Source organism: Macaca mulatta, chromosome 12 (assembly GCF_049350105.2).
Source record: "Macaca mulatta isolate MMU2019108-1 chromosome 12, T2T-MMU8v2.0, whole genome shotgun sequence".
Taxonomy (NCBI): domain Eukaryota; kingdom Metazoa; phylum Chordata; class Mammalia; order Primates; family Cercopithecidae; genus Macaca; species Macaca mulatta.
In genome coordinates, this window is record NC_133417.1 from 146,461,620 (window position 1) to 146,874,266 (window position 412,647).

General features: G+C 48.9%; 9 protein-coding genes, 2 long non-coding RNA genes and 2 pseudogenes across 60 annotated transcripts; 9 read left to right on the top strand and 4 right to left on the bottom strand.

The window, feature by feature from the left end:
• The first annotated feature begins 1,566 nt into the window (after positions 1-1,566).
• ANO7 (anoctamin 7) lies at positions 1,567-43,819 on the top strand. 20 transcript variants are annotated; one of them, XR_013402283.1, is made up of 25 exons: positions 1,579-1,783; positions 3,145-3,259; positions 4,256-4,319; positions 10,433-10,575; positions 15,897-16,032; positions 16,675-16,840; positions 17,833-17,890; positions 18,752-18,862; positions 19,888-20,053; positions 21,698-21,788; positions 23,565-23,661; positions 25,604-25,747; positions 25,817-25,954; positions 26,626-26,724; positions 26,799-26,901; positions 28,730-28,841; positions 29,209-29,263; positions 31,358-31,455; positions 32,743-32,888; positions 34,946-35,151; positions 35,757-35,899; positions 41,915-42,005; positions 42,467-42,531; positions 42,655-42,705; positions 43,046-43,819. XR_013402283.1 is itself a non-coding variant. In XM_015111544.3 (25 exons), exons 1-25 carry the CDS (start codon positions 1,629-1,631, stop codon positions 42,961-42,963), a joined length of 2,808 nt encoding a protein of 935 aa, XP_014967030.2. In that variant the 5' UTR covers positions 1,583-1,628. The 20 variants fall into 20 exon arrangements, 14 of the variants coding, with proteins under 14 accessions (XP_077814255.1, XP_077814254.1, XP_077814244.1 ...); XM_015111544.3 differs by lacking the exon at positions 43,046-43,819 and adding an exon at positions 42,907-42,963 and having other exon boundaries at positions 1,583-1,783; positions 15,925-16,032; positions 16,704-16,840; positions 42,412-42,531; XM_077958116.1 differs by having other exon boundaries at positions 1,584-1,783; positions 42,412-42,531.
• Positions 9,429-10,426, bottom strand: LOC114671464 (uncharacterized). Its single transcript, XR_003721506.2, has 2 exons — positions 9,985-10,426; positions 9,429-9,778 (listed from the first exon to the last, which is right to left on the bottom strand). It is a non-coding gene; the product is annotated as an uncharacterized LOC114671464 (long non-coding RNA).
• A 5,099-nt stretch (positions 43,820-48,918) lies between the features above and the next one.
• On the bottom strand, positions 48,919-136,213 carry HDLBP (high density lipoprotein binding protein). 7 transcript variants are annotated; one of them, XM_077958132.1, is made up of 29 exons: positions 136,111-136,213; positions 127,408-127,480; positions 87,352-87,416; positions 85,735-85,847; positions 83,363-83,520; positions 81,639-81,854; positions 75,453-75,659; positions 75,037-75,252; positions 74,231-74,437; positions 73,908-74,015; positions 72,480-72,584; positions 72,046-72,124; positions 69,242-69,381; positions 67,661-67,765; positions 67,420-67,533; positions 66,493-66,579; positions 66,190-66,321; positions 62,031-62,249; positions 59,772-59,993; positions 59,391-59,609; positions 58,437-58,575; positions 56,317-56,471; positions 55,275-55,379; positions 54,912-55,046; positions 53,214-53,357; positions 50,440-50,625; positions 49,869-49,985; positions 49,549-49,677; positions 48,919-49,392 (listed from the first exon to the last, which is right to left on the bottom strand). In XM_077958132.1, exons 4-29 carry the CDS (start codon positions 85,808-85,810, stop codon positions 49,306-49,308), a joined length of 3,807 nt encoding a protein of 1,268 aa, XP_077814258.1. In that variant the 5' UTR covers positions 85,811-85,847; positions 87,352-87,416; positions 127,408-127,480; positions 136,111-136,213; the 3' UTR covers positions 48,919-49,305. The 7 variants fall into 7 exon arrangements, with proteins under 7 accessions (XP_077814258.1, XP_077814257.1, XP_014967032.2 ...); XM_077958131.1 differs by lacking the exon at positions 136,111-136,213 and adding an exon at positions 135,643-135,782; XM_015111546.3 differs by lacking the exon at positions 127,408-127,480.
• Positions 88,454-92,508, top strand: LOC114671465 (uncharacterized). Its single transcript, XM_077956539.1, has 4 exons — positions 88,454-88,508; positions 89,143-89,225; positions 91,009-91,460; positions 91,861-92,508. Exons 1-4 carry the CDS (start codon positions 88,454-88,456, stop codon positions 92,273-92,275), a joined length of 1,005 nt encoding a protein of 334 aa, XP_077812665.1. The 3' UTR covers positions 92,276-92,508.
• Positions 135,896-176,051, top strand: SEPTIN2 (septin 2). 4 transcript variants are annotated; one of them, XM_015111559.3, is made up of 13 exons: positions 135,896-136,151; positions 144,521-144,546; positions 146,624-146,744; positions 157,612-157,698; positions 158,465-158,588; positions 159,856-159,990; positions 160,149-160,266; positions 164,863-164,964; positions 165,599-165,744; positions 168,251-168,334; positions 169,908-169,965; positions 172,140-172,270; positions 173,960-176,051. In XM_015111559.3, the coding sequence occupies exons 2-12, from the start codon at positions 144,538-144,540 to the stop codon at positions 172,239-172,241; spliced, it is 1,086 nt and encodes a 361-aa protein (XP_014967045.1). In that variant the 5' UTR covers positions 135,896-136,151; positions 144,521-144,537; the 3' UTR covers positions 172,242-172,270; positions 173,960-176,051. The 4 variants fall into 4 exon arrangements, with proteins under 4 accessions (XP_014967045.1, XP_014967044.1, XP_028687190.1 ...); XM_015111558.3 differs by lacking the exon at positions 135,896-136,151 and adding an exon at positions 136,434-136,507; XM_028831357.2 differs by lacking the exons at positions 135,896-136,151; positions 144,521-144,546 and adding an exon at positions 136,434-136,507.
• A 2,265-nt stretch (positions 176,052-178,316) lies between these two features.
• Positions 178,317-326,860, top strand: FARP2 (FERM, ARH/RhoGEF and pleckstrin domain protein 2). 10 transcript variants are annotated; one of them, XM_077958136.1, is made up of 28 exons: positions 178,317-178,420; positions 184,978-185,037; positions 195,240-195,448; positions 233,329-233,433; positions 234,338-234,380; positions 236,703-236,781; positions 240,343-240,440; positions 242,624-242,738; positions 247,237-247,384; positions 264,459-264,554; positions 266,991-267,154; positions 268,124-268,192; positions 269,239-269,296; positions 274,200-274,455; positions 289,280-289,455; positions 294,639-294,728; positions 295,418-295,551; positions 295,995-296,076; positions 297,940-298,177; positions 306,753-306,883; positions 314,521-314,589; positions 315,300-315,389; positions 321,988-322,070; positions 323,098-323,216; positions 323,552-323,715; positions 324,974-325,081; positions 325,312-325,463; positions 326,037-326,860. In XM_077958136.1, exons 3-28 carry the CDS (start codon positions 195,266-195,268, stop codon positions 326,152-326,154), a joined length of 3,168 nt encoding a protein of 1,055 aa, XP_077814262.1. In that variant the 5' UTR covers positions 178,317-178,420; positions 184,978-185,037; positions 195,240-195,265; the 3' UTR covers positions 326,155-326,860. The 10 variants fall into 10 exon arrangements, 7 of the variants coding, with proteins under 7 accessions (XP_077814262.1, XP_077814263.1, XP_001091489.4 ...); XM_077958137.1 differs by having other exon boundaries at positions 178,317-178,387; XR_013402291.1 differs by lacking the exon at positions 184,978-185,037 and having other exon boundaries at positions 323,581-323,715.
• On the top strand, positions 309,195-310,014 carry LOC106992797 (BTB/POZ domain-containing protein KCTD5 pseudogene; annotated as a pseudogene).
• Positions 319,897-320,430, bottom strand: LOC144333545 (small ribosomal subunit protein eS12 pseudogene; annotated as a pseudogene). Its single transcript, XR_013402299.1, has one exon. The product of XR_013402299.1 is annotated as a small ribosomal subunit protein eS12 pseudogene (transcript).
• A 180-nt stretch (positions 326,861-327,040) lies between the features above and the next one.
• On the bottom strand, positions 327,041-342,074 carry STK25 (serine/threonine kinase 25). Of its 11 annotated transcripts, none has more exons than XM_015111557.3 (12): positions 341,993-342,074; positions 341,503-341,632; positions 333,307-333,537; positions 332,570-332,626; positions 332,017-332,125; positions 331,104-331,261; positions 330,832-331,017; positions 330,481-330,626; positions 330,077-330,191; positions 329,597-329,668; positions 328,408-328,544; positions 327,041-327,719 (listed from the first exon to the last, which is right to left on the bottom strand). In XM_015111557.3, the coding sequence occupies exons 2-12, from the start codon at positions 341,530-341,532 to the stop codon at positions 327,680-327,682; spliced, it is 1,281 nt and encodes a 426-aa protein (XP_014967043.1). In that variant the 5' UTR covers positions 341,533-341,632; positions 341,993-342,074; the 3' UTR covers positions 327,041-327,679. The 11 variants fall into 11 exon arrangements, with proteins under 11 accessions (XP_014967043.1, XP_077814293.1, XP_077814297.1 ...); XM_077958167.1 differs by having other exon boundaries at positions 330,832-331,035; XM_077958171.1 differs by having other exon boundaries at positions 341,153-341,632.
• LOC106992798 (uncharacterized) lies at positions 341,531-359,893 on the top strand. Its single transcript, XM_077956540.1, has 6 exons — positions 341,531-341,865; positions 341,922-343,234; positions 343,373-343,437; positions 351,339-351,456; positions 357,029-357,161; positions 357,467-359,893. The coding sequence occupies exons 1-2, from the start codon at positions 341,531-341,533 to the stop codon at positions 342,586-342,588; spliced, it is 1,002 nt and encodes a 333-aa protein (XP_077812666.1). The 3' UTR covers positions 342,589-343,234; positions 343,373-343,437; positions 351,339-351,456; positions 357,029-357,161; positions 357,467-359,893.
• Positions 359,894-374,484: 14,591 nt separating this feature from the next.
• LOC106992799 (uncharacterized) lies at positions 374,485-376,916 on the top strand. 2 transcript variants are annotated; one of them, XM_077958176.1, is made up of 3 exons: positions 374,485-374,693; positions 375,086-375,317; positions 376,236-376,916. In XM_077958176.1, exons 2-3 carry the CDS (start codon positions 375,125-375,127, stop codon positions 376,784-376,786), a joined length of 744 nt encoding a protein of 247 aa, XP_077814302.1. In that variant the 5' UTR covers positions 374,485-374,693; positions 375,086-375,124; the 3' UTR covers positions 376,787-376,916. The 2 variants fall into 2 exon arrangements, with proteins under 2 accessions (XP_077814302.1, XP_077814301.1); XM_077958175.1 differs by lacking the exon at positions 374,485-374,693 and having other exon boundaries at positions 374,781-375,317.
• A 4,001-nt stretch (positions 376,917-380,917) lies between these two features.
• Positions 380,918-381,796, top strand: LOC144333548 (uncharacterized). Its single transcript, XR_013402302.1, has 2 exons — positions 380,918-381,030; positions 381,208-381,796. It is a non-coding gene; the product is annotated as an uncharacterized LOC144333548 (long non-coding RNA).
• A 14,778-nt stretch (positions 381,797-396,574) lies between these two features.
• Positions 396,575-407,837, top strand: BOK (BCL2 family apoptosis regulator BOK). Its single transcript, NM_001266922.1, is given in 5 exon segments — positions 396,575-396,623; positions 397,076-397,324; positions 399,578-399,706; positions 405,549-405,712; positions 407,079-407,837. Coding segments are annotated over 4 exon segments (639 nt in total). The 5' UTR covers positions 396,575-396,623; positions 397,076-397,104; the 3' UTR covers positions 407,205-407,837.
• The last annotated feature ends 4,810 nt before the right edge of the window (positions 407,838-412,647 follow it).

Genomic DNA, 412,647 nt, shown 5'->3' on the forward strand with positions numbered 1-412,647 from the left:
ACCACCCACCCAAACAGAGTTGTCTGAAGTGAAAACGGAAAGACATTTCCCGGGCCGAACCCCTTTAGGTGCTATGCATGCACGTGTCCCTCAGAGGGCTCCCACTGGGGTGTGGTCACCTCCAGCAGCCGGTCCTGCAGCTCTTGAGTAGACAGCCCTGAGGCCACCAGAGCCACTTTGTCACCAGGAGCAGAGAGCCAGGAGCTCCTGGGAGGTGGCACATCTTCCTGGGAGGGTCCTCGGCCAGTGACTGTGAGAGCCCACAGTTGCATCCAGGTGAGGAAACGCTGAGCCTTGCCTCCCCTGCAGAGTGCCCATGGCAGGCAGAGGCCGCCCTCCACAGGACTTGGGGAGATGGGGCCCCACCCATCCTCCCTCCCCTCCTGCCTCCCAACTCCTTTCCTGGTTTCTGGAGCACTTCCCCAGTCCAGCCCTTGTCCAGGGATCCATCTCAGGCGCCTGCAGGCCGAGCTTGGCCACAGCAGAGACCTCTCATGCAGATGCCCTGAGGTCCGGAGCCCCAAGGTCCCGCCGCCCAGGCTCCGCTGGTCCTGACAGGGAATCCTGCCTGCAGGGCCTTCCCGCTGTTCCAAGGCACAACACAGGTCCAAGAACAGGGCTCCCTGGGAGGTGCCAAGCACAGAGGGGCATAGGTATAGGGGAGAGCTGCAGCCAGGATGAGGGTCCGCCTGGAGGGATTTCAACAGGAGGAAGGGGGCACCTGGAACAGCAAGCTGGGCTTGGGGCTCCCCAGTGGAGTTGTGCGGGGAGGGCAGGGAGCATGAGTGGTAGGTTCTCAGACCCTGCCGGCACCGAGGAGGAAAGGGGGAGAGGGAGGGAGAGGGGAAGAGGAGGAGCAGGGAGAAAGGATAGCAGGAGAAGGAAGAGGAGAGGGAGAAGTGGGTGGGGTAGGAGGGGGGAGAAACGATAGGAGGAGGGAGAGTGGGGAGAAAGGATAGGTGGAGAAGGAGGAGGAGTAGGGGGGAGAAATGATAGGAGGAGAAGGAAGAGGGGGAAGGTGGAGAGAAAGGATAGGAGGAGGAGGGGGAAGGAGAAGGAGGAGAAGGAGGGCAGAGAGGATGGGAGGACAGCTAGGACCCCTGCTGTCCTTTTGTAGATGGGGCCCTGAGCATGGGATGTGCCTGAGGTCACCCCTCAGGCATTAGCAGAGCCAGCACTGTGACCTGGGTTTACCAATCTCCCCAGCCCCCAGGTGAAACCCTGGCCCACCACTCAGCACATGCTACGTAACCTCAAGGAGCCTCAGTTTCCCTCCATGTAAACACAGCTTGCTAGGCTGCCTGGCGGGGCTTGCAGCAGAGGTGGCACCTGTGGCTGTTCCTGCGGAATCCCACCTCCCCGTGACCCTCCAAGGCAGCAGTTATGACAGCTGAAGCCAGCCCTGAAATCTCTAAGCAAATAAGGATCCCAGGAGCGCGGCAGCATTTGCATGCGGGTGTGTGAAAGCCCAGCCCAGTGCGCTGCCTCCGTTTGCAGCTCTGAGCCCCACACCCCCTTTTTAAACAAAGATAGATCCTGCTCCAGGAGCCAGGAAGCCTTTCCCCGGCCAGCTGTGCTGGGCCCCTCCCCTGCCTGCTTCCTGGCCCACGTGCAGGCAAGGAGAGGGCATGCGAGTGGCTGCCACTGCCTGGGCGGGGCTCCAAGGGCTGCCCCTCCCCACCCTCTGTCCCGTAGTGGTGCCTGGACTCTACTGCCAAGACCAGGCTCACGTTGAGAGGTGGGCTATGACCTCCGAGGCCTCTTCTGGAAGCCACTGTGCCAGGTGAGGACCCAGCCTAGACGTGCGGGCCACGGGGAGAAGGTGGAGCGTTGGACTCTGGGGAGGCAGGGCGGCACCCCAGCCCACCAGGACCTTCACACACCCTGGCCTGTGGGGAGGCAGTGCCAGGGCCCGCCCTGGTCCCCAGAGCCCCATGGGGCACAAGGAGGGACACACGCTCACTGCGGCTCTGGACAGGGCACACCCAGGGTTGGTTTCCTGCCTGCCCAGGGACTCCCCCATGGAGCAGGTCCCTTCGCTGGGGTGGGGGCATCCCCCATTCTTTCTGCAGAGAGCTCTGAGGAGGGGCCCGCCTGCCCACCACAGCGGGATGGGGGCACGGGGGGCTGAGCGGTGGCCGAAACAGCGGGATGGGGCACGGGGGGCTGAGGGGTGCCCACCACAGCGGGATGGGGGCGGGGGGCTGAGGGGTGGCCGAAACTCCTCGGGGACTCTCCTCCAGGAACACCCCTTGGTCCATAGTGAGGCTCCCAGCCTGGGGCCGGGGCTGAGTCCTAACACTGAGACCTGGCTTGGGCTTCAGGGGCAGGCGCAGGTGGTCCGCGCTCAGTCTCTGTCTCTCGGGGCCTCTGCTAATCCGAAGTGAAGGGTAGGACTAGAAGGTCACCCCCTCCGACCTCCTGTGGTGCCTCCACGGTCACACCCTCCGGTCATTATCGCAGCTCAAAACGCCAGCCCCAGCTCGAAACCCCTCCCTCCAGGGCCACAGATGTCATGCTTTTGGCCCCGTTTTGCCAGCCCAAGACTGGGAGCCACAGCATCTGTCCTCCCACAGAGAGAGACCCCTGGGGCTAAGGTGCGGGAGGAAGCTGGGACGCCCAAGAGGAGTGAGGCCGGGCTCCATCAGGCCCACCTTGCTGGGGAGCTCAGGGCCTCGGGGTCCTGGCATCGGGTCCTCAGGCCATGAGCGAAGGCAGGCGACTTGAGGGTTGCCTGTCCCCGGCTCACATAGCCCCACCCTAGAGATAAGAGAGGGAGGGTTGTCTGTACTCCAGGCCCACCTTTCTGGGCCTTCTCAGGCTCCACTGAGTACCCAGGCAGAGTGGACGGTATTCAGGACTGGGGGACACGGGCACTCACTGGATGGACAGACGGACAGACGCCTGCTGTGCCAGGCCTGCCAGACACTCCCTCCCCAGCACTGGTTTCTCCCTGGAACTAGTGACGGGCTAGGAGGTTCTCCACGTGCTCATGGCCAGGAGTCTGCCGGGCCTGCACGGCCCCATTCTACTCTGAGTCAAGTCTGTAAAGTGAGCTCACTGCAGGCAGTGTGGTGGCTCCAGGGGTGGGTCTCACGCATCTCCTCTCTGACCCCCGTCCCCACCCAACCTTGGCGGGTGCAGGAGCAGGATGCTGCGGCGGCGGGCCCAGGAAGAGGACAACACCGTCCTGATCAATGTGAGCCCCCCTGAGGCAGAGAATAGGGGCCCTTACGGGAGCACAGCCCACACCTCGGAGGTAACACAGCGCCCAGGAGACCGTGGTGCGACTTGGGAGGTCCTCCGCTGCCTGGGTCTATGTCCCCACCCTGGGCCCAGAGCCTTTGGGGGTGGATGGGCATCACCATGTTTCCCCTGCATCCCCTGGCAACCCCCAAGCCCTCGCCACCCTGTCCTCAACACACACAGTCAGATCACCGCCCGCCTGGCCTGGCCTGGCTGCAGAGAACTGAGCAGAACCCACTGGTGTTCAGACAGGAGCCCCAGGAGGGTAAGGGGGGCCCGGCCAGGCAAAGGCAAGACCAGGGCAGGGCCCTCCCTGTGGGGCCAGTCCCAGTCAGTGCAGAGCCACAGCAGCACCCAGGTCCATCTGTAGGGCTCCACCTCATCACTAGAAGGGTATGGATGCGCTGTGAGCCTGTGGGGAGAGGCTGAGTCCCGGGCCTTCAAGGCCATGCTGGTGGCCCTGGCCGTGGAGGGCCCTCTTCCTGGTTCTTCTGGGCCACACATCTGCCCCAGCAGCCTACGGGTGGACATGGGGCCCCTTCCTGCTGCCCCAAGCACAGCTGAGATGAGCCTCTAGGGAGGGGGCAGGGCCTCTCACCTCGAGCATCTAGACGTTCTCGGTCGCCATGGCCACCTCTGTCCTCAGGGCCACTTTGGGAGCAGTCCGGCTCCCCTCTGCCCCTGGAGGCCAGCAGGGCAGGCACCCCTGGTCCTGGCCATGCTTCCCGCCAACCTGACCCTTGCCATGGGCCTGGCCTGAGGAGGAGGGGAGCCGGCTGGAGGCCCGGGGCTGGTGGTGCCCTCTGGCCCTGCCTGCCACTCCCCGCACCTGTGCTTCCCCCCGCCAACCTCCACCCCTTCCCACCCGCCACACACTCTTCTGTGGTCCTGAGTGTTCTGGGGCAGGGCAGGGACGGGTTGGAGGCGAGGACGGCTGCAGGGTGGGGTGGGTTGGAGTAGTCATCGTGGGCAGATGTTGATATGCTCCTCCATCCTCCGTGCCTTCCAGCCAGGTGGACAGCAAGCGGCCGCCTGCAGAGCTGGAGCTGGGAGCCCTGCCAAGCCCCGGATTGGTGAGCCCCTCCCAGCATCTGTACCACACCCGTGTTGGTCCTGAGGGTGGGGGCACCCCAGTGGTGCAGCAGGCCGGGGGTGGCCTCCTCAGTAACCAGGACACTCTGGGGCCAGTTGCTTGGGGATGGGGCACTGGGGTGAGGGCCTCGGGGTGAGCAAACCATAGCAGGAAGAACAGCAGGAAAGGGGGCTCCCTACTGATGGGGTGGGGCCAGGAGGGCTCTGGAGAGCAGACAGGGCGGCCCCCTCCCTCCTGCTCCCGTCCCCTCTACCATCCTCCAGCTGTTCAGCCACAACTCAGGTCATTTCTGACTCTTATCTCTTGCACTCCACCCCTTTTATACCTTCAAACTCTCTTTGATCCACCCCCAACCCACTGCCTCTGTCTGCCTGGAGCTACCACCGACTCCCAGGGGATTGCACCAGCACCGCCCAGGCTCCCAGCACCCACCCCACCCACCCTGCTGTCCCCTCAGTCCCAGAGAGACCCTAACCTCCTCCCACCAGGATGGCTACTACTTAAAAAAAAATCAGCCGGGTGCGGTGACTCACGCCTGTAATCCCAGCACTTTAGGAGGCCGAGGTGGGTGGATCATGAGATCAGGAGATTGAGACCATCCTGGCTAACACAGTGAAACCCCGTCTCTACTAAAAATACAAAAAATTAGCTGGGTGTGGTGGCGGGTGCCTTTAGTCCCAGCTACTTGGGAGCCTGAGGCGGGAGAATGGCATGAACCCGGGAGGCGGAGCTTGCAGTGAGCTGAGATCGCGCCACTGCACTCCAGCCTGGGCGACAGAGTGAGACTCCATCTCAAAAAAAAAAAAAAAAATCACGGCCGGGCGCGGTGGCTCACGCCTGTAATCCCAGCACTTTGGGAGGCCGAGGCGGGCGGATCACAAGGTCAGGAGATCGAGACCACGGTGAAACCCTGTCTCTACTAAAAATACAAAAAATTAGCCGGGCGCGGTTGTGGGCGCCTGTAGTCCCAGCTACTCGGGAGGCTGAGGCAGGAGAATGGCGTGAACCCGGGAGGCGGAGCTTGCAGTGAGCCGAGATCGCGCCACTGCACTCCAGCCTGGGCGACAGAGCGAGACTCCATCTCAAAAAAAAAAAAAAAAAAAAAAAAATCACAAGTGTTGATGAGGATGAGCAGAAACTGGCTCACTTGTGCATTGCTGGAGGGAATGTAACATGGTGCAACTGGAAAACTGAGGAAAACAGCAGTTGCTCAGAGAATTCAGCACAGAGTTCCCATAAGAGCCAGCACGTCCTCCCTGGATGAGCACCCACAAGCATGGGATGTGGGCCCCCGGGAGATACTGTACAGCCGCAGCATCATTCACGGTAGCTGGAAGGCATGCATTAGTCTGCCGGGACTGTCATAAGAAGTACCACAGCCTGGGCCAGGCACAGTGGCTCACGCCTGTAATCCCAGCACTTTGGGAGGCCGAGGTGGGTGGATCACCTGAGATCGGGAGTTTGAGACCAGCCCTATCAATATGGAGAAACCCTGTCTCTACTGAAACTACAAAATTAGCCAGGCGTGGTGGTACATGCCTGTAATCCTAGCTACTCGGGAGGCTGAGGCAGGAGAATCGCTTGAACCCAAGAGGCGGAGGTCACAGTGAACCGAGGTCGCGCCGTTGCGCTCCAGCCTGGGCAACAAGAGCAAAACTCCAGCTCCAAGAAAAAAAAAGTACCACAACCTGTGGGGCTTAGATGGCAGAACTTTCCTTTCTCACACTCTGGGGGCTGAAGTCCGAGGTGAGGGTGAGACAGGGCTGGTGGCTTGGAGGCCTCTCTTTGGCTTTTGCAGACACGCCTTCTCCCTGTGTCCTCACACCCCCGGGGTCTCTTCCTCTTATAAGGACACCAGCTGTCATGGATTAGGGCCCACCCTAATAGCCATCATGGGTCTTTAATGACCTAATCTCCAAATACAGTTTCATTCTGAGGATTGAGGGGTGGGGCTTTGATATACAAATTTTGGGGAAACTTAGTTCAGCCCATATCAGGGTGGAAGCCATCCACGTGTCCACCTACAGACAACTAGGTAAGCAAAATGTGGTACTTCAACGGATTTATTCAGCCATAAAAAGGCAGGAAATTCTGACACAGGCTACAACGAGGATGAGCCTTGAGGACATTACGCTACGTGAAATCAGCCAGTCGCAAAAGGACAAATGTGATTCCACTTATATGAGGTCCCCAGAGAGTCAAATTCATAGAGAAGGTAGACTGGTGGGTGCCAGGGGCAGGGGCTGGGGAGGGGAGGGGGAGTTGGTGCTTCATGGGCGTAGGGGTTCAGTGGAGATGGATGGTGGTGATGGCACAGAAGAATGTCAGTGTCCTTAGTACCAATGACCTGGACACGTAAATGTGGTTAAGATGGTTTTTTGTTTGTTTGGGTTTTGTTTGTTTGTTTTCATTTATGTTTTTGTTTTTTGTTTTTTGTTTGTTTGTTTTTTTGAGACGGAGTCTCGCTCTGTCGCCCAGGCTGGAGTGCAGTGGTGGGATCTCAGCTCACTGCAAGCTCCGCCTCCTGGGTTTATGCCATTCTCCTGCCTCAGCCTCCCGAGTAGCTGAGACTACAGGCGCCTGCCACCTCGCCCGGCTAGCTTTTTGTATTTTTTAGTAGAGACGGGGTTTCACCCTGTTAGCCAGGATGGTCTCGATCTCCTGACCTCGTGATCCGCCCGTCTCGGCCTCCCAAAGTGCTGGGATTACAGGCTTGAGCCACCGCTCCCGGCCTCAGTTAAGTTTCTTAGAACAGTTTGATCCATTTAGGATCTTACTTTTAAGCTTTGGGAGCTGGACCAGAGCCGTGTTCATTCTAGGGCAAGCCTAATCTGGCCCACCACTTGATTTTGTTTTCTTTGAGATGGAGTCTCACTCTGTCACCCAGGCTGGAGTGCAGTGGTGTGATCTCGGCTCCCTGCAAGCTCCGCCTCCTGGGTTCAAGCTATTCTCCTGCCTCAGCCTCCTGAGTAGCTGGGACTACAGGTGCACACCACCACGCCCGGCTAATTTTTGTGTTTTTAGTAGAGACGGGGTTTCGCCATTTTGGTCAGGCAGTTCTTGAACTCCTGACCTCAGGTGATCCACCTGTCTCGACCTCCCAAAGTACTGGGATTATAAGCGTGAGCCACCACGCCCGGCCTAAGATGGTTTTTTAAAACGTAGACAGCCCTTATTTTCTCAGAATCCTCCACACGCCCCCTCTGTGTGTGTGAGGCTTAAGTCATCCTCGCAGCTGCATGCGTGGCCATGGGCCCACCCCTCCCTCCCAACCCCACCAGGCCCTCAGACGACATCTCCTCCTACCACTCCTACCAGAAGCTCCCCACCCTTCATTCCAAGACTGGCACCTCCCAAGATACAATCTTTTTTTTTGAGACGGAGTCTCGCTCTGTGCCCCAGGCTGGAGTGCAGGGGCGCAATCTCGGCTCACTGCAACCTCTGCCTCCCAGGTTCAAGTGATCTCTAGCCTCAGCCTCCTGAGTAGCTGGGATTACAAGCACCTGCCACCATGCCCGGCTAATTTTGTATTTTTAGTAGAGACGTGGTTTCTTCAAGTTGATCAGGCTGACTTCTCAAACTCCTGACTTAAGGTGATCTGCCCGCCTTGGCCTCCCAAAGTGCTGGGATTACAGGCGTGAGCCACAGCACCTGGCCTTTAATTTCTTTTTTGCTGCTTTTATGAGAGCTTTCCTATCTTTTAGTAGATGTATTCCAAATAGCATTACTTGGAAAATTTCACTGCCTGTGTGTCATAGGTGTATAGAAATTACTTATTTCCCTTTTTTTTTTTTTTTTTTTTGAGACGGAGTCTGGCTCTGTCGCCCGGGCTGGAGTGCAGTGGCCAGATCTCAGCTCACTGCAAGCTCCGCCCCCCGGGTTTATGCCATTCTCCTGCCTCAGCCTCCCGAGTAGCTGGGACTACAGGCGCCCGCCGCCTCGCCCGGCTACTTTTTTTGTATTTTTTTAGTAGAGACGGGGTTTCACCGTGTTCGCCAGGATGGTCTCGATCTCCTGACCTCGTGATCCGCCCGTCCCGGCCTCCCAAAGTGCTGGGATTACAGGCTTGAGCCACCGCGCCCAGCCCCCCTTTTTTTTTTTTTTTTTTTGAGACGGAGTCTCGCGCTGTGTCACCTAGGCTGGAGTGCAGTGGCGCGATCTCGGCTCACTGCAAGCTCCGCCTCCCAGGTTCACGCCATTCTCCTGCCTCAGCCTCCCGAGTAGCTGGGACTACAGGCGCCCGCCACCACGCCCGGCTAGTTTTTTGTATTTTTAGTAGAGACGGGGTTTCACCATGTTAGCCAGGATGGTCTTGATCTCCTGACCTCGTGATCCACCCGCCTCGGCCTCCCAAAGTGCTGGGATTACAGGCTTGAGCCACCGCGCCCGGCCCTTTTTTTTTTTTTTAAGATGGAGTTTCACTCTCTTGCCCAGGCTAGAGTGCAGTGGCATGTTCTCAGCTCACTGCAAGCTCCACCTCCTGAGTTCACGCCATTCTCCTGCCTCAGCCTCCTGAGTAGCTGGGACTACAGGTGACCACGGCCATGTCCGGCTAATTTTGTTTTTGTATTTTTAGTAGAGACGGGGTTTCACTGTGTTAGCCAGGATGGTCTCGATCTCCTGACCTCATGATCCGCCCACCTCAGCCTCCCAAAGTGCTGAGATTACAGGCGGGACCCACCATGCCCGGCCTCTTTTTTTTTCTTTTTTTGGGGATGGAGTCTCACTTTGTCGCCCAGGCTGGAGTGCCGTGGTGTGATCTAGGCTCACTGCAACCTCCACCTCCTGGGTTCACATGATTCTCCTGCCTCACCTGCCCCCCCTCACCCCCTCCCCCCGCCACCCCCTGAATAGCTGGGATTACAAGCACCTGCCACCACGCCTGGCTGATTTTTCTATTTTTAGTAGAGACACGGTTTCACCATGTTGGCCAGGCTGGTCTTGAATTGCTGACCTCAGGTGATCCAGCTGCCTCAGCCTCCCAAAGTGCTGGGATTACAGGCGTGAGCCACCAAGTCCAGCCACAATAAGATATTAAAAAAGAGAGAGACAGAATGCCCACATTCACATAACTTGTACTACAGTATTCTGTTATAATTCTATTTTATTATTAGTTATTTTCATCTCTTACTTTACCTAATTCATAAATTAACTTTCACCGTAGGAAGTTCATCATAGGTATATCATAGGTAGGTACATATTATAGGTAGGGATAGGGAAAGACAGTACATATAGGTTTGGTACTCTGCACAGTTTCAGGCATCCACTGGGGTCTTGGAATGTATCCCCTGCAGATAAGGGGAGACTCCATCGTCCTCACTCCTTGGGTATGGCCTGCGAGTCTCTGCTGGATGACCAGGGTGTTCCAGCTGGAGCTCAGATTCCCCAGCCCTGTGTATCCTCTGGAATCTTTGTCAGCCATTGGCCTCCAGCAGCTGCCTGTGTGTGAATAGCTTGGTGCTCCAAGGGCTTGGGGGACTTTCTCACAGACCCGGTGGCTCTGTCTTCTTCCCAAGGTCCAGCCCCCTTAGCAGCACCTAATTCGGACGCCCATTCGCTTCGCCCACCAACGCCTCTGCTTGGGCTCTATTGCCCTGCCTGTGGTTTGGGAAAGGACCCCAGGAAGAAGTGAAGGGAAGGCTCACCTCACACGCTCCTCTTCTCTGGAGGGCCTGAGCCCAGCATCCATTGCTGTCTCATGCCAGAAAATCAGGGGCTTCAGAAACTTTCTCCAGCGTTGATGATTCTCTGTGGCAGGAAGGGAAGTCTGACAGTGCCTTGCACCTGAAGTCCTTAAAGACCCCTTTAGGAGTTTGGGACTCACCCGGCAGGGGTCTCAGAGGGCCACACCCAACTCCTCTCCAGGCCTCCGTTCCCCACTCAGGCCAATGCAGGGCTTTCCTGGAACCTGGAAGTGCTCCCTGAGTCCTCCTAGCCCTGGCTGGGATCAGAGAGGGGACCCGGAAGGAACTGGCCCCGAGTGTCCAAGTGCCTGGCTCCCCATTGCGTCCCGGCTAGGATGCTGGCAGCCCTTCCCCGGGCCGGCCACTGCCACTTAGCCAGGCTTCCGCCTCTGTCCCTGTTGGTTCCTAGCAGACTTTGTCCTTGTTTGGGAGGAGGACCTGAAGCTAGACTGGCAGCAGAACAGTGCCTCCCGGGACAGAACAGACACGCACAGGACCTGGCGGGAGACTTTTCTGGATAATCTTCGTGCGGCTGGGCTGCATGTAGACCGGGTACGTGGAGGCGGTCGTGGGCAAGGCCCTAGGCCCTGCATTCACTCGGTGACCCATTACCTTGCTGCATGAGGCCTGAGGGCATGGTGTCCAGAGCCCCAGAGCAGATCAGCCCCCCCGCCCCCCTGCCACCCACCATGGGGAGCTGCTGTCCAGAGGGCGGGGTAAACATGAATCCCTCCTGGTACACTCAGCTGTCTCAGAGGCCGGAGCCCTCAGGGTCACCTGAAAACTCTCACACTACCTTTGCCATTCATGTGTCCCACCTCCAGCATCAAAGCTTTTGTGTCGTCTGCAGTACCAAGTGTTGAGAAGATACAAAGCAAGGGGCCTCAGGCCACTGCTGATGGTGGAAGCGGGGCCACCACATGGGGAGTGGTGTGGCCATCCACAAAACATCATTTGTGTTTATGACTCTGTGTGCTTATCGAATTAACAGCTTAAAAAGTCCTTTCACGTGTTTGTTTTCGGTGATAATGGGAGGTACCACTGAGAATCATTTAAGCAACAGGTCCAGGGAGCATGAGAAACAGGAACTAGGCATGAGGATGCTGGGTGTGTGGGCACAGGCATGCACAGGCAGGGCTTGGGGCAGCTGGGGATTGGGGTGCAGAGCCCAGCTCTCACCCTGCTGTGTTCCCCGCTCATTGCCAGGTCTGTCCACACGGCTCCTTCCTTCTCCGCCCTCCTCTGACCAGCTTCCTCTGTCCCTAGGAGCACGCTGTGCTCTCACCTGTCCCCTCCCTCTCCACAGAGTAATCAATCTTGAGTTTTAAGTTCATCACACTTGGGGTTTCTTTACCATTTTAGTGCCAATTTGATATCATCAAGCAATGCAGCCTGGCTTTGTCTGAGATTGGCAGAGCTGAATCACGGGCGGGGTCGTGACTGCTGCTCCGGGCCCCGCCCTTGCCTTGCCGCAGGCAGCTGTGCGTGCGAATGCCAGTCTTTGCTTATGGATGCTGTGAGAATGGGCATTTGAGTCGTTCCCAGTCTGGGACGATTATGAAAATCAGCTACTGTAAATTCATTTGTGTGTGCGCACGCACACAGGTGTCGTGTATCCCTGTGCCCGTGGGCGGGAACTGCTCCTGGGAGCAGGGGTGCTGGGCTGAGGCATGTGCAGATGGATGGCCACACCACTCCCCATGTGGTGGCCCCGCTTCCACCATCAGCAGTGGCCTGAGGCCCCTTGCTTTGTATCTTCTCAACACTTGGTACTGCAGACTTTTAAAGTTTTACCCATCAGTTGGGATGTGGTTGTGGCTCACCATGGCTTGTGTGCTTGTGTGTTTGTTTGTTTGTTTTTGAGAGAGAGTCTCACTCTGTTTCCCAGGCTGGAGAGCAATGGTGAGATCTCGGCTCACTGCAACCTCCACCTCCCGGGTTCAAGAGATTCTTTTTTTTTTTTTTTTTTTGAGATGGAGTCTCGCTCTGTCGCCCAGGCTGGAGTGCAGTGGCCGGATCTCAGCTCACTGCAAGCTCCGCCTCCCAGGTTTACGCCATTCTCCTGCCTCAGCCTCCTGAGTAGCTGCGACTACAGGCACCCGCCACCTTGCCCGGCTAGTTTTTTTTTTTTTTTTTGAGATGGAGTCTCGCTCTGTGGCCCAGGCTGGAGTACAGTGGCCGGATCTCAGCTCACTGCAAGCTCTGCCTCCCGGGTTTTTACGCCATTCTCCTGCCTCAGCCTCCCGAGTAGCCGGGACTACAGGCGCCCACCACCTCGCCCGGCTAGTTTTTTGTATTTTTTAGTAGAGACGGGGTTTCACCGTGTTAGCCAGGATGGTCTCGAACTCCTGACCTCGTGATCCGCCCGTCTCGGCCTCCCAAAGTGCTGGGATTACAGGCTTGAGCCACCGCGCCCGGCCCCGGCTAGTTTTTTGTATTTTTTTTTTTTAGTAGAGACGGGGTTTCACCGTGTTAGCCAGGATGGTCTCGATCTCCTGGCCTCGTGATCCGCCTGTCTCGGCCTCCCAAAGTGCTGGGATTACAGGCTTGAGCCACCGCGCCCGGCCCAAGAGATTCTTTTACCTTAGCTTCTCGAGTATGTGGGATTACAGGCGTGCGCCACCATGCCCAGCTAATTTTTGTATTTTTAGCAGAGACGGGGTTTCACCATATTGGCCAGGCTGGTCTCGAACTCCTCACCTCAGGTGATCCGCCCGCCCCGGCTTCCCAAAGTGCTGGGATTACAGGCGTGAGCTACTGCACCTGGCCTCAACCAGGTTTTAATTTGCATTTCCCCTGCTTCTTAAAGAAGTTGAGAGTTTTGTTTAACTTTTACTTTAGGTTCGGGGGCACATGTGCAGGGTTGTTATATTGGTAAACTCATGTCACGGGGGTTTGTTGTACAGATGATTTCATCACCCAGGTACTAAGCTTAGTACACAATAGTTATTTTTTTCTGCTCCTCTCCCTCCTCCTCAAGGAAGCCCCAGTGTCTGTTAGTCCCTTTGTGTCCATGACTTCTCATCATTCGGTTCCCACTTCTAAGTGAGAATATACAGTATTTGGTTTTCTGTTCTTGTATTAGTTTGCTAAGGATAGTAGCCTCTAGCTCCATCCACATTCCTGCAAAGGACATGATCTTGTTCTTTTTTATGGCTGCATAGTATTCCATGGTGCATATGTACCACATTTTCTGTATCCAGCCCACCACTGACGGGCACTGAGGCTGACTCCATGTCTTTGCTATTGTGAATAGTGCTGCAGGTTGAGCATTTTTCACGTTTATGGTCCATTTATGTTTCCAATACTGTGAATTGCCTTTTTGTGTCTTTTGCTCTTTTTTCTATTGGGTCACTTGCCTTTTTCTTTTTTTTTTTTTTTTTTTTTTTTTTTGAGACAGAGTTTTTTTGTTGTTGTTTGTTTTTTGTTTTGAGACAAAGTCTTGCTCTGTTGCCCAGGCTGGAGTGCAGTGGTGTGATCTCGGCTCACTGCAACCTCCACCTCCCGGTTTCAAGCAATTCTCTTGCCTCTGCCTCCCAAGTACCTGGAACTACAAGGCACCTGACACCATGCCTGGCTCATATTTGTTTTTTTGTTTTTTGTTTTTTTTTGAGGCGGAGTCTCGCTCTGTCGCCCAGGCTGGAGTGCAGTGGCCGGATCTCAGCTCACTGCAAGCTCCGCCTTCCGGGTTCACGCCATTCTCCTGCCTCAGCCTCCCAAGTAGCTGGGACTACAGGCGCCCGCCACCTCGCCCGGCTAGTTTTTTGTATTTTTTAGTAGAGACGGGGTTTCACCGTGTTAGCCAGGATGGTCTCGATCTCCTAACCTCGTGATCCGCCCGTCTCGGCCTCCCAAAGTGCTAGGATTACAGGCTTGAGCCACCGTGCCCGGCCATATTTGTATTTTTAATAGAGACAAGGTTTCACCATGTTGGCCAGGCTGGTCTCAAACTCCTGACTTTGTGATCCACCTGCCTCGGCCTCCCAAAGTGCTGGGATTATGGGCATGAGCCATCGTGCCCGGCCTAACGAGACAGGGTCTTATTTTGTTGCCCTGGCTGGAGTGCAGTGGTGCAGTCACGGCTCACAGCAGCCTCAATCTCCCGAGGCTCAAGGCTCAAGCCATCTCCCCAGCTCAGCCTCCTGAGTAGCTGGGACTACAGGCCCATACCACCGTGCCCGGCAAATTTTTTGTATTTTTTGTAGAGAGGAGGTCTCACTTTGTGGTCCTAGCTGGTCTGGAACTCCTGGGCTCAAGCAGTCTGCCTGCCTTAGCCTCCCAAGTCACCTGCCTTTTTTTTTTTTTTTGAGACAGGGTCTGACTCTGTCACCCAGGCTGGAGAGCAGTGGTGAGATCTCGGCTCACTGCAACCTTTCTCTCCTGGGTTCAAGTGATTCTCCTGCCTCAGCCTCCTGAGTAGCTGGGACTACAGGTGTGTACCACCATACCTGGCTAATTTTTGTATTTTTAGTAGAGATGGGGTTACCCCATGTTGGCCAGGCTGGTCATGGACCTCAAGGGATCTGCCTGTCTCAGCCTCCCAAAGTGCTGGGATCACAGGCATGAGCCACCACGTCCGGCCTCACCTGCCTTTTTCTTATTAAGGCTTAGGAGCTTGTTGTCTGTTCTGGCTACTTAGCCACTGCTGGTGGTGTGTGTGACAGACACCTTTCCCCGGTCCTGGCTGGCTCTCGTGGTCATGATGGTGTCCTGGTTGGTTTTAACCTGCTGTGGACTGAGTTAGTCCTGCGTCCGACTCCCCTCCGCCTTCCGTGCCTTTCTTCCCTCACCCGCCTTCTCATTCCCACGTTTCCTACTCCTTGTCCAGAACACGCAGGGAGCAGCCCCCACTTGCCACATCCCCCTGACCCCATGCTGCCAGCCCCGCTCTCCCTGGCTTCCTTCCGGGGCCTTCTCAGGTGTTGGCACATGGAGCACACAGAGCTAACGGCCCCCACTCCTGAGTTTGGATCTGCTTCAGTGTCTGGCAGGTGGAGGTGAAAGACACCTGCTTTTATTATGCACAGAGCTAATTGGGTGATATGGTCCCATGAGTTTTCAAGGTCATCATCCAGACTTGGGCAGGTTTGCCCTTTAGTTGAGGGCAGTGGGGACTACTGCAGGGGACGCCAGTGGCTCCAGCATGTTGCCCAAAGTGTGCCTGGTCTTCGGTCTGCAGGACAATTCTCAGCTCTCAGCGCACATCACAGCCAGCCGGGGGCCTGGGTCTGCCCTTGACTCTGTTCCATTTCGCCTAAGTTGGGGCCGGGGCTTTGGCACGTGGGGAACCCCAGATGGCTGTGAGGTCTGAGGGCCACTGGACTAAAGGGGGTGGTGCTGAAAAGCAGTTTCGCACTCAGAGGAGGCACTTGTCCACTGGACTGAAGATCCCACCCCGGGCTCCAGGAGCGCCTGTCACATGTTGGCACACACGTGCACATGTGAACATAGATAGTGCCCACCCATATGTACACACACACGGAAACGTGTCCGTGCACAGCGTGCATGGACACCTGGTGACTGATCAAAGGTGAGGCGACTGTTCATTGTTGAAAACCAAAAGCTGGAGGTGCTGCCCCTCAAGCCAGGAGGCGGGCGTGGGTCAGCGTGGTCTGGCCAGCAGGGCGAGGCTCTCCCTAGCCTTAGGGGAGGCTGCAGGTGATGCCAGCCCCAACAGCGTGCTGTCTGCAGCGAATCTGTTGCTGGGGCCGACTCCCCAACGGGGCTGTCGAGGCCTGGTTAGCTTTCAGAGGCGTGTCCACGGGAGCAGGTGTCATGTATCAAATAGGAGATTCAAAGTCAGGTGTTATCACGGGTACAGAAATGCCAGTGTTTTCCTAAGAGTGCGAATGGACACACATGTGCACCCTCAGGCTCTCACGGAGCCCTGGGTGCCTGCAGCACGACGTCCAGGATGGGAACACCACAGTGCACTACACCCTCCTCAGCGCCTCCTGGGCTGTGCTCTGCTACTACGCCGAAGACCTGCGCCTGAAGCTGCCCTTGCAGGTACGCGGGAGACATGGGGACAGGGTGGGCCTGGAGGTCCCCCCAGCCAGGGTTACTGGTGACTGGTCCCCAAACACTGCATCCAGCTGCCAATGCCGACAGCCTTGGGAGGGCTCCTCTTACCCACCCCAACACCAGACCCCAAGAAACATCACCGGGCAAACAGGGCAGGTGGTGGCATCCCCCATGGTGGGTTCGTGGGAGATGGGGTCGGGTGAACAGTGTGTGTGCACTGAGCTGACCCCTCCAGGCCCAGACCCCCACCAGGCCACCTGCTGAGGGCCCAGCCTGTGGACGTGGGGTGGAGAAGGCTGGCTCCAGGTGACCTCAGGGACCTGGACCATCTTGAGTCTGGACGTGGGTCCACCACCCACCGTGCTGGCTGGCCTGACCCTCACCGCTGCGGGTGGCAGAGACACGCTGCTCACCAGTTCCCATCCCTTTTCCACTTGAGGGGCTCTGGGCTACAAACTGACAAGCTAAGTGGCCTCGGAGCCTGAGGCCCTGAGAAGGGAAGGGGTTCTCCTGGGCTCTCCCAGGGTCTACCGCGCTCCTTCCCTCTGCTGGAGCCCCTTTGCCCACTGCCCAGTTTGCAAACTTGCACAACCTCCACTCCCACGTGGGGTGTTTGCCTCTCCGCAGTGGGAGGAGCCACGGACATTTCCTTCCAGGAGTTACCCAACCAGGCCTCCAACTGGTCGGCCGAGCTGCTGGCATGGCTGGGCATCCCCAATGTCCTGCTGGAAGTTGTGCCAGACGTGCCCCCCGAGTACTACTCCTGCCAGTTCAGAGTGAACAAGCTGCCACGGTAAGGCGGGGGCCCTGCCAGTCAGAGGAAAGAACAGGAGTGAATGGGAGTCGGTGAATGAGTGAGCGGAACTTGGTCCTTCCCCAGGACTCTCCTCACCTCGAGTTTTTGGCAGGGAATCAGGCCAGGTGGGCACGCTTGTCACGTGTCTGCGTTTCCAGACCGGCTGCATCGGCCAGGCTAGGGCGGTTGTGCTGCAGGGCAGATACCCACCCAAGGCCCAGTGGCTGGACACGCAAGGTCCAGTTCCTGCTCAGGCACACGTGTGGTGGGTCGGTGCGGCACCTGCTCACCACGGTCTCTCAGGGCCCGGGCGATGGAGGTTCTGTCTCATCACAGTCTCCCCAGCTGCTGAGGTAGAAAGCAGGGACCTGTTGTGCCCACACTGGCTCCCTCTTGGAAACGACTCGTGTGTCGTCCACACACGTTACTACCAGACAAAGCCAGTTGCACTATGGCACCAGGCCTGTAGACTGGGGGAGTCCAGAAGTGGCAGGGACCGCTGTTGGGGACCACTGCCGAAGGCAGCCTTTCTGCCACACGGGATGCCTCCTTTTGGGGCTGGTGGGAAATTCAGTCTCACTCCGTGTTGCCCCACCCATGGCTTCCCAAGATTCTGGTTTCCCAGGGAGGACCCCTGCCCAGTCACTGTCCACACTGCCCACGAGCACCCTCAGGCCCCTGCCGGAGCTTCAGGGCCGTACAGGGGATGGGGCTCCCTGGCCAGCCTGGCCCTCTCTGCACTGCCCTGCCCTGTGCCCGACCACAGTTTGCTTCCCCCCCCACCCTGAGTGTGGTGAGGGGTTCTGGGTATCTGGGGGCCTCCTGTGGCCTCCTGTTCCTGGGGATGTGAAAGGCAAAATTGGGAGCCACTGACCTGCCAGGGAGCCAGCTGCTTCTCCTGGGGTGAGGGCTGTGTCCGCAGGCCTGTGCTCATGCGTGTGCACCAGCACCTGGGCCCCAAACCTTCTGCACCGTTCACATGCCCACAGCTTCCTCGGGAGTGACAACCAGGACACCTTCTTCACAAGCACCAAGAGGCACCAAATTGTGAGTGGGGGTCCCTGCTGCGGGCCCCAAACCCTGACCTGGCTCTGAGGATCCTGCCAGCCCCCAGCCTCCGTGGACGCCGAAAGGCCCGCTTGAGATCAGAGGATTGAGGCCTGGGTCCTGGAGGCTTTGGAAACTTCAGAGGCTGACCTCAGCTCCAAACACAGGGCAGGCCATGGTCTGGGATAGGGGAGGGGTGGGGAAGGGCCCAGTTCTCCTCTGGGACCCCAGGGCTCAAAATAGATATTGGCTTTATGGAGACGTGGGACAGCCGAGACTAGCCCCAGATGGGGTGGGTCCTGCTGGCTGGGAGCAGACCCGCCCTGCAGCGTCGTCCAAGGATGGGCGGCACCAGGTGGGGCAAGGCCAAGGCACGCTGGCAGGAGGCCTGCTCCTGAGGCCTGCAGGAGGGAAGGGCCAGTCCAGGCCTACCCAGGAGAGGCCCTGCAGACCACCACGGGGCACACAGACAGTCACGTGGGCTGCCCAGGTAGCGGGGAAGGCACACCCTGGACACAGCTGACTCCCAGGCTGCCGTGTTTGCCGTCACCCAGGGTGCGGGTTCAGAGTGGGCTGTGCCTGGCCAGGCGGGGGCCCAGCTTTGGGTGCAGACGCAACCCCCACACGCCGTGTGGCGCTGGTCAAGGTCTCCGAGCCTGCCGAGCGGGAGAATGAGGCCACCCTGGCGCAGGGGCGTCCTGCATGTGAGGTGGTGACACAAATAACGATCCATCAGATCGCTATTGTCACCAGAAGGCTAAGGGAGGCCGTCCGTGGCCTTGGCCTGAAGCCAGGCTAGCTAAGACATCCCCGTTCTATTACGTGATCAGTGACCTGCACCATCCTCCACACCCCCTGCAGCTGTTTGAGATCCTGGCCAAGACCCCGTACGGCCACGAGAAGAAAAACCTGCTTGGGATCCACCAGCTGCTGGCAGAGGGTGTCCTCAGCGCTGCCTTCCCCCTGCACGACGTGAGTTCGGGGACTGGGGGCTCCAGCCTGGGCGTGGGGGATGAGTCCCCTTGGGTCCTGCTGGCCCCCGGGGAGGCGGGTGTGGGGCAGGCACAGTCAGCCGGCGTGACTACCCAGGAGTCAGAACGCTAAATGCACACACGTGGCGATGTGACCAGGCCATCCCGTGGCCTGTCCAGGGCCTCAGGTCCAGCTCTGCGTGGACTGCAGCCCACACTGTGGGGCCTAACACGGGAAAAGGCCAGTCCCTGGGCTCTAGGTGCTATGGCTCCGTCTCTCTGGGTAGCTTCTCTTGCTGGGAAACACAGTGAGGTCTCTTATCCCCCTCCAGAAGCTGGGTAAACTGAGGCAATGCCAAAGCGGGCACTGACCGGGGCGGCTGCTGCTGCACCTGTTCCTGTCAGCCTTACCATCATCCCTGAGAAAACAGCCACCGTGGGGAGCAGGAGCCCGTTTACCCCCCGACCCGCCCGAGCCTTCCCCCTTGGTCAAGCAGGGGAGGGGCCTCGCAGGCAGCCAGGGCATCCGGGGCCTGGTCAGGCCTGAGCCCACTGCTGCGTGGCCAGGGGGCCAGTCCTGCCCCAATGCCGTCATGAAGGTTAAATGAAAAAGTGGGTGTGGAAATGCCAGGTGTCCCACCTCACTGGGGCGGCTCCTTCCGCCAGCCAGGGCCCAGGACGCACAGCACAGGACACCAGCCTGGGGAATCTCCAACCCAGAGAAGGTGCTGGGCCCTGGACCAAGGCCACTGGCTTCTCCCAGGGTGGCCTCTCCAGCCCCTTCCCTGCCCTGAACCCTCACAGCCCGAGTCAGAGAGGCCTCACCACACGTGTCCCCTCCTCGGAGAGGTCCTCCTGGACCACTCTGTGCCCACCCCTCCACGTTACTCTATTTTTTCTTCATGAAGCAATCCCAGACTCCCGGGCCTGATCTGCCCATGTCCCACACTGAAGTCCCCGCACCTACAACAGTGCTCAGTGGGATAAGCAGGGGGAGTCTCCTACAAACAGTCCTCTCGCCCCCAGGGCCCCTTCAAGACGCCCCCAGAGGGCCCACAGGCTCCGCACCTCAACCAGCGCCAAGTCCTTTACCAGCACTGGGCGCGCTGGGGCAAGTGGTACAAGTACCAGCCCCTGCACCACGTGCGCAGGTACTTCGGAGAGAAGGTGGCCCTCTACTTCGCCTGGCTCGGTGAGTCCCCCCGGCCACCCCCCAGACCACCTGGGCTCCCCCAGCTTGGTCTCAGGTTGTAACGATTTGCCAGTTCATGCCCCTGGAGGGCGGCGTGTGTGGGGGCTTGGACGGTGGGCACGGCTCTTGGCCTCGCCTGGCTGACTCCTGCCGGGCTGCCCTCCTGGCTCTCCCCAAGCCTAGTCACTCTAACTGGGTGCCATGATGATGCTGGGCCCTGGCTTCCTAATGCCCCAGTAACAGTGCTGAGAACCCCTTCTGCTGGTGGGGGGCTCTCCTGACTCCCTCCCCGACTGTCACTGGCCCACGAGGCCCTGGGGCCTCCCCAGAAACTTCCATCCTAGGGAGGTCACCCCTGCCTGGGTCCAGGCCAAGCCTCTCATCTCCTCCAAGCAGGCCAGCACCTTCCAGATGCCCATCTGCCCAGGCAACCCCAGAGCTCTTCCTCCTGGGTCCTGGCTGCCCTCACCCCACTCAGCTCTTGGCACCCTCCCTTCCCCATCCTGGGTCGGCCCCAGCCCCTTCATCCTGTGCCCCAGAACTTCCAAAGCCCTTTCTCATCCCCACACGCAGCCCCACAGTGGACCCAGACAATGGAGCCAGCCAGGGCAGCGGGTGGGGCCGGCAGGCATGGCAGGGCAGTTGGGGTACAGCATTGGGGTGGAGGCACAGCTCCTGTGTGCCAGGACTCACCCGGCCATCTCAGGGCCTAGAGCAGCAACCCTGGGACAGCATGGCCAGGCTGAGGGCCGCTGGGGGCAAGCAGGGCCAGGGCTGCATCTGGGCTCCAGGCAGACTTGCATTTCACAGCAGTCACTCTGGCCAGCAGAGTCAGGCAAGGGACAGGACACCAGGCCCAGGACTGAGGCAGGCAGGGGACAGGACACCAGGCCCGGGACTGAGTCAGGCAGGGGACAGGACACCAGGCCCGGGACTGAGGCAGGAGACAGGACACCAGGCCCGGGACTGAGTCAGGCAGGGGACAGGACACCAGGCCCGGGACTGAGTCAGGCAGGGGACAGGACACCAGGCCCGGGACTGAGTCAGGCAGGGGACAGGACACCAGGCCCGGGACTGAGTCAGGCAGGAGACAGGACACCAGGCCCGGGACTGGACTAGCCCTATGGGAGGCAGTCGGGGTACAAGCTGAGGGCCTGGGGTAACGGAGGGACTGTGGCTGTGGTCAGATGAGGCAGGGGCCAGGGTGGGGGTTGGGTGGTGGGGAGGAGGCACCCAGAATGACCTGTGGTCTCCCTGGGGCTGGAACACCGGTGGGCCCACACTTCTGTGGTGAGCAGGACGTGGAGGGACTTCTCTGTCCATCCTGGGCAGGTTGGTTGGAGTGAGCTGGCTGAGGAGAGGGCATCCAGAGGTGGAGAGCCTGGTGGGCTGGAATCCCAGCAGCACTGGTGTCGGGGTCAATGTGGTAGGGGTGTCCAGAGTCTGAGGCAGAGGCCCAGAAGGGTGGGGCCATGCCAGAGCTGCCAGGGAGAGCTGTGTACCTCTTGGCTTCCTCACGTAGGGCCCCAGCCCCCAAGCTGGGCTGAGGGTGGTCCCTAGGGGACAAGCATGGCTGTGTAGACCCCTACCGGGGGCCCCCAAGCCCGGGTTCCTAATGGTGGACCCCTGCCATCCTCTCTACAGGGTTTTACACGGGCTGGCTCCTGCCAGCAGCGGTGGTGGGCACACTGGTGTTCCTGGTGGGCTGCTTCCTGGTGTTCTCAGATATACCCACGTGAGTGTTCCCTCTCCGCAGCTCTGGGGCCTGGTGCTGGGCCTCCAGAGGAGTGTGGGATGGGGGGACCCCGGGTGCGAGGCCCTGTGCAGACAGCTGGTGCTTGAAGTGATTGAGGTGAGAGGTGAGCACATGCCTGTCCTCAGGAGTGTCACACAGGGCCTTGTGGACATGGCTGAAAGGCTGGCAGGTGGACCGGAGTGCTCCCAGGGTGACAGATGGACAGGAGCGCTCCCTGGCTGACAGATGGACAGGAGCACTCCCTGGCTGACAGGAGGACAGGAGTGCTCCCAGGGTGACAGGTAGACAGGAGTGCTCCAGGGTGACAGATGGACAGGAGAGCTCCCGGGCTGACAGGTGGCCAAGAGTGCTCCAAGACTGACAGGTGCACAGGAAGGCCCCTGGGCTAAGTGGTCAGGAGTGCTCCCAGGCTGACACAGATGGAAAGGACTGCTCCCAGGCTGACAGATGGACAGGAGTGCTCCAAAACTGACACAGATGGGCAGGAGTGCTCCAAGGCTGACAGATGGGCAGGAGTGCTCTCATGCTAATTTTATTGGCATTCTTATTTATTATAATAATGTAAGCTTTCTTAATAATAAATGACTGGGGCCGGGCGCGGTGGCTCAAGCCTGTAATCCCAGCACTTTGGGAGGCCGAGAGGGGCGGATCACGAGGTCAGGAGATCGAGACCATCCTGGCTAACACAGTGAAACCCCATCTCTACTAAAAAATACAAAAAACTAGCCGGACGAGGTGGCGGGCGCCTGTAGTCCCAGCTACTCGGGGGGCTGAGGCAGGAGAATGGTGTAGACCCGGGAGGCGGAGCTTGCAGTGAGCTGAGATCCGGCCATAGCACTCCAGCCTGGGCGACAGAGCGAGACTCCGTCTCAAAAAAAAAAAAAATAATAATAATAATAATAATAAATGACTGGGCTTTTGTTTTAGTTTATCATGGAACTGAAATTCAGAAACTTAACTCAGACATTGTCATGGCATATATTTTAAAACAACTATTTTCTTAAGAAATGCTGGGCCTGGGGCCGGGCGCGGTGGCTCAAGCCTGTAATCCCAGCACTTTGGGAGGCCGAGACGGGTGGATCACAAGGTCAGGAAATCGAGACCATCCTGGCTAACACAGTGAAACCCCGTCTCTACTAAAAAATACAAAAAACTAGCCGGGCGAGCTGGCGGGCGCCTGTGGTCCCAGCTACTCGGGAGGCTGAGGCAGGAGAATGGCGTGAACCCGGGAGGCGGAGCTTGCAGTGAGCTGAGATCAGGCCACTGCACTCCAGCCTGGGCGACAGAGTGAGACTCCGTCTCAAAAAAAAAAAAAAAAAAAAGAAAGAAATGCTGGGCCTGGCTGGGCGCGGTGGCTCACGCTTGTAATCCCAGCACTTTGGGAGGCCGAGGCGGGCGAATCACGAGGTCAGGAGATCGAGACCACAGTGAAACCCTGTCTCTACTAAAAATACAAAAAATTAGCTGGGCACGGTGGCGGGCACCTGTAGTCCCAGCTACTCAGGAGGCTGAGGCAGGAGAATGGTGTGAACCCAGGAGGCAGAGCGTGCAGTGAGCCGAGGTCGAGATCGCGCCACTGCACTCCAGCCTGGGCTACAGAGCGAGACTCTGTCTCAAAAAAAAGAAAAGAAAAGAAATGCTGGGTCTGGCAAAGGCAGTGGTGGGGAGAGAAAGGACAAGGGAGGCGCCTGGCTGGGAGGAGCAACCAGCCCCCCTCCCCCATTAACTCCCAACCCTCCACTCCATGCCTTGAAGGCAGGAACTGTGTGGCAGCAAGGACAGCTTTGAGATGTGCCCACTTTGCCTCGATTGCCCTTTCTGGCTGCTCTCCAGTGCCTGTGCCCTGGCCCAGGTATGAGAAGAGGTGGGTGGGGTAAGGGATTTGGGAGTCGGGGGATGAGGAGGGCAGCTCCCCTGGTCCTGGTCCTGACTCTGCCTGCACCAGCCCCTGTCCAGCTTGTCACCACGTAAAGGCGGAATGATCCGTGAGCTCCTTAACCTTTGTTCTCTCGCCTGGAACTGGGGTTACGCCCGGCACACACCTCCCAGCACTTGGCAGAGTGCCTGCACTCACTAGTGGCCCATGTTAGTGCTTCTCACTTGAGGACACCCCAGGCCAGGACTCCAGCTCTGGCACTCTGGGGGCACCTGGCCCTTGGCTCCAAGGCAGACAAACCCTGGAGCCGCCAGGGCACAGGCAGAACCAAAAGGTTGGACTTCTGAGCAGAATTTCCAGCCCATGAGACCTGGGCAGGAGGCTCCTGCAGTCCCTGAGCCCCACTGTCCCCCCACCTGTCTGGCATGCTTCCTAGGTCTGTCCACCTTCCCAGGGACCTCAGGGCCTCGCTAGTACCCCACATGCACTGGACCCAGAGCCCTTGGCACTACTGATGGGCCAGATGCCCTTTGGTTTCACTCCTGGGAATCCACCTGGATGTTTCCTAGGACCACAAATGGGGACTTAGAACAGCAGAGTTTTATTCTCACAGACCCGGGGCTGGAGTCCAGAATCAAGGTGTTGGCAGGCTTGGCCACTTCTGGGGATTCGACCTCAGGCCTCTCTCCTGGTTTCTGGTGCTGCTGGCGGGCCTTGGTCCTCCCTGGCTTGTGGCCCCCTCATTCCAATCTCTGCTTCCGTCTCCACCTGGCCTTCCCCTGTGTCTGCGTGCTGGTTCCTCTTCTCCCCTTTTGTAAGGGTTTGTCCAGGGTGCTCTCATCTGGAGATCCTTACCTTACATCTACAAAGGCCCTTATTCAAATGAGATTACATCCTGAGGTTCCTAACCAACATATCTTTTGGGGGCCAGAATTCAGCTCACTACAGTTCATCCTCTGGTTCCCAAAACTTCATGTCCATCCCCTGTGGAAAATACATTCCCCTCAGCATCCTCCAAAGTCTCAACCTCTTACAGCATTAACTCTAGTCCAAAATCTCATGAAAATTTCAGCTCTGGTCGGGCGCGGTGGCTCAAGCCTGTAATCCCAGCACTTTGGGAGGCCGAGACGGGCGGATCACGAGGTCAGGAGATCGAGACCATCCTGGCTGACACTGTGAAACCCCGTCTCTACTAAAAACTACAAAAAACTAGCCGGGCGAGGTGGCGGGCGCCTGTAGTCCCAGCTACTCGGGAGGCTGAGGCAGGAGAACGGCGTAAACCCGGGAGGCGGAGCTTGCAGTGAGCTGAGATCCGGCCACTGCACTCCAGCCTGGGTGGCAGAGCGAGACTCCGTCTCAAAAAAAAAAAAAAAAAAAAGAAAATTTCAGCTCAGAAAGTCCCAAATCACATCCTCAAAGTCAGGTGTGGGTGAGACCTGGGTGTGGGCTGTCCTGAGGCAAAATTCCTCTCCACCTGTGGGTCTGTGCTTCCAAAACACAGTCGGGGGGCCGGGCGCGGTGGCTCACGCCTGTAATCCCAGCACTCTGGGAGGCCGAGGCGGGCGGATCACGAGGTCAGGAGATGGAGACCATCCTGGCTAACACGGTGAAACTCTGTCTACTAAAAATACAAAAAATTAGCTGGGCGAGGTGGCGGTGCCTGTAGTCCCAGCTTCTTGGGAGGCTAAGGCAGGAGAATGGCGGGAACCCAGGAGGCGGAGCTTGCAGTGAGCCGAGATGGCACCACTGCACTCCAGCCTGGGCGACAGAGCGAGACTCCGTCTCAAACAAACAAACAAAACACACAGTGGGGGGAGTATGTGGGATGCACATTCCCATTCCAGAAGGAAGGAATGCTGGAAGGAACAAGGGGCCTCCAGTCCCAAGCAAGTCTGGACACCCCACATCCCTGCCACAGGCCGGCCGGCTGTTCGACCACGGCGGCACCGTCTTCTTCAGCTTGTTCATGGCACTGTGGGCCGTGCTGCTCCTAGAGTACTGGAAGCGGAAGAGTGCCACGCTGGCCTACCGCTGGGACTGCTCTGACTACGAGGACATCGAGGTGAGCCACCCCCGCTGGACCACGGTCACACCCGGCGAGGGCCACCACTGAGCACCGGCTCCCTTCCAGGAGAGGCCTCGGCCCCAGTTTGCCGCCTCAGCCCCCACAACAGCCCCGAACCCCATCACGGGGGAGGATGAGCCCTACTTCCCCGAGAGGAGCCGCGCGCGCCGCATGCTGGCTGGCTCGGTGGTGATCGTCGTGATGGTACGCGGTCCCCTGCCCTCCACTCATGCCTCCATCCTCCTGCACCACTGGGGTGGGTTTCGTCCCCCATCCCACCTTGGTGCCGAGGCCAGATGCCTCCTGTGGGCGCAGGACCCTCACTCCCCGCAGAGAGGCCCCCATGTGCCCAGGCTCCAGGGAGGGGCTGAGCCCAGAGCTCGGCTGTGGGGTCCCGGCTGAGACTCATACAGAGGGCCCGGGAGGGTCTCCCCGTGGGTGTGGGCATGGGGCATTTTTCAAGCAAGGGGGTCGGTTTCAAGGAAAAGAGAAGCAGGCACCCCAGCAGGGCCATTCGCTGCACCCTGTCTTGCCTTCCAGCCAAAGGGGGCTTCCTAATAGGACCCCTCCCACCCTGCCAAGATGTCAGGAATCCCCAGTTCCTGGGATGGGATGGCTCTAACACTCACAGTGGCTGCCCTGACACCCAGATGTGGCCCAGCCTCTAACCCTAACCCCACCCCACCTCTGCCTGAACAACCCATCAGGAAGGACATTGCCTGGGAGCACAGCCAGGGCTGGAGGCAGGGGGCTTCCCAGAGGAGGCAGTGCTGGGGCCAGCAGTGGACTAGGAGAGCTGTCAGGGTCCATGGCCTGAGGGTGCTGGGGTGCCCAAGCCACTGTGAAGGGGCTCACGAGCCTCCCTGCCCCTGCAGGTGGCCGTAGTGGTCATGTGCCTTGTGTCTATCATCCTGTACCGCGCCATCATGGCCATCGTGGTGTCCAGGTCGGGCAACACCCTCCTCGCAGCCTGGGTGAGCCTCTGCCGCCTGCCTCGGGGGTCCCTGAGCAGCCCCTCATCCAGCTCTGACTGCCTGTCTCCTGTCAGGCCTCTCGCATCGCCAGCCTCACAGGGTCTGTAGTGAACCTCATCTTCATCCTCATCCTCTCCAAGATCTATGTGTCCCTGGCCCACGTCCTGACACGATGGGGTGAGTGGGCTGAGGCCGGCCAGGCACTGACCAGGGGCCCACCCTGCCGGCCCCAAGCCAGAACATGGACTTTCTCACTCACTGACACACAGGACCCTCACTTCTATTTCTTTCTTCTTTCTTTTTTCTTTTGAGACAGGATCTCACTCTGTTGCCAAAGCTGGAGTGCACTGGCATGATCATGGCTCACTGTAGCCTTGACCTCCCAGGCTCAAGGGATCCTCCTGCCTCAGCCTCCTGAGTACCTGGGACCACTGTGCCCAGCTGAATTTTTTTTTTTTCTTTTGATAGAGACAGGGGTCTCACTATGTGGCTCAGGCTGGTCTCCAGCCCCTGGCCTCAAGTGATCCTTCTGCCTAAGCCTCTCAGAGTGCTGGGATTACAGGCATGAGCCACGGCACCTGCTTTTCCTTCTCTTTCTTATTGTTTTTGGCACCCCAGGTGGGACGCAAACGATCCCTGGGTTAGGATGCCAGTGCCCCCCATTTCTAAATGTGGTACCGAATGGAGGTGTCTGAGACTCCCCCGAGGCTCCCTTAAAAGAGCAGTGAGGGCCGGGCGCGGTGGCTCAAGCCTGTAATCCCAGCACTTTGGGAGGCCGAGACGGGCGGATCACGAGGTCAGGAGATCGAGATCATCCTGGCTAACCCGGTGAAACCCCGTCTCTACTAAAAAATACAAAAAATAGCCGGGCGAAGTGGCGGGCGCCTGTAGTCCCAGCTACTCGGGAGGCTGAGGCAGGAGAAAGGCGTAAACCCGGGAGGCGGAGCTTGCAGTGAGCTGAGATCCGGCCACTGCACTCCAGCCTGGGCGACAGCGCAAGACTCCATCACAAAAAAAAAAAAAAAAAAAAAAAAGCAGTGAGCAGGGCCTTCCTGGAGATCAAGGACCCTGGGGGCACTCAAGCACCCAAGGAATTCTCGCCCCTCCACAGGGTCCCCTCTAGGCTGCGAGGTCCCCAGGTGGGAGATGTCCCTCCAGAATAGGGCCGCTGAGCCTCTGTGGGGTGGCGTGGGGGATCGGCCGCTGGACTGGGCAACTGCCTCTCAGTTCTTCCCTCTCCCTTCCCCTCCCTTCAGCCTTCTCTTTCTCTGTCTCATTTCCTGAGGACAAACACTTAGGGACCAACCTATTTGCTCCATAAGCTGCTGCCTCTCACCAGCCCTGCTCTAGCCCTGGGGGTGAATAGCCTTGAACAAAAGCTGGCAGCCCTGCCCTGGAGCCCAGGTTCTAGGAGAGGGGACAGAACTGGCTGCCTGCACAGCTACAGATAATGGGAGAGGGCGTAAGTGCTGAGGAGGAAGTGCCTCCTGGTGGGTGGCCAGGGGAAGGTGGGTGTCAGGGAAAGACCTAAGCAGGTGGCAGGTGTCTCGGGGAGAGGTTCCTGGTGCTGGACGGCCAAGGGCAGGGCCCTGAGGGGAGCCGCCCAGCTGCTTCTGCGACTGTGGGGTGTTGTGCCTCCCTCTTTCCCTCCGATAACCTTTAGCCTTTTATGCTCCTGACTCTGGCACCTGCACCAGAGCCCAGTCCTCTTCACAGCCTTGGCCTCGAGCCTCTATTCTGTTTCTCTGACCCATCCCCTGACCACCGCCTGTGTGCACCACACTCATTATTAGTGTTGGGACATAGCGTATCATCAATTTTCCCAACTTATCAACATGTTTTTGGGTGACTTTGGAAATGTCACACTTTGTCCCCTTCTTTAAAATATCTGGATGATATGGCCTTTTCCTCACCCGTGTGTGGCAAGGTGGTCCTAGGAGAGGGGGCCCCCAGTTGGATGGTGGTGACTCCCCCAGGGACTAAGCCCAGGCTCTCCATGCCACAGAAATGCACCGCACCCAGACCAAGTTCGAGGACGCCTTCACCCTCAAGGTGTTCATCTTCCAGTTCGTCAACTTCTACTCCTCGCCCGTCTACATTGCCTTCTTCAAGGGCAGGTTGGTGGTCGCCTCTCCCTCTGGCCCCAGCTCACCCCAGCTTGGTTCTGCTCATGTTTCCCGCTGCCTGGGCACCAGGCATCATCCAGCCGTGCTCAGGCAGGGTGGAGGATGGAACAGGAGACCCAGGCAGGGCACAGGGACCCATGCCGCCCTGCACCTCTGAGCAAACAGAGGCTGCCCACCTCTTGGTCCCCACCCAGCTCGGGGGTCCACAGGAGGCCCACCTTGCAGCCTGGACTCTACGCCACAGTTCGTGCTCCCTCCAGGGCAGGTGCAGCAACTCTGCTCAGGCCTCAAGAGCCAAGGGAAGTGGGAGGAGACAGGGAAGATTCCATCAAGGCTCATGACCTTGACTTTCTCCTAGGTTTGTGGGATACCCAGGCAACTACCACACCTTGTTTGGAGTCCGCAACGAGGAGGTAAGTGTGCCTGAGGCCGGGGCTGGTGGGTGAGCTGTGTGCTTCCTCTCACTTCCATTCGAGCTTTGATTTGCAGCAATTTCTCCCGCCACCGGCTACCTCATCGCCCAGCCAGGGCCAGCTGTGCAGCTGACCACTTAGGACTCCCAGCCTCTCTTCACCACTTATTCTGACCCTCAATATGTCCCATTCAGAACCACACCCAAACGCTCCGGGCTGGGCACCGTGGCTCACGCCTGTGATCTCAGCACCTAGGGAGGCAGAGGGAGGAGGGTCACTTGAGCCCAAGAGTACGAGACCAGCTTGGGCAACATAGTGAGACCTCGTCTCCACAAAAATAAAAACAAGCAAACCAAAAAACCTACCCCACCCCAGTTGTCCTGGCCCGTATTACTGTTTCCCCATTTTAACCCAATTCACACCTGAGACAAGTGTGCGCCATTATGGTGGACGCAGAGCCTCGGGCACACAGGGGCCGCAGAGGCTGGCCTCCCTCACAGGCTTGGCGTGCTGCCGCCATGACTGTCGGGGTTCTCCCAGTGGCCGGCTGTCCTCTCCCCATCAGTTCAGTGGGCTCTGCCTGTGACTCCGTATCCCTAAGAGCCAGGTGTGAACCTGGTTTTTCAGAAAGTAAACGGAAGTTGACCTGGTGGAGGATGAAGCATTGTTGTCATGGGGGTTCCTGCAAAGCAGACCCCAAGACAGAGATTCTGGTGCAAGTAATCGATGTGTACGTCACCCCAGAAGTAGTCTCCATTGTGCCACAGCCCCTCCAAGACACCGTAGAGAAGCCCTCAAAACTGTCCCTGATGCATGGCCCTCCTGGGTTCGGGCCAGGCATGTCCCAGCAGCTGGGGTCACAGGTAGCAGGGTGGGTGCCTCTGGAGCCATCCACAGGTGGCCTCTGGGCTGGACTGGGACCTAAGTGACCCCTGCCGAGTGCCTGGCCTGAAAGACCTCTTCTCCTTTTGGAAGAGGAGGAGGAGGAGAGAGACTTTGCATGGGGCCTGGGCCATGAGCCAGCCCACCTGCAAAGTGGCTGCCCCCAAAGGGGTGCTCTCCATTTTCATGTGAGAGGGAAAGGGAAGGCTGGGGATGGAGTGGGGAGTGTGGCTGCGGGTGCCACAATGGACCAGCCAGAGGACTTTCAATTGTTGAGTGGGAAAAGTTCCCAACCCAAACTGGCTTAAAAAAGGGAGTTTCCGGCCGGGTGTGGTGGCTCACACCTGTAATCCCAGCACTTTGGGAGGCCAAGGCAGGTGGATCACGAGGTCAGGAGTTGGATAATAGCCTGGCCAATGTGGTGAAATCCCGTCTCTACTAAAAATACAAACATTAACCAGGCATGGTGGCAGGTGCCTGTAGTCCCAGCTACTCAGGAGGCTGAGGCAGAAGAATCGCTTGAACCCGGGAGGCGGAGGTTGCAGGGGCCGAGATTGTGCCACTGCGCTCCAGTCTGGGCAACAAACGGAGACTCCGTCTCAAAAAAAAAAAAAAAAAGGGGGGGGGGGAATTTTCTTGGCTCCTGTGCTGAAAATGCTCAGGGCTATGCGGGCTTAGGTATGAATGATCCAGGTGTTAAAAATGCTGCACTGCTGTTCCCAGCATTGCCTGTGTTCTCAGAAAGATTATCCCCACCTGGAGGGAAGGTGCCCTGCAGTGTGGCTAACACTCGGACTTAGCACCCCTTGCAAGGCACTTGTTCCTAGGAACTCCCTGTGTCCACCTCTCACTGGCTTGAACTGGGTCACTGATTGGTGGGGCCTGCCTCGTGGGCCTGTCCTGAAGCCAGAGGCTACAGTCAGCCCCATGTAACCCATTGTGGGTCTCCAAAGGAAAACTGGGGTGCCATTAGGTAGATATAGCAGGGGCCCCTGCAGCTGTTCCAATGCACAGTCTTCCAGCTGGACCTGGTGGCTCCTATGAGGTCAGGAGGGCGTGTTGTGGTGGGAGCATCACTGCAACCCTCGAGGTGCCCAAGGCATGTCAGAAGGGAGGTGGGAGGCCAGGAAGAGGGCCAGCTTTGAGACAAGAAGGAATGGGTGGGCGAGTGGCTGGTCCCTCTCCCAGCTAACCTGAGCCCTGCTGCCGTAGTGCGCGGCTGGAGGCTGCCTCATCGAGCTGGCACAGGAGCTCCTGGTCATCATGGTGGGCAAGCAGGTCATCAACAACATGCAGGAGGTCCTCATCCCGTGAGTCCCCCACTCCACCCTGGGTGGCATCCAAGGACCAAGGGACCCCAGAGCACCTGGTGGTAGCAGCCTCCAGCCAAGCCCTAGCTGGGAGAAGAGGTGAAGGGAAGGCAGGGTCTGTCCCTTCCTGGACATTAGCACCTTGGCTGGGGAGGGCGATGGGGAGTGTGCCCGGCCATCTGCCCCGGGCTCTGGGCTGCCAGCCCTGCAGCTGCCATGTGGCTGGCTGAGGTCTTCTGGGTTATGGTTGTGGAAGGCACTACCCCTGGGACCAGCTTTGGCTGGGGAGGGGGTCTGGGTTCCTGGGCCCAGGCTGGGGTGATGGCTCTGTCCATTCAGAGATGCTGCGGCTGGGCCAGGGTGTTTCTTGGCATCCCCAGCCCCCAATGTAGCACAAGAGGGAGGAGGAAAAGGAGGCCCCAGGCCCCAGGGTTGATCCTCAGACACATGTCTGCCTCAGATGCCCTTGCCAGGCACATCCTGACCACAAGGCTCCCACCTCCTTAGTGCCACCTCTACTGGCAGGCACTGTGGCCCCCATCAAGGCAATGGGGTCCCCCTCTCAAGCCAGAGCCCTTCACAGAGGCTGCCCAGGGCCTTTCCTCCTGCTCAAGGCCAGACTGATCTGAGCGCCCTCCCAGAGCCCCCTCAACACCTGATCTCCCCGCAGAGGACAGCACCCAAATCAGCACTGCCTTTTCTGGGCCACCACAAATAGCCGTTGGGAGATGGTGGCCACGCCACAACCCGAGAGGCGGCCCTGCCTCTGACTATTGGTGCTGTGAAACCACAAGACCATAAGGTGCAGGGTGGAGCTCCGTGCCTGGCAGGAGCAGGGCGGGGACGAGTGACAGTGTGATAAGGCAACATACACACACGCCCCCTGTAGGATGAACCCAACCCGTGGGCCTCCATGACATCTGCTTTCCCTGGGACACAACAGTGGTCCTCGTCCACTCCCTCCCAACCTTGGCAGAGCTCCTGGGCACTGCTTTGCAATTCTGGGAGGAGCCGATTACCCCTAAAGCCTTAAGGAACAATGCAGGGGGCTGGGAGGGTGGACGGCCCCTCTGCATCTGACCAACAGACCAGACGCTTTCACTGAGTCCGATCTGCAAAGGTGTTGGCTCTCACTGTGTCCACCCCTCGGGCCCCAGACCCCACCCCTCCCTGCTGCCTTGAATTGCAAAGCAACAGGCTCGTCCTGGCCACATCTTCCCCAGGACTATAGCAGTCACTGAGACCCACCATGGATCAAAGGCCATTTTCCTGTATTCCCATCCCCAGGAAGCTAAAAGGCTGGTGGCAGAAGTTCCGGCTTTGCTCCAAGAAGAGGAAGGCCGGAGCTTCTCCAGGGGCTAGCCAGGAGCCCTGGGAGGCCGACTATGAGCTTGTGCCCTGTGAGGGTCTGTTCGACGAGTACCTGGAAATGGGTAGGAGCCCGTTAGCAGCTGCGGCAGTAGCTGGCGCCGTGGGCAGGGATGGGCAGCCACTCTGCTCAGGGACCTCCCAGCCTGACATTCGTCTGTCTACATCTGCCCTGAAATGTGCTGTGGTGGTGGGGTGGGGACAGAGGGTGGGGCCTGTGGAGAATCCAGAAAGGAATTCTTTTCCCCTGAGAGTGCCCAGGAGGGTTGGCTGAGGACAGAGGGGCACCGGCACAGGGAGGAGGCCCCCAGGGTTGTTGCAGAGCTCCCCTAGGGTCCCTGGACCTAGAAAGCATGGGCCAGAGCAAGGAAAGAATTAGGAGAGCAGGCCCTGGGGGCTGACAGAAGCCCTCCAAGGGTGAAGCCACACTGCCAGGCAGCGGCCTGGAGAGCCGATGTCCCCAGAAATCTCCTCAATGCCCACGCTATTTGTGGGCCCACAACTGTCACCTTGACAGGTGGTGGACAGTACCAGTGGCTCATTGCCTGCACAGGTGGTGCACTCTAGAGGCCGGGTCTGCACCACCTGTGCTGTCCCTGCAGCGCAGGGTCTGACTCTGAGTTGACAAAGGGAGAAGGAATCATCAGGCAATATTTTTGTTTTGTTTTGTTTTTGTTTTTTGTTTTTTTAAGACGGAGCCTCGCTCTGTCACCCAGGCTGGAGTGCAATGGTGCAATCTCGGCTCACTGCAAGCTTCGCCTCCCGGGTTCATGCCATTCTCCTGCCTCAGCCTCCTGAGTAGCTGGGACTACAGGCGCCCGCCACCACACCCGGCTAATTTTTTGTATTTTCAGTAGAGACGGGGTTTCACCGTATTAGCCAGGATAGTCCTGATCTCCTGACCTCACGATCCGCCCGCCTCGGCTTCCCGAAGTGCTGGGATTACAGGCATGAGCCACTGTACAGGGCCTTTTTTTTTTTTTTTTTTTGAGACGGAGTCTCGCTCTGTCAGCCAGGCTGGAGTGCAGTGGCCGGATCTCAGCTCACTGCAAGCTCCGCCTCCCGGGTTCACGCCATTCTCCTGCCTCAGCCTCCCGAGTAGCTGGGACTACAGGCGCCCGCCACCTCGCCCGGCTAGTTTTTTTTTGTATTTCTTAATAGAGACGGGGTTTCACCGTGTTAGCCAGGATGGTCTCGATCTCCTGACCTCGTGATCCGCCCGTCTCGGCCTCCCAAAGTGCTGGGATTACAGGCTTGAGCCACCGCGCCCGGCTTTGTTTTGTTTTTTGAGAGGCAGTCTCCCTCTGTCGCCCAGGCTGGAGTGCAGTGGCACCATCTCGGCTCACTCCGACCTCTACCTCCCAGGTTCAAGCAATTCTCCTGCCTCAGCCTCCCGAGTAGCTGGGATTACAGGTGCCCACCACCACGTCCAGCTAATTTTGTATTTTTAGTACAGACGGGGTTTCACCGTATTGGCCAGGCTGGTCTCAAACTCCTGACCTCAGGTGATCCACCCGCCTCAGCCTCCCAAAGTGCTGGGGATTACAAGCCTGAGACACTGTGCCTGGCAGGCAGCTCTTAACCTATGAAGAGGGCATGTGAGCCAGCACGGCCTGGAGCTCCCCAGCGCAGCGGCGGCTTCTGTGGAAAGGGAGCAGGCAGTTCCCAGGGCGAGGAGTGGACGCCCTGACCCTCCACCACTGGACCCTGGACCCCAGTGATCTCACTAGTAATTCTGGACGAAGACCCAGGAACCCCTTCCAAAGAGCCATCTCCTAACAGCTCCCCTGAGGGGCGAGTGGAGAAGCCGGTTGTAAAATCAGAAGCAGGTTTCTGCTCCCACGCCCGCCCCGAGTTAGTCCATGAACTCACCCAGCCGGGGAAGGCCCGTGACCAGCCGGAAACACGGAGCTCAGGGCAGGACGGCCGGCCTGGGGCCGGTCAGGGGCGATGGCCCTGGCGCTGCGCGGTCCAGGACGAACGAGACCAGCAGGAGGGGGATGAGCCGCGATGGGGCGGCGGCACCACGTGGACTGGCCGGTCCTCCGCGGGGGGCGCGTCCCGAGGGCTGAGGGCTGAGGGCGGACGGTGGGAGAGCCCGGCCGTGCCCCCCGCCCCGCAGTGCTGCAGTTCGGCTTCGTCACCATCTTCGTGGCCGCCTGTCCGCTCGCGCCGCTCTTCGCTCTGCTCAACAACTGGGTGGAGATCCGCCTGGACGCGCGCAAGTTCGTCTGCGAGTACCGGCGCCCGGTGGCCGAGCGCGCCCAGGACATCGGCATCTGGTTCCACATCCTGGCGGGCATCACGCACCTGGCGGTCACCAGCAACGTGAGGCGCGGGCGGGGGCGGGGTCGCGCAGGGGCGGGGTCAGCGGGGGCGGGGGCGGGGGCGGCGGGGGCGGGGTCAGCGGGGGCGGGGTCAGCGGGGGCGGGGTCAGCGGGGGCGCGCGGGGGCGGGGGCGGGGTCAGCGGGGGCGGGGTCAGCGGGGGCCGGGGCGGGGGCGGCGGGGGCGGGGTCAGCGGGGGCGCGCGGGGGCGGGGGCGGGGTCAGCGGGGGAGCGCGGGGGCGGGGGGCAGCGGGGGCGCTGTCAGCGGGGGAGCGCGGGGGCGGGGGTGGGGTCAGCGGGGGCGGGGTAAGCGGGAGCGCGCGGGGACGGAGCGGGGACGGGGTCAGCGGGGGCGCGCGGGGATGAAGCAGGGGCGCGCAGGGGCGAGGTCAGCGGGGGCGAGGTCAGCGGGGGCGGGGTCAGCGGGGGCGGGGTCAGCGGGGGCGGGGTCAGCGGGGGCGCGCGGGGGCGGGGTAAGCGGGAGCGCGCGGGGACGGAGCGGGGACGGGGTCAGCGGGGGCGCGCGGGGATGAAGCAGGGGCGCGCGGGGGCGAGGTCAGCGGGGACGGAGCGGAGGCTGCCCCGCACTGACCCCTCCGCCGCCCAGGCCTTCCTCCTGGCCTTCTCGTCCGACTTCCTGCCGCGCGCCTACTACCAGTGGACCCGCGCCCACGACCTGCGCGGCTTCGTCAACTTCACGCTGGCGCGCGCCCCGCCCTCGTTCTCCGCGGCGCACAACCGCACGTGCAGGTGAGCCCTCGCCGGGCTGGGGGCCGCGGGCGCACGAGGACGAGGCGGAGGGGCCCGGGCGGGGTAGGGGTGCGGCGGTGGGAGCCAGGAGGGGCGGGAGCCAGGAGCCGCGGGGCGACGCCGGGGGGCGGAGGGAGGGAGTTGCGGGCGCCCTGGGCGGGGGCTGGGGGGACGTTCCCCGCGGGAAAGGACAGAGCTTTGCGGGGCTGAAGGGCAAGTCGTGGGTTCTAGGTGAATTGCTGGTTCTAGGTGAAATTACGAAACCATAGAATTACCAGTTTTTTCATGTAGGTCTCAGGTTTTGCTCTATGTATTTTGAACTTTTTAGTTGCACATGAATTCGTACTTGTTATCTCTTCTTAATGGATACTTACTTTTTCCTTTTATTCTTGATCCTTTTTATTCCTCCTCTCCTGACTTCTGGTGGATGGGTAAAAGTGTTCTGGTTTTTTTTTTTTTTTTTTCTTTTGCTTATTTGGAACTGATGGCATGTATTTCTGTTATTTTACGGGTTACTCATATGTTTAGCATACATTCTTTTTTCTTTTTCTTTTTTTTAGAGACTGGGTCTGTATCCCGTGCTAGAATGCAGTGCCACAATTATAGCTCAGTGCACCCTAGGATTCCTGGGCTCAAGCAATCCTCCCGTCTCAGCCTCCTGAGTAGCCAGAACTATAGGCATGTGCCCCCAGGCCTGGCCTTTTTTTTTTAAGTGGGGGAGTCTCTCTCTGTTACATTACCCAGGCTAGTCTCAAACTCCTGGCCTCAAGCAATGTGCTGGCCTCTCAAAGCACGGGGATTACAGGCACAGGCCACCACACCCAGCCAGCACACATTTTTAAGTATATATAATCCTAACGAAGCCTGAATGAATTCAGTTTTGTTTCCTCTCTCTGTGTATGACTAGGATCTTCACATGCCTTACCACCTAGTGAGCACCAATCTCTCCATCTTATTATTGTTCCATGGAGTTTTAGCTTTACTGTTAAAAACACACATGAAAAAACATTTTCAGTCATCTGTTCATCAAATTTATTTGTGTATTTTAACTTATGTGGTTAATTTCTTATGTATTGTCTTCCCTGAGGTTTTTTTTTTTCTTGCTGAGGTATATCCTTTAATAATTCTTTCAGGCCGGGCGCGGTGGCTCACGCCTGTAATCCCAGCACTTTGGGAGGCTGAGGTGGGCGAATCACAAGGTCAGCAGATCGAGACCATCCTGGCTAACACCGTGAAACCCCGTCTCCACTAAAAATACAAAAAATTAGCCGGGCGTGGTGGCGGGTGCCTGTAGTCCCAACTATTCGGGAGGCTGAGACAGGAGAATGGGGTGAACCTTGCAGTGAGCCGAGATCTTGCCACTGCACTCCAGCCTAGGCGAGAGAGCGAGACTCCGTCTCAAAACAAACAAATTATTTCAGAAAAGGCGTGTGGTTGGTGGGCTCTTCATATGCAAAAATGCATACACATATGTCTGCATAGAGATATGTATCATGCATATGTATGATAATATCTCCATGCATTTTTGTCCTTCAAATAGCGGGTATAAAAGTATAGGTTCAGCTATTTTCTCTCTTTTCTTTGGAAATATTATTCTTTTGTGACTTGGCTTTTCTGATTGGAAGCATTTATAGCATTTAAGAATTTTTCTGGCTTGGCATGGTACCTAATGCCTATAATCCCAGCACTTTGGGAGTCCTAGGCGGATGGATCACATGAGGCCAGGAGTTCGAGACTAGCCTGGCCAACATGGTGAAACCCCCATCTCTACTAAAACTACACACATGGGCTCGGTGCGGTGGCTCAAGCCAGTAATCCCAGCACTTTGGGAGGCACTGGCGGGCAGATCACAAGGTCAGGAGATCGAGACCATCCTGGCTAACATGGTGAAACCCCGTCTCTACTAAAAATACAAAAAATTAGCTGGGCGTGGTGGCGGGCGCCTGTAGTCCCAGCTGCTCAGGAGGCTGAGGCAGGAGAATGGCGTGAACCTGGGAGGCAGAGCTTGCAGTGAGCCACAATCACGCCACTGCACTCCAGCCTGGGTGACAGAGCAAGACTCCGTCTAAAAAAAAAAAACCTACATGCACACACACAAATTATCTGGGTGTGGTAGCACATGCCTATAATCCCACGTACTTGGGAGGCTGACTCACACCTGTAATCCTAGCACTTTGGGAGGCCGAGACGGGCGGATCACGAGGTCAGGAGATCAAGACCACCCTGGCTAAAACGGTGAAACCCCGTCTCTACTAAAAATACAAAAAAATTAGCCGGGCATAGTGGCGAACGCCTGTAGTCCCAGCTACTCGGGAGGCTGAGGCAGGAGAATTACGTGAACCCAGGAGGCGAAGGTTGCAGTGAGCTAAGATTGTGCCACTGCACTCCAGCCTGGGCAACAGAGTGAGACTCTGTCTCAAAAAAAAAAAAAAAAAAGAAAAATGTTTTCTGTAATCCCAGCACTTTAGGTGGCTGAGTTGGGAAGGCTGCTTGAGCCCAGGAGTTTGAGACCAGCCTGGGCAACATGGTGAGACCTCAATAAAAAAAATTAGCTGGGCTTGGAGGCATGCACCTGTAATCCCAGCTACTTGGGAGGCTGAGGTAGGAGGATTGCTTGAGCCTGGGAGGTCAGGGCTGCAGTGAGCTGTGATCATGCCAGTGCACTCCAGCCTGGGTGGCAGAGCCAGAGACTCTCTCTTAAACCAAGAATTTTGGCTGGCACGGTGGCTCATGCCTGTTATCCCAGCACTTTGGGAGGCTGAAGCAGGTGGATCATTTGAGGTCAGGAGTTCGAGACCAGCCTGACCAACATGGTGAACCTCCATCTCTGTTAAAAATACAAAGAAAGGCTGGTGCGGTGGCTCACACCTGTAATCCCAGCACTTTGGGAGGCTGAGGCGGGTTGATCATGAGGTCAGGAGATGGAGACCATCCTGGTTAGCACGGTGAAACCCCGTCTATACTAAAAATACAAAAAGTAGCTGGGTGTGGTGGCGGGCGCCTGTAGTCCCAGCTGCTCGGGAGGCTGAGGCGGGAGAATAGCATGAACCAGGGAGGCAGAGCTTGCAATGAGCCTAGTGCACTGCACTGCATTGCAGCCTGGGCGATAGAGAGAGACTCCATCCCAAAAACAAAACAAAACAAAACACCTGGGTGTGGCGGTTCACGCCTGTAATCTCAGCTGCTCTGGAGGCTGGAGCAGGAGGATCATTTCAACTCAGCAGGTGGAGGTTGCAGTGAGCTGAGAGCACGTCACCGTCCAGCCTGGGCAACAGAATGAGACTCTGTTTCCAAAAAAAAAAAAAAAAAAAAAAAAGCGAAAGCAATACCTTGACAGATGCTTGCTGCTGAAACAAATCAAGGGAAATGATTTATTTATTTATTTATTTATAGAGACGGAGTCTCGCTCTGCTGCCCAGGCTGGAGTGCAGTGGTACGATCTTGGCTCACTGCAAGCTCCGCCTCCTGGGTTCAAGCGATTCTCCTGCCTCATCCTCCCGAGTAACTGGGATTACAGGCATCCACCACCACGCCTGGCTCGTATTTGCGTATTTAGTAGAGATGAGGGTTCACCATGTTGGCAAAGCTGGTCTTGAACTCCTGACTTCAGGTGATCTGCCCACCTCGGCCTCCCAATGTGCTGGGATTACAGGCCTGAGCCACCGCGCCTGTCATATTTTCTTTCTTTCTTTCTTTTTTTTTTTTTTGGAGACAACGTCTCACTGTGTCGCCCAGGCTGGAGTGCAGTGGCGATCTCGGCTCACTGCAAGCTCCGCCTCCCGGGCTCACGCCATTCTCCTGCCTCAGCCTCCCGAGTAGCTGGGACTACAGGCGCCTGCCACCGCGCCCGGCTAATTTTTTGTATTTTTAGTAGAGATGGGGTGTCACCGTATCAGCAAGGCTGGTCTCGATCTCCTGATCTTGTGATCCACCTTACCTTGTCTGAGCCACCGTACCCGGCAATTTTTTTTTTTTTTTTGAGACGGAGTCTCGCTCTGTCGCCCAGGCTGGAGTGCAGTGGCATGATCTGGGCTCACTGCAACCTCCGCTTCCCGCTTCCCGGTTCAAGTGATTCTCGTGCATCAGCCTCCTAAGTAGCTGGGATTGCGGGCATGCACTACCACACCCAGATAACTTTTTTTTTTTTGTATTTTTAGTAGAGGCGAAGGTTTCACCACATTGGTTGGTCTCGAACTCTGAACCTTAGGTGATCAGCCCCCTCGGCTTCCCAAAGTGTTGAGCCACTGCACTTGGCCTAGGGAAGGGATTATTTCTTTTTTTTTTCTTTTGAGAGGGAGTTTCGCTCTTGTCGCTCAGGCTGGAGTGCAGTGGCCTGATCTCGACTCACTGTGACCTCCACCTCCCGGGTTCAAGCGATTCTCCTGCCTCAGCCTCCCGAGTAGCTGGGATTACAGGCGCCTGCCACCACCCCCAGCTACTCTTTTGTATTTTTAGTAGAGACGGAGGTTTTACCATGTTGGCCAGGCTAGTTTCGAACTCCTGACCGCAAGTGATCCACCTGCCTCAGCCTTCTGAAGCACTGGGATGGCCAGGTGCGAGGGCTTATGACTGTAATCCCAGAACTTTGGGAGGCTGAGGCCGGCAGATTGAGACCACCCTGGCTAACGTGGTGAAACCGCGTCTCCATTAAAATTACAAAAAATTAGCTGTGCCTTGTGGCACGGGCCTGTAGTCCAGCTGCTCAGGAGGCTGAGGCAGGAGAATCACTTGAACCCAGGAGGCAGAGGTTGCAGTGAGCTGAGATCACTGCACTCCAGCCTGGGCAACAGAGCAAGATTCCATCTCATAAATAAATAAATAAATAAATAGAGTGCTGGGATTACAGGCGTGAGCCACCACGCCCAGCTGAAAGAGTTACGTCTTTGTTTAGTTCTGGAAATGTCTCCATCTTACTCCTTCCAGCGAAGCTTCTCTGCTCGTCCACTGTCATCGGGACTCCCACTGGGCTGTGGCCCACTTCCCCCGGTGGCGACTATGCTATGTTGCCTGCAGGGTGGTCTCATCGTCACTGTCTCCCCGTCCCCAGTCTCTCTTCTGCTGTGTCTAGCCACTTAAAAGTTCATCCCATTCATTTGAGGGATTTTTATTTTTAACTTTCAATATTTGGTTCTTCTTCTTTTTTTTTTTCTTTTCCTACAAAGTTGGTCCTGGTAATGGTTTTCATGGAGTGCAACATGTAACTTTATATTAGAAAATGGGGCCGGGCGCGGTGGCTCACGCCTGTAATCCCAGCACTTTGGGAGGCCGAGGTGGGCAGATCACAAGGTCAGGAGATCGAGACCCCCCCTGGCTAATACGGTGAAACCCCGTCTCTACTAAAAATACAAAAAACTAGCTGGGCATGGTGGCGGGCGCCTGTAGTCCCAGCTACTGGGGAGGCTGAGGCAGGAGAATGGCGTGAACCCGGGAGGCGGAGCTTTCAGTGAGCCGAGATCGCACCACTGCACTCCAGCCTGGGCGACAGAGTGAGACTCCATCTCAAAAAAAAAAGAAAAGAAAATGGAATGTCACATCTTGACCATGTGACAGAGACACAGGAAGATGTCAGAGTCTGAAATAGCAAGTGAAGCCGAGGGTGGCTTATGCTAGGGAGGGAGGGCACTGCGGGCAGGGACAGTCTGAGCAGGTGCTGATCTCACAGAGGCCAGCAGGCGGCGCGTTTTCACCCTATAAGTAGACTGACGTCATCCATAGAAGCACAGACTTACTGGCCTGTCACATCTGCTAGAAAATGAAGCGTTTCCACTGGGAGGGGGTCCAGTTTAGCCCAATGTCCAGCACATTTGCCTCTGGCACCCACCGGTCACAGGTATCGTCAGAGTGTCCTGTTTGGGGATAACCCCCATTCCAGGCACCCTCGATGAAGAGCCAGGACTGGAACATGGGATCTGAGAGGGAAACGGCAGGAAAAGGGGAGACAGGCTAATTCCAGAGGCCCCTGCCCAGCCAGCGCTCCGCCCTGGCTCCACCTACTGAGTCCTGTGTCTGCTGCAGGTATCGGGCTTTCCGGGATGATGATGGGCATTATTCCCAGACCTACTGGAATCTTCTTGCCATCCGCCTGGCCTTCGTCATTGTGTTTGAGGTAGCCGGGGCACCTGCTGGTTCTCCCATCCATGGCATGACGCCCCCACCCTGTGCTTTGCCTAATTCGAGCACGTGGTGAGGGGTCGCTGCGATCACTTCCTGCTGTGTCATCTTGTCATCTTGGTCAAATCAGAGCTCTTCTCTGCACCTGCGTTTTCCCTGCCTGGCCTCAAACCTGGGTTGTGGTGTGGACATGTGTGCCTGGGCATTGTGGGTGTCTCCACAGGAGCTCCAGGGCCACAAAAGCTGGGGTGGCCTCTGCCCCTTCTGGGGTTCCTTTTCTTGCACAGCTGCTTTCTAGCTCCACCCACAGCTGGGAGCAGGTGCTGGAGCCCTGGCCTGCCTGGGCCTGTGAAGGCCACTCTGGGCGTTTGGGTGGGGTGAGTACCTTCCTCTGCTCCCAGCATGTGGTTTTCTCCATCGGCCGGCTCCTGGACCTCCTGGTGCCTGACATCCCAGAGTCTGTGGGGATCAAAGTGAAGCGGGAGTACTACCTGGCTAAGCAGGCGCTGGCTGAGAATGAGGTGAACTGCACAGCCCAGTCTTGGCCCTCCCCCTAGCCCTCTCCCTGTCCTTGTCAGTGGCTGCTGCACCTCCGGACACAGAGTCACATCCCTCTTCCTCTTGCTGCCCTTTCTTGGCGACAGGCTCTTTTTGGAACAAACGGAGCAAAGGATGAGCAGCACCAGGGCTCAGAGGCAAGTCTGGGAGCAGCCAGGCCCCTGCCCCGTGCACCCCTGCCCCGTGCACTCCTGCCCCGTGCACCCCTGCCCCGTGCACTCCTGCCCCATGCACTTCCTGAGGTCACAGGGCCCTGCCCAGCTGCCCACTGTGCCTTGTGGCCATGGCCTGCTCCTGGCCCTAGTCTGGCTTGTCCCTGCCCCCAACCCTCTCCCCAGCTCAGCCCCCACTGGACACCCTTCAGGGTTCCCAAAGCCAGCCAGCTGCGGCAGTGACGCCTGGAAGGACATCTGGTGGCCCTTAGGGGAGCGGCCCCTGCTGAGCCCTGTGAACCGTGTCCTTCTCCTCTTCCCTCAGGCAATGGCTGTGTGAACCGCTGGCTGCTGTCGTGCCCTCATCTCTGGGCACATTGCCTGCTTCCCCCCAGCGCCAGCTTCTCTCCTGAGAGCACCTGTCACTCCATCCCCAGCAGGAAGGGACTGTCAGCTCACAAGGCCCTCTTTGTTTCCCGTTCCCAGACATAAGCCCAAGGGGCCCCTGCACCCAAGGCCCCCTGTCCCTCGGTGGCCTCCCCAGACCCCTGGACACGACAGTTCTCATCAGGCCGGTGGGCTTTGTGGTCCTCACCGCCCCTGGCCGCATCACCCGCTCCTCTTACACCTGCTGACCTTCGAATGTTGCAGAGCACAGGGCCTATCTCCCTCGGGTCCTCTGGACCCACCCGCCTCTTCCTGCCCTGTCCGTGCAGGGACATCACCCACATGCCCCAGCTCTCAGACCCTGCACCTCTGTGTCCCAGGCCACAGCAAGGGTCCGTTCACCCCCTCCCTCCATTCCCAATTATCTGGGTCCTCTGGATGCTTGTTTCTTGAATCAGGTTCCTCTTGCCCCCTAGCCACCATAGGCAGCCTCTGACAGTGTGTCTTTGTCTTCTATGGCAATTAAACGTGTCCTTTTGATCCTTGCCCGACTTCCCTCCCTCTCCCAGCTCCTGGCCCCTGGCCCAGGGCCCCGCTTGCTGTTTTTCTCTCTGTTCCTCGGGGCGTAGTACACAGCAAGCACCCAAATGGGGGAGGTTTTGGAATGAGAGGAGGAAACATGGATACCTGTAACATCTGGTGGCTCTTCCTCTAGAAGTTTGTGTGTTTGTACGTAATTGTTTTCCACCCTGGATCGCAGTGTGACGTGCGGTTTTGCCCTGTGCTGAGGAGCCACATGAATCTTCCCCTGGCTGTTGCCACCCCACAGCATTCCCAGTGTAACCGTCCCCTTGCTGACAAATGGGTCTGTGCTCATCTGTATTGATTTCCTTGGAGTTCTGCAAGTGGCACTTAAGTGTCAAAAAGAGTATGTGGTTTTTGGCCGGTCGCGGTGGCTTACAACTGTAATCCCAGCACTTTGGGAGGCCGAGGCGGGAGGATTACGAGGTCCGGAGTTCGGGACTAGCCTGTCCAACATGGTGAAACCCTGTCTTTACTAAAAATACAAAAGTTATTCTGGGTGTGGTGGCGGGCGCCTGTAGTCCCAGCTACTCAGGAGGCTGAGGCAAGAGAATTGCTTGAACCCGGGAGGCAGAGCTTGCAGTGAGCCGAGATCGTGCCACTGCACTACAGCCTGGGCGACAGAGTGAGACTGTGTCTCGGGGGAAAAAAAAATATGTTTTTTTTTTTTTTTTTTTTTTTTTGAGACGGAGTCTCGCTGTGTCGCCCAGGCTGGATTGCAGTGGCGCGATCTTGGCTCACTGCAAGCTCTGCCTCCCGGGTTCAAGCAATTCTCTTGCCTCAGCCTCCTGAGTAGCTGGGACTACAGGCTCCTGCCACCACACCTGGCTAATTTTTTTGTATTTTTAGTGGAGACGGGGTTTCACCGTGTTAGCCAGGATGGTCTCCATCTCCTGACCTCATGATGTGCCCGCCTCGGCCTCCCAAAGTGCTGGGATTATAGGCGTGAGCCACCGCGCCCGGCCCAGAGTATGTGGTTTTAATGTGCTCTGATGAGTACTGCCAAACTTACTCCATAGAAAAGGCCTCCTTCTGAACATCTTCACCTGCGTCCTGTTTAACCCTCAGCGATGCCTGGCCTGAGGGCAGCGTGCTTGCTTGTGGCATTTCTTTAGGATTTGCCACTTGTTCACCTGCTTCTTAAGAGCACTGTGCTCTGCCTCCATGTAAGGGCTCTTCCAGCAGGAATGAGGGGCTCACGGGGTTCCAAGGCTGGACACCACCGGCCAGAGCATGGCGGACAGCACACAGGCCCCGGGGTGGGAACCTCGGAAACTTTTACACAGACGGGGACCCCGCTCAGCCATTCCACGTGTGCTCTCAGCAGAGTGCGGATTACAAACCCACATGTACTTCCTTCCCGCTGGTTGCTTTTTATTGTTGCTGTCTTAAACTCCAAAGTTTTAAGGTGAATTTATTGAAACGTAAGAAAATGCTCAGGTCACACAGGCTTCCAGGTGAACAAACTCCTGTAACCAGCATGTGGGTCAGAGGCAAGTTCACATCACCCGATGCCCACATGCGCCCTACCCTGCCTGTGACCCTCTCCCATCCAGGACCCCGATGCCCACATGCGCCCTACCCGGTGACCCTCTCCCATCCACGGCCCCGATGCCCACGTGCGCCCTACCCGGTGACCCTCTCCCATCCAGGGCCCCGATGCCCACGTGCGCCCTACCCCGTGACCCTCTCCCATCCAGGGCCCCGATGCCCACGTGTGCCCTACCCGGTGACCCTCTCCCATCCAGGGCCCCGATGCCCACGTGCGCCCTACCCGGTGACCCTCTCCCATCCAGGGCCCCGATGCCCACGTGTGCCCTACCCTGCCTGTGACCCTCTCCCATCCAGAGTAGCCAGCACCTTGGCCACCAAGCAGGGATGGGACTGGGGACGCTGTCTGGCGTCTGCCGTGGGACACTGCGCGAGCTCCATCTGTGCCCAGCATCCGTGGCAGCTCCTCCTCGCTGCTGGGCTGCTTCATGTTTGGTTTGGGTCATTTTCAGTTGTGCTCTGCTGGGGTTGCAGGTGTGTTCTGCCGGGGGTGCGGGCGCGCTCTGATGTGGGGTGCGGGTGCTCTGCCGTGGGTGCGGGTGCGCTCTGCCGTGGGTGCGGGTGCTCTGCCGTGGGTGCGGGCGCGCTCTGCTGTGGGGTGCGGGCGTGCTCTGCTGTGGGGTGCGGGTGCTCTGCCGTGGGTGCGGGCGCGCCCTGCCGTGGGGTGCGGGCGCGCCCTGAGGTGGGGTGCGGGCGCGCCCTGAGGTGGGGTGCGGGCGCGCCCTGAGGTGGGGTGCGGGCGCGCTCTGCCGTGGGTGCGGGCGTGCCCTGATGTGGGTGCGGGCGCGCTCTGCTGTGGGTGCGGGCGTGCCCTGATGTGGGGTGCGGGCGCGCTCTGCTGGGGGTTTTGCATATTTAGGGTCCAACAGAACTGCTGGGGCAGGGTAAACATGTTTGGCTTTTTTAAAAAATTTGAGACGGAGTCTCACTCTGTGGCCCAGGCTGGAGTGCAGGGGCGCGATCTCGGCTCACTGCAAGCTCCACCTCCTGGGTTCACACCATTCTCCTGCCTCAGCCTCCCGAGTAGCTGGGACTACAGGTGCCCACCACGCCCTGCTAATTTTTTGTATTTTTAGTAGAGATGGGATTTCACCATGTTAGCCAGGATGGTCTCAATCTCCTGACCTCGTGATCCTCGGTCTCTGCCTCCCACAGTGCTGGGATTACAGGCATGAGCCACTGTGCCCCGCCAACATGTTTGGCTTTAAGAGGAGCTGCCACACCCGTCTTCCCAGGTGGGGACCAGCCCAGTCAGCAGCAGGGACACCAGTTCCCTCTTGACTCTTCCCGGTTATCTCCTGCCACTCAGGAGCCTGGGGTGGCTCCTCCCACTCAACACCCCTCCCTCCTCCTCCAGCGGAGGCCTCCGCCTGCACCCCCCACCCCCTAACTCAGCTCCTCATAACTCATGAGCTGGGTCCAGGGTGCCAGGAATGCCACTGAGGCTGGCAAGAGTCCTGAAAGGGAGTGGCAGGTGCTGCTCCACAAGGACAGTTGTCCACCCTCAACGAGGAGGGCTGCAGGGCAGCTGCTGACTGGCTGGTGGCCAGAGGACAGGGACAGGCAGCCACCCTCTTGCCATGACCACACCTGAGTCTCCCTTAATGTGGCTCTCAAGGGGCCGTTGAACACAGTGTTGAGAACTGCTGAGAAAATCACACCAAAGACAAACTACCCACGGATGCCAGTCACCACTCCAGGGTGACGAGAAAGGGAACACATAGGCGGCAGCATGACAAAATGAGTCCCAGCACACTACATCTGGTTTCGGGTTTTATTTTAGAATTTATAAAATTCCAGTGTCATCCATATTCATGAGCCTTTACACATGTTTGCATATAATCTCCAAATTCCAAAGTTAAGGCCAAGGGATGGATTGTAGCTATGGAAACAGATAATATGGAAGACATCCGACAAGAGAAAAAGCACACACACGCCTCACCCCAGCCTCATCCCTGCCCAGGGCTCTCCCGACAGCACAGAGGCTTCAGGGAGGCAGGCTGGGGACCGTCATTTCATCACCCTTACAACCACCACCCAAAGGAAAAGAGAGAAAAGCCAAAACAGTGTAGGAAAGGGCTTGCGTCGGAGACATCGAGTGACATACAGAGATGTGCAAAATTTGGGGAGAATTAAAATTTACCTTTGGGGGCGTAGGGGCCGGATGTTTTAGGACATTATAGAAAAGACAGAGGAGGAACCCGCTGGGATGGAGGCTGGAGGGAGCTGGAAGCAAGCAGCGAACAGCACAGAGTTCCAGAACTCACGCAGATAGGGAAGACGTGGCAGTCCCTCCCCCAGCGGCCTCCCCCGTGGAGGTGGAGGGGACAGATCCCGGGAAAGGCGGAAAAGTGCCTCGCTTTCCTTCCGTTTCCTAAGCCACGGTCACCCTAACCTGTGAAGTTGGAGGAAATGTTCCTTCCGATCCAATTTACCATTCCTGTGAACAGGCCCGATTAGGGCTGCCTGAGCAAATGCGGACTTGCCGAGGCAGCTGCAGCTAGACTTGGGCTAAGCCGTTCTGGGTCTACTCAGGAATTCCGGAGTCTGAAGATGACCAAGCTTGAGTTATTCAATTGATAGAAACACTGGGGGTGAGGTGTCAAGGCAGAAGCGACTGTCCCCAGGGAAGGGCTGGGAGATGGATGGGCGCCAGTCAGCTTTTCCGTAACTCAAATACCTGGGACAACTCGCCAGCAGCTCTGTCACCTCTGTGGGGGACAGAGACAAGGATGGGAAGACCAGAAAACCAGAGACTGGGGCCCCGTCCTCGGCCCTCACAGCAAGACAGAGATGCCTCCCTCGGAGAGCAGGGGCTCTCGGCATCCAGTGGTGTGGTCTGCATTCTGCTCTACCTCATGCTCCAGGCCCCATGCCATCGTCTCTTGGCCCTGGACCGTGAAAACTGCCAATCACCCGGGACCTGCTCCTACGGGCTGGCGTGCACATCTGGACGGCCTGTGGGTGGGGTGGGAGTGCCCACTCCCACTCTGGATGGGCCTGCTGGCCGCTGACCCACCTGTGCTGAGGGAAAGCGCCAGCCTCCAGCTTTGGTACATGGCGCCCACCCCCAGCTCCACGGGAAACCCACAACCACCAGAAACGTCTCAAGAGATGAGTGTGTGGGGTGGCACTAACTGCAGAGACCACTCCACGCCGGCTGAGGTAGAAAGAAGGCAACTGAACACGGCATCTAGGGCAGGGGCGGGCAGGGGCTGCAGGTGGTGTGAAGAAAAGCCTAGCTGTCATCTAAGGCAAACTGCCCCCACTGAGGATAAGCGTAAGGCCCTACCTCCCCCATCCTGTGCACGTCTCAATCACAGCAGACACTCTGACGGCCACAGGGGACCCAGATGGTGCCTACTGCCTTGCCTCCAGGCTCCACTCACCAGACTTAGGCTGAGGGTCTGGCAGTGGAGGTAGGGGCAGGGACCCTTGGTGCTTTCAGACCCCACGGCAGGTAAAATCGGGACTGCTTGAGAACCCAAGTCACCCTCTGCCTCTCAGGTCACCCCCCAGCTCCAGGAACCTGCCCTCCTGCTGTCCAGAGCCAGGTCTTCCTTGCGGACACCTGTGCTGAGGCGCTTTGGCAGCTGGAGGCGGCTGACTGCACTCCACCAACAGGACGGTCTGGACCACGGGAAATGGGCAGGAGGTGGGAAAGGAAGAGGGCAAACGTTTGGCTTTTATAAAGTCAAGGACGTTTATTTCCTGAGGTCATGACACAGGAAGTCGAATCCTAGCCACAGCTGCGGAGCTCTGGTGATGGTCGGAGTGCTGGCTGACATGCCGGGTGGACCAGGAGCCGGAGTCTGTTATCTTAGCACGAATGCTCATGACCGTGGTTTAGTGTTAAACAGTGGAGCAGGTCCTGAGTGGACAGCGCACAGCCAGGCCTGGAGGAGCGGCCGCACGCAGAGCCAGGCACTGGGCTCCCTGTGAGACCTCGGGAAGGGGGGAGAGCGTCAACAATTTACGAAGGGTCCAGCCGCTGGGTCAGATTGAGACAAACCATGTGTGGTTGGGTTCGGGTCAGCAGCTGGAGAGGTTTCTGCTTTTTGATCATTATCGTTTGGGGCCCCAAGGGAGGGTCTTGGGAGCCACCTGAGCCCCAAAGCTGGGAAATTCCTCAGAGCTGCTCATGTCGGGAGCCTGTGCAGAGAAAGGACACAGCTTCAGGAGGGGTTGCTCCCCGACTCGCAAGCAGCTTCCGACGCAGTTGCCACCCTCGGGACACCGAGCCCGCCCGCCCGCCGGCCGCCCGCCCGCCCGCCCTGGGACCCAGGAGGGCAGAAGCCGGTGTCTGACCTTCTCACTGCTGCTGGCGGTCCAGGGCGCGTCCCGTACCACAAAGCCTCTGGAAGGTGCCTTGGCCTCCTCGTGCGCCGGGGGCTTCATGTACACCTGCAGCACCTCGCTGTCCACCACGTCGGCCAGCTGCAGGCAGAGGACAGGAAGACAGGGTCAGTCTGCCCAGCACCCCCAGCATCCCGCCCGCCTGCTCACCCCTGCACCTCGCCTGCCTCTGGAAACACAAGTGCTCTCTTGTCCCCTGAAGCTCCTGGCTGGGCCTCAGGCCCGTGGACGTGCCAGGGTGCCTCCGGGCTCTAAGGCCCAGGCAGACTCACGTATTCCTCCTCCAGGTTGAGGATGTGGTCGATGGCCTCCTCCACGTTCTCTGGGAGCCCCGTCACAGTGACACAGTTGGGGTCTGGGGCTCCGCTCTGTGGGAAGCGAATGTCCACCTGGAAGGAGGTACAACGGCAGATGAGGGGCTGTGAGCGAGGAAAAGCGTTAAAATTATGTGTCTGTTTCTAGTGAAGCATTTTCTGAGTTAGCAAACATTTTAAAATCTGGTTTCAGAGTTGTTCTGAAGTTAGTCAGTCTCATCACCACACCAAGTTAGGTGCGTCTCGGAGCACCCCGTTCACAGCAGACAGAGGGCCGCAGCACGCACTGTACGCTCTTGCATGAAATTCCCACCCACAGAGGAGCTCGCCAGGCAGCCGTCACGGGGATGCCTCACACAGGCCATCGCCTGCGCTGACCTGTGGTGTCCATGAGGACAGTTCCACTGCCAGCCCTGGGGTTGTGGCCTCATCATCTTGAGGGGAAGGCCATGCCCTCCCCTTTCTTCTGGCCAGCCAGGCGCCCCGGTGAGAGAGGGATTCTCACCCACTGTGCTTCCAGCCGGCTCACCTTGAATTCATCCATGATTTTGCGAATGGCTTTGCCGCGGGCACCGATGATGCGGGCGTGAACACGGTGGTCCAGCGGGACGTCCTCAGAAACCATCTGCTCAAGTTCACCCACAATTCTCAATATAGCGTCCCTGGCAGCCTCTGTGTTCTTTTCGTACCCTGTGATGGTAATTTGGTCCTGGGGCTACAAAGGGAGAAAGTAGTCAGAAAAGGGGATCCTCACTGGGATTCCCGGCAGGGGCCAGAGCCGGCCCCCGCTGCTAAGGAAAACAGCTCAGGAGAGAGAAGGTGGAAGCAACATAACAGCTGATGTAAAACAGAGTTACCAATGTCCACTCAGCTCCCGATTCTTCCCAGACTCCACCCGAAAGACAGAGAATTACAGGACGAAAAAGGACATCTGTCCTCAAAGACAAAGGAGAGGCACTGACAGGCAAGAACTCTGGACTCAAGGACAGCGGGGCAGAGAGAAAGCCCCGGCTGGGCGCGGTGGCTCACGCCTGTCATCCCAGCACTGTGGGACGCCGAGGTGGGCGGATCAGGAGGTGAGGAGATCGAGACCATCCTGGCTAACACGGTGAAACCCTGTCTCTACTAAAAATACAAAAAACTAGCCGGGCGAGGTGGCAGCGCCTGTAGTCCCAGCACTGTGGGAGGCTGAGACGGGCGGATCATGAGGTCAGGAGATTGAGACCGTCCTGGCTAACACGGTGAAACCCCGTCTCCATTAAAAATACAAAAAACTAGCAACTAGCCGGGCAAGGTGGCGGGCGCCTGTGGTCCCAGCTACACGGGAGGCTGAGGCAGGAGAATGGCGTGAACCCAGGAGGCGGAGGTTGCAGTCAGCCGAGATTGCGCCACTACACTCCAGCCTGGGCGACAGAGCCCCCAACCTAGAGACAACAGAGCAGCAGCCCAAGAAGGTTCTGTCCAGAGTGAAGCAAAATGCCAGAGCGGGAGGCAGCAGCCCCACCCACACGTGGCCCAGCGGAGCTGACAGCCTCAGGCACCACCTGCATGCTGCCAGGCACAGAACCTCACGAACAGAAGCACAGCTCACAGGAAAAAGCTGCCCTGAAGAAATGACGGCTCCACCCCACTTGGCTCATGGTGTATTAGATAGAATAGTCTAACTGCTAAATAATGACTTTTGTTTTAAAAGATGGAGTCTCGCTCTGTCGCCCAGGCTGGAGCACAATGGCGTGATCTCAGCTTACTGCAAACTCCACCTCCTGGGTTCAAGCTATTCTTATGTCTCAGCCTCCCAAGTAGCTGGGATTACAGGCGCAGCCACCGCCCCTGGCTAATTTTTGTATTTTTAGGAGAGACAGGCTTTCGCCATGTTGGTCAGGTTGGCCTTGAACTCCTGACCTCAGATGATCCACCCGCCTCAGCCTCCAAGAGTGCTGGGATTACTGGTGTGAGCCACTGCACCTCACCTATAATGACTTAAAATTGGTAATTATATAGAATAGTAGAGGGAAATAAAGGGCAATAAGGGTGAGAGATTTAAGAGTTGAACTCCTGGGCTGGGAGTGGTGGCTCACAGCTGTAGTCCCAGCTACTTGGGAGGTTGCAGCACAAGAATCACTTCAACCTGGGAGATGGAGGTTACAGTGAGCCGAGATTGTGCCACTACACTCCAGCCGGGCGACAGAACAAGACTCTCTCAAAAAAAAAAAAAGAGCTAAACTCTTAAGATCAAGATTAGAAATTTAAAAATGTACTTGGAGAGAGAAAAGGATGTGGGAGCCGGAGGAGGCAGGGTGCAGGTGGGCCCTCCTGGCCTGGCTGGGGTGTGTGTGACTCAAAGATCCAAAAGGAAACAAGAAGCTGGGGAGAAAGAAGGGGAAGGTGAAGCCACGGAAAACCCTGGGCAGCATGCCCACAGTGGGAGCGAGGCGGGGAGGGGCTTTGCCGCCAGAGGCAGTGGGAGCGAGAGGTGTGGAGGGGCTTTGCCGCCAGAGGCAGTGGGAGCGAGAGGCGGGGAGGGGCTTTGCCGCCAGAGGCAGTGGGAGCGAGGCGGGGAGGGGCTTTGCTGCCAGAGGGTCTGCTGACTGTTTCTGGTCGCCAGCACAACCGTGGTCACCAAGGCTTGCTAGTCTCCCACTGTGGGCAAAGCTGTGCTGGACACGTCTAGGAAGCAGACACCCCGGCACGATGCCAGGAAAGACCAAGCCTGGGAAGGCCATGTGTATGCAAGAGGGAGCCAGACACACATGGGGGTGTTGGGTGGGGCTGCCCTGCATGCCAGGTGGCAGAGCCCAGAGAGGGGATGAGGCTGCCTTTCATTTTGTTCTGAGCGAGGCAAGGAGGCCATGAGAGCCAGTGGCAGGGGGGTGACACTGCAATTTGGAGGAAGTAACAAGAAGAGTTTACTAAGGACCATCCGGCAAGCACAACGGTGTTTACAGATGGGGCTGCAGAGAAACGTCCACCTGAGGCCCCGAGCCCTTGGGAGCCTCAGAGAGGCCCGGAGCTACACCTGGAGGTACCACTGATCAAGGACCCAGCTGGAGCTCCTGCTCATTTTCCAGAAGGCAACACAGGAGAAAAGGCCCCAGGCCCCAGATGATACATGGTGCCAGAGACCGCACCTATCCGGCAAGTGCCAAGACATAGCCCAAACCTCAAGCCAGAATCAGGTCCTCAGAGACTCGCCACTCTCATCTTGGCCCTCGAACCCCCATCTAGGCACATCTGGTTACTGCTCCCAAGTCACGACAAAGGTCAACAAGCGCTTCTGCCCCAGATGCGCTCCGAGGCTCTCACCTGGTTCCCATCGTCCTTATCAGGAAACTGGATGTTCACGTCGTGCTCCAGCCGGATCTGGGTAATCACTGCCCCCTTTCTCCCAATAATCTTGGGATGGTATTTGGGGTCTACAGTGACACTCAGCTTAAAACTCCTTAAAGCCTACAAATGAAAGGAGCGAGAATGAGGCAAAGAACACAGAGCTTTTTGGTCTTAAGCTGACCCACCGTGACCCCATGCCCCCTTCTGCCCCGGTCACAGGACAGCAGAGAGGCTGCAGTGTTCTGTAACCCATGGTCCGGAATGGTCTGCCGCTTCTCGGGTCCGACCCCTGCCACCGTCCACTGTCTGCTAATGGCGAGAACCAGGGAACTTGGCTGCTCCACAAGGAGGTCTATAAATCCTTCAAAAGAGGGCTTGCGGCCACTTACGAGGATCGTACTCGGGAACTGACAGAGCGGGCAGTGTGATGAGCTTGGGGCCCTACCCTCCTCATTTGTCAAACGGGTCTGATGGATATGCATAGAAATGCTCTGGATCTTTTTAGGGCTGGGGCAGAGGCAGACCAAGAAGAGGGGGCAGCCACAGCCCCTGAACACCCAGGCCCAAAGGCTACAGGTATTATTAGGCTGCAGGACAGAACCTGGAGTCCACGCAGGGGTACACTGAGACCATGTGAGGTTCACGAGCTCCACCCCATTCACCAGACTCGATGTGCTGATGGGAGGAGTGGAAAGCCAACCCCCTCAGCAAGCCACCACCCACCGGGCAAGCTGGCTCCACGTTTCCAGAACCCCTGCTCCCGTCTGCAGCGCTGCCTCACTCACACAATCCTTCCCGTCTGCAGCGCTGCCTCACTCACACAATCCTTCCCGTCTGCAGCGCTGCCTCACTCACACGATCCTTCCCGTCTGCAGCGCTGCCTCACTCACACGATCCTTCCCGTCTGCAGCGTTGCCTCACTCACACGATCCTTCCCGTCTGCAGCGTTGCCTCACTCACAGGATCCTTCCCGTCTGCAGCGCTGCCTCACTCACACAATCCTTCCCGTCTGCAGCGCTGCCTCACTCACACAATCCTTCCCGTCTGCAGCGCTGCCTCACTCACACGATCCTTCCCGCTGCCTCACTCACACGATCCTTCCCGTCTGCAGCGTTGCCTCACTCACACGATCCTTCCCGTCTGCAGCGTTGCCTCACTCACAGGATCCTTCCCGTCTGCAGCGCTGCCTCACTCACACAATCCTTCCCGTCTGCAGCGCTGCCTCACTCACACAATCCTCCAACATCAGCCCTGCCAGAGGCTGGGGGTTTCATCCCTGCTTACCAGGAAGTCACTCGCCCTTTGACCACCCTGTGCTAGAGGTCAGTGGGGGTCCCCTGACGCTCGTCCTCACTACATGGGGGTCTCTCGCAACCTGGACCTTTCCTGTAGGTCTGAGGTACCTTCTGATTTGGTTGTAAGAGGAACTGCAAATTTACACAGAAGTCCAACTTTGTCACTTTTATATGAAAAAGAGAAAGGTTCCATGCTCTTAGCTAGTTCCACAGCAAGACCTCTGGATGCTGACTGCATCCTGGCACTGCCTGCGTCTCACCTCCAGCCACCCAGATGTAACTGGGATTCTGGGATCTCGAAGAACTCCCCTAGATTCTGACATGTGCCCAGAGCTGAGCACCATGGCTCCAGGCAGCGCCCTGGCCACCTCCTGCTCACCCGGTCCTCCTGCTCGGCCTGTAGCTCCTTCACACGTTCCAGCAGTCCAGCCTTGGCCCGGTCCAGATTTGCAGCAAGGCCCGTGATGGCGATGATGTCAGACTGCAGCTCAGGTGCTGGGACATGTATGTTCACCTACGTGAAGAGGGGCTGACTTGATGTTTGGGACCCCAGAGAACAGGAGGAGTCCGTTGGCCCTGGGACCCAGGAGTGAGAGGGAAGCCCACCCGCCATGAAGGAAGCCAGTGCTCAATCCGAGCAGGAGGAGGCAGAGTCAACAAGAAGCTGAGGACGGACACTGGCGCTCAAGAGAGGATGCGACAGGCCGCTCCTGTGACACGGCCTCCCGGGAAAGGGGTCTACCTCAAACTCGTCCATCATCTTGCGGATCCCACTTCCTTTCTGCCCGATAACGTAACGGTGAAGGTCAAAGGGCACCTCTACTTCGATGGTGACGGGGACCAGTGCCTGCATGGAGGATGGTCACGGTTAGGCCATGGGAGCTGGGAGATGAGTGACCTTGTAAGCTCAGCAACGGGGCTCCATGAAACACAAAGCAAACAGCCCTCTGACAACAGCAATGTACCCCACCTGACATGCCTCCAGGGCCTTGAACTCAATAGAAAAGAATGGGAAAAGATTTGCATTAGGATAACGCTGACAGACAAAACTTCCAGACCCTTCACTGAAGCCTGCCCTCCTGAATTACAGCAGCCCCTTCAGGCCCACGTAGGAAGAGAGGCCCTGACTGCTGGCACATCCTTGGGGTCAGGATGACTTTGACCGACACCCAAGAGGTGTCACGAGGGACCCTCGGACCGCTGCTTACCTTCCCTGCCCTGTCTCCCCCACCGCCCTTCGCCTCCAGAACCTGCTCTTTCTTGCCACAGCATTTACCATCACTTGCCACAGGATATATCTGTGTTGACTGCTTGTCTCTCCCCTGCAATGTGAGAACTATTTTTGTGCTGTGGCAGCGCAGCACTGAGAGCAGCATCCAATGTGCAGGTGGCACTCAACACTGACTGCACACAGGTGAGCTAGGCCTGAGGATCCCCACTCACATGGGGGGAGACACTGCAACTGGAGGTCACATTCAAACCCCTGCAACTGAGACCCTTCCACAGCCCCCACACCCACCACGGGCCTGAGAGGCCGGATCCCCAGCTGTCCCAGAAAGCGGCTGTAGAACCCGGAGGCCTGGTGAAGGGAAGTGGCCTCCCCAAACTCTGTGTCCAGCTGAGGAGCACAGCCAGACAGCCCGTGCGCACATGGTAGGAGCAAGATGGGTAGCTCCACTGCCACTGCCACTGGGCAACTGTCCATCCCATCCAGGCCACACCTCTCCCCAGGTGCCTGCTGACTGGGCCTTGGCGGGGGTGCAGGAGGGCACACAGACACATACCTCCAGGGCTTCCTTGGCAGCCTCACACTTTTCTTTCCGGCCAGAGATGATAATGATGTCACACCTCCTTGGAGAGCCAGGGTCAGAATCTTTGGCCTCTCTCCCCTCCCCAGCTTCGTCCCCATTCTCCTGGACAACTGGCTCTGCACTGTGAACTAGAGAGAAAGGGGAAAGGGGACAGCTCACAGCTGCTGGAAGAGACCCCATGCCTTATTCAGATGCACACGTCTGTGAGGCACCTGCTGGGTGCTGGGTGGTAAAAGGGAGGGGAGACCATTCCTGTCCTTCAAGAGGTCTTGGGTCTAGGCAGGGAGAGCAGATAGGCTGTCCCCACAGCAGCCTCAAAGGGGGCTCCCAGACCTGGGGGGACACTGAAGGCTTTGCAGGGGGGCCGTGAGCTCTGTGTCTCCCTTATTCACCTTGAAAATGAAGCTAACAGCAACTACTGCAGAGGCTTCAGTGAGATCAGATGAGTTAATTCATCGGAGGAACACAGGGCAGGCCCACTGCACATGTGGGGCTTGACTGTGAGGCAGGGCTCATCAGGGAAGGTGGCTAGCATGCAGCCCCACCCGGGAGAGGCAGTGGGAAGCGGGTGAGAGGTCTAGGGGAGACAGAAAGGACAAGGCCAAGGTAAACCTGCACCAGCTCCTTATGCCAGGAAGCGAGAGCCCCAGGAGTGAAGGGTGTGTGAACAGGACACAGAAGGCAGCTGGAGGGGCTCCCACAGACGACGCTGGGACACCAATGTGTACCAAAATAGACACCACAACAATAATTATCACTAAGACAGAACCCAGGAGGTGTGTGATGTAAATAAACGAGCAGGAGGCCAGACAGACGCCCGCCTAAAATCAAGGGTGATCCCGGGGTGGGGGGAAGTAGGCATTTCTGAAGGAGAAAAAATGGCAAATTTGAATACTGATAACATGTTAGATACTACTGTTATATAATGTTAGATCTGATTCCGATAAATGTGCTAGAACCATGCAAGAGAATGTCCTTGTTCTAAGAAAATATCCACCATGAATAAAGGGACATGTCTAAAAATTACATTCAGAAAAAAAAGTGTGTAAAAGGGGAGAAGTTGAGAAAAGAAACTGGTGCCACAGGATGTGTCTACACTATTCTGTGAAACTTGATCAGGACGTGTCTACGCTGTTCTGTGAAACTCTTATCAGGACGTGTCTACGCTGTTCTGTGACATGATCAGGACGTGTCTACGCTGTTCTGTGACACTCAGGACGTGTCTACGCTGTTCTGTGACACATCAGGACGTGTCTACTATTCTGTGAAATTCTATCAAAATTAAAGTTTTAAATAACCACTGAAGTGTCAAACCTAGATGGAGTGCAGTATGAGTTTATTAGTTTCCTACTCAAAACAGCCTGTATTCTCAGGAAAACAAAGGGGCTTGAATGGCTGTGTGTGACATGCTTCCTGGATGCCCAGAGAGATGACGCTATGTGAACTCAGCAGGCTACAGGGCCACCTGCCGCCCAAACAGCTCAGCCAAGCCTGACACACAGAGTGGAGAGCAGACCTTTTGTTTCACAAATGCAGAGCAAGTGAGAGAGCGGCAACCCACTCACATCCCACAGGTCGCCTCCCCACCACCAGGTGCATGAGCAGAGCTGGGGGCAAGCAGGGTACCGAGAGCTGAATGCCTTCCTAGAGGAACTGCCAGCCACTTGGATGGTGCCCTCCGGCCAGCGAGAGGCAGCAGCTGCCTGCCTCACAGGGGACACCCCACGGTGAAGGGAGGTGTGGAGGAGGAAGCTCTCCAACCAGGCTCATGCGATCCAAACGATATCATGAGAATCACTGGGACTGAACTCGGGGCACCCGAGGATGAGGCTGCACGCTCCTCATTGCCTTGGGACTCGCTACCTTGTGTGTTTCTAGGACATGTGAAGGTCACCTGGTCACTCTGTCAGTAACTGACATAGTCCATCTTTTAAAGGCCAGGAAGTGACCCTAAACCTCGGGAAGCCCCCAGCATACACAGATGGTTTTCCAGCAGAGACAGGAAAGAGCCTCACCAGTATGTGCGACAGCTCCGCCTCTCACGTGGGAGGCACCGCTATTAACAAGCAGAACAGGGCTAATGGGGGACCCACCTGGGTTCTCCTCTCTGTCTGGGAATTTAATTTGAACACTGAAATCCCGAGTAATCTGCTGGATTCTGGAACCTTTGGGGCCCATGACAGATCGATGGAATTTCTGGGGTATAGCACATTCTAATGTCACCTGAGCTTCCTGGAGGGAGGTACACAAAGAAAAAAGAAAACAACAAAGATTAAATTCCTTAGGACCAGTTTTACAGAACTCTTCACACCACCTTCCTCCCTGTCCTCTACAGCCACTTGGCACAGATGCTCCCCTTCTCCTGAGTCCAGGGCTCCAGGCGCAGGGAGGAGGGAAGATAGCAGGACAGGTCTAAGGGGGTGGGCCTCCTCTGAAATGTGTCCCAGAAGGCCAGCTGCCGTCCCTGGGGGGTGGCCAATTCAGCCAAGGGAGTGGGACCTCCTGGGGTAGCCTCTGACTCCATGAGGATGCAACGGACTTGATTATCAAAGAAAGGGCATCCAAGGCCCTGGCACGTGAGTGACCTGGAGGGGACACTCTCTGAAGACTGCTTTAGAAAAAGACCACGTCTTCTCGTGACTTCCTGTGGATTCACGTGGATGCCCTCAAATCGATTTTCTTTCCTTCACAGAGGGGAGGAGTGAGCTGGCCCCTTACACAGACTGCATTTCCATTTTTTCTGACCCCTTACAGACTGCATTTTCTTTCTTTCTCTTGCTTTCTTCCCCGCCCCCCCTTCTTCTTCTTCTTCTCTCTCTCTTTTTTTTTTTTAAAGTGCTTCTCACAGGCAGAATTCTCACCAACTATCAGGAAGGAGGCCAGACAGGCTGAGGAAAGAAGAGCAAGCACCTGAAAGCCCCTTCTGAAGCCTTCCGGGGCCGTACGAGGGAGTCACCTGCCTGCAGGGTGGAGGGAACACCCATACATGGCTTTGGTGAGTGGCCACTGGGGGCTGAGAACCCGTCCCCGAGCACCCAAGTGCCTACCAGGTCCTCAATGATCTCCTGAATGCGTTTCTTGGCTGCCTCCACACAGTCCTTGGCGCCCTTGAGGGTGACTTTGTCGCTCTGTGTGCCAGAGCGTGGGAAGCTGACCATCACCCCGCCATACTCTTCAGCAATCTCCCGCAAGACCTGGCCTCTCCGGATGACAAAGTGGCGGTGGTGCTTGGGGTCCACCAGCATGGAGTCTTCCACCACATTATCCTGCAGTGTTAAGAAGAGATGGAAGATAAGCCACCCCACCACGGCCCCAGCAGAGTCGGCCGCCGAGGCCCGCTCCCCACCACGGCCCCGGCAGAGTCGGCCGCCGAGGCCCGCTCCCCACCACGGCCCCGGCAGAGTCGGCTGCCACGGCCCACTCCCTACCAGGTTTTGGATCAAGGCCTCCAGCTCCTTCTGTGCCTCTCGAACGGCGTCCTCCTTTCCAATGATGGTGATTAGGTCCTGGTCCTTGTCCTCAGCCGCGGGGAAGATGACGCGTGCTCCCGTGCTGTCACGCACCTTGCGAATTTTGCCGCCCCCCTTGCCGATGAGGAATTTGTGGTATTCTGGCTTGGCACGGATGTCAACAGTGAAACTCTTGGTTTGCTGCAGAAACCAATCCCGCTCTGTTAGCCTGACACCACATGCCTGGACCACAGTGAGGAAGACAAGAGGGCCTGAAGGACAGCAAGGTCAGGCTCCCCTTACATTGTCACCAGTGTCCTGATGTTGCACCAATACCCCCAAAATGGGGCCAGCACACCTCACTGAATAAACAGATGAATACCCAGACAGACCGCACACATACTTCTCTTCCACAACAATCAGATGCTGGTGGTAATGAACACACAGGCTTAGAACCCTGGTCCTGCCACTGACAAGCACTGACCGAACTTCTCCAAGCCATTTTTGATCTGCACAGGGGGAGAAGGGAGCAGCGCGCTGCACGATGTGTTGGTAGAGTGCACGTCCTGGGGAGCATGGGGTGTGCCCAGCAGAGCAGGAAGCAAGCTGCCCAAGAGGCTTGCCCCATGCTCCCACTTTTCTACCTGCTTCCAGACCAAGCGCGCACAAATCTGGGCCAGGCTTCCTGTCCTCCCACGAGTGCTACAGATCAGCCCCCACAAAACCAGCTACTCCCCAAGCTCAAGCTCAGAGGGACACAAGCCAACCAAGGCTATAGGTAGAGACCAGCCCTCAGAGGCCTCATGTAGCACAACACCCTTGTGTGGCAACAAGAAATGAGGGTCCTCGAAAGGCCCTGGACACTGTACTTGTGGACACCAGTGCCTCTGGCAGACTCATGCAGGGGAACACAGAGAAGTGTGCTGCTTGCTCTACGTGACTCAGATCCACAAGGATAGCTCTTGCCTTTCTCTGGACCCAAGACCTGGCCCGCAAGCAAGAATACCAAAGAAAAATGTGCTAGCATAAAAATACTAAATAACAACTTTGCTATCTTTTAAGGGCAGGTTTCACCAAATACCACCTAGAGACTCTGCTACTTTTCAAAGACACCCACGAATAGAGCATTAGTCAAAAATCAGGCAATGAATTAGGCAAATCCAATCCAGCAATATGGTAAAAAACAAACCACCAAACCAAGTAGGGATTACCCAGAAATGCAAGGCTGGTTAAACATAAAGACAAAAAAAATCAACCTATACAATCTTAACAACAACAACAACAAAAAAAAAAGACAAGAAATATGAGGCTCCAGATTAGAGAGAAACACAACTCCACAGACCACGTGATTGTTACATATAAAATAAGAATTCACAAAAAAGTGACTGGCACTAACATGCATGAGCTTCATTTAGCAGTCTCATGAAAGTCCACATACAAAAATCACAAGTACTTCCACGTGCTAACAACTGGAAATGGAAAAAAAGTGCCATTTACAATAGCGCTAAAAGAATGACAGCAGTTAGATCTGCTAAGTCGAACATAAAAATGTGCAGGTTCTGTATGCTAAAAATTATAAAGCACCAATAAAGAATCACAGACCTAAAAAAAAATGGAGAAATGACTGAGTCAAGACTGCCGAGCTGTCAGTCCTCACCAGCCTCATCTTTTGATTTAACACAACCCCAATCAAAGCATGAAAATGCTTTTTTCCTACAAACTGACAGGCTAATTCACCAAGGGATGTAGAGCAGCCAGTTGAGAGGGCTTACACTGTTGATTTCTAGACTTCCCATAAGTCTGGTGTCACCAGAAGAGCCCGGAAACATATCCACAGATGGGTTTTGACACAGGGACAACAGCAATTCAATGGGCAATCTTTAGAGGTGATGAAAATGAATTTTGATTATTGTGGTCACATGTCTGCATGTTAAGTAAAACTCAGCTATACCTGAAGAATGGTCAATTTTACTGTAAATCATACTTAAAAGACAAACGCACCCCAAAGCCAATAAGCCAAAGAGCACCGTTTACATATTGTATACATGAGCATCCGGACCTGGAAAGGCCCTCCAGTGACAGCAAAACCAAGAGGCATAACAAGTATATTACAGAGCTGTTTTCTGACCTGCCACAAAGGAAGGGCATTTAAGGCTTTCCACAGTGAGAAGAGAAGACAGAACACTGTAGTGAGGACCAGGCTTCCTGCCAAGAGTCACGCTCCCTCCCCATGCTCACCTTCTCCTCCGCCAGATGCAGGAGCTGCTTCTTGGCCTTCTCCACATCCGAGGAAGGGCCCCTGATAACAACGGTGTCGCTTCCTGAACCTTCCACGGGAAAGTGAATGTGGACCCCGCCGCACTCCTCCATGATGGAGCGGATCAGACGGCCCTTGGTGCCGATGAGGGAGTTGTGCAGCTTGGCAGGGATGGAGACCTCTACCTCGGCTATGTTGGCCTGAAACCAAACACACAACAGGAGGAGGAAGTCACTTTCTGTGGCAAAAAGGGCAGAGGAAAAGATAAACTATCATCTTTGGTGGTGATGAACACACAGGCTTAGAACCCTGGTGCTGCCACTTACAAAGCACTGACCAAACTTCTCCAAGCCATTTTTCATCTGCACAGGGAGAGGAGGGAGCAACGCGCTGGATAATGTGTTGGCAGAGTGCACGTCCTGGGGAGAGTGGGGTGCGCCCAGCAGAGCAGACGCACTGGGAGGTGTTTAACTCAACAGGACCCAGCGTCCTCGTGGACGTGTGTTGGGTTGGAGGGCAGGAGCGTGGTAATTTCAGACCACACATAATGCTCTTCTTCAGTCAACTCTCCGGCTCTGCCAGAGGTGGGTCCATATGCCTATGGATGAACTTTTCCTATTAAAACCAAAGGTTCTGCTTTCAGCCAAGATGCAATACCAGGGACTGGACTGAACTTACTGCCTAATGGTGATTTCCACAACCCTGGAGACAGGAAACAAGGTGAGCCCTACAACTGCCCCAAGTTGCTGCTACAGTACAGAAAGGTGAGGAAACGGAACCATCCAAGATAGCAAGAACAGGAGGTCAGAGCCCAAAGAGACTGGCATCGAGAACCTCCGAGATCTGGAGACCAGCCACTCACACATTGACACACGTGAGGAAATCACCTTGGGCCCGGGAAAGAATCCCCAGAAGGATCACAGGAAACAGTGCCTGCAGCTCAGCTGGGCCTGGTCCAGAGCCGTCCTCAGCAGGTTCAGCTTTCTGGGACGTGGAGTATAGTACCCAGAAGGACCTTACCTCAACAGTGAAAATATTTGGGCCTGAACTAAATACTGCTCTGATCCTCCCTAATAAAGCTTAAAAGCAAGTCCTAAAAGGAGCAGAATGTTTCAGAGTAACTTCACAAAGCCAAACAAATATGCAGAGGAATACAAAAACACCCTCATTAAGAAACACTAGAAATGCAAAGAATAGGGGGAAAACCCACAACGAGGAAAAGAACATAGAAAACCACCCAGAAATGACAGTGTTAGAATCAGCGTTAACGGGTATAGTTTCTGGATAAGATGATGGGAAATGCCAAGGACAGTAAAACAGGTATTTAACTGTATTGTCTATGGCCAAAAGCAGAAAGACTGAACATGAACATGTTAAGAAATGAAAATACAGAAGATATTAATTCAGACTGAACTTCTAGAGAAGAAAATATCTAAAATGAAAATTATATTAGACGAAATTAGGCAGATTAGAACACTGCGAAGAGTTAATGAATTTAAAGAAACTCATGGAGAAAACCGATATGGCCCCTCCCCCCGCTCAAATAAACAGAGCACAAGCAGACGACATCTAAGACCCCGGTCACTAGACTCCCTGACGGGGAGACAGCAAGGGGCTAACAGAAAAAAATACTCTCAGTGACCAAATATTTTCCACATTTGATGAAATACTGAACACACATACTCAAGAAGCTTAATAAACACCAAGCTAAGAAACATGAAGAAAACTACACAAAGACACATCCTAACTTGCTCAGAGACGGTGGTAAAATCCTAAAACCGGCCAGAGGGAGGAGGTTTGTCATGGACGGAGGAACAAGGCCGGGGAGACGCCAGCTTTCTCATCAGGAACAACAGGAGACAGCACTGAAGCCAAGTCTTGACAGGAAAAACCTGCCAACCTAGAAACCTTTATGCAGCAGAAACATTTTTTCAAAAGTGAAGAAAAAAAATACTTTTAGACACACAAAAAGTGAAGGAATTCATTATCAGATACACACTACAAGAGATGTTAAGTGGTATCTTTCAGACAGAAGGAAAATGAAGACAAGGATCACACCAAGAAATGAAGAGCTCTAGAAATGGCAACTGTGTGGATAATACATACATTTTTTCATATTACTTAAACCTCTTTAAAAAATAATGTTTTTTTTTAAAGGTTAATAATGTAAATGGTAGACTGAAAGCCAACCAGATAAAATCATCACATCGTGGTGACTAAGCACATGGGGATGGTGGCAGTTATTGTTAATGGGTGTAGTTTCTGGGTAAGATGATGGGAAATGCTCTGAAAACGGACAGGGTGATGGTTGCACAACCTTGTGAATGTACTCAGTTGAATTAACCATTCAAAAAGGATTAAAATGATAAATTCTGCTATGTATATTTTACAACTGAGAAAAAAATTATAGTAAAAAAATTACAGTAAAAGCAATTTAACCACGTGTTAAAGATACGTAATAAATATAAGTATGTGATATATAACATACATATAATCACAAATGTAATTAAATGCAAACATCATAACTTTTTTTTTTTTTGAGACAAGGTCTGGTTCTATGGTCCAGGCTGGAGTGCAGCAGTGCAATCTCAGCTCACTGCAACCTCCACCTCCCAGGCTCAAGCCATCCTCTCACCTCAACCTCCTGAGTAGCTGGGACTACAGGCATGCAGCACCATTACTGGCTAATTCTTTTTGTAGTTTTAGTAGTGACAGGGTTTTGCCCAGGTTGGTCTTGAACTTGTGATCTCAAGTGATCTGCCCACCTGAGCCTCCCAAAGTGCTGGGATTACAGGAGTGAGCCACCATGCCCGGCCACAAACATCATAATCTAAAAAGCAGAGATAGATTTAATGTAAAAAGCAAGCTGCCAAAAAGAAACCCACTTTAGTATCATATAAAGTAGGCTGGGTGCAGGGGCTCACACCTGTAATCCCAGCAGTTTGGAAGGCCAAGGCGAGAGAATCACTTGAGCTTAGGAGTTTGAGACTAGCCTGGACAACATAACAAGACCTCATCTCTACTAACTACAAAAAAAAAAATTTAGCCTGGTGCAGTAGCATGCGCCTTGGTCCCAGCTACTAAGGTGGGAGGACTGGTTGAGTCTGGGAAGCCAAGGCTGTAGTGAGACATGACTGCACCACCGCACTCCAGCCTGGACGACAGCAAGACCTCATCTCCAACAAAATTTTAAATATGGGGGGGGGGGAAAGATAACACAGACTTTGGAGCCAAGCACACTACCAGGGAAAAGGCATCATTTTATAATGGCACAGATTACATATATTATGAAGGAGAGGTGACATCAGTATTGACAGCAAAAGGCTAATGCAGGACTATTCTAAAAAAACTTCATGTTAATAAATTTGACAACTTGGAGAAAATACAAAACCCCTTGAAAGACACTAATTACCAAGTACACACAAAGAAACAGATGATCTATCCATACAGTGTAATATTACCCTGAAATAAAAAAGGACAAAGCAATGATATAGGTGACAACACACAAATGTCAAAACATCCTGCAAAGTGAAAGCAGACGGGCCCAATAGAGTAGATGTTATGGTTCCACTCACACACAAGTGTAGACAATCCAAAAGCATCTCCTGTGGCTGAAAGCAGACTGGGAGCTGCCTGGGGATAGAGAGGTGCGGGTGAGGGGACTGTGGTTTTAAGGTGCAGCCAAGTGGGATGGAGGGAGACTGTAAAACCAAATGGCATGGGACATTTTTGGGGTGATGGTGGGGATGATTTCATGGATGTATACAGATGTCAAAACTATTAAATTGTACACTATAAATATGTACAATTTACTGCATATCTTTTTTTTTTAAAGGAAAGAAAATACCATAAATACCTTCAGATAAGATTTTCAGGTAACAAAAAGAAAATGTCTAATAACACAAGTGGCCATGTCAAACGTTACTGCTGCAGGTCCAGGTAAGTAAGCGCCACGAGAGACAAAGGCAGAAAACTGCTGGCCAACTCAGCAGCAGCTTGGATTGAAAGCTGCAGTCTTCCACATCTGCCATCTGAGTCCGTGCTGGCCCAATGACCCTGGCGTGACTCAACCCCAGGCTCAATCTTAGAGGCTGTTAGAGATTTTACTGGGGATCTCCATTAGAAAACATATCCCATTACCAGGTCTTTCTGAATAGACAGAATCCTGCTCCGGGCAGCTTCGCAGTTGGCTCGCTTGCCTGTGATGATAATGGTCTCTGAATTGCTATTCTCTGCTGGAAGGTCGATCTTGGTGTTGCTTTCTTCACGAATCTACAGGAGAGAGATCACCATGAGAAGCTGACTAGAGCTCTCCCAGAGTTGAGACACAGTTGAGCACAGGGCTAGAAGTAAGCAAGAGTCCCTCCTAGTCTAAAACCAAAAGGGCGCAGGGCTACAAGGGACAGAGCAAGCAGCAGCAAGATGCAGGGGACAAGCTATCACCTTTTTAATGTTTGCGCCTCCTTTCCCAATGATGTTCTTGTGAAACTGTTTGAAGATCGGAACGGAAATTGAATAGCTATTTTCCACCTTAAAGACAAAAAGCACAGCCCGATTCACCGCCTGTGCTAGAGAGTGAAATACAGTATCCCTTCTACCCCTAAGGGTAGCATGAACACAACAGGGCACTGGCATTTGCAAACAAACCTTCAGGGGTTTGTCATGAGAGTAAGTAAAAGATCACTTGCCCAACAACTAACTTACCTTGCAAATTACAGTCAATCGACGCAAGTCCACTTTTTGGCTAAGAGAGAGTTCATGCCCCATGCCAGGATCAGAGCTGGCTGAGGAAGAGGCTCAGAACACACATGGAGACAGCACAGACCCCTACGCTCTGGGCAATTCTGCACTTGGCAGTGATGTGACAGCAGCTCACAGTGCTGGAGTCCCTCACCCTCGCCTCTCCCAGGGCAGCCATCAGGTAAGGTGAAGCCCACGGAAATACATGGCCACCTATGGCCTTCTCATCCACTACTCACTACACTTTCTAAACTTGTTCCCACTTCAGTTTTTGAGAAAGATAATAAATCAGTGTATGACTCATTTCACCTGTTATACCTCTCATCTTACTGGATGGGACAGTTTCTCTAGGTATCTGAAGACTCCTCAAGGAAACAAGGTAACTGGGCATGAGAAAAGCAAATCTCCCCACCTGAATTGCAGTCTTAACAATGGCTGCCAATCTAAACATCCAGGTATTAAGTGAGAAGCCGTCACCACTTTGTCCCAGGTCCCTGGATGGAAGCCCAGCCCAGTTCCTATGTGCTTTCTCCAGAGCAGGGGTCCTGTGGGGGTCAGGACTTCTGACAGGACACGTGCCCCACCCACCACAGGTGCTGTCGTACAAGAACGGATGTAAAACACCCCTACCAGATCTGCCACCATCTTCTGCATGTATTTTGTGCACTTTTCCACCTCATTCTTGGGTCCTCTAAGCTGGACAATGTCACTTTTTTGTGCTGGGTCTGGAAAGTTGATGATGACCTAGAACAAATCACAGGGAGACTAAGTTCAAGTATGAGGAAGGACATATATCCCAAATATCAAATATTCCTGAAATGTGACTTGGACCACTCCTATAGAGTTACAGAATGTCTCTGGGAAACTTTACCTCTGGGAATTTGTCACGAATTTCACGGATCCGTTCACCCTTCTGCCCAATGATTGTGCGATGAAATCTTTGCTCAATGATTAGATCCTTGGTACGCTCATTTTCCTAAAAATACAATTAAAGTAGATGTCATTTATCACAAGCATGGTGAGCAACTCCCCGCTGACACAAGGGGACACCAGGGAGCCCTGGGCGCAGTCCTTCACGGAGCAGGTGAGGTGGTCTCCAGATGGCACCTCGTAGCACCCCTGGGAGCAACCAGCCGTTAGAGTGCACAGCGCATGGTGAGTGCTCTCGCCAAGCATCGCCACACTCCGCAACACTGGCTGCGCGCCACTTTCCTCAACAAAGTCCAATTACACAACTCACTGTAGGACCCTTCAACCGAAAGTGCCATCATGACAGCGGCAATCACCAAAGCAGTTCAGCGAGCACTTCTGTTTTAACAGGTGCTACAGGGGAGGCCCAGCTCTTCCACTCGGAGGCCTGGCATTCTACACAGCAGTGAGTGACCCCTTCTGAAGAGAGGGTGGCTCGGACCACTTTCCCTGCGTGGCTAAGAATGTTCAGCACAGGGCACTGAACCCATATGGCTCTCAACTTCCTCAACAGGCCCCATTAAAATGTCAGAAGAATAAGCAGGGCTGGAATCCAGGGAAGAATACCATCAGCCTACCAAACGTTTCCGAGAATTCTGAGAGATTCTGGATCAGACGGCTATTGGCTGACAGAGAAATAAGGGCTCAGCAGTCAGGAAGGGCATAAAGCAGCCAGGACAACGGACCCGGGCTGGAGGCCAGGCTAAGAGGAGAACCTGGGATATGGGGGAATGAGCACCGGGAAGGCCACAAGCAGTGGGAGGCTGCATCACACCCTGGATTGCAGCTCAGCGCTATAAAAGAGGTCTGCCAATTTGAGACTCCTCATGGGGGTACTGGGGGGAGGCGAACAAAGCAGCCCCTAAGCGAGTGACAGGAACCCTGGTGCACGTTCCTCACACAGTCAGGCCAAAGGGCTGCTGCAGGCACTCACGCAGTCTTTGACCTCTCTGGATACTCAAAGACACCCAGAGACTTTCAAGTGTGGGTATCTGACTCACAGAAGCAAGGGTGCTCACAGCTGGCATAAGCATGTACGAAACGTTGGGGAGCCCAGAGCAGTGCAGTGCTTCTGCCAGGTGGTAGAGAGCAACAGCCCCCACTTCAGGTTTGCAGTGATCCTCGAGTTTGGCCTTACATGAGAACCACCTGGGATGCCTTTGAGAATCCAGAAATGTCTGTCACAATCTCTGGAGATGGTACCCAGGCATCTGAGAACCCAGGGTGTGGCCAAGGCCAAGACGCTGCCACACAGTCTCTGTGCCCTTCTAGCACAGCACACAGCCATGGAGGACAAGACGTGCAGGTGACCTGGGGAGGATAAAGGAAATGTGGCCCCAGGGAGTCAAATCCGGTTCCAGTGCAATGTGGGATTTGTTGACTTCCATTCTCCAAGGCCGCACACCACAACATGCTGCTCCTTAGAGGGAGCCAACAGACGCAAGGCCAGCGCCTTCCTAGAGGCCCCGGACATGGCACTTACCATGCGAGATGCAAGCTCCAGCAGCTCTCGCTTGGCCTGCTGCACACCCTGTGGGTCCCCCTCAATGCGGATCAAATTGCTCTTCTCACTGTCAGGAGGGATGCGCACGGACACCTTGTACTGGTCTTTGATTCTGTTTACTTAGGAACACAAAAGGAAACACATTTAGGACACAGACCAACAACATTCTGCCAGTGACTAACAACTAGGCAGGACGGGGCTAAAGGGCCACATAACCTTATCAGTGATTCCCATTCACCAAAAATGATGCTTAGCTTCCCAAACAAGAATCTCCCTTGTCTAGAATGGGGGCCAGTTATGATCTTGACCTGGATCACAAGGGTTCTGGAGGACAGGCTCTCAGCCTCGACCACAAGTTGGCAATGCCCCGAGACCTTCAAGTAACTGATGGTTGGGGCCACTCAGTCTGGGATTTAGCTCATCTGGGGTATGGCTGGGGCTTCAGAATACTTAAAAGATTCCAGGTGTTTCTAATGTGCAGTAAGTCTGGGAACTACTATTCTCAAGTTAAAAAAATCACACACATTAACTCCACACAAAAGCACTCACTGATGCCTAAGAGCCTTGTGGGGACCATGCTGCTGCCCAGAGACCCCATCTACTGTTGGCTCAGATTCGAACTGAGCACTTCACTATGTCTGCAAGACAAGTGCTGTTGCAAACCCTCCTGCTGTCAGCCTCTCTGGATAGAACCCAGTACCCCCAAGTTAGAGTTCCAGGTCCCCCAAACTCTGGAGAAGCCGCATCATCAGGAAACAAGGCAGGAATCTTGCCCACTGTGCAGTAAAGGCCCAGCTTGCTGGCAGGACCACCAGGAGGACTTTTTGTGCATCCATCCCGAACACATGCACATGCAGAGGCAGCAACGAGGCGATGCGCTGATGGAGGGTGACATGGACATACAGCTGTTCCAGGTGGAGCAACACAAGACAAGAGAAGCAGAGGACATGGGAGATGGGCAGCAGGTTTTTTTAGATTACGAAGGAAAACGAGAGTTAGGAACTGCATGAGAAGAAATCAGAACAGACATGACTCGCTATATTCCGCAATTTCTCGGGGGCAGAAACTAGAAATTAATGTTAGAATTACACTACTGTACTTCCATATATATGTGTTTTGAGACAAGGTCTTGCTCTGTCACCCAGGTTAAAATGCAGTGGCATGGTATGATCACGGCTCACTGTAGCCTTGACTTCCTGGGCTCAAGTGATATTCCTGCCTCAGCCTCCTGAGTAGCTGGGACCACAGGCCTGGCTAAATTTTTCTTTTTTGTAGAGATGGGGGTCTCACTATGTTGCCCAGGCTCATCTCTAACTCCTGGGCTCAGGTGATCCTCCTGCCTTGGTCTCCCAAAATGCTGGAATTACAGCCAAGAGCCACTGTGTCAGGCCTAAATAAACACTACGATTAGTCAAAACCAAAACAAAACATAAAAGCAAGTTTATGGTGTGTGCATGGTTCAAGCAGTGCGCAAAAATGTCACTTTGTGCCTGTAGACTCTCGTCCCTGTCACGTAAAATGACCACAAAATGTAATACTGACATCAGAGAGCTCACCATTGTACAGGCCACAGCACAGCTGACAAGCCTATGTTTACTCATAACAAAAACGGATACACGGACATCAGTCATGAGATGCAGGTTAGTGTCCCACTCCCTGGGAAAGGCTCCTTCATCCACTGAACTATCCAGGAATGGAGGACGTGTTTGCCTTCTCACCTTCCACCCCGTGCCTGGCCCGACTCACACTTTTAATACCAGCATCTTGGGAGGCTGAGGAGGGCAGATCACCTGAGCCCAGGAATTTGAGACCAGCCTGGCCAACACGGTGAAACCTCGTCTCTTCTAAAAATACAAAAATTGCCAGGTGCGGTGGTTCACGCCTGTAATCCCAGCACTTTGGGAGGCCCTGGTGGGCAGATCACGAGGTCAGGAGATCGAGACCATCCTGGCTAACACCGTGAAACCCCGCCTCTACAAAAAAATACAAAAAAAAATTAGCCAGGCATGGTGGCGGGCACCTGCAGTCCCAGCTACTCGGGAGGCTGAGGCAGGAGAATGGTGTGAATCCGGCAGGCGGAGCTTGCAGTGAACCGAGATGGCACCACTGCACTCCAGCCCGGGCAACAGAGCAAGACTCCGTCTCCAAACAAACAAATAAACAAACAAACAAAATTAGCTGCAAGTGGTGGTATGCGCCTGTAGTCCCAGCTACACAGGAGGCTGAGGCAGAATTGCTTGAGCCCGGTAGGCAGAGGTCGTAGTGAGTTGAGATCACGCCACTGCACTCCAGCCTGGGTGACAGAGCGAGACCCTGTCTCAAAAAGAAAAAAAGTATCCCTCCCCATGTTGTTTTTACTTGGGCTCAAATCTAGACCTTTTTTACGCTTCAGTGAGTTCCAGATCAGCAGTTTCCATGTTCAGAAGGCATGGGTACTACAAACACTGATGTGAGGCTAACGTAGCAGGTCTGACTGAAATACAGAGGACGCTGCCCTTGGGCGTGCCTTCAACATGGCCCCTGTGGATTACTTGCGGAGGGCTTAGATGAGTTCCAAAAGTGACAATTCACCCACTGGCCAACAGCTCTAATCCAACCACTGCACCAAGGGGCAAAGGAAAAGTGGCCTCTTCCTGCAGGCAGGAGAATGTAAAGTCTGAAACTCCCATTACAGGTAGCACTGGGCCTGGACTGTCTGCACAAACGTCCTAGTTCTCACACCTGACACCCCAACAAGGGTCTCAGGGCACACTGGCCCCACTGCAACAGACAGCCTCACTCACTGTTGGCGCCGCTCTTCCCAATGAGGTGCCTGTGGAACTTGTGGTCGATGTTGATCTCCACGTAGTCCATCCGGTTAATCTGCAGGAGGCACAGAGGTCCATGGATGCGCCCAGTTACTTGATCAATGAGCTGAACCAACACCCGGCAGTCTCCACGGTTGCCTTTTCTGACCACTCAGCTGTCAGGAATTGTTGGAGACTGCCCCTGTGTCTCCCCTGAAAGATGCCTTCTTCAAAATAAAGTTTCCTCTACCCACAATTATTCCAGGACTTCAGCCAGCTTCTAGTTGTTTCAGAACTTAGTACTCACCTAGCTAGGATGCCCTGGGTGCCTGTGCCCAGCCATGTGGGATGTCACCGAGAGATGACCACCCATGCCCAACTCAGAGCCTCCCTTGTCACCAGCACACACAACATTCCAAAGGGCACCTTACCAAATCTTTGACCATGCCTTCTATCTGTTCCTGGGCCACATTGACATCCTCTGTAGGGCCCTCCAAGGTGATCTTGTCTTCGCCCTCTGTGAACTCGATGTGAACCTACCACACCAAAACCACACAAAAAGAGATGGCTAAAACAGAATGGCCCAGCTGCAGCCCCTCAGCTCCCAGTGTGCAATTGCTGGTCCTCAGGGAGCCCACGGGTGCTCTCTTGGGAGTGGCTTCTGATCCCAAATTGCCTCATGTATATGTTAGGGAGGGAGGGACATATACACAGACATCAAGCAAAGTTGAAAGGCAGGGTTAGGGAGCCATAATCAGGAAACTCAACACTGTGGCCGAATAATCTTGCCTTTCACTGAGAACACGGTTTGCTCCACAGAAGCCACTAACATAAAGCATGCGAGATGCTCATGCATCATCTGAACTTTTACAAGGCCTGGTCCTCTTCAGTCGCATGAAGAATGAGACAGGGCACGGATGGAATTTTAAAACTAGTACAGCTGCACCAAGGTGGCAAAGTGACTTGCTCGACGTAGACGAGGCTGCCAGCTTTCCTGGTTTATTACCCTCCAGGTAAGGAGTTAAGGGAGGGAGACTGGTCCTTATATGAAGCTATAAGAAGGAAAAGGGGCTGGGCACAGTGACTCACACCCATAACCTCAACTTTTTGAGAGGCTGAGGCAGGAGGACTACTTGAGCCCAAGAGTTCGAGATCAGCCTGGGCAACACAGCAAGACCCTGCCTCCACAAAAACTAGCCTGGGATGGTGGTGCGCGCCTATAGTGCCAGCTACTTGTGAAGCTGAGATGAGTGGATCACTTGAGCCATGAGTTCAAGGCTGCAGTGAGCTATGATCACGCCACTGCACCCCAGCTTGGGTGACAGAGTGAGGCTTTGTCACTAAAAAGAAGGAATAAAATAAAAAAATTTTATTTTTAAAAAGGACTGTAACATTAACTGGAAACAAATTTTAAACAAAACAGGAATTAAATATGATGGTTGGATTCTCTGGTATTTCTTTTTTGTTCATGTTTTCTGGATGCTACAATCTCCTTTGGTAAACTGAGAAAGCTTTAAATTCACTCTTAATACAATTTGTATACAAGTTCTGCTCTTCAAACGACTATGAAGTTATTTCACCAAAATTACTAAATGACATGTTTCCTAAGATACTTATGAAACCTAGTAACACACAATCCTCTCTGGTTAAAGACTAGAAGGATGGTACAGACATCTACAGACATTTATTCTGCTGTTCTTCAGCTAACATGGAAGTTGACCATGTCAAACAGGCCAGTTAATTCAGAAAAATACACCAGTTTTCAAGGGCATCCACAGTACAAAGGTCAACAAAGCAATGTCAGAAACAGACAGAAAACAAGACAAATTCAATACAACAGGTGAAAAACGCGTCCTTACCTTTGGCATCTGCTGAGTGATTTTGGCCAGGTTCTGCCCTTTCTTGCCAATGATGAAACGGTGAAGCCAGGAAGGGGCGGCGACAGAGGAGACGGTGAAGCTATTGGCCTAAGAAAACGGGAAAACAGCCATGGGTTTGCAGAGCTCAAGGTCACGTCACAGTGAAAGCCAGGCTGCTCACCTGGGGCTCAGAGACGCGCACTCCCCAAACCTGGGCACCTGCACTGTGTCCAGGCCCCAGGATTTACAAATCGAGAGCTCATCCATGAAGGCCCCGCGGACTCCACTCAGAGGAGACACATTTCATGCTCAGAGGCAGTTACCTTGGCATAGACTTCAGTCAACGCCTGACCTAACTTTTCAGGTTCGCCTCGAAGTATTACAGTCTCAGAGATGCTGTCTGAGGGCGGGATCTCAACGGAAACTCCAGTTCTCTCAAGGATCTCCTGCAATGAATTGCCCTTGGGCCCGATGACATACTTGTGCTGGGATTTCTTCACTTCCACTGCAATGGTTGTAGTCTTCTTTTTCTAAATAAGAGCACCATAAGGGGCAGTCAAAGGGAAAGGTGTGGGAAGCGGGCAGGTGGGCACGGCCACTGCTGCAGAAAGCAAGCCAAAGTGGCCCAGACTACAGATGCTGATCCCAAGAAGTGAACAACAGTGATCAGGACTAGCCAATCCCCACCAACTTCACTGCTCAAGACTGGATTTTCCCTAGAATAGTCACCCGCCGGCTGATAACTTCGTCCTTGAACACTGCAAAACACCCAATCCTTTCCCTCAATTAAGGAACCCGTTTCAGATCTCAAAGTTCACTAAGCGGAGCTAACAGCTTAATCTAAGACGTGAACAAGTCTGGGTTGTGCGTCTGACCTGGGGCAGCCCAGCTGGCAGCATGTCAGCACAGCCAGAGGCCCAGGACGGCAAAGACAACCGGCCTGCAGATGCTCAACAGCAAGGGACGGGCGGGCACCAATCTCACACGGGCCACTCTAGTGTAGAGACAATAAGCATCTTCATCAAGGACAAAAAGATAAGGGGCTGAGCCAGGCCTTAACTGAATCTCCAGACCCAAATCCTAGTTTCTATTCCTGCCCATGGGGATTTGCCTCCTCTAAATCGCGTACCTTCTCCTCATAAATCTTCTTGATGCGAGCCACGGCCTGAGCCAACTGCTCCTTCTCTCCAGTGAAGACAATCTCTGTCCGGTTCACGCTGGGTGGGGGGATGTTGATGCGTGTCCCTGTCTCTTGCATGATCTCGCCGACCAGTCTATTATACGGCCCAGCGATGAAGGGGTGGAATGCCTTTTCTACTTCTAGCCTCTCCACAGCACGTTTGTCCTGGAAAGGAAGGGATGACCTGATGAGAACAGGCCTCTGAAAACAAACTGGGGACAGACAGGGCTTCTCAGGGTTGGAGTCAAGCCCTCCACCCCCACCACCTTATGCCTTTACGTCCACACTGGACACGGCAACCCATGAGGGAGTAAGGTCTGCACAAGGAGGCAGGCAGGGGCACGAGGCACTCACGCAGGCCTCACCTGCTCGGCAGAGATGAGTAAGACTTCGTGGCGAGCTTTCTCGATGCCCTCTTTGGTGCCGGTGATCTTGATCTGATTGCTGGGGTCATCTGGACGTGGGATCTGGATTTTGGTTGCAGTTTTTAGCTCCAAGTCTTGCAGTTTCTCTCCATTTTTGCCAATAACAAAGCGATGGTGTTCTTTGGGAATGGCAACAGTTGCTGAGGCCTACAGCAAGAAGAGAATCAAGGAAAACAAGAGTATTTGTAGGATCTGAAGGAGCATATTTTTCCAAGACATTCTGACAGAAACATCATCTTTGCTTATTCTTGCCCACCAGCCCCAACCCATCCATTAGAACAGCGTGAGCTTACACATCACATGCTTGGGGAAGATTGCCCTGACTCCCAGCCTAGCGTAAGTTCAAGTGTATCCGCACTACTAAACATCCACTGGAAAATACACCCACAAAGGGAGGCAACAGTTCACATCCACAGAAGCTGGACAGGAAGAAGCATGACTGCATATCCAGAAACCCTGAAAAAACTGCTGGGTTAAATTCTATGAATAGCAGGGAGAAAAGACTGAAATCCAGAAGTTAACAACATTAACTTCCACAAACAACAACTACTTGGAAGATGTAATGACAGAAATGCGTTTCTTTTTTTTTTTGAGACGGAGTCTCGCTCTGTCGCCAGGCTGGAGTGCAATGGCGTGATCTTAGCTCACTGTAACCTCCACCTCCCAGATTCAAGGGATTCTCCTGCCTCAGCCTCCCGAGTAGCTGGGACTACAGGCGTGTGCCACCACGCCCGGCTAATTTTTATATTTTTAGTAGAGACAAGGTTTCACCATGTTGGCCAGGATGGTCTCGAACTCCTGACCTCGTGATCCACCCACTTCGGCCTCCCAAAGTGCTGGGATTGCAGGTGTGAGCCACTGCGCCTGGCCAAAAGATGTGTTTCTAATAGAAAAAAGGACAAAAGAAAAAAAGGACAGGAAGAAAGCTAGACATAAAGTGCAACACAAGGCGAAGTATGTGCATTAGAAACTAGAAAACACTCCTTAAAAGAGGTAAAAGAAGGTTTAAGTAGATGGCAGTTATCCCAATTAACTTTAAAATATTAATACAATTTCAAACAGCTGATTATAAAGGTTGTAACACAGAACAAACAAAAATAAACCAGAAAACCCTGAAAAAGAATAGTGCAGGGTGGAGGTGTTAACAGTGGTCCTAGACATTAAACATGAAACCATTATCATTAACATAGGAAATATCAGTATATGGAAAGACAGACCTGCTGGTCTGAACTGAAAACCCAGAAACAGACCTAAGTTAATATAAACACCTAGCACATGATAAAAGCAGCCACTCAAGCCCAATGGAGCAAAATGTCTTTTCAAGATGGTGATGGCATGCCTGTAATCCCAGCACTCTGGGAGGCTGAGGTGAGAGGATTGTTTGAGCCTAGGAGTCCAAGATCAGCCTGGACGACATGGTGAGACCTCACTTCTACAAAAATTTTAAAAATCAGCTGGCCAAGGCCAGGCACAGTGGCTCATGCCTGTAATCCCAGCACTTTGGGAGGCTGAGGAGGGCGGATCATGAGGTCAGGAGATTGAGACCATCCTGGCTAACACAGTGAAACCCCATCTCTACTAAAAATACAAAAAATTAGTTGGGCGAGGTGGCAGGTGCCTGTAGTCCCAGCTACTTGGGAGGCTGAGGCAGGACAATGGCGTGAACCCAGGAGGCGGAGCTTGCAGTGAGCCGAGATTGCGCCACTGCACTCCAGCCTGGATGACAGAGCGAGACTCTGTCTCAAAAAGGAAAAAAAATAGCTGGCCATGGTGACATGTGCCTGTGGTCCCAGCTACTGGGGTGGTGGAGGCAGGAGGACTGTCTAAGCCCAAGAGGTTGAGGCTCTGGTGAGCCGTGATCACGCCATGGCACTTCAGCGTATGTGGCAGGCTGAGACCCTGTGTTAAAACAAAACAAAACAAAAAAATAGTGCTGACAACTCGAAAGCCATATGGAAAAAGGTGAAACTTCATCAGTGCCTCAACCCTATTTGCAATAAATTCCAAATAGATCAGAAACTGAAATGTAAGAACACATTTACAAGCAGCAGAAGAAAATATAAACTTTCTTAGGACCTGATAGTGAAAAAACTTTCCTAACAATGACTCAAGATAATAAAAAATGCAAGTGGTCCTCATATATTGAAAAGGTGCTCAATCTTGCTCATCAGAAAAATGCAAATTAAAAGTATATTTGGTTGCCTCTCTCAGTGGCTAAAACCCAAGAATGTGATGAGCCTGGCTCCTGCATAGTGCTGATGAGACTGCAAAACACTAACTCCTAAGGAAGGAAATTTAGCATCAGATGGCACAATTCCATATGCAGCCACCCTCTGACCCAGCCATCTCACTTCTAGGAATATATCCCAAGATACACTGGGTAAAATAGGAAATAGCATATGCACACGATTTTTACTGTAAAATAATTTGTAACAGCTAAAGTCTGGAAACTACCCAAATGTCCATCAGTAGGAGAGCCTGGGTAAATTACAGTATACCCACAGAGTATTACACTTCTGAATAAAGAAATGAGAAAAATCACTACTTACTGATATGCAGACACCTCCAAACAATAATAAAAGAAAAAAAGCAAGGATAGAACAGGGCGTATGGCAAGCTGTATTTTGCTTCTGTTCTCAAATAACAAACAACAAAGCATAAACCAGGACCAGGAATGGCCGCCTACAGAGGCGGGGAGGGAGCAGGGTGAAGGTAACAGGCTAGGGAAATTTCTCTAATTTATATAAATAAAGTATATAAATAAATATACTTTATTATATAACGTTGACTTTGCAAGCATATAAATGTTGAAATACTTTTTAAAAATTGACAATAAATGGAAACAAATGTATCTAACTATATCAAGATGACAGGAAAACTCAGAAAAAAAGAATTACTTCAAGTCATTTTGAACTCATGATTTTCCTTTTTTGAGATAGGCTCTCAACTCTGTCACCTAGGCTGGGTTGCGGTGGTGCACACACCGCTCACAGAAGCCTCCACCTCCCAGGCTCAAACAATCCTTTCTCCTTAGACTTCTAAGTAGCTGGGATTACAGGTGAGCGCCACCACACCCAGCTATTTTTTGTAGAGATGGGGTCTGGCCACGTTGCCCAGGCTGGTCTCAAATTCCTGGGCTCATGCAATCTGCTCACCTTGGCCTCCCGAAGTGCTAGGATTACAGGTGTGAGACCCACCGCCTGATTTGCCTTTCTTAAAAGCACAATTTTCCTAGCTCTGTCTTCTGAAAAAGCCTAGAAGCTCTTGACAACCTAGTCGCCATGTCCAGCTATGGAGACTGGAGTCTCCAACTGCAATTTCCTACTCAAAAGGTTCAGAGTTCATAGAGAAATAGCTGACTCAAGGTCTGTGGAAGGAAATATGTAAGATTAGCCTGAGGCATCTTTCTGTGTTAGAAATTAAGAAGTTATTTATTTATTTATTTTTGAGGCAGAGTCTTGCTCAGTTGCCCAGGCTGGAGTGCAGTGGTGCGATCTCAGCTCAGTGCAACCTCTGCCTCCCGGGTTCAAGTGATTCTCCTGCCTCAGTCTCCTGAGTAGCTGGGATTACAGGCGTGCACCACCATGCCTGGCTAATTTTTTTTTTGTATTTTTAGTAGAGATGGGGTTTCGCCATATTGGACAGGCTGGTCTCAAACTCCTGACCTGAGGTGATCTGCCCGCCTTGGCCTCCCGAAGTGCTGGGGATTATAGGCATGAGCCACCACGCCTGGCCAGAAGTTATTGATATTAATGGGTCATGACAGAAAGCTGCAGGGAACAAAACTGAAAGGAGGGGACCCACTGGCCAAAGATGGAGCATCTCCAGCATGAAGAATGACGGACAATGCCTGAGTTCATAATGACACTAAGAGTCACTGATCAACACTGAAGTCGCTGGAGTGCCAAAGAATCAATTATTTATCTGGCACTTCCCACTCAACTGCTGATAAAGAAAAATTCTTCTTTACAAGAATTATCAACTAATGTATGAGCAGGGAGAGAATTAGAAAAGCATAATTTGCAACCCTTAACGAATTTGGGCAGCAACCACCAACTGATAGTAAAACGATTACACAAACCACTGATAGGGAACTTTACAAGGGAAGACCCAGACCTAAGCCTACTGATCAATCTCAAAATCAGTACAAGCAGAACAACCAGCAATCACAGCACGGACTGAGCACCACCTACAGGGTCTTCTTGCCAAACAAGCTGACTGCGGAAGTAACCAAGCCCCTAGAGATCTAATACCAGTTCACCAAAAATAATCAGTGACTAGCAGAACAAACCAAACACCCACAGTCCCCAATAATCAATGGCATTAAAAAAAGGGAGGACTGGCTGGGCATGGTGGCTCATGTCTGTAATTCCAACACTTTGGGAGGCTGAAGTGGGTGGATCATTTGAGCCTAGGAGTTCAAGACCAGCCTGGGCAACATGGTGAAAACTCGTACCTGCCAAAAAAAAAAAAAAAAAAAAAAGCCAGGCCTGATGGTGCATGCCTGCAGTCTCAACTACTTGAAGGGCTGAGTCAGGAGGATCACTTGAGCCCAGGAGGTCAAGGCTGCCGTGAGCTGTGTCTGCACCACCGCACTCCAGCCTGGGCAACAAAATGAGATCCTGTCTCAAAAAAAAAAAAAGGGGGCGGGTAGGAGGGACTGTTACAGTGTTAAGCACTGTTAAAGAATGAGAAGAGACCTAGGACTCTATAATCAACTGCAACACTGGGACCTTGTATGGACAATGACTTGAACAGACCAACTGGAAGAAACATCTTTGAGATGATGAGGAAAGTCCAACACAGACTGGGTTAAACACAGGTATAATATTAAGAAACCACTATCAATATGACTACATGAGTTAAGAGCAGAATGACTACACATATGTATACATAAAAACGGGACTCCCCGAAGTAAGGCACAATAATGTATCTGGGATTTGTTTTAAGATAATCGAGGAGCAGGAGAGAGTGTCAAGGGTGAATGTCTTCATTCTGATCCATATATTCAGTGAAGTGGCCCTTTCCCCTGCAGTGTTCATTACAAAACAGAGGCTCAAATATCCACTGACTGGCAGACACCAGCAAAACTTTCAGAGCCTATTATGCACTGGCCACAATGCTGGGCAATTACAAGCAACACTTTCACCTTCCTAACACTTAACACTCCATGAAGCCAGCTGGGGTTGGGGACTGTCGCGATGCCCCCATGTGATTAAGTGGCACAGCTGGACCTGCATCAGGCAGCATTCCCCTGCCTCACCTCCTGGCTACGCCCTGCGCTCCTACCCCTCGGCCCCTCTCCCATCAGATCCCCACCGTCCAACCACCGTGCTCCAGATCCAGCTCCCACAAGATCAAGGAGACTCAGTAGCAGATGGGAAGAACCCCCATTCCTAAATAAGCCTATGCAGTACAACAGCAGTCATGCAACATTTTAATAAGATAGTTTACATTTTTCTTGGTCTTTAAGAGCTGCCAGTTAGGGAGAAATGCATCAGAGATTTGCTTATTACAAATGTTCTTCAATAAAGTCCAAGTACTAGGAAAGTGGCTTAAAATATAATTTGAACTTGTAATCTCCTAAATCTGGGGCCTATTAACATGTAGTCAATGAACACACCAGCAAAGCAATGGGGACCACCATCTTCACCACTCAGCAAGCCCAGTTTCTTTTAAGTGTCTCAAACTCTGGGACAAGCTTCTAATTTTCAATTTGGCCAGATGTGGTGGTGTGCCTGTAATCCCAGCTAACTGGGAGGCTAGGAGGGGGACTGCCTGAGCCCAGGAGCTCAAGGCCACAGTGTACTGTAACCACACCTGTGAAGTGCCACTGCACAAGAGCCTGGACAACAAAGTGAGACTTCGTCTCTTAAAACAAAAAAAATTATTATTACTTTCAAGTTCATTCACTCAAAGAGCAAAAATGGTAAGTGTCCCAGTTCTATTATTAGTTTAGTGAGTCTTTTCCACTAAAAATGCCAGAGGACTCTGAATGTTGCTGTCCCACCTCCGAAAGATTGAACTGTCCCACTGGCAGAAGGGTCCAGTGAAGTTCTAGCCTGCATCAGGAGTAATGGAATGGGTACACAGTCACTGGGGAGAAGTAGGCCTCAGGCTACCCACCTGAGTCTGCAGTCTAGCAACAATGTCCTTCCGAGCTTTCATGACAGCATCCAGCTTTCCTGACACCATGATGGAGAGGCCTTGGTCTTTGGCCAAAGACAGCTCCAAGTGAGCACCGGTTCTCTGCATGATCTCAAGGCAGATTTTTGCTTGTTCACCTTCTCCAAATTGGTTCATATCCTTATATTTTCTCTCCTCCAGGGGTACATGGAACACCTGTTCAAAAAAGATCAAAAAAGGGAAGGTTAAGAGATTAAAAGAAAGCCAACAGACAGGGAGTAAAGAACATGTGTTCATCACCATCCACTCACAAAGTAGCCCCACCCTGCCCACAGGCACTGCTCGAAGCCCTGGGATAAAGCAGCTGAAAGACACGGAGGAAGTGCCAAGGTCAAGAGGCTGGCATCCTAAGGAGGAGAGAACTACATTGGCGGCACAAATGGATGAGGCAGCTAGCAAGTGCTGTGATGAAATCAACAGGGGGAAGAGAGTTTGAGAGAAAGTGGGAGGTGGAGCCTGGAGACGGCCAGGAAACACCTTCCTGAAGCACGAGGCAGCTATCCATGCTAAGAGGTGAGGGAACTACGGGTATACAGGCAGGAAAGCCGAGGAGGTAGATGGGGCACCTGATGAGCACACCAGAGGGGCACAGTTCAGAGGATCACCCATCCCACCCGGAGTAAAAGTCAACACAGGGTTTCAGCAAGAGGCATATTCTGCTTGATGGCGCAGGGTCCCTCCCGTTGCTTTATGGAGAAGAACTGAGGAGGGACAACGTAGAAGCAAGGGGATCAACTACCCTGGTTTGAGACCACAGTCACCAAGCAGACTGCGGTACATTTAACAAAACCACTAACAAGATAGCAGACAGGTGAGAATGGAAGGACTGGGATGCAGCTGTTTATGAGCCTAATTTCAGGGACAACACTGGCAGAGAGATGATAATTTTCCACCATGACCAGAAGATATGAGTTTATATAAAAGTTTTGAAACTCACCAACATCTCAAATTCAGGTAGCAGAGAGAAGGGCTAGTGAAGCCAACGAAAACCAGGAAACTGGTTAACTGCTTCAAGAAAGTGGGACGATGAATAGAGAACAGAAAACAGGACCCATTCATCTGACAAACACTGCCTGCAAACAACCACGTGCCAGTCCTGCTGAGTGCTAGTATCCAGGGTGGACACGAGACAAGTGGTCGACAGAAACATCTCTGGGATGGGGGATGATTTAACGTGAAGGCCTTCTCCCTTTAGCTACTCAAAGCATTCTCAATCTTGCATGTTCAGAAACTCTATGCTTGGAAGGATAGGTTAAGAAAGAATAGCAATGAATTTTTAAAAATTTTAAAAATTGGCTGGGCGCCGTGGCTCATGCCTGTAATCTCAGCACTTTGGGAGGCCGAAGAGGGCGGATCACGAGGTCAGGAGATCAAGACCACCCTGGTTAACATGGTGAAACCCTGTCTCTACTAAAAATACAAAAATTAGCCGGGTGTGGTGGCGGGCGCCTGGGGTCCCAGCTACTTGGGAGGTTGAGGCAGGAGAATGGCGTGAACCTGGGAGGCGGAGCTTGCAGTGAGCCGAGATCGTGCCACTGCACTCCAGCCTGCGTGACAGAGCGAGACTCTGCCTCAAAAACAAAACAAAACAAAAAAATTAAAACATTTACATGGACATGTTGCATGATAAAATTTTTAAAGGAAAGAAAGAATGGTGTTTCTACCTGAGTGATGACAGAAGCCTTGATGGGCCGGATCTTGTTTCCCCAGGCTCCAGCAGGTTCCTGGGCACTTTCCAGGCAAGCAGCTTTCTCAGGAAGTGGAGGGAAGGCATCCTTGTAGGTTGGAGGGTCACTCTCCTCTTCTGAATTTAGAGTGGCAACTGGGCCAGCCAACACAGATTAAGGGGAAGCACTACTTTTAGCATTACATGAAAAACACTTTTAAGGGTTTTAGTGCTTAAAAACAGACCAACAAACAAGAAACACCAAATGCTCCAGGGACAACTCCCCCCACCCCTCTTCTAATTCATAGTGAAAAGGCCCCAGGAGGTCACCAGGCCCAGCACCCTGAGTGTGAGAGCTCGAGGAGGTCAGAGACTTCCAGTCTCTGACAGTGAACCTACCCCCAATCCACACGGCCTCCCCAGTAAACATCAGCTCAGACACAGTGAGCCCCACTCCCCTAACGGGGTGAGCCCCGTGAAAGCAAGCCTTGCTACGTCAATTTTTAAGTCCTCTAGAGTCTAATAACATACTTTAAAAAATCACAACTACGACAATGCCAGACACAAAGCAGACCCTTACATTTGCAAAACAATGGTCCTCCTACCCAGCACCACCTGTGAGAATTGCCTTTGAAGCAAACTGATTTTCCACTGTAACATACAAGGTTAAAAATGATTGCCGGGGAGGCCGGGCACGGAGGCTCACACCTGTAATCCCAGCACTTTGGGAGGCTGAGGCGGGCAGATCACCTGAGGTCAGGAGTTCGAGATCAGCCTGACCAACATGGAGAAACCCTGTCTCTACTAATAATACAAATTAGCCGGGCATGGTGGCACATGCCTGTAATCCCAGCTACTCAGGAGGCTGAGGCAGCAGAATCGCTTGAACCAGGGAGGCAGAGGTTGCAGTGAGCCTAGATTGCACCCTTGCACTCCAGCCTGGACAACAAGAGCAAAACTCTGTCTCAAAGAAAAAAAAAGAAAAGAAAAAAGGCTGCTGTGGGAATTGTCGCCACTGATCTCCCCCTGCCCTGCCCAAGGCAGAGGACAGCAAGGCTTGTGGAAATCAGGTTCCCTGATTATCACTTCCATCTTCCATAGTGCCCTATTTGTTCATGTTTTTGTGCCATTGGCCACTATCTCCATGAAATCAAGGGTGTGACTGTTTTGGATAACCCCCAATCCCCAGGGCTGAGCACCGTGTCTTGGCAATACCAAGGCCCAATGAAATACACCATAAATGGATGTGACAGAGGACAGGGGGATGACCTCTGGAATCAGACGGGCTCATGCCCGAGTCCAGGCCCATCAACTTCCAAGCTGTACACTCCTACCCGACAGTGCTGACACGACAGGTGGGTGCATTCTCTCAGTGCTGTCTTCCCTCTCTAGAAAGGGAAACACAGACTTCACAGGGAAGCCAGCTCCAGTAGGAAGATCCCAAGCCCCCAGAACAAAGCAGCTCTGGGGTTCCAACACCCAACACAGCAGCCACTAGAAATGAGCTTGTGAAATGTGGCTAGTGTGATTAAGGAAAAGTGAATTTTATATTTTAATTAATTTTAATAACTAATACTCAATTTAGTTACTGGAAAACTTTTAAGTGTGTTTGGAACAACCTGCTCTTTCAAATGAAGCAGAACAATCTGCTCTTTCAAATGAAGATTTTATAACATCTAAACACAGATCAAGGATTTTGGATGAAAATTTGGCATTCAAATGGAAGGAAATGTCCCGCCGTTGTAAATACACATCAGACTTTGAAGAGAAATAATCTCAAATATCAATGGATTTTCCTTTTTTTTTTTTTAAATTAGATATGCTGAAATGACAATGTATTAGACATATTGGGGTAAAATATCAAAATTAATTTCACCTGTTCCCTTTTAATAAGTACTAGAGAATCCTAAAAATTGTACACATGGCTTGTAGTCTATTCTACTGTACAGTGCTGCTCTTAATCCCAGCCAGTGGCGTTCGAGAACTCTGAGGCCAGGGTCCAGCCTTCGTGCTCAAGGCAGTTAGCTTAACCACTGCTCTGGGATGCTTCACAGCCCAGATTTTAGTTCACTGCAATTAGGAAAAGCAGTTGTGAAAAGAACCGCATTAATTACCAACGGTCAAATTCGCTGGTTTTCCAGAAAGCTGTCCACATTCTAAATCTCACTGTGTCTGATTCATTTCCTCATGCCTGGCCAGCTGCTCCTGCACACACGGCAATGCAAAAACAGTGCACCAGCTGGTGGTCCTCCCTGCCCTACAATCACAGGGCCAAAAGGTACTTCTAGAAAGGGCATGGGATTTGGTGAAGGCTTTAGAGGGAGCAATGCCTTAGACACTGCCAGGAAGAGCACATAAAAGGGCTGTCACCTTTGATTTGTTGCGGAACCAGCCCACTTCGGTGTTCAGCAAAACTCTCTTGGGTCAAAACTGCAACGGAACTCATGGTTGGTCTCACACCTACACACAATCCGGGAAAACCACTAAAGCAAAGAAGAATAAATCAGAAGTCAAAGTACAGCCCTCAATTATCTATGAGATTGTTAACTTAAGAGTTTTAGCAAACGTTTTATTCTCTTTTTTACCAGCAAACTATACCTTTTTATTTTCCTCACAACCTCTGATGTAAGCTGATATCCAAACTCTCACCAAGTGATAAAAAGGGGGGAAAAATCCAAGTAAAGGAGGTCCTAGAACAGAGGTGGCCAATCTTTTGTCTTCCCTGGGCCACAATGCAAGAATTATCTTGGGTCACACATAAAATTAACTAATGATAGTTAATAAACTAAAAAAAAAAAAAAAAAAAAAACTCATGTTTTAAGAAAGTTGAAGAAATATAGCTGGTTAACTGTTCCCTCAAAAGTTGCCTGTAATGGAGGAGCTCATTCTCCACTTAAGGGCAGTCTGCACCCATTTCTCCACCCCAGGAGCCACAGAGACACAGTCTGCACCACCCCTAACCGCAGGGGTGGGGGGACCATGGAACCTGCCACCTGCCTGGCCCAGGCTCCAGGCACAGGTCAACGGCAGGATCACTCTCCTAACAGCGACCCTGGTTACTCTGTTGGTTTGCTCGCTGCACCTCTTCATGCTTACAAAACGCATCATGACAGTTGCTACAAGAAGTCAGCCAGTCTCTCTCTGTGAGGTGCATCCAGGCCCCAAACTAAACCACCCCCAAATCTCGACTTAACCAGGTGGTCGTCAGTGGTAGCTGCATGACAGGAAAAAGCAGCCTCAGTGCTTTGTAGCAACAGTAACAGACCCACAAACTGGGCTAAATGCCCTTGATCCACACTGACTGGTTATTCTCCTCCATTCTGTTTCCCAGGTGTGGGGCAGCACTCGCACAGCACTCACGCAGCAGAGGGAACCTGGCCCAAGGGCACACAGTTTCTCAGATTAACACAGCCACATTGCTCAGCAGGATATGGGCTCTGAAAGCCACAGCTCCCTTATTTGAAAACTGGGGTACATTCAGCATTCTGAGGTAGGAGTGTTAGCTTCCTCTCCGTCCCTCTCCCCAATGTCAGGTGAGCTCCCAACTACTACAGTGAGTAAGAACCCATTTTCTTTACACAACTATGCATCACTTACTGGCACAACAAGGCCAAGTAATAAGGAGCGAATTTTGCATAATTTTTATAACATAATTAAGACCTCTCCCCAAGTTCAAGAAAAGGCCTGCAATCCTAAAGAGAAGCAAGACCCCAATTCAGATAATACTGAATAAACATAATTCACATTTAAGAAATAAAAGATTAAAAACAGATGGAAGCCAGATGACACATCTAAGGGGCACATGTCTATAGATGGTTCCTGCTGGGAGGTGAAGCTATGGAGACATCTCTGACGAACCATGAGAAACTTGAAGGTGCAATATAAAGAAAGAAGGTACACACAGGACTAAGAAAATACGCAACCCTGTGCTCCCAGGTCCCACACACAGCCCAGGGGCAGGAAGTCTTCAGACAGGGTCACACTTACCAGCAAAACGGTCGGTAGCCAGAAAGTCCGTCCTGAGGCCGCCTCCGTCAGCCTGCCAGCTTTTGCTGGTATGGGATAGGAAGTGGGAGAGAAGAGAGAGGAAACCAGAGAAAAGTTACTTATCTACATTTTACAACCCAGATCTTTTTACCTCCCAATCAGAAAAGGTCAAGATATTACTTATGTTTTGGTTACACCAATATTCAGGCAAGTTTCTCAGAAGAAAAAAAACCATTAGCTTGAAACAAAACATATTACAATAAAACCTGAACCAGCTCCACCTTGCAGAGGACAACTATTCCAGGGACCTGAGGGAGTGATCCTCTAAGTGCCAAACTTCTAAACTTAACCATTTGGAAGTAAAATCCTCACAAAACCATTGGTGTTCTCCTGCATGGTTGCATCACCTTTCCTGTACCCAACACAACCCCTAGACGGCTGAACCAGAAGGGTTGTTGTGCTGGGCTCTGACCTACAACACAATGCGGACCTCAGGGGCTCTGCAGCGCTTATGGTGACCAAGAGCTACTGTCTTCAAGAATTCTCTGTATATTTTGCAGTTACTTTGTTCTTCTTGCTGTTATCCTGTAAAAGTCCTTCAGTCCTTTCTAATCCACTGGGGATTTAGAAACCAGGTCATAAAATCGCAGGATTGAAAGGAACCTTCAAAGGCTGTCTGGGGAGGACCAAGAACTCTGTGAAGTAGGAGGGTGAGTCACCTCGCCTTAGGGGACTCTGGAGAGGGGAGGCTGGCGACCACATGTGCTCCTCAACCACGAAAAGGTGGAACTGCTGACAGGAGTGAGGCATGTGTCTAAAATGGGAAAAGCAATGACAGTAACAGGAACGCCCCACTCAACTGGTGAATACTACTAACACCCTGAAAACAATCCTGCCCATGAGACACATGGGTCCAGAGTGGAGAAGGCAGTTCATGGCAACGGGGGTGCATCCAGTAGACTGGATTAAAAGGGTCTCGCCCTTCCAGCAGAGGATGTGGACTGGTGGTATTTCCGGATTCTAATCTTGGTCATGAGTTTTTTAAAAACTCTAAATACAGGGCTTGAGTCACACAGGGAACCTGTCACAAACCAGAGACACTATGGGGCCCCAGATGCACCAGACACACAGATGTACCCCAAGACTGAAGGGGAAAGGTAGGACAAACTGATCAAGAGTATTCCATTTAAAAGCATCACCAAAAAATTCTAGTTTGCAAGTTTTAAAGATTAAAGTAAGAAAATGTCTCCAAAGTGTCACAGTAGCACATTCACAACTTGGCAAGCGCTCCTTGAGATTCCAAGTGTCTGGCCAGTCTGGGAGCAAAATGGGGCAGGGCACTCTAGGCTAAGGTGCCCCAACAGGTATCCAATGACACTTGCCTCTGGTCTCCTGCATCCACCCTCCGCCCTCCCACTCTTGCTTGCTGACTATCCACCTGGCATGGTCTCTCACTCAAGGTTGTCCCGGGCTCCAATGTCACTTCTTAAATCCAGACACCCACCCCCTTATCAAGCCAGGTTCTGGGCAAGTCTCCAGTGCCCAGTGACAGCCACATTACAAGTCTGCAAAATGCAGTTCCGTCCATGTCAGCTCACACCGACTCTCCAGCACAGAGCTGTGATGAGCCAATCCCCACTGTGTACCTAGTGTCAGTCTCTTCTGAGACCACTCACACACCCTTCAGAAGCCAAGTCCAGCCAGACCCTATACTGAAAGGAGTCTCAACATAAGGGAACCTACTCCTGTGTCTGAGGGAGACCCTGGAGCAAAGCCTCTCATGTTCCTCAGGCGAGCAGAGACTCTCAGGCAGCCAGGTAAGGCAGAAGGCAGACCTCCAGAAAACTCCAGACTGGTTTGACGGGCGATACCGGGTACCTAGCCTCCAGATTCCAAATGGCAGTTTGTCAGAGCTCCTAACGAATGGTTCACAACTAGAGACACATTTAACATTTAGGGTTCTGGTATCATCTAAACAACTCAAAAACTTGTTTTTGAAAAATGCGTTCTAAGCAAGCATTTGATGACTCACATGTAAATGCAGACCCTGTCCCCACCTGAAATTCTGGGTGAGATTTTCTTAAAAGTCTGTCTCATTCTCCTTCTGTGCTCCCAATGCAGTGAGATGCAGCCCAAGGGTCCACCTGCCTCGGGTTCAACAAAGCAGCACCTAAGAAGCTGCCCCTACAGCTCCATGTCCACCCCGCACTGCTATGTCCTGCTAGCGGCTCTGCCTTCACAGACAACACCCATGAGCGTTTAATCCTGTGCCATGTGGATCTTCCAGCAACCCCAAGACAGCCGCAGGCTGAGTGTGCTCTCCACCCAGCAACTCCACTTGCTATCTGAAGGCCTAGTTACCAAAGAACAGAGGCTAAATATCTGGTTTCTCAGATTCTCATTGGATCTAACAATACTGCTCAAATCAGGATTGAAAGGAACCTCAGGTATTACTCTAATCCAATTTCTTAATACCACCAGAGAAAGGAAATTCGTGGACTTCTCAGGGCCCGGATCACCCCTGCATGGCTGTAAACGTTCCACCTCGTTATGACAAAATCTACAACTTCTTTCCCCTTTCTGGCCATGGAGAACAAGTCCACTCTCCTCCAAGGCTCCTTCTGGTAGGTGAGCCCTGTCTCCTGTCTCCTTCAGTCCCTCCCACATGGCCCCAGTCCCTTTGTGATTCTGCCTCTCTCCACTACTTTTCCCATAGGAAGCTCGGATCAATCACTGTCCAGGTCCACCAAATGCAAACTTCAAACTATCCTGAACCTGGACTTAATTTTGTTTCCCAGAGTGTAAAGGTTCACAGCAAAAAAGGTCACATCTCAGAATTTAACTTTCAGCAAACAGAACTAGAACTAAATGAAGAAGGGCAGGAAGCAAGACCCCTTTCCGCCCTAATACGTGTAGAGCAAAACGTGGAGTCATGACAGAGCTGTGTGTTACGTGGGAAACCTGGTGCTTACAAGTTTAGCACAAGTTTAACAGGTTTCTGACAGCAACAGAAAAGGCTTCACATGAAGGGTTCTACTTTTTTGCTTTTAAACGAGGAAGTAATTTAGTTGATTCCCTTGTGATAAGTTTTGCCAACTACATAGTCAATGGGCAACAGTCTTCAAAAATAATTATCAGTAATACTCCAGGAAGAATTTCATTTCAGCCTCAGTTAATGAGACCCGCAAATGCTTTAAAGCACCAGACAGGACCGGGTATGGAGGGCATCAAAAAACCTCCGGCTAAAATCCAGACTTCTCTTCCAAAAGTAAAATTGCTCAAGACCACAAACCAAAGTTCAGAATGGGAAAATAAAATCCTGATCCACGCAAAGATCACAAGATCGAAATCTAGGAGAGGCCACAGGCGACTGGCGAGCAGAAGGCAGGCTCCGCACTTCTCACCAAGTTCTGGACGTCGGCACCCATCCTGCATGGAGGAACTTTCGCAGATGCCACCTCAGCACGGCCCTCCCACAGGCCACGAGGGCCCGCGGGCGGGGACAGGCTTAAAGGGACAGCAACCCCCTCGGCCTCCCAGCCTTTCATCCAAATTCGGTATTTTTCCGTAATGTATTTTTCATCCACGACCCTGGGGCATGTCCAAGTTGCACTCCAGGCCCAAGGAGAGCAGCTTTCTCCACCCCCGAACACGTAGACGGGCGCGGGCCCCGCGCGGCAGGTGAAGGTGCTGCGAGGACCCCGCCGCCCGGCCTGCGCCCAGACCCCCGCCCCGCCGCCACCTGGGGGGAAGGACCCCGCTGGCCTCCCAGGGCCCGCCACCCCGGCTGCACACGAAGCCTCCGCCGGCCGGAGCAGCCCGAGCTGGGGGAGGGGGCGCCCCCGCGGGGAGGGGGGAGGGGAGGGCCGGCCCCGCCAACGTCAGCGACCTGGGCGCAGGTCGGCCGCCCCTCCCCCGCTGTGCGGCCCCGGCCCCGGGGGCGCCCCACCGAAGCCCAGGGAGGAGGCGGGGGAGCCCAGCTTGCGGCCAAGAACGGCCCAGCGGCGCCACGGGACTTGGGAAAGTTTGTGCGCGCTCCTCCGCGCCACGGCCACGCGCAGAGGAGACTCAGAGCCGGCCCCGGGCCCGGCCCGGAACCGCCACGCGCGGTAAGCAGGACACTCGGCGGGGGCCTCAGCCTGGGGCTCGGGTGGGGGCCGCGGCACCCGGGCCCCTCCCCCTCCGCGGCCTCCACGTCGGCGGCCCCCTGAGCCCGCCCACCCCGCCGGCCCGGTCCTCCCCAGCCCCGTGCCGCGCGCTCACTCGTGGGCCCCCGCCCGCCGGTCCTGCCGCTCGCTTGCTCGCCCGCCGCGCGGGAGAAGCCGGGACGCTCCGAGGCGCGGCGCCCGGGCCCCGGCTGCTATATAGGGCGGCGGCCCAATCCCGCCTGGACACGTCAGCGCCCCGCCCGCCCCGCCGCCGGGGTCCCCGCCGCCCCGGGCCGCCCAGCACCCGGGAGGCCCACCCAACTCCAGGCGTGGTTCTGCATCCTTTTTTCGGGTGGGGAAGGTGGTGCCGAGGAGTTGGGAAATTAATCACCTCCAGAAAGCAGAGGGAGCGCGCCCCGCAAGAACTCGAGCGGAAACAACCGAAGACCAGAAAGGGAGCAGGAAGGACGGCTGCTCTGGAAGCAGATGTCACCAGTACCGCCCACCTCCCCAAAATCACAGAAGGAAAACCTCAAAGGATGCCCACCACCATCGTAAACGGATGCCCCCCCCCCAGCACGAGGTCCTACAGCGCAGTGAAGCTCCCAGACGGCTCCGGACTTTCATTCCCTCATTCCCACGTGTCTGTTCCTTATGTCCCTCACTTTTATAAACCATCTCCACCCGATTCCTTGCCAATCAACTTAATCTCCCCCCAAAATATAAAACCCCCTTCCTTTAAAGCGTGCATTATTTATGGCTCCATCTCTACATAGGTGCATACACGCAAAAGAACTGGTGTGTGGCCTCTGAGCCCACGGTGGACACGGAGGACTGGGCGGAACGGAATCCCTACTCTCAGGGGGTCTCCACCCTCCGGGAAGGACTTGTCACTTCTGCATCCATTGTGTTTACTAACTGATAACTGCCACTGTTTCTTTTAAAAGGTTTAAGGGGAGTGGAGCAATCTGTAGAGATGTCCGTCTGAACCTCTGGAGCAAAGTCGCAGGTGAGCAGAATGCTGCACAGGGCACAGGATCAGCTACAGGTATCTGGGGACAAGACCGTCCCACACAGGGCAAGAGGCAGCGGCACACCCAGCCTTACCCAGGGAATGGGGTCAGGTCAACACAGCCTGCAGCCGGGCCATGGGTGCTATTGAGAATGGTGGGAGCTGGGTGGGGGCTGTCAGCAGCAGAAGGCAAGATCAGACGTGTTGTTTTCGTGGAACACTGACACTAAGTGGAGAGTGGCAGGGGAGGGGAGGGGAGGCCTACTATAGTTCAGTCTAAAGATGACAATGGCTTGTATATGTTGGGCATAATGGATGAAATACATGGCCAGATTTGGTATATATTCGCAAAGTAGCACCAAGAAATTCCTTATTAACCAGATGAGGGGTGTGAAAGAAGTTAAGAAAGGCATAGGTTCTTGGCCTGAGCGACTGGGAAGAGCTGCCCTCACGTAGATGGGGAAAATTCAAGGAAGACTGGATGGATAAGGGGGTGTGATGCCCTGACTGGGCAGGTGGGGATGTCCAGCAGGCAACTGTATGTGCAAGGTCAGGGGAGAAGCCCAGGAGCCAGCAGAAACACCAGTGCACTTCATGACACCACCAAGGGAAGGGAGCAGAATCACAGAAGGCAGAGAACATCTGCGGCTTGAGGCAGAGAAGGAGCCAAGGATATCGTTAGCAAAGCCGTCCTCTAAGTCAGCAGCATGGAATTGGGCAGGTGGGCCTCCCTGGATGTGGAAATAGGCATTCCCTCTGTGTCATTGCTGTGGTTTGTTGGTAACCTTTCCGTGGGGATTAACCAATCAGCAACTAGTGCAAGTGTGTTTTTTGCTGCTGTTTTGTTTTTGAGGGCTCAGCACTGCAGAGGGAGATGGAGAGAGTAAGGGGTAGGGATTCAGTCCACTGTCAAGGAACTTCCAATAAAGCTAGGAAGTCAGCACAGGTACAGTACCTAGTACACAGGACACCGTAAAGAGTTAGTTTTTAAAACATTGTTAGCAGAAGATACTATAAAATCAAATGTTAACTTTGTGCTAATAACCGTCCAGAATGCTTCCCTGATGCTCACAACCAGCATTTCCTCCCAGCAGGCTTAGCACATTGAAACTAATAAATTGTTCGTAGAAGCAAATTTTAGAAATTCCAAGGCTAGCAATATTCAGACCAAATGAAGTGTGAACATCTGTCTGTGACATCTGAGTTTTCATCCCTCAAAGGGAATTAGTTTGGGTCTGCTCAAGGTAGGAGGTGAGAAGAGACACCCTCCTATTCCATAAAATCATGATCCCCAAAAGGGCTACACCCTCAGCAGAAGATAGGTAGATCAAAAAAAGAAGAAGAAAAGCCCACTAGTGTCAAGGGGACTATAGGATGCTTTCTCTGACTATCCTGAGCTGGCAGGTAGAAGCATCTCTTGAGCTGTAGGGACAATGGACTAGTACTCTACAACCAACCCCATTTGTCCAGGAACCCCTAGCCCAAACTGAGATATTAAAACAGAAAGCAATCCCCCTCAGGAAAGAATAAACCTCACACCAGGCTAAAAAGGATACCCACAGATCAACCCAAATGGTAGAGAGGCTAAAAGCCCAAAGCTCAGAAGGATGGATGGATTAGAAGTAGGATTAGACTCAAGAACTTCAGGAGACAGAACTATAAGATTGAGACTATAAAAAAGCATGAGAGACATAAAGGGGGCATTTTAGAAAAAAATCAAGAGATGGAACGAATGAAAGAGCTAAGAACCATGGAATGAAAAACTCTAACATATAACTGCAGTTCCAAAAAAGAAAAAAAGAAAAAAAAATCCAAAGAACAGAGAAGAAACATTTTTTAAAATAGTTGAGAAAATTCTAAGATTTAATGATACAACATTCTTCCCTCATCCCAAAAAAGACAGAGAAGCTGTCTGGCAGGATAATTTAAACTGATCCAAATCAAAACACACTACAGTGTAACCTCAGAGCACCACAGACACGAGCAGACCTTAAAAGCAACTAGAGAGAAAAGACAGGTTACTTATAAAGAATACTGTGAGACCAAGGGCAGACCGCTTAATACATACCAGAGGATAATGGCTATATAAAAATTATGATGAAAGAAATAACTGTCAATTTGGAATTATTTAAGAATTCTTTTTCATTTAAGAATGAGAATAAAATAGACATATTCAAAGATAAAGCAATTACTACCAATAGATCCGGGCTGACAGACCTACTGAAGGACATATTTCAGCAAGAAAATGAAAGCCAAAGAGACCAGAAAGAAGGAATACTGATAAACCAGCAACCTAGACAAAGTGAAACAAGCATTGACCCTATACTGACATCAACAATAAAATTTGTAGGGAATTAAATTATAGATAGGTACATAAGCAGGATATGCAAGTACAAAATAAAATAAAATAATTAAAATGCTTAGGCAGCAATAATATATAAGGTGGAAGGGGGATATGAAGTTGCAAGGTTTCAAGATTCTTACTATTTGGGGGAGAAGCTAGCCCTTGTTGAGAATGAATGTAAAAATTTAAAGACAATCTAGGAAAAAAAGAGAGTTTTTAACGTTCAAACTAAACTGTTATTCAAATGGAAGTTATTGGCAATGTTCTAGATCTTGGATTAGGTGGTAGGTTCAGCGGTATTATGATGTACATTATTACTGGTGACATTATACTGTATTAATAATTATTAAAGAGAGAAAACCAGAAAAAAGAATAGGAGGCAAGAGAAGTAAAAGAAACAATGAAAAAGCAAGGTAAAGAACAAAAGTGATGAGAGGAATGAATTCAAACCCATCAGTAATCTAAGCAAGTGTTAACAGACTAAACTGACCAACTCTAAGAGCAGCTACAAGCCATTCAACAGTCCTAAACCATACAGACATACAGGCTGAAATAAAGAGATGGAAGAAGTACTCCAAGCAAATACTAACCATATGAAAGTTGGTTATGTTATTTTCATATAACACAGACTGTAGCATAAAAGTCATTATTAAGAATAGAGAAGGTCAATAATTTAAAAATTCAGTAACTGATTACATGTATCTAATAACATAGCTGCAAAACATATAAAGTAAAAACTAAAGGTTACTAGGAGAAATTGATATATCCAAGGTTAAAGGGTGAGACTGACCCAACTCTCTTGGTAACACAGGTTGTGGGATTGGAAAATGTATACAGGATGCAAACAACACAATTAATCTACTTTATTGAACATATGATTAAAAGTGACACTTTTTAAAAAAACCATAAAACCTGGCCAGGAGCTAAAAAAAAATTAAACAAATAGTAAAGATTTAAATCATAATAACATTCTCAGACCACCACTCAATTAGAACTCAACTTAAAAATTTAAAGAGTATGTAAGTTTTAAAACTTGCTTCTAAGTAACTCATGGAACAAGGAAGAAATCTGAAAACATTTAAAACTAAGCCATTAAGCAATTACACATCCCACCTTGTGGAATGAAACAAGAGTGTTGCTGAAAGTCCTGTAACTTTAAGCCATCCTATCAGCGAGGAGGAAAAAATAAAATAAGCTAATCATCCACTACTGAAACTAGAAAAAAACACCAGAATAAACAAAAGAAAGGTAGAAGGAAATAAAGATAGGAAATTAATGAACTAAAAGACATATATCACAAAGGATAAACAAAACCTACATCCAAGTTTTTTAAAAGACAAGTTCAATCTCTGGCAAAAATGATTCCTGAAAAAAGAAGAGTATAAATAGACAATATTAAGAATTAAAAGGGGGTCAAAAACTACAGCTAAAATGGAGACTTGGAAAAATCCATGTAAGAATTCTATTGAGAAGAGTAGTGTCAAAAACTCGAAAACAGATGAAATGGGCAAATTCTAGAAAAATAAGTTACCCAAACTGAGTTAGAAATATAGTTTCAATAACCAACCTTCCCCAATCTCCAAAGAAACAAATATAAAAATCACAACAAGGCTGGGCGAGGTGGCTCACGCCTGTAATCCCAGCACTTTGCAAAGGAGGCAGAGGCAGGCAGGTCACCTGAGGTTGGGAGTTCGAGACCAGCCTGACCAACGTGATGAAACCCCATCTTTACTAAAAATGCAAAATTAGTCAGGCGTGGTGGTGGGCGCCTGTAATCCCAGCTACTCAGGAGGCCGAGGCAGGAGAATCGCTTGAACCTGGGAGGTGGAGGTTGCGGTGAGCCGAGATCGCGCCATTGCACTCCAGTCTGGGAAACAAGAGGGAAACTCCATCTCAAAACAACAACAACAACAACAAAAATACACAAAAAGGCAGGCCTCCAAATGCTTTTGTAAGGAAGCTTTGAGAGATTACCTCCCACACAAAGCTAGGGGGCTTGGACTTATCACAGACAAAGGAGTGGTTGAATCTCACCTAGGTACTTAAAAGCCAAAGCCTGAACCAATCTTGCAAACTGATCCAGAAATAGAAAAACAAATATATCACGATAAAGTTTAATCCAGTAATGTGGGGTGGTACAATATTAGAAAAACAGATTAAAGTAACTTGCCACATTAACAGCATGAGGGGCAAAGATAATGTGATCATTTCAAAAGATTCAAATGGGCTGGACATGGTGGCTTGTGCCTGTAATCCCAGCACTTTGGGAGGCCGAGGCAGGCAGATACCTGAGGTTAAGAGTTCGAGACCAGCCTGGCCAACATGGCGAAATCCCGTCTCTACCAAACATACAAACATTAGCCAGGCGTGGTGGCACATGCCTGTATTCCCAGCTACTTGGGAGGCTGAGGCAGGAGGATCACTTGAACCCAGGAGGTGGAGGTTGCAGTGAAACAAGATAATGCCACTGCACTCCAGCCTGGGCAACAGAGCAAGACTCCATCTCAAAAAAAAAAAAAGAAAGAAAAAAAAAAAGATTCAAATGAAGAACCTCAACTAATTAACCCATTCCTAATAGCAACTAGGAATATAAGCCAGGGCAGTATGGGAAGAAAAAGAAAGTTATCAGAATTGAAAATGAACCCAAACTGCCAGTATTCACAGACAACATAACTGTGCTGGTAGAAAATCCAGGAGAATGTATGCACACACTATTAGAACTAATTAAAAAGTTCAGTAAGGGACGGGCGCGGTGGCTTACGCCTGTAATCCCAGCACTTTGGGAGGCCGAGACGGGCGGATCACGAGTTCAGGAGATCAAGACCATCCTGGCTGACACGGTGAAACCCCGTCTCTACTAAAAAATACAAAAAACTAGCCGGGCGAGGTGGCGGGCGCCTGTAGTGCCAGCTACTTGGGAGGCTGAGGCAGGAGAATGGCGTAAACCCGGGAGGCGGAGCTTGCAGTGAGCTGAGATCCGGCCACTGCACTCCAGCCTGGGCCACAGAGCGAGACTCCGTCTCAAAAAAATAATAAAAAAAAAGTTCAGTAAGTTTTCTGGAAATAAAACCAATACACACAATCACACAATCATGTTTCCAAAACATCGGCAACAAACTATTAAAGATAAATCTAAGCTGGGTGTGGTGACGCATGCCTGCAGTCCCAGCTACCTGGGGGGCTGAGGCACAAGAATCGCTTGAACCCAGGAGGCAGATGCTGCCACTGCACTCCAGCCTGAGCGACAGAGTGAGACTCTGTCCCCACTCCGCCCCTCTAAAAAAATTTTTACAATCTAATAAGAAAAAATGTGATTTATAGAGCTTACAAAAACCTTTGTCAAAATACAGAAATGACCTTAATAAATGGAGACAGGCCATGGTCATCTAAAGAAAGACTTAATCATGGATAGTAATTCTCCCCTAATTAGACTAGAAATTCAATGCAAATGTAACTTAAATCCCAAAAGGTATGTGTGTGTATGGAATTTTACAACCAGATTTTATACAATTTTTAATTACACCAGATTTCTATACGCAAGTTTTATAATGTTGCATTGCAAACACTGAATTGTATAAAATAATTATTTAGGATATTTACATATATAATCATATTTACACTAAATTTATACAAAAGATCAAGGACCAAGAACAGCCAATACAACTCTGAAGAAAACAACGTGGAGGAGGGCTTGCTCTCTCCAGTGTCAGGTTGTGCAGCAACAGTAATTCAGACTGTGGTGCTGGTGCCGGGGACAGACACAGAGAACAAGGGAGCAGCAGAGAGGGCCCAACACGGCTAGCACAGACACAGACATCGCCTGCCTCAGATGTGGTCGCGTGGATCAGCACGGAGATGGATGACGCAATCAATGGCTCTGGGAAAACTGGTTATCTACAGTAGGAGAGAAAAACTAGGTCCTTATTTCACACCATTTGCAAGGCCCATTAAGGCTTAAGATGCAACTACTCCACGAGCGAACAATTCCACTTCTGGAGACGTACTTCAGGAAAAAGCTCTCCCACCTGGGCAAAAGGAAACATGTACAAAAATGCTCATCTCACTGCACTGCTAGTAATAGTCAACCAATTGTTAAGAACCTAATTGTCAATGGATAAACATGGATAAATGGAGGTATACAATGTGTGCAGCCTATTTCTCTCTTTGCTTTAACTGATCACCTGACAGGAACCCACTGAAGTGGAGCCATGCTGAAGGGGTCAGGAGGAGCAGCGGACCAGGGGTCATCTCCAAGGCTGTGGAAGCAGAGATGTGGAGGATGGGCGCCCACCACCTGCTCAGCAGCAGAGCAGTCTTATAGGAAGTTACTAGCATCACGGGATGGGAGCTAAGTTTAGCACAATTTGCACTCACTCCCATACTGAGTGTGGTGGTCAAAGTCAGGTCAAAGAAATGTTTCTATCCCATCTGATACCTGAAATTTTAAAATTATACGTGGCTCATATTACATTTTTATTAGCACAAACTAGTTTTATGATTAAGCTTATCTATACTCAGTTTAACTTGACTTGTAGCATATCCTAATAAGGAAGAACTTTTCTTTGGCTCACATGTATTTACTACTGATATATTACAGTATATATTATTACATTAAACTCCCAGCCCTAAAATAAAGTCTCATGAAAGTTCAGATGAGACAGAAACGAAGAGCTGCAGTCCAGGGTTTCCTGTAAATTTGCCTTGTTCTTTCTCCACTAACTAATTCTGTCAGTTTCACTACTTCTCAGGAAGTAACAGAAAAGGTAACTCAGTATATTCTCCAATGACACTGTTCTCTGGCTTATTTCTTTGATTCATGTGTTTCTTCTAGGTAAGGTGAAAATACATAACTTGTGTTTTATCCGAGTTATTATAGGCACCTATAACGAGAACAAATTGTATGAAGAACACCAAACTTGTTGCCAGGATACCTGCTTTCAGAATCCTGCTCAGATATAATTTGGGTCACCTTGGCTAGTTGTTTAAGCTGTCAACTTTTACAATTCACATTTGTAAGTTTTTGGGGCCTTTACTGCAAGTTATTAAAAAGATCAAGGAAAATGGTATGTAAAAGAACCTGCCCTTTAGTAGGTGTCTCACTGTTTGGGAATGTTCCACTAAACTCACCACCTTCCACTAAATTAGCACATTTAGTGGAGTATGCCACTACGTTAATTTTACAAATACAGAAACAATCAGCACATATTTCTACAGCTGAGTAAAGAATATTTACTTAGAGCCTAATTAAAGAACATGTGTCAGATAAATACAATTTATTTTCTTTTTTTTTTTTCTTTTTGAGACAGTCTCTCTCTCTGTCGCCCAGGCTGGAGTGCAGTGGCGCGATCTCGGCTCACCGCAAGCTCCGCCTCCCGGGTTCACGCCATTCTCCTCCCTCAGCCTCCTGAGTAGCTGGGACTACAGGTGCCTGCCACGGCGCCCGGCTAAGTTTTTGTATTTTTAGTAGAGATGGGGTTTCACCGTGGTCTCGATCTCCTGACCTCGTGATCCGCCCACCTCGGCCTCCCAAACTGCCGGGATTACAGGCGTAAGCCACCGCACCCAGCCAATACAATCTATTTTCTTAAGAAGATGGGGGGCTGGGCACGGTGGCTCATACCTGTAATCCCAGCACTTTGGGAGGCCGAGGTGGGCGGAGAGTTTGAGACTGACCAGCCTGACCAACATGGAGAAACCCCGTCTCTACTAAAATACAAAATTAGCCAGGTGTGGTGGCACATGCCTGTAATCCCAGCTACTCGGGAGGCGGAGGTTGCAGTGCGCCCAGATCATGCCATTGCCCTCCAGCCTGGGCAACAAGAGCGAAACTCTCTCTCTCTAAACAAACAAACAAAAAAAGAAGATAGGGGCTAGGCACAGTGGCTCACACCTATAATTCCAGCACTTTGGGAGGCCAAGGCGGGTGGATCACTTGAGGTCAGGAGTTGAGACCAGCCTGGCCAACATGGTGAAACCCCATCTCTACTGAAAATACAGAAGTTAGCTGGGTGTGGTGGCATATGCCTGAAATCCCATCTACTCAGGAGACTAAGGCAGGAGAATCACCTGAACCTGGGAGGCAGAGGTTGCAGTGAGCAGAGATTACGCCACTGCACTCTAGCCTAGCAACAGAGCAAGACTCTGTCTCAAAGAAAACAACAACAAAAAAACAAAAACAAAGAATGGGGCAGGGCGTGGTGGCACAGGCCTGTAATCCCAGTGCTTTGGGAGGCCAAGGTGGACAGACTGCTTGAGCCCAAGGGTTTGAGACCAGCCTGGGCCACATGGAAAAACCCTATCTCTACCAAAAAAAATTAGGCCGGACGCGGTGGCTCACGCCTGTAATTCCAGGACTTTGGGAGGCCAACGTGGGTGGATCCTCTGAGGTCAGGAGTTCGAGACCAGCCTGACCAACGTGATGACACCCCGTCTCTACTAACATTACAAAATTAGCTGGGCGTGGTGGCACACGCCTGTCATCCCAGCTACTTGGGAGGCTGAGGCAGGAGAATCCCTTGAACCCAGGAGGCGGAGGTTGCAGTGAGCCAAAATTGCACCTTTGCACTCCAGCCTGTGCAACAAGAGTGAAACTCCGCTTCAAAAATAAATAAATAAATAAATAAATAAATAAATAAATAAATAAATAAGCCAGGCATGGTGGCACATGCCTGTAATCCCAGCTACTCAGGAGGCTGAAGTGGAAGAATTGCTCGGGCCTGGGAGGTGGGGGTTGCAATGAATTGAGATCGCGATACTGCACTCCAGCCTGGTTGACCAAGTCAGACCCTGTCTCAAAAAAATAAAAATAAAAAAGAAGACAGGACAAATGTTAGGTCCAAAATAATAAATTAATGGATTTTCACAGAAATAGACCACTCTTTTGAGCTGTGCTGGCCAACACGGACTGGCCACATGTCACTACAGTCTTCACACACGGCTAGTTTAAAACGATATGTGCTGTGAGTCTAAAATATACATCAGATTTTGAGAATTTAGTACAAAAAATACAATGTAAAACATTTTATTATTAGTTTTAGGATGGATTACATGTAAAATGATATAATCTTACAGTGGGTGAAACAAAATTATTAAAATTAACCTCACTTGTTTATTTTTATATTTTAAGACAGATATTGGAAAATTTTAAATTATATATGGCTCATATTTTTACTGAACAGCAGTGCTAGAGTGTCTGTAATTTCAAACCAAAGCTAAACTATAAACTGACAAGAGAGCTTTTCTCATTAGTAAACTTTATATAACAATCTTAAGGAAAAAAAATATTTTGTTACAAGTCTTTTGTGTTTAATGAATAAATTTACATTAGGGGAAAAAGTACAAAATGCATCTTCTTCTCAATCATGAAAGCATCTCCTTGACCACAAACACAAACGTGGCACACATGGCTCAAACATTTCTGGGGAAAAGAGGAAGACGTTACATTTACAGTATTTCCTCAAGGACTCTAATAACCCATTTAAAAAAAAATGGGCCAAAGATACAAGCAGGCCTTTCATGGAAATGCAGGAAACATGTATTCAATTTGTATTTTAAAATGCAAGCGAAAAGTACAATAAGATTCTACATTTCACCTCAGTTTGGCAAAAATAAAATCTGAAGACTCAAAAAAAGGTGTGGGAAAACAGGTGCGGCTGGAGGAATAATTGGTGTGATCTCTTTGGAGAGCGTACATATTTGATTATGTACTGAGATTTAAAATATCAATATTCTTTGATCTAACACTTCCTACTTCTAAGAATTTCTCACACATGTGCCCAAAGATAGAGGCACACTTCAGCTTACAGTGCTTCCCTTACTTGGGTTTTTTAGATACTCTGTTTCTCGTAAGTTGAAGGTTTTGGCAACTGTGCAGGTCTTTCCATGCCACTTTTCCAACGGCACATTTTGGTAATTCTAGCAATATTTCACACTTTTTCACTGTCATTGTATCTGTTATGCTGATCTGCAATCCTTGATGTTACTACTGTAATTGTTTTGGGGTGCCATGAACCACGCTCATACACGGCAGAGAACTTAATCAATCAGTGTGGTGTGTGCTCTGACTGCTCCCACTGGCCATTCGCGTCTCTCTCCCTCTCCTCGCGACTCCCAATCCCTAGACACAATATTGAAGGGAAACCAATTAATAACCCAACAATTGCTTCCAAGTGTCCAAGTGAAAGGAAGAGTCGCACATCTCTCATATTAAATCAAAAGCTAGAAATGATTAAGAAGGCATGTTAAAAGCTGAGACACGCCAAAAGCTAGGCCTCTTGCAGCAAACAGTCAAGATGTGAATGCAAAGAAAAACGGCTGAAGGAAAAGTGCTATTCCAGTGAACACACAAATGGTAAGAAAGCGAAACAGTCTTACTGCTGATATGGAGAATGTTTGAGTGGTCTGGCTAGATTAAACTAGCCTCAACATTCCCTTAAACCAAAGCCTAATCCAGAGCAAGGCCCTAACTCTCTTTATTCCATGAAGGCTGAGAGAGGTGAGCAAGCTGCAGGAAAACATGTCTCAAGCTGGCAGAGGTTGGTTCTTGAAGCTGAAGGAAAGAACCATCTCTCTAACATAAAAGTGCGAGGTGAAGCAGCAAGTGCTGGTGTGGAAGCTGCTTGAGTTATCAAGATTGAGCTAAGGTCGCTGATGAAAGTAGCTGCACTGAACAGATTTTCAGTGTAAATGAGACAGCCTTACAGTGCACGAAGATGCCATCTAAGGACTTTGATAGCTAGATGGCTTCTTTTTTTTTCTTTTTGAGACGGAGTCTCGCTCTGTCCCCCAGGCTGGAGTGCGGTGGCGCCATCTCGACTCACTGCAAGCTCCGCCTCCTGGATTCAAGTGATTCTCCTGCCTCAGCCTCCCGAGCAGTTGGGACTACAGGTGCCCACCACCACACCCAGCTAATTTTTTATATTTTTAGTAGAGACGGGTTTCCCCATGTTAGCCAGGATGGTCTCGATCTCCTGACCTCGTGATCCGCCCACCTCGGCCTCCCAGAGTGCTGGGATTACAGACGTGAGCCGCCGCGCCTGGCCAATAGTTAGACGGCTTCTAAGAGAAGCCTTCAAAGATTCAAAAGGCAGCTGACTCTCTCGTGAGGGGCTAGTGCAGCCAGTGACTTTATGTTAAAGCCAATGCTCATTTACCATTCTGAAATTCCTAGGGGTCTGAAGAATTACGCTAAATATACTCTGCCTGTGCTGTATAAATGAAACAAATCCTGGATGACGGCACTTCTGTTTACAGAACGATTTACTGAATAATTTAAGCTCACCGTTAAGATCTACTGCCCAGAAAAAAAAAAAAAAAAAAAGATTCCTTTCAAAACATTACTGCTGATTGGCAAAGCATCTGGTCACCCAAGACCTCTGATGGAGATGTACAAGGAGATGAATGCTTTTTCATGCCTGCTAACAGCCATTCTGCAGCCCATGGATCAAGAAGTAATTTCAACTTTCAAGTCTTATTATTTAAGAAATACATTGTATAAGGCTATAGCTGCCATAGATAGTTATTCCTCTGATGGATTTGGGCAAAGTCCATTGAAAACCTCCTGTAAAGGATTCACCATTCCAGACGCCATGACTTTGCGGGATTCGAGTCTTCAGTGGAGAAAGCAACTGCAAATGTGGTAGAAACAGCAAGAGAACTAGAATTAGAAGTGGAGCCTGAAGATGGGACTGAATTGCTGCAATCTCATGATAAAACGTGAACAGATGAGGAGTTGCTTCTTATGGATGAGCAGAGAAAGTGGTTTCCTAAGATAGAATCTACTCAGGAAGTAGAGGCTGAATGAAGATGTTGTGAACATTGTTGAAATGACAACAAAGGATTTAGAATATTACATAAACTCAGTTGATAAAGCAGTGGCAGTGTTTGAGAGGACTGATTCCAATTCTGAAAGTAGTTTTATTGTGGGAAAATGCAATCAAACAACATCACATGCTACAGAGAAATCTTTTGTGGAAGAGTCAATGCAGTAAACTTCATTGTTGTCTTATTTTACGAAATTGCCAGTCACCCCAACATGTAGCAACCTCCGCTCTGATCAGTCAGCAGCCATCAACATCAAGGCGAGACCTTCCAGCGCAAAGAGATTAAGACTTGCTGAAGGCTCAATGATCATAAGCATTTTTTAACCAGTATTTTTTTAAATTATTTTCTGAGATGGAGTCTTACTCTATTGCCCAGGCTGGAATGCAGTGGCACAATCTCGATCTTTGCTCACTGCAACCTTCGCCTCCCGGGTTCAAGTGATTCTCCCGCCTCAGCCTCCCAAGTAGCTGGGATTACAGGTGTGCTCCACCACACCCAGCTAATTTTCGTATTTTTAGTAGAGACGGGGTTTCACCATGTTGGCCAGGATGGTCTTGAACTCCTGACCTCAGGTGATCCACGCACCTTAGCCTTCCAACGTGCTGGGATTACAGGCCTGAGTCACTGCGCCCGGCCTTAACCGTTACTTTAAATTAAGGTATATACAGTTTTTCTAAACATGTTACAGCTTTTATACGCACTGGGAAATGTAAAACTCATGTGACCTGCTTTATTGGGATGTTAGGCTTTCTTGTGGTGGTATCACAAACCTGCAGTGTCTCTGCAGTGTGCCTGATGTGTACTGTAGCATTTCTGTAGAATCAAAAGATTAAACATTCGCATTGGTTCAGTCTGGGACTGGGTAAACAAATGGTGGTAGAACACAAAGCACTATCACTGACCTCCATAAATGACCTGATGGATGACCAAATCTCCACCCCCACAGTAAAATATTAATTGATGCCATGAGCAGGGTGCCTTCTAGTGTGCCCTGAACACCGATCCCCACCAGTGATGATGTATGCTTAGTAAGACTTAGTTTCACCTGCTCTCAAACCTGTTTATGCCAGTTTCACTAGTTAATGTAACTATATTTAGAAATAATTCAAAATAATGAAAGAGTGAAAGGTATCTATGAATATTAAATTTATCACACTGAAACTTCAAGAAAAACAAGTTGCCTTAAAAAAATTATGGCTGGACACGGTGGCTCACGCCTATAATCCCACCACTTTGGGAGGCCAAGGCAGAGGGATCACTTGAGGCCAGAAGTTTGAGACCAGCCTGGGCAACAAAGTGAGACCTCATTTCTTAAAAAATAAATAAATAAATAAAAACAATTAGCCTGTGCCTGTAATCCTAGTTACTCAGGAGACTGAGGCAGAAGGATCATGTGAACCCAGTTTGAAGCTGCAGGGAGTTACGATCCTGCCACAGCACTCCAGCCTGGGAAAAAGAGCAAGACCTGTTGGTTTAAAAGAAAAAGTCAATTGGGGGAAAACCTTTAAAATCTCAGAGAATCCTACATTGATTATGAGTTTCTTAAATTTTTGTTCTACTTAAAACAAATGAATGCTGAAAATTCTAGATGACATATTATCAATTTCATTTACGTAAGAAGAGAGTACGTGGCCAGGCATGGTGGCTCATGCCTGTAATCCCAGCACTTTGGAAGGCTGAGGTGGGCAGACTGCTTGAGCCCAGGAGTTCAAGACCAACCTAGGCAACGTGGTCTGAAAGGAAAATAAATCTTGGGGCCCCCAAATCACTAAGCTAAAGGAAAAGTCAAGCTGGGAACTGCTTAGGGCCAACCTGCCTCCCATTCTCTTCACAGTCTCCCCTCTGCTCACTGAGATCAGTGCATATCTGACTGCCTCCTTTGGAGAGGCTCATCAGAAACTCCAAAGAATGCAACCATTTGTCTCTTACCTACCTATGACCTGGAAGCCACCTCCCCATTTGGAGTCTTCCTGCCCTTGCTTCGAGTTGCCCCGCCTTTCCAGACCGAACCAATGTTCATCCTGCATATGCTGACTGATGTCTCATGTCTCCCTACGATGTATAAAGCCAAACCGTGCTCTCACCACCTTGGGCGCACGTCATCAGGACCTCCTGAGCCTGGGTCACGGGTACGCGTCCTCAACCTTGGCAAAATAAGCTTTCTAAATTAACTGAGACTTGTCAGATTTCCTGGGTTCACAATGGCGAAACTCTGACTCTACCAAATAAATAAGTAAATAAATAAAAATAAAAATTAGCCAGGCATGGTAGTATGCACCTGTAGTCCCAGTTACTCAGTGTGGATGCTGAGGTGGGAGGATCACTTGAGCCCCAGAGGTTGAGGCTGCAGTGAGGCATGATGGCACCACTGCACTCCAGCCTGGACAACACAGCAAGACCCTGTTTCCAAAAAAAAAAAAAAAAGGAAAATACGTAGAATCCAACCAGCCCCATTTCAAACCGGAGGTCTTAGCTCTACATCAAATGATTGGTGATTAAATAAACCTCTGTGCCTCAAAACAGGTCAGTTAAGAGGGCTTTAACCATGTACCCAGTGTCAGTGAACAGTAAGAGGCAGTTTTGTGTTGTTTTTTTTTTTTTTTTTTTTTGAAATGGAGTCTCAACTCTATCGGCCAGGCTGGAGTACAGTGGCACGATCTCGGCTCATTGAAACCTCTGCCTCCTGGGTTCAAGTGATTCTCTTGACTCAGCCTCCTGAGTAGCTGGGATTACAGGCACGTGCCACCACTCCCGGCTAATTTTTGTATTTTCAGTAGAAACAGGGTTTCACCATGTTGGCCAGGCTGGTCTCAAACTCCTGACACCGTGATCTGCCTGCCTCTGTCTCCCAAAGTGCTGGAATTACAGGAGTGAGCCGCTGCGCCCAGTCTACATTTTTTTTTTTTTTTTTTGAGACAGGGTCTTACTCTGTTGCCCAGATGGGAGTGCAGTGGCATAATCTCGGCTCACTGCAACCTCTGCCTCCCAGGTTCAAGCACTTCTCCCACCTCAGTCTCCCGAGTGGCTGGACTATGGGTGTGTGCCACTACACCTGGCTAATTTTTGTACTTTTTTTTTTGTAGAGACAGGTTTTTACCACGTTGGCCAGGTTGGTGTTGAACTCCTGGCCTCGGTGATCTGCCTGCCTTGGCCTCCCAAAGTGCTAGGATAACAGGCGTGAGCCACTGTACCTTGCCTGCAGCTATGTATTACATTGATATGTAACCAGTCGTGTTAAAGAGATATACATGTTTGGGCCAGGCGCGGTGGCTCAAGCCTGTAATCCCAGCACTTTGGGAGGCCAAGACGGAAGGATCACGGGGTCAGGAGATCAAGACTATCCTGGCTAACACGGTGAAACCCCGTCTCCACTAAAAAATACAAAAAACTACCCGGGCGAGGTGGCGGGCACCTGTAGTCCCAGTAATTCTGGAGGCTGAGGCAGGAGAATGGCGTAAACCCCGGAGGCGGAGCTTGCAGTGAGCTGAGATCCGGCCACTGTGCTCCAGCCTGGGCGACAGAGCGCGACTCCGTCTCAAAAAAAAAAAAAAAAGAGAGACACATGTTTGTATGTGCATAAGACCTCTCTAGAAGGAAACTCAAGTCATTGAGAACAGCAAAAGGACAGGAAGTCCAGAGCCCAATCCTGAACAAGCATCAACATGAACAGCTGGGTAAAGGACAATTCTGCTGTGAAGCTGCAGACTGTGAAGACAGGAGGGAAGAACACAAATTCGTATTCATACACCACATACCCCCAAAGTGTGTTTTAATAGGAAACTACGGACCGACATATGCTAAGTGTTTGTAAGAGTTATCAGCCGAAGGGGAAAGCTCTGTATTGTATGAGGCTCTTTACTTTTCCACAAAGATACCTCCACCTGCAGAGGGAAAAAAAAAGACGCTTAAGGATCACCAGGTACTACACATCAGTGAAAAACAGAGTCATAAAATTTATTTTCTCTGCTGTGTTATTCTTATTACAATTGCCATGTTATCTGCAAGAAGTCTGAATTAATTGTTTTTGTTAATTTCCTTGTGAGGGAGTGGTGATGACTTCACATGAACCTATTCAAGCCCTTGGAAACTGAGAAAACGATACCTAAGAGCTGTCTTTGCCATGTGGAGAGCAGTTAAAGGGGGGCTGAGTTCTGTCCAGTTGCCTGCACAACCAAAAACAACTAAGAACAATTCTGAAGACACATTTCATCTCATCATGAAGAAAAGGATCACTAAGAGTGAGCATGCTTTCCTGAATTAGCACCTAGGAAAAAATGGGCAGAGCTTATTCCCACTGCGAAGTGTACTCTCCACTGGGTGATCATGTAACTTACAAGACTCCTTAGGGTCTCCTCCATCTTAAGTTTCTTTGACTCACTAAAGAAGCAAACCACTGCTTCTAGGTGGAAATGCATCCGTATGACCCATGGGTTTACTGATGTCTGTAACTGCCACAGTAACACTAGTCTGCCACCCTGAGCCGCTGAAAGGTGTTTCATGGCAGCTCCTGCACACACATACTGGATGGGAACAGAATGGCTGTAGGAAGGGCCATTCCCCCTTAGTCCTGCAATTTAAAAATCCCTTCCATCTCCTCACTATAAATCTCATTAAATTACAAGAAACAAAATAATCTGAAGTTTGACCTAGGGCAACAATTTATACTTGATGATTTTTTCCTTCCTACAATTTACACAGAAAAGTTCTATGAGCTAGAATTAGCTTAGCTCATGTTTATAAAGAACTCTGTTACGGATACAAAGCTAGCTAATGCCATGGGTGGAAATACTTAAGAATCTGAAAGATTAATCTTGGGCTCAGTCCTGTCCAAATAGAAACAATACTTTTCTACAAACAAGAAAACAAACATCAGGAAAACCCAAGTCTTCAGATTTTCTCCTCTCGAGGTGGAGAGCACGTGGCACTCCAATGTGTGATGTGCTTGCTGACACTGCTTGGCACATCACCCTCTTCACTTGGCCTGCTTCCTCGTTTGTCTCAGGAGAAGGTGGGACTGTATCATGTCTCCAAGTACTCTCTTCCTATCAGTCTACTCTTCAGATTAAGCCTCACTTTTGGATTTAAAGAATCCCCGGAAACTCTTACTTATATAACTGTCTCCGCAAAGAGCTAATTCAACATTAAACTGCACGAACACAAGCACAACATCCCCACCAAAGCACAGGTATGTTCCTCTATGTCAAGTTAGACAACTGAGATACCAGCCTCAGATCAGAACACGACCATAGAAGAGAAAAACTGACATACACCCGGGGAGCAGGAACTTCGATGTCTCATCTATAAAGAGAGAAAACTGGGCAGAACAAGAAAACACTATTCCCTACTATTAGAAAACAAGCATCACACCAGGAAGATAGAACAGGAAGCCAGGATGGCAGAAGGAAGATCAGTAAGGAGGGGAGGAAGTAGGATCAGAATGGCAGAATGGCTGGCACCAAAGGTGGGGAGTGCCCTCTAAAGGAAACCTCAAGCAGACATTAGGCATCAACATGGGGTAAGTATGGTGGTGGGAAACTCAGGAATTAGATAAAAAGGAAACTCCAGCTACTGCAAGTGTGTGATGAATGGATTTCAGAAGGGCAACAGCAGAGATAGTGAGACATAAAAAGCTAAAAAAAAAAAATATATATGGAAAGTAACACAACGTCAATAAGCAGACAGGCTGAAGAAACCATGCTGTGTCCACGCCGTGAAGCAACACATAGCATAAAAGGTAGGAGGAAAGCTTTCATACACTACTATGCACAGTCTTCGGGGTACACAGTTAATGAAAAGAGCAATGGAGGCCAGCAGGTGCAGGGTATGCTACCTTTCTGTAAGAAAGACTCAGAAATACAAATGTGTATTTGTATGTCTGTTTATATTTTCAGAAAGAAACAAGAGAAGAAAATGATGGGGGAAGGAAAGAAGGAACAGGGGACAGGGATGGAAGTCAAGCTCATCTGAACAGAACAAGAGTGACAGCTCGGTTTTAGAACCATAAAAATCTGAGAAGAGGCTGGGCGCAGTGGCTCACACATGTAATCCCAGCACCATGAGAGGCCGAGGTGGGCAGATCACCTGAGGTCAGGAGTTCAAGACCAGCCTGACCAACATGGAGAAACCCCGTCTCTACTACAAATACAAAATTAGCCGGGCGTGGCGGCGCACACCTGTAATCCCATCTACTTGGGAGGCTGAGGCAGGAGAACTGCTTGAATGCCAGAGGCAGAGGTTTCGGTGAGCCGAGACGCGCCATTGCACTCCAGCCTGGGCAACAAGAGCAAAACTCCGTCTCAAAAAAACAACAAAAAATAATCAGAGACTCTCAACTCTACAAATAAAACATTCCACTTCTTTATCTCAATGCTGGCTATATGAGTGAGTTCAGTTAGTGAAAATTCACTGAGCTATATACATTAAAAAGTGCATGTTTATTAAACTTCCATAAAAAGTTTACTTAGAAAATGGAAACAAATGTATCTAACAATGTCACATCGGTGGCCTAAGCATCAGAGAATTATGCAACTTTAAAACACAATAATTTGACAATATAATCCAAATGGGATATATCCTAATGTTAGTATTTTAAGAATATATTGTATGAAAAATACGTGCCATGAAAATGGCACTTACTCATACGCTACATACTCCCAAAAGTGTGTTTTAACAGGAAACTGTGGACAGACACATGCTGAATGTTTGTGAGAGTTATCTGCAGGAGGGGGAAGCTCTGTATTATATGAGGCTCTTTACTTTTCAAAGATACCTCCATCTAGAAAGGAAATCAAAGATGCTTAAGCTTCATTGGCTACTACAAATCAGTGAAAAGCAGAGTCACAAAATTTAGAATAGGTAAGCAAGTTAACATCATTAAGAACCAAGATTTTAGCGTAAGAAAATGATACACATTGAACTGACTGATATATCTAAACACCATCTCACGGCAGAGACTGGGGTTCCTTAGAAACATGACTGACTCTAGGTCCAAGCAGAACACGGATGAGGTGCAACACCCTCCTGTGACAGGCAGGAAGGGAGCAGTCACAGAGCAAGCGGTCACACCCAAACATGACACAAGCCAACTTGGGTAGAACAACAGGAGCACCAAAATACGGCTTCCACGGGTTGAAGCACGATCACATCCACATCCACAGGTTTCTAATACTGGGGGAAACGCTTCAAAAATGAACTTCAACTTTGGAAGCTAATAGTTTCAGTGCATCCTAAACACTATAAAGGAAAAAAATCATTCATTTCTCCTTTCTCCCCAGCAGGAACCACATTTCAGAACCTCCAAAACTGATATGGGAAATCTTCTTTACGTAAGAATAGAATTAGAAAAATCTTCACTTTGTAGTTGTCAGTTGTAGGCTGAACAATGGCCTCCAAAGACATTCAAGTCCTAATTTCTGGATTTGGATATGTTACAGACGAATTAAGAATCCTGAGACTGGAGATCACTTTGGATTATATGGGTGGGACCTAACCACAATCCCCAGTGTCCTTTGGATCATGTGCTCCAATGATGGAGGAAGGGGCCACAGCCAAAAAATGGCTGCCATGAGCTGGAAAAGGCCAGGAAGCAGATACTCTCCAGAGCTCCCTGATGGCACCAGCTACCCAGACTCTAGACCAGTGAGACTGATTTCAGCTAGTGTTGCAATTTGGTACAGCAGCAATAGGAAACTAATACACCAACTAAATAACGGGTACAAGCAACAAGCAAATGGCCGTTAAACCCAGTAGAGAACTGGTTGATAAAGAACTCTATAATTCAACCTACTGACACTGCACCCGACATCATGTGACCTGGTTGCTCAATGTGCAACACAAAGCACTGTCTAGGGAATATCCTTGAAACCCGCCCCGCCCCCGCCAAAACCACCACCAACCTGAAACCAATGAAGCACCCTGACCCAGCTACAGGAAATACGAGGATTAGAACACATTAGACAGTGCTACAACACAGTCAACCAAATCCCAAACTTGGGACATTCCACAGCACAAATGACCCTACTGCCTTCACAAATAAATGGCATTAAAAACAAAAACAAAAAAAAAGGAAAAGAATCTGCAAGTTATAGATTTTCAAAGAGCTAAGAGGCTTAAACCAAATGCAATGTGGAGACCTTCTTTGGATTTCAATTCAAGCAAACAAACTGTAAAAGGGCTTTATATGACATTTGGAGAAAACCGAACACAAAATAAATATTAGATAATATTAATGGAGTGTGGTTGATGCTGTTAGGTATGATAAAGGTATTGTGGTTATGTTTTTTAAAGCCCACATTTCCTAAAAAATACATGCTGAAGTATTTAGAAGTGACTAAAAATCTGAGATTTGCTTTAAAATACTCAAATGAAAAATACAAACTATTGGGAGTGGGCAGGGCTATGGTAAAATGCTGACAACTATGAAAGCTGGGTGACAGGCATATGATTCTCTTCTATTCTCTTTTATTTTGTGGTATGTTTCAAAGTTTTCCTAACAAGGTTTAAAAAAGGAAAAGAAACCTGGGCAATATAGTGAGACTACCTGTCCAAAAATAAAAATAGGAAACAAAAAATTAGCCAGGTGTGGTGGTGTACACCTGTGGCTGCAGTTACTAAGGAGGCTGAGGCAGGAAGATCACGTGAGTGTGGCGAGGTTAGGGCTGCAGTGAGCTGCCCCACTGCACTTAGCCTGGATGACAAAGTGAGACTCTGTCTCAAAAAGAAAAGAAAAGGAAAAGAGCAAAGAGCACCACTACAAAGCGCTGCTGAAGCTACACTCAGAGGGTGAATCAAACTTGTAAGCTGTATTAATGAAGATGAATGAACTAAGCATTCAAGTCAAGATGCAAAGTGAAAACCAGTAGAAGGAATAAATAAAAGAACTGATGAAATATAAGACCAGGTGCAGTGTCTCAAACCTACAATCTCAGCACTTTGGGATCACTTAAGCCCAGAAGTTTGAGACCAGCTTGGACAACAAAGCAAGATCCCATCTCCAAAAAAAAAATTAAAAAAAAAAAGCCATGCACGATGGCACGCACCTGTAGTCCCAGCTACTGAGAGGCGGAGGCAGGAGGATCCCTTGAGCCCAGGAGTTTAAGGTTGCAGTGAGTGAGTTATGGTCACACCACTGCACTCCCAGCCTGGGTGGCACATGCCTACAGTCCCAGCTACTTGGAAGGCTGGGGCAGGAAGATCGCCTGAGCCCAGGAGGTTGAGCCTACGGTGAGCCGTGCTTGCACCACTGAACTCCAGCCTAGGTGACAAAGTAAGACCCTACCTCAAAAAAAATTAAAACAAAACAAAACAGGCCAAGTGCAGTGACTCACACCTGTAATCCCAGCACTTTGGGAGGCTGAGGCAGGCAGATCGCTGAGTCCAGGAGTTCAAGACCAGCCTGGACAACATAGCGAAACCTCATCTCTACCAAAAATACAAAACATTAGCCTGGCGTGGTGGCACGTGCCTGTAGTCCCCAGCCACTTGGGAGGCTGGGGCAGGAAGATCGCCTGAGCCCAGGAGGTTGAGCCTGCAGCGAGCCGTGATTGTACCACTGCACTCCAGCCTGGGTGACAGTGCGAGACCCCACCTCAAAAAAAAAACCAAAAACCAAAAAACAGAAACAGAAACATAGCTACTTAATCAATCAAAACCAAAATCAGTTTCTTTGAAAAAAGCAACTGAAGAGCAATTAACTCTCTCTAGTCTGACAAAAGAAAACACACCCGAGATGACAATGATACGACCTTATCTTTGCCGGGTTTTGAAATAAGAAGTGTTATAAGTGGCAGTAACTGTATCTTCTGGTGGCTCCCAAGGAAATGAGAGCTTCTTTGTCTCACAGGTCCCCACGAATTATTTTTGTATCTCACTGGCATTAATTGGGTTCTGATCCCATTAGGGATCAACAACTATAATCAGGGGACCAAGGGCATGTGTTATGCCTGTTAGCCACAGCCAACCCAGGTCCACCCACGCAGCTGAGCCATTCTGTCTAAAACACAAGGCTATACATGGTAGGAAGAGTGGTTCCCCAAAGGAAAATCAGCATTGTTTTGTCTTCCCAAAACAACGAGTAGATGTTGCAGAGACTAATAATTACAGAGTATTTTACAAACATGTAAATTTCTATTTTATTTTATTATTTATTTATTTGAGACAGAGTCTCGCTCTGTCGCCCAGGCTGGAGTACCGTGGTGCAAGACAGCTCAACGTAGCCTTGAACTCCTGGGCTCAAGAATCCTTTCCGCCTCAGACTCCCAAGGCGCTGCAGCTACAGGTGCGCACCACCACGCCCAACTAATTTTTTCTCCGTGAGACAGGTCTTGTTATATTGCCCAAGCTGGAAAATCTGTAAATTTTTAAACAAAACACTAGCCTAATAAATTGATCACTAAATTTAGAGAACCAGACTTCATGACTAAGAATGGTCTGTTCTAGGGATACATTTTTAAAATCAGAAAATATATACTTATGGCTAAAAGGAGGACAAGTAGGCTAGACACGGTGGCTTACACCTGTAATCCCAGCACTTTGGGAGGTCAAGGCAGGTGGATCACCTGAAGTCAGGAGTTCAAGACCAGCCTGGCCAACATGGTGAAACCCCGTCTCTACTAAAAATACTAAAAATTAGCTAGGCATGGTGGTGGGCACCTGTGATCCCAGCTACTCTGGAGGCTGAGGCAGGAGAATCGCTTGAATCCGGGAGGTGGAGGCTGCAGTGAGCCGAGATTGCACCACTGCACTCCAGCCTGGGTGACACAGCGAAACCGTCTCCAAAATAAAAAAAGTACAAATATAAATATACATACACATGGCTGACTGACGACCATTTCAAAAATGCCCAAAAATCTGATGAAATTCAGCACACATTATTTACTTACTATGGAGTTTAACATCAGCAAATGGCTATATGAACAATATTTCCTCAAAGTAACATGTATTTACTAAAAAGATTATAGTATTAAAATATGTAACAGAATGACCAAGATGTTACTACTGTCCAAGACTGTCCAACAGGCCATCTGAAGAGACAGAATTAAGCAAGGAGACAAATACCACTGTCTGCAGATGACCTGTTTAGAAAATCCCTCTACTATAACGAAGCCCTAGTAACAGTGAAGGCAAGCTTGGCAAGTTGGCAAAACAAAAATTTCACAACACACATACACATGAGAAGCCTGAATCATGGAGATGATGCCAAGACTTAGCCAGGAGATTCATCACAAAAGATGTCTGTTCTATTCCAAGTTCATCTACACCCCCAATCAAACTCCAAATAACATCTGTGATAGGCTGAAAAATGGCCACCCAAAGACAGGGAGTCCCAACCCTGGAAATTTGTAAGTTTTACTTTACTTGGAAAAGGGATCTTTTCAGATGAGATTAAGTGAAAGATACTAAGCTGAGGAGATGATCCTGGATTATCTGGGTGGGTTCTAAATGCCATCCATGACAGAAGAGAAAGCCTCGTGAAGAGGAAGGCAGGGGTGGGAACTATGCAGCTGCAAGCCAAGGACTGTGGGACAGGAGCTGGAAGACGGAAGAAGCAAAGAACAATCTCTCTCCTATCCCCCAGGGGGAGTGTGGCCCTGCCAGATTTCAGATTTCCAGTCTCCGGAACTGTGAGAGAATGCATTCCTGTTGTAAGCCACCAAATGTGTGGTAATTTGTTACGGCGGCCCTGGGAAACTAACACAAAATTCCAGTAGGTTTTTTTTTTTGTTTTGTTTTTTTAACTGTAACAAGGATTCTCAAATTCACCTAAAAATAAAACCAAGATAGGAAATTTTGCAAAAAAAAAAAAAAGTGGAATTCAACTAAAATTAGCAAAGCATACTACAAAGCAACGGTAATCAGCACTTGGTGTTACTGGCTGAGGAAGAGGCACTTGATGCATGAAAAAGACTCGTGTACTTATGAGTTTATTATTTGATACAAGGGCCATTTCAAATCAGCAAGGAATGGGGCCAATTTGCTATCCATTTTGAAAACATATAAAGTTTGATCCCTACCTCACAACATACTCCAAAATAAATTTCAGATGAATTGGAGATCTGGATGTAAACAATCAAACCTTGAAGAGCTGGAAGATTAAGGAGGAAAACCTGTGATTTGGGGGTGCAAAAAGCCTCCAACAATATACACTGTAAAAACCACTGAGGAAGATACTGATTTATTTGACCCTATCAGAGCATAAGAATTTTATAGAACACTAATATAGAAGTCAAGATACAAATAGTTTTTCAATGTTTGGAAAACATCTGAATAGGTTAGGACACATGAACACACAAATCAGAAAATTAGTACAAAATTGCCCACAAATACACGAATAGATGTTTATCTTCATGCAGCCTTTGTGAGATCTGCAAAGATGAACAAAAGTGATCATTCAGTTTTTATAATGGTAAGGGGGAAAAAAGACTACTCAACCATTGATAAAGTATAAAATTAGAAGGCAATTTAGAAACACATAACAAAAAATAGAAATACACAATCTAATTCAGCAATCACACTTCAAAAATGCTACTCTCCAGAAGAGCCTGCAAAAGAATACAGAACCATAGGTGTAATAGGTGAGGCTCACGACAGCATGCTACAGGCAAAGAACTGGGAAGAACACGAGTGTGCATGAGCAAGAAGGCAGTAATACTAAGTGGGACGTGGACACCACACAGTAAGGCGCTGTCACCAACAATAATCCAACGGCTCGTGTACCAGTCTCTGGAAAAAGTGCAGACTACTGTACATTAAACGAAAGTGATAAAGCTGCAAAAACAGAGCGTATAGGACTTGGACTTTTTTTTTCTTTTTAACCTGGGGATATGGGCTTCCACATAAGAGAATATCTACACAGCTAGGGTATCAGAGCCCAAGTGGAGTGAGGAAGATGTTCACGGTGGGTGGAGGTGCAGGACGACAGCAGCTGAGTGAGGCAACGGGCATCTGAGCAGGAAGGTCAACAAGAGGAGTCTCGTTCCACATAGGGTGAATAATCAAGGAAGTAAACATATTAGAGACACTGGGATCTAAGACTGTCACTGTTGGGAAACAGAGTTATCCACCTGGAAAGCAAGAAACTAGAATAAACCCCGTGGTATTAGATTGGAAATGGGGGTACTAGAATAAACTCATGCTTTTCAATACAAGGAAATATTAAAAAATGAGACAGTGTGCTAAAAATACACATGCATGTATCTATGTGTATGTTTTGTATATGTATGTATACACATGCTCAGCCGACTGAGAGGGCCTGGGTATAGTAACACTCCAACAACCTAGCTGGTGCCTAGACCCTGTTTCTCTGAGGACCAACTGCCATAAAAGGGAAGCAGGCCTTCCTGAAGACAAAGGCAGAATCCAGGTCTGGGGCAGGGAAGGTACATGAAGACCCCAGAGTATCCTGCGGTACAAGAAAGAAAGAGAGAAAAGAGAACAAGAAAGAGAATAATGAGGACATATCATAAGGACGCAGACAGTAATCCCAGGACTTTGGGAGGCCAAGGCGGGTGGATCACCTGAGGTGAGGAGTTCAGATCGGCCTGGCCAACATGGTGAAACCTTATCATTACTAAAAATACAAAAATTAGCTGGCGTGGTGGCACACATCTGTAGTCCCAGCTACTTGGGAGGCTGAGGCAGGAGAATCACTTGAACCCAGGAGGTGGAGGTTGCAGTGAGCCGACAGTTCACCACTGCACTCCAGACTGGACAGAGTGAGATCCCGTCTCAAAAAAGGCCAGGAACGGTGGTGGCTCATGCCTGTAATCCTAGCACTTTGGGAGGCAAAAGTGGGCGGACTGCCTGAGCTCAGGAGTTCGAGACCAGCCTGGGCCATGTGGTGAAACCTTGTCTCTGCTAAAAATACAGAAAATTAGCTGGGCACGGTGGCGCACGCCTGTAATCCCAGCTACTCAGGAGGCTGAGGCACAAGAATCGCTTGAACCCGGGAGGTGGAGTTTGCAGTCAGCCGAGATGGCACCATTGCACTCCTGCCTGGGCGACAAAGCAAGACTTGGTCTCAAATAAATAAATAAATAAATACATAAATAAAATACAATAAAAATTAAAAAATACAAAAAAGAAGGAGACAGGAGCTTGAGGGACTCTCATGGGTCAAACCTGAGATGATGAGTATCAAATAAAATCATGGTAAAATGATAATAATCAACCGAATTAACTAGGGAAACCATGAGCCAATACTGATATAAGTAAATTGAACTCTGATTAAAGTTGAGATAGTTGAGATAACTGAAAGTTTGATTTTATTTCAAAAGTATCTCCCTACGATATACTTAACAATTACAAAGATTTCACAGTGGAGAAGCCTGGAAGGCAGCACCTGAATCAAGCAAGTAAAGTGCACATCACCAGGAAGAGGACTAACTGAATTCTGCACCACCTGATAGGATGCAGAGAAGAACCCAGCCTCCTCCTTGTACTACTCCAGCCAGAGGCGCAAAACCTAGATCTAATCAAAAGGAAACACCAAACAAACCCACAATAAGGGACCCCACAAAATAACTGCTAATGATCATTAAAAGTGTCAAGCTCAGGCACAGGAACCATTCCGTTCTCCCAGTTTGAAGGAGACTACGGAGATCTGACAGTCAACTGTGATTCTGAACTAGATCCTTGCAATGGAATGCGAATGTGCTGCCTGATCAGAAGGTGGCAACACATTCATGTTAATTTCCTGACTTTGATGGCGGTATTGCGGTTAAGGAGGACGGTGTCTTGTCTATAAGTAAACATACCAAAATATCCCAGGGTAAGGAGGTCTCATGGTCCCAACTTACCCTCAGGTGGTTCGGATAAAGAGCTGTACAGTATCTGTACCTCCTCTGTAAATTCAAGATCGTTTTTAAAAAAAATTAATGGAGGATATGTACTACTTCTGTGATTAGAAAAACTAAACACCCTAGGCCGGGCGCGGTGGCTCACGCCTGTAATCCCAGCACTTCAGGAGGCCGAGGCGGGCGATCCCGGATCACGAGGTCAGGAGATTGAGACCATCCTGGCTAACACGGTGAAACCCCGTCTCTACTAAAAACACAAAAAATTAGCCAGGTGTGGTGGCGGGCGCTTGTAGTCCCAGCTACTTGGGAGGCTGAGGCAGGAGAATGGCGTGAACCTGGAGGTGGAGCTTGCAGTGAGTGGAGATAGCGCCACTGCACTCCAGCCTAGGTGGCAGAGCGAAACTCTGCCTCAAAAAAATAAAATAAAATAAAATAAATAAAATAAAATAAAATAAATAAAATAAAATAAAAACTAAACACCCTAAGGCCAGGCGCGGTGGCTCACGCCTGTAATCCCAGTGCTTTGGGAGGCCGAGGCAGGCAGATCACAAGATCAGGAGTTCAAGACCAGCCTGACCAATATGGTGAAACCCTGTCTCTACTAAAAATACAAAAATTAGCAGGGCATGGTGGCATGCATCTGTAGTACCAGCTACTCGGGAGGTTGAGGCAGGAGAATCACTTGAACCCAGGAGGTGGAGATTGCAATAAGCTGAGATCATGCCACTGCCCTCCAGCCTGGCTCCATCTCAAAAAAAAAACAAAAAAGAAAAACTAAGCACCCTAATTTGGAAATAAACATCAATATAGGAGAGGGATAACACTGACCATTCCAGTTCAAAGTCAAAACCCAAATTTTGGGCCGGGCATGGTGGCTCACGCCTGTAATCCCAGCACTTTGGGAGGCTGAGGCGGGTGGATCACGAGGTCAGGAGATCGAGACCATCCTGGCTAACATGGTGAAACCCTGTCTCTACTAAAAACACAAAAAAGTATCCAGGCATGATGGCGGGTGCCTGTAGTCCTAGCTACTCGGGAGGCTGAGGCAGGAGAATGGCGTGAACCCAGGAGGCAGAGGTTGCAGTGAGCTGAGATCCCGCCACTGCACTCCAGTCTGGGGGACAGAGCAAGACTCCGTCTCAAACAAACAAAAAACAAATTTTGACTATATCTGTTTAATCACGAGTTCAACTACAAGATGAATGCACACTTCACCCAAACTTTATATACCAAAGCATAAAGATATTATTATACTAAAGATATTGTCATGATACTAAAGTCTGTCACCCAATCATTTTCTCAAACTTCATAAAAGATTTTTTTTTCCTGGTTCATGTTCTTTCACAAGAAAGTAGATTTTTAAACCACCAGAAAGTGTCAAGAAAGCCACAGCACAACCCAGATATGCACAGCAGCACATCCCAAGCAACTTCAAGATCCACGTGGGGAACTCCCCCACCCCCGCCCTAGAAAGCTGGCGTCCCCTGGTGCTCCATCTGGGCCAGCCACCAGCACTGCTGAGCCCCAATCGCACACTGCCCTAAAAGACGAACAAGAGGCAGAACTTGGACACTAGGCAAATGACAGTAACCCACGACATGTAACAGGAACCCTGCCCAACGAGTTAGGAATATTTAGGTAGAGTGAAAGGCAAGTGACTGCATCAATCAGCAAGGGCTTAAATACACACACATGCACGCACACACACATTCCCACCACTACAAGACTCAGGGCAGGTAGAGAAGACAAGCATAAGTACATACTGGAATTAAAACACCCTAAGAAGAAGAATCCTAATGCATGCCAAATAAGTTCTAAATATCCTAAAACAGCCTTCAATACAACCATACGGCCAACTGAGAACAATCTAAATACTACACAAGGTAACTGGGGCAAGATTTGACGGAAGAGAAAAGACCCTCACATCACCACCTCAGTTCTTCACAGGCCAGGTCCTCCTCTGAGACTGCAGAGCTGAGCCTGGGGACACCCGGGAGCCCTGTACACAGGCAGCCAGCAGTCTGCTGAGCTCGTTGTGCAGACGACAAAGGGAACACAGAACTTGGGTCTCAGAGGCTGGTCAGGCAGCTCCAAGCATGAGCAATTAGATCAAAATAGAAGCGTTGTTTCAGAAGAAAAAAATTGTATTCTTCAAACTGAATTGATTTCGTGCACACATACTGGTTTAAGCCAATGCTACGAGACCACCTAATCATCTACTTATCAGCAAATGTTTAAAAAGTAACTATAATTAAATCAGTAATATCATTTGAAACACTCAAATGAGCTAGGTATTAATAAAATTAGAAAGCATATAACATAAGAAGAGTGAAATTAAGAGTAATATACACATTGCTACAGAATAAAACACATTCGGACGATGCAGTGTATTTCATTTTGTTCACACCAGCCAGCAAATACTGGGGTGAAGAGTACACACTTGTATTCATCTAATAATATACACTCCGGAGTCAGCAAACTCCAACATAAAGAAGACAAAGCAAAGGAAAAGTGAATTTTAAGGTTCTATTCACACACACTTCAGAGTCTTCTATTGACAGGCTACAAGACACCAAGTAACATGGTTCTCAACTGTCGAATGGTTATAGCAGACAGGCAGAAAAGATCCCAAACGGCCATCCTTTCCTTTTTTTTTTTTTTTAATTTTTAAAGAAAAAGAGTTACGCAGGGCAAAAAGTTTTCCATTCTAATTAATAAATCAGAAACCACACATCTTTTAATATTGAAAAGGAAGCCCTAAGAGGGAGAACTGTTTCTGAGCAAGTCACTTGCTTCAAAACCTCAATTTCAAAAATGGTTAAAGAGGCCGAGGGCCAGGCACAGTGGCTCACACCTGTAATCCCAACACTTCGGGGAGGCCAAGGTGGGAGGACTGCTTGAGACCAGAAGTTCAAGATCAGCTTGGGCCATATAGCAGAGTGAGACCCCCCCCCCCACAACTCCCATCTCTACAAAAAACAGAAAAATTTAATTAGCCAGGTACAGTGCCTGTAGTACGCCTCCCAGCTACTCAGGAGGCGTCCCCAGGAGTTCAAGACTGCAGTGAGCTAAGATAGTGTCACTGTACTCCAGCTAGAGTGCCTGAGCAAGACCCTGTCTCAAGCAAACAAACTAGAGGCCAAGTTAGGTGGTTCACACCTGTAATCCCAGCACTTTGCACTTGCGGAGGCTGAAGCTGAAGGACTGCTTGAGTCCAGGAGTTCAAGACCAGCCTGGGCAACATAGCAAAACTCCATTTCCACAAAAAAATAAAAATTAGCCAGGCACCCCTATAGTCCTAGCTACTTGGCAGAAGCAGGAGGATTACTTGAGCCCAGGAGTTGGAAGCTGCAGTGAGTTGTGATCACAGCACTGCACTCCAGCCTGGGTGACAGACTGAGACTCTGTTTCAAAATAACTCGGTAAAAGTGCCAAATAAATGACCCCCTTTCAAAAACTATTTCTCCCCATTTTACCCTTGTACTGTTGTTTTCTCTTTGCTTCCTTACCTCTATTTGTTCCAGTGGGTCTGGTCCTTTTGGGACAAGAGCCCTTCTCTCTAGTTTTCCCATTTCCCCTAAGGCTGTCTGTTGTGGCAACCTCTTTAGAAGTGCAGCTCTCTCCAGAGTCTCCACATGTAAATCTCCTAATAGGCCAGGAGTGGTTGCTATGCAGGTAGCTGCTGTCTTGGCACCCACGAGAAGGCTGCTTTCTCTACCCGAGGAATCATCCACACTCAGAGGTTCGAAGGATGACCAAGGAGCAGGTGAGCTCAGCCACCGTGTCCTTCTCTGCCCGGCCCGAGGTGAGAAAGTCTTTGCTCACAGTACCCTACCAATGCCCAATGACTTAATCTAGCTGCCTGGGCCTAGAGCTGGACAGGTCTAACACGCAGCACAACCACTGAATTCACACTGCCACAGTTCCCTAAAAGGGCATTTAGAACAGCTTCTGCAGCTGAAATAATAATACACACGGACTGCACCTGGTTGAAGTTATTTCCCCACTCCAGAAAGAAACAAGTAGCACTCGGTCCAGCCAGCCAAACGAGCCGTGGTAAGAAAGTCAGCCTGCGCTGTGTTTAGAGGCTGACAGCAGGGCCAGGAAGAGGTGCATCCTGCTGGTGCGAGGTGCCACTTCAGGAGCCCCAGATGGTGCCGGGTCCTCTTTCAAGGACAGGGCAAGGCCAAGAACGTCACTGCTCCAACTCATTTATGCAATGCCCAGTCCACCCACACCATACAACAGGACGCTGGAAGATCGGACAAAGGAATCATGCAAAGAAAGGTGGCACATTACAGAAAACAAGCAAGAACAGAGAGGCAGCACTTAACCTGCTACACAAGACCGCTGTACACAAGAACACTTGGCTGCCTCAAGGACAGGAGGACCCTCAATACTGAGCTTGGTCACAGAAGGCACCTGCTCAGCATACCTGGGTCGCAAGTTTGTTGATCCAAGCACATGGAAATTTCTGGAGAAAGCTGCTCCACAAAGTCATTTGTCGAGACCACACATTCAACAGTCATCCAAGAATACAAAAGTGACACCTTGAGACCTGGCCTTCAGACTGGATTATTTCTACATTAGGCATATCCCTCAGAGCCTAAAAAGCTGATCGAGATTCTGGCAGCCCATTATAATTCACCAAAAAGTCAAGAAAAGACAAGTTCAGAATATTACTTCTTTTTTTTTTTGAGACAGGGTCTCACTGTGTCACCCAGAATGGAGTGCAGTGGTGTGACTACAGCTCACTGCAGCCTCAACCTCCTGGGTGCAAACGAGCCTCCCACCTCAGCCTCCTGAGTAGCTGGGACCACAGAGGCATGCCACTAGGCCCAGCTAATTTTTTTCTATATTTTGTAGAGATGTGGGTCTCACTTTGTTTACCCAGACTGGTCTCAAACTCCTAGGCTCAAGTGATCCTCCTGCCTCGGCTTCCCAGAATGCTGGGATTACAAAGTGCATGTGTATGTATCACAGGCATAAGCCACCATGCCCAACCAGATCATTACCTTTTTAGCAATCAATACTATCCTATCTGTTCATCCCTCAAAATATGTATACGGCATCTGCCACGATCAAGTTAAGTCTGCTAAGCCACAGGGATCCAAACCAAGTAAAAGCATCATCAATACATTAATAGCACATCACCGGCTTAACGTGTAACCCAGGCTTGGAAGCAGTAAAATGAAGAGGGGAGTTAGTCCAAGAGGCTTGTGCATCCATCACATGAATTCAGGGAGGTGGCTGTCGGCCTTAGAGCTGGATCCTTGACAGAATGATGGAAACACTAACCCAGCAAGAGTCTAGACTAGAGGCCAATCCCCCGAAGGCAGCCGCAGACAGACTTGGTCCCAGTGCTAAAAAGCAGCGTGTTACTGCAGAGACAGGCCCCAAATGCATAAATGGCTTTAGGGCTGGGACTTCAATTTGTTCAGTTTTTCCAAAACATACTTAACGAATATGTACTTGGTGAAAAATAAATGCCGATTGAATCAATGAAAGATACTCAAAATTCCAAGAAACACAGGACAACTTTACAGCGTGTATTTCAGCACAGAATACCTACCTTGCTGCAAAGGCCTGGTTGGTCCCACTCCCGAACTAGAAAGAGCTGTGTGGGGAGGATATCCCCTTTGACCCTGCGCTTTAGAGAAGCCCCACACACACTCAAACGCTGGGTAAATCTGTCAAGATGAAATGTTTAAATGTGTGAACTTCTAAAAGTTAAGGGCCAAGATAACAAAAATAAATAATTACAGATCTTAATTTCTCTGGGCCTGTCTCCTCTCCTGTAAAAAGGAGTTGATATTAATGCCTTTTGTATTATCATGAGGTTATATATGGAGAAAGCTTAACCCGAGTTGGCACACAGTAAACAGGTGTGGAGTTTTTTACTACTATTATCATCTGTGAGGACACCAGCACTGTAAGGCAACATAGCCCTAACTAACTCCTGCAAGTGGCTTCACTCTACCAGGCTCTACTTTTTAATTTCTGAGACACAGTCTTGCTCTGTCTCTCCCAGGCTGGAGTGCAGTGGCTCAATCTTGGCTCACTGCACCTCCTGGGTTAAAGTTATTTTGCTGTCTCAGCCTCCCGAGTAGCTGCGACTACAGGTATGTGCCACTACACCCGGCTAATTTTGCATTTTTAGTAGAGATGGGGTTTCACCATGTTGGCCAGGCCAGTCTCGAACTCCTGAACTCACGTGATCCACCCACCTTCGCCTCCCAAAGTGCTGGGATTACAGGTGTGAACCACCGGACCTGGTCAGGCTCTACTCTTTCCAACGAAAAACACGGGGCCTGTGATGGCTATACCCTAGAGCCCTTTCAAGGATCGACCCTTTATAGCAGGGCTCCTCAGCCTCAGTGCTGCTGACATTTTGAGTCGAATGCTTCGGTTGCAGGGGCTGCCCTGTGCACTACAGGATGTAAGCATCTCTGGCCGCAACCACTAGACAATTGTAGGTCACGACAACCACAAAGGTCCCTGGACACTGCCAGATGTGCCCTGGGTAACAAAAATCACCCCGGTGATAACCACTGCTAGAAATAAATAGCGTGATGACTGGTATACAGGAAGCAAAGAATAAAAAGTTTTAATAGGTGAGGATTTTTAAATAACAAAAGGATTTTTAAAAGGGACCACAAAATCAGATGTTTTACGAGTGACTGTCAGCTCCAAGTGTTATCCTTCCAAACTTGAAAACTGAATTTCTGATAAACTGAGTTATCCAGGTTCTGAGGCATCTGTTTTTAAAAAAACAAAATGAAAATGAAAAATGAAAAATGAAAAACCCACTCAAAGATTTAGCTTTCTTTCTTTCTTTCTTTCTTTTTTTTTTTTTGAGACAGAGTCTTGCTCTTGTTGCCCAGGCTGGAGTGCAACGACGTGATCTCGGCTCACTGCAACCTCTGCCTCCCAGGTTCAAGCAATTCTCCTGCCTCAGCCTCCCATAGCTAGAATTACAGGCATGAGTCACCACACCCAGCTAATTTTGTATTTTTAGTAGGGACAGGGTTTCTCCATGTTGCTCAGGCTGGTCTCGAACTCCCGACCTCAGGTGATCTGCCTGCCTCAGCCTCCCAAAGTGCTGGGATTACAGGCATGAGCCCCGTGCCTGGCCTCAGCTTTCTTATTTTTAAAAGGAAGGAGCTTAAGTCCTATAGGTCTAAAAGTACCCCAAGTCAGGCTGGGAGCAGTGGCTCATGCCTATAATCACAGCAATCTGGGAGGCCGAGGCTGGCAGATCATTTGAGGTCAGGAATTCGAGACCAGCCTGGCCAACACGGCAAAAATCCGTCTCTACTAAAAATACAAAAATTAGCCAGGCATGGTGGTGCATGCCTATAGTCCCAGCTACTCAGGAGGCTGAGGCAGGAGAATTGCTTGAACCTGGGAGGCGGAAGTTGCAGTGAGCCGAGATTGTGCCACTGCACTCCAGCCTGGGTGACAGGGTGAGACTCTGTCTCAATAAACTAAAAAAAAAAAAAAAAAGTATCCCAAGTCCCCAAGTCATAAGGCTGATAAGAACAGGTCCAGGGAGTAGCTCTGAACCTATTAAAAAAAAAAAAAAGAAAAGCCCAAAATTGAAGTGAGGTCTCCTGACTCCCGTCCAGTCAAAGACACTATCCTTTCATTTCTTTTTTTTTTTTTTTTTCCGGGGGGACGGGGGGCAGTGCCATCCTAACCTGGATAAACATCTCAACTCTTTGTGGAGGCAGGGAGAAAGAATCACTGTCGTGCCTTCTGTACCTAAGACGGCAAGTACTGCTGCAGGTCTCACAAGGTCCACCCCAGGAACTTCTGAGACTACAGAGGGAAAAGGCAAGCCCTAGAGTAGGTCTGAAAAATGCTTATCCGAAGGAATTCATCAAGACTGCTCACCCCGCTTGCTGACTGACTTTGGCATCAGTCACTTCTTACCTCTTCTTGCCCCAGGAGAGATCTGCAGCCACAGCACAGGGGTCTCTGGGACACAGCTAAGCCTCCTGAGAGACTGAAATGGGACAGGTAGGGGCTACATGAATAATGGTTTAATGAACATAGGCAGTATTAATAGATTAACACTGCACTGGGCCTGCTGTAGGGATAGTCTACCAAGGAATTTGATTTTTTAGCTTTAAAAGTATTGTAAAATATAACTCAACAAAACAATGTAAAAACCGGTAATCCCCCATGAGGCTTTCCCAAGAAATATATTCTAAAGTGTATCTTCAAAACTGTAATTTTAATTATACTTTAATTATAATTTTAATACATGATTTAAATAAAGACAGGATCTTATACCCATTCTTTCACCATTTGCTACACTTCTTTTCCTTTGAAAAGACATCATGGTCATCTTTCCAAGTATCAAATACAAATGTACCTCATTTGTTAACAACTACATGTTGAGTGGAGTAAACATACCTTCCTTAATAAATCCCCTCCTGACAGGACCCTTGAACTAATTTTTTTTTTCCCGACTATAAACAATGCTGAAAAGAACATCCTCTGCTCACTTGGGCCTGTACCTCCATAGGATAAACTGAACTGGAAATGGAATTACATGATTACAGGGAATGCATTAATAGATATCGCCAAGGTAAAACTGCCCACCTCTCAAAGACTTTAGTTACACTCACAACACCTGATTACAGAACACCTGTCCTCTTCTCCTTTGAGGACAACTAAAATGATGAAGTTTATTTTGTCTTCCAGCCTGATGTTGGGGGAAATATGATTTTAATGGCAACTCTGATCATCAGTGAGACAAAAACCTTGTTGAGCTTACTGACCATTTGAATTTCTCTACTGTGAAGATCAAACTAATCACAACCAATCCATCCACCTTTCTACCAGTGTTTCAGCAATGCTCGTAAGACAAAGCAAAATCCACTTCTGGGCAGCACAGCAGTAGGAATGAACAGAAAGAATTACAAATTTAAGTGAAACTCAAGTTGTATGCCAAAAATAACATTCCTAAAGGGCACTCGGGCAAAAGTGATGAGAAAATACTATTAAAAAGGACATCTTTTGCCTCAATTAGTCACACAGTAGACAACATAAGCTGATGACCTGAGACACCTCAGCCTGCCAAATTCCATTTCATTCACAAACATTAACCTACCCTGCTTTAAGAGAAGGGCTCCCCCAAAAAGTAACTGTGCTTGCAGAAAAGCGTCAAAGTGTATACTGTTTTGGGGGGTACGCAGACCTGGGTAGGTGGTAGACTGAGGCTAACTGACAAGGCCAGGATAGGGAAGCAGTGAAGTAGTTGAAGGCACAAACTAGAGCCAAACCACTAAGTCTAGTCTTTGCCTCAGGGTCTGCCTCGACCTGTGATGACAACAATACTTGCCTCCCACAGGGGATGGGAAAAGTGAGAAATGTCATGAATGGTGTGGCCCGTGGTCACTTCACCATGATCCACTACCAGTACTGGGTCACTCTGCTCCAGCTCTCCAAAGGCATCAAGATGCAACCGCGAGGAGCCCCGCCTCCTCCCCGACCTGCCCATCTCCTACACCCTCCAGCCCTGCCCCACACTGGTCTAGTAACTGGCGTTCCACATTCCTCCAACGTGCTCAACACAGTCCTGCCCCTGTGCTTTTCACCTCCTGTCCGCTCCTCTTAGAAAGTTCTTCCCCAGATCGCTGCCCACAGCTTGTTTGCTCACCGCAAGTTTGAATCGACTGTCGCTCAATCAGCAAGGCCTCCCCACTACGCCAAACTGCCGCTGTGTCCCCCACTCCCCTCCCCTCGATACTCCATTTTCCTCCTTCCTTCTTGTCCACATTGGACATACTGCATATCCGCTGGTGTGCTGACTGCCTGACACCCCCACCAAAACGTGACCTCCACGAAAGCACAGGAGAACACACCCGCTTCTTCCTCATTGCAGCCCACTTCCTAGAACAGTGTCTCTAGCATGGGCAGCTGTCAGATCAATACATTTACACTACCTCCTGAAGCACCACTAAAATGAGAGTAAAGGATTTTTAAAGATACAAATCACAACAACGAAGAATAGGACTAGAGATAAGAACATTAAAATACTGGAAGCTAGAAACTGGAAATAGACCTACAAGGGCTGAATCCCGTATCGGCAATGGGGAAGGCCAACTAGCAATATGACTGGAAGCCAGGAGACCTGAATCAAAAACAGAGGTGGCTGACAGGTTTAAAAGGAAGATCCCTAAGATGCACCCCACAACCTGCACAGTCCCTCTCCTATCACGGCAAAATGGCATCGCTTTTCTGTCTACAGAGAGAAGTAGAATCTTTGGACTAGAGACACCAGTTACAGAGGAGGGAAACAATTCTGCAAAGACGGAAGTAAGCTCTTCTATGCGTACTGCTGCGCTCCTAGGCCTCTCTCCTCAGGGCCACGTAGCCAGGCAAACGGCTACCAGATATTTTTCTGGGGAATCTGAAGAAACGCAAAGAAGCTGTAAGGAAATGGCCCGGCCAGGTGCCTCTGCAGTGAAAGCCACAGTCAGCAAGCCACAGACACAGGCTCAGAGGCCCTCTGGCTCACGAGCAGGCACAAGACCACCACTGCATAGCTGAGAAAAGGCTCTGACAAAAGCCAAAAACCCCAAAACAAACCAAAGCAGCCTCAATAGTGGCTTAAGGAAAATGAAACTAGGAAACAAAAAAAAAAACAACCTCATTAGTATCTTCAAACAGTTAAGAGAAGATAGCACATTCATGAAACAAAAAATAGGTTATAAAATAGGAATAAAGGAAACAAGAAAAAGCTCTTAGAAATGAGAAAAACCTCAGTAGAAGGGCTGGAAGATAAACTTGAGAATAACTTCCAGAAAGAAAATGAAAAACCAAAGGGTACAAAACATCAGTTAGACAGGAGGAATGTGGTTTTCTTTTTTGAGATATATTGTACAGCATGGTGAATACAGTAAATAATAATGTCGCTTTCAAAAGAGTAAATTTCAAATGGCTTTCACAACAAAAAACTTAAAGTATTTGAAGTGATGAATTATGTTAACTTGATTTTATTATTTACAGTATTCATAAATCATAACATCGCTTTGTACCCCATAAATACGTACAAGTATAAATTGTCAATTTACGATTTATAAGATAAAAACAAAAACAAAAATCTTAGATGGGGGAGAAAAAAAAGAAAAAACTTAAGAAAATTATGAGTGCCAATCCAGAAGGTCCAAGAGTAGAAGTCTAGAAAGAGAGAGCAAATAGGAAGAAATTAAAGCAATAAATCAACAAAAATGCCCAGCATTGAAGAACAAGAGTTGCAAAGAAACAGGACCAAAAAGTAGGCAAGACATTGGATGAAAACAGTCTCCACGGGACATCATTGTTCTGGGAGTTCTGAATTTCGCAGAAAGAAAAGACTCTGAGACCAGATGCAAAGCCTTCACTCCCAGCACTTTGGGAGTCTGAGGCAGGAGAATCACTCGAGGCCAGGAGTTCAAGACCAGCCTGGGCAACATGGAGAGCTCATGTCTACAAAAAGTTTTTTAAATTATCCGGGTGTGGTGGTGCATGCCTGTAGTCCCAGGTACTTGGGAGTCTGAGGCAGGAGAATCACTCGAGGCCAGGAGTTCAAGACCAGCCTGGGCAACATGGAGAGCTCATGTCTACAAAAAGTTTTTTAAATTATCCGGGTGTGGTGGTGCATGCCTGTAGTCCCAGGTACTTGGGAGTCTGAGGCAGGAGAATCACTCGAGGCCAGGAGTTCAAGACCAGCCTGGGCAACATGGAGAGCTCATGTCTACAAAAAGTTTTTTAAATTATCCGGGTGTGGTGGTGCATGCCTGTAGTCCCAGGTACTTGGGAGTCTGAGGCAGGAGCATCACTCGAGGCCAGGAGTTCAAGACCAGCCTGGGCAACATGGAGAGCTCATGTCTACAAAAAGTTTTTTAAATTATCCGGGTGTGGTGGTGCATGCCTGTAGTCCCAGGTACTTGGGAGTCTGAGGCAGGAGAATCACTCGAGGCCAGGAGTTCAAGACCAGCCTGGGCAACATGGAGAGCTCATGTCTACAAAAAGTTTTCTAAATTATCCGGGTGTGGTGGTGCATGCCTGTAGTCCCAGGTACTTGGCAGGCTGAGGCAGGAGCATCACTCAAGCCCCAGAGATCGCAGTCGCAGTGAGCTATGACAGTGCCACTGCACTCCAGCCTGGGCAACAGAGCAAGACGCTGTGTCTCAAAAAAACAAAAGAAAAGAAACAGAAAGAAAGAAGGAAAAAAAAGAAAGAAAAGCCTTCAGGTTTCATGGAGGAAAAGGTAGTCACATACAAAGACTCTAACAATGTTATGTATCAATAGAAAGAAAAAAGAATCAGAACAGCTTAAGACTTCAATAACACTGGAAGCTTAAAGACAGCGGAGCAAAATGATGTCCAAACTCCTACTCAGGATAAGAGCAGAATGAAGCACTTTCGTACATACACATTCTCAAAACTTCATCTGCCATGCACCTCTCAGGCAATTAGTGAAGGCAAGTGAGAGAGTAAAATAAAGAGAATAACATAGGTTCCAGAAAAGTAAGGCTCCAACACAAGAGGGAGTGATGAGTTTTACAAGATTCCAGGCACAGACAAGCCTGCAGCAGATTGGAGGCGCTGGAAGAGATTTATTCAAGATAAAATGATAGGAATACTAATTTTCATCAAAAGAAATCAGACAATTTCTTGAAAGATTTAGACAATTGGTTCAGAATTTGGGGTTGAATTGTAGTGATAAAATACAGAAAACTGAGCAAGCAGCAAGCAAACAAAAACAGGTAACACTTGTAATAATCCAGGAAAACACAAAGTTATCCAGAAAAGGGAAAACAATCCTATTATACCACTTCGTCCAGCTGCAAATGGCAGTATGTAGTCATAATATAAACAATCAATACTGAACTAACCAAACCAAGCATATATCACTTTGGGCAGCCATGGATCTGTTTGCACTGAGAAGGCAGAGGGTGAAAGAAAGCTAGGAACTTCCTACCTATTCTTAGTGTCAAGTGAAGAAACATCACATGAAACAGGGGTGGGGGGACACAAATATAGATGTCAAGCAAATACACTCTTCAGAGTTGGAGGCAAAGATCAAGGAAATCTACTAAGGCTAAAGTAGATACTCTGCAGGGGAGGAAACACGATTAGGGGAAGGACGTTGGCACTTCTTCCTTACAAGCCTTTCTAGGATTATCTGACTCTATAAATTACATGAAGACGTAACCTTGATTTGAAATAAGATTAATATGAATGCTAATAAAAAGTAGTAAGGGAGAGTATGTAGTCAATTCATTGTTACCAAATTAACAGCAAGTATCAACAAGATGATTAACACAACCACATGACGTCCAGACACGTGTCAGAACAAGTGTCTGGCTCATCTTCAACGGTATTCGAGGAACTTCAGTGTGCTTGGTATAACAATAGCCTACTAGGGATTTCACTTCTAAAATGTCTCTGACTTTAGAAATACCAAAAAATAACATGTAACTGATTTTTAAAATATACACATGAAAAAAGGTTCTTTTCATTATTTTGTTGGTTTCCAAATGTTGAACGCTGTGGTGCTTTCACAATTTAAGGGGAAAAGTATTCTGACACATTATACTGGTTGGGGTTCTCTGCTTTTCTACTTGGTGAAAAACCTTTACATGCATTTTGGACTTTGTGTCATCATAACTTGGCAACGGGGAAAGCTGTATGGTATGCTTCTTCCAGAACTTGGTTACTGCTTACCAGAAGAGGGAAAAGCTTCGTATCACCATTTGCCTATGGGATGGATGCACAATGAACGGGCCATACCAAATAAAACTACCACTTTGTACTCTAAAAAGCATGTTCTCTGCTTAGGCCCTTTCTGTAAGTTTCAGTTGGCACGCACTAATGGAGAATCCATAAGACCCATGAAGGATCGTAAGTGATCCCAGTGGACCCAGCGCAATCATCTCAAATTCTGTTCAGGTCAGAGTATCTCAGATAAAACTCACTGAAGGGCATCAAGTCCTTCAGTACACAGTCTGAGCCAAGCCCTCTACCATTTGCAATGGCAAGAGTATACCAAATTCTCAACCTGTTGCCCACGTATGCCACCAACTATAAATGCCAGCCTCCTCCTTCCTAGTCTTCCTGTACACTCAACGCCACCTGGAAAAACTCTTACTTGTCTTTTACCAGTTCAAGGACCACATTCTATAGGAAGACTTTCCAACAGGTAATCACAGCTTGTTTCCTACGTCCATACCTTATATATGTTTCTATCATCAAACTTATGACACTGTAATGTAATTACTCTTCTACAAATGAGTTTCTCACACTAGACCACAAGCTGCTTGAGGAAAAGAAAAATCTATACCCTTTTTTGTTGGTTTTTTGAGACGCAGTCTCACTCTGTCGTCCAGGCTAGAGTGCAGTGGTACAATCTCGGCTCACTGCAACCTCCGCCTCCTGGGTTCAAGAGGTTCTCGTGCCTCAGCCTCTTGAGTAGCTGGGATTACAGGCGCGCGCCACCATGCCCAGCTAATTTTTGTATTCTTAGTAGAGACGGGGTTTCACCATGTTCATCAGGCTGGTCTCGAACTCCTGACCTCAAGTGTCCACCTGCCTTGACCCCCCAAAGTGCTGGGATTACAAGCGTGAGCCACTGTGCCCAGCCGAAAAGTCTATATCCTCTTAACCTCTGTATCTGCAGAACCCTTAACCTTACACAGCAATTTCCAGCAAATATTTTTTTGAATTGAAATGAAGAAGTGAGGCCATGAGGCTGAAGTTAGACAACTGGAAGGCCAAAACAACAAAACCTGGAAAAATACTTAATTACTCAAGAAGAAATTCTCCCACCAGGCCACTGAGAAGTTAGCTTTGCCCACTACAGAGGACACTGTGACAGGGATTGGATTAAGCCAAGTGGCGCTGAGGGACGGGACATAGGTCAACTACGTCTTAGAGGTACTCTCCTTACACTCAATGCACTTTTACCCCAATGACGTTAATTTGACTCATGATAAGATGAGCTAAGTCCCTTAAACAGTGCTTGGTATCAAGCAAAACTAATGGTAGTAACAGGAAAGTTTAATCCTCATGATGAATTATTTAACGGGGTTTCAAATGCTGTCCCTGAGACTTGAGGCAGTATAGGCTCCAGCTCCATTTTCTCCAAGTCTAAAACTCTTGATAGGTTGATGTTTCAGACCCAGAGATTCGGCAATTCAAACGACGGAAAGAATTCTTACCCAAACACTTTTTCAACTATTTTTAAATACTGTTGCCAAGTATCCTAATATCATGTGTACTTAATGAATTTAGCCTAGGGATACTTTTAGCTGTCCAAAAATCAAAATGTAAACCTAAGCACTACGTTTCATCCAGTGTTTCAGCATCCCAGATTTGCTTCCCTAAATGAACATTAAGCTTATTATGCAATGTGCCGCTACTAGGAGCCTTAGACAAAATCCTAATTGTGACTTAACCTATCTTAATAGGGTTTTAAGGAAGTTACCTGCTAAGAAAGTGACTGATTATCCTTAAGCAGACACCAAATAAATGTGAAGTCACTGCTTGAGGGCTTAGGGTATAGGGTAGCTATGAATCTGAGAACATAAAACGCAAAACTGAGGGGCAAATCGTCATGTTCCTGAAGATTACGACTCATCCACCTTCCTTCAGACGTTTCATTTGACCACAAGCACTGTTTAATAAGCAAAGTCCAAGTCGACTTCTTTCGATTTTACATGGCGTCCAAACACCATGTCAAGTCTGACCCTCTCATTTTCTAAGTCGAATGGAGAGGATATGTAGCAGCTAGCCCTGAGCACCTAATCCCTTTTCAAAGGAGCTACGCACAAAAATACCCTAGCAACATGCCACGGTGTCAGAAAGGCTCAGGTTCCCAACACCATGCGGGGCAGCCATTAGGAACTCAGGAAGTGCTTCCTCTAAGCGGGGGAAACCTAGGAAGGCTTCCTGAACGAGGGGTATTTGCGCCGAGCCTTGACGTGAGTCTCGGACAGTGGCAGTGCCTCCAGGCCACGCGGGAGGGAGGGAAGGACACCCCGGGCCGGGGCACAACCCGCGGGCCGGAGCCGCCCGCGCCCATCCCGCTCAGGCCGCAGCCAGGCACGGCACCCTCCCGTCCCCGAGCCACGTCGCTGCTCGTGGGCTTGCGGGGCACTCCCCAGGTCTCACCTCGGGCCCCACACCAGAAGGAGAAAGCTAGGGGCCGCGCCAGCTCCGCCCTCCCCCGCGGGGCGGCGGGCCCCAGCCCGGGCACAGGAAGGCCACGTCCCCGGGGAGGGACGCCCGACTCGATGGTCTGCGCAGGGCCCGTCGGCCCCACGTGACGTGCGCGCAGCCAATCCCGGAAAGGCCCCGCGATCATCGAGACGGCGGCGGTGATGGGCTAGACCAGTTTCGCGTGGCCGCTCGCCGTCCCCCGCCCAGTCGTCCTCGGCGCCCCAGCTCGGTGCTGCCGCCATCTTCCTGGAGGACAGGAGCAGAGGCGAAGGCTCCCCCTCCCCGTGATCGCTCCGCACTCCCGCCACCACCTGCCCTCCCCCGACCGCCTCTCTCCTCCTCAGTGGGCACCTGTCTCCTTCTAACAAACGGCCTTCCCCCGACTCCAGTTACCCACCGCAAGGCGAAGATTCTCATTACCTGTTCCACTCTTATTAGCATAAGAAAACCGAGCTCATAAGGTAGGAACTGTGGCGAAACAGGGACAAGCCGCCATCTTGGTAAAGGAGAAGAGGCTACGCTTGACCTCCCCCCCACCCCCAGACTCTATATGGCCAACCGCCGTGGGAGGAGCACGGCGCTTGCGCAGAGGCGGACAACGCGAACGAGTCTGGGCTTGCGCACTCGGAAGCCGGCCGCATGGGGGAGGGGAAGAAGGCCGGGCCGCGCTGAGCCAGGAAGGAGTTGGCAAAGGGGCGGGGTGACGCGGTGACGCAATCCGCCTGCGCGCTGGGCGGGACGGGGTGTGAGCCGGCCGCGGGCTCTGGGCGGGTCCGCGGTGCGGTCGGTCGGTGCCTATTCTCGGGCTGTTTGGCGGGTGAGTGTCTAGCCAGTGTACGCCGCCGTGGCGGGGGCACAAGTTGCGGGCCGGCCCTCCCGAGGAGGTGCGGAGGACGCCCCGCTCGTCCCATACCCTCCGGGGGTGGTCGGCCCGCCCTGGGGTGCCGGCGGGGCGGGGTGGGGGGAGGGGCGGCCGGGCCCGGGCTCTTCGGCCCCTATCGTGGGCTTCGCTGTCCCGGGCGGTCCTAGTGCCGGTGACAGTGGCTCCGACACGGGCAGGGCCGGGCGCGGGAGTGGGGATTCCGGTGACCCCCTGGCGACCCTAAGGGAATTCCACTGCGCGGTCGTCGGTTCTGGGCCTCGGGGCGTCGAGTGCCGCCGAGGTCGGGAGGTTTGGTGCTTGGAGGGAGGATACAGGTTTAGACCCGAGGAACACTTAGCGCTTGTGTGGCCATCTTGTCTTTCTAACGGTGCCATTTCCTCCCGGAGGCGTGGAGGACTGGCCAGCTCCCAAACCTCCAAGCCCATCGACTGGATGCGGCGGATAAGCGGGGAGAGAGCCACTAGGCCCTGCCTGCGGGTACCTTCGGCGAGGAGAGGCGACGAAGGGCTGCACCAGCGAGGCACGGACAGGCAGCAGGGGGTAGGGGATGGGGTTGGAGGCCGCCGAGTTTGTCCGGGGAGGAGAAGCAAACCTGTGGTCTCCATAATCCCAGTGAAGTCCCAACTGTGACCTGGCCTTCGGGCCCAGATAACACCTCGTTGGTTTTTTACGTTTTCGGTCTAATTCTTGTCGGTACCCCCAGACCCTCTGTCCACGCAAACGCATGACCCAACTGTACTGAACTTCTTGTAGTTCAAACTTCCACACTTCTGGCTATGGCCCAAAAACTCTTAAATCTGGTTACCTCCCACCTTAACTGCCTTCTCCTTACCTAGTCCCTGCTTGTGGGATTCCGCCCAAATTAGATTTCCTCCAGACAAGCTTAGGTGTTTGCCTCATGTTCCAGATGGTGTTTGTCCACTGGACTGTTGGTACCGTGAGGGGCAGGGCACATGTTAATATTGTCACCCATACCCATTGCCTCGGTTGGTGTCTGTCGCCTAGTAGATTCTCAAGTACTTTTCGAATGACTTAAATCGCAGTACTTGGCGATATATTTAGTGTTTCAAAATAGTTTTGCCGTCATAAAGAAAAATATGATGGTGTAGGGGTCATGAAAGCCGATTCTTGATACTTCTGATTTGAGCTTCATTGTTTTCACTGATTTTTTGATAGCTCCCATTAGTGGATTCTTGGCACCACCCAGCATCCTAACTCACGATGTGTACTGTTATGTCTCATTTTGGCATTGATCTCATTAGCTATAAAGGTTGTCCTGATTTTTTTTCCGCGACTTCCACCTTGATCTCTCTCACCAGTGCCACAGCCCAGAATAAAGAACAAGAGCGTTTTAATTAGACTAGATTTACATTCTGACTGACTTTTAAACTACCAGTGTGACCTAGGGAAAGGGGCCCGGGTTTCCCTCTATCATTCATAAATGTAACTCAGGGCCCCTTTTTATTCCCAATACCAGCATACAGAAACTGCTGTAAAAGAAAAAGTTGTGGGTTTTTGTTGCTGTTGTTTTGTTTTGTGTGTGTGTGTGCGCGCGCGTGTGGAGGAAAGGGAACACCGAAACTCATTTGGCAGCAGAATTGAGGTGAGGCCATTTGTATAGTCTATTCTGTTAGTGGTCATACATGCCACTTATCCCTGTCCCAGTCCCTGTTAGGAGTGTTATGTAATTATGTTGAACATGGACCTTCCCCAAACCCAAAGAATCCAGATGCTTTGAATAAGAGATCATGGACCTTTCGAGTTCTACATGGCAGGATGTTCTTCATCTTGTATCTTTTGTTTTGGGAAAAGTGGTTTTTTATATGTATTGGGATGCGCGTCTTCTGTGGAAGAAATAAGCTGTGGGTCAAGATTAAAGAACTTTAAACAACTTCTGGCATGTGGAATAAACACGATCTGAAGAAATAAAATTTTCATTTGACTACATTTTTGATCCAATTTGCACCCAGTGTTTAAGTTAATCACAGTGGTTGGCAGTTTGTGTTGCTGGATCAAGGCTTTCTCACTGAAAACCATGTGCTTCAAAGGTTCATTATTCGTCTTTCACCTTCCATTTCACATTAGTTAATGAATTATGAGAGAAAACATTGTGGATCCAAGTTACGTTTCTGAAAAAAACAGATAGCAGGAGAAACTTGGTGAAGTCAAAGCAAAGTTGAAATGTCAGTTTAAGACAAATGGTTTCTCCATTTTCCCATATGTGTGCACAGGGTTCAGTGAGGCTGAGGGGGTTCTGTGGAGGTGTGGGAGAGGTGCTCTATGGTATTTTTATGTTGCACTGTGTGGGTTTGAAATCAGATGCATGTAATAGGTAGTAAGGCAAGTGCCTGATCTTTTCTATCCTCAGAATTGGCATTTAATCCTTCCATGTGAACTTGAAGCTCATTTTATCCAATCGTTTAAGAAAAAAGCCACACCATTAGGGATTCCAGTTAGAAATGGACTAAATTATATGCTGATTTGGGGAAAATAAAAGTGATTTGATTTATGTAGGACCTGTTTTCTAGTTTGGTCCCTACTTGTTTGGATTTTTAAAAACTCTGTTGTAAATGATGTGCCCCCTTTTCTATTCCTTGATATTCATTGCTGGTACTTGACTTACTTGAGGTCTTATATTCAACTACCTTACTAAATTATCTTATTCTAGAATTTTTTTAACCAGAATATTTGTATTTTCTTTTTTTTTTTTTTTGAGACGGAGTCTTGCTCTCACCAGGCTGGTGCAGTGGTGTGATCTCAGCTCACTGCAAGCTCCGCCTCCTGGGTTCAGGCGATTCTGCCTCAGCCTCCCAAGTAGCTGGGACTACAGGCCTGCGCCACCACACCTGGCTAATTTTTGTGTTTTTAGTAGAGATGGGGTTTCACCATGTTGGCCAGGATGGTCTCAATCTCTTGACCTCGTGATCTGCCCCCCTCGGCCTCCCAAAGTACTGGGATTACAGGCATGAGTTACCGCGCCCAGCCGAGTATTTGTATTTTCTGTGTATTCAGTCCAATCAGCAAAAAAGTGTTTTGTTTTCATTTTCTTGTTTCATTATATTCAGTAAACTCACCAAGGTAGTAGTAAATAATCATGGTGAAATTGCAGTGTCTACATCTTACCTGGATCTTGATTCACATGAAAAAAAATGAGAGAATGGGGAATATGAATACTGATTGGATATTTGATTGCATTAAGGAACTAGCTATGGGTGATGGTTTGTCATTTTTAGGAGCCCTTATTTTTAGATATGCATAGTGGAATATAAATGAAATGTTGTATCTCGTATTTGCTTCATAATCATCCAGGCAGTGGCAGTGATGATTGTGGAAATAGATGAAACATTATTGACCTTGAGTTGCTAATTGTTGAAGCTGGATAATGGACAGCACATGAGGGTTTTGTTCGCTTTTTGTATAGGTCTTCATGTAAAAGTTTTCATGTAAGTGTTTTAAAATAATTATGGAAAGGCATTCCTGCCTAATTATCGGTTGTCATTTAAATAGATTTAATTTTCTATTGTTTAGAGAATAGCATTTGCCATTGGTTTTCAGAAATATTCTGATTAGATTTAAGCAGTTTTCCTTTTTTTCTTTTTTTGAGACAGTCTCACTCTGTCACCCAGACTGGAATGCAGGAGCACCATCTCGGCTCACTACAGCCTTCACCTCCTGGGCTCAAGGGATCCTCCCACCTCAGTCTCCCACTTAGTTGGGACTACAGGTGCCCGCCACCACACCCAGCTAATTTTTTTGTATTTTTTGTAGAGACACTGTTTCACCACATTGCCCAGGCTGGTCTTGAACTCCTGAGCTCGAGCGCTTCTCCTGCCTCAGCTTCCCAAAGTGCTGGTATTACAGGCGTGAGCCACCACACTTTGCCAGCAGTTTTCTTAGTGTTTTCATTACGTTTGGTTGCTGAATTTTATATGTCTCATCAGCATCTATTAATGCATGATTTTTTTTTCCCAGTATTGTGGTGTTAGATTAATATTGATAGATGCTTTTGGTACATTCCTGCAATCTAATTGCTAGCAAATATTTTACTCAGGATTTTAGCATTTTTATTTGTGAGTGAGATTGACCTATGGTGTTCATTCATTCCTTTGTTCCTTTCTTATGTCTCCGTCTGGGTTGGTTACTGAAACTGTGCTGTCTTCATAGAACAAACGGTTTTCCCTTTTTTCAGTAGAGGCTTGGAATAGTTAAATGACTTTGGTCTTGTCCAAGGTTAGATGGAGTTCAACTCTAACGTCAAGTCTTGGTCCTTTTCACTGGTATCTTTAATCAGCTGCTCAGTGATACTCGTTTCCTGCAGATTTTCCAGTTTTTGGTTCTGTGTTGGTAATTTACGGTGCCCTTTTTTTACATTTTCAGATTTGTGGCCATTTTGCTACATGTGGACTCCTCTGTCATTATTTTAGCTCTTTTCTATATTTGCTATTTTTTCCTTAATTGGGCTTGTGAGGAATTTGTTTTAGAAAACCAGCTTTTGAGGCCGGGCGTGATGGCTCCCGCCTGTAATCCCAGCACTTTGGGAAACCAGGATGGGTGGATCACCTAAGGTCAGGAGGTTTCACCTGGCCAACATGGTAAAACCCCATCTCTACTAAAAACACAAAAATTAGTTGGGTGTGGTGGCGGACACCTATAATCCCAGCTGTTCCGGAGGCTGAGGCAGGAGAATTGTGTGAATCCGGGAGGCAGAGGTTGTAGTGAGCTGAGATCACGCCAGTGCACTCCAGCCTGGGCGACAAGAATGAAACTCCATCTCCAAAAAACAAAAAGAAAACCAACTTTTGGATTTGTTTACTTTTCTTTTTTCCCGGCTCATAATTCATTTTTTCTCTTTATTGATTTCCTGTTGTATCTTGTAAGTTTTGCTTTTATCTTCCTTCCATTGCTTTCTAGAGATTGCTTGTGGCTTTGCTTTTGTTACTCTCCTTGATCCCAGGGATATCCAGTAATGTTACAAATTACTGGGAGTTACTTTTCATCTTTTTCCCCCCAATTTAAGCAGATCATTATTTGAGAACATTGACTGTAAAAATGTTTTTCAAATTTTGGTTAGGCTTTTTTTTTTTATGGTAGATATATGACTTTAAACATCTTTTAAGGTATTGATTCAAGTTTCTCTGTGTCTGCTAAATCAGATTTATTTGTTGTAGTACTCAATTCTTCTCTGTCCTTGCACATACTGTGTTTACTGAATCTGTCCAGTTCTCGGAGAACTATTAAAGTTTCTCACTTGAATTGTGTTTTTCTTAAGTTAACTTTGTATTTTTCCTAGTCCTTGCTTTATGTGTTTATCTACAGTGATTATTTGAACATATAGGCTTATGAATATTGTATCTTCCCTATAAATTGTTGCTTTTATCATTATAACTTGTTATCCCTGTTATTCTGCTTAGTTATTTTTACTCTGATTCCCACCTTGGCTGATAATAGTGTTGTGGCTCCTCCATGTTTGTACTAGCCTGCTATTTTTTACCTTGTCCCTTTATTTTCAGCCTTTCTTTGTTCCTTTGTTTTAAGCATATACCTTATAGCTGGACTATTTTTTTGTTTTTTAGGCCAATCTGTCTCCTCCTCTAAGCAGATAATTTGGTTATTTCACATTTGTACTGATGACTGATGTTCTTGAATTTTGTCCCCATTGTGTTGATTTAGGATTACTTCTGATTTTGTTTCTTCTTGTTCCTTTTCCGTATTTTTGCTGGTTTGATGAAGTTGCTATTTCCTCCATATTTTTCTCTTAATATGTTATTTTAACAATTATTTTTTTTTAACTTTCATAATCAGATACTTACCTGTATATTATTTGAAAACAAGATGCCAACTCCTTCTGCCAAAACTGTCTATATTCCATCTGACCGTTCTGTTTCCCTTTAGGAAGTTCTACTCCACACTCACACTTGCCCTCAATTCTTAGGTTTTGCTGAGGTTAAAGGCTCCTGAATCTTTCTGCTACCATCCTTCGGTTAACCAAGCCAAATAACACTGGGGATGCAGGGATCTCATTTCTTCCAAGGTAGTTGGGAACATTTCCAGTCAAAGGGGAAACAGAGTACACAGTATTCAGGAAGTTAAGATTTGGGGGAGGGGAATCGAGAGGCAAAGTGAGAGAAGCTTTTTAATAAGTTTCTGAGCTCCACAGGGAATAAAATTTGACAGCAGTCCTCTTTCTTGGTGGTGTTACTGAAAGTGAGCCGACAGACTCCATGCTTTCCAAAGCTTCAGGGTTTCTAACATTTGTATAAAAATTCCACTATCTCTGGCCGGGCGCGGTGGCTCACACCTGCAATCCCAGCACTATGGGAGGCCGAGGCAGGCAGATCACGAGGTCAGGAGATCGAGACCATCCTGGCTAACACGGTGAAACCCCGTCTCTACTAAAAATACAAAAAAAAAAAAAAAAAATTAGCCAGACGCATCTCAAAAAGAAAAAAAAAATTCCACGTATCTTTAAAACTACTGTCACATTTCTCAAACACTCAGATGCCTTCAGTCCTATTTCCTTTCCTCATAAATGTAGTTCACGTTGCTCCCTGTACCCCAGTGTCAAATTCTAGTTCTCAGGTAGCTCTAGGAAACTCAGATGGGTGGCAAACATATTCATGTTACAGTCTGTATGTAATGGCGTCCCTTACTCCTTGAAAGGTTTCAAAGAGAGAGGGGAAATGACATAATTCCAGAGGTCAGGGAAGTGTATATCCGTGTGTATCCCATTTGTGTCCCTAGTGTCTAACATATAATCAGTACTGAAAAAAATTGGAATATTATTGAAAATATGGAATATATGTGTACATGTATAGATACAGTTGTTTTTATCAACTTAAAATTCTTTTTAATTTTTTAATTTTTTTGTAGAGGTAGGGTTTTGCTATGTTGCCCAGACTGGTGTTGAATTTCTGGCTTCAAGCAATCCTGCCTCTGCTACCCAGAGTGCTGGGATTACAGGCATGAGCCACTGCACCCAGCCACCATCTAATTTTTTTTTTTTTTTTTAATAGGGTGTCTCGCTCTGTCGCCCAGGTTGGAGTGCAGTGGCATGATCTCAGCTCACTGCAACCTCTACCTCCCAGGTTCAAGTGATTCTCCTGTCTCAGCCTCCTGAGTAGCTGGGATCACAAGCACATGCCGCCGCGCCTGGCTGAATCAATATGTTTAGTAGAGATGGGGTTTCACCATGTTGGCCAGGCTGATCTCGAACTCCTGACCTCAAGTGGTCTGCCTACCTTGGCCTCCCAAAGTGCTGGAATTACAGGCGAGAGTGCCACACCTAGCCTATTTTTTTAAATCGAATTTAACCCTTGTAATGATAGATGCTTGTCTTATTCCTAGGGAAATAATTGAAGTAATTGAGATGCTGTCACCTAAAATAATCAAAAGGCTCCTGATTCAGTTAAAAGAATTCATTTAAGTACAAAGTATAAGCAGAGCTACACCAAAGAATGGTGATTAGTGCTCCCAGGGTGGGGTAAAATGAGGATTGTTTATATAGGCAAAATGAAGGTGCCAAACAGAATTACAACATTTTCTGTACTAAGGCTCATTTAAAGTTACAAATTTGATTGGCTACTATTGATTACACTTGAAGGGATTTGTTTAACTTCCTTTTGTAAAGAAGTAACAGTCATAAGGATCTCTTATCTCCCAGTCGTTTAGTCTAGGTTTGAATAAAGAATAGGGAGTCTGGTTAATGTGTACATCTAAACACAAAAGTCAGAAAGAATGAAAGTAGTAATATCACACGAGCCCGCTGTCAGCGCCTAACTTTTCCCTTTGGCAAAATAAATTTGGAAGGTTCTGAAATTGTATTTTCTTTTTACATTGCCTATGTGTAAGTGTTTTTACAGGTCAGTTCATTCTGTTAAATATACGTGTGTATACATGCATACTATGTATGTGCGTTTATGTGTGTCTGTGTGTTTTTCTTTTTAACAGACGAAGCTTCACAAAAGATGTCTAAGGTAAGATCATGCTTCATGTATCTACAGCATAAGGAGAAATTGCTTTATGTTTTCAGACTGTTGGATTTATACGATTCATTATTTTTAATACAACTGATGTATTTGATTCAGTAAGACAAAGAGTTCTAATTTAGTTGTCTTTTTTTAATTATTATAATTTCTTTTTTTTTTTTTTTGAGACGGAGTCTCGCTCTGTCACCCAGGCTGGAGTGCAGTGGCGCGATCTCGGCTCACTGCAAGCTTCTCCTCCCGGGTTTACAACATTCTCCTGCCTCAGCCTCCCGAGTAGCTGGGACTACAGGCGCCTGCCACCTCACCTGGCTAGTTTTTTGTGTTTTTTTTTTTTTTAGTACAGACAGGGTTTCAGCGTGTTAGCCAGGATGGTCTTGATCTCCTGACCTCGTGATCTGCCCATCTCGGCCTCCCAAAGTGCTGGGATTACAGGCTTGAGCCACCGCACCCGGCCTCATTATTATTATTTTTTAAGACGGGAGTCTTGCTCTGTCACCAGGCTGGAGTGCAGTGGCATGATGTCAACTCACTGCAACTTCAGCCTCCTATGTTCAAGTGATTCCCCTGGCTCAGCCTCCAGCCTCTGGAGTAGCTGGGACTGCAGACACTTGCCACCACGCTGGCTAATTTTTTGTATTTTAGTAGATATGGGGTTTCACTATGTTGACCAGGGTGGTCTTGATCTCTTGACCTCGTGATCCACCTGCCCTGGCCTCCCAAAGTGTTGGGATTATAGGCGTGAGCCACCGCGCTCGGCCTGGTTGTCATCTTGAAAGCTTGGAACTTTCTCTTTTTTTTCAGGCTTCTACTTTTTTTTTTTTCACACACATCAGTAACAGTCCTTTTAGCCCCCTTAGTACATTCCCAGCAGACCAAATAATTTAGAATTCTAATAATTTATTATGATGAAATTGATGGGGCTCTTAGACTTGATAAATTGGTTTAAATCAGCCCTTACAAGTTAGTTCAGAGAGAAATTAGTTCTAAAGAACATGCTGAGAAAAGCAGAACTTGTGGTTAACGTTGCAAGATTATTATTTCTCTGGTTTTTTATCTTTGAGTCCTATGGGTGTTCATTACTATCCAATGCAAAATCATCATACCAGTTTTTGCATTTTATACCAGTGTTAGCGTGGAACACGGATAAGCAAAAAAAAAAAAAAAGTCATTTTTTTCACCACTCAGAAATAACCACTGTTAATATGCTACATATATTCTTTTTCACCCGTGTGTGCATTTGACTATACATTTGCAAAATGTAGTCCTAAAGGAAATACTATTTTATATCTTGCCTTTTTCAATTAATTAATTGATTTTTTAAATTTCTTCTCATTCTCAGTGTGCCACTGTCTAGATTCTGGTTTTACTTCTGCTATTCTTGTCTTCTCACATCTCTGTCCTCTCTCTCATCAGATATTCTACCAAGAAATATTGATGCCTCAGTGTAGTCAGCTATGATCTTCTCATTCTGTCTGTTCTTTCTTGGTCTTTGACGCTAGATACTCAACATTCCCACCTCTAATTTGCCTGCCTCACCCTCGGTGAAACTATTCTATAGAGCTAGAATCCCAGCAAGAGAGATGCCTTTTTCGTGGATACTTTTCAGAAATGCATCACAAACCTAATACCTGGGGGAAGCTATTCTTTAGCCAAGTTTGTTGAATGAAACCATTCATTCAAAGTACTGTCAGCTGTAGCAGTACTTTGTAAGCTTAACTGATTTTCCTGGAACTCCATAGTCTCTCAAGTCAAAATTTGAAATTGCGTTAAGATGTATTAAGCATGTGTCTTCCATGTATTGTTAAATTCCTAAACAATACTGATTAACACAGTGTTAATTTTCAGTCAGCATATAACTAAAGAGTTACACTAGATTAGTTTTTCTTTTTTTAATGCTCCTGATTGAATACTGCTGGTTTTCTGATAGAAGTGTGACTTTCTGGAAGTGTTTGTTTATACTTTTAAAACAATTTGTGAAAACTACTGATAACCTATGTTTCACGTCTGATTATATCTTAAAAGCAACTACTAAGGTGTTTGTTTGTTTGTTTTTAATCTTGTTTAGCAACAGCCAACTCAGTTTATAAATCCAGAAACTCCTGGCTATGTTGGATTTGCAAATCTCCCCAATCAAGTTCACCGAAAATCAGTGAAAAAAGGTTTTGAGTTCACACTGATGGTGGTCGGTAAGAAATTAATTTATAGTCTCCAATTTACTAAATAAGTATCTCCCCCTTCCAATCTCTGGAGTATAATAACATGATCTGTAAAGTAAGAGGCAGAGTCAAATAACTTGGGAATTTGAACAAATATATGTATATTCATTCAAAAATTTTCCTGAGAAGCAAAATTATTTTTCTGTCCCTGCCTTATTTACATGTAGTGAGAGTTTACTCGTTGTGTCAGCTCAGCTCCAGAGTGGCCTCCAGTGATTCGTGTCTCCTGGTATTCACAACCTTTTCTTAACCCTTCCTGCATTGAGTAGGGTTTTACCTGTGTAGCCAGCGGGACATTGTGGAAATGAAAGTGTGTGGTTTTCTAAGACTAGGTCATGAAAGACATTGTGGCCCCCACCTTGCCTTTTCCCAAATTACTCACTCTGGAGGAAGCCAGCTGCCACGTCTAGAAAACACTCAAGCAGCTTACAGGGAAGCCCACCAAGTAAGGAACCAAGGCCTGCCAATGGCTATGTAAGTGACCCATTTCAGAAATATCCTCCAGGCCAGGCATGGTGGCTCTCACCTGTAATCTTAGCACTTTGGGAGGTCAAGGCAGGCAGAGGATTAAGCTCAGGAGTTGAAGACCAGGCTGGGCAACATGGTGAAACCCTGTCTCTACAGAAAATATGAAAACTAGCCAGGCATGGTGGCATGTACCTGTAATTCCTCTCACCTGAGCCCAGGAGGTTGAGGCTGCCGTAAGCTGAGATCATGCCACTGCACTCAAGCCTCCAGCCTGGGTGACAGAATGAAACCCTGTCTCAAAAAAAAAAAAAAAAAAAAATCCAGGCATTTACAGTGTAACATTCACAATATCTAGTAGAAAATTGTGTGGCATCAAAGAAGCAAAACCTGAACATAATTAGGAGAAAAATCAGGCAATAGAAACAGATCCAGAAATGACAGAGACAATAGAATGGCAAAGAAGAACTCTATTACTTAAAGGAAAACATGAATATAATAAGATAAATGAAAGATACAACAGAGAACCAAGTGGAACTTCAAAAGATTAAAATACAACCGAAATAAGAAATTTTCATCATAAGCCTGACAGCACATTATACACTGCAAAAGTGAAAGGACAGTAGAAGCACAGTAAGGGAAAAGCTAGAAAAAAAAAAGAAATTGAACGTGTCCTCAATGTCCTTTGGTACCCTGTAAACAGTCTAATATATGGATTATATTCACAGAGAAGACAGGGAAACAAAAATCATGAAAAAATAATGCCTGGGAATTGTCCAATTTCAGCAAAGTTATAAATGCACAGATCCAGGAAGCTTGAAAAATAGCAGGCAAAATAAATATAAAGAAAACTATACCAGGATGCATCATAACAAGCTACCAGAAACTACTGATGAAACAACAAGCAGAAGATGTAATAGAGAAAAGCACACCAAAGCACGTAATAAGCAAATAGACCATAGATAAACAGAGATCTTTAAAAGTAGCCGGAACAGGCCTGTTGTGGTGGCTCACGCCTGTAACCCCAGCACTCTGGGAGGCCAAGGTGGGTGGATCACTGCAGCCCTGGAGTTCAAGAGCAACATGGTGAAACCCTGTCTTTACAAAAGATAGGGAAATTAGCCGGGCTTGCTGGGGGGTGCCTGTAATCACAGCTACCTGAGAGGCTCAGGTAGGAGGATCACCTCGGCCTGAGATGTCAAGCCTGTGGTGAACTGTGATCGTGTCACTGCACTCCAGCCTGAGTGACAGAGTAAGACCCTGTCTCGAGGAAAGAAAAAAAAACAAATGTAGCCAGAACAAAGAAATTCATTACATACAAAGGATTGAAGGTAAGAGGAGTGACCACTGAATTGTCATTAGGAATAATGTAACTGGCCGGGCGTGATGGCTCACGCCTGTAATCCCAGCACTCTGGGAGGCCAAAGCGGGAGGATCACTTGAGGTCAGGAGTTCGAGACCAACCTGGCCAACACGGTGAAACCCCAGCTCTGCTGAAAATGGAAAAATCTGGGCATGGTGGTGCATGCCTGTGACCCAGCTACTTGGGAGGCTGAGGCAGGAGAATCACTTGAACCCGGGAGGCAGAGGTTGCAGTGAGCTGAGATCGCACCACAACACTTTAGCCTAGGGACAGAGCAAGACTCCATCTCAAAAACTAAGTAGAAATTGTCTGGATGCAGTGGCTCACACCTGTAATCCCAGTACCTTGGGAGGCTGAGATGGGCAGATCACCTGAAGTTTGGAGTTGGAGACCAGCCTGACGAACATGGAGAAATCCCACCTTTACTAAAAAAAATACTAAATTAGCTGGACGTGTTGGCACATGCCTGTAATCTCAGCTACTCGGGAGGCTGAGGCAGGAGAATCGCTTGAACCTGGGAGGTGGAAGTTACAATGAGTTGAGATTCCATCATTGCACTGCAGGCTGGGCAACAAGAGCGAAACTCCATCTCAAAACACGATGGATCAAGCCTGTAATCCCAGCACTTTGGGAGGCTAGGCGGATCACCTGAGGTGGGAAGTTTGAGACCAGCCTGACCAACATGGAGAAACCCCGTCTCTCATAAAAATACAAAATTAGCCAGGCGTGGTGGCGCAGGCCTGTAATCCTAGCTACTTGGGAGGCTGAGGCAGGAGAATCACTGGAACCTGGGAGGTGGAGGTTGTGGTGAGCCAAGATTGACTATTGCACTACAATCTGGTCAGCAAGAGTGCAACTCCATCTCACCAAAAAAAAAAAAGAAAACTGAAATTAAAAAATGAGAAAAGGTGTATGTGGCAGGCAGTAGAAGTAATATAAATCTTTTTTTTTTTTTTTTTGAGATGGAGTCTCGTTCTGCCGCCCAGGCTGGAGTGCAGTGGCACGATCGCGGCTCACTGCAAGCTCCACCTCCCGGATTCACACCATTCTCCCACCTCAGCCTCCCAAGTAGCTGGGATTACGGGCGCCCGCCGCCACGCCCAGCTAATTTTGTTTTTGTATTTTTAGTACAGATGGGGTTTCACCGTGTTAGCCAGGATGGTCGCAATCTCCTGCCTTCGTGATCTGCCCGCCTCGGCCTCCCAAAGTGCTGGGATTAATATAAATCTTATACAAACTTTTTCACAAAATAGATGAGTAGGAAACACCTACCAGCCTATTTTATTAAGCCAGCATTATCCTGTTATAAATGACAAGAAAACTACAGACTAATACATGTTAGAAATGCTTGTTTCGGCCGGGCGCAGTGGCTCACGCCTGTAATCCCAGCACTTTGGGAGGCCGAGGCGGGCGGATCACAAGGTCAGGAGATCGAGACCATCCTGGCTAACATGGTGAAACCTCGTCTCTACTAAAAATACAAAAAATCAGCCGGGCATGGTGGTGGGCGCCTGTAGTCCCAGCTACTCGGGAGGCTGAGGCAGGAGAATGGCGTGAACGCGGGAGGCGGAGCTTGCAGTGAGCCGAGCTGGTGCCACTGCACTCCAGCCTGGGCGACAGAGCAAGACTCCGTCTTCTTGGTGCCGTAAAGAAATAGCACTTGAACATAAATTCAGTTTCCTCAGCAAGGCCGTTTTTACTTTGTGCAGAATGGGTGCACTCGCCATCAGTTTTGTCGCGAGAATACACCAAACAAAGAGGATCATTTATAACCTGATGCATCTACCTTACTGTTGTTTCCATTGGCTGGAATGGGACCTCACCTTCCTTATTTGTCCTGATTGACTAGCAACTTAGAACTTTTTAAAAGAGACAAAGGCAGAGAGCAGAACAAAGGAAGGAGGAATGTTGAGAAAGGTAAAATCACCTTCAAATAAGGAAGAGCAGCAGGCTATGCCCTAATGCTTGCTTGGACCACCATAAGCATGCCAGGGCAAATTCAGGCTAAATTGTGGGCGCTGAGAACATAAAGTACGTTGATTTCCTCATCACGGCTAGCAGATGATTTAAGAATGTTAGCACATGTCTGAAAAAAATTTTTGCTTCTGAGAGAAGTTACTATTTATTCCTAATTAGATGAGGAGGAAAGTCTTTGAAGAAGAACTTCTACTTTACTTTTGACGTATACGTGAACTAGACATGGATATCTTAATTAAATCTTACCAAGTCCAGCAATATATCTAAATAAAAAGACAATGCACTTAGTTCTGCTATGATGCAACCTGTGTGTTTCTAAAATAATCCCCATACCATACCATCCAACATGATGAATAAACACCACAGAGCTTATCAGAGCTTATGGAGAAGATAGGTACACAATACTCAGAACCTTCATCAGTGACACAATGGGAGAAAAGATAGGAGCACAAGAGTTATACCAGTCCACATGTAAATGGCTGAAAAATAATCACTACACCATATAAGCCCTGAGGTTTGGTTTGTGCAAGTGGACATCAGGAGAGTTGCAACTTGTGCGCTTTTGTGTAGCTGTGGAAGGAGGATTTTCTAAAGTTGGGAAGTCATAACACTAGGTGTAAACTGGGTGTGGCTCATAACAGGCGGTAAAGAGAGACATAACACTAGGTGTAAACTGGGTGTGGCTCATAACAGGCGGTAAAGAGAGATGGCTGATAGATATTTAGGGTGTGTGTTGGGAATATCTCCAGGTGGTTTGATTCTGTTGGATGCAGAATTAAACACAGTTTTCTGTGTTCACCTAGTTTTTCACCAATGAGATCGTATATAAGCAAATAGGAAATTTGTATTATGCTGCTATTGTTCCCTAATATGTCAATCCCATTGGAACAAATTCTCATTTTCAAATTAGAACGGACTAAACAAATGGAGTTTATCTCAGGAATACATGGTGTAAAATTCAAAGTCAGTGTCATTCACTGTAGTTATCAAAGAGGAAGATGATGTTAGCTGAAAAATGAATTGTAAAAATCCAGGACGCACTAAAGATAAGATAGTAGGCTGGGTGTGGTGGCCCATACCTGTAATCCCAGCACTTTGGGAGTCCAAGGCTGATGGATCACCTGAGGTCAGGAGTTTAAGACCAGCCCCGCCAACATGGTAAAACTTCGTCTCTTTAGTACTTTTGTAAGGTACTGAAATTAGCCGGGCATGATGGTGGGTGCCTGTAATTTCGGCTACTCTGGAGCCTGAGGCAGGAGAATCGCTTGAACCCGGGAGGGAGAGGTCTCAGTGAGCCGAGGTCATGCCATTGCACTCCAGCCTGCATGACAGAGTGAGACTCTGTCTCAAAAAAAAAAAAAATCACAAACAAGAGTATTAATAATTTTAAGACAGTACCACTTAACAGTTACAAAAAATATTGTTTAGGGATAAATTTAACAAAATGTGCAAGACCTATACACTGAAAACTACAAAACACTACTGAGAGAAAACCTAAATAAGTTGTGTAAGATCTGCCCCATTTGTGGATTGGAACTGTTATTCCCTTTCTCCCCCAAATTGTCCCATATTTTTTCTGAGACAGTGTTGCTCTGTTATCCAGGCTAGAGTGCAATGGTATGATTTTGGCAGCCTCCACCTCCCAGGTTCAAGTGATTTTCATTCCTCAGCCTCCCCAAGTAGCTGGGATTACAGGCACGTGCCACCATGCCCATCTAATTTTTGTATTTTTAGTAGAAATGGCATTTTGTCATGTTGGCCAGGCTGGTCTTGAACTACTAGCCTAAAGTGATCCACCTGTCTCAGCCTCCCAGAGTGCAAGGATTACTACTGGTGTGAACCACAGTGTGCAGCCCCAATTTTCAGAAATAAAAATTAACAAGCTGATTCTAAAGTTTAAATGTAAATGTAGAGGGCCTAGAACAGACAAAAACAGTTTAGAAAAAGAGCAAAGTTGGAGGATTACAGTCTCTGATTTCAAGACTTAACAGCAGTAATCAAGACAGTGTGGTGTAATCAAGACAGTGTGGTAAGGGTAGATACACAGATCTATTGAGCAGAGCAACAGCCAAGAAGTAGATCAATCAATATGATAAGTTCAATTTTTTTGTTTTGTTTTTTGAGAAAAAAGCCAAGTTGATTCAGTGGGGGCAAGGTTAGTCTTTTTGCAGTCTGTAACAACTAGATGATTATGTGTGAAAAAATGAACTTCAACTCCTGCTTCACACTGTGTGTCAAAATTAACCTGAAATGATAGTTGATTTAAATGTAAAGCTATAAAAATTCTACAAGAAAATGGGCAAAAAATTTTTTGACTTTGTAGTAAGCAGATTTCTTAGGACATGGAGAATAAAAATTGTAAAAATATTTGTGCATTATTAAAAGTTGGCCTTCTTCAAAAGACATCAATAGGAAAATAAAATGTGAGGAACTCAAAGTATTCATAGTACCATATCTGACAAAGGATATGTGTCCAGAATATATAAAAATCTTTTACAGATCAGTGAGGCAAATGACCCACTTACAAAGAGGGGGCCAAAGATCTGAATAGACATTCCACTAAGGAAGATAAACAAATAGCCGGTAAACCCACGTAAACATGTCCACATCTTTGGTCATCAGGGAACTATGCATTGAAACCACTACATGCCACCACACATCCACTAAAACGCAGGCACTCCAGGTGTCAGCAAGGATGTGAAACAACTGGAACTCGTATTAGTGAGCATGTAAAAATGCCACAACCAGTATGGAAGCCAGTTTGGTACTTCTTTAACAGTTAAGACCCAGCAATACCGCTTGTAAGTGTTTACACATAAGAAATGAAAACATGTCCATAAAGACTTGTATGTGAATGATCATAGCTGCTTTTCTCAAAATAGCCCCAAACTGGGGAGAGCAAAGGTATCTAGAGAGTGGGTTAACAAATTGTGGTGTAGCCATACAATGGAATGTTGCCGAGCACTGCAAAGAAACGAACTACTCATAGATGCAACAGCATGCGTCAGTCTCAGAGCTGTGTCGAGCAAAAGCAGCCAGACACAAAACAGGCCATGCTGTATGATGCCATTTAAAAGTTTTAGAATAAGCAAAGCTGATACGTAGTGACAAAGTAGATTGGCGTTCGCCTGCAGTGGGGACTGGAGAGGGCAGACTTCACAGGTACACGAAGGAACTCTAGGGTTACACAAGTAATCTTTTATCTTGAGTGGAGTTTGGTTATCTGAGTATCTACTTTTGTCAAAACTGTACAGTTTAAATGGGTGTATTTTAGTATTAACAAATTGTGCCTCCATAAAGTGGATTTAAAAGAAAACAGGTAGGGGGTTGAGGGTGAGTAGTGAAAAGTAGAACTAGAAAGCCACAAGAACCCTCAACTTTCAAATTGTATTAATAGCTCAAGAAAAATGAGTATATCAGGAAAACCCTAGCACACGTAATTGGTAAAAGAGAAACTATTGAAGAGGAAAGGCATAGTTTTTAAAATTGTGTCAGACTTCTAAAGAAGTAGGCAAGTTCACAAAGTAACAGATCAAATGCAAATGAAAGACTACAGATGTTGGGGCAACAGTCTGCAAGGGATTCTAAAATCACGAGTGACTTATTCAGCGACATCAAGCAAGGAAGCCAGGTTGCAGACTGTCCATGAGACAATTTGGTGACCATATTGCTGTAGATTCTAGTTAGAGTGATAAATAATTATATTTAGTTACTCTCAGCCGGGTGCGGTGGCTCACGCCTGCAATCCCAGCACTTTGGGAGGCCGAGGCGGGCAGATCACGAGGTCAAGAGATGGAGACCATCCTGGCTAACACGGTGAAACCCCGTCTCTACTAAAAAATACAAAAAATTAGCCCAGCAAGGTGGCGGTCGCCTGTAGTCCCAGCTACTTGGGAGGCTGAGGCAGGAGAATGGTGTGAACCCGGGAGGTGGAGCTTGCAGTGAGCCGAGATAGCGCCACTGCAGACCAGCCTAGGCGCCGGGCGCGGTGGCGGGCGCCTGTAGTCCCAGCTACACGGGAGGCTGAGGCAGGAGAATGGCGTAGACCCGGGAGGCGGAGCTTGCAGTGGGCTGAGATCCGGCCACTGCACTCCAGCCTGGGCGACAGAGCAAGGCTCCATCTCAAAAAAAAAAAAAAAAAAGAAGTTATTACCTTGGCTACATTTATATGCGATGGTGGCTTAATTATATGAAAAGCATGTTTAAGAATAAAGCCTGTTGCCAAATATGTTACCTAATAGAAATCTAATGTAAAGATGTTTGTGTCTGAAAAAGAGGAAAGTAGGTTGTTACTGTGATCAAATTTACAGGAGGGTTGGAGCAAGCACTTGAGTACTAAAAGCTGAAGTATAATTCCAGGTGCTCACACATGTTATAGGCGTTCCATCCTGAGGGCGCAGGAGTCTGGGATGGGCAGGCCAGACCTTTTTGAGACCTTCGTGAGCTGCCCGCTCCCACAGAGTCCAGCCTCACGCAGCTCTCAGTGCCGTCCTGCTCTTGCACAGCTCTGGTGGGAGTTGTTTGAATGAGCAAAAAAGCTGATCCCTTAGATTACCGCTCTTCAGGAGCCTCCCGAGAAAGGCCCTTGATGCATAGTGTCTGAGAAAGCAGTTTCATTTTCGTGTTGGTTAAAAAATTTTAAATTTGAAGAGAAATTCCCTCAGATTTGAAAGCTACTTCCTAATATTCCTGGAATAGGCTGTTTTGCCGTTGTATTTCTTTAGTCTAGGATTAAAAAAAAACTTCTAACTGAAGCCTAAAACTTCGGTGACAAATTTGCCTGATGGGATTTCAGAAGAGTATTGTACAGTGAAGCTTCACTTTCTCACCCCATACATATGTTTCCTTCCATGGTTGCACTGTGCCTAATACTGTTTTCTTTCTAATTAGGGAAAACATGCCATATTTTAAACTCTGAATACCTCCCATTCCAGTCTTTTTTGTCACTACTATTAGAGAAAAACTATATTAATTCTGGCACTTTAAAAAATACTTTGTTACTTTTGTAACAAGTGAAACTTCTGGACCCAGTGCATTTGGCATAGATTTACAGGCCCGGATCTCTGTGTGTCTTGTTCTCTCATTTGCTGACACGTATGTGAAAGACGCCTGGCCAGAATGGAGATACTAAAGAAAGTGGGGCAGAGCAGAGCTGGGTGCCTGCGCTGCAGTGATTCAGCCCAAGTGTAGCCTCATGTTCTGAGTTCCTTAAGCAAACCATTTGTTGATGTTACTCAAAAGCTATTCCAAGTAAAATAATCACATATACCCTTAAAATTAAGATCTATAAGTTAGAAGTAGCCAGTGGGATATTCTGACTGCTTTTTTAAAAGCTGTCTCTGGTGACTTTCTCAGCTGTTCCCCACAGCTGTTGCTACTCTAGTCAGAAAGGGATTTCATCGGTTTATCCTCTCCCTGCTGGGCTGCAGAGCTCCAGGGAGCAGGGACTTGGTTCCTTCTTGTTCTATGTCGTGTCTCTGCTCCTAGACCTGTGCCAGACATGCAGAAAGGACTTAGCAATTACTGGTAAAACCTTCTTTAAATGGAGCAAAAATGTAAAGGGGCATTGCACCACAGTTTATTAAAAGGATGACTTAATGGGATAATAGGCACTTAGTCAAATTTTTACAATCATTTTTAGGCATGTGCAACACATTGTTCTTTTCATGTGTGAAAATTGCAGTTCACTTAAAATGCAGTCCTAATTTTGTATATCTGCACATTTCAAATTCACTTTTTTGTTCTTGATTTTCCCAGAATTGTTTTTTTCTGTAAGGGACAGGGTCTCACTCTGTACCCAGGCTGAAGTGCAGTGGCATGATCATAGCCTGCTGTAACCTCTAACTCCTGGGCTCAAGCAATCTTCCTGCCCTCACCTCCCAAGTAGCTGGGATTCTAGGTACATGCCACCACACCTGGCTAAGGTTTTGGAGTTTTTTATTTTCTTTGGTTTTTTGGGAGATGGGGGTCTCACTTTTTTGCCCAGGTAGGGTCTTAAATTCTTAGCCTCAAGTGATCCTCCAGCCTTGGTCTTCTAAAGTCCCGGGATTATAGGTGTGAACCACTGTGCCCAGCCAGAAATAATTTTTCAAGAGATGTGTACTCCTTCCTCAGGCTTTGCAGAACTTAACAGAGGGTGGTTTAGGGTGCCTAGGGGACAGTCCAGCACCAAGTGCTATGTAGTACCAAGATCAGAAGCGCTTCTCCATGCAAAATTAAGACTTAGATGATAACCTGCAATGAAGCAGTGGAATTTGTGCTTCCTTCAAATGTAAAATTTAATTTTTGGTGTTTTGCATCTTTTTTGAAGTTAAATTTCAAATATTCAGAATATATGGTCACAGTAGTTGAAGAGAGATTCTCACCTCGTTGAAAGCTTACATGGATATGTGTCGCTGAATTGGTCATGTGAACTCAGCAAAGGGAGCAGGAAAGTTGCCTGACACATGGCAGTTGCCAGTGCTGGGAAACGGGGATGGGTTTAAAGCAGGAAGAAGACAAGGTGGCAGAAGGGGGAGGTTGCAGAGTGAGGGTTCAAGAAGTGAGCCCACCAGACCACAGGCCCTGTCCTGCTCACCCGTTCCTGCAGCTCGGGAAGCACAAGTGTTCTTGACACTACAGGATAGATATGTTCAGTTTTCTGAAAATGTGGTAAGTTTAGTGACTAGCAGAACTGATCATTGAAAACCTGCTTTACATTCTGTTTGTCAAAAATAAAAACCAACCTCTAAAGTACATTCCTCACGTTTGTGAACTGTCGTGTTTCTGATCGTATGATGTTCAGGGTCTGTAGTCTCATAGACCTGGATTCAATCTTGGCCCTGCTCTGGATAGTACTCCGACCTTGGGCAAATTAGAGTTTCTTTGAGTACACTCAAAGATCATACTCCAGACATAGTGGAACTATAGGTACTAAACACAGAATGATGTTTGCGAGGTGCTTAGCCCAGTCCAGGCCACGTGTAAACACTTAACAGATTGAATGGTGTCATATGGATAAGGTCATGACAGGGTTTTTCTTTTTATTTAAAGGTGAATCAGGTCTAGGAAAATCGACTCTCATAAACAGCCTTTTCCTGACTGATCTCTACCCAGAAAGAGTCATACCTGGAGCTGCAGGTAAAAACATTCCTATGTTACTGTAAGTGTAATTCTACATGAAAGGTGCTGAAGACTGCCTAATGAATGTTTTATGTCTTAGCTCTGTGTTCTGTCTGTTCTTGTTCAACTTTGAACACAAGGAAAACACTTAGGGGGCAGGTGCTGCACCGAGGTCCTTGGATTTGGGCTGTAGACTTTCTTTGACACGTATCCATGGATCTATCCTCTCTGAGTTTGTTTTGTCTGTAAAATGTAATAAGTAGCTTCTGCCTATATTAAACATTTGATGGATTAAGTGAGAATGTTGTATATCAAAAATGCTGTGTGACTAGAAGATTGCTGGGATAGATGTTCTAATTCATCTACTGTTGGAAAGTTCCAGCACAGGACACCAGCATCCACAAATGCCTGTTGAATGAATTAGGCACACACAGTGAGAACCCAGGACTGGGGCTGCTGCAAGAATATGTAGGCCTTTCAGGATATTTTTGAATTCAGTTTTTAAATGAATTCGTAAATTCCTTTCTTTTCCCAGGAACAGAAATTATGATTTTTAATATTTGTGTTTTTAACCTTCCCAAGTAGCACAATAATCTTAGCTTTAACCTTCCCCTTTCTGACTCCTCTGGGATCATTTTTGCGTAATCCCCATGGTAACTTTGGAGAACCTACCTCTGCAGAGAGGTAGTGGACTCTGAAGTCACTAGTTGGGAGAATGTCGTTAATGTGAGCTTTCCTCTTCGCATGCTGCTTATATTCCCTATTAAGTTTGTTTCTTTTCTAGAAAAAATTGAAAGAACTGTCCAGATTGAGGCTTCAACTGTTGAAATTGAAGAGCGAGGGGTCAAGCTACGCCTGACAGTGGTAGACACCCCTGGCTATGGTGACGCTATCAACTGCAGAGATTGGTATGCACCCGGGTGCCCAGGGATCTGCATTTGTTTATTTAATGTACTTAAATTTATAGATCGTGTTAATGAGCGATTAAGTTTGGGGTCGCTGTATATAATAAAACAGCTAGATAATTTAAAGTGTGTTAATGTTGACTTTTTAAATAATTTAAGGAATTTTATAGAGGAATTTTTCTCTGGTACTCTAGTAGGATTTGAGATCGCAAAGCTGGTCGTCCATAGACTGCTAGTGTAAATGAAACACCTGGATTTGAGCCGTGGCTGGTGAACGAAATACTGTAGTACATCCTTTCCACGTGGAAGGAAGTGAAACCTGTTAGAGAGTGGATTGAGTCGTAGTGTCTGTAAATGACTGCTCATTGGCATCATTTTCACAAATAAGGAAATCAAGAAGTAGAAGATAGAGCAGTCTGTCACCTGTACTGGGCAAAGAATGCCACTTTCACTGTACAAACTCCCTCCTTGTTCTAATCCTGTCAACCTAAAGCATCAGCTTTCCACCACTAGATGGAAAGGGGAAGGTTCTTTTGTCTTTCTCCTACATTTAGGAATTTCTCCCTTACATGTGAAAGTGCTGTGCTGTTTCCCAGCTCAGATAAACCTGTTCTTGACCCATGTTCTCTACCATCCTGTTCCTCTGCCCCTCTTCACAGTCACGTTCCTGAAAAGAACTGGCAGCCCTGGCCAGGTGCGGTGGCTCACGCCTGTAATCCCAGCACTTTGGGAGGCTGGTGGGGGGTGCGGGGAGGGGCTGGTCACAAGGTCAGGAGTTCGAGACCAGCCTGGCCAACATAGTGAAACCCTGTCTCTACTAAAAACACAAAAATTAGCCGGGCGTGGTGGCATATGCCTATAATCCCAGCTACTCGGGAGGCTGAGGCAGGAGAATCGCTTGAACCCTGGAAGTGGAGGTTGCAGTGAGCTGAGATCACGCCACTGCACTCCAACCTGGGCGACAGAGCAAGACTCAGTTTCTCTAAAAAAAGAAAAACTTGGCAGCCCTGTCTACACTGGCCCTCTCTCAGGTGCATCAAAACCTATTCCACTCAAGCTTTTTTTGACTCCCAGCACTTGAGGCAATTATGCTTGGCATAGTTTCCAAAAACTTCCATTTGCCAAATTTAGGAGTCAGTCTTCTGTTCTCATCTTGAAAATGAATTATTAAATTGTATATATTTGGGCAGAGGCACTTGTTTTCCCTTTGAAGTCAGGGACCCCCTGTTTTGTACCCTATGATTATTGTTAATGTTTCTATTTCTCTCAGTTTTAAGACAATTATCTCCTATATTGATGAGCAGTTTGAGAGGTACCTGCATGACGAGAGCGGCTTGAACAGGCGGCACATCATTGATAATAGGGTGCATTGTTGCTTTTACTTTATTTCACCTTTTGGACATGGGTAAGTAATTGTTTACTGTGGAGAAATGCTTTACTACATGGGTTTGTAACTTTTACCCAAACTCTGTATTTTAATATAAGAATTAAGATAATTTGAGAGAGAGAAGAGTTTTGTATGTGTTTTTTTAAAATAAGTGACACTTCTAAAATTAATTTTAGACTTAAGCCCTTAGATGTGGCGTTTATGAAGGCAATACACAACAAGGTGAATATTGTGCCTGTCATTGCAAAAGCTGACACTCTCACCCTGAAGGAACGGGAGCGGCTGAAGAAAAGGGTGAGTGAGGCTGGCCTCCTGCTCTCCCTCAGGTGCGACTAGGGGGCGTGGGGATGCAGAAAGGAGGGTGTTGGCACACTCAGTCTGCTCAGGTGTCTGCTCAGGTGTCGGGAGGCAGGGCAGGAGAATTTTTCCTGCATTTTAATGGTGGTTTTCAAGGAGAACCTAATAGTTATAAATTTTAATTTTTGCCTTCATGAAGGTATCAAAAATTTCTGTTCTTTAAATTCTCCTTATATTTAAAATGCCCTCTCTGAGTAGCAGTTGGTTACACACAAGTGCATTCCATAGGAGTTCAGTGACTCAAATACAGAAATGTGATCTCTTCATGAAGTTTGTTACTTTACCTAAATTCTTTACTGCAAATGACCTATACAAGGGTGTGTCTAAGTGGACTGGTTCTCTGTTCTGTTTGGGACATAGCAGTTGTCAGCCAGCAAACCGTCTCTCACCCCCGGCAGCTCCTGTGGTGCGCCCGTTTCAGTGCCCTCTTGTGTGTGTTTCTATAAAGCCTCTTTATTGATTCTCTGCTATGTATGTTTAAATCACTTGCTTTTTTCTGATTATATGCTCCTTAAGAAAGTCCAAATAGTTTGTATATGCCAAACTCTAAAAATACAAATATGTCACTGAACATACTGGTATGTGCACATAATCCCAGCTGCTGGGGCAGGGTAGCAGGGTACAGCAGGGGGTTGAGGCAGGAGGATCACTTGAGCCCAGAAGTTGGAGGACTTCAGCAACATTGTAATACCCTGTCTCTTAAAAAAAAAAAAATGTTTTTTAATAAAAGAATTTCTAAGCCGGGTGTGGTGGCTCACGCCTGTAATCCCAGCACTTTGGGAAGCTGAGGCAGGCAGATCACCAGAGGTCAGGAGGTCGAGACCAGCCTGACCAACATGACAAAACTCCACACATCTCTAAAAAATTACAAACGTTAGCCGGGCGTGGTGGTGGGCGCCTATGGTCCCAGCTACTTGGGAGGTTGAAGCAAAAGAATCGCTTCAACCCAGGAGGCGGAGGTTGTTTGCAGTCCAGCCTGGGTGACGGAGCAAGACTCCGTCTCAAGAAAAAAAAAAAAAGAATTTCTTTAATTACCCACAGAAGGAACAACTGTTAAGTATATATCCTTCTAGAACATGGCTTATGTTTTCGGTTTTACAGAGTGAAATCACATAATAATACTATTCTGCCATTTGATTTTTCTGTTTAAAAATATTTGGAAGCATCCTCATATATATACTATATCCTGATACTTACTGGATGCACAGCATTGCACTGTATGAATATACTCTACGTTGTCCAGTTTCCTGTTGATGAATAATTGGCTTACTTTTTGTTTTGCTCTGGCCCCTTTTCTTCTTTAACCAAATTTACTATTTCTTTGCCCCTTGCTATTTCTTTTTGCTAGTGATACCCTCTGTCTGGACCAGTCTTCCCTCAGATACCTGTGTGGACAACTCCATCACTGAGCCCAGCGCTACACACACAATTTCACATCTCCATCCCCTGCTCTGCTGGTAGCACTCGCCCCACACTGCATAAAGTATTTCTCCAGTGTATTTGTTGGCTTCTCCTGACCACTGACCCCGGGTCCTGAGATCAGGAATCTGCTTTGTTCACTTATGTATTACCAGACTTCCGAGTAATGTCTGGCACATAATAGATTTGTTGCATAATTGTTGTAATGAACATTGGTGCACATCTATCTTTTCACAATTGTGTGAGCCAAACGAATTCTTAGTAGGAAATAAAATTTAAATAATATTTAAATTTTTGAAGGATGACTAAATTTGCTCTAAAGTAAGTTCGTAACAATTTACATTTCCAAAGTGTACTCTTCTCTCCACCCCCTAAAACTGTCCTGGTTATGCTGCCAGTTTTTGTAATGTGTTTCCTGTCTGAGAAATTGTATCTCATTTGAATCTGCATTTCCTTGATGGCTGAAGTGAGTGTCTGTCCTGGTGTTGATGCCCGTTGGTGTGTTCTCGCAGGTTGCAGGGGCTTGGCTCTTGCTTTTTTATTGATTTAACAGATATACTTCTTATTTTTAGATGTTGACTGTCACGTTGCAGATGATTTCACCTGGTTTGACTTTCATGTTTTCACATTTTTTCTGGTGTTTTTTTCCAAAGCAGTTTTTAAGCAGCACGTAGTCATGTTTGGCAGCCTGTTCCTAAATTGTCTCAAGTGCCTGCCAGTGTTTTAGGAAGTATTTGAACCTTTGAAGAACCCCTGGAAGCATAGACGTTTTTATGCTAATAAATACTTTAGCAATTCCCACTTAGGGGAACTTTACCTTTTGTACTCTGCTACATTAAATTTCTGTGAGATAGAGATGGGGGTGGTGTCAGGGTTAGAATGCTCTAATTCTCATCTCTAATCCTGTATGCAAAACACTTAGTGCTTGATTACAACATCTGAGGTGAATCAAAATACTTCGAGCTTTTATCCCTTCCTCCTTGGGCCTCTTTAATCACTTCTGTTTCTCCAGTTTCTCCTTGATGCCTACCAGTTTGTTCATTCTGCTGTATCTGAAAGAACCTCTTGCCTCCTGCCAGCCTCTACTAGCCTCTTGCCTTCACCAGCCTATCTTTTAGTCAGACACTTACTGGTAGCTGTTACCTGCCCTCCCCATGATTGTGTTCACTCAGGCTTCCTGTCATCCACCTGCAGTTGCTCTCTCATGGGCTTGGCCAACAGTTCAGTTCTCAGATGTGGGCCCCACCCGTGGGGTTGGTGTGATTGGCAGTTCTCCTGAAACTTCCCTTCCTTGGCTGCTGAGCCACTGTGTTTGCTTTTCTCTCTGCTGCTTTTTACCACCTACCTTCCTGAGCCCTGGAGGTCAGTGTTCCTTAATATTATTTTGATCACATTATTTCTGTGGCTTCTGATTTGCCCTTCCAAGTATCTTATTTCTTGTTGTGAACCACACGTGCCCACAGGAGTCCTCTTTTGACCACTGATGAACTCCTGTCCTTCCAACTTCCCTCTCTCTAAATGGTCCCACAATTCTTGAAATCTTCCAGATTGAGAAATGTGTACATTATTTTTTATTCATCACTTTCTGACTCCTCTCCTTACTTTTAAATAGCTTACTAAATGTTTCCAAACTCTTCTCTCCTCCAAAGTATAAGCTCCATCTTTATGAGGCCAGCATAGGACAAAAGATGAGGTTGGCGTGGATGGGTAATAGACCAGGAGAGGGGCCGTGAGATGAGGACAAGTGAACAAGTTCATGCTTCTTATTGTTCAGTTTCTCCCAGAGATAAGATAGTTCCTCCTATTTAGGAATAAGGATTTATGTAAAGACTGAAGGTCGAGTTACAGAATCAAGGATGTAGAGAGGAGGGCCTTTTCTGGAGTTCTGAATTAGTACAGACATTGTGCTAAGACCAAATCTCTCATCCATTCAAGCCCTTTTTAGGTCACATTAAGGCTTTCCATTCTTAAAACCAGAGAGCAAATCCAGTGCACAGTTTGAGGTCAGGATATTTTCTGCTCACGTTGCTTTTGTTCTCTCTTCCCTGGATGGCTCGGGTACTGGGGTGAGACGAAACAAAGCTGTGACCTGCCTGGTGCCTGTTAAGAGTGCCCACCATCTAGTGGGCATTTGAGTGCTGGGGTTTTAATTGATTGACTGATGAATGAGTTCGTATTTCAACGTCAGCCCAGCAAGCCCCATCCCCCACACTATGCCTGCTTGATAGGTCAGACTGGGATTTTGCTGCTGGCTGCTTGGCTACCTGTTGAATGAAATACAGATCCCCCGGTCGCTAGTCTGGTGTTCATGGAACTCTCTACTTTGTAACTCCAATTTTTGTTCCCGTATCCAACTGGATGTCTTAGATTCCAACCTTTTGAATTTCTTGTTGTTCTCAAAATCCACTCCATGTGTCTTCTCTGTACCTTTGACAAGGTTTTTTTTTTTTTTTTTTCCCCCATCTGGGGTACATCTTCCTTCTCTCTGCTTTTAAGACTCCTGCCTGTTCTCCAGGGTCTTCTCATGCCTATAGCTTCTCTGCGGCAATTGCCCTTCTTGAGGCTGATTGTGATATGATTTCCATTTTAGCTGTTGTGTTGGGGCTATCGTTAGTCTTCCTACTGCTTTGTACATTGAGGGTAGTGGTGCATTACTGCTTTTTTTTTTTTTTTTTTTTGAGACGGAGTCTCGCTGTGTCACCTAGGCTGGACTGCAGTGGCACCAGCTCGGCTCCCTGCAAGCTCCGCCTCCCGGGTTCATGCCATTCTCCTGCCTCAGCCTCCCCAGTAACTGGGACTACAGGCGCCCACTGCCACGCCTGGCTAATTTTGTGTATTTTTAGTAGAGACAGAGTTTCACCGTGTTAGCCAGGATGGTCTCGATCTCTTGACCTTGTGATCCGCCCACCTCAGCCTCCCAAAGTGTTGGGATTACAGGCATGAGCCACCGTGCCTGGCCGCAGTTTTATAAATTTATTTGACAGTAACTTGCATAATCAGTTTGATTATTGACGTTTGAATGATTCTGATGTATTTCTTACACAATGAGTTAGAATTGGCTATAATAACATAGGCAGTTTGCTAAAATTGATCCTGGTTTTGTCATTCTCTCAGATTCTGGATGAAATTGAAGAACATAACATCAAAATCTATCACTTACCTGATGCAGAATCAGATGAAGATGAAGATTTTAAAGAGCAGACTAGACTTCTCAAGGTAAGAACTGGCTTCAAATGCACAACATAAATAACTCCTGTTTACTGTTGTCCATGTTAAGATGAGAGCGATTGTCTGGGTATGTTGCTTTAAATATATTTTAAGGCCTCGCAGTGGCTCATGCCTATAATCCCAGCAGTTTGAGAGGCCAAGGCAGATGGATCAGTTGAGGCTAGGAGGTCCAGACCATCCTGGCCAACATGGTGAAATCTCATCTCCATCAAAAATACAAAAATGAGGTGGGTGTGGTGGTGCACACCTGTAGTCCCAGCCACGCGGGAGGCTAAGGCGGGAGAATCACTTGAACCCAGGAGGCAGAGGTTGCAGTGAGCTGAGATCGTGCCACTGTACTCCATCCTGGCGACAGAGCAAGAGTCTGTCTCCCAAAAAAAAATACTGTACAGCTATCACCTAAAGCTTAGAAATTTTATTGTAGGTTTAATTTGTTTTCATACAGTTTGTCCCATGTGGAAGGTATCTGACAGTTCTCAAGAAAATGTTACGTACCCCCAGATTTCCAATTAAATTTTGTAGTCAGTAGCAATGTGTTAAGTCTGTGCTGATGTTCTCGTGTTCACAGTGAACTCTGGGGTTCCCTGTGTGGAGCCTGTCTACTCTGTGTGTCTCTTTCTAGGCTAGCATCCCGTTCTCTGTGGTTGGCTCCAATCAGTTGATTGAAGCCAAAGGAAAGAAGGTCAGAGGCCGCCTCTACCCCTGGGGTGTTGTGGAGGTGGAGAACCCAGAGCACAACGACTTTCTGAAGCTGAGAACCATGCTCATGTAAGACATTTGGTGTGTTCTTTCTGGCAGAATTTGGCATGAAGAATATGGATTTTAAACGGGGTGTACACTTGACCTCCAAGGTAGTTGCAGCCAGCAGCTTCATTGCCGTCCTCAGTGTTTCTCACATTGCAGAACTGGTGTGGGGCTGTTGCAGCTTGGTGCTGAGAACCCTCACCCAGGGGCCCTCTGTGGCACTACTAAACTAACTCTTCTGCCTGTGGCCTGTAACCTGTAGTACCTTTCCTTCCTGCTAAGATCTTATATCTTTGATGTTAAAAGGAGACTAGAACCTAAACTGGGGTCTGAGAGGTCCTCGGTGCTGGTAAGGAAATGGTCAGACTGTGTAGGCTCCTGGTCCGCTGCTCCAGGCTGAGCCACACCTGGGCCCTGCTCCCCAGTCTGAGACTCATTGGATGGCCCTGGTTAGCTTTTTGTGTCTTCCATTTATTATTAATAACAATTACAGACCTGACTACAAAAATAGACGTCTTTTCCTTTAAAAATAAATTTCATGGCTGGGCGTGGTGGCTCACGCCTGTAATTCCAACACTTTGGGAGGCCGAGGCTGGCGGATCTCGAGGTCAAGAGTTCGAGACCAGCCTGACCGACATGGTGAAACCCCATCTCTACTAAAATTACAAAAACAAAATTAGCCGAGCGTGATGGCACGCACCTGTAATCCCAGCTACTCAGGAGGCTGAGGCAGGAGAATCACTTGAACCCGGGAGGCAGAGGTTGCAGTGAGCTGAGATTGCGCCACTGCACTCCAGCCTGGGAGATGGAGTGAGACTCTGTCTCAAAATAATAAAAATAAATAAATTAATTAATTAATTTCACAGGGCCGGGCGCGGTGGCTCAAGCCTGTAATCCCAGCACTTTGGGAGGCCGAGACGGGCGGATCACGAGGTCAGGAGATCGAGACCATCCTGGCTAACACGGTGAAACCCCGTCTGTACTAAAAAATACAAAAAACTAGCCGGGCGAGGTGGCAGGCGCCTGTAGTCCCAGCTACTTGGGAGGCTGAGGCAGGAGAATGGCGTAAACCCGGGAGGCGGAGCTTGCAGTGAGCTGAGATCCGGCCACTGCACTCCAGCTCGGGTGACAGAGCGAGACTCCGTCTCAAAAAAAAAAAAAAAAAAATTAATTTCACATACAGTAGCATGCATACATTGCTTTTACTTTGGAAAAAAGAGGCTGAGGCCGGGTGCGGTGGCTCACACCTGTACTCCTAGCACTTTGGGAGGCCAAGGCGGGCGGATCACTTGAGGTCAGGAGTTTGAAACCAGCCTGGCCAACATGGTGAAACCCTGTCTCTACTAAAAATACAAAAAAATTAACCAGGCGTGGTGGTGGGTGCCTGTAGTCCCAGCTACTTGGGAGACTGAGGCAGGAGAATCTCCTGAACCTGGAGGCAGAGGTTGCAGTGAGCCGAGATGGCGCCACTGCACTCCAGACTGGGCAACAAGAGCGAGACTTCATCTCAACAAAAAGAACAGGCTGAGAGTATCGCTTAAACTATACCTCTTTTATCAGAGGACTTCAAAGAATGACCGATATGGAGAAATCAATGTTTTGATTAGCTGAAAGTTGCTATATATTTGCCACATGTCTCACTTAGTTTAACAATTTGTAGTAAGTTAAAATCAGTAACATGTTAAAACATCCAAGCTCTGTCAAACACAATTTAATGGTCGTGTAAGAAGTTAAGTGCACTCAGCTCCTCCAGGGCTGCATCCTTGGCTGTCCCTATCCCCATTATTGAGGGGGGTGTAGAGGCTGAAGACGGGGTTTGGGGACTTCACTTTAGTGTCAGTTGTGTGTTTCTCACAGTGAGGTAGAGTGAGCCCCTCCTTGGCTATCTCAATCCATTTCCCTGGATCCTGAATAAATAGGAGTGTGTTACAATGTTTTGCTCATTCTGGACTGCTTAAGTATTTTGAGTAAGCTAGGCAATTAAGAAGTCATAAGATGAATGGAAGGTTGAGTTGTTGACTAATATTCTTGGATCCAGAATATTAGTCCTTCACTTTATGGTCTTCTGCATAGCTTAAGCGAACCAACTCTTTCTTCTTAGAGTAATATATAAATTTTGAGTTATAGGAGGCATGAATATTTTCATTACATTTTCTGTAAGTCCTGTTAGAAGAGTGTCTTCTATTTCAGACATTGTTGACCTAAAAATCTCTTAAAATCTGTCTATCTGCCATCCTGTGGTAGAGATGGCCTCATACGGGGTGGCATTGCCTCTGGCAGAAATCCTGCTGAGAGACTCAGTCCAGACCTGTGTTTGTGTATCATTGATTGGGGAACAAAGGGAGAGCTATACCTCATTAGACGTTTCCACGGCCATACTCCTTATCCTGAAATCCCAGCAGCTTTATGTACAATTTACCAAGTAATTTTAATTACTGCTATTTTTTCTATGTACTTGATGGGTGGTTTTTTTCCTCGTGAGAATGTCACATGCATGAGGCCACCTTAGTGTATTCCTCTTCTCTTTCAGCACACACATGCAGGATCTCCAGGAGGTGACCCAGGACCTTCATTATGAAAACTTCCGTTCTGAGAGACTTAAGAGAGGCGGCAGGTCATCATCACACTGTGCCCCTTCCTCTGTATTGGTCACCCTGAGCCATGATGTTCCTCTTCCTCTGTGTGTTCAGCTCAGCCTTCTTGACCATTAAGCAACATGGTTTGGTTTCCTACTCAAAAGTTACTACAAAAGAGTTGTTAATTTAATCAAATTATGCTCTTTCAACCTTTTAAAAAAAAAGTACATTTAATGATACGCACATACAAACTTTAGGCCAGGCATGGTGGCTCATGCCTTAATCCCAGCACCTTGGGAGACCAAGGCGAGGTAGATTGCTTGAGCTCAGGAGTTTTGAGACCATAGGATTACATGGTGAAATCCCATCTCTACAAAAATTAAAAAAAAAAAAAATTAGCCGAGCATGGTAGCACATACTACTCAGGAGGCTGAGTTGGGAGGAGCAGTTGAGCCTGGGAGGTGCAGTGAGCCATAATTGCACCACTACACTTCATCCTGGGCAATAAAACAAGACCCTGTCTCAGAAAACAAACAAACAAAGACTTTAGACCTTTAGGACAGGCCAGAGGCTTGTGTCGAGTCCTCCTTCAAAAGCATCACTCTGTACATGAGGACAAACTTGTTGCCATTAAGAAACTGCAGCGCCTGCGTTAAGGGTGAGGCCAGGATGAGTGACTTCCGAGCAGCCAGTGGCCACTGAAGCAGCAGCTTCAATCCTTGTAAAGTCCTGCAGCCGCCCTCACTCACCTTTTCTTTTTAGCCATGCTAATATGTCTTTATGTAAGTTATACATACGTTGTCCACAGTGAAGTCTAATTACGAGTTTGGAAACCACATTAAGAAAGATTTTAGAGGCAGCTAGAAAATTCCACCCTCTGGAAGCTGAGCAGGCGCTGGCCCTGAGACAGGGATTAGTGTGCTCTGCAGAGCGTGATGCTCAGGTGTGCTTGGGGAGCTCGCCCTTTGCCCCTCGCTCACTCACACAGATCCTGCTCCTTCCTTAAGTGTGGTGACTACATTCATATTAATAAAGAATAGCTCATCTCAAAGTGAATTCTTCAGATAATACCTGTTTTTTGAGTGGGTAACAGCAAGTGTTGTCACTCAAGCCTAGAGTAAGAAAAGTCTCTTCAATGTTCCATTTCATGTTGTTTGAACTTTTTAAAAAAATCATTCTGTTTCCTTTTTATTCATTATATCTTTAATTGGAAAAATGATAGGCCGGGCGCGGTGGCTCACGCCTGTATTCCCAGCAATTTGGGAGGCCAAGGCGGGCGGATCACTTGAGGTTCGGACGAGCCTGGCCAACATGGCGAAACCCCGTCTCTACTAAACATAAAAAAATTAGCCGGGCGTGGTAGCGCGCTTCTGTAATCACAGCTACCTGGGAGGCTAAGGTGGGAGAATTGCTTGAACCTAGGAGGTGCGGGTTGCAGTGAACCAAGCTCATGCCACTACACTCCAGCCTGTGCGACAGAGCAAGACACCATCTCAGTAAAAAAAAGGAGGATGAATACATGTCATTTTAAATTTTAAAGTAGAATTTGTTGGGGGTTATCAAATAACTATTTGTTGCAGCATTATAATTCTGATTTCTTTCAATTCTTAGGAAAGTGGAGAATGAGGACATGAATAAAGACCAGATCTTGCTGGAAAAAGAAGCTGAGGTAAGTAGAAAAGTATTATTGATTGGTTGGTTGTTTTGTTTGTTTTGAGACAAGGGTTTTGCACTGTTGCCCAGGCTGGAGTGCAGTGGTGTGATCTCGGCTCACTGCGACCTCTGCCTCCCGGGTTCAAGCCATTCTCCTGCCTCAGCCTCCTGAGTAGCTGGGACTACAGGTGCCCGCCACCATGCCTGGCTAGGTCTTTTTTTATTTATAGTAAAGATGGGGTTTCGCCATGTTGGCCAGGCTGGTCTCAAACTTCTGACCTCACGTGATCTGCCCACCTTGGCCTCCCAAAGTGCTGGGATTACAGGTGTGAGCCACTGCGCACAGCCGAAAACTACTGTTCTTGTGACTAAAGCTGTTTCGTGTTTACATTGATAGATACCATTGGTAATTAACTTATAATTTATAGTTTTTCTTTTTTAATTTGTTGAGGATACATACAACTATTTTATTACTATATATACACATGTATATGTAATAATAAACATGGATACTTACATAGCATACATAATGCTTCATATATTTAGCTGAAAGACTTTGGAGACAATTTAGTAATGTCACTGATTTTTGTAAGTAGATCATAAATATGGAAATACGCGCTGTTGTAAAGGTGGCATTCAGATCTGCTGGAGTTTTGGAAGGCAAACACATTATTCAGTAAACAATAGGATCATAATGGGCTAGCCTGTTGGAAACAGAAAGAAAATACTTCTTTTGTCAAATTAATTCAATATTGATCAAATATTTAAATGTTAAAAATAACCACAAAGTTACCTGAAGAAGATTTAGTTGAATGTTTTATAATACTTTCCTGGAGGCATTTCTGAATACATACAAATCATAATGATAAGGATAAAGATGAATTAATGTTCACTGTTTTTGGCCAGGCACTGTGGGTTACACTTATAGTCCCAGCACTTCAGGCGGCCAAGGTAGGAGAATCACTTCATGCCAGGAGTTCAAGACTAGCTAGGGCAACAGAGTGAGACCCCCCCGTCTCTACAAAAAAATTAAAAAATAATTAGCCATGCATGTCGGCATGCACTTGTAGTCCCAGCTACTCAGGAGGCTGAGGCAGAAGGATTCCCTGAGCCCAGGAGTTCAAGGATGCAGTGAGCTATGATTGTGCCACTGCAGTCTAGCCTACGCAAAAGAGCAAGATCCCATCCCTTTAAAAACAAATGTGTATATATATGTATGTATATATATTATTTTTATTGTGAGGCCTTCGTTGCCCTCCAGAAAAGCTGACTCATTCCCATTCCCCTTTACTTTGCATTTCCCACTGTCATCAGTCTCTTTCCCTCCTTTTAGGTTAGAAAATTTCTCATATTGGCCGGGCGCAGTGGCTCACACTTGTAATCCCAGCACTTTGGGAGGCGGAGGCGGGCAGATCATGAGGTCAGGAGTTTGAGACCAGCCTGACCAACATGGTGAAACCCCATCTCTACTAAAAATACAAAAATTAGCTGGGCGTGGTGGTGTGTGCCTGTAATCCTAGGTACTCAGGAGGCTGACGCAGGAGAATTGCTTGAACCCGGGAGGTGGAGGTAGCAGTGAGCTAAGCTTGTGCCGCTGCACTCTAGCCTAGGCAACAGAGCGAGACTCTGTCTTAAGAAAATGTATCGGCCGGGCGCGGTGGCTCAAGCCTGTAATCCCAGCACTTTGGGAGGCCGAGACAGGCGGATCACGAGGTCACAAGATCAAGACCATCCTAGCTAACATGGTGAAACCCCGTCTCTACTAAAAAAATACAAAAAACTAGCCGGGCGAGGTGGCGGGCGCCTGTAGTCCCAGCTACTCCGGAGGCTGAGGCAGGAGAATGGCGTGAACCCGGGAGGCGGAGCTTGCAGTGAGCTGAGATCTGGCCACTGCACTCCAGCCTGGGCGACAGAGCAAGACTCCGTCTCAAAAAAAAAAAAAAAAAAAAAGAAAATGTATCATATTGTCTTATCTTTCTTTGGTTATTGTTTCTGTTTGACTTGCATATTCATATCATTTACTTGGTTTTCTCTTTAGCTGTTGGTTTTTTAATCGATTGGTAAGAAGTCTTTATATAATAACTCTGTCATGTTTTGGGAAAGTATAGAAGTTGAAATTTTAGGAGTCACAGAACACCCAGAAGTAATGTTCAAAGATAGCAAACCTTGAAAACCTATGTGTGTTCACAGCTCCGCCGCATGCAAGAGATGATTGCAAGGATGCAGGCGCAGATGCAGATGCAGATGCAGGGCGGGGATGGCGATGGTGGGGCTCTCGGGCACCACGTGTAAGGCCATGTGCACGTACCAAGAAGTCACAGGTAGGCCCTGTTGTCCCTTAGCCTGGAAGACAGGCAGTCGTTACTAACATTGTTGTAGCAGCTTAAATATGACAGGTTCCTCCTTAAGCCTCATTAATATTTTGCATTTTGAAGTAACTCCATCACTAATCTTAAACGAGAAGAGATTGCTCCTGAAAAAAAGAAGCCACTACTTTGCCACCTACTTTCTAGTAAAGATTTCTCACATTTTTGTCTCTTTTTTTTTAATAATTATAACTTTTATTTTATTGGGGTACATTTGCAGGTTATTTTCTAAGCTTGCAAATATCAACATTAGAAGGAAATTATGTATTAAAGCACCTTTATTAGTTGTATTATTGGAAATTTGTTAATTGTTAAAACATCTCTTTAAAGGGAATAAAAATGTATTATTAAAACAGCTTGTACAGATTAAAAGTAAAGATGGCACAAGGAAGAAGAATTATGCCAGGTAGATAAGGATTCCCTGGATGGAGACCGCTGACCTCCTGTTCCTCAGATAGCTTTGTCCTGACTGACGGTCATTAGTGTGTGCTGGTCTGCCTGCTTGAAAAGAATCTGCAGACTCTAGACACTGAGGATCAGGAAAAGGCAATGCCCACTCCCTTGTATCTTATGGACAGGCAGGCTCTGTGAACTGGCCAGGTGGCCACTCCCATCACTTGCCAGAGGAAAAGCATGAAAGGTAAAGTCAGGTAACAACCTAAGAGTCCAAAGAAGAGGGTAGGTCACATGATGCTGGGGTAAAGGCAGACCTTATACAAGAGATGTGATTAGAGCTTGAAAGAGAGTTTGAGTTGGCCAAGATGTGAGGAAGAAACTTTGGGAATTTTGTAGATGGTCTCCCCTAAAATTCAGGGACCTCATTCCGGAAGCATGAGTGTGTTCATGAAAACGGGGAAGGGACAGCGTGGGTGGGCAGAAGGCAGGGAGTCTTTAGGCCTCCATGTCATATGGACAAGTGGCTGAGGAAGGACCCAGAGTGTCTTGCTGGAGCCTTAGTCACCAAACCCTCTTGCAGCTTACTGGGAAAGGTGTTCATTGTAAAATACAGTATTTACACAAAATGCACAAAAATATGTATGTACAGTTTGATAAGTTAATGTAAAGAAAACATCCATGTCACCCCCAGCTGGGTCCAAGTTGGTTGCTTTAGTTTCATCATCACATTGACACCTTAGAATAGTCCTGAGGGTATGTGCTCAGTTCACACTTTACTGATAAGGAAATTGTTGCTGCTCTGAGAGTTTAACATTATTTGCTGATGGTCCCATAACTTTTAAACGATGGCCTGCTGACTCTAGAGGCTGGTCCTGCATAGCCTGTGTTGGCATGTGACTGGGGAAGTGAGGGTACAGTGGAAGGAGACAAGGATGCCTCAGCTGTGCAGCTCATTTGAAGCAGGAAGCAGTGACAGGTGTTTGCTCATTTTGTCTGAGCTTCTGGTTTCAACCTTATGGAATGAAAATTTTACTTTTAGATAGATAAAATTTTATTTCTGTATACTTCTTAGTTTTGCGGCATTTCCAGTTTCCAAGAGCCTTATGAGTGGTGTTTTGATTCAGTTAACTTTGTGGTCATGTAAGCCCTGCCTTTTGCTCAGTTTATGAGAAAAGTAGAACTTAATGATCAATGCAGCAGACATTGCCTCACTCACACTTAAGTGTGTTTTGTTTTCTTTTTTTCTAGAAAACACTTTCCTGGATAAAAAAGAAAACATTCCAGATGCGTGATCCAGCTGTGTGTTTTCAATCCTTGGGAGGGTGCCATCCACATTTTAACAGTACCTGTGCCTGAGAATTTAATTTTTAAAAGACTTTTGATGTGTTTTTTGTATGAAGTACTTTTAACATATGTATTTCATTGCTATGTTACACTCTGTATTTTGTGAGGTGAATGTTTTCCTTTTCTTTCTCCCTAACCACTAATGTTAGAATTGATTTCCAAGAATCGGCATGTATGCTTAATACTGAATTTCTTTGATTTAACTGACTTAACAACTGACTAACCATTGATGAGCACTCCTGATTTATATCTAGAACATTCAGATTTACCCATAATATGAGTGGTAGAGGTGTGAGCCTAGTGATGTAGAAAGATGCACTGACTTGGTGCAAGGCCATCTGCTTACCACATCATACCATTTGGAGACTCTTTGCTTCCTTGCTTTTATGTTTGTACACAACACCTAAAACCAGTTTTGCTGCTATAATTCTATACTGTTGATTCGTCTTGTGATTTTATCTCTTAACCAAATAAAACAGAATAGAATTTCCTAATGAGATACATCTTTATACTTAAACAGCTTTTTTAGAGGTGAGTTTTAAAGAAGTCTCTTAATTCTGATCTAGGTCATTTTTAAAACCCCTGCAAAGAACTCACCGCAAGCCCCTTTTTGTAGTGTTCTCCACTAATACTGGTTATCCTGTGTTCTCCACTAATACTGGTTATCCTGTGTTCTCCACTAATACTGGTTATCCTGTGCTACAGAGAAAATCAAAGTAGTCATGAGCTCCAGTTTTTGTATTGCAATTAAGACTCTTACCTACAAAACGAGATTCAGTAAACTTTTTACTCAACCAAATTAAAATTTTTAAGGAAAATTAGCAGTTGGTCTATTCAGAATCCAACCTTTTTATATTTTATATTGCACTTTAGTGTATTTTCTGTAACTGTAGTAGATCTGCCTCCCCTGTGGAAATTGGGGTCTGTTGGTGGGCGTGTTCCTGAAGCACAGCTTCACTGAAAAGTGTTTCCTCCCTAAGGCCTTGGTGCCCTGAACCTCTGATGCCTACCGGGTGTTCCTGATTTGGGTTTCCTTTAAATACCCCCTTTTTGAGTGACTTTCTGATGGGAGGAAAATAGCAGTAATCATTTTTTTGTGTGCAGACTCTCATTTATTTTTAGCCATTGTCGTTTTCATTCATTGTGTATAATATAAACCATGTGTCTTGTCAAAGTGAAAGACATTTTAAATCTGTAGCATGGGCTAGTGGGCAGGTGCACACAGTCGAAGCCACACCTGATCCGTTTTCTGTGCACTGTAGCCTTAGTGTCACCTTTCTTCCTGTGTCTCCCTGTGGTACACTCCAGCAGTTGCCTTTTTTATCATTTCTACTGAAGTTGGGAAATTCAGCCCGAGAAAGTGACAGATGAAAGGAGACAATGGTTGTGTAGGGAGATGGAGAAAATGCTTAATCTGAGGATGAGACAGGGTTTTTGGTTTTTGTGGGGGCTAGAAAAAAAAAACATAAAATGAGACAGTTAAATGATAATACGAAGGTGTGCTACAGAAAATCTGGTATTCTTGCTAACATTGCCCCTTCACTGTTGCTTAATTGTGAATGGCCAAAAGCTATATGTTACGGCTTGTTGTGTGAAGGTGACTAAGCAAAAGTGTTCCATGACTTTAGAGTACATCCATGCAGAGTCCATTATTTGAGTTTGCCATTTAATAACTTTGTTGGAAAATCTATAAAAAAGAAAAACAAGTTTGCAAGTGACTAAGCCCCGCATATGTTTGAGTGAAAGTACTTCAGGCACGCTGCCTCCTGGTATCAGCTCTGCAGGGAGGGAGGACCCACACTGCTACACTTCTCATCCCCTTTGGCTTTACTGCCCAAATCTAAATAGATACTTTTGATTATAGATAACTGCTCTTTTACTAAGAGATAGTCTCTACCTGTAGAAATGTATTTTGAAAACACTTATTTTACACAGCAATTTTGTATCCATTTATACTAACCTTTTATCAATAAAGTACTATTGTTTAGATATTAAATGAGTATTTCTCTTGGTTATTTGCAAGGGAAAGTTGTGAGGTTTTCTGGGAAAATTCAAAGTCTTGAGAACATCTGTGTATAAAATCAAGAAAAATTACTTGCATCAATAGCATCAGTAATGAACAACTGTGTATGTATTGGAGATTGAGCCCAAAAGAAAGCACCAAAGATTGAAAAGGAATTATTTATAGGTGATCAGATCATCTACTTAGAAAGTATAAGACATCTGGTGAAAATTAACACTAAGAGGTCAGTGATACCTATTTACTAATTAGAAAATGTAGTGAGAAAAAGATCACATTGATAATAGCAACTACTAAATTGCTGGAAATGTAAGTGAATGACTGAAATATAGGAAGAAATTTCTAACCTATAAATTTTCGAGAGTAGGTTAAGAAGACTCTACTGCTTGAGTAAAGGAAACTGGAAACCTGAACTGATCTGGGTGGCTGGATGCCTACACTCCAAGGCCTCTAGCCTTCTTGCTGCCCACTGGACTGACCATCCTGGGACCCACCTGGGCCCCTTTTACCTTGCTATCAGTGTTTTCTGAACTTCTTCCTTATAGACTCCTGGGTACTAGAACTCTTGCTGTCTCTCCTTCCTCAGCTGACAGCTGCCACGCCTGCTGCCTTCCCTCCAGACTGCCAGACTCGGGTCCCCAGCACACACCCCGCAGCCTGCCAGGGGTCAGTACCACTCTCTGGCCAGGCTCTCACCTGCACTATCCCCACCCGGCCCTGTCTGCCTGCAGGCAGGGTCCTCTGTTCTGGGGCGTGTGCACTGCTCTGGGCCTGGTGCTGTCATTGGAGGCTGGTTAGAGGAAAAGCCCCAGAGGTGGGTGACACATGAGTGGGGGGAGCATCCCGCAGGGCTGAGCCCAGTCTTGGTGTGCCCGGTTCTGGGGCGTGTGCACCACTTGGGGCCTGGTGGTGTCACTGGGGGCTGGTTAGAGGAAAAGCCCCAGATGTGGGTGACATGAGGGGAGCATCCCACACAGCTGAGCCCAGTCTTGGTGTGCCCAGGTCTCAGACCCCATAGTTGTCTCAGGAGAAGCAGAGGTTCCCCTGAGCCAGCTTTTCTCCTGTCTGGGCTTTTGGGAAACGAAGGGTCAGGCTTCACTCTGGAATCCACAGCACCATGGGAGAAGTCTCGTAAGTGCCTGGGTGTTTCCTGAACTTAATTATTACCTCAACAGCCACATGGTGACAGTGGGTTCCAGGGGCGGGCTAGGAGGGCACGATGGGTAAGGTCTTGAAGAACACATGAAGCCCTCGAGAGAAGGGAAGTATGGTACAGCAAGTCAGGTTTCCATTCTCTAGTGGGGGTCCCTAGGCGAGAGGAAGACCGTCCTGGCCGCCTCTACGGAGCAGCCTGTCTCAGCCTTAGCACACGGGTGATCCTTCGATGATCCCCTTCGGTCCCTGTAGCCCCACGAGGGATGCAATGCGTAAGGGTAAGGAGGAGGCTGGCGGTCAGGGACTGAGCCGGAGGGTGCAAGGAGAGCCGCTAAGACCTACCCCCCGCCCACCGAACCTAAGCCTCGCCCAGAACCTAGCCCCGCCCAGCGAGCCTACCCTGTCCTAGGACCTAGCCCCGTCCCCCGAACCTAGGCCTCGCCCAGGACCGAGCCCCGCCCAGCGAGCTTAGACCTGCCCTAGGACCTAGCCCCGCCCGCCGAACCTAGGCCTCGCCCAGGACCGAGCCCCGCCCAGCGAGCCTAGCCCTGTCCTAGGACCTAGTCCCGCCCGCCGAACCTAGGCCTCGCCCAGGACCGATCCCCGCCCAGCGAGCCTAGCCCTGTCCTAGGACCTAGTCCCGCCCGCCGAGCCTAAGCCTCGCCCAGGACCGAGCCCCGCCCAGCGAGCCTAGCCCTGTCCTAAGACCTAGTCCCGCCCGCCGAGCCTAAGCCTCGCCCAGGACCTAGTCCCGCCCGCCGGGCCTAAGCCTCGCCCAGGACCGAGCCCCGCCCAACCAACCGAGGCCCCGCCCAGCGAGCCTAGGCCTCGCCTAGGACACTGCCTCGCTCCGCACGCCGACGCCCCGCCCAACGAGCCGAGCTCAGCACAGATTTAGATTCTACGTCGCTGCCCGCCTGGTCCCGCCCGTTCTCCGTCCATTCACCAATGAGAACTCGATCTTGCTCTTTGAGGCCGCGGGCTGGGGAGGCTCCGCCTTGGCGCCGCGCAGGCCAATCGACTGCGCGTCCGCGGCGCGGGGGCGGGGTCAGGGCGGGGCGCGCGGCGCGGGGGCTGCCGGCGGGCAGTCGGGAGCAGGCGACGCGGACGCGAGTTTGGAGGCTGCAGCTGGCGACTGAGGAGGCCGGGCCAGGCCGGTGAGGACGAGGCGGGCGAGCGAGAGGGCGAGGGTGAGGACGTGGAGCGGCCTGGGCGCGAGGGGCCGGGGTGGGCCTCTCCGGGTGGGCGGTGAAGCCTGAGGCCCGAGGCGAGAGGCCCAGGCGGGGCGGGCGCTGAGGCCTTGGTCCACCAGAGGTGGTCCCGCCCGGCCTCTGAAGGCCTTCGTGAGGCGGCTGGAGCTCCTAGGCGGGTCCCGGTTAGAGGAGCTCCGTCTGTAGGGAGCCTGCCCCGTGGGGGCAGGCGGGGCGGTGGGCCGGGGAGTGGCCCGCGTGGACTCCCGGGTTGAGGGGTGCCGCGTGGAGGAGGCCAGTGGGGCTGTAGACCGGGGAGTGTCGCGCGTGGACTCGCGGGTTGAGGAGTGCCCCGTGGAGGCCGGCAGGGCCGTGGGCCAGGGAGTGTCCCACCCCGGAGGGACACCCCAGAGTGGGCCATAGGGACCCGCACGGTGTGGGCTTGGAGGTGCCTGGTGGAGGCATTTTGAGCCGTTTGCCTTTTTAGTGTTTCTTTAAATTGTGTCTTAATTTAGGTGGGAATCAAGTGTTAGGTGTTCGTATTTTTACTCCACTGAGGGCTGGAAATACTTCTAAGCCAGTGGGTAGCCTACCATGGGAAACCCATGAAAACTGGGGACCAGAGTGTGGCCCAGTACATTACACACCCAGATTACAGGCACCTTTTCCATTTACGCTATGGCAGCAACCCGCTGGCCTATCATGTGCCACTAATGGATGTGAAAAACAGAAGTTAGAACAAGGCATCATTGAAGGAAAGATTGTCAATTCATAGTGTTAAAAAAGGATGGGCAGATTTAAAACCCCAGGCCAAATCTTTAAAGGGTAGTTTTTCTCTCTGGGTTTTTTTGTTTGTTTGTTTTGTTTTTTCCCATGAGGTTTTTTTGTCTCGGCCACTGTGGAAATGTTTGATAACCCTGACGTGCCGGTGAGTTAGCGTGTTGGTCTTGTGTAGACTGCCTTGTAACAGGCGACACAGATTTTCTCAGTACCAGAGAAACGGGAGAGGACATTTGAGATAGAGAAGCATGGAGTAACCTTTACTTGTAGGCCAAATATAATTTAAATTTTCTACACCTGCTTGTTGAAAGTTGTTTTTTGTTTTTGTTTTTGTTTTTGAGGTCCTTAAAAGTTTGGGAAGATCTTCATGGTCCTTATTTATTCAGTTTTCCAAAACTCTTCAGAGACGTGACCAAGTTGCACAGCCCCATTTTAAAGTACAGGAAAGGGAGGTTGAGAGAGATGGAATGACCAGTTTAGGGTCACACCTGGGGTACTTGCAAATACCATCTGTACTTTTCATGCGCGCTATCCTTGTTGCAGATTCTCATTAGATGGTTCACTATTAACAAACTAAATGCTGATGATGCAGTTTCCTGGACTGCAGAAGTTTGCTGGCTTATTTACATACAGGACTATCAGTTGTTAGTAGATTTCCAGGTTCCTTCTATACTAATTCGTTTCCCAAAGAGGAAGTCGATAGAAGGTGTATTCATTTATCTCTGCCTCAGGTTCCTTATTCAAAAAATGAGTTTAAAATGTACTTACCTTGGCCAGGCACAGTGGCTGTAATCCCAGCACTTTGGGAGGCTGAGGCAGGCAGATTACTTGAACTTAGAGGTTCCAGACCAGCCTGGTCAACAGGGTGAAACCCCATCTCTACTAAAAATACAAAAATTAGCTGGGCTGGTGGCGCACGCCTGTAATCACAGCTACTTAAGAGGCTGAGGCACGAGAATCACTTGAACCCAGGAGGTGGAGGTTGCATTGAGCCAAGATTGTGCCACTGCACTCCATCCTGGGCGACAGAGTGAGACTCTGTCTCAAAAAAAATAAAATAAAAGCTATGTTAACAAGATGCCTGACATAAGGTAAGCACTTAATAAATGTTAGCCATTATTATTATCAGGTGGACAAATCCGAGTAGAAAGTAAAACAAGCTACCCATGGATATTTACAAAAAGTTGAGAAAAAATTAGGCAATAATTAAGCAACTTTATCCTGTTTGAAGGGAATGATATGAACTGGATTGCCAAAGCAAAAATCAATGCATGGGCAATTCCATGTGAGCTCATTTAAATCCATTTGGCCCAAGGAATTCAGTTGCTTCCTTCCTTCCCAAACACCCCTGCTTCTAGTCACATCAATACCTCTTCTATATTCAGACAGTAACAGATTTTTCTTGCTGCTGCTTACCCTTTCAGTTTTGTTCTTATTTTTCCTTCACCCACTTTCATATCAGCTTGCCAGCTTCCCCTTTACTCAGTGCTAGATACGCAGGCAAAACCCCATTGTAGTGTTGGGTGCTGAAATGAGGTAATTCCAGTCGTGTTCTTTGAGATCAGAATATAGAGTGCTTTGTCAACATCACAGGGAGTTGAAAAGTTGAGGATCCTACAAAGCATTATGATAAAGCCCAGTCTTTGGTGATTTTCTGGGGAGCGTTTAGTTGACAGTGATTCTGTAAATTGGTGTAATCTTTTTGGAAAGTAACTAGCAGTATGTGGTAAAGGTTTTGATTTTGGAATCACACTCTTCGAAACAATCTGATAAACTTTGCTGTGTCGGTATGGTAGAGTAGTCCATAGCAAGTAAACATGCTTCAGCAAGCCGAATCCCATCCTCCCATCCAAGGAAAATTTGAACCATTTTGATCCATGGAAATAGGCTTTAAAATGTGAATTAACTGAAAAGTCGAAATGGTGTGTACACAGCAATTATAGTGTTGTAAAAATACTTGAGGACGTGAACAAGATCAGGAGGGTAGTTAGAGTGATGTAAGTGGTTTTATTTTAAGAGTCATGAATTGTTTTCCCCTAAACTGGTGTTTTAGTTTATTGCCATTTTAAAATTCAAAAACAAAAAGGCCCTATAGTGTTATAGGATGCAGTGATGAATCTTGCTTAATCCCGTCTTTCTCCTCCCCAGCCCATCCTCCTGATTGCTTCCCAAAACGAAAATTTGGTCATGTCCTATCCAGCTGCAAAACCTACTTAGGTATGGGATTCCATCCATTTGGCCCACTAGAGTTCGCACAGCACAACCCCAGGCCACCTCGGGTGTCGCGGCCCAACTATCCTCATCCTTTCCCAGCTGCTCCTGCAGTTTCTATGTATTCCCCTGCCTGTGCACACACTATGCCCTTTGTCCACCTGGTCTCCTGTTCCCCTGTGAGGGAAGCTGCTCCGGGTCAAGCTAGCCAGCGGTGCTGCCTCTTACTTTCTGCTCTCTCTGACTGCAGTGGGCAGGTCGTACTGGTTACTTTCTCAGTCGTCTCCCTTTCTGAATTAAACTTCTGTGTCTTTGCGTGCTCTGTGCGCACCATGAAATCACAATGGGGTGGAGGCCGCTTGTGGAGCTGAGTGACTGCTAACAAGTCACTAACCTTTCTGAGCCTGAGTTCCTTGATGCCAGCTGCACATGGTTATTGTGAGGATTAAATGAGATGACATAAGCGAAGGGCTTGTCGTGCATCTCCCTGCAGTGGTGGTCATACAGGACATGGTAGCCGTTGTAATGTGTACCAGGGCATTTTCGAGGCCTTGTCTTGGACCTTGTCCTCTTGATGAAGCCTCCTCTGTCTCCCTCCACCTGCCAACTTCCTCTCTAGCATCCTCACTTTACTTACTCCAGGGCACTTAATCACCATTTAATATATGTTAGGTACTATTGTCTTTGTATTTGTCCACTATGTAGGGGGGGATTTTTCTCTCTTACAAACTCCTGTATCCCTAAGCATTTAGACTTGCCTGAAAGAGAATAGAGCTCAATAAATATTTGAATGAATTAATCAAATTTCATCTGAGGCAGAGGCAGATGCCAGGTTTTATGGAGCTTGAAGGTATACAATTTGGGGGAAGGGGAGAACTCTTTAAGAAAAAAAATGCAAAGTTACAAATAAAAACTAATTTAGAAAGTGAGGCTGGGCGTGATGTCTCATGCCTGTAATCCCAGCACTTTGGGAGGCCGAGGTGGGTAGATCACGAGGTCAAGAGATCAAGACCATCCTGGCTAACACGGTGAAACCCATCTATACTAAAAATACAAAAGATTAGCCGGGTGTGGTGGCACGTGCCTGTAGTCCCAGCTACTCAGGAGGCTGAGGCAGGAGAATCGCTTGAACCTGAGAGGCGGAGGTTGTAGTGAGCCAAGATCTTGCCACTGCACTCCAGCCTGGGTGACAGAGCGAGACTCTGTCTCCAAAAAAAAAAAAAAAAAGTGAATATTTAGAATGAGAAAGTAACAAATTTGAAAAAGCTGATCAATAATGCAGATGGCTAAGTTGAGGAAAGTAACGTTTGTTAATTATCTAATACACCTGTGTAATATTTTTCCTTTGGCTGTGTACTTTTTAACCACATTTTCATATGACAGGGTATAGAAAGAACTCAGTGATTCCTCTAGCACAGTTGATAAATTTTTATTGTTGATAGGGTATATAAAACTTATGGTTACACATATAGACGTATTTGCTGTTTCTAGTACTGCTTCAGGTTGGTGTCCCAGAAAAACAGGTGTTCAGGTAAATCCTGTTTTGCACAATTCCATTCAAAAAAGAAAAAAAAACCACATCTAAGGCACACAGAATTGTACTGCTATATTGATTATTTTTCTGGTAACTGATCTATTCGCTTATATTTTAGCACATCTGATGGTAAATTCCCCACAAATGAGCATCTGGCTCCCTCTATTTCAAACCGTGTTTCCTTTCCACTGCCCACACACTTCCCTGAGTCAGGCCCCATCGGACCTATTCACATTGCCACGGGATCCTTGGCCCTTCACCTTTATTTCATAAAAGCCTGGGTGAACCAGCGCAGTGGGTGATAGCAGCATTTCTGGAAGCAATACCTGCATTGAGATGGCTGGTAATCACCTAAGTTTGCATAGTAGAAGTAACTGTAAACAGCATAAATGTGTCCTGTTAAACCCAAACTAAATGTCTTTCTCCAACTTAATGTACCCTTAGGTGGATCTCAAAAATGCTAACAGCCCCTCCCAAGCTACCTGACATGAAAGGGAAGAGGAACAGAGGCAGAGTTGCAGTGGGAAAAGGCAGTAGTCTTAATCGATTGCCATTAGAGTATTTTGGGGGTAAATTTTACAAAAGTGTATGACCATAGGGACACTCTGCTTAGGGCCTTTCTCAGGATGTTGGAAGGAGTTGGTGCAAGTGAGGGCTGAGAAACCTGAGCCAGACTAGCTCTATAGTGAAACTGCTTTTGTGGGGCTAGTTTCCTGGTCCCTGGCTTGATGCCAGATAACCCAGTAGGGGAATGTGGGGTGAGCATGCTAAGTGAATCTCCCAGGAGCTAGTGGGAATATGTTTGGGAAGGAGGAACTATTTTTAGAAATTGTTTAAATTACTAGACTTTATTAAATCTCTTGTCCCCTTTATGATTATGATTATGACTATGATTTTTTTTCACCCAGGCTGGAGTGCAGTGGCTCAATCTTGGCTCACTGCAACCTCCGCCTCCCACATTCAAGCGATTCTCCTGCCTCAGCCTCCCAAGTAGCTGGGATTACAGGTACACGCTACCACGCCCGGCTACTTTTTTTGTATTTTTAGTAGAGACAGGGTTTCACCATGTTGACCAGGCTGGTCTCGAACCCCTGACCTCAAGTAAACCACCCGCCTCCGCCTCCCAAAGTGTTGGGATTATAGGCATGAGCCGTCGCGCCCAGTCCCCCTTTATGATTAAAATCTCAGTTGCTTTGTTAGTATAGTAGTTAATAAGATGAATGTTGGAAAACAAGTACCAGTATCTGAACAAAAAATGTAACCCAGAGAGTGTTTAAAAATATTAATTTTTAATTGAACTATTTTTGAAAGAAGAGCAAATACAACTCTAAGGGGAAAGACAGTTATTCCAGCTTTCTCTTGGAAGGTAAGTAGTGGCATACTGTAGGTAGCCCCTATCAGTTAAGACTTTTAAAGCCGGTAGTACTTCTGCAGGATTCTGTAGAGAAACCATCTGACTTCAAAGATAATGTATACTTATCACTGTAGACGATTTGACAAATACATAAAATTAGGAAGAAGAAAATAAAAATCAGTCCTCTTACCCCTCCCAGTGATAACCACCGTAAATATGTTTTAAAATGCATGGATGTGGAGCTGTGGTTCTGGGAGGTGGAGGGAGCATACTCCATCCTGCCTCTCCCACTGTCTGTAGCTATAAGACCTGGACATGTGCATGGAGCAGCTGTTGAGGACTCCGACAAGTAAACCATAACAGGCGGATAGGGGAGAAGGCCAGAATTTGAAGCCCCTCTTTGCACCAGTAGTGAGTTTCCTGTCTTCCCTTCGGCATCCCCTGCCCTGGACTCCAGCTGTCTGAAACCTGGAGGCAGGTACCCAGTGTGAACAGGGAGAGCTACAGGGTAGTTCTGTAGTTGGGCCCCAAGACAGAAAGTGGGAGAAAGCCATCATTTTTTTCCCTCTTGGTGCCTCTTCTCCGGTCAGCCCTGCAGTGGCACGAGTGTGTGAACACCTAAAACGCTTAGGGAATGGGGAAAACCCCAGTTGCCTTTTTATTCTCTTCCTCCTGCAGCTCAGTCCCAGGCAAGATGCACGCAAAAGAAGAGCATGGCTAAACGGAGTAATTAAAGCCGTAAGTTTCTGGTTGGAGTCTGAAAGGGGGAGCCCAGGTAACTGGAAATGATACTAGGGAGATTCCAGAAAGGGAAGAACTCAGGAAAGTGGCCCCATAAAGTTGTTAGTTAACTTACGGGCTCAACACTGAGCTATGCATGTGTAATGTGACCCACAACAGGTTGCCAAAGACAGAACTCAACTATGGGATAGACCATCATCGCCTGGGAGGCAGGCTGGCCACCAAGCAAGTAGGGACCTGCAGGACATTGCTGAGGAACACTGCAAAGGCTTTGAAAGTGAAAGTGACGCTAAGACCATGTTCTACAGAAGGCTGATCAGCACTTGGGGACTGAATCCAGCCAGGCCAGTGCCTGCTCAACAAAATACCAGCATTCCCCATAGGATTTAAACAAGATGAAGGGTCTCTAAGAGCGTAAGGTTAAAAATGTCCAGGATACAATACAAAATTTACTCAGCATGTGAAGAACCAGGAAAATATCAACTCGTGAAAAAAGACACAGGCTAAAGCTGAGGTGGTGCCCATGTTGGAATTATCTGACACACTGTGGTCTGCAGATTTGTGGCCTCCATGAGCTTGACCTCCTAGTGTTTATCCTGGGAATATGCGACTTACTTGGCAAAAGCACGTTGCAGATATAAGGAAGGATGCGAATCAACTAGCCTGGATTCGTTGTCTAGATTATCCAGGTGGGCCTTAGGTAATTATATGAGCCTTTAAAAGCAGGGATCTTCCTCCAGCTGGTAGCAGATGGGGAAGGCAGAGAGACTGGAAGTGTAAGAAGTTTTCAGCGTAACATTTCTGGCATGGAAGATGGAAGGGGCCATGAGCCAAGGAATGAGAATGACGAACAGCTGACAGCCAGCAAGAACTAGGGACCTCAGTCCTATACTCACACAGACTTGAATGAGCCTAGAAGTGTATTCTGCCCCCAAAAAATCCAAGTAAGACCCTGGGTCATCTAACACCTTGACTTAGACCTTTTGAGACCCTAAGCAGAGAATTCTGGTGAGTTACATTACACCCAAACTTCTAACCTATAGACACTGTGAGTTAATAAAAGGCTTATTTTAAGCTGCTAAGTTTGTGGAAATTTGTTAGGGCTACAGTTAAAAAAAAAAAAAAAAAAAAAGGGCCGGGCGCGGTGGCTCAAGCCTGTAATCCCAGCACTTTGGGAGGCCGAGACGGGCGGATCACGAGGTCAGGAGATCGAGACCATCCTGGCTAACACAGTGAAACCCCGTCTCTACTAAAAAATACAAAAAACTAGCCGGGCGAGGTGGCAGGCGCCTGTAGTCTCAGCTACTCGGGAGGCTGAGGCAGGAGAATGGCGTAAACCCGGGAGGCGGAGCTTGCAGTGAGCTGAGATCTGGCCACTGCACTCCAGCCTGGGCGACAGAGCCTGACTCCGTCTCAAAAAAAAAAAAAAAAAAAAAGTTAAACTTTATAAAGCCCCTATTATTAAAATAGTCCAAGAAGTAAAGCTACTCTTGAAACAGATGGAAATATAGAAAGTCTTGGCAAGAAAATAGAAGATATAAAGAAGTGGGAATTTTAGTGAAAAATACAATAACTGAAATAAAATGGAGGTGATAAAGGAAAGAGTGAATTCATAATGCATGAATTTACAATTCTTTAAATCAATTTTTTTGGTTTATTTTTAATCTTTTTAATACTTTTTGTTTTTTGTTGACAATTATTCCTTCACAATCATTCTTAATATATCTTTTTTGCTCTACATCCTGAGAGAAACTTCTCTAGTAATGAACTATGGAAATCATCCCTGTGAATATAGTCTTAGTTTTTTAATCTGGAAGAATTTGCGCTGTAGTCTATTGGACTGGAAGCCATGCCAGATGTTAGTCTCACCCCTGCACAAATCAGGTCTGTGGCCTTGAGCAAGCAGCTTTGTTTTCTAGGCTATAGTTTCTTATGGAAAGTAGAGACTGGGCCAGGATTTCATAAAGTAGGAGCTTCTCTCTCCCTCACTGTCAGCTTGAACTCTTGCATGGGTTCCTTGAATCCTTATGTACATCAAAAATTATTGCTAGATTTGTTTTTTGTTTTGACTTGTGGAAAATTCCAAACATTCAGAAAAGTAGAGAAAATAATAAAGCCCATGTATCCAGCTTCAGTAATCAACACATGGACAATCTTTTTTTCCTATACCCACCTCCACTGATCCCCAGCTCGTTGGATTATTTTAAAGTAAATGCTAGATATTATTTCGTTTTATCCGTAAATACTTTAGTATGCATCTCTAAGAGAGAGGGACTTTTTCCCCTTCCTGTACCCACAATACCACTAAAACACTAGAAAATAATATTAACCTCTTAATATCATCTGATACTTAGGATTCACATTTCTCTGATCTGTAAATATTCGATTCAGGATTCAAATAAGGTCCTATATATAGCATTTGATAACATCATACCTTATAGATAACATGTCTTAGCAGTTTGTATTTACACACATACACCGTTTCCTTTTTTTGTTGCCATTTATCAAAGAGACAAGGTCATTTATCCTGTAGGATTTCTTTGTAGTCCTTTTATTCCTTAAGATATATTTTACTGGTGATGTAGAATGGAGTTACTGGGCTTTAAAGTCACTTGAAGTAATTTTCTTTAGTTTAGCTGATGTCTTGATTTACAGTTAAGACCATTTGTTTCATTTTGTTTGGGTTTTTACGACTTGCTTTTCTAAAATATTGATTTAATTTTGCTTTCTAATTATGTGAAACCATTTATGAAGTTCCCATATCAAAACTGCTAAACACCGTGTACAGCTTCCAACATTGTTTACCCCTTTCACTTCCTCCCTCATAGGTAATGATTTTCATTAGTTTTTGGTTTATGCTCTATTTTTTTTTTAATATAAACAAATACATACCACTTTGGGAGACTAAAGCAGTGGGATCCCTTGAGCCTGAGAGTTCGAGACCAGCCTGGGAAACCTAGTGAGACATCATCACTACTAAAAAAAAAATTATATATGTTTTCCTCTTTTAACAGAAGTTAGCATGCCATGCACCTGGTTTTGCACCTTTTATTCACTTTTACACCAAAGAAGCATATACAGATCTGGCTTTTTTCTATAAAGATTTTGATGTTAAATTGGATGACTTCCTACACCCCCCACAGAAGTACAGAGAATCAGTTATCCAGATTCACTTCAGCTCCTAAAACTTCTGTTTTTCAGTTTGTAGAGTTTTGTTTAATGTAAAATCAGAATACCAGGTTGTAGAGGATCTAAAATACACTCTAAAGGAAATAATACACCTGTTTAGTGTTCAGGCGATTAAAAAAAATAACCTAGCAAGTAAAAGTAAGATTTTCAAATATTGGTTATGTACAAAGAAGTCTCTTTGGAACAATTAGTCTGTGTCTATACTGTTGTTGAATTTGACTGAAAGTGATCTTCCTTTTCTTACACACATTTAGCCACTATTGCATTATGCTAAGGTAGGAAGATTGTGATAACATGATTTTATGAGGTATATTTAATTTGTGGCTACCAAACACTATAAATTAGTAGAAATCAAGAACACATTTTCTTTCCATTTGTTCTCACATTGAGCTGCCTTATCACAGAATCGTGGATTCTTAGAGCTGAAAAAGATCTGATTAACCCTTCCCTTCCTCTGTAATTTTCCAGTTGAAAAAGCTGGGGCTGGGAGTGGTGCCACGACTGAGTTTGTTAATGGCAGAGTTGAAATTGAAACCTAAGTGTGCTGGCCCTGAATTTCCACCACCCCCAGCTGCTGCTGCCTCCTTCCTTGTTCCCCATTAGCGCCTGCCTTTTTATTTGGTCTTTTTAAAATCGCAGCTTGGTAGATACGTTTCTGTGTCAGTAAGCGCTCTTCTGTCAGCAGAGGTTCTTGAGTTGTTGACTGCCCCTCCTGGTGTTTGAGGGACAGTGTTGCCCGCATATGGATCCTCCTCAGTGGTCAGCTCTGTGCAAGTGACACAGCCATCCTGAAGCGCCTGCCGGAGAGGTGTGTGCAAGTGATTTCTGCAGCACCCTTCTCCCCAAGCTTCTGGTGCCAACCATGGTTTCTGTGATGCTCGGGCCACATTGCCTTCAGACAACACCGTAGCAGTGTTGGTGTGTGTTTATGCAGCAGTGTTCTGGGGAGGGTGTGCAAGCCCTGCTGGCCCGCCCACCTGCCCAGCCAGCCATTTCTCATTAGCACTTTGAAGGCCTTACTTTACAGCAGAGGTCTTGACATTTTTCTCTGCTTCCTCACATTGACTATTTAGTTCCTTATTCTAAAAGTTAGTAATGCTTTAGAAAGGGAATAAAGAAGGATCCATCTCTTGCTGTGCTGCAGTAAAGAGGTAATGCACCCCAGGGTCGAGGGATTGAGGAAGAATTCCATTTGAACATCATCAGCAGTGAAGTTTGTTCCCAGTGCTGCAGTGGACTTTCCTATTAGATGAGTGTAGTGAAATATCAAGTTCATATTCTGCTTTCTTGGGTTGGTCATAGAGAAGTTGGGTTTTTGATTTTCCCAAAGCAGACAGTAAAAAATATTTTAGGGAAGGTGATTTTTTTTTTTTAATTGCAAAATAGAAATGTTAGCCCCTACCCTTTACTGTGGATGGTGGACTGTGCTTTTGCCTAAAAAGCCATGTGCTGATTTTCCAGCAGAAGGAGAAGAGTTTTGGTAGCCAAGTCTGGGCCCAAGTCCTAGCTCTGTCACTTCTGAGTTATGTGTTCCTTGGCAGGCCTTTTTTTTTTTTTTTAATAGATTTTATTTTTTAGAGCAGTTTTAGATTAGTAGCAAAATTAAGCAGGAGGTAAAGAGATTTTCCATATACCCTCCACCCCCACATACACACAGCATCCCCTACTGTCAACATCTGTCACTAGAGTGGTCCATTTGTTACAAGCCTACTCAATACATCATTATGACCCAAAGCTTTGGCAGACTTTTGAGCTGAATTTTCCAACTTTAAAATGGAAATGACATGTCACAGGGTTTTCTGTTGTTAAATGAGACTATACCCACAAGAGCCGAGTTTGTAGTAGGCGGGACCAAGTGTCAGTAGTGCAAATTGTATCCGGCCACCAGAAATGTTTTTAGGAATGAAGACTGCAAAGCATTTCATTCACATTGAAAGAAGATGGCACAATAAACTGAGTCCCCCACGGATTCCTGGTTGTTTACGCTGCCACTTTCCTCTGGGCATCTGGGAAGTTTCGCTGGCAGGAGCAGGGATGGGCAGAGGTTGACACCAGGTTTCTAGGACCACAGAACGTGGTACACCAAGGATTGTTCGTGGCCTTGCCATGTTTCAAGTCTAGCTTGTGTGTTCTTGCCTCTTCAATACTTATTTATAAGCACACAAAGCAAAACAAAGATAATTTTCATTAGTCTAAATTTATGTAAAACAGCCTCAGCCTCACGAGTAGCTGGGATTACAGGCACCCGCCACCACACCCAACTAATTTTTATATTTTTAGTAGAGACAAGGTTTCACCATGTTGGCCAGGCTGGTTTCAAACTCCTGACAGATGATCCACCTGCCTTGGCCTCCCAAAGTGCTGGGATTACAGGCATGAGCCACCATACCCAGCCCTGGTGCATACCTAAAAAAAAAATTTTTTTCCCGTTGTCAGGCTGGGGGAAGTAATCCCACTATAGCAAATGATATTGAATGAGCAACCTGCTGGTTCCGCAGTATATTGACAGGTTTTGACACCGAGTTTAACTGGCAATCACAGCAATGGGGTTACCTGCCAGTTTTCTATTAATGTATTTTTTTACATTTCTTTAAAGATAGTCTCACTGTGTTGCCCAGGCTGGTTTCAAACTGCTAGCCTCAAGTGACCCTCCCACCTCAGTCTCCTGAGTAGCTGGGATTATAGGTGTACGCCACTATTCCTGGCTTTATTAAGGTCTTTTTAAGCTTTCAGAAGCTTAGTAATAAACTTAAAGTTTTAAACTTAAGTCTTAGTCTTAAATTTAGTGTTAAAATCTTAAATGTAAGTCTTAATCTTAAAGCTGAGTAATTATTAAATGGATAGTTTATGCCACGTTGCTATTATGTGACAACAAACAGATTTTTCTTTGGGATATCAGCAACAGAGTACCGCAGAGTTATCTCCTCTCAAGTGAATCTGTCTTCTTAAGATCAGTCTCATGAACAAGGGTATTTTGTTGTGGCCTACATCTCAGCTGCAGCCATGTCGGCGTCTCTCTGGGCTGGATGAAAATTAGGATGTAAGTCGCTGCTTGGAAAGTGTGAAACGTGAAGATTTCCTCTGTGAGCCACATATTTGAGAAGAGAGTTTGATATTCCTTGAACTAAGAAAAGTGTTTTTTATTTGTCTGATGCGTCATGTTCTCCTGAAAGAAGAAGCAATGTTAAAAAGCTTGTTGTTTTAAACATATTTTTATTATAAAATAAACACATATAAAAACATGAATCAGGTGTATGGCTTAATGGATTATAAAATGAACACTGTCCAGGTCAAGAAATAAAACTGTGCCCCGCCACCCTAAGAACTCCTTCCCTGTGTGCCCTCCCAGCGACAGTCCCTCTCTCCCATCAAGAAGGGACCGCTTCTCTAGTAATAACTTCCTTGTGTTTTCTTTTTACGGTTTTCTCGGTGGAATGTACACCTAGACATTACAGGTTAGCCGTGTCTATTTTTTTTAGCAGTAGATGTTTAGAAATGACTTTCTTATAATGAATAGAAGAGAAAGAACCTGAAGAAATTTTTCAAGCTATACTTACAAAAACATAAATGAGAATTATACAGTAGAATAAATAGGAGAAATGACTTCTAAAAATGTATTTCAGTTATATAAATGTTTACAGATTTGTAGCATTACTTAAGGGAAATAGTGCCTTTGATGACCAAAGTAAAACATCCTATCCCTTGTTTCAGAAGAACCCACTTTTGATGGTTTTATATTTGATAAATGTTGTGAGCTGACCAAGAACATGTAGATCATTTATTTTTATTTTCATGTTTTCACGTTGGAGGTACCTTCAAAGTGGAAGTCTTCTTCATTTGCATTCTCTTACTTTTGCATTAACTGCTCAATAAATAAAAGTTTGTGAAAGGAAAAATATCATATATTCTCACTCGTGGGAACTGAAAAAAACGTTTATCAGAGGTTGGGAAGGGTAGTGGGGGTGGGGGTTAAGAAGGATTAATTAATGGGTACAAAAATGCAGTAAGAAGAAATAAGATCTATTGTTCGGTAGCACAATAGGGCAACTGTAGTTAATACCTTATTGTATATTTCAAAATAACTAGAGGAGTAGATTTGGAATGTTCCCAACAGAAAGAATTTGTAAATGTTTGAGGTGGAGGATATCCCAAATACCCTAATTTGACCATTACACATTGTTTGCTTGTGTAAGAATACAAAACTTGAGTTAGACAGCAGTTAAGTTTAGGACGTCTATTATATAGCATGGTGACTCTAGTTAGTAACAACATATTGTATTTCTGAAAGTTGCTAAGATACATATTATATTTCTGAAAACTACTAATTTTTGTGGATTTTAAGTGTTCTCTCCACAAAAAATGTTAAGTTTGTGAGGTCATGCATAAGTTAATTGCCTCAATTTGGCCATCCCATAGTGTAGCCATATTTCAGGGCATCATGTTGTACATGATAAGTATATACAATTTTTGTCAATAAAAAAAATAAGAAAAAAATCACATACCCCATAAATACGTACAATTATGCACTCATAAAAATTAAGTAAAAGTTTATGGAATTGAAATGAAAAGGCTTATTTATGATTCTCAGAACTTCATATATCTCATGTTTAATATTAGTTTTGCAAAAACAGTAATTTGTTACAGTGTCGTTCTGTTTGTGGTTGTAGTCTTGTCTTTGGCCGTTGTCATCTTTACAGTGCATTGCATGATGTACCACTTCATGTTTTTTGATGCCAGTGACATTAAGTAAATACTTGGCAAATGTTTACAGTAAGAATTTAGTTCCTGCCCTCAAGGAGCATCCAGCATGAAGAATGACAGCTGAAGATGGTAGGTAACTGCCAACCTGTGCCAACCGTGCAGCTCAGGTAATAAATGTGTCAGTCAGTGGCTTTGTTCAGGAATTAGGATGGGACTTGCACTGCCTTGTCATTTTGTTCATACTACTCACATTTTGCTTGTCCCAGAGGATTTAGCTCTTCATTTTTTGCTTTCTTGTTTGATAAACTGGACGTGTGCAGAAGCTTAGAAGGTTGTCTTTGTGGGTAAGGTTTAAGTGTACAGTAGGAGATGCTTGGCAGTAAGTCACTGAGAGCCTATTTGAAATTAAGAAATAAAAAGGTTCTTTTCTAGGTGTGGTGGCTCTCGCCTGTAATCCCAGCACTTTGGGAGGCTGAGGTGGGAGGATCACTTGAGGCCAGGAGTTCACAACCAGCCTTGCCAACATGGTGAAACCCCATCTCTACTAAAAATACAAAAAATTAGCTGGGTATGATGACTCACGCCTGTGGTGCCAGCTACTCCAGAGGCTGAGGTGGGAGAATTGCTTGAGCCCTGGAGGTGGAGGTTGCAGTGAACCAAGATGGCACCACTGCACTTCAGCCTGGGCAACAGAGCAAGACTGTGTCTCCAAAAAAAGTGGGGAGTTCTTGATTTGCTTGTCTTGATGACAAAACAAGCATGAAAAAGAGGAAAGGGCCGGGAGACTCGGAGCAATTAAGTTGGCACGCAAGGGGACTGGACTAGAAATTGAGACTAACTCTTTAAAAGGTTACGGATTAGTGGAAGACTCTGAGAGTGATTGGGTGAGATACAATAATAGGTGCAGTGCTGCATTCTTTGTTGATTAAACACCCAGCATTTGTATCTCACCTCCACCAGTTTTGCCATATTTTTTGCCGTACTATGTTTTATTGTATTAAATATGTAAAAATTGATTTTTAAACATAAATAAGACATTTCACAAGGGAAGTTGCCATAAATAATAGATAATAAACACAATTAAAAACAAGCTAGTATTATTCTAGCTGATACTTAATACTAAATATTTAGTAGTTAATACTAGGCTGATCTTCATTAAAAACGATGAAGACGCATTTTACTATCTTTGTGTGTCCCATACCATCATGTTGCAGACTTCAAATATAGACAATAAAATCTGTTTTTAAAAATATATACCCAATTTGAATAGAAAAATAAAATCTACAGTGCATTAAACAAATAATGACGAGAATAGCCCTGTTAGACTTAATAGCTTGCAAGCAGAGACCTTCCCCTTGGCACAAAGGAGAGTTGAAAAGGACATGAGCTCTTCCCTGGGCCAGGTGTTTGACCTGCTTGGGCCCTCATTGTCATCTGTTAAGTGGACTGTGGATAGTGATGAGGGGGTTATTGTGAGGATGGGCGTTATTGTGAGAATGGGCAGGAGCTGGGAAGGGCCTGACCAAGGGCAGGTGCCTCCTGCTACCAGGCATGTAGTCCTTGTTACCCTTATCCAAACTGTCATTCAGTGCCATACATGAAATTACTTCCCAGACTACCAGTGGCACCCGCTCTACCCTGGCAAGACACGTTAGAAAAATCGAGGAGTACAAGGCTGGCAAAGATAAACCTGGCTGTTTTCATCTCCTTTATTGGCATTTGTCCTCAGCTGGGGTAGTCTTCTACTCCACATAAAGTCAGCAGAGGGGAAGAACAGTTGCACGAATGCCTCAGATCTTGCTGTGCACTGCCTGACACGCATTAATGCTATCTATGCTTTGTGGAGCCCATTTACGTTTGGTAGAAATGGCACTATCTAGTACTTAAAAAGGATCATCACCACAATAACTGTTTGGGCTGGTGGAGAAAGGTGTGCTAAGGGAGTGGACAGCCTAGGGTTGGTGTGGCAGCCCTGGGCTCTCTTGCCTCTGCTAGGTGGGTGGTGGTGATGTCACTCGTTCGTGAGGTCTAACAGGTTAAATGAGTTAATGGGTATGACTGGCTCATAGAGCATTCAGAAATATTGTTATTGAGGGTGGTGCTTGTTATTTTATGCTCCACCTATGAGTGCCTGAGAGAAAATAATCTTTTGTAACGCTTTCTTTTGAAGTGATTAAGACTTACAGAAGTTGTCGAAATAATACAGAGGATTCCCTTGTCTCCGATAATTCTTTTTTTATCTTGTTTTAATACCTAAATAATGTGATAATTCCTTCATGTGTGTGTGTGTTTTTTTTTTTTCATTTTAGTGTTTTCTTCACTCAGATGGTGAAGAATGGGAGAGATAGAAGGAACATACAGAGTCCTGCAGACTGCAGGGACACGCTTGGGTGCCCAGACCCCTGTGGGAGTTAGCACCCTTGAGCCTGGGCAGACTCTGTTGCCCAGAATGCAAGAGAAGCACCTGCACCTCAGAGTAAAGCTGCTGGACAACACCGTGGAAATATTTGACACTGAGGTAAGAAGCATGATTTTTGGAGGCGTATTTTGTTATATCTTCTAACGGTCAAATTATATACCAAGTTCCATTTTGCTGGTTAGACTTTGCATATTAAGTTGACCAAAAGTGACTTTGGTAACACATGAGAAAATCCTTAGAAACGGTAAATCTGAATTTCTCCTTTTATTTGGAAAGTGGTATTGTCGTATCTTTTGTTTAAAATTGTAGTATAATTTGGTCTTTCTACTCTTCTTTCGTGAGAGGCTGGCTAAGAGACTGCTGGAAGGTGCAGACTGGAGCCAGATGGTACACCCAGACCTTCCCAGCTTAGCCACCTGGTCTCAATGAGGCCTGGGCCACCTGGATGAGGGGATGCCACTTAGCCTCCATGTGTGTCAGCTTCCTATTCTGAAACGTGGGGACAATTATAATCCCTCTTTCGCAGAGCTGCTGGTGTAAGGATTGAGCAGACACCACACACAGAGCCTGTCATGCAGGAAGTGTTGTATGGTGTTAACATATAACTTACTTTTCTAGGTCAATGATAATACAGTTTTTATGAAAATTCCGTTATAGAAGATTGCACTGGTAATATTAGCAAGAACAATTAAATATACTAAGAATATATGCATATATCAATATTTAAGTAACACTATTTTTTAGGTCCATGTAATGTATTAGAAAACTTTTTTTGTTTTTCTACATGTTATTAGCATGAAAGTTCTTTTTATTTATTCATTTTTTACTTTTTTTTTTTTTTTTCTTTTTTTGAGAAAGTGTCTTCTGTCACCCAGGCTGGAATGCAGTGGTGCGATCATGGCTCACTGCAGCCTGGACCTCCTGGGCTCAAGCGATCCGCCCTCCTCAACCCCTGAAGTAGCTGGGATTACAAGCATACACCACCACGCCTGTCTAATTTTTGTATTTTTAGTAGAAACAGGGTTTTGCCATGTTGCCCAGGCTGGCCTCAATCTCCTGGGCTCAACAGATCCTCCTGCTTCAGCCTCCCAAGTGCTAGGATTATAGGTGTAAGCCACTGTGCCCAGCCAAAAGTTCTTTTTAAAATTATTTATTTTCATATGTAATACACAAATGCATTCTCTTTTTTTCTAATTTTTTCTGGCTTTCAAGTAACATCTTTAGAAGCTTTTCTTGCTCTTAATGGCACAAAAGTAAGGACAAGAGAATGAATTTAAACTCTAGCAGGAGGTTTATTTACACTTGGGAATTTCTTTTGAGGAGTCAAGATGCTACACAGAAAGTAAAACTATTATTGAGCCGTGGACCTTATTGCAGAATGCATTGCATGGGGTGGGAAGGAGGGAAGAGGGAACACAGAGGAGGGGTGGTTGGTGGGTGGGGCAGTGAAGCTCTGAGCAAGGTGGTCTCTGGCCTTTAGTGTTGTTTGAAGGCAAGTATGGAGGGTGTGAGAACTCAGGGGACCGGGATACTTTTCTAAAGCTCTTATCTGAGGAAGTGAAAGATAATTTCATCAGGGCCATGGTAACTGAAACCGGTAGGACCTGTCTGTCCAACTTCCCACATCACTTCTGGTGCAGGGAAGGAGGTCTGAAGCTGGGCAACCTTTGAACCCTGAAGAGTAGCAGTCGGCTGCGCTTTCACCAGCTCTTGGGTGACTTTCCTGTAGGAAATAGGTTAGTCTGGAAACTTAATTGGGCTCCCAAATCTTTTTCAATCAAGTGTTTGGAGGAATTTCCACCATGTAGCCATCCTCCAATAAACACGTTTATTGTAGTCTAGGCTTATAACGGGTGCAAAATTTAAGAGAAAAAAAAGTAAAAGAAAAATAATTGTACTAATAGGTTTACTTTTAGAGTGTCTCTTTTTTTTTCTCTCTCTTTTTTTTTGTTCTGCCTACTGGACTTTATCAACTAAAACTAGGACCCAGAAGAAAAAAAGCACACATTTGTTGTTGAGCTGTAAATAAGATGTAAATTCTTCTCAGAGAAATTCACCTTTACTGAGTATGAGTCATTTTATACCTAAGGAAATCAGAGATGCCATTTTGTGAAAGTTTTGCAATATTTACAGCTTGTCAGTTTTAATAAATTGAGATTATTGTTTCAGTTAAATATAACTGTCGTATTTGGTATTTGATATATCTGGCAGAGTTACCAGAAATTAAAGAACTTTTATTTGAAGAAAAAGAAAATGGTCTTGCATATTCTGAATATCCTGTGTTGGATGGGGTACTTTTTTTTTTGTTAAGAGACAGGATCTTGCTATGTTCCCCAGGCCAGCCTCTAACTCTTGGATTCAAGTGATCCTCCTGCCTCAGCCTCCCAAGTAGCTAGGACTACAGATGTGAGCCACTGTGCCAGCTTGGGGTATTTTTTACATTGTGTTGCCTGCTGATACACACCTGTAGGGAGAGCTAAAATTCAATATATTATAAGTTGGTTGTATTCTGCTTCCAAGTACCCTGTCCTCCACAACTGCATCAGTTAGCTTTGTTAAGTAACAAACCATCCCAAACATGGAGCTTAAATCACAGGTCTGTGTGTTGGTTTGGAGGCTCCAGTAGGCTGACTCAGAGGGTTGGGCAATCTGGGATTGCCTTACCCACACATTTGGCACCCTGGTTGGAACCTCACATGCAGAATCTCATTCTCCCTCCAGCCCACTTGGCCTCATTTTCGTGGTCACAGAAATGTTCTCAGTCCAGAAGTGGGCACTGCAGTGTTCCTTGGGCTCTTGGCTTGGAATTTGTCCATTGTCACTTCTGCCACGTTTTATTAATTAAAGCAGGCTACCAGGCTAGCTCTGATTCGAGGGGTGGGGAAGTAGAGGCACCTTGGTGGGAGAGTGGCCAGGAATCGGTGCGCATTTTTTGTAATCTACCCTGACAAGTATTGCCAGTATACCAGGATACAGCCTCTGGAAGTGCAATTGTCTGTGCCACTCTAAGGTTTGGTGTCGATCGGCTGGTAAGTGGGGCCTGCCCTGAGTGGGCAGAGTCCCCTCCTGGGGAAGTCCCCCCTGCGTAGCCCCACAGAGGCAGGCTTGTCCCACCCCCTCTTCCTTGTTGTTTTTGGATCAAGGCTGGTTGTCTGACCCAAGCTCACCATCACTGTCTTGCTGTCATTTGTTCACTTGTCTCATTCGTATTCTGTCTCTCTGCCTCTTGCCTTTACATTGGAACCAAGAGACATACTGTGGTCAGGTGGTTTTTGCTGTTGGACCTGTAGGCTGAGGCAGACACTCGGCTACCAGGTGTCGGGTGCACTAAGCAGTGAGACCCCAGCTGGGCAGATCTGTCTTGGTGAAGACACCACATCCTCGTGCCTGCTTGCTGTCTCCCTGCTCCTGAAATGCAAGTTCTGGGAAGGAAAGGCTGTATTATATCTACTGCTCCTCTGGTGTTTGGAACAGGGCCTTGCTGAGTCAACGTGTTAAATGAATGAAATCAAAAGTTAGATTTGGTTAACAGACTTTAAGAATGTTTTGAATTTTTCCCTCTGTTGCAGTGTTTTCTAACCTCAGGGATTCAATTTTGTTTTGTTTTGGGGTTTTCTGGCCATATGCACCTATCTTACTTGTCTGTTTACTACATTGTCTTTTCACTTAAGTCTTAAGCAGCGGTGTTCTTCCAAGGAGATGTGCTGATGCTAAACTTGAAAGGCACGAGCTGCTTCTGTGTTCACATGGCCAGAAAACACTGGCATCGTGTGGTGCTGTGCAGATTCCCCAAGTTGATGCTGGAAGTTCACATTTCAGGAACCTTTTTAACACAGGGGAAGTTCTGACATTTCGTTGTTTTTAAAATGCTTATTTTTTTGCTTTGGTGAAAATACAGACCCACTTGGCCTGAAGACCTCAGTGCTCATGGCTGTCTGTCCATGTATAATCTGTGGTGAGTGGTTTTATGTATGTCTGCAACAAATAAGCCCTGGCTGTCTTCCTTATATTTTCTTCAGAAAGTTGAGCTCTATAAGTCTCAAGTTCTGTTTATATCTCCCATCTCCCAGAGTGTACAAATGAAAATTTGTTTTCTGTCAAGGCAGACTGCCACAAGAATGACAAATGATTCTAGAGCAAAAACTGCTGACAGAGAAGCTAGTGGAGGTGATTGAGCACAGGGTTGTATTTTGTTCCTGTTCTTTCCTTCTAGATCTAGAAATGCGTACGTGTTTATTCTTGCAGCACTTTTCCCTAGATCTAGAAACACATGCTTGTTTATTCTTGCAGCTCGTTCTTTCTAGATCTAGAAATACATGCATATTTATTCTTGCAATGCTTTCTCTCTACATCTAGAAATGCGTGCTTGTTTATTGTTGCCACAGATAAGTCAAGATGATTTGAAGCTAGAAGTTCAGTATGTAATAGTGTTGGTGGATAAAATGGAGCTGAAATGTTTTAACAGCTTTATAGAGATGTAATTCACATGCCATACGATTTACCCATTTAAAGTGTAAAATTCACTGGTATTTAATATTCACAGAAATGTACAACTATCACCACAGTCAATTTTAGACCATTTTAATCACCCCACATCTTTTAGCTATCACCTCCTCAACCTGTCTCCCTTCCCCTCAGCTCTAAGCAAACAGTAACCTACTTTCTATCACTATCGATTTCCTTGTTCTGGATATTTCATATGATTAGGATCATATACTATGTAGTCTTGTATGACTGGCTTTTTTCACTTAGTATATGTTTTGAAGGTTCATCCATGTTGTAACATGTAGCAGTACTTCATTCTTTTTCATGGCTGAATAATATTTCATTGTATGTACATACTACATTTTATCTGTTCCTCAGTTGATGGACATTTGGATTGTTTCCATCTTTTGGCTATTATGAATAATTCTGCTGTAAACATTCATTTACAAGTTTTTGTGTGGATGTATGTTTTCATTTTTGAGAGGATAAAGTTGTCTCGGTATCTTAGCGGGAGTGGGTGGGTCTAGGACCCTTGAGGATACCAATATCCGTAGATGTTCAAATTCCTTATATAAAAAATGGTATAGTATTTGCATATACACATCTTCTGGTGTACGTTATTTTATTTAATTAATTAATTTTTTTATTTTGAGACGGAGTCTTACTTTGTCACCCAGACTGGAGTGCAGTGGCGTGATCTCAGCTCACTGCAACCTCTGCCCCCTGGGTTCAAGTGATTCTCCTGCCTCAGCCTCTCAAGTAGCTGGGATTATAGGTGCCCGCCACTACACCCAGTTAATTTTTTGTATTTTTAGTAGAGACAGGGTTTCACCACGTTGGCCAGGCTGGTCTCGAACTCCTGACCTCAGGTGATCCACCCACCTTAGCCTCCCATAGTGCTGGGATTACAGGCGTGAGCCAATGCGTCTGGCCATCTGGTGTACTTTAACTCATCTCTAGATTACTTATAATACCTCATACAGTGGAAACACTGTGTGAATATTTGTTATACTGTATTGACTATTATCTCTTGTACTATTACTTTTTATCATTTTGGTGGGGTTGTTTTTAGCAGTTTTGATCATCAGTTGGTTAATCAAATCTGTGGATGCCAAACCTGTGGATGCACAGGAGTGACAGAATACCTAGAAGTAGAATTGCTGGGTCACATGGGAACTCTAGGTCTAATCATTAGAGGAACTGCGAGACTGTTTTCCAAAGTAGCTGTGCCATTTTACATTCCTGCCAGCAATGTTATGTATTCCAATTTCTCCACATATTTGCCAACACTTAACTATTTTCTGACTTTTTTATTCTAGCCATCCTAGTAGGTGTGTAGTAGTATCTCATTGTGGTTTGAGATGATATTTTTATTTTTATTTTTGAGGCAGAATTTCGCTCTGTCACTCAGGCTGGAGTGCAGTGGTGTGATTTCAGCCCACTGCAACCTCTGCCTCTGGCTCAAGTGATTCTCCTGCCTTAGCCTCCTGAGTAGTTGGGATTACAGGTGCCCACCACCATGCCCGGCTAATTTTTTTTTTGTATTTTTAGTAGAGACGGAGTTTCATCATGTTGGCCAGGCTGGTTTTGAACTCTTGACCTTAAGTGATCCACCCCACTCGGCCTCCCAAAATGCTGGGATTACAGGTGTGAGCTGCTGCGCCTGGCCTATCTTTTTTTTTTTTTTTTTTTTTTTGAGACAGGGTCTCGCTCTGTCACCCAGACTGGAGTGCAGTGGCATAGTCAAAACTCACTGCAGCCTCGACCTCCCCATGCTCAAGTGATCCTCCTGCCTCAGCCTCCCGATTAGCTGGGACTACAGGTGTGCACCACCATGTTGGCTAATTTGTTAAATTTTTGTAGAGATGGGGTCTCCTCACGTTGCCCAGGTTGTCTCAAACTCTTGGTCTCTAGCAGTCCTCCTGCCTCAGCCTCCCAAAGTGTTGGGATTATAGGTGTGAGCTACTACACCTAGCCAGAAGCCAACTTGTAAACTGATTTTTGGTCAGGAGAGAAATCTGTATGATGTATTTAGGTCGAAGGCCTATTTGTGGATATTGACTTCAATTATGTTTTAAGCCGCTTTTGACATTTGTTAATGGGATATTTAGCTAATTAAAGGTCAGTGACTAGTTTTTTTTATCTAGTAAAGTCTTGATTTGTTTTTATGATTAAACAAATTCTGTGGTTTTGAACATAGAAATCTGGCCTCGGCTCTAAAGAATCTTGTTTTTGAGTCATAAATTGTTTTAAAACCATCTGAAAGTTGTGTGTCAGCTTGCCTTGTTTTGTGTGCTAAGTCATGGGGTAGAAATACTTTCAGCTCCAGACCACGCCAGGTGTGAAAAGTGTCTAACTCCATTGCTGGATGCAGTGGAAGGAGAGTTGAGACCCCCATTCCAGAAAGTCTTCCCAGGCTCTTTAGAGAGTAAGATGTCTAGAACAATTATACTCTCATTAATTCATAATTAACTCTCAGGTTTAGGAGTTAATGCGATTTAAAGGTTTTCTATTATCTGAAAGTTAGTATTATGGAGAAGAGATATGTAATGATTAAAGAACAGCCTGGGATGCAGTTTAAGGGTGTGATGCCTTGCCCCGGCAGCAGATGTCCTTTGCCTTTGCTGACAAGTGGGGATTGCTTCTAATGAGCACGAGGGTTTTATTTATTACTGTTCATCTACTTTCTCATGTTCCCCTTTTCTTTAACATACTCACAGTTTTTAGGATGGACTTTCTTTTTCTTTTCTTCTTTAGAATTGCAGAGGCTTTAGGTTAAATATGTGACAAGTAGGAAGACAAATTCTCAATCACGAAGTTCCATGCTAGAAGATTTTAACTTGCTATTCCAGTAAAAACTTAATGTTTTCATTCTGGCAGGAAGAAATAGTCAAAATTCCAGAAAGTATTGTAGCCAGATGTTTGTCATTGCTCCCACATGAACATCCTAAATATGGCAAATAAACTGCCTTAGAGCTTATTTTGGTCTGACCTCAGAAGAAAAAGTAACTCAGCTTCTGAAATTTGGGGATAATAGAGGTTTTATACAAAAGCTCTTATGTGTTTCTGGGATACCAAGCTATTATGTGACTCTACCCTAGCTTTTAAAACCTGTTATTTTGTCTTGGAAAGTTGATCTATTCCTTTGACCCTGATGCTCAAGAATGTGGTAGGGTGGTGCATGGCAGAGACGTGGACATTTTTATTCTTACTTACCCAGTGGTGATGTTGGCACTCCCAGAGCCAGTTCCCCCACCAAGCCCTAACACACATACACAAGCAAGGTTGGTAAGTCACAGTGTGTGTTAGAATACACATCTAGGGCGACTGATGAAGAAGTTAGGCCAGCAAATGGAAAAGAATAGGGAAATGTCATCCTGTTGATCCCTGTACCAGTGAAGACGCCGTGACAGTGGTTGTATAGCAGAGAATAACCAAGTTACTTCAGGATCTCAGCAGAGGCTTGTGGGGGTGAAGCTTGCTGACTGGTCACTGGATTTGCACACCATTTCTTGAGTACCTGAGAGTTCTAGCACCTGATGTGGTTGATCACATATCAGGCGACACAGGCAGTGGCTGTCCCATGTGAGCTGCGAGCCCCAACTCAGAAACCCCTCGATCTACTCGCACCCATGTAACTCCCCCATTTTTGATCAGGAAAGAATTTGATTCTGTTGTTATTTGATTTGTGGGAGGCTAGAAAAACTGAGTTTGTACAGGTTGAGTATCCCTTATCTAACATGCTTAGGACCAGAAGAGTTTCAAATTTTTTTCAGATTTTGGAATATTTGCATTATGCTTATTAGTCAAGCATCCGGAATCTGAAAATCCAAAACCTGAATTGTTCCATGAGCATTTCCTTTGAACATTATGTTGGCACTAAAATTTTTTGAATTTTGAAGCATTTCAGATTTCAGCTTATTATATTAGGGATGCTCAACCCATACTATATTTTACTTGACTGCCCCTGAATTGCCACTACCCTTCAGTTCTTCGCATCCCTCCCCTGAAACTTCAAATGCCTGCATTCTTGGCCCAACTCCCTGCAAAGAGGTCAGAACCAGGAGGAGGAGAGGGTGGGTAGTGTGTGTTGAACGTGCCCTGCCTCCACTGAGCAGGCTCTTCTGGGCCTTCATGACCAGCGTGCCTATCCCCACTCTGTACCCGGCTTCCACCTGGGGCAGGTTAGGACCAGGTTTTAAATCTCAACCCTTACCCCCCGATGGAGTGTGGACATGAGCCTTTTCCGGGGCTGGAGATTAGGAGAAGGGATTCTTTGAAGCAGTTTGGTCAGGTGCCCTACCTGGACCTGTGGCCAGAGGATGGGATGCCATGGGTGCCCATCTGCTCCTGCTGAGGCTATGTAGTTTGCAGGTCAGGGCAGTCCCCAGAGGACAGAAGGGCCCACAGTTCTCCTCTACAGACCTTCCCTCAGCTGCCCGGCATACACCCTCTGGTCACGTCGTACTTTCAGAAATCCCTGACATTGTTGACTGTTCTGCTTGGCCACACTGAAATGTCTCACTCCGGGTCATTCTGCTGCTTCCCACGTATCCTAGAAGTGACTCTTGTTCCTGTTGGTGAGCATTGTATTTGTTCCCAGTGTTTGGATGTGACCAGCTGTGTAGCTGTGCGCATTCTCGTGGGTGTCAGCGCGTGCATGTGTGTGAATCAGCCCTCACTAGATGCTGTGACATTGCTCTGGAAAGTGGTCATGCCATCTTACATTCCCTTCCCCAACACGGGCCCATCCTAGGGGATTGCCTTGTGCCCCTGGTGTTCTGCCAGTCCCTTTCCCTATTCTGGAAACCCCACTCTGCTGTGGGCGCTGTACCTGGCCTGTTGTGGGCTGTAAGTAGCGGCACTCCTGGCCTCTTCGATTGCCACCACCAGCCACTTTGTCCTGGGGTGCCACTCCCCTCTGGTGCCCAAAACTTTTCAAACTCAGCTGTACCCCGGCCTGCTGCTGGTTATTGTATTGTTGAGAAATTCCTCAAGGTGCTCTAGGCAGGATTGAGGACCACTGACTTTGAGAAGAGTTCACAGGCTCTGGGGTGTGGACTTCTCACCTGAGCTCCCATCAGCCTGCCCCGTCCGTCAGGCACCTTTTGCTGATGCCATTTGTTTCTCACCCTCATTTCTTCCCCTGTTCGTCCTTGAACAAAACAGACCTCGAAGCCCTCTCTTCCACAGCTAGAAGGTACAGTGCTTTTCAAGGTTCTGTTGGCGCTTCACTTCTAGGGAGCATTTTTCGATCATATCAGCCTCACGTAAAGAAGCTAATTCTACATTATCGTTCATTTTTAGGTATAGAAAGTAATCATGAATCTCCAGAGAGCTGATGCTAGAATTATAGTGATCTCTGTTCTTTGAAAGAGTGCATTCTGCTTTTTTACCTTACAGAGTGTTACAAGTATATTTTTCAAGTTATATGATTATTTCACAAATTATGTGTTCACAGTGGTTTAACACTTGCACTGCAGCACCTCAGCTTTCTGGGGATGAAGCTGCCTCTAGTGAGGCCCCCCAAGTCCTTTCCTGCATGTTGAGCAAAAAGGCCCATTGGTTACATGCTGCAGCTGGAAGACCAGTCAACGCATCTCTCAAGGTTCCTCTTGCTGCTTTTTTTAGAGGGAATTCATCCAAAATGTAATTCAGTTTTCATGATACAGTTAATACTTGTTCACTGCAGAAAAACAGAAACTCACAGTGGCCCACAGCCAAGGATAACTACCCAGGGAGAACAACCATTCACATTTTTCTGAATACCCTTCTGGCCTTTTATATATTCACCTATATTAAACAAAACTGGGACTAAACTGTATGCATTTTTATAGTCTTTGTAGTCTTTTCAAAAATTAAACATTATATTCTGAACTTTTTTAATATGATCTTTTTAAAAGTTTTTAATGGCTATATAGTTTTCTATTTTCAGTTTCTCTGTACAGAATCTTTTTTTTTTTTTTTTTTTTTTTTTTTTTTGAGGCAGGGTTTCATTCTGTTGCCCAGGCTGGAGTGCAGTGGCACAATTCAACCTCCGCCTCCTGGTCTCAAGGGATCCTCACACCTCAGCCTCCCAAGTAGCTGGGACTACAGATGTGTGCCACCATGCCCAGCTAATTTTGCGTTTTTTGGAGAGATGGAGTTTCCCCACGTTGCTCAGACTGGTCTTGAACTCCTGGGCTCAAGCCATCTACCAGCCTCAGCCTCCCAAAGTGCTAGGATTACAGGTGTGAGCCACCGCACCCAGCCTATAGAAAATTTTATATGCATTTTTGTTTGTCTCCTTGGGGTAAACGTATAGACATGGAGGTTCTTCATCAAAGTGTATGTACAGTTTTGAGGTCTTTGATACATATTGTGAAATTGTATTCCAGAAACAGCAGAAGCACCTCATGCCCCTGCCAGTGGTATATGCAGGTGTTCATTTCTCTCACCTTTATGAACATTTCATATTATAATTTTTAGTAACATCTCCTGTTTAATAGACAAAAATTAGGATTTTTAGACACATTTTCATCAAATTTGTCTGTTTTATTTTTTGTTTTGTGCAGTTTTTGGTGTTTTGGGTCTACATCATGTTTGAAGTTTAAAAATAACTTAAGAGTTGGGAAGATATTTAATACATTGTATCGGAAATAAAAAAGGAAATAAGAATCAGGGAGTGCTGGAGACTTCACAGAAAGTGACTAATCATGGTGAAGGAAAGGATAGAAAAATTACGGAAAGCCACATAGACGGGATGTGGGTTTGGGCCGTGCTCACCCCAACAGCCTTAGGCCAGCACATGTTCAGCAGGTGTTTGCTGAGCCTCGGTGTGCACTGGCCTCTGCCGTCGGAGCTGTGAGTGCCAAAGTGAATGTGGTGGACAGGAGCTCTGCCTCCTTGCACTTCTTCGGCAGTGGGGAGCTCAACGGTAGACAAGGTACAGTGCGAAGTGCTTTGTGCCCGGGAGAGAAATAAAGCACGGAGGGAGCAGGAGACATGGGGCTGTGCTCAGATGGGATCCGCATCCCACACTCCCACACCCCTGTTCCTGTGGTGGGAGGGGCCGGCATGGATCTCTGTTCTTGAGAACAGTGTTCAGGTGGATGGAATAGCACATGCGGGTGCCATTAGGTGACCCCCATCTGGCATGTTTGGGGATTAGCAAGAGACCATGTGATGGGAGTGGAGCAGGTGGCATCCAGGAGGGCTTCTGCTCACATGGAGGGAAATGGAATTCCACCCAGGACGTGATGACTTGGTCCAGAGCCAGGCCAGGGCAAGAGGGGAGCCTTTGGGTGACATTTGCAGTCACCCAGGACGTGGCTTGGGTAGAGGGAGCAAGGGAGGTAGTGAGAACCAGTTGCATCCTGGAGAGATTTTGAAGGTGGAGCCTGCAGAATTTGCTTGTGCTGATGTGGAGAATCAGAAACCCAGGAGCCAACGTGGTGCAGGGACTGGGCCTGAGCTCCCATGTTCTGCACTAGGGAGCCCGTCGGAGAGCTGCTTTGGTTTGGGGCCATGTGGAGTTTAAGAGGCTCATTAGGCATCTGAGTAGAGGGTTCTCAGGCACTGGGCTTGGTGGGAAAAATTATTGTTGCTATGTCCTCAAGGAATGTGAGCTCTTTTCAGTGCACCGGGTGCAAGGGGGCCATTGCTGTGACCTTCCAGAAGGTGCTAACATTGCCCTTCTGTGAAGCCACCACTGTTATCACACTAGGTCATGGTGAATGCCAAGTGTCAGAATATCTCTGACAAATACCCAAGTGTCAGAATATCTTTGACACATGGCATTCACCATGACCTAGTGGAAGCCTTTGGGTGACATTGCAGTCACCAAAGACAGCTTTTCTAAACTGTCATCAGTCTTCAACTTCTGGGCTTTTATTCTTAGAGAAATTTAGACTGGTCGTTAAAGAGAAACATAAAAAGTATCTGTTGGCGCTTCCAAACTGTTGTTACTGGAGGGCTCTGAATGTTCTATGCACATGAGTGATGTTTTGCATGTACAGTTTTGCACTTTATATAGCAACTTCTTTTTGCCACAGTGGCAGAGGAGATCCCAGTCCTACTTAAGGCTTTTTCTGGTTTCTAGGAAAGTCAGAAAGATATTCTTTCCTCCTTGATCCACAGTCTTAAACACTTGCCTGGAACTAATCAACTTCTCAAAAGCTAGCGGTGAGAATCAGTTGGATCCTGGAGAGAGATACAACTGATAAGTTCATGGATTAATTAAATATTTCTCTGAAATAAATCTAATATTCCTGATTATGAAAAATGCATTCCTTCTTAATCTTCTTTAGATATTCATGATGTTTTCTCATAATTACACTTTTAGATTTTTTTGGTTCTTGCTAATATGCATCCTTATGCCTTTTGCATGTATTTGAAACTGGTCAAATCAGATCTTTGTAGCAGAAGAAAAGCCTCTTTTTTATTAAAGCAAATTTCAATTAAGACAACTCAAACATGGCTTAAAGGCTCGAGACATTACTATCCTAGGGAAAATGTTGGAACATACATGCTAAAAATACACAGTGAGCTCTTTTAAAATAAACATGTTAAATCAAGTTTATTCAGTCTTATATTGTTTGTTTTTGGCTTTAATTTACATCAATTTTAAATTTCTTAAAAACATGTAAAGTAATAGAAGCGTCCTAAATTTAGTTATGAATATTAATTGTATTAAATGAAATTATAAATTATACATAAGTCCTAACATCATATAAAATTGGACTTGTTAGTATATCAACATAAACAAAAACAACCATCTTGCGAGTGTTTCATCAGCTCTTAGTAAAACACAGGGTTTCATAATGAGTCTTCAAATTTTACTAATTTAGAGGAATCAAATTTGGAGAAAACTGAGAACACTAGAGGAGGGCAAACTTGTTTTGGAAATGGTTGCTATAAAGTAAATTATAAAAACTAAAACTCTTTTATTGCTGTTAATTTTCCTCAGTTAAGAGATTGATGCTGCTTTTTAAATCATTCAAGTCAAGTAGTTTATAAAATAATAGTATTTTGTTGTATATTGTACATTTTCTACCTTAGAAAAATTTTTAATATATTTCTTAAATTATAAAATTTATACATCCAACAAAAAATTCAGTCAATATAAATGAATAGGATGGGTACAGTGGCTCACACAAATAATCCCAGCACTTTTGGAGGCCAAGGCAAGTGGATCATTTGAGCTCACGAGCTCGAGACAAGCCTGGGCAACATAGCGAAACTGTCTCTACTGAAAATACAAAAATTAGCCAGGCATGGTGGCTCACGCCTGTAGTCCCAGCTACTCAGGAGGCTAACATGGGAGGATCACCTGAGCCCTGAAGGTGGAGGTTGCAGTGAGCTGTGATTGCACCACTGCACTCCAGCCTGGGTGACAGAGCCAGACCTTGTTTCCAAAAAAGAGGAAAAAAATTTAAATTACCTATTTACCCACACCCAGAATTAACGTCTTCAACATTTACGTCATATCATCCATTTAACTCTTCTAGACATTTTTTGCACTTGTTTATGCACTTTTATATACACACACACCATCTATTTCACTACTTGTCCTTTTGATTACTTAAGTACTGAGAAGAATTAGCTTCCTATTGTGAATGTGCTTATATATATTTCTCTCTTTGCCTCCTGTAATTTTTATTTTATGAATGTCAATACTATGGTTATTTGTCCAAAGATATACATAACTGTTAGATCTTAATGGGCATGATGTTACTGAGCAAAGGGGCTGGCTGCCTGACACGCATATGGTACCATCTTGTTTTCATTTGTTTTTTTTAGAGATGGGGTCTTGCTCTGTCACCCAGGGTGGAGTGCAGTAGCATGATCATAGCTCACTGCATCCTTGAACTCCAAGACTCAAGTGATCCGCCCATTTCAGCCTTCCAAGTAGCTGGGACTACAGATGTGCCCCACCACACCCAGCCAATTAAGAAATAATTTTTTTTTAATTTTGGAGATGGGGTCCCGCTGTTGTTGCTCAGGCTGGCTTCAAACTCCTGGCCCCAAGTGACCCTCCGGCCTGATTCTCTTGATTAGCTGGGATTACAGGCGCGAGTCGTTGCACCCTGCTCAGCACTGGGTTTTGAGAAAAGAAAAGCTTTATTGCCAGTCAACCAACAAGGAGACAGGAGGCCGGCTCAAATCTGTCTCCCCGTTCTGTCCTTAAGACAGTATATTTAAGGGAGAGATTTTGGGGGAAGCATTTAAAGGTGGGTTAGTGATTGTCAAAGGGAAAGGGGAGGTTTGGAAAGTCCCCTGGGCATGTGCAGCTATCTCTTCATGCTTCTTCATGCGTTGCATGTACAGATTCAGGGGGATTATGAAATGTGGTAGAAATTCCAGCTGTGATGTCAGCAAGCTCCTTCTGTGCAGGCTCCAATTGGTCACCTTGGTTCCCACCAATTTCAGCCGGGTTTGTTATCTTACAAGCAGAGGGAGTTTCAGCTAATTGCTGTTTTTCTTATCTGCCATCCTGTAGGTTCAAGCATTTCTGTTAGTCACTGGTTTCTTTAACCATTTGGAACATGGTTTCAGTAACACTTTTTCCTCTAATAAGTGTTCTTTTATTGTCTCACTTGTGCCTTTTTGACCTAAGTTCAACCTTGTATTCAACCATATAACCAAGGTCCCCTTGCTTTTTTGTTTGTTTGTTTGTTTAGAATATGCTTGGGATACCCATGTCATTCTTTTATTTTCAGTCTTTCTGAATCATTTGTTTTAAATGTGTTTCTTATATACAACCTAATGGCTAATATTCAGTGTTCGCCACATTCTAGTTGCTCTTCTAAAACACCTTGTATGCATTATTTTATTTGGTCCTATTAGCACTATTATTCTCTTTTATACTTGGGAAAACAGAGGTACAGAGATTTTTTTGAAAAACTTACCCAGTACTAGAGGTTCCAGCCAGAGCAATTAGGAAAAAAATAAAAGGAGGGAGGAAAAAAGAAAGGAAGAAAGGGAGGACATCCACATTGGAAAGGAAGTAAAAACTATTTACAGATGACATTACCTTGTATATAGAAAATTTTAAGATACCTGCTTCTTAAAAAAAAAAAAAAAAGCTATTAGAACTAATAAACAATTTCAGGAAGGTTGCAGGATACAAGATTAATATACAAAGATCAGTTGTATTTCTATGCACTAGCAGTGAACAATTCCAAAATAAAATTAAGAAATTTATTTTATTTACAGTAGCATTAAAAATAATAAAATACTTTGGATTCAATTTAACAAAAGAACCTTAAAACTTGTACACAGAAAATCATAAAAGTATTGAAAAAAATCAAAGATCATCTAAATAAGTTGAAAGACAATGTTTCATGGATCAGAAAACAATATTGTTAAGAAGGCAATACTCTCAAACTGCTCTACAGATTCAATGTGATTTCCATCAAAATCCCAACTAGCTTTTTAGTAGAAATTGACATCGGATCTTACAATGTATATAGAAATAGAAGGGATAGCCAAAAACGTAAAATATACAAAAACAATCTCACAAAAGAAGAAAGTTGGGGAACTCACACTTTTCCATAGCAAAACTTGCTGTAAAGCTGCAGTAATCAAGGCAATGTGGTATGGCATAAGGATAGACTTATAAATCAATGAAATAGACTTGAGAGTCCATAAAGAAGCCCTTAAATTTATGGTTAATTGATATTTTCAAAAAGAATGTCAAGACAGTTCAATGGGAGAGCTAATAGTCTTCAACAGGTGGTGCCTAGACAAGTGAGTATCCACAAGCAAAGAATGAATTTGGACCCCTACTTCACACCATACTCAAAAACTAATTTAAAATGGATCATTAATGTAAATGTCAGAGTTGAGACTATAAAACTCTTAGAAGAAAACCTAGGAGTAGATATGACACCAAATTCCAAAGTGATAAAAGAACAAATAGGGGCGGAGCAAGATGGCCGAATAGGAACAGCTCCAGTCTCCAACTCCCAGCGCGAGCGACACAGAAGACCGGTGATTTCTGCATTTTCAACTGAGGTACTGGGTTCATCTCACTGGGGAGTGCTGGACGATCGGTGCTGGTCAGCTGCTGCAGCCCGACCAGCGAGAGCTGAAGCAGGGCGAGGCATTGCCTCACCTGGGAAGCGCAAGGGGGAAGGGAATCCCTTTTCCTTTTTTTTTTTTTTTGAGACGGAGTCTCGCTCTGCCGCCCAGGCTGGAGTGCAGTGGCCGGATCTCAGCTCACTGCAAGCTCCGCCTCCCGGGTTCCCGCCATTCTCCTGTCTCAGCCTCCTGAGTAGCTGGGACTACAGGTGCCCGCCACCTCGCCCGGCTAGTTTTTTGTATTTTTTAGTAGAGATGGGGTTTCACCGTGTTAGCCAGGATGGTCTCGATCTCCTGACCTAGTGATCCGCCCGTCTCGGCCTCCCAAAGTGCTGGGATTACAGGCTTGAGCCACCGCGCCCGGCCCGGAATCCCTTTTCCTAGCCAGGGGAACTGAGACACACAACACCTGGAAAATCGGGTAACTCCCACCCCAATACTGCGCTTTAAGCAAACAGGCACACCAGGAGATCATATCCCACACCTGGCCGGGAGGGTCCCACGCCCATGGAGCCTCCCTCATTGCTAGCACAGCAGTCTGTGATCTACCGGCAAGGCAGCAGCGAGGCTGGGGGAGGGGCATCCGCCATTGCTGAGGCTTAAGTAGGTAAACAAAGCTGCTGGGAAGCTCGAACTGGGTGGAGCTCACAGCAGCTCAAGGAAACCTGCCTGTCTCTGTAGACTCCACCTCTGGGGACAGGGCACAGTAAACAATACCAAACACAGCAGAAGCCTCTGCAGACGCAAACGACTCTGTCTGACAGCTTTGAAGAGAGCAGTGGATCTCCCAACACGGAGGTTGAGATCTGAGAAGGGACAGACTCCCTGCTCAAGTGGGTCCCTGAACCCTGAGTAGCCTAACTGGGAGACATCCCCCACTAGGGGCAGTCTGACACCCCACACCTCACAGGGTGGAGTACACCCCTGAGAGGAAGCTTCCAAAGCAAGAATCAGACAGGTACACTCGCTGTTCAGAAATATTCTATCTTCTGCAGCCTCTGCTGCTGATACCCAGGCAAACAGGGTCTGGAGTGGACCTCAAGCAATCTCCAGCAGACCTACAGCTGAGGGTCCTGACTGTTAGAAGGAAAACTATCAAACAGGAAGGACACCTACACCAAAACCCCATCAGTACATCACCATCATCAAAGACCAGAGGCAGATAAAACCACAAAGATGGGGAAAAAGCAGGGCAGAAAAGCTGGAAATTCAAAAAATAAGAGTGCATCTCCCCCGGCAAAGGAGCGCAGCTCATCGCCAGCAACAGATCAAAGCTGGACGGAGAATGACTTTGACGAGATGAGAGAAGAAGGCTTCAGTCCATCAAATTTCTCAGAGCTAAAGGAGGAATTACGTACCCAGCGTAAAGAAACTAAAAATCTTTAAAAAAAAGTGGAAGAATTGATGGCTAGAGTAATTAATGCAGAGAAGGTCATAAACGAAATGAAAGAGATGAAAACCATGACACGAGAAATACGTGACAAATGCACAAGCTTCAGTAACCGACTCGATCAACTGGAAGAAAGAGTATCAGCGATTGAGGATCAAATGAATGAAATGAAGCGAGAAGAGAAACCAAAAGAAAAAAGAAGAAAAAGAAATGAACAAAGCCTGCAAGAAGTATGGGATTATGTAAAAAGACCAAATCTACGTCTGATTGGGGTGCCTGAAAGTGAGGGGGAAAATGGAACCAAGTTGGAAAACACTCTTCAGGATATCATCCAGGAGAACTTCCCCAACCTAGTAGGGCAGGCCAACATTCAAATCCAGGAAATACAGAGAACGCCACAAAGATACTCCTCGAGAAGAGCAACTCCAAGACACATAATTGCCAGATTCACCAAAGTTGAAATGAAGGAAAAAATCTTAAGGGCAGCCAGAGAGAAAGGTCGGGTTACCCACAAAGGGAAGCCCATCAGACTAACAGCAGATCTCTCGGCAGAAACTCTCCAAGCCGGAAGAGAGTGGGGGCCAATATTCAACATTCTTAAAGAAAAGAATTTTAAACCCAGAATTTCATATCCAGCCAAACTAAGTTTCATAAGTGAAGGAGAGATAAAATCCTTTACAGACAAGCAAATGCTTAGAGATTTTGTCACCACTAGGCCTGCCTTACAAGAGACCCTGAAGGAAGCACTAAACATGGAAAGGAACAACCGGTACCAGCCATTGCAAAAACATGCCAAAATGTAAAGACCATCGAGGCTAGGAAGAAACTGCATCAACTAATGAGCAAAATAACCAGTTAATATTATAATGGCAGGATCAAGTTCACACATAACAATCTTAACCTTAAATGTAAATGGACTAAATGCTCCAATTAAAAGACACAGACTGGCAAACTGGATAAAGAGTCAAGACCCATCAGTCTGCTGTATTCAGGAGACCCATCTCACACGCAGAGACATACATAGGCTCAAAATAAAGGGATGGAGGAAGATTTACCAAGCAAATGGAGAACAAAAAAAAGCGGGAGTTGCAATACTAGTCTCTGATAAAACAGACTTTAAACCATCAAAGATCAAAAGAGACAAAGAAGGCCATTACATAATGGTAAAGGGATCAATTCAACAGGAAGAGCTAACTATCCTAAATATATATGCACCCAATACAGGAGCACCCAGATTTATCAAGCAAGTCCTTAGAGACTTACAAAGAGACTTAGACTCCCATACAATAATAATGGGAGACTTCAGCACTCCACTGTCAACATTAGACAGATCAACGAGACAGAAAGTTAACAAGGATATCCAGGAATTGAACTCATCTCTGCAGCAAGCAGACCTAATAGACGTCTATAGAACTCTCCACCCCAAATCAACAGAATATACATTCTTCTCAGCACCACATCGTACTTACTCCAAAATTGACCACGTAATTGGAAGTAAATCACTCCTCAGCAAATGTACAAGAACAGAAATTATAACAAACTGTCTCTCAGACCACAGTGCAATCAAACTAGAACTCAGGACTAAGAAACTCAATCAAAACCGCTCAACTACATGGAAACTGAACAACCTGCTCCTGAATGGCTACTGGGTACATAACAAAATGAAGGCAGAAATAAAGATGTTCTTTGAAACCAATGAGAACAAAGATACAACATACCATAATCTCTGGGACACATTTAAAGCAGTGTGTAGAGGGAAATTTATAGCACTAAATGCCCACAAGAGAAAGCAGGAAAGATCTAAAATTGACACTCTAACATCGCAATTAAAAGAACTAGAGAAGCAAGAGCAAACACATTCGAAAGCTAGCAGAAGGCAAGAAATAACTAAGATCAGAGCAGAACTGAAGGAGATAGAGACACAAAAAACCCTCCAAAAAATCAATGAATCCAGGAGTTGGTTTTTTGAAAAGATCAACAAAATTGACAGACCACTAGCAAGACTAATAAAGAAGAAAAGAGAGAAGAATCAAATCGACGCAATTAAAAATGATAAAGGGGATATCACCACTGACCCCACAGAAATACAAACTACCATCAGAGAATACTATAAACACCTCTACGCAAATAAACTGGAAAATCTAGAAGAAATGGATAATTTCCTGGACACTTACACTCTTCCAGGACTAAACCAGGAAGAAGTTGAATCCCTGAATAGACCAATAGCAGGCTCTGAAATTGAGGCAATAATTAATAGCCTACCAACCAAAAAAAGTCCAGGACCAGATGGATTCACAGCTGAATTCTACCAGAGGTACAAGGAGGAGTTGGTACCATTCCTTCTGAAACTATTCCAATCAATAGAAAAAGAGGGAATCCTCCCTAACTCATTTTATGAGGCCAACATCATCCTGATACCAAAGCCTGGCAGAGACACAACTAAAAAAGAGAATTTTAGACCAATATCCCTGATGAACATCGATGTAAAAATCCTCAATAAAATACTGGCAAACCGGATTCAGCAACACATCAAAAAGCTTATCCACCATGATCAAGTGGGCTTCATCCCTGGGATGCAAGGCTGGTTCAACATTCGCAAATCAATAAACATAATCCAGCATATAAACAGAACCAAAGACAAGAACCACATGATTATCTCAATAGATGCAGAAAAGGCTTTTGACAAAATTCAACAGCCCTTCATGCTAAAAACGCTCAATAAATTCGGTATTGATGGAACGTACCTCAAAATAATAAGAGCTATTTATGACAAACCCACAGTCAATATCATACTGAATGGGCAAAAACTGGAAAAATTCCCTTTGAAAACTGGCACAAGACAGGGATGCCCTCTCTCACCACTCCTATTCAACATAGTGTTGGAAGTTCTGGCTAGGGCAATTAGGCAAGAGAAAGAAATCAAGGGTATTCAGTTAGGAAAAGAAGAAGTCAAATTGTCCCTGTTTGCAGATGACATGATTGTATATTTAGAAAACCCCATTGTCTCAGCCCAAAATCTCCTTAAGCTGATAAGCAACTTCAGCAAAGTCTCAGGATACAAAATTAATGTGCAAAAATTACAAGCATTCTTATACACCAGTAACAGACAAACAGAGAGCCAAATCAGGAATGAACTTCCATTCACAATTGCTTCAAAGAGAATAAAATACCTAGGAATCCAACTTACAAGGGATGTAAAGGACCTCTTCAAGGAGAACTACAAACCACTGCTCAGTGAAATCAAAGAGGACACAAACAAATGGAAGAACATACCATGCTCATGGATAGGAAGAATCAATATCGTGAAAATGGCCATACTGCCCAAGGTTATTTATAGATTCAATGCCATCCCCATCAAGCTACCAATGAGTTTCTTCACAGAATTGGAAAAAACTGCTTTAAAGTTCATATGGAACCAAAAAAGAGCCCGCATCTCCAAGACAATCCTAAGTCAAAAGAACAAAGCTGGAGGCATCACGCTACCTGACTTCAAACTATACTACAAGGCTACAGTAACCAAAACAGCATGGTACTGGTACCAAAACAGAGATATAGACCAATGGAACAGAACAGAGTCCTCAGAAATAATACCACACATCTACAGCCATCTGATCTTTGACAAACCTGAGAGAAACAAGAAATGGGGAAAGGATTCCCTATTTAATAAATGGTGCTGGGAAAATTGGCTAGCCATAAGTAGAAAGCTGAAACTGGATCCTTTCCTTACTCCTTATACGAAAATTAATTCAAGATGGATTAGAGACTTAAATGTTAGACCTAATACCATAAAAATCCTAGAGGAAAACCTAGGTAGTACCATTCAGGACATAGGCATGGGCAAAGACTTCATGTCTAAAACACCAAAAGCAACGGCAGCAAAAGCCAAAATTGACAAATGGGATCTAATTAAACTAAAGAGCTTCTGCACAGCAAAAGAAACTACCATCAGAGTGAACAGGCAACCTACAGAATGGGAGAAAATTTTTGCAATCTACTCATCTGACAAAGGGCTAATATCCAGAACCTACAAAGAACTCAAACAAATTTACAAGAAAAAAACAACTCCATCAAAAAGTGGGCAAAGGATATGAACAGACATTTCTCAAAAGAAGACATTCATACAGCCAACAGACACATGAAAAAATGCTCATCATCACTGGCCATCAGAGAAATGCAAATCAAAACCACAATGAGATACCATCTCACACCAGTTAGAATGGCGATCATTAAAAAGTCAGGAAACAACAGGTGCTGGAGAGGATGTGGAGAAACAGGAACGCTTTTACACTGTTGGTGGGACTGTAAACTAGTTCAACCATTATGGAAAACAGTATGGCGATTCCTCAAGGATCTAGAACTAGATGTACCATATGACCCAGCCATCCCATTACTGGGTATATACCCAAAGGATTATAAATTATGCTGCTATAAAGACACATGCACACGTATGTTTATTGCAGCACTATTCACAATAGCAAAGACTTGGAATCAACCCAAATGTCCATCAGTGACAGATTGGATTAAGAAAATGTGGCACATATACACCATGGAATACTATGCAGCCATAAAAAAGGATGAGTTTGTGTCCTTTGTAGGGACATGGATGCAGCTGGAAACCATCATTCTTAGCAAACTATCACAAGAACAGAAAACCAAACACTGCATGTTCTCACTCATAGGTGGGAACTGAACAATGAGATCACTTGGACTCAGGAAGGGGAACATCACACACTGGGGCCTATCATGGGGAGGGGGGAGGGGGGAGGGATTGCGTTGGGAGTTATACCTGATGTAAATGACGAGTTGATGGGTGCAGCACACCACCATGGCACAAGTATACATATGTAACAAACCTGCACGTTATGCACATGTACCCTACAACTTAAAGTATAATAATAATAAATAAATTTAAAAAAAAAAAGAAGACTGAAAAGAACAAGGATTTTGCATAGTGGAACAAGTCTGTGGGTGTGCAAAGTGATCCACATGATGGCATAAATGCTTTTAAAAGAGTAGTAAAATGAAGGACAAAAGCAGAGAAAAGAGAGACTTCAAATTCTGTCTCTCTACAATGTCCCTCTAAGAGCCAGTAATTTATTAATCATTTTATGGATAAATCTGGTATGGGGCAGGTAAACCCTACAGTATAGAAATTGAGCTATTATATGCTAGAGATCACAATAAGATTGTTATATGGACTGAGTTCTCGGCACAAAGTTTGTCACTCTGTAGGTGCTGAATGATCTTTTAAAAATAAATGGATATATAAGTGAATAAATAAGTTTAAAAAAAAAAGCAAATAAATTGGTCTTCATTAAAATAAAAAACATTTGTGCTACAAATGATGCTATCAGGAAAGTAAAAATAATGAGAGAAAATATTTGCAAAAGTTACATTTGCAAAAGATAAGGAACTTACATCTAGAATATATTTTTTAAAATAACTCTTACAGCCTGGGCAACATAGCAAGAGCCCATCACTACAAAAAAAAAACAGAAATTAGCCAAGTGTGGTGGCACATTCCTAGAGTCCTAGTTACTTGGGAGGATTGCTTGAGCCCAGGAGATTGAGGCTGCAGTAAGCCGTGATCATGCCACTGCACTCCAGCCTGGGTAACAAGTGAGATCCTGTCTCAAAAAAATAACTCTAATGCTATGGACTAGGTGTTTGTGTTCTCCCAAAAGTTTTATATTGAAGCCTTACCCCCAGTATGATGGTATTTGGAGATAGGACCTTTGGGGTGATTATGTCATGAGGGTGGAACCCTCACAAGTGTGGATTAGTGCTCTTACAAGAATTGACATGAGGCAGGGTGAGGTGGCTCATGCCTGTCATCCCAGCACTTTGGGAGGCCAAGGTGGGCGGATCACTTGAGGGCAAGAGTTAGAAACCAGCCTGGCCAACATGGTAAAGCCTCATCTCTACTAAAAATACAAAAATCAGCTGGGCATTTTGGTGGGTAATTCCAGCTACTTGGGAGGCTGAGGCAGGAGAATTGCTTGAACCTGGGAGGCAGAGGTTACAGTGAGCCAAGTGTGCCACTGCACTCCAGCCTGGATGACAGAGCAAGACTTCGTCTCAAAAAAACAATCAAACAAACAAAAATTCTTTGGACTTAAAAAGAAAAAAAGAAGAAGAGACATGAGGGAATTTTCTTCCTCTCTCTCTGCTCTACTCCACTTGTGAATACAAGAAAATGGCCGTCTGTTAACCAAGCCTTATACATCACCAGAAACTTTATCTACTGTCAGTTTGACCGCAGACTTCCAGTCTTCAGAACTGTGAGAAATAAATGTTTGTTGTTGAAACTACCCAGTCTATGGGGTATTTATTATAGCAGGCTGAATCAACCAAGACATCTTACAACTCTGTAAGACAATCCAATTTAAAATCTTACTCAGGGCTACACAGGAGCTCAAGAATTCTCACCCAGGTGATCCACTTTCTTTGAATAGCTGTTGTCTTTCCTTCTCTTTCTAGAGCTCTGATATTGTAGTTTTGTGCTGTTGTATTATAGAGGCAGTTGTATCATCTATTTCTGTCCTCTTTTATCTTGAATACCTTTGAATATTTGTAGTGCTTATTCTATTTTGATCACCCATCTTTGAAGCAGACAAGTTATTCACTGGTAGGCTATTTTAAGGAGGTTCTCTTGGGGATTGGCTGGTCATAGACTAGTTGAAATGTAAAGTTCATGCCATGACTCGAGGTTGGTGTGTGGGTTTGGATGTGACTTGCTTAAGATTTCTTCTTTAGTCTGTCACCTCTGCTCTTCCAGCCAAACTCGGCCCACAGTTGGACCCTGCGACCCAAGTCTTCTCCCATCCTTGCTCTTACAAGCAGGGGACTTAAGTTTTGCAGCTCAGTGTGCCCTTCACCTTTGATAAGTGTTCTTGGGGCTTCTGCTGAAGTTGGCTCCGTGGCATCGTGCTTGTGCCCCCCCGCCACCAGATGCCCACACCCCTTGCTCTGTCCCTATTGCTAGTGGTGCTCCTCCCTGCAGTTTTGTGATGCAGGATTTGAGAGTTCCTAGTTTTGCTGAAAGTAGAGTTTCTTATTTACCTTTTTGGTTTTGAATGAGTTCAGCAAATGACTAAGGAAATGACAGCTGACACTGCCGTCTTCAGGACAGGAGTCACCAGGTATCTTCTGGATTATCACACCCAGATTCTGCTACAGCCCCCTCTCCTAGGTTCCTCATAGACACATTAGTGATTCCTAAATTTGGATTTTCTTTCAACATTTTTATTTCTAGAAAAATGCATCTGTTTATTTTTCCACACCACTGATTCCAGTTCAAGTCTTGTCCATCTGTTTTGTCCTCCTGTTGAGGTTTGGTTTCTGGAGTCATCTTTATAATATCCCCTTTTCATTATTTAGTTGGATTCTTTTTCTAGTCTCCTCTCATTTTATGAATACCTTTACCTCTAACACTGACCTTTGTGAGGATATTATTTTTTTCTTTATTTTTAATTTTTTCTCATTTTTATTAATTTTTATACAAAGGCAGTAGTTGTACATAGGATCTTATTTTTTGAGATTATGTTTTCTTTGGTACACAATGTTTACTCATGCTTTGGTGGCTAATTTCTCTGCTTTGCAGGCAGGTCTCTGTAGTTCAAGTTTGGTTTAAATGTCTAACCATTCTTAGTGTCTGTGTATTTTTGCAAATGAGGTTCAGATTGATCAATAATGGTCTTGTTGGCCTTTTCTAAAGGCTGCTATTTGATTTCCCAGGCAGGCTTCCCTTCTGAAAATGACAGCCACCTGGCCACAGGGCCGTGGGAGTGAGCTGCGTCCTGACCATAGTGAGTGGGTGGGGACGCTGACAGACACGTTTCCTTTTTGTGAGTTTTCACAAGTACACACAAGTAAGGACAGGCAAGCTACTGGAACCATTTTGGTTGATGAAGAAGAAAGAAAGGAATTGCTTAGAGCCTGCTGTGAGAGATCCTACTGCTGAACTAAGCTACTCTTCTGCTTTGCTTTTTCCCAGATGCTAAGTGAAACACAATAAAGAAGAAAATAATTATATGTTGTGTGCCCAACTCCTAAAACAAGCCAGTTAGTAGCAGGTTGCTTCTTTGGCTGCTGGTGTTCAGCGTACACTGTCTGCAAATGTGTTGGGAAAATGGGGTTGTGTAGTGAAATGGGGTCTCCTTCACCTTGGGGTGTGTCCTTCTTGATGTGCCCTTGCTCACATGGAAGACTTTAATAGACATAAAACACTAGTGGGCGAGTGTTCTACATCACCCCCTTTTGTGCTCAGATGGCAATCCCCTTCACATTTCCACTGGTTTCTCTGTGAGGAAGCTCATTGCAGGTTCTATATTCTCAGGCCCACCTTCCCCCACTTCTGAGAGCACTAGAAGGCACAATTTTCTTCTCCTGATGAATTTGGGAATTCAGGTAGGCAGCTAGCAGAATAGATGCCAAGTGAACCTCCATTTAATGATGATTCTTCCAGCTTTCAACCTCATCTGGTCATGCAGAGCTTCTGCTACCCCACTACATTGCAGTAGTTAGGAGGACCACTGTGGATTTGGCTTTTTTTCCTCCCCACTCTTGGGGAAGAACCCTTTTCCCAAGCTCAAGATGTTAAAGCTGTATAGTCATTTTCCAGAGAATACCATTGAATCGTTCAAGGTCCAGTCAGGAGACAGAAACTGTACCAGTAATTTGAACAGGGAAATTTAGTAGAAATAATGATTAACCAGCAACAGAGGATTAACTGCTAAGACAGGAGGGAGATACTAAAGAATATAGGACCAGGAGATGTGGTGAGCAGCTGCCACCCCAGTGCTGAGGGAGGGAATATCCAAAGAAGCAGCAAACTTGAAAGAGGCCTTCTCCCACAAGGCTGAGGTGCAGACCCATTGGATGGTGAAGTTCATTAAGGTGTCATAGGAACCGGCTGGCAGGGAGGACGCTGTCCACCAGTGGGACTGGAGTGCCAGTGATACTCACAAGATGGTGTGAGCCGCTGGCTCTCCTGCACACAGCTAGCAGGAAAGCCAAAAGCCCTGGAAATGGGGAGAGAAGGCCCTTCTTGTCGTGTCTCCCCAGAGCCCTCTGCTGTCAAAGCCAGCTGGCGTAGAAGGAATGTCTATAGGGTCCCGCTCCGGTGTCACAAAGCAGGGTAAAGAAGGGAGGGTTTGGAATGGAAAGGCAATAAATAAGTAACTGAGTCACCAGTATTAACAGGTTCAAGTTGGGGGATTTCATGTTGCACTGTTTCCTTGAGTAGTTTAAGAGAAGCGATTGTAGAAGAGCTAGGATATTAATGAATCCAATGATAAATAAGCTCATTTTTTGCCCACATCTTATGGTAGAGATGATATATCTGCCAGTTGGTCTCTTTAGTCTAGAAAGATGAAGTGCCTGGGGATTCATTTGTCCCTCTATGATACAGAACCCTTCCCTTAGAAGCAGAAGTAATCTGGGCGTGGTGGCTCATACTTGTAATCGCAGCACTCTGGGAGGCTGAGGTGGATGGATTACCTGAGGTTAGGAGTTCGAGGCCAGCCCAACCAACACAGTGAAGCCCTATCTCTACTAAAAATCCAAAAACTATTATCTGGGCCTGGTGGTGTGCGCCTGTAATCCCAACTACTCAGGAGGCTGAGGCAGGAGAATCACTTGAACCCAGGAGGCAGAGGTTGCAGTGAGCTGAGATGGTACCACTGCGCTGGGCAATAGAGCGAGACTCCATCTCAAAAAAGAAACAGAAGTAACAGTTAACATCTTTATGCTGTCAGATTTGGTACTACTCCTTATGGTTCGTAGCTGGGACTACAGGCACCTGCCACCACACCCGGCTAATTTTTGTATTTTTAGTAGAGACAGGGTTTCACCTTGTTGGTAAGGCTGGTCTCAAACTCCTGACCTCAGGTAATCCACCCACCTTGGCCTCCCAAAGCGCTGGGATGAAAGACGTGAGCCACCACGCCCAGCCTTCTTATGGTTCTTAGTGCAGTTTGGAGTAGAAGTTTGGTGTACAGTATTTTAAGAATATGTGAGAACCCAAGATTTGAAAATGTGCCAAAATGAGAGTGAAATGCCTATCAAAAATGTTGGTGACCTTTCAAAGAATGTAGCTACAGTTTCCTTCTGAGCTCTCAAGATGATTTTCATTGTACAGTATAATATTATAAAAGGAAATTTGGGATTGATCTAATTATTAGACAAAAAAAATCTTAAGTAATGAAACTTCCAGTGCAGATATGAATTATGTAACAGGAGTGGCCATCTAGATAGATAGAGGAGTTGTAATTTGGCAAATGAACTGTAAATGAGTATTTGAAACAAGTTAAAGGACAAAATCAAGCTGTTTCAAGAAGAATTTTCCCACAGAGCTTAAGACAAAGAATAAAGAAGTACTTTGTTAGCCAGGCCTTTGTCACCCATTTTCATCTAGACAAAATCTTTAATAGTTTTTTTTTTTTTTTTTTTTTTTCTGTTGTTGTTGTTGAGACAGAGTCTCCCTGTGTCGCCCAGACTGGAGTGCAGTGGCCGGATCTCAGCTCACTGCAAGCTCCGCCTCCCGGGTTCACGCCATTCTCCTGCCTCAGCCTCTCGAGTAGCTGGGACTACAGGCGTCCGCCACCTCGCCCGGCTAGTTTTTTTTTGTATATTTTAGTAGAGACGGGGTTTCACCGTGTTAGCCAGGATGGTCTCGATCTCCTGACCTTGTGATCCGCCCGTCTCGGCCTCCCAAAGTGCTGGGATTACAGGCTTGAGCCACCGCGCCCGGCCAATAGTTTTGTAAATGTAAATTTTTAACAATATTCTTTATACCTAAGCCTGGAAAAGGACTTTAACACCGTGACCAACTAGAAAACTGGAAACATTGAACAAAAAGTTTTCTTTTGTTTTTGTTTTGTTTTTGTTTTTGTTTTTTTGAGACAGAGTCTCGCTCTCGCCCAGGCTGGAGTGCAAGTGGCGCGATCTCCTCGGCTCACTGCAAGCTCCGCCTCCCGGGTTCCCGCCATTCTCCTGCCTCAGCCTCCCGAGTAGCTGGGACTACAGGCGCCAGCCACCACGCTCGGTTAGTTTTTTGTATTTTTAGTAGAGACGGGGTTTCACCGAGTTAGCCAGGATGGTCTCGATCTCCTGACCTTGTGATCCGCCCGCCTCGGCCTCCCAAAGTGCTGGGATTACAGGCGTGAGCCACCGCGCCCGGCCAAGTTTTGCTTTTTAACTTGTATTTTTTATACTGTGTTCTTAATACTGTTTCTCCTCCAGCCTAGTATTTGAAACACAGTTCTGATTTGAGTCGCTGTTGAGTTCAGCAGGAAACACGGTGTGATGGCGATGGGATTTTCTTCCATTTTGAGCATCTGGATGATGCCAGTGCTCTAAGTTTCTGTGAGGCCCTTCCAACCTAGTGCAGGGAGAGTCTTGTTTCATCTGATCATTTGGTACTTTGGGAACATGCGGTGATTATTGTAGTCCACCTGATAGTGAATTTCTGTATTTTTAGGACCAGAAGGTATGTTTTAAGTCGAGAAGATTTGAAAGGATAAAAATGGACATGTGGGCTTGGTGCGGTGGCTCACGCCTGTAATCCCAGCACTTTGGGAGGCTGAGGCAGGGGATCACAAGGTCAGGAGATTGAGACCACTCTGGCTAACACGGTGAAACCCCATCTGTACTAAAAATACAAAAAATTAGCCGGGCGTGGTGTCGGGCACCTGTAGTCCCAGCTACTCGTGAGGCTGAGGCAGGAGAATGGCATGAATCCGGGAGGCGGAGCTTGCAGTGAGCCGAGATCACGCCACTGCACTCCAGCCTGGGTGACAGAGCAAGACTATCTCAACAAAAAGGACATATTACTAATACAGGTGACACTGAAAATAGAACTGATTGTGACACTTTATGAGCTACTGTCCAGGTCATAAGGCATCTATACAAATTATGCAGAGTGACTCTGTGAAAAATTACTTTCACAAGAATTCTTGAAAAATATTCTGAAAGTTTGGTTTCTTTAAAGTACATTATGGAAAATACTGTGATTTTTAAAATATGTTTTACATATTGGCAGGAAAAAAATTATTGGATGCTGTGTTGAGTAACATGCACCCATCATGGAATCAAAGGGCTCTTCCTCTCATCTGAGGTCTTACTTTTGTAGACCTTATTTAGAAGCTGCTTTGCACCCTTGAGGACCTGTCCTGAAGGAACCCTACTCCCTACTCAGGAGGGGCATGAGCCCTCGCTGTGTATGATGTTTTCTGGTGATGCTCACTCTGTTCTGTGTGGGCAGACGGCGAGCAGCAGTATTGGACTTGGAGATGTCGTGTGCCAGGCATGGTGCTGAGCAGCTTTCCTGTGCTACCTTATTACATTCCCACAAAACCCATTCAGGGTAAGAGTTGTGTTTGTTCTTCAACTGAGGAAGTATACTCACCAAGTAGAAACGAGGATTCCCACTCCAAAGCCTCTGCCCTTAGGACTGTGAGGAAACCCGTTCCTGTTGATCAACTCAGGAGCCACAAAGGGCCTGGAGAATACCTGCTCCTGTCCTACTTAGAGCAGAGGATTCCTGACCCTTGGCTCAGATGGCTGTTGGTACTGTTTTAGAGATGATTATACAATACACTAAAAAGTTCAAAGAGCTGAAAATATATCTCTGTACCTTATTTTATATTTATCATCTTGACCATCAATTCTTACATTTAGCTGTAAAGTCTAAACTGTTCACATTAAACCTGTTTCTTCTATTTTGGTCTTCTTTAGGTTTAAAAAATAACAGGTCAACGTCTTCCCAAATTTCTTGACATCCTTGAAAACTATGCATTTATGCCATTGCAGGGCAGCTTAAGAATGGCTGGGAACCCTATGGTCACCTGGCTGGTTTGCAGAGCCTTTCTTTGTGGCCTGCATTGCACCTCACACACTGCCTGCTACTTCTGGTCATGTTGAATTGCCCACCTTTTAATCGCTTATGTCAGGTTGGACTTCAGTATTTATGGTCATAACAAATGTTTCTTCCAGTTATTAAGGGATTTGTTTATTCATTAATAGACATCTGAGTGCCTACTATGTGGGGGAAAAAAGGGGCTCTCCTGACAGTTGGTTTTTGTTTGTTTGTTTGTTTTCCAGTAATTTGAGTTGAAGTATCAGGAACTACCTGGGATTCTGTCCTCAGGGATAATTCTTTCTGTTGAAAGTCTCCAAGAGTGTGGTGATCTAATTATTGAACCAAGTTCATAATATGGTTTCTTCCCTCCTGAAACATATGGCCCACAAAATTATCTCTTTTTATGTTTAGTACTTTAAAAATGATATATTAAAAAATTAAACTAGATTGATGTATGTTTTGGTATAGTCTTCTTAGAAAATTTGTTCTCATGAAGTGTACAGTCTTGTTCTCTGAATAACTGATCTGCACGCAGTGATCTGTGGGAAGTGATCAGACTTCATAGTGTGGGCACTGCACCAAGCTTGTCTTGTTTCGGGTGATTTCTGTGATGCGCGTTCTGTTCTGTGGGCGATTTCTGTGATGCGTGTTCTGTTCTGTGGGCGATTTCTGTGATGCGTGTTCTGTTCTGTGGGCGATTTCTGTGATGCGTGTTCTGTTCTGTGGGCGATTTCTGTGATGCGTGTTCTGTTCTGTGGGCGATTTCTGTGATGCGTGTTCTGTTCTGTGGGCGATTTCTGTGATGCGTGTTCTGTTCTGTGGGCGATTTCTGTGATGCGTGTTCTGTTCTGTGGCAATTTCTGTGATGCATGTTCTGTTCTGTGGGCAATTTCTGTGATATGTGTTCTGTTCTGGGACCATTTTCAAAGGGACCTTAGTAAGCTGAACGGCATCCAGAAAAGATTGATTAGGTGAGGATTTAGGGAGGTAGAGGTTGGAGAGACATTTAGACGAAAAGGCTAGGAATTATTTTCAAGCAGAACTGTCCAACGGTAGAATCAGCTGCTTCATTCAGTTGTGAGTTCTTGGTATATCAAGCAGAGGCGAAGTTTACAGCTCAGAGACTTTTGTAGAAAGGATTATTATAAAATGTAAAAGATCGATTTTCATGAACTCCAGAGTTTTTCCTTTTAATTACATTTTTTTGGAGACAGAGTCACACTCTGTCGCCCAGGCTAGAGTGCAGTGGAGCAATCTCGGCTCACTGCAAGCTCCCCCTCCTCGGTTCACACCATTCTCCTGCTTCAGCCTCCCGAGTAGCTGGGACTACAAGCGCCCGCCACCGCACCTGGCTAATTGTTTGTGTTTTTAGTAGAGAAGGGGTTTCACTGTGTTAGCCAGGATGGTCTCAATCTGACCTCATGATCCGCCTGCCTCAGCCTCCCAGAGTGCTGGGATTACAGGCGTGAGCCACTGCAGCTGGCCCTTTTTTCATTTTAATTACATTCTTATTGAGATATAACTTACATAAGAAAGTGCATGTATCTTATGTGTGCAGCTTGATATTTTTTAATATGTATACACTTATGTATCCCCACCCAGAGAATGGAGTAGAACAGGCTCCCTGTGTCTGTCTCAATTATGACCCCCAAAAGTAGCCACTGTTTTGATCTTTAGCATTATAAATTAGTTTTGCCAGATCTTGAATTTCATATAAGTATGTATGTATTTATCATGTGCATGAACAGAATATGTACTATGTGGAAATTATCAGTGTTGTTGGTATAGCTGTGGTTTGCTTGTTCGTTGCTGGGTAGTATTCCATTGTAAAAACAAATAACTGTTTATCCATTCTGCTGTTTAATTGACATTTTTGGTAGTTTCCAGTTTTGAGGTCCTATGAATAAAGCTTCTGTGAACATTCCTTTTTTTTCTCTCTTTCTTTCTTTTTTTTTTTTTTTTTTTTTTTTGAGACAGTCTTGCTTTGTCTCCCAGGCTGGAGTGCAGTGGCGCAATCTTGGCTCACTGCAACCTCCGCCTCCCAGGTTCAACCAATTCTCTTGTCTCAGTCTCACAAGTAGCTTGGATTACAGGCGTGTGCCACCATGCCTGGCTAATTTTTGTATTTTTAATAGAGATGGGGTTTCACCATGTTGACCAGGCTGGTCTTGAACTCCTGACCTCAGGTGATCTGCCTGCCTCAGCTTCCCAAAGTACTAGGATTACAGGCGTGAGCCACTGCACCCAGCCATACATTCTTGAATTTGTCTTTAGGTCTCTGTAAACTGGTATTTCTGTTGGGTTTATACCCAGGACTGGAATTGCTAGGTTATAGGGTATACTTCCGTGTACCTTTAGTAGATACTGTCAGTTTTTCAAAGAGATCATACAAATTTACAGTGTTTGAGACTCCAGATGTTCCACTTTCTTGCCAACATTAGGATTATCCATTTTTATATTCTCAGCTATTCTAGTGAGGGTCTAGTGGTATCTTATTGTGGTTTTAGTGTGCATTTCCTTGATGTAATATTGTCCAACTTTTCTCATTGTTCATTGGCCATTTGAATATCCTCTTTTGTGAAGTGCCTATTTAAAGTCTTTCAGCGTATTTGTCATTAATTGGGTTGTCCGGTTTTCCTTATGATTTGTAGATCTTTATATATGTTGGCTACAAGACCTTTATTGGGTTTGTTTTTTGTTTGTTTTGAGACGGAGTCTCGCTCTGTCATGCAGACTGGAATGCAGTGACACAATCCTAGCTCACTGCAACCTCTGCCTCCCAGGTTCAAGCAGTTCTCCTGTCTCAGCCTCCCAAGTAGCTGGAACTACAGGCACACGCCGCCACACCCAGCTAATTTTTGTATTTTTAGTAGAGAGTAGTGAAAGTTTTGTATTTTTAGTCAAGCTGGTCTCAAAGTTCTGACCTCACATGATCCGTCTGCCTCGGCCTCCCAAAGTGCTGGGATTACAGGTGTGAGCCACCACGCCCAGCCCCTTTGTTGGGTTTTTGTATTGCAACTATCTTCTATTTTGTGGCTTGCCTTTTTCCTATCTTAACAGTGTCTTTTGATGTACAGAAGGTTGTAATACTCAGCTAGTCAATGTCAATCTTTTGGTGGTGGGGGAGCTAGTGCTGTTTGTGTCCTGTTTGAGAAATATTTGCCTACCCAAGCTTTATTGTTGTGCCTTTCCGTGATTCATATTGAATTAATTTTGTGCATGGTGTGAGGTTGGAGTCAGTGCTTATTTTCACCTGTATGGATATGCCGTTCCCCTGGCACCATTCATGAAAAGATCGTTGTCCCTGCACTGAAGGTTAAACACATGCACATATGTTTGTGTGTGTATATATACAAATACACATATAACTGTGAATTTTTGTGCCCATATTTACAAACCCTGTCCTGAGTGTTGGACATTGCTGGTTAACAGGTGCCTTGTGAATGTGCTTGCACCTGCATGTTTAGTGTATGTTGCCTTCATCGGTGTGGTGGGGCAGAACTCCTGGAGCAAACCCTGGCTGCACTACCCTAGGAAGTGGAGGGGCTCAGGTAAGACTGTGAACCCTGACCTTCCCAGTGACTCACAGGGGGCAGCCAGGTAGTTGAAGAAGAGGGGAGAGCTAAGAGAATTTCATATTCTCTGTGCCACCTGACATGCACACTCAACCTCCCACAAGAGCCATCAGAATCAGGAGCAGTGGTGGACAGTCCGGGAAAATGGACATGTGTAGTGCCTCTCCTGTGAGCCAGAGCTGGAGCTACTAGGATGGAGAAGATGCAGTCCCCGCCCTTTAAACTTGCCACTGGTAGGAGGAACACACCTAAACAAATAAACGGGTCACGGTCAGCAGCAATGCCAAAGGGCAGTTCTAGAGTTGAATGTGTTCTACCAGCTGGTGTGGTAATTAGGTAGAATTTACTGAATTTAGAGAGCCCACAAATGAGCTGACTTTTTATCAGATTCTCAAAGCATTCACTAGAGACTGATAGAAGGGAAGTGAGAGGGAATTATTCTCTAAGGGAATAGCCTGAGCATGTCATTACCCCTGCACTCAGGTGAAGCCAGGTAGTGTGAGGCTGTATCAGGGTGAGGGACTTGGGTGTATGTAGCCTCCCCACCCCAAGTCCTGACTCAGGAAGAGCCATGAGGAGGACTGCCCTGGTGATCCTGGTGAGAGGGGATGGAGGTGTGGACAGACAGTATGGCTTTGAGAGAACTTCATAGAGTTGTTTGGGCCCACAGTGAATTAGCGCAGCATACTCCGCAGCTCCTAATTTCTGACTGGTTAGCAGTCTCAGAAACCCTGGTCTAGCTGCATTCTCCCTGTCTTGATGGACCACATGTGGAGCACTGGCATGCCTCCTCCTAGATGCCCACAGGCATCAGAGTAAGTTCTTACTGGAGAAGGCCCTAAAAGATTATATCAGAGCAAGTTCAACACAGATTTGCCCTTTTGTTATTTAGAAATTGTATTTACAATGTCAGGTCACTTTGTAGCTCACCTTTCCATTTTAAAGAGGCGTTCCTTGTACTTTTGTTCTGCATGCTGCTTTGTTACAATGGATTTGCAAGGTTTTATTTCTTACACAGTGAGAATCTGGTGACTAAACCTCAAGGGCCATAATGTCCTTTGGAACATTGAGATTTGCCTCCCCCAGTTTGCACATATTGTTTGTTAATTGCAAAGATGATATATGCCTATTGGTTAAAAATTGAGGCGTTATAGAAGTGAAGAAGTAAGAATGCCCTTGCCCCCACCTCCACCTCTGCTCAGTTCTTTAATGATGGTTACTTTTAAAGATTTAGTGAACAGCCTTCCAAACTTATTTTTATTACATATAAATGTATCCATGGGGCATGTGTGTTTTTAATAAAATGGAATCGTTATATACATTGTATAGAAATGGAGTCCTTTTTTTCTTTTTCCTTTTAATTTTTATTTTTTTGTAGAGACAAGGTCTCTCTTTGTCGTGCAGTCTGATCCTGAACTCCAGGCCTCAAGCAATCCTCCTCCCTCAGCTTGCGAGTTCACAGGCGTGAGCCACCATGCCCGGTCCCTTTTTTTTTTTTTCCCTTAATTAAACTGTGTGTTGTAGACTTTTTTCAATAAGACATAGAGAGTTCTGTGTTCTTTTTAAGGGTTGCATAGTTGCCCATTATGGATATGTCATTATTTATTTTACCAATTTTTTTTTTTTTTTTGAGACGGAGTTTCACTCTTGTCGCACAGGCTGGAGTGCAATGGCGCAGTCTTGGCTCACCGCTCACTGCAACCTCCGCCTCCCAAGCTATTCACCTGCCTTAGCCTCCCGAGTAGCTGGGATTATAGGTGTGCACCACCACACCCGGCTAATTTTTCTATTTTTAGTAGAGACAAGGTTTTGCCATGTTGGCCAGGCTGGTCTCGACCTCCTGACCTCAGGTGATCCACCCACCTTGGCCTCCCAAAGTGCTGGGATTACAGACATGAGCCACTGCGCCCGGCCTATTTTACCAATTCTTTACTGAATTTGTCCTTAACATGTTTGGGTCTGTACAGTTGTATGAAAATGTCTGTAGGAAAAAGTTGTAGAAGTAGAATTGCTGGGGCAAAGGTAAACGCACACTTTACATTTTGAAAAGTATTTTCACATGATCCCCCCACAGGTCACATGAACTTACATTCTTCCCGGTACTCTGTGAAAGTGGCTGTTTCTCACAGAGTATTGGCATCATCATTCTAACTGATGGGTGAAAAATGTCTTACTGTTTTATTATTAGAGAAATTTAATATCTTTTTAAATGCATAATAACCATTTGTACATCTTCATCTAATAAGAGCAAAATAAAACATTATAACTTTTTCCAGTGTGATTCTAAGTAACTTCGTTAAATGTGTTTCTGTTCAGATGTTTTTCACTTTTATTTGAGTCAAGTCTGTCCATCTTTCCTTTTTGCTATGCTTAGGAAGACTTTACCTTTCCCAAGATTATAGAGAGTCTTCTCTTGTGTAATTCTGGTCTTGAGGTCCACTGGAATTTATTTTTGTGAGTGATGTACAATAAAACTCTATTTCCATTTTTCTTCTTCTGTTTTTTTTGAAACAGAGTTTTACTGTGTCACCCAAGCTGGAATGCAGTGGCACAATCTCGGCTCACTGCAACCTCTGCCTCCTGGACTCAAGTGATCCTCTCACCTCAGCCTTCTGAGTAGCTGGGACTACAGGCGCACGCCACTACACCCAGCTTTTTTTTTTTTTTTTTTTTTTTTTTGGTGGAGACAGTGTTTTGCCATATTGCCCAGGCTTATCCTGAACTCCTGTACTCGAGAAATTCTCCCGTCTCAGCCTCGCAAAGTGCTGGGATTACAGGCGTGAGCCACTGTGCTCAGCCCATTCTCTTCCTTAATGGGAAAGTCAGTTGCCCCACCTCCTTTATGAACAGTTCTTCTCATTGATGTGAAATACTACCAAATAATATGTTTTTTTTACTCTTTGTAATTTCCGATTGATCAAATAACTATTTACTGGGATCTTATATAAACGAAGACTCTTAAGACTTTAGCTTTTTAGTAAATATTAAAATTATGTATTTTTGAAAAGGTCTCACTCTGTCACCCAGGCTGGAGTGCAGTGGCATGATCATGGCTCACTGCAGCCTCCTTCTCCCAGGTTCAAGCAATCCTCACACCTCAGCCACCTGAGTAGCTGGGAATACAGGTGGGCACCGCTGTGCTCGGCTAATTTTTTAATTTGGATAGAGGCGAGGTGTCACTGTATTGCCCAGGTTGGTCTCAAACTCCTGGGCTCAAGCAATCCACCCACCTCAGCCTCAAATTAGTGGGATTATAGGTATGAGCCACCACACCTGGTGTAAATATCAAAATTATTTGATAAAATATTTACTAAAACTAGAAATGGTTTCTATAGCCTAAAGTTACAAAGAAATAGGACTGAAAACACACTAAATGTAAAATGGAAGAAATTTTTTTGCTTTATTTTGTTGCCAGTTTCTGTGCACAAATGCTTCAGACTCTTTTTTTTTATATAGCTTATAAATCTTAGTTATACACTGGAAGACAAAGTGAAGCAACAAATAAAGTTTTGTGTGTGGGAAAGTAGTTTTATGCACAGTTTTCATAAACCCTTGCTGTTTAGTCATTCGGTCCTTGTTATTTTTCCCACCTGTCTCTACACAGCCTAAATGTGATGGCCAGATATTACTGACAGAAGTGTGGAAGCGTTTGAATCTGGTAGAATGTGACTACTTCGGGTTGGAGTTTCAAAATACTCAGTCCTACTGGGTAAGTGCTTTGATTTGTTAGGGAAACAGGCCCTAGGCATGCAGTAGGATGCTTATGATGTGCCCAGGCATGGAGCCTTCGGGCCTGCTGTATGATACCCACAAGATCTTTTATAATTGTCATATCATCAGTATCAAATATTTTTGCTATTAAAATATATTACTGTTAGCTGTAGATAATATATTTGCCTTTAATCCAAGCCTGAATTCACACCCTCCCTAAATTTGTTCTGTAGTTAGCACATATGCCAAGGAAACTCTCTTAAAAGTTATAAAAGCAACTTCTAATACATCCTGTATGAAAATCATTTTGAAAGTGGATTTGTAGCAAACAACCAGTTATGCCTCATTTTACTTAATAGATGCAACCTTAAAAAGTGTGGAGTTTTAATATTTATAGATAGAACTGTTTTAAAGAACCATACATCTACCCTTTAGTTCAAAAAGCATGTCAGCATTATTAAGTTCTGTCCAGCCTTTCAGATACCCTTGGCAGTGCAACTGGATTTATCCAAGTTTCCTGTTCTGGTGACATGACGTACCTCTTTTTTACAGAAGCCTTCTCATCAGTTTGTTCATAAATGCAGTAGTACCAAATATTTGTTTGGTGTTAACAAATTCCCGCAAATAATTATTGGGACCCATTCTGTGCATGGCAGCAACTGAATGGAGGTATCCAGTATAATACAGCAATTTTAATGTCTTCCCAGGTTTCCCAAAGCAGGCATTGCTGTGCTTCTTGTACAGTTTGTTTTATCAGGATTCAACTTTTAAGAGGGGGGTAGAGTCAAAATTTTCCTGACTTAAAAATTTATCTAATTATAACCATTTTTGTTTTTATAGCATATTTGTTAAATAGAGACATTATTTAATAGATTGGATTTCTTCTGTTAACCCTTCTTTAGATTTGGCTTGAACCTATGAAACCCATCATTAGGCAAATACGAAGTAAGTCCTTGGTTTAACTCTTTAAAATCTGTTTGTTTAAGATGCTTTGTCCTGGAATGTTTAAAAGGCATGTTCAAATGTTCATTGTCACCACCGTGTATGGTTAGCAGGAAGTGATCACCAACAGCAGATAAACTTGGAAGTCATTTTGCTGTTTAGTTTTAGTAAATTTAACTCAGAAGATTCTAGGTGACTTGCTTCACATTTGGAAATAAGAGCATATGCTGTTTGATATCATCTTAATTTTTGGCCAATATGCAAAAATAACTGCAGTTTCTCCCTTGATTGTGAAAAGACATTGAGATTCTCCTTTTAAATAGCTTTTAATAAAATAGTTGATACTATTTTACAGTTATAAACATAATTGTAACTGTGAATATAATAATAACAATTATATTATTATTTTTGAGACAGGGTCTCGCTATTTGTTGCCCAGGCTGGAGTGTAGTGGTGCGAACACAGTTCTCTGCAGCCTCAACCTCCTGGGTTCAAGCTGTCTTCCCACCTCAGTCTCAAAATAATTATTTTCATTTGTCTACTTACTAAATTTTTAAAATTAAAACAAATAGTAACACTTCTCAGTTCTTCTATAATTGTGTCAGATGAAGTCTATAGTTGAGTCACCCATAATTTTTTGTATTACTATTATAAATTGAAGAAAAAGGTGTGGAAATAACTTTGTTATATCAGAACAAGGATCTCTGAGGAAAGAAAATAAGTTGTTTTATACTGATAAACTAAGATAATGTACCTTTACAGTAATCAGATTTCAAAAATAATTTTTTTTATTACTACTACTAATACTGGCCCGTTGTGGTGGCTAATGCCTGTAATTCTAGCAATTTGGGAGGCCCAAGCGGGCAGATCACCAGAGGTCAGGGGTTCGAGACCAGCCTGACCAACATGGCGAAACCCTGTCTCTACTAAAAATACAAAATTTAGCTGGACGTGATGGCACATGCCTCTAATCTCAGCTACTCAGGAGGCTGAGGCAGGAGAATCGCTTGAGCCTGGAAGGTTGCAGTGAGCCGAGATCGTGCCGCTGCACTCCAGCCTAGGCAACAGAGTGAGACTGCATCTCAAAAAAAAAAAAAAAATAGTGTAAACACATAAACTTTTTTTAAAAAACTTTTTCATTTATCTTTTTTTTCCCTAAAACATAAACTGGGGGCTGGACGCGGTGGCTCACACCTGTAATCCCAGCACTTTGGGAGGCCGAGGTGGGCAGATCACGAGGTCAGGAGATCGAGACCATCCTGGCTAACACGGTGAAACTCCGCCTCTACTAAAAGTATAAATTAGTCAGACGTGGTGGCAGGCACTTGTAGTCCCAGCTACTCGGGAGCCTGAGGCAGGAGAATGGCATGAACCTGGGAGGCAGAGCTTGCAGTGAGCCGAGATTGCGCGCCTACACTCCAGCCTGGGTGACAGAGTGAGACTCTGTCTCAAAAAAATAAATAAACTAGGGGAAAAAATGTATCTCTGTCTCTATATATATGTATGTGTGTGTGTATATATATATAGAAAGAGAGAGCGCGCAAGCATGTTTGTGTGTGGAGGGGTGGGCGGAGTCTCGTTCTGTCACCCAGCCTGGAGTGCAGTGGTGTGATCTCAGCTCACTGCAGCCTCTGCCTTCTGAGCTCAAGCAGTCCTCCCACCTTGGCCTCCCAAGTAGCTGGGACTTCAGGCATGCGCCACCACATCTGGCTGATTTGGGGTTTTTTTGGTGGGAAGAGGGGAGCGGGTAGAAATGGGATTTCACCATGTTGCCCAGGCTGGTCTGAGACTCCTGGGCTCAAGTGATCCGCCAGCCTCAGCCTCCCAAAGTGCTGGGATTACAGATGTGAACCACTGCACCCAGCCTATTTAAATATTTTAATGTGCATCTTCCTACTTGTTTTTAAGGCTTCCTTGAGTAATCCCTGCTTAATGCAAAAGATTTTAAAATTCTGTACATATGTGATTGGTACTTGGGACTCAAACTCATATACAGGAAATGCTTCTTTGTTTTTTCTTTTTTCTTTTGTTCAGAGACAGAGTCTCACTCTCCTGCGCAGGCTGGAGTGCAGTGGTGCAGTTGTAGCACACTGCAGCCTCAGACTACTGGCCTCAAGCCTTCTTTTCACCTCAGCCTCCCAAAGGGCTGGGATTACAGGCACACACCACCACACCTGGGCAGAAATTTCTTAATATCATATTATTTGAAAAGATTTGCTGTAACAGTCCACTTGGAAGCATGACCTCAGTTATGTAGAAATATATGAAAAGAGAAGAAATGCAAAGATTGACCTTATTTGTGAAGTTTAAATTTTTTTTTTATAGGGCCAAAGAATGTGGTGCTTCGCCTAGCTGTGAAATTTTTCCCACCTGATCCTGGTCAGCTACAAGAAGAATATACAAGGTAAAGAGCTCGCAGAGCTGAAGCTGTTGTCAGCAGGAATCTTGTATTCACCTGTTATCTCCCACAGCACCTGGCTCATTGAAAGAATGAGTGAGCCTAATATACACAGAAAAGTGGTCATGAATGTAGAGTGGTTAAAGGAAGCATGTTAGCAATTGACCCGTGCACAGACATGTGAATAAGAGTTCAATGTAAGGTTTACAGTACAAATCTGAAAATGACAAATGGAATGGGATGTCAGGGTCATGTTGAACTTACATTTTCCAAATGAACATAGACTTATGCATGTTCAGAAGGTTCTCAGGGATGGATTTTACTCATATGTACTCTTCTTTATCACAAAATGTACTTAATGGGTAGAAGTACCCAGTGTGTTAGTCCTTAGGAATTTATGGAGCAGAAATATTTTGGGTCACTTCTTTTGTGATACTATTTTGAATTAAAGATCGATTCTTTATAGGAATGATCTAAAGATGGCAGGGTGTGATGGCTCACGCCTGTAATCCCAGCACTTTGGGAGACCAAGGCAGGCAGATCACTTGAGGTCAGGAGTTCAATACCAGCCTGGCCAACGTGGCAAAACCCTGTCTCTACTAAAAATGCAAAGAAAATTGGCCAGGCGCGGTGGCTTATGCCTGTAATCCCAGCACTTTGGGAGTCCAAGGCAGGCGGATCACGGGGTCAGGAGATCGAGACCATCCTGGCTAACACGGTTTTGAAACCCCATCTCTAGTGAAAATACAAAAAATTAGCCAAGCGTGGTGGCGGGCCCCTGTAGTCCCAGCTACTCAGGAGGCTAAGGCAGGAGAATGGCGTGAACCTGCAAGGCGAAGTTTGCAGTGAGCCAAGATCACACCACTGCACTCTAGCCTGGGCAGCAAAGCGAGACTCCATCTCCAAAAAAAAAAAAAAAAATCATCTAGACATGGTGGCAGGCACCTTTAATCCCAGCTAATTGGGAGGCCGAGGCAGGAGAATCTGTTGAACCCAGGAGGCAGAGGTTGCAGGGTTGCAGTGAGCTGAGGTCGCGCATTGCACTCCAGCCTGGGCAACAAGAGTGAAACTCTGTCTCAAAAAAAAAGAAAATGTTAACAGTTGTTTCATCTGGACAGTAAGGTTATGCAAGGTTTTTCTTTGTTTTTTTTTGTATTTGTTTGCCTATCAATTATATTATGAAGAATAGAGGAATAATCTAAAAACCAACTGAAAACCCAAGGTGAGATATAAAAGAGAACGATGATGTTGTAGTGGTATCAATAACTTTTTTGCCTTCTGGCTAAACGTGTACTCATAAATGAATCAGATGTCTTATGAACTCTCTTGTAAAGGTTTCTGCATATCATTTTAACAGCACAAAATCATAGCATGTCAACTGCAAGGAAATGGAGAGACCATATTAGTTCAGCCTCTTATTTTTAAAAGTTTAGGAAACTAAACTCCAAAGACGGCAAAAAGTATTTTTATGCGTGACCATAGATCTTAATAGTGTATTAAATGCCTGACATTTACCCAAAAAAGTCTCTCTTGAGGGAATCACTTTTAAATATATATATATATCTAGATAGATAGATAGACAGATAGATAGATAGATAGATAGATAGATAGATAGATAGATAGATAGATAGATAGATATCTGAAAATGATGGATAACAAAGTGTCCCCTAATTCAGGATCCTAGGTCTCAAGTTCTGGGACTCATGCTGGTAACTCAGTGTTATAGTTACTCCCTTCTCCCCCGTATTTATGTAGAGGATTCTTTTTTCTGTTATAAAAACATACATGTTTGTGGTAAAAGAATTTTTTTTCCAAATAAAGCTAAGGGCCAGGTGCAATGGCTTACACTTGTAATCCCAGCACTTCAGGAGGCCAAGGTGGGAAGATCAAGTTCAAGACCAGCCTAGGCAACATGGGGAGACCTCATCTCTACAAAATATCAAAAAATAAGCCAGGCGTGGTGGTGTGCACCTGTGGTCCCAGCTACTCTGGAGGCTGAGGCAGGAGTATCACTCGAGCCCAGGAGGTCAAGGCTGCAGTCAGCTGTGGTAGTGCCACTACACTCCAGCCTGGGCAATAGAGTGAGAGTCTGTCTCAAAAAAATAAGTAAACAAAGATAAGTAAAAAGTAGAAGTTCTCCACTTACCCAGCACCTTATTCTCTGCGTAAGTACGTATCTTTCAGATGAAAGCATAGATGTACAATAAACACACAGCTGTAAGAACTTTAAAGAAATTACAAATATTATAAAACAATATTAAATGATACATATTGAACTGTAGGTTGATTTTTTCCCCCACTTACTAAGCATGCTGTGGACATTTTTCCATATTGTATATAAAAATATACTAAATTAGGCTGTAACATAATTTAATCATTCTCATATTCATCCATATTTCCAATTTTTCTCTAATGCTGCAAAGAAACATTGTTCACATACCTTTGAGAACTATGGGAATATTACTCTAGGAAAGTTTGTAGAAATGGAATTGTTGTTACAGGGTATGTACAACATCCTGAATTTTAAGAGAATGTAGTAAATTTTAATAGTGCGCACTGGGGCATGAATTCCACTGGGGGACGGGGAGTTGGTCTTGCTTACCGTTGCATGTCCAGCTCTCAGAACAGTACCTAGAACATAATTCACGCTCAGTAATTATTTGCTGATGGAATAAATGAACATATAGATATTTTCAATTGCCTTCTCTCATTACATTCTCACTAATGATATTCAAAAGTGCCTGTTTCTCAGATCCTAGCCAAGACCAGATATTATCAATCTGTTAAAAAATTTTACAACCTTGCTTTAAGCTGTGTTTTCATTGGATATTTCTCCTGTTTCATCCAAAATTGTGAGTGCAGTTTTGTGTGACTAACAGAAGTAATGTGAATTTGTGACCTTCCCTCCTTGAAGGTATGGCTGCAGATGTGTAATTATATGGGTAGATGGTATGCCTGAGAAAGCTATTTCTTTTTTTTTTCCAGACAGAGTTTTGCTCTTGTTGCCTAACCTGGAGTGCAGTGGTGTGATCTCAGCTCACTGCAACGTCTACCTCCGGGTTCAGGCGATTCTCCTGCCTCAGCCTCCCGAGTAGCTGGGATTACAGGCGTGAACCACCGTGCCCGGCTGGTTTTTGCACTTTTCGTAGAGACAGGGTTTCACAGTGTTGGTCAGGCTGGTCTCGAACTCCTGACCTCAGGTGATCCACCCACCCCAGTCTCCCAAAGTGCTGGGATTACAGGAGTAAGCCACCGCCCCCGGCCAATTTCTTTTTTTTATTGTTTGCATCAGAGTGCCTCAGTGTGTTCAGCACTTTCTGTGCACTCTCCCATGTGTGTGACTCAGTCTGCTGAGTTGGTTTGTCATCTGACCTTTGCTTGGTGACTGTTTGTTTCATGAAAGGCCTTTTGTGACTTTGCTGTTTCGTGACCGCCTTGCATTTTGCTCACTGTTGGGTCACTGCCACTTCCCAGGGCTCATTTGCTGTCTTGCTGTGGAGACATGTCCGTATTACATTCAGAGAACATTTGGAGTTGATCTCTGTCTTATATTGAACTCTCTTCTAGATACTTGTTTGCCTTGCAACTTAAGAGGGACCTGCTGGAAGAGCGTTTGACCTGTGCTGACACCACAGCGGCCCTTCTCACGTCCCATCTTCTGCAGTGTGAGTATCTCCCTGCTAGCAGGGAGCATGCACTGGCCATGGCACAGATGTACCCACGCTCAGAACTACAATTAGTTGCTGATGTACATGCCTAGTTAATGAGCCTGACCATAGAATGCTGTGTTTCAATTTCAATATTTTTTATAAGCAAAAGGTTAACTTCTATAAAGTGGAATTCCTTGAGGCAAATAGTTTCCACATAGCAAACAGGCCAAGGCCAAAATCTGTAGCCACATTCCTTCTTTTGGGTTGTCTGTCATTTGTGCTTTTGTGCATTTTACCAGCAATGCATATTCAGTCTTTAAGAGTCAGAATATAAACCAAACTCTCAGCAAACCCTGGAAAGGGCCTCACTGGGATAAAAGTTACAGCCCTCTCAGATTAGTTAAGCGTTAACCATGAAGGAAAAAGAAGACATTTGTTCAGTATCTCACACAGATCAAGAGATGGTTCAGAACTGTGTGAAGAATTACAGTTACTTCAAAAATAAACCATGAGAAGTGTAAGAGGAGGTTCTGGAACCTTGCCGAGCCCCCAGCGATGGGAATAGAAAAACAAATACCCACATTGCTCCTGGACTAGGGGTGGGACCACAGCTTCCTAGCACAGAACTAATGTTTCTGAAATTTGAATGCAGGAAATATGACATAGAAAGTGTCCAAAATTTTAGGAATTAATAAGTATATAGGTTATTTGCAGCTTCCTTGGTCCTTCCCCAGACATACCTTCTTCAAATAATAAATTTTATTGTGGGTTTGCTGTCCTCCACCAGGGGACATGTTGATTAATAAAAGTTTTCAAGGTGACTTTGGTTCTTATTCATTTGGCTGAAAGACTTATTGGGTAGACACATGGCAACAAATACAACATATGACTGAACCAGATCTTTTTGCTGTAAAAAACATAATTGGGCAGTTGGTAAAATATGACTAGGGTCCACATCTGGAATGGAGCCTCAGATCATGGCCTGTTCCTGATCTGGGTAGTTTTACAAGGCTGCAGGTAAGAATATTGTATTAGTCCATTTTCACACTGCTGATAGAGACATGTGGCAGCAGCAAGAGAGAGCTTGTACAGGGAAACTACTCCTTATAAAACCATCAGATCTCACGAGACTTATTCACTATTACGAGAACAGCACGGAAAAGATCCGCCCCCATGGTTCCGTTACCTCCCACTGGGTTCCTCGCACAATTTGTGGGACTTGTGGGAGTTACAATTCAAGATGAGATTTGTGTGGGAACACAGCCAAACCATGTCAAATGTCCTAGCTTCTAGAAAGTCCATACTGAAGTATGGCAAGTAACATGTTAGCAACTCACTCTCAAATGGCTCAAAGGAGGAAAAGCTCTTGTACTGTGCTTGTAACTTCTCTGTGAATATGAGATTGTCTAAAAATAAAAGCATATTGCTTTAAATTATTGGACTTTATGTTATTAAGACATTGTGGCCTTAAAATACATGAAGTTAGACATTATTCATCAAGAAATTTGAGAAGGTCTGAAGGAAAAAATCACTCAAAATACATTATCCTAAAATAAATAAAATACTTAATCCTGATCATGATAATCTTGAGACAACTTAGGTTTAAGGTGTGGTTTAAAAATAATAATACTCCAGGTGCAGTGGCTCATGCCATACTCCCAGCACATTTGGGAGGCCAAGGCAGGAGGATTGCTTAAGTCCAGGAGTTTGAGACCAGCCTGGGCAATGTGGCAAAACCTTATCTCTACAAAAAATACAAAAATTAGCTGGGCATGGAGGTGCTTACCTACAGTCCCAGCTACTTAGGAGGCTGAGGCGGGCAGATTGCTCGAGCCCGGGAGGTTGAGGCTGCATTGAGTGGTGATCGCACATTGCACTCCAGCCTGGGCAACAGAACGAGACCTTGTGTCAAAATAATAATAAACACATTAAACTCATCATTCAATGTTTGCCTCCCTGGAGGTACTCATCAGGCCTTTGTTCTTCAAGAAATCCTCTTCACTTCCCATTATATTTGCCTTTTAACAGCATAAAATATTTGGAAAAATAAAATACAAAATCTTGCTTTTTTAGGGATGTATTATTTTGCTACAAATTTGGGATAATTTTTTTTTTTTACTTTTAATGTATGCAGTGACATGTACAAATGCTTGTAGTTTATTTAAACATTAGAATTACTGACTTTTATCCTATCTCAGCGGAAATAGGAGATTACGATGAAATGCTGGACCGAGAGCACCTCAAAGCCAACGAGTATTTGCCTGGCCAGCAGCACTGCCTTGAGAAGATACTAGAATTCCATCAGAAGCACGTGTAAGTCATCACAATTGTCTATCGACACATTGTCACCACAGTAATGACTAAAGAGCGTGTAACGAGAAAGGACTGTTGTCGTGACTTTTGCAAGATTCTAACATAAGGACCATTGCTCCCAGCCTCAGGATGTGCAGCTGCCGCCATAGACAGCTTGGCAGACACATAGAAGCTGCAGCCCTGGTCTGAAGCACCTTCACACCTGCATGATGTGCTGCTTTAGAAGGTGCTGAAAGAAGCTGGGCATGGTGGCTCACGCCTGTTATCCCAGCACCTTGGGAGGCTGAGGCAGGTAGATTGCCTGAGGTCAGGAGTTTGAGACCAGTCTGGCCAACATAGTGAAACCCCATCTCTACTAAAAATACAAAAAAATTAGCCGAGCTAATGGAAGGCGCCTGTAATCCCAGCTACTCGGGAGGCTGAGGCAGGAGAATCGCTTGGACCCAGGAGGTGGAGGTTGCAGTGCGACAAGATCGCACCACTGCACACTCCAGCCTGGCAACAGAGCGAGACTCCGTCTCAAAAAAAAAAATGGTACTGAAAAAGACATCAGGGCCTAGGGGAGGAGGATGCTACTGAGCAGGATGGGGTGGCTGTTGTGGGGGTCTCAGCTGCTGCGGTGTCTCTGCAGCCTGGCAGGAAGAGTCCTCTGCGAGGAAGACACTGTGCTGTGGAGGAGGGGGGGAACTGTGAGGCTGACAGTGTCGGCCTGTGTCAGGGCGTTGGGAATCACCTGGCACCCATGTCCTTCATCTCGTCTTGTTTTGATTTCTCTGAGACTTGACACTGGTGGGTTTTTCTGGATGGAAGTCGTAGAGACCTAGAGAAAGAGTGCTAGCTAAGGGGAAAAGGATGGAAGAACAGTATGGGAAAGCGCTGTGGGCTCTGGCCCAGGTGGGTGGGAGCTTTAGTCACCAAAGGGGAGCACTCAGCTGGTGAAAGTGAGTCAGGAGGACTTAACCTTGCCTTTGTGACACGTCCTTTTGAGATGCAGGTTTGTCAGATCATGTATGTTCATGTGTGTCGTTAAGGCTCTACTGGGACTTGCTGGCAGCTGCCCTTTCACACCTTCAGAGTATGAGTGCCAACGATGCATCCACCACTGCTGTCAGCACTGGGGAGTTGGTTTGAACAGCACAGACTGAGATGCCTACCCGTACAGATTTTACCTTACCCTGTAAGATGGTGTGCATTTCGTGCACCTCACCACTCCCAGTGTGGAGGATCTCTTGTGTGTGCAGGGGAGTGCCTTGTGTGTGCCCAACAGCATGGCAGTCATGAGATATACAAATCCATTGCTGCAGATGAGAATGTGTGCAGTGTAGCAGGAGCATAGCTCATACACTATGAGCTGAAAGAAGGCTGAGGCGAGGCTCAAGGAGACTCGTGGGAGGACCTAGGCGGGCAGAGCCAGGAAGGAAGCATTCCAAGCAAAGCACCAGCCTGGGAAGGGAGGGAAGAGAGGGAGGTTCCAGCGTGGCATGGACACGTTGGGTTCAAGGGCTGGAGGTGGAAGTGCCAACTAATACTGGAGAGGCCATGGTGGCAATTACGGACAGCTCTTACAAGCATTTGTGTGTAATCCTCAAATCCGTCTCATGGCATGCACGGTTTTACCCCATCGTACGTACGGTGAGACCGTGCGTGCAGAGTTCCCTCTCAGACATGACGGTGTGGGGCATCTTGTGTGCGTAAGTCATTGCTTCTCCTCCATTCACCTGATCTGACCTTGAGGAGGCCTCCATGCAGGGCAGTGCGGGTAGAGCTCCTGCTCTGTTCTCCCGGGTACCCTTGGCTTTGCCTCTTTCAAGTGTTGCCATTATTCTGGCTGGTAGCGAGGAAGGTATAGCTATTCTGATTGTCACATCCAGACCTTGACCCATGGAGCCAAGGGCCCTCTCCTAGTGTTATGTGCCATCCCAGCAGGAAACGGTCACTGGTTCAGTCTGTGTTCCTAAGGTTAGGGACAGTCTCTCCCTGCTGAGACACACAGCAGGGGCTGGACATGAGGAAGGGAGAACTGAGCATTGTGCTGTGAACTGTCCAGCCTGAAGGACAGTCCCTAGTGGATGGTGGATGGGTGGGTTTGGGATGCTGGGGAGAGTGTTGTCAGCACATAGGCCAGGTTAACCTGTGCAATGGGTGAAATCAGCTAGGCAGAGGACAGATACAGGTCAGAAAGGGAGAAGAGCCCAGGATGAACGCCTGAAGAACTGACATTTGAGAGGCCGAGTGCAGGAGGAGGCACCCACAGGAGCCTTCAGCAGCCAGAGGCATGGAAGGGCACAGGTGCCAAGAGAGCATGTTTTAGGATAGTGGCCACAGCCCCTTGTGTGGAGACTACCAGGCCTGGGGAGGTAGGCACAGGAGCAGGTTTCTGAGCTTGGCAGTGTGGCAATGCATCACCTTCAGCATTTTCAGTGAGTGTTGAGGGTGAATTCTAGGTTCAAGTACACTGAAAGTACAGTGAGGAGACAGTGACAACATTTTGGGGCACTTATGTTGAGAAGCCTGCTTGTGGAAGAAAGAACTGGACCCTCAGGGTAGTTCTGTGTGTGTGTGTCTGGGTGTGTTCTGTGTATACATGTGTGGCTGTGTGGTCGTATGTGCATGTGTGTTATATGTGTTCCTATGCATGCATTGTGTGTCTGTGTGTGGCTCCTATGTTCCTGTGTGTTGATGTGTGTTCCTGTGTACGTTGTATACTGTGGTTATGTGTACTTGAACATGTGCGTGTGTCTCTGCGTGTGTGTGTGCTTACATGTGCACATGTATCTGCTAAAAACCCTACAAAACCAGTAAGAGAAGGGTGAGTCATGTGGTCTGCTTCATACGGGAATACAGTTGAGCTCTTCCCAGATAAGCCAGGAATCAGGAAGCTCTGCTCCACATCATAGGCCTTCACTGTGTTAATTTGAGAGTTTGTCTATCACAATCATCACAGCTTCATTGCACATCTGATTTCTTTTAATAGTTCTTTAGAGTTTTTACGACAATATTGTACCTTTATTTTAATTATTATACAATTTTTACATTGTCTTGTGATTCTAATGGTTCTTCAGTGATCCACTGAAAACACCTTTATAATCACTGAATAGGATATTAAAGAAGTGCTTTTCTTGACTGTATCACATTGCTTTTAGATCTTTGAAACTGCAGAAAAAAGCCAGGCACAGTGGCTCACGCCTGTAATCCCAACACTTTGAGAGGCCAACTGGTTTTGAGTCCAGGAGTTCAAGACCACCCTGGGCAACATGACAGAATCCTGTCTCTACAAAAAATTAGCCAACTGTGGTGGTGTGTGCCGGTGGTCTCAGCTACTTGGGAGACTGAGGTGGAAGGATCGCTTGAGCCTGGGAGGTGGAGCTTGCAGTGAGCCAAGATTATGCCACTACACTCCAGCCTGGGCAACAGAGCGAGACCCTGTCTCTAAATGAGTGAGCGAGCGAGCGAGCGAGTGAGTGAGTGAGTGATAAAACAGGTTTACAAGACACAAATGTTTCAGATAGTAAAAAATATTTTTTAAAATGAAAAGGAGTTGGCCGGGCGCAGTGGCTCATGCCCGTAATCCCAGCACTTTGGGAGGCCAAGGTGGGCGGATCACCTGAGGTCAGGAGTTTGAGACCAGCCCGGCCAACATGACAAACCCTGTCTCTACTAAAAATACAAAAAGTTAGCTGGGCGTGGTGGCTCACGCCTGTCATCACAGCTACTCCGGAGGCTGAGGCAGGAGAATCCACTTGAACCTGGGAGGCAGAGGTTGCAGTGAGCCGAGATTGCACCATTACACTCCAGCCTGAGCTGCAGAGTGAGACTTCATCAAAAAAAAAAAAAAAAAAAGAAGAAAGAAAAGAAATACTGTAGATAACACTACTATCTCATCACACTCATTTTCTTTCTTTTTCATTTTATTTTATTATTATTGTTATTATTATTTGATATGGAGTCTCGCTCTGTCACCCATTCTGAAGTGCAGTTGCATGATCTCAGCTCACTGCAAACTCCACCACCGTGCCTGGCTAATTTTTGTATTTTTAGTAGAGACAGGGTTTCACCGTGTTGTCCAGGCTGGTCTCGAACTCCTGACCTCAGGTGATCCACCCACCTCGGCCTCCCAAGGTGCTGGGATTACAGGCGTCGGCCACTGTGCCCGGCCCTTTGTGGTATTTCTTCTGATTTAAAATTTGTCTCTGCCAGTAGTGTTCGTGTATAACCTTGTCACTATAGAGCAGATGTAAGGCTGAGTAGCTAGTGTACGCAAAGAAAGCATTCTACCCGTTCCAAAGTAGTTACAGAATAGAAGAAAACTGAGGATGTCTTTGGTCTGCACATATGGTATAGTGTTTTTGTAGTGGGTAAACATACAGACAGTGAACGATCTGTCCTCTAGACATGTAAAGCCTTCATTGTTAGTTTTCCTGATCACTTCCATGGTGCATTTTGGCTCTTTCAGAAATCAAGTGTTTGTAGTTTGTGGTTCTCCTGTTTTTCATTACAGGGGCCAGACACCTGCTGAGTCGGATTTCCAGGTGCTCGAAATTGCTCGAAAGTTGGAAATGTATGGCATCAGATTTCACATGGCTTCTGACAGGGAAGGAACCAAGATTCACCTGGCGGTTTCCCACATGGGTGTACTCGTGTTTCAGGTAGGCCAGTGGGGAAGGGAGGGGTGAGAACAGGGCAGGGGAGGTATTCTGCAACCTGGTGAGGTTTGTTCTTATAGATGTTGGTAAATTTTTGTCCTGATGAGTAAGGTCCTCGATTTGGAAGAGGGGCTTTGCATATCATCCAATCCAACCTCTTACTCAGTGGGGAAATTATTCTTTTGTCCTTCTCTGACACAGGTGTGAATATCCTCCATATCATGGAGCCCACTGCTTCCTGGGACTGCCTCCCGCCTCCCTGGATTCCCCACTGCCTCCTGCCCCACCAGGGCTGCCCACTGCCTCTGGGACTTCCCATTCCCTCCTGGGATTCCACCTACCCCCTTAGAATCCTAAAACACAACCTGTTTTTTTTCCAGTGGAGCAGTCTCTGTGCTGTGGGTGTGATCTATGCTGGACTGTGAACACTTTAGAGTGGGTCACAGTAATCATTGAAGTAAACAAACTAGAATAGAGTAGGAAATAGCAGAGGGATTGCTTGTGATAAGAGTCAGTGTTGTCTTCTGAGGTGTTTGTATTAGTTGTGATGCATAGGTAAATAATTACATCAATGGTGAGCACGGCCTGCTCAGTTCCATTTGTGGTCATGTGTGTGTGTGCTGGGGATTGTGATGTCCAAGAAGCTTAAGTGTGACTGCTGGTGCCAACTAGAAGGAGCTTTTCTTCTTATTCAGGCCCTTCACATATCTGAAAACTCTTGTTGGGGCTCCCTACGTCCTCTTGCACCCAGACTAAATATTTCCAACTTGTCTGGGCCCCTCCTTTTGGGGGCACTCCAGTCACTGGCCCTTGTAAAATTTTGCACCTCTGATAGACTATGGTAATCCTGAAAAGGTCTCCTCGATGCTGAATGTTGTGGGAATTGTCACTGTTGCAGTCTGGGAGCCCATTGCCTGTGTGACCTGCTGTTTTTTTATGGGCTTGTTTTAACCTGTGACTATCAAAAAGAGCTTGGTCTGATTCAGACCTCCCTCATCAAGCCATGTTTATTATTGTTTTCTTTTCCTTATTTTTTTTTTTAACCTAGCCATCAAGTTTCAATTTCCTGTCAGAAAAAAAAAATTAATTTTGAATTTAGAATATTGTGTTACATTTCATACTAAATGTGATTAGAGAACAGTAAAAGTCCATGATAGAGACCAACCTTAGCAATCTATGCCTTCAGGTGGAGGGTCTGAGCATCCCCTGCCTACATCTGCTGATGAGTGTACCCCCATTGCACAGAGATGAAAACCTCACATCCAAACTGAGCCATTGTCACATTTCCGGAAAAAAAACAAATAATACAACCTAAAGAAGTTGTAGAGGCCGGGCGCGGTGGCTCAAGCCTGTAATCCCAGCACTTTGGGAGGCCGAGACGGGCGGATCACAAGGTCAGGAGATCGAGACCATCCTGGCTAACATGGTGAAACCCCGTCTCTACTAAAAATACAAAAAACTAGCCGGGCGAGGTGGCGGGCGCCTGTAGTCCCAGCTACTCGGGAGGCTGAGGCAGGAGAATGGCGTAAACCCGGGAGGCGGAGCTTGCAGTGAGCTGAGATCCGGCCACTGCACTCCAGCCTGGGCGACAAAGCGAGACTCCGTCTCAAAAAAAAAAAAAAAAGAAGTTGTAAAAGCAAGGGATTAGAAACTTCAGATTGAAGATAGCAGACTGAATATATGTATTTATTTTTATTCCCTGAAAACCCTGAACACAATGACAGTGAAGGCATTTTTTAAACATTTAAATCCATAAGAACAAAGAATGGGAAAACAGCCCATGAAAGATGAGGGATAGCAGCAATGTTTGGAAGCTGGGAAATGACACAGTGAGTGGGACCTGACTGCAGAGTAGGGAAGGCTGAAATCTCACAGCCTGCAGTAGCAAAGTTACAGTGCAAGCCAGCGTGTCCCGGGAGCCCCAGGAAGGGCTCCCAGTTCATGCTCAGGAGAAATAGGAATGCTCCTTCCTCAGAAATGTAAAATGTTATCTTGTAATTTTTTATATCAGCCTTGTTTGTGATAGTAAAATTTTGTGAATTAACCATTGGAAAGCCAGTTAAATAGCCTGGCACAGTGGTTCACACCTGTAATCTCAGCACTTTGGGAGGCTAAGGTGGGCAGATTGGCACATTGCTTGAGTCCAGGAGTTTGAAACCAGCTGGAGCAACATGGTGAAACCTCATCTCTACTAAAAATACCAAAAATTCACTGGGTGTAGTGGCATGTACCTGTAGTCCCAGCTACTCAGGAGGCTGAGGTGGGAGAATCACCTGAGCCCAGGAGGTCGAGGCTACAGTGAGCCAAGATCGTGCCACTACACACCAGCCTGGGCACCTAAATAAGTAAATAAATAAAAGCCAGCTAAATAAATGGTGGTACATCCATGTGAACAGAATATTGGGCAACTGTACAAACAAGGAAGCAGCTCTTTATATCCCAATAATGAGACATCCTTCAAGATCCATCATTACCTGGAGAAAAGATTCAAAACTCTATATGGTAGCTACTGCTTGTGGGGAAAAGAGAGAAAATTATATGTGCACTATATTCCACACTATAAAATGAACTGGTGACATTAATGGCCCCAAGGAAGGGTGGCCAAACTGGCAGGCTTTAGAACAATGCTGAGAGGGAGACTTGCACTATGGACTCATTTTTGAACCTTCAGAATTTGAGCCTTGTGAATATATCACCGTATTACATTTTCACAAAACCTTCACAGAAATGAAACACTGCGTCTCTGAAACGAACAGGATGCCATGACAGAAACAAATGGAGAACATAAAAACATTTGCAAATTAAAATATAGGCTGCCCCAGTCCATCCCCACCCCGTGTCGCCTACCTGGTCTGCACGCCAGGCAGGGGTCATCAAGCCTCTTTGTCCTGCAGAGTTGTGCTGGCAGATGTTCTGCTACTTTTTAGCAGGTTTTCAGCCTGGCCCCACATGCAACAATAGGAACCCAACCCCAGCAGACCTTGGGCTCTACAATTTCGTCTCCATCATCCGCAGAGGTGTGGCAGCCTCAGTTCTAAGTGCAGATATTTAAAATTGTAATATAGGAGGATCCAAGATGGCTGTTTAGAAGCAGCTGAGGTCCACGCCACTCACAAAGAGGAAAGAAAAGGGGTGAGTGAATTCACCTTCAACTGAAATATTCAGGTTCTCGCACTGGAACTAACTAGGCAAACAACTCAACCCACAGAGGATGAAGAAAAGCGAGGGTTGGGGTTAATGGCCCACCCAGGAGCAGCGTGGAGCCAAAGGAACCCCACCCCCAGGCAAGGGAAATGGTGAGTGATTGTGCAACCTCGCCCGGGAAACCACACTTCTCCCGCAGATCTTTGCAACCCACAATCAGGAGATCCCCTCATGAGCCATGCCACTAGGGCCTGGGGTCCAGTACACAGAGTTGTGTTCAGTCTCAGCAGAGCAGCCACTGAGTCACACACAGAGACCCAGGAGTTTCACACACTTCAGCCCCAGGACCCCCAGCAAGGTGGGAAATCTGTTTGTACAAATCCCTAGGAAGAGGGCTGAATCCAGGGAGCCAAGCAGTGTCATTCTGTGAGGCCCACTTCCACAGCACCTCACAAGTTAAGACCCACTGGCTTGGAATTCTAGCCAGCCAACAGCAGCAGGCTGGAAATCTGCCTGAGATGGATCCGAGTTCCTGGGGGGGAGCGGGGTGGCCACCATCTCTGTAGTTCAGTTGACTCAGCCATTTCAGCCTGCTGGCTTTGGAGAATATAAACAGTCTGGATAAGGAAGAGTTCCCCCAAATGCAGCATACCTACTCTGCAAAAAGCAGCCAGGCTGCTGCTTTAAGTGGGTCCCTGACCCTGTTCCTCCTGACTGGGTGAGCCACCCCCTACAGGTGCATTTGGGCCAGCAACAAGTCAGTACCCTCCTGGCACAAAGCTTTTAGAGGAGGAAGCTGGCTGCCATCTTTTCTGTTTCACAGACTTTGCTGGTGATACCTCCAGGTACAGGAAAAACCAAGGCATCTAGGGTCTGCTCCAGACTCCCAGCAAACCTCAGAGGCCCTGTGGTAGAGTGGCCTGACTAGTAAAAGAAAAATAACAGGCCAGGTGTGATGGCTCACACCTGTAATCCCAGCACTTTGGGAGGCTGAGGTGGGTGGATCACTTGAGGTCAGGAGTTCAAGACCAGCCTGGCCAACATGGTGAAATCCCATCTCTACAAAAAATACAAAAATTAGCTGAATGTAGTGGTGGGCACCTGTAGTCCCAGCTATTTAGGAGGCTGAGACAGGAGAATCACTTGAACCCGGGGAGGCAGAGGTTGCAGTGAGCTGAGATCGCATCACTGCACTCCACACTGGTCAGCAGAGTGAGACTGTCTCAAAAAACAAATACCTGTAATCCCAGCACTGTGGGAGGCTGAAACAAATCCCCTGAGGTCAGGAGTTCAGGACCAGCCTGGCCAACGTGGTGAAACCCCATCTCTACTAATAATACAAAAAAAAAAAAAAAAAAAAAGCCAGGCATGGTGGCAGGCTGAGGAGGGAAAACTGCTTGAATCTGTGTGGCAGAGGTTGTAGTGAGCTGAGATTGTGCCACTGCACTCCACCCTGGGTGACAAAGTGAGACCCTATATCAAAAAAAAAAAAAAAAAAAGAAAAAAAAAACAGAAAACAACAACATGAACCAAAAAAACCACATAAAAACCCCATTCAAAAGTCAGCAACCTCAAAGATCAAAGTTTGATAAACCCACAGAGATGAGAAAATCAACACGAAAAATGCTGAACACTCAAAAAGTTAAAGTGCCTCTTCTCCTCCAAATGACCACAACACCTCTCCAGCAAGGGAGAAATAGAAATGGGCTGAGGCAGAGATGGCGTTATTGACAGAAGCAGGCTTCGGAAGGTGGGTAATAATGAACTTTGCTGAGCTAAAGGAGCATGTTGTAACCCAATGCAAAGAAGCTAAGGACTGTGATAAAACAACACAGGAGCTTATAGCCAGTTTTGAGAGAAACATAACCAACCTGATGGAGCTGAAAAACACAACATGAGAGCCTCACATTGCAATCACAAGTATCAATAGCAGAATAGGCCAAGCAGAGGAAAGAATCTCAGAGCATTTAAGACTATCTTTCTGAAATAGGCAGACAAGAATAGAGACAAAAGAAGGAAAAGGAATGACAAAACCTCCAAGAAATATGGGATTATGTGAAGAGACCAAACCTACAACTAATTGGGTTACCCAAAAAAGACAGGGAGAGTGGAACCAAGTTGGAAGACATACTTCAGGATATCATCCAGGAGAATTTCCCCAACCTAACAAGACAGGCTAATATTCACATGCAGGAAATGCAGAGAACTCCAATAAGATACTCCACAAGAAGATCTACCCCAAGACATATAATCATCAGATTCTCCAAGGTTGAAATGAAAGAAAAAATATTAAAGGCAGCCAGAGAGAAAGGCCAGGTCACCTACAAAGGGAATCCCTTCAGACTAACAGGGGACCTCTCAGCAGAAACCCTACAAGCCAGAAGAGATTGGGGGCCAATATTCAACATTCTTAGGAAAAAAATTCCAACCCAGAATTTCATATCTGGCCAAACTAAACTTCATAAGCAAAACAGATATAAGATTCTTTTCAGACAAGCAAATGCTTAGGGAATTCATCACCACCAGACCTGCCTTGCAAGAGCTCCTAAAGGAAGCACTAAATACAGAAAGGAAAAACTGTCACCAGCCACTGCAAAAACACACTGAAATACATAGACCGGTGACACTGTAAAGCAACCACATAAACAAGTCTGCAAAATAACCAGCTAGCACCTTGATGACAGGATGAAATTCACAGGTAATAATATTAACCTTAAATGTAAATGGGCTAAATGCCCCAATTAAAAGACACAGAATGACAAGCTGGATAAAGAGCCAAGACCTTTGGGTGTGCTGTCTTCAAGAGACCCGTCTCATGTGCAAAGACACACATAGGTTTAAAATAAAGAGATAGAATAAAATTTGCCAAGCGAATGGAAAACAGAAAAAAACAAGGCTTGCAATCCTAGTTTCTGACAAAACAGACTTTAAAGCAATAAAGATTTTAAAAGACAAAGAAGGGGATTATATAATGGTAAAGGGTTCAGCAAGAAGAGCTAATTATCCTAAATATATATGCACCCAATACAGGAGCCCCTAGATTCATAAAGCAAGTTCTTAGAGGTCTGCAAAGAGACTTAGACTCCCACACAATAATAGTAGGAGACTTTAACACCCCACTGACAGTATTAGACAGATCAAGACAGAAAGTTAACAAAAATATTCAGGACCTGAACTCAGCCCTGGATCAAGTGACCTTATAGATAGCTACAGAACTCTACACCCAAAAACAACAAAATGTACATTCTTCTCATCACCACATGGCACTTTCTCTAAAACCGATCACATAATCGGAAGCAAAACACTCCTCAGCAAATGCATAAGAACTGAAATAATAACAAACAGTCTCTTACACCACAGCACAATCAAATTAGAACTCAAGATTTAAACATTCACTGAGAACCACACAACCATATGGAAATTGAACAACCTGCTCCTGAATGACTCTTGGGTAAATAATGAAATTAAGGTAGAAATCAAGAAGTTATTTGAAACTAATGAGAACAAAGAGATAACTTATCAGAATCTCTTAACGCAGCTAAAGCAGTGTTAAGAGGGAAATTTATAGCACTAAATGCCCACATCAAAAAGCTAGAAAGATCTCAGGTTCACAACCTAACATCTCAATTAAAAGAACTAGAGAATCAAGAGCAAACGAACCCCAAATCTAACAGAAGACAAGAAATAGCCAAGATCAGAGCTGAACTGAAGAGATAGAGACACAAAAAAAACCCTTCAAAAAATCAAATCCAGGAGCTGGTTTTTTGGAAAAATTAATAAAATAGACCGCTAGCTAGACTAATAAAGAAGATAATAGAGAATAATCAAATGAACAATCTGAAATGATAGGGGACTATCACCACTGACCCCACAGAAATACAAACGATTATCAGAGACTACTATGAACACCTCTATGCACATAAACTGGAAAATCTAAAAAGATAAATTCCTGGACACATACACCCTCCCAAGACTGAACCAAGAAGAAATTGAATCCCTGAATAGACCAATAATGAGTTCTGAAATTGAGGCAGTAGAAAATAGCCTACCAAGCAAAAAAAAAAGAAAAAAGGTAGCCCAGGACCAGATGGATTCACAGCTGAATTCGACCAGAGGTACAAAGAAGAGCTGGTATAATTTCTCCTTTTTTTTTTTTTTTTTTTTTTTTTTGAAATGAAGTTTCATTCTTGTTGCCCAGGCTGGAGTGCAATGGCACAATTATGGCTCACCACAACCTCCGCCTCCAGGGTTCAAGCAATTCTCCTGCCTCGGCCTTCCAAGTAGCTGGGATTATAGGCATGTGCCACCACACCCAGCTAATTTTGTGTTTTTAGTAGAGACAGGGTTTCTCCATGTTGGTCAGGCTGCTCTCGAACTCCCAGCCTCGGGTGATCTGCCCACCTCGGCCTCCCAAAGCGCTGGGAATTTCAGGCATGAGCCACCACACCTGGCCAGGAGCTGGTACAATTTCTACTGAAACTATTCAAAAAAAACTGAAAAGGAGGGACTCCTCCCTAACTCGTTTTATGAGGCCAGCATCATCCTGATACCAAAACCTGGCAGAGATACAGCAAAAAAGGAAAACTTCAGGCCAGTATCCTTAATGAACATTGATACAAAAATCCTGAATAAAATACTGGAAAACTGAATTCAGAGGCATATCAAAAAGCTTATCCACTATGACCAAGTTGGCTTCATCCCCAGAATGCAAGGTTGGTTCAACATACACAAATCAATAAATGTGATTGATCACATAAACAGAATAAAGACAAAAACCACATAGTTATGTCAACAGATGCAGACAAGGCCTTCGATAAAATTTAGTGTTTCTTTATGTTAAAAACTAGGTATCGAAGGAGCATACCTCAAAATAATAAGAGCTATATATGACAAACCCACAGCCAGTATCATATTGAATGGGCAAAAGCTGGAAGCATTCCCCTTAAAAACTGACACAAGACAAGGATGCCCTCTTTCACCACTCTTACTCAACATGATATTGAAAGTTCTGGCCAGGGCAATCAGTAAAGAGAAGGAAATAAAGGACATTCAAAAAGGAAAAGAGGAAGTCAAATTTATCTTTCTTTGTAGATGACATGATCCTGTATCCAGAAAACCCCATCATCTCAGCCCAAAAACTTTTTTTTTTTTTTTGACATGGAGTCTTACCCTGTCACTCAAGCTGGAATGCAGTGATGCGATCTTGGCTCACTGCAACCCCCTACCTCCCGGGTTCAAGCTATTCTCCTGCCTCAGCCTCCTGAGTAGCTGGGATTACAGGCGCCCGCCACCACACCCAGCTAATTTTTATACTTTTAGTAGAGACGGGGTTTCACCATGTTGGCCAGACTGGTCTCAAACTCCTGACCTTGTGATCTGCCCACCTTAGCCTCCCAAAGTGCTGGGATTACAGGCATGAGCCACTGCACCTGGCCCACAGCTTCTTAAGCTGATAAGCAACTTCAGCAAAGTCTCAGGATACAAAATCAATGTGCAAAAATCACAAGCATTCTTATACACCAATAAAAGGCAATCAGCCAAATTATGAATGACCTCCTATCCACAGTTGCCAGAAAAAGAAGAAAATACCTAGGAATACAGCTAACAAGGGATGTGAAGGACCTCTTCAAGGAGAACTATATTCCACTGCTCAAAGAAATCAGAGAGGGCACAAACAGATGGAGAAGTATTCCATGCTCATGAATAGGAAGAATCAATATCATGAAAATGGCCATACTGCCCAAAGTAATTTATCAATTCAATGCCATTCCCATTAAACTACCATTGATATTCTTCACAGAGTTAGAAAAAACTTTTTTTTTTGAGACGGAGTCTCACTCTGTCACCAGGCTGGAGTGCAGTGGCACAATCTCGGCTCACTGCAACCTCTGCCTCCCAGGTTCAGGTGATTCTCCTGCCTCAGCCTCTCAAGTAGCTGGGACTACAGGTGCCTGCCATCATGCCCGGCTAATTTTGTGTATTTTTAGTAGAGATGGGGTTTCACCATCTTGGCCAGGATGGTCTCGATCTCTTGACCTTGTGATCCACCCACCTCGGCCTCCCAAAGTGCTGGGATTACAGGCCTGAGCCACTGCACTCAGCCAGAAAAAACTATTTTAGAATTCATATGGAACTAAAATAGAGCCTGAATAGCCAAGACAGTTCTAAGCACAAAGAGCAAAGCAGGAGGCATCACACTACCCAATTTTAAACTGTACTATGAGGCTACAGTAACCAAAACAACATGGCACTGGTACAAGAACAGACACATAGACCAATTAAACAGAACAGAGAACTCAGAAATAAGACCACCTACAACCATGTGATCTTTGACAAACCTGACAAAAGCAATGGGGAAAGGACTCCCTATTTAATAAATGATGCTGGGAGAGATGGCCAACCATATGCAGAAAATTGAAACCGGACCCCTTCCTTACACCATATCCAAAAATTAACTCAAAATGGATTAAAGACTTAAATGTAAGGCCAGGCGGTAAGGCCAGGCGTGGTGGCTCATGCCTGTAATCCCAGCACTTTGGGAGGCCAAGGTAGGCAGATCACCTGAGGACAGGAGTTTGAAACCACCCTGCCCAACATGGCAAAACTTTGTCTCTACTGAAAATATAAAAAAAATTAGCCAGGCATGGTGGCAGGCACCTGTAATCCCAGCTACTCAGGAAGCTGAGGCAGGAGAATCAGTTGAACCAAGGAGGTGGAGGCTGCAGTGAGCCAAGATCATGCCATTGCACTCCAGCCTGGACAACAAGAGTGAAATTCCATCTCAAAACAAAAAAAAATACCTAAATATAAAACCAGAAACTATAAAAACCCTAGAAGAGGGCCAGGCACAGTGGCTCACATCTGAATCCCAGCACTTTGGGAGGCCAACAGGGGCAGATCTCTTGATGTCAGGAGTTCAAGACCAACCTGACCAACGTGGTGAAGCCCCGTCTCTACTAATATAATAATTAACTGGGCATGATAGTGGGTGCCTATAACCCCAGCTACTCGATAGACTGAGGCAGGAGAACCACTTGAACCTGGGAGGCGGAGGTTGCAGTGAGCCAAGATCAAGCCACTATACTCCAGTCTGGGCGATGAAGTAAGACCCTGTCTCAAAAAACAAAACAAAACAAAACAAAAAAAACAACCCTGGAAGAAAATCTAGGCAATACCATTCAGGACATAGGCACAGCCAAAGATTTCATGACGAAAATGCCAAAAGCAATTGCAACAAAAGCAAAAATTGATAAATGAGATTTAATTAAACTGAAAAGTTTATGCACAGCAAAAGAAACTATCATCAGAGTGAACAGACAACCCTACAGAATGGGAGAAAAATTTTGCAGTCTATCCGTCCAACAAAGGACAATAGTGGAGAAGACCCAAGAACTCCCAGGAAGGAGGGAGAAAGAAGTGTGATTTAAAATGGCCTCAAACTATTCAGTAGCAATACTGGAAGCTAGAAAGCAATGGGGCAGGCAGTAGTTCCAAAATTAAAAGGAAATTATTTCCAAACTAATTCTTTATTTATTTATTTTTGAGACTGCAGTTTTATTATTACTCAAATCAGTTTCCTCGAGCATTTGGCGATAGTTTTTTAAGAACAGTTTGGTGTGGGGGGCTCCAGACTAGAATTCTGTGCTGTGCCCACATGACTTCTGTGCGGAGAAAGGCTTCTTTCAGATATGTAGATTTTGTAAAAATGTGACTGCTGCTCGCCCTTTGTAAGGAAAAACTAGAGGAGAGAATAAACTAAAAATGAGAAAGAAGGAAATAGAGTGCTCCACATCCGAGATAGGCAAAGGAAGACACAGGCTTTGCCTGCCGAGAGCATCCACCAACACTAGAGCAGAGGGCAGGGCCCCGGGAGAGAGGGTAGACCAGGGACTCAGTTCTTGTGCTGGACCATGTGGAAGAGTGTTAACTAGTGATAGGTACGTGCCAATGAAGCAGATGAAAAGAGGCAATTAGGATTCTCAAGGAAATTTTGAAGAAGGAAGCTTTACTTTATAATATAAAAAATGTAGTTAAATTCACCATGGCTGAGTGTGTGAGCAATACTTACATGACCATTAACATAAATACTGAATTTAAAATTTACCAACAATTAGGAGAGTGTGGGGACGGGCAGGTGTGAGGTATTGGTGGTGACAGAAGCTGAGGGGGCAAGATTTCAAAGTGGAAAATGTGCTTGCTGTCATCAACGTGCTTTTCAGAAACACGGGCTAATGAATAGACGCCTAAGAGTAAATCCCAGACAGGCAGCCAATACAGGTGCAGCTGGTTCTGTCTGAGGAAGAAGACTTGATGTGGAGTGGGTGACCCTGAGCTGGCTGGGTTTGTTTCCAGTCTTGTAGTCTATTTGGTATTTTCAGATATGCCCTGGATTGTTGGGTGAATATGAAAATGAAAGCAGTAGATTTTAGCATTCGACAGCTAACTGGGCAGCTTTAAAAGTGTTGTCTTAGTCTGTCAAGTCAGGGTGCAATAGATGAAAGCAGTGATTGTCCTTGGATTTTCTGTTTATTTCTCCTTTAAGGACAGTGGTTAAGACCCTGGGATATACACTTGGCCCTCCATATCCACAGGAAAATAAACAATAAAAAACAATACAGGCTGGGCGCGGTAGCTCACATCTGTAATCCCAGCACTTTGGGAGGCCAAGGCTGGTGGATCACCTGAGGTCGGGAGTTCGAGACCAGCCTGGCCAACATGGTGAAACCCCATTCTCTACTAAAAATACAAAAATTAGCCAGGTATCGTGGCAGGTGCCTGTAATGCTAGCTACTCAGGTGGCTGAGGCAGGAGAATTGCTTGAATTCAGGAGGCCGAGGTTGCAGTGAGCCAAGATCGCGCCATTGCACTCCAGCCTGGGCAACAAGAGTGAAACTGTCTCAAAACACACACATGTGTGTGTATGTAATTTTTTAAAAAATACAAATTTAACACAGTACAGTAAAACTATTTACATGACATTTACATTGTATTAGGTACATAAGTAATCTAGAAATGATTTTATTAAAGTATACAGGAAGCCCAGCATGGTAGCTCAAGCCTATAATCCCAGCACTTAGGAAGGTCAAGGCAAGAGAATCACAGCTCAGGAGACCAGCCTTAGCAACAAAGCAAGACCTCATCTCTACAAAAATAAAAATAAAGTACACAAGAGGGTGTGCATAGGTTTTATGCAAATACTACACCATTTTCTATCAGAGACTATTTGGGTACTAGGGTAGAGGGTCCTGGCACCAATTCCCTACAGATACCAAAAGACAGCTGTAGAAATTTCTTATTTTGACCAGAAGGGATTGAACAAGCAGCTGGAGCAGTTATGTGGGGGGCTCTGAGCTATTGTCAGCCTCCTTCCTGGGAGGGCTTCATCTCTTACCTCCGTGGCAGGCCCTCACTCTTTTTTTTTTTTTTTTTTTTGAGACGGAGTCTCACTCTGTCGCCCAGGCGGGAGTGCAGTGGTGCGATCTCAGCTTATTGCACCCTCCGCCTCCCAGGTTCAAGCGATTCTCCTACCTCAGCCTCCCGAGCAGCTGGGACTTACAGGCGGGTGCCACCACATCCAGCTAATTTTTTGTATTTTTAGTAGAGGCGGGATTTCACTGTGCTAGCCAGGGTGGTCTTGATCTCCTGACCTCATGATCCTCCTGCCTCGGCCTCCCAAAGTGCTGGGATTACAGGCATGAGCCACCATGCCCAGCCTAGGCCCTCGGTTTTTTAGACTCTGTCCTAGCTATATAAATAATACCTAGAGCTGGGGCTGTGGGGATTTTGTTTCCTTTTGTTGATGTTTTGTTTTGCTTTGTTTTTGAGAATACAATTTAGGAGAGGAACTTTGAGAATGTAGTTGAAAATCCTCCAATATTTTACTTTTTTTTTTTTTTTTTTGAAATGGAGTCTCCCTTTGTCGCCCAGGCTGGAGTACGGTGGCGCAGTCTCTGCTCACTGCATCCTCCACCTCCTGGGTTCAAACGATTTTCCTGCCTCAGCCTCCTGAGTAGCTGGGATTACAGGCACCGGCCACCATGTCCAGCTAATTTTTTATTTTTTTAAATTCCTGACCTCAGGTGATCTGCTCACCTCGGCCTCCCAAAGTGCTGGGATCACAGGCGTGAGCCACCACACCTGGCCTTCAATATTTTACTTTCAGTAGAAATTAGAGTGACTTAGTGTTTGGGCAATATTTTGGGAACTAGGAAGCTTAAGTTCTCATTTAGACCCTAACATTTGTATCTTGGCTTTGAGAACATCTCACTCAGGATTTTTTTTTAATTGAGATAAAATGTATATGCCATAAAATTCACCATGTTGAAGTATGTAGTTCAGTTGTTTTAGGATACTTACACAGTTATATGACCATCACTACTATCTAATTTCAGAACATTTTCTTCAACCCATAAAGAGACCCTCATACTCTTTAGCAGTTACTCCGCTAGTCCCCAGCAACCACTGATATCCAGAACAGGCAACCATCAGGACATTCCCTCTATGGATTTACCTATTCTAGGTATTTCATATAAATGGGATCATATAAACATGTCTATTGTGTGTAGTGTTTCCTTGTTTCCAGGTTCACTCATGTGGTCGCATGTGTCAGTGTTTTACTCCTTCTTATGACTAAAGGGGTTTGTTTTTTTCTTTGGAGCTGTCTCTGAGGGGACTGTGTCCCTCACTTTGCTGCCTCTTACATTGAGTTTGCAGACGAGTAAATGTTGGTAATATCAAACGTATAGTCGCTGAAATTCCCAAGCAGTGTCTCAGACGTTTTTTAAATTTTATTTTGAAACCATTTCAAGCTTATAGAAAAGCTACACAAACAGCACAGAAAGGTCCTGCTGGCCTTTACCTGAGATGCCCATCTGCCTTTAACTGGTTGTCCCAGTGTTATTTACTACAGAAGGTCCAATCTGGGAGCAAATACTGTACCCAGGCATTATGTCTCTCTGGTCTCTGCAATCTGGAACATTCTTCTTCCCTTGGTTTTCATGACCTTGACATTTTGGAAGATTACAGGGCGGTCATTTTGTAGAATGTTTATGATATGGGATTGTCCAGTGCTTCCTCAGGATCAGACCCTGGGCTCACTGCCTAGGTGAGAAACTCCCGGAGTGGTGATGTATCCTGATTCATGTAGTACATAGGGTCCATCTGTCCCATTGGTGGTGGTGGTAACATTGATCACTTGGTCAAGATGATGTTTGCCAGCTTTTCTGTATACAAAGTTACTTATGACTAGATAGTGGCTCATGCCTATAGTCCCAACAGAAGCTGAAGCAAGAGGATCACTTGAGGCCAGGTGTTTGAGACCAGCCTGGGCAACATAGCAAGACCTCATCTCTACAAAAGGTCCTACTGGCCTTTTCCTGAGATGCCCATCTGCCTTTAACCAGTTAAACAAAAAAAATTAAAAATAGAAAATTAGCCAGGATTGGTATCAGGTGCCCATAGTCCCAGCTGCTCCAGAGGCTGAAACAGGATGATTGCTTGAGCCCAAGAGTTTGAGGCTCCTTATCTCTTAAGGAAAGAAAAGTTACTTTTTGTCCTTTGTAACTAAGTATTTTATGAAGAGATACTTTGAGACTAAATAAATATCTCGAACCTCATCCCACTCATCTTCTAGTTAGATCACTGTGATGGTTGCCCGATGATGACTCTTTAAATCCCGTTCTTCCTACTACTGCAAGGAAGAGTTTCCTCTCCATTTATTTAGTTTATGTCACTGTGGATTCATAGATTCGAATCTGATACTTGATAATCTGTAGGTTTCATTATTTATTTTTATCTTTAACTTTCCCGCATTTGGCCCAAGGGAGGCTCTTCAAGCTGCCTCTCGTGTCCTTTTTTTTTTTTTTTTTTTTTTTTTTGAGGCGGAGTCTTGCTCCGTCGCCCAGGCTGGAGTGCAGTGGCCGGATCTCAGCTCACTGCAAGCTCCGCCTTCCGGGTTTACGCCATTCTCCTGCCTCAGCCTCCTGAGTAGCTGGGACTACAGGTGCCCGCCACCTCGCCCGACTAGTTTTTTGTATTTTTTAGTAGTGACGGGTTTTCACTATGTTAGCCAGGATGGTCTTGATCTCCTGACCTTGTGATCCACCCGTCTTGGCCTCCCAAAGTGCTGGGATTACAGGCTTGAGCCACCGCGCCCAGCCTCATGTCCTTCTTATATGTCCTTTTATTTTATGAGCACTTCTTTGCTTTCTTACAAAATAAGACATGCCAGCCTTGTTTTGTACTTTGCCTGCTTCACCGTGGAGTCAGCCATTTCCCCACAGAGCCCAGCCGTTTTAGTGAAGACTGGTATTTAGAGACCAAGATCCATGCACTCAGTGTGCCCATTGCTTTGTGGGGTGTCACCACTCCTGGCCCTCTCAATAGACAATGCTATACACGTGTACATACACCCACTCACCTCACATATCTGTATTTACCTTTGTATCTGTGTCTGTATCTGCTGAGACCAGGAATTCCCATCGTTTGCTCCTGTTACACTCTAGCACTATGTTCTAGCTTCAGTGAGAAACCTGACTCTACTCCCAGCCCTGCCTAGCCACTATCACTGCCCCTTCCAGACCACCCTCCTTGCAGGAGCAAACTTCAAACAATGTATAATATTAACACTGATTTTAAAATTTTGCAATAAAACCTTATCAAAGAAATTAAAATTAGCCAGGTGCGGTGGGTCATGCCTGTAATCCCAGCACTTTGGGAGGCCAAGGTGGATGGATCACCTGAGGTCAGGAGTTCAAGACCAGCCTGGCCAACATGGTGAAACCCCATCTCTACTAAAAAACAAAAATTAACCAGGTGTGGTGGCACACACCTGTAGTCCCAGCTGCTCAGGACACTGAGGCAGGAGAATTGCTTGAACCCAGGAGGCGGAGGTTACAGTGAATGGAGATTATACCACTGCACTCTAGCCTGGGTGATAGAGTGAGACTCTGTCTCAAAAAAAAAAAAAAAGCACAAATCTTTCCATTTCTTCTTTTAATTGTCTGTTTCCTATAAATATTTGAAACAATATGGGGAGAGATACAAGTCCAAGTGTATCTTCCTGGTGAATTGCTTTTAAATTATGTAAGGCCTCTTTCTCATGCATTGTATCTGATGATAATATTGCTCCACCAGCTTTCTTTTGGTCAGTTGTTGAGTACATCTTTTCCATCTCTTTGAACCTTTCAGTGTTCTTATGTTCCAGATGTGCCTTGAGTTTGAGACCAGTCTGAACAACATAGCCAAGACCTCATCTCTACAAAAAAAAATTAAAAATAGAAAATTAGGCAGGATTGGTGTCTGGTGTCTGTAGTCCCAGCTGCTCCAGAGGCTGAGGCAGGATGATTGCTTGAGCCCAGGAGTTTGAGGCTGCAGTGAGCGGAGATTGCACCACTGCACTCTAGTCTGGGCAACAGAGCAAGACTCCCTCTCAAAAAAAAAAAAATTGGCCGGGCGCGGTGGCTCAAGCCTGTAATCCCAGCACTTTGGGAGGCCGAGACGGGCGGATCACGAGGTCAGGAGATCAAGACCATCCTGGCTAACACGGTGAAACCCCGTCTCTACTAAAAATACAAAAAACTAGCCGGGCGAGGTGGCGGGCGCCTGTAGTCCCAGCTACTCAGGAGGCTGAGGCAGGAGAATGGTGTAAACCCAGGAGGCGGAGCTTGCAGTGAGCTGAGATCTGGCCACTGCACTCCAGCCTGGGCGACAGAGCAAGACTCCGCCTCAAAAAAAAAAAAAAAAAAAAAAATTAATTATCTTTCTAGAACAGATAGATTAGTTATTGACATTTTAAGTCAGAGCCATTTCAGGTATAATGGTAAAATGCCAAGTAGATTACTGTGTTGGCAAAGATGTAATTTAAGCATTCCCTATTTCATGAGAAAGGGGTTATGTGTTAGATTACAAATGTAATCTGTCTCTTGAATTTCAGGGCACCACCAAAATCAACACTTTCAATTGGTCCAAGGTCCGTAAACTAAGCTTCAAGAGGAAAAGATTTCTTATCAAACTTCATCCAGAGGTTCATGTAAGTATTATTTTTAGCTTTTTGTTTTGTTTTGTTTTGTTTTGTTTTGAGACAGAGTTTCGCTCTTATTGCCCAGGCTGGAGTGCAATGGCATGATCTCGGCTCACCACAACCTCCGCCTCCTGGGTTCAAGCGATTCTCCTGCCTTAACCTCCCAAGTAGCTGTAATTACAGGCATGTACCACCACACCTGGCTAATTTTGTATTTTTAGTAGAGACAGGGTTTCTCCATGTTGGTCAAGCTGGTCTTGAACTCCTGACCTCAGGTGATCCACCCACCTTAGCCTCCCAAAGTGCTGGGATTACAGGCGTGAGCCACCACGCCCAGCCTATTTTGACCATTTTTTAACTCATAATTTATTCTGCTAAAACATAACTACGTTGTAAATCATTTCAGCATAATGCACACAAGAACTCAAGGACAGGATTCGGGACTTAGGTCTGGAGGGGCTGAGGGCAGTCTGCCTAGCTGGTCTCACACTTACCTCTCCCAGGAACCTTGTCATTCACATGTTGCTGGCTCAAAACCCCAGGGTTTCACATTCAGTGGGTCTGGGATGAACCCAAGAAGGTACACATCTGACAAGCTCCCAGGGGCTGCTGAGAACCATGGTTATGGCAGCCTCTTTGTCCTCTAGGTAATGAAGCTGAAGAACAAAGTGTTCAAAATGATCTAAAGCCCTACAGCAATTGAGAGCTTCAGAATGAATTGAGGAGTGCCCCAGTGTTCTCTTGTGTCCTTCATTCAGAAATTGATCTTTGAATAGCTCTAACTGAAGACGCATTGATTATCAGGAAGTAAATATTCCTTTCTTTACTGACTGCTCATTAATAAAGTAATAGTTACATGTGAATTTACTGAAATGAGTAAAAATGGAAAAAATAAATGCCTGTGCAGTGTATTTGGTAAAACCCAGTACTTCCAGTTATTCAAAGATGTTCCAGTTGCTGCATTTCTGTTGTACAAAAGGAGTTAGAAAATAAAAAGATTTGCCAAGCTACCGTGGGGTTTGAAGCTTAAGAGAGAGCCATGCCTGTGTCAGCCCAGACACGTTTTGGGTTATGGGAGATTTACAGCCCTTGGGCCAGTCAGAAGAAAAGTTTTGCCTTCGCCTTTACAAGGCACTTGAGTAGTGGGGCTTCTGTCACTCACTGGGTTCCCGTGCGATATGTAAGTGTGTTTGCTTCTGTCACTCACTGGGTTCCCGTGCGATATGTAAGTGTGTTTGCTTCTGTCACTCACTGGGTTCACGTGCGGTATGTAAGTGTGTTTGCTTTTGGTAGAAGGCTTGAAAGTGGCTTTAATTGGTGCACAAATATCTCTTCTGTGGATGAAAGGAAAGTAGAAGGAATGCCAGGCACACATACAAAACACAAGTAAAAGCTGTTTTACTCTGTGAGTAAAAAAAAAAAAAGTTTCTTGCAGTTATTCTGAGATGATAGGGAAAGTTCACCAAAGCAGCTATTAACTTGAATAGGGCGATAAGTGAAAGCCCAGAACTGTTTGCATCTGCATTTAGCAAAGTTACACTTTACATACCTGAGCACTTTTTTAAAGACTAAATGTTAGATTCAAAGTGTTACAGTCTTTGTGGAAGGTAACTGGGTAACATACATCAGCAGGTTCAAAGATGTGCAGCCTTTGAGCTCAGAGTTCCATTTCCAGGAGTTTATCCTAAGGAATAACTGAGAGTGAATGCAGTTTCTTCAGGGCGATATTTGTGGGCCTGAAAACTGCATGTCCTGAACATCTAAAACATTCTAGATTTTAAAAATATATACCATGTAGAAACAATTCAGTAATAACATATAAATACGTCAACTGGCATGAAAAATGCCATCCTTTGCTAGGTGGGAAAAGTGTTTACAAAGATATAATTCAGAATGTTGATAGTTGTGTGATTGTGGGTGACTTAATTTTTCTGCTGTTTCTACTGTGAATATAAATACTGTTTCTTTTTTCTTAATTAAGGAAATGGAACCAGAAGACTTTGTATACAATTTTTAGAAAATCCTTCCTGGGCTGGGTGCAGTAGTGCACACCTGTAATCCCAGTACTTTGGGAGGCTGAGGTGGGCAGATCGCTTGGGCTCAGGAGTTCAAGACCAGCCTAGCCAACATGACAAAACCCTTTTTCTACAAAAAAATACAAAAATCATCTAGGCCTGGTGTCATGCACCTGTAGTCCCTCCTGAGAGGGTGGAGGGGAGCGACTGAGGTGGGAGAATTGTTTGAGCCTGGGAGATTGAAGTTACAGTGAGCCAAGATCACGCCATTGCACTCCAGCCTGGGCGCAGAGCAAGATCCTGTCTCAAAAAAAATCCTTACTAATTTTTAATTTTGGAATTCCCTATTGTGTGATCTGCTTCCTAAATGTACTTTCTCTTGTCCAATACTTCATTCTTGAATTAATTAACCTTTATGTTTTGTTTCTAGGGACCTTACCAGGACACATTAGAATTTTTGTTGGGTAGTAGAGATGAATGTAAGAACTTCTGGAAGATATGTGTGGAGTATCACACCTTTTTTAGACTTTTGGACCAACCTAAGCCAAAAGCGAAAGCTGTCTTCTTCAGCCGGGGCTCCTCCTTCAGATACAGGTAGGGGCCATGCCATGACTTGCATGGGCCCCTCACTGGTTTGTAAAGCTGAGAAAATAGGTAATTCTTAGTCAAGAAAGAAATGTTATAAAATATTTCAGAGAATTACACACAAAGTGGAGGTATTGTGAAAGAATAACTAGAGGAAGCATATGAAATAAAATAGTGGGAAAAAAATAGGTTTAATAAAAACTTTGCTTACAAATTCAGTTACGCTTACTACAAAGTATAACTTTAAAATATATATGTGGGCCAGGCCCAGTGGCTCACACCTGTAATCCCAGCACTTTGGAAGGCCAAGGTGGGTGGATCATTTGAGGTCAGGAACTCGAGATCAACCTGGCCAACATGGTGAAAACCCATCTCTACTAAAAATACAAAAATTAGCTGGACGTGTTGGCGGGCACCTGTAATCCCAGCTACTCGGGAGGCTGAGGCATGAGAATCACTTAAACCCAGGAGGCAGAGATCTCGCCACTACACTCCACCCTGGCCAATAGAGCAAGACTCGGTCTTAAAAAAATAAAATATAGGCCGGGCGCAGTGGCTCATGCCTGTAATCCCAGCACTTGGGAGGCCGAGGCGGGCGGATCACAAGGTCAGAAGATCGAAACCATCCTGGCTAACACAGTGAAACCCTGTCTCTTACTAAAAATACAAAAAAAAAAAAAAAAATTAGCCGGGCATGGTGGCGGGCGCCTGTAGTCCCAGCTACTTGGGAGGCTGAGGCAGGAGAATGGCGTGAACCTGGGAGGCGGAGCTTGCAGTGAGTCGAGATCACACCACTGCTCTCCAGCCTATTTTTTTTTTGAGACTCCGTCTCAAAAAAAAATAAAATAGAAAAAAAATTTAAAAATAAAATATATATGTGTATATTTATGAGAGAGGATGGGTAAATCTTTTGTCTTTTACTCTAAAATTAATGCTGACTTACTGTTCTTTATTAAAAATCTGAATCTTTATTCACAGTGGAAGAACTCAGAAGCAACTAGTAGATTATTTCAAAGACAGTGGAATGAAGAGAATTCCATATGAAAGGTAAGCTCTGGCCTTTACGATGTAAAGTGTGTGCCTTTAAAATTAATATTTAAATATATATATATGGAGAGAGAGCGAGAAGAGTGACTGAGTCTTTCTCTGTCACCTAAGCTGAAGTACAGTGGCACGATCACAGCTCACTGCAGCTTCAGACTCCTGGGCTCAAGCAATCCTCCTACCTCAGCCTCCCGAATAGCTGGGACTATAGGCACATACCACCATCCCCTGGCTAGTTTGTTTTTTTGTTTTTTTTTCTGTAGAGACAGGGTCTTGCTATGTTGCCCAGGCTAGTGTCAAACATGTGGGCTCAAGTAATCCTTCAACCTCAGCCTCCCAAAGTGCTGGGATTATAGGTGTGAGCCACCATGCCCAGCCTATTTTAAATATTAATCTTTACTTGACTAAAAGTCACTTCAAATACATGAACGTGTATTTTTACAGGAGTTCAGTTTCAATGTTTTAAAGAAAGTGGATTTGTAATTTTTTTTCTTTTGAGACAGAGTCTCGCTCTGTCGCCCAGGCTGGAGTGCAGTGGTGCGATCTCAGCTCACTGCAAGTTCCGCCTCCCAGGTTCACGCCATTCTTCTGCCTCAGCCTCCCAAGTAGCTGGGACTACAGGCGCCCGCCACCACGCCTGGCAAATTTTTTGTACTTTTAGTAGAGATGGGGTTTCACCTTGTTAGCCAGGATGGTCTCGATCTCCTGACCTCATGATCCACCCACCTTGGTCTCCCAAAGTGCTGGGATTACAGGCGTGAGCCACCGCGCCTGGCCTATAGTAAACTTTTAATCTGAAAATTCTTGTTGTTTTTCTGCATGTGGAATTTTTTCCTTTAGTGTGAGTATGTAATCTTACCTCTCTTGGGACCTCTGTTTTTTATTTGAATTCTTATTTTCCATTATCTTGCCCCTTTCTAGTTAGATACCTCTTAGCTACATTTTCATGGGAGGTTTTCTTCATGGATACAGTACATGCTTGCTGCTTTAAAAACAGGCGCTGAGTAAGGGAGGGTTTGGTTTCTCACAGCTTGTTCTCTGTTTTGCAGAAGGCACAGCAAGACTCACATGTCCATTCGTGCTCTGACTGCAGACCTACCAAAACAGGTTAGTCTTTTCTGGTTAAAAATGTAGATAATAGTAGTTACCTGTACTCTTTTGGAAAATAATCTGTCATTATTGTAACAAGAGTCTTAAAATTAATGATATTATTTAATTCAGCAATTCTAATTCTGGGACTCTGTTTTCAGAAAGGAGTCCTAAATAGAAAACCAGCAGGGCAGTGGCTCATGCCTACAATCCCAGCACCTTGGGAGGCCAAGGCAGGAGGATTGCTTAAGTCCAGGAATTTGAGACCAGCCTGGGCAACATGGCGAAATCTCGTCTCTACAAAAAATACAAAAATTAGCCGAGCATGATGGTGGCTCACGGGTAGTCTCAGCTACTCAGGGAACTGAGGTGGAAGAATGGCTTGAGCCCAGGAATTTGGGGCTACAGCGAGCCAAGATAGTGCCACTACAGTCCAGCCTGGATGACAGAGCAAGATCTCATCTCAAAAAAGAGAGAGAGAGAAAGCCTGTATGTTGAGATGTGCATTGTAATGTTGTGTATAATACACTACAAAATCCTGACAGCTCTCATCTGTGCCAGATGACTTACTAACTACGTTTTTAGCTATATTCACTTAGTAGGATTTTTTTGTTAACCACTAAAAGCATGGCTTAAAAGAGTATGTGGTAACATGGGGAAGTTCTTGCTGTTATGGTACAAATGAAAAGCAGGAAACAAATTTATATCTCTATGTCTTTGTCATGATTGCAACTATATCAAAACAAAGATACACCAACTCACACAGACACTTCACACAAAAACATTTGACAAGAATGTCCCAGCATGTGACAACAGCTGTTCCGTGCCACTGTGATGGGACATCAGCGACCTTCTCATGTTTCAGGTCTACTTCACTACAATCCCTTCCCATTTTTATGGTGGCGTGTTAACTTCCACGTGCAAGCATATTTTTACGTTGCATCTTGCTTGTTTTGTTTTGTTTTCCCAGACAGAGTCTTACTCTCTTGCCCAGGCTGGAGTGCAGTGGCATGATCTAGGCTCACTGAAACCTCTGCCTCCTGGGTTCAAGTAATTCTTGTTCCTTAGCCCCTCAAGTAGCTGTGATTACAGGCACACACCACCATGCCTGGCTGACTTTTTTTTTTTTTTTTTTTTTTTTTTTTTTTTTTGAGATGGAGTCTTGCTCTGTCGCCCAGGCTGGAGTGCAGTGGTGCGATCTCAGCTCACTGCAAGCTCTGCTCCCCAGGTTCACACCATTCACCTGCCTCAGCCTCCCGAGTAGCTGGGACTACAGACGCCCGCCACCACGCCCGGCTAATTTTTTTGTATTTTTAGTAGAGACGGGGTTTCACTGTGTTAGCCAGGATGGTCTCGGTTTCCTGACCTCATGATCTGCCCTCCTCGGCCTCCCAAAAGTGCTGGGATTGCAGGCGTGAGCCACCGCGCCTGGCCGCCTGACTGATTCTTGTGTTTTTTAGTAGAGATGTGGTTTCACCATGTTGGCGAGACTGGTCTCGAACTCCTGGCCTCAAGTGATGCACCTGCCTTGGCCTCCCAAAGTGCTGGGAATATAGGTAGGAGCCACCGTGCCCAGTCAGAATCTTGATATTTTTATATAACATATCATAAGTTTTTCTTCATGGTGCTACAATTTCGTATTTATAACCTTTATCTCTGTTCAATGTTAATTTTTAATGGTTTGTCATTTATGCTGTCATAGCACTTCAGAAGCTACACTTGCACCTCATTATATTAAAAGTTATGTGAACTAGGCACAGTGGCTCACCCCCTTATTCCCAGCTACTTGAGAGGTGAGGCTGGAGGATTGCTTGAAGCCAGGAGTTCAAGACCAGCCTGGACAACATCGTGAGACCCATCTATCTGAAGATTTTTTTTAATTAGTCAGGTGTAGTGGCACCAACTATAGTCCCAGCTACTTGGGAGGCTGAGGTATGAGGATCACTTGAGCCCAGGAGTTCAAGGCTGCAGTGAGCCACAGTTGTACCACTGCACTCTAGACTAGGCAACAGGGTGAGAATGTCTCAGAAAAAAAAAGCTCATGGTGTCCCAGTTTTTTTTCATGGGTACATGAAAACCTTAAACTCTTTTAGATATGTTTCCTCTTTAGAAATTTCTTGTTATCAGGAGGCTGAGGCAGGAGAATGGCATGAACCCAAGAGGCAGAGCTTGCAGTGAGCCGAGACCATACCACTGCCCTCCAGCCTGGGAGACAAAGCAAGATTCCGTCTCAAAAACAAAAAAAAAAAAGAAATTTCTTGTTAATTTAATTCAGTTGAAATGAAAAGGAAATGTATTTTTTAATTGTTCCTTTACAAAGTTTCTTTTTTTTTTTTTTTTTTTTGGAGACAGAGTGTCACTCTATCATCTAGGCTGCATGCTTACAGCTCATTGCAGCCTGCCTCTGGTGATCCTTCCACCTCAGCCTCCCAAGTAGCTGAGACTACGGGCGCATGCCACCACACCCAACTAATTTTGTATTTTTTTTTGTAGAGACAGGGTCTCACCATGTTGCCTGGGCTCAAACTCCTGGGCTCAAGTGATCCTTCTGCTCCAGCCTCCCAAATGTTGGGATTACAGGCATGAGCCACCATACCCAACCACAAAGTTAAGAGTTTTTTTGGCCAGGCGTGGTGGCTCACGCCTGTAATCCCAGCACTTTGGGAGGTCGAGGCGGGTGGATCACGAGTTCAGGAGATCAAGACCATCCGGGCTAACACGGTGAAACCCCGTCTCTACTAAAAATACAAAACATCAGCCGGGCGTGGTGGCGGGCGCCTGTAGTTCCAGCTACTCGGGAGGCTGAGGCAGGAGAATGGCATGAACCCGGGAGGCGGAGCTTGCAGTGAGCCGAGATCGCGCCACTGCACTCCAGTCTGGGAGACACAGCGAGACTCCGTCTCAAAAAAAAAAAGTTTTTTTTTTCTTTTTTCTTGAGATGGAGTCTCGCTCTGTCACCCAATCTGGAGTGCAGTGGGGCGATCTCAGTTCATTGCAACCTCCACCTCCCAGGTTCAAGTGATTCTCCTGCCTCAGCCTCCCGAATAGCTGGAACTACAGGCGCCCGCCACCACGCCCGGCTGATTTTTTTGTATTTTTAGTAGAGACGGGGTTTCACCGTGTTAGCCCGGATGGCCTTGATCTCCTGAACTCATGATCCACCCGACTCGGCCTCCCAAAGTGCTGGGATTACAGGCGTGAGCCACCGCGCCTGGTCTTCGAAAGAATTTAATGTCACAATAAGAATCATCTAAAGGTTACCTTTAAGGATGGGCGCAGTGACTCAACGGCTATAATACCAGCACTTTGGGAGGCTGAGACGGGCAGATCACCTGAGGTCAAGAGTTCGAGACCAGTTTGGCCAACATGGTGAAACCCCGAGTTTAATAAAGTACAAAAATTAATGAGGCATGGTGGTAGGCACCTATAATCCCAGCTACTCTGGAGGCTGAGGCAGGAGAATTGCTTGAACCTGGGAGGTGGAGGTTGCAGTGAGCCGAGATGGCACATTGCACTCCAGCCTGAGCGACAAGAGTGAAACTTCATCTCAAAAATAAATAAATAAATAAAACCTTTACACTTTCAATTATCTTCCTTTCCATTTTAAAAACCACACGAGAATATTGAATATGGTTGAATAATTGAGACATGATATGATCAGCATTTAAAAATAGGTTAATCTTACAGACTGTGACCTACTATTTTGTTTCTGAAAGCCTAGTAACCAAGCCTTCTGCAGTTACATTTGCACCTTTTGCATATGGTAACACATGCCTGTGTGCATTGCCTGGGTGGTAACACGTGCATGTGTGCATTGCCTGTGTACATATTGCACAAAAAGTTACTCAGTTGTGTTTGGTTGTATTTTGGTCTGACCATGGTCTTAACGATGTGGCATGTGTATATATAGTAAGGGATGTTCTCGAAGCGTGACTGCATCCCGTGATAGCACACAAGGAGGGACACTTAGCGAGTAGAGGGGGCTCAGCTGTGTCCCTGTGTGTGGAACCATGAGGGGAGGATGTGTTAGGGTGCCCATGGAGTAGTGGGTGACGCAACATAGCCACTTGACATCTAGTCCTGGCCCCTCAGTATTTCCTCATCCTGCTTGGGAGCCGCTTCTCCCTCAGACTTGCGGCCACTCCAGTGCTTTTGGAAGGCCCCAAGGCTCTTGGGCCACTCTCATTGGCAAAGGGCATCCTAGGCAGTGACCCTCAACCTTCTGTTACATGTATGAGTGGATTGGTGTGTGTCCTAACTCCCTGGTGATGATATATCTCTGACAGATGAGTGCACATTACTGTAGAACTTGGACTTGTTACTTACCTGTCAGTACTGTGGTTTAGGGTTCTGTTGGCTGAGTGGAATGGCTCACTCCCTCTCCTGCTGTATTTTACCCCTCAACAAAACTATGAATCTCCTGGTAACAGGATTCCAGGGAGACATGGACCACGTGTCATTAGGTTCTGCAAGATGGAGGTTTTCTTGGCCGGGCATGGTGGCATGTACCTGTAATCCCAGCATGTTGGAAGGCCAAGATGGGTGGATCACTTGAGGTCAGGAGTTTGAGCTATGATAACACCATTGCACTCCACCCTGGGCAACAGAGCAACGCCCTGTCTCTAATAAAAATTAAAAATTGTAATTTATTTTAAAAACTTTTCTTTATTGTGGATATTTCATGTCGTAAGAGAAAAAATGGAATTGTAAGGGTTTGTAAACAGACGATCCTGGGTTGATTTGCAATGCTACTTTTACAAATCTTCAGTTCTACAAGGGAAAGTCTGGTGAATTGCCCATTTTCATAAAAGCTGTGATAGAAATGTGTGGATGCCCTAAGTTAGGCCAGGTGGCTTTGCAACTTCTAGTGGTAATTTGTAACTTTATATCCTTTTTTTCTTTTCTGAATTTTGATCCCCAGAGCATCTCGTTCCCCGAGGGATTGAGGACTCCTGGCTCCCCATCTTCAGCAAATGCCTCCTTTTACTCACTCTCTCCCTCCACTCTGGTGCCCCCTGGCCTGCCAGAGTTTAAGGACAGCAGCAGCTCCCTCACAGAGCCCCAGGTTTCCTACATCAAGAGTCCAGCTGCAGAGAGGAGCAGTGGAGCAGTGGCTGGAGGCCCTGACACACCATCGGCCCAGCCCGTCGGGCCCCCCGCACTCCAGCCTGGTCCAGGTGTCGGGTTTTGTCATGTTGTGAGCAGCTGTGGTTCTGTCTGTGCTGGGGGGCAGAGTTTCAGTGCCTTAGACCTAGACACAGGGAGGGCCGGGAGGGAGCTCAGAGCTGCTTGTAAAAATGACAATGGTGGGGATGACTTTACCACAGGCTCATTTCCTTCCAGTGGGGAGCACCGGTGTGACTGGCAGTGCCGGGGGGGGGGCCCTGCTTTCACATTGACAAATGCCCAGCTGCAGGTGTCTGAGGAGTTCATAGACGATGACCCAGCAGACATCTCTTTCTTTGCTGGAGGCTCTGAGGCATTTTCTTTTCCTTATGGCTCTGTAGTTCCACAGGAACCTCAGGCCTCTGCCCAGCCTCTGGCGGCCCCTCCTTTGTGTGAGCTTCCAGGGTCTGCTCAGTCCAGCCCAGACAGGTACTCCACTGAGGCAGTAGACATGAACACAGAAGACGATTTTGCATTTGAGGAAGAAAGTGACTTCAGTGGGAGCGCACACCCCTCAGACACCTCGGAGCTGTTTGAGGTGAAGGCGCAGGCCAGCCGGATGCAGCGCCTGCTGGGTCCCTCTGAGACCAGCTCACTGAGGAACAGCCAGTCTGAAAACAGCTCCCTCAATAACATGCCGCTGCGTGGTGGGCTGTCTATGCACACATGCAGCTCAGCCAATCAATCAGAGGCCAGCTCCATGGTCAACTTCCCAGCCTACTCAGTCCGCTCCGAGTCCAGCTCGGCCTTCCAGTTCTCTGACATCATCGACCAGTTAGAGCAGCTCAGCTACCCGCCCACGACGGCCGAGGACTCCAGCAGCACAGGGTCAGACTCGTGGGACTCTGAAACCGAGGCCCCCCTAGACATAAGCCTTTTCTTCAGCAACCCTTTTGCACAGACAAGTGGAGAAAGAGTCCCTTTTGATTTACAGAACAATTTAAAGAATTTAACTCCAGGAGAGCAAATAGATAAAAACCCATCTTGACCACTCTGGGTTGCTTTACAAGGCAGCCCACTCACCCACACTATGTAGTTTAGAGCTCAGAATTGTTTGGTTTAAACATAGAAAGTGACTTTCATTTCATGGCTACGTATTCAATTTTTTTTTAATTTCCTGATTTATTATACTTCTTTGAATGTCAAAAAATTTGACCTCCAGCCAGTCCTCCTAGAGAGCCAATAAATTGGTCTTTATAGCTTGGTTTTTGGCATATGCTTTGATTCAAGTAAAAACTGGTGCTATACATTCTGAATGTTACACAGTTCTGTTAATGTTGATCTTCAATAGAATATGTGTGTTGCACTATTGATGCTGCTTTTCAAGATGAGCCCTGCTGCCTATAATTAACTAGGACACAGGTTTTGTCTCAATTGTCCAGCCACTGTGCTACTCAGAACCTTGAGTATGCCTCTACAGCCCTAACCCTGGGAAAGATGGACATAGACCATGGCCTCCTGTGTGCTGTGATCAAACTCCTGGGACTCTGAGACCGTAAAGGCCCCTGTGGACATTAGCCTTTTCTTCAGCAGCCCTTTTGCACAGACAAGTGGAGAAAAAAGGGTCCCACTGGGAGTCTGGGGGGACAGTCATCCACTGCACTGGGGTTGGGAGTGAGGGGGTGCCTGGAACTATCCCAGTGCCAAAGGCACCATGTCATGTTTTTTTTAATTTTTTTTTAAAGGTGTCAAAGGGCCACTGCCTCATGATTGACTTGAGACCCAGAAATAGTGCTATATGTAGATAGTGGTCTTGGAGAGGCATTGGTTTAAAATGGACTTATCTAAGTGTGAGCTGTTTTCTTTTCTTCGGCTTAATTGGGAATATAGAAGATATATGGTTGCAAAAAAAAGCAGAACCAGACACACCATGGGCATCATTCTGTCCCAGGACAGTGGGAAGGGTCCCAAGGGCAGGTGGGCTGAGGTGGCCCTGCCCACCCATCCAGCGTACCTGTACACACACACCAGGTGCCATGGGCCCTGCTGCGTACCACATGCAGAGCTGCTCAGTCTTAACCACCATGAAAGTCAAGGCTGATGTTCGTGGCACAGAGTGGGTGGGTCCATCCAGGGACGTCATGGGGAAACCACTGCCATGCAGCTCAGCACCGACAAGCGCCAGGCTCAGGCCAGCCCTGGACAACACTGGTGAGTGTGTCAAGTCCACAGCTAGGGTTTGGGGTTTTTGTTGTCTTTGCTTTCTGATCTTACCTAGTAGTGCAATACCACATTTAACATTTAATTCTCTTCCCAGAATGTCTTGTGGAAACTTCACATTTCATTCCTGTTCACATTGTGAGATCTCTCATCTCTGATGTTTTGCCTGGATGGATTTACTGTGATTGATTGCACAGGGACCACATGGCTCAGGTGTCTGAGCCATCGAGGGCATCTTGTAAGGGCTGGTTTTCCTTTTCTCATCAGTGTTGGCTGGATGCCAGCAGGGGTTTTGTGGCTAACCACATCAGGCAGTTTCCTGTTTTTGTAGCTTTGTTATACCTAAATCGCAGTCTCATCATTTTGCTTATGCAGCTAAAACTTTCATTCTGTCTAGTTGTTATTCATGCACCTGCCATCTTAGTGCTTTAGGGGCCATTGGGCACAACTTTCTACATTGGCAAATACCTGCAACAATGTTGTGACAGACAGAAGCGCAGCAGTGAACCTGAGGTCAGGACAGGACTGTTTGGGAGGTTCTGCTTTTCTTACTGTCTCACCAAAGATAAACCTTGTGTTTGTGTGGTGGGGAGAAGTGAGCATAGATTACGTTTAAAACGTTTTCCTAAGCCTTCGTATTCATATGGCAGCTGATGGTTCCTCTCTCCTTCATCAGTGTTGCCTGACGACTGTCCTTGCTGATGCTGGGAACTAACAAAGTTGTCTTTTTGTTTTTAAGGGAACCCACCTGGCGTCTGGACGGCAGGTTAGGTTTGGGTGGTTTGGAGCTAGCACTGCTGTGGGGCAGGGGTGGCCGCTCCCTGGTGAAGCTAATGCTGTGGAAACTGGAATGTTCCTTCCTAAGGAGTGGGATCGTGCCCCCGCCCCCCCGGCAGAGGTATCTCATCACTCCCTCGTGTGCGAGATTCTGAATAAATTTTGTTCTCAGGCATCTTCTACTAGGCCTCCTATAGAATAGATCCTGTTGTTTTTGGTTTGTGTTAATGGAACCTCACTTTCTAGAGATAACTTTTTAGTTTTTTATTTAGGAAGTTTTCAAAAGATACAAAGCAGGAATATAAGGAACCCACATCACCTCCAATTCAGTGTTACCCACACTTGACCATGCTTGCCCCAGCTGTGCCTTTCTTCTTTCCTTGGGTATTTTGTTGCTCTAAAGTATTTTATTATTACTTTTTTAGAGACAGGGTCTCACTCCTGTCACCCAGGCTGGAGTATGATGACGCAATCACATCCCACTGCAGCCTCTACCTCCTGGGCTCAAGCCATCCTCCCACCTCAGCCTCAGAGTAGCTGGGACTACACGCACTCACCACTGCACCCAGCTCATTTTTAAAAAACTTTTGTGGAGACAGATTCTCTCCATGTTGCCCAGGATGGTCTTGAACTCCTGGGCCCAAGCAGTCCTCCTGTCTCAGCCTCCCGAAGTGCTAGAATTGCAAGCATGAGCCTGGGTGCAAAAAAAAAAAAAATCAATCAAGGCTTTCTTCCGAGTTACTGCTCACAGCCCTCCTACCCCTTTCTCTTTCGAGTGGGTTGTAATGTCCACCCAGAGGGGTTTAGAAACGGAAGGGAAGGCAAGCGTGTAGGCACCATGGCTTTAGAACCATAAGGAAGACATTTCCCAGTACAGATTCTGTCTTTCCACTTGTAACAGTTAGTGAGGCACTGACATTGCTTTTTTCCACCTTAACAAGACAGTTTACAGTGGTTAAATAGCAAAACACCCAGAGCAGTTCAGCCTGAGGCCATAGTGCCCTGCGACAGCACTGGGCCCTGCTTTTCTTTCTGCTTTGTGCTGCGTGGCTCTTCTTCACGCCAGTGTTGGGTAATGCACAGCCTGAGAGGTGTGGCCTGATAAACCCTGAAATTGAAAAAAGTATGCAGATTTGACCCAACACTCCTGGAAGTGTCTGGATACAGCTCACTGAGAATGTGGAGGTGAAAGTGCCTGCAAAATGTTGACAGTACTCTCAATCTATTGATCTCCTCAGTTACATCCAGAACCTTAAAGCTGCACAGTTGTCATGCTCCGCCTGCAGTCTCAGGCAGGGCGCATCAGGGGCTGCACTAGTAGCTCCCAGGAGGACTTACCTGTGGGTCACCGTAATAGCCAGGTGTGTCCACTCAGAGGGGACACGATCCTGCAGCAATCCCCTCCAATGAGAGGCCACCAGCAGACAGTGCCTGTTGTACCCATGAAGTCCACCACTAATTATATACTCCGCTTTAGGTAGAATATTTATTTTTATTAGCTGTCAATCTGTTTTTGTATTTGTTTCCAAAAGTCCAGGTACTTTATGTAGGCCAATGGATAAATATTTCAAGTCTAACAGTAGCACAGTTATATGTTAATACAACTGACTACATGCAAAATATGTAACAGCATATGCTATGTAATTTTTCAAATCACTAGGTCTTGATATGTGCCTTTTTTATATTACCAAGAGATTCTCTAAATATGGAATTAGATTAGGATTCTCTGTTCCAGTTAACACACATTTTTAAATTAGTACTGATGATTGAGGGACGGACAATAGCACACCAAAAAGAGTTTAGTATGAAAAACTTAAACCTGTTGGTTAAGTCATTCCCATTATTGTCATTTTGCTGAGGGTGACTTGGTCCTTTTGAATTGCTTTGGTGTACGGGTATGTTCTGATTTTTCATGCAAACTCCTTGGCCATTCCACCGCTCTGAGGGGTAATTGTAGCACTTCACATGTGCTGTGGTTGTGATCACATGGAGACATGTATAGCATGTGTGTTCCTAGCTGGTATGTGTTTATGTCACATTTGATGCCAATACATATGTCTTCAAGGTATGCTTGTTCCCTCCCAGCTCGTGGAATATCAAAAAAATTCATTGCTGGAAAAATTATTTCATAGACAAAAATGTTAATGTTCTCTTGGGGACTTAGAGTTGAAAATATTTATGTAGATTTGGTTCTAAAGTCCACAGAATCATATCTGCTGTGGTCTCCCTTTGGTGCTCATCTGGGGGCCACGTGTATGGAACATTCTGTCACAGGCGGCTGGAATGTGGGCAGATGCTGTTAGCCTCCCTCTCCGCTGGTGGTCCATGCCTGACGTGTCCCCTAGTTCAAGAAGGCACCATCTTTTGCATGAAAACAATTGCGTTCCCCTAGGAAATGAAGAAAAAATGAGCTGGAATTTCCTTATACATTTGAACTTGTTCCTTTTTTAGAGAGACATTTTTGTTGTCTGCTTTGTGGTACTTATAAAATTTGTTTTCCATTGAAATTGCCATTTATAAATTTGCAGATCTGTACTAATTTAGAATTTTTTAATTGTTCAATAAAATAAGGAAATATTTACTGTGAATTTTTAAATGGGCTTTTTAGCTTTCTTTCCCTCTACTTCTAGTTTTGATTTATATAAGTTAAAGATTATTTTACATATTAATCCCTGAAGCAGCTGCGTGTTTTTTATAACAGTGTCACTGACATCTTCATAGGCTTCTGAGCAACAAACAGGCAGCAGGCACCATGACTCTTGTGCAGATTGTCTTATTTTAATATGGATGGTGATGTCTGTGGAAGGCCAGCGGGGAAAGGTGCCTTGCTTCTTCTCAGTCTTAGCTCTGTCAGTGCTTCCTGGCCTCACCTGGTGTGGCCTGCACAGCGGAGCTGGGTGTCGGGGAGGACGTGCCATGCAGGCCCCCACCACACCCCACGGGGCAGGCCTGGTGTCCTTGCGCTTTTACCGTTCACAGCACAGATGTTGTTGGCTTCTTAATTCTGAAAATGAGGTTATTATTGCCTGTTTTTTCCGCAGTCAGCCAAAACCCACCCTGTAAATTACAGGGGAGAACGTGAGCAAGAGACCTCTGCCCCAGAGTGCGGCAGCTCTGCGGGTTCTGGTCAAGGCTTTATTCCACTCTGAGCTTGAGCTTCCCTTTCGGCCAACACGAGTTTCTGCTGCCTCTGTGGAGCGTCCACGCCTCTCTAGCCCCACACGCGCCTGAGGGGGCGGGGGCTTTGGACACTGCCTTCTGCTTTTGAGCCCTTTGAGGATAGGCTCCTCACTTACCCTTTTGGGACCTTAGAGCAGCACAGAGCTGCAGCCACTGATGTCAGGCGCCTCCGGGAAGGTGATGGTGCCTCCCCGGGGCTCTAAGGCACCTGCTGCCCAGTGGGCAGGGTGGCCAGTGAGCACCTGAGGCCAGGAAGGGAGGCACCTGGCTGTAAGCCCTTCCTGGAGCTTAGAATTGTACCTGCCACACCAGAGCAGAGGGGCTGTGGCGGCAGTTTTCAGAAGGCACTTTTCAGAACAAACTCATGGGTCTCCTCAGAGCCCACGGATGGATAGTTACTTCCCACTTAGAGGAGTGGGGAATGAATCCCAGGGGCCTCACTTAGCCCCTGACATTATGCTGGCCGTCCTCCCTAACCATCGCCCTCCTGGTCCTTGGGCCACCCCTGCCCAGCGCCCGCTGCCTAAGGATGAAGTGGGAGGCACCTGGGTGTATAAATCCTGATTTCAATAAACTGCTCAAAAGCATTTCTGTATTAGGTCTATAAGTTGACTGATTTAGACGGTAAGAACCATGTGGCCCTTATGTTCTTGAAATATGTCAATTCAGATTATATTTCTTTCCTAATCCTAATAACCACCACCCTTTATTCGGTTTACTTTAATAGTTTGTTTTCAGGACCTTGCCTCCATTGTTCCAGGAAAAAGATTCATAAGCCAGAGCATGCTTCTCAAAGTTTTGGACACAATGTATTAGAACAAAAACATAGAGGCTCTGGAGCACCTTCACACATTCAAGAGGAGACTGTACACCTGGCAGACAGCAGATCGGGACAAATGGCCCAAAGCACAACTTGCTGTTACAGGTTAGAACACCTGCTTTTCTTAGGAAAGAAAATGTCTCGCTTATTTAGAGCAAAACAGGAAAGAAATAAAGATTATTGGGAGCACTTTGTGTGTTGATACAGCTCTCTGAACCATGTGAGAGCAGCAGCGGTGGTTCCACTGTGTACTGCCTACCAAGCCGTGGCCCAGGGCTTTGTGTGTCAGCTCGTTAAAACCCCAAATGGCCCTTTGGAAAGCTGTGCCACGCATCACATCTTCACATCCCGTCCTGTAGGCAGTGATGCCGGGTAGGGAGGTGAACTAAATGCACAGTAAGAGATGAACCAATACCTGGACCCCTCGCCATTGACCATTTTTCTATCTCCCACTTGTATTCTTTGAGCCAGATTTTGTGTGAAAGCGACTCATGACATCCTCTTCCAATAGTGAAGCCAGAAATAATTTTGGGCTAACTCATCAGGTTCACGTTTACTTGGATCCCTTGGACAGTTCCACATTTTCCTTTTCTTCTGGAATTAACAGTTCATTGATCGAGCCTCAGTTTCCTGTACCGCCTCTGAAGTTAACCTTCGACTTGACCTTGAATTTTGCCAACAAAAGCTGATTCTTCCTCCACTAATAGGCAAATATTTTCAAGAATCATTTGTTAGAGTTTTAAAGAGGAAAGTTGCAAAGAATGAAATAAAACTAACTTTACCTTTTTCTCTAAATGTGATATTTCTCTTTCATCACCTAGTTAGAAGAATAAAAACAGTGTCTTGAAGGAAAAAGTGAAGGTAAGCACAAAAGTTTAACATTGTGATTTTTAAATGACATTTCAGAAATCATGTGTTGAATATTGAGAAAATTCTGGAAGTAAAGAAACTGCCACAAAGAAAATCGCCTGCCAGACCGGGCGCAGTGGCTCCTGCCTGTAATCCCAGCACTTTGGGAGGCGAAGGACGGCGGATCACGAGGTCAGGAGTTCGAGACTGGCCTGGCCAACATAGTGAAACCCCGTCTCTACTAAAAATACAAAAAAAAAAAAAAAAATTAGCTAGGCGTGGTGGCAGGCACCTGTAATCCCAGCTATTCAGGAGGCTGAGGCAGGAGAATCACTTGAACCCAGGAGACAGATTGGAGTGAGCTGAGATCATGCCAGTGCACTCCAGCCTGGGTGACAGCTTGGGTAAAGTTAGTTTTATTTATTTTTCCGTCTCAAAAAAAAAAAAAGAAAATCATCTGCCAGAGATGCTCACTGCCGACAGTCTGAAATAACAGTTTTAAATTTTATGCCTTTTGGCCGGGAATCAGAACACTTTGGGAGGCCAAGGTGGGAGGATCATTTTAGCCCAGGGAGGGAGTCAGGAGTTCAAGACCAGTCTGAGCAACATAGGAAGACCCCATCTCTACAAAAAAACTAAAATACTAGCTGGGCACAGTGATGTGTGCCTGTGATTCCAGCTACTTGGAAGGCTGAGGTGGGAGGATCGAGCCCTGGAGGTCAAGGCAAACCTGCAGTGAGCCATGATTGTGTCACTGCACTCCAGCCTGGGCAACAGTGCAAGACCCTGTCTCAAAAAAAAAAAAAAAAAAAAGAAGGCTGGGCACAGTGGCTCACACCTGTAGTTCCAGCACTTTGGGAGGCTGAGGTGGGCGGATCACTAGGTCAGGAGTTCAAGACCAGCCTGGCCAACATGGTGAAACCCCGTCTCTACTAAAAATACAAAAATTAGCTGGGCGTGGTGGTATGCACTTGTAATCCCAGCTACTCAGGAGGCTGAGGCAGGAGAATCACATGAACCCAGGAGATAGAGGCTGCAGTGAGCTGAGATTGTGCCACTGCAACTCCAGTCCAGCCTGGGAGACAGAGCAAGACTCATTCTCAAAAAAAGAAAAGAAAAAGCTGGGCATGGTGGCTCACACCTGTAATCCCAGCACTTGGGGAGGCTGAGGTGGGCCAATCACTTGAGGCCAGGAGTTTGAGACCACCATGACAAAAACTGTCTCTACGAAAAATACAATAACAATTAGGCACAGTGGCACATACCTGTAATCCCAGCTACTTGGGAGGCCAAGGCCTGAGAATCATTTGAATACAGGAAGCAGAGGTTGTAGTGAGCTGAGATTGCGCCACTGCACTCCAGCCTGGGCAACAGAGCAAGACTGTCTAAAGAAAAATAAGTAAATATGTATCTTTTGAAGATGATCAAACCTTGTTACTTGCTGGAGTGTGGTGGCCTGATCACGGCTCACTGCAGCCTTGACTTCCCGGGCTCAGGCATTTCTCCCACATCCACCTCCTGAGTAGCTGGGACCACAGGTGTGCGCACCACCACGCCTGGCTAAATTTTTGATAATTTTATTAATTTTTTTTGTTTTTGTAGAGATTGGGTTTCACCATATTACCAAGGCTGGTCTCAAACTCCTGGACTCAAGTAATCCGCCCACTTCGGCTTCCCGAAGTGCTGAGATTACAGGCATGAGCCACCACGCCCGGCCAATCGGCAGCTTTGAGAATATTTCAGATGTTATTCTCTTCCCAAAGTGCAGTCTAGGCAATGAAGCCTGACAGTGAACAGCCAGTGGACAGTTTGTGATCCATCCCAGCAAAAGTGTAGAGCTCAGTAAAACCTAACTACTGTTTTTATCTCTCAATTTCAAGTCTCTTAATGTTGACAATTGAAGTCTTGTCTACAGGTAAAGAAGTCAGTCCTTCTTGAGGATATCGTGGGATAGCTGGGCCTCATCTTTGTGTGTAGTAGGTGTGTCCTCCTATGAGTTGTGTATGATATGAATTTTATGGAAGGGACTCCTGTAACTCAGAACAAGACTGATTCTTACTGGCTGCTTTTTAGTAGAGGACCTTGGATTTAGAGTTTGTTTTTTACAGATACCTAAGATTAATTCTTTACCATGTCAGGTAAAACTAAACATATTCCGTGGCACCTAACACTTGATATTTAGCATTTTAAAACTTCTCTGCCTTTTTTTCTTTTTCTGAGACATAGTCTCACTCTGTTTCCCAGGCTGGAGTGCAGTGGTACGATCTTGGCTCACTGCACCCTCCACCTCCCGAGTTCAAGCGATTCTCCCACCTCAGCCTCCAGAGTAGCTGGAATTGCAGGCATGCGCCACCACACCCGGCTAATTTTTGTATTTTTAGTAGAGAGGGAGTTTCACCATGCTGGCCAGGCTTCTCTCGAACTCCTGACCTCACGTGATTCACCTGCCTCAGCCTCCCAAAGTGCTGGGATTACAGGCGTGAGCCTCCCTGCCCAGCCGACATCTGATTTTAACCCTGCATTCTGATGTGCATTGTCAGGGTCAAAAAGATTTTCTAAGACGGAGGAGCACTATGGCCAAGTGTCCTTTTATGATATCCACAGAATTCAAAATAGCAGAGCCTGAAAGAAACTAACTTTATCCTATCATATGTGACTGTGGAAAGCACCCTTCACAGCCATGGTCCCACACTTGTCTTCTTACTGTGGAGTACGTCTGTGTTGGTGACTTCAGCTAAACGTGTTCCCCAGGGATAAATGCAACAGCCCATACAAAATCAGGCATGAGGACACAGTCCAACAACTTCGTGTGTAAATGAAGTTACACATTCATCGTCAGTTGCTTGTTAAAAAAAAAAAAGTCTCCCCACAGATTTATTGACTTTATCATGTAGGATCTGTATCTGTGTTTGTGTAATTTGAAGTAGGCTTGATTTATAAGGTTTGCTATAGCTAACATTTAAAGAAATGTTTAAACTAGGCACAGTGGTGCACGCCTGTAGTCCTAGCTACACAGAAGGCTAAGGCAAGAGGACTGTTTGAGGCCAGGAGTTCAAGTTCAGTTTGGACTTCATAAGATCCCATCCATTTAAACAAAAGAAAAAGAAAAAGGGTCTGGGCACAGTGGCTCACATCTGTAATCCCAGCACTTTGGGAGGCCAAGGCAAGTGGATAACCTGAAGTCAGGAGTTCGAGACCAGCCTAGCCAACATGGTGAAACCCCATCTCTACTAAAAATACAAAAATTAGCTGGGCGTGGTGGCGGGCGCCTGTAGTCCCAGCTACTCGGGAGGCTGAGGCACGAGAATCACTTGAACCCAGGAGGCAGAGGATGCAGTGAGCCAAGATTGCACCACTGCACTCCAGCCTGGGCAACAGAGTGAGAGACTAGGTCTCAAAAAAATTTTTTAAAAAGAAAAAAATGTTTAATGGTAGTTTGTGGTACTTTTTAATGTATTTACTAAATTATGAGTTGACCATTTTTTGTTAAATAGAAAGTATTTATAATAGGGCAGGAGCAGTGGTTCCCACCTGTAATCCCAGCACTTTGGGAGGCCAAGGCGGACAGATCACTTGAGGTCAGGAGTTCAAGACCAGCCTGGCCAACATGGCGAAACCCCATCTCTACTAAAAATACAAAAATTAGCCAGGCATGGTGGTGTGCACCTGTAGTCCCAGCTACTCAGGAGGCTGAGGCACAAGAATGACTTGAACCCAGGAGGCAGAGGTTGCAGTGAGCTGAGATTGTGCCACTACACTCCAACCTGGGCAACAGAGACTTTGTCTCAAAAAAATGTATTTATGTCCTTGTGCGGTGGCTCATGCCTGGAATCCCAGCACTTTGGGAGGCCGAGACGGGCGAATCACGAGGTCAGGAGATCGAGACCATCCTGGCTGACACGGTGAAACCCCATCTCTACTAAAAATACAAAAATTATCTGGGCGTGGTGGTGGGCACCTGTAGTCCCACCTACTCGGGAGGCTGAGGCAAGAGAATGGCGTGAACCCAGGAGGTGGAGCTTGCAGTGAGCAGAGATCGCGCCAGTGCACTCAAGCCTGGGCGACAGAGCAAGACTCTGTCTCAAAAAAAAAAAGTATTCATAATACTATCAAATGATGACTTTTAACCTCCATAGAACCAAAAATAGTTTATTCCAAATGAGCAGTCTGTCCTAAAGGGGAGTGTCCTTCCTTTATGAGGTATTTATTGAGGAGTTGTTTACTGGGAGTGGCATTTTCCTTTTTTTTTTGAAACGGAGTCTTCCTCTGTTGCCCAGGCTGGAGTGCAGTGGCGCGATCTCGTCTCACTGCAGCCTCCACCTCCCAGGTTCAAGCGATTCTCCTGCCTCAACCTCCCGAGTAGGTGGTATTATAGGCACGTGCCACCACACCTGGCTAATTTTTGTGTTTTCAGTAGAGACAGGGTTTCACCATCTTGACCAGGCTGGTCTCAAACTCCTGACCCCGTGATCCACCCACCTCAACCTCCCAAAGTGCTGGGATTACAGCCATCAGCCACCACGCCCGGCCGGGAGTGGCCCTTTCTAATTTACAGCCCTGTTAACCCACATTGGCCATGGCCTGTTTGCAACCCCAACAGCATCATAGCAGCACACGTTATGATGTGTCTCGTGATTATGCCATTTCCTCAAGTTTTACCTCCTGCAACTTAAAGGCAGGTTTTGCAGCAACTTTTTGGTAAACTGTCAACTAGTAACTTGCTGTTGGACTGTACTCCAAGTGAGGTGCTATGAGGAGCCCTGGAAGGACCCAAGGGCAGAGTAGTGAAGGCCGACTTTAACTTCCAGAAGCAATGAGTGGAAAACATCTTCCTGCTACACCCTGAACAATACAGTTATGAAGAATAAATAGATATTAGCAGCTTCTAGACTTTTCTCTGAATTTTCATCACGTAAAATATCTCCTTGTGAAATTCTGGCTTATTGAGGACAAAGAAGATTCTGGAACACAAACCCCAAACAGCGTATCTTTGGAAACCTGCCTCTTTTCAACATAAGAAGTAATCCACACTTCAGGGGCTAGCACAGAGCCACAGTTCCACTTTGAGCCCTTCAGAAGTGACGAAGACCAAATGTGGCCCAGTATGTGAGGCAAGGAGGAAGTAGGAATTTCATGCTATTTTCAGGTTGCTTAGTGTATTTTAACTGAATGTGTAATAAAAGCAAATTCTAATAAATTGGTTGTTAATAATTTCCTATAGTGATGTTACCTAGGTTTTCTATAGCAATGAATGTTTCATCGTGTTTTAAATGTATCTTGTGAAAAATTCCAGAGGAAAGCTCTGCTGTCATGAGCACTGATATTTCATCTTAAGAATCCTAATAAGTATAATTCCTAGCAGCAGACAAGATCTTTCCAGGGCTTCTGATTTGTCAATGTGAAAATAAGGACTTCCTCCCCTCCATCTCCCATGTCCCACTGGAGGGTTAACCTGTTGAGTTGCTTATGCGTGCCCAGCAAACGGAATCATGATGTCGGCTGCTCTCAAGAAGCTGCTCTATACTAATCTGCCTATACACTTACATGTTTTAGGTTAAGTGAACCAAGTTTGGGTTTTATAAACTGGTCACTACAGGCAACTGCATCTGAAGATGCCAACAATAGTGTAAGAGAATCTTGCTTTGAAACCAGTTGTGGGTGGAGTAAAGAGGCACCATGGTGTGGCATTTATGCAATCAGGGGTTCAAATCGAGTTACTTCTGTTGCAACATTTGGTAAGCCGACTCAGTAATCATCGTTAGAAATCATGATGGTTTCAGTGTTCAAACACTATACACTTGGAAACATAAATGTCCATCTTTGATAGTTTTGTTTGTTTGTTTGTTTTGAGACGGAGTCTTGCTCTTGTTGCCCAGGCTGGAGCGCAATGGCACCACCTCAGCTCACTGCAACCTCCGCCGTTCAAGCGATTCTCCTGCCTCAACCTCCCAAGTATCTGGGATTACAGGCACCCGCCACCACACCCGGCTAATGTTTTATATTTTTAGTAGAGATGGGGTTTCACCATGTTGGCCAGGCTGGTCTCTAACTCCTGACATCAGGTGATCCACCAATCTTGGCCTCCCAAAGTGCTGGGATTACAGGTATGAGCTACCACACCTGGCCTTTGGTGGTTTCGGGTTCATGCCATTCTCCTGCCTCAGCCTTCCGAGTAGCTGGGATTTCAGGCGCCCACCATCACAACCGGCTAATTTTTTGTATTTTTAGTAGAGACAGGGTTTCACCATGTTAGCCAGGTAAAGTTATCTTTAAAATTTGGCACTTAATAGTTACTGGTTTCCCATAGAAAAACATTAGGAATTAACTGTTGCGAATTTTTTTAAATAGAAAAGGATTTTTTTTATTATAAAATTCACAATGAAATATACATCATCATCCTCTTTAGAATTGGGCTGCAAATTTGGCACCTATTTATTCAAAAACAAGCATTGTTTTAAGGAGAAAATTATTACTGTATTTTAGAAAACCAAAATAAAATCCCCATTAATGAAAAACGGAACTGGAAAACAGTGTCATGAATTGAGCAGTTTTATATGATCCATTTTTTAATGAATATTAAGTTTGGCCTTAAAATAGACATTGCTTTTTCAGATGTTAGCACTGGTTTGACATCTTAAGTCTCTAACCTCTAGCAATGCACATAGGAAGTGTTCCCCCTTCCTGGTGGTGCCTTTTGCTTTTACACACTTTGTGGTGCTTGATTTTATCATAGTTACATATTCTGCAGAGCAAAAAGAAGCCCCCTGGAAACACAAGGATGGTATCCAGGCCCCCCTAGATTCCTGGGGGATCCACAGTCTGTGGACTGCTCTCTGAAATTGGGTAGATGAACCATCAACCCTCATTCTCAGTTTATGTCATGTTTAGTATCGTGTGTAATAGAGGCTTTACCTAAACACGTTTTCCAGGAAGTGCCTGGCACTGTGTGAGTCTGGCGGCTGAGTGGTCAGGAGTGTAGTAGTGGCTCTAAGCCAGCCTCACAGCCCTTTCTCATTTCTCGCTCCATCCCCCACCCCATTCATTTCCAGGCCTTTCCACGAAGAGTCCTCAGCCTTCTCCCTCCAGCCGGAACAGCCCCCTGAGTCTGAGCCCTGCATTTCAGGTGCCTTTGGGCCCAGCTGAACAGGGCTCATCCCCACTCCTGAGCCCTGTCCTCAGTGATGCTGGCGGAGCTGGGATGGACTACGAGGAGCCGAGACACAAGGTGGGCCCCTCGAGGCTTGAGAAGCTAGCAGAGGGTTGCCGGGTGGATGGACCTGTGCTCACTGTTCCTTGGGGTGATGCTGGTGGGGACCCCGGGGTGGGGCAGGGAAGGGCCCTGCACTCACAGCCGCCCTACCAGCGTCCTGAGCAGAGAGGAGGTGCTGGGCCGCCTTCCCTAGCAAAACCTTCCTGAGACTTTCCTCTTATCTCTGGGACCCCAGGTTCCTTCATACAAAAACAAGTTTCCTTGTTCATTTAGCAAACAGTTTCCTGGCACCCACAGGCTCCATGTGTCAGGCTGGATCCTGGGACTGAGTAGGCACTTCTAGCCTCCCCCACTCTTCCTTCCTTCCTCCCTTCCTCATTTCTCCCTCCCTTCCTCCCTCCTTGACTCCTTTCTTCCCTCCTTGCTTGGTCAAGCTTCTACTTTTAACAATTGAGTAACCGGGAGGAAAGATCTGGGTGCTAAGGGAGGGTCCACCAGAGACACCTTTGGGTTCTGGAGAGGCTCTTGGGTGGGAGACCCTGTGGACAAGGAGGTGCCCTGGGCCAGACGTTGGAGACAGTGGAGGAGCCACCTGTGGGGAGGGGACAGTCCTCTGCTGTTGTGGCAAGGGGAGGGGTACATGGGCCACAGGCAGGACTGAGGGTTTATGACAAAGTTGAGGCAGTGTCCCCTGTGGGTCTCCTTTTACCGAAGATGATAGGAATAAGGGCATAAACTGAGAGTCTGCAAGGAGAAAGTGACCCAGCAGAGAAGCTCGCTGCTGGCACACACAGGGCAGCCAGGGCAGGGAGGCTGTGGCCTCAGGTGGCCTCCACTCTCCCAGCCCAGTGGAGTCTGCCTACAGCTACGGTTTTGCAGATGGGCCCTAAAAGAAGAGACTGAGGGTCCAGGGAGTTTGCGGAGTATATTGGGCCTGGAGTCCACAGAGAAGGGAGACACAGGGTTCCTGAGTGGCAGCTGGATGGGAAGCGGCCATGGGGCCTCTAGGAGGGAGGCAGTCAGTGCTGGTACAGGGGGAGGCGTGTCATTGTGACACCTCAGCACTCCTGCTTTGGCCTGAATTGGCCAGAGGATATTCTGTCCAAGGCCTGCCTTCCAGATGGCAGGGCTACCCGTGGGATGCTGGGACTCTCAGCAGGTGGGATGGCACAGGCAGGGCAGGCTCTTCCTTCCCTGTGCCCTGGGGGTCCCTGGATCCCACTGGAATGGAAGGAGCCCCCTGGTCTGGAGGCAGCAAAGGACATTAAACGTGCTGCTGTGTGAGGCCTGAAGGTGAGGGCTGGTTCTGGGTCCTGGCAGCAGACTGTTTCCAAGAGAGATGTCTTTTTATTTTATTTTGGAAACCTAATGACAGTCTCTTTAGTTCACTGTTTCTTCGGTACGAAAACAAAAAATGGCTACCAGGCAGTCTGTTATTAAGACTAAATTTTAATTTGTAACTTTTTATATTATGAAAATCAATTGATTCTTTAGATGGTTCTATAGGGTGACAGCTTGTCACATCTGAGGATAATTGGGCTGGTGGCAGGTGGCCCTGGGAGAAGCCTGTTAGTCACGACTTGGCATGGGGCCAGCAGCATGACAAGGCCCTCTGGGATGGGGGCACCTCAGGGTCCTCACAGAGCCATGCCCTTGAGGATTTGGTGGCTGAGTCATTGCAGAGAAAGATTCAGCAGTCCTTGGGCCCAGCCCCTGCGTGTGGGCACCTTCAGCCCTGACGTGGTGTCTCCTGTTACCTCTCCTCAACACCTGGGCTCTGGAGGGAGGGCTCTGGGCTCTGCTTCAATTCTGTGTGTGTGAGCTGACATAGCAAGGCTAGTGCCCAGCACAGGTGGGCTCTGAGATGGCAAGGATGGCCCCTTCATCACATGCAGGGGCTGCTGGTTTGACCCGGAGGTAGGTTTCCACCAGAGTACCCCTCTGTGCTGACCTCATGAACCAGTGTCTCCAGCCAGGCTGCAACAGGTTCTGGGGAGACCCCGGCCCCAGATTCACTGACGGCTCTGCTGGCAGAGCCTGGCAGACCACTCTCCTGGGGGAACCAGGGTGACACAGGGGTCGGAGAACCACGTGCTGCCATTGAGGCCGCCCGTCAAGCTTTTGCACTTGCACCCAGTTGCTTGGTTGTGCCGGGAGGAGCAAAGAGCTTCCCACCCTCCAGCCCACCCACGCCAGCTTGTGCCCTCCTCCCCAGTGTCTCCCACTTGATGCACCGTTTGTCGCCTTTTTAATAGAGATTTGTGAGGATCAGCAATAGTCGAAAGGTAGGAAAGCCAAAGGTGGCAGAAGCCTCTTCCATGCTCTGCATGGGCACACAGACCCTTCCTGTGGGGACAGGCGGCGAAGTTCACAGGAATTGCACACTCCTCTGGGGCTGTCCCTGGCTGCCCTCTCATCTCTGGCCTGTAGCCCAGCGTACTGGGGCCTCAGGTTGGACATTGATCTGGAGGTGGGGGCAGAGTGGCAGCTGCTGTATTTTCTGTCCCTGAGAGTCTCCTTATGGTATTCCTTGGGCTGATGAGGCGGGGGCGGGGGCGGGGGCAGGATGGACGGCCCTTCTCTTGGCCACTCTGCTCCCCTGACTCCCCTGTGACCCAGTGGTAGCACCTGTGATGAGCAGTCTCATCAGCGACTGCTGTGGCTCTCTGATGGTGTTTGTGTCTGTGAGCCTCACCCCTGGAGGAGTAGAGCTGCTCCGGGACTCGAGCATCCTGTTCCTACAGAACAACATTCAGAGTTAGGACATTGCTTTTGGACTCCATGCCAAGGTGACTGTGGCTAGGAAGTCGTCCTCCCTATACCAGACTCTCCCCCAGGGCCCAAGGCCAACAGTTTGTGGGGCATTAACATGCAACATCCCTGTCCCTCAGCTGTGTGGGGAAGGCTGGGGCCTCACAGACCGTAAGCATGGGCCTCTGGGGACGGGACCAGCTCTGACCCCAGAGAATTCACTGGGCATATCAAGCTCTCTCTCTTTTTTTTTTTTTTTTTTTTTTTTTTTGAGACAGAGTCTCGCTCTGTCACCCAGGCTAGAGTGCAGTGACACAATCTTGGCTCATTGCAAGCTCCGCCTCCCAGGTTCACACCATTCTCCTGCCTCAGCCTTCCGAGTAGCTGGGACTACAGACGCCCGCCACCACACCCGGCTAATTTTTTGTATTTTTAGTAGAGACGGGGTTTCACCATGTTAGCCAGGATGGTCTCGATCTCCTGACCTCGTGATCCGCCCGCCTTGGCCTCCCAAAGTGCTGGGATTACAGACATGAGCCACCGCGCCCGGCCAAAAAAGTCATTTTTAATATCATGAAGCTCAAAAAGAAAAAATTGAAAAAGCCTAAAGGCTGGAAAGGTGGTTCAGCTTCTCTGCGGTGAGGAGGCCATTGCACCAAGAGGTGGGGACTGAGCTGGTACACAGTGGCAGGGCTGTGGGAGCCAGGCAGGCTGCCAGCCATGGGGAAGAGCTGAGAGAACAGCAGTGGACGTGTGCAGGACTCTGGCAGGGGAGGCACAGCACCTGGGCACTGGAGGGCTCCAGGCAGCAGCATCTCGGCGGGCTATCCCTTCACAGCTGGCTATATCCATGGGCTCAGCACTCACAGGATAAATGTGCCTCTGTCCTCTCATCCACGAGGGGTGGACAACCCTGCAGGCTGTGCTGAACTTCACAGCAGTACAGGGAGGAAGACATGACCCCACATGCCACCTCAGCTGCTTGCTCACTTGCAAACCCAGCTCCTGATATTCCTCCCAAACCTCCAGTCATGGCAGCTGGTCTTTTCCTTGGCTTAGGCCAAAAACTGTTGCAGTCACCCCTCCTGCCTCCAACCCTCACGGCTTAACTCCACACTGGAATCAGGTTGGCTCAACCTTCAGAATGTGTCCAGGATCTCACCCCTCACCCCTCTGGGTCCCCCAGCCAGAGCTGTCTCACCGGCTGGTGCCGAGGTCCTCTGGGAGCCTCTCTGCCCTCCTGATCTACTCTCATCCTGGGGCCCAAGTGCATCACAGCACATTCAGGTAGACCCCAAAGGGTCCAGAAGGCTCACATGACCTGCCTTCCCCACCAGTAGCCTGTCTATTCCCTCTTACCTCCCCACCTTGCTCCAGCCGCTTGACCTCTGACCTGCCCCACGGGCTGACCTGTCCACACTGAGTGAGGCTGCGGCCTGCCACATCCCCCAGCCTCCAGTCCCTCCTCTGCTCTGCACTGTGTCTTGTACAGCCCTCTGTGCTGCGATGTGTGACTGTGTGTGTTGCTTCTTGCCTGTCTTCTCCTGGTAGGACACCCTCACAGGGGCAGGGGGCAGTGTCCAGGCCCCTGATCGGAGCTGACACCTGCTCCATGGGTATTTGCACGGCCCACCTGCCCTGAAGCTGGCCACAGTCTGGTGGTGGGGCAGGCAAGCTGCCAGGGTGGGGCAGGCAAGCTGCCAGGGTAGAGCAGGATCATGGTTTCTGGGCAGTGGGAGAGGGCGGAGAAGAGGCTGTTAAGTTGCACCTCAACAGAGGGTGGCTCTTGGAGGGTTCAGGGTGGGGAGAGGCCCTCCAGGGACAGCACCCAGTGCCTGCCGAGGCCATCATGAGGCATGTGCTTTGCCAGGAACACTGTGTTGGGTGAGGTGTAGAGGGTCCCCCACAGCCAGCTTGCCTGCTCGGCGCCAGCACCTTGGGCAAAGATAGCCCTGCCGGCTATAGGAGTGCTCAGGGCTGGGCTATCTCCAGCAGGGCACAGAAAACAGCCTGGAATATGGTCCACATCTGCATCAGGAAGTGCACCGGCAAGCCTGGCGCTCTGACGCAGGCACACTTAGAATGCACACTGTTTGCTCTTTTTAATGACTTTTGTATGGGTTAGGTTTAATAATTTATAAGCACACACACACTCATGGACCTGTGTCTGCTGACCAGCTATGCCACTGGCAGTGATATACAAAACCAATAATAAATTTCAGCCCTGTTTACATATGGTGATATTTGAACAGCAATTCTTTTCTCCAAAAGAATAATAGGATTATGTTTTTACTCAGGGATAAATCCCTTCAGAAGTTGAAGATGAAAATCCCATGACGATGTTAACTTGAGCAGAAGAAAGCAAACATTACAAACTTCAGGCTGCCTGAACACGGGAGGGTCCCATGTCCCATGGATGCACACTTACAGCTCTCTGCTTCTTTCAGCGCATGCCTGCAGACGAGGCCTACTTCATAGTCAAGGAGATTCTCGCTACAGAACGAACATACCTGAAGGATTTAGAAGTTATTACCGTGGTACGAAAGTCCTTGATTACTTTTTTTTTAAATAAATATCTCATCTGAACACAGATAAATCTTTTGTTTGTTTGTTTGTTTTTTGAGATGGAGCCTCACTCTGTCACCCAGGCTGGCGTGCAGTGGCGTGATCTCAGCTCACTGCAACCTCTGCCTCTTGGATTCAAGTGATTCTTCTGCCTCAGCCTCCCTGGTAGCTGGGATTACAGGTGCCCACCACCACACCCAGCTAATTTTGTTTATTTAGTAGAAGTGGGGTTTCACCATGTTGGCCAGGCTGGTCCCAAACTCCTGACCTCAAGTGATCTGCCCAAAGTGCTGGGATTACAGGCGTGAGCCACCATGCCCAGCCAAGAAATATCTCTTGATAATCGTGAGACTTGGTATGTATATATTTTTGTTAAATATATCTGCCTTAAAACATTTATTCTAAGTCCAGTCAGAACATTGGATCCAAGTTTTTGTGGAGCTATAAAGCTGCAAAGTGTCCATTTGAAACTTTTGATGTAGGATAGTTTCATTATATTTGATCAACAAAGAGGATAGCTGTAGGGATGGTCTGAACCCTCTTTGAAGGTGGTGACTGGAGGGTCATTGCAGGGTGTCCTATGGCTACAGGCCCTCAGGGGCACAGTTTCTCAGTCCCCAACAAGAGCCATGCCTTCCATCACACCGCACTCTTCCCACAGTGGTTCCGCAGCGCAGTGGTGAAGGAGGACGCCATGCCTGCGACTCTGATGACACTGCTCTTCTCCAACATCGATCCCATCTATGAGTTCCACAGAGGCTTCCTGCGCGAGGTGGAGCAGAGGCTGGCACTCTGGTAACACCCCTTCGGCCCCCAGGTCTTGGACCCCCACACAGGAGACTCCCACACCAACTCATCATCACAGCTCTTAGGAGCTTCCCAGCTTCAGAAACTAATTCAGAAGAGCCATTTTTTCACTGGAGTATATTTTTAGGAGCCTGCGGAGAGGTACAGATATAATAATACCCTTTATTCACCCTCTTCCAGAAAAGAGAGTGCAAGGAGCAAGTTAAAAATAGAAGATCCCTTTTTGCCTGGTTACCGTCTGTTTTAGAGAATGGCCAGACACATAATAGTAGCTTCCATCCAGGGCAGGCCCTGCCCTGCGGCCTCTTCCACCTCAGAGCTTCACAACCTTCTTCCAGCTGGAACCAAGGCAACTGTCACCCTGCATCTGATTACAGTGCCTTCTGCAAGCTTTCACCATGTTTAGAACGACTTTGTTTCTTTTTACTCAGGGAAGCGCCCTCCAAAGCCCACACAAAAGGCAGCCATCAACGAATCGGGGACATCCTGCTCAGGAACATGCTCCAGTTAAAGGTAGGCTGCATGGTGACTGCTGCCTAGACGAGTGCTGTTAATGGGAGCAAAACCACGGTCCTGAAGCTGAGGCCCCTCGGAACAACATCCCCTCAGAAAAGGGTCCCCTCAGAACAGGATCCCCTTCAGCGTAGGGTCTCCTCAGAACAGGGTCCCCTCAGAGAAGGGTCCCCTCAAAGCAGGGTCCCCCCAGACCAAGATCCCCCTCAGAGCAGGGTCTCCTCAAAACAAGGTTTCCTTAGAGCAGGGTCCCCCTCAGAGTGGGGTCTGCTCAAAACAGGGTCCCCTCAGAGCAGAGTCCCCCAGAGCAGGGTCCCCCTAAGAGCAGGGTCTCCTCAGAACAGGGACCCCCTCAGAGCAGGGTCCCCTCAGAAAAGGGGTTTCACAGAACAGGGTCCCCTCAGACCAAGATTCCCCTCAGAGCGGGCTCCCCTCGGAGCAGGGTCCCCTCAGAACAGGGGATCCACAGAGCGGGGTCCCCTCAGACCAGGGGCCCCCTCAGAGTGGAGTCTTCTCAAAACAGGGGCCCCCTCAGAGCTGGGTTCCCCTCAGAGCAGGGGCCCCCTCAGGGCAGAGTATCCTCAGAACAGCATCCCCTCAGAGCAGGGGACCCCCAAAACAGGGGCCCCCTCAGAAAAGAATCTCCTCAGAACAGGGTCCATCTCAGAACAGGATCCTACTCAAAGCAAGGTGCTCCCAGAGCAGGGTTTCCCCAGAGCAGGGCCCTCTCAGAACAGGGTCTTCTCAGAATAGCATCCCCCTGAGGCTTTCAGAAGAGGGTTCCCTCAGAGTAAAGTTCCCTCAAAACAGAGTCCTTCTCAGAGCAGCAGCCCCCTCAGAACAGGGTCCCCTTTGAGCATCATTCCCATTAGAACAAGGTTCCCCCAGAACAGCATCACCCTCCAAACAGGGTCTCCTTAGAACTGCATCTTCCTCAGAACAGGATCCTACTCAGGGCAGGGTCCTGCTCTGGATGGGGTCTCCCTCAGAATCTTGTTTCCCTCAGAAAAAAGTCTGGCTCAGGGCAATGTCCAGGGCCCCATCAGGACACTGATTCCCTCAGAACAAGTTCCCTCCTCACCACATCCCCCTCAATAAGGGCTCTCCAAGAATAGGATGCCCCTGGAAACAGCATACCCTTCACAACAGGGTCCCGCAGAACATGGTCTCCCTCCAATCAGAACTACCCCCAAAACAGACTCCGCCTTAAAACATGGTTTGTCTTAGATCACGGCCCTTACCAGCCCCAGAACGTCGTTCTCTTCAGAACCTTTTTCTCCACTGATGAGCATTCCCTTGAGGACAGTGTCCCCATTTCCATCAGGACAGGACTCCCCCAGAACAGTGTTCACCTCAGGGCAGGATTCTCCCCCAGAACATTGTCCTCCTCAGAATGGGTCCCCCGAGACCAGCATCCTCTTCAGAACAGGGCCTCCCTCAGATCAGGGTTCCCCACAGAACAGAGTCTTCCTCAGAGCATCGTTCTCAGGACAGAGTCTCCCCTCCCCAGGACAGGGCCCTCACTGTGTCCCACATAGCCAACTGCAGCCCTCCCATCCTCAGTTCTTCCTCTGTCCAGTGAGGAGACGGCCCTGATCCACTCAGTGCATGTAATATGAGGCCAGTTAGTGATGCACATAGCAGTGACTCTAGTTGGAATGAGGTACAGGTCACATGGCATCTGAGACGGGTTGAGATGCATTCCTTGGAGGCTAGAAAGCCCCCACTGGCGTACACTGGGCCACCGGTCAGTTTGCCCTGTGGGGATTTCCAGCCGGCGCCTGCCATCAAGGAAAACAGGCCAGTCTCCCCCTGGACCCCTACATCTCCTCACCTAAAGGCCCCACTCTTGCGCCTCCACAGGAGTTTACCAGCTACTTCCAAAGACATGACGAGGTCCTAACAGAACTGGAAAAGGCTACCAAACGCTTTAAGAAGTTGGAGGCGGTGTACAAGGAGTTCGAGCTGCAGAAGGTCTGCTACTTGCCTCTCAACACATTCCTGCTGAAGCCCATCCAGCGGCTGCTGCACTACCGCCTGCTGCTGCGACGCCTGTGTGGACACTACACTCCCGGTCACCATGACTACGCCGACTGCCATGGTGAGTGTGGGTGCGGCCCTGCATCTCGAGGATCAGATCAGTGGCTGGGAGGCAGGGGCGGCTTTGCTAGACCTAAAGACTTCCTTCACTGGGAAGCGCAGGAGTCCACCCCATTAGGGCCTGCACCATAGTGGTCAGCACTGGCCCTGGCCTTGCCTCCTGTCTCCTCTAGCTGCTGGCAGAGGGCAGGTCCCAGGCTACACCAGGTCTCTGCCTCTTCTGCTCCTCCACCCGCAGGCAAGGCCCTGCCCATCTCCACTTCTGAGCAGTGTAGGGAATTACTCTGATTGCCCTGCAGGGGTCACAGGGCATGCTTTTGCTGGGGACCGCAAAGCCCCCACAAGTACACTGGGGAATGGGGTGCAACCCCCAGAGCAACCTGCTGCCTATGGATGTTTCTGTCCTGGAGGCCATGGCTCTAAAACATACAAAAGATTGGGCCAACGTGACCTGTTAGAAGTTTTCAACATAGACAGCCTTTGTAATTTTTGATGTTTATTAAAGGGACAAAAGAGTAAACTCTGATCTTTTTAATCTAAAAATATGATTTCTAATTTTATTGTAAATTTAGTCCCCTTTTCTGAGGTGACTCAGTCATGAGGGGGACACTGCTCTAATGAGGACCTATTCTGATGGGGATGTGGTCTGATGGGAACTTTATGCTCATCAGGAAGTTTTTTGTTTTTGTTTATATTTTTTTGTTTTTTGTTTTTTGAGATGGAGTCTCCCTCTGTCGCCCAGTGGTGCGATCTTGGCTCATTGCAAGCTCCGCCTCCCAGATTCACGCCATTCTCCTGCCTCAGCCTCCTGAGTAGCTGGGACTACAGGCGCCTGCCACCACGCCAGGCTAATTTTTTTGCATTTTTAGTAGAGACGGGGTTTCACTGTGTTAGCCAGGATGGTCTTGATCTCCTGACCTCGTGATCTGCCCTCCTCGGCCTCCCAAAGTGCTGGGATTACGGGTGTGAGCCACCGCACCCAGACTTTTTTTTTTTTTTTTTGAGATGTAGTTTCACTCTTGTCGCCCGGCTGGAGTTCAGTGGCACAATCTTGGCTTACTGCAATCTCCTCTTCCCGGGTTCAAGTGATTCTCCTGCCTCAGCCTCCCAAGTAGCCAGGATTATAGGCGCCCACCACCACACCCAGCTAATTTTTGTATTTTTAGTAGAAACAGGGTTTCACCATGTTGGCCAGGCTGGTCTTGAACTCCTGACCTCGTAATCCGCCTGCCTCAGCCTCCCAAAGTGCTGGGATTACAAGTGTGAGCCACTACATCAGGATGTTTTTATAAGTAAATTTTATCATTGTCATTAAAAATAGATGAAAAAATACTTAGCATTTCCTCTAGTTGGTTTCCCATAGCCATGAATGGATATAAATAAGGATGCTTTCTAATTAGCAAGAAATAGAATGGATCATAAAGTGTTGATGATTCTCTTTCTTTTCGTTCTAGAAGAAAATGTTTCATGTTTGCTAAAAAGAAGAAGGACAAAATTATAGAAAACATTTTCAAACATTTTAAGGAAAACATGAAATAACCACACCATGTTTAAAATGTTTCTTGTTGTCAGTCATTATACCACAGTAGTTAGGTAGGCAGAGTGCTGGAGCAGAGGGTGGCCTGGACCCCGGGCGACCAGGGAAGACATGCCGTGGAGAAGACTGGGGCCCGGGTTCTGGCCACGTCTACCATGTGCTTGAGGGACATAGGATTTTGGAGGGATTCCTGTACCTCACAACATGACAGGTTTCTCAGCAGTAAAATTTATAGACTGGTGTAAAACCTCTGTGAAGCTGTGTTTGTGAAAGTGCTTTGAGGTTGTCAATTCAACAGAACATTGATAACCATCAGCCTCCCTAGGTTTGCTTCAGACCTCAGCCATCTCTGGAGAGCAGTGAGAGCCCAGTTGATGAAACATTCTCAGCTGACACTATGGCAGGCTCCTTTCCCTCCATGACCCCACTCCCCAAATGTGGGACACAGGAATTCTTGTCAAGAAGGGCCTTCTTCAAAAATGGCCTTTGGTGTGCAAATGTTACCAGCCTCTTGGTCTTCCTGAAAACTTGAATAGAACTCTCTTGGACAAAAGGGAGTACATTTGTTGGGGCTGACAGAAGCCAGCCTTGCAATTTTATTTATCCTTCATTTTGATGAGAGTTTCCAAGGGTGCTGGATGTTAAGTGTATGTTGTTGATTTGTTCTATCACGCACCTGCTCTGCCTGCTGCTGTGGGGGAACCTGTTCTGAGGGGGACCCTTTTCTGAGGTACTCAGTTACAAGGGGATGTGGCTCTCAGGGGGTTCTGTTCTGATGGGGATGTGTTCTGAAGGGATCTTGGACTGAGGGGAACCCAGTGCTGAGGGGACCCAGTTCTAAGGAGGACACTGCTCTGAGGAGATTCTATTCTAAGGGGACCATGGTTGGAGGTGGACTCTGTTCTGAAGGGGACAGTGTTCTGAGGGGGGACTCTGTTTTGAGGGAAACACTACTCTAAGAGAACCTTCTTCTGAGGGGGACCCTTTTTTGAGGGGAACACTGTTCTTAGGGGAACCCTTTTCTGAGGGGACTCAGTTATGAGGGAGACACTGCTCTCTGGGGGTCCTGTTCTGATAGGGATGCGCTCTGAGGGGATCTTGGACTGAGGGGGACCCTGCTCTGAGGGGTCCATACTCTGAGGAGACTCTATTCTGTGGGGACTCTGTTCTTAGGAGGATACTGCTCTGTGGGGACTCTGCTCTCAGGTGGATGCTGCTCTCAGGGGACCCTGTTCTGAAGAGACGCTGTTCACAGGGGATGCTCTGAGAGGACCTTGTTTTGAGGAGACCCTATTCAGAGGGGAACCCTGTCCTGGGTGCTCATTACCCTGATGGGACTCTTATGTGAGGGGAATGTTATTCTGAGGGGAACACTACCCTGAGAGGATCTTGTTCTAAGGGGGGAATAGTGTCATGGGGGCACATGTTCTGAGGAGGATGCTGTTCTGGAAGGGGACCCTGTTCTGTGGGGAATTCTGCTCTGACAAGGACCCTGTTCTGAAGAGACCCTGTTCTGAGGAGGATTCTATTCTGAGGGGTCTCTGTTCTGAGGGGGGGTCCTGTTCTGAGGGGGATGCTGTTCTGAGGGAACCCTGTTATAAAGGGATACTGTTCTGAGGGGACCCTGTTCCGAGTGGGATGCCATTCTGAGGGGACCCTGTTCTGAAGGGGATGCTGTTGTGAGGGGACCCTGTTCTGTGGGGGATTTTATTCTGTGAGGACCCTGTTCTATGGGGACCTGTTCTGCGGGGGATACTGTTCTGAGGGGGATGGTGTTGTGAGGGGACCTTGTTTTGTGGGGATCCTGTTCTGTAGAAACCCTGTTCTGAGGGGGATGCTGTTCTAATGGCACCTTGTTCTATGGAGGATTTGATTCTGTGAGGACCCTGTTCTGTGGGGACCCTGTTCCCCTGTTCTGAGGGGGTTGCTGGTTTTTTTGTTTAGTTTTGTTTTGTTTTTTGAGACGGAGTCTCGCTCTGTAGCCCAAGCTGGAGTGCAGTGGTGCGATCTCGGCTCACTGCAAGCTCCGCCTCCCGGGTTCCCGCCATTCTCCTGCCTCAGCCTCCCGAGTAGCTGGGACTACAGGCACCCGCCACCTCACCTGGCTAATTTTTTTGTATTTTTAATAGAGACGGGGTTTCACCGTGTTGGCCAGGATGGTCTCAATCTCCTGACCTCGTGATCCACCCGCCTCAGCCTCCCAAAGTGCTGGGATTACAGGCGTGAGCCACCGCGCCCGGCCGGGGTTGCTGTTCTAAGGTAACCCTGTTCTGTGGGGCATCTTGTTTTGTGAGGATGCTGTTCTGAAGGGAACCCGTTCTGTCGGGATCCTGTTCTGAGAGGACCATGTTCTGTGGGGACTCTGTTCTGAGGGAATCCTGTTCTGAGGTGCCCCTGTTCTGTGGGGATTCTGTTCTGTGGAGGCCCTATTCTGAGGGTAGTGCTGTTTTGAGGGGACTGTTTTCTGAGGGGACCTTGTTCTTAGGGGGATCCTGTTCTGAGGGGGATGCTGTTCCATGGGAACCCTGTTCTGAGGGGACCATGTTCTGTGGGGAACCTCTTCTGTGGGGACTCTGTTCTGAGGGGGACCCTGTTCTGAGGGGAACCCTGTTCTGAGGGGATTCTGTTCTGTGGTGATCCTGTTCTGAAGGAATCCTGCTCGGATTCCTTGAGATACTGTTCTCAGGGGAACCTGTTCTGTGGGGATTCTGTTGTGTGGGGGATGCTGTTCTGAGGGGGATCCTGTTCTGAGGAGGGTGCTGTTTTGAGGGGACCCTGTTCTGAGGGAGATTCTTTTCTGTGGGGACCCTGTTCTGAGGGGACCCTGTTCTATGGTGTTCTGTGGAGATTCTGATCTGAAGGGACCCTGTTCTGTGGGGCATCTCATTCTGTGAGGACCCTGTTTTGTGGGGAACCTGTTCTGGGAGGACCCTGTTCTGAAGGGAATGCTATTCTGAGGAGACCATGTTGTGTAGAGATTTTGTTCTGTGTAGATGCTGTTCTGAGAGTGATGCTGTTTTGAGGGGACTCTGTTCTGAGGGGACCCTGTTCTGAGGGGACCCTATTCTGAGGGGGATGCTGTTCTGAGAGGACTCTGTTCTGTGGGAATCCTGTTCTGAGGGGACCCTTTTCTGTGGGGACCCTGTTCTGAGGGAAATCCTGTTGTGAGGGGAAACTATTCTGAGGGAGATGCTATTCTGAGGGGACCCTGTTCTGTGGGGGATCCAATTCTTTGAGGACCCTGTTCTGAGGGAGATTCTCTTCTGTGGGGACCCTGTTCTGTGGGGATTCTGTTCTGAAGGGACCCTGTTCTGTGGGGCATCTCGTTCTGTGAGGACCCTGTTCTGTGAGGATTCTGTTCTGAGGGGACCCTGTTGTGAAGGGAATGCTATTGTGAAGAAACTGTTCTGTGGGATTTTGTTCTGTGTAGACCCTGTTCTGAGGAGACCCTGATCTGAGGGTGACCCTGTTTTGAGGGGACTCTGTTCTGAGGGGGATGCTGTTCTTAGGGGACCCCATTCTGTGGGGATCCTATTCTGAGAGGACCCTGTTCTAAAGGGATCCTGTTCTGAGGGAAACCTGTTCTGTGGGGATTGCTGTTCTGAAGGGACCCTGTTCTGTGCAGCATCCTGTTCTGTGAGGACCATTCTGTTGAGAACCTGTTTTGTAGTGAGCATGTTTTGATGGGGATCCTGTTCTAAGGGGACCCTATTCTGAAGGGATCCTGTTCTGAGGGGCCCCGGTTCTATGGGGATTCTGTTTTGTGGAGACCTTATTCTGAGAGGAGTGATGTTTTGAGGGGACCCTGTTTTCAGGGGGATCCTGTTCTGAGGGGGGTGCTGTTCTGTGGGGACCCTGTTCTGAGGGGGACCCTGTTCTGAGAGGACACTTCTGAGGGGAATGCTGTTCTGAGGGGATTCTGTTCTGTGGTGATCCTGTTCTGAAGGGACTCTGGTCTGAGGGAGATGCTGTTCTCAGGGGACCCAGTTCTGTGGGGATTCTGCTCTGAAGGGATCCTGTTCTGAGGGCACCCTGTTCTGTGGGGGATGCTATTCTCAAGGGACCCTGTTCTATGGGTACCCTGTTCTAAGAAGACCCTGTTCTGAGGGGGATGCTGTTCTGAGGGGACCCTGTTCTGAGGGGGATGCTGTTCTGAGAGGACCCTGTTCTGAGGGTGATGCTGTTCTGAGGGGACCCTGTTCTGAGAGGATCCTATTCTGAGGGGGATGCCATTGTGAGGGGATCCTGTTCTGTGGGGATTCTGTTCTATGGAGACCTGGTAATGAGGGGACCCTGTTTTGTGCAGATTCTGTTTGGAAGGGATCTTTTTCCGAGGGGGATACTGTTCTGAAGAGACCCTGTTCTGTGGGGAATCCTTTTCTGTGGGGATTCTGTTCTGTAGAGGTTGTTTGTGGGGACCCTGTTCTGTGGGGATTCTGTTCTGAAGGAGACCCTGTTTTGAGGGGGATGCTGTTGTGAGGGGACCCTATTCTGAGAGGTCCCTGTTCTGTGGGGACCCTGTTCTGAAGGGATCGTTTTCTGTGGGGACCCTGTTCTCAGGGGGATTTTGCTCTATGTGGCCTCTGTTCTGAGGGTGATGCAGTTCTGAGGGGACCCTGTTCTGAGGGCATTATATTCTCTGGGGACCCTGTTCTGAGGTGGATGCTGTTCTGTGGGGATCCTGTTCTGTGAGGACCCTTTTTCTGAGGGGACCCTGTTCTACGGGGGATTCTGTTTGGTGGGCATCCTGTGCTATGTGGATTCTGTTCTGTGAGGACCCTTTTCTGATGGTGACACTGCTCTATAGTGACCCTGTTCTGAGGGGACCCTTTTCTGAGTGAGATGCTGTTCTGAAGGGACCCTCTTCTGAGGGGACCATGCTCTGAGGGGACCCTGTTCTGTGGGGGATGCTCTTCTATGGGGTCCCTGTTCTGAGGGGGACCCTTTTCTGAGGGGACCCTGTTCTGCAGGGGATACTGCTCTGTGGAGACCCTGTTCTGCGGGTTCTGTGGAGAATATCAAGGCAGATCAGGTGATGTATAGGATCATTATCATGCCATCAGGTCCAAAATGTGTCCTGAGCTTCCAGCAGCCGCCAGTCCCTACCGAGGTGCAGCACAGCGTCCATGTGGCAGTCAGGCTCCCAGCCCTGCACTCTGTGGAGTCAGTATTTGAGGGCAGGGTGGCACTGGTGCTTGTTTGAGTGGACTCAAGCAGCCATGCAGCGAATGGGCATGGCATGATGAGTCTCTGCCTGACATGGTGTCTGGAAGGAGGGGCTCAGACCCAAGTGCTTTCGGGATGGCCAGCCTGGGAGAGCCAGGGGTTGGGGTCAGGAGCTTAGAAATCTGCACAGAGCAGTAGGGTTGGTAGCTGCCAAGACCTATGCTGGATTCACTGAAGTTCTTCCTTGTTTTCAGTGTCATGCAGGTGTCTTTGACGGAAAATGAATTTTGTCAGTCAATTTTGTTTGTCAATGATGATCTCTTCATGTACTTCATTCTTTTCTGACTTTATCTTCTGAAAGCTGTAAGGGACTGTTGTCACCCCCACTGGAAAGGATAGAGCTGGAACAGTCAGGTGACTTCATGCTAACAAATCTTCCCAGGGCTAGAGCTGAGCACTGGGCAGTGCTGGGTGAGGGGTGTGGACCTTGTCATGGAGAAGCTTTGTGGCCCGGAAGTAAGAGGGAGTCATGATAGAAACAAGGCAGAAGGTGGCCGGGCATAGTGGGTCACGCCTGTAATCCCAGCATTTGGGGAGGCCAAGGCGAGTAGATCATCTGATGTCAGGAGTGGGAGAACAGCCTGGCCAACATGGTGAAACCCTGTCTCTACTAAAAATGCAAAAAATTAGCCAGGTGTTGTGGTGGGCATCTGTAGTCCCAGCTACTTAGGAGGCTGAGGCACAAGAATTGCTTGAACTTGAGAGGCAGAGGTTTCAGTGAGCCAAGATCGTGCCACTGCATTCCAGCCTGGGAGACAGACCCTGTCTCAAAAAATAATAATAATTAATTAATTAAAAGAAAGAAGGGGGAAGGTGGTCCCCATGAGTGATTCCAGCAAGGAGGATGCAGACCCTGTGCTCCAGGCATCATCAGAGGTGGGAGCAGGCTCAGCTACGCTACGCCACCACTCTCAGCATGGCCTCAGAGCTGGGCAGACTACTCTTGGTATAACTTTGTATTTTAAGTTTCCTGTCCAGATTATAAACTTTCTCTTACCTTTGCTTGAACTATAAGATTGGCATCTGTTCCTGGTTAAAAGAGAAAATTACAATTGCTTTGAAGGTGCAAATCATTTAGCCTTTAAAGTACAATAAATCATTTTCCTTTAAGAGCAAATACTGCCTTACCCATAACATTAAATCATTATTTACAAAGCCTATCCTTTTTGCCAAACCAGAATATGGGCTGGCCAACAGTTTGGGTTGAACAACCTGAAGGCCTCAGGGGTATCTGCAGGAGCAGGCACCTGGTGGCTGCACATAGTAGGCAGCAGTCCTATAAGTCCTATAAGGCAGGGATCCCCAGCACCCCTGGCCATGGACTAGTACCAGTCCAGTCCATAGCCTATTAGGAACCAGGCCGCACACCAGGAAGTGAGTGACCGGCAAGTGAAGCTTCTCTTTATTTACAGCCACTCCCCATTGCTTGTATTACCACCTGAGCTCCTCCTCCTGTCAGGTCAGCAACATTAGATTCTCATGGGAGCACAAACCCTATTGTGAACTGCGCGTTTGGGGGATCTAGTTTGTGTGCTCCTTATGAGAATCTAACAAATGCCTGATGATCTGAGGTGGAACAGTTTCATCCCCAAACCATTCCCACCACCCCTGGTCTGTTGAAAAATAGTCTTCTTGAAACCTATCCCTGGTACCAAAAAGGTTGGGGACCGCTGCTATAAGAAGTCAAGTAGGATGTACCTCTAATTAAAACTGCCTTTTAGAATGCTGGGTTTTGTCACAAGGTGGTGGGTGAGTGGAAGGTGCTGTGCACACCACTGCCTGTACACCTATACTGAGGGGTCTCTCCACACAGATGCCCTGAAGGCCATCACAGAGGTGACTACCACACTACAGCACATTCTCATCCGGCTGGAGAACCTGCAGAAGCTGACGGAGCTGCAGCGGGACCTGGTGGGCGTAGAGAACCTCATTGCTCCTGGCAGGGTGAGTGACCTTACTCTGGGAATGTTTTTTGAGCTACTTTGTTTTTTTAATTGAGATATAATTTACATACCACGAAAGTCACTTTTTATTTTAAAATGTATAATTTTGGCCAGGCACAGTGGCTCATAACTGTAATCCCAACACTGGGAGGCTGAGGTGGGAGGATTGCTTGAGCCCAGGAGTTCAAGACCAGACTGAGCAACACGGGGAAACCCTGTTTCTATGAGAATTAAAAAAAAAATAATTGCCGGGTGTGGTGGCACACACCTGTGGTCCCAGCTACTCAGGAGACTGAGATGGGAGGATTGCTTGAGCCAAGGAGGTCGAGGCTGGAGTAAGCCCTGATCACATCACTGCACTCCAGCCTGACAACAGAGCAAGACCCTGTCTCCGTTAAAAATAGGTAAATACGGCCAGGCACAGTGGCTCACGCCTATAATCCCAGCACTTTGGGAGGCCAAGGCAGGCGGATCACCTGAGGTCAGGAGTTTGAGACCAGCCTGACCAACATGGAGAAACCCTGTCTCTAAGAAAAATACAAAACATTAGCAGGGCGTGGTGGCGCATGCCTGTAATCCCAGCTACTCAGGAGGCTGAGGTAGGAGAATCGCTTGAACCCAGGAGGTGGAAGTTGCAGTGAGCCAAGATCACACCATTGCACTCTAGCCTGGGTAACAAGAGCGAAACTCTATCTTAAAATAAAATAAAATAAAATACATATATACATACATACACACATACATACATACAAAAAATGTATAATTGAGTGGGTTTTAGTATCTTCACAAGGTTATGCAGCCATCAGTATCTAATTCAGAACATTTTCATCACCCCAAAATGAAACCCCCACACCGATTAACAGTCACTTCCCATCGCTATTTTGAAGGGGACCCTGTTCTCGGGGGACTCTGTTCTGAGGTAATCCTGTCTGGGTGGGGATGCTGTTCTGTGGGGACCTCGTTCTGCTCCCTAACCCCTGGCAACCACTGATCTACTTTCTGTCTCTAAGGAGTTAACCTGTCTGGGCCTTTCATAGAAATGGTATCATACATTACTGTGGCCTCTTGTAACTGTCTTCTTTCACTCAGAATAATCTTTTCAAGGTTCATTCATGTTCCCTTTTTTTTTTTTTTTTTTAATTTGAGACAGTCTCTCAAATTAAAGGTGCAGTCACCAGGCTGGGGTGCAGTGGCACGATCTTGGCTCACTGCAACCTCCACCTCCCAGGTTCAAGTGATTCTCCTGCCTCAGCCTCCCAAGTAGCTGGGACTGCAGGCACATACCACTACCCCCAGCTAATTTTTGTGTTTTTAGTAGAGACAGGGTTTCACCATGTTGGCCAGGATGGTCTCAAGCTCTTGACCTTGTGATCCACCTGCCTTGGCCTCCCAAAGTGCTGGGATTACAGGCATAAGCCACCGTGCCCGGCCTCATGTTCCTTTTTGTGGCTGAATCATATTCCATCATGCATGTATCACATGTCTCTCCACTCATCTGATGGACACTGGGTTATTTCCACTTCTTGGCTGTTATGAATAGTGCTGCTGTGAACATTCATGTACAAGTTTTGTGTGGACTTAAGTTTTCAGTTTTGAGTATATACCATATGCAGGGTCATATGGTAATTCCATGTTTAACATTTTGAGGAGCTGCCAAACTGTTTTCCAAAGTGACTGAACCATTTTTCATTCCCACCAACTTGTATGAGACTTCTAGTTTCTCCACATTGTGTGTCACTTTTTGGTTCTAGCCATTTTAGTGAGTGTGTAATGCTGTCTTGTGTGGTTACAATTTGTATTTCCCTGATGGCTAATGACATTGAGCATCTTTTCATGTGCTTATTGGCCATTTGTAGGCCTTTTTTGGAGAAATGTCTGTTCAGATCCTTTGCCTACCTTTTATTTTATTCAGAATTTGCTAGGAACTCTTAAAACCCAAAAGTAAAAGACAACCTGTTGAGTTTTAAGGGTTCTTTATATTCTGAATGCTATAGACCTTTATCAGACTATGATTTGCAAACATTTTCTCCCATTGTGTGGGTTGTCCTTTCACTTTCTTGATGGTGGCCTTCATTTACAACATGAAAGGTTTTAATTTATCTATTTTTTTCTTTAGTTGCTTGTGTCTTAGATGTTATATCTAAGAAACTATTGTCAGCCAAGCGTAGTGGTACACACCTGTAGTCCTAGCTACTCGGGAGGCTAAGGTAGGAGCATTGCTTGAGCCCAGGAGTTCAAGGTTGCAGTAAGCTATGATCCCGCCACTGCACTTTAGCCTGGACAACAGAGCGAGACCCTGTCTCAGAAAAAAAGGAATTACTGCGAGCACTGCCACCTGCCCAGTGCAACCTTGGGGCAGGGCTGGTAGGGTCGACCTGTGCTGCTGTAGTGCAGGACTCAGAGCACCCTGGCCCAGCACCCGGCAGCATGTCCAAATGGGTCTGGCTCAGCGTTGGCTGCACCTACTTCCTCACCACCCAGCAGATGCTGTGCCAGGACCTGAAATACTTCCTGTACTGCTTATACTAGGCTAACCCTGACAAGGATGAAACTGTTGCCTATTTAATGGTCAGAGACCCCACCTATTTCGGGCCTGTGCTGAACTACCTGAGACATGGCAAGCTGGTGATTAACAAAGATCTTGCGGAGGAAAGAGTGTTGGAGAAAGCAGAATTTTACAATATCACCTCATTAATAAAACTTGGATAAAATTAGAGAACAAGAGAACAAAACATCACAGGTGCCCATGAAGCATGTGTACCATGTACTTCAGTGCCAGGAGGAGGAACTCACACAGATGGTGTCCACCATGTCCGACAGTCAGAAGTTTGAACAACTGGTTAGCATTGGCTCCTCTTACAACTATGGAAATGAAGATCAGGCCAAGTTCCTCTATGTGATGTCCAAGGAACTTCCCAACACCCCATACAGTATGGCCAGTGAACCCAGCAAGAAGACCAAGATTTTGCAAGAACAAGGTTCAAGGATGTGAGGGACACAGTATGAAAAAATGATTTACTCTTTCCCAAGATGCAATGAACTACCATGTCCAGGAAGCTTGGCTGCGAGAAGGAACCTGCTTTTGATCATTTTTCTAGAGATCTGTGTGTGAATCCTTTTTTGCCTCTGAGGTGGGTGGTGAGAGACAGGTCCAGCTGTCCAAGGCCAGGTGTCCCCAAGGGGAGGAGCATGGCGGCCAGGTGGGTGCTGTCTCTTGAGAGGGGCTAGAGACTGAGACAGATGCTCCCAGTCAGCCCACTCAATCCCTGAAGATCATGTAAAGGACAGAATTCTTGGTGCTACACATAGTCTGTAAAAGCAGCCTGGGCTTCACTGGCAGGAAGTGGCCACAGCGTCATCGGCGTCCAGCAGGTTGTGGCCTCTGGTCTGGCTGCCAGGCCCTAGACTCAGTCGGGAGCTCTGCCTCCCAGGTGGGATCGCTGGTTGCTCTCAACCTCACAGAGCTCCTGACAAAGGCGGCTTCTGCATCATCACTACTTCCTGGCACCGTTTCAAAGACAGGCCTTTTTCCGACACAGGCTATGATCCTGCCTGACTCAGTCCGGGACAGAAAAAGGCTTTTCTTTTTTTTTTTTTTTTTTGAGATGGAGTCTCGCTCTGTCGCCCAGGCTGGAGTGCAATGGCCGGATCTCAGCTCACTGCAAGCTCTGCCTCCTGGGTTTACGCCATTCTCCTGCCTCAGCCTCCCGAGTAGCTGGGACTACAGGCGCCCGCCACCTCGCCCGGCTAGTTTTTTTTTTTTTGTATTTTTTAGTAGAGACGGGTTTCACCGTGTTAGCCAGGATGGTCTCAATCTTCTGACCTCATGATCCGCCCATCTCGGCCTCCCAAAGTGCTGGGATTACAGGCTTGAGCCACCACGCCCGGCCAGTCAAGGCTTTTCAATTTGTGTTTTCCAGGCGAGAGAACTTTATACCCCTTTTCAGTGTGGATAGACTCCCCAGGGTTTATACTCTGGAAATGCCCACAAGGATTGCTGCGTTGAGACTGATCTGTTCAACCCGTTATCATGAGGTAGCAGTGTTGCCTTGTCCCCCACTCTGTGGGCTCATGGGGGAGCTGGTGCCTGTCAGTGCTATGTCACACCTGGCATAGAGGTTGGGCTGGAGGCCTGTCTGCTGGCTTCTGGAGCTGAAGGTCTGGGTCACAGTGAAAATTTGGGATGTTTATGGAGCATCACAAATGCCTCTCTCTCACCACTCTGTCATTTTCTTTGTATAACTGTGCAGCCTTTCTGGGATGTTTGGGACTTCAGTCGACCATCATGGGCTCCACCCAACATGACATGGGAGCTGATGGGATTCTTTTAGAAACCACTGCCCACATCCTTTGAAAACAGACCTTTCTCAGCTGGTTGTGGGGACCTGTCAGAGTCTGGGGACCTGGTGTGCAGGGCAGGCTCCAAGCTCTTTGTTTCTGGAACTCCAGCTTCCCAAGGAGCACTGTGCAGACTGACCGCCAACTGCCCATGTGCAGGTCAGAGGCTCTGACACTGTCTGGTTTCCAGTGCTTCTGGAGACTTCTTGCCTAGGCCTCATCTTCTTTGCCAATAACCTGATTAACCAAGTTCTCCAGCATTAGGACTTAGCACCTCCTTTTTGTAAGGTCTCTTGTATGCTGTTAAATGTTTGGCTTAGACAATTTATAAAAGCCTTTCTAGAGGTCAGACTTAGCCATGGGATGACCCTGTCCTCCCCAGCAGAGCTCAGGAGGAAGGGCAACCACTGTGGGCCCTCAGAGTGTACTCTCTGGGGAGCTGCTGACCCCTTAGCATTGTTTGATTTTTGACTTTGATATAATAGATAGGCTTGTGTTTTTTTTTAATTTAAATATATTAAGATTTAATTCACTAAAATCACTAAGATTTAATTCACTAAAATTTGGGTATAGTATTTTATCAGCTTACAGTTTAATGCCTAAGTTTCCCCTGAAAATAGCAAACAAAATTGTGTATTTATGAAAAAAAGAAATGAAAAAAGAAAGAAAGCCTAACCCAGGGTATGAAGATTTACCCTTCTGTTTCTTTTCTTCTAATAGTTTTATGTTTTACCTCTTCCATTTAGATCTTTGATCCATTTTGGGTTAGTTTTTGTGTATACTGGAACATAGGAGTCCAACTTTATTATTTTGCATGTGGATGTCCAGTTTTCCCGGCACCATTTATTGAATTGTCTGTCTTTTAACCCTTGTAGAAGATCAGTGGGGGCTAGGCATAGTGGCTTAAGCCTGTATTCCTAGCACTTTGGGAGGCCATGGCAGAAGGATCACTTGAAGCCAGGAGATTGAGACTAGCCTGGGCAACATACTGATACCCTTTATCTACCAAAAAAAAAGAAAAAAAATTTGCCTGGCATGGTGGCACACACCTATGGTCCCAGCTTCCCCCAAGGCTGAGGCAAGTGGATCGCTTGAGCCTAGAAGGTCAAGGCTACAGTGAGCTGTGATCACACCACTGCACTCCAGCCTGGGCAATAGAGTGAGACCCTGTCTCAGAAACAAAAACAAATCAATGAACTGTAAACATATGGATTTATTTCTGGACTCTTGATTCTATCCCATGGTCTATATGTCTATTGGGCCAGTTACTTTCTGTCACTAGTGCTTTTTGCTTTGAACTCAATACTCTCAACATTAAAAAATTGTTTTAAAAATTACATGGAGATGTTTCCTGTCTCAGCACACACATGTGCATTGAAGCATGTGTATGAATCATGTTCTGTGTTAGCTTTGTTAGAAGAAGGTATTGAAAATGTGGAACTGCAAGCTTGGAGAAATGAATTAGCCTGGAATACACAGGAAACCTTCCCTACTTCAGGAGTCTGGGCTTTGATCGGGTGCTAGGACCACCACTCTTTTGTTTCTCTCCTTGGCTGCATAGCGTTGAGCTGTTGCTGCTGGCTGGGAACTCCTGAAAGTAGGGCTCATGTTACATACCATTATTTCTCCTAGTAATCTCTGTGCAGGGTCTTATAGATGGTGGCCCAGGGAACTGTCGCTGGGTCTTATAGATGGTGGCCCAGGGAACTGTCGCTGAAAAGACAATTGAGAGTAGCTACATAGGACAGTGGCAAAGGTGTAGGCTCTTGAGCCATGCATCAAACTCAGTCTCACCACACTTCCTGTGTGTCCTGGGCAGGCTGCACCACCTCTCTGAGGCAGGAGGTCTTGAGGATGAACAAGGAATCTATGTCAGCTGCTCAGCCCTGGGCCTTGCATGAAGTAGATGCTGTGCAAATCCAAATAATAATTTGTTATTATTAGTCAAAATCTCTAAAGTCATGTCTGTATAGCCCAGAGTTTCATGTCTTCCTGAGTTAAATATGTGTGTCAGTCAGGAGACAGAAACCATGCCAGTTATTTGAGCAGAGGATGTAATAGCAAGGATTGTTAACCAGGTATAAAGTTGATGAGGTACCAAAGGGTAAAAAGAACTGTGAAGTGTCAGGGAGGTGGCAGAACTGTGAGCCACAGGTACTACCCTAGGGCTGGGGAACAAATTTGACAGCTTGGTCAAAGGCCCATAGCACTGAGCCTCACAGCTGGCAGCAGGGCCAGTGCATGGTGGAGAAGGCACCCCGTGGGTCTGGGACGTACATCCTGTGTGGGGGCTCTGGAGAGGGGGCTGCTGCTCAGCCAGTGCTGGGGTCTCTGAGTGTGATGCTGCTGCCTGTGGCTGGAAGGAACTGCCACTCCCAGGGCCAAGCAATTGCCAGCAGCTCACAGGGACCTCAGTGTGTGGTCTCCAGGGCTCCCTGTCATGCCCCTGTGGCCTCTCAGAGTAGGGCTGGGAGGCAGGTTTGGAGTGAGAGCCCCAAGCTTAGTTACCAGCCTCATCCAGTTACCCAAATGCATCCATATGACCACCTTCCTCATTGTGTGGGGTGGACGTTTCTGTTTGGGCTGATTTTTCATCCTACATGTCTGTGAGGATTATCTGTGTAGTGTGCTCCTCCTTGCGCCTTCATGCAGTGTGTTGGGGCTGCTCATACTAGTGGGCCCCTGACACATTCTCTGGACACCTGCTGCTCCTCCTGTCTGTCTGAAAGGAACAAACGGTGGAAGAGCTCCAGAGCAGTCCAGGTTAGGAATTCAAGGGGCTCCCAGGACTCTCGCTTACCCTATCTGCACAGGTGTCTGACGCTGGCAGGATTCTGTTTTCTTATCTAATGCCCTGTGGGGAGGGGCTAATTTGAATACCTAGGAGAACTCTCCTTTCCTCCTCCCATTCTCAAACCTGCTCCTGTCCAGTTTTTTCAAAGCGGATCTCAGATGACATCTTTGTGGCTGAACCCTCCAGCAGCTTCTCCTCAGCAAGAACAATACCCCGGGCTCTACCTCTTGGTTGTGTCAGGGCTCCAGGGCTCCTAGTCCAGGGCAGGTGCTCAGTAGATGATTTGAAGATTGAATTTGTTGGCACCAAGACAGGACCTGGTGATCATGGGCACTGCTGAGGGTAGAGGAGCCCCACTGGGAGGCCCCACTAGAGGACCCTCATTGGGAGGAGCAGCCAGAGGAGCACAAGCGGCCACAAGGCTATTCCTGACCCTCGGCCCGGCTAGTGCGCATCCGCCAGCTGCCCTCAGCCAGCTCAAAGGGGACTCTGTCTCTGTCTTTCAGGAGTTCATCCGTGAGGGCTGCCTTCACAAGCTCACCAAGAAGGGCCTGCAGCAGAGGATGTTCTTTCTGGTAGGTTTTCTCCCCACTCAAGCTGTGCTTCCCCCCCCCAGGGGGATGGGCAGCAGTTCTGTTAGGGATACCACGTGCAGCGGCAGTCCCTTGGCCTCTGTGTAGTTTAGCACTTGGAGGCTTTGGTGCAGGTGGGTAGCGTTGGAGTCAGACAAGGCCAGGGGAGGGTCACAGAGTGGGAAGAAGCAGAAAACAGCTTCTCTGCCCACCCCGGGGCCAGCCTCCCTCCTCATTCCAGGTTCTGAGCACCTGACTATGGGACAAACAGAAGCCAAAAGGTTGTAAAGTCCATATACATGTGGCTGCAAGAAGGTGCTACTGACTGCCCAATGGCCAGTCGGGACAGGCTCACTGTTGGCCCAGAAGCCCCTCCCAGAATGTCCTTGTTCCTACCAGTTAGTGGGTTCCAGCATGAACCATGTGGATGAGGAGGTAACTGAGTCAGCACCAGCCAGAATTCCTTACTGCCTCCAGCTTCTCAGCCAAGCTAGCTGGGAGCTGACCCAGCAGATGTACTGGTTCCTGTGGCCACTTCCTGCCTCTGGTCAAAAATGACCAAATGAATGAATAAAAGTCCCCTTTTTGCCAGAAATCTCCAGCAAGCTGAATAGATCTGATGTCCACATGATGAGCAGCCAGAGTCTAAGTTGGTCTGCCCATTAAGACACTTGTTTGTGAAGTTCATAGATGTAAAGCTTCCTACTTCTCAGTTCTCAGACATGTTGCTGTACACAAGCAAAGGAGTCGCAGGGACCAGCCACTTCCGGATCCGGGGCCTCCTTCCCCTCCGAGGCATGCTGGTGAGTGGTCTTGCACCCTGCCTGGGGTTTCCACGTGGTGCTGAGCTGGGCCCCACCCACCTCTCTCCTGCAGAGGTGAATCCTAACCCAGCAACACTGAGAGCAGTACCTGCTGAGTATTTGGCCACACTGGGAGCAGCACCTGGTGGGCATTCCTTGTTGGTTGTCTCTGACCCCCATGGTCATTGTTCTTATTGATGCTCAAACTGCCCTGTCTCTAGTCCATCGTTCCCTTCTAGGGAAACCTGGACTCAGCCTGTGGTCTCTGTCAGCACCTGGCAGGACAAGGCCTGCTCCCTGCAAGCTTAGAGTCAGCCTCTGCAGCAGCATCTTCCTCAGGCTGTGTGACATCCACACCAGCCCTCTGTCCCACGTAGGCACATGCCTGGGATGGGAGCAAAGATTCCTCATTTTAGCGTGATCCAGTTCATCAACTTTGTCCTTTGTGGTTGGCTGCTTGTGTTCGATGGAAATACTGTTCTCAGGTCATGGGGAGACTTTCATGCAGCTCTAGAGGCTCTGTCCACTTGCCCTGAGTGTGTCCCTGCACTAGGCCTGGAACGGTACAGACAGGTAGCCAAGTCCAGGACTTGCCATAAGGATGTGCCATCGGTCCAGGACACCTCATCACAGTGACTGTCTCTCCCCATGGCCCTGCCAGGCCTCCTGCCTAGGGTGCCATGGACCTAGGGGCTCTAATCCCCAACTCTGCCCTATCCCTTTTGGCTTATTTGCCTTGACTACAATGCTAAAGTAGTCCTCCCTCCCTCCTTGTGGTCCTCCCTCTCAGTGATGTTCCCTCCCTGAGATCCTCCCTTGTAATCTTCCCTCCCTGGGGTCCTCCCTCCCTCCCTGAGGTCCTTCCTCACTCCCTGTGGTCTTCCCTCTCTGGTATCTTCCCTTCCTGTGGTCCTCCCTCCCTGGGGTCCTCCTTTCCTAGGATCTTCCCTCCCTAGAGTCCTCCCTCCCTCTCTGGGATCTTCCCTCCCTCGGCTCCTTCCTCCCTCCCTGAGGTCCTCCCTCACTCCCTGTGATCTTCACTTCCTGGGATCTTCCCTCCCTCTCTGGGATCTTCCTTCCCCGGGGGTCCTCCCTTGCTCCCTGTAGTCCTCCCTCCCTGGGATATTCCCTCCTTGGAGTCCTCCTTCCCTAGGATCTTCCCTTCCTGGGGTCCTACCTTGCTCCCTGTGGTCCTCCCTCCCTGGGATTTTCCCTCCCTGTGGTCTTCCTCCCCCAGGGCCCTCCCCCAGTAGGGTCCTCCTTCCCTGAGGTCCTCTCTCCCTGGGGTCCTCCCTCCCTGGGATCCTTCCTCCCTAGAGTCCTTCCTCTACCAGTGGGGTCCTCCCTCCCTGGGGTCCTCTTTTCCTGTTCTTTCTTCAAGGGTTTTGTCCACTCTCATCCCTCTGCACTGCCTCCTCCTGACAATGAGCACCAAAACCCTCAGGCAGGTGTTTGTAAATTTTTTTTTTTTTTTTTTTTTTTTTGAGACGGAGTCTCGCTATGTCACCCAGGGTGGAGTGCAGTGGCCGGATCTCAGCTCACTGCAAGCTCCGCCTCCCGGTTTTTTACGCCATTCTCCTGCCTCAGCCTCCCGAGTAGCCGGGACTACAGGCGTCCACCACCTCGCCCGGCTACTTTTTTGTATTTTTTAGTAGAGATGGGGTTTCACCGTGTTAGCCAGGATGGTCTCGAACTCCTGACCTCGTGATCCGCCCGTCTCGGCCTCCCAAAGTGCTGGGATTACAGGCTTGAGCCACCGTGCCCGGCCTGTAAATTTTTTTTTCTTTTTTTTTTTCTTTTTTTTTTCTTTTTTTTTTTTTTGAGAGGAGTCTCACTGTATCGCCCATGCTGGAGTGCAGTGGTGCAATCTCGGCTCAATGCAAGCTCTGCCTCCTGGGTTCACACCATTCTCCTGACTCAGCCTCCTGAGTAGCTGGGACTACAGGCGCCCGCCACCACGCCTAGCTAATTTTTTTGTATTTTTAGTAGAGACGGGGTTTCACTGTGTTAGCCATGGTGGTCTTGATCTCCTGACCTCGTGATCCACCTGCCTCGGCCTCCCAAAGTGCTGGGATTACAGGCGTGAGCCACCCCGCCCGGCCAAGTGTTTGTAAAATGTAATTCCACTTTTCAGGCAAGAGGAGGTCAGATTGAATTAGCTCATCTGCCACCACTGGAAGCAGACCCCATTTGTTTTAAAGTATACTTTTAAAAATTACACCTTTATTATAGAAAAAATAATTGAAAATATAAGATAGAAATCACTCATCACTGACCAGGTGCGGTGGCTCACACCTGTAATGCCAGCACTTTAGGAGGTCAAGATGGTAGGATCGCTTGAAGCTGAGAGTTTGAGACCTGCCTGGGAAACATGGCGAAGTCAAATCTTTAAAAAAAAATTTTTTTTTTAATTAGCCGGGCATAGTGGTGTGTGCCTATAGTCCCAGCTACTTGGGAGGCTGAGGTGGGAGAATCACTTAAGCCCAGGAGGTCAAGGCTGTAGTGAGCTGTGACTGCACCACTGCACTCCAGTCCCAGTGACAGAGTGCGACCTTGTCTCAAATTAAAAAAAAAAAACCCACAGGAAAAAAAAAAAAGAACTCCCTCATTATTGTACCACTCAGCAGTGATGGCTATAGGCATCTGCTGCACAGTTGCCATCATCCACGGGCTGTTTTGTCAGGGCACTGGTTTTCCTTTCCTTTCATAGCAGCCCCAGTTCATTTAACTAGTCACCTGTCATTGGATGCTTGGCTGTGGCTGGTTGTTGAGGACTGTAACATTGTTGGGTCTCTGTCTTTCTGCACATCCTTAATTATGTCTTTCAGATCAATTTCAAAATGTAGATCTGTCTGAGCAAAGGTGTTTACGGCCTTGGGCACTCCTGCTAAATTGCTTTTGGAGCACCTGTGCCAGCTGACCTGCCCACTGGCAGGAGCTAGGTCTAAACATGCATCTTTCCCTCCACCATGGAAGGTGCTAGGCACCCATCTCTCTTACTCTTCCCAAGTGGGTAAGGCGAGCAGCCCCATCAAGCAGCCCCGTTGTCTCACTTTTCGTCCCTGTGGACTGTCGGGGAGGCCAGCCTGGTCCCTGTGTCCTGGCATTCCGTGCTTTTCCTCTTGGGAATCACTCAGCTTGCTGGTCACTCTGGTCTCCATTGGTCTGTGAGTTTTTTGTGCACATTAGTGAAATATTTACATGGTAAAAATGCTCACCAACCCTATTAAGTCAGAAATTATTTTCTCAGTTAGTAACTGCCTTTTTACTTTGCTTGCAATTTGGTTTTACCTTGTAGAATTTAAATTCCATCTTGATGGGTTGTGTTTCTCTTACTCTAGAATGGCATCTGGCACATATAGGGAACCCAGCAAATGCTTGTTGAAGGTGTGAATTGAAACAGATGTTCCTCAACTTACGATAGGGCTATGTCCTGATAAACCCATTATAAGAGGAAAATATCATAGTCAAAAATGCATTTAACAGGGCACAGTTGCTCACGCCTATAATCCCAGCACTTTGGGAGGCTGAGGTGGGCGAATCACCTGAGGTCAGGAGTTTGAGACCAGCCTGGCCAACATGGCGAAACCCTGTCTCTACTAAAAATACAAAAATTAGTCAGGTGTGGTGGTGGGCACCTGTAGTCCCAGCTACTCGGGAGGCTGAGCACAAGAATCACTTGAACCCGGGAGGCGGAGGTTGCAGTGAGCCAAGATCGCACCACTGCACTCCAGCCTGGGTGACAAAGCAAGACTCTGCCTCAAAAAAAAAGAAAAGAAAAGAAAAGAAAAGAAATGAAAATGCATTTAATACACTTAACCTATCTGATATCATAGCTTAGTCTAGCCTACTCTTTTTTTTTTTTCTTGAGATAGAGTTGCCCAGGCTGGAGTGCAGTGGTGCCATCTTGGCTCACTGCAAGCTCCGCCTCCCAGGTTTACGTCATTCTCCTGCCTCAGCCTCCCGAGTAACTGGGACTACAGGCACCCACCACCACTCCTGGCTAATTTTTTGTATTTTTTAGTAGAGACGGGGTTTCACTGTGTTAGCCAGGATGGTCTCGATCTCCTGACCTTGTGATCCGCCCACCTCTGCCTCCCAAAGTGCTGGGATTACAGGCGTGAGCCACCGCGCCTGGCCAGCCTAGCCTACTTTAAATGTGCTCAGAACATACATTAGCTTACAGTTGGGTAAAATCATCTAACATGAAGCTTGTTTTATAACAAAGTGTTGAATATCTCACATAATTTATTGAATACCATACTGGAAGTGAAAAACAGAATGGTTGTATGGGTACTTGAAGTTCAGTTTCTACTGAATGCTTATCACTTTCACACCACCATAAAGTTGAAAAATCAGGGCCTATCAGGGTCAGCTCTGGCTGTCTTTTCCTTGAGGGTTTCTATCCTTCGTATGGGCTCAGGAAGTTCTTCCCCATGCCAGTATTATATTAGCACCTTTTTATGGTTTCATTTTTCTCATTTAATTAATCTCCCTAGAATTTGTGTTTTGTTTTTTGGGTTTTTTTTTTTTTTTTTTGTGAGCCAAAGATTGATTTATTCATTTCTTGCATTTGAAGTACTCTTCGATAACATCCTTGGCCTGAGACTCCTTTCCATAGTCCTTAACTACTACACAACTGCAACCAACCATTTTACGGGGTTTCCCCTCTCTGTCAATTTTACAGAGGCCTACCCATTCTCCTAGTTTCTTGTTGTCATCAACCTTAATTAGGTTGATCTGGTGTTCAGCACAAAGGGCCTCCACCAACTTGACATACATAGGCTCATCACAGTTAGATGCAAGCACACAAAGATGGGCTTGGCGCTTGTCTAAGGCTTTGGCAGCTTCGCGAATTCCACGTGCTAGGCCATCGTGGATGAGGGCGGTCTTCAGCACCTCTTGTAAAGCAGTATTAACGTCCATTACACCTCCAGCAGCAATGCCTTCCTCGGCCATGGTGGTGGGTTACGGATGAAGCGGAATCTTGAACGCACCCAAGCCTCCGCCTCCGCGCGACTCCGCGGCGGCAGGAAAAGAGGGGTTTTTGTTTTGTTTTGTTTTTGTTTTTGAGACGGAGTCTCGCTCTGTTGCCCAGTCTGGAGTGCAGTGGTGTGATCTCGGCTCACTGCAAGCTCTGCCTCCCGGGTTCACGCCATTCTCCTACCTCACCCTCCCGAGTAGCTGGGACTACAGGTGGCAAATTTTTTGTATTTTTAGTAGAGATGGGGTTTCACCATAGTAGCCAGGATGGTCTTGATCTCCTGACCTTGTGATCTGCATGCCTCAGCCTCCCAAAGTGCTGGGATTACAGTTGTGAGCCACCACGCCCAGCCTAGAATTTGTTTTGATAGATATTAGATTGGGATGTAACATTTCTCCCCATTATTTGTTGAATCCTTCATTTTCTCAGTGATGTCAAAGACTCTTTATCAAATGGAAGCCTTTGTCTTTGTACTCGTTCTTTCTGGGCGTTCTGCTCCATTCCTGTTTGCCCAGCATCAGTCCACTCTCTCTAGTTAGTGGTGTCATATGAGATAGTCACTGTTTGGGTGAACACATTGCATCCCTTATTCTGCCTCCTTTTAAAAAAATGTTCTTTGCTATTCTCAAGCATTTAATTCTTCCAAGTAATCTTTTAAGTCATTGGACAAATTCCTTCCAAAAACACCGTGGAGATTTCAGTTGAAATTGCAATAAATTTTTGTGTTAACTTAGGGGAAGACTGACATCTGGACAATGTTTTGCCTGCCCTTGCTTATGCTGATTCAGATTTTTGATGTCCAGTGAGAGGCTTGGTTGGTGTATCAGGCTCTGCACAGGGAAGCTGTCCATTCTGTGGAGTTGTTGGTAACTGGCTGGTCCTGGGGACAGAGAACTGGCCCTTGTTCCTGACTGTTAATGGGAGGATGATGGCTCTTGGCTTGAAGAGATCATCTTTATCATGTTAACACAGTTTCCTTCTGTTTCTAAGAGGTATTATCAGAAATAACACCTTGGATTTTGGCAAAGGCATTTTCAGCATGTAGAGAATTGATCCTTTTTCTCTCTGACTTCTGATGGGATGAGTGTTATCAATCAGCTTTCTGATGCCGAACCATCCTTGCATTCCCAAAACAACCTTACTTGATCATGGGACAATTCCTTGTGTGTGCTTTTAGATTAGATTTGGTAATATTTTATTTTGGAATTATTTCATCTAACCACTTATAATTAAAATTAATCCCCAGTGGGTTTTCTTTGAATCTAGCTCTATTAGGTTTTGGTCTTTGGTTCATAAATGAATTGTCCAACTCCCTTTTGGATAATGAAAATGCTCAATGTTTTTTCCTTTGCTTGATTTTCAGCTAATAGTGCTGGACCCCCCGGTGAGTATTTGGGTGCCCTCTGGCCCATGGCTCACCCCCTGGGGTGCAGCTGCCATGGCGCAAGGATGCCAGTGTCCTCCTTGGCCTCTTGTAGAGTCTGTGTGCACTTGGACAGCACTGGGCTTCCAAGCCCCACCTAGCATTGCCAGCAGTCACCTTGTGTCCTGCTCAGGCTTAGGCTGTCAGTTCCTTCTTGGCCACAAGATTTGGACCTTTTCTCCCACCTACAGGTAGAAGAAAGTGAGAATGAGTGGTCTGTTCCACACTGTTTCACCATCTACGCGGCTCAGAAAACAATCGTGGTGGCAGCCAGGTAAGGGTCTTCCATATCTCCTTCCTGAGCAGCCCTGGATGGAGGGGTGGGGACTTCCTTGCCATGAGCCTCTTGAGTCCTCTGAGCTGTGAGGGGCCATGGAGCCTCATGGGGTTGTGCCCCCTTTGACTCTGAGCTCTGCTTCCAAGTTATGCAACCAAAGGAGCAGCCTTGCCCTTGTCAGGGGCAGGGCTGCTTGCTGACCCTGACAACATCCCACAAGTGGCAGACTCCAGTGCTGTGGAGCTGCTCCCTCTGCCCTCTGGTTCATAGTGCCTCCAAAGACGGGGTGGGTGAGTGGGCAGGCTCCTGTGGTCTCCCAGGGCACAGGTGCTTCCCCAACCCTCACGTCAAGAAGTGCCAGCAGCTAGTGATCAAAGCCCCAGCAGGGCAGCTTACACCCAGCCCAGCCAAACACTGCCTTCCAGTCCCAGTGTGGTATAGACTCGTGTGAGACAGACCAGGCTATGGCACAGAAGCAAGTGGAAACAGCTCCCTCCTCCGCAGATAAGATCAACAGAAGGATGACACTGAGCTCATTTGGTGGCCAGGATGCAGGGACCCCTGCACGGTCACCAGCACCACACAGTGCTCTGTGAGGAGTCTCAGCTCCGACTGCAGCGCCCTGGCCAGCATCAGCGAGCACAGGGCACTCAGTTCCTACCAGGAAATGTTCACTTAATCATGAACCAGGGCCAATCTTGCATTTCAGTATCAGAGATGTAGAGAACACTGTTTCAGGAACAAACACCCCTGCAGACCTCCATTCTAGGACCGGGGCCCTGCCTTGGCTCCCCCAAGCCTGTCACAGCACCCTGGGGGTCAGGCTGATGCCGGGCCCTCCCAGCTCTCCTCCCTGCTGTTCTCGCTGCAGGGGACACGTTTCCCAGTCCTCTCCACCCATCAGGCAGGACAAAGCAGAATGTGGGAGAACAGGTGCGGTGAAGGCTCGCCCTCCCCTGAGGGCTGGGGCCCTACACAAAGGAGAGCAGAGCCACTGAGCCTCGCCCTCCCCTCCTCCCCGCAGCACTCGGCTGGAGAAAGAGAAATGGATGCTCGACCTGAACAACGCGATCCAAGCAGCCAAGAGTGGTGGTGACACGGCCCCTGCACTGCCAGGCAGCACCGTGTGCACTCGTCCCCCCAGTGAGTACTGGCCACGACCCCCCAGGAGACCTTCACTACACCTAAGTAGGCTTTTTCTGGAAGTTGTTTTCCTTGGTCCCCATTGGTCCGCTAAGCTCCCACACAAGCCCCTTCCACAAGGAATGTTTCAGGCTACGCCTCATGCCTGGGTGGGAAGAGGGGTCAATCGGGCTGCTCTGGCAGAAGCACCTGTGGTTTTGCTCTCAGCCAGCAGCTGGCCTAGCACCAAGGGCTCCCCATTTCCCCAGGGCCACCCGAGAGGAACCCAAGGGGTGGAAGTATCTGGCAAGCAGAGGCCACAGGGGGTCCCCCCTGAGACACTGACTTCTCCCCAGGATCCCCCAACGAGGTATCTCTGGAACAGGAGTCAGAAGATGACGCTCGGGGTGCCCGCAGCTCCCTAGAGGGGCATGGCCAGCATCGGGCCAACACCACAATGCACGTGTGCTGGTACCGGAACACCAGCGTGTCCAGGGCAGACCACAGTGCAGCTGTCGAGGTACGACCATGTGAGCATCACCTCAGTGCATCTGGAAGCTTCCCAGCCCTCTCTGCACTTGGTTGCTGAGGAGGGGACCTCAGGAGGGTACCAGCAGGCAGGCTTGGCCCCAGAGAGCTGCCTCTTACTCTCCCCGTGGTAGAAGGTGGTATGGGAAGTACCCCTCATCCAGTCAAACCCTCTTTGAAAAGGGTGTTTCAGGTCTGGTGTCTCTGATGAAGTCCAGCAGGCAGGGCATGTCCTCAGGGCCTGGAGCTGGTGTGTAGTGGAGCTGAGAAAAGCCCTCTTAGACATATCCTCCCGCAGCCCCCACTCCCAGCGCCTCCGAAACCCTTCACCTTGGGCTTGGAGCTTGAGGCTCTGCCCAGGCACCCTGCCATAGAGGGTGGTCCGCCCTATCTCACTGCATGGGCTCCGTCTGCCATTGTGGGTCGCCAGGTTCCTCAGCCTGGTGCCCCCACACCCTTCCCTAACTCTGCTCTCTTACTCCACCCAGAGCTCTTGTCCTTCTTGCTGTTTCCCCAGAAATCCCCCCCAGCCACAATCTGCTGGGCAGGGGCTCAGGAGCTACCCCAGCCCAAGCCTCTCCCCTGATGACCCTGGGTAGGTCAGGGTGCAGCAGGTCCCTGACATGAGCCCGCCAGCTTGTGGCCAGCCCAGGACACCTGAGATCTGAGCAGGGTCCTAGCCAGGCCTGCCCCCGCCATCTTGGACAGAGTGCAACCCCTGAGCACCGCCCTGAAGGCGGGAGGCTCACGTGAGCCCCGTGAGCTGAGCCACTCCAGCGCCAAAGCCATGCCTAATCCTGGCAGAACAGATGCCACACGCTTAGGGATGGGGCTGCAGTGGGGCATCTTGTGTGTGCCTTTACTTGCCTCTCCCCCACCCATCATTTTAAAGAACCTTCCAGACTTGGCTCAATGTACTATCTCTTAAAGTGTCTTCTCTCTTCTTGCTGTTGGATGGGTTTGTGGATGGTTGGTTACTGAATGCTAACTTTATTATGCACAGGGAAAAGGAACTCATTTTACTTGGTGCCTGGAATGTCACTCTAGGTTTTTAACATGCTTCTGTTGGATTTAAGTATTGATAAAGCTGCTGTCCATAGCAGTCCAGAGGTAAAATCAAGGCCTCGGCCGGAGAAAGCATGCAGGTAGTTAGTCTTGGGGAGTAAACCCACTCCCACAAGGCCCCAGGGAGATGGAGCTGGGGGTTCTGGGTGCTGGTTAATGCACCTGCACTTTTCCTTTATTGACAGAACCAGCTTTCAGGATATCTGCTAAGAAAGTTCAAAAACAGTCATGGCTGGCAGAAGCTCTGGGTCGTCTTTACCAATTTCTGTTTGTTCTTCTACAAAACTCATCAGGTACTGGGGTTTCACTGGAGCCCGATGCAAGTGATGCTGGCAGACACTCACCCTCCCCACGTGTGTCCCTTTTGTATTTTGGTTCTGCCCTCCCATGCTTTGCCCACACACCCTGTGCTCCCTTGGCCCGTGAGCATTTGTATGTGCCACCGTCGTGCAGGTAGCAGAGGAATGGGCGCTCCCTGCTGCAACCCAGCCCCTGGAACCCGTGTCCCTGTGCTGTCTTCCAGGATGACTACCCACTGGCCAGCCTCCCGCTGCTGGGCTACAGCGTGAGCACCCCCCAGGAGGCCGATGGCATACACAAAGACTACGTTTTCAAGCTCCAGTTCAAATCCCATGTCTACTTCTTCCGGGCTGAGAGCAAGTACACATTTGAAAGGTAATTTTGTAGGAGGCAGCCTTGGTCAGCTGCCCAGGTCTGAGTGGGACCCCAAGGAACATTGGTATCTCCTCAGCTCCCATTTCTACTCATGGTGTTGGAGGCAAGTTTTCTGGGCCCTGGAAAGGAAGGGCTGAGCAATGCTTCCAGCATTTCCAAACAAACAGCAATGCTTTTTTTTTTTTTGAGATGGAGTCTCCCTCTGTCACTCAGGCTGGAGTGCCGTGGTACAATCTTGGCTCACTATAACCTGCACCTCCAGGGTCAAGCGATTCTTCTGCCTCAGCCTCCTGAGTAACTGAGATTACAGGCATGTGCCATGCCGCCTGGCTAATTTTTGTATTTTTAGTAGAGACAGGGTTTCACCATGTTGGCCAGGCTGGTCTCGAACTCCTGACCTCAAGTGATCCATCTGCCTCCCAAAGTGCTGGGATTACAGGTGTGAGCCACTGCACCCGTCCCCAGGTTTTTAACCCTTCTTTTGTCCTGCTTGTCCCGTAACCTGGGTTGTTCTTGGGATGGTGTGTGAGCACAAGCTGGCTTTACTGGTCTGACAGCCGCCCTCTCCTCCAGGTGGATGGAGGTGATCCAGGGAGCCAGCAGCTCGGCTGGGAGGGCCCCGAGCATCGTGCAGGATGGTCCCCAACCCTCCTCAGGGCTGGAGGGGATGGTCAGGGGAAAGGAGGAATGACGCTCAACCTGCCCAGGTCTGGACACAACTACAAAGAACAGCAGGACAGAGGTGGCCTCTGTCCTGAGGCTTCTCATCAGATGGGAAGTGGCTGTAGTCTCAGTGGATCCCCACTGGCACCAACAGTGTGGGTGGGCCTCATGTAACATCTGGGAGGGGCTTCATCCCCCCACCCAAGGCCCAGTGCATGCCACCCGCTATCTGGGGCCCTGAGAAAAATGTGCAGGTCTCGAGCGCGGAGCTGCTCACGCCTTGGCCCCCAGGCCCCTGGCTCATAGACACAGGGCTTGAGCAGTGCTCTGAGCATCGGACCAAAGCCTGGGCACACCCTGCCTCTCTCCCCAGAGCAGGGTCCCTGCTGAGGACTGGCCTAGAGCAAGCACTGGAAAAGAGGCCCTGCCATACACCCTGCATACCCACTGCCAGGACCCTCTCAGACAAGTGTGGCACAGCCATGCTGACCTTCCATCTGGTGAACCAAGTGGCAGCCCCAGGGGCCCGCCCTGCAGGTCACAGCTCAGCAAGTCTAGCAGAAGCCATGCTTGTTCCCCGTGTACCTCTGGAGAAGCAGAAACCAAAGTCCCCCTGTGCCCTGGGAGGGTGGGGTCCTCTAATTTATTAGTGCCCAGCATTCCTTCCAACGGGAAGTAGACGAGTGACTGCTTTGTTCACACACATTTGATTAAAAATAAACAGCATCTCCCCACCTGCATACTCCTCTGCCTGCTCTGTTCGCCTTCCAGGGGGCCAAGCAGAGCCCAGGAATCAGTCACAGGGAAGTTTTGAAGGGTGGCTGGGCTGCAGTCTCTGCGTGCCGTGATGAGGACTCAGGACCAGGGATGCTGCAGCCCTGCATGGTCCGGGCCCGCCCCCCCACACACCTGTATGTCTCCAAGTCAGGTCTTTATTGAAAGTGGCAGGGGCCTCTCAATGTTCTATGAAAACTAACATATTAACCTCAGAATATTTAAGGAAACAAGTAAATTCAATTTTCTTAAAAAACAAAACATTCTGGATGACACAAGTACTTATGAGCAGACACAGTACCTGATCCAACACCACAAGGCAAATCTATGGCCATCATGGGCCCTGGGAGGACAGCGGCCAGGGCACTCCTCTGGGGGCTGTCCTGTTGCCTCTCCCCATCTCATGGGAGGAGGAGGCAGAGCTGCCCTGATAGTTGCTCTGCGCCTTGGTCTGAGCGGCCATAGGGCTGCGTGAGTCTGCAGAAGACCCAGGCATAGCTCATGAGGACCATGCTGGCTGCTGGAGCCCCCGTGAGCTCTATTGCTGGGCCAGGAGAGGAAGGAGGGCAGTGGACATGTGGAACGGCATCCCCTGACGTGCAGAACAGCACACTGCAGGGGTGGAAGGAGACGGTGACCTGGCATGTGAGGCCCACAGGATCTGACGTGTCCCTGCAGGCACGAAACAGCACGGGGCACCTTCCAAGTCAGCACAGTTCTTATGGAGCTCAGAACAAAAACAAAGGACCTTCTGTCCCCTATCTGAACAGCAGCGCGTTTCAGCGGGTGGATGTCAGGTGGTTTCTGTTGTGTGAAAACCTGCAGAGAGAAGAGCCCACCTCTGTGTGCATGCACCTCTGTGCCCAGGCTCCTGACGGCCTCTTGGGTGTGCAGTCTGCGGTGGCAGCCCTGACAAGCCACTGCACCATGTGGGTCTGAAGTGTCCCCAATGCACAGGGTCTCAGGAGCAGCACTGATTGGCCCAGACCCCACCCCCAGAGCTGCTGCCCAGGGGTGCCAGGAAGGGGTCCCTGGGTGTGGACCAGGACTTAGGGCATCTGCCGGCGGCATGGCGGTTGGACCCTAAATCCACTGGGCGGTGGAGGGCCCAGTATCTGTCCTGCCCTCTTTGCGAAGGACTCAGGTCAGCACAGGGGCAGCTCTGACGTTTTGCCGCCAGCGTGTTAGAGCAGCTCCTGGGAGCCACTAGGTGGCAGAGGTCAGCTGAGGACAGTCGTGTGGCCACTGAGGCCAGGACCCTGAGACGCTCCTCAGACACTTAGACTGGAAAGGCCCTGCCCACTCTCTCCAGCCCCAAAATCTCCATGGCCCTGTGAGCTGGGTCCGAACAAGGAAGAGGATGCCATGCCGCCCCTTCCCGGAGTGAAGCGAACCCATGTAGTTCCAAGCGCAGCCACACCCACGAGTGAGCACTGGACCTCACCCCACGTCCAGCTGCTGCTTGGCGGGGGTGCTCTCCCCAACCCTATGGCCCGGCCACCCTCACCTCTGCACTCGCTCCACCAGATGCACCATCAGCTTGTCTGAGATGCCGGGGCAGGACTCCTCGGCCAGGCTGAAGGCGTTCTCCAGCTCCTCCAGAGCACCCACGCTCCCGCCGCTCTGCTTGTGCTTCTCTTTGAGCTATGGAGAGACCACCTCGCCTGACCCTGGACCCCAGGACAGGCCCTCGGAGAGCCCGCTCCTTTGCTCGGCCAGAGTCATGCTGGAGGCCTTCAAGGCCTTCGTCTAGGACCCGGGAGCCCTTCAGCAAGCCAGGAAGTGAGGTGGCCCAAGGAAGCCTGCCCTGCCAATGGGGACTCTAGTGGTCCTTCCCCACAGCCCCTACCCTCCCTCTACACTCCAGGGAATCTCGGGCCTCGGTTCTCAGGAGGGGACCAGATGGCTTCCTCCCAGCTGAGGATCATGGAAGCCACTGAATGGGTCCGATCAGACCCAAAAACACAAAGCCCAGAAACTCCCAAAGCACGACCAGGCCCAGATCTGACCTCCATCAAGACACCAGCTCCGAGCCTCTGTCACCGGGTGTCACCCACCCTCGGGGGCTGTGGCTAGGTCAGCAGGCTGCCCGGGACCTGGGCCTGAGTGGCTGCTTCACTGGGGCCTCCACATGGGCTGGGGCCAGTGTCCCTCGACTGCTCCACCCTCTGCCATCCTCAGGCAGGCTCTCCTGTCACCACCTCTCACCCACATCCTCCATCCTCCCCAGGCTCCAGGAGGGGCTCCTGGAGAGCACACCTGGGCCCAAGCCCACTGGCCACGCCCTGGGCACAGAGCTCCTGGCTGCATCACATCTCTGAGAATGGTGCCGACTGCCCATTAGCAGGTGACGCTGATGCAAGGTCATGTGACTAACCAGGGAGGCACCTGCCCTGGATGGACCCCGACTACATCTTCTCTGCTTTCTCTATAGAAGGGTCATCTGTGTTTGCACTTGAAGAAAACAAAAGTCGCTCTGGGAACCCAGAGGACCTTGGCAGGTCTGGGAGTACAAAAGGTCATCACAGCAGATTCTGCTCCTTCTACTCAGGAAACCCAGCCCATAATCAGCTGCAGGAAACCTAGAAGCTGAGACTGCCCCACGGCACTGTGAGGGGACATCCCCGCGGAGCAGCGTCCCAGCCTCGTCCCTGGCGGGGCTCCAGCCCCAGCCCCAGCCCCAGCCCCCTTCTCACCTCTCCGAAGACAGGCCGGACCAGCGTGGACAGGCACTGGGACCTTGGCTGCCTCTTGACAGGCTCTGCGGGCTGCAAAGGAAGTGGAGGCCCAGGGTGAGCAGGGCAGTGCAGGCGACAGGCAGGGCACTCCCATCCCTTCAGGCTCTAGCCTTGAAGGGATGGAGACTGGGAGCAGCCTGTCATGGCACATGCCCAGGGCTGGCCCCAAAACCATCAAGCCACCCAGATGGCCTGACTCAGGGCTTACAACTCCCACCCACCCTCTCCTCACAAATTTGGCTCCTAACAGGCCCTCATCTTCCCAGCACATGCTGGGGCTTGGGGTCTCCACACCAGGCCCAGTGCCACAGTGGGCTTCAGACCACCCCTGCCTTTCCCAAGCTCCTTGTCCAAGCCCCAGACACTGGGTGGACAAAGCTGGGTCCCGCACCCAGCCCCAGGGGTGCACAGCAGGCAGAGGCCAGGCCGGGAACAGACCTTCTGTGAGCTGTGCAGGGCCGTCCCCTTGTGAAGCTTGCTGTGTGGACTCGGCCGGATGGTGGGGGGGAACGTCCAGATGGGGCCCTGCTCCCCGTCCTCCGCCTCGCCATCACTGAAGAGGATGAAGAGTTGCCAGGGTCAGTGGGGGGAGAGCCAGGAGGCACAAGGGCCTCAGGGCACACCTCACGGCCAAGGGAAACCCGAGGTACTGGGCGGCGCTCTGCCAGGCCACGGAGTCCAACTGATGCCTCAGCAGGCCCTGTCCTGTAGCCTTAAGGGGGTCCCTGCCCAATACTATATCTGGTCACTCTCACCCCTAGAGCCCACGCCCCTGCTTCTGGAGTGGGGACCACCCACGTCACAACACCGAGGGTCACCATGAGGATAAACCAGGCCCCTACATGTCAGAGTCCTCGGAGCTGGACTCCTCGCCATGCCCCTCGGACTTCCAGCGCTTATAGCGGTCGATGAGCTCCGTGAGGAAGGAGGTCTTCTTGGTGTAGCGTGTGATGAACTTGTGCTTCAGGAGCTCCTTGGCTGTGGGCCGCTGTGCGGGGTCAGGGGAACATCGGTCACTGGGCCCAGCCAAGCTCTGCCTCAGGAAAGCAAATGTGAGGCAGCCTGGACTGGGGCAGGTCCTCACGGCTACAAGGCTGGGGGGCCTAGGCCTCCGGGCTGTGCTGCCCACCCCAAGCAAATGCCCTCCCTCCATATGCCCATCCAGAAGGGGCCAGGCCAGAGGCGGGCCTTACGAATCGGGGGTCCTTGTTGAGGCAGGCCTCCACGAACTCCTTGAACGGCTTGCTGTGCTGGCCCTCCAGTGTGGGAGGGCTGTTCTTGGGAATCAGGAACAGGACGCGCATGGGGTGGAGGTCAGAGTTTGGAGGCTCCCCCTTGGCCAGCTCGATGGCCGTGATCCCCAGGGACCAGATGTCGGCCTGGACAGAACACAAGGACTGTCGCTGCCCTGAGCACCCCAGTCAGGCGTGGTGCCCGCACCCGCCCGCCCACCCACTGCACCCACCTTGAAGTCATAGGCCGACTGCTTGATGACTTCAGGCGCCATCCAGAAGGGGGTGCCCACGAACGTGTTCCTCTTAATCTGTGTGTCTGTGAGCTGCCCTGCTACCCCAAAGTCCGCCAGCTTCACATCCCCCTGCTCCGAGAGTAGCACGTTGGCAGCTGCTTGACACAGGACAGGCAGACGTCATGCCAGGCTCCACGTGGCTCCACCCAGGGCCCCCTGAGAAGGGCCAGGGTATCATCCACCTGGCCTCCTAGGGCACAGCAGGGCTGTCCTCAGGACTTCAGCCCTCCTTGCCACTCTCAAACCCAGGGCCACCTAGGGCCACAGGGGCACTGCCAGAAGGAGCCTAAGGTCTCCACTCCGAGCTCCAGGGCTCTCCCTGCATTTGGCTTTTACAACAAATCCCAACGACAGGTGACTTCGCCCACTGGGGGCTACCACAGAGGTGACCCTGATCAAGGGTGTGGCCACCATGGGCCTGCCAGGAAGCCCCTTGCTCCACCAGACTTGTCCCCTACATGAGAGAGATGACTCGGTGCCGGTGGCAAGTCCCTCCCCACAGGCTGGCCCAACCTCATGTCTGCACTTAGCAGGGCCAGACCACACGCTGGGGCTACTCAAGCCTACACCTGCTGTTGTGCTGTGAGCCACCGGGAACCAACAACTCTGGCTAAGCGTGGCTGTTCCTACACTCAGTCCACAGCTGGTTTACTCAGCGTACAAGGAAACTGTTACAAACAGTATCTTCTGGAAATGGAGCAAGACAACTGCTCAGTTTCAGGGTGGCCACAGGGTTCTCTATACCCCAGACGCTGGGCACCACTAGCCACTTGCCCCTCACAGGCCCCAGCCTCTCTAAGGTCAGTGGGGCTCAGGACATTACAAGAGCCACATTCACCCCCAGCAGGACCTTTGATGTCTCGGTGGATCTTGCGTTCGGAGTGCAGATAATCCAGGCCCTTCAGAATTTCCCGCAGGATCGTGGCAATGTACGTCTCCTCCAGGGGACCTGGTTTAAGCTGGAGAGGAAGGTGGGACAGCAGGGCCTCAGCTCCTGTCCCAGGCCCAATGCCTGAGTTCTCCTGTCTCTCTGACAGGGGAGGGCTGTCCCTGCAGATAGCTGGGGGCTTCATGTTCCTTTACTTCTCAAACACAACTTTCAGACGGGAGTGGGGTGGTCTAAAGCATATAAACCAGCTTCACTTTACTGTCATGTAACAGAAAAACAGGCTCCCAACCATCTCCCAGCGTGCCTGCCCCCGCCCACTCCCACAGGCCAGGACCCCTTTCAGCACCAACTGGGCAGACGTGCGGATGGCAGTTCATTTTTGCTTTAGACGATTCGTAATTAACACCTAATGTGCCATGACACCAAACGAGAGGTGGCCCCTGGAGCCCATGAGTCTGAGGAGCAGGGGACTCGGACACTGCATGACCCCCCACTGCCATGGCCTATGCCTCACCAAGTCCAGTGCCGAGCCGCCGCCCAGGTACTCCATGATGATCCATAGCTTGGTGCTCTGGGACCGGAGACAAACCCATCAGCATTTGGCAGTGAGAGGAAGGGCATGCTCCAGGGTGGGAGTCAGGCCGGAGTCAGCCAGGGCCCAGGCCCCACCGGTCCCATCCCTGCCAAGAACCCTAAACAGGAAGGGGCTCCCTCGACCTTGCCCATCTCCCCGCCTGCCACACTGCTGCTACAGATGCTCAGAGGACGGACTGAGTACACAGAACAGTGGCTGAGTCTACTTCACCAAGACCCCGTCAAAAGCCAAGCTGCTGAGCCAGTCCTACAGGGCTGGGAAGAGGGCATGGCTGGCAAGCACATGGCCCAACACACCCATCATCTTCCTGGGCAGGATGGCCACAGCGTTCCCTACACCCCAGACCCTGGCACCACCAGAAACCTGCTCCTCACAGGCCCTCACCACTGCCAGCAGGGGCGCCCCAGAGTGCTCCTGGCAGCGCCCTCACTGCATTACCACAGGCAGGCAAGTGGGTCCCAATGGCCACTCAGAGCCGAATGACCCTCGTGGACCCTGCTCGCACCCTGCCTGCCCAGGGCAATTTCCTGGAGGGCATGCACTGAACTGTCAAGGCCGCCTTGCACCCTCTGGCATGTCACTCAGTCCCTCTGACATGGAAGAGAGGGCCGGGCACAGCACCAGCAGGGCCGCCGCCGCCTCCCCCCAACAGGCACCTTTAGGTAGGAGCCAAAGTAGCGGGTGATGTAGGGGCTGTCGCACTGGCTGAGGACGGTGATCTCCTGCTGGATGTCCTCAATCTCATCCTCGGCCTCCTCCAGGTCGATGATCTTGATGGCCACCACCTCCTTGGTGTGGTTATCGATGCCCTTGTAGACCTCCCCAAACGAGCCCTTGCCGATGCGGTCAAGCTTGGTGAAGAGCTCTTCAGGGTCCACTCGAGAGTGCTGAGGGGCCGGTGGGGACAGAGGGCAGACAGTGCCGGTCACGAGAGGCTGGGACAGGCAGAGGCTGCCCTGCTGGGGAGGAAGGGACCTGTAGGGAAGGGGGAGTCCGAGCGAGTGCGCCTCAATTCTTCTCTGGTTTCTTCCTTTACCCCTTTTTGTTTAAAACCTAAACTTGGCTGGGTGCAGTGGCTCACGCCTGTAATCCCAACACTTTGGGAGGCCGAGGCAGGTGGATCACTTGAGGTCAGGAGTTCGAGACTAGCCTGGCCAACATGGTGAAACCCCATCTCTAATAAAAATATGAAAAAATTAGTTGGGCGTGGTGGCTCATGCCTGTAATCCCAGCTACTTGGGAGGCCGAGGCAGGAGAATTGCTTGAACCCAGGAGGCAGAGGTTGCAGTGGAGCCAAGACCGCACCATTGCACTCCAACCTGGGCAAGAAGAATCAAACTCCGTTTCCAAAAAAAAAAAAGCCTAAACCTAAACTCAACTCTCCATGCAAGGGAAAAGTCCCCGGAAAGTATAAAGAGGCCACTGGAAACAGGAACCTTAGGTGATGACAAGGCATGAAGGTTGCCTCATCTAACCTACCATGCAGCCCCATGAGAGATGTTAATAGGTTAATAGCCCCTGGGGGTTAGGGGATTGGGAGCTCTTAATTTGCTATAAATCTGAAACTATTAAAAAATAAACTCAACAGGCCAGGCTTGGTGGTGCACACCTGAGATCCCAGCACTCTGGGAGGCCAAGGCGGATGGATCACCTGAGGTCGGGAGTTCACGACCAGCCTGACCAATATGGTAAAACCCCATCTCTACTAAATACAAAAAAATTAGCCGGGTGTGGTTGCGCATGCCTGTGATCCGAGCTACTTGGGAGTCCAAGACAGGAGAAGCGCTTGAACCAAGGAGGTGGAGGTTGTGGTGAGCCGAGATCAGGCCATCGCACTCCAGCCTGGGCAACAAGAGTGAAACTCTGTCTCAAAAAAAATTTTTAAATTAAAAAAAAAAACAAAAACTCATCAAAAACAAAAAACTCTCGGTATGTGTTAACCAAGCTCTCCTTCACTCCTAAAAGCCACATATTTAGAAAGGGCTTCCCTCACCCCTCCATAAGTCCTCCTGACAAGTACACCAGCGCCGGGTCAGAAACTGATGCTTTCTTGATGCAGAAAGCTGCCTCCCACAGTCCTCAGATTTAAAGCAGCAACGCCTGAAAGTTTCTGAGCCACCGGTGTGGAAGGTGCCTGGTCTGTGACCCAGGCCCAGAGTCCAGGGGAAGCCAGGAGAGGTGTGTCCTCAGGCCTCCATACTTTTTTTTACTTATTTGAGATGGTGTCTCAATCTGTCACCCAGGCTGGAGTGCAGTGGCACCATCTCAGCTCACTGCAACCTCTGCCTCCTGAGTTCAAGCAATTCTTCTGCCTCAGCCTCCCAAGTAGCTGGAATTACAGGCATGCACCACCACCCCCAGCTAATTTTTTGTATTTTTAGTAGAGATAAGGTTTCACCATCTTGGCCAGGCTGGTCTTGAACTCCTGACTTCAGGTGATCTGCCCACCTCAGCCTCCCAAAGTGCTGGGATTATAGGTGTGAGCCACCATGCACGGCCCCTCCCCCCACAACATCAAGGGTCTTGATGCCAATTTAGTGTGGCACAGCATAAAAAGGCAAAACGGGCTGGACGCAGTGGCTCACGCCTGTAATCCCAGCACTCTGGGAGGCCGAGGCGGGCGGATCACAAGGTCAGCAGATCAAGACCACCCTGGCTAACACGGTGAAACCCCATCTCTACTAAAAAAATACAAAAAATTAGCCAGGTGTGGTGGCGGGCGCCCGTAGTCCCAGCTACTTGGGAGGCTGAGGCAGGAGAATGGCGTGAACCCGGGAGGTGAAGATCGTGCCACTATACTCCAGCCTGGGTGACAGAGCAAGACTCCGTCTCAAAAAAAAAAAAGGCAAAACGACTAATTATGCCCCCAAAACACTGAGGCCCAACTCATTCTGGTGCTGAAGACAGGACGGGTCCTTGGATGGGGGTGCCCTCCACGTTCCTGGGCCTGGGGAGACTGTGCCCTCCAAGGATGGGGTACACCACATACAGCCCCCACGCTCACCCCCTGGACACGTGTGCAGGGTCTATCCCAGGCCTAAGCCCAGCAGAGGAGTTGGTTGAAGCCAACTGGACATTGCACCAGCCCAAGGCGACATTTCCTTGTGAAACTGCCAATTAGCTGACCTCCCAGGGTTTGCAACCAGGAGGGTGGAAGGGGCGGCACACAGGCCCTCACCTTGAAACATGCTGCTACACATCCCTTTCTGAGCCCCAGACCCTGAGGTGACAGGAACTCTGGGGAAGGAAAGGCAGTTAGGGGAGGGCCAGAGGCCACCTAACCCTTCCCTGCAAGGCTGACTTGTCAAGGCCTGGGGGTGTGCAGGTGGCCTCCATGCAGCAGCTAGAGCAGGCCAACTGCAGTGTACACACAGACCCTTGCTCAGCCCAAAGGTCTGGTCACTTGAGACAGTTGGTCCAGTCAAAAATGACCTTTCTCATTCCCTCATCAGTACCAGTAGCCTAGTCCTAAAGCCAGTACCACTGGAGGAAACAGCAGGGGGTGCCTTGAGCCCACCTGCTACCAGGAGTCCCCAAAGCCAAGGTCAAGAAACTCAGCCAGATAGAGAGCTGAGTGCTGCTTGGGGTCCCTCTGGTCATGCTGGCCAAGGTGAGCTGTGTCTGCCCCCAGCCCCACCACTACTGCTGACCATGTGTTCTAAAGAGAAGCCAGGAAAAATTCAGAGCTGACAAGTCAGATGCTCAGCGTCTCCAGGCTGGGGGTGGGTGGCACAGATGAGATCAGCACCGGCCCCCATCTGAAAGGAAAGGCAGCCCAGAACATGCAATCTTTTCTTTTTTTAAGATGGGGGGTCTTGCTGTGTGCCCAGGCTGGTCTCCTCAGCCTCCTGAGTAGCTGGGACCACAGGTGCATGTCAAAGCATCAGCTCATCAGCCCACAGGCTGTCATGGGTAAGGAGTCAGTGTTAAAATATCGCCCTCCTGCCATGGAGAGCATCATCTCCGTTTCCTCCTCCCTGTTTGCTCCATTTCTGGTGGAGAACCACCCATTCCTGACCCAGTCCTGGATGCCAGGTGCAGGACAAGGTTAAGAAGCAGCTCCGCTTTTTTTTTTAAGCTAGAGTCTCGCTCTGTCGCCCAGGCTGGAGTGCAGTGGCGTGATCTCGGCTCACTGCAACCTCCGCCTCCCAGGTTCAAGCGATTCTTCCACCTCAGCCTCCTGAGTAGCTGGGCTTACAGGCACCCACAATCATGCCCGACTAATTTTTTTTTTTTTTTTTTTTGTATAGACGGGTTTTCACCATGTTGGCCAGGCTGGTCTCGAACTCCTGACCTCCAGTGATCCGCAGAAGCAGCCCCTCTTCTGCCTGCTCCTCCTCCAGCAGGCCCAGCGCCACCTTGCCAAATCCTCCATTTGCTCAGTCCATCAGCGCTTACTCAAGGCCCTGGGACACCGCTCCACCAAGTCATTAGCCTGCAGGCCTGGCCTCGGCCTCAACCCAACCCTGCCCAGGCACCCGGAAAGACCCCAAGGGAGTCCTCCGGGGGACTCCAGGAGGTCTGGTTGGCGCCCTGAGCTTGGGTCCCCCTGTCTACTCCTGTCTAAGGTGGCCTAAGAGAGGGCCTGGAGAAGGCAGGGCCATGGCCTGGCAGCATTACCCAGCACCACCAGGCCTCTGACTCCTAGGGATCTCTTTCCCACTCTTCAGGCCTCTATGGATGATGCATCCTCCTGCTTTGCTCTGTTCCCTGCTGAGGCCATGCTGCTCTCCACACAGGGCCTGGAGTTGAGTCTGCTCCATCACAGCAGCCCAAGAAGGGAAACCCCTGGGTGGGCACTCAGACCTGTACTGCTCCAGAGCAGGAGAGCACAGTGGACCCCCAAGCCAGAGCCAGGGCTCACGAGTCCAAGCAGAAACTGTGTGACAGGAACCCTCTTGGCTGTGATCCTGGCCCTACAATGACATCGCAGGCCAAGCCAAGGCAAGCCATCCTCACCCCCACCTGGAGAAGAAAGGGTAAGTGGGCCTCTGGCCTGCAGGCTGCGGATCCTCTTTTGGATGTAGCAGCAGCTGTGGCCTGGACGATCACTCAGGCCACTCAAATGACTCTGGCGGTGGACACCTGCTCTCCACATCAGCCCTGGGGCTGCCAGGTCTGGGGCCTGCACTTGTCAATGTGTCTGCTGTCAGTGTTGCCCCACAAAACAAAGCGAACAACCCAGCACACACAGCTGAGACACCCCCAGCTGCCACCTGACAGGCAGCAGCTGAGTGACGATACAGTACCCTGGCACCCCATAGCCATTCGGGCCCTCCAGGGCCAGGCAGGAACTGGCCAGGTAGAGGGGAGAAGCCTAAGGCAGGAGCACAGGCTGTGGGGGGAATGCACCCCACTCTCCCACAAAGGGGCTGCCCACAGGTCCACGGACACCACGGCAACCATCTCAGGAGAAAACCACAGCCCCTCAGGTTTTCTGCCACTATATGAAGTCAAGTCTCTCATCATCCAGGCTGGGACGAAGGACCCCTAAAAGGACAAAAGGTGCTTCCTACCTTTGGAGTCCCTTCCCCAGTGCGCACACTCCCTTCCCCAGTGCGCCCACTCCCTTCCCCAGTGCGCCCACACTCCCTTCCCCAGTGCGCCTACTCCCTTCCCCAGTGCACCCACACTCCCTCCCCAGTGCACCCACACTCCCTTCCCCAGTGCGCCCACACTCCCTTCCCCAGTGCACCCACACTCCCTTCCCCAGTGCCCACACTCCCCCCCCAGTGCGCCCACACTCCCTTCCCCAGTGTGCCTACTCCCTTAGTGCGCCCACACTCCCTTCCCCAGTGCGCCCACACTCCCTTCCCCAGTGTGCCTACTCCCTTCCCCAGTGCCCACACTCCCTTCCCAGTGCGCCCACTCCCTTCCCCAGTGCGCGCCCACTCCCTTCCCCAGTGCGCCCACACTCCCTTCCCCAGTGCGCCCACTCCCTTCCCCAGTGCGCCCACACTCCCTTCCCCAGTGCGCCTACTCCCTTCCCCAGTGCCCACACTCCCTCCCCAGTACGTCTACTCCCTTCCCCAGTGCCCACACTCCCTTCCCCAGTGCGCCCACACTCCCTTCCCCAGTGCGCCCACACTCCCTTCCCCAGTGCGCCCACACTCCCTCCCCAGTGCCCACACTCCCTCCCCAGTGCGCCCACACTCCCTCCCCAGTGCGCCCACACTCCCTTCCCCAGTGCGCCCACTCCCTTCCCAGTGCGCCCACTCCCTTCCCCAGTGCGCCCACACTCCCTTCCCCAGTGCGCCTACTCCCTTCCCCAGTGCCCACACTCCCTCCCCAGTACGTCTACTCCCTTCCCCAGTGTGCCCACACTCCCTTCCCCAGTGCACCCACACTCCCTTCCCCAGTGCACCCACACTCCCTCCCCAGTGCGCCCACTCCCTTCCCCAGTGCACCCACACTCCCTCCCCAGTGCGCCCACACTCCCTTCCCCAGTGCGCCCACTCCCTTCCCCAGTGCACCCACACTCCCTCCCCAGTGCACCCACACTCCCTTCCCCAGTGCGCCTACTCCCTTCCCCAGTGCACCCACACTCCCTTCCCCAGTGCCCACACTCCCCCCCCAGTGCGCCCACTCCCTTCCCCAGTGCGCCCACTCCCTTCCCCAGTGCACCCACACTCCCTCCCCAGTGCGCCCACACTCCCTTCCCCAGTGTGCCTACTCCCTTCCCCAGTGCGCCCACACTCCCTCCCCAGTGCGCCCACTCCCTTCCCCAGTGCGCCCACACTCCCTTCCCCAGTGCCCACACTCCCTCCCCAGTACGTCTACTCCCTTCCCCAGTGCCCACACTCCCTTCCCCAGTGCGCCCACACTCCCTCCCCAGTGCCCACACTCCCTCCCCAGTGCACCCACACTCCCTCCCCAGTGCGCCCACACTCCCTTCCCCAGTGCGCCCACTCCCTTCCCAGTGCGCCCACTCCCTTCCCCAGTGCGCCCACACTCCCTTCCCCAGTGCGCCTACTCCCTTCCCCAGTGCCCACACTCCCTCCCCAGTACGTCTACTCCCTTCCCCAGTGCCCACACTCCCTTCCCCAGTGCGCCCACACTCCCTCCCCAGTGCGCCCACTCCCTTCCCCAGTGCACCCACACTCCCTCCCCAGTGCGCCCACACTCCCTCCCCAGTGCACCCACTCCCTTCCCCAGTGCACCCACTCCCTTCCCCAGTGCGCCCACTCCCTTCCCCAGTGCGCGCCCACTCCCTTCCCTGGGTCTGATCGCACCAAGAACCAACAGCACACAGTCACAGGGCACCTCAGAGCTCCAATTTCTCATCCCGTGACCCAAAGGAGCTATTTCTGCAGTTCTTAAAAATAAACTGGTGGCCGGGCACGGTGGCTCACGCCTGTAATCCCAGCACTTTGGGAGGCCACGGCAAGCAGATCACCTGAGGTCAGGAGTTTGAGACCAGCTTGACCAACATGGTGAAACTCCGTCTCTACTAAAAATACAAAATTAGCTGGGCGTGATGGCACACGCCTGTAATCCCAGCTACTCGTGAGGCCAAGACAGGAGAATGGCTTGTACCTGGGAGGCAGAGGTTGCAGTGAGCTGAGATTGCGCCATTGCACTCCAGCCTGGGCAACAAAAGTGAAACTCTGTCTCAAAAAAATAAAAAATAAAAATAAAATAAACTGGTGACAGATTTTTCTCCCAGCACCTTAGTCATGTAAGTTACCAGATACAGAAAGTCAAAAATCTGTTAGCTTAATTCAGCATCAGTCAGCAAGCCCCAGTCCCATCTGTGACCGCGCAGGTCCAGGCTGCCTGGCCCAAGAGCTGCACACGGTATTCCGGGTCTCTAGGCTGGTCCAGTTTCCTCCAAAGCAGCCCTGACTCCAGTTCCTGCCCCTATGCGGACAGACGCCCTTCCTGTTCCACTGCACACCCAGCTCTCAGGAATTCAGCACAGAGGAGTGAACAAGGAGGGCCACACATTTTAGCGGCGATTCCAACACCTTAGGCAGAGCCAAGGCATCAAGGAGAGCAAAACCGAACGCTAAGACGTAAAAAAACCCAGCAGCCAGAGTCAAAAAAATGGGGAGAGGTACACAGTGCAAGTCTCCAGGTCCCAGGCTGGCTGTCCCCACCCTCCTTCCCTGGCATGCCCTGTGGCAGCAGCAGCTGGTCCTCATTCCAGACTAAGGGCTCGCTGTAGTGGCTCCTTCCGAGGCTGTCCCACCAGACGCTTCAAAGTGGCTCCATAGTGGAACCGACTTCTTCAAAGAGGAATGACGAGCCTCCTGTTCGGGCAACCGCCCGTAGCAGGGGTTAAACGGTTCTGAACAGAGCAGCCTTTTCACCTTCCCCTGGGCCAAAGCACACACGCGTTCTCCGCTTTCCCTGCACACCGGCCGCTCAGATCGGCTTCTCCACGTTCCCAGCCCCTCAGCGCCCATCAGGGTCTCCTCTACGGCCCCCGCCCAGCCCAACACGGCCAGAACGGCCGGAACGACCCGTGGCCCGGGCTCAGGCCGCAGTGTGGCCCCTGACCTTCCACTGCCTTCAGATGCCGACACGAGGTTCCCGCCCCGCGCTGGGGGCAGCGTCCTGTCCCGGAGCCGGTGTCTCTTCACGCACCTCCGCCGCCCTCGCACAGGCGGAGCCACCCGGGGCTCGGTGTCAAGAGGTCTGCGAGCTCCTACCACGCAAAACGCCACAAGCACACGGCAGAGCCCGGGGGCCGCCCTGCGCCCACCTCAGGACGGCTCCGCTGGTCGCACGACGCGCGCTCCTTCCCTCACCCACCGCCCGCTCCGGCGAGGCGCCCCTCGGAGCCCCCGGGAAGCTCTGGCGCCCCTCGCTGAGAGGCCGCTAGTCTTCCTGAACTGCACCCTCCTCACCTGGTTGGCAAATCCCCGGAGGTGAGCCATGGCCGGGCCGCCTCAGACCCTCCGCCGACAGCCCCGAGAGGCGTCTGGATCCCGCGGAGAGGCGTGGAGCCGGCTCGCTCGCCCCTGCGGCGTCAGTCCACTGCGAGGGACAGCAGGAGCGGTCGGCGCCCAGTTCAGTCATCTGAGACCTAGCTCCGGGGCGGCGGGCTGGAGGGGGGCCCCAGGAGACCCCCAGGCCATCGGGGCCCCGCCACGCCCGGGCCTACAGCCCAGGCTCCCGGGGACTCGCCGCCCCTCCCGTCCCCGCCCCCACCTCTTCCGAGGCAGCTTCCTCCCGGTGCCCCCGCCCCGGAGTCCCCGCCACCGAGCCCCGCCCCGGGCCCCTCCCTCCGCCCCCTCCCCAATCGCCGCTAACGCGCGCCCGGCAGCGCGCCCACCTCCGCGGGGCTCCATCCCGGCCTCCCCCGGCCCGCTCTGCAGCGCCCGCGAAGGCTCCCACCCGCAGCCTCTGTTCGCCCGGGGACCCCGGGCCTCCCAGCCCGCGAAGCAACGGCGGTGGCGGCAGCGACAGGAGAAAGCCCGGAGGAGGCGACGGCGAGGGCGGTATTCGGCGTCGCGGCCCGCGCACGGCTCTCTGGGACCCCGAGTCCCACCGCCCATTCCGGGCCCGGAAGCCTGCTGGCGTTGGACTACAAGTCCCGGCAGGCCGCGAGAGAGGGGCGGGGCTCACATGCGCGCCGCGAGGCTCTCTGGGACCCCGAGTCCCACCGCCCATTCCGGGCCCGGAAGTCTGCTGGCGTTGCACTACAAGTCCCGGCAGGCCGCGAGAGAGGGGCGGGGCTCACATGCGCGCCGCGAGGCTCTCTGGGACCCCGAGTTCGGCTCCCGAAAGGCTTGGACTGCGTCTCCCAGCAGGGCGCGCGGCGGGGCAGGCGGGGCACGTGGTCGTTGTCGCGTCGCGTCTTCCGTGCCTCGCCCTCGCTGGCCTTCTGCGTCTGCTGGCGCCTGCAGGGCGTCGTCTCCGACGTGACGGCGGCCGCGCGGCGTTTCCCTTGGGCTCTGCCCTGCGCAGCCCTGGTCCGAGCTGGCCAGTAAGGCCCCGCGCCCTCCCCGCCTCGCCCCGAGGATCCACCGCGGCCGCCCAGGCTGTTGGCCTTGTCCTCACGGCTCGGAGATAAGCCGGCGCTGGTCACACCGCGAAACCCCTGTTCGCACCGAGACCCCGCTCGGGATCATGCGCACAGGCCAGGGCGCAGCAAGCCTTGGAGAAGCTACCTGCACAGCCCATTCCTTGCGCGAGCTTCGCATCTTCTGCCTCAGTTTCCTTACCTGTAAAGGGGTGATCATAGGACATCCTTGGTCACACCTTTGTGGGACCCACCTGGGCTAGAGCGCGGTACCCGCCCAGGACAGTGACTGCTGCTGGAAACCGTCGTGGCACTGGGGTCACCTCCCCAAGGTCAGGGAGGGACTTGCAGAGCCCAAGGCTACCTGGTGCACCCCCCTGCCCCGTGGGCCGCCAGGTCATAGTGCCCCCTGTGTGCATTCCCCTGGTGCACCGCAGGGATCCCCACCTGTCCGGTGAGGAAGATTTGTCTGTCCTCCACTCTGTGTCCACCCTTACAGGCCCTCAGTTTCCATGATGGCTCAGCACAGATGACTATCCTGACCACCTCACACCCCTCCTTCCTCAAGAGGGTTCTGGCGTTTCTCTTTGCTCCCTGGTGCGTGTTTTCTCATGGTGCGTTGCCAAGTCCTTTAAGAAGCCATGTTTCCCTGTCATGCATCCAGGACAGCCCCTTGAACCCCTGGGTCCCCATCTCATCACCCCTGCTTGTTGACATACTGACTTGGTTTTGTTTGTGCTTTGACTCCCCAGGAGGAAGTGGGCTTCCTGCAAGCAGAGCTGTGCCCAGGACCATGCCAGCCCATGACAGGCATTCAGTAAGTTTGTTGAATGAATGTGTAATATATGAAGGTAATATATGTATTGAATGTGTGTAAATAGATGCCTGCTGCATCTCTGGCCTTCATGTGGTCAGTAATTGCTGCACTTTTCAGAAGTGTCTAGAAGAGGCTGGGAGCAGTGGCTCACACCTGTAATCCCAGCACTTTGGGAGGCTGAGGCAGACAGATCACTTGAGGTTAGGGGTTCGAGGCCAGCCTAGCCAATATGGTGAAACTTCATCTCTACTAAAAAAAATTAGCCGGGCATGGTAGTGCGTGCCTGCAGTCCCAGCTACATGGGAGGCTGAGGCAGGAGAATCGCTTGAACCTGGGAGTTGGAGGTTGCTGTGAGCCAAGATCGTGCCACTGCACTCCAACCTGGGAAACAGAGCAAGGCTCCATCTCAAAAAAAAAAAAAAGGTGCCTAGAAGAGTTTTCCAGCTTTTATCTGTTTGTGGCCAATTGTTAATACTTTGCTCCTGGCTGCTGTCTTGCTAAGCTGCCATTTGGACTTGAACATCACCATGTCTTTTCCTGCATTGACCTTCCAGGCCCTTCTTCCTGTTTCTCATATTTTCCATTTCTTTTTTGTTGTTGTATACTTCTGTTATTCTTCGGGATTTTTGTTTGTTTGTTTGGAGACGGAGTCTCGCTCTGTCACCCAGGCCGGAGTGCAGTGGCGTGATCTCAGCTCGCTGTAACCTCCGCCTCCCAGGTTCAAGTGATTCTCCTGCCTTAGCCTCCTGAGTAGCTGGGATTACAGGGCCCCACCACCCCTGGCTAATTTTTGTATTTTCAGTAGAGATGGGGTTTCACCATGTTGGTCATGTTGGTCAGGCTAGTCTCAAACTCCTGACCTCGTGATCCGCCCGCTTCAGCATCCCAAAGTTCTGGGATTACAGGCATGAGCCACCGTGCTTGGCCTTATTGTTTGGTTGTATCTTTCAACTTTCATATAAAAATTTTCTTTTCGGTGATTTTTTTTTTTTTTTTTTTTTTTTAGATAAGGTCTTACTCTGCCACCCAGGCTGGAGTGCAGTGGGGCAATTTTGGCTTACTGCAGCCTGGACCTCCCAGGTTCAAGCAGTCCTCCCACCTCGGCTCCCCATGTAGCTGGGTCCGCAGGCATGTCACCACACCCAGCTAATTTTGTAGAGACAGGTTCTCACCATGCTGCCTAGGCTGTTCTCAAATTCCTGAGCTCAAGTAATCCTCCCACCCCAGGCTTCCAAAGTGCTTCTGAAGTACAGGTGTGAGCCACCGAGCCTTGTCTCTATTTTTCACCTCCAAGAAATTTTAGTTTTTTCTCTGGGCACTCACTTTCTTCCTTGGGAATATGGAGCTAATAGTGATGTTCTTGTAGACTGTGAGAATAACACCGTATGTAGCAGGCCTAGCCCTTGGCAGGCGCTCAGCGAGTCACTGTGTTGATTATTGACAAGGCTGACCTTGGGTGGGAGGAAGGAACACTCACAGTTGAGCCCCCTAGGCAGCTCACCCTCAGGTCCAGTCACTTGGTGACTGCAACAGCCCTCCGAAGCAGGCAAGGGATAACTGAGAGGTAAAGGGACGTGCCCAAGGCCACAATCAAAATATGGCCAAGACAGGATTGAAGCCAGGTCTCCTGAGTCCTGTTTGTATGCTGCAGGGGATTCAGGTAGGAGTGGAGAGAAGCCGGAGTTGGACTTTGTGTCAGCCTGGGTCAGGTGTGAGTTGGCCAATCCTCCTCCTGGTTTGACAGACAAGGAAATGAAACCCAGAAAGGGGACAGCATAGCAGCATCTGGATTAGACCTGGGTTCGCCTTCTGATTAAGATAAGAGATTGGGCGCTTGAGCTTGTTCTTCTTTCCCTGCCAGACCTGATAACTTGTCAAAAGGGGCTCAGGAAGGGAGGCTAAGCGCTGAAACTGTTCAGAGAAAGGAGTGGGCTCCCAGCAGGTGAACGCCACAGTTGTCCAGAGGTAAAGCTTGGTGACAGTGAAATGGGGGGAAGAGGCCTTCGCTTGAGCCCCCTTCATTGCACACAGAGCCTGGGAAGGTGAGGGGCTGGAGCTTCACTGCACACGGAGCCTGGAAAGGCGAGGGGCTGGAGCTTCATTGCACACGGAGCCTGGAAAGGCGAGGGGCTGGAGCTTCATTGCACACAGAGCCTGGGAAGGCGAGGGGCTGGAGCTTCATTGCACACGGAGCCTGGGAAGGCGAGGGGCTGGAGCTTCATTGCACACGGAGCCCTGGAAAGGCGAGGGGCTGGAGCTTCATTGCACACGGAGCCCTGGAAAGGCGAGGGGCTGGAGCTTCATTGCACACGGAGCCTGGGAAGGCGAGGGGCTGGAGCTTCACTGCACACGGAGCCTGGAAAGGCGAGGGGCTGGAGCTTCGTTGCACACGGAGCCTGGAAAGGCGAGGGGCTGGAGCTTCGTTGCACACGGAGCCTGGGAAGGTGGGGGGCTGGAGCTTCATTGCACACGGAGCCTGGGAAGGTGAGGGGCTGGAGCTTCATTGCACACGGAGCCCTGGGAAGGTGAGGGGCTGGAGCTTCATTGCACACGGAGCCTGGAAAGGCGAGGGGCTGGAGCTTCATTGCACACGGAGCCCTGGGAAGGCGAGGGGCTGGAGCTTCATTGCACACGGAGCCTGGGAAGGTGAGGGGCTGGAGCTTCATTGCACACGGAGCCTGGGAAGGCGAGGGGCTGGAGCTTCACTGCACACAGAGCCTGGAAAGGCGAGGGGCTGGAGCTTCGTTGCACACGGAGCCTGGAAAGGCGAGGGGCTGGAGCTTCATTGCACACGGAGCCTGGGAAGGTGAGGGGCTGGAGCTTCGTTGCACACGGAGCCTGGAAAGGCGAGGGGCTGGAGCTTCATTGCACACGGAGCCTGGAAAGGTGAGGAGGACGACAGCAGAGACCCCATGGAGACAGGTATGTGCATGAGTCAGCAGCTTCCCACTCCTCATCCCTCCATCCCCCCAAACACACACAAATCACACAGCAGCAGGGTTTCCCAGCGTAAATAATGTGGGGATATTCCAGAAATATTCCAGAAAAAGACACCCCTGTAGGGTGGGCTTTAGGCTGGCCTGACAATGGGCTTCCTACCCAGTCTTTCTACGGCAAAGCCCAGCACTTGACAAGTCCTGCTTTTGAATGCAGACTCCTTGTGAGCTTCCTATCTCCTCAGTCTTAGTCTCTTTAAGACTGCTAAGGATATTGTGTATTGGGAAGACTTTCAACATGAACAATAAAGACCAACGTAAATTAGAAAAATGACCTGAGAAGAAATAGAAACACAGAGAAACGAAGAGCATTCTGGAACCTTGTTAGAACATTCCTAGAACAATAACAGAATGCTTCAAGAAATAGCCCAAGAAAAGGTTATCAGGAGATAAAATCACAATAGATTAAAGTTACTGCGGGCTCTTTGATTCTTACTTTTGGAGAAGTCAGCCTAAGAAATCTACCCAGAAACCCATGTGGAAGACACACAAAGGTAGATGCACAGCCAGCCCTGAGCTGTGTGGCCACCCCAGTGTCAGACACGTGAATGGAAATGGAATTCCAGCCTAGGTGAGCCTTCAGACAGCTCCACTCCCAGGCTCTCTCACCATGACTCGATGAGGAGCCACTCAGCTGGATTCAATGAACCCACAGAACCAAAGACAATGATAACATGTTTTAAGAAAAGTAAAGTTTAGGCTGGGTACGGTGGCTTACACCTGTAATCCCAGCACTTTGGGAGGCTCAGGCTGGTGGATCACTTGAGGTCAAGACCAACCTGGCCAACATGGTGAAACCCCGTCTCTACTAAAAATAGAAAAATTAGCTGGGTGTGGTGGCAGACACCTGTAGTTCCAGCTACTCGGGAGGCTGAGGCAGGAGAATGGCGTGAACCCGGGAGGCAGAGCTCGCAGCGAGCCGAGATTGTGCCACTGCACTCCAGCCTGGGCGACAGAGCGAGACTCTGCCTCAAAAAAAAAAAAAAAGAATTCCTTCAAGGGATGAAGAATCAGAGGGCATCACTTCTCATCAGCAACATGGATGCTAGAAGACAGTGGAGAAATACATTCAAAATTTTGAGGTGAAACAGTTGTCAACACAGAATTGGTTACCAAGTATAAGAATGTAATAAAGACATTTTCAGATTTGCAGTACTTGGGAAAGCAAAACTCCAAAACTCAGCAGCTAGAAACAATACTTTGTTTTGCTCAAGAATCTGCAATTTGGGCAGGTCTTAATGGGGCACGTCTTTTCTGCTTCACATGGCGCCAGCTAGGGCAGCCTGACTGGGGCTGGAGGATCCAAGTTGAAGAAAACTCACTTATGTGGCCACCTGGCCTGTACTGGTTGAAGGCTGGAGCTCATCCAGGGCTGTGAGCCAGGGGCCTCCTTTCTTCTCACTGGCTTCCTGAGCTTTCTCAGCATGATAGGCAGGAGAGGGGATGAGGAGGTTGCATTAGTCTGCTCAGGCTGCTATAACAAAATACCAGCCTGTGACTTAAATAAAATAAATAGACATTTATTTCTGACAGTTTTGGAGGCTAGGAAGTCTGAGATTAAGATACTGGCTGATTCAGTTCCTGGTGAGGCCCTCTTCCTGGCTTGCAAATGGCTGCCTTCTCACTGTGTCCTCACATGGCAGACAGAGGCTCTCTGGTGTCTCTTTTCCTGAGGGCACCGATCTTATTGAATCAGGGATCCACCCTTACAAACTCATTTAACTTTCATTAACTCCTTGTAAGGTTTATCTCCAAATACATTGAAGGTTAGGGCTTTAGCATATGAACTTTGGAGCATGAGAGAGACAAATGAGTCTGCAGCAGGAGATTCCAAAGGCTAGCATTCTGGAAGGAAAAGGTGAAAGTGCATGGCTTCGTAATGACCTGGCAGTTGGTTAGCATCACGTCTACCATCGTCACAGCCCACCCGGATTTAAAGGGGGAAAGCGTCTAACTCACATTGTCAGGCAAGCAGAGAGGAGGGAGGTAATGTTGAGACCATCTTTGGAAAACACAAAGAAGAGGGAATTATAGCTGTCACAGTGGGCTCAGCAGCAATGTCTTAGGCTTCATAATGTAATTCCCATATGTTGATTTTTTAACCTTTATAATTATTCTATATAGAATGTGAAGATTTTCCATTTTAACCATGTAGAAGTAAAGAAGAAGATAGAAAAATGGCATCTAGGCTGGGCGTGGTGGCTCATGCCTGTAATCCCAGCACTTTGGGAGGCCGAGGCGGGCGGATCACAAGGTCAGGAGATGGAGACCATCCTGGCTAACACGGTGAAACCCCATCTCTACGGAAAATACAAAAAATTAGCCGGGCATCGTAGTGGGCGCCTGTAGTCCCAGCTACTCGGGAAGCTGAGGCAGGAGAATGGCGTGAACCCGGGAGGTGGAGTTTGCAGTGAGCCGAGGTCGCGCCACTGCACTCCAGCCTGGGCAACAGAGCGAGACTCCATCTCAAAAAAAAAAAAAAGAAAAGAAAAGAAAAATAGCATCTAGAAGTAGGAGAAGAAAAAGGGAAGCTGCACTGAAGTCTTAGTTCAGAAAATGTCAGAATCACTTTTAAACCACTTTTAAAATCAGTTTTAAACCACTGGTTTTAAATCAGTTTTAAACCACCGAGTGCAAAGACAGCAATATGGACTGCTGCCTGATCACAAAAGCAAAGGTTTTTATGGTGTGAGAGAAGAGAGCATAGGACACTTTGTTAAAACTCCAAGTCTACAGTACGTTTACATACGTACTGTATAATAAAAGCGAGTACAGCAGGGCAAGGTGGTTCATGCCTGTAATTCCACCACTGGGAGGCTGAGGCGGGTGGATCATTTGAGGTCAGGAGTTTGAAACCAGCCTGACCAACATAGTGAAACCCCGTCTCTACTAAAAATACAAAAAATTAGCTGGGTATGATGGCACACGTCTGTAATCTGAGCTACCCAGGAGGCTGAGGCACAAGAATCACTTGAACTCGGGAGGTGGAGGTTGCAGTAAGCCAAGACTGTGCCACTGCACTCCAGCCCGGGTGAAAGAGCAAGACTCTGTCTCAAAAAAAAAAAAAAATACAACTTATAAACCATTACTTTCTTCTGCACCAGCCATGTTTTGTGATTTTTCATTGTATTTGAAAATGTACCAAGACTTTCCAGAAATGAAGACACAGAACCTCACATTGACAGGGTCATCCACGTACCAGCAGCATAAATAAAAACAAATCCACATCCAAACTCAACATAGTGTAACTATACAATATCACGGCTAAAGAGAATATTATTTAACCAGAGAGGAAAACAGACTGTGAAAGAACAATAATCAAACTGATGGCAGACATTTCATCAGGAGCTATAGGAGCAAGAAAACGGTGCAGTAATATCTGGGGCGGATGCCTTAAGCTCAAGAGTTTGGGATAAGCCTGAGCAGCATGGCAAAACCCCATCTCTACGAAAAATACAAAAAATTAGCCAGGCATGGTGGTGCATGGCTATAGTCCCAGCCACCCGGGAGGCTGAGGAGGGAGAATCATCTGAGCCTGGGAGGTCAAAAGGCTGCAGTGAGTGGAGATTGTGCCACTGCACTCCAGCCTGGGCAACAGAGTGAGATCCTGTCTCAAAAAAAGAAAAAAAAAAAAAGTCCATTTACAATAGCACCAAAAAGAACAAAACGCTTCTTAGGGATACATGTAACAAAGACTTGTGGGCCGGGCACGGGGGCTCACGCCTATAATCCCAGCACTTTGGGAGGCTGAGATGGGCGGAACATGAGGTCAGGAGATCGAGACCATCCTGGCTAACACAGTGAAACCCTGTCTGTACTAAAAAATACAAAAACAAAATTAGCCAGGCGTGGTGGTGGGCACCTGTAGTCCCAGCTACTCGGGAGGCTGAGGCGGGAGAATGGCATGAACCCAGGAGGTGGAGCTTGCAGTGAGCTGAGATCGCACCTGGGCAACAGACCGAGACTCCGTCTCACAAAAAAAAAAAATTTGTGAAACTTGTAAAATGAAAACTACAAAATGGCCAGGAACAGTGGCTCACACCTGTAATCCCAGCACTTTGGGAAGCAGAGGTGGGCAGATCACCTGAGGTCAGGAGTTCAAGACCAGCCTGACCAATATGGTGAAACCCTGTCTCTACTAAAAATACAAAAATTAGCCGGGCGTGGTGGCATGTGCCTGTAGTCCCAGCTACTCCGGAGGCTGAGACAGGAGAATTGCTTGAACCGAGGAGGTGGAGGTTGCAGTGAGCCGAGATTGTGCCATTGCACTCCATACTGGGTGACAGACCGAGACTGCATCTCGGGAAAAAAAAAAAATTAGCCGGGCCTAGTGGTGGATGCCTGTAGTCCCAGCTACTCTGGAGGCTGAAGTGGGAGAATTTTTTGAACCTGGGAGGTGGAGGTTGCAGTGAGCTGACATCGTGCCACTGCACTCCAGCCTGGGTGACAGAGTGAGACTCCATCTCAAAAAACAAACAGGCCGGGCGCGGTGGCTCAAGCCTGTAATCCCAGCACTTTGGGAGGCCGAGACGGGCGGATCACGAGGTCGGGAGATCGAGACCATCCTGGTTAACACGGTGAAACCCCGTCTCTACTAAAAAATACAAAAAACTAGCCGGGCGTGGTGGCGGGCGCCTGTAGTCCCAGCTACTCGGGAGGCTGAGGCAGGAGAATGGCGTGAACCCGGGAGGCGGAGCTTGCAGTGAGCTGAGATCTGGCCACTGCGCTCCAGCCTGGGTGACAGAGCGAGACTCCGTCTCAAAAAAAAAAAAAAAAGACAGATATGTAGATTAATGAAGTCAAATTCATTACCAGAAATGGACTTATGATCAGTTGATTTTTTAAAAGTATGCCAAGACAATTCAGTTGGGAAATAATCATTTTATTTTAATTTTTTTGTTTTAGCCCTGTTCTAACAAGTGAACAAAGGGGAGGAGTAATTTTTTCAACAAATGGTGCTGGGATCTTGCAGGTACCTGAACATATGCAAGCTCCTGGAGGGCAGCATGCCCAGGGAGGGCAGGTAAGCTCTGTGCCCACACCCCCACAACAAACACACACACACATATACGTACCCCACACACACATACCCAACACACGCACACACCCAACACACGCACACATACCCAACGCACACACTGAACACACACATACACACACCCAACATCATAACACACACACCCAACACACCTACACAACCCCCAGACACACACACTCAACACACACAACACACACACATACCCAACACACACACATACCCAACACACATCCCAGCATACACAGCATACACACATACCCAACACACATCCCAGCATACACAGCATACACACATACCCAACACAACACACACCAACACACACACACCCAACACATAACACTTCCAACACACACATACACATACCCAACACACAACATACACATATACACCCCCAATACACACAACACATGCCCAACGCACACAACACACACATATACACACCAAACACACACACACGCCTAACACACACATATACACAACACACCTCCCAATACATACACAACGTACACACACCCAACACCCAACACACACCAACACAACACACATACCCAACACACACACATGCCCAACACACACCCAACATACACACAACACACACACCCACACACACCAACACATACAACACACAGACACTTCCACACACCCAACACACACACATACCCAACACACACACACTAATACAACACCCCACACACCCCAGCACACATACATGACACACAAACACACATCCAACACACACACACACACACAACTGGATATCCACATGCAAAAGAATGAAGTTAGACCCAATCGACTAAAAACGGATCATGAATTTGAATGTAAAAGCTAAAACTATAAAATAGCTTATTAGATATGACACCAAACGCACAAGAGACAATTTTTTTTTTTTTTTTTTGAGACGGAGTCTCCTTCTGTCGCCCAGGCTGGAGTGCAGGGGCGCGATCTCCACTCACTGCAAGCTCCGCCTCCCGGGTTCACACCATTCTCCTGCCTCAGCCTCCCAAGTAGCTGGGACTACAGGTGCCCACCACCGTGCCCGGCTAATTTTTGTATTTTTTTGTAGAGACAGGGTTTCACTGTGTTAGCCAGGATGGTCTTGATCTCCTGACCTCGTGATCCACCCGTCTCGGCCTCCCAAAGTGCTGGGATTACAGGCATGAGCCACCACGCCCGGCCCAAGACAAAATTTAAAAATAGATTAATTCGAATTCACCAAATTGAAAACTTGTATGCTTCAAAGGATACCATCAAGAAAGTGAAAAGGCAGGCTACCCAATGGGAGAAAGTATCTGCAAATCATCTGTCTGATAAGAGACGTGTATCCAAGATAGATATTTTAACAAGTTCTTACCATGCAATAATACAAATACAAATAATCCAATTTAAAAATGGGCAGGGCCAGGCATGGTGGCTCATGCCTCTAATCCCAGCACTTTGGGAAGCTGAGGTGGGAGGATAGCTTGAGCCCAGGAGTGTGAGACCAGCCTGGGCAACAGAGCAAGATCTCGTCTCTACAAATAATTAAGAAAATGAGCCAGGCGTGGTCGTACATGCCTGTGGTCCCAGTTAGGAGGCTGAGGTGAGAGGATCACTTGAGCTTGGGAGGTAGAGGCAGCAGTGAGCCGTGAGCTTGCTCTACTCCAGCCTGGGGAGTAGAGCAAGACCCTGTCTCAAAAAAAAAAAAAATTGCAGGGATATATTAATATTTGTGTTACAACATTGTTGTTTATCTGAAATTAAAATTCCACTGTGTGTTCTGTATTTTATCTAGCACCCTAAAGGAACAATTATCCCTCAACTGAAAACTACTCTGTTCCTGCATAACAAATCTTAGACCAAGACCTGGAAAGATTCAACCATTTCCAAGTAACTTAATTGCATCCAGGAACAAAGCTCAGGAATATTTATAGGAATACGAAAATATGCAGCACCCAACCAAGTAAATTACATGACAATGATAATCTCATGGAAAGTTACCAGGCATGCAAACAGCAGGAAAATACTAGCCTTGGCCGGGCACAGTGGCTTACGCCTGTAACCCCTGCACTTTGGGAGGCCAAGCAGGAGGATCACAAAGTCAAGAGATCAAGACCATCCTGGCCAAAATGGTGAAACTTTGTCTCTACTAAAAATACAAAAATTAGCTGGGCATGGTGGCGCGCACCTGTAGTCCCAGCTACTCAGGGGGCTGAGGCAGGAGAATCTCTTGAACCCGGTAGGTGGAGGTTGCAGTGAGCCGAGTTCGCGCCACTGCACTCCAGCCTGGCAACACAGCGAGACTCCATCTCAAAATATATATATATTAGCCTTGAGGAGAAAAATCAACCAATCAAAAACAACTCGTAGTTAACACATATGTTAGAATTAACAGACAAATATATTAAAAGTTATTATAACTGTATTTTATGTATGAGAAAAGTTAAGTAAAAACATGGACCTTATAAAAATGCCTGAAAGTAATTTTCCAGAGTTGAAACTATAATGTGTGATATGAAAGATACACAGGACGGGATTCGCAGCAGACAATATGCTGCAGAGGAAGAGCCTGGTGAGCGTGGCTCTCGCCTGTGATCCCAGCACTCTGGGAGGCCAAGGCGGGAGGAGAATTTGAGGCCAGGAGTTTAAGACCAACCTGGGCAACATAATGAGACCCCATCTCAATAAAAAAAAATTTGTAAAAGTTTAGATAATTTGAAAACATAGCGATAGAAATATGCAAAATGAAACAGAATAATTACTTTTTTATTTTTATTTTTTGAGACAGAGTTTCGCTCTGTCACCTAGTCTAGAGTGCAATGGCATGATCTCAGCTCACCACAACCTCTACCTCCCAGGTTCAAGTGAGTCTGTTGCCTCAGCCTCCTGAGTAGCTAGAATTACAGGTGTGTGCCACCACACCCGGTTAATTTTTGTATTTTTAATAGAGATGGGGTTTCACCATGTTGGTCAGGCTGGTCTTGAACTCCTGACTTCGTGATCTGCCCGCCCCAACCTCCCAAAGTGTTGGGATTACAGGCGTGAGCCACCGCGCCTGGCAGAAAGAAGAATTTCTATAAACAAAGAGTGCCATTGAGCCATGGGACAAACTAGGACGTGTTCACGTGGAGTGAGTGAACAGGAAACGCGGCACATCTGAGCCTCCAGCAGCCCCTCCTGGCCTCAGGCAGAAGGGAGGCTTCAGTCACAGCTGCCTGGACTCTGAGTTTAACTCACGGAGGTTAGTTGTTCCAGGTTCCCCAGTAGAACGTAGCTAAAATCCAAATCCCCAGACTGCTGCCTCCTATTCCCACATACTCACTTCTCCCCAGGAAGAGGGATGTGTGTGGTAGCATCAGGCACACATCCCTGTGTGGCCTTGGCCACACTTAACCTTTTTGAATTAACATTTCTTTATTTCTAAATAGGAGTGATAAACCCTTGTGGGGGCTGTCTATTTGGAGTATGTGGGAGTAAAATAATTCAATGAAAAAATGAAGAAAACTTGCCGAAGAAGGGCCCTGCAGGGCATGGTGGCCCACACCTGTAACCCTGGCTACTCGGGGGGCTGACGTGGGAGGACTGCTTGAGGCCAGGAGTTAAAGACCAGCCCTGGGCAACATAGCCAGACCCAGTCTCTACAAAAAATTAGCCAGGCATGGTGGTATGCCTGTAACCCCAGCTACTTAGGTGGCTGGGGTGGGAGGATTTTTTAGCCCACAAAAAAAATTAAAAAAAAAAAAAGACTGGGTATGGTGGCTCATGCCTATGATCTCAACACTTGGGGAGGTCAAGGTAAGAGGAGTGTTTGAGCCCAGGAGTTTGAGACCAACCTGGGCAACATAAGGAGACCTTGCCTTTACACAAAATTTAAAAATTAACTGGGCATGGTGGCAGCTGCCTGTGGTCCCAGTTACTTAGAAGCCTGAGGCGGAGGGATCACTTGGCCCAGGAGGCCGAGGATGCAGTGAGCTGTGATTGCGCCACTGCACTCCAGCCTGGGCGACAGCGTGAGGCTCCGTCACAAAAAATAAAAAAAAAGAGAAGATACTTGGTGAAAACTGAGTTGCCCTCGCATACTTCCTGTCTCCAGCTCTCCTCTCTGAGGGGCGCCACTGCTGGGCCCTCGGGGCCTTTGTGGAGCGTCTGTGCGTGGAGAGGCAGGCACACCTACGTGTGTATTATTCTATTTTTATACACATGGTGGCCGGCAGTGCCCTTCCCTCTGCACCACAACATAGACAGACCTAGCTTCCCACAGCAGAACGGTAGACGTCTGCATAGGACTCTATTCTAAACAAATTAGCGCTGAGCCGTAATGGAGCGTGTCCCTGTAGGTGAGTATTTAGGGCCCTCCTGACCTTTGCTGTTACCATGAACCCTGAAGTGGCCCCCCTGTGAGATCACATAGGAACGATTCCTAGGGGGAGAGTTTGCTGAGTCAACAGGTACAAGTGTTGAAAATGCTGGCACAGGAGACTGCCCTCCATGGTGCTGCACCCTTCTGACCCTTCTCCCCACCCCTGGGCAAACAGCTCAGATTCACTCACAGGTTCTAAATGCTTCTGCCTTTCAACTTATTTTGTCCACCCCACACCCTGGGAGAAGGGTTTATGACTGTCCCCATTACAGCTGAGGGAGGCTAGCGGCAGCTCAAGGCCACGTTTGTGAAGGTGAGGGGCTGGGGTTGGAACCCAGGAAGGCTCGCTGCGGTGTCCACACCGCCGCCTCCTGCTGCCTTTCCATTAACAAACTTCTTTATCCTTGCTAATCTGACATTTTTTAAACAACAGCTCTCGCTGTTGCTGAAAAAAATAATTTAAATCCAGGCTGGGCACAGTGGCTCATGCCTATAATCCCAGTATTTTGGGAGGCCAAGGCAGGCGGATCACTAGAGTTTAGGAGTTCAAGACCAGCCTACCCAGCACAGTGAAACCCCATCTCTACTAACAATACAAAAATTAGCAGGGCGTGGTGGTCCCAGCTACTCGGGAGGCTGAGGCAGGAGAATCGCTTGTACCCGGAGGTGGAGGTTGCAATGAGCCGATCGCGCTACTGCACTCCTGCCTGGTGACAGGAAAAGACTCCATCTCAAAAGAATAAAACTAACTAACTAATAAATAAATAAATAAATATGTAATCCATATATATTTCTGTTTGCATCTCTAAAACATAAGGGCTTTAAAAATATAACTACAGGCCGGGCGCGGTGGCTCAAGCCTGTAATCCCAGCACTTTGGGAGGCCGAGACGGGCGGATCACAAGGTCAGGAGATCGAGACCATCCTGGCTAACACGGCGAAACCCCGTCTCTACTAAAAACACAAAAAATTAGCCGGGCGAGGTGGCGGCGCCTGTGGTCCCAGCTACTCGGGAGGCTGAGGCAGGAGAATGGCATGAACCCGGGAGGCGGAGCTTGCAGTGAGCTGAGATCTGGCCACTGCACTCCAGCCTGGGCAACAGAGCGAGACTCCGTCTCAAAAAAAAAAAAAAAAAAAAAAAAATATATATATATATATATATATATAACTACAATGCCATTTTCACAGTATTAAAAATTAACAAGAGGGTTTCGATTCCAGGTAAGATGGAGTAAGCAAGTTCCACCTGCCTCTCCTGTGGAATGCAGCTATAAAATCTGGACGCAACTTGTGGAGCAGATACTTGAGGTTTCTGAGCAGTAAACAGCAGCAGGTGGATTAGGAAAGACCAATGGTACGATTTGGCTGTGTCCCCACCCAAATCTCATCTTGAATTGTAGCTCCCATAATTCCCACGTATTGTGGGAGGGACCTGGTGGGAGATAACTGAATCACGGGGGCGGTTCCTCCCATACTGTTCTCATGGTAAGGAATAAGTCTTGCGAAATCTAATGGTTTTATGAGGGGAAAGCGCTTTTACTTGGTTCTCATTTTCTCTCTTGCCTGTTGCCACGTAAGACATGTCTTCGCCTTCTGCCGTGATTGTGAGGCCTCCCCAGCCATTAAACCTCTTTTTCTTTATAAATTACCCCATCTCAGGTATGTCTTGATCAGCAGTGTGAAATGGACTAACACAACCAGAATTCAAAGTACCACTGAATGGCTGTGAGTTACCCACTGGTTGGCCCGGATGTCTCTTGGTCTGGACAAGCTATGACAAGACATAGACAAGCTGATTCTAAGATGTGTATGAAAAGCAAAGACACGGCCGGGCGCGGTGGCTCAAGCCTATAATCCCAGCACTTTGGGAGGCCGAGACGGGCGGATCACGAGGTCAGGAGATCGAGACCATCCTGGCTAACACAGTGAAACCCCGTCTCTACTAAAAAATACGAAAAACTAGCGGGGCGTGGTGGCGGGCGCCTGTAGTCCCAGCTACTCGGGAGGCTGAGGCAGGAGAATGGCCTAAACCCGGGAGGCAGAGCTTGCAGTGAGCCGAGATCGTGCCACCGCACTCCAGCCTGGGCGATAGAGCGAGACTCCGTCTCAAAAAAAAAAAAAAAGAAAAGCAAAGACACTATAATAGTCTAAACAATTTTGAAAGAGAAAAATAAAGTTAAATCATACTCCCCACTTTTAAGCGTTCCTGTAAGCAGTGTAGTTGGGGTAAAGGGGTATATACACAGGTCTTTTGAACAATAGGATCCAGCAGTAGGCCACACACATACGGTTAACTGATTTCTGACATGGTGCAAAAGCAAGTCAACAGAGAGGAGAATAGTCTTTTCAACAAACGGCACTGGAACAATCGGACATTGATATACCAAAAAAAGGCAATTTCAAACCACATGCTTTATACAAAAATTGATATAAATGGGTCATAGGTCTAAATGTAAAAAAGTAACACTATAAAATTTTTAGGTGAAAACATCTAAAATTCTTGTGACCTGGGAATAGAGTTCTTAGATATAATACCAAAGCACAATCCATAGAACCAAACCCATGTTAAAGCTATAAAACTCCCAGAAGAAAACATAGGAAAAAATCTTCGTGATCTTGGATTTGGCAATGGTTTCTGCAATGTGACACCAAAAGCACAAGCAACAAAAGAAAAATTAAATTGAACTTCATCAAAATTAAAACTTGTGCACATCAAAGGACACTCTCAAGAGAGTGAAAAGAGAATCCATGGAAGAAAAATACTTGCAAATTATATATCTGATAAGAGTTTAATATCCAGAATATATAAGGAACTCCTACAACTCAGCAACAACAAACAACCCAGTTGAAGAACAGACAACTTTAATAGAAAATTTCCCAAAGAAAACATACGAATGGCCAAGAAGCACACAAAAAGATGCCCACCATCACTAATCATTAGGGAAACACAGAACAAAATCCCACTGAGATACCTCTTTACACCCATCAGGATGGCTACTATCAAAGAAACATAAAATAACCAATGTTGGCACAGTTATGGGAAAATTGGAACCTGTGCACTGTTGGTGGGATTGTAAAATGGTATAGCTGCTGTGGAAAACAGAATGGTGGTTCCTTAGAAAACTAAAAACAGAATTCCCATATGTCATAGCTCATTGTGTGTTGCTGTAGCAGAATACCTGAGACTGGGTGTTGTGGGAAGTCGGGGACCCCAAACGGAGGGACCAGCTGGAGCTGTTGCAGAGGAACATAAATTGTGAAGATTTCATGGACATTTATTACTTCTCAAATAATACTCATAATTTTTTTACTCCTGTCTTTAATCTCTTGATCCTGTTATCTTCATAAGCTGGGAATGTATGTCACTTCAGAACCCTGTGATAATTGTGTTAACTGTACAAATTGATTGTAAAACGTGTTTGAACAATGTGAAATCAGTGCACCTTGAAAAAACAGAATAACAGCACTTTTAGGGAACAAGAGAAGAAAACCATAAGGTCTGCCTGCGGGATTGGGCAAAAAGAGCCATATTTTTTCCTTGCAGAGAGCCTATAAACAGATGTGCAAGTAGAAGAGGTATCGCTAAATTATTTTCCTAGCAGGTAATATTAATATTAATACCCTGGGAAAGGAATGCATTCCCGGGGGGAGGTCTATAAACGGCCGCTCTGGGAGTGTCTGTCTGAAGTGGTTGTGATAAGGATTGAGATACGCCCTGGTCTCCTGCAGTAGTACCTTCAGGCTTACTAGGGTGGGGAAAAACGCCACCCTGGTAAATTTGAGGTCAGACTGGTTCTCTGCTCTCAAACCCTGTTTTCTGTTAAGATGTTTATCAAGACAATACGTGCACAGCTGAACATAGACCCTTATCAGTAGTTCTGTTTTGCCTTGTCCTGTTTCCTCAGAAGCATGTGATCTTTGTTCTGCTTTTTGCCCTTTGAAGCATGTGATCTTTGTGACCTACTCCCTGTTCTTGCACCCCCTCCCTTTTTGAAATCTGTAATAAAACTTGCTGGTTTTGCGGCTCAGGTGGGCATCGCAGCCCTACCGATACGTGATGTCACAACCAGCAACCCGGCTGCAAAATTCCTCTCTTTGTACTCTTTCTCTTTATTTCTCAGACTGGCCAACACTTATGGAAAATAGAAAGAACCTACATTGAAATATTGGGGACGGGTTCTCCTGATAACTGGGTAATTGATAAACAATAGACGTTTGTTTGACTCATGGTTCTGGAGGCTGAGATGTCCAAGGGCAGGGCACCAGCATCTGGTGAGGGCCTTCCTGCATCATGTGTAGTGAAAGGTGGAAGGGCAAGAGAGAGAGACAGTGAAAGGGACCAAGAGCAAGAGGGGGCCACATTCACGTAAAGTCACTCGTGAGCTAACTAATGCACTCACGCAATAACAGCATGCAACCATTCATGTTGACAGAGCCTTCATGCCCTAAATGGCTCTTATAAGGCCCCACCTCCCGACACCGTTGCATTGGGGATTAAGTTTTCAACACAGGAACTTTGTTGCATACATTCAAACCATAGCACTGTATGATTCAGGAATCCCACTTCTGGGCATATACTCCCCACAAATGAAAAACAAGATCTTAAGGAGACATTTGTTTTCTTTTTCTTCTTTTTTTATTTTTTTTTTGGAGACAGAGTCTTGTTCTGTCGCCCAGGCCAGAGTACAATGGTCCAGTCTCTGCTCAGTGCAGCCTGTGCCTCCTGGGTTCAAGCAATTCTCCTGCCTCAGGCTCCTGAATAGCTTGGACTACAGGCACATGCTGCCATGCCCAGCTAATTTTTGTATTTTTAGTAGAGACAGGGTTTCTCCATGTTGGCCAGGATGGTCTTGATCTCCTGACCTCATGATCCACCCGCCTCAGCCAGAGTGCAGTGGCACCATCTCGGTTCACTGCAACCTCCGCCTCCTGGGTTCAAGCGATTCTTCTGCCTCAACCTGCCAAGCTGCGACTACAGACGCTAGCCACCATGCCCAGCTAATTTTTGTATTTTTGGTAGAGACGGGGTGTCACCATATTGGCCAGGCTGGTCTCGAACTCCTAGACCTCGTGATCCACCTGCCTCAGCCTCCCAAAGTGATGGGATTACAGGCATGAGCCTCAGCACCTGGCCGCCTTTTCTTTTCTTTTTTTTTTTTTTTTGAGATGGAGTTTCACTCTTGTTGCCCAGGCTGGAGTGCAATGGTGCCATCTCAGCTCACCAAAACCTCCGCCTCCTGGGTAAAAGTGATTCTCCTGCCTCAGCCTCCCGAGTAGCTGGGATTACAGGCATGCGCTACCACGCCGGGCTAATTTTGAATTTTTAGTAGAGACAGGGTTTCTCCATGTTTGTCAGGCTGGTCTCGAACTCCCGATCTCAGGTGATCCACCCACCTTGGCTTCCCAAAGTGCTGGGATTACAGGCCCAGCCTGTTATTTTTTAAATTAGAGATGAGGTCTCACTGTGTTGCTCAGGCTGGTCTCAAACTCCTGGACTCAAGCAATACTCCTGCCTTGGACTCCCAAAGTGCTGGGATTACAGACATGAGACACTGCACCCAGCCCCTTTAAAGAGATATTTACATGCCATGTTCATGGCAGCATTATGCGCAATAGCCAAGAGATGGGAAAAACCCGAAGTCCCTCAACAAATGAATGGATATGGAAAATGTGGTGTATCCATGCAGTGGAATGTTATTAGCCTTAAAAGGACGGAACTCCTGACCACAACATGGATAAACCGAAAGGACATTATGCTCAGTGAAATAAGCCAGTCACAAAGAGACAAATGCTGCCTGATTCCTTTTATATGAGGAAATCTAGTCACATTCATAGAAATAAAAAGCAGAAAGGTGGTTGCCAGGGGCTGGGAGGGGACTGGGAAGCTGTTCTTTAATGGATAAAGGGTTTCAGTTCTGCAAGATGAAAAGACTTGTGGAGATGGTTGCACAACAATGTAAACATAACGCCATTGAACTGTACAAAGATGGGAACATTTATGTTATGTGTACTTTACCACAGTTAAATATAAAAGGCCGGCACGGTGGCTCACACCTGTAATCCCAGCACTTTGGGAGGTCAAAGTGGGCAGATCACTTGAGGTCAGGAGTTCAAGACCAGCCTGGCCAACATGGTGAAACCCCATCTCTACCCAAAACACAAAAATTAGCCGGACGTGGTAGCACACACCTGTAATCCCAGTGACTAGGGAGGCTGAGGCGGGAGAATCTCTTGAGCTTGAGAGGTGGAGGTTGTGGTGAGCTGAGATCATGCCACTGTACTCCAGTCTGGGCAACAGAATGAGACACTGTCTCAACAAACAAACAAACAAACATTAGCCGGACATGGAGGCACACGCCTGTGGTCCCAGCTACTCGGGAGGCTGAAGCAGGAGAAATCACTCAAACCCGGGAGGTGGAGGTTGCAGTGAGCTGAGATGGCGCCACTGCACTCCAGCCTGGGTGATAAAGCGAGACTCCATCTCAAAATAAATAAATACATAATAATATATAACATAATATAATATAATAAATATATAATTAATGATGCTCTGATGCATGCTACAGCATGGATGAACCTTGGAAACATTATGCTGAGTGAAATAAGCCAAACACAAAAGGCCAAATGTTGTGCAATTCCACTTGTACTAGCATCAGGAATAGGCAAGTTCATAGCAACAGAAAGTGGAATCCAAGTTACTTGGGGAGGGACCAGCAGATGTTGCTTAATGAGTACGGAGCTTCTGTTTGGGGTAATGAAAAAGTTAGGGAACTAGATAGTGGTGATAGTTACACAACATTGTGAATTTACTTAACGCCACTGTACACTTAAAAATGATTAACGCGGCCGGGCGTGGTGGCTCAAGCCTCTAATCCCAGCACTTTGGGAGGCCGAGACGGGCGGATCACTGGGTCAGGAGATCGAGACTATCCTGGCTAACACGGTGAAACCCCGTCTCTACTAAAAAATACAAAAAACTAGCCGGGTGAGGTGGTGGGTGCCTATAGCCCCAGCTACTCGGGAAGTTGAGGCAGGAGAATGACGTGAACCTGGGAGGCAGAACTTGCAGTGAGCTGAGATCCGGCCACTGCACTCCAGCCTGGGGGACAGAGCGAGACTCCATCTCAAAAAAAAAAAAAAAAAAAAAAGATCAACGCAGGTTGGGCGTGGTGACTCATGCCTGTAATCCCAGCACTTTGGGAGGCCGAGGCAGGCGGATCACGAGGTCAGGAGTTCAAGACCAGCCTGGCCAACAAGGCGAAACCCATCTCTACTAAAAATACACAAAGTAGCCGGGTGTGGTGGCGGGCGGGTGAGTGGAGATCGCACCACTGCAACCCAGCCTGGGCGACAGAGCAAGACTCCATCTCAAAAACAAAGCTGAACATGGTACATTTTATATTATGTCTATTTTACCATAAAAAAGTAGTGATAAATTGGACTTTATGAACATTTTTAAGTTTTGTTTTGAGAAAGACACTGTTCAGACAAAAGACAAACTAGTCCAGGTGTGGTGGCTCATGCCTGCAACCCCAGCACTTTGGGAAGCTGAGGCAGGCAGGTCACTTGAGGTCAGGAGTTCGAGACCAGCCTGGCCAACATGATAAAACCACATCTCTACTAAAAAAAACAAAAATTAGCTAGGCCTGGTGGTATGCACCTGTAGTCTCGGCTACTTGAGAGGCTGAAGCAGAAGAATCACTTGAACCTGGGAGGCAGAGGTTGCAGTGAGCTGAGATTGTGCCACTGTACTTCACCCTGGGTGACAGAGTGAGACTGTCTCAAAAAAAAATTAAAGACTGGGGCCGGGCGCGGTGGCTCAAGCCTGTAATCCCAGCACTTTGGGAGGCCGAGACGGGCGGATCATGAGGTCAGGAGATCGAGACCATCCTGGCTAACACGGTGAAACCCCGTCTCTATTAAGAAATACAAAAAACTAGCTGGGCGAGGTGGCGGGCGCCTGTAGTCCCAGCTACTCGGGAGGCTGAGGCCGGAGAATGGCGTGAACCCGGGAGGCGGAGCTTGCAGTGAGCTGAGATCCGGCCACTGCACTCCAGCCTGGGTGACAGCGAGACTCCGTCTCAAAAAAAAAAAATTAAAGACTGGGAAAAAAAAATGACACGTCACATATCCATCAAAGGATATGTCTCAAGAATGTATAGGCCGGGCACGGTGGCTCACGCCTGTAATCCCAGCACTTTGGGAGGCCGAGATGGGCGGATCACGAGGTCAGGAGATCGAGACCATCCTGACTAACATGGTGAAACCCCGTCTCTACTAAAAATACAAAAATTAGCCGGGCGCGGTGGCGGGCGCCTGTAGTCCCAGCCACACAGGAGGCTGAGGCAGGAGAATGGCGTGAACCCGGGAGGCGGAGCTTGCAGTGAGTGGAGATCGCGCCACTGCACTCCAGCCTGGGAGACAGAGCGAGACTCCGTCTCAAAAAAAAAAAAAAAAAAAAAAAAAAGAATGTATAAAGAACTCCCAAAACTCAACAGTAAGAAAATCAAGGCCAGACATGATGGCTTATGCCTATAATCCCAGCACTTTGGGAGGCCAAGGCGGGTGGATCACCTGAGGTCAGGAGTTCAAGACCAGCCTGGCCAATATGGTGAAACCCTGTCTCTACTAAAAATACAAAAATTAGCCAGGCGTGGTGGCACGTGCCTGTAATCCCAGCTACTCGGGAGGCTGAGGCAGGAGATAACTTGAACCCGGGAGGCAGAGTTTGCAGTGAGCCGAGATTGAGCCACTGCACTCCAGCCTAGATGACAGAGACGAGACTCTGTCTCGAAGAAAAAAAAAGGAAAACCAACAACCCAATAAGAAAAAACTGAGAAGAGACTAGAATAGACACTTCATCAAAGGAGGCCTACAAGTGGCCAAGAGGCAATGAACATCATCAGCCACCAGGGAAATGCAAACTAAAACCAAGATGAGATCCCAACTACACAACAATTAGAATAGCTAAAAGTTAAAAAGCCACTGATAATAGCAAGTGTTGGCAAGTCAGGATTCCCCATAGAAACTGACCAAGAGGAGATACATCTGTATCTATCTATGTATCTGTATCTATCTATGTATCTATCTCTCCGTATCTGTATCTATATGGGGTGGAGAGAGAGAGACTATAGGAACTGACTCATCCAAATGGAGGCTGAGAAGTCCCACAGTGTTGTCTGCAAGCTGGAGCACCAGGAAAGCCAGCAGTCTGACACGGTCCAGGTCCAAAGGCCCAGGAACCGGTGGACTGATGCCTACGGGCAGGAAAAGATGGAGGTCCCAGCTCAGAGAGAAAATTCACCCTTCCTTGCCTTATTTTTCTACCCAAGCCCTGAGTGGATGGATGCTGGCTGCCTACATGGTGAGGGCAGATCTACTTTAGTCAGTAGGACGCTCCAATGCTCGTCTCCTCCAGAAACCCCTTCACAGACAGCCTCAGAAACAGTGTTTCCCCAGCATCCGGGCATCCCTCAGCTCAGCTGAGCTGACATAAAATTAACTATCAAAGATAAAGGTGACCCATGTCCTAGTTTGTTCAGGAGTTTCCTGATTTTTGCATGGAAAGTCTCAAATCCCAGGAAACCCCTCAGACCCGGACAAAGTGCAGTGACCGGTCACTGTGGGCGAGCACAGGCAGCATCTGGAGCTCACACACTGGACGGTGGCCAGCGAGATACTGTGGCCACTCTGGACAACAGCCAGGCAGTTACCTACAAACTGAGTACTGAGCATTCTCACTCCTAGGTGTTTATCCTGGAGAAATGCAAACCCATCCTCACACGAAAACCAGTACACAAATGTCTAGAGCATGCCTGCTTGTGACAGCCAAAACCTGGAAATGACACAGATGTCCTTCAAGATCTGATAAAGTGGCCGGGCGCGGTGGCTCAAGCCTGTAATCCCAGCACTTTGGGAGGCCGAGATGGGCGGATCACGAGGTCAGGAGATCGAGACCATCCTGGCTAACACGGTGAAACCCAGTCTCTATTAAGAAATACAAAAAACTAGCCGGGCGAGGTGGCGGGCGCCTGTAGTCCCAGCTACTTGGGAGGCTGAGGCAGGAGAATGGCGTGAACCCGGGAGGCGGAGCTTGCAGTGAGCTGAGATCCGGCCACTGCACTCCAGCCTGGGCGACAGAGCGAGACTTCATCTCAAAAAAAAAAAGAAAAAAGATCTGATAAAGTGAGCAGTGGCCAGGCTGCGGGGCACGCATGCGGCAGATCAGGCTCCCGAGTGGAAAGGGTGAGCCTCGGCGGCATGTTGGAGGGAAAGAAGCCAGTCTCAAACATTACATACTGTAGGATTCCGTTGATTTATTACTACGTATTATTAGCTTTTTGAGACAGGGTCTCACTGCATTGCCAAGGCTGGTCTCCAACCCCTGGACTGAAGTGATCCTCCTGCCTCAGCCTCCGGAGTGGCTGGGATTCCAGGCTCTACCACCACATCTGGCTGTGATTCCATTTGTCCGATGTTGTCAAAAGGACACAAGCCATGGAGAAGTAACCAGCAGCTTCCAGGGGGTTGGCGAGCCTGGTCCTGCAGAGGAGCGCCATGAGGGGCTTTCTGGGGTGATAGGACCACACTGCATGTGGGGGTGTGTGTGCAGAGGGGAGCACCGCACAAATCCATACAGGCAGGAACACTGCTAGAACTCAACGCTAGTCAGTTCTGCTGTGTGTTAATTTTGTTTTATTTTATGTATTTATTTTTGAGACAGAGTCTCACTCTGTCACCCAGGATGGAGCACAGTGGCATGATCTCGGCTCACTGCAGCCTCCATCTCCCGGGTTCAAGTGATTCTCCCATCTCAGCCTCCCGAGTAGCTGGGATTACAGGCAAGTGCCACCACACTCGCTAATTTTTATATTTTTAGTAGAGATAGGGTCTCACCATGTTGGCCAGGCTGGTCTCAAACTCCTGACCTCAAATGATCTGCCCTCCTCAGCCTTCCAAAGTGCTGGGATTACAGGCATGAGCCACCATGCCTGGCCCTGTTTGTTAATTTTAAAATGAAAGCTTTTAAATTAATAATAATTCCTAAATGTCATCCCATATGGAGTCAGTGTCCAGATTTCCTATCTATACATATGACTTCCCAAGTGCAACTGCGTATACCATTTGTTCACACTTCCATCCCAGTAAGGTCTATCCCTCCACACCTGTTTCCTTGTCTCTTAAGTCTCTTTTTGCCCCTGCAACTGAGCTGCAGAGGACATCGAGCCTCCAGCCTGTGGTGGCCACAAACTGGACTTTGGACCCTGTGCCACCTCCCCTGTTACTCAGCACCCTTCTCCTGGGCTTGGCCGTAGGTGGTAAGGCTCGTGGGCTTCTTGGCTTCCATGGGGAGCCCACCTCCTCTCCCGCAAGCCCAGGTGGTCTTTATCAGACTGCACACTCCCTCAAGTTGGGGTACAGTGGCAAGATGGTGGCACATCTTCCTGGAAAGTCCCATACCCCAGGGTGTCTAAGGACGCCCCACCAGGCCCCCAGCCCCCTCCCCTGCAGAAGCTGCAGCTTGGCCTGGGGGAGGGGCTGGAGGAGGGCACAGCCCCCAGGATGAGTGGGCACTACCCTCCAACAAGGGGCTGTGGAAACTGAGGGAAGAGGAGATGTGGAGACAAGAGGCAGGGCTGCCTCGTGGCCAGGGGAGCGGAGGGCCCAGGGCCAGCTGACCCACCACGCCAAAGCGAGCTCAGCCTCAGGCCCACCGGAGTACCACGACTGCGCAAGCTGCCCCTCCAGTACTAACCCCCAAGTCAGAGGGGCACGGCCACAGGGTGGCAGCGGCTCTGTCCCTGCCCTGGACGGCACATTTGGCTGTCGGCCTCACAGATGAGGACCTTGCCCTTTTGCAGACCTCCAGGTGTGACTCCAGTCAGGGCCCCATGACGGAGCCTCCAGTGGGTCCCGTGGGTCCATCCACTTAGCAGCTTCTGGAAGGCCACTAGCAGCTCCCTAGCCCCTTCACTCCCTGTCCCTCAGGAGGTCCCAGGAGGCCATGGCTGAGAGGTGCTGCAGCCAGGAGTGCAGACCCCATCGCAGGGAGGACAAATCACTCCTCCACGACACAAGGAAGGTCTGGGGGCAGGCCTGGGGGTCTCACTTCTGGGACTACCGCTATGCTCTTCCTCCAGGTCACCCACCCTCCTCCTTGGCACAGTGCCCCAGATCACAGAATGACTCAGGCCTGGGAGCTGGGTGAGGGCGAGGACTTCCCCAGGACCGCTCCAGACCTGGGTTTTCTCAGCCCACTGCCCTCACCAGTTGCTACTTTAGTGGCTGCCCTTTGTGTGGTCCAGCGGACCCCACAACCACCGGAAGGCACCAGGGATCTCTGCAGGCCCCGCCCCAGCCCCTGCCACCTCTCCCTCTTGCTGCCAGTCAGGGAGTGGCTACTCACCCCACCCGCTTCATCAAGGCCTCTATGCCAGCTGCAGAGACCCCTGTGCACCTTCTGTCCTCAAGAGCTGGCCCAGGGTGGCGTCCTCCCACCAGAGTATCTCTTTTTTTTTTTTTTTTGAGACGGAGTCTCGCTCTGTCGCCCAGGCTGGAGTGCAGTGGCCGGATCTCAGCTCACTGCAAGCTCCACCTCCCGGGTTCACGCCATTCTCCTGCCTCAGCCTCCCAAGTGGCTGGGACTACAGGCGCCGGCCACCACGCCTGGCTAATTTTTTGTATTTTCAGTAGAGACGAGGTTTCACCGTGTTAGCCAGGATGGTCTCAATCTCCTGACCTTGTGATCCGCCTGCCTCAGCCTCCCAAAGTGCTGGGATTACAGGCGTGAGCCACCCTGCCCGGTCCCACCAGAGTATTTCTAAGCCCCTTGGGAAGGGAGGGTCTTTGGGTCCCTCTGGGGGCCTAGGTAGAGTAGGGTGCAGTGTTATCTGCTATAATATGCTTGTCTCTCTCAGTCTTTGCATTCCTTTTCTGCATCATACCATGGCATTTTAGCCATTCTGACCTCATTTAGAATGTGCCACCTTGGAATCCAGGTGCCAGCAGCAACAGGGCAGATGATGGGAATCCCTCCCCAGCACCCGGCCAAGAGCCCCAGCCCACCCAGTGTACCCTTCTATTCTTTAATCTCAGCCCCAAATGACTGTGAATTCACAGGGCATTCTTCTAGCTCCAACTACGTCAACTAGAAAGAAGACATGGCTGGACTCTGTGGTCTAGAAATGCGTGAGGAGCTAAAAGCAGTGTGCTGGGATTGCTGTGGTCTGTGTCTAGAAGCAGGCAACAGTGGCCTGGGGTCCAGCCTCGGCCAGTGGGGACCAATGCCCCACAGGGGGACATGGTCCGATCCCCACTGCAGAGATGACTGAAAACTCAAGCAATGAATGAAGGCATTAAGTCAGAGCCTAGCAGGAACTGGAATTGAAATTGCTTCACAGTCTTGGTGAGCTCAGCGGTGGGACTTGCTCCCTGGGCAGGGCCAGAAGGGACCAGGTGGACATTCCCTGGTGGGGTCTGCAGGGTAGAATGAGGGGCAGGGCTCTGGGAAAGGTGGCAGGAGCCAATGGGTGCAGCCCCAGAGGTTCTGAGTGGGTATCTCTCAGTGCACAGACTGAGACCCCAGGGATGCTGGGACCAGATCCAGGTGAGTTGGTGCGGGCCAGGGCTGCTTCCCACCCACCCTGTAATGCTGTGAACTTCACTCTGCCCTGGCTGGATCCTGAGTCCACATCCCCCTCCAGAGAGTGCTCTCAGGCCACCTCAGGTCGGTCAAGCCCATCAGCCTGGACTGGCTTTAAATGGCAGGGTCCTGACCTCGCTTCACCCAGGGAGGGTCACTGACCTCAGGATGGAACCAGAAGCACTTCTGGGCCCCTCTCTTCCTCTGCGGAAGTGGCCACAGCTGGGAGACTGACCCCAAATCCAAGGCCCGTGCCTGGGTAACTGGCTCAGAGAATCACCATTACCCCAGGCACTGGGAGGCCCACGGTGGTTTACAGGCAGTCTCATCTCACTCCAGGACAGACATCCAGAGGCTACTGGGGGGCACTTCCTGAGATATTCAGCAACCCATCCTTAAACTTACAGGAATTCTGAGCTGGTTGTTAAAACACCGTCATTATTAAAAATTAATTATAGGCTGGGCACGGTGGCTCACACCTGTAATCCCAGCACTTCGGGAGGCCCAGGCGGACAGATCAGAAGGTCAGGAGGTCGCGACCATCCTGGCAAACATGGTGAAACCCCATCTCTACTAAAAATACAAAAAATTAGCCGGGCGTGGTGGCGGGCGCCTGTAGTCCCAGCTACTCGGGAGGCTGAGGCAAGAGAATGGCATGAACCCGGGAGGCGGAGCTTGCAGTGAGCCGAGATTGCGCTACTGCACTCCAGCCTGGGGCACAGAGCGAGACTCCGTCTCAAAAAAAAAAAAAATTAATTATAAACACTTACAACCAAATGAGTTATATTTTAAAAACACAGACAATAAGGGGTGGGTGCAGTAATCCCAGCACTTTGGGAGGCCAACGTGAGTGAATCACTTGAGCCCAGGAGTTTGAGGCCAGCCTGGACAACATAGTAAAACCCCATCTCTAAAAAAAAAAAAAAAAAAAAAAAAAAAAGTATCTGAGCATAGCAGTTCACGCCTGTAGTCCCCGCTACTCGGGAGGCTGAGGTGAGAGGATCACTTGAGCCCGGGAGTTGGAGATTGCAGTGAGCCGTGATGGGGCCTCTGCCTTCCAGCCTGGGAGTCCAGTTGAGTCAGCTGAGACGCTGTCTCAAACACACACACAAACACACACAAACATGGAAAATAAATACTGGAAACTCAACACTTCCTAATTATTTTACTAAATTTTTCTACTCTCGTTGTGTTTTATTCTAATTTGGTCTGGGGTTGCTGTCTCTGGAGAGTGGATATAAGACGTAGCTCTGGGGAGCTGGTGGTGGTGGGTGTGCACAGTCAGCTTTCAGGGACACTTCTTTATCCTGGCAGACAGCTTAATGCCGAGGGGCCTGGCCTGTGACCAGGGGCTTGTTTATACCAGCAGGTACCTGTGGCTCTGGTCTGACCTGTGTTGGGTTTATCCCCTACCAAGTTATCCACTCTCTGGGAGAGCCCTAACTGGGAAAGAAGTTAGGCTCAGGTGTGTCAGTCAGGTGAGACGCAGAGGAGCCAGCCCCACAGACACATGAAGCTACAGAAGCAGTTTCATTACTCACAGATCCCAGAGGGAAGAGGGCAGCAAACCCCGCAGGGCCAGTGGGAAGGAGGAAGCCCTCCGGGACACACGTGTCAGCCAGCAGGTGGGAGCCGGACAGCACGGGAGGGGCTGTGGCTGAGCCTTTTCCTGGGCCCCAGGATGCTACCCAGGCAGGCTCCCCTCGGGGAGTTCCCACCGGCAGGTTTAACCCTTTTCCCATTTGCCCCAAGAATGCTCAGCAGCGGCGCTTACAGCTGCAGCATTTCCCCAGAGATAATTTTGCCGTACACTATCTCACTTTCATTATTTTCACATCACTCTGGTATACTGACTTCGGAAACAAAAGACATCACTATTCGTAGCATTCTGGTTTTACCTGGTTTTAGTAATGGTGTTTCCATTCACAAAATAGAGTGATCCTCTATCACTGAAAATGAAAACGTCAAGTCCTAGAAAACACAGCATTCCTACAAGTGATGTTAATATTGTTCTCAAACAGTTGTTGGCTGAAGATTCATTTGATAAATTTTTCACAAATAGATTACTCTTTTTTTTTTTTTTTTTGAGAGGGAGTCTCACTCTGTCACCCAGGCTGGAGTGCAGTGGCACCATCTTGGCTCACTGCAGCCTCCGCCTCCCAGGTTCAAGCAATTCTCCTGCCTCAGCCTCCTGAGTAGCTGGGACTACAGGTATGCACCACCACACCTGGCCAATTTTTGTATTTTTAGTAGAGATGAGGTTTCACAATGTTGGCCAGGCTGGTCTTCAACTCCTGACCTCAAGTGATCTGCCCGTCTCGGCTGGTCTTCAACTCCTGACCTCAAGTGATCTGCCCGTCTCGGCCTCCCAAAGTGCTGGGATTACAGACGTGAGCCACCACACCCAGCCCCAAATAGATTATTCTAATGATTCAGATGATTCTGATGTTAGTTCTGTTTAGAAATAACTCCAAGAACAGTTTATTTTCTTTTTTTCGAGGCAGGGTCTTGCTCTGTCACCTAGGCTGGAGTGCGGTGGCACGAACACGGCTTACTGCCACCTTGACCCGCTAGGCTCAAGCAATCCTCCCACCTCAGCCCCCCGAGGAGCTGGGACCACAGGTGTGCACCACCACTCCTGGCCTCCAAGAACAGATTTATATTTTATTTTCACACTGAAAATTAGATTTTCTTCAGCCTCAGAGTATGTTTATGTAAAATTAAATGAGCACTGGCAGGGAGCTGATTTTTTTCTTCTAAACTGGAAAAAGGTTAAAGCGAGCACCTGAGTTCCATGAACAGTCAGGACTAAGTCCTGCTTCAGATACGAGACAGTTCAACTCATACAGAGAGTATCCGACTTAATGGTTGTTCAATTTAGGAATTTTCAACTTTACAACGATGCTAAAGCAACATGCATTCAGTAAAACCGTGCTTTGACTTTTGATCTTTCCCTGGGCTAGCCACACGCCCTACCACACCACGGCAGGCAGCCGAAGCTCCAGGTCAGCCGCACCAGGAGGAGGGTGAGCGACGCACTCTGCAGGCCACTGTGTCCCCAGGTGAGTCTGCCCGCTGCAAGCTGATGCTAGTGTTCTGAGCACGTTTAAGGAAGGCCGGGCTAAGCTACGATGGGTGGTAGGTTCTGTGTATTCACTGCATTTTTGACTTGCGATATTTTCAACTTAATGATGGGTTTATTGGGATGCAGCTTCATCATAAGTCCAGGAGCATCTGTATTCAAAATGGATGCTTTATAATTACACTAATATCTCCTATAGTTTCAAATAGCTAGGAGGAGATACTGAATGTTTCCAACATGAAAAAATGATAAATGTTTGAGATAAGCTAATTACCCTGATCTGATCACTACACACGTATGGAAACATCATTATGTATCCCATAAATATGTACAATTATTGTATCAATTAAAAAATAAAGTTGGCCGGGCGCGGTGGCTCAAGCCTGTAATCTCAGCACTTTGGGAGGCCGAGACGGGCGGATCACGAGTTCAGGAGATCGAGACCATCCTGGCTAACACGGTGAAACCCCGTCTCTACTAAAATACAAAAAAATTAGCCGGGCGAGGTGGCGGGCGCCTGTACTCCCAGCTACTCGGGAGGCTGAGGCAGGAGAATGGCGTGAACCCGGGAGGCGGGGCTTGCAGTGAGCTGAGATCCGGCCACTGCACTCCAGCCTGGGCAACAGAGCTAGACTCCGTCTCAAAAAAAAATAAAATAAAAAAAAAAATAAAGTTAAATAGGCCAGGCACGGTAGCTCACGCCTGTAATCCCATCACTTTGGGAGGCCGAGGCAGGTGGATCACCTGAGGTCATGAGTTCAAGACCAGCCTGGTTAATAGGGTTAAACCCCGTTTCTACTAAACATACAAAAATTACCTGGGCATGGTGGCGCACGCCTGTAGTCTCAGCTACTTGGGAGGTTGCGGCAGGAGAATTGCTTGAACCTGGGAGGTGGAGGTTGCAGTGAGCCAAGATGGCACCATGCTCTCCAGCCTGGATGACAGAGCAAGACTCTGTCTCCAAAAAAAAAATAAATAAATAAAAGTATTTAAAATTGAATGCTGAGGCAACATAAAATTATACGAATTCACCGCAATTACATCTGTGTCCCTAACGGGGAGTCCTGGCTGTGGATCTGATGGGGGACACCCCTGGAAGGATGGGGGTCAACTGCCTGGGGAGTAGGGAGGGCGGTATGCTTAAGTGTGGAAGTTGTTAGCAGATGCAGAATCAGTAAGGTGATATGAGACTCACTGAAGGAACATTCCAGAAACACACGTCAGGCCCAGAGGCAAAGGAAAAGCAAAGCCGATGTGCAGACACTGGGCCGGCAAGGAGAGAGGTGAAAGCCAGGAGGTCCTGGATAAGCCTCCTAGAGGGAGTGGTGGCCAAGCCAGAGGCAAGAAAGATGTCCCATGGGGAGAGAAAACCTTTCCACCAAATTTAAAGGAGTCAGAAAGGCGCTGCTGATTTAGGCTGCAAGGTTCAATGTAAAGGAAGGTGCAATTTCAGTGTTGTCAGAAACACCCGGAGGTGTGGAGTCGCAGCCACCTCCAGCTTAGCCAGAGGCCCACCCAGAAGCTGAGGTTGGGGGTCACCACACAGGGTAGAGGTCACTTCAAGGGAGGGGCAGGGGGAGAGGGGCAGAGGCTGGGCATTGTTCTGAGATTTGAGTCACAGCCCGCAGCCAAACGTAACATGCATTTCGACTGAGCGCTCAAGCACTCTGAGGAATTGGGAGAGTGGGTGAGAGATTTAAAAATCCATGGTTGGCCGGGCGCGGTGGCTCACGCCTGTAATCCCAGCTCTCAGGGAGGCAGAGGCGGGAGGATAGCTTGAGCCCAGGAGTTCGAGACCTGCCTGGGTAATATAGCGAGACCCCGTTCTCCACAAAAAGGAAAAAAAAAAGATAAAAATCCATGGTTGTGAGAGGATTCATATTTGTACAAAATTCATACGTGGCTCCGAAACATGAGTTTTCACCGAACGTCGTGCCCTGGATGTGTTCCCAGGTGTTTCTTCATGTTTCTAAAGGCCGTGTGATGTCCCCCATACCTGGAACAGAAAGGAAGTGGCCATAGCCAGGCCCTGAATGTGCTGAGTGAGAAAAAAAGGTGCTGGGGGAGGAGGACCTGGACTTCACACTTAACAAGAAGGCTGGGATGTAGCCCACACCTCTCTCCATGCAAGACCATGCTGTGTGAGGGCAAGGGCCACTCAGGTGGGTAGATGATTAGGCCAAAGGCAGAGGCTTGTCTGCTAGAGTTCAGATTCTCCCCTGGGGTTCCAGGGGCAAAAGTGATGCTATGACCTGGGTGCTGGGAATAGAATTCTGCCAGCAACCTCTGCTCTGGGCCTAGGCTGGAGGCCTCTGTGCCACCCGGTGGGCTCTTCCCACTTTGGGAGGGTCAGAGAAGCACCCCCTTCCCGGGGGGCTCCCTCATGGAGAACACTGGGGGTGGGAGGTGGGTGGTGAGCGGCTCAGGCTCTCTTTGGGCTTCACCTTCCTGGTCAGGTACTTTGGTTTCTCCCTGGGAGTGGGTTCCAGAAGGGAATCCCCAGGTTCCATGGACCCTGAAAGAGGGGTGGGGCAGACTGCTGACTCTCCCCCAGGAGACCCCCAGTCACACAGTGGGCCCACCCATCTTGGCCATGAAGCCTGGTGGATCAAGAGAAGTGGGGGAGCTGAGGACAACGTTGCGGGCTACAGGAGGTCCTTTTGGGGAAAGTGACTCTGATAGCAGGTGTCAGAGCCCCTGGGGGTGTCCCTGCCATGCTCTGGCAGCTCTGCATCATCAAGGAGGATCCCCCAGCAAGGAGGTCTCACCGCCCCCTGGGTTGTCAGGTAAGCTCCTGGGGCAGAGGTGGCACTGGGTCCTCCGATCATCCTGGTGTGTGGGCTCAGTCTGGACCCCTGGGGGTCTTCCCCACCCCCAGACTTTCATCCACCTCCCCGTGGACTCCTCTGTGCAGGCAAGCACTCCCCTTGCTGGGCCTGTTTCTCCTCTGTCCAGTGCTGAGTGGGATTCTCCTTCAGCTTGTGAACAGGGACACCCTGGGGGCTCCTCTGGAACTGGAAATGCGGGAGGAGAAACTGGCTTTCTCTTCGGAGCCAAAGGGCAATGTTCCTCCAGCTGGGAGTCCACACCCCAGGCAGGCCCCGCCTTCCGCTTGTGATGCGGGGTCCTACCTCTGCAGCTTTGGGTGTCTGAGTCCGAGGCAGCGCTAAGGATGAGGTCACTCTGGAGGGCGGCCCCGGGTTCCAGGTGTGGGGGCATTACCAGACCTTGAGGAACGTGAAGGATCGCCTGGGCACATGCTCAGGGCGCGACGTTCAGTGAAAAGTCATGTTTCGGCCGGGCGCGGTGGCTCAAGCCTGTAATCCCAGCACTTTGGGAGGCCGAGACGGGCGGATCACAAGGTCAGGAGATCGAGACCATCCTGGCTAACACGGCGAAACCCCGTCTCTACTAAAAACACAAAAAATTAGCCGGGCGAGGTGGCGGCGCCTGTGGTCCCAGCTACTCGGGAGGCTGAGGCAGGAGAATGGCGGGAACCCGGGAGGCGGAGCTTGCAGTGAGCTGAGATCTGGCCACTGCACTCCAGCCTGGGCGACAGAGCGAGACTCCGTCTCAAAAAAAAAAAAAAAAAAGAAAAAAAAAAGAAAAGTCATGTTTCAGAGCCACACACGAATCACATTTCCTTATCTCTGCACAGTGACCGTGGATTTTTAAACCTCTCATCCGCTCCCCTGATTCCCCAGGGTGCCGGAGCGCTCCATTGAAATGCGCGTTGCGTTTGGCTGCGGGCCGCGACTGCAATCTCAGAACAATGCCCAGTGTTTCAAAACAACATATTTGTGCAAAAAGAAGGCCCCCAGATCTCAGGAAGCGGGAAACAGCTGAAGAAAAAGAACGCCGGCGAAGGGAAAGGACAGGTGTTCCCGTGGGAGGACCGGGGGACCGGGCCCGCCGTCCGTCGCTCGGCTGCAGGTGGGGCCCGGCCGCCCCCGATGAGCCCCGCCCCGCACCGCGCCCGCCCCGCCTGCACCCAACGGGCAAGTCCACCGCTCGCCCCCTACGCAAAGGAAAGCTGCAGCCCGGCGCCCACGGAGGACGACCCGTACCGCGGCCAGGGCGGGGCGCGGCCATGAAGGGCAGGGCCAGGCGAGGGGTGGGGCCTCGGTGGGTGTGGTCGTGCGGGGCGGGGCCGCGGCGGGGGGCGGGGCCTGTCGCCAGGAACGGGGAGAGAAGGGCCGTGGTCAAGAGAGGACCGAAGAGAGGGGCGGGGCTACCTCCCAGGCGAAGACCATGAGGGGAAGTGCTCACGCGGGGCGGGGCCACGTGTGGGGGCGTGGTTGTTGGGGGCGGGGCCTGTCACAGAGAAGGGCCATGGTTAAGAGAGGACCGAAGAGAGGGGCGGGGCTGCCTCCGAGGCGAAGACCGTGGGGGACGTGCTCAAGCGGGGCGGGGCCACGTGTGGGGGCGTGGTTGTCAGGGGCGGGGCCACGGGAGGGGCGTGTCCCGGCTTCTAGAGCCCGCAGGGCAGCCGTGCCCTTGCTGGAGACCGGTGCCTGGGGCAGGTGGGGGCCCCGGGGGTTTCCAGCCACAAGGAGGTGTGGACAGTTGGGAAATTGGGGCCGGCGCACGGTCTGCGCTGCCCTCCACCCCCCAGCAGCAGATCCCTGCCCCTCGCCCGGTCCAGCATCTCACTCTCCCGCCCCACTCTCTCCACGGGTAGAAGTTTCAGGATGTGCCGCAGAAGGGAAGGGGCGCGGCCGGAGGGACCCCCGCCCCGCGATTCCGGCGCCACCTGACCTGCGGGCACCCCTGTCCTCCTGCTTCATCGGCCTCAATATTCCTCGGGTCGGGACTCTGGCCCCCGCTGCCAGGGCGCCAGGCACGGACAGCGGGGAGGCGGCACCAGGGAAGCCCGGAAAGCAGGCTGAGACGCACTGACCAGCTGGGGCGCCACGGGCCGGAGCCTCCGTTTCCCTCTCTGCAAAGCAGGCTCGGCCAAGGAGTAAGCGGGCCCGCTGCGGAGGGTTTGGCAGTGGGGCCAGGGCTAACCCCGGTGTGTGGGCAAACACCTGCCGCCCGTCCTCAGCGCCCGGTAGCCTCAGGCCCCAGCTCCAGCCAGCGCGCCCTGGCCTGTCCTGCCTTGCACGGGACGTCCGCCCCAACCCCACCCAACCCCCGGAGCTGTGTAACCCAGGGACAAGGGTCTGCCCCTCCCAGGGGACGCCCAGCTCGATCCAGTGTGCCCACCACTGTCTCGGCGACCGGCCAGCCAGGCATAGAGTGGGCATCCTATTCAGGGGAGAGATGGGTGAAGCACACAGGAAAGGGGCGTGCGGTGTGGCAGCCTGGGCCTCCCGGCCTTGCCGGACTATGGAGACGGCTGCTGGGACGGGCGGGAGTCAGGCTCCTCAGTGCCAGGACTGGACGCTGTGTCTGCCACTCTGGGGCACTCAGCATTTCCAGGTGGATGGCAGCAACGTCCCTCAGTGTCCTTCACAAAACCCTCCCGAGCCGGGACTCACTCCGTGCCCGCCTGGACTGGGGCCAAGCATCCTGGCCTACATATCCCAAGAGGTTGCAGCGCGGGGCAGCACCCCAGGGATTCAGTCACTTCTGTCCTCACCAGAGGCAGCTCTTCACCTGATGAAGCTTTTTTCTATTTTTAGAGAGTCTTGCTTTGTCACCCAGGCTGGAGTGCCTCAGTGGTGTGTCCTCAGCTCACTGCAACCTCTGCTTTCCGGGTCAAGCAATCCTCCTGCCTCAGCCTCCTGAGTAGCTGGGACTACAGGCATGCACCACCATGCCTCGCTTATTTTTCTGGTATTTTTAGTAGAGATAGGGTTTCATCCTGTTGGCCAGGCTGGTCTCAAACTCCTGACCTTGGTCTCTGAAAGTGCCGGGGTTACAGGCATGAGCCACCACGCCCAGCCCTGAAGTTGAATTTAAGTTTTGGGAACATTCAAACCCGTTTTGGTGATGCCCAGGTGCCTTCGGGTGCCTCCTAACTGGCTACCCAGCCTCTGGCTCTCACCCAGCCTCCTGGAGGCAGCCAACACCAACCCTGGTCACTGACTGGACCACATCAGACCCCAGACCAAACACTGGCTTTACCTTCAGAGCCTAGACTCCTTGGCCCTCTGGCACGTAGACCCTGGCAGCGGCTTCCGCGGGATGGCACTCTCCTTCGTCACTTGTTCCAAATGCAGAGCTTTAAAAACTCCCCTTCCCACTGACCAGCGGCTCCACTTCTGAGTGTTAGTGCTGAGAAAATGTCAGATATGCACAACGATGTAGCTCACACGTCACTGGGCTACATCTCAACTTAAATACGCAATGACATGAACAATTTATAGAAGACATCCTTCCCATGGAGTATGGCGCAGCCATCAAACCATTGTGCATAAAACATGGTAATGGCTTAGCAAGGCGCTCACAAGCTACAATGCAAGAGGGGAAAATAGAAGAAGTGCTCCTACTAGGTCCTAACTTCCCCCTTCCCCTCTTCCCTCTCTCTCCCCTCTCCTGTAGTTGTATAAAAACATTTCAAATATTTGGCCAGGCGTGGTGGCTCATGCCTGCAATCCCAGCACTTTGGGAGGCCGAGGCGGGTGGATCACCTGAGGTCAGGAGTTCGAGACCAGCTTGGCCAACATGGTGAAACCCTGTCTCTACTAAAAATACAAAAAGTTAGCCAGGCGTGGTGGCGGGTGACTGTAATCCCAGCTACTCGGGAGGCCGAGGCGGGAGAATCGCTTGAACCTGGGAAGCAGAGGTTGCAGTGAACTGAGATTGCATCATTGCACTCCAGCTTGGGCAACAAGAGTGAAACTGTCTTTAAAAAAAAAAAAAAAAAAAAAAAAAAAAAAAAAAAGTCAAATATTTATAATGGTTGCCTGTGAACCAGATTATGAGTCTTATGCTAATTCTTTTTTTTTTTTTTTTTTTTTTTTTTTTTTTGAGACGGAGTCTCACGCTGTTGCCCAGGCTGGGGTGCAGTGGCGCGATCTCGGCTCACTGCAAGCTCCACCTCCCGGGTTCCCGCCATTCTCCTGCCTCAGCCTCCTGAGTAGCTGGGACTACAGGCGCCCGCCACCGCGCCCGGCTAATTTTTTGTATTTTTTTAGTAGAGACGGGGTTTCACTGTGGTCTCGATCTCCTGACCTTGTGATCCGCCCGCCTCGGCCTCCCAAAGTGCTGGGATTACAGGCTTGAGCCACCGCGCCCGGCGAGTCTTATGCTAATTCTTTATATTTTTCTGTATTTTCCAACTTTTATAAAATGAACGTATTATTTTCATGAACAGGTTGCCTCTTGGGGACCCAGAAGACCAGCTTCCACTGTGTCCCCCAGCAGCCCTTCCCTCCACCCACCAAGAAGGCTGAGTCACTGACGAAGCCGGGAGTACAGCAATGCCCCTTATCCGTGGTTTCGCTTTTTCATAGTTTCGGTTACCCACAGTCGACCATGGTTCGAAAATATCAGTAAAATAAGTTCAGTAAGTTTGTTTTTTGTTTGGTTCTAGAAACAGGGTCTCACTCTGTTGCCCAGGCTGGTATGCAATGGTGCAGTCTTGGCTCACTGCAGCCTCCACCTCCCTAGGCTTAAGCGATCCTCCCTTCTCAGACTCCTGAGTAGCTGGGACTACAGGCACACAGCACCATGGCCAGCTAATTTTACAGTAAGATGTTTTGAGAGAGGAGAGAGATCATATTCACAAAACTTTTATTACATTATATTGTCATCATTGTCCTACTATTAGTTATTGTTGTTAATCTCTTACTGTGCCTCATTTGTAAATTAGACTGTATCATAGATATATACATATAGGAAAAAACACAGTATATATAAGATTCAGTACTCTCTGCAGTTTCAGGCATCCACTGGGGGTCATGGAATTTGTCCCCTGTGGATAAGGGGATTTATGTGTAAAGGAATCTCCAACATAAAGATGAGTTCACAATCAGAACTGCCAAGCACACGAGCTTCCCACTGCGGCTGAAACAGATCGCCACAAATGTGGCGGCTTCAGCCGCACAATTTACTCCCTCACAGTTCTGGAGTACAGAAATCAAAATGGGCCTCAGTGGGCTAGAATCAAGGAGTCGGCAGTGCTGGTTCCTCTGGAGGCCATAGGAGAGAATCTGTTTCCTTGTCTTTTTCAGCTTCCAGAAGCCACCTGCCTCCCTCAGCTCACGGCCCCCTCTCCACCTACAAAGCCAGCAGCAGAGCCTCTCTCTGACCCTCTTGCTTCCTTCTTTTTTTTTTTTTTTTTTTTTTTTGAGACGGAGCCTCCCTCTGTCACCCAGGCTGGAGTGAGTGGCGCGATCTCAGCTCACTGCAAGCTCTGGTTCCCGGGTTCACACCACTCTCCTGCCTCAGCCTCCCGAGTAGCTGGGACTACAGGCGCCCGCCACCGCGCCCAGCTAATTTTTTGTATTTTTTAGTAGAGACGGGGTTTCACCGTGTTCGCCAGGATGGTCTCGATCTCCCGACCTCGTGATCCGCCCGCCTCGGCCTCCCAAAGTGCTGGGATTACAGGTGTGATTTTCTTTTTTTAACGCATTCCCATCGTTAAGCACTTGCTTCCATATTATAAGGAGTCTGTGATGATATTAGGGCCACCTAGATAATCCGAGATAATCTCCCATCTCAAGAGTCTCAGCTTACTCATATCATCACTGTCCCTTTTTGCCACTTAAGGTCCCATATTCACAGGTGCCGGAGATCAGGACCAGGACATCTTTGGAGGCCATTATTCAGCTACCACATCAAGCATGGAAGACGGCCAAGGCAGAAAGGAAACGCCAGCGCAATCGAGGGAAGGAGTCACCCCACTCCCGCCCCTGGGAAACATAACTGAGAAAGCAATTAGGAGATTCTGGAATGTGTGTAGACATCTCGGAGACAGCCAGGGAATGCTGGTGTGTGTAGACATCTCAGAGAGAGCCAGGGGAATGCTGGTGTGTGCAGACATCTCAGAGAGAGCCTGGGGAATGCCGGTGTGTGCAGACATCTCAGAGAGAGCCTGGGGAATGCCGGTGTGTGCAGACATCTCAGAGAGAGCCAGGGGAATGCCGGTGTGTGCAGACATCTCAGAGAGAGCCAGGGAATGCCGGTGTGTGCAGAGAGGGATTCGCTGGAGAAAGAAAAGGCACAGTACAAACATGAATTCAAATAAAAGGCCACAGTGAAGGGACTGAGTAGCAAAATGGATGAAGATGAAAACATTGACAGGATGAAGACTGAGCCCAGGAAGGAGACTCTGCAGATTGTGGACCTAGAAATAAATTGTCAAGGAAAAGCTGAGAAACTGGTGGCGAGATCCACAAGTTGTTGTAGCCATCCGGCAGGCATTCCAGAAGGGCGGAGAGGGAGGAGGGCAGAGAGGAGGCCCCACCCACAAACAGACACACAGGCGCACACAGATGCACACTCACACACACCACACAGACATGCACACCACACACACACATCACACAGACACATACATACCACACACACACAGATGCACACACCAGACCCACACTATACATACACACCCCACGTACACACCACAGACCCACAGATGCACACACACACCACACACACAGATGCACACACCACACAGATGCATAGATGCACTCACCCACCACCCATACACACACATACAAACCACATAGACACACCCCCCACATACACACCACACATACACAGAGATGAACACACACACATGCATCACACAGAAAGACAGATACACAAGCATACACAGATACATACCACACATACACACAGATGAACACACACACCACATAGACACTACCCACCTACACATAAACACACACAGATACAGACACACAGACATACACACACAGGAAAATTTTCCCCAAACTGAAGAGAAATGTAAGTTTTCAGGTTAAAAGGGGAAAACAAAATATTGACCTGACACATGATAGCTAGTCTTTAAAACTGTAATGATAAAGACAAATCTTATTATTATTATTATTTTTTTTTTTTTTTGAGACGGAGTCTCGCTCTGTCGCCCAGACTGGAGTGCAGTGGCGCGATCTCCACTCACTGCAAGCTCCGCCTTCCCGGGTTCCCGCCATTCTCCTGCCTCAGCCTCCCGAGTAGCTGGGACTACAGGCGCCCGCCACCTCGCCCGGCTAGTTTTTTGTATTTTTTTAGTAGAGACGGGGTTTCTCCGTGTTAGCCAGGATGGTCTCAATCTCCTGACCTCGTGATCCGCCCGTCTCGGCCTCCCAAAGTGCTGGGATTACAGGCGTGAGCCACCGCGCCCGGCCAAAGACAAATCTTAAAACCTGAGAGGGGAATTGTGTCCCCACAAAAAGTATGTTCAAGCCCTGCCCCCAGCAGCTGGGAGTGTGGCTTGACTTGGAAATAGTCTTTCCAGATGTGATCAGGTTGACAATAGGTCTCCCTGGATTAGGATGTGTCCCATGGCCAGTGACTGGTGTCCTTAGACAGAGCAGGAGATCTGGACACACAGACACCGGGAGGAGGCCACGTGGTGGGAGAGGTGGATGTTGGAGCCATGCAGCAGCGAGCCAAGGACTGCCGGGGACCGCTGGCAGGTGCCCGAGCGAGGAGATGGGCATGTGGCTGGCCCTGCCCTGGAGGCCTCAGAAGAGCACATCCCGCCCCCACCCCGACTTCTGGACTTCCAGCCTCAAGAACAGTGAGAGAATAAGTGTCTGCTGTGCTAAGTTACCAGGTTCGTGTCAGGAAACTAATGCAGGAGGCAGGGAGGGAGGGAAGGGAGGAGGAGGAGGAGAGGAAGGCTATGAGGCAAAAAAGGAACACAAATCAGATTGACATGTACAACTGGAGTATAAAGACCAAGGGGTGACGGCTTCAAATCTGTCCGCAGTCATCATCTTTCAAGCATGAGAGGAATTCCAGGCACTTGCCTGGACTCCCACCCTGACTCAGGGAGTTTGCCCCCACAAGCCCGCTTAAGGGAAGGAATGATGGGACAACACTGTTCACGAGAAAACAAAAGGCCCTGGAATGAAGCCGCACAGCAGGCAGAGGCCAGCGAAGTGTGCACCAGAGTCCACAGGCACTGATTAAACCGAAGAGCGCAGGGCAGCCACCATCCCTGTTATCTGTGTCTCCTTAGCCCTCTCTCCCTCCCAAATCCTTCTACGATAAAGGGAAAGGAATTGTAAAAACCTCCCCCTAAAGGGGAAAAGTCCACAAGAAAAAAAAAAAAAAAGCTGGGGAGGAGACAACAGTAGAAGAGAGGTTTTGTTTTTTTTTGGTGGGGGACTGAGTCTCTGTCACCCAGGCAGAGTGAACCTTTGCTTCCCGGGTTCACAAGATTCTCCTGCCTCAGCCTCCTGAGTAGCTGGGATTACAGGCGTGTGCCACCACGCCCGGCTAATTTTTGTATTTTTAGTAGAGATGGGATTTCACCACATTGCCCAAGCTGGCCTTGAACTCCTGACCTCAAGTGGTCCACCCACCTCGGCCTCCCAAAGTATTGGGATCACAGGCGTGAGCCGCTGCACTTGGCAAGATAAGAGGTTTTGATGTCCCCCACATTTTAACCCAAAGCCGAGGAGGGTGACTGACTTAGCAGGTGTAGCTGTCAGCCTCAGGGGAGCTCTGCTGTGGCAACAAACAGCCCTGGAATCCCAGTGGCTCCGGCAGCCCAGGCTGCTTCCTCACATAGGCACACGCCTATCCCGGATGCTCTGCTGCTGTCTCACACTCCATCCTCCTCCCACTTTACCCCAGGAGCCAGCAGCCCTCCCTGAGACAGAGCTGTCCTGTGCCAGAAAGGGGCACAGCTCCTCAAATGTCTGCTGGGAGGGGATGGTCATCACCTGCTCATGCCCCACTGGCTGAGGTACATCAGGAGGCCCAGTCCCAGGCCCACCGGAGGACACCGTCCTCCTCCCACAGGCGCAGATGACAAGCACTGTGACCACGGCATGGATGAACAGCGGGGCTGGGGCTGGGAGCACAGGTTGCTGTGGGGGACCCCCCACCCCTTCCCCACCTCCCAAGGCCAGGCCCGATGGCCCTTCCAAAGCTGACAAAACAAGGTCTTCTCTGGAGAAACTGGATCTAAGGGGTTACAGCCAAGGGACACGGGATGGCTAAGACTTGGGGAGAAGGTAGAGGAGGGGCTGCCTCCTGACTTTAGCCCCTGGAACCCTTCCTGCACTTGGCTCAGGCTGCCATTAGCTAGACAGGGACCCCCAACCCCAAGCAGGAGACCTCATGGGCTGTCCTGGGGGATGCTGAACTACCTGGGAAAAAGACCTCCTTTTGGGGTCCCCAAGAAAGAAGCAGGCCAGTCCCCAGGCTCCACCTGGACACCCAACAAGGAGTTGCTAGGCGTGCTCCTTCTACGGGAGGGCAGGCCTTCCCCCACAAAAAGGAAGGACCAAAGCACACAGAGGAGCACCTGGGGGAAACTGAGGTGCAGCAAGGAGCAGTGAAAACGCCACCTACCAAAAAAAGTCCCTCAACATGACAATCCTCAGAGAGATAAGAGATGACACCTTGGACCCACAGCCAAGCCAATCTGGGGAAGAAAAAAAAAAAAAAGGTAAATTCTTTCTCACATTCACAAAAATAGTTCTGAAAACCACTTCAAGCTGGGTGTGGTGGCTCATGCCTGCAGTCCCAGCTGCTCGGGAGGCTGAGGCAAGAGGACTGCTTGAGCCCAGGAGCTAGAGGCTGCAGTGAGCTGTGATGGTACCAATGCACTTTAGCCAGGGTGATAGAGCAAGACTCTGTCTCTAAAATAAATAAATACAGAAATAAAATAAAAATAAAAACCACTTCAGTTCCTGGCCGGGCACAATGACTCATATCTAGAATCCCAGCACTTTGGGAGGCCGAGGCGGGTGGATCACCTGAGGTCAGGATTTTGAGACCAGCCTGGCCAACATGGTGAAACCCCATCTCTACTAAAAATACAAAAAGTAGCTGGGTGTGGTGGTGGGCACCTGTAGTCCAGCTACTTGGAGGCTGAGGCAGGAGAATCGCTTGAACCTGGGAGGCAGAGGTTGCAGTGAGCCGACATCACACCACTGCACTCCAGCCTGGGTGGCAGAGAGAGACCCTGTCTCAAAAAAAAAAAAAAAAACTTCAGTTCCTGAGTCCTGACGTCCTTTCCAAATACCACATAAAAGTAAAATGAGGCCAACATGAAAAACCAAAACAACAAAACACCCGAGAAGGTCAGGAACAAAGCCTGGGCGAGCGGGGCACGGTCTCTGGGTGGGGAAGCCCCGTTCAGTTCAAACGGAGGCTGGAGAGAGAGGATGGGTACATTTGACTCAGAAAATGCACAATCTCTGCACAGGAAAAGAAAGAATCTGAAGGGAAAGCCTGGTGAGAAATATCTGCAGCATTTACAACCAACTAAAGCAGTAATCCCAGAGAAATGGGCAAATTCTCTACCTGGAGATCCCAAGAGTCCAATGAGGAACGGGGGATGAAACACGCTTGGCCTTACAGGCGGCCTGGGATGTGCACAGCAAAGCTACCTGGTGTCACCATTCATCTGCCGGTCAGCAATACTTAAAGATGTTGTAATATCAAGGGTTGGCAGGGTGCTGCCAGAGGGGGTAGGTTCCAGCCAGGGCAGCTCTATCCACAGTGGGAGAGGATGTGGCTGGCCTGGCTGAGCCTGCACATGAGGCTGCATCAGGACCCCCTGGCCTGGCTGAAGCCCACTCTTCCAGACCCCTACTGGGGAGGGAAGGGGGTAGGTGCATGGGGGGTGCTAAAAGCATGAGACTTCGGCCCCTGCTTGGCCTGTGGTCACTTGCCCGTGCCTGGCTGCAAGGCCAGTGGACAAACTCTCCAGCCGTGTGGGTTCCCGGTTGTTTACTTAGCACTCATCTGAGTTTACACAAAACCCTTCTGGTCCAAGCTCTGATCCTTTATTAGTAGAGGAATGAACTTCTGGGAAAAGCGAATGGGGAGGGGCTGTCTGCTCAGGGAGCCACTGGGCAAATGGAGCAACAGGCCCACAGGCCTCGGCGCAGAAAGTGTATGGTGCCCCTCAGTCAGGTCCATCCCATCTGATCATCTCCTACCACCACAGATCCCTGCATGAGCGGCAGACCAGGGGCGTGTCCCCCCTTCCAGATGGGGAAGGGGCTCCAGGCAGCTTGAGGGAGGACAGCCTCCAGCCCAGGGAGCTCCTGTCCCTCTGTCTCTGCACCACGCACCTCTCCCGAGGGGGCCGCTCGGGTCACCTGCCCTGACAGCAGCTCTCACGGGACCTCGTTCAGCCTGTGCAAAGTGTAGGGGCTTGGTGTGCAATGCTGAGCCTCCTGGGGTGTGAACAGTCCCTGGCTCCATGCCCAGGGTAGGATGGGGTGCTTGCAGAAGCACCCGAGAGACCCTCCCTGGAACTGGCCCACTGCAGACTCTGCCCATCACCTCGAGGCCTCTCCTTGGAGGGTTCTGATCTGGAAACCAGGGGAATGATCTCATCCAGGGGCCTGGGCCAAGCTGAGAGGGTTTGCGAATTGATGCCCACTTGACCACTTTATTAGCTTCTGCTGCTGGTTCTCTTAAAACGTCTCCAGGGCTGGAGGATGCTATAAATTTTTGGTCAAGGATCCTCTGGCAGCCTCACCATGCCAGCATCGGTCACATGGCCCAGCCCTAGACCTCCCAGAGAGAGGCCGGGGCCTGGGGTGCCTTTTCTGGAGGGGCAGATCACACATTCCCTTCCTTCTTGAAGCAGTGTGAGGGCTGCTTTTCTGTGACTCAGAACCAGCACATCCCACCACTCACTGCAGACAGGAAATATTTAGTTGCTTCATGAAGAAGCAGACGTTCTGGACCATGAGAAGGGCAAGGAAGGACCCTGAGGTTTAGAATAAGCTGGTCTCACTGCCGCAGACGACTTGGGGGGACCCACTAACGGGGTGGGGGCACAATAGCAGCAGGCCCTGCTGTTGGCTCAGTCCACTCGGGGCTTACCACAGCCCGTCTGCCTCCCAGGCCCAGGGAAACCCCCAGGAGGTGGGAAGAGCTGGGGGGTGTCCCTCTGCCCAGGAGGAAGGCTTGCACCGGCCACGTGAAAACACAGGAATCCCGTTCTAGTCCTAGTGAGAAGGTTCTGACCACCCTACCCACCCCGTATTCGCCTCGGCCACTTGCGCCAGAGTGGGGGTGACTTGGGGGGTGGGGCGGGGGCGCTCTCTGAGGAATGCTGGGCGGCAGAGTTTGAAGATGGGGGAAGAGGCCGGGCGCGGTGGCTCAAGCCTGTAATCCCAGCACTTTGGGAGGCCGAGACGGGCGGATCACGAGGTCAGGAGATCGAGACCATCCTGGCTAACACGGAGAAACCCCGTCTCTACTAAAAAAATACAAAAAACTAGCCGGGCGAGGTGGCGGGCGCCTGTAGTCCCAGCTACTCGGGAGGCTGAGGCAGGAGAATGGCGCAAACCCGGGAGGCGGAGCTTGCAGTGAGCTGAGATCCAGCCACTGCACTCCAGCCTGGGCGACAGAGCAAGACTCCGTCTCAAAAAAAAAAAAAAAAGAAGAAGATGGGGGAAGAATGTTCCAGGAGGAAGGAAAGTGATCTCTGAGGAGCAGGGGAGGAGGCTGCAGACGCAGGAGGGGCTCTGGGCTCACTGAGGGTGCCAGGGCTGTCCGGAGGGAGGAGGGGCAGCTGGGACGGGGCAGCAGTGGCCAAGTAGCCAGGCAGCTACCCCAGGATGCATTTTGAAAGGAGAACGAGAGGTGTGGCCCACCCACAAGTGGCTTCCTCCATGCGGCCTGGGTCAACCCCATGCGCAGGGAACTGGCCAATGGGAATGTCCTGGCCCCAGCAGAGACACCAGGCTCTGATCTAACTCAGAACGCCGGACTCCCTCAGAGCTCCGCAGCCCACCTCTTGCACCGGCAGCACGCCCTGCACTCCAGAGGCTTCCTGCGAGCTGCACGTGTTCGGCCCCACCTGGTTCCTCTGGCCTGTCCACGCCGTGCCGTGCTGGTCCACACCCCTGTACACACTGACAGCTCAGTACCCCTTAGGGGCTGGGCTCAGAACAGACCCTCTAAAGGAGGCCGGAGTGACCGGGCACGGTGGCTCATGCCTGGAATCCCAGCACTTTGGGAGGCCAAGGCAGGGAGATTATGAGGTCAGGAGATCGAGACCATCCTGATTAACACAGTGAAATCTCGTCTCCACTAAAAAAAAAAAAAAAAAAAACAAACAAACAAACCTGGGAGTGGTAGCAGGCACCTGTAGTCCCAGCTACTTGGGAGGCTGAGGCAGGAGAATGGCATGAACCCAGGAGGCGGAGCTTGCAGTGAGCTGAGGTCACGCCACTGCACTCCAGCCTGGGTGACAGAGCGAGACTCTGTCTCAAAAAAAAAAAAAAAAGAAAAAAAGAAAAAGGCCGGAGTGGTGGCTCACGCCTGTAATCCCAGCACTTTTGGAGGCTAAGGTGGGAAAATCGCTTGAGCCCAGGAGTTCAAGACCAGCCTGGGCAACATGGTGAGACTGCGTCTCTGAAAATAAGTTGTTTTTGTTCATTTGTTTTGTTTTGTTTGAGACAGCGTTTCGCACCTGTTGCCTAGGCTGGAGTGCAATGGCACGATCTTGGCTCACCGCAACCTCTGTCTCCCGGGTTCAAGCGATTCTCCTGCCTCATCCTCCTGAGTAGCTGGGATTACAGGCACCCACCACCACGCCTGGCTAATTGTTGTATTTTTAGTAGAGACAGGGTTTCACCATGTTAGCCAGGCTGGTCTCGAACTCCTGACGTCAGGTGATCCACCTGCCTTGGCCTCCCAAAGTGCTGGGATTACAGCCATGAGCCACCGCGCCTGACCCTAAAAAAAAGTTTTTTAAACTTCGCCAGGTGTGGTGAAGTTTAATTCAGTTACTCGGGAGGCTGAGGCACGAGAATCACTTGAACAGGTGTGGTGAAGTTTCCTCAGCTACGCAGGAGGCTGAGGCACGAGAATCGTTTGAACAGAGGAGGCCAACCTGAACAAGCCACTTCAGCCTGGGTGACAGAGAGAGATCCTGACTCAAAAAAAAAAAAAAAAAAGGCCGGGCGCGGTGGCTCAAGCCTGTAATCCCAGCACTTTGGGAGGCCGAGACGGGCGGATCACGAGGTCAGGAGATCGAAACCATCCTGGCTAACACAATGAAACCCCGTCTCCGCTAAAAATACAAAAAAATTAGCCAGGCGTGGTGGCGGCGCCTGTAGTCCCAGCTACTCGGGAGGCTGAGGCAGGAGAATGGCGGGAACCCGGGAGGCGGAGCTTGCAGTGAGCCGAGATGGCGCCACTGCACTCCAGCCTGGGCGACAGAGACTCCGCCTCAAAAAAAAAAAAAAAAAAAAGAGCAGGGCCAGACAGGACCTACCCGCCCCCATCTCCTGCATGGCTTTTTCCCTGCAAGTATATACTTTCCTCTGCAATGCCAGCGCGTTCAGAAACTCACATCCCACTTTTAAACGCTGACACCTATGACAAGCTCTTCCTCGATGGTAAGGAGCCCTCGGCCACGAGCAGCAAGCCCAGCTTATAAAGGACAAGGGGTTCGGTCGCCTTCCAGCCCATCAAGGATCACTGCTGGGTAGAAACCACGGCTCTGTGGGCCTTGTGGGCGGGTCCTGCCCTCCTCAGAGGCAGCCTGCAGTGACCAGGAGGTGATGGGGGGTGTCAGCCTGGGGCATGTGCAGACACACACCACCCAGCAGAAAGATTCTGGGCAGCTCACCACACAGCCCTCTGCCTGGTTTCGAAAAAAGGGGACCATCTGAAGGCCACCGGGTGGTGGGTGGAGAGGCCAGTCCAGAGTGAGACGGCCGGCACAAAGTCCAAGGGCTCTGCTGTCACTGACCCCAGTGGCCTACAGGCTGAATGCCCGCCCAGTCCCATCCTCCCCTGCGTCACCGACCCCAGTGGCCTGCAGGCTGAACGCCCATCCATCCCCGGCATGGCTTCCCCACTGTACCTGAGACAGGGTTATTTATTTATTTTGAGACGGAGTTTCACCCTTGTAGCCCAGGCTGGAGTGCAGTGGCACGATCTTGGTTCATTGCAACCTCTGCCTCCTGGGTTCAAGCAATTCTGCCTCAGCCTCCTGAGTAGCTGGGACTACAGGTGCCCACTACCACACCCAGCAAATTTTTTGTATTTTTAGTAGAGACGAGGTTTCACCATGTTGGCCAGACTGTTCTCCAACTCCTGACCTCAGGTAATCCACCCACCTCACCTCCCAAAGTGCTGGGATTACAGGTGTAAGCCACTGCAACCAGCTGAGACCGGGTAATTTACAAAGAAAAGAGATTTGGGCCGGGCGTGGTAGCTCACGCCTTTAATCCCAGCACTTCAGGAGGCTGAGGAGGGTGGATCACAAGGTCAGGAGATGGAAACCATCCTGGCCAACACGGTGAAACCTCGTCTCCACTAAAAAATACAAAAAAGTACTCGGGCGTGGTGGCGGGCGCCTGTAGTCCCAGCTACACAGGAGGCTGAGGCAGGAGAATGGCGTGAACCCAGGAGGCAGAGCTTGCAGCGAGCCGAGATCACGCCACTGTACTCCAGCCTGGGCGACAGAGTGAGACTCCGTCTCAAAAAAAAAAAAAAAAAAAAGGAAAGAAAAAAAAAGAAAAGTTATTTAATTGGCTTACCGTTCCACAGGCTATACAGGAAGCATGGCTGGGAGGCCTCAGGAAACTTACAATCACGGCGGAGGGCGAAGAGGAAGGAGGCACGCCCTATGTGGCCGGAGGAGGAGGAGGAATAGAGTGAAGGGGGAGGTGCCACACACTTTTAAACAGGCAGATCTCGTAAGTATTCACTCACTATCACGAGAACCGCAAATTCGCCCCCATCATCCAGTCACCTCCCACCAGGCTCCTCCCCCAACACTGGGGTTTACAATTTGACATGAGATTCGGGCTGGGACGCAGATCCAAGCTGTATCACCCACACAACTCACTTCAGGGTCTAGCATTGGCAAGGGCAGTTGCCTCTACCCCGAGGGGTACCCCTCAGTGAGGGAAGTCTCTGGACACAGGGAGGGAGGCTCTGGAAGCCTTCTAAGACCGGCAGACCTCCCTCCCCACTCCATGATAGGAGAGTCTCAGATCTGCCTCAGACTCATTAGGCAAAGGAAATGGATGACAGATCTACGCACAGCATCTGGGATTTGCAGCCAGCTGGAGCAGGTGGCTGCATAGAGGAAGGTGCCCTGCTGCTGGGGGGCATCACACATTTGCCACCATGGGAGGGAGGGCTTAGCTCAGTCTCCAAGGTGGCACAAGGCCACAACAGCCTTCCAGGAGGAAAACCAGGATGCCCTTGTTCTGTGCCGTCAGGGGCTGGCTCTGTATGGCAGGGCCTGAGCCAAGGAGGGGAGAGGACCAGGGTGCGGGAGGCAAGCAGCCATCGCATGAGTGATGAGACAGAGAGGAGCCATGAGGAGGTGAATGGCTAGGCTGGGAGAAGCCCAAGGCCGAGGGGCTGGCTTGAATTTGGAATGCTGAATGTGGGCATCACTGGGTTATGGACCCCTCCGTGCCCCACTCTGTGACCACACAGCAGCCTTGAGTGAGCAGGCTCTTACGGAAATCCACCATCCTCCAGGTCACATTCCACAGGAGCTGATGGGGGCCCACCTGCTTCCATGCCACCCAGGGCCAGGTATGAGACCCAGGCCTGACCGCTTAGCACCTTCCCCACGTCCAGCCATAGCTGGCTTGGAAATGGGCAGAGTACAGGAGCTGCCCACCACAGGGGATCTCCCAGAGCTACCTGGACAGCCTGACCTTTTTCCACTGGCAAAGCCTGAACTTGTGAGGTATAGACAGGGAGCTGTGAGCTTTATCCTGCAATTACACCAGGACAGTCTAAGAGTGGAGCCATCACAGAGGAACACAGATGGAAAGTGACTCCTGGATCCAGCTATGCCTGAAACCAACAGACCTCTCTCTCTGGTCACACAGATCAACAAACTGCCCTGTGCTTAAGCCAGTCTGGTGGGCTGGTATCAGCACTCAGAAGCCTACTCACCAACCAGGGACCGAGTTCCATGCTAGGTCAACACTGGGACAGAGAGAGGGGTCAGATGCATGGCAAGAGTGAATGCAAGAATTCTGCAGAGACAGAAAATCAGGGCCAAAGGTGACCAGAGAATTGTAGGCTCCCAAGAAGTCAAAGCACTCTTGGGAAATTGAGGGCTGGGACTGGGCCTCCTCCAGGTCTCCATGGACAGGAAGACCTCAGCTGACTCTAGCATGACCCAAGCTTTTTAAGGTCTGAATAAGGGTTTGCGGTCTAGGTACTCCAGATTGCTTAATCTCCTAATCTGCTCTCTTTTTAAAATTTGTTTTAGAAACGAGTCTTTGCTAAGTTACCCAGGCTGAGTGCAGTGGCTATTCACAGGCACTACAGCCCTGAACTCCTGGGCTCAAGCAATCCTCTTGCCTCAGTCTCCAAAGTAGCTGGGACTACTAGTGCGGTGTCACTGTGCTGGACTTGATCTCCTCTTCATAAACACTTAGGTCATTTTCAGTTCCTCACTGCTAGCAACGTTCCGTATCGAACATCCAGAGACACAGCTTTACCTGGTTTCCGCAGCTCCTGGGGTACAGAACATGTCTATCAATTATACCCAGTGACCCACTACCCCCATGTCAGTGCCCAAGAGACAGCTCCAACAGGAGACAGGAAGCAGGAAGTATGAACTCATTTTGCACAGGAGGAAACTGAGCCTGTGAATGGGGCAGGAAGTTGCCTGAGGCTACACAGCGGGAAGGTTGCAGGTGTGAGCTTCCTGGTCTCCTCCCTGCAATTATAGGCTCTTCCCCTGACAGAAGTACTTCAGGAACCATGGAGTCAGACCCCAAGGTTTACAGTCTGGCCATGCCCAGTCTTGCAGTGACTCCTTGGGAGAACTCTTTTCCCTCTCTGCATTTTTATAATGCTAGCTATAAAATACAGGGAATCCCAAACCTGACTGCTCTTCAGAAATTCGAGGCACACACTGTCCAAGGAGCTCTAGACTCTGCATTAAAGAGTACATTAAAATGCACCCTCAGATTTTACAGTATTATAGCTTTTCTGAAAAAGCAGTTAACAATGACTGAGCACTTATTACATGACATGGATTAAGAATTCAGTCCTCCCAACAATCCTGGGAGATAGGTATTATTATTCTCCCTACTCCCCAGTCAGGAAAGTCATAGCAGATAGAGGTTCCATAGCTTTCATTATCTTCTGGTAATGTTCCTTACAGGTTTTGGTATTAATGTTACATTGACCTCATAAAATGAGTTGGGAAATACTCCCTCAGTTTTAGTCTCTGTGCAGGTTTGTATGAGACTGGTGGTATTTTTTTTAACTGCTGGGAATTTCTCAATGAAACCATCTGAACCTAGAATTGTCTTTGTGGGAAGATTTTAAATTACAGATTCAATGTATTTAATTGGTGTAGGACTATCCAGATTTTCTATTTCTTTTAGCATCAGTTTTGGTAAGTTGTGTATCATCTAAAATTTCAAATGTACTGTTGAAAAGTCCTCCATACTATCTTCTTATCCCTTTAATGCTTGTAGTATCTATAGTGATGTCCTCTTTTTCATTCTTGATAGTGAAATTTGTGTTATCTTTGTTCTTACTCAATCTTTCCAGAGGTTTATCAGTTCTATTAATCTCTTCAGAGAACCAATTTTTGGCTTTATTGATTTTCTCATTTTTTCCTTTATTCCATTAATTTCTGCTCTTATTCTTATTATTTCCTTTCATCTTTAGTTTTATTTTTCTTTTTCTAGCTTCTTGAGTGGAAGCTTAGAGCAGTAATTTTCTTTTTCTTTTTCTTTTTTTTTGAGATGGAATCGCACTCTGTTGTCCAGGCTGGAGTGCAGTGGCATGATCTTGGTTCACTGCAACCTTCACCTCCCAGGTTCAAGCAATTCTCCTGCCTCAGCCTCCTTAGTAGCTGGGATTACAGACACCTGCGACCACACCCAGCTCATTTTCTTTTTCTTTTTTTTTTTTGAGACGGAGTCTCGCTCTGCCGCCCAGGCTGGAGTACAGTGGCCGGATCTCAGCTCACTGCAAGCTCCGCCTCCCGGGTTTACGCCATTCTCCTGCCTCAGCCTCCCGAGTAGCTGGGACTACAGGCGCCCGCCACCGCGCCCGGCTAGTTTTTTGTATTTTTAGTAGAGACGGGGTTTCACCGTGTTAGCCAGGATGGTCTCGATCTCCTGACCTCGTGATCCGCCCGTCTCGGCCTCCCAAAGTGCGGGGATTACAGGCTTGAGCCACCGCGCCCGGCCTCATTTTCCTGTATCTCTAGTAGAGATGGGGGTTTCACCATGTTGACCGGGCTGGTCTCGAACTCCTGAGCTCAGGTGATCTGCCCACCTTGGCCTCCCAAAATGCTGGGATTACAGGCGTGAGTCCCTTTGCCTGGCCTAATTTTCAATCTTTCTTCTAAAGCTATCCAATTTCCTCTAAGCAGTGTTTTGGTTGTACTGCACAGCATTTGATATCTTATTTTTCACTGTTCTTGTCAACATGTTTTACCCCTTCCACTGTGATTATTGACCCATTGATTATTTATAAGTGTGACATGTAAGCCGGCACGGTGGCTCACGTCTGGAATCCCAGCACTTTGGGAGGCCGAGACGGGTGGATCACGAGGTCAGGAGATGGAGACCATCCTGGCTAACACGGTGAAACTCTGTCTCTACTAAAAATACAAAAAATTAGCCGGGCGTGGCGGCGGGCGCCTGTAGTCCCAGCTACTGGGGAGGCTGAAGCAGGAGAATGGTGTGAACCCGGAGGCAGAGGTTGCAGTGAGCCGAGATCGCGCCACTGAGCTCCAGCCTGGGCGACAGAGGGAGACTCCGTCTCAAAAAAAAAAAAAAAAAAAAAAAGTGTGATATGTAATTTCCAAGCATTTGCAGATTTTCCAGTTATTGACTTCTAATTCAGAGAGGACACACTGTATGATTTCAATCCTTTGAAATTTGCTGAGACTTGTATAAGGTCCATGGTCCATTTCGATAAGCGTCCTATGTGCACATGGGAAGAGTAAGTAGGTTTTAGTGTTGTACATATGTGAATTAGGTCAAGTTGGTTAATCCTATTGTTCAAACTGTGTGAGGGTGATTCAAGGATAAAGAAAGAAACCAGTGGGATACAGTTCCGAAAGACACACACACACACACACACACACACACACACACACACACACACACTTCAGTTATGCTGAGATGTTGGGGACTCTTCCAATTCGGTGAAAAAAAAGTTATGCTTTTCAATAAATGATGCCAGGTCAATTGGATATCCACACGGAAAAAAATGAGCTCTGGCCCCGTACCACACCATTCACAATAATTAATATGTAATCAATCATAGATCTAAATATGAGCCCTAAAACAAGCTTCTAAAACACAGGAGGATATCCTAATAAAAAGTTACTAACTATAAAGAAAATACTGATAAATTGGACATCACTAAGAGTAACTCCTGTTCATCCAAAGCAAAAATAAACCACAAAATAGAAGAAGGCATTTGCGATAACGTCAATCAACGGGCATCCAAGAATCCGTCTACAATACAAAGGGCACGCGTCGGACCAAGAACTCGTATCCAGACTATGGAAAGAACCTCTACGAACGAAGTAGACAGACAACCCGATTTTCAAACGGACCCGGGCGAACACCCAGGCGGCTGGGGCTGGTTCTAGGCCCCCATTGCTCCGCCTTGCAGGGGCCGCTCCGGCCTGGTCGCCGCCTCCGGGCGCATCCAGGGAACTCGCTCGGTCCTCCTTAAGCGGGAGGCGGTCGGAGAAGCTCGGGCCGCGTCTCCCCGACTCCGCCCCCGGGGTTGCCTTTCCCTTAGAAGGCCAAGCCCTAAGCCCAGCCTCTCGCCGGCTGGGAGTCGCGCGGTGCCCCCCTCGCTGCCCAGGACCCCGAAGCCGCGGCCGGAGCCCCCAGCGAGCGCGGGAAGCCCCGCGGACCTCGCGCTCCCGGCTCGGGCGCGGACGGGGCGGGCGCCGGGGCGGGGCGCGCGTCCTCGCGGGGTCTGAATGGAAGGGTCGAGGTCGGCGGCGGCGGCGAGCAGATCCTGAAGCCAGAACTCCACCCCGGCGCCCGCGCCATGCGGCGGGAGAGGTGAGCGCGGCGGGCGTGGCGTCCGTGCCGGGGTGCCCGGGAACGGCGAGGCCGGGGACACGCGCGCAGGACGCGAGCGGCGGAGGTGGGCGGCCCCGGGCGGGGGCGGGGCGGGCTGGGGTCCGGGCAGTCGCCGTGGGGGACGCGCTGGGCTGTGCCCTCCGCTCCCGCCGCCCACGCACTCGTCTTCGAGGGCGGGCCCGGCGGCCCCGGAGCAACCCGCCGTGTCCCCGCGGCCCCTCCGCTCCCTGGCAGCGGCGGGGAATGTCTGTGGCTGAATCGAGGCTCTGAAAGAACGTGGCGCTGGGTTTTTAAAGATTTGGGGCACAAAAAACGAGAGCGGACCGGGCGCCGGCTACGGCCCTTCCCGAGGGCCACGCCCAGCCCGGCGCCCCGCGCGCCCCGTTCCCCGCGCCGCTTCCCTCCACCCGGCTGAGCGCTTGTGCCCGCAGGTGCGGCGCCCCCCACCCGCGTCGCCGCCATGGAGGTGCTGCGGCGCTCCTCGGTCTTCGCCGCCGAGATCATGGATGCCTTTGACCGCTCGCCCACCGACAAGGAGCTGGTGGCCCAGGCCAAGGCGCTGGGCCGGGAGTACGTGCACGCGCGGCTACTGCGCGCCGGCCTCTCCTGGAGCGCGCCGGAGCGCGCCGCGCCTGTCCCGGGACGCCTGGCCGAGGTGTGCGCGGTGCTCCTGCGCCTGGGTGAGTGCGCCCTGGTGAGACCCCCAGCTGCGCCTCCTCCCCTGCTGGGCCGCAGCCTCCCTCCGAGGCCGAGATGAGGGGCTGGCCCAGGGGCGCCCACCCCCTGCCTGGGACGGCCAGGCGCTCGGGACAGGGCCACCCAGGCGGGTGCTCCCAGATCTGCTCTCAGGCCTCCCACGCCACAGGCCCCCCCATCAGCTGCCTGCTCAGCCCAGATTTCAGCCATGCTGGCCATAAACAATAGAAAGCTCCAGAAAGAATAATCTATTAGTGGGTGGCTAAGCTCCCACAGTGACCCTTGTTCTCTGCTGGGCACAGAAACCCTTTGTAGGAGCACGTGTCCCGATGTTTATTTTGGAAAACAGATCCTTGCTGTTACTGGCCGAGATCCCGCCCGCTGCCCTCTGGATTCCAAGGCCTCCGAGGCCCCCCATTGGAAATTGCGCCCAACCGGGCTGGGTCGCCACAACCTCAGTATTCGTTGGTGCTGTGAGGACATCTGGGGGTGCTCGGTTCTGGGGTCACACACAGCTCACTGGCTGCCCCCACTGTCTCCAAGGTCTGGACTGCAGAGGGTGGGACCAGCCGTCCCTCACCACAGCTGGGCTGCCGCCGTCACCTGTGAATGTTTATGAGGTGCCCAAAGAGGGCACATGGGGCGCTTGTGGCTGAGCCCGGGAAGGGGAGGTGACAGCAGCGGTGAAACTCTGAATCGGTGGCTCTTCAGGCAGGGGGTTGGGGTTGGGGTTGGAGGTCACGACCCTGTGAGGGGACATGCTGCCTCCTTTCAGGCTGACGCTGGCATGGGCTGTGGGTGGCCCCTGCCTTTACATGGTGGGCTGGGCCCAGAGAGCAAAGCTGTGCAGACCTGGCCTGCCCAGGAGTGTGTGTGGGGTACACACAGAATCCATGGAGGCCAGCACAGAGCCTCCAGGAGGAGGTGGAGTCCCATGTGAGGCCTAGGTTGGAAGGAGGGAGAGGTCTCTGGGTGGGAGCGAGGTTGTTGGTGGGACTCCGTGAGACCCGCCACCTGCTGCTGCCTCTAGCCAGACTCTGAGAATGACCCTAGGGGATCCTTTAGTGGCCTTCTGGGAAGATGATGCCAGACTCCTGGAATGGCTGAGAGGAAGTCCCAAATGTCCAGGGGGGCCCCGGAGGGACACAGCTCAGACCTGCATCTGCCCTCACAGCTACTCAGGGTCAGTCTCCCGAGGCCAGTGCTGTCTCCTGCCCTCGGGCAGCACGGACAGGAAGAAGCCTGGGTTGTGTCCCCACCTTCAGTCTGGGGCCAGCCTGCAGCAGCCCCAGAGGTCTGTGTTTGGGAGCCGCAGGGTCAGGCCTGGGAATTTCCATGTCACCCCCCACCCCCGGTCAGCCTCTCCTGGGCTCTGCTCTGGTTCCAGATCTTAATTAGTGAGATACAGAGCAGCTGGCTCCGGGGAGGGGATGAGGGCGCCTTTATCGGCCAGAATGGTCCGGTCAGCAGCATTACCCTGTTTGCTTTGGCTGGAGAATTGGCTGGGCTGGGGACTCCCAATCCCAGGGCCCTGTGGCATTCCTGGCACCATCTGCCCTGTGCCTGTGCACTGCTGCTGCCAAGGGCACCACAGGCAGCACTCGGGGCGGTGGGCCTGTAGGGGGCCGTCCTCGGCTGCCAGGGCGGGCTGATGCAGTGCCACCTCCAAGCACGTCCCCTTGGCAGCAAGAGCCCAGGTGGGAGTGTAGCAGTGCGGGTGGCCCAGGACAACGGCTCACCCTCTGCACCTGAGCAGTCCCTGAGCCATGCTAGGGCCTGAGCCAGGCTCTCGGGCTTCCCCCTGCTCTCACCCCGAAGCGTTCTCTGCCCAGCCCCTCCCCACGTCGGGCTCTGGCCGCCTGCCTGGTCCCTCCTGCTCTGGGCAGCTCGGCTGCCTGTCGGCTGTGAGTCACCAGCAGGCACGGCCCACGCTCTCGCAGGATTCCCGCCCCACCGGCTTGGCCGGCTTGGCCTAGGGGCTGGCTCGTCAGAGGGGCAGGACTGGGGGCACCCTCAGCACTTCCTTGGTCTCCTGGTCTTTAGGGGCCAAGGTTGGGGGACGGCTCAAGGGAGGTCAGATGGGGTTAAGTGGAGGTGGGAATCAGACAAGTTAAGTCAGGAACAGGCCGGAATTCAAGCAGGGTCAGGTGGGGTCAGGTGCAGGGTATGCCCCAAGCCAGTTGTGTCCCAGGGAGCTGGGGCGTGGGCTGTCTCTCACTGCCTTTGTGACCACACAGGGGATGAGCTGGAGATGATCCGGCCCAGCGTCTACCGCAACGTGGCTCGTCAGCTGCACATCTCCCTGCAGTCTGAGCCTGTGGTGACCGATGCGTTCCTGGCCGTGGCTGGCCACATCTTCTCTGCAGGTATGCCCAGCCTGCCCGTCCCATGGGACCTCAGGGAGGGATCTAGGGTCTGGCTCAGGCTCACAGGGACCCCACGAGCTGGCCCCCACCCATCCTGACGCTGCCCAGTGCTCACCGGTGCCATCTCGCCGCTGTGGGTGTCAGGAGCTGCCCAGCCACCAGCGTGGGCTCACACCACAGCATTCAGGGTCTCTTGTGGTTCTGCAGGCTGGTGGGCCTGCTGAGCAGCTGGCACAGGCTTCTCGAGCAGTGGTGGTTGTGGTCCAGCATCAGTGAGGCTGCATGACCTGCAGTCCTGTGGGGTGGCACGTCCTAGGGCTGCTTGGGTTCCTGCAGGGGCCCCCGCGCAGGGCTTGGGCTTCTCGTAGCGTGGTGCTGTGTCCCGAGGAGGAGTGGCCAGGGGCAGGTTTCCCAGACAGCTCCCAAGTAGATGCTGCCAGGCTGTTAGGATAGACCCTCAGAAGTCACGGGTGGCCGGGCGCTGTGGCTCAAGCCTGTAATCCCAGCACTTTGGGATGCCGAGACGGGCGGATCACGAGGTCAGGAGATCGAGACCATACTGGCTAACCCGGTGAAACCCCATCTCTGCTAAAAAAAAAAAAATACAAAAAAAACTAGCCGGGCGAGGTGGTGGGCGCCTGTAGTCCCAGCTACTCAGGAGGCTGAGGAGTAAACCCGAGAGGCGGAGCTTGCAGTGAGCTGAGATCTGGCCACTGCACTCCAGCCTGGGCGACAGAGCAAGACTCCGTCTCAAAAAAAAAGAAGTCATGGGTAACTGCTGGATTCTGGTGGTCAGAGGCAAGGCTTTAGGGCTCCAGCGTCCAGGAGAGGGGACAGCATGGGGGCAGGAAGTCCAAGCTGACTGGCTCCCGGGGGTGTCCAGAGAACAGCAGTGTGTCTCACCTGGCTGTGCCTGCCTCACCTGTGACCCTCCTGGGCACTCCCATCTCTGCCCTGGAGAGGCAACTCCGGGCCCCGCCTCCCCCCTCCTGCTGCTCCTGGCTGTCCTCATGCTTCTAGGCCCACAGGAGGCTCAGGGCTTGTCTCCCCTGCTTGGTGCCCTGCTGTCCACTTGTCCAGCTGCCTCGGCCTGGATTTGTCCAGTGTGGCTTCTGTCCGCTTGCCCCGTGTCATCTGGTCTGGCCCTGCAGACCTCAGCCCCTTTGACCTCTGTGACCTTGGATCCCGTCCTGGCACCCCGTGCTATGAGCTGCCCCTGGGTGTGGCAGGCGCTGGGTGCTGCCATAGGGGTGAGTGGTGCGCCAGCCCTGATGTGTCACCTCCCTGATCGGCACATCCCTCAGCTGTTTTCCAAGTGCTGTCTGGGTGCTGGGCATAGCTCTGGGCCAGCAAACCCCGGGTGAGCATGATTCCCTGAAGTTTGGAGGAGGGGGAATGCTGTTCACCCGGGGTGGGTTTTTGGAAGACACCTGGCAGCAGGGAGGCCTTGCACACCGTCGTCTGGGAGCTGGTCTGGGTCCGTGGCCAATCAGCTGTGTGACTGTGGCCCTCTGTCATCTCTGTGGCCTCAGCTGCCTTGTCTGCAGGGCAGTCCTGACAGCAGCAGGAGCCGGGCATCAGGCAGAGGCGCCAGAGGAAGCCACACCCTCGCTGTGGGAGATGCATCCCATACCACGGGGGGGACCCTCAGAGCTAGGGGTCTTCAGATGGCCTCAGGACCTCCACCCACCGGAGGGCAAGGGGAAGAGGCCAGAAGTGTGAGGACCACTGCCTCTCGCTCAGGCAGACCCCACCGTTGCGGGGTGACCTCCAGCTCCTCTCCCAGGCATCTCCTCTGACCCCGGGTGGGCCGGCCGGAAGCCTGGAGACAGAGCGGGGCTGACACCCTCGGCTAGAGGCCAAGGCGGCGGGGGCTGCCAGCGTTTGCTGACAGAGTCCGGCCTCTCCAGTGCCACACTTGCTCACTGCTGACCTCCCTGGACAGAAGTGACTTAGGCTGGGACGCAGCGGTGACCCTGCAGGCTGCTGGAGAGGGAAGGCTGAGTCCTGGGGTGGAGTCCAGGCGAGGTCTGGTCCTGCCCCCAGGCTTGTTTTGTTGCCACAGCATGTACTGGAGTGCCTCAGACCACACCTGGGGAGGGGCAGTGGCCTCAGGCTGTGGTGTGGGGTCAGGAGGCAGAACCGAGCTGGGTGCGGGCGAGACGCCCTGTCTGGCACTCCTTGGGGTGGCCTCAGAGCCTGGATTCTGTCACTGCTCCTGTGTTCCTCTGGGAGATTGTAAATGAATCCTCTTTGGCAGTGTGGCTCCAAGGCCCCCATATGGCAGCCCAGTGGGGCTGATGGTGGGGGGCCGGACCCAGCCAGGCTGAGGCGTGTCATGGAGCAGACCTAGGTTGACTGAGGGTGCATATGGGTAGGGGCTGGGGAGTGGGCGGGTGGTATGGCTCAGGGGCCGGGTGGGCAGGGGGCAGGGTCCACGGCACAGTGGGCGGCAAAAGCACGGTGGCAGGAGCTGGCGAGCTGGTGCCCGCCCCTCCTTCCCCCAGGGTAGCCCAGGCAGGCACCCGGAGGAGGCAGCGGGTGGGGCCCAGGAAGGAAGCCAGGAGTGGAAGGCGTCCTGGGCTGACGACCCCTCTTGGCCCTCCCTGGGCCGATGCTGGTGCGTGGTCGGCCCCCCGGGCGTCTGTCTCGGGGCTGCTGGGTTTACGAGCCGCAGGCTGGCTTTAAAAGGAACAGTCACTTCCGAGAATGCAGCAGCCTGCCCGGGCCCCGGAGGTGGAGCAGGCCCCGGAGGTGGGCCTCCCGCTTTGGCAGGGAGAGAGGATGGGGCCAGGATGCCCCTGCCCGCCCAGCCTTGCCTGAGCAGGGCCTGGCCTGAGGTGGGGGCGGTTTCTAGGAAGGCTCTGGTTGGTTCTGGGAGGGCACCTGAAGGCTGGGGAGGGCTGAGGGGAACGGTGATGGCAGGACGAGTGGGCACACAGCTGACAGGGGATGTTGGGGGGCACCGACCAGGTGGTTTGGACCATGTGTAGAGTTCAGTTTAAGTCTTGTGGGTTTCACTGGAAAACTGGAGCTGACTTCCCTGTGGTCAACATCCCCCACCCCACCTAGCGCCCTAGGCTTGTCCCATGCAGGCCTGGCTCTGGCCACGCGGCAGCCTCCACACCACCACCTGCCTGAGGGGAGCCGCGCAGGCTGAAGCACAGGAGCTGCGTGACCTGCAACGGGTTTCTGAACCTCCCTGAACTTAGAGCCACCTGACTAGGGAGCTAGGGCAGGGCCGCTCCCTTCTGCCCCTCAGGCCCACTGGCAGCTGCACCCCCAATCCCCTTCACCCTTTGTCCATCCCAGTCCTCTTGGGCCCTTTTGCCTACAGAGTGAGCCTCTAGCCTCAAGGTGCTTTACATGTCCTTGCCTCCCTGCCTGAGGCCCCTCCCATGCCAGCCACCCCTGCACACTCTGACCCCGGGTCTTCCTCCCTCTCTTCCTCTTAGCAGGCACCCCGAGGGTGTGCGCCCGGCCCAGCCCCTCCACTGCAGGCAGGCGGCACGACCTGCACTGGCTGGGGCTTTGGCTGGTGATGTGAGTCACCTGACGGCCGCAGGGCAGTGCTCCGTGGGGGTCTCCAAGTCTCCAGCCCCAGGAGCCTCCCATGAAGGCAGAGGCCAACAAATGTTTTCTGACTGTTTTCATTTAGGGCTTCAAAGTTCCCACTCAGGACTTTGGAATAACTCATTTCCAAAGTGGTAGAACTCATTTTCCTCCCCATTTAAAAGTCGGCAATAGTTTTTTCTTCTTTGAATTTGAATTGTATTTCTATAACTACATATGTAATTTTATATAATTCTTCTAATTATAGTTTTACTATAAGAAAAATTTAAATGGCTGGGTGCAGTGACTCACGCCTGTAATCCCAGCACTTTGGGAGGCCGAGGTGGTTGGATCACCTGAGATAAGGAGTTCGAGACCAGCCTGACCAAAAAGAAGAAACCCTGTCTCTAATAAAAATACAAAATTAGCTGGGCGTTGTGGCACATGCCTGTAATCTCAGCTACTCAGGAGGCTGAGACAGGAGAATCGCTTGAACCTGGGAGGCAGAGGTTGCGGCGAGCTGAGATTGTACCACTGCTCTCCAGCCTGGGTGACAGAGGCAGACCCCTATTCTTTCTTTTTTCTTTTTTTTTTTTTTTTTTGTGACGGAGTTTCACTCGTCGGCCAGGCTGGAGGTGCAGTGGTGCAATCTTGGCTCACTGCAACCTCCATCTCCTGGGTTCAAGCAATTCTCCTGCCTTAGCCTCTCAAGTAGCTGGGATTACAGGCGTGTGCCACCACGCCTGGCTAATTTTTGTATTATTAGGAGAGACAGAGTTTCACCATGTCAGCCAAGCTGGTCTCGAACTCCCGACCTCAGGTGATCCACCTGCCTCGGCCTCCCAGAGTGCTGGGATCACAGGCATGAGCCACCGTGGCCAGCCAAAGAGACCCTATTAAAAAAAAAAAATGCTGGGTGCGGGGGCTCACGCCCGGCCTGCCTTCTATGGCCGACCACCACATTTATGTATCCATTTATCTGTTGAAGGACACTTGGGTTCTTTCCACCTTTTGGCAATTGTGAATTGGCTGCTGTGAACGTCTGTGACTATTTGTTGGAGCTGGTTTTTGTTTTCATAAAAGATCCAGGTTTGCTGCTTTATGAGGGACTGGAGAGCAGTGCTTCATCTTTGCATGTGCGGTGTCCTCAGGCTGACTCCCTCCAGGGATCACTGCTGGGCGGCATGTTTTGTGGCCGTTCAGATACAGCTGGGCTTCCCACCAAGGTTTACAAGGCTTTGCAGTTGCCTGAATCTTCACACTGCCATTTAAAAGCATTTATTTATTTATCTAGAGACGGGGTCTCGCTCTGTCGCTCAGGCTGGAGTGCCGTGGCGCAATCTTGGCTCACTGCAACCTCCGCCTCCCTGGGTTCAAGCGATTCTCCTGCTTCAGCCTCCTGAGTAGCTGGGATTACAGGTGCATGCCACCACGCCCAGCTAAGTTTTTTGTGTATCTTTTGTAGAGACGGTGTTTCACCATGTTGGTCAGGCTGGTCTTGAACTCCTGACTTTGTGATCTGCCCGCCTCGGCCTCCCATAGTGCTGGGATTACAGGCGTGAGCCACCGTGCCTCGCCTACAAGCTTTTAATGCAATAGATCACATCTTGTTTTAATTTGCCTTTCTTGGGTTATGAATGAAGGTGAACATGTTTTGTGTCTCTGATTTATAATTTTTTTGTGTGAATCAGCTGTTCCAGTTCTGTGCTGGTAGTTCTTTTGAAAGCCTCTCTTTTCTCGCTAATATATAAAATGTCTGTCCGTGTTGAGGCGTTGTGTCCTGCCTTTTGTTCTTTCCCCCGCTGTCGCCATCTTTTGTCTTCTCTTTCAAGGTGGCTTCCATCTCAGTTCAGCCTCAGCAGGTTAGGGGTCTGGGGAAGGCGGTTTCTCCGCAGGCCTCAGCTTCTTTATATGTAAAATCTGGATGCCAGGCCTGCTGCGGGAACAGGCTGCCGCGGGGTGCTGACTGTGAGGTCACTGGCTGCTCACTGGCTGCTGCCCTCAGTTCCCTCGCCTCACCCCGCATTGTAGCTGCGGCCTCCTCCACAGACGTGGGCTGGGCAGGTGTGCAGTGGAGTCCGAGAAACCTGCCTGCCCGAGAACTGCCTGAGAGGGTGGACAGGCGGCCAGCTGGCCAGGTGTCCTGTAGGGGAGCAGTCCCCCTTGGGAGGGTCCCTGGTCATTAGCTGGACAGCAAGCACAACAGCAGCTCAGAGAGGCCCAGCCCCTTCCTTCAGTGCTCCTGTGGGCGGGATTCAAGTTCTGGTCTTGACCATCTCTCTCCTTGCAGGCATCACGTGGGGCAAGGTGGTGTCCCTGTATGCGGTGGCCGCGGGGCTGGCTGTGGACTGTGTGAGGCAGGCCCAGCCTGCCATGGTCCACGCTCTCGTGGACTGCCTGGGGGAGTTTGTGCGCAAGACCCTGGCAACCTGGCTGCGGAGACGCGGCGGATGGGTGAGCGCCTGAGCGCCCACGGGGGTGGGAGAGCTGGGGTGCCAGGGTGCAGAGGTATGGGAGGGAGTGGCGCGTGGGTGATCACCTGAGCACTGCTGGGGGAGACGGGCGAGGCAGGGAGTGCGGCAAAGGCCGAGACCTACAGGCAGGCCCTGGGCGCTCTCCTCTGCCCGGATCCAGCACTGACTTACCCCCTGACCCTACCCCTGTACTAAAGACCCGCTGCCCCCAGCCCCTGCCCACCCGAGTGGGAAAAGCAAGGCCCCGAGGGGTGAGTATCAGAGCCAAACCCTTCGTCTGTCTCCATGCCCCCAGCTTCCCGCCCTGCCCTGTCCAGACCACAGGTGCTCCTGGGGCCTGGGTATGGAGGGCAGCTCCCCTGCCCAGAGTCCAGCGTTCTTTCCTGCACAGCGGGTGTTGGGCCCGGTGTGTCAATCAGTGGCCAGGGATGACAGGGCTCAGACCCCTCTGCTGGGGCCTTTGGTTCAACATCTCGAGAGATTGAAGTCAAGTGGTCTGTGGGAGCTGCCGTCTCCCGAAGGCTGAATTGGGGGTGGGGGAGGACACTGTCCTAAGATGACACGCGGCTACAGGCATCCCTCAGCACAGAAACCCCAAGACTTCCGTCCCCTCCTGCCTTCCTCCTGTGGAGTCTGGCATGGGGCTGGGCACTGTGTGCCCTGTGGGCGAGGACACTTTGAGCAACGCCAAGGCTACAGGTCCAGGCTGCAGGGAAAAGACGTCATTTATTAGTAGGAAGTGAAGGGAATAAGAGAATTGGATGTTCATTCACTCATCCAGGAGGAACTTCAGAGTCCAGGGAGTCCTTGGGCTTCTGGAAGCGCAGTTCCTGCTGTTGTTCCAGGCAGAGTCTGAATGAAGCTGGGTTTGCCTCTTCCTGGCAGCCCAGGCTCCGAGGCCCCACAGGAGGACCCTGGGGTACTTGTAGCCCCTGGGGCGCAGCAGGCAGGTGGTTGAGGGGAGCTGGCACCCTGGTCTGGATGTCCGGAGCCCCAGCAAGGGCCACGAAGGTCTCTCTCCTGCTTGGCAGGGGCCCTCCGGCCGGCCTGGCTTCCCTCTGTCCCCACCTCCGGTGCCTCCTGGCCCTTCACACTGGCTGAATGTGCACGGTGTCGGGTCTGGTCTTGTGCTGGAGACTTCAGTCCAGGCCGCAGACCTCCTTCCCGAACAGTCTCCTGCATTCCCTCACACAATTTGCTGATACTCTGGTGCACAGTGCTTGGGGGCCTGGCGGTTTCGGGGGGCCTGGTGGTGCTGGGGGCCTGGCAGTTTCGGGGGGCCTGGTGGTGCGGGGGGTCTGGCAGTGTTCGTTCTGCTTTCTCACGTTCTCCCTCTTCCCTCCCAGACTGATGTCCTCAAGTGTGTGGTCAGCACAGACCCTGGCCTCCGCTCCCACTGGCTGGTAGCCGCACTCTGCAGCTTCGGCCGCTTCCTGAAGGCTGCCTTCTTCGTGCTGCTGCCAGAGAGATGAGCTGCCCACCTGGGCAGTGGCCGCAGCCTGGCCCCCTGGGCCTGACGCAGGAGGCCCTCAGCACCCGGACACATCTTCCTCCTCCCCACCCGAGCCTGGAGCACTCTAACCCTTGGAGACCCCCTAAGCCCCGTTCCTCCAGAGACCGAGGCCCTCCAGAAGGGCTGAGCGGGGATAGGCTTGCCTGAGCCTGGAGCTGGGCTTTGGGGCAGCCTGCGACCCTCCCCACTTGTGCCCCTTCTCCTGGGATCTCTGTGTCTTCCCTTTTCTTTCTGGGGCCAGGAAGTCAGCGTCAACTCCCAGGCCCCAGATGCAGGGGCCCGGAAACACCTGCTCTCCCCTGAGCCCCAAATGCAGGGGCCTGGGAACACCGTGCTGTCACCTGAGCCTGGGGGTCCCATCCCAGGAAGAGGGGCTGTCTCAGGACCTGAGTCCTCAGGGGCCCCGCACATTCAATCTGAAGGTGACCCTGGCCTGGCCGAAGCTGGAAGAGCCGTGGGGACGCAGCCAGTAAACAGAGCGTAAGGCTCACATGCTGGTTGGTTAATCCGTTTCTGGAGGAAGAGTATGACCCCCACCTGTGATGGGGTCCTTGTGTGGTGGGGACCGGGGCCAGTGGGCTCCAGACCGCATGCTTAACCCGTGTATGTGAAACCTGCAGCAGAGAAGGAAGGTCGCATGAGCTAGATCCCGCTTAACCCATGGATGTGGAACCTGCGGCAGAGAAGGAAGGTCGCATGAGTCAGATCCCAGTCCAGTAGTCAGTGGAGGGTGAGGGTGACCCCATCTGCTATTTTTGTGCCCATCCTCAGACAGCCATTTGGGGATGTGCCTATTAGGGCTCCCTAAGAACTCAGATGCCCAGGAAGCCCAGCCCCTCAGGACGTACCCACACGCAGCCTTCCCTTGACGCCTACGTTTCTGGGCACATGAGGCATCTTTCCTGGAACCCCGAGCCAGCCCTGTCCCGCCCCAACGCAGCATGGCACTCAGGAGATACAGGCTGGATGTGGGGCGGTCCTTCTGGGGAGGCCTGGCCTAGCAGCCTGCCCTCTGCACGCTGCCCACCTGAGCCCTCCCTGCCAGGCTTCATGCTGGGGTGGGCCACATGCCAGGACAAGAGGACCCCAGCAGAAAGCCAGCCCCGGACTCACATGGCATTCAGATCCCACTGGGGGGTTGGGGTGGTAATAAACTTCTCCAAATGATCATTCTCATTTTACACAGAATGTCACTTGCGTGTGTTAAAATGGCTTCTACCTACATACAACATGGTAAAAGGTGTGGAACGTTTGCTTGAAAATAATTGGGGGTGGGGGAGTGGTGAGAGGGTGGGGATGGGAGGGTTCCTGGAATTGGTTCTTTATCCTGATTAGATGTGAAGGCACTAATGCTGATTTCTAGTAGTAAAAAGAGCACCACTAGTCCATAGTGTGATGTCCATAGTGTGATGTCCATAGTGTGATGTACCAACAGAGAGATGCATAGTGTCACCACTGCGTGCTGCTCATTAAACACTTGCAGAAGGCAGGGTTCTGGGTCTGGTGGCTTTTGTTTTGAACACTTTCGTCAAACTAGAGTATAATGGGCCAGGTGCAGTAGCTCACACCTGTAATCCCGGTACTTTGGGAGGCAGGAGGATGGCTTGAGGCCAGAAGTTCGAGACCAGCCTAGGCAATATAACAAGATCCCATCTCTACAAAAATAAAATTAGTCAAGCACGGTGGCCTGCACCTGTGGTCCCAGCTATTCTGGAGGCTGACGGGGGAGGATTGGTTGAATCTGAGAGATTGAGGCTGCAGTTAGCTGTGATTGTACCACTGTACTCCAGCCTGGGTAACATAGTGAGACCCTGTCTCAAAACAAAAACAAAAACAGGTGTGGTGGCTGACGCCGGTAATCCCAGCACTTTGGGAGGCCAGAGCAGGCGGATCACCTGAGGTCAGGAGTTCAAGACCAGCCTGGCCAACATGGCAAAACCCCAACTCTACTAAAAATACAAAAATTAGCCAGGTGTGGTGGCAGGCACCTGTAATCCCAGCTACTCCGGAGGCTAAGGCAGGAGAATTACTTGAACCCGGGAGGCAGAGCTTGCCGTGAGCCGGGATTGCCCCACTGCCCTCCAGCCTGAACAGAGTGAGACCCCATCTCAAAAAAGTATGATGGGAGTGAGCTCAGGATTCAAATTCCCAGCTGAAGTGTCACCTGAATAATCTGCAAGTTATGACTAGCCCAAGAAAGACTCAACTCCTTTAGCTGCGGGTCTGAGACTACTGAAAAACCCAGAATCTCGTCCTTCCAGTGGCTGGATTATAGCACATGTGGAACTCCCAGCCTCACGGTGTCTGCTGTGCAAGTGAAGGCATTGGTTGGCAAGGAATGGGATCCTGTCAGCTGGAGCTGGGATGAGGATGTGTGGGGCAACCCTGATGAACAGTGGAGACCCTGAACCCCTAAATCCTGATGAGTCTTCAACAGTGGAAGAGGCCCCCCTAACCCTAGTGGTAGCTTCCCCAACTCCATCTGAGCAGTTAACCCTGTGTTGTCTGAGGAAATGGGACGGCCCTGAGGCTGCTGATTAGCAAGACCAGGCTGCTGCTCCCCAGGACCTGCCCCCACCCCTTTTTGCTTCTAGACATGGAACTAGACTGATGTGGGGCAGGCCCTAGAGCTGAGATACAGGGCGTGAGCATGAGGAGATGCACTTACCCAAGAGGATGTGAGTTTTCCGGTTTACATAGAAACCCCAGGAACGTGGGAATGCATATTGAGGGCCTGGGAGAAGGGCAGGAGGAACACAGAGTTGGATCAGGCCAAATTTATTGGTACGGGCTCACTAAGCAGAGAGCCTGCATTTAGAAAGGGCTCTGATTGGTTGGTTGGCTGCTTGGCTGAAACATGGGCCAAAACATGGCCCACCATGGAATAACTGGACATGCCTGGTCACCCATGGTTAGTGTGGAAGGGATTCAAAGGCTTAGGAAGATTGGAATGCTAGAGTGGATTTGTTCTCCCTATTCTCCTCTTCCTCCAGCCCTCCACCCTCCTACCCTGCAGCTCCCCTCCTCTTCCTCCTCCTCTGCAGCCCTCCACCACCCTCCCCCTACAACCCTCCTCCTCTTCCAGTCCTCCACCCTCCCCCTCCCCTGCAACTCTCCACCACTCTCCTCCTCCCACTGCAGTTCTCTTTTCTTTGTAGCCCTCCTCCTCCTCCCCGGCCAGCTCTTCTCTTCCCCCTCACCCACAATACTCCTCCTCCTCCCCTTGCAGCCTTCCTCCCTCTCCTCCTCCCCTGCAGTCCTCCACCCTCCTCCCCTGCAGCGCTACTCCTCTTTTCTTTGTAGCCCTCCTCCTTATCTAGCCCTCCACCCTCCTACCCTCCCTTGGCAGCCCTACTCCCTCCCCTCCCTCCTCCTCCTCCTATACTTCTCTCCCCCATCTTCCCTCAGGACCCAGCCCTAATGCCAGTACCCCAAGCCTTCGCTGACCCTCAGCAGGGAGGCTCCCGACTGGGTGCACGGGGCAGTGCCCAGGAACTCTGGTTCAGGCCTGCCGCAGGGCTTGTTTGCCTCTTCAGTGGTGGCTCTTAGGTGCTGCGGTTCCGTGGCTGAGGAGCCACGCAGGAAGGCCCACTACCTGTGTCCCTCCGCTTTGTGCATCTGCTTCTCCGGAACAGGACCCCTGAGGCCAGGCCTGGTGGACCACCCTGCTTCCCATGCGGCCTTGCACAGGCCTTCCTGTGGACACTGCACACAGGTGACTGAACCCGATAGGACAAAACCTGGAGAGTGAGATGTCTCGAAAATCTCCACGTGGGCCGACCACGACCCTCCTGGTGGAGGCTCTCTTCTGCTACCGTGTGCCACGCCAGAGCTCCCCTACCCTGGGAACAAATGCCAGGGTGCCCTGCAGCCCAGTTCTCCTCAGTCCCCTCATCCGTCCAGAGAACAAACGCCAGGGGGCCTTACGACCCGGCTCTCCTCAGTCCCCTGATCTGTCCAGCCCATTTTCATTCCTCTCACTTTGGCCTCCTGTGTGTCCGACTGCCTCTGGGCCAGACTCATTGCAGGGCTACGGGCCTGGACAGGCCCCACCTTCCTGCTTTCTGATGCAGCGATATTCTTCCCTTTTTAGGACCTTGCTGTCACCCAGGCTGGAGTGCAGTGGCCCAGTCTCGCCTCTCTGCAACCTCTGCCCCCCGGGTTCAAGTGATTCTTGTGCCTCAGTCGCCTGAGTAGCCGGGATTACAGGTGCCCACCACCACGCCCGGCTAATTTTTCTATTTTTCATAGAGATGGGGTTTTGCCACGTTGGCCAGGCTGGTCTCGAAATCCTGACCTCAAGGGATCCACCCACCTCGGCCTCCCAAAGTGCTAGGATTACAGGTGTGAACCACTGCGCCCGGCTGACATTCTCCTCTTAAAGCCTGATGCCAGCTCAGGCCACAGACATTAGCCCTTCTGACAAAGCTGGAGGACAAGGCCCCCTCGCACGCCCCATCCTCTCCTCGCCCCTCCAAGGGGCCCTCCCCCGAGCGTCTCCTTTGAAGCCCTGCCCCCTCTATCACGCCCCCCCCAACCCACAGTCTCCAGAAACATGAAGGGAGGACCCCTGGGGTGGTCTGGCAACGTCTGCCTGGTGGACAGCAGGTGGGAGAGAAGGAAAGTGGCCAGTGGGAGAAGGGGCAGAGGAAAGGGGAGGAGGAAGGAGGAAAAGTGAAGCCCACGCTCAAGGTGCCCCTCCTGCCCGGGCTTCCTGCCAGATGCTTCTTGGATCAAATACTTTGTTATATTTCCAGCACAAGAAAGCGATGTTACAAACACTAAGAGAATTCAGAGAAACAGCAGGATTTAAAGTAGCACACAGAGATCTTTGTGTATCCTTTCAGTTAAAAGACAGGATGGAAGAGATGACCCATTTTTAACAGCAACAAAAAGATAAAAATCCTCATGCATGAAAGAAATGTGAAACCCTAAATGGGAAAAACTTTAAATATGCCATAAAGACACCAAAGTAGATTTCAACAATACCATGGTTTGAACGCATTCCCCAAAAGTTCATGAGTTGGAAACCTGGACTCCAATGCAGCAGTGCTGGGATGGGATTCTGGGGAGGTGATTGGCTCATGAGGACTAATCCATTCATGGACTAATGGGTTCTCAGGGAGTGGAGCAGTTATCACCAGGGGGCTGGTTATAAAAGCCAGCTTTGCCGTCTCTCATAAGACCCTCACATAATGCCTGGCATCACCTCAAGGCTGCAGAGTCCCGACCAGCAAGAAGGTCCTCACCAGATGCAACTCCTATACCTCAGCTCCCTGCCTCCAGAACTGTAAGAAATAAAATTCTTTTCTTTATAACTTACTCAGTCTGTGGTATTCAGTCAGAGCAACAGAAAATGAATTAAGACAGACAGAAAGAAATACCATGGTCCTGGATAAGAA

What these genes read in the sequence shown, in the direction of transcription:
- ANO7 (XM_077958116.1), top strand. Translation starts at nt 1,629, where the DNA reads ATGCGAGTGGCTGCCACTGCCTGGGCGGGGCTCCAAGGGCTGCCCCTC. An exon ending in ACACCCTCCTCGCAGCCTGG is followed by an intron (nt 26,725 to 26,798) that starts GTGAGCCTCTGC and finishes GTCTCCTGTCAG; the next exon opens with GCCTCTCGCATCGCCAGCCT. An exon ending in CGACGAGTACCTGGAAATGG is followed by an intron (nt 32,889 to 34,945) that starts GTAGGAGCCCGT and finishes CCCGCCCCGCAG; the next exon opens with TGCTGCAGTTCGGCTTCGTC.
- HDLBP (XM_015111546.3), bottom strand. Translation starts at nt 85,810, where the DNA reads ATGAGTTCCGTTGCAGTTTTGACCCAAGAGAGTTTTGCTGAACACCGA. An exon ending in AGGCCTTGATCCAAAACCTG is followed by an intron (nt 59,610 to 59,771) that starts GTAGGGAGTGGG and finishes TTAACACTGCAG; the next exon opens with GATAATGTGGTGGAAGACTC. An exon ending in AGATGATGGACGAGTTTGAG is followed by an intron (nt 55,047 to 55,274) that starts GTAGACCCCTTT and finishes CTCTTCACGTAG; the next exon opens with GTGAACATACATGTCCCAGC.
- LOC114671465 (XM_077956539.1), top strand. Translation starts at nt 88,454, where the DNA reads ATGGGGCCCCAGATGCACCAGACACACAGATGTACCCCAAGACTGAAG. An exon ending in CCCAAGACTGAAGGGGAAAG is followed by an intron (nt 88,509 to 89,142) that starts GTAGGACAAACT and finishes CATGTTCCTCAG; the next exon opens with GCGAGCAGAGACTCTCAGGC. An exon ending in GCCCGGAACCGCCACGCGCG is followed by an intron (nt 91,461 to 91,860) that starts GTAAGCAGGACA and finishes CGGGTGGGGAAG; the next exon opens with GTGGTGCCGAGGAGTTGGGA.
- SEPTIN2 (XM_015111559.3), top strand. An exon ending in GTTCACACTGATGGTGGTCG is followed by an intron (nt 146,745 to 157,611) that starts GTAAGAAATTAA and finishes TTTTATTTAAAG; the next exon opens with GTGAATCAGGTCTAGGAAAA. An exon ending in GCTATCAACTGCAGAGATTG is followed by an intron (nt 158,589 to 159,855) that starts GTATGCACCCGG and finishes TATTTCTCTCAG; the next exon opens with TTTTAAGACAATTATCTCCT.
- FARP2 (XM_077958136.1), top strand. Translation starts at nt 195,266, where the DNA reads ATGGGAGAGATAGAAGGAACATACAGAGTCCTGCAGACTGCAGGGACA. An exon ending in GAATTCCATCAGAAGCACGT is followed by an intron (nt 242,739 to 247,236) that starts GTAAGTCATCAC and finishes TTTTCATTACAG; the next exon opens with GGGCCAGACACCTGCTGAGT. An exon ending in CGTGTGCACTCGTCCCCCCA is followed by an intron (nt 323,217 to 323,551) that starts GTGAGTACTGGC and finishes ACTTCTCCCCAG; the next exon opens with GATCCCCCAACGAGGTATCT.
- LOC106992798 (XM_077956540.1), top strand. Translation starts at nt 341,531, where the DNA reads ATGGCCGGGCCGCCTCAGACCCTCCGCCGACAGCCCCGAGAGGCGTCT. An exon ending in AGTCCCCGCCACCGAGCCCC is followed by an intron (nt 341,866 to 341,921) that starts GCCCCGGGCCCC and finishes CGCGCCCGGCAG; the next exon opens with CGCGCCCACCTCCGCGGGGC.
- STK25 (XM_077958167.1), bottom strand. Translation starts at nt 341,532, where the DNA reads ATGGCTCACCTCCGGGGATTTGCCAACCAG. An exon ending in AGCTCCGAGGACTCTGACAT is followed by an intron (nt 330,192 to 330,480) that starts GTAGGGGCCTGG and finishes CATCCTCTTCAG; the next exon opens with TGATGGCGAGGCGGAGGACG. An exon ending in CTGGTGGAGCGAGTGCAGAG is followed by an intron (nt 327,720 to 328,407) that starts GTGAGGGTGGCC and finishes TTCTCTCTGCAG; the next exon opens with GTTTTCACACAACAGAAACC.
- LOC106992799 (XM_077958175.1), top strand. Translation starts at nt 374,915, where the DNA reads ATGGAGAACACTGGGGGTGGGAGGTGGGTGGTGAGCGGCTCAGGCTCT. An exon ending in ACCGCCCCCTGGGTTGTCAG is followed by an intron (nt 375,318 to 376,235) that starts GTAAGCTCCTGG and finishes CTGATTCCCCAG; the next exon opens with GGTGCCGGAGCGCTCCATTG.